General features: G+C 39.5%; 5 protein-coding genes, 2 long non-coding RNA genes and 1 pseudogene across 7 annotated transcripts; 2 read left to right on the top strand and 6 right to left on the bottom strand.

Moving 5' to 3' along the window:
* The first annotated feature begins 44,574 nt into the window (after positions 1–44,574).
* Positions 44,575–131,392, top strand: LOC140231078 (BDNF/NT-3 growth factors receptor-like). The gene is made up of 9 exons (XM_072311229.1): positions 44,575–44,578; positions 45,617–45,886; positions 85,571–85,903; positions 88,183–88,256; positions 100,828–101,059; positions 105,424–105,733; positions 106,973–107,207; positions 107,568–107,726; positions 130,995–131,392. Exons 1-9 carry the CDS (start codon positions 44,575–44,577, stop codon positions 131,193–131,195), a joined length of 1,818 nt encoding a protein of 605 aa, XP_072167330.1. The 3' UTR covers positions 131,196–131,392.
* Positions 63,747–65,187, bottom strand: LOC140230339 (uncharacterized). The gene is made up of 3 exons (XR_011901391.1): positions 65,142–65,187; positions 64,562–64,634; positions 63,747–64,194 (listed from the first exon to the last, which is right to left on the bottom strand). It is a non-coding gene; the product is annotated as an uncharacterized lncRNA (long non-coding RNA).
* LOC140230338 (uncharacterized) lies at positions 65,652–67,542 on the bottom strand. The gene is made up of 4 exons (XR_011901390.1): positions 67,527–67,542; positions 66,683–66,747; positions 66,232–66,308; positions 65,652–65,726 (listed from the first exon to the last, which is right to left on the bottom strand). It is a non-coding gene; the product is annotated as an uncharacterized lncRNA (long non-coding RNA).
* A 22,099-nt stretch (positions 131,393–153,491) lies between the features above and the next one.
* Positions 153,492–247,873, bottom strand: LOC140231077 (A disintegrin and metalloproteinase with thrombospondin motifs 7-like). The gene is made up of 15 exons (XM_072311228.1): positions 247,749–247,873; positions 247,024–247,165; positions 243,982–244,077; positions 212,007–212,155; positions 210,509–210,572; positions 199,256–199,352; positions 198,666–198,790; positions 193,376–193,496; positions 191,579–191,820; positions 191,044–191,185; positions 189,940–190,063; positions 175,833–176,061; positions 159,840–160,403; positions 159,331–159,472; positions 153,492–153,920 (listed from the first exon to the last, which is right to left on the bottom strand). The coding sequence occupies exons 1-15, from the start codon at positions 247,871–247,873 to the stop codon at positions 153,808–153,810; spliced, it is 2,475 nt and encodes an 824-aa protein (XP_072167329.1). The 3' UTR covers positions 153,492–153,807.
* Positions 247,874–248,278: 405 nt separating this feature from the next.
* On the bottom strand, positions 248,279–349,202 carry LOC140231076 (A disintegrin and metalloproteinase with thrombospondin motifs 7-like). Its single transcript, XM_072311227.1, has 6 exons — positions 349,053–349,202; positions 348,355–348,438; positions 347,430–347,554; positions 309,422–309,571; positions 308,412–308,558; positions 248,279–248,519 (listed from the first exon to the last, which is right to left on the bottom strand). The coding sequence occupies exons 1-6, from the start codon at positions 349,131–349,133 to the stop codon at positions 248,279–248,281; spliced, it is 828 nt and encodes a 275-aa protein (XP_072167328.1). The 5' UTR covers positions 349,134–349,202.
* Positions 349,203–399,982: 50,780 nt separating this feature from the next.
* LOC140230696 (uncharacterized) lies at positions 399,983–400,767 on the bottom strand (annotated as a pseudogene).
* Positions 400,768–411,195: 10,428 nt separating this feature from the next.
* On the bottom strand, positions 411,196–501,043 carry LOC140231075 (peptidyl-prolyl cis-trans isomerase B-like). The gene is made up of 5 exons (XM_072311226.1): positions 500,774–501,043; positions 499,894–500,184; positions 493,661–493,754; positions 452,634–452,818; positions 411,196–411,500 (listed from the first exon to the last, which is right to left on the bottom strand). Exons 1-5 carry the CDS (start codon positions 501,041–501,043, stop codon positions 411,342–411,344), a joined length of 999 nt encoding a protein of 332 aa, XP_072167327.1. The 3' UTR covers positions 411,196–411,341.
* A 19,019-nt stretch (positions 501,044–520,062) lies between these two features.
* Positions 520,063–524,403, top strand: LOC140230857 (lysM and putative peptidoglycan-binding domain-containing protein 3-like). The gene is made up of 2 exons (XM_072311004.1): positions 520,063–520,365; positions 523,427–524,403. Exons 1-2 carry the CDS (start codon positions 520,063–520,065, stop codon positions 523,982–523,984), a joined length of 861 nt encoding a protein of 286 aa, XP_072167105.1. The 3' UTR covers positions 523,985–524,403.
* Positions 524,404–529,635: the final 5,232 nt, after the last annotated feature.

Below are 529,635 nucleotides of genomic sequence, written 5' to 3'. Positions count from 1 at the left end.
TATATATATATATATATATATATATATATATATATATATATATATATATATATATATATATATATATATTCAACATATTTTCTCATTCTAGCATGATGAAAGAGCATTTGACTTACCTCTTCTAGAAAGCAGAGGGAATAGTATTACTCTTAACATGATATGTCAGTGTACAGTCGAGGGAATATGTGGGACTATACTTTCCATGAAGATTCACTAGTGTGTTCACTAATATTGCTGCATGCACCCAATTCACGGTATACATGTATTTTCATTTCATTCAATAATATGAAGTCTAGTTATGGCCAATATGGACAATTACAAAACCTTAGCCACGTGTTCCAACACGCAATTAGATGCTGATTTCAACAGCAGTTAGAAGAGTCCTTTGGATTAAATGATATATCAAGGGAACCGTGCACGTATAGTGCTAAAATATGTGAAGAAAAATAAGAAACAAATCATCTAAACTTTTAAGTTACTGAAAATAACCATTTCCAGCTCCTTCAAGGCTAATTATCATATCTTAGTTTGTGTCAGAGGCAACAATTTTGCCCACAGTACTTTTGTCCTTGCATTTTGATGAGATACTAGTCGAGTTTTTAGACATTCCCAACTTCTCAAGAGTCAGTACGCTTGCGTACTTTGCCCGCACTTTGCGTGACTTAAAAATTCTAGGCAAAAATTACGACTCTCGGAGAGTCGCGATACCCCCTGTAGAGCCCACTAATGTCAAAATCGCCCACTAATGTCAAAACAACCACTAATGTCATAACACGTCGACGACAAATGTCAAAACAACCACTAATGTCATAACGCGTCGACGACAAATGTCAAAACAACCACTAATGTCATAACACGTCGACGACAAATGTCAAAACAACCACTAATGTCATAACACGTCGACGACAAATGTCAAAATCGGATCAACCACTAATGTCATAACACGTCGACGACAAATGTCAAAATTTCCATTTTTACTGCAAATGTCATAACACGTCGACGACAAATGTCAAAATCGGATTAACCACTAATGTCATAACACGTCGACGACAAATGTCAAAATTTCCCAATTTTCTGCAAAATGTCCTGACGCGTCACAAAGGCGGATCGAGGAATGCCATAAAGGGGAGGCGCCTTTACAAAATCAAAGGTTGGCACGACCCTCACCCCCCCCCTTTCTTATTCTTATTTCTGCTGTGTTCACAAAATAAAGAGAGGGGGGCACTAAAGGGGGATGCGCCCCCTCTAAATCCGCGATTGCGTCAACCACAAATATCAATATTGGATTTACCACAAATGTCATAACACGTAGACCACAAATGTCATAACGCGACACAGGGGCGGATCCATGAATTCCGTAAAGGGGGGGGGGGGGCTTTACAAAGTCAAAGGCTGGCGCGACCCCCTTTTCTTATTTTTGTTTCTGTTAGTGACGGTGCACGAGAGGGGGAAGCGCCCCCTTTCGATCTATCATTGCGTCAACCATATGGAAAAACTCAGTGCTTGCATTACAGGGGCGGATACAGGAATTTTGTAAAGGGGAGGCGTCTTTACAAAGTCAAAGGCTTGCGCGACCTTCCCCCTCCCCATTTTCTTGTGTTGACGAAATAAAGAGAGGGGCACTAAAGGGGGATGCGCCCCCTCTCAATCCACGATTGCATCAACAACAAGTCAAAATCGGGGATTAACCACAAATGCAATAACACGTCGACCACAAATGTCATAACGCGTCACGGGGGGGGGGGGATCCAGGAATTCCGTAAAGGGGGGGGGGGCGCCTTTACAAAATCAAAGGCTGGCGCAACACTGGCGGGTGCACCAAGGGGATGAGCCCCCTCTCGACCCATCATTGCGTCAACCGCAAATATCAAAACTCATTGCTTGCATTACGGGGCGGATCCAGAAATTTCGTAAAGGGGAGGCGGCTTTACAAAATTAAGGCTACCGCACCCCTCCCATATTTTTCTTTTTATCTATGTTGTTTTAACCCAAAAAAAAGAAAGAAAAGAAAAGAAAGGGGGCACCGGAGGGGGATGCGCCCCCTCCTGATCCATCATTGCGTCAAGCACAAATGACCAAACTCATTGCTTGCATTACAGGGGCTGATCCAGGAATTTCGTTAAGGGGAGGCGTCTTTGCAAAGTAAAAGTCTTGCGCGACCCTCCCCTCCCCTATTTTCTTCTTTTTATTTCTGTCGTGTTGACGAAATAAAGAGATTGGGCACTAATGGGGGATGCGCCCCCGCTCAATCCGCGATTGCGTCAACCGCAAATGTCAAAATCGGGGATTAACTACAAATGTCATAACGCGTCGACCACAGGTGTCAAAATTTTCAAACGAACTGCAAATGCCATAACGCGTCACAGGGGGTGGATCCAGGAATTCCGTAAAGCGGAGGGGCGCCTTAAAAAATATCAAAGGCTGGCGTGACACCCCCCCCCCCCCCCATTTTCATCTTTATTTCTGGTGTTTTAACATACTATAGTGAGAGGGAGCCAGAGGTGGAAGAGCCCCCTCTCGAATCATGATTGCGTCAACCACAAATATCAAAACTCATTGCTTGCATTACGGGGGCGGATCCAGGAATTCCGTAAAGGGGAGGGGCGCCTTTACAAAATGAAAGGCTGGCCCGACCCTCCCCCTTTTCTTCTTTTTATTTCTGTTGTGTTGACGAAATAAAGAGAGGCGGCACTTAGGAGGGGGGGGGTGCGCCTCCTCTAAATCCGCATTGCGTCACAGGGGCGGATTCAGGAATTCCATAAAAAAAGGGGGAAGGCTTTACAAAATCAAAGGCTGGCACGACCCCCCTTTTCTTATTTTTGTTTCCGTTGGTTTAACATACTATAGTGAGGGTGCACCAGAGAGAGAAGCCCCCCCCCCCCCCTCTCGAAAACTCATTGCTTGAAATTATGGGGGGGGGGATCCAGGAATTTTGTAAAGGGGAGGCGTACGTCTTCACAAGAAAGTCAAGGGCTGGCGTGACGTTCCCCCCTCCCCCATTTTCTTCTTATTTCTGTTGTGTTGACAAAATGAGGGGCACTGAAGGGGGATGCGCCCCCTCATAATCCACGATTGAGTCGACCAAAAGTCAAAATCGGGAATTAACCACAAATGTCATAACACGTCGACCACAAATGTCATATCGCGTCACAGGGGCGGATGCAGGAATTCCGGAAAGGGGGGGGGGGAGCGCCTTTACAATTTCAAAGGCTGGCGCGACACTCTGTCCCCATCCCCCCCCCCCCATTCCTTATTTTTTTTTTCTGTTGTTTTAACCGAATAATTATAGTGAGGGTGCACCAGAGGGGGATGGGGCCCCTCTCGATCCATCATTGCGTCAACCACAAATGGAAAACTCATTGCTTGCATTACAGGGGCGGATCCAGGAATTCCACAAAGGGGAGGGGCGCCTTTACAAAATGAAAGGCTGGCGCGACCCTCCTCACCTTTCTTCTTTTTATTTGTGTTCTGTTGACAAAATAAAGACAGGGGCACTAAGGGGGGTGCGCCTCCTCTAAATCCGCGATTGCGTCAACCGCAAATGTCAATATTGGATTAACCACAAATGTCATAACACTTCGAACACAAAATAATGTCATAACGCGTCACATGGGCGGATCAAGTAATTCCATAAAGGGGGGAGGGGGCTGGCGCGACCCCCTTTTCTTATTTTTTTTTCTGTTGTTTTAACCTAATATAGTGAGGGTGCACCAGAGGGGGAAGCGCCCCCTCTCGATCCATCATTGCGTCAACCACAAATGGAAAAACTCATTGCTTGCATTACAGGGGCGTATCCAGGAATTCCGCGAAGGGGAGGTGCCTTTACAAAATCAAAGGCTCGCGAGACACCACCCCATTTTCTTCTTTTCGGGCACCATGGGGGATGCGCCCCCTCTCGATCCAGGATTGCGTCAACCACAAATGACTAAACCCATTGCTTACATTACAGGGGCGTATCCAGGAATTCCGTGAAGGGGAGGCGCCTTTACAAAATCAAAGGCTCACGCGACACCACCCCATTTTCTTCTTTTCATTTTCTCTTGTTTTAACAAAATATATAGAGGGGCACCATGGGGGATGCGCCCCCTCTCGATCCATGATTGCGTCAACCACAAATAAATGACCAAACTCTTTGCTTGCATGACAGGGGCGTATCCGGGAATTCCGTGAAGGGGAGGCGCCTTTACAAAATCAAAGGCTCACGCGACACCGCCCCATTTTCTTCTTTTCATTTTCTCTTGTTTTAACAAAATATATAGAGGGGGCACCATGGGGGATGCGCTCCCTCTCAATCCATGATTGCGTCAACCACAATGACCAAACTCATTGCTTCCATTACAGGGGCGGGTCCAGGAATTCCGTAAAGGGGAGGGGGTGCACCTTTGCATAATTAAAGCCTGACGCATCACCCCATCTTTTTATCATTTATGTTGTTTTGAAGAAAAAAAAATAGAGGGGGCATCAGAGGGGGATGCGCCCGTCTCGATCCGCGATTGCGTCAACCACACAAAATGTCAAAACTCATTGCTTGCATTACAGGGGCGGATCCAGGAATTCTGTAAAGGGGAGGAGCCTTGACAAATTTAAAACCTGCCGCACCCCTATTTTTCATTTCTGTTGTTTTAACAACAACAGAAATGCTTGCTCATTGCTTGTATTACAGGAGCGGGTCCAGGAATTCCGTAAAGCGTAAAGGGGAGAAGTCTTCTCAAAATGAAAGGTTGACGCAATCCCTCTCCCCCTTATCAATATCGTTTTATTTCTTTTGTTTAAACGACAGCTAAAGCGGCAGTCTTTAATTGTGTAAAGGAGCCTCCATCACTTTACGGAATTCCTGGTTCCGCCCCCTGTAATGCAAACAATGGGTTTTGCCATTAACTTGTGGTTGACGCAGTCGCGGATCTAGAGGGGGACACGGTACCCCCTCCCCGTCTCTATTTTTGTTAACACAAAAGAAATTAAATTAAAAAAAAAAAGGCGAGGCAGTTTGCGCAACTTTTTGATTTTATAAACGCTTCTCTCCTTTACGGAATTTGGACCGCCCCTCTAATGCAAGCAATGAGTGTTGACATTTTGTGTTAACCCAATCGCGGATCGAGAGGGGGCTCATACCTCTATGGTGACTCCTTCATTTTTTTTTTAACAATAGAAAAATTAAAAGAAAAAATAGGGGGGGGGGTGCGGCAGATTTAAATTTTGTAAAGGCGCTTCCCCTTTACGGAATTCCTGGATCCGTCCCTGTACGGTAAGAAATTAGTTTTGATATTATGGTTAACGCAATCGCGGATCGAGAAGGAGGCGCATCCCCCTCTGATGCCACCTCTCTTTTTTTAAAACAATAATAAAATATGGGGGTGCGGCAGCCATTATAACTTGTAAAGGCACCTCCCGTTTACTGAATTCCTGGATCCGCCCTTAATGCAAGCAATGAGTTTTGACATTTGTGGTTGACGCAATCATGGATTGGGAGGGGACTGGTACATCTCTGGTGCCCCCCTTTTTTTTTGTTAAAACAACAAAAATAAATAAAATGGGGGGGGGGGTGGAAGCCTTTAATTTTGTAAAGGTGTCTACCTTTTACGGAATTCCTGGATCCACCCCTGTAATGCAAACGATGCAGCAGCTTTGATTTTGTAAGGGCGCCTCCCCTTAACGGAATTCCCGTATCCGCCCCTATCATGCAAGCAAAAATGAGTTTTGACATTTTGTGGTTGACCGAATCGCGGATCGAGAAGGGAGAGCATCCCCCTCTGGCGCTCCCCTCTCTTTCATTTTCTTTAGTTAAAACAATAGAAAAATGGAAAAAATGGAGGGTTGGGGTGCGGCAGTGCTAGTTTTGTAAAGACGCCCCCCCCCCCCCCCTTTACGAAACTCCTTGATCCGCCCCTGTAACGCGTTATGCCGCATCCCCTTTTTTTAATTTCATTTCTGTTGTTTTACCAACAAAAACAAAACAAAAACAAAAAATAGAGAGGGGGTACCAGAGGGGGATGCTCCCCTCCCCCCTCGATCCGCAATCGCGTACGTCAACCACAAATGTCAAAACTCATTGCTTGCATTACGGGGGCAGGTCCAAGAATTCCTTAAAGCACAAAGGGGAGACGTCTTTTCAAAATGAAAGGCTTGCGAAATCCCCCTCCCCCTTATTTTTCTTTTTATTTCTTTTGTTTAAACGTTAAAAAAAAGAAAAAAAAAGAATGGGGGTGCGGCAATCTTTAATTTTGTAAAGGGGCCTCCCCTTTACGGAATTCCTGGTTCCGCCCCATGCAATGCAAACAACGAGATTTGCCAAAAACTTGTGGTTGACGCAGTCGCGGGTCGAATGGGGGGGGGGGGGTATACCCCTCCCCGTCTCTACTTTTGTAAACACGAAAGAAATTGAATTAAGAAAAAGGAGAGGTGGCTTGCGCAGGCATTTGATTTTTTTAATGGCGTCTCCCCTTTACGGAATTCGTGGACCCGCCCCTATAGTGCAATCGCGGATCGAAAGGGGGCGCATTCGTCTCTGCTGCCTTCTTTCATTTTTTAAACAACAGAAATAAAAAGAAAAAAAAAAAGGGGTGCGGCTGTTCTAATTTTGTAAGGTGGATCCCCGTTACGAAACTCCTGGATCCGCCCCTGTGACGCGTTATTTGCAGTACATCTGGAAATTTCGACATTTTTGTGGTCGACGTCTTATGACATTTTGTGGTTAATCCAATTTTGACATTTGCGGTTGGCGCAAACGCTGATCGAGAGGGGGCGCATTCCCCTCTGGTGCCCCTCGCCATGTTTTGTTAACGCAACAGAAATAAATATAAGAAAATGGGGTGGGGTCTCGCCAGCCTTTGATTTTGTAAAGGTGACTCCCCTTTACGGAATTCCTGGATCCGCCCCTGTAATGCAAGCAATGAGTTTTGATTTTTGTGGTTGACGCAATCAAGCATGGAACGAGAGGGGGCGCGTCCCCCTCTGGTGCCCCCTCACTATATTTTGTTAAAAGCCTTTGATTTTTTAAAGGCGGCAATCCCTTTACGGAATTCCTGGATCCACCCCTCTGACGCATTATGACATTTGCAATTAGTTTGAGAATTTTGACATTTGTATGTGGTCGACGTGTTATGACATTTATGGTTAATCTCCGATTTTGACATTTTCGGTTGACGCAATCGCGGATTGAGAGGGAGCGCATCTCCCTTCAGTGCCTCCTCTCTTTATTTCATCAAGACAACAGAAATAAAAAGAACGAAATGGGGGAGGGAGGAGGGTCGCACCAGACTTTGACTTTGTAAAGACGCCTCCCCTTTACGAAATTCCTGGATCCGCCCCTGTCATGAGAGCAATGAGTTTAGTCATTTGTGGTTGACGCAATGATGGATCGAGAGGGGGCGCATCCCCCTCTGGTGCACCCTCACTATAATTATCAGGTTAAAAACAACAGAAATAAAAATAAGAAATGGGGGGGGGAGTGTCTCGCCAGCCTTTGATCTTGTAAAGGCGCCCCCCCCCCCCCCCGTACGAAATTCCTGGATCCACCCCTGTGACGCGTTATGACATTTGTGGTCGACGTGTTTCCATTTGTGATTAATGCCCGATTTTGACTTGTTGTTGATGCAATCGTGGGATTAGAGGGGGCGCATCCCCCTTTAGTGCCCATCTCTTTATTTGGTCAATACAACAGAACTAAAAAGAAGAAAATGGGGAGGGGGAAGGTCGCGCCAGTCTTTGACTTTGTAAAGACGCCTCCCCTTTACAAAATTTCCGGATCCGCCCCTGTAATGCAAGCAATGAGCTTTTCCATTGTATTATGTGGTTGAAGCAATGATGGATCGCGAGGGGGCGCTTCCCCCTCTCGTGCACCCTTACTATATTAGGTTAAACCAACAGAAACAAAAATAAGAAAAGGGGAGTCGCGCCAGCCTTTGATTTTGTACAGGCGCCCCCCCCCCCCTACGGAATTCCTGGATCCGCCCCTGTGTTGCGTTATGACATTTTGTGGTTAATCCAATACTGATATTTGTGCTTAACGCAATCTCGGATTTAGAGGGGCGCATCCCCCTTTAGTGCCCCCTCTCTTTATTTTTTTTTTCAACACAACAGAAATAAAAATAAGAAAATGGGGGTGGGGGCGAAGGGCGCGCCAGCCTTTTATTTTGTAAAACCGCCTCCCCTTTACGGAATTCCTGGATCCGCCCCCGTAATACAAGCAATGAGTTTTGATATTTCTGGTTGACGCAATGATGGGTCGACGAGAGGGGGCGCATCCCCCCCCCCCTGGTGCACCCTCACTGTAATTATTAGGTTAAAACAACAGAAAAAAAAAATTGGGGGGGGGGACGTGTCGCGTCAGCCTTTGATTTTGTAAAAGCACCTCCCCCCCCCTTTACGGAATTCCTGGATCCGCCCCCGTAATACAAGCAATGAGTTTTGATATTTCTGGTTGACGCAATGATGGGTCGACGAGAGGGGGCGCATCCCCCTCTGGTGCACCCTCACTGTAATTATTAGGTTAAAACAACAGAAAAAAAAAATTGGGGGGGGGGGACGACGTGTCGCGTCAGCCTTTGATTTTGTAAAAGCGCCCCCCCCCTTTACGGAATTCCTGGATCCCCCCCCCCCCCCCCCGTGACGCGTTATGACATTTGTGGTCAAAGTGTTATTGCATTTGTGGTTAATCCCCGATTTTGACTTGTGGTTGACGCAATCGCGGATTGAGAGGGGGTGCATCCCCCTTTAGTGCCCTTCTCTTTATTTCGTCAACACAAGAAAATGGGGAGGGGGTAAGGTCGCGCCAGCCTTTGACTTTGTAAAGACGTCTCCCCTTTACAAAATTCCTGGATTCGCCCCTGTAATGCAAGCAATGAGTTTGTCCATAATTTTATGTGGTTGACGCAATGATGGATCGAGAGGGGGCGCTTACCCCTCTCGTGCACCCTCACTACCAGAAACAAAAAGAAAAGGGGGTCGCGCAAGCCTTTGAATTTGTAAAGCCCCCCCCCCCCTTTACGGAATTGATGGATCCGCCCCTGTGTCGCGTTATGACATTTGTGGTCAACGTGTTATGACATTTGTGGTTAATCCAATATTGATATTTGTGGTTGACGCAATCGCGGATTTAGAGGGGGCGCATCCCCCTTTAGAGCCCCCTCTCTCTATTTTGTCAAGACAACAGAAATAAAAATAAGAAAATGGGGGGGGGGGGAGGGGGCCGAGGGTCACGCCAGCCTTTGATTTTGTAAAGGCGCCTCCCCTTTATGGAATTCCTCGATCCGCCCTTGTGACGCGTCATGACATTTTGCAGAAAATTGGGAAATTTTGACATTTGTCGTCGACGTGTTATGACATTAGTGGTTAATCCGATTTTGACATTTGTCGTCGACGTGTTATGACATTTGCAGTAAAAATGGAAATTTTGACATTTGTCGTCGACGTGTTATGACATTAGTGGTTGATCCGATTTTGACATTTGTCGTCGACGTGTTATGACATTAGTGGTTGTTTTGACATTTGTCGTCGACGCGTTATGACATTAGTGGTTGTTTTGACATTTGTCGTCGACACGTTATGACATTAGTGGTTGTTTTGACATTTGTCGTCGACGTGTTATGACATTAGTGGTTGTTTTGACATTAGTGGGCGATTTTGACATTAGTGGGCTCTACACGGCTATCTTCAGTTTCATATTTTGCATGCAACGTATAGGTACATACGTCGCATTCGCTCGGGAAGAACGAGTTGTCCTGAAAGAAAATTGAGCGACGACATGAAATTCACATGGATATCGACGCTCCCAATTCGGGTTTCTGGAATTTGGAGATAGGCCCTATCTATTAACATGGATAGTCCCTGCCATGTATTGTAATTTGTAAGCAGTGGCGTATCTAGGGGGGGGGGGCAAGGGGGGCACGTGCCCCGGGCGCCACTCCTCGGGGGCGCAAAAAAACGAAAAAAAAAAGAAAAAAAAAGGAAAAAAAAAACGAAGAAGAAGAAAAAAAAAAGAAAGCAAAGAAAAGAACAAGAACAAGAACAAGAAAAAAAAACTCGCCCGGAAGGGGGGGGGGGCAGAAAACCAAATCAAACAATATAAAAGAAAACATGATGATGACGCGGGCAAAATGACAATGTTTATTATCTGTGTTCACACAAGAATTCCGTGTTCTGTAAGTTGAACTACAAAAATTTTCGGCTCGCTCGCTGCGCTCGCTCGCCAAAATTTATATAAAAAAGAAGGTAAGAACAAAACGTGATGATGACGCGGGGAAAATGACAATGTCTATTGTGTTCACACATGTCATTTTATATTTAGCAGGCAAATGTTTCACAGAGCAGCGACTGCAATTTATTCCGTTCTGAAGCGATCGCCAATTGGATCAAAAGAAGGCGCCAACGGTTTCGAACAAACGGAGGGAGGGGGCGCAAAAAAATCCCAAGATAAGAACAAAACGTAATGATGACGCGGAAATATACAAATTTCGGCTCACTCGCTCGTACAACAGAGTATTTTTTCAAGTCCTCAGTTTGTTGGTATAAATCGTTATCTATATTATAATGTCGTCACCATATCTTGATTACAATTGTAAGATTTAATAAGCAACAAATGACAAGAATTCCATGTTTTGTAAGCTGAAATACAAAATTTTTCAGCTCGCTCGCTGCGCTCGCTCGCCACAATTTATCAAAAAAAAAAGAAGAGATAAGAACAAAACGTGATGATAACGCGGAAATATACACATTTCAGCTCAGTCCTCAGTTTGTTGGTATAAATCGTTATCGTCGTCACTACATCTTTATTAGAATTGTAAGATTTAATAAGCAAAAAATGACAAGAATTCCATGTTTTGTTAGCTGAAATACAAAATTTTTCGGCTCGCTCGCTGTGCTCGCTCGCCAAAAAAAAAACCAAAACAAACAAAACAAAACGAAAGAGAGAGATAAGAACAAATCGTGATGATGCCGCGGAAATATACAAATTTCGGCTCATTCGCTCGTACTAATTTAGAGTATTTTTTCTAAGTCCTCAGTTTGTTGGTATAAATCGTTATCTATAAGGCCGTCACTATATCTTTATTAGAATTGAAAGATTTGATAAGCAAAAAATGACAAGAATCCCATGTTTTGTAAGCTAAAGTACAAAAATTTTCGGCTCGCTCGCTGCGCTCGCTCGCCAAAATTTATCAACACTCATTACATTTAAATCAATCTCAAAAGACCCCTTTTAAGTGCTTGAAAAAGCATATCATGTGGACTTTGTTTAAAGTCCTTACTGGGATGGGGTTGGGGTTGAACACTTTTTCAGAAATTAGGGGCGCAATTTTCGCGCTTGCCCCGGGCGCCGTTTTCCCTAGATACGCCACTGTTTGTAAGCTGTAACATAGGCTTACGCAGCGATTTGCACGGACTAGCTCTAACGTTAGACCTGATCTACTGACTGTGTGAGTGATACCGCGACTGTTGGTTGAAATACAAAATTAATTTGTCATCTTATTAAGTAGACGGACGGTATCTGTGTCTTCTCGTTGGGCTTCTTATCTACGATGGTAGGCCTAATTTGTTAGAGTAAACATTGTCAGTCCCGAATAGCTAGCTAACTCCGTTAGAGACATTATCTCGTATTTATTGCCATGCAGAACTAAAACTCTGTAGCCAAAAGCCCTGAAAAGGGTATTTCAGCCTCACTGAATCACCTCTAGTTGAACATCAAAGCCTAGCTAATTGATGTTTAGCTTCCCGATTTTATGAATTACTTTTTTTTTCTTTGTACACAGATCTTGCAACTGCCCTCCGAAACGCAGCGCCGTTCAAATCAACTGCTTACCATCGAACTATCGCATATCATACGGACAACCCTGGCCAAGAGTAATCTAAGCGCACTGCGTGCGCGTGCTGTATACGGCATAGGCTATGTGTGGCGCCCATGCACGCACGGCGGCGATCACCACAGCATTTGACTTTTACAGCGCTGTGTTTTGGAAGACAGATGCGAGATCTGTGCAAGAAAAGAAAACATGATTTTTTTTTTCGGGTTGATTCATAAAATTGGTAAGCTAAGCATAGATTAGGAATAAATTAGGCTTAGACATTCCACTAGAGCTGATTCAGTTAGGATACAATGCCCTTTTAAGCACTGGCGTAGCCAGGGGGGGGGGGGGCGATGGGGGTGGTCGCCCCCCCCCCCCCCTAAGATTTGGACCGAGGATTTGGGAGGCGGAAAAAAATGCGTGTATACTGTATGCATGCACATGAAGCGGGTCTCCTTTGCAACCTTTCATCAAATAAGATATTTTTTTTTTTATATTTCACTCAAAGTGTGCACCAGATCGTTGAATTTCAATTCAAAATATGCAAAATCTCTCGTGCTTGGGAGGGGGTATCCCCCTCCCAAACCCTCCCCCTCTATGCCTCTTTCCCTAGCTAAGTACACTTTTTAGATTTACAAAAAATTCTGAATAATTCTGAGTGCACAAGACTTTTCACTAATACATGTATTCCGAAAACTGAAGGTTCCCTCATGTATAAGGGGATTTTCCCCTTTTAATCGACCCTTTCCTCCCTCAGCCCCCCCCCCCCATCATTTTTTTTTTTATTACCCAAATGTTGATTCCATCAATATTTAATATGCGTTTTATGCGTATACGAGATATCTCAATTTCAACCTTAAAAAGATAAAAGCTCCATCGGAAGGGAAGAGTGGAGATAACACTCGCCAACTCGCCCCCCCCCCCCCCGCCATGCAAAGAAGTAGACTGTGGCTATACCAAGATCGCTTTATTTCAATTCTAAAAACGCAAAAGCTCCGCGAGCGGGAGGGGGAATCCCCCTTCCCCTAAGTTCTACCTCACTAGACTTTATACATACGCACAGATGGTGCACATTCGGAATAAGAGTTAAATTCCGTGATTTTAACACTTCGATGAAAAAGTGTTGCACCAAAAATTTGCACCAGATCGCTGAATTTCAGGTCTGAAAACGCAAAATCACCTTCGTGTGGGAGGGGATATGCCCCTGTCTACACCCTCGTGTGCATGCTTTTTCTGTTTGATTGCTGAACAGACAGCGTTCATGATATTCCGTGTGAGAATTGATACAAGAAGACTAGTGTGTTTGAATTATACTGTTTTATAGGCAAATTGTTCAATAATAATCTACACTAAAATATACTGCAACCTTAAACAAGTGGGACTGTTTCAACTCGTTAAAACACGCAAAAACATGCATCAAATTGCACCATTTGCAACATCAAAATGCAAAAAGTTCTCACCGTGATAGGGGGAAACCCCCCTCCCACACCCTCCCCTCCCCCCTCGATCGCTCCGCTCGCTCGGGTTCAGTCGCGTTCATGATATTCAGTGAAAAGAATTAATACAAGAAGTGTATTTGAATTATAGGCAAATTGTTCAATAATAATCTACACTAAAATATACTGCTACCTTAAACAAGTGGGACTGTTTCACGTCGATAAAACGCGCAAAAACATGCATCAAATAAATTATTGCACCATTTGCAACATCAAAATGCAAAAAGTTCTTATCGTGGGAGGGGGACACCCCCCTCCCACACCCTCCCCTCCCCCTCGCTCGCTCCGCTCGCTCGGGTTCAGTCGCGTTCATGATATTCAGTGAAAAGAATTAATACAAGAAGTGTATTTGAATTATACCATTTTATAGGCAAATTGTTCAATAATAATCTACACTAAAATATACTGCAATCTTAAACAAGTGGGACTGTTTCACGTCGTTAAAACACGCAAATACATGCATCAAATTGCACCATTTGCAAAATTAAAATGTAAAAATTTCTCACCGTGGGAGGGGGGAACCCCCCTCCCACACCCTCCCCTACCCCCTCGCTCGCTCCGCTCGCTCTGCTCGCTCGGGTTCAGTCGCGTTCATGATATTCAATGAAAAGAATTAATACAAGAAGTGTATTTGAATTATAGGCAAATTGTTCAATAATAATCTACACTAAAATATACTGCTACCTTAAACAAGTGGGACTGTTTCACGTCGATAAAACGCGCAAAAACATGCATCAAATTGCACCATTTGCAACATCAAAATGCAAAAATTTCTCACCGTGGGAGGGGGGAAACCCCCCTCCCACACCCTCCCCTACCCCCTCGCTCGCTCCGCTCGCTCTGCTCGCTCGGGTTCAGTCGCGTTCATGATATTCAGTGAAAAGAATTAATACAAGAAGTGTATTTGAATTATACCATTTTATAGGCAAATTGTTCAATAATAATCTATAAACACTAAAACATACTGCGATCTTAAACAAGTGGGACTGTTTCACGTCGTTAAAACAAGCAAATACATGCATCAAATTGCACCATTTGCAAAATCAAAATGTAAAAAGTTCTCACCGTGGGAGGGGGGGACACCCCTCCCACACACTCCCCTCCCCCCTCGCTCGCTCCGCTCGCTCGGGTTCAGTCGCGTTCATGATATTCAGTGAACATAATTAATACAAGAAGTGTATTTAAATTATACCTGTTATAGGCAAATTGTTCAATAATAATCTACACTAAAATATACTACTACCTTAAACAAGTGGGACTGTTTCATGTCGATAAAACGCGCAAAAACATGCATCAAATTGCACCATTTGCAACATCAAAATGCAAAAAGTTCTTACTGTGGGAGGGGGACACCCCCCTCCCACACCCTCCCCTATCCCCTCGCTCGCTCCGCTCGCCCGGGTCCAGTCACGTTCATGATATTCAGTGAAAAGAATTAATACAAGAAGTGTATCTAAATTATACCCTTTTATAGGCAAAAGTATTGTTCAATAATAATCTACATCAAAATAAACTGCTACCATAAACAAGTGGGACTGTTTCACGTCGATAAAACGCGCAAAAACATGCATCAAATTGCACCATTTACAACATCCAAATGCAAAAAAGTTCTAACCGTGGGAGGGGGGACACCCCCCTCCCACACCCTCCCCCCCCCCCCTCGCTCGCTCCGTTCGCTCGGCCTCGGTCGCTTCGCTCCCTCGCAGACTAACCGCCCCCCCTAAGATGAAATCCTGGCTACGCCGTTGCTTTTAAGGACGTATTAGCTGACAATTTTACGGATCGGCGCTGATAAGTACACGATAGCAACGATATACAAGAAGATCTCTCAACTGTATTAGGGTCTACTCGGAGTTGACCATGGCTCCATCTTACAATTTGGTTACACTTACCAACCTATAGATGAGAAGCCCAACTAGTAGAAACAGATAGACCTACACCATGTTTTAAAAACCGCACGTATAGTGAAGAGAAACAAACCTTGCCTCTATGACATCAAACATATGACGCGTTCCAATGAAGTTCATCACCCATGCCCGTTAGTACGGCATGAACCTTTCTGTCCCGACCGGCATCTTTGTTTCGCAGTTCGCCGCTTGGCTGTCAGTAATACTGTACGAGCTTCGTTCAAATACTGACGTCATCCAAAAGAGAGCTGAAATCGTAACTGTCTCTCGCTCAGGAAAGCAAAAAGAATACAGCTTTTTTATTCCGTCTGATTATATCACAGTTAGCCTTCAGGTATCTAAACTGACATATTGACGTTGTTTAACTCTTTATGTGCCATGGTAGAAACCCCCTGTGTGCCACGTTATTCTGAGACACGAAGGTAGTCATGCTTTGAGAAAGAATTCTGTTTTTCCAATCTGTATAACTTCTACAAATTTCTGTTAGGATGGGCATAATAGTAGGCAAACTTAAAGAGGAATGCCAAGCTTCGTTTCGATATAAAATGTATGACGAATCTATTTTCAATTTTTCTTTTGAATGACCAGTTGCTACATTAGTATAAAGGCATGACTTTTGCATATAAAACCGTGACAGAAATTTAGAATGTACAAGCAAATCTAGTTGGGAACATCGCTTGATAGTCGATCTCCACATAGAATGCAAGGCGTATATAAGAGGTACAAAAGCACGAGAAACGCTTTCATTGTGGCGCGGGATTAGCAATAATTAGCGGTTTATCGATCGGTCTTGGCGGCTTTGTTTGTTGAGCAGAATATGCGAAGTTGGCAAGCCGTCGACTGAGTCGGACGTGCGAACGTGGCACATAAAGAGTTAATGCTCTTAGCTTTCTATTGATGCATGAAATGCCGTATTTCAGAAATTTCAACAGGTAGTCGGTTTATAATTACATGTTTGTCACGAACGATGTGTTGAGTGTTTACTTTCCTTGAACTAGGTTTCATTTGGATGATTGGATATATTGCTTAAGAGAGCAGGGCCGTTATCCCATAAACTAGATAAGCATGCTTAAGTCAGAAAATCTAAGCCATTTTGCTTATTTTCTGGCTAAGACAAAATTCTTAGCCAAAGTTCATATTCCATAAAAAAATTGGCTAAGAATTTGTCTTAGCATTTGGCTAAGAATTTTGCTAAGAATTCTGCCTTAGCTAAGACAGATTTCGGCTTGCTGGCTAAGCATAATTATTTTCTTAAAATGTGCCGTCGGTATTCCATAACGACATTTTGTCTAAGAAATTTACCCTAAGTTTAAGACAGCTATTGAGCTGTCTTAACTCGGGTTCCAGTAAAAAAAAAAAAAAAAAAAAATCATGGGTGTAGCATTAATAGTGTAGGAAAGAGGGCGTCTTGAGCTTATGATTTTTCATCTACTTGGTAAATAAGCAAGTTCATCAGTAATGAAATAAGTTCAGGGTTTGACGAAGCGTCTCGTGTACGTCTAGTCGGACATAGGGCTACAGGAATACGTAGGCCCTGCGGTGTACGGTAGAGACCAAAGAGGTTCTTATTATAGAACCTCTTTGGTAGAGACTCGGTGGGGAATGGGGGGGGGGGGTGATAGTTGCGCGTATGCGTGCCCTCGACCGTCGACCTCGTTCTCAGCGCGCATTAGCGGCGAAGGAGCGCGCAGTTCGGTTACGGAGGGTTGTATAGGGACGCGCAATTCCATGCATGCACCAAAGAGGTTCTAGATGTAATAGAGTAAGCGCTCACCATTCAGTGCGTACAAATGAAAACGGGGCCAATTTGAACTGAACAGTGGCGCGCGCGCATGAAAGAGGTCGAGTACCTGAAGCCTGAACCCGGAAGTGCCTATAGTAATACACGTAAAGTACAGCTTCGAAGATGGGGTTGGGTTGGAAAAATCATTCTAATTTTAAGGAAAATCAATATTTGTCCATATGCCTCCGGATTTTATAAGAGAGATACATTCTCAACACAGTATACGTATTTTGATGAAAAAAGGACTTGCTCTAATGTGTCAAATATGTGCCTTAACATGAAGCCAAAATTGCCAAACAGGCATTCATGTATTCACACTACATAATTATAAAGAGTGCAGAAAGGTACAGTGTATACTCTTTGGTATGGGAGTATTGTTTTCACATAATAAATGTCACTTAGAAACATCAGACACAAATACAACACACACTCCCACACACATACAACACACATTCCCACACACATACAACGCACATTCCCACACATAATACCTATCACTCTCACTTGTGCTGACATGATTAACTTTGTTTAGGAGCCCAAAATGCCTCAAATACTATGATGAGGCACTCAATGAATAACCATTAAATATTTGTGCTTACCGTCAGTGAATGATAACATACTACCTAATAAACTGGTGCCACAAACAGCAACATTCATTAAAGACAGAATTGCACATAATTAGTTGTCCATATGCGTACCATGCAATAACTATAACACTATGCAATCAACATTAAAGCCTCCAAGGTGATAGTGTACTGTATCCAATAGTGTTTTTTGCAGTCCTTCCTGTTGTCTGTGCCTTGAGTTATGCGCATGGTCTGGACTCGAGACATGCATTGTGTGTGTGTGTGTGTGTGTGTGTGTGTGTGTGTGTGTGCGTGTTGAAATTGAAAAACAAAACAGTGTTTGTATGTGTGTGTGTTGTGTGTGTGTGTTGGAATTTGAAAAAAAAAAATGTGGTTTGGTGTGTGTGTGTGTGCGTATATGTGTGGATGTGTGAGTGCGTGTGTTTGTTGTGGGTGTGTGGGTGTGTGTGGGAGTGTGTGTTGTATGTGTGTCTGATGTTTCTAAGTGACATATATGTGAAATCAGTACTCCCATACCAAAGAATATACACTGTACCTTTCTGCAATCTTTTTATATAGTATGAATGCATGAATGCCTGTTTGGCAATTTTGGCTTCATGTTAAGGCATATATTTCACACATTAGAGCAAGTCCTTTTTTCATCAAAACACGTATACTGTGTTGAGAATGTACGTCTCTTACAAAATCCGGAGGCATATGGACAAATATTGATTTTCCTTAAAATCAGAATGATTTTTCCAACCCAACTCCATCTTCGAAGCTGTATTACTATAGGCACTTCAGGGTTCAGGCTTCTGGTAGTCGACCTCTTTGCTAATGGCGGCGGGCCGTTCAATTGGCCCCGCTTCTATATGCGAGCGCGCGCTCTTTTACTTATAGAACCTATTTGGCATGCACGGACGATGGTAAGTGAGTGCACGTTTAGGCCAATTAGGTGTTGTGTACTTAGTAGTAGACCAGCTAGTTTGTGCACGCCTTCGTCTTGTACATATGCCCCTGCCCTATGTGTACGTCGTCGCGATCGCGAACTGAAGCGTCCTCTCCGGCTGTAGTTGGGTACATCGGATCGGAGAGTACGGAAATACTAAATACTAGTAGGCCTAGGCCTACTAACGTTATGGTGTAGGCCTACACAAGCACTCACTTTGACTTTGATTCCTGTGATTTTATGATGTTCACTCGGTGTCGTACTTGTGTGGCGTGATGTGATTGCTGTGTGAGTCTCAAAGTTACTCAAATGTCCGCAACTTTGGCCGAAAAGATCCAAAACAAAAGCATTAGGCCTAGTAAATAGGGTTGACTGTTAGACCTAGAACCGGTGGTCTAGATTGATATGAAGATGTTGCTATGCTCCTAAAGCCGCTTACCTCTTTTTCTATAGGGTGGCTACGGTCATTTCGATTTTTGCTTAAACACGTAAAATACATAAATTTTCACCGCGGGGCAGCTGTTCGCGAACGCGAGATGAATATCTTTCTTATGACGTCATCAGAATTTAAGATTTTTGCTTAGCCAAATCGCCCGACTTAAGGAAAATGCCCTAAAGTTTATGGGATACCGTTAGGGCAGTTTTCTTAGCCAACCAAATTCTAACACAAATTGCTTAGACTTAAGCAATTTGTCTTAGAAGTTTATGGAATACTGGCCCTGGTATTCAGGGATTTGAGCATCTTACTTAACCTTTGACCCTTGCCCTTTTGACCCCATGGCCAACTAGTCTTCAAATAATCACTAACTGGACATCCATTTTCATTCTTGATGATGCTACTTTGAGCTACTTTCAAAATACAGGAAAAAATTGTGACATTTGACCATTTTCAATTACCTTTGACCTCATGGCCAAAATCTCTCCCTGCAGAATCATTGCGCAGTAATGCATGTCACATTTTATTAAGTTTTTGCATTGAATAATATCTAAGGTGTGGAGAAAAAAGTGTAATTTCAGCATTGAATAGTATATTTTCAGCATTTTCTCTTGACCTTTGACCTCATGACCCAAGACCTTTCCAGAGAATTTTATCTCGTAATACATGTATACACTAGGTTTCAGGAAAGTATCTTCAGACATTGCATAGATATATATGTGGAGAAAATGATAGTAACATTTTGATAATTGGACATTTACCTTTGACCCTTAACCTTTGACCCATCCGAAAGTCCGGAGAGAATCACTGTCAGGCAGTTACATGCATATGTACTAATCTCCATAAAGATATCTTCAGCCATTTCCAAGATGTGAGAAAAAAGTGAAATTTTAGCATTATCACGTGATCCTTGACCTTTGACCTTGTGACATGAAACTTTCCTTGGAGAATCTTTATCTGGTAATACATGCATACACCAATTCATGGCGGAGGCATAGAAAAACCTTTTCATCTTTAACCCATTATGGCTCTTTAGGATGAACGGTTACACCCCCTTATTTTTTTTTTTTTTTTTTTACATAGGGCCTATTCTAAAAGCTAATAGGTTGCAGATGTCATTTTATTAGATTTATTTTATCAGTTTTATTTCCAGTCTTCAACATGATGACGTTATCACTATGGAAAAAAAATGATCGATTCAAGTTAACCTTGCAAAATGTTACTATGTTACGTGTACAATTACAGCCCGACAAGAGAAAGCATTGGACGGAGTGTAAACACGCCTGCTCAGGATATCGTCGTGGAGTGACTACATTAGAAAATGTCAATTTTTATGGTAGATTACCAAAATATTCGTGAGAAAAGGAGGATGAGATTAGCGGGACACTGTGCGCGGTACCGTGAGCTATCTGCTAATTCCCTCATGCTGCGTTTACACCAAGTTCCCAGCAGGCACGGCAGTCACGTTTCAGGCCACCGTGGACAATACGATGAGCCGGGATAGGCAAACGTGACAGACCGTGATTGCCGTGGATGCCGTGTCAGATCTTTAAACCGTCCAAAAATTTGCCACAACAGTCCCGGTGCTGATGAGAAACCTTGTAGACTGTGATAGAACGGGGGAACGCAGCAAAGCGTGAGAGCACGCAACAGACCGTAACACAAATTTGAGGCGGTCCGTAGTGGGACGGGACGGAAAATATTGTGAAGTCCAGCCTGACCAGACGCTGCGAGAACGGCGCCTGATAGCTACATGTTCATCTGAGCGAGAACTGAACATGAAAGGATAAAGACTAGAATACAGAGCAGTCGCAGCGGACGGGTACAACTTACTCACCGTTTTTTGTTTTTGTTTTTTTTTTTCATTTTGCCGTAACCTCGCTTTCAATTCAAAATTTCACATTTTCACTACGTGAACAACAACAATATTACAAGTGTGTTAAGTCAAAATCAGTTCTAGAGTCTTCATGCCTTCTTGAAAAACTTGTGTGATGGGATTCTTTTTTCTTGATATTTTATTTTTAATGGCAACAGGGACCTGCGCAGTAACAACTTCACCTCACTAACGTGGAAGCCCTTCGAGTACCTGGATGATCTGTCACAGCTGTAAGTTTACTTACCTTTATAATGATCTCATCTGCTGCTTTCACTAGGTCTATTAACTTTGAAACTAATGTACATGTAGGCTTCACTTATTTCATCATAAAGTTACATGTATTTGTGTCGAATTTAAGGTCTGCACGATCCTCCTTATATATTTGAAGAGTTTGTTTGCAAAAACCGATAAGTCCATATTTGTCAAATGGAGATATTTGCGATTAAAGGTCAAGAAAAACAAAGAGAATAATAATTTGACCATAACAACAAAAATATACCTTTATATGTAGTGATCAATATATCATTTAAAAGGTATTATTTTGCACTTCATGACAGAGACCGTATTTCAAAATCTTCAAAAATGGACTTATCGGTTTTTGCAAAGAAACTCTTCATTTTCAGAATGATTCATTCATATCTACCCTACTAAAACGAAGGGGCGTAGACAGGGGGAGGGGGTATGTGGGTATCCACCCCCCCCCCCCCCGCTCACAAGTTTGGGATGACATGTAAAATTATCCCCCCCCCCCCAGATTTCGGAGAAACATTTTTTTTTTAATTAGTGGAATTCTATATGTTTGTATAATTACCACTCTTCTTCTTGTTATCATTACTAATACTATCATTATCATTATTATTATAATTATTTTCATCATATTCGTCATCGTTGCCTTGTTTTTCCCCATATTTCTGATCCTTAAAAAGAAAGAAAAAAACATGGAATGGTGTCTTTGAATGATTAACAAGACACTTATAAGGGATTGGGTGAATGCATACATGCTTTACTGTTGCTATTACCGTCTTATCATAACTATGATCACAAGATAATCTTGTAAATGGCATATCGGCAAGGTGGAAAGGTTCCACCTCCCTCGGCACACCGTGTACGAGCACCTATGTCATTTGCCGCGCGCGTCAGAACTTGCGCTTTAAAAAATCATTGCGCACTTAAATGGTTACAGATTCCATATTCCTCAATCCATTATGTTTTGTTTTTTTACTTTTCTTATTGAAAATTTTCCTTAAATTCCACTAAAATGAACACCAAATAGTTCAATTTCAATTATAAAAATGCAAAATCTCGCTTATAAAGGGAGACCCTCCCGTACACCCTCCCTCCTTCAATTTCCGTAAACTTAGTACAAACTTAAAAGACGCACATGTAAAAATACCACAACATAATCATTCACATTTTCCTTAATATTTGCTTCCCGCTTTTTTGAGCAATTTTTTTTTCAATTTACCCCTATCCCCCCTCCCCCCCCCCAAAAAAAAAAACATTATGCACCAGATCGCTAAATTTTAAATCTAACAATGCAAAAGCTCGCTTCCCCTTCTGCCAATCTCCTTAGTCTGTATGTTAGGCCTACACAGTGAAGATACAGGTCTACATGGGTGGAAGAAAGTGACCGATACCACAATTTGTCATTCATTTAGCCGTGAATATTGATTTTTCTTAATTTTTGATTGATAATTTTGCCCAAAAATATACTCCCACAATACTGTGCACTATGTTGTTGGATATCAGTTCTAAAAATGCAAAAACTCCCTTGTTTGGGAGGGATACCCCCTCCCAAGCCCTCCCCCTTCTGTCTATGTCCATATAGACCTAATATTTCTATTCTGAAAATCGAAAGGTCCACATCCTCCCCCGTTTGGGCAATCACCATAGATTAAGTAGGTAGTAGGCATATAATAATGGTTTATTGACAATTCATTTGCCGCCATGCACATGGCTGAATTGCAGTCAATCAGGTAATAACGTAGATAATCATATGTGACAATGCACCTCCTGAAAACAAACAAAAAGTCGCCAGACATGATTTTTTAGTTAAGACTGTATTCTGAAAGAGCAGACTTTAAGCTTTAAAATTATGTAAAGCTCAAATCAAATGGACTCTCCTAACCTATCTTGGAAAGAAAGCACAAACTCAGGAAAAGAGTGAACTGAGAAAAGAGGCTGTGAAGTACAGTGTCTATTCAAGCGCTTAATCTTAATACCAAACCGTGCTGGCTGTGTGATGAATGGGACAAAAAACAGGAAGTAAACCACCAGAGTAACAACAATGAAATTATTATCAGATTAAACTGAAATTAAGCAGGCCTCATTAACACATTCTGTCCATAAATAATGCCAACTTTCAAAGCAGTTGCCCTATCCTTTCAAAAGTTATTAGGGTTGAAAGTGAAGAGTGTGGACAAGGTTTTTTTCAGAAATGAAAAAGGGATTCTAAAGACACACCTAATCACACTATTCTACCAAAAATGTTCGAGATAAACTGCTAAAAAACACACTTTCCTGCCCGTTTTATGGTACCAAATTTAAGCATAATGTAAAAGAAGACCTGCTCTTTCAGAAAATATGAAAAAGTCAAGTTCGGCTAGGTTGACCCATTTCACTTATTTTCAGTCCTCACGCAAATTCAGTGTGTGTGACTTTATGTTCGTTTTGAGGTGCACGGTCACATATAATCATACTTCGATTCAAGTGTAAAACTATACCATCATTATAAAAAAAGACAGAATGACACATGATGAACGATATTTCAAAATTGATCAATTACACTTGTACATATACCACCGTTAATGGTCAAAATTGTGCAAGCACAGAAATGCATGCATGTATACCCAGGCGCATAGAATAACCATACAAACATGACGGCGTACATTTATATTCCATATTTCAATTATTCTCATTACAGTCAGAATCATCTTCTAATGATTTATTATCTAAATGCATTATCTCAATCAATATCACACAATAATGTTAATCTAACACATCATTATTATTCGGAAAGAAAATGTATGTTATAAAAATTGCAGTCTTAAAAAAAAGAAAACGTAATTTCCAAATAGATTTTAAAACTGTCAGTTTTCAGTAGTAAGTCCAACATGCAGACGTTATGCACATAATATATTGGGATCAGAGTAAAATATGAAATATTATTTTAAAAAGCCATAGAAAATATTGCAATATCATAGCATTTTCGAATATTGCACAAGAGTATCCATCGCACGAGTGTGGCTCGCTGGTTAGTTGCATACAACCTCGCACTACGTTTCAATCACGCATAAGTATGCCCACTGCTGAACGGGGAGGGTGCCCCATGAACATTGATTTGTATTTTTACATTTTGATCCCGAGAGACTCCAAAAGCAACTCATCATCCCGGCAAACCGTATCAACCAAACAGGTTACTTGGTAGACACTTTCGATATACGAAAACCATGTTTTGAATGTGATTACAAAATGTTGCACTCTTTCCCATAAACATACGATTGAAGAGAGAGAGGGAGGAGGGAGAGAAAAAGAAAGGGAAAGAAAAGAGAAAGAGTAAGAGAAACAGAGAGGGGAGAGTGAGATAAAGGACCATGCCTAAATAGGGCAACCGAACAATAGAATGTTGATTATGTTACAAATACTCTACAAAAAATATATGATTATCAACCTGATTAATGTGAATTCAACAATTCATTGCAAATGACATTCGGCACTGAGCTCTTGCGAAATTACTCAGTTTTACATCATAATTTTCTGACATATGAGTTGCGTAAATTTCTAATGTTCTTACAAGGAGGTATGCGGTAAGAAACCTTTTTCATTTGAAATCAGTTTCTCAGCAAAGATCAAACACAATTGTCCTTCTGTCAGCCAAGGACGACAAGCTCAGGAGAGTCAGAGCTGTCTCGTATGACTGATAATCTATTCCCAAGATTATTCCTTAGAGTCCTTTTCTGAAACCCTTTCTAAACAGTTGACATGTTCTTTTGTTACGTCACCATTCGAATCTGGGCATGCGTACTCTACAAGGGGTCTGATGAAACCTATGTAGATGGTGCAGAGATCCTCAATTGACAGTCCGTAACCTTTCAAGATCCTACCGAGATGTATCCGTCCATTGGCTGATTTAATCACTAGTACGCTTCGAAGAAACATGCGCCAAAAAAGAGAGGAGGGGAGGGGGACAGATACTACTTTGCAATTTGCAATTTTCTTGAATATTCATTTTGCTTACTTTTTGTTTGAAAATTTTCTAAATCATTATTCCCCCGAAAGTGTGCCCCAGAACACTGAATTTTAGTTGAATGAATGCACAATCTCCCTAATGTGCGAGGGGGATACCCTTCTCACCACACTCCCCCGCTCGGTCGCTTCGCTCCTTCGCTTGAGTGTGCCCCCCCCCCCCCCCCCCCCGCGTGGAATTTTCCGTGCATGATATATGGACATGTGCATGTGTACTTAATGTGTGAATAATATTATGTGCATGCATGTGTGTTTGTGTGTCTAAGTGTGGGGGGGGGGGGGGGTTGTTTAGACATAGTGTTCATTGAGTGAAATCGCCTCACTTGGCAGCAAATCATACCCCCCCCCCCACACACACACACACACACCTCCCCGGTCTGAGGACTTGTCTACGACACTGCTACAACGTGTTTCTCTTTTGTGCTGATCGAAATTCTGTGCCGAATGCACTTACTTTTTGAAATTTGCGAAATAGCACAACATACGTGCGATCGATTCCATCAGACCAATGCATAAAGCCGCCCTGACACTTACACGCGCGTAAACATTGTGGCAACGTGCGAGATATAGTCAATGTGTGAAATGCGTGAAAAAATTTCCCCACGTTCAGATTTTGGCATGACTAATTTTCGTGAACCTTTCGAAACTATGTGGAAATCTCCGTGAACTATGAATATTGAAACCTATGCGCAAGTTAGCCGCTTCAGTGCGTGCCATATGCGCTACAGCGCGAAAGTACATTAACCAGTTGAAACTAGTCACTTGACCAAAAAAGAAAATGTTTACCAGATGTACTTATTGCCATTTCAACTACTTCGATTTTAGCTTATCGAGCCGAAGACTCAAGTGAGCTACTGCGATCGCTCTTCGTCCGTCGTACGTCGCGCGTCGTGCGTCGTGCGTAAACTTTTTACTTTGAGAACCTATGACCGATTTTCACCAAACTTGGCAGGTACGTCCCTAGGGAATAGGATCTCAATTTGTACAAATGGGCACCATGCCCCATCTGGGGGACCCCAGGGTGATAGAGCTATTTGTTAATACTATGAGTTAGTACATTGATGACTGTAGTTTCAAGTTTGTTCATGGCGGAATCTGACGTGCCCCCTTGGGACCCAGGGGAGGGGATGGGGAGGGGATGGGGAGCCACGGATGGGAAAGGGTCCTAATGGGACCTAAACTGTACATTTTCATCTTCTTGAAAACCCTATGATAAATTTTCACAAAACTTAACAGGTAGCATCCCTAAGGGTATAGAATCTCAATTCCTTCACAGATGGGCACCATGCCTCACCCTGTTTCACGTTTGTTCATTGCAGATTCAGGGGTGCCCCCCCCCCTCGGGACCTTACATTTTAATTTGTTCAACTTGGCACCATGCTTCTCTTGGGGGCCCAATCCTCCCCCCCCCCCCAACATGAAGGAATATTTACAAATCTTCTCTAAAACCAGAAGTGATAAGTCAAAGTTAATGCCATGAGTGTGTACATTGATGACTTTAGTTCCGAGTTTGTTCACTGCAGATCCAAGTCTGCCCCCCCCCCCCCCCTGGGAGTTGGGGAGGGGGATGGATCCAAATGCGGACCTTAATTGTACATTTTCATCTTCTTGCTGAAAACAATATAATGGATTTTCACCAAACTTGGCAAGTATAATATAGCATTCCTAGGGGGATAGGATCTCAAAGTGTTTGAATAGGCACCATGATTTGAGGAATATTCAATAATAATTCTTCTCTAATATCAGAAGTGATAGAGCTTTAAGTCTTTTTTCCCAAACTGCATTGTCCAACCTATAGGGTGCATTGTACTTGGCAGGGTATATTTACAAGTGTGATGAAATATGCAAATGGACACCATGCACCCAGGTCTAAAAGCTGCCCCCGCTCCAAGTTTCCACTGTTCTTAGGTAAGAGTCTGCAAGAATGCAAGGAAGGTGAACTTGCCGTCGTCTGATAATATTGTGATTATACCCCCGCATACATGAAGTGTATAAGGGGGTATATAGGAATCAGCGTGTGGTAGGTCGGGCGGTCGGGTGGTCCGTTTGCAAATCTTGCTTCGCGAACTCCTTCTACAGTTTTGAAGCAATTTTGATGAAACTTTGGGTACATGATGACATTGAGGTGTAGATGTGCAAGACATGTTTTTTTTATGTTTGTCGGAGAAAGCGTTGCCATGGTAACCACAATTTTCCCAAAACATTGGGGAGTGAACTACAGTATTTCAGCAATTTATTTCAAATTTATTATGTATAATGATCTATAGGTGTAGTTATGCAACCTACACTTTGTGTTTCCACCCGACAAGGTGTTGCCATGGTAATGACATTTTTTTTTGTTGAAAATCTTGTGGAGTGAACTACTTCCACTATTTTGAAGCAATTGGACTCAAATATGGTGTGCATAATGACATTGAGGGCTAGGGGTAGGGGGTGGGGGTTGCCATGTAACCACAATTTCCCCCAAACCTTCTGGAGCAATTTGTTTCAAATTTGGTTTGTTGGGCCTAGAATGATCTATAGGTGTAATTACGCAAGACACTCTTTGTGTTTGTACCTGACGAGGTGTTGCCGTGTTAACTGCATATTTTCTTGAAAATCTTGTGGAGTGAACTACTTTCACAATTGTGAAGCAGTCAAACTCACAAGGCACTACATACATACACACAGACACACACAGACACACACACACATAACCTTTTATCAAACCCTGGTTCAATCCTTTTTCATAGGAATCTGGGCTGCGGGAGCGGGGGTATTAATACCCTTTAGTGATACTTCTAGTTTGGTCTGTTGTCAGTTCGTCTAAATTCCATTCAGTCTATTTATCTTTGGTCTACGGACATTTTGGCTACGTACTGCTTGGTCAACTATCAAAGGAGAATGGATTTCGGTCTATATTACACTAGGGCCCCGTTTTATCAAAAGATATAATCGATTTTAAGTTTCCTTATCACACAGACTGCCATAGACTTACAGTTGAAATCAACTATATAATCAATTTTAACTCTTCATAAAACAGGGCCCAGGTCTATTATGCTATTAGTTTACTCCCATTTCGTCCAATTTCGATTAGTTTAATTTCCAGTTAGTCCACAGGCCAGTTCGTCTTATTAGCAGTTCGCCTAAACACCGTTTTGGATAATCACCATTTAGTCTAATGTTCATTTAGTCTAATTTCCAATAGGGCTACTCTCGTTTTGTCTACAAGATGTAATACATAAAATTTACGTTACTGACTTGGCTGCAATTGAAATGTCTTTCTTGTATGATATATTTACCAAATAATTTGTGATTTAATCAGTGTCTATTCCTGCATGTGTTATTGTGTAGTTTATAATTTGGCTCATACGTTAGACTACCGTGCCCACGTGCCTGGTTTGTAGATAGTTTTAGCGCACACTGATGTTTTTTTAAAGGCATTCGTTCTTCGGACATTAAAATTTAGTGTTATAAAAGCAATCGATACAGTGTATTTTGGGAAGTCTAAAACATTTTTGCTCGATTACTTAATTTTTGCCTAAATTTCGCCAACAATTCCTAATATTGTGGCTAAAAGTAACTTTGTGCATTCTTTTCACTTTCTCTGTGTTTAACTGAAAAGCGAAATCCACTGCAAAATCATGTTGACGTCAATATCTGATGATGAATACACTTGGGCCCTATCTCTTACAGCCCAAAATCACTATCCCCTCTAGTAGTTGGACCCGACTTGTTTGGGGGGTTGGGGAACCGAGGGGACAGTCCACTTTCAATTCAATTCAATTCATTTATTTTTCATTCTTCTTTTTCCAACAAAACATAACACATAATAAATTAGGAATTACATCATAAACATAAACATTCGACTTTGCAAAAGATAAATGATACAGATAAACGAAAGAACACATACTGGAAAAAAGTACAAAGTTATGCTTCAGTTGAGAAAAAAAGAACTGAGAGGTCCACTAAAAAGCAAGCTTGTATGTTGTGAACCACTCGATGTATGCATCCCAAAATCTGAAAACTTGCCCGAGGTTAACCCATATACAACAACTATTGTATGCTGGGTAAATTCCGAGTTTGTCATATTTCTAGCTCATCTAAGCCGAAGGCTCAAGTGAGCTTTTGCGGTCGTTCTTCGTCCGTGCGTCGTGCGTCGTCCGTCGTCCATCATACGTCGTGCGTAAACTTTTTACATTTTCATCTTCTTCTTGAGAACCCCGTGACCTATTTTCACCTAACTTGGCAGGTAGCATCCCTAGTCGAATAGGATCTCAATGTAGTCAAATAGGCACAATGCCCCACCTGGGGGGCTCCAGGGGGTCCCAAATCCCCCCCCCCCCCCAAATTAAGGAATCTTTTAAAAAAAATCTTCTCTAAAAGAACCAAAAGACATAGAGCCAAGTTAATACTATGAGTGAGTACATTGATGACTGTGATTGAGTACATTGATGAACAAGTTTGTTCATGGTGGAATCAGGGGTGGCCCCCTTGGGACCCAGGGGAGGAGAGGTCCTAATGGGGCCTAAATTGTACATTTTCATCTTCTTCTTGAAAACCCCATGATGAATTTTCACCAAACATTGCAGGTAGCGTCCCTAGTGGGATAGAATCTCAATTTCATCAAATGGCACCATGCCCCACCTGGGATCCCAACACACACCCCAGCTAGAACTGGTCAGTTGAAGTTAAAGAGCAAAGTTAATACAATGACTCATAGTATATTGATGACTGTTGTTTCAAGTTTGCTCATGGCAGACTCAGGGGTGGGTGCCCCCCCCCCCCCTTGGGACCCAGGGGAGTGGAGTGGAACGGGTCCAAATGGGGAGTTAAATTGTACATGTGCATATTCTTCTTGAAAACCCCTTCATGAATGATCCACCAAACTTGGCGGGTATCATGCCAGGGATCTAACATCTCAATTTGTTCGAATGGGCACCATACTCCCCTTGGGGCCCCTATGGGGCCAATCCCCCCCCCCCCCCCCACATTAAGGAATATTTACAAATGATAAAGCAAAGTTAATACCACGAGTTTGTACATTGACGACTTTAGTTCCAAGTTTGTTCATTGCAGATCCAGGCCCCCCCCCCCCCCGACTCTGGGGGGGGGGGATCCAATTGTGGACCTAAATTGTACATTTTCATCCTCTTGCTGAAAACAACATAATGGATTTTCACCAAACTTGGCAAGTATAGCATTCCTATGGGGATAAGATCTCAAAGTGTTTGAATGGGCACCATGCTTTCCTTAGGGGGGGGGGGGCAAACTTCCAAAATGAAGGAATATTCAATAATATTCTTCTCTAGAATCAGAAGTGATAGAGCTTTAAGTCTTTTTTTTCCCAAACTGCACAGTTCAACCTTCTATAGAGTACAATGTACTTGGCAGGTACTAGTAGTATTTTTTACCAGTGTGATGGAATATGCAAATGGACACCATGCCGCCAGCTCTGAAAGCTGTCCCACCCCAAGTTTCCAATGTTCTCAGGAAAGAGTCTGCAAGAATGCATGGAAGGTGAACTTGTAACACTCAGGCGAGCGCGAGACCCCCAGGTCTTTTGTGTATTTGACCAGGATAATGGAATAAGATCCTTTGTTCAAGAGCTTTTATGACAGCTGTAATTTTTCAACTAAGTGAAGTTAACCTTGAACCCTCTATAAGCAAACAATTACAGTCAGGAATACCTCATGACCTTTTGTTTATCCACTGCAGAGAACATGTGCGTCTACGTCTTGGGTGGTTAAACTTGCCCAAACAGGTTGTATCACCTCTAGCTCCTTGGTTAACCAAGGGAGATGAGACGTCTCAACTCGTCCCTTGTAAACCCAATCGTTATCATAGACATGCAGATACAATGTCTCATCATGGAGGTGGAAAGAAAGTATCTTTCCAACCTCCTCGGTGGATCTGTATCTCTTACATGTATTTTAACGTTGTCCAGCAATCATGCACAGGAAAATAGGCCATGAAAATGCGTATAACGTATAACCAGCTAGCTTCTTGTTCGCCATCAAATCACCGATCGATCTTGATTCTGGATAATTATTCTCCCTGTGACTCGCACTCCGTGTGTATCTCAAGAAGACCCGTTATGCAAAAAAAAAATAATAATAATAAAAACAAAAACAAACAGCCTTTCAAATTCTGTAATCCATTGGTTATACATTATAGTTAGCCCAAGTAAATAATGGACGAAATATACATTAAACTGAGTGGTATTTAGACCAGATTGGGCATTAGACTAAGTGGTCGTTAGACCTACGGGTTAGCACACTAATTGATAAGTAGCCCCGAATGGTTATTCAACTAATCGATAAATGCCGAAGTGAATATTATCCTATTAGACAATTGGAATTAGATGAATCGAATGTTAGAGAACAGGTTAGTAGACAGTGTGGTTTTCATGAAATGGCAATAGACCAATAATGCATATTAGACGAAATGGGCATAGCCCGTCTGGCATTAGACGAACTGGTAATGAAGTGGCAAGTGGACTATGTGTGTCCGTGCATCACAAAACGAACAAAAAGTCGCACCCCTTGATTTTACGTGGGGACTCAAAAAGGGTGAAATGGGTCAACCAAGTCAATCTTGAGTTTTTCCTATTTTCTGAAAGAGCTATCCTTCTTTTACATTATTCTTACAGGTAAAGTTTGGGATCATAATATGAAAGGGGAAGTGTGTTATCAGCAGTTTTTCTGCAACCCATCTTTGGGGGAGAATGGAATGATTAGGTATGTCTTAGAGTCCTTCTTTCATCTCTTGAAATCACTTACACACTCTTCAACTTCAAGTCTAATAACTTTTGAAGGAATAATTCTACTGCTTTGAAAGTTGGCATTAATCATGGACAGAATGTGTTAACAGAACATGTTCAATTTCAGCTTAATCTGGTCATCCCTTCATTGTTGTTGCTCCAGTGGTTTACTTCCAGTGTTTTGTCCCTTTCATTGCACAGATGGCACGGCTTGGTAGAGATTAAGCGTTTGAATAGACCCTGTACTTCAGAGCCTTTTTCTCTCAGTTCACACTTTTCCAGAGTGTGTGCTTTCTTTCTAGTATTTAGATAGGTTAGGGGAGTCCATTTGCGTGAGATTTACATCATTTTAAAGCTTAGAGTCTGCTCTTTAAGAATCTGTCCTCAACTAAAAATCCATATCCGGCGACTTTTTGTTGGTTTTGTGATGCAGGGTCACATATTATGGTTAATAGACGAACTACTTGAAGATGAAACAGGATTAGACCATGTGGGTTGAGACTAAACGGGTATTACACGAAGACAAGCGATAGATCACCGTAAATTCTACATGACCGAAAACGGACTTCATGCTACTACATAGCACGCACTGACACGCCACCATGCGAGGACAGTGCGGAAGCCATATACGTGCAAGTGTCAAGGCGGCTTAACTTAATGCAACTTAACCTTGCAGCTGTATGCATTCTTCTTGTGCTGATCAAAGACCTGCAAGTAAGTCAATACCAATCCATTGAATCCTTTGAATCTGACTGTGTGAAGGTGGCAGTGTGTGCATCCCTTGCTAAGGTGTCAAGTACTATATCTGCACGTATCCTTAAATTCAGTTCAAGATCTGAAAAGCCATCTTGCTATTCTACTTTTACTTAGTGGCCAAATTGAAAGAAATCCAGGGCCATCCTCAAACAATTCCCAACCAGACTACCCATGTGCAGTAAAATGTCAAAAGGCAGTGTTTAATGACAATGCTGCTATCCTTTGCGATGCTTGTGGATATTGGTGTCACATTTCACGCGTGGGCATCTCACCAAACTCAGATCAATGCCTTACTAACAAATCAAGGAGTTTCTCTCGGCTATGTATCAACTGTGGGGCACGAAATATTTGGTTCCAGTTCTTCTCTACTGGGACTGGATTTCACACACTCAAATACCTTCTAGCCATTAAGTTTATCTATTTGTGATGCAAGTAACATTGATGGGAATAACCCCAGCCTACTTTTTTCACAAACATCTCCAACATCTAGTCCTACTGGCCAAAACCGTCTCCGGTTTTCCCCTGATTTGTCTACTCAGAAACGAAAACCCGAACGAGGAATCAGAGCAATGGTTTTAAATTGCAATGGGCTAAAAAGTGGAACAAAGTAGCAAATTTTCAGGCAACTGTAGAGCAACACAAACAAAAATGTTATCTTTGGTTGTGAATCAAAGCTTGACAAGGACATACCAACTTATTTAGATTTCTCCACCAACTATCTGGTTTTCCACAAGGACAGGATCAAACATGGTGGAGGAGTCTTTTTCGCCATTGACAGCTCACTGACGGTCAGCGCATGCCCAGATTTTGATGCGGACTGTGAGCTGCAGTAGTGCACCATCCAACTCGCTAACACTAAACCAATGTCCCTGTGTAGTATACTGCCCTCCAAGCAACCGAACAGCCAGTTTAGACGGTCTTCGTGACTCACGGCAGAAACTAATGACTAGAAAGGGCAGACGTCAGCCAAATATCGCAATCGCTGGAGATTTAAACCATCCAAACATAAATTGGGAATTGCAATGAACTACAGACCCAGCAAGTGCAGCATCCCACCAACGATTGCTGGATATCCTCCTTCAGTACTCGCTGTTTCAGACAGTCAGGGACGTCACAAGCCCAGCTTCAGGCAACATGCTTAATCTCATTGTCACCACACATCCAGCTCTTATACAGGAGCTCTGTATTCATCCAGGGATATCGGATCATAACATGCTTATCTTCACGCTGACCACAGATCCAGACCAAGCCACCCAGGAAGATCTATCAATTTCATAAAGCAGACCCTGAACGTCTCAAAAGGGCTGCCGAAGAGTTCACAGCAAATTTTTCTCATTAGTAATCCACAGAAACAAACCACGGAAGCATAGTGGAACAACATCAGCACTTTTCTAAACTTTAATGTCTCACAGAGCTTGTGCCGTCAAAGATGACTAAGGGTAGAAGACACCTTCCTTGGATAACACCCTCCATCAAACGTCAGATGCGCAAGAGAGACAAACTGTTTGATAAAACACGTCACCAATCTACCACTGCTGCTTGGGAAACTTACAAACGTTTCCGTAAACAGGTTGCTAAATTGGTTCGCACTGCACATTCAGATTATGTCATCTCAGTCATTGGAACAAACCTTACAGAAAGTCCAAAACGATTTTGGTCCTACATTAGGTCTTGCCGCACCGAGAGAATTTGGAATACCATCACTCTGCTGGACTTCCAGGCTGTGTGCAACATCAGTCGATAAAGCTGAAAGCTTAAACGAGTTCTTCCAGTCAGCTGAACCCGTCAAAGGCCAGTGGACCAGATGAGATTCCTCCTAGGCTATTGAATCTTAGAGCCCATGAGATTGCACCAGCCTTGTCCTTTCTTTACCAACAAAGCTATGACAGCAGTGTAATTCCGCCTCAATGGAAGCAAGCCCCTATCACGCCAATCCGTAAATGTGGTGATAGAAGTGATCCATCCAAATATCATTCAATTTCCTTAACCTGTATATCCTGCAAAGTCATGTAACATATCATGCTGAGCCACTTGCCCAAGCACATAGCAGCAAACAACATCTTTTCAAACTCTCAGCATGGTTTTAGACAAGGCTTATCAACAACAACACAACTCACTTCTGTTGTCAATGACTGGTCTCAGGCACTCCAAAATCGCGGAAAATCTGATGTCATCTTTCTGGACTTCCAGAAAGCCTTTGACAGGGTGCTACATGAACGACTTTCTATTAAGCTAGGATATTATGGCATTGCAGGAGAGTCTCTCAACTGGATATGTGCTTTCTTGGGTGATAGGTCACAAACTGTAGTCGTTGATGGAACCCAATCATCGTGGAAGAAGGTTTCGTCAGGGGTCCCGCAGGGTTCTGTTATCGGCCCTACCCACTTCCTACTGTTCATCAATGACATCCAGGATGGCATGTCATCACCCATTCGTCTGTATGCTGATGAATGTGTGACTTATCGGGAAATTAAGTCGGAGAGTGACAACAACGCTCTGTAACAAGATCTTCAGACATTATTATTATGGTCATCCAAGTGGCTCATGAACTTCAACATCAAGAAGTGCGAAGTAATGTCAATCACTCGAAAACGCAACCCTAAAATCTACAAATACCACCTTCAGAATGGTGTAATTCCAAGAGTTACGGAGTGTAAATTCCTTGCGGTAACTGTAATACCTGACCTACGCTGGAATATACACTGCCAAAACATCAGGTACAAGGCCAGCAAGACCCTAGAACTTATACGCCGAACATTGCCATCATGCTGTAAGGAAGTGAAGTGTAGAGCCTACACAGCATTGGTTAGGCCTAAACTGGAGTATGCCTCTGAGGTGTGAAACCCTTGACGTCCATTAACGGCCTCGAACAAGTGCAGAAGGCAGCGGCTTGGTTTGTTGCTGGTGACTATAGGCGATCTACGTCATCTACTCATCTGGTGTCGGCACATGGATGGAACACGTTACACCACCTGCGACTCCTTGACCAATGTTCACTTTTTTACAAAATCCACTAAGGAGTGGTAAGACTACCAATGCCCCCAAGAGTTACCCCTGCAACCTACCATGCAAGGAACGATCATGACCTCAAGTTAAACATACCCGAGACATCCATTGATCATTCAGATACTCATTCTTTCCAAGGACAATTTGGATCTGGGATCTGGAACCGCCTACCTAGTCAAGCTGTGCGTGCCACCACCCTGACAACATTCAGAGAGGCTGCTCTCCCCTGTATTACAACCTTGCAGCCTTATTCTGGATCCCTCATCCTTTAAAGAAGGATGCATTTAGTTTTTTTTTTTTTTCGCACAGCGCACACTTTTATTGTAAAAAGAGATCATCACCATGGCACCTCCCAATGACACATATGTGTACTTCATCCCAATATAGCTTCCTGGGGCTGCATGAGGGATTACAGTATCAAGTATAGCTCGGCAAAGATTGACAGATGATGTCACTGGAAGAATTTTCGTTTGGAAGAATTTTTGTAGGCGCCGCCACTCAAAAATTTTTTGAAGTATGTGTCACACTGGATCTGCCTCACAAATAGAAAAACAGACGATTCATGTTTCATTGCATACTAACTAGTCACTTTCTAAGGAAGATATGTCTGTATGATGGTAATTACTTTTCACCATTCCTACGTACAAAAGCGATACATAGTGGTAAAGACACGGGGGTGAGCAAATAGAAATTGCGCAAAGAAATATGATAATAATAATACTATAGGTGTTACAAAAACATTTCCCACTATTTATGCTTAATAGCTCAAAAACCATATATCAGATAAAACTGTCATTGAGATTAGTAATAGCTGAATAGTGTACAATTTAGTTTGAGGGGATTTGAATATGAAAACATATCAGTTTCATGAAATTCATGACTAATTTCAAATTTAGGTTCCAGATTTTGGTCAAATTCTAACCCTCTGTACAAAAACTGAACTTTTTTACAGGAACTAATGATGTGTATGTGACTGTGTACTTAAAATGACCCTGAACAATGGACATGGATACCACCTGTTCAGAGCTCTGCTGCAAGGCAGCTAGTCTGAATTTCTAGCAAAGGATGGAGTGCATGCACATGAAAGAAGTAAGCACATTTTTTTATGTGCTTGCATACACCACATTTCAGAATGAATAAAGACTAGCTGTGATAGTGGAATACCTCATGAATAGATAATGGAGCATTCAAATCCTGGTCATTGTCCAGGACCCCTGTCTGGGTGTCAACTACACACTCCCATACACATGTACCAATTGACTTCTGTGCAAAGTTAAAATTTTGTACAGAGAGTTGAAAACAGAGCAAAATCTGAAACCTAACTGAAAAATTGAAGTTGAATGGAATGAAACTGAATTATGCTCTTATTCTTATTCCAACAACATTGTACACTTTTCAGCTATTGCTCATATCAATGTCAGTGTTATTTGATATATAGTTTTTGAACTATTAAGGATCAAAAGTGGGAAATATTGTTTGTAACACCTACATGTAGTACATTCTGCTTACATTACGTACGGTATAGTAAAGTCTAGATGCACTTTACAATAATTATTCCAATAATAACAGTACAGTTACAAAATACATACTAGACTCGGAATTTGTCAACACTGACAAATTAGGTGATCCGATCTATTGGGAAATCAATGATTTGAGTCCTGATCCCAATAGGCATGACCATACAGGTTTCATCTGTGTTGAGGGGACATTGGCCATCTGATGTTTGGAGTCTCATTTAGAAGAGGGAGTCAGACCTGCCATCTTTGGTACCGAATTCCGTATGCACTAACGAAGATACAGAATGAAGTATATTTGACCTTTAATTTAATTTCAACCAAGTTTTTTAGCATGATCCAGACATCGTATGAAGAAACAAAAGGCACATATCTGATAGCGCAAAGTCTCAGCTACAACATATTAAAATCTGGGAGAAATTCACCGAAGGGTAAGTGAGCTAGTGCTCGATAAAGACAATCATGTCAACTTTCACATCTAGAAGAATTCCCTCTCATAGAGATAACACGTCATAACGAAGATACAGAAAAAAGTACATATGACCTTTGACCCCACTTTGCACAGACAAGACGGCATCTGAGCAAAAAGTGGTTATTTTGTGAAATGATCCTTGTAACATGGTCTTTACGTGTGCAAAATATGGGAAAGATAGGACATGTATTTACTAAGATACAGGATGAAATATTTATGACCTTTGACCCTAATTTACATACCCAAGATGGTGTCCGATCAAGTAGTTGTTTTTATGAAATAATGCACGTAACATGAACTAAACATGTGCAAAATATGGGGGTGATAGGGGCTGTCTTTCTTGAGTTATTGCAAAAAAAGTTGCAGAAAGGAAGAAATATCTCAATACATCGAAGATAAGCTTTAATTTCAACCAAATTTTTTGACGTGATGCCGACGTCGTATGAAAAAATGAAGGGCACATTGACGATAGCCCAAAGTCTCAGCTACAACATATTAAAATTTGGGAGAAATTCACCGAAGCATTAATAAGTGAGATAGTGCTCGAGAAAGATAGTCATGTCAATTTTCATTTCCAGAAAAACTGCACTCCCATAGAGATAACATGTAAACTGGTCAAATTTGACAAGATTACTTTGAATCCATTTTTACGAGGTGATGCCGTCATCCAATCAAAATGCTGTTAGTATATTAATGAAAGAGCATTTAATAAGCTACAACGTACTGAAATTTGTGTGAAAATTGGCAAAGGATAAGTGAGATACGCTCGAGTGAACTTGAAATTTGATGACGTCATTTTGAAAATTTACTTTTTTTACTTCATTAAGTAATTTGATATCTTTTAATCATTTTTGCAGCATCGCTGACCCATGAAATGACATGTACAACTCATCAGCTTTCAGAAAATGTAAAGAAAATGGGGGGTCACCGTCCATCCTGACGAGTAAAATCGGATTCAAAATTGGCGGGTTTTTTTTGCATTGTTGCACTGTATATCGCCATTGACGCGCGCGCGGAATTTCGACTTTGACGGGCCCGTGTGACGTTATATTGTGTGGGATTGACTTGAAACTTGGTAGAAATATTCCTTGACATTTCAGGCATCCGATAAGTGTGAAAAAACGGGAAATTTCTATTGCGTATGAGCTGTGCGTGCGTATATGTGCGCGTGCGTACGCATCCGTCCAATTTTTTCAATTTTTCAAAAAATGCTCCAAATGGTCTGAAACGTGTGCAAAAAAAATTTGAGCTCGATTTGAGCATATAAATATTTCAACGCGCGCGTACGCGCACGTTTTAAAAGAAAATATGAATTTTGATTATATGAGTAGAATGCGCTTGACTTGAAATATATGTGACGTAAATTTCATTGAAAATTTTCATTCCATTAAAGAGATATGATTGAGAATGTGTTTTCATATAATGACGTCATAGTGACGTCACGGTCGACTAATCACTATGATTTTATTAGAAGGTTCTTCTTTGGGACATGATGCATGTATGGTATCATTTTGACATTGATAGGAAGAGGACTTTCCGAGATTAGCGATACACAACTTTTGAGGAGAAAGAAGAAAAACAAAAAATCAGTACAGATACAGAAGGTGATCCGAGAGGATACTCGGATCACCTAATGAAATGGAAATCAAACTTACTCAGCCGGTCATGTTCTGGCACTAATCTGGCATATTGATTCGTAAAGAACTATACTTGCAGATTACACCATAATTATCATTCTTATTGTCGGATGGTATAGTATTGGTTGAGGTGAAAATTCAGCTTTCAACTTTTTACGAGATACTTAGAAACCACTTTATGTAATGTTAAAGAGCATTCAAGTCTAAGAGGAATTCAAAGTTCACTTGATGAAAATCGGTTTTGAAGTGGCCGAGCTATCCAAAAACAAAGTAAAACAAAGCGATCCTAATGAAAGGTTGGTCCCACCTTTTATTAGTATTGTTTTGTTATAGATATCTCATCCATTTCCAAACCAAATTTTATCAAATAACCTTTGAATTCCTCTTAGAATTATGTTGTTTTATATTTCATAAGAGGTTTCTCATTATTTAAAAAAAAAATGTCAAAAAAACACTGGAAACCTGAAGCTCCATCTCAACCGAAACTGTACCGTCCCAGAAAAGTGATAAATTTGGCTTTCCAGAAGGGTGCCATTTCAAACACTTTCACAAGATACACCTCTGAGTTACACTTCTGCACATATTCCTGGACGGGATATACATTCGTTTTAAGTGTTTTACTTTAATAGGTGAAGTGTCATTTCATTTACTGAATAAACAAGCAAAATATATTCAACATCATGTTACAGCTCAAAATAAACCTTCAAATTCCTCATCAGAGGGACGGCGGCTTCAAATATCGATCATCAAAGGCACAAATGCGTCTATGGAATTCTTTTGTCCATCCTTAGAAAATGACAGCTGTTTGAATAATTAGACGTAGTTGAAATTCCAGCTCTTGAACGTCCTTGGTGTTACAGTTCGCAAATAAGCACATTATATATATATATATATATATATATATATATTATATATATATATATATATATATATATATATATATATTATATATATATATATATGTATATATATATATATATATATACATATATATATATATTATAGAAGCCTTCAGTCCAAATTTAACTTTGATTCCCCTGAAAATGCTATAATGAAATGCAGCTTAAAAGTGAGGCAGAAAGTGTGAGGCAACAGACACTCAAAACATTTCATTGGATGGTGTGCGCATATCCTCTGCCCTATTCCCACACCCACCACACGCGCACACGTAATTGAAATGCAAAATGCTCTGAACAGAGTTCCAGATTAAAATGACTTATTTCATTATTATTTCGTTGTACACTGCCATATCCCCGAGCCAATAAAAAAATATGCAGGTGTATTCATCGATTATAAGAATGGTGATAAACGAAAATTGACAAATCAAAGATCCACCTCGGTGCCTTCTTGTGTTTTGAAGATCTTAGAATATGTATTTTATAACCGAGTCAAGTGACTTTTGAATGCTAATCATATGCTAAGTTATCATCAATATGGATACCCGAACAACTATACAACTTTTTTAGCTCTTATAAAGTTTCGAAGAAATGTTTGTCATTTATAGCTGGTGTATACATCGACATTTCAAAGGCAACTGATTGACAAATTGCCCTCCATCGACGTAAATAAGCACTGAATTGATCAATGTTTTAGTAGAAGCCATGATTTAAAAAAAAAAAAAAATTATGGGCGTACGTACTCGAGCAGGATTCGAACCTACGACCTCCTGATCTCCAGGCAGGCGTCATCTTCACCGAGCTTTTCGCCCGACAGCAAATGTTGGTTCTAATCCTTGTAGCATGCATCGGGTATTGCGAAATTAATCAAATTCATGAATTTTTTTCGTCGAGGTGTTTTTAATGCTACTGATTGACAAATCGCCATACATCGACGTAAATAAGCACTGAATTGATCAGTGTTTTAGTAGTAGCCATGATAAAAAATTGCCCTCCATCGAATTATTACGCAGTACCCGCTGCATGCTATAAGGATTAGAACCAACACCTGCTGTCGGGCGAAAGCTCGGTGGTCTAGTAGAGATGACGCCTGTCCGGAGATCAGGAGGTCGTAGGCTCGAATCCTGCTCGAGTACGTACTCCCATGGTTTTTCTTTAATCATGGCTACTACTAAAACACTGATCAATTCAGAGCTTATTTTGTACGTCGATGTAGGGCAATTTGTCAATCGGTTGCATTAAAAACACCTCGACGTAAGAATTTCATGAATTTGAATTTCAACGGCAGTTGACATCATTTATCATTTGTTAAACATATTAAGTAACTTTGGAATATGGTGTTGCTAATGACTAGTTTCACAGTTTACTACATACATGAATAGCTCTTCGGATCTTAAAGAAATTGTTCGTGGTGTCCCATAATTATCCTTATTAGGACGGGTGCACGTCACGAGACCGATACCCACAAGTCATACAGCCCAAAAGTCATTCAGCCCACGAGTTCGACACTAAAGCGAACAAAGCCCACGAGTCCAACATCAAGTAAAAAAAAAAATAAGGCCAACGAGTTATACAGCCCATGAGTTGGACACTAAGCAACAACAAAAAAAAAAAAGGGGGGGGGGCTAACGAGACCGACACTACGCAAACGAAGCCCACGAGACCGACAGGATGAACAGCGCCATCTATAAACCAATGAAGAGTGCGTAGTTGTATAAGGGTGTCCTGATAGTGGAAAAAGGATGAAATGAATGATGGGAAAGTGGAGCTTGCTAAGGGCTGACGTCCACTAGGGCGCGGACAAGCCCAGGAAGGGTTGCGGAAGCAAATTCTGTCATTTCGGCATCCTGTCCGCGTCAGACGATACAGATACACACGATCTCGTGGGCCTTCTTTGCCTATAGTATCGGTCTCGTGAGCCTCTCTTACGTAGTGTCGGTCTCGTGAGCATCTTTTGCGTAGTGTCGGTCTCGTGGGATTTGTTTGCGTAGTGTCGGTTTCGTGAGCCTCTTTGCGTAGTGTCGGTCTCGTGAGCCTTTTTTTTTTTTCTTCTTCTTGGTGTCGAACTCATAGGTTGTATGACTCCTGGACCTATTTTTAATGCCGGTCTCGTGGGCTGAATGACTCGTAGGTGTCGGTCTCGCGGGATGACCCAATTAGCACCACCTCTCTTTTTTAAGTAATGCCGCCGATGCGTTTCCTTACATCTTATAGACAGATGACAAAACATCGCCATCTGTGCTCACAATTTACTCTTATGTGATAAAGTAAATCACAACTGAGTTAAGGTGAATAAGTGGCTTTACGCTAACAACTCTCTTTTGATGTGCACAAGTGTGATTATGTGTTATTTAGTAATCGCCTGCGATCTGCTGATCTTACAAAATTCAGTCTTACTTTTGAATGTTTTTATTTTCCACGTCTTAAAGTAACACCATTTCTTGGGATACTTCTCGATTCAAAACTCTCCTGGAAGTTCAACATGAGACTGAAAGGAGAATTTCCAAGTATAAGTCAAAGTAAATATTTTTAGTAAATTCTCACTTAATATCGCGGAGTGACGTAATGGATTTTATATTGTACTTTCATTTTTCCCTTTCTATCGCACTGTGTAACTTGGCATAGGCAAACGAATGTGCTACAAATATGAAAAATTTAATGACTATCCAAAATAAAGCAATTCGAATAATTATAAGAGCGCAGCCGATATCACATGTTAAACCTCTTCTCAAGAATTGAAACTTCTTAATCTTACTGGGTATCTGTGCAACTGGGTCAACGTCTTCTACCGACTGAATTTTTCAGTCTGTTTTCATTTACTCATTTTTATTGCCAAAAGCTTACCCATTTATCTCTATCTTCTCACCTGCACATCATACCACGTCAAAGGACGCACGCGTAGCGGCATAATTTCAAATTTACTAGCCCGAAAATGTGGAATGTTTTGACAATCCTCGTCTCATTCCCAACCTCCTCATGCCCCAGCATGTTCAAAATGATCGTATTGTTATTTGTACATATGTATACTGTTTGTTGAACTGAAAAAAAAAAAAATAATGAGCTCAAAAGCTTGCTGGCTGTTAGGCTTCCGGTGCTGATGTCAGTAGGCAGTCGCAGCGCTGCCTTTGAATTGAAGCTAGTTCATGGCTTTGACAAAATAAACTTGGGACAAATACCCAAATACCGCATTTTGTCTATCTTTCTCTCCTGTCTAATTGAGTTCATGGGTCTCCTGTAATAAATGAACAATGAATTTCGTTTTGATTGGAATGATATATATAAACTACAGCTTGGTGATTTCTCTTCAGGTTATTGGAACACAATCCCATCAAATGTGGCGACTGTCAGAACAACTGGCTGCGTGAGCCACACCAAGACCTTGAACTGGGCAACAACCTCACGTGCTTCGATAACGCCAACAGGATACCAATAAAAAGCTACGTCGTGCCAAATTGCAGTAAGCCCACGTACAAGTTGATTGAAATTAGTAATGAATAAACTAATCATTGTAATAAGGAAAGCAGAATTGTAAAACTTCTCATAATTACATTAATTTTACATCGCCTCCTCCAAAGGAAACCGAGCCAACATTATTATTATCATTATTATTATTATTGTTGTTGTTTTTGGAGGGGGGAGGGGGTTAATGTTCGTTATTCCGAAGGTTCTTCATTCCGAAGGTTGGTTATTGCGGAATACACAAATTCCCCATACCCAGAGTAATCCGAAAATCAAAAAAAAAAAAAAAAAGGGCTCGTCAATCCGAACATTTGTGGCGTTTTTCCGGAGGTTCGCTAATCTGTTTGTAAGGTTCCTAAATATGAACATGAAAAGAAGGTGCATAATTACGTATCTTAGGAAAATTACTGTCTTTCGGATCAACGAACTTTCGGAATAAAGAACCTTTTATTTTCGGATTAACGAACCTTCTGAATACCGAATTGTAACCATTATTTTCCCGGATTATCTATCAGTCTCTCCGTCCGTCCGTGTGTCCATCCGTGTGTCAAACCGTGAGTGAGTAAACACGAGTAAGATATACCCCTTAATGGTTATTTCATGCTGAGTAGCAAAACTGTATAAAGCAAAGTATAGATGCGCTTGATATATTGTAGGGAATATCCCCGAAGTTTAGATCCCCTTCCCCCCCCCCAAAAAAAAAAAAAAAAAAAATATATATATATATATATCAGAAAAAATAAAATTTCTAAAAATCATATCTTCCTTATTTCTTATCCATTTTTTGTCATTTTGTACCACTCTGCAGGCAGTAATTTTCTCAAAAAAGAAATAAATAAATTAGTGAAATTTTGTGTATAAAACGAAATAAGATGGAGAGCTGCTCAGCACTACATGTAAACCGAAGGCTCAAGTGAGCTGATGCAATCGTTGCAAGGACAAAATATCCCGTGGTGTGTGTGTGTGTGTGTGTGTTGGGGGGGGGGGAGGGCAGAAATTAAGAAGTCCTTACAAATCTGTTTGTATAGAACCAGAAGTGATTAGCTGAGTTAGAGCTATGAGTAAGTAGATTGGTAACGGTTGTTTCAAGTTCTAGGGATTGGCTGGGGATCAAATTGGACCCATTTTCGCATTTTACTTATGTTGTTGTTGTTGCTGTTGTTGATGAAAAGCTATGGTCAGATTTTCACCAAACTTGACAGACATTATCGTGGGAGTGCGAAATAAACATTCCTACAAATGGACACCCTTCTCCACTTGACTGTAGTTTCAGGTTTATTCATGGTAGTTCGCGAGACTGGTCCAGGGAGGGGGATCGAATTTAGCGTAATTTTCACATTAATTTTTGTGATATTTCTTGAAAACACATGGTCAAATTTGCCCCCAAATGTGGAATGCATTAAAACAGAATGTATATTCATTAGAGAATTTAAAGGAAATAAAAAAACTTCTTTAAAACAACAGACACTCTGAGTACATACATTAGTAAATGTACTTTCAATGTTGCGTATGATAGATTCACGGGGTGGCCACATTCGGGCCGGGAACGAATTGCGCGCCAGTTTTGACAGATCGTCATTTTCAAGTTCCTACATGCTTGGTAGATATTTCTGCCAGTGTGATAGAATATGCAAATGGCCCATTGCTCCCCCTCCCCCCTTAAAAAACAAAAAAAAAACAAAACAAAAAAAAACAAACAAACAAACAACAACAACACGCATATTCTTACATGATGTAGGTAAGAATGCGTGGAGGGTGAACTTGCTGTACTCAGGTGAGCACGAAACCCCTTTGTCATTTCATGTTTTCATACAAAGCAACATGTCAGCATGGACTTTCCCTGTTTAAGGTTATACTCATGGCAGCAATGATAACATGAGAATGTGGGTGTGTCCTAGTCGCGTGTCAGATGCACTTGAATTGCCGTCAGATTTGAGAATGTAATTTTGTAGGTTTTGCTCTTTTATTTACTAGTATGATTACTGATTTTACAGTATACGAAGTGATGTTGCCATTCCCCGAAAGTCTCCCTCCTGCTTGCTTACAATCTTTAACTATACTGTGTATGCATAAATTGGTTTGTTTATCTTTCCCTGAAGGCGTCCCATCAGTGAAAGTAAGTCCAGAGCGGCTGGTCATCCGAGATGGAGATTCCTTCAATGCCACCTGTGCAAAGGCCGGTAACCCGGACCCGGCGTCGCGATGGGACACGGGTAACCTCAGATCAAAATACGAGATCATTACGGTCAGTGACTCCGAACATTTGATCGTCGTCCAGAACGCCTCATACCTAGACAACGGACTTCTGAGGTGCATAGTCAGCAGCGTAGCCGGCTGGCGCTATGCGGCTGTCAACCTGACGGTTAAAGGTATCATTGAAGTTGTGCTCCTGGTGCATGGTATGCGGCATTGGGAGAAGAGAGTCGGCCAATTTATTTCTTCTTCTTCTTCTTCTTCTTCTTCTTCTTCTTCTTCTTCTTCTTCTGTGTAAACTTGAACCACCGTCAATAGAGGGTCGCATTTGCCGAAACCGATTCATGAATAACAGTTTCGATCGCGCGGTTCGGAGCGTATGTATGACATTGCCATTGTGATTGTTTATAGCAATATCTGAGATAAGTACACTATAATAAGTTATGCAGTGCATAATGCCCCTGTCACACTTTGCCGGATGGGCCCACCGTACAAGAAACGGGCAATGTTTTGCTCATCCGTTGTTCAAATTGTCAATCCGATAGACGAAGTGTGAAGTTTCTGTTTGAGAGGAGCGCCATTACGAGAAGAAAACACCGGACGATCCCAGGTACGGTTGTGGTGTAGATTTATTACCGCAGCCAAGACGCTTAACACGATTGCCCACCGGAGGGCGTTAACATTATAAACAACAATGATAATAACATTAACAACAAACAAACATGCTGGCGTGACTACTTCTTTTCTCCTTTGCTTACAAAGCTCAATACAATACTTCTCTCTGAAAATCCAATTCGGCATGTCAAACAAGATTCTAAGTAATTCTTGGCAACATGTCTACTACACTGTATAAACAACATCAGTTTATACCTCCAATAAAATGGAGCAAAATATCCTACTCAAACACAAAGAGAGGAAGCTTTATTTATAACATCAACTGACCCTTAACCTAATAAAATATCATCACAATTGAGTAACACTTATAACGCATCATCTCTTTTGGCACTGTCAGCTTGATGTTACACATCAACTATCAAAGTCTGTCAAACTGCTGAGCAAATCAAAAACCAACATGTAACAACGAAAAAAAGGAACCTATATACATACATAAGTCATAACATTCCCAAACAGGTATTACGAAAGGTCAAACAACAAATAACTTACATATCTACTTATCCTGCAAATATGCAAACATTACAATACTTTTATGCCCTTTTACATAACACATGAGCACTAAGATAAATCATAATAAATTTGTAACAATCACTTCAAACTCTATTAAACTTTTATATCAAAATTAAACAACTGTACCACACCATCATTTAACATACATGTACATACCATCTTCACCACCTTCTCTCTTCAATTCCTTTATGAGAGTGTGAGATAATCGAGACAAAAAAACATAACTACCGCCAGAAGATGTGTTCTTCCATCCCTATAAAAATATCTATCTAACGCTTTAAATCATAGTACGTAGAGACTAAAATCTCCATTGACACACATGTACACTAGTGAAATCAAACACAGTATACTTAAAATCCACCATCTTGTAGTTTACAAAAATAAACATGATACACGTATGCATGGAAAGAATACACGAAGCTATGACATATGCATGCACTTCATATTACCCATAATACCACATCAAAGTCACTTCATTAAGCAATTATACACAGACAGCTCCCTGCATGAATGATACAATACTTATGCATATAAAAAATTTGCAATAACTACTTTATACTTCTACTACAGCATGGTATACTGTTAGTAAAAACACAGAGTCACACGTGGGAATGCTGGACAAGCATAAACACAGGGTCTATAACTATACTCATATATCAAACCAAATAATGGGTGACTTTAGCAAACTGTAACATAAGGATTGTTTTAAAAACCAAACCTAAAAATCTACACTCAAACAGTGACTTACTTGACTGTTGCATAGATATTATCTTCAAAATTATGCATATAACATTTGGAATGCAATTACATGTAATATCAAACACAGAGCATATTTATGTAACAAGTGCTGCCCAGATCACTTCTTTCTGTTCACTGCAAATTGTAAACTAGAAGCACTCGCAATCGAGCACATGTATCCCCCGAACCCATCTCCCATACTCCATCTGGATTACTTTGTAGGCCACAATTTTGTACATGGCAACTGTTGCAGGATACAATAAAATCCAAATAGATGTAGGTGTATAAATTTGACTAAGATACATGTACATAAAATTTTTTTTAAAAGATCAGTCAAGAAACAAGGTAGGGTCGCACACACAAGCGGACCCTGTAGAATTTACCTTTTCATGTATAAAGACAGAACAAACGAAGGTGCCACCACCAAAAAAATATGAGCATCTTCATTTCACTATAAAGCACCTTTTTACCAAATTTGAAAAAGATCTTATAAAAAATGTGGCTGATAGAGCACACACAAGAAATAAGCATTGGCATCCAAAGTTGGAACACTGAGGGCGCCATTACCACAAACTGTTGTGTCCTTCATGTGGAATGATCACCCATACTTCTCCCTAGCAAGTCTGAATGAAATCTGTTGGGTAATAATCAAGTTACAGCAACAGAAGAGGCAATAATAAATCATAATATACACAATACTTTATCGACAAGAGGTATAAAACCTGTATAATCTGAAACTAAAACAAGTATTATACAGATCTTGCAGATCAAAATAATTATAGAGATCTGCATAAAACCTATGTAAAAAAATCCCATATGAGGAATCACTCAGATCTCAAATTTGAACAGAAAGTACAAATACCCGAATGAGGGTAAAGTGTAAGAAGTATAAAAACAGATTTGGTTTCCCATCCAAAACAGAGAAATGAAATTGGCTTTACCCAATGATGTAAAACCACACATCTTATAAAAGATAGAGAACCCTCTAAGAACACAACACACTTACATCTGTACAAAGAGGACAGAGTCCAAAGGCTTGAGTATGACAGGGACAAACTTGCATTGCAGCAATGAAAGCGATCATAACACATGAGTACACCAACTACATTGGTGAAAAGCAAACAATAAGCTGAGGACATTACTGATAAACAGCAGTACAGTACAATTGTATCTATTCTCTCTCTTGTCTTTGTTTGTTTTTTTTTTAATGAAAACACAAAAATAATCAGGAAGACGTGTATCTATAAAAAGGGGGTACACCTGGTACAAATACTGACAACTGAAACATTACATTTACTTTCTGATGAAAAAACAAACAAACCAACAACCGTAAATGTTTAGAAAGAATGAAATACAATCGTACATGTATACCCGATAAAAAGGCATGTTAAACATCTTATTCATCTGTACATAAAAACACAAAAGAATGAGTTACTGCATGATTAACATGTCCATCAAAGTCTATTGTCTATACTCAATATACACAAAACAAAATGGGCCACACTATCCAGGTGCATAGGCAGCACAGATAGAAGAGGGGCATGACTTGGGGTAGGGAGTCATCAGGGTGTGGGCCAAAGAAGCCGCATGGAGCATGTAGGACATCAGTGGGCTGCTGGCATCAGGGGGGCGCGAATGGGAACAGGAAAGGAGCAACAAACTCATCCAGAGGGAAGGAGCTTGTACTGCCCGTAAGGGGATGGTGGACGGTGGCCGGCTGGAACCATCAGGGGGATGGTTGTCATCATACGCAAGGTAGGGGGCAGGAGCAGAAAGGGCAGGGACTGGCTGTACCAAAACTTGGCTAGTGACGAGAGGACAATGCTCGAGAACATCATCAGGCCACGGCTGGGGAGGCGTATCCCACCCCATGGGTGACATGTGGTGCACATCAGTCGAGCTGTCAGGAGGGAAACTGCTGGTGCTGGTACACAAAGGATATAGCAATACAGGACCAAGATGGGCATCAGAGGTATCCCGTACAGCGGTCAGGGAGCAGACATCACCATTGTGACAGGAAGTGCTAGGGACAACATTGAAGGGCACCCTTAGCTTGGGGTCAGGTGCACCCACGCGGGCACTACCGGGGTATTGCATCGCTGTTGGGAGACCAACGTCCATGGCTTCAGCCTCAGGGGGTGGACCATGTGCATGGGCAGGGCCTTCTCTGTCTTGGGGAGTCTGTGCGATGTCTATCATGACAGCAGATGGCGATGGGGTGCCAGAGCATGGGATTGATGAGGTGTGCGTTGGCAAGGCTGGGCACGTAGCAGCCAAGGGTGGAGGGTCATTCACGCCTTCCAGCTGGGAGCCGGACGGGGATGTAGTAGTAGGGCAATGAGGATCACAATTGACAGGATGGTGACAGTCATCAGAGCTAAGTCCATACTCAAGGTGGTGTTCCTGCTCTGTATGTAGAAGTCCAGCATGGGCGGCAGGCAAACGCTTGGTGCAAGAGCTAGACTCACACTGAGCTAAAAGCTGAAGGTGACTGGAATCAGGCGTGCTGTCAGCTGCTTTGCAAACAGATTGATGCTGGTTATCATAGTCACTTGCATGAATAGGCTGACAGGAAGGAGGATAATCACAATGCCAATTGTATGTGAACACAGAGTCATCGCTGAATGTGACTTCATGCTTTGAGGGGCGCACTGAGATGTCGTTTGTTTCCATGAAGGGGGCGCCGCCAATTATGTCCTTATCTGTGTTGTCATCACTCACGACGATGGCATCACACAACATCTGTAAGCCATTACAATAAATAGAGAAGCAGGTCAGGCCTACTATCTTTGTCAGCATGAGACTATCAGGCAGCTTGAGACTATCTCCAATAGACCAGTAATCATGAATTAAGTGATCATCATATCCATATGAATCAACCACAATATCCAACTCCAACTTCTCTGCCATTGACACTCTGATGATGTTCAGTGGTGTACCACTTCTCAAGTGGACGTCGACCTCCACGGGAGGGTAGAGACCAACAGTTCCGGGGAAGTAAGGGGTTGTGCACGATGTGTCAGCTGCCGTGGTTCCGACAGTAGTCACAGGGCACCGATGTGTCGGTGCGGGTGCGGGTGCCTTGGACTTGGCCGCTGCGGCGCATCGCTGCGTTGATGCATCACACATTTTCAATGTGTATGTATGGGACTACACACACAAAGGTGAAATCAGTACCTGGAACTATCACAGCGCTTTTGCTGAACGTCCGGCCCCTTTTATGTCGAGCGAGATCTCTCCCCGTTCGGATTCCTGTGGACGTTAAATCGGGCCTAAGATTCGGATCCCAAACGATGCCACCACGCCATTACGAGAAGAAAACACCGGACGATCCCAGGTACGGTTGTGGTGTAGATTTATTACCGCAGCCAAGACGCTTAACACGATTGCCCACCGGAGGGCGTTAACATTATAAACAACAATGATAATAACATTAACAACAAACAAACATGCTGGCGGAGTGTACATGCACGGTCTAAGAACCGAATAACACGAAAAACAACGCACCTGGTGCGATTGTGTACAGGACAGTGGAACGTGGGAACGCGCGCAAACACATGAGAAACGAATATGAGCCGCATGTCCACAAGACAAAATGTGACCCTGCACCTCAAAACAAAAAGTCGCCAGACATGAAATTTTAGTTCAGACCATATTCTGAAAGAGCAGACTTTAAGCTTTAAAATGATGTCTAACTCAAATCGAATGGACTCTCCTAACCCATCTAAATATTGGAAAGAAAGCACAAACTCAGGAAAAGTGTGAACTAAGAAAAGAGGCTCTGAAGTACAGTGTCTATTCAAGCGCTTAATCTTTACCAAACCGTGCTGGCTGTGCGATGAATGGGACAAAAAACAGGAAGTAAACCACCAGAGTAACAACAATGAAGGGATTATCAGATTAAAGTGAAATAAAGCATGCCTCATTAACACATTCTGTCCATAATTAATGCCAACTTTCAAAGCAGTAGCACTATCCTTTCAAAAGTTATTAGAGTTGAAAGTGAAGAGTGTGGACAAGGTTTTTCAGAAATGAAAAAGGGATTCTAAAGACACACCTAATCACACTATTCTACTAAAAATGTTCGAGATAAACTACTAAAAAAAAAACACACTTTCCTGCCCGTTTTATGATACCAAATTTTAGCATAATGTAAAAGAAGACCCACTCTTTCAGAAAATATGAAAAAGTCAAGTTCGGCTAGGTTGACCCACTTCACTTATTTTCAGTCCTCACGCAAAATCAGTGTGTGCGACTTTATGTTCGTTTTGAGGTGCACAGTCACAAATGAACAAATGGGTTGCGCATGAGACGGACATCGAACGTCAGAGAACAACGTTTTTACATGTCTTTGCAGGAGTCAGTTGCAGCAAGGCCGGTACATATTCGTTCAACATCAGCTTCATGTCCTGTTCATTTACTGTGGATGTGCTGTAGCTATTCTGTCCATAAGCTGTAATCTTCACTTTATGGCCGTTCTGTCCGTTTGCCATCCGTAACTAGATGCGTTTTGCCCGGTAGTCGTCCTGTGGCTATGCCGTGTGTATACGTTTGATGTACTGCTGTACTTAGCCGTTCCATCCATTCATCTCTTGCAGCAACATACCCTACAGGGGGCCCATCGGATGGTAACGCCTGGAAAACGATAAAGTACAGTACAGGTACAGGAAAAAACATACATCCGAAAAGGGTCAGATCGCGCTATCCGTTTTCGGCGAGGAAAAAAGTTTGTGCATGCACAAAGTTTTCTGGCCGCTCTGACTGAAATCAAAGATAGTACACTGAATGTACGATCTTTGCTGAAATTACCAGAAGATAAACTAGGCCGTTGCACGACCCCGTTTTTCTTCAGTTTCACTTCAATGGGCGATGCATTACGCTGTTTTAGGCTTGAAAGATATACTTTTAGATAAACAATTACATTTCCGAATGTTCATTTTTCAGAGACTTGTACGTTAATTAGTAATTAACAAAAACCTGTCTATTAACTATTTATTTGCCATGTTCGCACGTTCGACTCAGTCGACGGCTTGCCAAATTCGCATATTCTGCTCAAACGCAATAATCCGCTTAAACCGATCGATAAATCGCTAATCCTGCGGTACAATGAAAGCTTTTCTCGCGCTCTTGCTCCTTTTACATACAGCTTTCATTCTATGTGGTGATTGACTATTAAGCGGTGTTTCCAACTAAATTTGCGTGTAAATTCTAAGTTTCTCTCACGGTGTCATGTGCAAAAGTCATGCCTTTACAGTAATGTAGCAACTGGTCATTAGAAAAAATAAATATAAGTAGATTTGTCATACAATCTATATCAAAGCAAAGCTTGGCATTCCTCTTCAACTTTGCTAACTATCATGTCCAGCTCAATATGAATTTGTAGAAGTTATATAGATTGGAAAAACATAATTCTTTCTCAAAGCATGACTACCTTCGTGTCTCAGAATAACGTGGCACACAGGGGGTTTCCACCATGGCACATAAAGAGTTAATAAAACGACGCCATTAGGCCTAGTAGTCGTGCACATAACGATGTTGTTGATTAGATTGAATTTGGCAAGAATACAGCAATTCAACAATCACAACAAAGATAATGATACTAACGTATTGCAGGACCAAAACATCCGGTGTGCATGTATAGTGCTATAAAACACGTTGTGGATACCGTTGTGCACGTACTTGTCATACTTCGGTACAATCACAATCGACGGTTTTCTCCTCCAATTCGTGGCTTAGATATCTGGATTGTATGGGACGACGGAAAATATTGTCTTGTTGTTATGCAGAAACAGACGTTGAAAAGACGACGTTGGAGCTGGCTAGGATAGTTGCCCAGTCAGTGTTGCATGCTGTTTGCCAACACTACTCTACACTACAACTTCGTCCGCGTCCGGTCCAGCCACTGCACTACCACCAGGGGGGTGTTTCATAAAGCTGTTCGTAAAGTTACAAACGACCTACGAGTGACTGGTAATCAGTTCTTGTGCTGAATTATGGAAATTCTGATATGTGTAGCACATCAGTACTGATCACCAGTCGCTCGTAATTTGTTCGTAACTTTACGAACAGCTTTATGAAACACCCCCAAGTGTGAGTGATGTCTACTAATGACGTAAAATTTACTCAGCGTTTCAAGGGTGTCGCTAAGCTGACATGGCTTCCTAATTCCGCGAATTGAACGAATCCAAGCACAAGATTATAGCAAGCCTTTGCTTCTTCTGCTCAAAGATCCATATGAGTGCTCTTCATATTCAGGAGGTAAAAGACACTGTAATGTCTAATAAAAATTAGCTCAACCAGGAAGGTGAGACAAGAAAGGCACGCTGTGCCACTTTACAGAGACATGGCTGTGTATAGTTAATAAACATAAGGCATACTACAGTAGTACAGAGTACAACGACAACGTACATTTAGACCATTTAAATGTAGACCCTAAATCAATATCGAGCTTCACAAAACAAGCTCAGATTCAGAAGATGAATTATGTGTGAGACCTAAAGTTTAGTCGTTACAATCTGATATTAATTTACATGTTATAAATTTACCAGAGTACATGCATAATCATTGATGTTTCATCATTAATGTCTTAGAGAATTTTTAGCCGGTTTAGGTAATTCTAGTTTAAATAGAATAATGTTATCATGCCCATGGTTATGAAACTGTTTTTAAACATGATTACGAAGAGATATGTAGGTTCGTTTTTTTTTCTCATCGGTCACTCATCGCAAGCAAAGTTTGTTGCTTCCGGCCACTCACTGAAGTGTATGGGATTACAGTCTGATAAGTCTGACTGGTGCTGGTCAACTATCAGGTCAATGTCAGACATATCGGGCATAATCCGATAAGGAAAGATCGTCAGATGAGGATCATACGCGACATGTTTGACACTGACCCGATAGTCAACCAAGAGCAATAGAGCTAAACCCGCGCCAGGCGCGGGCCAAAATTTCGTTGACGGGTAAAGGTCACAGCTTCCATAGGCTGCTCAGCTCGAAGCGCGCGGCACGCATATCAAATTTCGCCCGAAAATGCACTTCCGTATGGCTGGCCAGCGCTGCCATTAACGCCATCTACCTTACGTACGCTCAAACTACCGTACGTACGCTTAAACTACCGTACGTACGCTTATTTACCAATCAGTGAGCTCAGTTAAGCACGCGTACGCTTCTAAGCACACGTACGCTATCATCGTGCGTACGCTCCAAGCATACGTACGGTATGCTATTCTTGCTTACGTACGTATGCGCAGTTTTCTGTTGACTGTCCAATCAGAATTCCCGTTACAGTCAAATCTCCGTAATCCTGCAGAAGTGTTCAAAACTCCATGGAGCGCAGTCTAACATCTGGAGAACTCGGCCACACGACAGCTCGTCCTCGGGGGCAATCTAGACAACTCATTATAGCAGCCGAGACAGCATGTGATCTTGACAACATCTGTGTGGGACAACTTTATTTTTAAGTCTTTAAGTTACAAAATGTTTATAATTACTATAATCAATGAAGCAGATTTTAAAGGTATTTTTCTCTTTTCACACCGAATTGGCGATTTGTCCCATAATAATTCATGGTAGGGGGTACTGAATATCTGCGGGCCCGTTCTCCTGATTTGTAACTGATGTAGAGGACATTTTTATTTTGTGGTTAAATCATTTGCATTACAAAATGTTTTCCTTTTTTTTTCATTTTGTTGATGCACATTTTAAAGGTAGGGGGTACCTTTTACAGACCTCCCAAAATGCAGCAAAACATTAAATATGAACCTCAGGGGACTTGTTTAGGCCACTGCTGAGAAATTTGGAAGTCAACAGTTATCTACAATATGAATAATGCACAAAACTCTTAAGCCTTTTTGTTGCAGTCTTCTGTATTTTCTATCTATAAACACAAATCTAAAAGTATAAGAGCTGATGTAATAACATATAGAGTGTGTGGCAAGAATGTATATAGAAATGTTTGTAAGTTTTGATGAACCTCCTTCACAAAATATACATGATGGACACACATGCAGTGCATGGGTCTGCAAAGGTAGCCAAGTAATGTACTGAAATTTACGGTGAGCCCCGAAAAAAATTCAATTCAAAATCTAACGGTCAGCAAAAATGTACTAAATGTTACCTTTCACTTTCAGTACTTTATGGGAGTTTCTAAAATAATACTCTCTTCAACATACCACTGTATTTATACAACTCTTCATTTAAGGCATGCAAATAGGATTCCCTACCTTTAAGGGTATTTTTCTATTTTCATACCGAATTAGCAGTGTGTCCCAGAGTAATTCATGGCAGGGGTACTGAGTGTCTGTGGGCCCGTTCTCCAGATTTATGACATATGATGCAAAAATAGACCTTTCATAAAATCACTATGAAATTATATTCACATTGATTTGCATTATATTCTGTTAACTCTCAAAAAGAGCCTTTCAGTTTTCCAAAAATAGAGAGTATTCCTTTTTTTCTTTTTGAGGAGTGCGGATAGGGGATGGCAGAGTGGTAGCTCAGTGTAACATACAGGTAAAGGCATACAGTGCAATTATTCAAACATTATCATTCTTGTTTTCATTTTCATTCACCTCCTTTTTTCGTAGTATACGCGTAGTATTAGGCTATTATCATGATATACTTATCATTATCATCACCTGGGGTGCAAAAGGGGTCACACTCCCCCATCCTCCCCTTTATCTGATATTGCTATATACACTTAAATGTGGATTTATTGCGGATCAGTAGGACATGTTAATACATACATGGCTAAACCATTCCCTAGGTGGCTCGGAAATTGAATCACTACAGACACAACCACCCCCCATCCCACCCCACCCTCCCCCCCCCCCACGTAAAAAAATAAAGATAAAATAAAAATCCCAGTACCGCAACTGTTTACGAAGTGTACGATCAGGGGCGCTCCTCCATTTTTATCCATTTTATACGCGAGATCTTACGCTTTAAAAAAAAAATGAATTGCATTTATCATGTCATTATTCATAACATCGTACTAAAAAGTTACTAGTAAGTCCATTACCTTTGTTACCATCATTTTTTTTTTTTATAAAAACAATTTTCTGACACTTTTATCTTATTCATTGGGTGTGGAGGGAAGTGTCTCTGACACAGTGTGTTTGGTGAAGCTACTGTCTCCCCTTTGAATGCTTTGACAAAAACATTTGACAGACAAGCAAAATGCTTTTTTTCGTATTTCGCAAAGTACAGATTTGTGATGCAAGTGATGCTCAAGATTTCAATTTAATATCTATAATCCACAGCACTGTACAGACCCTTTGTTAGCATTATCAACATCTGATATCTATATCATACGTGATCTCAGGTATATCAGTAAACTATACCTTGTTATCATTGTTTCTATTATCATCATTGTTATTATCGTTATTGCGATCATCATCATTATTATTGTTGCTATCATTGTCATTGTTATAATAATCATTACTATTTTAATTCCTATTCTTCTTTAATCATCATAATAAATTGGTAATACTCGTTATTAGGATGATCAGTTTAGGATGGGGAGTGCAGTGCGCTTCCATCTGATGTCTAATAAATCTAAGCTAGCTCTCCGCGCAGGCAGGTGGAAAAGTCACGCTATTATAATGATGAGTAATACACTTGCTTTTTTTTTCGCCACAGTGAGCATGCCCAGTATGGTTGTGACGTACCTATAGCTTTGCCACTGCACTTTTACCATTTATAAAAGAAATCAAGGAACAAGAAAATTCCGATAGACAGTTCCCTGACTCGATGAATTGCTAAATAATTTGATATAAAGAATCTTAATAAACAGTCTGCAAAATTCAACATGAACATCATTCATAACGACAATGAGGGTGGTATACTGAATCGGGTTATTCATCAATTCCGATGTCCATTGCAAAGACGGTAGTTTGGTAGGATCTCTCAGTAAATACGGAAGAGTATACTACATAGGCTGCTCCATTCTCTCGAAAACGGGGGAAATAAGAATAATAAATCTCCCTAGCCTACGGCCCTGGTACTGATTAAAAAAAGCATACAAGAAATCCCTTCATCTTTAAAAAAAAAAAAAAAAAAAAGAATGTCTTTGTCCGCGTGAAAAGCGCAAGTTTTGTGTGTGCCAAAACACTGCTTCACTGATTGACACCCCGCCCAGTCCTTCTCTGGTCATCGATTTCTATTTCCAGGAACCTAACCATGTCTTTTGACTGCATCAGTTCTTGCCTCCCTTCTGGAGGTAGACCATGAACCTCTGGGAAAGTCACAAAATTCGAACGGTTTTACGTTTTCTACAAATTCAAAAAGAATGCATGATCGCATACACTGTGTAATATAATTATAACAAACAAATCAAAGTTAACTCTTTATGTGCCACGTTCGCACGTCCGACTCAGTCGACGGCGTGCCAACTTCGCATATTCTGCTCAACTCTCCGCCCAATCCGATCGATAAATCGCCAAATGCCGCGGTACAATGAAAGTATTTCTCTCACTTCAGTTCCCCTCACATATAGCTTGCATTTTATGTGGTGATTCATTATCAAGAGGACCCGTGTTCTCAACTGGATTTGAGAGTGATTTCTAAGTTTCTGTTACTGTTTTGTGTGCAAAAAGGTCATGTGAAAGAAAAACAATCATAGATTTGTCATACAATAATACATCAAAGCAAAGCTTGGCATTTTCTCTACAACTCTACTCACTATTTGTCCAGATCAACAGAAATCTATAGAAGTTACATAGACTTGAAAAACAGAATGTTTCTCAAAGCATGAAACCGTTAGTGTCTCAGAATAATGTGGCACAAAGGGGATTTCCACCATGGCACATGAAGAGTTAAAAAACAGTATCATTGCCAATATTCTATACATATTTCACAAATAAAAAGGCTTCACTTTTCTACATGTGGCACTTTTTCGCTCTTTCTCCATTTGAGTCTGGTCTAAAACTGCCTGAGGTGGAGTATTTTCCGCACAAGAGGCCGAGATGCATACCCGGTACAAGAAAAAGAGCTCTGTTTTTTTGGTTTTTGTGCTCACCATGTGGCAACTAAATGAGATTTTGGACAAATGTAGAGATTGTTTTGTTTTGTTTTTCTTTTTTGCTTAACAACCACTAAAACTCGTTAAGTCTAAAAAGTGCTCAATTCAGAGTTATCACACATTTAATAATATTTTCATAACTATGTTTAGCGCCATCTTGAGTTCAAAATTATACACTACGGCAATTGCCTGTGTATTAGATTACTTTTTCTGTTGTGAAGGAAATGTGATGCATAGTGTTGCAACAATAGTGTATTGACTTAAATTCCAGACATTGTTCTATAAAAGAAAATTGTTCTTGTTTTACTTGAAATGTTTTCATCATTTGCCGGAACACTTTAGCAAACCATTTTAGTCACTTGGTATAACTAAATAGGAATGGGGGTAATGTGAATTTTGTCTGACGTCTGAAGCATGTTAAAGGGATTGTACAATTTCGGTTGAGACCTATCTTCAGATTTCTAACATTTTTTTTGAGATAGTGATAAACTTTTTTTATGAAATATGAAAGAGCATGTAATTTTAATAGGAATTCAACGTTTGTTTTATGAAAATTGGTTTGAAATGGCCGCGATATCCAAAAAGAGCGATTCTAGTAAAAGTTGGGACCCAGCTTTTAGTACGATCGCTTTGTTTTACTTTGCTTTGGGGTGCCTCAGCCATACGAAAACCGATTTTCATTAATAAACTTTGAATTTCTCCTACAATGGTATCCTCTGTACTACATGTATTTCATAAGTGGTTTCCTGGGATCTCGAAAAAAAAAAGTTAAAAGCCAAATTCTCATATCCACCAATACTAATAAACTATCCCTTAATGTTCAGAAATTAATGTAGTACTCTGGAAGTGTATGAAAGATATCGTTATGTTGATACTAAGAGACTGAATATAATTTTCTTGTATTTCCTCATCACTGTCATGCACTCTTCTGCTGTCGCCCTCTTTTCTCATGCCTGTACCCCCTCTCTCTCTCTCTCTCTCTCTCTCTCTCGATCTTTTGCATTCTTGCAGGCAGTTATTGCACACACACATACACACACATGCACGCACACACACAGCCACGTCCCCTTCTCTCTCTCTCTCTCTCTCTCTTTATCTCTCTTTCTCTTACTACACATCTCTTTATTTCAAACATTACAATTTTGAGAAATAATGAAAGCATCCACACATTTGACATTGCCAGAAATACACTTTTCTGTGTAAACTTGAATTTCTATTTTCATCTTGTCCTCATTAGTCATGTAATACTGGTAGCTTCTTGAGGATTGCATGATTGAATTCAGCATGAAGACACATACGCACGCAGCACAGTTGCATAGCAATCGAATTTGAATGAAAAGGCGTGTGAGATCAAGATTAAAGTCTGGATGACTGTAATGTATTTAAAGCAGAATGGTCATCATTGTCTGATATTCTTAAAACCAAGCCGCATGAAAGTTACAAGCAAGTCATATGAAGACATTCTTCTTAATAAAATGTCACATCAAAATACTGACAATCCCAATTTTGGAAAAAAAAGTACATTAATAATGATAACACCACATCTCATCAACCAACATCGAAGTTTTCAACATGGTTTGACCTTTGGGATTATAACATTAGAAATTACCGATAAACAACAAAAATAACAGAACATACTGTACCTGTCAATGCCACCAATACTGTTAGAAACTCATGATCTTAAATCACTTCAACATGTAACACAATGTGAATGCACTTTATTACTCTGAGTGTTTATCTACTTGTAGTTTATCAAGAAAAAATCAATTTACCGCTGTAAATATAACAGAGATAAACTAATATAATACTAATTCACTGCAAGTTTCTTACTGTAGGGCCTACAATGTACTGATCCACAATGCAACATTTCAAATGGCTATTTTTAGCCTATCTCACATTACTTTGTGAGGTACATACTACAGTGCATGTCACTAACAGTGCTGTTGGAATATATCTTAATTTTCTTGATATACAGCACTGCAAACAAATCTTCAGCATCGATATTTACTTTATGAATATATAAAATGGAAGTATTTACTGGCAAAAAAATATACATAGTTCTGCATTCCAGAAGTTTGCACAAAAATCCATTATGCATGCAATGTAAGCTTCCATTATCAATGTCATAAACAATGAAATCTCTTTAAGAATATAACTCTTACTCTGACAAAGCAATCTCAAGGGTCCCAAAGCAGTTTATCATATCACCAGACTGACAGGAATGATTACAAGTATCCTAATCGAGGACCACTCTAACCTTGTGCTTTCCTCAAATATTCTACATATCCAAAGAACACTTTAGCATCACCCCATCAACAATTCATCCTTATCAGTTGTGCATTATGAAAATTTCATATCATTCTCCCTATTAAAAATAGTATAGCTACAAAACTGGAAGTCAAATTATACAAACTTATACACCTTATTGTTAACAACCAACATTAACTATCAATTCTGTCTAAATCAATGGCCGTTGTCATTTAACTGTTTGAAAAAAAGGAACTATTATATGCTAATATATTGTGATTGCTGTCTCTGTGAAATACACGAAATGTGTTTTTTCTTACTCCTTGTTGGAAATTACCACAGAGTTAAAGATAATTTTCCCTTTGTCTCAAAACATTGTTAGTTCAAGAGGAATAGTTTCGCTTGCGATTATGTATTTTGAACATAGTTTCTGATTTTCTGCAAATTTATCATCAATATCAATAGATCCATTCAATTGTAAATTTTCTAATGTATCGTGTCAAACTGTTTTCATGTTTCATTCTGTTGTTTCCATTCATCTGGGTTTTTTTTTTTTATTTGAAACGGATGCTTAATGAAAAAAATGCCAACTTTCACCATATATACCATGGTAGCCTTACCATTACAGTATACACGGTATGAGACACTATATTAGGGACTATTGAGACTACTACCTGCATGGTGTACCGGTACTCATCAATTTATGGGTTGTAACAATCAAATGTACATGATCTACAAGTAATGAACAAAGTCAAGGGTGTGGGTGTACAATGAACTCCCAAGGGGTTGCTTCCATCAAGGGGTTCTACCAACTCCCTTAGCTGTTTAAGTTGGTGTTCAGTAATGGGACATTCAACAGGGGAACCTCCATAGGATTTTCAAGACCCAAGCCTTCTGGTGGAGGCAGCTCTTGCTGTGCAGACTCTGCAAACATATCCTGAATTGCTGTAAGGTTGCTGCCTTGCAGCGTCAAGACATGTTGTATCTGCTTCCCTCCGTCTGCAGACCGTGGTTATTCCACTGACCCATGAATGATGTTAAAGGGGATGGCTAGTAACTAATCACTGGGAATCAGTGGGAATGCTGGGGGATGATTATTCCAATTCTTGTGGGATTCATTTAAGAGTACATTATATCTATTGTTGTGTGAAATTTATTTGCTTCAGAAGGGTCTCATATTCAAGTAATGTGCAGTTTAATGCCCCGTCACTGTTACAGGCATGCTAACCTGGAAACATTAAACTGCAAAAAAAAAAAAAAAAAAAAAAAAAAGAAGCAAATAATTTTCACACAACAATAGATATATCGTCGCTGGTTTCGCAAACCGACGTATCTCAGCGCGCGATGCGAAAAGACAGTTTCGAGAAAAACGCATTTAAATATTTCTTAATTTCCCAACGATAAATTCGGATTGCATTGGATTGCGGATTTTTTAGAATGCTAGCATACTGGTATTCATTCTGTCTGATGATATGAATTTTCAGTTGTTACATACAAGAAAAAGGAAGATATACGCAAGCAAAGTGGTACGTCACTATGCGAAACCACGAAAACTGGACTCTCACAGAGGAATATGGGTGACTCATCGGTGCGCGTCCTTGAAATTTGCACAGAGACGTGAAGTTAAGCTTTCGCAAACCGACGTATCTATACGCGCACATAGGTTATACACGTGCTTTACTCTCTCTTCCTCTTTTCATTTCTCTATCTTTCTCTGTCTTTTTTCTTCCTTTCTCTCTCTCCCTCTCCCTCATTTGACTCTTTCTACTCTTTATTTTTCTGTCTTTTTCTTTTTTCTTTCCCTCCCTATCATATGACTCTTTTTTTTTCTCCTCTTTTCTTTTCTCTATCTTTCTCTGTCACTTTCTTTTTCTCTCTCATTTTACTTTTTCTTCTCTTCATTTTTCTGTCTTTCTGTCTTTTTCTTTCTCTCTCTCTCTCTCACTTGACTCTCTCCCTCTTTCTCCTCTTTTTATTTCTCCAGACTGTCATAGCACATGTACATGTACATCAAAAAATGCAAACTTATTCAAATTTCCCTTACAGCCACTTCTTTATTCATGGTGTTTACAGGCATTACACTTCATGGATTCTGATTGAAAGTACTTCAACTAACTGGTAGTCTGCAGGTAAATGCACAATTAATATCACTTAAAAAGTATTATGAATAAGTTAAATTCAGTACATTCTATTTAATACTACATTATAATAACGATTTGAGAAAAAAAATATATTTTTGGGGTTTTTGCTGGTTTTGCCTGCACTCATAAATAAGTGACATTGACTTTCTCAAGAAAACTGTATGATAGTGAACAAACAATTAAGATCAGGACCATCTTAAGAATAATCATTGAAAACTGCGCAATTCAACAAATCAAAATGGTATGTACAAATTGTCTTCTTCACAATGTGCATAATACCTACAATGTCCTTTGTTTCATTTCAGGACATGAAAGTTCAACAGAACTTGTATAAAATACATGTAGTCAGAAATCAAACGATTACCGATAATTCAAATTCAGTACATTCCATTTAATGCTGCAATGTGACAATCTACATCGGTTTCAGAAACACATTACTGGATATCTGTAGGTTTCCTTTGGACTCATAAATAAGCTACCTTGATTTTCACGAAAAAAAAAACTGTAAGACAGTGAACATTAGTAACAATTAAAATCAAGATCGTTTCAACAATAATCATTAAAATCTCTGCAATTGAACATAATATCAAAATTGTATGTACATAATTGTTTTCTTCAAACTGTGCATAATACCAACAATGTCCTTTGTGAAACTAAATTCAAAAATGAGAAACAAAGCTTATATGAATTAAAATCCCTAAAAGAAACTAATGATATTCATATTTTCATTGAAACTCTTAAATAGCTTTTACTTTGGGAAGGGGACACTTATTACGTTTGTTTGTTTTTTTGTTTTTGTTGGAGTTACATTTGAATTGCGTCTTCCATACAATGTGCAAAGCCAGAAGGAAAGAAAATGAACACTTGAGTGTATAACTGAGACAATTTTTTAATGCAAAGTTTGTAAACCAATTATAAAAGTGGAAATAAATGAAATTAAATGAATAGAAATAAATCTTTACTTCTTTCCTGAAGGTTTGAAACCTGCAACTGCAGGGTAGTTAGTCTACATGTAAAATATAATGATCTGGAATGGAACTCTGCTGAATCTGTGTCTGTGAATAGACCCTAAATCTAGTTAGACTTTCTTATCCTCGTCTCTGTTGTATTGTCATGTAGAAGGACGGTTCTTCCATCAAAGCCAGAGAGGAAACCTGTTTCAAATAAAAATAGAGTCAGGTATCAAATAATTTGATATGATTATGATTTTTTTTTTTGTCATCAGAAATAAAACGCTGGCATTAGATTGTAGAAACAGAAAAATTTTCTACATGGTATAAACTGGGGCTAGAGACATAATATATTGAACATTTTGAAAATTTCAAAGAAAATTTTGACCATGTGGAACTGACTTTCCTTATCTAATTTGGAAAGGGAATATAGGCTACACTGGAAATGAAATCCTAGAGATTAGAAATAAGTAAAAGACAGAACTACATCTGTAGTTTGAATGTAGAATAAATTTGGAATCTGACTGCTTATCTATCAGCTATTAAAATGTTTATATCTAGACTATCTTACATCTTCCACTTTATTGTTGCATCGCCTAGGCCTAATGTCAGAACGGTCCTCGCGTCCAAGTCAAAGATGACACCTGTTTTAAAGAAAGAAAATATATAATTATATAATAATATATTTTAAATAAAGTATCCATATACAGACTACAATAGAGATTACATGCAAAAATTTGACTAGATCTAGTTTCCAATGTATAGATCAGTTGAGTGGAGTCATTATTGTACTTGTGAAAGTCCTGAGTAGTAAAGTAAGATCTACACCTAGATCCATACTACTACAGATCTACATCCAGTCTAGAGTCTACAGGGCTGATAGAAAGTGTTTTCTCCCTAAAATAAACACAATTTGGTAATCTAGTTCAAAATTTGTTTTGTTCTAAATAGTACTGAACTTGGTCTTAGAGTAATTTAGATCCAAAACCGTACTTAGATTCAGGTCCAGCAAAGTTAAACTTCAGCTCAGGCTCGGGATGGTAGCAAAGCTGCATTCAACACTATTAAAGTTAACATAGGGATAGATAATTTTTAATTCAAACATTGAAAGTCACATCTTGTATACATGTAGTATCTAGTCTTAATAGTACCTTAGAACTTCTGACAGTTTCTTTAGGTCATGCTCATTATGCTACTCTGTGCTAGGCTCTGCCTCCAGAGAGGAAACCTGCATCAAATAAAGATAGAGTCATGTATGAAATAACTTGGTAAGATTATGAATTTTTTTCTTTTTTTATCATCAGAAATAAAACGCTGGCATTATATTGTAGAAACAGAAAAATTTTCTACATGGTAAAAACTGGGGCTAGAGACATAATTGAACATTTTGAACATTTCAAAGAAAATTTTGACCTTGTGGAACTGACTTTCCTTGTCTAATTTGGAAAGGGAATATAGGCTACATTGGAAAAGAAATCCTAGAGATCAGAAATATGTGAAATACAGAACTACAGCTGTAGTATAAATGTAGAATAAATTTGGATTATCTGACTGCTAATCTATCAACTACAGTATTTAAATATTTATATCTAGACTATCTTACCTCTTCCACTTTATTGCTAATCTATCAACTATTTAAATGTTTATATCTACACTTTCTTACCTCTTCCACTTTATTGTTGCATCGTCTAGGCCTAATGTGAGAACGATCCTCGTGTCCAAGTCAAAGATGACACCTGTTTTCAAGAAAGAAAAAAAATATATATATATAAGAATAAAGTATCCATATACACACTACATTAGAGATTACATGCAAAAATTTGACTACATCTAGTTTCCAATTTATAGATCAGTTGAGTGGTGTCATTAATGTCTTGTGAGAGTCCTGAGTAGTAAAGTAAGATCTACACCTAGATCCATTCTACTTCAGATCTAGATTCAGTCTAGAGTCTACAGTGCTGATAGAATGTGTTTTCTCCCTAAAATAAACACGATTTTGGTAATCTAGTTCAAAATTTGTTTTGTTGAATATATTACTGAACTTGGTCCTAAAGTAATTATGATCCAAAACCGTACTGCAGACTTAGATTCAGGTCCAGCAAAGTTAGACTTCAGCTCAGGCTCGGGAAGGTAGCAAAGCTGCATTCAATACTGTTAAAGTTAACATAGGGATAGATAATTTTGAATTCAAACATTGAAAGTCACATCTTGTATACATATAGTATCTAGTCTTAATAGTACCTTAGAACTTCTGACAGTTTCTTTAGGTCATGCTCATGATGCTACTCTGTGCTAGGCTCTGCCTCCAGAGATAAAACCTGTTTCAAATAAAGATAGAGTCAGGTATCAAACAACTTGATATGATTATGAATTACAATTTTTTTTTTCATCATCAGAAATAAAACGCTGGCATTATAAATTATTGTACAAACAGAAATATTTCCAACATGGTATAAACTGGGGGTAGAGACATAATACACTGAACATTTTGAACATTTCAAAGAAAATTTTGACCTTGTGGAACTGACTTTCCTTATCTAATTTGGAAAGGGAATATAGGCTACACTGGAAATGAAATCCTAGAGATTAAAATTAGTAAAATACAGAACTACAGCTGCAGTTTACATGTAGAATAAATTTGGAATCCGACTGCTAATCAACTATTAAAATGTTTATATGTAGACTATCTTACCTCGTCTACTTTGTTGTTGCGTCTAGGCCTAATGACAGAACGGTCCTCCAAGTCAAAGATGACACCTTGTTTAAAGAAAGAAAATATTTGTTTTGTTAGAATAAAGTATCCATATACAGACTACATTATAGATAACATGCAAAAATTTGACTAGATCTAGTTTAAAATTTATAGATCAGTTTAGTGGAGTCATTAATGTCTTGTGAGAGTCCTGAGTAGTAAAGTAAGATCTACACCTAGATCCATAGTACTAGATCCAGTCTAGAGTGTACAGTGCTGATATAAAGTGTTGGTAATCGGTGCTGGGCTCTGCTGCCTCTGGCCTGATTCTCCCTTTAGGACCAGTCTATAAATATGTTTATTTTTTTTATTTTTTTTTTTTTTACTGATATTTGAGGCTATAATTTCGAACTAAATTGCTTCACCCTAGTATTGTTGTATGAACTAAAATCATAGTGCCTTAGCCTTTTTAGGCTTAGCTTTATTGCTGGGTAATGAACAGATTTAGCACTGGCCATCCATTCTTACACCGATCTCGAGTCGTAACTTAAACAGAACATAAAGTTAGTAATACGTGTACATGTATGGTAGGTTTCCAACAAATCAACACTGTAGACTAGTAGTGGTACGTAAAAACCGACACCCCTTCTATTTATAGCACTGCGTGTAAAGAACGAACTGTCACGCACAAGACTACGCGCAGTGGTTCTTGGATGGATGAATAGACCTCCCAAACGTCTCTTATTTAAAGTGAAAACAAAGTTCTGGTAAGGGCCTGAGAACCCGTCTGGCATCATTTCATATTTGCTTGCAATATATCGAAAGAGTCTACAAAGAAACTTACCTGGCTGACGCGGTTTGCCGGAGTGATGAGTCGTTTTGGCGTATTTTGAGAAAAATAATAAAAGTCGGTAGACCGACTTTTATTCCAGAAGGCTCCAGACTAACTCGGTCTCTGGGAAAACTCGACCCTATTTCAGACAATTTACACACAGTTCGTGATCGCCATGTTCATCAGTACTCTATACTACGGGTACCCAAACGAGGCCTTGATGAGCAGACAGGAAAGTGCGTGCTAATCCTGTGCAAAACAAATGGACAGCGCGCGGTCCTCAACGCACATCACCTCAGTTGCTGAGACGCGCGGTCTTTGAAGTTTTTGTTGTTGTTTATCAAGCGTCTTTGATTGTTTTTAGAGGTGCTTGAGAGGCGCACACTAATTTTGCATGCGCGCCAAAGAGGTTTTTGATGCGCGCGTTGTAACAACTCGGACCATTACTGCGAGTAGCCAGAACGCTACAATGTAGTTTATACATGCCGCTCCCATATGCATAGTACAACGCTGCACAATCCAGAGGGACAACCAATACAACTCATCCCGCCGTCAAGCAAAGCGAGGCTGAGTTATCCCCGAGTCCGAGTCTAGGCCTGACCCCGTTCGAGTAAGTTCTGAGACTGAACGTTTTTGGTTCATATTTCCCATTTTCGTCGTTACCCATCGAATATCTTGTTATTACAGCGTTATTCCGCACATTTCCTAGGCATACGTTCACATTTTGGAGCAAAATTTGACAACTTTTTGGTGATTCTACCTCTTGTGAAACTATGACAAAGTTTGGTGTACCTCAAGGTTCTGTTGGAGGCCCGCTGCTTTTTTCTCTGTATATGCAACCAATTAGTGAAGTATTTCGCAAGCATTGTATTAGTTATCATTGTTATGCGGATGACATACAACTTTATTTGTCTTTTAAACCCACTGTGTCTTCATTGTCATCCGCCATTGTAAAACTCGAAGCATGTTTGCAAGACCTGAAAATTTGGCTTACATCCAATGGCCTTAAACTAAATGATGATAAATCTGAGTTTCTGTTATTGGGATCAAAGCATATGTTAAGCAAAGTTGATTATCAGTCATGTCATGTCAACATCGGTAGCACTTGCATTACTCCGTCGAAAACAGCCCGTAATTTAGGTGTCATATTTGATCAGGAAATGTCATTTCGAAGTCATGTAACTCATATTCAGCGGAATGTTCGATATCAGTTGCGTAATTTAAGTTTCATAAGGAAATATTTGTCTAAATCTGCAGCTGAGATACTTATTCATGCTTTGATTTCTTCTCGGTTGGATTTTTCGAATTCATTGTTGTGTAATCTTTCAAAAAAAGATGTCACAAAACTTCAACGGTTGCAAAATTCTGCTGCCCGATTGTTAACTTTTACTAATAAGTTTGATTCCATGTCACCAGTTCTCCGTTCCTTACATTGGTTACCTGTAGAAAAAAAGGATTATTTTCAAGATTCTGTTATTAGTACATCATTCAGTTCATTCTTTTTCCCCAATATACATAAGTAATTCTGTTCAAAAATACAATCCGACACGAAGGCTACGTTCATCATCAGATGCATTCTTACTCCAAACAACCAGAGTAAAACATGGGTATGGTGATCGTGCTTTTTCCGTTATGGGACCAAAATTGTGGAATCAGTTACCTCTTCAGTTAAGGGAACTGTCATCTACAGAGTCATTCAAATCCAAACTTAAAACTTATCTGTTCCTTTCATACTGAGGACTGTAATTGCTGTATGTCATTAATATTGGATTAATATTGTATTTTTAATTGATATATGTTGTATTCTTTATTTGGTATATATTTGCTTTTGTTTACCATTTTTTCTTTGTTGAAATGTTTGAATATGTATATGCATGTAAATATATGATATTTTTTCATTTTTGAAGCGCCATGAGCACTGAAAAGTGGACCTGTGCGCTATACAAGTAGCCACTATTATTATTATCATTAACTTTTGCAGGCTTACCAGAACTTTCTTTGGGCTTTAATATTCACTGGGAATTTGAGGATGTCCAAATATTACTGAAAACGCGATAATAAACAAGATCAACAGCAACACAGATGATACCGTAGATCATAAATGCACATTGGAAAAGCACTACTAGTACGTGCACTTCACACGTATTGGCAATAGAGGGTAGGGGTGTTGGTTTCAAAGTACAATGTATAGTTGAGGTCTAGGCCTACCCCACAGCACAGGCCAAGGCCTTTAGTTACACACAGCGCAACTGAGTGCGTCAAAATAACACCACAAATCGCATTTTAATGCACCCTTGTGAATTCAGAGTAGTCTCTTTATATGTGAGTAAAATTTCAGGGAATTTGTGAGATATTGTAAGTTTCTGCTGATAGGAAAACATTAGGGTGTCGTTGTATTAGACACCCAACCATACTAGCATGATGTATGTAAGCTAAGCGCGCGTTTTGAGTTATTTTGCGCACGGACAAACAAACAAACTAACTAACTAGAGAGAAGCACTCTGAGAGCGCAGTCCTCCGCCAAGCATGCAGCTCGTTTCCACCACTGATCTTGTTCTTCCATAGAGATATCCGTGATTTCCACCCTTACGTAGGTCTACTTATAGCATTGTGTGCTGAAAGTCGTCCGATTTCCCAATATAGAAGTCTTTGTTACGTCATAAATCCTCAGCTGCACGGCGCGCCTCGCCCTAGCAGAAACTAGAGCACGCACTTTAGTGCGCGCATGCAAACCTCAAATACGCGCAGCCTGAACTATCAAGTTCATTGACCCTACCTGCCAAAATATAAAAAATCCTTCATAAGTTCCTCTAAAATTCTCTGATCACTACCAAAATTTAATCATCTTTTACTTGTATCATTCTAAATCTTTCCTGCAAGTTTCATCCAAATCCGTTAACTACTTTTTGAGTTATTTTGCACAAGGACAAATTAACAAACAAACAAACAAACAAACGGTAACGAAAACATAACCTCCTCCTTTGGCGGAGGTAACAAACGAACCAACGGTAACGAAAACATCACCTCCTCCCTTGGCGGAGGTATTAAAACAATGGCATTATAGGATGGAGAAAATGATGCACAAATATGGAAAAGCTTTGGTGTAGTAGGCCCTACTTCCGACCGATTCGGCAAATCTATCAGCGTTTATATAATGAAGAGCTGTATCGCAAAACGCGCTTACACAATTTTTGTTTGGTAGATATATTTTTTATAAAAGGTGCTAAAAAAGACACAAAGAAAATAAGAAAATGCAGGATATTTTCAATAACTTCTAGAATATTCTTTGTAATGTAACAAGTGAAGGATCACCGGAAAGGTTTTATTTTGCTCTATCTGACGATGGACATAGGCCTACTTTAAAATATTAGAAATGGCGCTTAGCTCATTTTGCAATTAAACTCTTCATGAGGTATATAGGTCTATCATTGCTTGCCCCTACACACACAAACAGCTTGACACAAAAGGCCTACACGCACACACACACATACACATGCACACACACGCGCATATATTATGTAGGCGTACCTTTTTTCCCAACCACCCCTTGTATTCAACACTCATGATATTATTGAATTTAATAATCCTTATCTTTTGACCTTTTTCTTTTTTTCTTTTTTTTTTGTCATTGTTTCTGTTAATCAGAATACCGGTATACATTGTTTAATTCAGGGTGAGAATAGATGTGACAAGGATATGATATTTCCTTTTTTTTTTAACCCCATAAAGCCTAAGCTATTTTGACCCTTCCCAGGCCGGGGGACGAATATTTTTTTCGTACATGGAAACGCTACAGGACATGAATTATTCATAAGTTTAACTGAAATTTTGAAGTGCGCAAGCGCATGGACATGCAGGAAAATAACTGTCGCTTGCGATAGCTCTACAACACACATCACATTGCACACACAATTATCACCTTGTACGTCTGATACAATCACGCCGACATATCACCTACTTCTAATTAACTAATCAGTTTGAAAACACAGAACTAGACTCTACTGAAGTTCGGCCTACTATTAGTATTATTACATGTTTACGTGTGGATTTGTAATGATCTTTCGTTGTTATTCGAAAGTGCACTCGAGATGCTCGAGTCACTATGTTCACTGGCAGCTCTGAGAAGTCGATTGTGAATACACGATCCGCTTCATAAATCATAGCAGGGAGGTGGGAACCACCTCCCCGATCATAGCCAAGTAGTAGTGGTACGGAGTAGGCTTAGTAACTGTGGTAGCGGTGTATACGAATACCTGATCCACAAAAAAAAAAGAGGTCGTGCAAAAGATTTCGAAAGAGCTCTTATTTGGCCATGTTTATGCATGTACGAATAGTGGTAATGTGGCATCAATTCCACAAGCCTGTGGCTGTAGAAGTTGTGACTTGTACAGTTGTACATTGCACTTGAACTACAGTGTACGCATGTACCTGCTCTCCTATACATGCTGGCTGGCCGCCCTGGCTGACAATAGACCTTATGCATATGACGTCACACGGTCTTACTAACTGAAGGGCGCCCTCCCTCAGAGGGCAAGCGATGCGTTGTTAGAGCATGCTTTTACACGCGAGGCAATGGGCATTTACACACAACATCGGTGTTTCTTTTACTGTCTTTTCTATTGCATGTAATCTACAGCCCTAGATCGGGAAATTCAAACTTGTATAGCAAAATCGACATTTGATGTATGCATTGCACTCACCAGGTTAATGATATATCCAACATTTTGGCACAATTTTCATGAAAAAAGATGCAACTACCAGCGGTGGTAACAGCTAATCAACCTACGAATCCGTTAGCCAATCACATGCGAGGTAGATTTCTACGTGTTTTTTTTACTAAAACACGTACCTCACATGTGATTGGCTAATGAAATGCAAAATGGCGACATACATTCAGCGAACGGCGATATTGCGCTATGGATACAAATTTCTGCGATATAACCTAGGAATTCTGTAGTTACTGTGAGTATTTCGATTGCACAATGTGAGAAAATTACCCAAATATTGCTGCATAATGTGTCATGTCATGTCAAACTTGTTTGATGGTAAAAAAAAAAACCTGCCATTAGCCTGGGGACTGGCGGCGAGTGAGACGATCGCCGCTAGCGCGCATAGGAAAAGCACATAACTAGCTGCACGCCTCTGCATCAAGGACTTCGCTTGCCCTCTAAGATGGCGTCGCGAGAGGTTGTCAAGCAAGTGATGACGTCAATGCATAAGGTCTATCACGATGATCTCCGCACTAGCTGGCTGCTAGCTGCCCGCATATTTCCAGCGGGGTTACGTAGGGCGCTCATGAACTGCGAATCGAATGTAAACTGAATAGCGAACACGTACGTACGCACGCAGTGATCACACGTGATCATGTATGTAAATCAAATGTACAGTATGCGAGTCCGTTCATCCTGTATATATTGGCCAAGCCATAGAAGTCCACGCGCTTGCGCACTTCAAAATTTCAGCTAAACTTATGAATAATTCATGTCCTGTAGCGTTTCCACGTACGAAAAAAATATTCGCGGCCGGCGGGGGGGGGGGGGGGGGGGGGGGCGCACATGATGTATCGCCGTCATATTTGGCACATGGATGGAGCAACTCAAACTCTATATGACCCTACACATTTGAACTTTCTCATGGCCACCCATTAAGGGCATTATTTACAACAACAAAAAAAGAAGAAGAAGAAGAAGATAAATATAAGGAATATGCTCAGTTAAACTTGATTTTTCTTTTTCATTTTTTTTTCCGGAGTATATAAATATGTCTCCATTTTTGACTAATTTGGCACAATACAAAAGCAATTCAAATTTCATTGTCTGTCATGATTAAAATTCTCAAGGTCACCACACGGAGGGGCTATTCATTCTAGTATAAAGAAAGATGATACTAGAACTTTGTGTGGAAGAGTCAAAATGACACAAAATAAGATGGTTATCTTTGAAAAATACCGTTTTTTCAATTATCTCTTTTTATAGCTATTGTTTAATGCCTATGTCACATAGAGCAATTTGCAGGGCCATTAACAGCCATGATAACGTGATATTTTGCTAATTTAGCAAATGACAGCCAAGAAAATCCCATATTATCCACTATTATATTGTACTGGAACAGAAGAGTACGCACACTCTGACTGACAGGGTTGTCAGTTTACGATTGCCATGGCAACCAGAAATATCGGACATGGCTGAATTAGGCCTATATATCATTTTTTGCGATACAATTTTAGGAAAAGTCAACAAATCTAGTTGAAATCGGAAAAAAGTGCGTAGGAGTGGCAAATAAAAATATGGTAGGGGGCACAATGTGCCCCCCCCCCCCGCCCTTTGGCTCTATAGGGTAAATTGATTGATATGATAATTAATTCAAAGTTGTGCATGGACGGACGAAGAAACAATAGTGGCATACGACTTCTGAAATCACCTTTGGCATCTATGATCATTCAATCCCAAAGTTTGCATTTTGTACAATGTATAGGGCCTACAAAACATAGAATGTACGTGGTAAAGCAGAGAACATGAACTGTACCAATCAATCAAGAATTCCGCGGGTCGACTTCGACCCACCAAACAAACTAATCAATTTTGAATAGTATTAAGAAAGGGATTGAAAAAGTTTCACGATCTTATCAAATTTTGAAGGGATTCTTTCATGTACCGGTAACTAGATTCTAATCATATCTGAAAAGCATTCCATCTCATCAAATAACACTATAGCATTCGCAGTGATCTAAAGGCATGTCTCCATAATGATACTACGTGGTTTTATGATACCGCTCACTCGCGCTTACGCGTGTACAATAAAAGTCTATAGAGGTGGGATGAGCTAGCTGTCACCGGCAGTGTCGAAATGAGTGGAGACAGAAACCACGGTAATGCCGATAACAATGTTGTCAAGAGTTCCAGATAAAAAAAGAAGGACCAGACAGTTGTAATCCACGAATCGATCAAACCTTCGTCACACGTACATGGATGGCCGTCCACAGATTGATACCTGCATATCGCTTTATCGCACGCAAGCGTATCGCTATGCCATAGTTATGTACGGCGAGCATGAACTGTACTGTGCTAGCCTTGTATACGAACGCTTGTGATAATTTTTGCAGAGTAAAAGCATAGGAATAAATTATCGCATAAAACAAACTTGAATTTAGGCCACGAATACAGACATTCGTGTGTACATTTTGGGAACCTGTTATACCAGATTCCCTTCTATGAGTTTACCTTACAGGAACCTGGCATACCCGGTTCCTGTACGGAACAGTGTAATAGAAATGTTTGTGAAGTTAGTAGGGATGGTAAAAAAGAAAAAAAGAAAAAGATGTGCTGTGATATGGGATTGCAATCCATTCGATATCAATGCACAAGAAGTTTGTATCTGCAGCCCTCAATTTGGTGTACCGATTCTTGTAATTCTCATCAAAGTCTTCTAGAATATTTTTTACTTCTTACTTTCCTTTTTTCAGATATTGGACAGATAAGTTAAGCACGTAAGATCTAAGATGTGTAGATATTCAAAGAGTTCACGACTTCTCCAATCATTGAAAAAAAACACACGTTTATTTACAAAAAAAAACAACAACATAACAACACTAAGATAGAGTTCATTTCTTGTTATAAATCCTTCAAGAGAGTGGATACTGATAATTCAAATCTCTAGTCTGTTTATCATTGAAGGGAGAAAAGTTTTCTTTAGATTCTACTAATAAAACTACTTATGCTGGCGTTCAGTTTTTACCTTGTCATTCGTAGTAGGCACTTCAATTTGATAATTTAAAAGTCTTTTTTTTTTAATAGAAATACACGTGTAGTGCCGGATTTTATATCCACATTATCATCTAAAGGCATGAAGAACATGAACAGATAATATTCATTCACGTACAATGTTCATAAACATGTATGGATGTAGGATATTCTCAGAAAACTGAAATTGCAAATGAGTGTATCACTGTATGTACTTGATATTTTTTCCTGTTGGCTGTTCAGCTACCCTTAGTTATATCCGTGCAGTGTGCAGAGCTGAGAACTAAATCAAAGTGACATTTTTACACCGCTGCTTTGTTTCAAGATAGATGTATCGACTCTTCAAGGAAACCATTGATACAGATAGGCCCTACAGGTGATAACTTTTAATGAGGTCTTCGACCATCATGTGCCATAAACCAGTGTTTTGTTTTTGTTTTTTGTTTTTTTTTTTGCACAAATGTCACATTGTCAACAGATTCTGATATTCCTTCCAGTTTTTATCACACATTTTGATAGCAATTTGTGAATGAAATTTAATACATCTGTAGATACATTCACCAAGGAAAACTGGTTTTAATTAATTTTTTTCATTTCTGGCAAGGCACCTGATATCTTGAAGAGGAGAAAGACTGAGAAGCTGTTGTTAAATGGGCTCTAAAGGGGCCCTTCGACTCAGCATATAACTTGCATGTTCCCTCGCCATGTCTTTTGTTACTCACAGAAACATGCAAGTTATGCTGAATCGAGGGGAAGGTGCATTCCAATGTCCTTTGTTAAACATTTCAGTATACTTGAGCAATGATTGACAGATGAGGTCATCTGAGGAATATTGGTTTGGAAGGATTTTTTGTGGGCGTTCCCAAGTAATCTGAAGAAAAATGGAAGAAAAAATCATTAAAAATACATGGACTGTTTCTAGATATTCGTTTCACCACAAAAGTAATGTTGAGGGTATCATAAATCAACACAAACCAACATGCATTTTGATTTCAGGGCCCCTTTAAATTACGTGGTATGACTGAAAACATGTATTTGATGGGATATGATTGCCAGCATGTCTATTGATCAAAAGGAATTAATGTGTGTTTGTACGTGTGAGTGGGTGTGAATGACTGTTTGTCTCATGCGCATTGTCATATGTGACCCTGCACCTCAAAACAAACAAAAAGTGGCCAGACATTAATTTTTAGTTAAGACCATATTCTGAAAGAGCAGACTTTAAGCTTTAAAATGATGTATAACTCAAATCAAAATGGACTCTCCTAACCTATCTAAATATTGGAAAGAAAGCACAAAGTCAGGAAAAGTGTGAACTGAAAAAAGAGGCTCTGAAGGAGAGTGTCTATTCAAGCGCTTAATCTTTACCAAACCGTGCTGGCTGTGTGATGAATGGGACAAAAAAAAAAGGGAGTAAACCACCAGAGTAACAACAATGAAGGGATTATGAAATTAAGCATGCCTCATTAACACATTCTGTCCATAATTAATGCCAACTTTCAAAGCAGTAGCACTATCCTTTCAAAAGTTATTAGAGTTGAAAGTGAAGAGTGTGGACAAGGTTTTTCAGAAATGAAAAAGAGATTCTAAAGACACACCTAATCACACTATTCTACCAAAATGTTCCAGATAAACTGCTAAAAGAACACACATTCCTGCCCGTTTTATCATACCAAATTTTAGCATAATGTAAAAGAAGACCCGCTCTTTCAGAAAATATGAAAAAGTCAAGTTCGGCTAGGTTGACCCATTTCACTTATTTTCAGTCCTCACGCAAAATCAGTGTGTGCGACTTTATGTTCGTTTTGAGGTGCACGGTCACATATAGACAAATCTACAAAAACGATGAAATTGTAATTGACAGGAATGTGCGTGCATGGTGAATTGCTTTGTTTTTACGTGCTTGCTCTGTTTGTGTGTGTGTGTGTGTGTGTGTGCGCGTGTGTGTGTATGTGTGTGTCTTTGTGGGAGTGATAGCCACCCTGTTCTCTTGTGGTTTAAACTGTAATATTATCATTTTTTTTTGTCCATACCATATTCTCATTTTCAGCGAAATGTCCTAGGGAAATGAGGGGTTGTAATATTCAATGTCTAACATACACAAACACGAACGCACACTTACAGGTAAAAAATGGAAAGCAATAATAATCAGGCAAAGGTGAAAGCATTTTCTTTTATCCATCATTTTTTTTCTATGTACACGTATAACCGAGATTATCATAACTTGGATCCCGTTTACAGTGCGAGGCTCGGCCGCGGCTCGGCCGCGGCCGAGCCCAGCCCCGCTTCAGTGTAAACGCGCAAAAGGCCAAATGCGAGGCCAAAATTGGCCTCGCATTTGGCCTCGCTCTGGAGGTGGTCTCGGCCGCGGCCGAGCCGCGGCCGAGCCCTGCCTCTTCTTGGTGTAAACGCAAACTGGGCCAAATGCGCGGCCAATTGCGCGGTCAATTTTAGTCTGGCTTCCAAACACTCTGCCTTTATCTTTCGCTATTCAGGATATTAACCCCCTCAACGTCGAAAACTAGTATAGTTTAAGGTGGTTTTGTCCTGCAAAGGATTTTTTCCTTCGGCAAAGGCCTTTGCCCGAACGGCGACTTCGTCGCCACGGAATTCATTTGGCAAAGGGTCTGAAAACCAGACAATACCAAATTGCGTTTGTTTACAAGCAGAGCGCCACTACGACAAAATATTGAAAGGTTTGAATCAAAAGCGCGGCCGAGCCCAGCAGTGTAAACGGACAAAATTGCGAGGCTCGGCCGCGCACTTGAGGCCGGACTCGGCCGCGGCCGAGCCGCGGCCGAGCCCGGCCCCGCACTGTAAACGGGGTCATATTCACTGTTGGTGTCTGTGTGTCATTACCTGCTACTAGTATGTGTCCATAATAGGATCATGAACCTGGTATATATGTTAACATGTTCTTTGTTTTGTTTTTGTTTACCAATACAGACATGGTTACGATAAATATTGAACACATTTATACACAAAGAAGTATAATCAACTTCATGATATATAAAGAACATGCGAGAAGAAAAATATGCAAAATAATTGTGTATAATTATACAATGTATTTCAATTCAGTATCCAATTTGTTTGAAATTGTTTGTTTGAAAGCAGATAATTAATAGTACGTCGGTATTTTGTTTTTCGTCAATCTGTCATCAAAAATGTAAAATCTCCACTTTGAAATCCCTGTCGTTCATTGGCCTGCACTACCTCAGCGTGTCATTATGATCATAATGCCTAACCATGTACTTAAAAAGGCAACGCAGCAGGGCAACGCTGTGAGTAAAGGGGGCGTACAGGTATAATACGTGTGCCAATGCGCGGGTACAGCAGCGATAAGCGCACAAGGATGTGTGCCGATGTTACAGCTGCCATTTTGTTCCACATGTCTTCAGCGATTTACGAGCAATTAAGCGACACATTTATCTGCAAATATCTCATTTAGGTGCAAGTTGACGTAAAATGAACCCACAAATAAGGAAAGGACGTGATTTTAGCTCACCTGAGCCGAAGGTTCAAGCGAGCTATTGCGATCGCTCTTCATCCGGCGTCCGTCGTGCATCGTCTGTCGTGCGTAAACTTTTTACATTTTCATCTTCATCTTGAAAATCCCAAGACGGATTTTCACAAAACTTGGAAGGTAGCATCACTAGAGGAATAGGATCTCAATTTGTTCAAATGTGCACCGCGCCCTCCCCCCCCCCCCCCCCCCAAAAAAAAAAAGTCCTTAAAAAATCTTCTTCTCCAGAACCAAAATCGAACAAAATTAATACTATGAGCTAGTACATTGATGACTGCAGTTTCAAGTTTGTTCATGGCGGATCCAGGGATGCCCCCCCCCCCTTTGGCGCCCATGGGATGGGATGGGGAGGTGCAAATGAAGGCCTACATTGTTCATTTTCATCTTATTATTAAAAACGCCACGATGGATTTTCACCAAACTTGGCACTTAGCATCCCTAGGGAGATAGAATTCAATTTCACCATGCTCCCAATCGGGGCCCGGGGGGGGGGGGGGGGACCCAAACCCCAAAAATTAAAGAATATTTAAAAAATCTGATTCGCTAGAACAAGAAGTGATAGAGCCAAGTTTATACTATGAGTTAGTACATTGGTGACCGTAGCTTCAAGTTTGTTTTTAGCGGAGCCAGGGTTCCCCCTCTTGGCGTCAAGAGGGGTCCAAAAGGGGGCCTAAATTGTATATTTTTATCTTCTCCTGGAAAACCCCATGGTGCAGGTAGCATCCTTAGGGGTATATGATCTCAATTTGATCAAATGGGCATCATGCTCCCCCTGGGGGCCCTAGGGGGCCCAAATCCCCAAAAATTAACCCTAACCAGGCCGGGCTTTTTTGGGTGTTCTGTGGCCGGGGGAGGGTTGATTCAACCCCCCTTGAGATCTCAGCCGTCGATCGCGCAATCGCCCTGAAAATTGGCACATACATTACCTGTTGCGTAATCTACCAAAACATAAAAGAAAAAATTGAATTTTTCATCTTTTATATTTTATGTTAATTAATATGCGTGAAATTATAAATTTTGCTCTAATTCAGAAAATAAAGCTAATGGCATCCTAATTTTTGGTGACATTATTCCTTGTAGCATTCCTAACAATGTACTTGAAAAAAAAAATCTGGTATCAAAACTGATTTCTTATGTATTTTATTGTTTTATGAATTTCTTATGTATTTCTTTCTGTTTCGACCTTTTGTTTTTTCGGGGTTTTTTTCTACAAAATTATTACAAAGCCTATTTTAAGCATAATCATGCTAAAATTAATTGGTTTCAGCCATTGAAAGTGAAAATAATCATATCTTTTTGAATATGGTGAGAAAACTCTATTTCCATAGACTTTGTACACAAAATCACGTTTTTGAGCCATTTTCGGTCTGACAAGCATGTAAAAAAAATGTCGTGCAGCGTCGACACGGTATGTCCGATTTTCACGAAAATGGTGTCAAAAGATGTGCGAGACTTGAAAGTAAAAAGTCAGCGAACGACGCGGTCAAAAATTTTCGCGCAGCGGAGTAGTCGCAAAAAATGTGGAGGGGGGTTGATTCAACCCCCCCCCCCCGGCCCTTTTAGGGTTAAGGATTCTTTAAAAATCTTCTCTAGAACCGAAAGTGATAGAGCTTGAATTAATACTATGAGTAAGTACATTGATGACGGTATTTTCAAGTGTGTTCATGTTGTATCCAGGGGTGCCCCCCCCCCCTACCCCCCGAGCAGCGGGATGGGGAAAGGGTTAAAAAAAAAAATGGGCCTTCATTGTTCGTTGTCATTTCTTTTTGAGAATGCATGGTAAAATTGTCACCAAACATGGCAGGTAATATCACTTGGGTTATGAAATATATATTTGTACAATGGGCACGATTCACCACGGGAGGGGGGGGGGCAGACAAAGATTAGTGACTGCGTGGAAAGTGAACTTGTGATACTCAGGTCAGCGTGAGACCCCCATGTCTCTTGTTAAGGTAATTATCAGATGTACAATGTGCAATTCACTCTACATTCAAGTGAAACTGGAAAACTGAGCCGTTGTCGGCCACTCGTCCCACGGCCTAAGCGTCTATCCAAAAGATGAAAAGGACATGACACGCATTTTAACAAATATCAACGAATGCCAAAAATCGACATTCGTTTCTCAAACGTTTGCCTTATCGGGCTAAGTTTGAAAGCCCCTGTCATACTTTGCCAGACAAGGCACACGCATATCCGTTAAAATACGTTTCATCTCCTTTTTATCCTTTGGATGGACGTTTATCTTCCGGTGATTTCCATCAGACTGGCCAAAAAACATGCACAAAGTTTGTTTGTTGTTTTCTCTCGCCAAAACGGATAGCGCGATCCGACCCTTATTCGATAGTTGCACGTTTTCTCCTGTATCTGTACTGTGTTTTGTCGTTTTTTTCACGGGTTTCCATCCGCTAGGCCTCCTGCAAAGTCCGTTGCTGCAAGAGATGGAACGGATGGAGCAGCTATGTACAGCACATCAAACGCATACCCAAAGCATGGCCCCAGGACGACTACCGGGCAAAAAAGAAAAAAAAAAAAGTTGCGAATGACAAACGGACATGGCGGTCATTACTGATGATTACAGCATATCTACAGGATGTCTACATCATACCAGTCAGCATATGAACAGGACATGACGCTAATGTTTAACGAATGTGCACCAGCTTTGCTGCAACTGACTCCTGCCAGGACATAATAACAACGTCGTAGGACCTCGCCCTTCTCATTGAATGCCTCTCTGTCGTGATGAACTGCCACCGGCTCCAAGCTATACATCGATAAAAGGCAGCCTTACTGCAGGCAGATCTGAATCTGCAGAATGCCAACATGGCCCTCCTGAAGTATACTAAATATTGCCGCCGGGGGGGGGGGGGGGTGGGGCAAAACAAGCCACAGAGAAGGCAGGTGTGGTCCAAGAAGTGGCTTGGTCCTGGGAGACGCAGGCAATTTGGTGTGTATGTCCAGGGGCCCGTTGCATAAAACTCCAACCAGATTTTTTTCCGGTTGAAATCACAAAATTCCGGTTGGAAGCTCCCAACCAGAGTTTTTATGCAACGGATTTTACATTCTTAGGTTAGCAACCTTAAAAAATTCAGGTTGGGATTTGCCCAACCTGAATTTTTTAAGGTTGTGAAAAAAGTTTTATGCAATGGGACCCAGTTGTCATTAGCCACAAGATTTGATAAAGGCGAAAGAAATTATAACTACTTCGCTTAGTCTCCCCGAATTAGCCATGCAAATGTTGTGTTTCAGGTGAAAAGGTGAGATGTACATCAAAGAGAAAGCAACATGCATCATATTATGCTTCAAGGTTGGAAGGACCATCCCGTGGGAAAACAACCTTCTCACTCCTCTGTTGCATGATAACGGGTTTTTTCGGAAGAGAAAGATTTTCAGTCAATTTACGTGGCTGTTCTGAGAATGTTGTAATTAATGAGGAACTGCAGAGATCTGCACAAATTTATGTAAACATCATTATCAAATATAATACGCTAGTTGTACCATCAAAAAGAACAGCCTTGATCAGATTCGCTGTCATGGGACGATGAAGCACATACAATGTGACTGGGCATCGGCTGAGATGAACTGTTGGACATTCACAGGTCAAAAAAGGCGAGTTTCATTGCTCTGATGCCAGAAGTGGTGAACTTCGAGTTGAAAGTGAGATAGTGAGCGGAAGATTAATGTCATCAAAATTAAAAAGGTGGTACAATTGAAACCATGGTTTAAACCATGCATGGACAATTTGTGTGGAGCGCCAAGTGTCGCATGGCCTGTTTCGTTATGAAACAGTCAATTCGTAACGAAATGACAATATTTCGTCGACGAAATGAACATTTTGTCAATGACATGGTCATTTCGTCGACGAAATGACTGATTTCGTAACAATAGTTCATGCAACACTTGGTGCTCCATACAAATTGTCCATGGTTTAAACCATGGTTTCAATTGTACCACCTTCGTGAATTCGGGCCAATGTGACAAGGTTCGAATTGCATTAGGAAATCTAAATGAGCCATCTTACTGAGCTGCATTTGATTTGACGTATCATAAAAACTGTTTGAGAGAAAAAGGAGACTGCTTCAAACCTTGAGTCCATGTCCCAACTTGAAAAATGTATTGCTGACATTGATATTCTGAATGCAGTCAATTTAATGTTCTTTGCCTTCAGGATCTTCTCATGCAATGTATGAGTTCAATAAAGAATAATGTGCCTTGACTTGAGGAAATCAATGTTGATCCAGCTGTTAATGATCATAAAAAGCATCTGGGGAAAAAAAATGATCAGAAATGAAATTGAGAAAGCTAAATTTCAGAAGTAATACCGGGAATGTATGAAAGTGACTTTGTGTAAAGTGAGAAACTTTTGGGTAAACATGCATGTAACAGATATTTGGAACAAAATGAAGAAAGCATTGTCAAAAGTCTAGCAAAAGTAGACACCATATTGGAAGAAAACAAAGTCTTTGCCTTCGATCCTTTTTGATTTGATATTGATGGAAACTAATGAGACGTAAAGTAATGTGTAGAGGCAGACGCTCCAAGATTATGCAAGTACGTATTAAATAATTTTATAACCCGATAGCCGTCACGTGAATGGATCTCTGACGTTCGTTATACGAAAATTCGAAAATTTTAAGAAATTGGCCGAGAAAAGCTATTTATCAAAGCAATGGTGATTATGATAATGATAGGAGCAAGAATACTTGCAGGGTGAGCGGTAAAGCTGTGTTTGTTGAAATAGGAGGTTCTGAGTTATTGCAGTCACACCAAGTTTGAATAGTCTCCTAAATATATTTTTTACTGTATCTACAGTATATCACTTTTTACCAATGGATTGTTACTATCATGGATAGCTTTCAAATGACTATTGCCACCTTGAGAATGGTGACTTACGTATACACGATTTGTCTGTAAAGCTGGCTTTGGCATGCACAATGACAAAGTCATGCATATACGCAAGCAACGCCGAGGCGAGCGATCGAGATTTAATGAACAATTCATGATTGCGTCGGCAAATACTGCCCTCTCTTGTCAGTGGTGTAAAACAAAACAAGCGAAAAAATGGCAAGGGTATGCATCCCATTTAATTTCCTTACCACCCCCAAACATACACACGCACACACACACACACACACACACACACATACATTAGACTGTAAAACAAAGGAAAAGTTAATGTGACTTGATGAATGAATGGAAATACGCCCACCACCCCCTCTTCAGACGATCCCTATACACATGTCCTCCTCACCAAGATTACCTCCCGAAAAAGAAAATGATAAAAAGATGATGAAAACATAGAAAATATATCCAAAGAACAAACTTATTTAAAAACTAGAGAAGCACTCTGAGAATACATACCTCCGCCGAGCTACTCGTTTCCACTACCGATCTTGTTATTCCATAGAGATGAGTGATTTCCACCCTATGCATGCTGAAAGTCGCCCGAATTCCCAATATACCTGTAGAAGCCTTTTGTTACGTTGTTTTGTTACGTACCTTTTGTTCAATTTCTAGATGCGCGGCGCGCCTCGCCCCTAGCAAAAACTCGAGCACGCACTTTAGTGTGCATAACCACAAATTTGCGTAGCTTGAACTCCGAAGTTCATTGCCCTACCTGCCAAAATATCGAATATCCTTCATAAATCCACAAAATTGCACTGCCGGATCACCACCAAAATTTAATCATCTGTTGTGTCATTCTCAACATTTCTTGTACATTGTATCCAAATCCGTTCTCAACTTTTTTGAGTTAATTTGCACACGGACAAACAAACACCGAAGAAAACATAACCTTCTCCCTTGGCAGAGGTAAAAAGACTCGTCGAGTGGAGGGATGCACATACACAATTGACCAGCTTGTCATGGGTTTGGTACTTCCAGGCTGAGAAAGGTGCAGTGGTCCTTAAAGACCCGGTAGCTTAGGGATACATGGAGCGGGAGGATTGGACTGGCTCGGATGTATTCGAGAATCCCCGTAACGAATTGTGTACAGCTTCATCGCTGATCTCTATGTAAGAACACACACAGCCGAAGAATCTCTATTGGAGTCGGCAGTTACCGAAAACTCGAAAAGCGTACGCTTCGATGCACATAATACATTTGCTGACCGATGCGATTTGTGGGTTTTTAATGTAGGACTCTACTCCGGTGGGCAGAGAATGAATCGGTTCCCCATGAAATCCTGTACGCTACCGGGTCTTCAAAAACAACGTATGACTCACTGGCATAAAATTATCCTCAACTGAAATGTATATAAAACTATATGACGTGTCCTGACATAGGGAATCATGCATCACAGGGTGATGTCCATTCTTTGTGTTAAAAGACAGAATTGGTACTAGGATGGTAGTATATCACACCAAGTGGATGGTAGTCGCATATTCAAACATAAGGCTCACTGAAAAACAGAACTGAAAGTTGAGTTAAATCTATGCATTCTTACACAACATGGATATCAGCTCCTTCAATATCACAAATGTGATGAAGCACTTGCAAACTATAAATTGACTTTATATTTGTCAGGTCAGCGTGGACTTTGTTTTCATTTCGTAAGCTTGTACTCGCCGCATCAGTTCTTTATTTGCCATTTCTTCTATCCCCATTCTTAATACATAGGGGGTACAGTGCTTTTTCCTCTTCCATTTTATCCTCGGGTCTCTTCTTTCTTCGCCTCCTTCACGCCCTCTCGTCTCCTTTTCTTCCACCTTAACCTTCTTCTTTCCTCATTGTTCAACTTATTTTTCCTCTCAATTACAATCCTTTGTTTTGTTATTGTTGTTGTTATCCTCAAACAGTGGCACCAATCATCAATGTGTTCACTGGTCCTGTGAAACGTTTCCACTACTGCATCGAGCTAAACGTCACGGCCCTGCCCTTACCCAATGTCACCATCCTCCACAATGGCACCAAGGAGCTGCACTACGACAGTCGCATCTCTAACGTTACACTCAACTCATACACGTCCATGCGAAAGTATGAAGTATCAACCATTGAGGACTGGGAGATTTTCGGTTGCCTCACTTTCCTCCTGCCGTCACATTACGACAACGGCAACTATACACTAGTAGTGTCCAACGAGATGGGAACTGCGCGCAAGAACCTCAGTGCCATCTTTTTCAACGGTGGGGGTCAGTCTCTTAATTGTACTGTTCTGATTTGTAGTCCAGAGATTATAGTGACTCCATAACTCCATTCGATTCAATTTTTGGTCGAAGTTCGTATATTCAAACAGCTAAGAGAAATAACAAGAAAGTTATATGAAATTGTTAAAGAGAAATGTACCATGTGAGGTTCTTTTGCATCTGCAGTTTGATAGATCCAAATGAAGTAGGTTTGCAACTGTACTAGGTTTTTGTCTGTAACTTTAAGATATTTTGGGTTCATGCTCAGTGGATTTCAATTTCTTCATTACAATGAAAGGCATGAAAGAGGCTTTGGTCGATCTGCGAATTACCTCGGCCTTTCTGAGAGGAAGCCTATCCATACTGTTACAGACGCCCTACTCAAATATTCAGCTTTCTGCATACTCTGAGAAAACGCCTTTTCGAAGTGTATTGAATGAATTCATCAAATTCAACATTTCGTCTTGGTGTTTTAATGCTTATCGGTCAAACTTGTTTTAACATCTTCTGCAAATACTGACATTAGCAACGTTGAAGAGAGAGTGAACGACTTCATTATCGATACTGTCTCATTTCGAGAATCAAGAAGAATCACATAAGTGTCATGCAAACCGTCATTTTTTTTTTATTAAGGTGGTCAGACATCACCTAAGCACTACTTTGTCGATCAGACTAAGCTAGCTAGATTCATTCATTCATTTATTTTTTCATTTCCAACAGAAACATATAAATATATTACAGAAATTGAATACATAGATTTCATAATACAAAATAAAGGATAATTTACCCCCCAAAAAATTGTAAGTATACGGAAATGTTGGAAATGGAGAGGAATGCTAAAAAAACTGGGCTTGTACGGTACATTCCCCCCGTGCTGACGATGCTGACGTGCCACTCAAAAAGCATCTGCCGTCTTGTAGATATTTTTCCCCAGGGTATGAACATGTATTATGTTGTGCAAGCTGTCTGTTTTGCATTTCCCCTTTCCATTTAACATGTAATATAGAAATCTCCAGTTATCTGTGTTTATTGCTCTTGAATGTATGTGAAATGGGCAACATGTTGGTGTGATTGTGCGTTGACAATGGTATGTCGTCATTTTTTCTGTGCTGGTGGGCATCCTTGCTGTGGCATTGCTGGGAAAATGTTAAGGCAGTATGAACACGTCATAGCAGCAGAGAGAAAATGCCATGATTAACATTATACTAACTATGAATGATGCGAATGTATCCACTACTAATGCATTTAATTATCATCTGCATGTGTGATCTCCCTGAAAACAAAAATAACAGTGTTCATGTGTTTTCGTTCTGGCTTAACGGTTCCACGCTAACTAAAAATCCTCGTAGCCTCGTATGGGTCTTGTCCTTGTCCATTCACAAACAATCTATTCGTATTCTCTGTCGGAAATTTGTTGGTGGCGGGCACACATCTCACTTCTATCATTTTTGTAATGGGGTGGATGGACTTCATTTCTTCGTTCGCTTTACGACATGGAGCTCCGTACCCGCAGCCCGAGACCCCAACAACTACCAATCCAAAGGACAGGACTCCAATCAAGAACACACCAAAATCAACCATGATAAATAACCCAGCCAATCACCCCCGAAAAGTGACAACCGTTGCAGTAAGTATATAACGGAAAAGACGTGAAGAATCGCTGTTGTTTTCCAGGAGGTTCAACCACAGTACATTTATGGTTGCCACGTGATGGCAGCATCACAAACAGTGCATGCTTCTTTTTGTTTCTCGTTTACTCTTGTTTCCATCAGCTTTCAGTATCGATGCATCTTCACAAATTTCATAACCTCTCACTTGTTATTTACTCGTTGAATTATTAATCATCACTCTATCCCTGTCATCCTCCTTCTATTCAGCGGTGTTGCTTCGTTTTCTTAATGTTCTTTGTGCATTCTGAGTCGTCTTTGTAGTTTGCGTCTGCGCAGTTGCATCTACCGGTGTAAAGTGCCCGCTCCTGATTCCCTGCTGTTTTCTTTAAACTTCGCAGAAAGATGTGACTTGTGTTTTGTTCTTTTGTCTCGTGCTGCATGACGTTAGTTCGACACATGACGTGTTGTACCTAAACGCATGCTTGATTGTTATTCGCTATTACTGGGGAAAAACACAACCCAAGGTAGAAGCACGTTCAGTTTGTGGCTTCAAGGTTCAGAGCTCTTCGTTTTATTATTATATTGGTTTTTTTTTTTTAAAGAGAGAAGTAAGCTTGTGTGTTTAATTGTGTTATGTGTTGTCGACCTATTTGTTTTATTCATTTCTCCGTGAAGTGTCAGTGCCAGACTTCACTAACGTTCCAACACCTTCCCCTAGTCTTCCCGAAACGCGCAAGACACCGGTCTATGTGAGTATAGAGCGTCTCTCTTTCACTCCTCCTTCAACTTGGTTTCCACTAATAACGTTCTTTTAAATCAGGTTTTATGAAAATGTTTTCTAGCATAAGGGCGTGTCATTTAAAAAAAAAAGCCTTAGTTACTTTAACGACGTAAGAGAGACAATTTCATTTGATATCAAAATATTCATCACGCCATTGCTATCTCTGACGAGACCAGAGTGTCTTTTTTTTTTCGTTGTTGAACAAATCAAATCAATAATCGGATAGGTCTCTTAAAGGAAAATTCCAGCCTAATATTATGCTATGAAACAGAAAAATCGGAGAGATAGATTAGTGAAAATTTGAGCAAGAAAGTCAAAACACACAGATCTTAACTTTTTTGGTGTACAAAAAATTAATATCTGTAAAGAAAAAGAAGAAAAACAAACAAAGAGAAAGATAGACTGGCAACACGGGGGGGGGGGAGACAGTAATAAGTGTTGAGAGTCTCTGCATTCCGTTGTACAACGAAATCACTCATTTTTAGCTCACCTGAGCCGAAGGCTTAAGTGAGCTATTGTGATCGCTCTTCGTCCGGCGTCCGTCGTGCGTCGTCTGTTGTGCGTTGTCCGTCGTCTGTCGTGTAAACTCTTACATTCTCATCTTCTTCTTGATAACGCCATGACCGATTTTCACAAACTTGGCAGGTAGCATCTCTATGAGGAAAGGATCTCAAATGGGTGCCATGTCCCACCTGGGGGGACAAACCCCCAAACTTAAGGAATCTTATAAAATCTTCTCTAGAAACAGGAGTGATAGAGCTAAGTTAATACGTAGTACATTGAGGACTTTAGTTTCAAGTCTCTTAATGGCGGAATCAGGCCCCCACCCCCGTGGGACCCATGGGTTAGAATCTCAAACTGGACACCATGATCCCCTTGAGGTCCCTAGGGGGCCAGACACCCCGCCCCCCCCCCCCTCCCATTAAGAAATAGTTTTCCCTAAAACCTGAAGTGATAAAGCCAAGTTAATACCATGATTTCGTACCTTGATGACAGTAGTTCCAAGTTTGTTCATTGCAGATCCAGTAATGCCCCCCCCCTTGAGTTATGGGGGAGGGAATACAACATAATTGATTTTCACCAAACTTGGTAAGGAGCATTCCTAGGGGGATAGGATTTCAATGTGTTAGAATGGGCACCATGCTCTCCTTAGGGGCCCCAGCGGGCCCAAACCTCCTAAATTAAGAAATGTTTAGTAACATTCAGTAATCAGATGTGATAAAACTTAACGTCTTTTTTCAGACTGGCATGTCCAGTTTCTAACTTTTTTCTAGCAGTATTTCAAGTCATAATCTCGTTGGAAAAAGAAGAAGAATCCATTGAAAGTAGATCTTTCAGCTCACCTGAGTCGAAGGCTCAAATGAGCTATTGCGATCGCTCTTCGGCGTCTATTGTCCGTCGTGCGTAAACTTTTTACATTTTCGTCTTCTTCTTGAGAGCCCCATTACCGATTTTCACTAAACTAGGCAGGTAGCATCCCTAGGGGGATAGGATCTCAATTTGTTCAAATGGGCACCATGCCCAACCTGGGGGCCCCCAGGGTGGCGGAACCCCCCCCCCCCCCCCAAAAAAAAAAAAAAAAAAAAAAAAAAAATCTTCTCTAGAACCAGAAGTGATAGAGCTAAGTTCCTATGGGTTGGTATATTGATGACTGTATTTTCACGTTTGTTCATGGCAGAATCAGGAGTGCCCCCCATGGGGACCCAGGGGAGGGGGTGGGGAGAGGTCCTAATGGGGCCTAAACTATACATTTTCATCTTTTTCTTGAAAACCCCATGATGAATTTTCATCAAACTTAGCAGGTAGCATGCCTAGGGGGATATAATCTCAATTCCTTCACAAATAAGCACCATGCCCCACCTGGGGGGGGGGGGAGGGGCAGGGACCCCCTTAAGGAATCTGTAAAGATTTTCTCTAGAACCGGAAGTGATTGAGCTAAGTTAATACAATGAGTTGGTATATTGATGACTGTTGTTTCAAGTTTGTTCATGGCAGACTTAGGGGTGCCCCCCCCCCCCCTTGGGAGCCAGGGGAGTGGGGTGGGATGGGTCTAAATAGAGACTTAACCCTAAAGGGGCCGGGCTTTTTTGGCTATGCTCAGGCCGGGGGGGGGGGATGGATTCCGCCCCCCCCCCCCCCCCCCCTGAGATCTCGGCCATTGGTGGCGCGATCGCGATGAAATTTTGCATGCGTGAGACCTGCGTCATAATCTACAAGATTGTGTCATAAGATTTTTTGAAACAAATAATTTCTAATTTTAATTAATTAATTATGCAAATTAAGCTCAAGATCATATTTTAGCCTAATTAAAAGCATTGAGAGTCTAATTTTTGGTCTGTAAATCTGTTGCAGCGTATTCAACTCTTGTACATCACAAAAACTTCCAAAATTCATTTCAATTCTTATGTATTTTATTGTTTTCAGAATTTCTTATGTATTTCTTTGTTTTTCAACTTTTGTTTTTTCTTTGTTTTTTCATTGGAAATTGTCACTGACCACTTTTCTACCATAATTAGCACTCAACTAATCAATGAAAGTGATTAATTGTAAAAATAATCAGGTTTTTATGACTTTCACGACAGAGCACTGTTTTCCATAGGAAATGTACACAAAATCACAAAATTGTGCCCGTTTTGGGGCGACATTCCGTTACAAAAATGGGCGTGGCTTCGCAAAAGTACGCGCGGACGTCGCAAATTTGGTCTCAAAAATTGCGCGAGACTTGAACAAACAAAGTCAAGAAGCCTCGCGACGAGGCCTTCTCGCGTAACAGAATTATAGCGCGAAACGTCGAAGGGGGGGGGGCGGATTCCGCCCCCCCCCCCCCGGCCCTTTTAGGGTTAAATTGTACATGTTCATATTCTTCTTGAAAACCCGTTGATGAATGTTCACCAAATTTGGCAGGTAGCATGCCAGAGGGTTAGCATCTCAATTTGTTCAACTGGGCTCCATGCTCCCCTATAGGGGGCCGCAAGGGGACCCATTCCTCCCCCCCCCCCACACACACACACACATTAGGGAATATTTACTAACCCTCTTCTCTAGAACCAGAAGTGATAAAGCAAAGTTAATACCATGAGTTTGTACATTGATGACTTTACTTCCGAATTTGTTCATTGCAGATCACACCCCTCCCCTCTCCCTCTTGGAGTCGGGCGGGATCCAAATTCGGATCTAAATTGTACATTGTCATCTTTTTATTGAAAACGACATAATGGATTTTCACCAAACTTGGCAAGTAGTATTCCTAGGGGGATAGGATTCTAAAATGTTTGAATTGGCATTGTGCTTTCCTTGGGGGCTCCAGGGGGTCCAATCCTCCTAAATTAAGGAATACCGTATTCAGACATTTTGCTTCTCTAGAACTAGAAGTGAAAGAGCTTTATTTTTTTTTTTCAAAACTGCATAGTCCAACCTTCTATAAAGTACAATGTATACTTGACAGGTTTTTTATTTTTTTTTTTACCAGTGTGATGGAATATCCAAATTGACACCATGCCCCCAGCTCTCAAAGCTGCCCCCGCCCCAAGTTTCCAACGTTCTCAGGTAAGAGTCTGCAAGAATGCATGCTAGGTGAACTTAGGTGATACTCAGGTGAGCGAGAGACCCCCGGGCCTCTTGTTTTAATTTCCTGTTGCTGAAGGTTAATGTTTCAGTCTATGTTCACGTTTCCGTATACATGTTCATGTCACGTTTTACCGCAAGTGGAAATATTGCCTTCAAAGAATGCAGAATTCGTATTGTAATCAAATGTGTGTGTATGTGTTTGTGTACAAAAGTACTTTGACCAAATCAATTACTAGTACCCTTTCTTTCGAAGTGTTAAGTCGGTCTATCAAGCTCAGAGGTTCATTTGTACGTGATCTTTGGACAAACCACACTCCATTGTGGTAATTTTGTGATTAATTCATTCTTTGTTGTTTGGGCGTTGTTGGAGACCTTCTTTATGTTCTCTTCTTCTTTATTGGTAGCTCTCCTCTACGGAGAATGAAGTTACTGGTGCTCTAATGTAACTTGAGATGAAAACTCACAATCTCAAAGCACAACAACAGATAAATCATTTCTTAATCCGAAATCTATAAAAACTAATCACTAGCCATTTTAGGTCAACGATGAGATGCTCTAATAATCAGCTGAAATCAAAAGAAATAAAAGTCATAAGGGCAATTTCACGGTTAGTGACGTTACATTTAAGCAAATGTTCATGAGTAAAATTATTTACTTTTTGTACTAAATGGCCGTCTATTCATTTCAAGTCACAATCATGTTGGAGCATATTCATTTTTCATTGGTTTTTGATATATGAAACATTAATACAATTTAAACAAATAGGGTTAGGAATGGGTTAGGAATTTGACCTCCTATCATGGGCTTTTGGAAGGAAGTCCATTAAAATTACCCCCTATCACGGGCGTTTGGGAGGGAAGCCAGAAAAATTACCCCCCCCCCCCCCTTTCACATGTTTTTAGAAAAGGAGGTAGCAAAGCATCATGTGGCGAAATGACCTGCGAAAAGACAGCCCCTTCGGCATGCTCTGCAGCATAACATGCACAGCAAGTACATTCAGGAGAATCGGGGCAAACACCAAGAGGCCTCATTGCCCATATTTCGCAGTTTTCGGGGTGGGGGTGAAACTAACCCTATTCGGGACACTATTTCAGAATTGTTCGCAAAAGCTGTGAAAGTTACCCCTAATTAAAGATATTTCGGGAAAATACTAAAAGAACCTCTATTTTAACGATTTTCGGGATATTTCCCCGAATGGAGCCACTAAAATATACCCCTTTTCCCCGCACAAATCAGGAACGTGCATGCTGTACAGATGACTAACTGAGTTGGGGGGGGGGGGGGCTTTAACGTTTATAGTTTGTCCAGAGTAACTCCTCAGTTATTTCGCCCCTTTGTAATTGATTAAATAATTACATCTCTGGAATGTGGAAGTGTATTCATCTTTTTTCATATAGCAAAATGTGCAGGATAATATATTAAAGGAGCAAGCTGTAATTTACATTCAAGTAAATATTATTACCTCCAGTCCTACATGTACATTTTTAATGATGATAATGAAAATGACAATTTTTTTTTTTTAATTCAAAAGACCTTTGTAATTTCTGAACATTCATGGTACTGGATGATATCTTAAATGAAGATTAACATGGTAGGCACATTTCTTTAACTGATGTCATGTCCTTCTAAGCATGAATTGCCCATAAGAACCCTCACATAGGATGCATTGGTTTTTAAACGCACCAATGTAATACAAATGATTTGGGCCCAATGATCATGTCCTCTTTGCGCCAAAAGGGGTTGAAAGGTAGGCATCACATCATTGACGTCAACGTTGAAGGGGATGGTGAGGACGTCCTATCGTGTAGTGCACCATTAGTCCATCGACGATAGCGTTTTGGATATTTTTTGTTTAAATCAAAACAAATTACTAATACTTCCAAGCGTGACACTGTTTGGGGAAGGACGTTATTGGTGACGTAACATTGGCAGCTTTTTGAATTGTTTTCAGGACACAATGCAAGATATTAAGATTTCCAACTGGGCAGCAGATTGGTTCCATTTGTCTAATTCTGCTTGTGGTTTACTCATTGTATGTATTCCCTGTCTTTAAAACAAACTTAATTTCCTAACATGTGTTAAGTCTCATTTCAGTCCTGAAATCTACAACAGATACAATCTATGTTGTTTTGTTGTGAATGAAAATTGTCTGTTGTGATCGCTCTGTTTGGTACATCATTAATGTAAAATAACAAAAAACAAAACAAAACAGGAAATCCATTCATAACTTGGTGTTAGCGGGTAATCCCAAAGTGCCGGCTGTCAGTTATTTAAACTGAGACAGGATTCTGTATCATGAGGAAGAATGTCAGCGGTATTCTGCAAGAGAAATACAAATTACTGAACATGGATCACTTAAAGTGTATATTGTCGGAGTACGACAACTTCCAACTTTATAGTAACTCTTCAAAATCTTGATGATTTGTCTATGTACGCTTTCATAGTTGTTATTCAAACAAGTAATGCTCCATTCCGCTTGTGTTACGTAAAAAATACTTTTAAGCTTGTAAAAGTCACCCTTATTACTGATGCCTTCATTTCGTTTGATTTTTTACATCTTTCAATAATAGTGCATGTCTTGTTTAGTTTTGCTGTAAGTCGTTGCATTTGCTTCTATATCTGTTAATTGATCGGTTGACATTGATATTGATCGATATATTCATAATCCGTGGTTTAATATGTCGGTTAAGACAGTGTGTAAGTCAGTCAGATCTTCATTCCTTGGATTTTGAATTGAATCGAATAACTTAAACTGCACTGGTCTTACAATCGAGACACAGTGAACAGTTCCAGCACGTTTATTTTCATATTTCACTTGACATCGAGATACATCACAAAAGGAATACAAACAAGCAAGAGACAAAATATGATATAAATCGGGTCATGAATAGAAACTGTGTCAGCATAAATATGTACATAAGACAATTGTCTATGACGTGTGAAATATGATGGAACCGCAAAAGCAAACCTTGTAAACGCAGGTTCCAGGAAGAAATCCCAATGTAAATTTCTTATGCAATCAATGGAGATAGGACACAAAGTAATAATGACGAAACTATATGAAAGCTAAAATATTAAGGTACAAAGAGAAGAAGAAATAAAAGAGAAGAAAAAGAAAAAGGAAAAACAAGAACCCAAAGAATAAAAAAATAGCATATAGATACCCAAGTATACGAGCACATATGTAGAATCAAGTTCAAAACGAGTTCCAAATGTAAATACTGATGTATCGATAATATAATGGGAGCATAAACAGAGGTAAATCGATCATACACTGCAGGTTGATCGGCCATGCATTGAGTGAGGATACTACAGATAACATATCAAAAATTCTAATCAGGCAAGTTATATTCATTAACTTACATTGATTTTAATTTTTGTTTAAATAAACATGTAAGAAAATTTGAGTATAAAGTCTGCGGGAAGATCATTCCAGAATTTGGGTCCAGTGAAAACAATTGTTGTTGGTTTTTTTGTTTTTTTTTTTTTTTTTTTTGGTGCAAGGAGTGTGCGAGTACGTGGAAGGTGAAATGAATCTCTTTGTCTTGTGGGGTAAGCATGAACTGCATGTTACGGCACATTTAGGTAAATTGCACATTTTGGTAACTGCACATTTTGGTAAATTTACAAAATGTGCATGACATTGACGGCACATTTTGGTAACTTTCTGCTCCTCCACAACCATCACAAAAACAAATTGTAAGTGCAGTTGGTTTTTGTCCCCACCGAATGAGTTCGGCAGCCAAGGCCGTGTCACACCTTTCCGGCCAAGCCTTGCGTAAGACTTGCGAAGAACAATTTTTACTACCCGGAGGTCCCCGCACATGACCCGCACATGACCCGCACGTGACAGTACCTAGTCAGTGCATGTGTCTTACTTGCTGGACGCGTTCTACTTAAATTCTACTTGCGAGTATACTGTGTGACCTTCGTACCAGTCGCATGGGGGCTGACAACTCAGTGAAGGAATTCCTCTGAAGGAATGGCTGAAGTCCCACAGAATGTCATTATCTTGGCTGCATACGGGACTGCGAAGTACCTGCGTGGGAGTTGCCTGAGAGGTGCTGCCGCTAAGGACCTCCTACTGGCGTTCTGCGTGGACCTCTCAGGGCATTCCCGCGACTCACCCGGCAAAAATTTTGGTCATGCTCAAAACTTGGCTGCGGTTAAATCGGACTTGCGTGCGCCCCAGATCCTTAGATGTAGTATGACAAGGCCTTGCGCATGCTCAAAGCTTGTTCCGAGTGAGTCATGGGGGTTCGCTCGCAGAGGTACGCAAAGACCAGTATGAGACCCTTACCAGCAGCACCTCGCAGGCAACTCCGACGCAGGTACATCTTAGTACCTGTAAGTCGCTCGTAAGAGAAAACGGATCGGTTTCAAAGCTCTCACGCAGGTCACACGGAATACACGCAAGTAGAAGGTAAGTAGTACGTGTCTAGTAGGTAAGAAACAGGTGCAAAACTCGCAAACTTTCTTGTCCACCCGCGGAAAATTTTCCTGCGTGCGGAAAATCCCTCCTCGCGGGCTTGTTGCGAGTAAGGATTTCCCAGCACGCAGTGCAGAGCTGCGCACGCAAGTCCGATTTACCCGCAGCCAAATTTTGAGCAGCACCTCGCAGGCAACTCCCACGCAGGTACTTCGCAGTCCCCGTATGCGGTCAGCGCGGCCAAGACAATGACATTCTGTCGACCATTTCTGTTGGACTTCTGCCATTCCTTCTGATGAATTTCTGAGTTGTCAGCCCCCACGCGCCTGGCACGCAGGTCACACACAATACCCGCAAGAAGAATATAAGAAGCACGCATCCAGCAAGTAAGACACATTATGCACAACTCGTGCAAATCCCTGTCCGCCCTCTGAAATTGTCCGGTGTGCTGGAAAATCCTCACACCCAACAAGTCCGCGTAGCTTGCCCGGAAAGGTGTGACAAGGCCTTAACATGGTTACGGGTAAAAAGGATTTGCGTGCGCACCTCGGAGCGACTACGGGTGAGATACGTGCTAGGTACTGTAACGTGCAGGTCATCTGCGGGGACCTCTTGGTAGTAAAAATTGTTCTTCGCAAGTCGCACGCAAGGCTTGCCCGGAAAGATGTGACACGGCCTGTAAGGCCGTGTCACACCTTTCCGGGCAAGCTACGCGGGCTTGCTGCGAGTAGGGATTTTTTTTCAGCACGCAGGAAAATTTTCTGCGGGCGGACAAGAATGTTTGCGAGTTTCGCACTTGTGTCTTATTTGCTAGACGCGTGCTACTTACCTTGTGTAAGTATTCCGTTTGACCTGCGTGAGAACTTTGAAACCGATCCGTTTTCTGTTACGAGAGATTTACGGGTACTGCGAAGTACCTGCGTTTGTGTTGTCTGCAAGGTGCTGCCGGTAAAGGTCTCCTACTAGTGTTCTGCGTGTACCCCCACAACTCACTCGGAACATATTTTGAACATGCACAAGGCCTTGTCATACCGTACCTGGGGAAGTTTGACTTGCGGGGAAGCAAATTTGCTACCCGGAGCTCTCCGCAGTTGGTCCGCACCTGACAGTACCTAGCGCATATTTCGCCTGTATTTGCCCGGAGGTGCGCACGCAAGTCCGATTTACCCGCAGCTAAGTTTACAGCATAACTAAAACTTTTTCCGGGTGAGTCGTGGGAATTGCCCGCAGAGGTACACGCACAACGCCAGTAGGAGGCCCTTAGCGGTAGCACCTCGCAGGCAACTCCCACGCATGTATTTCGCAGTCCCCGTATGCGGCCAAATTAATGACATTCTGTGGTACTTCTGCCATTCCTTAGAGGAATTCCTTCACTGAGTTGTCAGCCCCACGCACCTGGCACGCAGGTCACACAGCATACCCGCACGAAAAGCAATCGCAATAGCTTACTCGAGCCTTCAGCTCGGGTGAGCTAAATAAGTGTCTTGCCTGTCTTTACTGCTGCAGCAGGACCATCACCCTTAAACTCCTTGACCGTATTATAAATCTCAAGCCCATCCAGGGGTTTTTAGTTCAGTTACCAAAATGTACAGATTGTCCAAAATGCGCAGGCAAATCCACTTTTAACTGCACATTTTGGTAACAGTTGATCCCGTCAGGTATAGGTGCACTATCGGCACATTTTGGTAAATTACCAAAATGTGCAAGTTACCAAAATGTGCAAGTTACCAAAATGTGCCGTCACATGTGCCGATTTACCAAAATGTGCCGTAACACTGCATAGTTTTTTTCTGAAACATATGGGTAAACACGTCAGGTAAGCCGTTGGCTGATAACTGAAACATAAATGTGCCTAAGTTGTATAAAAACAAATCAGCAACCTTAAGGAGTCTGTTTTCAAAGAAGAAATAATTCATGTGGCAATAAAAATAGGTTAGATTGACTGAACGAATAGCCCGTTTTTGTATTTTGAAAATGTTATCAATATGTGATTTTGCACAATTTTCCCAGGCAAGTATACCGTAACTGATATAGGGTAAAATAAGCGTTGAATATAAATTTTTCAAAATATACTTGGGGAAAAAATGTTTGAGCTTATCTAAAATCCTAGTGTTTCTTGAGAGCATCTGAGATAAATAATCTATGTGATATTTCCATGTTAATTCATGGTCAATATAAAGACCTCAAAATTTAGATGATTCAACTTGAATAAAACTATCATTATCTATTTTTATATCGCCAGGCAAATGTGTAACAGAATTACTAAATAACATATAAACGGTTTTATTTACATTGAGAGACAACTTGTTTGCTTGAATCCACGTTTGAACCGATTTTAATTCTCTGTTCTCTACATCTAAAAGGGTTGTTGGGTTTCGCTGTGAAAAGAAGATATTAGAATCACCGGCAAAAAGAAGAAAAGATCAAACAGATGAATTTTTGAAATCATTTATGTAAAGAATGAACAAAAGTGGGCCTAAGAGGGATCCTTGAGGGCCCCCGCAAGGTAGTGTTTGTAAACTGGAACTAAAATCGCTGATATTGACAAACTGTTTCCTGTTGGTTAGGTAGCTTCTGAACCAGTCCAAGGCATTTCCACGTATTCCATAGTACGATAGTTTATATAAGAAAATATCGTGATCGATAGTGTCAAAGGCCTTGAACAGGTCCAGGAATATACCAACTGTATGTGATGAGTCGTCAATAGCGTGGGCTACTTTATCGATAAAAGCAAGCTCAGCGTGAGTAGTAGAGTATTTTTTTTTTCTAAATCCAAATTGAGAATCACAAAAAAATATTGCATTCGTTTAAGAACTTAATTACACGTGAATATATCAAATGTTCGAGAATCTTGGAAATCGCGGTCAAAAGAGAAATTAGACGATAATTACTTTCTTCTTCTTTATTACCTTTTTTATGAACCAGAACAACTTTAGCAATTTTCATTTGACTAGGCACTACACCAGTAACAAGGGACAAATTTAATATATATGTAAAAGGAGACAATATTGCGGATATATTTTTCAATAAAAGATTCGTAATGCCATCATATCCAGCTCTCTTTTTTGCTTTTAAATTGTGAACTACGTCCCTCACCTCGTATTCTTGGATGGGAGTAAAAACACAGATCGAGGGATTTGGATCAGTTAAAAAATGATGACATTCTGTATATGTCACTTGGACACTATTAGCAAGACTGGGGCCTAAATCAACAACAACAAAAAAATCATTAAACGCTTTAGCAACATATACCGCATTTTGGATCAAGATACCATGCTGAGATATTTCCTTCACTTGTTCTGATTTATCTTTAAATTTCTATTATATTAAATTCTATTAATTTCTATTTAATTTATTTTCTATTTGAGCTTTCCATTCACGTAATCAGAGCTACTAGCTGCGCACAGCGTACTGTGTGGTCAAAAGTTAGCTACTTACCCACAATCCGTGGTCTTTTCCAGTGAAAGACTGTCTTACTGCTTTAATCCTCCCATAAATCACGGTCGCTATAGATTTACTGAAATAGTTTGGTGATTTCAGTCCCTGATATACCAGACAGAATGAAAGACGTGCATTGAATTGTAGTGATTAAATCCATACATTTGGTCATTTCCAATGACATGCAGTTTAGATACATCTCTTGTACAAGAGATAGATGTCTGTCTCCTTTGTGCTTTTGAAGTTATGACCGAGACCTACAATAATCTTTCTAAGACGACTCAGTCATGCATGCGTATGGGAAACGTCGAGTGCATAATTATGTCGTAATTCGAACTTAGAAATGTTCGTGATTGAAATGCGTATCTATGATTAAGTAGATTTACCTTTGTGTACAAAACCTGAAAATTCGAGTTTCTACTATGAAAGTATAAAATAATCATAATGTTATTCCAGGATGAAAAATATCTGACCACAATGAATGATCTGATATATTTGGATTTAAAATAGGACATAGTTGTGCTGGAAACTACAAAATTTGGACATTGGAGATTATTTGTACAAACTGTGTAGTCGGCTGTAAGGATATGACATCATTAACTCACTCGTTTGCGTGTTCATATTGACAGTCCAAGAACTGTTTAATGAAATTACAATTAGCGAAAGCTAGTTTTTATATGATTTTGATCAAATTGTCATGGTTGTTCTTCTTACATGATGTCCTTTCTTTTCAGACTAACTTTTAACTGGTCTGGAATTACCCCTCAAACTCGTCATGTCATGTAATTTTTGCAGATTAATCTGACCTGGGCCCTGTTTTATGAAGAGTTATAATTGATTATAAAGTTGATTTCTATCATAAGTCTGTGGCAGCCTGTGTGATAAGGAAATTTATAATCGATTATATCTTTTGATAAAATGGGGCCCTTGTATTTTAGTTTGTATGGTTTAGTTGCCTTGGGCTGTGATAAGAGGCTGTAGAGATGTTACGAAATATTAGACAGATATGACATGTACAGTATGTGAATCAGTTACTTTTTACAGTCCAGCTACAGTGTGAAATACTACAGCGATGACTAACATTTTGCTAATTCTTCATCACTAGGTCTACGTGATTGGTGCTGTAGGAGCATTGATATTTGTGATCATCTTTTCACTCATCGGTCGACGCTATTATACTAAGAAGCGAGAACGCTTCCAAAATCTGGGCGACCCCAGCGCCACCCCGTTCACCTCTGTGGCCTGCGTGCTGGACTCTAAGCGAGGGGATGACCGTATGATTCCAATGATCACGAACCCGAATTATTTGGCTCGAACTGACCGGAGATCTGGTGCAGGTAGGGAGCCCTCATCAATACCAACTTTCTCCAATTTTGTACAGTTATTTCGGGAATGCCGGGCACAGAATATATAAAATATAAAAGAATAATCATATATTATAGAACAAAAGTGCGAACTGCGTACGCCGCGTGTGAAACTCGGCTGTGCGAACTAAAGGAGACTTCCGAATGATTTTCAGACTTTTATATTGAACAACTGTAAATTAGTTGTACTGAATACAGGGTTTCAGGAATTTATAGTTATTTCGATGAGGAATAAGAATGTTTTCAAATCTATAACGAATTGTAATGAACAAGGATGGTGTCGTAGCAGCCTCAACATAAGAATGCACGAGTTGGGGCTCAAGGAATCAGAACAAAAGAAGAAAGCATGCACAGTTTCTACAGAGGAGAACTTTGTAAGCAGGCTGTATTGTAATGGAATTACACTGCTGCATTTATGAAATATGTGAGCCTCCTGTGTCATCAACGTGGCTTAATGTAATTTGTTGAAAGTTTTTTTTTTTCAATGTATTGGTTTCTCTGCCCAAGGACCACAATAACTTTAACAAATCTGTATGTACGTGAGGTTGATTTATGCACTACATAATGTAAATTTATGAAAATCGTCTGGAATGCCTGTTGCGACTTAAATTGTCGCCCGTCAAAAATTGTCGCCCCCGGCTCGGGGCGACAATTTGTGACGGAGTTGGCGGCATAAATTGTCGCCCCGTCACAAATTGTCGTCTGGTGACAATTTTTGATGCTTGTGCAGTTCCCAATTTTTGACCTCGATGGCGACAATTTTTGATGGCAAAAACAATTGTTGCGACATGAATTGTCGCCCCGTCAAAAATTGTCGCCCCCGGCTCGGGGCGACACAAATATTGTCGTCTGGCGACGATTTGTGATGCTTGTGCAGTTCCCAATTTTTGACCTCGATGGCGACAATTTGTGTTGGCAAAATGAAACGTAGCTGCACAAAATTGTCGCCGGCCATGCACTGTGAATTGTGTGGCAGTTGGGATGGTTGCTCCGGTGTTATGCTTTGGTGGGGTGGGTGTGACTGGTAAGTTATGCGTAGGTGTGTGTATGTGGGGGGGGGGGGGGGGTTGCATGGTATGTGCTGTGTATGATTTTGTAGGTGCGTATTATGTGACTTGTGTATGCGTTTGCCTGTGTCTGTGCGTGTTTGTGTGTTTGGAGGAATTATGTGGAAATTGTGCCCGTGTGGTGGTTGTGTCGTTTGTGGTTGTGTCGGTGTGTATACGTGTGTTTGTATGCGTACGTGTGTCTATTTGTGTTTGTGTTTTGATGTTTGTGCGAACTAACTTTTTTTTTGGCAGCAGCAGGCACTACTGTGGCAATGAAAATGCCTTCAACGTGTGAGCACGTGTTTATAGAGTTCACAGCGGCGTTGATTTCAAAATAGTATGGGTGTGTCAATTTCGGCGGTGTGGCGGACTAGGAGAGAGAGACAGAGAGAAAAGGGATACAAGGGAGGTACCCTCCCTAAATGTTATAATATAATGTGTCTTTATGTCTTTGCTCATTTTTTCACTACAGTCATATTCTTCCACCAAGTTTAGCTTCAACTTCCATATCACTATTCTTTGCCCCAGAATAAGTTTGGCATGCTTTATGCATGAGCGAATAATTTCGACACGCCGTAAATAATTTCTCAATCGTTAGTTGATTTTAGCACAAACGAACTGCCATATGCACACCGCAAATACATGCGTATTTATAAACAAACACCAACAAACACTCAAACAAATCCTCATAATGCATTGCATATTTATTGATTTCATTCAAATCATTCATAAATCAACCCATTCTGGGTGTGACATGAACAAAAAGTTACAAATGCAATTCAAAACACAAACAAATCCATTTGTCAATTTATACTACGAATAATCTCACTTCAACATAGATATCTCGATTATAAATCTACTCTACGAACAATTTCTTCACGAGAAAGTTTTGACATGTACCAAACCTATATCCCTTGAATATATTGGATCATGTAACTCCTTCTCACTTACAAGGGCGTGTACATAAAAATGAATAAAAAAACATAAATACATATACAAATCTAGAATAAAATAATTCATAAAAAACCCGAACAACCCTTCCCCCCCCCCCTCCAACCGAAACAAATCTACATCTATCCTAAATATTGAATCCTACCTACATCTGTCATACCATTTATAACTATCCTTCTTCAAATCAAATCCCCATCCCACCAACCCTCGATTAACCAAAACATAAATCATTCCACACCCACAATCCCCAACCCACACACACACACACACGCACACACATGTTAATACGTAGACATAATGGACCGTATGCATAAAAGCAGCCCGCACGCAAGCACCACTCTGAATTCAAATACAAATACAAATACAAAACACATAATAAACACATTCTTCCATAATATACAATAACACACACACACACATACACACACACGCACGGGCGGACACTTAATTATCATGTGTACGCGCACATACACACTTCCTTGAAACCTCACCGTGACTATTTACGTGCCTTGTTTGCATGGATGTAGCCATGTAAGTTATGTTTTGGTATTTCAATGACTATGATAAGAATGATATTACCCCCCAAAATGTGCTTCGAGGGCGGGCGACAACTTTTGCCGTCAGCCCTCATCATAAATTGTCGCCTGTTTCAGAGGGCGACAATTTTTGACGGGGCGACAATTTATGTCGCAACAAATGCCCCTTTAATAAACCATTGAAGAGACCACGCGCCATCTTTAATAATCAGGCCTATATTCACGCTTTGCTCTGATTCGCTACGCTCAAAAGATATGGTAGCGTTGGCTCATGAAGGGTCTCTTCGGTTTAAGTGTAGTTTATTTCCATATCTCAAAGAAAAACAATAGTTTGTGATAACACAAAATCTATAAATTGCTGAGAAAGACACAATACTTTAATTTCACAAAAGAAATATGCAGGAAATTCAATGTTCATTTATGCTGATATTGTACTAGGCCTTCTGTAAAAGAGCAGAGAAATATGAGGGAAAATACGAAAAACTAAAGCTTGTAAAATTTGCAGGTTTTCGAGGAAATATAAGTTCTTAGCACCGGCATACATAGACAAAAATAAGGATTGACTAAAACATATGTTTAACTCATATAAGAAGCTGTAGGCCTGTGAGCAATTTCTCTATTGAAGCATAATCATTATAATGATAAAGAGTAGATAACTATTGATTTGCCTCGCGAGTAACATGGTCTCGAGAGAGCATTGTCCCTTGCCCCAACCCCGAGCACCACAATATTGACCTCCACCGCCCCCGCTACGAAAAGATATGACACGACAACGTTCAGCCTCTCCTGATTAGGCGTACTTATAGAAAATTGAACATGGACTTGTGAAGTCAGCACAGCAGGTCAACGTGGAAAAAGTATTCAAAACAGAACACTAAAATGCACCACCAATCTGATGATCCAACCTTTGCTGCCCAAACTTCTATGGCAAAAGGCAGCAAGTGACTAATGTGATACTGTATTCTTGTAAATGAACAAATTGTGCTGTCAATTGCAATGACATCAATGCAGAATTTAGCATGTTCTAAACCTTGATATATCCAGATATAAAAGGATTTATATCTACTCCATATTTTCCCATGAAACATCAACATAACTTGAAATTGAGTGACTTGTCACCCCCCTCTCCAAAAAAAAAATGGACAGTTCATGTCGTGAGGTAACTGTTACATTTCATTTTATACAATAATTGTACATAGTATAATACACAGAATACACACCTGAGGCTTATGTTTTATTTGAGATCAGTATACACATACAACAGAGTAGCCATTTCGCAAGAAAGACTTCAATTTACGCTTGAATACATTATATGAGACGTGTTACGAGTTTTATATTCTACTGTTTGAGTCTTCTAAACAAAATTGTATTTTGGGGGAAAACAGTTCAAGTTCATAGAGTCACTCTACCGACATGACCGAGTGAGATTTGTATGAATCGATTGGTTTCCCTTGAACATGCAATTTGTTGAAAAGTTGCTGATGATTGATTTATTCGTAGGTAAATAAAAAAAAATCAACTTTACACATACAGAGTCTGACATGCACTTAAACATTATTTCGTATGTGTACGCACTTTTTGCCCGGATTAAGATGGCTTTAGTTCATTGTATAATCTCTACGGTCGCGGTAACAGCGATCGACCGTACGCTACGGTCAAATATAGTGTTATGCTTACAGCTTCATCTGAATAGAATTACTGTTATTGGTTAGTTTTCCCACAGACATCAGCTTCGTTTGAACTCTTTCCACTTTGATGTACTTGATGTGTATTTGATTATAACTTTTCTATTCCCTATCAGCTGCCATCAACCACATCTCACGTGAAAACATTCGCTTCATAGGGGAACTTGGGGAGGGCGCGTTCGGCGTGGTTTGCTTGGGAGTCTGCGAGCACTTACCTGGCGCCGACGGACCGATCATGGTGGCTATTAAGACGCTGAAGGACGCCTCCATCGGCGATGCCCGAAAAGACTTTGAGCGTGAAGCTGAGCTTCTCACTAATCTTCAGCATGAGAACATCGTCACATTCTACGGCGTGTGCATTGACCAGGAGCCATTTTTCATGGTTTTTGAGTACATGGAAAACGGGGATCTTAACAACTATCTTAAGTAAGCAAAAGCAAGCCCCATCCACCCCATGTAGTAAACAATATCCTTTACCGAATTATGTATATGATATATTATGTATATATATTATATATATAATATCATTACCCATATCAGACATAATGAGCTGTGGTTCTACGAAAAAAAAAAATGTATTCCCCGCGTTTTAAGCGCCAGCGGGTAAAAGAGGGGTAAAAGAGCGCCACATAGCTGACTTGTACATATGGGCATGCATGGTATGGATGTAGATCAGTGGTGCAGAGCTTAAGGTGGCGCCGAGTGAAAGTTTGTTATGGGAAAGTTATAGAAAGTCTATATTGTAATAATCTATGTTACTGCTCAAGATGCCTGAAATGGGAAATAATTATATGGACTGGCTACTTTCGGGGGATACGATAGCCATCACCAGAACTGCATGCCCTCTTCGACTCGGACAGTACAACATTCAGATAATAATGTCGTGTCCCCTTCAAGGCCAGTCCATATTCATTATCATACTACATAATAATTGTATGCAATCTAAGTGTCGAGCTGACAGCTCTCAGAGCTACCAAGTCTCACGCCTATGATAATGAGCATAGCTCAAAAGATTAGAGTGATAGTTGCAATTGAAGGTACACTTCCCTTTTGTCTTTCAAAATAAGTAAAAAATGGTCACTGAAGTATGCACCTGATCGCACCATTAAGAGCTAAAAATTGAAAAAGCTCCCTACCGTGGGAGGCCACAGGGGGGAAAAACCCCTCCCACACCCTCGCTCACTGGCACATTCGCGCGCCGAGATGCCGAGCGATGCCGAGTCATGAAAATCTCACTCATAAAAATTTTGTGAACCTGGCATCCCTGAGCTCTGTATATGTCTTAATTGACCCCAAATGAGGACATCGTTACGTCAGAATAATTAGACAACTTTATTATGTTTCACTTTATCATTGTCAAACAATGTGGTTAGAGTCAGAATGAATAGACAACTTTATTATGTTCAACTTTTATCATTGTCAAACAATGTGGTTAGAGGTGTACAAAGGATATGTCATAATTATAGATTCGTATGTCCCCTTCTAAAGATAGAGAATAACTGTTTCTGACGGTGTGTGACGTTGATGCTGATTAATCATTCTTCGCTACAATGTGCACAACATGACTACGCTGCCGTACAGTAGCTGGTAAATATTGTGCCATTATTTGACACATATTATGAATTCTTCATTTCGCTCACGAAACTTTGTACAATTTCCTATCAGGTCACGTGGTCCCGATGCCGATTGCTTCACGAAGAGCCAGGCCTTGCTTCCATTGACAGCCAAAGAACTTCTTTATATCGCCACGCAGATAGCGGCCGGCATGGTGTACATGGCATCGCAACATTTCGTCCATCGCGACATGGCAACGAGAAATTGCCTGGTCGGCGACCGCCTCATAGTCAAGATTGCTGACTTCGGCATGTCTCGAGACGTATACAGCACGGACTATTATAGGGCAAGTACACCAGCCTTACGGATATTGGTTTCTGCAAGTATTAGCTTTTGTTATTGTCTGATTTGGTAGTTTTTCTCGTAAGTGAATACATAAAAACAAACTAGGCATAAAGTTGATATTGACATGTATTGATACCTGTTGACGGCAATGTTTACTGGTTGTCATAATTCAGTGGTGTGCACTATAGTCCGCGCTAATTTTTCGATTTTCAAATAATTTTCTTGCAGTGAGGTTCGCATTCCCTACTTTTTCACAAAGGAGAGCTGTAGGCCTAAACGCAGTCAACTGCATAAATTTAAAGATGTTGGTTATTCGTGTTTAACTCAAAGACTAATCGTGACGAAATATGCTGTTCACCAGGTGGGGGGACACACGATGCTACCAGTTCGTTGGATGCCGCCGGAAAGTATAATCTACCGCACGTACTCTGTGGAAAGCGATGTCTGGAGTTACGGGGTCGTTCTATGGGAGATATTCGAGTATGGCAAGCAGCCCTGGTTCGGCCTATCAAACCATGAGGTAGGTTCCTGACTGATGACCGGATTTCTAAAGAAGAAGGATTGTCAAGATTTTTATTATTCTCATGCTAAAGGGCGTAAACACCTTTCATTTCATTCCTGTAGGCCTTTCAATACCCTTGTTAGAGTAGAATATAAAGACCCCGCCCAACTGAACTGCGTCGTCCACTACCGCAGAAAGCTGCCGATTTCGCGAAATCTCCCCTACATACTTCCGGGTTGTGACGTTTGTGACGTACGACACGGATATTCGGTTCTCATGCGGGAAAGAGCACATGTCGGAGATGGTGTATTGCCCAGGCATATAGCTGCATTAATAGCTCAGCAAAAACGAAAAGGAAATCTTTCCACCGCTTTCCAGATCCACAACATCGAAATGATGTTTTCAAGCAGTGGATTCCTGCCCTTAGGTCCTTTTTTATTGTTGGATAAAAAAGAATGACCTCGTCTGTTTTTTAGCGACCACTTCACCGAGGCAGATTACGAGGTCGACATGAGAGCGAATCTTCTGGATGGAAAACCACAGAAGCTCCTTGAATCACACGCAGGTCCGTCATTTTTTGAAAACCAATCCCCCGAAACCTCGTCATTCGTCTGAGAAGAGGATTATACGTGGAATATGAAACAAGATTCATATCCTAACCTGCTACCCCATTTACGCATTACATCAAAATAAGTGTTGTATCTGGAGAGTCTCCTGTTTACAATTACATAGCATGGTGTCTGCATCGCGCTAGCTTGGGTAGTGTTTGAGCGAGGCGAACGTAGTCTGTATCAGAGACTCTGTCAAATTCATTATTGGTCATGGCCATGGCCGGCTAGTAAACTCAGTGCTGTCACAAATCACATTTTGAATTGGCAATGGGTCATATGCATAAAAACTAGCAATTGCTGGTGATACCCTTTCGCTTGAATCCGTGTGCATAAAAACAAGCAATTGCTTGCAAGCAAGAGCTTTGCTAGCAAGCACAGGCAATTCCTTGCTGCCCGCAAGCAATTACTTAGAAACCAAGCACTAATTACTTCAAAACGTACGCACAAAACGGACCTTTTTGCTTGTTCTTGCTAGTAATTCTTTACGATTTTCCAAGCACTGTAAAACGGACTTGAGCTTTTGCGTAACTTTGACGTTCGCTTTCAAGCATCATTTTCACATTCATAAAAGAAAGTGTTTTTTTCCCCATTTTTTGTAATTTTGTTTTTATTACTTCAAAGGAAATTACAATAATATTTACAAGTGATTCTCAAAATTAACAAGATCATGAAACATAAAAATAGTAAACAATAACCATAAACTTTTCTCCGTTCACACTTTTCCTGAGTTTGTACTTTCTTTCCAATATTTAGATATGTTAGGAGAGTCCATTTGATTTGAGTTATACATCATTGTAAAGCTTAAAGTTTGCTCTTTCCGAATATGGTCTTAACTAAAAATTCACATCTGGCGACTTTTTGTTTGATTTGAGGTGCAGGGTCACAATTATGTGCGAAACTCCGAGACGGAATAAATAATCATCCCAAAGATCACTAACATCACCAATATTACATTATTGCATACATATAACTAACCTCTTAAACATAACAGAGCCAAACCACTACAGAAGTCCAGGATAAACAGAACTGGGTAGCGGAGCGATCCACTACACAAAACAACCCCCCCCCCCCCCCCCACACACACACATTCACACATCAACACCCAACTAAACCTCCTCACCCCCACACACACACACACACACAAACAAACAAACAAACAAGCAAAATCGCTCCGGCACCCAGTCCGGCCCATCCTAGAAAGTCTGTAATGGATTCTTAATACAATCAACTATGAACATAAAACAAATATAACACCAAAGAGGAAAAAAGCTGTACAATTATAAGTACGCGGTTGCATTAAGGCTGGCAGAATGCCATGAGCACCGTCTCGGAAATCGCCAAGTGGATTACATGAATATGATGGCTGTCAGCAATGTAACATTGTATAATGCATTGTAAGACAATAGACAAGTAATACATGTGGAATCCTACTAAAATAAGGTGATAGGGTACAATAAACATTATTACCTGGTCATAACTTAGGCGCGAGGGGATCAAATCTCAAAACGCCATTTCTTAAAATGGGCTGTTAGTTTGTTTTTCTTTTTTGCTAAAACATATTCAATTTCTTTCTGCTTTTTAACAAGAGATTTGAATTTTACAATATTAGGGGGACTATTACTAAACTTACTAACATAAATATGATATTTCATTTAAAAAAAAAATAAATATGACACGAATTTGTCAGCACAAATGCAGAAGAACATTTCAAACTTGGTTACATTCATTATACGAGGGTAATTCCTGGAGATTATGGTAAGGAGGTCCTGCCAAATTTGAGCAACTTGATCACAATCACAAAATAAGTGGACCATTGTTTCATCCTTTTCATCACATAAAGTGCACTTCGGAAAACCTTTCCTTTTAATCTTAAAAAGAAAATCATTCAGAGCTATAGCCTTACGAAACAAATAAAATGACCTCAATTTAGTGTCAATGGTACAAAAAATGTTTGTATTATGGACCTTTTCCCAATCAATGTTTAATGGTATAGGTAAAATGTCATTCCAATACGCATACCTTTTCTCAGGAACATGAGAACCAAGTAATGAAATATATGAATCCTTAGGAATCTTTTTGGAGTTCAATAATTTATGAAGTACAGTTTCATGAACTCCCACAATATCAACATCAAAATTTTCCAATAACTCATCTGGGATACTCTTGATTAGAAAATTATATCTTTTCCTATCTGCAGAAGAAATCCCAAAATATAATACTAACTCTTCAAAAAGTTTATGACCTGGAAAGGGAGGGTTAAATAAATCTGAGATCGTGCATACATTCTTATCAAACCAAGATGCATAAAATAAAAAGGGTTACTTTTAGAACGAATTAACCTATTATACCAAAGCATTTGGCATGCACTCAATTCGGAGAATTTATGATCATAAAACTCCTTAGTAGCCTCTTCTCTATAAACATACCAAGCTCGTAATGTCTCAGCTAATTGTATGTTATTTAGCGATCTTAAGACACTTTCCGAAGCAAAGGATTTCCACAACAAAAGAACATCTTGATTGAATTTCTCTGAAAAGGTTAATTCAATACGCTTCCAGGGAGCATCAAAATTTTCATCTAGAAAATTCTTTACCCACATCATCTTTTGAGCCCTTGCAAAAGTAGGGGGATCAATCACCTTGAGACCTGCCTGATTATAATCATTACACATGACTCTTCTCTGAATTCTATCCTTACCTCCATTCCAAATAAACTTATAGAAAGCTGTGTTCAACTTCTGGAAAAAGGAGTGAGGTATTCTAATACATGGAACTGAGAAAAGATATATTAATTGAGGAAGCACTAAAGTTTTAATCACACATATTTTACCAATTAGAGATTCCTCATTCTCCAACAATTTATAGTTTTCTCAAGTCTCTTTAGTTTCTCCTTATAGTTTAATTCTAAAATCAAATCAGTATTTAAAGAAAATATAACCCCTAAACACTTAAATTGACAAGTTTTCCATGTAATGCCCTGGTTATTATAAGGAAAATTTTGACAACCTATTTTCAAACCAATCCAAATCGTTTCAGTTTTATTGAAATTTATTTTACACCCAGAATACGGACCAAATTTGAATAAACTCTCAAATAATTTAGCAAATGAATTATTTAACCCATCTAAAAAACATACCGAGTCATCTGCAAATAAGGAAATTTTAATTTCTTGATTTCTAACTGGAATACCTTTGATTTGGTCATTTTGCCGTATAGAAAGGGCCATAATCTCAATAACAAACAAAAAAAAAAGATATGGAGAAATCGGACATCATTAAAAAAATACCTCTTTTCATAGCTATACGTTGAGAAAAGAAACCATAATTCATTACATAACTCTGTCGAGCAGAATATAAAGTCTTAATTGAATCAATAAATCCTTGACCAAAATTGAATTGTTTCAAGGTTTGAAACAAAAACTCATGAGAAACACTATCAAATGCTTTCTCAATATCAAGCAATAGGATACAGCCAGGAATATCATTTGAATCTGCGAATTGCAAAATATCTAATATTAATCAAATGTTTTGACCAATATTCCTATCTTTCATAAATCCAGATTGGTCCATGGGAATGAGGTCATGTATACAATGCTTAAGACGATTAGCAAAGCACTTGGCTAGAATTGTATAATCTGTTGTCAGTAAAGTAATAGGGCGATAATTAGGCAAGAGAGTAATTATTCCATTTCTATGTGAGGGGGACAATACTCCATTTTGAAAATTATAGGAAGCTATCAACACGTCACAAATATCCGGCCAAAATACAATGTAAAATTCAACAGGAAAACCATCAAGACAAGGAGTTTTATTCATCTTCATGGATTTGATTGCCTCACAAATTTCCTGCTTAGTGAGGGGGACACCAAATCTTGTTTTTGTTCATTACATAATTTAGGGATATCAAATAGGGACTCATTTACCTCATTCTCATCAATTGCATTTGGAACGCCATTTTGATCAGAATACAGATTACCATAAAAGTCATGGATTTCTTTTAAAATGTCAACAGGATCTGTAATTAAATGTCCTTCTAAATCCTGAAGCCTACAAATATTTTTTCTGATGCCAACCTCTGTTTTTAAGATTACCAAAATATTTGGAACTTTTCTCCCCTTCTTCTAACCACCTGACTCTGGATCTTATAATTATACCCTTTGTTTCATAATCATAAATCTTATTCAATTTCTCTTCAAGTTCATCTAACTGAGTAAGAAGGAATTTGACATTAATGATATAGTCCTATCAATGTCTATTAAAAGTTTTTTCCCCACAATTTCTTTCTTTCTTTCTCCTCGAGGAATACTCAGTGCATACCCCTGAAATGTAAGACTTAAGTGCATCCCACAAAATATTGGGATTACACTCCGAGTTTTTATGATTTTCTTTAAATTCCGTAATAGTCTCTTTAATTAAGTTAATAAAATCTGAATCATAATTCAATTGCCAAAATCCCATACCTCTTTTAGGTTTATCATTAAAAGCAACCTGTACGATAGAATGATCAGATTGTATTCCTGGGAGAATTTTAGAAGATACACAATAATCTAAAAAATTGTTGGAGATTAAAAAGAAATCTAATTTCTGATGTCTTGTATATTGCCGTAAACTAGAATGAAAATGTCTCCATACATCAACCAATCCATATTCTTCCATCATAAGGGAGATCATTTCACTATTTTTCTTATTAGAATGTTCTGATCTAGTGCCTTGATAGTCTAAAGGGCCGATCACAGAATTAAAATCACCACCAACAATCAAAATAGGGCTATCAAATTTGTCAATTTCTGCAAAAACACTTAACAAAAAATCCGGGTCATCGTTATTTGGAGCATATATATTTACAAGAGTCATACCAAGGCCATTAAATATTCCTTTAAAAAAATCTACCTTCTAAATCACTAAATGAAGAAATTACCTTTAAGGTAATAGAATTTCTTATCAAAATGCCTACTCCCCTACTGTTAGGTAATAAACTAGAAAAAAAAAGGCTACATCACCCCACTGGTACCTACAAAATGTTTCATCTTTCTTATCTAAATGGGTTTCCTGCAAAAAGCAAATATCTGTACCCACACTACCCAAGTAATGAAAAATTTTCTTTCTTTTATAAAAATCCTGTAAACCTCGCAATTAAATGTATGTAATTCTAAAACCATGATTCCGTATTAAAAAATGAGTTCAGTTTCAACCGGGAATTATACATTAAATGAACCAATATGATGGCCATAGTTGGACATTCCAGCCACAAGATCTGTTTACACAGTGTATGTCAGAGAACACATCTTGTTGAGAGATCAATAGAACATATTCTGCCACAGCAAAAGAGGATATCACAATGTCATATGTAAGAAATAGGAAAAAACAGAAAAAGAGAAAATAATAAGATAAAATAGTATTACAAATACATACAAACATTGTTGAGCTTCAAATCATGTAACAGCTCTACATAAGGCAGCAACTTCTCCAATATTCCTATAAACGAGCAACATGCAACCAAAAAACCAAAGATGCAAGGCACAAGGGTGAAAATACAAATCATGTTAACAGACATTGTAGCAAAACGCAATACAACTTATAAAATCCCCCAAATACTCCAATGTTATCAGAACTTTAAGGATACTCCTTTTTACATGCTAGACTCGATGAGAATACAACAGATCACGCTGTAAATTGTATAATACACTAAAAGAACTTACATAACAAACATACCATGTAAATCCACTAGAAGTTATGTGAGTGGAAATGTATACAACTAAAAGGACCTAGGCCTACATGTAGAATGGCCATACATACATCACACTGTTGCAATATCCTATAAATACACGAACAAAAATCCTTGAACAACTTCAACTTCATAGGCATCATAAATGTAAGCACTGAGTTTAATCATCTGTTTTGAAGGTCTAAGTACAGACTCGCAAAACTAACTTTAGTTCACAATAATGACCTTTCCGGATGTTTGCCGATATGCTAACTTGGCAGGGTAGAGAAAGAAAGGCTCTCTCCCCTCAGTCTTCAATTGTTCAAAGCGGTCCATTTTCTCCGAAAAATCTTCGACCAAAAACAGCTTCTTACCATGAAAGTCAGATTCCTTGAACTTTTTGATGCAGCTGACCCTGACATTTTCCTTGTCGGCATAGGAAGTAAATCTCACATGTATCATCCTTGGCTTCAGTGGTTCGTTCTGACCTGCATTCCTTGGTTTTGTAGCTGTGCTAGTGGGGGTTCCATGACACCTGTCAATCACGTTGTCAGAAGAAGAGAGGCGCACAAAGTCCTGCAGAATCTGATTGACAGTAGCTTTTGTATCCTCCTTGGAAGCTGGGCCCTCTTTTTAAGGAGCGCCGTGTAGTATCAGGTTGTTCCTCCCCCCCCCCCCCCACATTCTCTAGATCATCCACTTTGTCTAGCAGATACATGTTGTCCTTCAGTTTCTTTATTTCCCCTTCCATATCAGCGATCTGGATTGTGCATGCTAGAGATCTTCTCTTCTTGTTCGGAGATACGGGTAGAAAGCTCACTCACCTTTGCTATCGTGAGGGTCTCAATGTGTTTCTCGAGGCGGGACTCAAAACTTTCAAAGAACCTGGTGAACCAAGCTGGTGGATATTCTCCCTCTGTCACCTCCGAGTACAACGGGAGTTTCATACCACGTTGATTCAGGCCGTCACTATTACTCGCAGTCGGCGGACACATCTCCATCCTATCGGGCCGGGAGAGGGGTTCATTACCCGGCGCATGCTGTGTAGAATCTAGGGCACGAGGTTTCTTACTATCCCCATCTGTCTTGTTAGTTTTTTTCCGGGGAAAGAGGGTGTTTTCGAGATTCTCTTTTCGTTGCCATGATCCACGATTAGATGAAATCACTGGTACACATTAGTTCGAAGAAACACTTTTACTGCACCGAAGGAATTCGGGTGCTTTTGATAGAGTTCAGCCAGCTGACATACTTGGTTCGCAAGAACTATGGAACTCCCCCTCATAAAAGAAAGTTGACAGGAGTGGTATGAATCTAAACAAATAATTATAAAAAAAATAAATCTTCTAAAGGCCCTGTCACACCTTTCTGGGCAAGCCTTCTGTGCGACTTGCGAAGAACAATTTTTGCTACCAAGAGATCCTCGCAGATGACCCGCACATAGCAATACCTAGCACGTATCTCACCCGTAGTTACCCGGAGTTACGTACGCAAGTCCTTTTCACCCGCAGCCAAGATTAGGCCCTGTCACACCTTTCCATGCAAGCTAGGCGGGCTTGTTGCGTGTGGGGATTTCCCAGCACGCAGGACAACTTTTGCAGGCGGACATGGACGTGGACGAGTTCCGCATGCGTCTTCCCTGCTGGACCAGTGCTACTTCCCTTCTGCTTACTGTACATGCATTCCGTGTGACTTGCGTGTCAAGCAACTCGGTGAAGGAATTTGATATGGCAGAAAACCTCACAGAAAGCAATTATCTTGGCCGCAGCCGACTCTCAACTAACCAGCAAAGGCAGTAACTGACCCTCAGCATGCACGCAATTCGCTCGTATAGCTCTCTCCACGCTCACAGAACCGACCAGCTACACGGATATTGGCAGTTTCAACGCCGTTCCTTGCCAGTAAAACACCCGTATTATGCTCGTAGAATGCCCGCACATTACACGTCCTTCCGGCGCATTGATATAGATCCACTGGTAACTTACGTACTTTAAGCGGGTCAACTGCATGTGACTTGCGGCAGATATGGGCCTCCTACTGGCGTTCTGCGTGGACCTTTGTTTGCAATCCCCGCGGTCATGCCCAAAACTTGGCTGCGGGTAAATCGGACTTAATTCAGTTCAGTTCAGTTCAGTTCAGTTTTTATTTCTGCATTTCAAAATCAATACAAATCCACAAATCAACAAAATACTTACATAGTCATTTACACAGCTAATATTCGTAACGTTTGGATCTTACATACATTTTTTTTTTTTCAAGAACGAATATCATATATGAAAGGAAGCAATAGGAAATGATAAAAATGAAATGCAGGGGACCATCATCATAAGCTAAGCTTGACGAGGAAGATGGCCCCAGGTAAAGAGATACATAAAGAAAATCTTGCCAATAAAGAAAATCTTGATGGCGGAGGCATACCAGTCGCCATAGCGACATTAATTTCTAGTTATCCTTGTATCTTTTCCCAAAGTAAGATCACTGAAAAGAATAAAAATCGTCTTTATTTATTCAAGGATTACAATGTTTATTATTTTCAGATTTCTTTCATTAAGATTTTTCCTCCAAATAAATCATATTTAATACAATGTGCTGGCGAATAGCAGCACATTGCGGTAGTTCCAACGCGTACGTCATGGGACAAGCTGTGTGCAAACGCAAAGGTGACTCTCGGACGGAACTCTGAATCGTGAAATGACTTATCTTGTGTAGCACGTATCAGTCTTGTCTCATTTCATATTTACGGTTGATGATGTTCTTTTGAAAGAGTGGAAAACCCTCTATAAGACCAGTAAAACATGTTAAGAATGATTCCCCTTTATTGAAATAAATATCATCAAACGGTTTAGAAAACTCTGCGATCCATTGGTGGAGATCTATGTGTTGATTTTTTTTTTTTTTTTTTTTTTTTTTTTTTTACTGGCCGCGTTACGTCATTGAGGGGAGAGTCGCGATCGGATTCTGGATATTTTTGCCTGTGTAGATACAAATATCCAACTTTATAGCGTGATCAGTATCGCGCTCCAACAAATCCCAAGAGATCTTGCGATTTAATCAGGATGATTTGCACCGAGGAGACTGTGTGAACGCTGGAGCAAAAAATCTCGAGATTTTCTTTTCCAATATTCAAGTATGCTCGAACAGAAGGGCATGCAAAGGTCACCACTTTGGCAGATTTCAGACATATGCACTTTCATTGACAAATTATCATGATCGGCAATTTAATGTTTAGCAGGATAATTCTGTCCATATGAACGAGCGCAAAAATCCTCGAGATTTGGATCGCGATCTGTATCACGTTATTTCGAATGAGGCTAATGTATCCAGGAAATTCATCGTGCATCCAGGATGCATGGTACTGGATGCATGGTTTGCGTCTATGACAAGACGAAAGGAAATGTATCACGCAGTGAATTTGCCATCATAATTTTAGAAATGGATTTTTGGTACAAAAAAAGTCCCCCGTTCTATGTTCTTTAAAATAGATGACGCACGTGTCTTTTCGTGAGCCAGTAGGAATGGTGTCCATGCGGTAACCAGAGAGTTTAGTCTATAAAACTCATTCGGCTTCGCCTCATGGGTTAAACATTCCATAGTTACCTTAAAGGTAAAACGTAGTTCTGGGATGCCTGCAGAACTGTCAAATTTCGCTCCAAAATGTACATGTATTCTTAGAAATGTGTGGAATAACGCTGTAATAAAAATATATTTGTTGGGCGAAATATTAACTAAAGAGGTTTGCCAGAGTCGCAATCTCAGAACTTACCCGATCGGGGTCAGGCTAACTCTGACTCGGGGACAACTCGGCCTCGCTTTGACATAAGACCGAGTTCAACATGTTGGAGTTGTCCCTCTGGATTGTGCAGTGTTGTACTATGGGAGCGGTTCGCGTTCTGGCTGGTCGCAGTTATTAGACCGGGGCCCAGAAGATTCATTCAACTGAAAAGTGTCACACTTTTTGATGGTCTCATCATATTGGGATGTGGCCAAGGGTCAATAAAATGAATTGCTGGCAAGTCACATCCTGTACCGTAAGCCTAGGGGCCACAAAAAGGGGCCCCAAAAAATGCATTTATTCAGCCGAAGGGGGTCAAAAGTTGGTGGATATTGTTCCTTTGGGTGTACCTATCATGAAAACAGCAATGCCAGCTATTTTATCTTGTACGGGGCCCCGGACAGTAGCCCCAAAGGGCCCCACCCATATGGTGTTATTCAGCTGAAAATGGTCACGGCTAATTTCTTTTGCAATGGAAGTAGTACCCATCAGAGATATCCAAAACACCAATGCCAGCTATTTTATCCTGTACGGGGCCCCAGACAATAGCCCCAAAGTGCCCCCCCCCCCCCCTCATACACACACACACACACACACACACACACACATTGATTTTATTCAGCTGAAAAGGGTCACGGCTAATTTCTTGTGCAATGGAAGTAGTACCCATCAGATATATTCAAAAACACCAAAGCCAGTTATTTTATCCTGTACGGGGCCCCAGACAATAGCCCCAAAGTACCCCCCCCCACACACACACACACACACAAACACACACACACATTGATTTTATTCAGCTGAAAAGGGTCACTGCTAATTTCTTTTGCACAGGAAGTAGTACCCATCAGAGATATCCAAAACACCAAAGCCAGTCATTTTTATTCTGTACGGGGCCCCAGAGTGTAGCCCCAAAGTGCCCCACCTATACACTGTTAATCAGCTGAAAATGGTCTTGACAAATTCTTTTGCAATGGAAATATTACTGCCTACTGAAAAGAGATATCCCAGACACCAACAACAACACCCAAAGCAAATCATCTTATCCTGTACGGGGCCATATATAGGATACAGTAGCCCACAAATACCACTTTATACGATTTCTTTTTAAAGAGCTGAAAAGAGTCATGACTAATTTCTTTTGCAACGAAATTAGTACACAACAGCGGAGATACTCAAAACAATAAACCCAGTTATTTTATCTTGTAATGGGGCCTTGATATTGCGGTCTAGATTTGCCCCCCCCCCCCCCCCCCGCACATAATACGATCTTAAATATATAGCTGAAAACAGCCACGGCTAATTTCTTTTGAGATGGAAGCAGGCCCTGTAGAGTACACTCCAGATATACACAAAACACCAATGCATGTGTGTGTGTGTGTGTGTGTGCGGGGTGTCAGCCAGTAGCCAAGAAGTGCCCCTGAATGATTTTAAAAGGAGTCGTGGCTAACTTCTTTTGCAATGGAACATTATTACACAACAAGATACCCAAAACACCAAAGCTAGTTATTATCCTGATAATCATACAGCTAATTTCTTTTGCAATGGACGTAGTACGCAAAAGTGATAACCACAGCACCAAAGCGAGTTGTATTATGCTGCACGGGGCCCCAGACAGTATAGTCCCAATGTGCCCCACCCATAAGCTGTTTTGTTTTTTTGTTTTTTGTTTTTTTCAGCTGAAAAGTGTCATGCTATGGCTACTTTAGTACTTTCTTTGTTCGCAAAGGAAGGAGTACTCAACAAAGATACCCAAAGCACAATGCCAGTTATTTTGTCCTTCACGGAGACAACAGTAGCCCAGAAATGCCATTTCATATGATTTTGTTTAGCTGAAAAGGATCATGACTATTTCTTTTTTGGCAATTGAATTAGTACATCTGAGATACACCAAACATCAAGGCCAGTTATTTTATCCTGTTCAAGGCCCTTTATACAGTAGCCTAAGAATAAGCGCCCCCCCCCCCCCATGCCATATGATTTTTTTTTTTTGATGAGTCATTACTAATTCCTTTTTCAATAGATGACGTTCACAACAGAAATGCCCATAACACCAAAGTCAGCAATTTTATCCTGTACATGCTGAATACGGGGCCCCAGACAGTAGACAAGAAATACCCCATATGATTTTAAAGAGAATCATGGCTAGTTTATTTTGCATTGGAAGCTGTAGACAAGAAAAATACCCTACACACTAAAGCCAGTATTTTTAGATTCTACGGGGCCAAAGACAGTTGCCCAAAGGTGCTCAACCCATATATGGTTTACTATTTATCTTTAAAAGTAATGGCTAATTTTATTGCAATGGAAATAATACTCAATATGGATACCCGGAACACTAAAGCCAGTTATGTAATCCTACATTGTAGCACTGAAGTGTTCCCCTCCTTCTGGTTTTATTTACCTATGATGATAATAATAATGATAATAATAATGATAATAATAATAATGATAATAATAATAATAATAATAATAATAATAATAATAATAATAATAATAATAATAATAATTCAATTTATATTCAATTCAAATTTATTTCATATTTCCATTTCCATTTTCTCAATGATGAGATTACAAAATTATTGCCAATAAAACAAGAATACAAAAATATATGTGACCGTGCATCACAAAACGAACAAAAAGTCACACACAGTGATTTTGTATAAGGACTGAAAATAGGTGAAATGGGTCAACCTAGCCAATCTTGAGCTTTTCCAATTTTTTGAAAGAGCAACGTTTACTCTTCTTCTACATTATGCTGAAGTTTGGAATCATAAAACGAACAGAAAATTGTGTTTTTAGTAGTTTTTCTCGGACACTTTTTTTGTAGAATAGTGTGATTAGGTGTGTCTAACAGAGTCCCCTTTTCATTCCTTAAAAACCCTGAACACACCTTTCACTTTCAACTCTAATAACTTTAGAAAGGATGATGTTACTGCTTTGAAAGTTGGCATTAATCATGGAAAGAATGATTTAATAAAGCCTGCTCAATTTCAGCTTAATCTGATAATCCCTTCATTGTTGTTGCATGGGTGGTTAACATCCTGGGTTTTTTTTTTTTCCCCATTCATCACACAGCTGGCACCGCTTGGTAAAGATTAAACACTTGAATAGTCCTTGTACTTCAGAGCTTCTTTTCTCAGTTCACACTTTTCCAGAGAATGCGCTTTCATTCCAAGATTTAGATAGGTTAGGAGAGTCCATTTGAATTGAGTTATACATCATTTTAAAGCTTAGAGTCTGCTCTTTAAGAATCTGCCCTTAACTGAAAAATCCATGTCTGGCGACTTTTTGCAGGTTTTGTGGTGCGGGGTCACATATACACTCATGTCTTTTGATTGAAGAAGAAGAAAAAAAAAAACTTGACACAAATGTACATGGTCACATCGTATGAAGATGTCACAAGTAAGTATAAGAAATATGATGGGGCCTACATAAAAGCTTTAAAGCTTGTAAAACTGTAGGTTCCCGAGTTCATAGGCATATAATTGCACGGAGAACGGATATGTTTGTCTTGACCAACTACAATTATACCAGTACAAAGTTCGATAAGTCATAAACTAATGAACCACATAGATATCGCACAAACCAGACTGTATACAGATCTCGCAGTGTTTGAAAAAAAAATGCTATATATTAAAAGATGTATCGGTACCACTAAATAACTTGAATAACTTGGTGCTGCGGACAAGGACAAAAGACTGGGAGTATAAAAAAAAAGGTTACTAAAAACTTGGTAGTGTGTATCCACTTAAAGTAATAACTGTTTTAATTTGCGTTTGAAGGTGAATAAAGATAAGGAAGAAGTGATATGTCGAGGGAGGTCATTCCAATATCAAGGTCCAGTAAATATGATTGTTTTCTTTGCAAAAATAGTGCGAGTACGGGGAAGGTGATAGGCGTCACTCTGGCGAGTGGGATAACAGTGGATAGAGCGATTCCTTTTGAACATGTGGATAAAAACAGACGGTAATTCATTAGTTGTTAGTTTATACCTGAAAATTCCGAGATTGTAATAAAATAGGTCTGGAATTTTCAGAATTCTGTTTTGATGAAAAAAAAAAAACACAGTTGGTATGAGCAAAATATCCGGCGTGGTTTATGATTCTTATTGCACGCTTTTGAATACGGAGAAGGGAATCTAGCAATGAGTGAATTGCATTTCCCCACGCCAGAATTCCATAATTAAAGTTTGGAGATATTAAAGAAGAATATATACTCTGCAAAATATAAACAGGAAAGAAATGTTTAAGTTTATTCAAAATACCAATATTTCTAGACAAAATTTTACTTACAAAATTAATGTGAGTTTTCCATGATAATTCTCGGTCAGTCCAAAGCCCTAAAACCTTTGTGTTATTAACCTGCTTTAAACATAAATCTTTTATTTTGATATCATATGGGACAACATTCAAAGAATTACTGAATACCATATAATGAGTTTTTTCTATGTTCAAGGATAAATTGTTCGCATAAATCCAGGATTGCACAGACCTGAACTCAGTATTCATCATACCAATTAATGCATTAGGGTCTCGATGTGAAAAAAAAAAAACAAGCTTGTGTCATCGGCAAAACAAATGAATGATAAAATTTGCGATGATTTTGGAAGATCGTTTATGTGTAAAATAAATAAAAGTGGGCCCAAGAGGGAGCCCTGTGGGACTCCACATGAAATAGGTTTTAATTGCGAATCATGGCCATTGATATTAACAAATTGCTTTCTTTCTGTTAAATAACTCTTAAACCATTCTAAGGGCGTCCCGCGGATTCCATAACGACACAAACAAGATTTCGTGATCTATCGTAGCAAAAGCTTTAGAAAAATTAAGAAAAACTCCAATTGTATGTTCAAAATTATCTATAGCATGAGCTACCTTGTCTATAAAGTAAGTAACGCATGGGTTGTGTTGTAATGTTTTCTAAAACCAAACTGAGAATCCGACAAAATGTTATGATTTGTGAGAAAATTTAATAATCGTGTGTAAACCACCCTTTCAAGAATTTTAGAGATTGAAGTCAACTAAGAAATTGGTCGGTAATTATTCACCAAATCTTTCTGTCCCTTCTTAAAGATAGGGACAACTTTTGCGACTTTCATCTTATTGGGGACTTTGCCATTAAATAAAGATTGATTAAGAATATATGTAAGAGGAGTAATGATTTCACTCAAAACATTTTTAAAAGAAAATTTGTAATTCCATCATATCCTGAACTTTTTCATCGTTCAAATTCTTAATGATATCTATAATTTCTTCTTCAACAATAGGTTCAAAAAATATTGATTGAGAATTCCTATTACCTAAGAATTAATTCAGTTAATGATTTCGGGATTTTACTGGCAAGATGTGGACCAAGACTTGCAAAATAATCATTGAAAGATTCCGCCATAATAACCGGGTCGTTAATCTGGCGGCCGTCCGCTGAAATATATTTAGGAGGATCGGTATTATTTTTGTGTTTGAGCGCCTCATTAATCACCTTCCACGTACTCTTCACATCAGATTTATATATAACAAACTGCCGCGAAAAATAATTTCGCTTGGCTATACGTATTAAGGATGTCAATATATTCCGATAACGAGTATATCTTAATTTGTTTAAAGGGAATGGATCTTTACGATACTTATGAAAAAGTTTATTCTTGCGGTTAATGGACCTGAGAAGAGATTTTGTAACCCATGGTTATCGTGGTACTTTTTTTATGATTACAATGGGGAGGTCTTCGGAGAGGAACACAAGAATCATAATCAACAATTAAAATAGTCATAACATTTTCAAAGGCTAAATCAATGTCGCTTTGACTGTATACCGTGGACCAATCCTCTGAACTTAATTTCTCCCTAAGTTTATTAAGGTTGGATTCAGACATTACACGAATACCCGGATTGTGGGTGTGAGAAACATTAGCAGTCATAAAACTGGACACAAGGGCGTAAATTGGGAAATGATCAGTGACGTCAGAAACTATTATGCCAGATGTGACTGGTGATGTCAGAAAATGAGTCATTTACAAAAATGTTGTCAATAAGAGTAGATACATCATCAGTTATTCGAGTCGGTTTTCTTGTAAGGGGAATAAATGATTTCGACAACATAAGGTTAAGGAAATTTGCGCATAAGGGATTATCACTGTAATTAAGGAGATTGAGATTAAATTAAAATCACCCATGAAAAAACATGTCTTACTGTCAAAATAACTGTTCGAGATAAGGCCGCAAAATAACTCTAAAAATTCAGCAGGGTTTGAGCTTAGGGGTCGATAAATCTCCCCAATTATGATACAATGTATTACTTTTGTTTGGAGTTTTGACCTCGATAAATACACTCTCAAAAGTATCTGACTTCACGCTGTATTTTTCCAAGAAAGCACAGTCTACATTCTGTGACACATAAAATCCGACTCCCCCACCTTTCTTCCATGTTCTATTATTTGTTATGAGTTTAAAACCGTCTATTGTAAGCAGCGAAGAGGATGATGTCTCCTTCAACCAAGTTTCACCGAGCCCGATAATATTATATTTGGATTTTAATGTGCTCACAAAAGAAAGAAATTGATCAAAGTTTTTATTTAAGCTTCTGATATTAAAATGTGAAATAAAGAGTTGATTTGCGTCGGTATGAGTGAGTGAAATAAGCTCATCCTCTGTGTGGTAGATAGTGACTACATTTTGGACTGCGGTATCGCTACAGTCAAAATCCAGTCTTAATTCAGGAGTTTGCATGTTTTATAAGAAAGTGACGATGTCGGAATCTTCGCCCTCTTCGTTGTCCACTGAAATTTCTGGTGTCATATCAGCAAATGACTGAGAATAAAGGGTGCCAACAGATGCGGCATTCGAGTTTACAGTAGTATTTGGATTCATCATTGTGAATGATGCAAAGCAGGTGGATATGAAGACAGGCTGTTAACAGAAAATAACTGCTTTAGAACACATCTGCTGTTTGGTTTTAAAGGGAGACAAGTGGGAGAGCATTCATCCTGATGATAAACGGGTAAAGAATGTCCGATGGCCATACAAAAAACAAGGCATGCCAAAAATTCAAAGGTAACTGCATCAGTATAGTAAGTAGGGAATGAGGTTGTTGCTAGTCTATATGAGGCAAAAATTGCACAGAACAGTTCAAAGAGGTAAGTGCCAGAGCAAACAGACAACAAATAATTGGGGGTGGACGAAAACACCGTAGGCATACACAATGATAACAGTTTGCTGAGGGTAGGAGACAAATTACATAGAGGAGTCAGAAGCACCGGGATGACACATTTTTGCATAAACATTGACAACAAATCACTGAGAGGAGTCGGAAGCACTGTGGTAACGGTTACAGCTCGGTATTCCGAAGGTTCGTTGTTCCGAAGGCACTTCACTCTGAAGATTCGTTATTCCGAAGGTTCGTTTTTCCGAATTTCATTTTAGGATTAACAAATCTTCGGAATGACGAATCTTCGGAATAACGCCACGAATGTTCGGATTAACGAACCCTTTTTCATTTTCGGATTAACAAACCTCTAGGTATAGGGAATTGTGTGTTTCGGATTAACGAACCTTCGGAACAACGAACCTTCGGAATAACGAACAGCACCCGTGGTGGTAACATATCTTTGCATGTACAATAACAAATAGCTGAGAACAGGTTGTAAATTGATTTGCGAGGTCAAAAACACCGGAATAATATATTTTTGCATACACAAGGATGACAGATTGCTGAAAGCTGATGACAAATTAGTAGCGGCCGAGAGCACCGGCATAACACATTTTTGCAAACACAATAGGAAGTTCATTAATACAGTTATGTACATTTTTGTGAATTTCGCCAGGAGAGAAAGCATAGTGAGCGTGCATAGAACAATGTAGACAGGTATACCGAGTACTGGTTCTTTACATAGTGAATATGACAATACAGTTCTCTGTTCAAATCCAAACATACAAGTGAGTATACGTACGTTCATAAGTATGCACTTGGCACAATTGTGAAAAGTCAAATTGTTAATACATCCAGGTAAGACAGATTTTGGTGTTGCGTACATGGAATGTATGTCAAGGCAAAATGCAAACACTGCTGAGCACAAAATAAAATCTAAGTTGAAATGAAGATCAATCGCTGTGTCGTGTGTGTACTGAAAGCACACAGAAAAATGCATAATCAATAAAAAAAAATTACTTACATACATGTCTTCTTTACACCGTTTTCTCCAGATATTACCCGCAGCCACCCCCTCCCTCCCTCACCCTTAAAAAAAAAAATCCCTTTGCAATCAAAATACAAACAACATTACAATTTACTTCTTTTCTCATTACATCATCATCATCATGGCTAATTTCTTTTGCAATGAAGTAGTACACAACAGCTGAGATACACGAAACACCAAATCCAGTTATTTTATCCTGTCCTGGTCTTGAGACAGTAGCCCAGAAGTGCCCCAAATGGTTTTAGCAAAATGTCAGGACTGTTTTCTTTTGTGATGGAAGTGGCACACAACTGAGATATGCAAAACATGAAAGCCAGTTATTTCTCCCAACATTTGACCACAGACAGTAGCCCAGAATTGCCTAACATGAGTTGCAAAACGAGTCATGGCCAATTTCTTGTGCAATTAAAGTAGAATACAACGGAGATACTCAAAACACCAAAGCCAGTTATTTCATCCTGTACGGGGTCCCAATCAGTAGCCCAGAAGTGTCCCCTATGATTTTTAAAATGGAGTCATGATTAATTTCTTGATTTCTTAGACTATATCCAGCTGACAAATTTTGTAAGAATGTCTACCTTTACAGAAAGTATTAAATCACCAGTTTTGTTGAAGGAACTGACATCATCAGGATAACAATTGGATGGGGGTATTGGTCACATTAAGTGCTGGCTCAGTTTCATTTGTATTTATTTATATTTGGATGTAGAGTAGAATAGAAAGCTAAAAAGTACTCGATGTGCCCCGATGTACCCCGATTCGACTGCCGACTCAGTCAGTCAACTTGTTAGCATGCAGAACCAAAGGGATTATACTGAGGACATCGGAGAGGCTCATCAACTCGCGGTTCTTCTGCTGCAATTCATCATTGATCAAAGACGTAGTGATCTTTCCAAAAAGGCTTTTTCTTGATATCCTTGCTTTCATAGTCCCTCTTCTTCCTGTTGTAGAGGATTTCATATTCTTCAAAATTCTTCCATGTCCTCTTCTTCTTCCTCATGTTGCCATCTATCACGTGCAGTCCCTCTTTCTTCGCCTTGTGGGTGGTTGCTTTGCTGCTTTCTTCTCTTCTTTGTCTTCATCTCTTCTTCTTCTTCTTCTTCTTCTTCTTAAATATGCGCTCCTTCGTCTTTATTTTCGCGACAACGACAACGTCCTCCTCCTCATCATCAGTTTTGCTTCTCGATATTTTTGATCTTCTTCTGGCAGACATTTTTCCAGCGTATCGGCCACGTTCGATTTTAGAGCGGCGAGAGCGGAAGACGTGCGTAATCGAGTCTGGGAAAGCGTAGGAACAGCGTAGCAAAAGCGGCCAACAGCGTGTAATCAAAGCGGGAAGGAAGCGTCGTAGGAACAGGCCTTGATTTTATACGAGAGTAGAGAACTTAGTGAGAGCGTCGTTAAAGCGGGAAGGTCGTGCTTTGATCAAGAAAGCAGCGCAGCAGCGGGACCACGTCGGTGTCTAGTTTACTTTCCGTTCTTGTACCGCTGTTACTACGCTCAGAAAAACCTGGAATTGTTACGCTCATCCCGCGATATTTACACTGTCACTACGCTCTCCCAGGTCCAAACAGGTCCTGAACAGGTCCAAAATTTCTTCCCGACCTGTAAAATTGCCAGATCCAACCCCGTCACCCAAACGCTACTGCTAAGATGCTCCCGGTCCCCGTACGCTTTTGCCGCTCTCTCCCGATTTGACAGATTGAATAGATCGGGGTGCAGATCATGATAGTGGAACGGGAGCTTAATAGCCAAATAAAATCACCTGTGGGGGCACTTTAGGAATACTATGTGGGGCCCCGTACAGCTATAACTGGTTCGGTGTTTTTGATATTATACCTCGTTGTGTATTACTTCCATTGCAAAAGAAATTATAGCGATGATTCTTTTCACTTGAAATAAAATGATACGAGAGCACTTTCCAGATACTGGCTGGGGCCCCTTAAAGAATAAAAATAACTGCGTGGGTTTGGTGTTTTAGGTATCTCAGCTCTTACTTCCACTGCCAAGGAAATTAGGAATACATAACACTTCTCACCTCAAAGCTCTTAATTTATATGAGGTGGGAATACCTTGGGGTTATACCTGTCAAGGAACCTGCACAGCATAATATAGGTTTTCCGGGCCAATTTCGCACCTCTTTCAATCCAATTCCTTATTGCTGCATTCAATTTAGCCAAAATTTAGCCTAGATGACATGGTATTTCAATTTCATGATTTCTTCATTCAAATTCATTTTGGAACATTCACGTTACCTCTAACCTTATTCTAAATGACACTTTTTCAACTGAAATTCATAAGATAAGCACCATTTCACTATCCGTTCATTCATAAATTCATAATGATATAGTCACGTGATCACGTATATGCTGAGCTTCTTCATTCAAATTGATTTCTGGGCATCCAATTTACCATGTTCTGCAGTCAATTTATTTATAGCAGATATGTTCATGCTTTACGTCTTTCCTTATTTTCTTTCATCGTAGTTATTGTTTTGTAAGCATCATAACATTTCATGTTTTCGTATTCGTTTAAGAGACTTTGACAACTGTTTTTTTTTTTATTCTTTCTATGTCTTCTAGAGATATACGTCTGTATCTATTGTGCTGTCATGACTATGAAAAGATGAAGTTAATCTGCAGTACTGGTACACGTAGGCCTATTATGACATGTATGAAAGAGAAGGGGCGTTACAAAACAACCAAATCGAGTTATACAAGGTAAAAAAATATGATACTTTACTGCTTAACAGTATATGGATGAAACAAAAAGTCACATAGAAAGACACATTAAAATGTTCTCACCTTAAAAAAAAAGAAATAGCTTGATGTAAATTTGAATGAACACGATTTGAATGTGACTGTCTTTCGCGAAATTGAATGACTGAAATACCCTTTTCTGCAAGTCAAGGCGAATTTGAATGAATTTACATGTATAAGGTATCAGCCAATTTGAATACCCATTTGACGAATTCGAAAGCCACATACTTATGTGCAAATTTCATTGATCGAAATGCTAAATTGAACGCACAAGTTACAATTTTGAAAGACAGACTGTGCGATAACGAGGGTTGTTCTAAAAATTGAATGAACCTTCTATCAAATGAACCGACAAAAGTGCGAAATTGGCTGGGAAAACCTAACTGGCTTTGGTGTTGTGGGTCTCTATGATGCATACTAAGGCCTACTTCGATTGTGCAAGAAAAACGACCATGACTCTTTTCAGCTAAATGTGTCATAATATGTGGGAGAGGGGCACTTTATGGCTACTGTTCTGGGCCCAGTACAGGATGAAATGACTGATTTTCGTGATTTGGTCATCTCGGTTGTGCACTATACAGAAGTATGCTTCCTTTGCAAATTTCTTTGGTGTTTTGCTAATATAGCCTATATATAGGACCCCGTATACAGGATAAGATGACTTGCTTTGGTGTTTGGGATATCTTTGTTCAGTAGGCCCTAATATTTCCATTACAAAAAAAAAAAAATTGTAAGACCATTTTCAGCTGATTAACAATATATGGATGGGACACTGTGGAGCTAATGTCTGGGGCCCCGTACAGGATAAAGTAACTGGCTTTGATGTGTTGGATATCTCTGATAGGTACTTCTTCCAGTGCAAAAGAAATTAGCCGTGACCCTTTTCAACTGAATAAAATCAATGAGTGTGTGTGTATGGGGGGTGCACTTTGGGGCTATTGTCTGGGGCCCCGTACAGGATAAAATAACTGGCTTTGGTGTTTTGAATATCTCTGATGGGTACTACTTCCATTGCAAAAGAAATTAGACGTGACCCTTTTCAGCTGAATAGAATTAATGTGTGTGTGTGGGGGGCACTTTGGGGCTACTGTCTGGGGCCACGTACATGATAAAATAACTGGCTTTGGTGTTTTGGATATCTCTGATGGGTACTACTTCCATTGCAAAAGAAATTAGCCGTGACCCGTTTCAGCTGAATAAAATCAATGTGTGTGTGTATGTGGGGGGGGGGGGGAGGGCACTTTGGGGCTACTGTCTGGGGCCCCGTACAGGATAAAATAGCTGGCATTGGTGTTTTGGATATCTCTGATGGGTACTACTTCCATTGCAAAAGAAATTAGCCGTGACCCTTTTCAGCTGAATAGCACCATATGGGTGGGGCCCTTTTGGGCTACTGTCCTGGGCCCCATACAGGATAAAATAGCTGGCATTACTGATTTCATGATAAGTACACCCAAAGGAACAATATCCACCAACTTTTGTCCGTGACCCCCTTCGCCTGAAATGCATTTTTGGGGCCCCTTTTTGTGGCCCCTAGGCTTACGGTACAGGATGTGACTTGCCAGCAATTCATTTTATTGACCCTTGACCACATCCCAATATGATGAGACCATAAAAAAAGTGTGACCCTTTTCAGCTGAATAAATCTTCTGGGCCCCCGGTCTATATGGGCCGAGTTGATACAACGCGCTCATCAAAGAACCTCTTTGGCGCGCATACAAAATGAAGAAATGAAGAATATGGCAATCATGAACTGCGTGTAAATTGTCTGAAATAGGGCCGAGTTGTCCCTAAGACCGAGTTAGCCTGGATCCTTCTGGAATGAAAGTAGTTATACCGACATTTATTATTATACACTTTTAATCTCAAAATACTCCGAAATTACTCATCATCCCGGTAAATCGCGTCAGCCATATAAGTTTCTTGGTAGACTCTTTCGATATATTGCAAGTAAATATGAAATAATGCAAGACGGGGACCCAAACCCTTAGCAGAACTATGTTTTCAGTTTAAGCCCTGTATTTTCTACTGACGCACTCAGATACTGTCAAGCTATTAAGTCGTCAAGGTAGGATACCAGATCAAGCCAGCGAAGCATTAATCCATTCGTTGATGCCCTTTAGGTCATGACAACATCGAAGACTTCAGAAACGCTTCTTGTAAATGATATTATACATTGTTATGCAAAATTTATGTACAATTGATGGTATCATTATCTCCTTCTCTTCGCATTATTTTATTTCTGCAATTGCACCAGGTGATTGAGTATATTCACAATGGCATACTCCTCGACTGCCCCAAGGGTTGCTTGAAAGAAGTGTACAAGATTATGCTGGGCTGCTGGCAACGGCAGCCATCTCAGCGTATGCTGATAAAGGACGTTCATGAAGCCATAGCACGCCTGTCGGAGGAAAACGCGCCTATGGTGGACATAATTGGGCGGAACACGTTAGTCTAATGGAACTTGCGGCATTTCGCTAGCTCAATAACACAGATTAAACTCCGATTGGTTGCCCACGCTATGGACATTACGTACCATCTCCAACACGCGACAAAACTTTCTTCTGAAGAACTTGTCTTGGAATATTGTATGTAGTGAATATGCAATGCATGGTATATATTTACCTAAGCCACGAAATATATATAATGTATCGCTGTTTCGTACATTCAGTCAGTGGGCTATTATGTAAGAGAATCTTGTTGTAATTTGATGAAAAAACAACGGACTGATCACCTCGACGACTAGTAGATACGCGAACTAAATACTTCTGAAAATACCGGTAATAAGATGAGTACGGGTGATAATGCCGTAGGAAATTCAATGAGCCAGGTTTATGTAATAAGAGGGAAGAGGTGAAGCTGTATCGCGGTGCGCAGTAACAAACAGTGAACCCGAACAGAGACGTGACCTTTTATTTGTACAGGACTACATGAGACTATATTCAAAGCACGTTTTGAAAGATCAGCTGTCACTGCCTGGTATTCAGTGTATGATGCTTTGAGCTGCAGCATCGTTGTGTTACTTAGCACTGTAGGTGTGTACGTGTGTATGTTCTACGTGTATGCTCGTATGTTTGAATGTTCGGAGATAGAGAAGAAAAGTCATCAGGTCGAACTTGTTAACAACATTGTTTGCTTGGAGAACGAGCAGTCACGCGATAAAGGATTTGGTTTGCGTTGTCGTAAGCACTCGTAAGGGATGGTGTTGAGGGTAAAACACGTGAACATGATCATACATTATTTTCACATCGAGAAGGAGAAAGAGGATATTGTTTCAGAGATGACGCTGTTGTAAATGATGCTGGGGGTGGGGAAGCAAAGCATCAGCAAGACTGGACAAGGGTGAACATGTCAGGACGTCACTTAATGTAACAGCACAGGAAGACCTTAAAGTAACGGTATTCCGTCTTTTGACGGTGTTGTCGGTGTCAGTTTCATATGGACACAAAATACATAAAATATGACTTCCCTTTATAATTTTGGCAAAGGAATGAACTTTCTCCGCCTTGAATGATAACACAATACTTACGTAGCATGAAACAGAAATATCTTGAAAAGAGAAAGTGTGCCTTTAAAAATCTCCTAATTTACACATATTGCACAAAACATGGCTACATTCTCGTTGGTAAGACAGACATATATAAGTAGGTCAAATGCCGCAATTTAAATTGTCATGAGCATTTACAATGTGTGATCATTTCGCCCAATAATGTCAATGGTCAATATTGTGTCAATATGTTCATGCGATTGGAAGTAGAAAGCTAACGCTTCAACATGACTGATGTTATGTAGATTTATGTTTGTAAGACATGCGAAAAGCAAAACGCCAGTGCACATTCATATTAAAGTAATTCCTGACTAAAGTCGCAAAATACTATTACAATTTTGCAGGACATCAATGACCAACACATTGATTTTGAGATGAAAGCGTTGGATGGGCTAAAATGGGATATGACAATAGAAGGAATTACATTCAAGGCCTTTCTTCGATCAATCCAAACGTGCTAGCACACACTTGATTGTCTTGCTGTCGTCCTATTGTGTCACAAACATAATGAAGTTCGTGATGAAATCAAGCACAGAGAAAATAACATGTCCTCGTTCCACGAGGACTAATATTAAATTGATGAAGAAGCCGGTTTAATCCGATTTCGTGCCTTTTCTGGCACGATTGACGTGGCCTGGCAGTCAGTGAGGAGAAGAGGAATACCTGGCTACTCTTCATGTTTTATACCCGTGGTGTTTAACCATACTAGAATGAGATATAAAAATTTGTTACGAGAGTAAAGTGTCAAATGTCTATTTTTGTCTTATGCCCTGTGCTGAAATAAAAAGACAAAAAGCAGGTCCTGAAAGTATACTATAATATTTTTAAGTATATATTTGTGTTAACATAATCATCATTTCAAATATACTATTGTCAAGCAAGTTTCTATACCCGTTATCACAATCTACTTCAGTGCGTGCTCTCCTATCTAACTGTGCCAGAGAAAGTGCATCTTGTAAAATTGTATATTAATGTTCCCGCGTGAAAAAAAAAAAAAATATATATATATATATTATATTCTATATGTATATGACGTTCGTAGTGCCAGACGTAGAGTAGTTACATTTGTGAGATGTATGTTTGGGCGATTATCTTGTGAAAGCGACAAATGAAAGAGAATGATCACAGGAAATGCAGTCTAATTCTGCAGTGAGTTTGGGCTCTCATAACCTAAACTTAAGCAATACCTTTCTAAGTGAAATCAGTTGTCCTAGAATATGACCAATATAATCGCGCATACTAGAAGTGCGATTGATGTCTTTTGATGGGAAATAATTGCAGAGTTTTATGTTACAAAGGCCCAGATCGGTTGTGTGCTATACAACAAAAATTTATTACTGTGAAGTGTGTGAGGAGAGGACTCGAGTTCGTACACCTTCTCTGTAATCAGAACATATTTGATCTATGCTGCGGATGTGTGTATATAACATTATCTCTATTACCGGGAGTATCTCTCTGCACTTTACCATGGCATGTTGTGATTGGCCTTCGCCTTGCAAGTTGATGGTAAAAGTATTTGAACATGTGTGTGTTAGTTTGTTTGTGTATTCGACGGAAGCGGTCAATTTATCTTTAAAAAGTGGATGTAACTATAGACAAACTCTTGCCATATTTAATCAAGTTTAAAGACATTTAAGTTGAGGTAAGTATGACTTTTAGAATATGATCGCACATCTTCATTGTGGTTTGAACAAGAAGAATTGTTCCCTATTTCAATGCTAATATAAAGGGACACTATTAGAACAGTCGGTTAGAAACAAGCAGAATGCTTTGTCCCACCTGAAACCTAATAACATGAGATTGAAAATGCCATATACCATTTTAGGTGTATTATTGCTTTTGCGTATTGACGATAGTGCGTGTTGATCACTCTACCTACTGCAAAGGACTTTGGAAAACCGAATAAAAGGAAGATGACTTGAGAAAATGAACAAGTAGTGCGAGAATGCCCATTCTAACTCTACAGGTTCGTCGCAACGTAGAACTCGTCTTTTTGCGAAGTTTGTCATTAAATGTACTTCTAACAACCCTTCTTTTTCTATTTCAAACGCAAAGCCAATCTTTTTAGAGAAGACTAGCAGCAGTGACCAAACACTGAAGTCACGCAGATTTTTTTTTTCATTAAAAAAAAATTATTCCTTAGTTTTGGATAACATATTTCACCCCTGTTATTTGTGTAAGGTTATTTTGATGCCCATGACGGCTCTTATGAGAAAGTGATTCGATGTAATAGTTTCAGTCCATTATCATACAACAAAACTTAGACTACTACTTCGGAGGGGAAATATCAAAATACGAAAATTAAAGAATCTCCATTTCAATGAAACTTGAGATGAAATCATGAAATTTTCCCACTTGTTTTCTTTTTCATATTAATCATCATGGTTCAAATATCATTTTAACGGAAAAACAACAAGACGTTCGGAGACAGATGTTCAGTTTTTTTCTTTTTTTAGTAGCACTTTCACAACAGTTGCACTGATCTATTTACAAATGGAAAGACACTGTGAGCTTTGTTAGAGATAAGAGCATTAGTGGACCTGATAATCGTGACTCTTGAACTCCCAGAAGAGTGTACATGGTTGCTTAGTGAAAAGGATTGCCAGACCAATTTATCCTTGCCACCTGCCACCTTGCATCAAACTCTTGCTCTGACTCTAGCTCCGTCAATACTGTAACAGATGATTCTATACAGTACAGATTTTTGGGAAATAGTGTGTATTTTCGATTTAAATGTCAAATAGCATATATGTACATAAATATCTATATACAATATTACCTTGGAAAGCGGTGCTGAATTATTGTATTCATTTTATTTTTGTTCCTGTGGCAACTTGGAAATCCCACAAGAACGAAATACCCGACTGACATTTCTGTCGTAGTGTCCGGGTAGCACTTCTTCTATCATGTATAGTCACATGCAAAGATATAATATACATGTTTATGCATATACATGACGAATGTTCTCGTGATAAAATTCAGCTGAACGTCATTGTAAATGGAAGTGCCGGAATAGCCATACGCGAGTGATGGTGGTCTCTTTCTTCTTGTCACAAACGCAACCTTCAACTTGCCAGATGGAGAAAAAAAAAGTCATTGGACACAATCACTGCGTTTAATGTTGTAGTTATCTGTGTCCAAGCATGTTGAGATAAGTTCTATGAATGGTCTACAAGTATATATATATTATACAAAACTATATATTTTCATTTATGTCGAAGTACAATTTTGACGCGGACGTTTCCCTTGTTTAAGTTTAATATCTATTTTAATATGAATGGGATATTAAATTCGATGATTTCATTCACCCAAGCTTGTCTGTGTTGCTGTTCATGTACAATATTTATTTCAGTTGAATAAATTCTCAGCCAAAACAAACACATATCATACATATATATATATATATATATATATATATATATATATATATATATTGGCAACAAATCTTACACCGGAAACGTAGTTTTACGTGTTGCCACCCCTTTATTATAGGTTATCCCACCCAATTTCATCAGATTTGCAATCGATCTAACGATGCGCTTATTCAAGTTCGAGTGAATCACTGAGATCGACATTCAAAAGGTAACTAGTTCATTCAATTTAATTTCATCAGCATGCGATTTCTTGAGTTTCTCACACAATGGTGTGAAAGGGGCATTCAAATTAAAAAGTGCAACGCATTCAAAGTCGCATCAGCACCGCCGTGGAGAGCGTTAAGGAATTCAAATTCACGATAAGACAAACAACTTCAAAGTATGGGCAGTCTTTTTCGTTGTTGCTTTTATTCGTTGTAGTAACTCACCTGCTTGAATATGTAAACGTAATAGGCCTATATCTTGAAATGTGATTTTTTTTTAACTCAATTTATACTAGCTAGTAATTCACTTTCAAACACAAACATTCACACTTTATTCATACACGACTTTAGCCGCTGCATGTTTAAACATCTCGAATACGGACAGAAATTGTAAGTGGATGAAGCATGACCTTGACAACCAGCGAAACTGGCGATATAACCCTCAAGTTGGTAAAATAGCTTATCTACAGCTGATCCGATTTCGGCATTATGTCATGGACACGGGAAACAAAGAAATGGAATCAAAATGGGATCAATATTTATTTGTGCGTATAGGACCCCTAAGATATTATGGGATATGGCTATTTCCTAAATATTACATCCATACTGTTAGGGATGAATTGAAAGTGACAGAAAGTTCGACAGGAAAGAAATAAATCCAGTACAATTAAGATAATTAAATGAGACTTACAAATGAAAATGAAATTGTATCATCAAATTGTATGACAGTGAAAAAAGCCCGTAGAAGTTGTGTATGTTGATTGAATTCGAACGTTCAAAGTGCAAAGTTGTATTCCTATAAATGAAATTGAAACTGGTATTTGGCACGAATTTGAACGTTTATCCAACGCGAAATTGAATTCTAGCTTTGAGTCGTTAAATTTAGTAAATATCTCTCAAAATGGAATGAAATAAAATCTAAAACGACTGACATGAAATGAAATTGAACCGTGAGAGTAGAGCAGTGACCAAAATCGCTTAAATTTGAACGCCTTTTCATTCGAATGCAAATCTGATGAAAATGGGCGGGAAAAACCTATATTAAGCTTTCGGGCTTCTCCCTTCGTCAGAATCGTGTGTCGACAGTGTGAGGATTGTGACGAGGTATGTGGGGGAGGGGAAGGGGTGTTCCGTGATAGGACTCATTCCCATTTAACTGTTTAATCTACTACAAACTACAAAACACCCCCTCCCCTTACACACAGATACACAACAGATCACAATCCTCACACTGACAACACACACGCTCATATTCAGCTGCAACACAGTATGTATATATAGACACGTTTTTGAAGTTATCATTTGCTTAAATGTATGCATTTCTGAATATGATACAGTGTATAATTAAAGTTATGTGCCGATATGTATATATTTGACTAAGTTTGATTTTACACTATGAATGATTTATGGCTGATATATTATTACTTATTGTTGTTGCATCTTGTCATTGCATTTGTCATGCCATGGCCTTTCATCAGGATCTTATACCTAGAGAACATATTGCAATGATAGTTGGCATGATGTGCCAGTATTATGATGCAATATTGTACAGTGCAATATCATATATTTTGTAAAATTGTACATTGTAATATGAATAATAATCTGATGAAATGCATGTATTGAATTTGCACAAATCAACGAAATACAGTGTACCTCTGGCGACACTTCGTGGCGGAGGCATAAAACATGGCTGACAATCATCCAGTACGCTACTGACGCATTGCCATTGAAGACCGACGTACACTAAGTGAGACGTCTGAAGGCAACAACGAATGTAGATATAATGTGTGACCCCAGAGGTCAGCCAGCTCGCCGAGTCGTGAGGAGATAACGAGGGAGAAATCTGAATAATAACCCGGACAATAGCCTTGATGTCGTTCTGAAGCATAACATCGTGGCGTTAGAGACTGGACCAGAGAGGGCTTCGAAGATTTTCTGGCCGATACAGCCCGACGCTGCCAACAGATTTTTTTAAGAGAACGGTCTTAAAAACCACACATTGATGCTAGAATGCCAGAGGAAATTGACAACATTATCTGAAGCTTTTTCCTCCATATTCCTCTTTCCCAAATCTGGTGGAGACCGTTCATTCTGCTTTCAAAACTCGGGTCAAGAGAATAATCGCTTGCCAGGAGTGGCATGGACGGGTGGATGACAGGGAGCAACGCAGGAGAAAGACATCAATCTTCATCAGTTGAGGCTGAACCTACTACCCTACTCATCGCTGGAAAAAAAAAAACGACTAGAAACGTCGATATGATGACTGGTATGCCTCCGTCATAATGCATGGTTCTCCCAATAGGTGCATAGTACTTCTTGGCAATGTGTGACGACAGTTTCACATAACTGGCAAATATATATATATGTATATATATATATATATATATATATATATATATATATATATATATATATATAGTGCGAAAGATAGTTCCCTTCCCAAACGTGCGCGGTGCCTCGTTGTGGGTAGCATATATACTGAAAGAAATTAGATCCTGAGGAAGGCCTGATGACTGGCCGAAAGCTTGACTGAATAAAAGGGAGACTCAAGATCGAGAGCAACGTCCGCCTCAGTCTAACTTCTTTCAGTATATATATATTTATATATATCCGAATCACATAATCATCATAAATGTGTTGAGTGTTAACTTTTCTTGAACTAGGCTTAATTGGATGAATGGCTATAATGTTTTAGAGAGCAGGTATTGGGGATTTAAGGGTTTTTACTTGACCTTTGACCCTTTTAACCATATTTCCACCGCCCCCCCCCCCCCTCGACGTTTCGCGTGATTATTCCGCAACGCGTGGTGCTCTCGCCGCGACATTTTATGACTTTTTTCTTACAACTATCGCGCAACTTTTGAGACCAAATTTGTCGGTCCCTGGCATACCGTTTTGAAGCCACGCCCCTTTGAACAAAATTCGTCGACCCAAAAACTGCTCAAAAACATGATTTTGTGTGCAAATCCAATGTAAATTGTGTTTTTGCAATTAATTCATATATAGATAGATATTTTTACTTTCAATGGCTGATTATGATTTATTTTAACCTGAATATGCTTTAGAAAGTTTCTGCGACAAATTCTAACGAAAAAAAAGTAACAAAACAAAGAAATACATAAGAAATTCAATAAACAATAACATATATAAGAATTAATTATGAAGCCGAATTTTTGCTTCAACATTATTGTTGAGGATATTAAAAAAAAAATATATGTTCACCAAAAATTAGAAGTCTTGGAGCTTTATTCGTTTGACTTATAGGCAAAAAGAATATATATATATATATATATATATATATATATTTGCATAAATTAGCAAAAAATTAATTAATACAAAATACATGAATTAGAATTTGAAAAATCTAACTATACAGTTTTGTAGATTACATTAGCCTCTACCTTAGTGCAAATTTTCGCGAGGATCGCGCGATCCACGACCGAGATATGAAGGGGGCCAAAAAGCCCCCCCCCCCATGGTTTCAAATCCCTCAAGAAACCCGGTGGGATTAGGGTTAAAAGTGTATGCATTGAGTAATCTTCAAGGTATGGAGAAAAGGTGTCATTTCAGCATTAAATAGTAAAATTTAATCATTTTCACGATGACCCTAAAATTTTCAGGAGAATCACTGTCAGGCAGTACATACATAAATATGTACTGAGTTTCACGACACCTTCAGCCACTTCCGAGATATGGAAAAGGAATTGAAATTTAGCATTTGCACTTGACCTTTGATCGTTTGGCCCAAAACTCTCCCAGAGAATCGCTATTGGGTAATGCATGTACTGACTGTATTCACAATGTTTCAAGAAAATACCTTCAGGCATTGCATACATTAGATTATGAGGATTTGACCTTGATCTTTTACCCTTGACCTTTCACCTCATGACCCCAAAATTCCCAAGAAAATCATTTCCAGTCAGTACATGCATGTATAATAAGTTCTATTTAGAAACCTTGAACCATTTCCGAGATATGGAGAAAAATGAAATTAGTAGAAAAGTGAGCAAAGAAAATGGGATTCCATCGGGAATCGGGGAAAATGAAATGTTTGCGTTTTCACTTGGCCTTTAACCTCATGGCTTAAAACTTTCTCTTGAAAATCTTTATAGATGTGTTCGTCCACACACAGATATACATGCCAAGTTTCAGTAGGATACCTCAAACGATATCTTAGTTACGCTGTCCACAAAATTGATTACGAGCGGACGGAAGGACGGACGGACAACCCGAAAATATAATGCCTTTGGCGACGCTTCGTGGCGGAAGCATTGAAAAATATGTGTGGTCAGTATAATAGGTACCGGCACAGCCAGACATTCTTTCCTCGAAGCGCGGTGACACAAAATATCGACTGATAGACTGGCAGACTTCACACAGAAGACCATGAATCAATAACTGAGATAGAGATATACATGTTTTTGAGATAATAAACAACAGAGATGGAAGATATGAGGCGATGGTGATAAAGATACAAACAGGATTGTGATATGTCACAGGATAAGTAAATAACATGTCCACGAGAAACAGAAAAGAACAAAATGAAAATGACGAAAACAACCATGGAAAAGAAAATAAAAGGAAATAAGTCTAAGAATACAGTGTATGTCATGAATTAACCAAAGGAAGCAGAAAAATGAATTGAAGGAAATGACAAGAAAAATATATGGATGAAAAAGAAGAATTTTTTTTTTTATATTTGATTGTAACTTGCATCTAGTTACGTTTGGTCATAGTGCGCATGTTCGATCACAATGTGTATGTCCACGCGGATACATCGCACAAAATAACGATAATAATAATAATAATAACAAATATCATACTTTTCTTTACTTTGATTCAAATAAGAATTTGAGGTAAAACAGCCAAGACTTCTTAATATGATTGCAGATATTTCAAATTCCACCGCACATTAACGAAATTATTTTCCTATTAATGCTTCTGATGGCTTAAAGGCATAATTTACCATTTGCAGATGAAACAAAAACCCAACATTAGTGCTTTAAAATAGATCTAAAATGTGAGTTAGGGATAGAAACAACCACTGTAAAAATTTGAATCCGTATAATCGATGTTAAGTATTATTAAGTACACAACATGTGAACAATAGTTATAATAAGAATGCTTCCAGACTAAACCGTATACAGTTATGGTTTATTAAGAAGCATGCTGATATCTCCCCATATTTTAGGCTTTATTGCAAAAATTTTATATGGTAGGATGTTTTGTGATACAACAGACCTACACATATGCATCAAATGTGATATCTTGAACATTATTGAAATCACTGCTCCCAAAGGTAAACTGGACCTTTAAAAACGAAATCGCGTGCTGTAAAACCAAATTGTTTGCTGTTTGTGTTAAACTAAATGACCGACAGACACAAAACCAATTTGCTTGACCACATTACGAATCTGATTGGCAAATGTTCTAAATTGACTGGGAAATCCTACATTTCAGGAGAATCATATTATTTATATCATCATTTGACAAATTATTGTATCATATTGCACTGTATGATATTGCACGCATTATATCATGGCATATCATGCCATCTAAAGTTTTATACTATGTTGTAATATGTTCTCTTGGTAAGTCCTGATGAAGGCCATGAAAAGCCGAAAGCTTGACTAGAGGGAAAAGTAGAGAGCAACGTCCGACTCAAACTTAATTTCTTTCGATGTACAATTGGCCATTTTCGCGATATTCAAACCCTTGTAAAATTGTCACCTGTGGGTGTTTATCACAGTTTCAGGTATCAGGTAATTTGGTAGCGGAGGGTTGTGCCTTTCAGAAAATATATACTTTGTATTGTTGTTACTGCATTTCTTTAAAAAATAATGCCTTAAAGCTGAAAAAATTGACAAAAATGCATATTTTATGAAAAAATCCCAGGATCAGACGTCGCAATTTTTGTTCTAATCCAATTCTACAGCTTTGTTTTTCCTTGTGAGTAAGCCCACATACTTCAACTATTTAATCAAGTACTTCTGCCATGAACGTGTGTATTATTCATCTTATCAGGAACTTTTGAATTCACTCATGTCTGAAAAAGAACGTCTCTGAATGAATGATCTTTTCCTTGACGCAAAAAATTCAGGATGAATATGAAAACATGTAAGGCCATATTTATTTAGTGTCTTATCCATACTACCATTCCATCAAAATTTGTGAGTGAGCTGTATCAAATAATCGCGTGGTGGCTCATTAAAGAAAATTATACTGAATAACCATCAGAGATGTTCGATTGGTCAATGGTGTCATCAATGAAAGTTGATTATGCTTGAGATAAAAACTGGTGATCAGTACGTCAGTGTGAGCCAGGCGACTATGATGATTGGCAACTTCAGCAGCATACTGTCCAGACAAATGAGTTCTGGTTGAAAATCCAAATTGGCGAATGTCTCTGATCAAAACGAATGTCTCTGATTGAAAATCTCTGAAGGGATATTCTTTACTTACTTTATTTGCGTGCTTATATTACGCACTGACGAGCCATCCTGGAATCGAGTCGGCACAATTCAACAACAGAAATGCCCACAAATCCTGTAAATGTGAGTAATAACAAAAACTTTCCTGGTGTTTGTGCCGATTTATAAGAATTATTATTCCGTAGATTTGCCAATTAGTATTCTCTGTGAACTTGTGTATTTTAATCTTTGGATTAGAAACAAATTAAAGAAGGATACACAATAAATATGTAAGATTCTGCATGAAGATCAAAGACCGCACGTCTCTGAGCAAAATGAAAAACGTCTCTGATAATTACTGTTTCATAAAATAAAGACATCCACTCTACAAATTATGAGAACATTAAAGTAAAATTAGCTCTGGATGGGTGCGGTTAGTATTACAGGAACAAGTAGAACAAGGATTACACGGGCGTGTTATAATATTAAGAAAAATGAAGCTTCCTGAAAGATGTTGAAAATATGTAGAAAAGTTTCAAATTTAAGGTTTTCTGTTGATTGAGCAAGTGTAAACACATTGCCTGGACAGAAACTATGTTTTATGACTAGTAATAGGTCAATAGTTCATAATTATAATGTAGTAGCCACTATAAATTACGCATTTTTTATTAGAGAAGCAGAAATGTAAGAAAAACAGGTTTAGGTCAGGGACGTTCTCTGAACAAATAGGATCTGTTCTCAAACCAATATTAATGACCCATCATGGCGAATTGCTGCCTACGTTTGTAGCACATAGGTTCCTCAATCAAAATATATTGCCATTATCTTGTAAAAATCAAACCCATTGAGTACTGATAAGCAAAGATGTTTACGTCAGAGACGTTATACGGGACGTTTTACATATTTTCAACTGCTACAATTAGGAGTAGATCTATCATTATTCCACAGTAGATGGCCCTCGTATACAAACATTGTTCTAGGTAATTTGCGCAATGTAAAAACAATGTTGATTTTATAATTTTGATCAGAGACGTTCATTTTGTGCTTACATTGCTCTTCTAGTGCATGGCAAGTTAATTTCAATATCATTTTCACTCTATTTTTTTTTCTTACAGCAAGATGGGAAGACCGGATGGATTTTAGACACTCCGAATATTAGAATTTCTTCCTGTTAAGTATCTTAAGTCTCAGTCATGTTCATGGAGCCTACAAGTTCCAGACCACGGTCGTGGTACTGGCAAGACTGGACGGACATCTTGGAGGTGCCATCTGTTTACAAAATAATGACTTTCCCACCCCGGTTTCAGATCGCAAGCGACACAGTCGGTACTATGCACTGATTGAGGACATTGAATACCAAATGGAGGAGAAATTCAGTTTTTTGAGCCTGTGAAATTTGAAGCTTACACGCTAAGAAGTAAAGGTTCAAATTTGCACCCAATTTGAAACAATGGCAGCACACCTGCAGGGCACACTTGCACCCTTAATTATGCTTAATTGCACCCTAACTTTAACTGCCTTTTTGAATTTTTGCTGATTTCTGCAAATAAGGTTCTGTACAGTGGATAAGAATAATATGCAAATGAGTGAGCTAACCATGTCATAACCTCACCATTTTCCATTGATCGTGTACACCCCCCCCCCCCCGAAAATGTAATGTTTCTGGCATTGAAATCTGAAACATAATACTATTCCTGGTTAATTACCTTCGAAATAGTGATCAGTTAGTTATACCCGGTTTTAAGCCTGGAGCATCAATGTTAGAATGAAAAACTGAAAATTTAAAAAATGTTATGTACAAATGTTATGGCAAGTTGTGACGGGATAACATGCTCATTTTGCCATTTGCAGATTCATAATAACCATTCAAAAACTGTTTACTGAAAAACTAGCGAAACTTCAAAATGTCATAACTTCCTCATTTCTGTTGAGCCCGTAGGATTTTCTTTCTTATCAGCGAATAACTTTATACATTTGGGCTGAATTTCCCCTGTAATGAAGGCTTTTTCCTTTGGAAGTAAGGTGAGATATTCTAGTGATGTTTTTGAGGTTTGTAAGCCAAATACATGAGAAAAGGAAAAATAATAATGTCTGTGATGAAACAAGAAAATGTCTATTAAGAATGTCCCTTACCTAGTTTCTTCTAAAACATTATGTATCGCCTTTGCGTTGAAGGAAGAAGGATTAATAATCCCCTAACGATGTCACAGATAAAATGTGATACCGTGATATTATCATTGTCAACCTCTTGAAAGAGGTTTTCAGTTCACTTTTGGTCAACAAACAGTTGGTATACCACACTGTTGATATTCTTTTGAGTTTGGTGTTGTGGCAAGTGCATTACATTGTTTACAATTCATATCTGCCATAGTATACCAAAAAAAAAATCGTAGCGAAATTTGATGCTTCTAGGATAAGCAAAGATTAATTACAGCTTTCTGAGACTACATCATAACAGTGGACCAGGTCCGGTCCCTAATGAAAATCCAAACTGGCCTGACATATTAGGCTAAGGGGTCAAATTAAATTAGTATCAATAAATTCGTGTTTACCTTTGTTATAGATTGGACTACATTTGAAAGCAAACATATACAAAATTGATAGCGTGTGGGCACACCTGCATATACACCTGATGGTAAAATGCAAAGTAGTGGTCATCATTAAAAAAAAAAAACAAACAAACAATTCTTGACATTTAGGCCTAGGTAAATGATTTTTCAATGAATGTGGAATGTCGAGTTACGAGCATCTTTTAAAATTGGGAACTTGATGTTTAATTTTAGTGATAACTTACAGCCGAAACGTCCCTGATGGAAAAGCAAATGTCTCTAATATAAATGAATAATTAGGTAAAGTAGTTAAAATTGCAAGTCTTTCATGTAATTTTGTTGGCTGTCATTCAAAAATGTTGTAAGATCTGAATAATATAATTATCAAGAACAGGCTTGTTGTTGATTTTCGGTGCAGAAATCGAAATTCTTCTTACAGTTTGGAGATTTGTAGTTACAATCAGTTAGTATGAAAAATAATTCGAGTTGAAATTACTATTCTGAATTGTTGACAAAAGATTAACATGTGTTGAATAAAGGAATAATGTTGTTTGCTCACAAAACTCTTAATTATGGATCAAAGGACATCATTTGTATTGCCTATATCGGAGGAACGTCTATGAGTGAAAACAGAACGTCTCTGATCAAAACATGGCTTACTTCCGGCATCTGCATAGGGCTTTTATGGTGATTTGATCAAACGAAATGCACTCAATTCATTATTAGTATCTACTGAACATTAACAATTAAACAAATGCGACCCCTGCTACATGTTTTGTTCAAATGAGATGAAAGTGAAGATAAGAATATGAAAATCTCTGTTTAAATGACAAAAATTTAATTTTTTTCTTTAACTTCCATGTGTATTAGCTTTTGTAAACTTCGCAGGAGGTAAACAATATTTTAGGAACAAATTAACACAGTCTTCGAAAGTATGAGCAAAATTAAATTATCTTCATTTGAATATTTTTTTCACATTTCATTTGAATTTTCAATAAAACAATGTTTATTCTAGTCAGAGACGTTCGCCAATATGTCACAGCTATATTTAACCTTGGATAAAAACAACACCCTTGGAGATATCCCAGTATAATTGGGTTTGCAAGAAAGCTGACATCAATGACATTTCACTGAGATATGTTTATATCAGTGAGTCACATGTTTTAATTTTGACCCCTGATTTGCCCAATTGTACATCGTTCAACGTTTTCACCCATATATATATACATAAGATGAAAAAGTAGAGTGGCAATGCATTTTGACAGTCCAACAGTGCTATTTATTCAGACTAAATTTTACACGATACGTTCGTCTTCCTCAGGGTCGACAATGACAATTGTCAACCCTGAGAAAGAATTGTCATTGTCATTGGGAATTGTCATTGTCGACCCTGAGGAAGACGAATGTATAGTCGAAAATTTGGTCTGAATAAATAGCACTGTTGGACTGTCAAAATGCATTGCCACTCTACTTTTTCATCTTTTCTACACTTGTACCAACACGCGAACTACAAGTATCATTATGTATACATATACACTGGTGCTGTACATGGTCGGGACCCCTTCTCCCACTCTGTCTCTCTCTGTGTATATATATATATGTATATACATATTATATATATATATATATATATATATATATATATACATATATATATATATATATATATATATACATATATATATATATACATATATATATATACATATATATACATATATATATATATATATATTATTGGAGCCGTCAAGCCGATCCATTGCGCCACATAAGCACAGAAGCACACCACTTTGCCAGCCTGCCTGAAGATCGCCATCACCGTGAAACCGCCGGTAGCAGACAAGGCAACAAAACGCAGGTAGGCCTATATATAATTATATTCATGTATTATGCCGAAGTTTCATCTTGACGAGGACGTTTCCTTTGTTTAAATTCAATATCTTTTCTATTGGAATGAGATTTTTTTTATAAAAGAAATAAAATCTTTTGTTTCTTTGTTTCAATAATATGAAGCGTTTTTATGCTAATTCAGGTCCTCGTGACATATATAGGACATATAAGTACAAATATTTATGTGGGTGACACCCATAAACACTAACGGACCATGAGAGAAGACAGACAAAATTAGTGTTAATAAATCTTCTTATTTCTGCTTCAATATTAGTTTCCTCTGAATATTTTGCATGTACTCGTATTTTTATATTATACCTATACGTTATAACACTATTTAACTCTACCCATGTTACCACACCCGCTATTGCATAGTTCCATCGCCATAGTAGCCTTTTCCACATGTTCTTACCCTTAGTACATTCATTTGTGCTGAGAATTGACATTAATGTAATAATCATATCTATAAATAACCCTGGACTGAATAGATCTGATAGACATAAATATACGTCAATTACTATAGGTTTTCCCACCCGATTTCATCAGATTTGCATTCGATTTAATGAAAAGGCGTTCAAATTCAAGCTATTTTGGTCACTGCTCCACTGTCATGGCTTCTTTTAGTTCTTTTAGAATTCATTTTTTTTCATGTCATTCTCTTTTAGATTCTATTTCATTCAATTAGGAGTTCATAAAATTTAAAGACTCAAAGTTTGCATTCAGTTTCGCGCTAGTTGGATAGACGTTCAATTTCGTCCCATGCACCAATTTCAATTTCCTTACATAGGAACACAACTTCGCACTTTGAACGTTCGAATTCAATGAAACATAAACAAGTTACTACGCGTTTCTGTGGGTGCCTTTTTTTTTAAGTGGCACCAGAAATATTTTTGGCATCCCCTCCCCCTTTCGGAATTCCTAGATCCACCCCTAATTTCATCAGTAAATCTAAATAATATCGTATGCATTTCTTTCCTGTCAACCTTTCTTCAATTTTTCAATTTATCCCCTATAACAGTATGGGTGTAACATTTATCGAAAGGCCATACCTCAGAATTTCTTGTTATGTCCACATCCCTATTTACATTTTTATTCCATTCCTACCTTCCCCGTGTCCATATCATAAGTTGCCACAATCGGCTCAGCTGTACACCTGTTTAATCCAAGGGCATCGCCATTGTTATAGACTTGACGATTGTCAAATGCTTTACCCACCAATTCTGTCCCATATTCGAGATATTTATATGTGCCCTGCTGTTGCAGCGGCTAAAGTCGTGTACGAATACATAAATGTCCATGTAGATGGCATGTATGTGTTTGAAAGTGGAGTTATACGAGCTAATAGCTAGTATGAGGCAAAAGTCACGTTTCAAGGTATATTAAGTTTGCATATTCAAGCAGAAAGATGAGTAGGGCCCTAACTACAAAGATAAGCAACAACGAAAAACACTGCGTAGTTGTTGTAAATGTTTGCCTTTTCGCAACTGAATCGTCACGGCGGTGCCGAAGCGACTTTGAATGCATTGCACGTGCATTTTTAATTTGAACGCCCTTTTTACACGTTTATTTGAGAAACTCATGAAATCGCATGCCGATAAATTTGAATTGAATGAACTAGTTACCTTTTTAAATGTTGATCTCGGTGGTCATTCAAATTCACTCAAACTTGAATGATCGCATCGTTAAATCGAATGCAAATCTGATAAAATTGTGTGGGAAAATCTATAGCACTCTCACATCAGAGGTAATTATTAACAAACTCCAAACTGACCGGTTACCATTGGTGATCGAGGAAATTGCGATAGAAGAACGCGACGTCGAGCAGTATAACTGCATTATTTGTAATATAAGGTATATATACACACTGTATAAATAATAATGAAGAGAGAGTGATAAATGGTAAGAAGCTCATTAAGGAGATGTCAACTTTGTTCACGTAACATAGCTTATTGGAAATTATTATGAATGACATAAAAAATGGTATCCCCTTTAATGTCGTCAAAGTTCATTTAAAACTCAAGTTATGGCAACAAACACATTTCGCATGGCAGAAAACAAAGATAAGGATGTAATTAAACACTCAAAATATAACCTCCCCGCATGTAAGTCGTAGCCCTGGTTGCAGACGTACCAAGGCCGGCCAATATGGCTACTACGATATTAAAGCTACTTTTGACAGCATTACAGGCTTAAATTCTGCCTTCACACATGTTCACTAAAGTCTTGCTCCCCGGACATTATTTTAGTTGAAAATATTTTAGTTCATTTTATAATAATGTCATGAAACAAAAGAGAGAAGAGTAAATGAGGCAGAAAATAATATGATATTTTTGCCATTATTATTCTCGCTCTTTATCACAGCTGTCAAGGTTATTTGTGCATTTCTATTAATTTGTTTCGCTGCACTTAACACCAGTGTCGTTGGGAAGTAAGTGACAATGTAGTAAATATATAAGAAACTAAACTATTCTCCCATTACAATGTTTGAATCAGCTTTTAGCGTTGTTCTCAAATGTCATCAACACATTACAATAAATAAGCTGTTCCCAGAAAAATCAGGGGAAAAAAACAATCAGGATCGATAAACAAAAGCGAGAACACGTATTTTTGGATATCACTGGGGAACAGTGATATTCGAGTTTGATCTATAGTCTAACTGATTATCAAGGGACACGAAATCGATTACATAAATGTGGATGAAATATTTAAAACTGATCAGAATCGCTGAAGCTTCGCAAACTAGGGCAAAGCATGAAGGTTTAAGAGATGGAGTCACAACAGTCTTATTTCCTTTGTTCCCATGTTTGATGCTGCCAATCAAAAATATTTGAAAATATTTGTCAAATTGGAGCTGCCACACAGATATGAAGACAACTGACTCATGTCTCGCAGCATAATGACCAGCCACTCTCTAAGGAAGGTACGTCTTCATGATGGAAATTACTTTTCGCCGTCCCTTCTTATACATGTTATCAGAGATGAGCTGCTGTACCCACTGGTACAGACATGGGGATGCGCGAATAAAAATTGCGTAAACATTGATGAAATAAACATCAAAATTACTTGACTTCACATGTCCCTACACTTATCTGACATACGTAAAGAACTATTTTTGGAGATCATGCCATATCAGTTTCATTTGTCAGAAGTGATCAGGAAATAGAAAAAATCGGCTTGCCAATAAGGGTGCATTTTCAAATATTTTCACAACATATTTCTGGACGGGATTTACTTTTTTTCATATGATTTATCATTAGGTGAAATTTCATTTTCATTTTTTTTTGATAAATAAGCAAGCAAAATATAGCCTATATTATGTTAGCGTTCAACATGAATTTTCATAGAAGGAGCTATTGCTCAGAAAGACGGCGGCATTGAACCCCACCATCAAAGACATGAATGAACCTGTGGAATTCTTTTGTCCATCCATAGAGAACTGACAGCTGTTTAAATAACTACAGCCTGGAACTCCCAACTCTTGAAACTCCTTGGGCACCTACCACACACATGGACTATGAACGGAGGTTTTACTTTGATCCCATCATCACCACTGCCACCTGATTATGTGCATCTTAATGAGTACAGCCAGATGTTTGGACAATGACGATTGTGTAATCGTGTATCGTCACTGACAAAAGAACCGTTTCCCTCATTTCGGTCCCATTTGGCTGAGGTGCCTTTTCAGACTCAACTGCCTTTGAATAAACACCAATGATGGGGAGCAGCAAACCTCAAACAAGAACAATTTAGCGTCACAAAATTGGTAATACAGTATTGAAGCGGACACTTGCGGCCACGCATGTGACGTCACTGAACGGTAAGACAAGAACGTCGTCTACAGTTATTGTAGTCCAGATACTGGCCGATTTTAATCGTCCGCATTCCCCACACTAATACACGCATACATGCATGTACTCCACACTAAACGCACCAAACCGTTGATCGCGACACTCCACCAATTGGCTCCCCGAAAATGTGTATTTAGGATCGGCAATTTTGTGTAATTCTGACGCTATCAACGTCCGTGGTAGGCACATTACTATGAATACAGCCCAGGAAGTGGACTACTGTGAACTGTCCATGTTCCTCTGAAACAATGTAGAAAAATAGATTACAAGGCACAGTCCATCTGCCTAAATATTTTTTTTTCTTGTAAAGTACTTGCATGTCACAAATGAAATTGTTTTAGCCATTATTTCGTAACAAACACTAAAACTGCAAGTGCGTTTTCTTGATTTATGAGAGTTATTCTCTTCTACGTATGTAGTTTTTAGATTACTCAAGCGTCGTATTGTTTTTATTCAGGCTGGTGTCGGTGGACAAGACTACCGTAGATCAAAGCACAAAACATGTTCAAAATATTTTGGGACGCTTTTGACAGAAACAGGTGCATTAATTAACGAGCGATTAATGTCCATGCGTGTAATAGGTCTATGACAGGACATTCACACCAGCATCCAAGACCCCGTTTACAGTGCGAGGCTCGGCCGCGGCCGAGCCCGCCTTCATTTCGGTATAAACGCGCAAAAGGCCAAATGCGGGGCCAAAATTGGCCGCGCATTTGGCCTCGCTCTGGAGGTGGTCTCGGCCGCGGCTCGGCCGCGGCCGAGCCCCGCTATTCTCAGTGTAAACGCAAAGTGGGCCAAATACGCGGCCAATTTTAGTCTGGCTTCCAAACCCTCTGCCCGTAATATTTCGCTATTCAGGATATTAAAGGACAAGTTCACCTTCATAAACATAAGGATTGAGAGAATGCAGCAATATTAGTAGAACAAAACAGTGAAAGTTTGGGGAAAATTGGACAATCGATGCAAAAGTTATGAATTCTTAAAATTTTTGTGTTGGAACCGCTGGATGAGGAGACTACTACAGCTTGTGAGTCATATGCGTACAACAGTATAAAGAAAATGTAAAGAAAATTCAACATATTTTCACTTTTTTCGCATAATAAAAGAGCACTTGACTTGCCTCTTTCTAAAGGCAGGGGGAATGATATTACCCCTAACATATGTCGGTAACGAGTCAAGGGAATGTGTACTTTTTTCAAAAGATGAAATTTTGTGAAATTCTCTTTGTATTTTCCTTATATTGTTGTACGCATATGACATCTAAGTTATTCATACAATGCAGTAGTCTTCTCATCCAGTGGTTACTGCATTAAAACTTCAAAAATTCATAACTTTTGAACGGATTGTCCGATTTTCCTCAAACTTTCAATGATGTGTTCTGCTAATATTGCTACATTCTCTCAATCCTTATGTTTATGAAGGTGAACTTGTCCTTTAACCCCCTCAACGTCGAAAACTAATATAGTTTTAGACCCCGTTTACAGTGCGAGGCTCGGCCGCGGCCGAGCCGCGGCCGAGCCCAGCCCCGCTTCAGTGTAAACGCGCAAAAGGCCAAATGCGAGGCCAAAATTGGCCTCGCATTTGGCCTCGCTCTGGAGGTGGTCTCGGCCGCGGCCGACCCGCGGCCGAGCCCGGCCTCTTCTTGGTGTAAACGCAAACTGGGCCAAATGCGCGGCCAATTGCGCGGCCAATTCTAGTCAGGCTTCCAAACCCTCTGCCTGTATCTTTCGCTATTCAGGATATCAACCCCCTCAACGTCGAAAACTAGTATAGTTTAAGGTGGTTTTGTCCTGCAAAGGATTTTTTCCTTCGGCAAAGGCCTTTGCCCGAACGGCGACTTCGTCGCCACGGAATTCATTTGGCAAAGGGTCTGAAAACCAGACAATACCAAATTGCGTTTGTTTACAAGCAGAGCGCCACTACGACAAAATATTGAAAGGTTTGAATCAAAAGCGCGGCCGAGCCCAGCAGTGTAAACGGACAAAATTGCGAGGCTCGGCCGCGCAATTGAGGCCGGACTCGGCCGCGGCCGAGCCGCGGCCGAGCCCGGCCCCGCACTGTAAACGGGGTCTAACTCTTTATGTGCAACGTTCGCACGTCCGACTCAGTCGACGGAGTGCCAACTTCGCATATTCTGCTCAACAAACAAAGCCGCCAAAATCGATCGATAAATTGCTAATCCCTCGGTACAATGAAAGCGTTTTTCGCGCTTTTGTTCCTCTCACATACGGCTTGACTACCAAGCGGTGTTCCAAATTAGATTAGCGTGTACATTCTAAGTTTCTGTCACGGTTTTATGTGCAAAAGTCATGCCTTCACAGTACTTAATGTAGCAAACTGGTCATTCAAAAGAAAAAATGAAAATAGATTTGTCATACAATTCAGTTAGCAAAGTTAGGCATTCCTCTAAACTTTGCTCACTATTATGTCCAGCTCAACAGAAATTTGTAGATGTTATACAAATTGGAAAAACAAAATTCTTTCTCAAAGCATGTCTACCTTCGTGTCCCAGAATAACGTGGCAAACAGGGGGTTTCCACCATGGCACATAAAGAGTTAAGGTGGTTTTGTCCTGCAAAGGATTTTTCCTTCGGCAAAGGCCTTTGCCGGAACGGCGATTTCGTCGCCACGGAATCCAGTTGGCAAAGGGTCTGGAAACCAGGCTATACCAAATTGCGTTTGTTTACAAGCAGAGCGCCACTACGACAAAATATTTAAAGGTTTGAATTTAAAGCGTGGCCGAGCCCGGCAGTGTAAACGGACAAAATTGTGGGGTTCGGCCCCGCAATTGACGATTGAGGCTGGGCTCGGCCGCAACTCGGCCGCGGCTCGGCCGCGGCTCGGCCCAGCCCCGCACTGTAAACGGGGTCTTAGCTATGTTGCGCACTTTAATAATTAAACCCCCAGTCAGAGTGGATATTGAGAGCATGGTGTTCTGTTTCGGACACACTTTTATTTCGAGTACTGACCAAAGCATTTCTTTTAAAGTGTGATTTAAGTTAATCATTTCGGTATGTCTATTTGGACAGTTACGGGGCCTGTCAACACTCCAGTCACTGTAAGTGTGGTCCGTTACACTCCTTGGTCTTGCACACTTTCAGATGGCTCCTAACTAGCTCAAGATGGACACGTGTGAGATCGCTCCAGTCTATATTCTGCTGTTAAAACACGTCAGTGCCTTTCGATTTGATTTACACGAGCCAAGGTCCCTACTGAGGACTGTTGTTGAGTTGCACAGTCTTCCTGACATCACCTGTAAGGCGCGCAGGCGGTACAGCAACGGTCCCGGAAATGAGCCTCACGGCAGCTGTCCATTACGACTACCAAATGGCACACGGTGGAACTCAGATCATCTCGGCAGGCTTAAGAGGTACAAAGACAGAAGTATAAAGAGAGGGAGAGAGGGATTGAGAGAGTGCGTGGGGATATTAATTTGAATCACATTTATGTTTGATCACGATCAATATTCCGATTGTTTTTCGACATCTGACTTTTCGTAAGTTCAAAAAGCTAGCCATGTCTTCTGGTTATCGTGTTCTTCAACTACATCAAATTCTTCAACCTCCTCATCGCCAAACACAAACACGTGGGCATGCTAAGGGAATTATGGCTAGACTTCAGCCTGACAGAGCCGCATGAACATGTAGAGGTATTGGATAAAGTGACGTAAGTCAATTAGTAAGCCTTCTGCTTGTAGGACAGGAACATCAAAAATGGTCGTACCTACTGGTTCGCTTGGAAAGCGTACCATAGTGGGGCTTAAGGTTCACGGTAAAGGAACACCACAATGAAGCAAGTGATAAACTGGAAATTGCGTTGTGAAGGCATCGGACTTCATATAACTGAAGCTCGACGGAATACAGGCCACGACAAGGAAATTATGCTGATATTTTCAGCCTTAAGAGGCACAAATAGAGTTCAATTGCAAAGGCGATTACAGCAAGGAAGTTAAAAAGCGATTGAATACACACAAGAAATCAGAGAAAGTTTGTTTGTTTGTTTGTTTTTGCACAATCAAAGGCGTCCAATGCTACAAGGTTAAGGCTGTTCTGATTATAGCACATTTCACTCGCGGCGTCTTTCATAATAGTTTGTCTGAAAGAGGTGACGGTCGTTATTCCAAAGGTTCGTTGATCCAAAAAAAAAAAAAAGTAGATGACCTACATGTTCATTGGAAAATGCAATAGGTTCACTAAGCCGAACATCTGCGGCGTTGTTTCGACGGTTTGTTATTCCAAAGGTTCGTCAATCTGAAAAGAAGTTGGGCATATAACGAACCTTCGGAATTACGACCATCGTTTCATTTTCGGATTAACGAACCTTCGGAATAACAAACTTTACTTCATTTTTGGATTACTGAACCTTCGGAATAACGAACTGTAACCGTCTGAACGATATGTGTGGGACTGTCGTAAATACAAGATTAATTTTCAGTCCTCTTTCATGTATCTTACAAGAATATTGACATTACCATCTACAGATAAATCTGTAGATGAATATCACGCAAAGAACGGAAAAGTCGCCTGACTTCACTTGACCAGCACTCTTCATTGCATGTAATCACTTTTATTTTACTTGCACTCATGCAAATGAACATCTTGAGTTTAAGAATTAGTAGATCTTACTTGTCATCATAGACTTTGAAGAACAAATCTCTTGAGACAATGGGCCGCACGCATAAAAACCAGCTATTGCTTGTGCTAGCCTTTTGCTTGAATCCGTATATGTAACAACAAGCAATTGCTTGGGAGCAAAGGCTTTTTCTAGCAAACACAAGCAATTGCTTAAAAACGTATGCAAAACCCGACATTTTGCTTGTTCTTGCTAGAAATTGCTTAAGTTTTGTAAAACGAGATTGTGCTTTTGGCGAACTGGAATGTTCACGTTTAAGCATCAATTTCATAATTATCCATAAAAGAAAGACTAAAGTTGCAAAGGAGCGGTATGAATTACAGGAATACAAGTATACAAGAAATTCCTCCCAAGATGTATAAAAAAACTTTTGCCGTTTTAACAAGGGGAATGTCCAAGGGTTAGCACGCAAAATGTGATGAGCAACGGGTAGGATGTCTGATATCTATGGAGAGCAAGCAAACCTCTCTCTACGTGCGGACCTGGCTGATCCGGGCTACTATAAGCAACAGTTTGTTTGATTTGATAGATACTTTATTTTCTGAAAATGAACATACATAAGTTACATAATCATGAACATGTAGGAAATATACAAAGTAAATTCAACACAGAGTCGTTTGACTTGCATAAACAACGATATGAAAGAAAATCAATGATATGATATACAGTATGCATGTCTATGCAGCAGTGATTACAATAATTGTAGTTAAGAAACGATTATGCAGAAGGCCGCCATTATAAGCATTGCTTGAAAAGATGGCCGGCCCGAGGAAAAGATAGGGACGTACTAGATTCGTAACAATACAAATTCTGCTGCGAAGATAGCAGGGGAAAATAAACTATGATGTGTGATGGTGGTGAATGTGCGTGCAGGTGCGTGAATGTGCGTGCAGGTGCTTGGAAGTGCGCAAGGGCAGATATGCTGGAATTTAGAATAATTAAATTGGTTTGCTGGAAGAGGGGACGATATGCGATGTTGCTATCGGGAGACCAACATTAGTCATTTAAATTGTTTGTTTTTAGTTCGTATTTGAGCTATACTGTAATAAATTCTACTTCTTTAAGTTTGCTTTGAATGAAAACAAGGAGGCACACTGTTTCAACTCCTCAGGAAGAGTGTTCCATGTATCCGGACCGTGATGTCTAATCGACTTTCGAGCAAGTTAAAGCTTTGGATTGCTTAAATGAAAATCATGGGAACGACGGGTGGGGTATGAGTGACTATGGTCATTGGTTACTAGGGCATTATGAAAAAAAAATGGTAATAAATTTCGAGTGTGTTTATACATAAATATAGCAGTTAGGTATAAATGTATATCATGAGCTTTCAAAGTTTTTAGGCGATAAAATATGGGATCAGTGTGAGCCAAAAAATTTGAATGTGTGCATATACGAAGAGCCTTTTTCTGGAGAAGAAAAATTGTGTTCAATTTAGTTTTGCTGCAGATGCCCCATACGATATTGCAGTACATTTCATATGGTAGAAATAAAATGTTGTATAACATTATTAAGGTTTGATCATTAATTAAGTATTTTATTCTTCTTAAAACACCAGTTGCTTTAGATATTGCTGTTGTAATATTCTGGACATGAGTATTCCAAGTTAGATTGCTATCTAGGGTCACTCCTAGGAACTTGGTTGAATGTTTCTCAACAATGTTTGTATTATCAATAGAAGTACTTTGAGGAAGGGTGGGTTGGGATTGAAGCGTATGAAAGTGTATAAAACATGTCTTATCAATATTCAATAACAGTTTGTTACTTCTAAACCATTTCGAGATGTTACTTAATTCCGTATTTAGTGTATCAACCAGTGTTACAATGTCCTTGTGGGAATAAAAAACATTGGTGTCGTCTGCACATAAGATGAAGTTTAAACGAGGAGAGGAATTGATAATAATCATTAATGTAAATTAAAAAAGTAGGGGCCCGAGGATACATCCCTGAGGGACACCACATGACACGTTAGAATATATTGAGTGACTGGATTTAAATGCAACATATTGTTTTCGATGACTTAGATAACTTATGAACCACGACAGAGTAATCGCTCTCACGCCATAATCATATAATTTTTCAAATAAAATGTCATGATCGATAGTGTCAAAGGCTTTACAAAGATCCATAAAAACTCCAATTATGTGCTCCTTTTTAGTAAGCGCATCAATAATATTATCGACAGATTTAATTATAGCATAATCGGTAGAAAATCCTTTTCTAAAACCAAACTGATTCGCATTTAATATTTCATTTTCAATCATGAACGAGTAGAGACGCTTGTAAACTACTTTTTCTAGAATTTTCGATATTGCAGGTAACTCCCAAACTCTGGAATGATCTACCATTAGAAGTCCGGTAATCCCCAACAGTAGCAGTCTTCAAATCGCAACTCAAAACACATCTTTTCATTTAACTGTTCGTTATCATCAAGCGCATCAGAAGCTTTTGCAGCAGAAGAATATATGTCTATAGGTTTTGCGCTTTATAAATTGATATATTATTATTATTATTATCACAATGAAGATATTTTATATAGACGGTTTCGAGTAAGAATGGAATGTATAAGACCTTGAGTAATCCAGGGTTGCCGAGCTTTTTTCCTTCCATTTATTTTGGAAGTTAAAGGAATATGTTTATCATAATACTGTAATATTTTTTGTAAAAAAATTTCATAAGAATTAAAATCTTGGAGTTCAAAGACGTCATTCCATTGTTCTTCGAATAAATCTTGATTCAATGAATTAATATTTTGTGACTTTCATTTCTATGCATTTTCAAATATTGTTTGGGTTGGCGGTGTATTGCGGTTGTTACAGATTTATCATTAATCATAAAAATCGGTAGGTGATCGGATATATCTGAATAAAGAATGCCGTTCGTGCAGGTTTCAGTTATAAAGTTAGACAATATGTTATCTATCAATGTTTTGCTATTGGTGGTGTTGTTTATACTGGTGGGTTTATTGATGTGGGGATGCAGTGAGTTGGAAAGTAATATGTCATGGAAATGGGTGGGTTGTAATAAATCTATATTGTAATCTCCCATCAAAAAAAAATGACTTTCTCTCTCCAAGAATTTCGTTAGCACAATGGTCGAATTTATCAAAAAAAGATTGAATGTCATTTTGTGGAGGATGGTAAATGGTACCAATTATAATATTTTTTCATTATCATTTAAGATTTCAATCAACAATCTTTCTGCTCCCTGAATACTCAAATCAGTTCGAATTTTTAATTTAATTTGATTATTAACGTACATGGCAACCCCACCTCCTATGCCATGCTTTCTGTCATTACGAATAAAATTGTAATTTTCAATGTCAAATAGGTCCGGGGAATTGGTGTGCAACCATATTTCGGTAACTCCTATAACGGAAAATGGAAAATCATTGAGGGAACTTAAAAATAATTCCAACATTTCAAAATTTTTATTTAAGCTTCTTGAATTGAGATGGATTAAACTGAATTTAGCACAAATATGATTTGCCTTAGTGAAGGAAAATTGACTGTTAAATTCATTGATAGTGAAGTACTGGCTTGTGTGGTTCACTAGCTGTTGGTCATCTATTCCAAAATCAGAATCCATTCACAATGAGTGACATTACGTGATAGCAGCATATCATGGTGCAACGGGAAGTGCAGTGCACATCTTATACACAGGGTGTATACGATGAGGTGCATCGGTGCATCGGTGCGTAGTTGGGAAAGTGATGGGAATCAGCCAGTACGTGTGCGTGTGTGTGTCTGTGTCTGTGTCTGTCTGTCTGTCTGTCTGTGCATTAAAGATTGTCATATTATTTGAAAATGCTTCCGCACAAACACGCCCTTTCACAATAATTCTTTGTTCTTGTGTTCGCAAAGGCGTGACGTCTCTTTTGTTGAAATTGCAAGCAATTGCTTGTACAGAAGCAGAGGCATATTTTAAGCAATTGCTTGAGCTTGATCTTTAGTTTGGCAAGCTTGTGCTCCTGTTTGAAGCAATTGCTTGCAAGCAATTACTACCTCTTATGCATGCGACCCATTGCTTGTACCAACAACGGGAATTCACCAAAAGGAGAAGCGTATTAAGCAGAGGCAGACATGAACAGAGGTGACAAACGGAGGTCACGGAATGATATCTCCATTGTAATTTGCTCCTTACTTTTCGGGCAAGGTCCCATGTGACATGGTTGGACACCAACTGGCTTCGTCCTCTCCAAGCACCCTGAAGTGACTTGGCCTGACGTGGCGTCTATGCACATGACGGAGCGCTGCTGATCACCGTCCCCACATGATACGGAACACTGGAACCAAAGTGAAGTGACAAAGTCCAAACGTCAAAGGTTTGCAAAATACTCTTAACTGTATTTATCAATAAATTGTGAATTCACTACACAGAATTTCGGAATTTTACAAATTTTATTTGGTTCAAATATCAGCATCACTCAAAAGTACAAACAGCGGTTTGAAGTAGCATACACACATAATAAGAGTACCAAGACTGATACATGTACTTTGCAATTTGTTCTATTTCGCCTCAGCCTCAAAACGTCAGGCCTGAATAGTTACAAATACCTAGCTAATATGCATGGAAGATCATTTGAACACTTCATTGACTTCGAACAAAACCACATAACGAAAAATAAACAAGAAAATCTTGCTGTCACTCACTGGTCGCCAATCCAGAGTTGACCATTTCAGGGATGGCGTACGAAACTGTTGCCTTGGTTCGGAAGATTCCTCGGAAAACGATATCAAACTGTCATATTCATGTTCCCTTTCAGACTCAAGTAAAAGATCACTAATGAAAAAAGAATCCGAATGCACAACAGACTTGTCAACATTCGGGTGAAAATCTTCATCGGCATGGGGAAGGGAAAGGTCGTATGTAGTAATCCGAACGTTTACTTGGCCATCGGGCTCTCTTAGTGATTCGGCCTCGCTTGATCCACTTTGCTTTCTCGCGGCCTCCTTTTTCTCCCATTCGCCGAAATTGGATGGATAAAAGCTGGAAGACAGGTCACCTTCCGACTCGCTAGCACCAAGCGAAGCCGAGATTGAGGAGTTAGCACTCTCTAAGACACCATGGCTCTGGCTTGAAGCATACAATTCGCATTCCACATGAAAACACAGCTGCCTTTCGCCGGGTTGCTCTGCCTCGGAACACACCGATCCATTCGAACCAACACAAATTACTTGGCGCGTGGAAAAACCCTCTCCACAGCTAGCAGAGCACTACATTGGTAGGAAAAATAAAAGCAATTTTGGTTTTGGTTTGTGATTTCGCTGTTAACTGCAAAGTGATTTCATACGTGTATGTTATAACCGTGCACAAACACTGATATTTCAAATCCAATATTTTGTTTTCGTTTATGCACTTCCACTATTACTAATTAAAAAAAAAAACTGGGCCAGAGGGTGTTTCACACACAAAAAAAATACACTTCGTAAGCTCAACTTTGCGTTTCTCAGCTTAATCTTTGCTAAGATTCACTTATTTCATTCCAATACCAATGCACGCGAGTCTAAACATATGTAAATGATGTAAATAGGCGAAATCAAAAGTTCCGGTTTTTTTTTTCTGGTTTGATTTCATTTTGTCATTTCTTCACAAGATATCAAATGTTTAAGATACCACTGACAGCAAGTTGTGCAAATATATGCAAAAATTTGTGCATTCGTCGGGAACGACTGAGTGTGGTCGTCTGTGAAAGCTGCTCATTTTTCCGTTTAGTTCCAGTAAACAGCCCTAAATTGATGGGTGTCTGTCATCTGAGAGGAAAGAGAAAAATGAAATTCCTGCCAGAGAAGTGAGTTTATTCAAAACATGATACAAAGTTGTAGTTTTGTGTAAGCTTGATTCTGTGACTCGGAGACTCGTGAAATTGTAAATGAATGAAATTTAGGCCGTGTCTCGCGTGCGACGTATTCTTGGCTGAGCACCATGTCTGTCTAACACATCGCCGAACGCTCGGGGAACGGTAGTCTATGATTTTTTTCTTTCATGAAAGTACAATTTAAACTTTATATTTCGCATTATTAGTATGCTTGTTATTTTGTCTACTGTTTCTGTCAATGTTTACTATTTCACTTCATTTCAATAATTCATTATCCATATCATGGATATTTATTTATATATATATGACATATAAGACAGAAGAGAAGCATCATTTTACCGACATTGCAAAACATGGAACAAGTATCATATAACATAGGATCTTGACAACAGTGTTCAAACATTCAGCGTATTGATCTATCTTTATGTAGTCAATATAACAAAACTCATATGGGTGGTATATTTCCGTGTCTTGAGGGGACAATATGCAAAATCCTGCAAATCATTCTTTCGTACTCATCGGATGAAATGAAGTATATAAAAATTAAGTATTCTAACTCTGATGATATTCAATCTCCTCCAACTTCTCAATATAATGACATTAATCATAAGATGAATGTATCATCACCTACAAATCCACACCGTCTCTATAGCCTCATCTTTACAACCTTCAAAACCATCCTAAACCATACCACATTATCAATCAATCCAATCAAACAATTCAAAAAATCCAGTCATTGTCATAATCACAATATTTGTTATCCTACATACATTCAACAAAACCAATGTATCATTAACTACACAACCTTCAAAACCTTCCTGAACCATACATTATTAGGCCCTATTAATTAAATCAATCAATTCAATAAATCCAATCATTATCATTAACACAATAATTTGTTTTGCCCACATACTTTCGTAGAAAATACACAATACATTATTGTTTACTCTTCTGCATTTAAACATGAAATCACCTGAAGCCAGGATACCATTTTTAAGCCCCTCTAGTTGAGAGAGTAGTGAAATAATTCTGATTTTTAAGCATCTATTGCCCATTGTGACTGGCCCTTATTTCTATCTACCACATAGGCCTGTGAAAAGAAGCGTTCAATGAGACTTAGAGACAGTATTTACCACTGAGAATGTTCAGTACTCTGTTCCATCTTTGGTATTTGTAAACATCTTTTTAGACAAAGTGGATTTAATCCGACAATAATTCTCCACTAAATGACAAGCATCCCTAGGGTAATAGAATCCCATTTCAGGTTTTTGTTTTTGTTTTTGTAAATCTTCTTTACAAAAAAGATGGAGCTAATAGAGGGCAATAGTAAGGTAAGTTATTAATGTAGTTTTAATGTAGTTTTTTTCACATATTCAGCTCCTGCTTGAAACCCTTACAGTAGATATTCCCCAAACTTGGCACGTAGCGTATTTATCTGGTGATGTGACCTTAATTTGTTTAAATGAGCACCGCCCCAACCCCTAAGGTGGGAGGAGGTGGAGCTCCCCCCCCCCCCCCATCTCAGTCCCTTGAAAGGGGCCGAGACGAGGGGTTGCTGTCGTTTGGGTGGAATTAAGTATTTCAGGTATTTCTTGAAAACCTTACACATGACAAATGGAATATTTTAAGAAATTTTCTGTACAACCATCAGTGATAAAACGCAATAATTCCACACATTTAAGAAGGTAGGCCTACTTTGATGAAATTTCAAGTCTGCTTATAACGGGGTGGGGGGATGCCATCCTCTTAGCCCCCGCTTTGGGGAAGAGGAACAAATTGGACTTGTTGCCCCTTCGAACAAATGGGATTCTATAACGGATGAAAATCCGTCGTAGATTTTTCAAAAAGATGCTAAAAATGTGGAAAATCCTCCTCCTCCCCCTCATCCCCCCCCCCCCCCATGGGGCACCCCTGGATTCGCTAAAAGCAAACATATAATTTCAGACACTAATGTCTTCATAGCAATAACTTAGCTCTATCTTTTTCGGTTCGACAGAAGCAGAAAAAAAAATCCAGAGTTTAGGGACCCTGAGGCTGCAACTCCTCCCCCCCCCCCCCTTCGGTAGTGGGGGAGCATGGGGCTCATTTTAACAAATAAAGATCATACAACAGTAAACATGCTATCCGCCAAGTTCGGTGAAAATCCGTCAAAGATTTTTCAAGAAGAGAACTGATGCCGATAATGTGGAAAATCCCCCTGCTTGCTCTCATCCCCCCCCCCCATCAGTGCACCCCTGGATCCGCCAAAACCACATAATATTTTAGTCATTAATGTCTTCGTAGGCCTAACTTAGCTCTATCTTTGTCGGATCAACAGAAGAAGAAAAACAGTTCACGGTCTCTGTGGCTTCAAACCGGGGGGGGGGGAATGGGGCTCATTTTAACAAATTAAGATCATTATGCTATCTGCCAAGGTTGGAGAAAATCCGCCAGACATTTTTCAAGAAGTTGCTGAAATCATGGAAAATCCCCCTCCTCGCCCCCTACCCCCCCCCCCCCCAAAAAAAAAAAAAAATCCGGGCACCCCTGAATCCGCCATAAACATGCAATCTTAGTCATTAATGTCTTCATAGCACTTACTTGGCTCTATCTTTTTCAGTTCGACAGAAGAAGATTTAAAAATTCCAGAGTTTAGAGACTTTGAGGCTTCAACTCCCATCGACGGGGGGGGGGGGAATCTGGGGCTCATTTTAACAAATTGAGATCATATCACCATAAAGATGCTATCTACCAAGTTGGGGGAAAACCCCGTCGTCAGTTTTTCAGGAAAATGCTGAGAATGTGGAAAATCGCCATCCTCCCCCTCAACCCTCCCCCCCCCCCCCACCCCCGGTCATAGCACCACTGGATCTGCCATAATAAAACATGAAATTTCAGTAATTAATGTCTTCATAGCACTCACTTAGTCTTATCTTTTTCATTTTGACAGAAAAAGATATACAAATCCCAGAGTTTAGGAATTCCCCCCCCCTCTTTCTCGGCGATGGGGTGGGGGAGGGGGCTCATTTTTTCAAATGAAGATCATATCACCATGAACATGCTATCTGCCATGTTTGGTGAAAATCCGTATGGGATTTTTGGAGAGGATGCTGAAAATGTTCATCTGCCTCGGACTGTTTGATGATTATTATAGGTTTTCCAGGTCAATTTCATACTCTTGTCATTCAAATTTATTATATATATATATATATATATATATATATATATATATATATATATATATACTTATGTTAAAAGTAGGGCCTACTATGTTATAAGCTTGAAAATTATTGAACTTGTTTGGTATATGACCATCCTAAAGGGACCAGGGCCAGTGCTCGTTCGTTCGTTCGTATTTATTTTGCTTCTCAAATCAAATCAAATCAAAAATAAGTTACATCCATGTGACAAATTTAAGCCAAACATAACCAAATGACAAAGGAGCAACACAAACGTTTCTACATTACAATAGTATGCTTTAGAGGGAAAAGAAGATGTGAATGAGTGCTGTGCGAGTGCAATAGGTGAGTTGAATGTTTTTGTTATGGTCATTTTATGATATATGATTCTTCTTTAGTATATCAATATAATAATACTAATAAATTCAGACCAAAACATAAACTCATATCAAATATTATACTCTAAATATATTGAGTTAAGATATATTACTTTAAACTAGCTTTGAAAGAAAACAGAGTTGTTCGTGTTTGTAGGGAGTCGGGTAAAGCATTCCATGTATCAGGTCCGTGATGCCTCACTGACCTGTGACCTATAAGTGCTATCTCAGCATCTATCACAGCTAGTATTTGAAGCAATAGGGCAAAGTGAATTCCCGCTGGTGTGACCTCCATGACGGCTAGCAGTCAAATGAGGAAAATTCAAAGTCAGAGCCAAATGTATACCTTTCCATTTTCCTGGTATTGTCCGCATGTGCAACTTACGTTGTTCGGAAGACATCCTGATTGTCCGCGTTCATTCCTGGTGTAATCCTAGATGTTTCCGCGCTGCCCGGCTACGATTAGCATATTCCGAGGTATTTCGCGCACTTCCGGAGTGATTCTTAGGACACTCCTAGGAATGTCCGCAGTCAGTCCGCGGACAGTCCGTGGACATTCCTTGGAATGTCCCAGGACAAGCCGATTCGCACATTTCTTTTCCGTGTCTGACGCGGACAGGATGCCGAAATGACAGAACTTGCTTCCGCAACCCTTCCTGGGCTTGTCCGCGCCCTAGTGGACGTCCGCCCTTAATGTGCATTCAAATTCACACAGCGCACGCACGCGAGAATATTCGGGCATTCAAATTCAGAATCCGAGCGATCAATTTCATTTATGGGAGTTCGTTTTCGTTTTCGTGAAATTAAATTCACGCTTGGGCGTTCAATTTCCAAATGCGAGCATTCCATTTCCCACTCGTGCATTCAATTTCACGCGATAGTCACGTGGTAGTCCCAATGAGATTGTTTGGAGCGTTCAGTATCATTTTCAGACGATCAGGTTCCTACTTTGTGCAATAAATTTAACGAAGAAAATGTAGTAGACTTTTAAAGATAGGAGAAAGGGCATACACAACCAGTGAAGGTGTGCATAATGTATTCATGATTGTTTAAAGGTTTTACATTGTTCTCTGCTCATGTATTCTTGTTTTTCATCTCAATAAATGTTTAATTGTAAGGTAAAATCAGCAGTGCATTCAAACAACACAACGACAATTGCTGCCAACGCCCTAACACTAACCACATGACAATGCGTCAATTTAAAGACAAACTAACACAAAATGATCTCACATAGTCCTCCAAAAGTAAACCAATAAGATAGCAATAAACAAACAAAAAACAAACGTATATGTTCATGTTGTCAGTTTCAGTGTGGTCGAAATTGTGTTTTTTTTTTTCCCCGAAGGTGTCAACCAACCTTCACAATTGGGCGTTCAGTTTCCAAATACGGGCATTCCATTTCCTACTCGTGCATTCAAATCCACGCGATAGTCATGTGATAGTCCCGATGAACTTGTTTGGAGCATTCAATTTCATTTTCAGGCGATCAAGTTCCTACTTCGTGCAATCAATTTAACGAGGAAAATGGAGTAGACTTTGGAAAGGAAGGAGAAGGGCATACACAACCAGTGAAGGCTTGCATACAGTGTAATTATGATTTTGTAACGGTTCTACATTGTTATCTGTTTATGTATTCTTTGTGTTTCATCTCAGTGAATTTTAAATTGTAAGGTAATAGGGCATTTCATGAAGAATTTTGTCCGACAATCAGATGCAAAGATTTCAGTAGCTTGTAACAGTTTTTCAGACGAAATATCTGACAAAACGCTTCATGAAATGCCCTAGCAGTGCATCCAAACAACACAACGACAATGTAATCATTATTTCTTGATGCTGCATGTTGACAACGCCCCAACACTAAAACCACATAATGACAGCGCATCAATTCGAAGACAATGTGACACACAATGATCTCACATAGTCCGGCAAAATTAAACCAATATGAAAGCAATAAACAACGAACAAGACGTATACACTGTTAAAATTGTCAGCTTCAATGTAGTCGATATTGCTTTTTTTTTAACCCGAAGGTGTCAACCATCCTTCCGTATTATGCTCGTCTGTAAGCCTATATAGTGCCTAATGTTTGTTTGTTTGTTTGTTTCGTTTTTCCATGTAAGAAGATGGCTGGATAGCCCACATTCAGCCGCAATAGCTGGTCTTCCATGAGGTCCAGTTGGATGTAAGATGGGACCACTTCATCGAGTTAAACACCCTGCTTTTTGCGATGAATAAATGAAGTCGGATATTTTTACGTGCAAAAGTTGTGACTCTCTTACACACGGAACCTTCATGTTATGTCCTATCCGAGGAACATGTACCTGTATATTCCTTTTTCGTGAAGCCCGAGTTTAAATCTTCCAATGAACAGGTGGACCACAACTGCAAGCTAAATGATATTTAATATTTATATTGAATGTTAATATCTATTAATATATTCGGGTTTATGATGAAGATTATATTATAATCTTCATCATAAACCCGAATGTATCCAAATCTAAATGAAAAAGACACACGTACTCGGTCACAGACTAACTAAATTCAGGATTTCTTTCAAAGTGAATGTAGTTATTTGGAACATGGTTGCCTATTCATGAATTTGAATGACCGACAAGATTCCGTCGCCAGCTTGACATGAATTTGACAGCTCATTGCTGAAATGCGTGCTCCTCTTTTAAATTTGAATGCTCCGATAATGAATTTGAATGCTCTGTCTGTGAATTTGAATGCTCCGATAGTGAATTTGAATGCTCCGATCGTGAATTGGAATGACTGGATTTTGAATTTGATTGCTGATTCAGTGCTGTGAGAGTGGAATGCGTGAAATCGAATGATCAGAAAAGGAACTTGAATGACCAAAGTATGAAATTGACCGGGAAAAGCTATATTATTATATCTATTATATATATTATAATCCCGCGGTCGAGTTGTCCAGGAACCAAATGAAAATACATATCTCTTAAACGCATGTATATTACTGCGCTATTTTAGCGAAGACGGTTGGTCAGTCCTTCGAGTAAAGTTGCCAAACTGCTTTGATAACTTACTTTTCTATATGGGCATAATGACCGATGTATTATTTTGTCGGTTGATGTAGTTAGCGTTGGTTCATTAACCCTAAAAGGGCCGGGGGCGGATTCCGCCCCCCCCCCCTCGACGTTTCGCGCTATAATTCTGTAACGCGAGAAGGCCTCGTCGCGAGGCTTCTTGACTTTCTTCGTTCAAGTCTCGCGCAACTTTTGAGACCAAATTTGCAACGTCCGCGCATACTTTTGCGAAGCCACGCCCATTTTGGTAACGGAATGTCGCCCCAAAACGGGCACAATTTTGTGATTTTGTGTACATTTTCTATGGAAAACAATGCTCTGTCATGAACGGCATAAAAACCTGATTATTTTTACAAGTAATCACTTTCATTGATTAATTTTGTGCTAATTATGGTAGAAAAGTGGTCAGTGACAATTTCCAATGAAAAAACAAAGAAAAAAACAAAAGTTGAAAAACAAGGAAATACATAAGAAATTTTGAAAACAATAAAATACATAAGAATTGAAATGAGTTTTGGAAGTTTTTGTGATGTACAATTGTTGAATATGCTAAAACAGATTTACAGATCAAAAATTAGACTCTCAATGCTTTTAATTAGGCTAAAATATGACCTTGAGCTTAATTTGCATAATTAATTAATTAAAATTAGAAATTGATTGTTTCAAAAAACCTTATGACACAATCTTGTAGATTATGACGCGGGTCTCAAGCATGCAAAATTTCATCGCGATCGCACCTCCGATGGCCGAGATCTCGGGGGGGGGGGGGGCGGAATCCATCCCCCCCCCCCCCCCCCCCCCCCCCCCCCCCGTCTGAGCATAGCCAAAAAAGCCCGGCCCCTTTAGGGTTAATAGATTGAACGATGTTTGATGGGTCGAATGAGTCGGGGTTTTTTAATGATACAAACAAGCACGTACATGTATTCGTCGTGACTTCATTTACAGATCCCTAACATAGATAAAGATTAAAGAAAGTATATTCATTTGCATTGATAATTTTAGAAGACACCAAGACTTCTGTCAGGTGGATGGACTCCAGAGCACTACGCACGCTGTAACGTTAGAGGTGAATATTTTTCTTAATATTGTGTATAATATGGTAATGGAAGCAACAGGAATATCATACACGGCATACATGTGCGGTACTGGCTTTGCCTTTTCAGAAGTTTACTTTCCTGATGGTTTTGCTATCTTGAATTAGATTATTTTGTTACTGTTGTTGATATAAGATAGAGTTTGCCTGCGGTGGAAGTTTGACGGTAGCACATTGACAATATTGAATTCACGTGACATATTTGGTTGCAGGCGACAATTTCATTTCATTTCATTTCATTTTATTTTATTCTTCTCCTCTTTCCAACACAATCGTAATACCATGCATACAAATCTACATGTTTTTACAAATGAATTGCTTACTAACCAATGTTTAAACCATTAAGGTATTATCGGTTTTGATTCAGACAATATATTCTAATGTTCATATATTGAATGCAAATACACTTGCTATAAATCTCAGTGATATGTCACCGCATTATGTAAATATGAGTGTGTAAAATAACATTATGATTGATTCACCCCTTGTGTAATGTAGCTTAAGTGGGAAAGGGACACACGGACTGGCCGACTTCTGCGTCGGACAGTGTCAGCGTCGGCAGCAGCTCAAGCGTTTTTCATGTATCATGATAACGAGGACATGAAAGCCCTGCCTCGGAGCATTTTCCCGGATCAGTGCTAAGCAACTCTTTTTCATGAAGTAAAGTCCAAACATTTAGATGCTCAAGTTTCGAAAATTTAATGTCCCATTCTACTTAAAATAGAATTTGAAATAACGTTCATAGATTTAAAACCCTTAAACCCTTACTTCAATTTCTAAGCTAAGCATAATAAATGTAGTCTGTGGAGCTACATAATCGACCCCCCCCCCCGACATTTTTGACGATAATTTCAAAACGCGAAATATTTTTTAGCTCAAATGCCATGACTTTTTTCTTTCATATCTTGCACACATTTTGAGACCCTATTCCCTAGTGTTTCTAAGATAACCTCCGTTTTGGTTATCCTCATAATCTAGATAAAAAGCAACATTGCACAACGAAGAAAATAAAAAAAGACATACATTAGGAAAAAAACAAAAGACATTCAACAAACAATGGAATAGATAAGAAATTCATTTAGATACCAGAATTTTTTTTACGGAAACGAAAAACCCAAAGAGAAATGTGGATTGAGTGCAAACAGCAAGTAGAGCACATCAGTGAAAGTTTGAGGAAAATCGAACAATCGATGCAATAGCTATGAATTTCAAGAGTTTTGGTGTTGGAACCACTGGATCACGAGACTACTTGAGTTTATGACATCATGTATGGACAATATAAGAAAATATAATGAAAATTCAACATGGTTTCACTTTTCTAGCGTAAGGAAAGAGCACTTCATTGACAGCCTTCATAAAGCAAGGGCAATAATTACCACCCTTAACATTTGTAGGCATCGAGTTGTTGGAACGTGTAATTTTTATGAAAAATGATTTTTTTTTTTTGGATGGAATTCTCTTTATATTGTTGTCCACACATAACGTCATGAACTCTAGCTGTCTCCTTATCCTGTCATTGCAATAACAAAACTTTGAATTCATATCTTTTGCTTCGATTGTCCCATTTTCCTCAAACTTTCAGTGATGTGCTCTTCTAATGTTGCTGCTTTCACTCAATCCACATTGCTGTTTGGGTTTCCTTCAATAATACCACAAAAGATATTGAAAGAAAAAAAATAGCCCATTTGAAGCATTATCTAGGGATCTAGAATTTAAAATCTGATGCACAACAAAGCATAATGCATAATAATTAAAATAATTAGCATACTTAGAGAAAACGACAACATAATGGGGAAAAATTATTAATTCTTGGATATTAAGTGATGAACAACATACGAGCCGATTTTTGCCACAATATTTGCCTCGATGGCGGAGATCTTTGGGGCCAAATAGGAGCGCTCCCCCCCCCCCCCATATGCAATTTCCAAATAGTCCGGGCCAATATGGTTACGATCATTGCTGTGGGACGTGGCAAATTTATTTAACTTTCCTGGGAATAGTAAAATAATTGTAAGTATTAGAATATCATTTTTTTTAAAGAATTCAGGGGACTTTTGATTTGCGATTTTGTAGAAAAAAAAATTGAACTTTCCTGCTATCAGAGTAATTATCCCTAATGAAAAAAAAAAATGACACTAGGATAAAGGGCTTTAAAAAAGTTGAAAATTTAAATGACCAAAATCATGAAAGGTAGCCGGCTAGCCAAGTTCAAACATGACTAATTTAAAAATGGGCAAAATCTCAAGTTACTAGTCTGTGTGGCTACCCAAAACATTATGAATTTGACAGTGAAAAAGTTGTTACTTTTTCATATTTTTCTTGGTTTCGATGTGAAAATGTAAAGCTTGATACTTCCAAAAACATGTCGAAATCGATTCGAACAGGATTTATAGTCAAGTCAAAATACGACCAAAAAAATAGGTTAACTCACAGCTAATTGAAACAAAACCGATTCCACTTGCATTTAACTTGGGAGAACTACAGTATTAAAATAACATATCAAAAGTTCCGTAACAAAAATTTGAGTGGCAGATCAGTGCCTCATTTGCATAGATTAAAAATGGCCGCCATGCAACTTATCTATGCCTATATATTGGAACACGGAAAGTAAATTCTGCTGTCTAAACTTCATAACATCAATTTTGGGCTCTCGCTTAAACTACTGGTAAACTACTAGCTAAGATCATGCAGGAACACTGTCTGTTATTTCATTTATCATCGTTTAGTATAGGAGCACTACGTCTTAGATTATCGCTACGGAACATTGGGTGCCATTCTAGTAAAGAACTATTCTTTTGGATACAAAACTGTCAACTCTTGTTAGTGGATTTGGCAAGATGCCTCAACATGGGCCAAAATGTTCACAGCGGAAAACCTCATGGGATGTAGCATCGGCCAGCGCTCCTCCGGCACCGACAAGAGCAAGGAGGGTTGCTCGGAATGCTCCCATAACCCAATACACGCCGGCAAGGAACGACTACTTCCCCTCCACGGTTCCAGTGACCTCACGATTGGTGGTGTCGGCGGCCCGAAGTCTAGCAGACGAACATTATTAATAGTACCAGCCGGGGCCCAAGCGCAAGTACCGCTGTTAGGCAGTTGTACTTCAGGGAGCAGACCGAGGACCGTGCTATGGGGCAGGCGGCTGGGAGAGCTCATGTGACAGCCCGATCCGAGCAGGACATGACTGACGCGGCCGGTGATAACGGTGAGTATCGAAATGAAGGGCTACAACACGTATATAGTTCCTTGGCCTACAGCAGCCGTGCATAATACTAATGAAATGCCTGTGGTTGAGGGCGAGGTACAGGGTCAGTTGTTAGACATTGGATTCCCGAAGCCTTCCCTGATGGCCCACCTAGGGATGAGCTAGGTACAACGGTCCCCATAATTATATCAATCAAAGGAAAGATATGGAAGGGCGAGTTTGTAATTTTTGGTTGTTTATTCAAGAATGCCTCGATTCAAAATGATCAATCCCCTAAGGGTTTGATATATTCGGGCTCTACACTACAAATATAGCCGCAGCGCAAATTCCCGCGAGTTACCTCTAATATAGACTTAGATAATAGAGCAGTGGACTAGTGGTGCTTTTCTTATCTACGCTTCCGTGTATACCGAGAGACACGACGTTACCCGGGCAAGGGAGTTATTCAAGTATGTGGACGTCGTCGGTATAGTAGCGGGTTTCGATTCACAGGCAATCAGGCGAATGTGGGGCACTGGGTCACAGATATACATAAACGTTACATTTGCATAAATTTGGTAGGGGCAGAATAGATTTACGTTGGGATAATTATTAGTAATATAATAATAGTGGATATGTGCATTGTTAAATTGGTATTTATAGTTTTATGTTTCTTAACAAAGGGCTTGTTCAATAAAGTTCAGTTTATATAAACTTTTTGTGAATTAATATGTTGTTAGATTATAAAGCAGTTCATATATGATTACCTCAGCTTAGTAAGGTTAACCCAGCTTAGTAATGGTTAATCATGTTAAAAAGTAAGGAGTATTTCATTATATACAAATGTTGGTGCACCTGGTGCAGATATTTGGTTGAGCTAGACGCTGCCGGGGAGATATTTTTCTTTGTTTTACAGGCAGGCGAGTCCGGCGTACGATCTTGGTAGTTGGGGACTCAATAGCGTACGGGACCGGGAGATTCGCCAGTCAAGAGGGAGTCCAAGGAAGGAGGCAACGAGCTCTAGTCCAATGCAATGGAGGGGATATAGGGGGCTTCGCCTCGGCCAGGTTCACAGCTGGCTGGAATCGATTCTTTCGTCTCCGCACTTTTGCAACTTTGTGACACGTCATCATTCACGCGGGTACAAACGACATCGGGCTTTTCCGAAGAAGGCACTGATCTGATGGAGCTGGTCTCAGAGACAATGAGCAAAGTGCAGCAACTTCTTCCAGAAGAAATGTTTGTTTGGTCGGAAATCCTGCCAAGGAGGGCATATGTCCATTTTGCGGATTCCGACCAGAGTCGGGCTGATAGGGTTCGCCTGGCTATGAACAAGCGAGCACGCGCATGGTGTCGGCAAAAAGGGGCTCCTGTTATTACGCATCAAGCCATCTGACATCATGGCGCCACTCTTTACCGTCAGGACGGCATATACACTTATCCGATGTTGGCATAGAGTTATGGTTAAAAGACCTCAGAAGCGGGATAGGCAACATGATATGAGCTAGGTGTGATTTGTTTCTGTTTTTCTATGTGCCAGTTGTCTCTTTCAATCGCAATAACGTGGGTACACCGGTATGTACCACAAATGTTATTGATACAGGTATGTATTTTGATTTAGGTAAAACCTATAACATTGGTTATATAAGCTAGGAGTGATCCGTTTTTGTTGCCTTTTGCCCACTCATGATGAAGTGGGCACATCGATATGTACCGCGAGGTTTGATTGATACATGTATGACTGGACTCCAAGGTTCATAAGGGTCATGGAAAACCTGGAAAGTCATGGAATTTGACCTAGTCTTTTTTCCAGGCCTTGAAAGTCATGTAAAACTGATATTTCCATCAAAAGGTCATGGAAAGTTATGGAATTGTAAAATTATAGAAGCTTATCTGTTGTCTGTGTAAGATGTGTTTGTATTCTCTTTGCTTCGTTTTGATTTGATATCGAATTTTCAGTCTAATGTGCAAAAAAAAAATGAATAAAAGTCATGGAAAGGTCATTGCATTCTGGCTAGAAAGGTCATGGAAAGTCATGGACTTCAATTTATGAGAAAGAGTATGACCCCTGTGTAACTCAGATTTTGTAAAACCAATAACAGCTGTGTTTAAGTTATTAAAATAGACACTGGATAATGATGGTAATGAAAGTGGTTTACTACAGCAGTCATATAATACATTTACTAGGGTGTAAAGTATCTCTTGTTTCGATAAGGGCTTTCTAGACTCATGTAGTGTATAATATATATATATATATATATAACACAAATAATAAACTAGACTTGGAATTTGTCAACACTGTCAAATTAGGTGATCCGATCTATATGGCAATCAATGACTTGAGTCCTGATTCCAATAGGCATGACCATACAGGTTTCATCTGTGTTTAGGGACATTGGCCGTGTGATGTTTGGATTCTCATTAAGAAAAGGGAGTCAGACCTGCCATATCTTTGGTACCGAATTCCGTATACCATGTATACACTAACGAAGATACAGAATGAAGAATATTTTTTTACCTTTGACCCCACTTTGCACACCCAAGATGGCATCTAAGCAAAAAGTGGTTATTTTGTGAAATGATCCTTGTAACATCGATTTTGCGTGTGCAAAATATGGGGAAGATAGGACATGTATTCACCAAGATACGGATGAACCATTTGTGACCTTTGACCCTAATTTACCAACACAAGATGGTGTCCGATCAAGTAGTTGTTATGTTATGAAATAATGTACGTGACATGCACTAAACATTTGTAAAATATGGCAGCTATAGCGCTTGTTTTTCTTGAGTTATTGCAAACAAGGTTGCATAAAGAAATAAATATCCCAATACATCGAAGCTAAGCTTTAATTTCAACCAAGTTTTTCGATGTGATCCCGACATTTGATAAAAAAAATAGAAGCACATTTACCATAGCCCAAAGTCTCAGCTACAACATAACATTAAAATCTGGGAGAAATTCACTGAAGGGTAAGTGAGCCATGCTCGATAAAGACAGTCGTGTCAATTTTCATTTCCAGAAAAACTGCACCCCCATAGAGATAAAAACATAAACTGGTCAAATTTGACAAGGTTACTTTTAATCCTTTTTACGAGGTGATGCCGTCATCCAATCAAAATTTTGATGATATATTTATGAAAGAGCATTTCATAAGCTACAACATACTGAAATCTGGGTGAAAATCGGCAAAGGATAAGTGAGAAACGCTCGAGTAAACTTGAAATTTATGACGTCATTTTGAAAATTTACTTTTTTTATTAACAAATTTTATATCTTTCAATCACTTTTTTCAGCTTCGTCAACCCATGACATGACCAACTCATCAGCTTTCAGAATATGTAAAGAAAAACGGGGGTCACTGTCCATCCTGACGAGTAAAATCGGATTTAAAATTGGCGGTTTTTTGGCACAGTTGCACTGTATATCACCATTAACGCGCGCGCGGAATTTTGACGGGCCCGTATGACGTCATATTGAGTCGGATTGATTTGAAGTTTGGTAGAAATATTCCTTGACATTTCAGACATCCGATCCGTGTGAAAAAATGGGAAATTTCAATTGCATACGAGCTTTGAGTGCGTATGCGCGTGGCGTACGCGTCCGTCCATTTTTTTTCTTCACTTTAAAAAAAAAAAAGATGATCTGAAACGTGTGCAAAAACATTTTGAGCTCGATTGGAGCATGTAAATATTTCAACGCGCACGTACGCGCCCGTTTTAAGGGTAGAGATATTTTGGTGATGATCAATTGACCCTTGCAAATTCTATGTGACCTTGTAGTTTTGACTCCATAATAATTGTATTATTGCAACTACTCTGGGTTTGCCGCCTTAGACGGCCCCTCTACTTTTTGTATAAACTATATGATCCACCACCAGGTCTTCCAAATCAATGGGTTACAAATTACTTCCGTCAAGAAAACAAGGCCCCTCCCCATTTTAAGAAAAGAAGCGCAACTTTACCTCGGACCAATCACCGGCGACCCAGATGCCAGTAGCTGGTTCACAGCGAGGAAGGTCTTCGCATGCAGATTTTGTTGCGGGTTTTTCTTGGCCCTCTTGCATGCAATCCGAGTCGTGTAGCACGCCGTGTTCTCCGTTCATCATACCCCGAATGCAGAACACTGACCTCTGTCTCGTCCCTTCCGTACCACAGCTCACGGAACAATGCTGCCAAGGACCTACCCACCAGCTGGGAGATATCAAAAGGGAGAAGCGAAAGTTGTCTATGTGTTTTTTAACTGTCTGTTTCTCGTTTTGCCACCGTCATTTTTCTTTCCTTAACACTTCCCATTACCACAGCCCTCAGCTCTCTGCATATGACACAGGATACAAAGCGCGTGACCGCATGGGCATCAAGAAGAGCTGATAATTTTTTTTTTTTTTGAGGACGCACGCACGCTATGGAGAAGGCAACGCAAGGCGGTTTGATGTGAGGGCCGATTAATTTCACATTTTTTCCGGATCTTACTATTTTGATATTGCTCCATTACCAGTATTATTATGAGCAAAGTGAGTAAATCTACAGGAACTAAAAGGGAGCCGTATTTGTTGAGAAACAGGAAAACTAAACACCCAACTACTTTTGATACCTCACAAGTGGACGCTACACTACCTACTCTACAGGCCTCTGCTGGTGCCACGTCGGGCAATCAAACGGGAGAGACATCTTCTACAATAGGCCCACTTCACATCACGCCCGGGTGCACAACACATCCCACGCATTGCTCATTAACTTCAGCGAAGGACAAGATGGCGCCCCCGACTACGGATACTGATCCGGTAAGCCATTCTAACTTTGTTAAAACAACTGAAAAAATTCTGGAAAAATTAGATGCGCTTAATGCTAATGTGACAGCGATTCGCACTGAAGTCTCTGAAATGCGGGCAGAAATGTCGGATTTACAAGCCGCAGTTGCAGATTCTAGTGCAAGACTCACTGCGATTGAAGACGATGTTTTGCCTAAGATGCAAAAAAAGAACGAAAATCTCGAAAATGAATTGAAGCAAATGATAATGGCTATGGAAATACATGACCGAAAAATGAATCTGTTGATATATGGAGTGGAGAAAAAGAAAGATGAAAGAGTTGTAGAAGTTGTGAGAAACATAATTCAGAAGTTGGGTTTCTCGAAGGAGGAGGCGCAGAGTATGTTCATTGCTAACGCACACCGGCTCCCACGACGTGTTATACCCGGAAATGAGCAGAGTAGGCGTGGTCACGATCCAATCATTGTACGGTTTGGCGCCATGTTGGATAGAGATGCCGTCTTAAATACATACCTACGAGCGCAAGTACGTCCGATGACCTCTGAAGGTCAAACTGGTGTCCGTCACGCTGTCCGCATTGTGACCGACTTACCTGCACCACTGAAGAGGAAGCGTTTCTTACTCGAGCAAAAAGCGTATCAGATGAGAAAAGATGAGAACAAATCTACAAGAATCAAGTTGAATGGTGTAAATCTGCATCTAGAGTGTAGGGAGAAGGGATCTTCGTCGGCATGGCGTATTGTCACTGATTGAGTAATCTAAAGCTTCTACAGTTGGTTGAATCAAAAATGTAAAGCTTTGAATCTACACGTCACCAGTCCCGAAGTTGATTATTATATAACGCCTTTTTTTTTTTTTTTTTAATTCCGGTGGTCGAGTCTACAGTATGTTATCTTATCACAGAGTTGATGTGTTAAAACCCTTACGCGATCATCGCCTTTTGCCCGTGATCGAGAAAGATGCAAATGTGCATATTGATCAAGCGAATGTATGAATCGTGTCTCTTTATGATCTGTTGTCATATGGTTGTTGATACATACATACACCATAAGATTCTCTCCAGTGAATTTTTTAATGAAAAAAAAAATATAATTGAGTGTTAATATTTGTTAACCATTATATTGTTAGAAAATCATAGAGGTAAAAAAGAAGACATAATCGAAATGTAATGAAAAAAAAAAATTGATACCGAGATCTCTCAGAAACTGTTAAAACTTTCATTTACGGATTTGAAAAAAAAAAAAAAAAGAGAGACTGTTCAGCAGAGATAATAGATATTTGACTATTATACATCCAATAGGAGAGAGAAAAAAAAAGGAAGGAAAAATACTTTCGACAAAGAAAAATGTTTTGGGTTTTGTTAAACGAGTTTGTTGGATTGGACAAAAGTTTATTGTTTTTTAATGATACAAATCAGTTCCTATGATACTACCTGTATAAGGACATAATTGTATGGCGTTTTGTATAGTTGAGTTTCCAAATGTAGTAATTCAAGACGGAGTAATTTTTTTTTTGTGTGTGTGTGTGTGTGTGTGTGTTTTCTAAACAAGAAACAGCCAAAAGTGGGAAAGCACCACTAAACCATTTTATCGTAAAACTTATAGCTAGTTTGTAATCACAGAATTGAAATTAAAGAATATTTTTCAGATTGGTTCAATGTGTGAAATAACTATGTCATGACCACAGAAAAGTGCGACCTAAATAGGTTTAGTAAAGTCAGGGTTATCACTATATGCAGTGAAAAGAGTATCTATCTTAAGCGAGGTCATAACCTACGCGACATGTTGGTTGTTTGTTTGTGTTTTTTTTTTTCACAATGTTTATCATTAATGCCTGAGCACTTGTTCTGAATTTTTCAAAAGTGCATATAACGAATTCTATATATGTATATGAATAATTCTAATGTACACTTCTTGGAAGTGCTTCTACTGGGTCCAAGATTAGAAATATGGTGAGAAAAAAAAAATAGAACAAATCTACAAAATCAAGTTAAATGGTGTAAATCTGCATCTAGAGTGCAGAGGGAGAAGGGATCTCCGTAAGCATGGTGTATTGTTATTGATTGAATGATCTAAATCTTCTTCATTTGGATGAATCAAAATGGAAAGCTTTGAATCTTGATCTCACTTGAAGTGAATTATAAGACGCCTTATTTTGGACTTTTTTTTGTGTGGCGATTTTTATATCCGTGATATTTTATCACCGTTTGATGTGCAAAAATCCTCACACGATCTTTGTTTTTTATATATCTCGTTTGTAAAAAGAAAAAAAAGAGAGAGAGAGAGAGAGAGAGAAAAAGAGCTTAAATCACGCGAAATGAAATGTTTTAGTTAATTTTTGACATAATTATGGAGCTTGTTAATTCGCAAATGAAAATGAGAGGATAAGTATGATCCAGAGGAGAGACTGACTATATATATTCATTTTGAACGAACATTTGGTGCGAAATGGTCATCGTGTTTAATAGTCATACTTCTTGACTTTAAAAACATTTTGCTTGTTTGTTATAGACATTTTTTCACGGTTACATTCATGAATATTTACCCTTTAGACAGTGATGGTCTAGGGCATAGATTTTTTCGAACTGATTTCCATACATTGATCCGGAAATTATGGGGGTTGATTTGCTATTCGCAGCTGTCGGCAGTCAGCTCTGATGCGTTGCAGTGCGTCCAAACGTTTGTGTGTTTTGTTTTGTGTTGTGTGTATTGTAATGTTTTCGTCACAGTACAGTCTTGTTTGTGTCGTTACTGTTTGTGTACATAAAATGAAAACTTCCATAGGTTGTTCCTCTTTTCTTTCCTTCATTCTTTTCGTACATGATGCAGGATAACGTTACGTTTATTTCAATGAATTGTCGCGGCCTAGGAGATAGTCGCAAAAGACAAGATGTTTTGTTGTATTTAAAAGCTAAGCAATATGATGTTTGTTGTATTCAGGATACACACTTTACTCGAGAAATAGAGACCGATATACGTAGGGAGTGGGAAGGTAAATGTTTTTTCTCTTTTAACACGTCCAACTCAAGAGGAGTATCAATTCTTTTTAAGAACGCTGTGCCAGTAAATATAAATAAATTCAAAGTAGATAATGCAGGGAATTTTGTGGTTTTAGATGTAACTCTGTACGAATATAATATTACTATTGCGTCGTTGTATGGGCCAAATACAGACAACCCAACATTTTTTGCAGATCTTCAACAAATTATACTAGATTTTGAGAATCCACATGCTATTGTTTGTGGAGACTGGAATTTAGTACAAGATTCAAACCTTGATACATATAACTATTTGCATGTTAATAACCCGCGAGCAAAACAACAAGTAAATAACATGAAAGATGAATTAGATTTATGTGATCCTTGGAGAATTAGATTTCCAGATAAAAAATATTATACATGGCGACAACCTACCCCTTTTAAACAGAGTAGATTAGATTTCTTTTTTATATCCTCAGAACTTCTTTCATTAGTGCATAAGGTTGATATTCTTCCAGGTTATCGAACAGATCATTCTTTAATTCTTTTAAGCCTCAGTTTGAATCAGTTACAACGAGGCCCTGGCTTTTGGAAATTTAATAATTCTTTGTTAAAAAACGAAGGTTTTGTTTCACAAATTAAGAAAACAATAAAAGATACTATTCTGTTTTATGCAAAAGACGGAGTACAGTTCGATCAAAATGATTGCATAGTGGGTGACTGTGAATTCATTGTAAATGATCAGTTATTTTTTGAAACTTTAATGATGATAATACGGGGAGAAGCAATATCATATGCTTCTTTCGTTAAAAAACAAAGTGTGAACAGGGAAAAGGATTTAGAAAAGAAAATTGAAGAATTAGACAGAAAATTGATAATTTTAAATGATAAGAATTCCATATTAGAGGAAATTGAAAAATTGAAATTAGAACTTGAAGTTTTCCGTTTAAAAACAAATGAAGGAATTGCGATTAGATCTCGGATAAAGTGGATGGAGTTTGGAGAAAAACCTTCTAAATTCTTTTTAAATTTGGAAAAGCAAAATAATATTAATAAAGAGATACGTCAGTTATCGACCGAAAATGGTGATATTTTAGATAAACAAAATGACATACTTAAGGAAGTGTTTGATTTTTACTCTAATCTTTATGCAGAAAAAGAAACTGATGAAATTAACTTGGAAATGTTATTAAATCATCCTGACATTCCTAAGTTGTCTTCACAATTGTCCTCTTCATTGGAAGGTCCACTTAGTGTTGATGAGGTTTATTCCACTCTAAAACTCATGAAAAATAATAAATCTCCCGGACAGGATGGTTTTACTGTAGAATTTTATCGTTACTTTTGGGAAGATATTAAATACTTTCTGGTAAGATCACTGAATTATGCGTATTTCTCAGGACAATTGTCAAACTCACAAAAAATGGGAATAATAACCTTGATTCCTAAAGGAAATAAACCTAGACATTTGTTAAAAAATTGGCGCCCGATTACTTTACTGAATGTAGTTTACAAATTGGCATCCGGTTGTATTGCAAATAGACTCAAGGGCGTTTTGTCTTTTTTAATACATAAAAATCAAACAGGATTTTTGAGTGGTCGCTTCATTGGCGAAAATATACGTCTACTATATGACACGCTACTTTATACTGAATTAAATGATATAGCAGGCATGCTTCTTGTTGTCGATTTCGAAAAAGCTTTCGATTCCGTATCGCATACGTTTCTATTCAAGGTCCTGGATTTTTTTCACTTCGGCCCATCTGTAAAGAAATGGATCAAGTTATTTTATGCAAATGCATCCTCTTGTGTATTAGTTAATGGATACTGTACAGATAGATTTGAAATAGGACGAGGGTGTCGCCAGGGAGATCCTTTGTCCCCCTACCTCTTTTTGTTAGTCAGTGAAATACTTGGTATCCTAATACGACACTCGGATTCTTTAGTTGGATTACATATGAATGGGAAATCGCTTAAACTTTTGCAATATGCAGATGATACCCTTTTGACACTCAACGGTTCAACCCAGGATTTACAAAGTGCTCTTACAATACTTAATGAATTTGCAAATATGTCCAACCTCAAAATTAACGTAACTAAAACTCAAGTAATATGGATTGGGAAGAATAGAACTTTCAAAAAAGAGATTTTACACGAGTACAAATTAAACTGGATATCTGAAGGATATTTCAGGTACCTGGGCATTGACTTTTCAGTTAAATTATCTGAAATGGTTAATCACAATTATCAAGAAAAGGTTAAAGATATAAAACGTCAGATAGCGATATGGCTGAAAAGAACATTGACTCCCTTAGGGAGAGTAACGGTAGTAAAATTTTTATTGATACCCAAACTGAATTATTTGCTTTTATCTCTTCCAGAACCAAACTTAGAAATTATGAATGATGTTAACCGATTTTTTTTATAAATTTATATGGCATGATAAACCTGATAAAATAAGTAGGAAACAAATGTGCCAATTATACAGTGATGGTGGGGTTAAAATGACAGATATTTTTATACATTCTAAATCACTCAGAATATCATGGATAAGAAGATTATTTTGTTATCAAAGTAACGAAAATCTCACTTTACATATGTTCCAATCATTCTTGCCTCCATCATACACATCTCTCCACTTATTCATGGGGGCTGAACATTACAAAGAATTAGCCATTTCAATGCGCAACCCATTTTGGAAAGAGGTATTATTAGCCTTTTCAGATCTAACTCAGTCCATTGTAGATAATATCGCATGTCAACCCCTTTGGAACAATCTTAGAATACAAGTTAATAATAATGTAATTTATTATAAGTCATGGTGTGCTAAGGGAGTACGTTTTGTTAACGATATTCTAGAAACAGATGGAAAATTTCTTTCATATTTTGATTTTCAACGTAAATACAATGTACAAGTAAACTTTCTTCAATATTATGGTTTGTGTAATGCTGTTCGATTTGGTTATAATAAAAATGTCATACCTAAGATTATGGAACCTGCATGTATTATCCCTGAAACATTGTTTTTAATACTGAAAGTGAAAAAAGGTTGTGCACATATCTACCAGGCTTTTTTGAAACATAAGACAAAAGAATGTAAAAGTCTTATAAAATGGAAACAGGAGTTTGATTTTGACAATATCATTTGGAGTTTTTATTACCAAATTCCCTTTTATTCAACTGTCGATGTAAACATGAGATGGTTTCAGTTCAAGATGCTAAATAGAATTCTTTATATGAAAGACGCTTTATTGAGATTTAAATTAGTAACAGATAACTTATGTACTTTTTGTAATAATAGCGAAGAAACAATTATGCATATATTTTGTTCTTGTATATATTCAAACGAGATATGGTCAAAACTTGAGCTTTGGCTGTCCCGTAATGCTATTCATATTAAGCTTACAAATCAAAATAAATTATTTGGTTTTTATGGACGTAATAACAGTGCCCTCAATTGCATTATGATTATAGTAAGGAAAGAAATTTTTACAGCCAAATGCAAAAATTGTTTGCCAGTTTTTGAACAAATCATGTCAGCGATAAAAAGTTATTATGATATGGAAAAGTATATATGTAAAACAAATCTGAAAGAAAAGAAATTTATGAAAAAGTGGTTACATTTTACTAAATGTTTCTGATTGTGTTTTCTTCTGAAATGATTTGTCAGGTAATTTTCTGACACTTTGAAAAGAATTTGCAATTTATAATTGATTTTTGTAACTGTCTGCTGTTCTTATTGTATTTAGAATGGCCAAGAATATCATGTGTTAAATCTGCATGTACATACATATCTCTTTTTGTATATATTTGTGTGTATGATATCATTTAATAAAGGAACCCTGTGGAAGGGAAAAAAAAAGAAGAGCTGATATGCCTCTAGACAACAAGTAAGGATTTAATTAGACAATTAACTGATAACGATGTCGTTGTGACTCTTGGATTTTAGTCATTAAATAAGCTGATCACCTACGATAAAAAAAAATGCAATGACGCATACTTACGTACGCGTATGCGCCAGTCATAACTGTAAAATGCTTCATATGAGCTTGAAATAATTGGGTACACGTTTCAGACCATTTTACTGCATTCAAAAAATTTGCAAATTTAGGCCCCAATTTGGACCCCCGTTTCCAAGGGGGGGGGGGGGTGGCACCCCAGCATCTGCCATGAGCAAACTTAAAACTACAGTCATCAATGTACTTACTTATAGAATTAACTTAGCTCTATCACCTCTGGTTCTTGAGAAGAAGGGTTTTAAAGATTCCTTATAGTCCAAGAGCATTAGATCAAAAAAGGCTCAAACCTGGACATTTTTGGTAACAAGCTGATTTTTTCAGGATTGGTCCAGAAAAATGTCTAGAATAACATACTAAAAGTCCTCATGAATCCTCTTTGAGCGTTTTCCGCAATCCAAGATGGCGTCCAAAATGGCCGCCATTTCCAGAAATTCTTATAACTTTTCAACCAGAGAACCAAAATACAAAATTTAAATGTCTAAATATATGTTTTGAAGCATGAAGAACTCAATAAAACACACATCAAGAGATTTTGATGCACGCAAGTACGGTAATCCAAGATGGCGTCCAAAATAGCCGGCATATTTTGAAATTCTTATAACTTTCCAGCCAGGTAACCTTAATACAAAATTTAAATGTGTAAATATATGTTTTGAAGGATGAAGAACTCAATAAAATACATATTAAGAGATGTTGACGGACATAAGTACCGTAATCCAAGATGGCATCCAAAATGGCCGCCATATTTTGAAATTCTGATAACTTTCCAGCCAGGTAACCCAATTACAAAATTTAAATGTCTAAATATATGTTTTGAAGGATGAAGAACTCAATGAAATATATATTAAGAGATGTTGACGGACATAAGTACCGTAATCCAAGATGGCATCCAAAATTGCCGCCATTTTCTGAAATATTTCAAATAGGCAACCCAAATACAGAATTTAAGTGTTTATGTTTCGAAACATTTATAAAGAACTCAATGAAATACATATTAAGAGATGTTGACGCACGCATGTCCAGATTAAACCGCTCGAGCTCTTCCTAAAATGCAAAATGGCGTGTAAAATGGCTGGCAGTCACAATTTTATCTCACAATAATATAAATAAATGTCAGTATAGTATATAAGAAGCTTTTTATTTACAAATAGTTCTTATGAGTAAAGTATACAAATAAAACATTTGGATGTTAAACTCAAGGAGTGTGTCCTTGTTTCGATAGAAACATTCACCATCAGATATTTTGTTAAGCAGAGAGCCTACTAGATCTTTTTACCACATGCTCTATTTTCGTCACCTCAAGCACATGAAATGAAAATTTAGTGCTAGCCCTTTTTTATTACCAACGCATTTGGTGTCTACCATGAGGTGAGTTACATTTGAAACTGTCAGTTATCACTCAAGAAGTAAAAACAATTCTTTCTGATGTCTGTGCTACATAACTGTTGAAAATTAGTGTCTTCATGTGCGACAAAATAATGTATAATTCATCAAATGACAGTGAATCTCTTTGCTGCAGTGTATTGCTCCACCTTAAAACAAAGTGTCTAAATTATCTTAGGGTGGCCTATTCATTTCGTGTAGATTAGGTAAAATTATATTACAGATAGAAATCAGAGAATGTGGCACTCATAGTTATTGGTACATGGAGGAGGAATACTCCTCTCCCACACGAGGGATCTTCTTTTTTTTTACTTGAAAGTGAAACATATAGTGTAAACGTTTGGTAAGATATTCATTGTTTTCATCAAAGAGTAGGAAATATATAAAGAAGTTTTCAGGGAAATGGGCAATATATGGGCGGGGGTGGAAGGGGATCCCCTCCCCCCAACATGAGGGAGATTTTACATTTTCAGACTTGATATTCAGACATTGATGCACCATATTGGTGAAATATTAATTTTTTGTTTCCATAAAAAGGAACAAAAAGTTATGTAATCATGGAAGTGCGCAGTCATAGGGATGCCCGCTTCCACACGAGGGCATAATTTCGCATTTTCAGATTTGAAATTTACAGATCTGTTGCACCTATTTGATGAAATATTTGATATTTGTTTTCTATTTAACGCTGGAAGAACGAATTCAAGTAAGTGTTGGGGAGGGGGAAGTGTGTGGGGAGAATACTCCTTCCCATACGATGGAGATTTTGGCATTTTCCCATTTGAAATTCAGAGATTTAGCACACTCTTTTGGTGAAATATCTGAGATTTGTTTTTGTCCTAAAAGTAAGAAAATATATATTACTAATGGAAATATGCAGGGGAGGTGTATAGGGTGATGCACCCTCCCACAAAATGGAGGTTGTTTTTTTTTTTTCTTTCAAGATATATGGGTTTTATGGTGCACAATGTTGATGACATACCAGATTGTTGTTTTTATTAAAAAGTGTAAGTATAGAATAAAGAATAAAGACTAGTATATCCAAGGCAATGAGCTAGTAGAGGATGGGGGGGGGGATCCCTTTCGACTGGAGGGAGTTTGGCATTTCTATGATCATTAACCGGCCTAGTGCACCTTAGGTGTTATATTGATTGTCCATCCTTAAAGAGTAGATAATTCATTGTCTCAGTATCCCCATCCCCTCCAACTCCAGGGAGCTATTACACTTTAATTGAAATGAAAATAATTATATCATTTACATACATTCGATGCAATATTTGGGAATTGTTAATCAAAGGGGTATTTAATTTATATTGGGGAAGTGAGCGGTGGAAGGATTTTGTAGGAAGGGCAAATTACCCTTACTTTTGCATTTTGTAAGTGAAAGATCTAGTGCACACTTTTTGATGACAAATTCGGAAATTTGTTAATCTCAAAAGTGTACAAAGTCTATGGAAAAGGGCCGAGCGAGGGACGTTTTGCATTTTTATGATTGCAATTCAATGACTTCAGGATGAATATTTGGAAAATAATGATTGTACAGGTCACACCTTTCCCCAAGGGGGGGGGGGGGATGCATCCAAGCGAACCTTTACCACCAGACCATCTGAGTTGTTGGATCTCGAACATTACGTTGAATATCTTTGTCTTGTGATAAACAAACGGCGGCCATTTTGGGCAACATTTGGTTTTCGCAAAGAACTCACGTGGTTTTATTTGTACTTACGTGCTTCAAGATCAGTGAATAAGTATTTTGTTGGGTTCCTTATGTCTCAATAAGTGCGCATCGCGGTTACGTAGTTGCAGGGTTATGAGAAAAACAGGAAAATGGCAGCCATTTTGGACACCATTTTGGATTTCTGAAGTGCTTAAATGCTTTATTTGTGTTTCAAAATCTCTGAATAAGTATTATATTTGGTTCTCTGTGACTCAAAACTATATTTCGACATTACAAGTGTGTACAGTTGAAATCTACTTGCAAAATTATGAGAAAAAAAGAAATCAGGAAATGGCGGTCATTTTGGACGCCATCTTGGATTAAGGTACTTATGTCCGTCAACATCTCTTAATATGTATTTTATTGAGTTCTTCATCCTTCAAAACATATATTTAGACATTTAAATTTTGTATTTGGATTACCTGGTTGAAAAGTTATAAGAATTTCAAAAAATGGCGGCCATTTTGGACGCCATCTTGGATTACGGTTCTTGCGTGCATCAACATCTCTTAATATGTGTTTTATTGAGTTCTTCATGCTTCAAAACATATATTTAGGCATTTAAATTTTGTATTTAGGTTCTCTGGTTGAAAAGTTATAAGAATTTCTGGAAATGGCGGCCATTTTGGACGCCATCTTGGATTGCGGAAAACGCTCAAAGAGGATTTATGAGGACTTTTAGTATGTTATTCTAGACATTTTTCTGGACCTATCCTGAAAAAGAAAAAAATCAGCTTGTTACCAAAAATGTCCAGGTTAAAACTAATGCTCTTGGACAATAATTTGGGGAATTTGGGCCCTCCGAGGCCGAGTCCCTTGGGAGTATGCTGCCCATTTGAACACATTGGCCCTGTTGCATAAATAACCGTAGAAAAACTCGGGTTAGAGGCGGGTGCCTGCCTGAGTTTCATGGTAAGTCAATTTCTCTGGTAAAAAAAAAAAAAAAAAAAAAAAAAAAAAAAAAAAAAAAAAAAAAAAAAAAAAACTAAGGTTACGGTATATCGGCTTTCTTTTATTCTAATAAACTTGGACGAGGATAAAATGCGGAAGTGCTAGTGATTTTCTCAGTTTTACGCTGCGCGCAGCTAGCGATCACCGCTACGCGCTGTCTGAATGTACCATGTACAATGTAGGCCTACTGTAGTACATGACAGTATCGCGCTGTATGCTGTCGCTGCCACACAAACACGTAGTATAACGAGTAGCGGTATGTCCGCTAGCGAGCCTGCTAGTGCTACAAGCTTCCCGATAGCCAATCTGGTTCTAATAAGTTTTCGGAAATATCAAGTTATGAGTTATAGGGATTTATCTGTGATTCTGGTGCAATACGGCATTATGGAAGCTGAGATATCGACATGGATACGAAAGTGCAAACGCCCTACACATCTACAGGCACTAACTCAACTGTTTAATACGGCTACATCTAACCGTTAACCCCGGGGCGCTCCTTCACACAGATTACTGTAACGTTAGCTTCGTTCGGGCTGGTCGCAGTGAGTTTGTACCTAACGGTTACATCTAACAGTTAGTCTATGCCTGAGTCTATGTTACAGCTACTTGTAGTAGATCTTCCTCTAATACTATTGAATCTACCTCTTTGGTGCTACCTTCATTCACGTATCTAGGGTTCTAAAGTCAGGCCTTCTAAAATTTAGAACTAGATTGTTCTAGAGTCTAACGTTAGATCTAGTTCTAGTATAGGCTACGTCTAAGTGTCTAATGAGTAGATTCTAACTAGGAAGTAAGAACCTAACTGGATCTAACGTTAGATCGATTGGTACATTGATAAAGGTGATACTATAGATAGAACAAATTCATAATTAGAGAACTAGATCTAACTGTTAGGCCTAGATCTAGTAGAGTCTACTAACTATTGTACTGCGTTTCCGACTCCTGCACCGAAATCTTCCCAGCTGAATTGTTTCCAGAATGGCAGCTTTGGTTGCTCTGAGTCTAAGAGGGGCTAACCAGAGAAATTTAGATTTAACCTTTGGTCAATGAGCTAAGGTTAAATAACCTGAGTTTCTTGAACATTAACCTGAGAAAAAACTATGGTTAAGCTTTATGCAATAGAAAAACTCTGGTTAAAAATTCTAACCCAGAGAATCTGAATTTAACCATGAAAAAAACTCTGGTTAAGGCTTTATGCAACAGGGCCCTGGATACCCTATTCCCCTAGGAATGATACCTGCCAAGTATGATGACATTTGACTATGAGGTTTTCAAGAAGAAAATAGAAATGTAAACTTTAGGCCCAAATTTGGACCATATCGCCCCATCGGCTATATCCCGATCGCCCTAGGGATGCTACCTGCCAAGTTTGGTGGGAATCTGTCATGTTTTTGTTTGTTTGTTTGTTTGTTTTTTAAGAAAAAGATGAAAATGTAAAAAAGATTACGCACTACGACGGAAGGCGGACGCTGGACAAAGATGGATCTCAATAGCTCACTTGGGCTTTCGGCTCAGGTGAACTAGAAATGATTAAGCTATCTTTATGGCAGTTTTTTTTTAATGCCAATTGACATCACTTTGTTCATTTAGCAATAGCCAACTTACTCTTCGGGGATTTTTCTCCCACATTTATATGCTATAGTTGACACTTTATACTCTTGTTTTGTTTCTGTTTTTCGGGCTTTTTTTTTTTTTTAACGGGATCACGTCTAAAAATTTGGGTGATATGGAAACCTAGAGCTGCGATTTATTGAAATCGTGCGCAATAACTATCGTCTTTTAAAGATGCCGCATTCGAACCCTGGTGCGGGTAGGTTTTGTTGTTTTGTTTTTTTTTTTTTTCCAAATCTGTTCTTTGATAAACATCTAAAAGATCACATGGAAAATCGTTCCCTATCACGGATTGATTGGATCACCTAATTTGTCAGTCTTCACGAATTTCTAAGTCTAGTTTGAAATTGGTGTCTTTATGTATTAAAAATGACAACGCAGTCATGATATATGTAACAATAAACTTGTGGCATTAGTGATAGTTTATCCAACTACTGAAAATCATTGCAAGCAACACGTCGGACAGGATGAAGTATTTAAGGCTGGTCGTTCATTTTCAAACAAAACTGTATGCATTTCCAAGAGGATATACCACATTATCAGCTCAATCTGTCAAAATATCGAGTGATGAAAAAGACAGTGGCACATTGATACTCTTGATTTTCGAACATTAACCACATTTTTCTTTCAAATTAGCGGACTTACATTGCTGGACATTGGTGCTCGTTGCACGTTCGCTGTTTGTCGTCTGGCTTTTGCTCTTCGCAGTACATATCATCCACCATCCCAGCTACACGTTCCATGCACACCACATCAGATCTCTGCGACCCTTGGACCAGTAAACATGCGTGAGTAAAATGCACTTAGCAATGTTTTCACATAAGAGGCCTTCAGAGTGTATGTCATTGTTCACACCTTTCCTTTTTGCATCTTGCTTTTCTCGCTTCTCGTGAGCAGACGACTCATATCATTCGTATGTTACAAATACGTAGAATGTTGTTGGTGTTGGGTTTGTTTGTTTGTTTGTTTGTTTGTTTGTTTTTTTTGGGGGGTTGCCACTTCTTGACTGAGCTGAGTAACGTGATACACACTTCCAAGCAAAGTTCATGAGCGATTGTTCTCCAAAGGAAACGATCATCAAACATTATCACAAAAGTGGTTATGAAAAAAAAACAAACAAATAATGCAAAATTGCCAATGCCAGTTTGTATAACGTAATAGGATAAGACGAGTGAAATGAATAGATCAAAAATTGGTCACAAAGCTTTAATTCTGCTACTTTGGGCAACCATGTGAATGACCATTGTTTCTGTGTTATTGTTATATCCATTGTCACAGTACCAAGCATATACATTGCTCATCACTAAAACCACGAGTATTTATGACTGTGTAGAAGATGATATGTCAACAATACGTCTTTTATAGATAAGAGAGTTTGATTCTACAAAAGTACATGTACTCTAAACAAGGCCGGCGCCACGTTTTCAGAAGTGGGGGGGGGGGGGCACTTCAGACTTTTGGTGCCACTTCCGGGTTTCATGAGCTAACAAGCAAAAAAAGCGCAAAGCCATACCGCGCGCTCACACTTTTCTAGGTTTGTATCTATTTCTTTCTGGTGCCACTTACGCACTTCCAGGGTTAAAAAAAAAAGTTTGGGGGGGGGGGGGGCAAAGTGGTGACACCTTCATGTGGTGCAAAAAAGTACCAAGCCCCCCCCCCCCCCCCCCCCCCGTTCCGCCGGCTCTGCTAAACGTGATGACATGCAGTGATGCAGGCCTAGTTACAAGCCGGGTAGCCATCACCTCTTACCGACTCCACATGACGCTGAACAAGGTGACCAGTCTCCAAAGGCCCAGGAGAAATGCTGCACTGGTGATTCAGTCGTCTCGTTGGCCAATTTAGGTACTGTATACTCGTACGTTACACCTGGGTTCTGTGCTCGGAACAACAGCTGGACGAAAACAACAGAGAATGACACATATTACAATGGTTACAACGATATGTTCACGAACAATCCCTCTCTATGACGTACTCTATGTGTGTACATGGCAGTACATGACATTAGATTGCATTAAACTACGTAATGGTTTGATGTGTTTGACAATGGGAACGAACAGAGTGTTCTCTGTTTGTACCATCTTCAGGAGTGCCAGACATTCCATAAATCTGGCATAGGTGGTAGTATCAATCAGTAGAATAGGTTAATGTGAAACAGAAGAGGACACTTAAGGAGAAGAGAAGAAAGAAAAGGTTAATGGAGAAGAGAAGCGGAATATATGACGAGCAAGAGGAGAGGAAGCTGACAAACAACAAAGAATGAGCCCGGAAACAGGGGTTTCCTAACCATGATGTGCAATGGCTCTGTAATAGGTCCTTGTGCCTCGACGCGCTCCTTGTCGCCAACGCGCTGGTAGCTGATGGTAGTGCCCACTGCCTCGTATTCCCCACTCCACTCGATTATCCAGTCACCATTCAAGTAGTAGCGACCTGCAGTGTCCCGAATGGCGATGTAATTGCCGGCAGCGGCAATTTCCTCCACCACTATGTTGCGCGCGCCGGCGGGAATGACGATCGCTTCAACGTAGCCTGCCATAGCCAGAAAATGAGCACACCACTGTGAGTTCTATTACATCATCCCTTACACAAAGTGAACATGTTTTACTATTTGCAAATCTTACAATGGTTTGGTGTCACAGTGCAAGCTTGGGATGTGCGTTTCCCGTGTTTTGTCATATTCCATTGCCGTTAGGCGAGCGAAGGATATTAGTCGCTTAACCTTCCTCCCCTTACTCCGAAGTTTCATGCGCTATATTGAAAAAAACACAACCTTCTTCGAGCTATATATTTTCTAAAAGTGTCAGCGTCATATTTTCGAGCGCTTATCCATTATTAGCTTGGTGATGTAGTTTGGATATCTACCTTAAAACAATGTCTAATTGAAAAAGACGTAATATATATTATATGAAACTTTACATTCTTCTCCCTAATGCATTACTTCAAGCTGGGATATTGCAACTTATATGTTAGTCATTTTTTTTTAACTTAATTTTGTATTCATTTATATATTTTGTTATGCAAATTGATGAGTCAACAAAAGGAACGGCGGGTGATGTTCGTTATTGAGAAGGTTCTTTAATCAGGAAATGTTAAAAGGTTCTTTATTCCGAAGGTTCGTGATTCGGAAACACACAAATTCTGTTTACATGTACCTAGGCGTTCGTTTTAATTCGACCATGAAATAAAATTTGTTAATCACAATATTTTCAAGTTCAAATTAAACTTGAGAGAAAGTGTGCAATAGATATACATTTGTTTTTTGAATGAAGGATTCTATCAGTTACCTAAACACACACACACACACGCATACATACACAGACATACACACACACTGTTCCATAAAAACTTATTGAAGTGCACTAACCCTCCAAATTCTACATAGTCAAGTGATAGTGATTAACAATAATTGTATTAGCTGTGTAATGACAGAAATCAAAAGAGGTATAATCACTTCCATTATAATTGTTACCATGACCATCATCAACATCACTAAGATCAATATTATTATTATTAATATTATTTTACATTCATTGTCATTATTCATATTACTACATTGTAATCTTTATCTAAATCCATTTGCTCAGAAAAAAATTACTCAGATAAAATCAAAATCCAAGATTCTTGATCACGCCACTTCATGATGCAACACGCGCTTTGTCCGAAAACATGCACGTGTATCATGCTCCCATAACACCATACCCAATTTTCATAATATCCTACCGTGTTTGTTTTTTTTTTTAATTACCCACGGTATTACATCACTACAAAAAGGAATTTCAGTTTCAGTGTAACGAACCTTATTTCATAGTCGGACTACCGAACAAAAAGTTATTTCACTTTCAGAATAACGAACCTTACTAGTATTTCATTTTCGGACTACCGAACCTTATTTATTTTCGGAGTAATGAACCGATGAAACTATGAACATTAATAATTTCGGAATAACAAACCTTACTTTTATTCTCGGAATTACGAACTCAGAAAAACGAGCTGCAACTAGAAAGGCTACCCATTGCCTTTGTGGAAAGCCTTGGAGGAACCTTAACTACAAATGCTGTGTTGCGGTGTACTCGGAAACAGTTACCTCGACCCGATTGGATGGTGAAGCTATCCTTGATCGTCTGACAGGTGGATCCATCACCGTGACACACCCCACATCTGTCCTCCACTGCTGGAGAATTAACTTGATTGTCGCAACCCACTTTCTGATGACAAAACAGACACATACAAACATACTAGTGTGAGTTCAAATATTTTGTTCATAATACGGCGTACATGATTTCTGCCAAGTATGTAGAAAGTTTGACCATGCAATGTGTTCCCTGGGGTATGGTGCCAATTTTTTATAAATATGTTTGATATTTGTATAAATAATTTGACCATGTTTTTCAATTGACGATGAAGATATGAGATAAGGCCCAATTTGTTCCCATCACCCCAGTCCCCCCCCCCCCATCCCTGGATGTGTATTGAACAAACTTGACAATTACAGTCACCTATATATTTACTCATGGCAGTAACTTGAATAGCTTATCACTTACGTAGAACATACTTACTCATGGCAGTAACTTGAATAACTTATCACTTACGGTTCTACATAAAATTTAAAAAGGTTATGAAATCCGGGAGCTACTGTAACCCCTCCCCGGGCACTGTGCCCCTTGGACCCCCAAGTGAGGTGAAGTGTCCAAATATAAAATCGACACTCTAGCGCAACACCTGTCATATTTGTTGAAAATCTGATCATGACTTTTCAAAAAGAGGAAAATGTGCAAATTAGGCCCCACTTTATCTCTCCGCCCATTTCAGGGCATTGTCCACTTGGTGACCCTTAAGTGGTGCCCATTTGGGGATGATGTTCGTTACTCCGAAGTCTCGTTAATCCGAAAATAAAATAGAGCTCATTGTTTCAGAAATTTAATAATCTGTGGCGTTATTTCGAAGGTTCGTTCTTCCGAAGGTTCATTAATCCGAAAATAAATAAGGGTCGTTATTCCGAGGGTTCGTTAACCCGAAAATGAAAAAAAGTTCGTTATTCCGAAAAATTGAATAATCTGTGGCGGAGAGGGGGAGGGGAATCTTTGTTTCTATCGAGGTGCGAAGAAGATAGAAATTTGAAAACGGGGTATTACACCCCGTGAGTTTACTCGGTCAAATGTCGTGGGAGTATTTGAACAATTGAATAGCCCCCTTCGATAAGAAGAGAAAGTATGTGAACTCAACCCACACGTCGGCCCTTACATACACATTATGTGTATCGTATCCCCCCCCCCCCTCCTTCCACTTACAATCAGAGGTCCTTCTGATCCCCAAAATATAAACATTTTAACGTTCTAATTATACTCCTATTCCAATGATTTTTTTTTTCTCATTGGTCACTCGTCGGAAGCACAGTTTTTTACTTCCGGCCAACCAACGAAATGGAATGGACCGCAGTCTGATGAATGCGACTTGTGTTGGTCAACTATCCAGTCAGCGTCAGACATATATCGCACGATCTTGCCACGTCGATTCACGCCCGGCGTGTCTGACACTGACCTGATGGTCGTCAAACACAAATCCTATTCATCAGACTGCCATCTGATACATTTCAATGGCTGGCCTGAAGCAATAATCTTTGCTTCCGATGAGAAAAAAAAAAGAAATCTGTGTGAAATGGGTTGAACCAACAAAAGTATTACGGAGCCTTTTTTCTTGCAAATCCGATAAAGATCCGGCTTTGACTTGGCTAATCGGATGGTATCCGCCCGATATCTGTCAGCAGATTCCGATCCATGTAGTGGTGATCTGACACCAACTCGACACTTTGACAATTGCCCAACACTAAACCGACTAATCGGACACTGACTCGATACTGGACAGATTTTTTCCAGAATCGGAAATAATGTGTGAACTCTACAACAAGATGTGATGACCCTTATGGTTCTTAGGAGGAGGACGCAACTAAAACTGGTTTCTGCCATGGCTGCAGGCTGATAAAATGCTGCTATACGTATGTGAAGATCACACACCAAAATAAGATTTAGCCAATGAAATACTTTTAGGGAAAGAATACCAATAGTAAATTTGTTATAAAAGACCAAGTTTGAGCAAATAAAGGAGAGGAAGCGGGGCAAGCACCATGGAAGCGGCTTCACACTATGTAGTGAAGCAAAGGCTGCAGAATATTTTGGAAGTTTTAGGAACTTAGAATATATTGGAGACCACATCTGAAATAGAGTCAGGAGATTCCCTTCCTTGTACATCATGCCCCCCCCCCCCATATTAATCAACTAAACTCTATGGACGCTGTGAATGTGAAGAGGTTCTTGGTTGGACTGCCGAAGAGTTGATTAGTTAACTGATGAACAACGACAGGAGGATGAGAAACTGTGCATGAAGAGAGAGTACGGAACATTGGTTTACACCAATCTGGGGTGTAACCAACTCCAAATAGTCAACTGGTGTCATCGGAGATGTCGAAGCGCCCTGTCAGACTGATACAAAGTGGACAGTGATGGTGACGACGTGTTAACTGAAGCAGTGAAAGCAGACCGGTCAACAGACGCCCCAGCCCTTTGGACGAGCTCGACATGCAGACGAGAACTTCATCCCGCGACCATGCCGATGTCGAAATAAGTGGCCACATCCATTAACATCATTTGTGACCGGCGACAACGGTTTCAGGCAAAAGTCGGAAATTTTGAAAATTCGTTTTTTCACTGAATCACATTGCCCATTTCCTAAGCTTTGCATTGATATAAAACACTTGTATTCTCCGGCACCATAAGTGGGCATAGAAAGAGAAATAAAATGCACTTTTAAAGATGTTAGCCTGACAAAATTGCGAGAAAACAGGCTTTGAAGATTCACCTCTTTCTCAAAGACAATTTCGGAGTGGCGATGCGAAGGGAGAATCACCCATCCATACGATGGTGCCAATCGATGTTAAGCTCCGCCTCTAGCAACCACATCGCCTTCTAATTGGCTCACTGAGAGAGTCAAATTTCCCGGGCACCTTCCTCGGAGCTCAGCGTATGGAGCCGAAAAACAATGCGTTTCGCTCGGGTTTGTTTACCAGTACGTCTTTCAAGATGGCGAATACGATAATACAGCTGCATGGTGTACATGTACATGTGTATTTGGTGCACGCATTACGCAATGGCATCCACACGCCATGACCGTGTGCATGTAACAGGAGCGGTGGCGAATCCACACATTTACAAATCGCGTTTTCATTGTTGTTGATTTGTCTATATCATTGGCGACCCTTTTGAAGGCAGAAAATTGCCAGTGCTGGCAAGGGTCACGCTTCCTGTTTGTTTTGCTTTTACAAGACAGGCATATGTTGCTTTGTTCAGTGGTGCTAATCAAGTTAAAACAAAGAAACAAACAAACACGACTCGTTAGTTTGGTGCTATCTTGTCGTGTAGTATTTGAATATAATTAGTCGCATGTGACCGCTCCTTTCCTCTCATCTCCCTTCCATTGAGTCAGTCTGCTGTCATAATTTTTACTACATGTACAAGTAGACAAATTTGAGAATATCTAGTTTTCTTTTCACACGGGTATGTCATGCTACATGATTTTTGTTTCACTTCCATTGTCGAACATTGCGGTAGAATAGTTTGGATAGAACGCCAAACAAAGAGCACGCACTACAGAGCGAGCGTATATAAACCACTATAGCAAGAACAATGGAGCATGTAATCGTGCACGCGTGGACCAAGCATTCCCCAAACGCTGCAACTGGTGTCTGCGAAAGCCGAATTATGTAAATGTATGCGACGCACCAGCCAATCGCATGCGAGACCCTGCGCCGTAGCAACGCTTGGGATATTGGCGTGGCGTTCGAAAAAAGCTCGAAACTGACGAGTGCGATCTAACATAGGGTGCTTAAAATTCCATTTTCGATAGGAAAAACTTAGTCTTATGCTATGAAATTTAGTGTAGATGTAGAAAACATATCAAAGATTCGATTTCTGCAAAAAACCTAAATCGACAAAAATAATGGTCAAAATCTTTGTACCCCGCCTAGGAGGGAATTTGCTCTTGCGACTTTTGCCTGAAACCGTTGTCGCGGGTCACATTTCTCCCTACTACCCAATTCCCTCCCCTTCCCATAGCGTAAGATGGTACATATGAAGTAATGGTCTCCTAAGGCGTAAAAGAGTTAAGCGATGTGATGTGATCCATTGTGTAGTAAGAAAAGAAATTTGTTTGTGATCAAGTATCTGTTTCAGACCTACGAGAAGGCAGGTCGGTGAATAAATATGCTGTTAGCAGCATTGATATCCATGTAAATTGTATCCTTCTCCAGCATTTTATATTCACTGTTGTTGTGAAGCAGTATTTAGTCTCTTACTGCGATTTTTGGAAATTTGTTGATGATTGGTGACTATGTGATTACCCAACCCCCGACCAGTACAGAGAGAAGCTAACAGACCAGACCAACATTTACCGCCTCTGTACAACATTGGTCGCCCCTTGAGACAGTTTAAGGGTTGAGGAAACTTAGACTGAACTCGCCGACAGACAATTTGGGGTGTGGGGGTTACACGTATATAGGCATGAAAAACGTTCAGCGGCCCCTGTGACATACAAGGCAAGTGTCAAAATGTGTCTCGCCCATTCGCGTAAAGGAAATTGATATTTTTCTAACTCCCGCAAGTTCATCGACCTCGCCTATGACCTCTGACCTTGTGGTGACCTTCAACTCCCCAAGGGACATCTACCGGTTACCATCCAAGTTTGGTCACAAACGGACATAGGGATGAAAAGTTATGAGCGACAATTGAAATGTGCCATAGAAATTTAACACTGGGCCCTTAAAGTTTGTTGACCCCTGTCTGTAACCTTTGACCTAGTGCTGACCTTCAAATCACCAATGGAAATCTACCATCCAAGTCTGGTCACAAACGTATATAGGGATCAAAAGTTATGAGCCATAATCGAAACGCGCCGTAAAAAAAAACCAACATTGGACCCTAAAAGTTTGTTGACCCCTGTCTGTGACCTTTGACCTTGTGGAGACCTTGAACTCCCCAAGGGACATCTACCATCCAAGTTTGGTTACAAACAGATCTATACATCAAAAGTTATGAGCTATAATCGAAACGCGCCGTAAAAACTTAACACCGGGCCCTAAAGTTCATTGACCCTTGTCTACGACCTTTGACCTTCAGGTGACCTTCATTTTTGGCAAAATGTATAACTTTGTACAACCACTCTTCCCTCCAAGTTTGATTGAAATTGAAGTCCTCAGTAGAGAGTTATTCAAGTTTTTGTAGCGTTACGGACGGACGACGGACGGACAGACGCCGTAGGAGATCCTTTAGTTTCCCCGCACCTCCGTTGGGCTCGACAGTAAACGAGCATGATCATTTACGACCAACCTGGCAAAAACCATCGATGCAGATATCCCTCGAAGAACGATAGCATGGGGTGCCATCCAGAACTCTGGGGGCAAGGTTCTCTGCTACCAATCCATGTTTCTTACAGAACAACTCACAGGGTCTAGCTGCCAAACATAGAAGGGAGAAAGCCGTGAATGTAAGTTATATAGATGATTTTCTCTGTTTTTGCTTATTTGTCTTTTGAAAACTGGAAAGAGTACGGATCTCGTTACGTAAGGATCAGTATTTTAATGTCAGATTCATGAGTATGCGTTCGAAAAAGGAACAAAGTCCAAAGACAGACGTAAGTGTCCATGTTACATACCTATTCTTAGATACACATGTATGACTTGATATTACATTCGGCGGTTTCATTCTCGTAAATGCATTTAAATCCGGATCTCTCTTATGACAGCTAAGTCGTTATAATCTGGCACATAAAGTTATTGACATTCGGGGGATTCTGTGCAAAACCTACATTTGTGATCACAAAGTTCACACTGCTATAGAGAAACCTGATAATATGCATCTCTCTCTTTACCATGACCATATCTTAGAAATGAGATGAAATAAACTTTTGTCATATTTACCTTCAATGTATACTGGTACATATGGAACACTTGTCCCAACCACGTCATACGATCTGCATTGCATCGCTCGAATGCTGGGCAATCCTTGCGGACACTCCTAATAAATAAATAAATAAATAAATATATATATATATATATATATATATATATATATATATATACATACATGTAAAATAAGTGAAATTTTAATATCAATTGTAATGCTGACACACAAAGAAACAAACAAATCAATGATTTATATGTGTATTCATTTTGAAGGGCACATTTATCGTAGCCCTTTTAGAGTCCTAACAATAGAGATACTCAACATGATTGAGTAACAACGTATGATAAGGCTGGTGAACAACATATATTTGCTTTTAGAATCTTTGTACAGTATATATCTTTAAATATTGAACTGATATGATAAAAACTAGTAAAAGGTAGACTTCAATAATAAATTTGTACTGATGTAGATTATCATTCATCCAGTCGAGGTGTAATCTCCAAAATTCTTATACTAATCACAAAACTGGATGGAAACTTACGTAGTGCGACGTTTCGCCGATTACCAATCTGCTTCTTCGGGCGTCTTCCCAGTGGAAGAATGATCCCTATGTGTATAAACTCGCACAGGAATTTCACGCACTAATGCGCTTTCAGTGATTGAAAGACGGTTCGACATCTTTCGAATCGCCCGGTCCCAGGCATTTGAAAGGATGAAACTGAGGCCCCCTCCTTGTTGAGGCTGGGTCCCTCTTCTCGTCCCAAGTCGATTCTTTAACGCCTCGTTCGAACCAACGTGCCTCACTATCAAGCACTACCACGTCCATGTTGTTGAATGAATAGTTGGTCTCTTTAAAGGACAAGTCCACCTTAATCATTGTTAATAGACATGTGGACCGAGTAAATGCAGCAATATTAGTAGCACACATCGGTGAAAGTTTGGGGGAAATCGGAGAATCCGTTCAAAATTTATGAATTTTTTAAATATCTGCTCAGTCACTGCTGGATGAGAAGATTACTACAGTGTATGATGTCACATGCGTACAACAATAGGAAAATAAAAAGAGAACTTCTCAAAAGTTTACTTTTTGAATAAAGTGCACATTTTTTTTCCACTTGTTACTGACACATGTTAAGGGTAATATTATTCCCCCTGCCTTCTGAAAGAGAGAAGTCGAGTATTCTTTTGTCATGCGAGAAAAGTGAAAATATCTTGAATTTTCTTTATTCTTTCTTTACATCGTTGTACACATTTGACATCACAGGGTATAGTAGTCTTCTCATCCAGCCGTGACTGAGCAGAAACTTCAAAAATTCATAACTTTTGAACGGATTGTCCGATTTTCCTCAAACTCTCACTGATGTGTTCTACTAATATTGCTGCATTCACTCAACCCACATGTCTATGAAGGTGAACTTGTCCTTTAAGGTGTGAGTAAACAGCTGATTCCGGGACGCTGCCTACGTTGCTCGGTCGTCTTTGTTGGCTCATTCGGGCTTTCAGGGACTGCTGTGTTTCTCGAATGTGGAATTCCTCACAGTTTTCTTGTTGGCATCTGATACCATATATTATGTTCCTCTGTTTTTCCTTGGGTGTTCTGTCTTTGATGTGGACCAGTTTCTGTCCTAGTCTATTGTGGGATCTAAATGTTGTGGAGACACCGTGTTGAGCCAATATCCTCTTAATCTTCTCTGAGAGGTCGGATATTAAAAGGTATGGTGATGGTGATCTCCTGTTCCGGTTGTTGGATCGATCGTTCCCTTGTTTGCTCTTGTACCGGTCTTGTTTAGGGCATTCAGCTTTGGGAATTAACCAGTCTGGATACCCGTATTTGGCCAGGGTTGATATCGTTTCTCTTTTTCAACTTCGATCGGGTCATAAACAACGCTTTCCGCTCTGTGAAAAAAAGGAGGTCTGATTACTAACAATTTGTGAGACTCGAAATGTAAGTATTGATTAGTGTGTGATGGTTTCCGACAGACTGAAATTTTCACGGTACCGTCGAGAACATGCAATTCTACGTTCAGAAAGGCAAGTTTTCTGTCTTTGCAAATCTCCGTTGTGAAAGAGATGCTTGGGTCTACAGAGCTATTGTGGCTGAGAAAGTTTGTTCTTCACCTTCTTTCAAAATGACAAATGTGTCATCAACGTATCTTAGCCAGACTTTTGGTGCGGAACCAACAGTGCAATATGACAGTGCTGGCGTTTCAAAATCTTTCAAATATAGATTTGCAACTATGGGAAATATATGGATGGATCCATAGCACAGCATTTTTCTTTTTTTTTTTCTTTTTTATGTAGTGCTGGTCTTTAAAGGAAAAGTATGTTGTGTTTAAACACACTGTTACCGTAAAAAGAGCAGTGACATAATAGGACACGATTGTCTCTTCTTTCTCAAACTTGAGGTCTGTGATCTTGTCAGCAAAATCTTGTGTATTGACATGACACGGAGATTGACCCACTGAAGGACTGAGAAGTCGAGCAACATGCTTAGCAAGATTGTTTTTGTTCTTGTTCTTGTGGACTATAGTGATGCTGGTTGTATATTGGCAGATTGTTCTGATGTCATATTGACGATGTTGACAGATTGTTCTGATGTCATGTTGACGATTGACTAAAAGACCTATACAAAACACATGTTTAATTTAAGTGTTATTAACCTGAACGTTCATATTGTTGGATTATTATGGTTGGATACATTGTATAAGAAACAATTACGATTTAATGAGTTTATGTATTTCACTCTGGACTACTTGGATTTAAAGGTGCAACGCACATGCTGTTAATGTGCCCGTCATCTCACAGTGTAAATACTATATCCCTGGTATGTCATGTATCCAACCTGTTGGTTTCTCCAGTGCCTGCATTAACTCTGTTCGATATGCATTATTATAATGACATGAATGTTACTTAGGTATTTAACGTCTATTCTGTTTGTTTCAAGTCTCCGTCTTAGCCCAAAAAGAATTTTTGCTTTCGATAATAACCTTTTATGATATTTATTCTTTTTTACAGTAGTTTTCATATATTCAATAAATAGCTATAATTATTTTGAATTTTGTCAGCATTCTGTATGATCTTTATTTGCTAATACTTTTTTGTATGTAGTTCTCTGATAATAACGTTTACCTTATGTTTAAACTTCCTAGTTTTTCACTTTTTAGATAAACAAATGTGTGAACGCCTTTGGACTTTTTTTCGAATAAAATGTACAGCTATTATCAGTTTTTTCAACCATGTGAACTAATCAGAAGACAGTACTGACTGAAGCTCACGGATATACCTTTTTTTCTTACCCATATTTATCTTTTGAGCTTATCAAAAACAGATAACGTCCCCGGGTAATTGATAACCAGCATTTTATAATAATGATAATTTCCTGTTTCGTGAGTACATCTATTGGTGAACAATATGCCCTTATTGCTGTGATTGACCTACACACGTACACAAAGAAGAAAAATCACCTCAGTCGTTTTTTCTTTCGTACCCGCATTGCAGTATAAAGATTGCTCTGTGTAAGTTAATGTCACACAGCTCTCAGTGGAATTTTTATGGCCCCAGAGAGTTTGAGGCGGTATTCAGGTAACCACCTGGGTTCTATTTTTTTTTTTCGACCCTATGCAGTAAACACCAGGTGAATGTCACGAACAAATGCATTGCTGGCTGTAATACCACTATAACTAAGTACGCTTGGATGCAATGACTGTGTATAATGTACATTCCTATTCTGACGTTCCGTGACATTCTACACAAACACAACCACTTTTTTTTTCTCTACCGCTTAATTCCAACACACTGGTATCGATCGACTGGCCCATGACAGCTGTTTAAGGCGGTATGCCGGTAACCACCTGGGTTTTGTTTTTTCTTCTCTGTTTTTTGTCACCCTATGTGGTAAACACCAGGTGAATGTCACGAGCAAATGAATTTCTGGCTCCAGTACCACTAAAGCAAAGTACACTTGAATGCTCAGACTCTGTACATTCATACTCAGACGTTCTGGAACATTCTACACAAACACAACCTTTTTTATTTCAACTGCATAATTTGACCACACTGTAATCAATCGCCTGATTTTGAAGTTCAGGATATAATGTATTATTGGAAGTAAGGTTTTTCTTAATTATATCTTAACACAAAATTTTGAAGCTGTGAAATGTGGATTGAAAACACGGATGCATGCTTTCTGTTACATATCATATTGTATGCATGCAGACCTTCAGTAAACGCCTGTCTGTGATTCGTTTTCTCAGTCGATTCATTTTTTGACAATAATTAGTGTAGCGGCAGTTACATGAGCAACTCTTTACCACTGGTGTACATACGGAAACAAGTGCTAAAACCATACGAGTTGTTTTCATATTTTTACCTGCATCACAATAACTGTTTCGAATACCAGTTGGTGTTTTCACCATTCGGTTTATTCCCTTGCTATATCGGACAGCTTGAGGCGATATGCAGTACAAACGTCCATTTGTACCACGTGCTTCACATTTGCCCATTTTTTTCTTCCTATATGCCTGACGAATGTCACGATCAGTTCATGCATCGATTGAATCACACCATCGATTATTAGTAAATTGTACATGTGTAAGGTATGATATTGTACATTTCATCTTTTCTGTACAAGTGATTAAGGTCTTAGAGGTCGTCTTGTTTTCAACTACGTGTATGACCTGTAGTACATCGCCCAATGTTATCCATGACCTCTTTTACACCTTTGTGGTATAAATGGCAGCAATTTTATTTTTTGTTGTTATGTTTTCCTTCTGATTCATAATTTGGTAATATGCCGAAATAATCTGATTGATCGATAGCCCCACCTGGGTAGTCTTCTTTCCTGGCGCACTGTCACTGGAACAATTTCCCTCGGCACTGTGTTTAAATCACATCGTATAAACACTATTTGTTTCATACCTGTGAGCTTGCTATATTGTCAGGGCTATATCTGATAAACCTTTTATTACTCCAAATGCTTGAGATTGAATACTTCTAGCAAGATGGCTCTCTGCAATCACAGCTACAGTTACCTTTATTTACGGGCGTGTATGTAGAGGCAGTTGCGTTTTTTTTTTTATACCCGCATTCCAATATTGTAGATAATATACAGCACTCAGTTAATTTCTATGGTTCTCAGATAGTTTGAGGCAGTATGCAGGTTACCAACTGGGTTCCTTATCTTTTCCACTCTCTCTAATTAAATGCCTATGAAAGTTATGAATAGTTGGAATGTATTGTTTGACACCCATCGTCTAAGCTAAAGCCAACTCGTATGTTATCATATTGTACATGTATATTGCTTCTCTTTATGAGCATGGCATTGAATACGTGAACATAGCAAGATGGCTGTCTGTAGTTTCAGCTACGGTATCTTTATTTACGAATGTGTACGCATACATGTATACAAAGAGGTACGTAGAGGCAGTTGTGTCGTTGTTCTTCAGTACCCATATTGTAATATAGCTCCGCAGTTAATATATGATACATAGTTAATATTTATTATCCCCAGATAATTTGAGGCGGTATGCAGGTAGCGCAACTGGGCTCCTTATCTTTTCCACTCTCTCTAATTAAATGCCTAATGTAAGTCATGAACAGTTGGAATACATTGTCTGACACTCATCGACTAAGCTAAAGCCAACTCGTATGCTGTGATATTGTACGTGTATATTGTTTTTTGTTTTTTGTTTTTTTTATATAAGGCATGACACTGAATACTTTAATATAGCAAGATAGCTGTTTGTAGTTTCAGCTACGGTATCTTTATTTACGGATGTGTACACACACACTATGTATACAAAGAGGTACGTATAGAGGCAGTTGTGTCATTTTCTTTTTTCTGTACCCACATTTTAAATATTGCTCCGCAGTTAATATACAACACTTAGTTAATTTCTATGGTCCCAGACAGTTTGAGGCGTTTTGTAGGTAACCAACTGCGCTCCCTTTTTTTTCCATTCATTTTAACTAAATGCCTAATGAATTATATGAATAGTTGTAACGCATTGTTTGACACCCATCGCCTGATCGCATAAGCTAAAGTCAACCCCTATGTTATGATAATCTACTCGTATGCATACTGTTTTTGTTGTTTTTTTTTTATATAAGTGTCGTTGTTCTAGACATTGTTGTTGGACATAACAAACCAAACTGAAAGATTGTTCATTAATGAAGTCTAGGATAACAGATATGATTTTTTTTTAAGTTTTTTTTTTGTTGAAATTTTAATTTTTTGACACAAACTATAACATGGGGACACCGTGTTTGAAACGCGGGATATTTTAAGTAGCAGATCTGAGTATTGTATCACAGTGCTTACATTACATTCCAGTGTAATCCACTGTGTTTGTACCCTCCAGACATTTATCAATTTTAACGGGTAGCGGCAGTTCCTTGAATGTTGATTGTGTAGTTTATATTCATAGCTTCTACTCCTACCAAAGTGTTAAATGTATTCCTTGTTTCGTTTGTATTTCTCGTGTGTTTGTCTAGTTATATTGTCTTGTCAATTCAAAATGTCGATGCGCCGCTCTCTTGCATTCCGTATATTACTTACGTTTCTGCCCCTGCTCCTTCTGCACTTCTCTCTGGGTCTTTGCCTCGTACACTTGAATGCACTCTTGTTCTTACCATCAACGAATGTTGTAATACTATTTATTTATGATGGATAGTATGACACAGGTTGTGAATTTTCCTTATCACTCTCTAAACAATGATGATTTTTTTTTTTTTGATATGTTTAATCATGGTTCAGTAACTCGTGCAACAAACGAACCCTACAGTAAATGTTTTTTTGTGTAAATTATGATTTTAATTCTCATACTAAAAATGTAAATTTTGGTGAAGATAACAATGAACAATATTCTAGTTCTGAATATTTTACAATTAATCAATTCAAAGCTTTAACTGAAATAACCCAAAGTTTTCCGTTGATGCAACTTAATATAAGGAGTTTAAATTGTAATTTCGATAATTTTTGCTGTTTTATGAATGTCATTCATAAATCATCTTTCTCTGTAATAGGTCTGAGTGAAACATGGATCAGTCCGACTTCTTTGCCTACGTTCTCTCTCCCCGGTTATGATTTTATAGAAAACAGTCGTCAGCATAAGAAAGGCGGAGGAGTTGCCCTGTATGTAAAGCAAAACCTTGATTATATTATTCACAGTGGATTGAACTGCATGAGTGAAGCTGTAGAATCACTCTTTATTGAAATTAACGTGCCTTTTTCTAGGAATATACTTGTATCAGTCATGTACCGACCTCCAAATTCTGATGTTCAAGATTTTTTAAGTGATTTGCAATCGTTATTGTAACATCCAATTTTTAACTATAAAGATTGTTATATTATGGGAGATTTTAACGTAGATTTATCTAAGTTTCAGACATTAAATACTGCTCAGAATTTATTAGATACTATGATGTCCTAATTTTTTTTACCCCTTATAACAAAGCCAACTCGAGTAACCAATGATTCAGCAACTCTTATTGACAATATATTCTGCAATATTAACCCTTTACCCTTTTCTGGCATTGTTTTATCAGATTTGTCCGACCATTACCCCATATCTACCCATATTCCCTCTAATCGCTAACGCAGTTTGAATTCCTCTCCAGTGTATTTTCGAAAAGTTACACCCGATAATATAGCTAGGTTGCAAGATGGTTTTAATGAAGTAGATTGGTCTGAGGTATATAATGCTGAGGACCCAAATTATGCTTATGATTCATTCATGAGAAAATTGAAGTCACTTTTAGATAAATGTGTTCCTTTAGTTAAGAAAAAATAATAGTAATTATAAAAGATTCCCTAAACTTCCGTGGATATCGAAGTCTTTGTTGCGTCCAATTAACCGAAAATAATAATTTGTATTATGCTGATAAAATTAAACGTACTGAGGAATCTCGTCATAAATATATTTCATATAAGAATGTTCTTACTCAGATTTTGCGTTATGCAAAGCGTGAATATTTTAGTGATCAGATATATTTTCTTAAACATGATATCCAAAATACTTGGAAAGTTATGGATTCGGCCATTAATAAAAACAAAGAAACATCCCGTATTACTACAATCAAACATAATGATCTTACAATTGCTGATCCAAGGTCTATAGCCGATGTTTTCAATCAATATTTTTCACAGATAGGAAATAATCTTGCTAAAAAGATTCCTAAGTCCTAAAAGTTATTTATTGATTTTTTTACCAACGCCTAATTTCAGCTCCTGTTTTTTTTTTTTTTTTTGCTCCCACTCACCGGAACGAACTAATTGATATAGTTCGGAACTTAAAGAGTAACAGAAGTGCTGGTTATGATAATATTGATAATGTTCTTTAAAAAAAATCGTAAATGAAATTGTTGATCCTTTGGTTCATGTGTTTAATTTGTCTTTAAGTAATGGTATTGTCCCCGAGGCTATGAAAGTATCTAAAGTTATTCCAATTTTTAAGAAAGGGGATAGGGAAGACGTCAGTAATTATAGAACAATATCTTTGTTATTCACTATCTCTAAATTACTGGAAAAAGTTGTTTATGTTACACTTTTGGATTTTCTTAATAAGCATAACATCATTTCTAATAATCAGTTTGGTTTCCGGCAAGAACACAACACATCTCATGTAGTCCTTTCTTTCCTAGATAAAGTCTCCAAAGCCATTGATAAATAACTCATCATACTATGGGTGTGTTCCTGGACTTCTCCAAGGCCTTCGATACCATTGACCACAAAATACTTCTTTACAAATTATCCCATTATGGGTATTCGAGGCATGGCCTTGGAGTGGTTCAGGAATTACCTTACCAATCGCAAACAATTTGTTGGTGTTAATGGTCATAAATCTGTTATGCATGATATCACTTGTGGTGTACCGCAAGGAAGTTTACTTGGTCCACTTTTATTTGTTCTTTACATCAATGATATTGAAAATTCATCAAGTATCCTTTCCTTTTTATTATTTGCTGATGACTCAAATGTGTTCTTTTCTAGTTCCGATCCTGTGTCTTTGATTGATACTATGAATATAGAGTTTAAAAAATTACTTTATTGGACTAGAGCCAACAAATTGTCAATTAATCTTCAAAAAACTAAATATATGCTTTTTAGTAATTCTTTGGAAAAATTATCTCACAACATTTTTTTGGATATAGCCGTAGAAAAAGTTTCCTCAATTAGATTCTTAGGTTTGATTCTTGATAATAAGCTCACCTGGAATTTGCATACTGATTCAATTTGCCGTACAATTTCTAGAAATATCGGCGTAATCAATAAAGTTAAATTCTATTTTCCCAAAAATGATTTATTTATGTTATATTCATCTTTAATTTCACCCTACCTAAACTATGGCATTCTCGCCTGGGGCAACACTTACTCCTCATATCTAGAAAGAATGTTATTATTGCAGAAAAAAGCTCTTCGTATTATTTGTAGAGAATCGTAGAGATGTCATATAAATGACTTGTTTTATCAAAATAATAGTTTAGAAATTAAGGATTTGTATTGTTTAAATTTAGGACAGTTTATGTACAAATTAATAAATCATTCCCTTCCTTTTACGTTTGACTCCATGTTTATTCAAAATAAAACTATACATTCATACCCCACTAGACAAACCAATGAATTCCATTTACCACTGTTTATAACGATTTTTGCAAAGTCTATATTCTCCTTCGCTGGACCTGAATTCTGGAATTCCCTTCACAATAGCATAAAATAATCTCTAAGTTTTAACACTTTTACCTTGAAATTAAAGAAATGTTTTATTAATTCTTATATTACTGGGGATTTGCATTTTTGAAAGCTGCTAACTGATTTCTTTGCTGTTAACGTCTCTACATTGTTTAATTTATTTCATAATCGTTATAATATATCATTCATATATAGTCCACTTCTCGATAAGACCAAAGTCTCATGTGCCCTGGCATCGACCCTTGAACTCTTCCTCCTTCGCCCTTTCCTCTGTCTTCCTGTCCCTTTCTGGACTTTGACCTCCTGTTTATTCTTTCCATGCGTATGTAAGTGAGCTGCTTTATTTCTGTCTGTGTGTGCGTTTGTGTGCTACTCGTTTTATGTTTTGCTTCCCAAAGAATATGTATAATTGTCTCGTTGCATTATTACTATAATTTTCACTACTCACGAGGGGACTGCATTCTATAAGCTTGGCTTTTTAGCAGTCCCCTCCATTTACGACCTTTTCTTTGTTATGATTCAGTCACATTTTGTCCATGTATCTATTTAACTAAAGTATGTTTATTGTTTCATGTAAACAAATGACGTGTATTTAAATTTCATTTGGATATGCACAAGTTACATTGTACTTAATTTGTTTACATGCAATTGTCATATTATATGCTTTGGCCGGAAATGAAATAAAATGAAATGAAAATGAAATGAAATTGTAGGTGACAATCCATGCTACCCATGATTAATCGTACCGGGATTGGCTCTGGTTTGTTTAATCAAGGTAGACCGTAGAAGGCTGGTACAACAGGTTCCGTAGGTGGTGTGAGGAAACACTTTAGTTCGTCCGATATTGCCACGTGTTTGTGTAGGTTGTTCACCACAGACATCACTGCTTTCCTGTAGCCGTTGGTGGGATAGTATACGTTTTTTGATCCTTTATTAGTTCGTTGCACATATCCTCGTAATCCTTACTGTCCAGAACCACCACACATTTCCCCTTGTCCGCAAAGAATGATGACGATTTCTTTGTCTTTGGCCAATCTTTCCAAGGCTTGTCCTTCTCTCTACGAGATGTTGGGTTTGGACAGTTCGGTTCTGCTAAGCAAACGGCTTATGTCATGACGTATTTGTTCTGCCTCTAAGTGTTCTTATATTCCATTGTCTGATTGCTGAATCTTCGGCCCTGATCAGTTCCGAGATAAGTAATTTGCTGGGTGTTACGGCAACACTGCTGGGACGTGGTGGTGCTTGACAGAGAGGCACGTTGGTTTGAACGAGGCGTAAATGAATCGATTTGGGAACGAATGGAGGAACCCAGCCTCAACAGGAAGGGGGGCCTCCGTTTCAACCTTTCACATGCCTGGGACCGGGCGATCCGAGATATTCCGAGCCGTCCTTAAGGCACTGAAAGCGCATCAGTGCGAGAAATTCCTGCACGACTTGCAAGGACCATTCTTACAGTGGAAGCACGCCCGAAGAAGCCGATTGGTAATCGGAGAAACGTCGCATTACGCAAGTTTCCATTTCAGTTTTGTGATTTATAATAATTTTGGAGATTAGTAGAACATCTATAGGGAATACGCACCACCAGGCGGCATAGAGCATACTTCTTTCTCTTTCCAACGCAGTACTTTCCTCCGCGTGATGGCCTAGACAAACCAAGAAGATGAGTTTTGACATGGTACAAGAAAATGATTGATGGATAGATAAGTGAATTAATATTCTATAGATTAATCAAAATGCTGGTTTTTGTGATTTTTCGTTACATTATCCTGCATGGTTGGCCTATTCAGTTGTACAAAAGCGCTTTTCAAAGCGGCCCTGCAGTTTTGATTATGTACATCTTGAAAATCCATGGAACATGGTATGTACGTGAATTACACAAATCAAGTTAAAGGACAAGTTTACCTTCATGTAAGTGTGGATGGAATGAATGCAGCAATACCAGTAGAACATATACATGTTAGTGAACATTTGAGGAACATCTCCATTATAAGAAAATCTTAAAAGTTTCTGCAAAGTCACTGCAGAATGAGAAGACTACTAAAGCTTGTACTGTCACATACGTAAGACAATATAGGGTAAGTATAAAGAGAATTTCACAAAATTTCATTTTTTGAAAAAAAAAAACCCCTCGACATGTCATTGAAATATGTTAAGGGTCATGTTATTCCTCCTTCCTTTTAAAAGAAGCAAGTCTATTGCTCTTTCATTTTGTGACAAAAGTGAAAATATGTCGAATTATCTTTCTTCATACCGTTCTACACATGTGACATCACAAGCTGTAGTAGTCTTCTCATCCAGCGATGACGGCACTGAAACGGTAAAATTCCATAATTTTAAAACAGATTGGCCGATTTTCCTCAAATTTTCAACAATGTGTCCTATTAATATTGCTGCATTCTCTCTATTCACATGTTTATGAAAGTGAACTTGTTCTTAAATACACTAGAGAGTGAATCAAACAATATACATGCATCATGCGTATACACAATCAGAATATCAAATATTATACACTGTAATTGAGGTGGGAAGAAACCCAAATATTTGCATGTACTCAACAAAGGCAAAAAGTGTAATTAACATTTTCATTCATTACTAGTAGTTACATTGAATTTAAAAAAATCAACTACATGTAATATGATTTTCCCTCATAAGATTGTTCGAGAAGAATTAGATGATACTGTATACCTTGTGCAATACATTTATTATGTGTGGAGCAAAGTTGAAAGCTCCTCTTATTCATATTATTTCTGAATACCATTACTTAAATCTATTCTGTTATTGCCTATAAATCTATATTTCCAAATCCTACATTTTTTGACACAGAGTAATAATATTTTGTTATCTCTTTTCGCAATATATATCAAGAAAATAGGCTGCAAAATTAACATCAGACATCACTTATAGGGCCTACCAGCATAAACTTTACAAGGCCTCTATATTTGAGAGTACTAATGATACAGGAAAAATCATATCTTAAAAGATTTTAACGAAAAATCTATGATAATTAGGTAAACTGTAAAGTCTCACATCAGGCCATGTGTTTCTGACCGTTGGTTGAGCATGCTATAGGAGTTTACCTAGGGTTGTCACACTCCCTCTCTCGAAACACTACCCCAGTACCACATGTCAGAGAGCACTCAGACCACTCGCTCCACGAACCCCATCCCCCGTGGATCACTATCTGTGGATGTTCGTCGATTTCCGCACATTCCCCAGAGATACACCACTATCGCATTTTCAGAGAAGATGACAAAGAGAAAATTGTAAGTAATCGGTTGCGCATTTTTTACAGTAGATAGGTGACTCGGGTACAAAAGAATGAATTGACTGATACTGCGTCAGAGAGAATTTAAATTCACATTCACATTATCACATGCATTTTTATCGATTTGCAAACCAATTAGCATACCTACTTGAACGTCTCCACAATAATGTTGCCATAACGGTTGTTCTACGAGACATGACTTCACCTAAAGCACATACATCTAAATTGCAAAGAGTTAATGTCAGAACTTTATGTACTCTTTGTGTGTTATGTTCTGATAAAGAAATGCTCTCATTTTCTCCAGTAGCAAATTTGCTGCCGTTGTCAATGTTGTGGCAATACCTGTTTACTGTCACTTGGTTCTAATATATCAGGTTGTCTAATTCCCAGTTAGTCTTACATCAATATGGCTATACTCATTTGGTGTACTATCAACTTTGTCTAATGCCCGTTTGGTCAAATCCTCAAGTAGTCTAATGCCCAGATAAACTAATTGTCGTTTTGTCTATTGAATGACCGGATTATCTAATTATGATTTCGTCTACTTCTTGTTGTTGTTTTCTCATTTCGTCTAATATCACTAATTTGGTGTACTGTCAGTTCATCTAAATTCCACTTAGTCCACATTTCATTTGGTCTATGGCCATTTTGGCCAATTACTGCCTGGTCTCCTGCCCGATGGGTCTGTATTTGGTGGTCACCCCCACGAGACCGACATTGAAAAAAGGTCCATGGGTCATACAGCTCACGAGTTATACAGCCCACGAGTCATACAGCCCATGAATTCGACACTAGGCAAATGTAGGCCATGAGTTCGACACTACGCAAAAAAGGGGGGCTCACGAAACCGACACTGGGCAAAGAAGGTCCACGAGACCGACAGGACGAACAGCGCCATCTTCATGTCAACTACAAGTATAAGATATATTGTATCGGTACAGAGTGTTGCATTAATGACAGAAAAGGGGAAAGAACGATGAATGGCTTTAAGTTTAAGTCTTTCATAATGACATCGTGTTGATTTTAATAGACTTTCCTCATTTCCAGCTAAAAGATGTATGGGCAGGATGTAAGATTTTCCCTTTTCTCTTACTCCAGTAGTAGTCACATCCTACCCAACTGCTAAGAAGTTTTTAGAGATCCAATTTATCTATGTAACTATATGTATATAGTTCAATTGACGAAAACATTTTATATCGCAGCGGTGTTTGTTTGTGTGTGTGTGTGTGTGTGTGTGTGTGTGTGTGTGTGTCACCTCCACAGCAATGGAGGGGATTAAGATCTGGCGTCTCTGGCATCTCTTCTTTTGTATACTTCTGATTGTATCTCTCTTAAACGTGAACCATGTACTCATTCTGCCTACTGATGCTTGTAAATGTATAATTACAGTCTACTTTCTCCTGTTCATAGGTTTGTCAGACTATGGTAAACCAATTCACACTCACATACACACTAACAGAAAGACATATTAACCAATTTCATTCAAAATAACAATTCTAAAAAATAACAATGAAAAAAAAAATAAGATAGCACAAGCTCCCTCCTTACATCATTACAGATGGAATTGCCCAAAAAAAAAAAAAATAAATAAATGCACCTCTTATAGACCACTTCGATTTGGGGACTGTTTTTTATGGTAATTCCCAACTGGGGGCATCAAGAATGCCTTACAAAAGATAATGTACACACTGACTGGATGGAGATTTAAGGGAATTTGACCTTTGAACGAACATATACAACGAAGAAACAAAACACATCAATATATATATATTTTTTTAACCGTACAGATTCTGGGGACAATATACAATACGCTATGTAGAGGGCACCCTATATCATGCATATATACTGCCCTTACAGATTGACTAACAAGAAATAAAAACGAGACATGAAACTCGTCACTGAAGACGGGTTGGTGAAACGCTGGGTTGATAATAGATACTCGTCATCCGTGGTCGACAACGAAAAGAATGTGAATATGAAACGTTATCTAAAAAGAGTTAAAAAGATAATCAAAAACAAAAATTTCCTTCGAGCATCGATCCCTCAAATGCGTGCATGCGAAATCGTTACTCTAACGACTCGGCCACGGAACATCCACGGAAATGATAAGACAAAAAAAAAAACAATGTATAGATATAACAGGGGGGAAAAGTCAATGCCCGCTCAACAAACTTGACCGCGTGAACATGTATTGTATTGCTAGACGGCAATGCAGCCTTGAAACGACTGATGGCGCTATGCCATTTCTGGCAACAGGGGAAAAATACGTCCCGTAGACATAACACGTAAAATCGGCTGATTTTGATACCTTGCCTTTAATCACAATTTTCAGTGTAATGACGTCATCAAATTACAAAACAATGACATGGACTTGAAAGACAATTGTTCAAAGTACAACATATCAGTCGTCATTATATACTATGATCAGTTTGACAAACTCAGCCTGCAAAATTTACATCTAAATCTACATGGACGAAGGAGTAATTCCTCCATTGAAGAAAAAAAAAGTAAAAGATAGAAGTACATGTATTTTGTTTCGTGTTCTTGTGGGGCTCGAACCCGCACGTGTGCAACTTCACACCAGAGAAGCCGTCTTTAACCTCTCAGCTATACGTCTCGACGAGGAAAGTTAGTGGAACGTAAGCTTATATGTGAAAGGTAATTTAGGAATCGTTTCGTCCACAATCCATTCTCATTTTCAGATTTCAGCTGCAAAATTTTTAACCTAATGAGGAGATTTGCAAATATAAAATGCATGATTACTGCAGCTTATTGTCTCAACTACTACATACTTAAGTTTCAGAGGAAATGGAGCAAAATCAGCTGAAGTAAAGGTGCTTGAGCGTTATCAAGTCAACGCATGGTTTAAACAAAAATCACCTCCCATAGACATAACACGTAAACTTGGCTGATTTTGATACCTTGCCTTTAATCACAATTTCCAGTATGATGACGTCATCAAATTTCAAAACCAAAACTAAAACAACAGAGATACCAGCAAATGAATGTCGGAAACAGTACCTCAAAAAGTCTGATTCCACTTTTTTGATTTCAGATGACGATATGATGACGTCATAGAGCATATATGGAAATATTGATACTTGAAATGTTATTTACAATTCATATGCTTTTGTAATATGCAAAAAAAAAACAACAACATAGGGTCAACGGACGTTTTAAAGAGCTATGGCGAAATAAACAAAGACATGTTTTTCACTATATTTGCACATAGACGCGCATGCGAAATTTGAACTTTGACGCAAGTGCATTGCTTTGTTAGTGGTCAAAATCGATCAGAAATCAATAGATATTGTTCCTGGATGTATCAAAAATCAAAATCGGTCGGAAAAAGTGATCTTTCGATTTGCTGACGCGCTGTGCGCGCGAAAACGCGCGGACGGACGCGAACTAGCGCAATTATTTGAAACGCTCAAAATTGTCTGAAACTTCGAGATTTCCCATTGGGAAGTCGTTTTGAGCATTTTAAAATTTTGACGCGCGCGTACGCGCGCGTAAAGATGATCTGGGTAATAAGCATAGAAAAGGAAGATCAAACGTGACCTGAACTTTATATCCACCGAAAATGATTCAGATATGACATTTAGTTATGAAGTTATGATCGATCATGTGACATGGTCCGAAAATCACAAAATGCCCCCTAGATGACGTCACAGATATGTTCTTGTCATGAAAGTGTTATTGTGGCTAGATATTGTCATGAGATATGTTGACTGAAAATTTCATGTTATTCCGTCATGTCATTGTTGAGATATAGACGACACAAAATTGACCAGAAACAAAGAAGAATAAAAAAAAAATAAAGGAAGATTTTAGCAAACACAATAGGTGATACGCTGATAGCGTATCACCTAATGACATCGGAGTGAAGCTGAAGTGCCTAAGAAGAAAGAAAAATAAAGAAAGCCCTTACAGCTACAAGCCTGTGAAAATTTCCAGCAGTAAAAGCAATGAAGCGTCCAATACAAAAGAAAGGCAAATAGAGAGAGTGTGTGTTTGTTAACATGACAGTGTGATTTGTACCTGGACGAAAGCGGCATTACCTTAAGTAAAATAAAGAAAGAGACATCGCTTCTAACCACGTAACTAAACGGTAAGTCTCCTCGAACCAAGAGTGTGGAACGTAAGCTTCTACGTGAAAGATGAATCATGACGATCACCCGTGACTGACACATCTTCAAAGGGGATAATTAGAGGTGGAAAGAGTGCCAAGCATATTGTCTCAGCAATTCCAAAGCAATGACACCCTTACACTTAGGCATACCATAATTTCGCCTCTGAAATCAATGGTACTAATCATGCACCATTGCTTGCATAGTACATAAACTTTGCTTTACAAACTTTCAGTGAAACGTGTCATAAAATAATTCTGTAACTCCATTAGCAGTGATTGACTACATAAAGAAAGACATATCAAATTGAACTCTTAGCACGTATAACCCCAGGGGGATTATAGCCTGATACTCTGTTCTTCACTGCCCAGATGCCAACAACACTCATCACCTACGGCTACGTATAGAGAAACAGCCATGACGAAAATAAAAGTTTTGCCTTTTCTTCAGCAGAACGACACACAACCCCTTCAAACACACTAGAATTTGCAGGGAGGGACATGAAAAAGTTCATTACTAATACCAAACATATGCATTCCACTCATGTGGCGCGATACACCTCTATAGCAACATAATGCCTGTCTACAACTCCGTTGGTCGAACAATGACAACCTGAAATTTCAAAGAGATGAGCGAGACGCTATACACCTGGCCTAGAATTAATCATTTCAGTTATCATTCCTACTTCAAGTTGGGTTATGTTATTGTAATCATTCCCATCTGCAGTATAACAAAAACAAACTGAGCGAAAAGGGAAGAGAAAACGAGAGGTGGTAAAAGGAAAACTGCACAACTGCAATTCAAAACCTTGCGTGCGACAAGTGAAGCAAATGTATTAGATGTTATAGCAGTGTTTTATGAGCATAAACAGACAAATAGACAATGTCAAATTTAAAAACCATCAACTTAATGTTAGAGAGGAAGCTAGACAAGCTGAATTAAAACCGTAACTTAAATCGCTGCTCTACTACTCGGCCACGGAACATCGACACACACACAAAAAAAAAAAAAAAAATGTTAGGGGAAAGAAACAACTTTAAATAATTATAATATTCTTGAATAAAAGAAAAAAAAATGTCCATGTCAGGATAACAAACGTGCCCGCATGAACATGCACTGTATTGGTAGACGGGAATACGGTCTTGATGCAGATGATTGTCTCATTAATTCAAAAGCAATGATTCCTTCAACACCACCATCACCACATCACAATGGCGTCTCTGAAATCAATGGTAGCACTCATGCACATGTGATTGCATCGTACATTAACTTCCCTTTTCATAAACTACCAGTGGAACGTGCCATTATATTGTGTAATTCATTCAGTAGTGATTGACTTTAAGGAAGAAAAATAATGCATCAAATTGAGCGCTTACCACATTGCTCAGGGTGATTCCAGTTTGATACTGATCTGTTCTATTGTCCCAGATGCCCACAATACATATCACCTATACGGCTACTAGTGAAACAGCCATGACGAAAATAAACGACGGAGAACTCCGTCATACGCACAACACTTGTCAGGGTGTGGCTGAAATACCTCAATATAAAACAATATCAAGCCCATTCCTTTCCTGCCTGTGCATAACTGCGTTATTGGGTCAAACAATAACAACCTGGTATTTCAAAGAGATGAGCGAGACGCCATACACCTGGCCTAGAGTTAATTCATTCAGTTGCCATTCCTGCTCGAGTTGAGTTATGAAATTTATTTTCCGACCTGTCCTGTGACAGTGTAACAGGAACAAACGTAGAGAAAAGGTAAGAGAAAACGAAAGGTGCATGGGAAGCGGGGCACTGTTTCAAGGGGCAATTTACAACATTACGTGTGACAAAATTAATGAAGCAAACCCAACCTCCTAACTCCAATACAAAACAAGGGAAATAGAGCAGCTGTGTTCAGGGGTTGCGTATACTTGATAAAATGATACGATAAATGACATTGGAGTGAAGCTGAACTGCCGAAGAAGATGAAAAAAGAAAGAAGAAGAAAAAGTCCTGCGGGACTTGAACTTCTCGCCTTCCCGTATGGCATTGTGAACACGCAGCGCGCTAACCCAGATAACAATGCTGTGTCGGCCCAACGTTGGTCCAACGGCATACATGTACGTCGCTCCGACGTCATTTTGGCCATCGGGCCAACGTTGGTCCAAAGCCTTATGTTGGGCCGACGTTGGTACAATGTCAGACCAACGTTAAACCAACCATTTTTCCACTTTTCATGATGCACTGGCCCAACGTTGGCCCAACTACATGTGTGTATGTTGGCACAACGTCAAAACATGACGTTGATCCAATGTCATTTTGGCCGTCGGGCTAACATTGGCCCAACAGTGAAATCTTGACGTAATACCAAAGTTATGTCAAACACTTTTCCACCCTGTTTTAACGTTAAGCTAAACATTGCACCAACCACTTTTCCACTGTAGTATGACACTATCACACAGTTAAACCATTCCCCTTTTCGACTTTGTAATGACGTTATCCAAACATTAAACCAACCACTTTTCGACTCTGTTATGACGCTATCCCATCATTGGACCAACGCTGCATCGACCACTATTCCACCTTGTAATGACGTTATCCCACCGTTGATCCACCATATGTTGATATTATCTCTACGTTATACCCACCACTTTTCAAAAGTGTTATGGTGTTATCCCAACCTTAGACCAACGTTGTATCAACCACCCCACAATGACGTTATCCCAACGCTAGACCAACGTTGTACCAACCACTTTTCCACCGTGTTATGACGTTATCCTAATGTTAGTGCAACATTGTACCAACCACTTTTCCACCATACTATAACACAATCCCAACTTTATATCTACAATTTTTCAAACGTGTTATGGTGTTATTCCAACCTTGTCCCAACGCTGGAACAACAGTTTATCATTCACTTTTCATCGCTGTGCCAACGATGTACCTACGTTGTTCCAACGTCATCCTTTTACTGTTGAGCCAACGTTGGTCCGATGACCAAAAAGCTTTTTAGGCCAACGTCATGGTTCTGACGTTAGGCCATGGTAGTTTTGTTTCTGGGCAGAAGCCACGTGAATTAGAGTCTATTCCTATAATTCCTATAATCTATCCTATTCCTACGCTTCTACATCCTATACCTATTCCTATACCTAGACCTTTACCTATACCTTTTCCTATACCTAGCTGAAAGAAAAACATTTGATTTTCTTTATAAACCCCTGCGTGATGATAATGTTTCAAGACATGGTTACTAATTGGATGACACTTTCATTACATTTTCATCAAAATTCCACCAAAACATCGGAATACTTTTTCAAACGCGAGTGGAAATTGTGCATAAATCAGCAATAATTTGATGACAATTTCTAACACAGTTTACAGTTTAATCCCAGCATCAATACTTTTAAATTTGACGTTTTTTTAATATTTTCCGCCAGATTTGAATGGCAAATTCTCTCATTAACATTCATGATCCTTGTATGTCGTTATTCCAACGTTGGGCCAACGTTGTCCCAACTGCTTTTTCACATGATTATGACTCGGCAAAAAAATCCAAATACAGTGTATTAAAAATGTCTTTTAGTATATCATGAACATATTGCAATAATATAAGCAGTAAACACTTAAATAGCTTAACAGTTTAAGGTCTCTCTTTTCCGTTGTGATGATAAATTATCATTATTGTTGCCATGACGAAGTGTACATTTTTAAAATATAATTCGTGCCATTTTTATATTCTGTTCGGTGAACCATCATTCAATGAATGAAAGTCAAATTGACAACATGTACGGCTTTAAATCATTTTTCCCTTTGGTGGAAATAAGAATAAAACTGTTGAATCTAAAACAAAATTTAATCTTGGCATCAATATATTTCCATTTAATGTCTTTTGACTATCTTCACTAGTTTTCAATTTACAGACTCTCTTCTGATGGATAATACAGTAATGGAAATGACGTTAATCCCAATTTCAGACCATGCTATGGTAGTGAACTTATATGTAGTGCCAGTCCAATGGTACACCAACCCCACTCCAGTAGGCCATTTCTAACTAACTCAACTGTATGCTACAATTCATCAACATTTGGAAAAATACCCGGTTGTGAATTACATAATTATGCTATTATCTCCCCAACATTGCCTAACACTCACGCAACTCTTTGCCAAAACGTTGGCCAACAGTATGTTTCCGACGTGCCACCATACGCGCAGGACGTCGGACTAATGTTGGACAAACGCAGGATTCAAAGAGGAAAATGGTTGATACAATGAGGGTCTGACATTTTACCAACGTTAGTCTAACATTAGGCTTTCACCGTTTGAAAAATGTTGGCCCGACAGACAAAATGACGTTGGGCTAACCTCACGTTTCTGACATTGTGCAAATGTACACGCATGACGTTGGACCAGCGATGGACGAACGTAGCATTCAAACTGGAAAAGTATATAGTTGATGTAATGTTGGTCAAACATTCCACCAGCTTTGGACCAATGTCAGGCTTTCACTGTTGGGCCAATGTTGGTCCGATTGTCAAAATGACGTCGGAACGACGTCATATTTCTAACATTGTGCCAACATACAAATATTCACTATGGATTAACATTGGACAAACGGAGAATTCAAAGTGCAAATTTGGTTGATATGACGTATTTGACATTGTGCCAACGTCAGTACAACGTCAGATTTTCACTGTTGGACCAGTGGTGGCCCGCCGACCAAAATGACGTTGAGCCAACGTCATATTCTGACGTTGTGCCAACATACACGCAAGACGTTTCACCAAAATTAGGCCAACGCAGCATTCAAAGTGGTAACATGGTTGGTATAATGTCGGTCTGACATTGATCCAACGTCGGTCCAACGTCAGACTTTCACTGTTGTACCAGTGGTGGTCCGACGACCAAAATGACGTTGAGCCAACGTCATACTCTGACGTTGTTCCAACATACACGCATGACGTTTTACCAATATTGGGACAACGCAGCATTCAAAGTAGAAAATTGTTGATATAACGTTGGTCTGACATTGATCCAACGTCGGTCCAACGTCAGACTTTCACTGTTGTACCAGTGGTGGTCCGACGACCAAAATGACGTTGAGCCAACGTCATACTCTGACGTTGTTCCAACATACACGCATGACGTTTTACCAATATTGGGACAACGCAGCATTCAAAGTAGAAAATTGTTGATATAACGTTGGTCTGAAATTGTACCATCATTGGACCAACGTCAGGCTTTCACTGTTTGGCCAATGTTGGCCAGATGGACAAAATGACGTCGGAGCGACGAAATATTTTGCACGTTGTGCCAACAGACACACTTTCAAATTGGAGTAACATATTGGAGAGCACGAAACAAAATACTTCTATCTTTTATTTTTTTGCTTCAATGAAGTATTACACCTTCGTCCATATAGAAATAACGTTCGCATGTAAACGCATCCATACGCACACACACACACACACACACACACATCCCTTTGTTTTGTGTTGGCGACCACATTGCTTCGACTGGAAACTTCGACTTGAAAATACAAATGTTAAAGTGAAGGTGACTCTTAAAAGACCTTATCGCCATGTTTGACTTCTGCTTTTTTCTTTTTTTTACAATATAAAGACCTATTGGTAAATATTCATTTACATATCCTGTCCAATCGACTTACTTGCCCACGCCGACACACACATGAAATTTTAACTTGGTTGCATGACAGAAACAATTTCATCTGAATTATGTGGGACAGTATAAAGAACTGGACTTCAGGAATGTTTCTCAATATTACATCAAGTCACTATTTAACATCATTTTCGTTGTCGATCACTGAAAATTAGAATGGAATCTGGACGAAACGATTCCCGATTTATCTTTGCAACTGTATATTGATCAAATCCACGCGGCCAGTTGTGGGAAGTTGAATAGCGCCATCACAGTCAATCACACTCACTTGAAGACGTATCCCGCCAAAAACTTCAATGTCAAAGTAAATTTGTGTTGTGTATAGTATATAGATTTGAGTGTCGCACACGATATTCAGGAGAGCCGTGTATAGCATAATCGCTTCCCAGATAACAATTCTCCGTTGGGCCAACGTCAGCAATGGTCGCCACGGTCGCGGTCGGTGAGATGACGTTGGCTCAACGTTGGGCCAATGTTTTTATGGTCGCCATGGTCGCGGTCGGTGAGATGACGTTGGCTCAACGTTGGGCCAATGTCTTTATGGTCGCCACTTGCGGTTGGTGGATATACAACGTTGGCGCAACTTTGGGCCACCGTCTCACCTTGTCGGTGATGCAAGATGGATATTGGTCGGTAATCCTACGTTGGGGCAACATTGGCAATGATCGGCACGGTCGCAGTCGGCAAGCTAATGTTGGTACACTGTTGGGCCATTGTTTTACTTTCGTTCTCGAGGGAAGATGGAAATTATTTGGCAAACCTACGTTGGGGCGACGTTGGCAATTTTTGTTTTTGCACAGCTGGTGAGATAACGTCGGCACAACGTTGGACCACCCGTCTCACTTTTGTCATAGATGCCAAATGGATATTGGTTGGCTATTTATACGTTGGGCCAACATTGGCGAAGGTCGGCATGATCGCAGTCGGTATGCTTACGTTGGAACAACATTGGCTCATTGTCTTACTTTTGTAACTAATCTAAGGCATCGGGCCAACATTTGCATAACATTGAAATCCTTTTGGTCAAACGTCATACGTGTATGTTGGCACATCAGAATATAACGTTGGCTCAACGTTATTATAACCGTCAGACCACCACTGGTCCAACAGTGAAAGTCTGACGTTGGAGTGACGTTGGTACAATGTCAAACCAACCATATATCCACTAAAAGGGCAGCATTGGCCAATGTTTATCCAACTTACAAGTGTGTATGTTGGCACAGCATTAAGAAATTTGACGTCGCGCTGACGTCATTTTGGCCACCGGGCCAATATTGGCCCAACAATGAAAGCCTGACGTTGGACCGACTTTGGTTCAATGTCAGACCGACATTATACCAACCATGTTACCACTTTGAATGCTGCGTTGGCCCAATGTAGGTAAAATGTCATGCGTGTATATTGGCACAACATCAGAATATGACAATGGCTAAACATCATTTTGGTCGACGGGCCAACATTGGTCAAACAGTGAAAGTCGGACGTTGGCACAGTGTCAAATCAACATTACATCAATCATATTTCCACTCTGAATACTGCATTTGTCCAATGTTAACCCAATTTGAAAATGTGTATGTTGGCACAACGTTCGAAATATGAGGTCGCTTCGACGTCATTTTGGCCATCAGGCCAACATTACCACAACAGAAAAAGCCTGACGTTGGAACAACGTTGGTTCAATGTCAGACCGACATAATACCAACCATGTTACCACTTTGAATGCTGCGTTGGTCTAATGTTGGGAAAACGTCATGGGTGTATGTTGACACAACGTCAGAATATGACTTTGGCTCAACGGCATGCTGGTCTTCGGGCCACCACTGCCCAACAGTGAAAGTCTGACATTTGAATGACTTTGGCATAATATCAAATCAACATCATATCAACCATATTAATTTTCCACTTTGAATACTGCATTTGCCTAGTGTTAATACATCTTGAAAGTATGTATGTTGGCACAACGTTGGAAATATGGCGTCGCTCCGATGTCATTTTGGCCACCGGGCCAAAATTGGCCCAACAGTGAAAGCTTGTCATTAGACCGACGTTGGTTCAATGTCAGACCCACATTATACCAATCATGATACCAATTTGAATGCTGCGTTGGCCAAATGTTGGTCAAACGTCATGCGAGTGTATGTTGGCACAACATCATAATAATGACGTTGGCTCAATGTCATTTTGGTCATCGGGCTACCACTCGTCCAACAGTTAAAGTCTGACGTTGGCAGAATGTCAAATCAACATATCAACCATATTTCCACTTTGAATACTGCGTTTGTCCAATGTTAATTCAACTTTAATGTGTGTATGTTGGCCCAACGTTATAAATATGACGTCGCTCAGACGTCATTTTGGCCATCGGGCCAACATTGGCCCAACAGTGAGAGCTTGTCGTTGGACCGACGTTGGTTCAATGTCAGACCGACATTATACCAACCATGATACCAATTTGAATGCTGCGTTGGCCCAATGTTCGTAAAACGTCTTGCGTGTATGTTAGCACAAAATCAGAATATGACGTTGGCTCAGCGTCATATTGGTCGTCGGGCCAACACTGGTCTTACAGTTTAAGTCTGACGTTGGACTGACGTTGAAACAATATCGAATCAACATCATTCCAGCCGTGTTACCACTTTGAATGTTGCGTTGGCCCAATGTTAATTCAACTTGAATGTGTGTATGTTGGCACAACGTAGAAATATGACGTCGCTCCGATGTCATTTCGGCCATCGGGCCAACATTGGCCCATCAGTGAAAGCGTAACGTTGGACCAACGTTGGTTCAATGTCACACAGATATTATACCAACCATGTTACCACTTTGAATATTGCGCTGGCCCTATGTTAATCAAACGTCATGCGTTTTTGTTGGCCCAACATTATAATATGACGTTGGCTCAACGTCATATTGGTCGTCGGGCCACCACTGGTCCAACAGTGAAAGTCTGACGTTGGACTGACGTTGTCACAATGTCAAATCAACATCATATCAACCGTATTTCTACTTTGAATACTGTTAATCCAACTTGAAAGTGTGTACGCTGGCACAACATTTGAAATATTACGTCGCTCCAATGTAATTTTGGCCATCGGGCCAACATGGGACGTCGGCACAATGTCAAATCAACATTGTACCAACCATATTTCCACTTTGAATACTGCATTTGCCCAATGTTAATCCAATTTTAAAGTGTGTACGTTGGCCCAGCTTTTCAAATATGACGTCGCTCCGACGTGATTTTGGCCACAGGGGCCAACATTGGCCCAACAGTGAAAGCCTGACATTGGACTGACGTCGGTTCAATGTAAGACCGATATTATACCAACCATGTTACCAATTTGAATGCAGTGTTGGCCTAATGTTGGTCAAACGTCTGGCGTGTTTGTTGACACAACATTATAGAATGACGTTGGCTCAACGTCAGTTTGGTCGTCGGGCCACCACTGGTCCAACAGTGAAAGTCTGACGTTGGACTGACGTTGGCACAATGTCAAATCAACATCATATCAACCATAGTAAAATTAAAAAAAATTAAAATCATATCTCCACTTTGAGTACTGCATTTCTTCTTGATTTGATGGAGTTATCTACTGCGCATACAGTTTTCAGATTTCTCAAAGCGCCGTTTTGTTTTCATCCAGGCTGACAGTCGGCGGTCGTAATGAGATCAAAGCACGAAAGCATGTATAAAATGTTATTGTGACGCTTTTGATAGAAACAGGTGTTTGAGTTAATTAACGAGCGATGTATGTCCATGTGTGGTAGCTCCATGATTTAGATAAGGACCACATGAACAATCATCGCATCACAGATGCTTATCTCAGTGAATTAACAAGCCAAAGTGCCTGTTGGTACAAATTACCTTTTCCTACTCACGCGCAAAGTGGAATTACGAACTGGTCTATTCTATGATACTTTATGACTGCCGTTGTGAATTCTTTTTTTCTGTTACTCCAGCTGCATGTATCGCTTTACTGCCTGATGCCGCTGTCCCCCATTTTTCATTCTCTATACACTTGTATACCCTTGACAATCCCTCTGTATTAAACGTTTGTTGGGTCCCATTTCCCCATCATTATTGTTATATAAGTTCCAGTTGATGTCCCTGTAAATTTCAGTGTCCGAATGTCCCTGTCTCTGTTTTTATTATTAGGTGATACGAGTATCCTCTCGGATCACCTTCTGTATCTGTACTAGTCCACTGCCTGGACTGTTTTGTGTGATCATTTACCGCGCGCACACACCGCTACAGCACGCGTATGCCCCACCGTACGCTCGTGTATTAATTTGCCGCGCACGCACGCATCTCGACCTCCAAAACAGTCTAGTCTGGTTTGCCAATGCTTCGAGTCTCCCCGAAAAATTTCGGGGAGAGTTGGCTCCGCCTATATTCATTTCGAGCATCCTGATTGTTCGATGAGATCGCGTCAATCATTTCCACCATGCAATTTGCGGGATCGAAAAAAAGTCGATCGATCTCTAATCTTGTAGTCTTATTGCAAAACAGGTACATTGCATTTAGCAACATAACATACGTATTTTACGCCAATATTTGTATTAATCTCAACATGTATTAATGAAATTTCCAAATTATATTTCTTTCAATTAAAATTGCTCATATAATATATCTTAGAGATAATAAGAAGAGAATGAAATTAGAACGTGCATAAATCGTGCATAAGATTAAGACTAACTTATACTCGTTCCATAACTGTTATGTATCAAATTATAAATATCACAATTATCAACGTTTTAAATCTATTTTTCAGCTTTAAAAAAAAAATAATAATTTGGAATTTACAAATGGAAAATCTGATCAATACGATTAGAACAGACATTCGCACATTTAAAGCATCGTGATCTTTCGTACATGTCAATTTTGAGGTGGCTTTTACTTCTCGATCGGGGATCCCCGGATTGCGTGTACAGCTTGTGCAATGTGCTTTTCGTATTGATTCCGAGTCTTGGGTTTTCCGACCAAAATTTGTGCAGTATTTCAAATATTTCCTCCAAATCTTGTTTACATGATCAATGATGTCAACATCAGCGTCTCCGCGTCGCTTTTCTGACAGTGATATTGAGAAGAGCATTCAATGTGCTGCTGAGAAGCTTGAATTCGTTGACGGTTTCAGGGAGCAGCAGCAGAACCAGAAGTCCCTACACTCGTTCATCCGTGCGTGGTCATGATTTGTTTATCTCCCTGCCGACTGGTTTTGGCAATAGCTGAATAGTGTGGTGTTCCAAGCTGCACCGTTATGCGTTGATTTTCTTCGCAAACTAGATCTACATGATGGACCAGACTCTCCGAAAGCTGTGGCTCTTGTTGTCATGCCTTTGAAGTCTTTAATTTCGGACCAGATGAGCAGGGCTATGGATCTTGGCCTGCGTGACAAAGTGGTAAGCTAATCATTTATCCAGTTTCTAAAAATGATTTGTCAACACAACTTTCATTGAGTGTCTCTTGTCTTGAATTACAAACTGTAACTGTAGACCCCTAGTTGAATAATAAAAAAAAAAAAAGGATTGTAAAACTAAATGTAGTTAAATGTCTGGCCTCTGGGCCGGGTAGGGTAAACACATGTCAGGCTTCTACTACTCTTGTGAGTGTTCCTAGGTGTACTGAGTTAAATCCTGTGTAATTGTGATAAATTGTTAACACCGTAACTGCACTGGTTTAATTGTTTTGTACAGTACAGTAACAACAACTTTCTCGCATACAAATGCAATTACACATAGGCCTACTGCCTTAGTCTGTGAGCCACAGCCTGTGTCTCGGTGGCTATGCTCCTCTACACAGAGGAGCGACTGAGACACACGCTGTGGCCCACAGACGTATTCTTCATGTGCATGTACATTGAGAAAAAACTCAAATAGGAACATGCTTCAGTATGCAAATGTACTCATACTTGTTCATCTATAGATTGAAATTATGCGGTCTTATGGCTATGCGATATGCATTGTAGAGACTGCAGGCATTAGTAAAATCATATGTGCAATGTAGAAAGGAAGGTTTGTAATCGTGAGTGGTTGGTACATTGATTCCTGGTGTACCTAAATTTTTGCAGTTCCATGCTACATGTACAATGATTTTCTTTTTATCACTGCAATTACTGTACCTTGCTCTTTTTCATAGAAGCAAATACAATGTACACACCTACTTTTCACTACTATACTATACTTTGTTTTCTAGGCGTGAATATTTTCATTTCATTGGACATGTTGATGGGTACATATCTTAATTGTGATAAAATTATGGAAAAGTTAAAATATTTTAGTTCAAGGTTGTGTTTTTGTGATGAAGTGAATTAGATGTACATGTACATACAGGTACAATTATGCCAAGTGGGGATGGGCTGTGTGTTTTGGGTGTTTGGGTGGGTATTTGAAAATTGAACTGTTATGCCGTTTGTCTGCACATAGCTCAGTAAGCACATGTAATTGTACATCGCATATTCATCTATGCATACATACAAGTGTACACATGTGTAGAGTATGTTCTTGAGTTGTACAACTACCAAGAATTTGTTTACATAGACTTTCTTTACATACAAAGTCATTCATGAGAAGTACAGTATGTTGTAAAAGACAACAAATTAAAAAACAAAATCTACATTGGGACCAGGAAGATTTCTTTGTCATAAATTGTAACCAGTTTGTGTTAATCCTGAGTTTTTGATGTGTAATGAGAGTCTACTACACATGGCAATCAGACTGAAATGTGACATATCAAATTATTTCTCTGACATCAAAATTCAGAGTCATGTACATTGTACATTTCAAAGTACAATAGTGATAAATTAATGATGTATTTCCTGACCACACCCCAAGACTGCAAAATTAAATCAAAACTTATTTTACAAATAATCAGCTGCCATAAACGTGGAAAAAAAAAGTAAAGTCTACTACACTGTACAGCTGTACACTGTATGTACAAAGTACATGTACAATGTTTCAATTTGGATGTGATTTGTGCTAATACTGGTTTAATAGGGGATTTAATTAAATGGCTAAAATGTGAGAGTGTGTGCGTGTGTGTGTGTGTGTGCACATGCGTGTATGCATTCGTGTGTGTTGTGTGGCCCACACATTTCCCAAGCATAATTTCATGCTGATATCCCCCTTAAATGTTTGTGAATTACAAACAAACAAGTTGCTCTGTCAGATTGTCTTTTGATATGAATACTTATAATAATGTATACATGTAGCTACTATTTTGAGCAAATACAGGTATGGTTTAAAAAAAAAAGAAGAGGTTAACTCAAAAAGTCCTCCGACTATCAATTTCAAACTTACAGCATATATGCATCTGGCCATAAGGACGACTGATTTAATGTATAATTGTGATTAGTCAATCATGATGTCACTATGACGTCATTATCTGAAATTTCCTTCTCATTCATATCTCATTGATGGAATGGAATTTTTCAATGAAAAGTGCATCACATACATTTCAGTTCAAGGTCTTTTTACTCATGTTCTCAAAATTCATCTCTTCATTTAAAACGTACGCGTACGTGAAATTTTAACATGCTCCAATCGAGCTCAAAATTAAAATTTGTAGTTCAGGTTATTTGGAGCATTTAATAAAAAATCGACGGACTCGTCGTATGCAAAAGAAATTTCGCGTTTTATCACATGAATCAGACGTCTAAGATATCAAGAAATAATTCTACCACGTTTCAAGTCGATCCAACTCAATACTCATACGGACCCGTCAAAGTTGAAATTCCGCGCGCGCGTCAATGGCGATATATTGTGCAAATATGCCACAAAAAACCGCCAATATTTAATCCAATTTTACTCGTCAGGATGGACAGTGACCCCCAATTTTCTTTACATATTCTGAAAGCAGGTGAGCTGTACATATCATTTCATGGGTGGGCGATGCTGGAAAAAATGACTAAAAGACATCAAATTTCTCAATGAAATAAAAAAGTGAATTTTCAAAATGACGTCATCAAATTTCAAGTTCACTCGAGCGTATCTCACTTATCCTTGGTCGATTTTCACCAGGATTTCAGTATGTTGTAGCTTGTTGAATGATTTTTTGCAACGCTCCTCAAAATTTTGATTGGATGACGTCATCACCTCAAAAAAATCAATGGAAAGTTACCTTGTCAAATTTGACCAGTTTGCGTGTTATTTCTATGGGAGTGCAGTTTTTCTGGAAATGAAAATTGACATGACTGTCTTCATCGAGCACTAGCTCACTGAGACCCCGTTTACAGTGCGGGGCTCGGCCGCGGCTCGGCCGCGGCCGAGCCCAGTGTAAACGCGCAAAAGGCCAAATGCGGGGCCAAAATTGGCCGCGCATTTGGCCATGCTTTGGAGGTGGTCTCGGCCGCGGCCGAGCCGCGGCCGAGCCCGGCCTCTTCTTGGTGTAAACGCAAATTGGTCCAAATGCGCGGCCAATTTTAGTCTAGCTTCCAAACCCTCTGCCCGTACTATTTCGCTATTAAGGATATTAACCCTCTCAACGTCAAAAACTATAGTATAGTTTCAGGTGGTTTTGTCCTGCAAAGGATTTTTCCTTCGGCAAAGGCCTTTGCCTGAACGGCGACTTCGTCGCCAAGGAATCCAGTTGGCAAAGGGTCTGAAAACCAGACTATACCAAATTGCGTTTGTTTACAAGCAGAGCGCCACTACGACAAAATATTGAAAGGTTTGTATTAAAAGCGCGGCCGAGCCCGGCAGTGTAAACGGACAAATTTGCGAGGCTCGGCCCCGCAATTGAGGCTGGGCTCGGCCGCGGCTCGGCCCAGCCCCGCACTGTAAACTGGGTCTTACCCTTCGGTGAATTTCTCCCAGATTTTAATATGTTGTAGCTGAGACCTTGCCCTCCATTTTTTTCCATACGACGTCAGGATCACGTCGAAAAACTTGGTTTAAATTGGCACTTGGCTTCGATATAACGTCATTTTGTTTAATACACAGAGCCTATGGGGGATGAAATAGCTCAGTGAATAGCGCATCGGATTTTTGATCTAAAGGTCCTGTGTTCGAGGCTCACCCCAACCAATTATTTTGCTTTTTAAAAACCCTCATATTTTTCTATTTCTTTGGTAGGTCTTATTCGCCCTTCCCAACTTTCTCTTTTTCTGATCCTTTTATTCTTTTCCTTCATAATTCTATACAATACCTTAACTTTTTCTTTATTTTTTTCTTTCTTCCACTTTCTGAGCAATAGATCGAGAACAACAAAACCTATCAACCCCATATTTTGCACATATTTAGTTCATGTCACGACCATAATTTCATAGAATTAACAACTACGGTATGTACTTCCTCCGACACAATCTTCGGTAGGTAAATTAAGGTCAAAGGTCAAAAGTGTTTGATCCTATATCTTGGTGAATACATGTCCTATCTTTCCCACATTTTGCACACATGACCATGTTGCAGGAATCATTTTACAAAATAACAACTTTTTGATGAGATGCCATTTTGGCTGCGTAAAATGGGGTCAAAGGTCAAATATACTTCATTTTGTATTCTTATTAGTGTATATGGTATCTCCGCCATATTTTGCACACACACGGGCCTCGACAGATGGATCATCTTGTAAAACAACGACACTTTGGTCAGACGCAATTTTCACTGTGCAAATGAGGTTCAAAGGTAAAATATTCTTTATTTTGTATCTTACTTACTAAATGATCAATCGGGACCAGATTTGTACATGTATGGACCATGTTACCTTTTGACTCAGACGCCATCTTCGCTGGGCGAGATAGGGTCAAGAGTCATGACTACTTTGTCCTGTATCCGGGTAATTACATGCCCTATCACCCCCATATTTTGCACACATTTAGCCCATGTCATATGAATTGTTTCATGAAATAACAACTTTCTAACCAGACGCCATCTTGGTAAATACATGGCATATTGCCCCAATATTTTGCACAGATATAGACCATGTCAAGAGGATCATTTCATAAGATAATGACTTTTTCCTCAGACGCTATCTTGTATGTAAAAATGAGGTTCAAAGATAACAAATTTTCATTTTGTCTCTTTGGTAGCATAATATGCCCTTTCCATTTTAAATCTGTAGGCATGACAGGTTTGACAGGTTCCTTTTCTAGATGAGAACATCAACATCACATGACCAATCGCCCCTAAGAACAGATGAAACAGATCGGGTCATCTGTATTGATATCAGGACAGAAAACATTTCCAAATATATCGGATCACCTATTTTGTCAGTGTTGACAAATTCCGATTCTAGTTCTTTATGTCTCAGTCTCTGTCTTTGTTCTTGTCCTTACCTCTGTTTTGTATTTCTGTATGTTTACTGTGATACTGCATATTATGGAATGTACTATTCATTTATGTTAAGGGCACACTCGTCAGAAGTTTTTGTACTTCTAGTACAAAATTGACAGAAAATTGACCGAATGTTACTTGAACTTATATATATATTCGTATTTGATGGCAAGAAATGTCACTGAACCTGAACCTGAACATTAAGAAGCAGAATGAAGTCGTTATTACTGTTACAAAAGTACAATAATAAGACCATTTCATCCGCTACATGTTAACTCTTTACAGTAAATAGGTAGAGTAAAATTTGCGTTGTGATTGGCTGAATTGCATCACGTGATTGTGTAAAAACTTTGGCATAGTGAACGGCCGTGCCACTATACCGAACGCGTACAGCGCGCGCCTACGCTTCATGTACGCAGAGATTCGCGCAGGGAGGGATGTAGTAGGACAAGGCCAAGCATTTCAACGTATGCGCATGTAGAGCACTGGATGCAGAATGTAGCAGTTTATACGCGAGTCTGCTCTGTGATGTGCAATACGCATACGCGGCTGTATTAGCGTCGCGCGCTGTGTACGTAAACAAGGTTGCGGTTCACTCTGCGTGCAAGAAATCAGTGCCGCCGGCACCAAAGAGTATAAAAGCCTCTTTTGCGCATAGTCCCACGCGTTATATTGCTTGCTATACGCAGTTTCGCTATGCGCGACCATTAAGTCCCTCCGCGAGATCTAATCCCCTTACCAAAGACGCTTAATCAATAAGACAGGAAAGTGCGCGGTAACCCTGTACAAAGCAAATGGACAGCGCGCGGTCCTCAAGCGTATTACGCACGTCACCTGAGACGTGCTGTCTTTGAAGTTGATGGACAGTGCGCGATCCTCTTTAAATTTCGCACATCACCTGAGACGCGCTGGCCCGTATTCTACTGTAGACCAAGGTTTAAACCCATTTTAGACTCACCTATGGTTTAGCTAGACCCGAGGTTTAATTTTGTATTCTGCTAGCGCGGTTTAGTTAAACCAGAGTCTATTTCGGGTTTAAATTTAACCCGAAATAGACTTGGGTCAAGCCACCATGGTGCCCTCTGTGGAAGAAGAAACTCTCCCTCTCTGAGTACTTTACTTTTCGCTCCACAAATCCACATTTATTAGTGGCAGTGTGTCAGCCACATGAGTGTGACTTTCTTGGATTGTGAATAGTTTTTACGGGTATGTCGAATAAGGGCATGTTGTATTTTTGCTTGCGACGACTCGTAAAGCACTGTACACTAGTATACTGTACTTCCTTGTTTGTGTACAATACGTGTGCAGCGCTCATCACAGGATACATGCAGTGCCGTATATACGGCACTGGATACATGGTAAGCGTACACTGTATATGCGTAGCGCTATCTCTAGCTAGCTTTGAATGCTCAGTGTACCAGCAGAGCCATCCCATCGGTTGCTGTGTGCGCTGGGATGGCCAGGGACATGGCTGTTTATGTCGATCGAATCGTGAATTCGGAATGGATCGGTGATTGATCAAACCAGGACTTTGAGGTAGAAAACTGAATAAAAGCTTTTCTCTTAAGGCGTGCACTTTACGCATCCGAAAGATTGTCAGTTAATAAACATGGAAACCATTCTAAAATTTAGAAATAGGCCTATGTGGCTATATCAACCCTGTCTCGATATTAGTCTGTTAGAAGTAGATTTTACCTACCACACTAACCTACTTTTAGATCTAACGTTAGTCCTAACGTTACATTTATTGTAGTCTAGCTAGGTGTATTCGAATAGGTCCTACGATCTAGGTTCTCGATCTAGTCTATGCCTAGATCGACCTCAGGCTCTACCCTCTATATAGACCCCTTACATTGAGTTCTTGGCAGGGCTGCCAACATTTGAAACTAGTTGAGAGTGAGACTCCCATAGGCCAATGCTATAATTTAGGAGTCAAAATGAGTGAGATCAATAGAAGTGCATGTAAATGAAATAAAGTTTTAGAGTGAGAAAGGACCAAAATGAGTGAGTCTCACTCTCAATGAATGAGGGTTGGCAGCCCTGTCTTGGTCTAGTCTTCAGGTTATTTTCATCGTAAGATCTAGACTAACGTTATATTAGTACAGGTAGTAGTATTTGTAGATCTCGAGTCTCTGTAGGCCTACTTAGTAGGCGTATCTCGTGTGTACACACGCGTGTGGCCTGCTAGCTAGCTAGCTGTTGTATCCAGCCGGCCAGCCATTCGTTTCGTGCCATTGATCTGTACAACACACGCTCAGTGTGTTGGTACCCGTACCAGTCATCGTTTTTAAGACTCAAATTAAACTCGAAATAAACCTCCTCCTGGGTAGGTTTAATTTAATCCCCATTTAGACCACATCTGGACTTAGTAGAATACAAATTAAACCTAGGTTTAAACCTGGGTCTAAACTGGTGGTTTAAACCCAGGTTTAAACCCCCGAAACCCACTTTTAGACTCAGGCGTTGGTTTAAACTCGGGTTTAAACTCGGGTTTAAACCAATTTTTTAGCAGAATGCGGGCCGCTGTCTCTGAAGTTGTTGCTGTTTATCAAGTGTCGTTGATTGTTTTTGGATCCTGTTGTTGCCAAATTTTTACCTCAACGAAATAATCCTATTACCTTTTATCTCGTTCTTCAAAATAATCCCCTCAATCGATAAAAAGCTACGACTATAATTTTTTAATCTTTTTAAGATAATAAAAATACCACTACCTTTGCAAATGTTTGATGTTTCTAGGTGTACTGAGTTTGTACTTAGCTCTCTTTTGTATCGTCATGTAGGGTAGCCATTTTGTGTCCATTTTTATCGCACACCATCGTATCTTATCATCTCTACTATCTTTGCCCCTTACTATACGCGTAAGGATGACGCATGTTGCAAAACGTAACCGCGCTCTCTCGGATTCTGAAACCCACATTGCATACATTGTAGTTAGCCCATGTGGACATTAGACGCAGTGTACATTAGACCAAGGAGGTTTAAGACATGGAGTTCCAACTGGCTGTAATTATTCAAACAGCTGAAATTTTTTTACTGATGCACCCCCAGGTGCACTTGTGCCTTTGATGATCAGGGTTCCATGCCGCCGTCTGTTTGAGCAATCAAAAGATTCATTTTTAACTCTAACTTTATATCGTCTATATTCTGGGGCCTGTTTCACTAAGCTCTGGGATCAATCCTAAGTTCAATTCAATTGATCCCAGGGGCAGTTTTGGGATTGATCATTCCCAAAAAGTTAGGAACTGTTTCACTAAGCAATTTGGGAACGATACGGAGTTGGGAATTGAACCCAAAGTTGGGATTGATTCAGATCTGACCCAAGTTGGGAAAGATCCATTACACTCGCTGAGTTGCGCGCTTATGATTGTTACGTCATAATAGCGATGACCTCACACAGAAGCGTCATAATGGCAATGAAGTGATACAATTTGTCATATGCTTGTATGTTACATAGAGCGAAAAGAGAGAAGAGCAAAAAAGTACGAATGAAGGGAAGGAAGAAAGAAGGGAAAGAGAGAAAATAAAGAGGAAGAGGGTGAGGAAAATGCCATAATTATGTAGTATACTATGTACTTGTAACACGCCAAGGATAAACTTGTACATATATATTGCCCAGTATAATATAAAGACCATTCACAGTGTGAAATTATCAATTTAATCATGTTGAACCTCATATTAGTACAGAATTTTTTGCTAGTTTCACCTACTTTAGAGTATACGCCACCTTGGGCATTTAACACACATGATGCAGTTATATATATATATATATATATATACATACATATATATATATAACGTATCTGTTCCACTCACACTGAGGACTGTAATTGCTGTCATTTATGTTTGGAACAATATTGTATTCTTTATTTAGTTTATATGTTTATTTTTTGTTTGCCATTTCCATCTTTGTTGACATGTTTGAACATACATGTATGTGAATACCAACTATCTTTTCAATCAACATACATCAATCAACTACAGCAGTCGAGACACCTCTGAATAAGTCAACTGTTACAAAAATATTCATATTTGATGCAATTTAATTGTGCAATGTCAAAATGCAACCGGAAAAAAAAAATGCAATGAATACACACTCTTCATTATCTGAAAGCCTGTACTTGGATTTCAACACCACTACATCACGTTCACACGTGAAGGGCAAATCATTCACATCCGGGTGTGTTAAAATCACATAGAAGAAACAATGGTAATTGAAGTCATGAATGAATAAGATATGAAAATCAACACTAATGAAACTTTTGATACTAGTATGCATCTTTCTTCTACATACAGTAGCTTTTCTCTTCTCTTACAACTGAAAATTCAAATCAAATTCATGGTAGAAACGTACACATTACAACATGAGACAACTCGATTCAGACATTCCCTCTTTTAAGCCTCCAACACAAGACACAAGTTTGTTTGTTTTTTCGTTGTTAAAAGTTCAAGAGTAAAGTAGCATATATGCATAACAAGGAGGATGGAAAGGAGAGAAATGTAGCATATTATGCACACCAGGGAGAATGAAAATGAGAGAATCATAGCAGTGCAAGAAGAGAGCAATAAGAAAAATAGGTTGAAGAGAAATTGAGCAAGAAAGAGGAAGTATGATATACCAGTACTTGGATTTTAGAGGGGGATGGAAGAGACTACAAATTTATAGCGACTTTGACACACAATTACATAGACAAAGAAAAAATGAAGAAACAAGCAAGGACTATGACTAAAATGGCTTACTCATTGCCTTAGATGGTTTCTATTTGAATACAGTCAGATAAAACAAATACATAAATAAAGTGGCTATTTATTATGCATATAATATGATGGTTATCTTAGTGATATGACACAAATTGATTACAAAAAAAAAATATTTTTTTAAGCTCACAAACGTTCACAATGAGATAAAATTCAATGTCGTGTCAAAAGTTAAAGAGTGAGTTTTCAAAGTAAAAGTATTCACCAGCCAAAGGTATAAGTTTCCAGGAATCTGCTTACAGCATACTCCTGTACTTAAAGACGTCTTGAACCAGAAAATGGCTTTGTTACTGTTAAGTGTTTTTTTTTCCTATCACATTAATTCTGTACTGACTCATACCATAACTTGATGGACTCTCAAACATGGTCACATTTAAAAGCAAAAGATTATTTTGCGATTAAAAAAAAGACATGGCATGTGGGGGTAGCATAGGTCTGTATTACACGGAAACTACAGATCACATTACATCTCTAGCCCAAGTAATGCTATTTTTCATTTTGATATCTAGCTTAATTCAAGACAAAGTCATGTTGCAAATAGATGTCACTCTGCCAATTAATGAAGTCAAATCTCTCGGGACTTAATAAAAAAAAAATGATGGCCAATGGTGATAACATTAAAGTTAGATATTACACCACTTGCATTTTTGATCTCCATACCGACACTTGCATTGGCCATTATTTGACTTAAAATCAACTTTGGCTTTAAAAGAGCTTTCTGTACATTCAGGGTTTTGGATTCATGACATATCTCACGCTGTTTTATTGATCTTGATTTGCCAATGCTGGATCACATTAATACCAGCTAAAAGTATCTGACGATTCTTTACAGAGAAGAAGAAAGAGAAGGATTTATATTTCTCTGAGATTAGCAGATTTAAGACGCTAGAATAAAATATGAATTCAAGAAATTTCACACTTGCTATCAGGAAAATAAGCATTCAAAGTACATGGTGTCATCATAAGGATAAAAATGTACATAGGTAGTGTGATTACAAATACATTGTACCACTACCACCATATCCCCACTAAATTATTTTCCCCTCCCATAATAGTATGATTGAGTTCTAAAACTGGGAATAGATAATGCATTGAAAAACCTTTCGAATAATGAGCTTTCAGTAAATTTTAAGAAATGAAACTTACACCTTTCCAGTCAATCAATGAGCTCAAAGCCTGGTCAGGAATTCACCTGTCTCATAAGGTTTGCACAGTCCTCTGGTCCACTGTGTAGAAGCGTTCATCACATTAAGAGCCAGTCCCTGCTGATAACAGAATAAAGCAGATTACAAAGTTTAACTATACAAGTCTGTAGAAATATGCTATGACAAGTAAAATATCTCAAGCTCTAGTTCTGTTTTCAAATTATTTTGTCTGTCATTACTCAACCTAGCGGGGAAAGGAAGTGTCACCGACTTGCATTTGTGCATTGTACTTTCATACCCATGTAAAGATATTTTTGATTTTACAGTAATACCAAATTGTATTAAAATGGCAGGAAATGCTACCAGCTTTTTTCCAATCACTCACGTAAGTTGGAACCAACTAGGTAAAGAAAATTGTTGATATTGACATTGACTTGCACATGGTTACTGTAAAAACCTCGCTCTTCGCAGCATACGCTGCGCTGCTGCCTACGCTATCTTACCTGAAGTAACCTACACATTGAGGGATGCATATTGAAATAGGCTATGGTGTAATATGATTTAACTTCTGTGCAGTCTGGTACAATTTGTTGTACCCCCCCCCCCCCCAAAAAAAAATGCACAGCAGTTCAATGCAAAAATATGACCACACATAAAAGCAAGGAATTACACATACCCGGTTGTCAAATTTAGGACAGTGTTATAGTCGAATTATGGACGGCTTGTTCCAACAAAACAGTAGTGGAACTTGAGATAACATCCGTATAGAGCTCTAGGGTCTAGTAAACATGTAACCATGGATACCGAGTACTTAGCACCGAAAACAAAATCAGACAAAGATATAGAGGTATATAATGGAATCAGCATGCTACGTTGCCATTAATGTGTATCTAGTTCTAATGTTCTAATGATCTAATCTAATGTTAGATCTATGTGTTACTGACTAACGTTGGATATCTAATGATACTGACGTTAGCTAAACTAGTAGATCTAGGCTAGGCCTCTAAATATGAATCTACTGCACTGTAGACTGCACTCGAATTGAACAGTACAGAGTCTAGGTCTAGACAAGAGAGACTCAATTGTGATTGTGATGAAGAGTACAGGTCTAACAATGTTAGGTAGAGCGTCTAGAGTTTCTAGGCAGAAAAAGCTGTCTGTCCGGAGGAGCCTCCAAATTGGAATTTTAAATAGACAGTCTACCTACGGCTACGCGATCGCCTAGCGGCGTCTGCGATATTGCTGACATTTCACAAATTATTCGAAGCTCACTTAATAGAAATCTTATCAGTGACAAGTTGTAACTAATCTACAGATATATTCTAGGTCTACAGTCGTGAGTCTACAAGCATGAACAAAGCAAGGATGGAGCTAGTACCCTGTAGTAGATGTGAATTACCGTATCAGTCGTAGATGTAGACCGACATACGTCTGCGTACACACATGGGACTAAGCAAATCACGAATGCCGCGATGAACATGTTCAATACGAACAGAGTGAAAAATTCGTTGGGCACTGCTTCCTTAACAGAACAGACTTGGAATGGCATCAGCCATGGAAATAACAATAAACATGTCATTCTTAGATGAAATTTGTGTACTGAAAATGAAATTTGACCACGAAATATTAATTTAAATGTTTCTTTACCGTACCTTCTGCTTGGTTGTCATTGCCATGTTTCTCTCCTTTAGCTCTCACTATCGATCACAGCCTCGTTCACTATGATTAAATCAGTCGAACTCAATTAATTATCGTTCTCACCCAAAGATCGATTTAGTGAAATGCGTCACAAGAGTCGTTCCCAGGATGGTATCAATCCCAGAGTTGAGATCGGTCTTGGGTTGGATCGATTTCCCATGTAAGTGAAACAGGCCCCTGCTTGTTTATTTGTGAAATAGAATGAATGTTCTCTTAATGATAAAGCATATGAAACAAACGTAAATCCCGTCCAAGATTATGTGCAAAAATATAAACCTGAACTGTATGTCGTGAAAATATTTGAAACTGTGCTCTCACTACAAAGCCGATTTGATCATCTTTCCGATCGCTTACGACAAATGAAGCTGATATGGTATAATTTTCGAGTATAGTTCTTTATTCATTTATATGTTAGATTAGTGTAAAGTCATGTAAAAACGAGTAATTATGATTTTCATTTCATCAATTTTTGTACACTTTTTATTCGCACATCCCCGTGCGTGTACTATTAATGTGCCGCTTGTTTTATAAGAAGGGACGGCGAAAAGCAATTACCATCATAAAGACATATCTTCCTTTGAGAGTGACGAGTCATGATGCAATGCCACATGAATCAATCGTCTTCCTATCTGTGAGGCAGCCTCAGTTTAGCACATACTTCAAATATTTCTGAGTGGCGGCATGAAACATGGGATAAAAGGGAATGAGACTGTTGTTACTCCATTTCTCAAACCTCCTTGATTAGACTAAATGCTATTTAGACCTATTGGGCACCAGATTAAGTGGTCATTTGACCAGCTCAGTGGACTAAACTTTGCCAAAATAGTAATTTTAGACGAAGTGATAAAATACACTCTGTCAGGGTTTCGACACTAACTCTTTTCTCTGATCTGTTGACCTGTTCGGGCCTCTAAAATCTTTGACTTTCATATTCAGCTGGCCCGAAAAAGAATTGCAGTTACCCGAAATGTAGAGGAATATAACTGTTCATTTTGGATATTTTGGATTTTAGCTGCCCGACAGGACCACCGAAAGATAACCATTTTGGAAATTTGGTGGCCAAATGTCGAGCCCTGCCTATGTAGAAGTCGAGCATCAAACGAATTGGTAATTCGACAAAATGCATAGCAATTTAAGACGAATCAAAATTACACTATAAAGTGAATATTAGACAACCAGGTCGTTAGACAATGTGGTATGCAGACCAAATGACAATAAACCATTTAGATGTACGACGAAATGGGTATAGTCAAACTGGAAACTAAACGAACTGATAATTAACTTGAATGGCTATTGGGCAACGGCGTAGCCAGGATTTCATCTTAGGGGGGGGGGGGGCGGTTAGTCTGCGAGGGAGCGAAGCGACCGAGCCCGAGCGAGCGGAGCGAGCGAGGGGGGGAGGGAGGGTGTGGGAGGGGGGTGTCCCCATTCACACGGTGAGAACTTTTTGCATTTTGATGTTGTAAATGGTGCAATTTGATGCATATTTTTGCGCGTCTTATCGACGTGAAACAGTCCCACTTGTTTAAGGTAGCAGTTTATTTTGATGTAGATTATTATTGAACAATCTGCCTATAAAATGGTATAATTTAAATACACTTCTTGTATTAATTCTTTTCACTGAATATCATGAACGCGACTGAACCCGAGCGAGCGGAGCGAGCGAGGGGGGAGGGGAGGGTGTTGGAGGGGGTGTCCCCCCTCCCACGGTGAGAACTTTTTGCATTATGATGTTGCAAATAATGCAATTTGATGCATGTTTTTGCGTGTTTTAACGAGTTGAAACAGTCCCACTTGTTAAAGGTAGCAGTATATTTTGATGTAGATTATCATTGAACAATTTGCCTATAATATGGTATGATTTAAATACACTTCTTGTATTAATTCTTTGCACTGAATATCATGAACGCGACTGAACCCGAGCGAGCGGAGCGAGCGAGGGGGGGGGGGAGGGGAGGGTGTGGGAGGGGGGTGTCCCCCTCCCACGGTAAGAACTTTTTGCATTTTCATGTTGCAAATGGTGCAATTTGATGCATGTTTTTGCGCGTTTTATCGACGTGAAACAGTAAGACTTGTTTAAGGTAGCAGTATATTTTGATGTAGATTATCATTGAACAATTTGCCTATAAAATGGTATCATTTAAATAATCTTCTTGTATTAATTCTTTTCACTGAATATCATGAACGCGACTGAACCCGAGCGAGCGGAGCGAGCGAGGGGGGGAGGGGAGGGTGTGGGAGGGGGGTGTCCCCCCTCCCACGGTAAGAACTTTTTGCATTTTGATGTTGCAAATGGTGCAATTTGATGCATGTTTTTGCGCGTTTTATCGACGTGAAACAGTAAGACTTGTTTAAGGTAGCAGTATATTTTGATGTATAGATTATCATTGAACAATTTGCCTATAAAATGGTATCATTTAAATAGTCTTCTTGTATTAATTCTTTTCACTGAATATCATGAACGCGACTGAACCCGAGCGAGCGGAGCGAGCGAAGGGGGAGGGGAGGGTGTGGGAGGGGGGTGTTCCCCCTCCCACGGTGAGAACTTTTTGCATTTTGATGTTGCAAATGGTGCAATTTGATGCATGTTTTTGCGTGTTTTAACGAGTTGAAACAGTCCCACTTGTTTAAAGTTGCAGTATATTTTAGGGATTATTGAACAATTTGCCTATAAAATGGTATCATTTAAATAATCTTCTTGTATTTATTCTTACGCTGAATATCATGAACGCTGTCTGTTCAGCAATCAAACAGAAAAAGCATGCACACGAGGGTGTAGATAGGGGCATATCCCCTCCCACACGAAGGTGATGTTGCGTTTTCAGACCTGAAATTCAGCGATCTGGTGCAAATTTTTGGTGCAATATTTTTCATCGAAGTGTTAAAATCACGGAATTTAGCTTTTATTCCGAATGTGCACCATCTGTGTGTATGTATAGAGTCTAGTGAGGTAGAGCTTAGGGGAAGGGGGATTCCCCCGTTTTTAGAATTGAAATAAAGCGATCTGGGTATAGCCACAGTCTGCTTCTATGCATGGCGGAAGGGGGGAGGGGCGTGCGAGCAGGGAGAAGGCGTGGGCGAGTGTTATCTCCACCCTTCCCTTCCGATGGAGCTTTTGCCTTTTTAAGGTTGAAATTGAGATATCTCGTATACGCATATTTGATGGAATCAACATTTGGGAAATCACACACACACACAAAAAAAAAATGATGGGGAGGGGGACTGAGGGAGGAAAGGGTCGATTAAAAGGGGAAATTCCCCTTATACATGAGGGAACCTTCAGTTTTTGGAATATTCTAATGATAAGTCTTGTGCACTCAGAATTATTCATATTTTTTTGGTAAATCTAAAAAGTGTACTAAGCTAGGGAAAGAGGCAGAGAGGGGGAGGGTTTGGGAGGGGGATACCCCCTCCCAAGCACGAGAGATTTTGCATATTTTGAATTGAAATTCAACGATTTGGTGGACACTTTGAGTGAAATATTCAAAAAAAATATCTTATTGATGAAAGGTTGCAAAGGAGACCGGCTTCGTGTGCATGCATACAGTATACACGCATTTTTTTTTTCCGCCTCCCAAATCCCCGGTCCAAATCTTAGGGGGGGCGACCGCCCCCATCGCCCCCCCCCCCCCCCTGGCTACGCCAGTGGCTACTAGTAAATGGTCACAATGGTTGTAGGTGAAACAGAACTAGACCATGTGGGTTGACTAAAGACGGGCATTAGACAAAGTGGGAGTAGAACAAGTGGCAGATCACTGTCGCAGCAATCATGTTATAGAGAAAATATGACTGCATGACCAAGATATTGATGGCAAACGAAGTTTGAACATGAAATAAACATTCTTAAACACTTCTGATGTGTTTTGACATTGTATCATCATAAACATAATACATGCATGTATGTTTTATTTTCTGGAAATTCAATCCATTATGATTATGAATCATTGCACTGTCCCTCGACGTATAGCTGCACCAACATTTTCACAGAGACAACTGACTATCTTTAGCTGACAAATTTACACAGTGCATTCAGTCCTACCAGCAAATACGAGGTCTCTTGGAAAAAGTAATTAGCAGCAGTGTGCAATGTACTATCCTTGAACGAAACGAGAACCTAAGCTGGACTCACCTTGTCCTTTCCACACCGCGTGCCTGGAGCGGCTGCGGAAACACGTGACTGGCACATTACACCCACACTACACCATAGTGTTGTACACAAGTCCGACTTTCGGGTCCATGACATGGTAGATACAAGAACAAAAAGCTCTTAAGCAACTATACATTATGCAAATGCCATGAACATACAAAATGCATCAGGGACCATCCTCGGAATATATTTTGCACAAGGCTGTCATTTTTTTAAGAATTCCATATGAATTCCGATTATTTCCTTTTTATTTTGTGTTACATGCACAGTGCAGTGTATCTCTCTGTAATGTTCATTCTGGTTTTTGTTTCATGTTTGTAACGCTTATGATAATGTATCCTATATTCCTTACCTTGCCGAATAAATAATAATAATAATAATAATAATAATAATAATAATAATAATAATAATAATAAAAAGAACAAAACGGCGTTTCATTTGGTAACCGATTGATGTGGAACGTGATAAGAAAAGTCAGTGTCAAATATGAGTCCCTGTTGCGACACGGATTGTCGCCCCTACACGGATTGTCGCCCCCTACACGGATTGTCGCCTGGCGACAATCCGTGTAGGGGGCTGGCGGCACAGATTGTCGCCCGCCCTCGAAGCACATTTTGCTGGGTAATATCGTTCTGGACATAATCATTGAAATACTAACACATAACTTACATGGCTACATCCATGCAAACATGCCATGTAAAAAGTCATGGTGAGGTTTCAAGGAAGTGTGTATGTGCGCGTGCACATGATAATTTAGTGTCCGTTTGTGCGTGCGTGTGTGTATGTGTGTGTGTGTGTGTGTGTGATGGAAGAATGTGTTTATTATGTCAGTTTTTTGCGTATGTGTTTTTTACCTGCGCGTGGGGAGGGATAACTACTGAGCTGTTGCTGGCATAAACGTTGATATTGATTTTATCAGCAGCTTTGAATTTGATGAGTTTGTTTGGCAGATTTGTGTAATTATGAATTCGGAGTGGAGCTTGCGTGCAGGCAGATGCTGCTTTTCTGCATACGGTCCATTCTGTCTTATTTATCAACATTGGGAAATCGTTTCATCAGGAAGGAATGTGGTATCGGTTCGGGTGTGCGTCGGTATGTGGGAAGGGGGTTACATTTCGTTATTGCAAAAGTTTGTTACTCTGAAGGCTCATTCGTCCGAAGGCTCATTATTCCGAAGGTTCGTTATTCCGAATTTCATTTTTGGATCAACGAACCTCTAGGTATAGGGAATTGTGTGTTTCGGATATTAAAATGAAGCCTCGGAAAAAACGAAACTTCGAAATATTGGAACCTTCGTGTGTGTGTGTGTGTGTGTGTGTGTATGTATTTGGGTTGGTGAATGTGGGTGTGGGATGATTTAGGTTTTGTTTAATCAGGGTTGGTGGGTTGGGGATTGGATTTGAAGAAGGATAGTTATAAATGGTATGACAGATGTTGGTAGGATTTAATATTTAGGACAGATGTAGGCCCTAGATTTGTTTCGGATGGGGAGGGGAGGGGGTGGTCGGGTTTTTTATGACTGATTTCATTCTAGATTCGTGTAATGTATTTGTGTGTTTTTTATGTATATGCCCTTGTAAGTAAGAAGGTGTTACATGATCCAAACCAATGTATTCAAGGAATATAGGTTTGGTAGGGCCCTACATGTCAAAACTTTCTCTTGAAGAAATTGTTAGTAGGGTTGGTCTATAATCGAGTTATCTATGTTGAAGTGAGATTATTTATGGTATAAATTGACAAATGGATTTGTTTCTGTTTCGAATTGGCATTTGTAACTTTTTTTTTTCTTGTTACACCCAGAATGAGTCGATTTATGAATGATTTGAATGAAATCAATGAATATCAAGGAAAAAAAGTGTTGAGTTGGTTTATTTGCATTATGAGGATTTGTTTGAGTGTTTGTTGGTGTTTGTTTGTATTACGTATGTATTAGCGGTGTGCAATGGCAGTTCGTTTGTGCTAAAATCAACTAACGATTGACAAATTTTTTGCGGCGTGTGGAAAATATTCACTCATGAATAAAGCATGCCAAACCTATTCTGGGACAAAGAATAGTGGTATGGACGTTCTAGTTTATAAGACTGATGGAAGAAAATGACTGCAGTGAAAAATGAACAAAGACAAATAACATTTGGGGAGGGTACCTCCCTCGTATGTATTTTCTCTCGGTCTCTCTCTCGCCTAGCCTGCCTCACCGCTGATATTGGTTCACACACCCATACTATTTTTAGATCAACGCTGGTGTGAATAAGATTTAAACACGTGCTCATACACTCTGAAGGCGTTTGTATTGCCACTGTAGCGCCGCTATATTCCACATACACACGTAAGCATGCAGGCACACGTATACACACAGACAAACAAACCACTACCACTATGACCACCACACATGCACAGTTTCTACATATTGTATTATTACACTCCAAACACACACACACACGCACACACACATACACACACACACACACAAACACACACGTGCAACAAATCATACACATCACATATCATGCAGCTCACAATACACACACACACACACACACGCACGCACCCCCCCCCCACACACACACACGCATAACTTACCAGTCATACCCATCCCACCAAAGCTTAACACCGGAGGAACCACCCCAAGCCCGGGGCGACAATCTGTGACGGGGCGACAATCCGTGTCGCAACAATTTTTTTTGCCAACACGGATTGTCGCCTTCGAGGTCGAAAACTGGGAACTGCACAAGCGTCACGGATTGTCGCCAGGCGACAATCCGTGTAGGGGGCGACAATCCGTGCCGCCAGCGCCCGTCACGGATTGTCGCCCCGAGCAGGAGGCGACAATCCGTGTAGGGGCGACAATCCGTGTCGCAACAGTCCCTCCATTCCGGAATATGTCGCTGGCTTCACAGCACATTCTGAAAATATACTCACAGGTCGGAAACTTGTAACGTTCTGGCTAACATCTGTTTAGACTTTTACCTAAGTATACAACAAGTCCATTGTAAGACTGAATATTTGTTGTACTGAAAGTTTCACCTCAAACATGGGACAGACTGTGGCGTTTGGTCCGTACTGCAACCGACACTGATGGTTTGCGGTGTACATGACACCCGGAAGCAGGCTCGGATAGGTGAACGGAGAAGACGGTAGGTCTTCCAAGCAGGTACCCCAACCGCGACTGCAAAGAAAGAATGTCTGAAGTACAAGTGACTGTCTTTGCAATTATGTAATACATCAGTTTCATGGCACGACGAAAATTAATCAGCTCTATGATTACCATGAAGATATCAATATCATAGTACAGTAATGTTTAAGTGAAAAGAACGTGGACGTGTACAAATGGCATACAAATAGGCAAAATATTATCCTTAACCACTATAATTGATTAAGACATTGCTCAATCAACATTTTGTCTTTTTTCACGTCTTTCCTCACCATTACGAAGGTGTGTGTGTGTATGTGTGTGTGTTTAGTGTAGAGGTATGAATAGCCTATATACAGGGTGTTCCTAAAAAGGTAACCGAAGTTCAAAGGTTAGCTATGTCAATAATACACGGTTTATTCTTGTGAAATGAAGGGTACAAAACCTACTTTTCGAAGTTTGGGGTTTCTAAGGTACGAAACCAACTTTTCCGTAAGTTTTTAGTTTCATCGTTTGTTTGTTTTTACACCAAGTTTTAATGAAATGCCATCCCCTCTGTTAACATTTTTCGATTGACTGTAAATTACAATCTCTGATGAGCACATCATTCAGCCCTTACCTTTTGTGCACCAACATCTTTGACGTGTCCACCTCCCCTTTCGACACAAAGCCTTGAACGACACTGCATGTCTCACACTGCTCTTCTAATAATTGCGGGATCATGACCAAGAACATCGATCTCATGCCGAATACGCGCCTGCAAGTCATCAGATCAGGTGGTGGGGATGTGTATACCCTGCTCTTTAGGTATCCCCAGAGGAAAATGTCACAGGGTGTCAAGTCAAAAGAGATCGTAGAGTTCATTCCAAGATTCCTCAAGAAGGTTAAGGGCTAATATGCGTTGGCCAAATAGCTCTACCAGCCTCTCATGGACAGCTCGAACACGGTAAGTTGGAGCACCATCCTGTAACCACCAAAGGTGCCGAAACACTCCTCGATCCTGTCTTTGAAAGTTTCTTGCAGCTGGAGAATAATGTCTTCATTGATCAAGTCTAAGTGCGTGCCACCATTAATGTTTCTGCTGAAGAAGTATAGCCCAATTTTCTGGCCACTTCCACACAGTCCAGCCCAAACGCTCCATTTTTTTTTTCAGCTCATGTTTAGGTCGTAATTGAACTTTGGTGGATGTCCTGCAGCCGCGTACTCCACAACATTGTGGGTGTTCACTTTCTCGTCCATGCTCAATGCGGCTTCATCGCCAACATCAAGGTTTCGCAGGATATTGGCATCACCCTCAATCCTGCCCATGAGATACCTCGAAAAGTTGAGCCGCCTCTGGAAATCCCTCTCCAGCAGTTGATGACGCTCATGCACTTTATAAGGATACACGCTAAGAGCCAATCGTACAATACAACGGAAGTTGCAGATGCAGTTGTGGTCCTGGGATGGACCTCCAGTTGTCTCCTGACAGCTTCAATGTTTTCTGGACATTTGCTACTCCTCCGCCTGCCAGAATTACCCTTGTTTCTGTTAAGGCTTGTTCAGTATTGTTGGCATTTGCGCACATTTGCCCAGATAGTCTTTCTGGATGGAGAAGATATATAATATATATTTGTTTTTTTACCGTTACGGTGAAATGTTGTCATCACCAATGTCCTTTGCTCGATTGTAAAGTTGCACCATGAACAGATATCATGTGCTGTCTCCTGTTACATTTAAGCCTGCACTTGTCCTACTTGAATACTTCCCTGCTGGATGAAAATGTAGCAATCAATGCTACTCATCTCTCATTTTCATTCACTGAAAAGAATGCTGGAAAGGACGTGCTCAACAGAGATTGCTGCTAGACACTGGTTATGTAACATTACATTTACTTGCAAAAAGTTAACAGAGGGGATAGCATTTAATTAAAACTTGGTGTAAAAAAACAAACAAACGATGAAATAAAAAAAAAACTTACAGAAAAGTTGGTTTCGTACTTTACAACTTTGAAAAAAAAGGGGGGGTTTGTACATTTCACCTTCGAAGGAGTCTAACTCTGTGATCCGTGGCAATGGTGACGCAAGCAAAGTGATGAGGCGGTTTGTACACTTCAATTTCAATAAACATTTCACAAGAATAAGCTACGTGTTCTTAACATAGCTGACCTTTGAACTTCGGTAACCTTTTCTTTTTTTTAGAAACACCCTGTAGATTAACTGTAGGATCACTATGGGTGCGTTCGAGCGCTCAAAAAGGACCCAAAGCGAAGCGTACCATACTAGGAGGATTCACACGTACACAAATTAGCGTGTTACAAAACTCGAATTTTGTAACCTGCTAATTTGCAAGCTCGAATTTTTTGCACGTGTGGACACAAAAACCCGAAAATAAGCGCGATCAGCAGCACGATGCTAAACCCAAGAAACTTGTTCTTATTTCAGAATTAGCGCATCAATTTGCCCCGCCGGTACGTGTGATAGATTGGGTTTAGAAACTCGGGGTTTTATATCCCATCACTCAACGCGCACATCACGAGGGCTCAGCGAAGAGATCCGTATTACCTCTCTGATGCACCCAAAGAGATTACACCACAAGAGGGCGTAGTCCAGTATCGGAGGCGGCGCTTTTCTCTGTGCTGTGGACCCTTTTATTTTTATCGATTCTTTTTATCACCGTTCTTTTTATCACCGACTATAAGCGTTAAGCCGAGTGAGGGCGCGATCCCGAGAAATGCTGCACCCGAGAAAGAAAGAAAGAAAGAAAAAAAAAAAGGTCCATGCAGTGCAGTAAACCAGTTCACCGGTTAGCTCATGGGCACATTGGTACAAATGACCTTTCTATTTTTCTCAATCTGGTTAGGCACTTCACTCCTTTTCAAAGCAGCATGATGTACAAGCATGCCCATAATTTATGGAATTCACGTTCAAACAAAGAATGAACTTGCACAGAGTTGGTGAATGGTCTGTCAGTTGACACTTCGGCAGGCATTCATTTCATAGTTTCGTGTCGAATGCATAAACAAAGTCTTTCTACCAACATTGCTAAATACCAGGCTTGCTGTCAGGTGGATGTGCTAGTAAGCACCATTTAAAAGGGTTACATGAATAATTATTACATCAGGGATGCTTATCTCAGTGAATTCAAAGACAAACATGCCTGATTGTACATTAATGACCTTTTTCTGCTCATGCGCAAAGTGGAACTGCAAACTGGCTTATTGCTCAGCGCTGATGACTTTCCCTGAGATTTTTCAAGGAGAGCAATTTAGATTGGCCGGGCCCCAAGGACCTTCAAGAAAAAAGCACTAATCAGCATTTTAAAGCATTAAAGGTTATGTATTTCGTATGGTACAGTAATAAAATGATTATATATTCCTAATCTTCATGTCAAACTATATCGAAATCAACATCAGACGTAGAATTAGCTTTACAACGATCACTTAGACGTCTTATCTCATCTTATCTCCTCTAAAGCTGTAATCAGGTTTGGAAGTACAGACTACCGTGTAATAAGTAGGGAGTCTACATCATAGTATGCATGCATCCATCCATCACACACACGCAGTGTAAGCCATTATACGTACACAAGCGCTGTATTGTTCGCATGCACGACCTTGACGATCGAACAGCAGTTTTTCGGGGGGAAACGTTGCATTCATGCCCATGTATTGCGACACAAATTGTCGCCCCCTGAAACAGACAAGTTGTGCATGGAGCTGACGGCACAATATTAATTGTCGTCTGGCAACAATTTGTGCTGAGGGTTGAGGGTACAAGTTAGTACACGAAAAAACAGATAGATATCAACGAAATTAAGATTGAAGTTAAAGATTTACATTTTGATCAAGTTTGTTCGATTAAATTCCTTGGTGTGACAATTGATAACAAACTTAATTGGAACGAACATACTGGTGTCGTCTGCAATAGATTGTCTAAAAATGTGGGAATATTTTATAGATTTCTGTCAAGAAAGGTGTTGCTTCTTCTTTATAATACTCTCGTATTACCTCATTTAAACTCCTGTGCAATAGCTTGGGCAAATTCAGGTATGACCAATGCCAGGAGATTGTTTTTATTGCAGAAAAAGCTGGTCCGTATTATTCATCACTGTGATTTTCTTGCCCATACATCGCCTATATTTTTTAATCTGAAGATTTTGAAATTTAATGATATACATTATTATCAAAGTGCAATTTTTATGTATTTATGCTTTAGGAAGATGCTTCCAAAATGTGTGATTAACTATTTTAAAATAAGTGATAACAGAAGATATGATATGAGAATCAAAGATAAATCTACATTGCCTTATGCCAGAACTATGCCATCATATAATTCTATAATTTTTAACGGACCCAAAATTTGGAATGCTATTCCGGTCGAAATAAGACAGAGTTCATTGCTGAATGTATTTAAAAGAAAATTAAGATTGCATGTTTTAAATCAGTATGCCGAAATGGTGTGATAAACTTTTCTCTTATAAAATATGTCAGTGTGTGTGTGTGTGTGTTTTATTTTAATATTTTATGAATGAAATAGTATGGGGACAGGACTTTTATATAAGGCATAGCCTTTCTGTCTGTCTCCGAACACTTTCAAATGTATTGTATATTCGTACTGATGCTTATTGTGATCATTGTTTTCTTGTTATAGTATGTGGTGTTGTCAATTTTCTGTATTCTCCTCTGTTTTTTACTGAAAGTGTTGAATAAATCTGAATCTGAATCTGAAAAAAAAAGAAAAGTTGTCGCCCACCCTCGAAGCACATTTTTGGGGGTAATAATTATCATTCTTGACATAGTCATTGAAATACCAACCTATAACTAACATGGCTACATCCATGCAAACAAGCCATGTAAAAAAATCACGGTGAGGTTTCAAGAAAGTGTGTATGTGCGCGCGCACATGATAATTGAGTGACCTTTCGTGCGTGTTTGTGTGTGTGTGTTTGTGTGTATGTGTGTTATTGCATATTATGGAAGAATGCACACGTATACACACAGACAAACAAACCACTACCACTATACAACCACCACACATGCACGCAGTTTCCACATATTGTATTATTATACTCCAAACACACACACACACAGTTACGCGCAAACGCATACACAAGTCACATAATACGCACCTACAAATAATACACAGCACATAACGTGCACAGCCCCCCCCCCTACACGCACACACACACACACACATACGCATACATTGTAACTTACCAGTCATACCCACCCCACCCAAACATAATACCGGTGCAACGACCCCAACCACACAATTCATATTGCATGGCCGACGATAATTTGTGCAGCTACGTTTCATTTTGCCATCACAAACTGTCGCCATCAAGGTCAAAAATTGGGAACTGCACAAGCAGCACAATTTGTCGCCAGGCGACAATTTGTGCCGTAACACCCGTGCACCCGATCTTCCCCTCGCTTCTAGGAAATACTTAAGTATGCTGTAACACGTCGTGCATGAAGCTTCCTCGCGAGGGCATCCCTATTACTGTACAGTGTTAAATCTTTCATTATCAGAGCGCTGTTCGTCTACCTTCTACTTTTTTCTACAAGCGTCGAAATTGATTTCGAGGTCGAGTTTTGTTCCGATTGTGAATGATGATATGGCGACTACTAAAGTACGTCCTTCTATCTGGGATTCTATCTTGCACATCACCAACAAGTTAGGAATAGCAACTTTGAAGGACGCTTGTAGAAATAGTAGAAGGTAAATCAAAAGACGTAGACTCACTCGGCTTAATGCTTATAGTCGGCGAAAAAAAGAAAGAATCGATTAAAAGGGTCCAGAGCTGGACTAGGGTGCTGCCATTTTGGTTTGTGGAAGCTGCCATGGCGCCCGATATTCAAAAAGCGCTGCCCGGATCCTGTACATTCATTGATCAGTAGATGGCAGCATACTGTTCAAAAGCGCTCTGAGTCCTCCACAGCAACAATCGTCATGCCGGTCTTTTGCAGCACGACGTGGTGCGACTAAGGAGGTTTCTGTGATGTCTTCATTGTGAAAGAGATGTTGAGATCGCTGCTGTTTTGTTTCTGTACGTTCTGGTTCAATAAGTTGCACTTCATTGTTAAGTGCAAATAAGGATCGATCATAATAGAGACCTGTGTTTTCCCGGCTGCAGTAATAGGCGGCATAAAAGCAGTAATGTTTCATTCCACAGGTGAGTAAACCATTATGTTTATTGTGTACTGCTGCTCATTATGTTGTCACAAGTAAGAGAGTTCTGATCGAGAGTGTAGATTACTACAGTATCAGTATGATTCAGAGTACCACCTATCGTCACCCTAAGGATCTGCAGATTATTTATTCCAAAAGAATACAACAAATTCGCCTAATTCAAATTAGTGAAATTCTTCCGTCGAGATGTTTTCATTGCAACTGATTGATAAATTGCAATTTACGTCGATGTTGGGCAATTTGTCAATTAATCAGTTGCAAAATTCGCCTAAGTTTTGCCTCGAATGTGCCGTAAATACTGCAGCTTCGAATATCGTGACCGTCCTATTAATTCTAAATCTCCGTGGTGAAATAACGCCATTTTAGTACGTGCGATGCATTTTCCTTGCGCAGCTTAAAAGGGTACCTCGACATCGGCACCCCTCCCTCCATAGGTAATACACGTGGATTTCACAATCATGCGTCGTGTTCGCAGTTTACCAAGCGGATGTGTAACTGAACCGTGTTTTTTTTTTTTTTTTTTTTTTTTTTAGTTTGTTAGTTTGCTTATGAGTTCGTATTTCGTGTCTTTGTTATTACCGCTTATGGCGCGTAATCCCACGCGTACTTTTTCGTTCTATACGCTAACAGCTATGATAAGAAAATACCCTACCATACCTGTTGTTATGGATTATAGTATGAATTGTAAACTCTCATCAAAAATCTATCTTGTGGATATTCATTTTCGATTTTGTGAGAGCTGAACATGACAAGCATGCAAGAATAGACCTCACAGAATGAAGGAATGACAGAATTGAGAATGAAAGAGGAATTAAGAAATCACTTTCACTTTGGTATGCACTGTGGTAGAAATTAAAAAGAAAAGCTTAACAGCGGTTATCATATTGGCAATTAAGCCAGTGATCAACTTTATAGCAGCAACAAGGACGAAACTCGTAAAAGAATTCTCAATACGCAGTCGAGTGCGCAAACATAAAAGAAGCATAATGTGAGCGGATACAAGGCTCGCGTTGAATATGTGAAATAGGACAAACAAAATGGTCAGTTCAAATGAAAACACTGTATCCAAAAGAAAAGAAAAAAAAACATGCCGCTGCAGTCAAATTTTATATTATTCATTTGGTAAATATGTATCATATCCTCAACATAATAATTAGGGCCGGTGCTACATTTTCGAAAATGAGGGGCCCAGTCTTTATTTCTGGTGCGGGCTTCCGGGCTTTATCACTTCTGGAGTAAAAAAAAAAAAATAATAATAATAATAATAATAAATGAATTAATAAATAAATAAATAAATAAATAAATAAATAAAAATAAAGGGGGGGGGACAAGTGGTAAGACTCAACGTATACTTTGTATTGTGTATTGAGCCGTCCCTGCCTAATCCTATCAGACTTATAATGCCATGATTGTAACGACATTATACAGCAGAAAAGCAATAATCGCGGTGAAAGAAAATTGGTTCCATGATATTATATGGGAGATTTCCAGTTCATGATGAGGGGCTTGTAGCGCAGTGGCTTGGCAGGATCGGTAGAGCTGCATTGAAGCCAGCCGCACATCATGTCCTCTGAAGCGACCATTTCACCAAGCAGGATTACCTCACAGGTATCAATAAATTAACGTGAACTATCTGTGAAATTAGAGTGTAGCCGAGATAATAGCATTGATACCATAGATGAACAAATACTACATGTATATAGGCCCTGCAGTGCAGTGTACAAGGTATTTTGAGATCTCATTCCGATAAGTCCTAGTTACGTCACAATGGTTACAATGTTCTAATGATCTGCTAGTTTTCAATTAAGTTCCTGCTGTTTCTTTTTTGTATATATAACAAAAATGTATACACACTTGGAAATGGTGAAAATGCTATAAATAATCGTACAAACTAATCCGGGCATTCACAAGTACCAAGATTGCTTAATTTGAAACTTTTTTTTTTTTTTTAATTAAGCAAACGCATATCAATTTTCAAATCAAGCAAATTTGCCAAGTGAACGGAATCTGGAATCGCAGAGGGTGATTTGAAACTTAATTACGATAATGTTTCAAATCACGGTCCGTAGGTGTTTTTCAATTAAGTTTCGCCGGAACTAAAATAGCGTCTGAACATGATTGACCCTAGTTAATTTTTTGGGCGGAACTTAAGTGACCTTTCAACCACTTCCGGAGAAAACCCGGAGAAAACCCGCGCTACTACACAGGCTACAAGAGTGATTGACGGGTACTTTGAAAGAACCAACACCTCCCCTCCTCGCTCTAAAACTCAAAACCCGCAGAATCCGCGAAGCTCCTTCCTGCGTGTGAACAGACGACGACGATTTAAAACTTAATTGCAAACAAATTTGTAAGTTTGTAATTAACTCGCGTGTGAAAAGCCCCTATAGTCCAGTCAATCTAGCGCTTTTTAGGGGGTAACCCACCACTAATTGCAACAGTAGGAATTTCAGTGCAGTGCAAGTCGTTGAGGCCTCCTGAACACCATACTAAAAGTCCCAAAAAATCCAGTGGGGCAAAATAGTAAAATTTGCATAATATGCAAATTAGCACCCGTAATAAGAGAAATTGACAGATCTCAGCTTCCCGTTATCCAATTTCAAAGATTTAAGTATATAAACTTATATTTTGTAGGTCAATGAACACGATGGATGCCTTTTCGAATTGGTCATACGAAACTAATTTACATAAAATGCAAATTAGCGGTAACTGTAAGAGTGCATTCATAACAACAGTACTCACGTTGGCATGATGCACGCTTTGCGTATGGGAACGCGGGGTTGAGGGCGCCTCCCAAGGGGCCGCTTTAAATGTGCACCCCTTTTACTAAGTGTTCTAAAGCAGTGTCTCCTGTATTGATTACATTGCATTTCTTGGAAACAAAAGTACCCTTGCTATAAGGCACGATCGAATTTTGACAGCATGCACGTTTGGAACATATATATTCGCGTTATATGATATCATATGTTTTGTATATTGCCAAGAGGATAAAGGGCATTTTAGGGGCACACGCCACAGGATCGCCCTTCAATAAGCACCCTCTTTATTGTGTAGATCTTGTAAAGCAAATCTCCTTCTATCATTTTCATGACTTTTCATTTATATAAGAGTGTATTTGCAGTATTGCCGGACCTACTTTTAAAACCATTCTCGCTAGAATAACTGTATTTGCGTTGCTGATATCCGTATTTTGTAATAAAGGTCGTGAGTGTAGGTGTAAATTTAGACACCTTCCCAGGGATTACCTTTGAATGTTCACCTTTTTGACAATGTAGTTATTGTAGAGCAATGTTTCCTCTATCAATTAGTTGCATTTTTGGAAACAAAGGTGCCTTTGCTATTCGGCATGATGGAATTTCGAAAACGTGTACGTTTGGAACATATATATATATTCGCGTTATATGATATTATATGTTTTCTATATTACCGTGAGGGTGGAATATTTTTTGGCACATCCCACAGGGTTGCTGTTTAATGCGCACCCTCTTCATTGTAAAGTTCTTGTAAAGCTAAGTCTCTTCTATCATTTCCATTACTTGTCATCGATGAAAATTGTACTTACTGTGTTGCCGGGACTACTTTTACAACCATTCACGCTAGAACAACGGTATTTCCATTGCTAATATCTGTGTTTTGCAATAAGGGGGCGTTAGCGTAGGTGTGAATTTGGACACTTTCCAAGGGATTACTTTTGAATGTTCACCCTCTTGACAATGTAGTTATGGTAGAGCAATGTCTCCTCTATTAATTAGTTGTATTTTTTTGGAAACAAAAGTGCCTTTGCCATACGGCAAGATGGAATTTTGAAATCATGTACGTTTGGAACATGTATATATTCGCGTTATATTGCCGTGAGGATGGAATATTTTTTGGCACATCCCGCAGGGTTGCCATTTAATGTGCATCCTCTTCACTGTGTAGATCTTGTAAAGTTACGTCTATTCTATCATTTCCATGACTTTTCATCGATAAAAAGTGTATTTGCTGTATTGCCGAGACTACTTTTAAAACCATCCACGCTAGAACAACGGTGTTTGCGTTACTAATATCTGTGTTTTGTCTCAAGGGGCGTCAGCATAGGTGTAAATTTGGACCATTTCCCAGGGATTGTCCTTTAATGTTCACCCTTTTGACAATATGGATATTGTAGAGCGATGTCTCCTCTATTAACTACAATGAATTTTTGAAAACAAAATTGCCCTTGATGTACGGCACGATCGAAGTTTGAAAACATGTACGTTTGAAACATATAGTATATTCGCGTTAATGATATTCAATGTTTTTTTTTATATTGCCATGAGGGTGGTGTACTTTGGAGCACATCCCACAGGATTGGCATTTAATGTGCATCCTCTCACTGAATAGATATTGTGAAGCAACGCTTCTTCTATCATTTCCGCGACCTTCATTGATATAAAAGTGTGTAGCTGTATTGCCGGAACTACTTCTAAAACCATGCACGAAAGAACGTCGGTATTTGCGTTCATAGTATGAAAGTGTTGTAATTACGGGGCTTGAGCGGAGGTGTAGTTTCGGACACTTCCAAAACAGGGGATTGCTTTTGAATGTTCACCCTTCTAACAATAGTTAGTGTACAGAAATTTTTCTTCTTGTAATTATGTTCTATTTCTTGAAAACAAAAGGGCAATTGCTGTACAACCGTTACGACTATGTGAAGACATGGAAAATTGGAACATATTCGTGCTATAATATGGTAGTGCATGTTTCCTATATTGCCCTGGGGGTTGGATGATTTTGAACACATCCCACTTGGTTGCCTTTGAATGTGCACCCCTTTGAGTATCATTATTGTAAAGCAGTGTCTCTACAATCAAAAATCATGAAAAGTAAAGTGTCTTTATTTACCACCCGGCAAAACGACTTTCTACATGCATGTACAACTGAGTTTGCCCTGGCATATAATGCATGTTTTGTTAACCTGTTTTGGGATAACGACGGTCGGGGTAGGGGTGATCTGAGCACTTCCCAAGGGCTTGTCTTTGAATGTCCACCCTTTTGACAAAATAGATATTGTAAAGCAACGTCTCCTATATTACCTTAATTGCATTTTACGAAAATAAAAGCGTATGTGCTAGACAGGTGAAAGAACTTTTCAGAGGCATGTACCCATGGAATAGTTTTCGCGGTTGTATACACTGCATGTTTTACATTGCCTTTAGGATGCATGGGGTTACTTTGAGCACCTCCCACAAGGTGGTCTCTGCAAGTGAACCCTTTGGACTGTATAGATATTGTAGATCAATTTTGTTATTTTATCTTTACCCCGGCAATTTTTGTAGAAATAAAAGTATCTTGATATGGCAGGAATTCAATTCAATACAATTCAATTCAATTTTTATTTCATTTTCGACAAGAACATATAGACATCACTTTTTTTGTGTGGAAGAAAAAATGAGGTACGTAAAACTATGAGGATGAAAAGAATGTACAATGATTGTAGCACCTTACATTAATTATACATATAGCAATGTATAGTCATAAAACTCAAGGAACGACCTTTTTTGAGACATGCACTTTTGGAACGACTGTAATTGCGTTGTTACTTGAGTTATAAGGGTCATGGTTTGTATGGAGGCAATTAATGCGGGCACTTCCCATATAGTAGGCTCCCTTCGTATGATCACCACTTTAACTATGTCAGTGTAAGTTAAAATTGCAGAGCAATATAATCTTCTGCTAACCTCATTGAATTAATTTCATTAAATAAAAGTTTCTGTGCTAGAGAACCAGAAGGACTGTTTAAAGGCATGTACCCATAGAACATAAATGTATTTGCGTTGGTACATGATTATTGCATTTCTTAGATTGCCTTTGGGGGGGGGGAGAATTTTGGGCACCCTCCACGTGGTTGCCTTCGTATGTGAACCATTTTCACCTTATAGATATTGTAGAACAATAATTCTTCTTTAACTTCCATTGAATTATAATGGAAATGAAACGAAAAAGACGTTAGAGAGGTTTTTCCGCTTCAAACAGCTGTATTCACGTGTGTATAATTTAATATGTTTTGTACCGGACCATGATGGTGTAGGGATGAATTCGGGTACCTCCCTGCGAGTCGCTTTGACAGTGCACCACCTTTTAAAGATATACACATTGTAGAAAAATGTCTCCGCTGTCAATGCCAATTCTATTTCATGGAAATCAAAGAGTCTTTGTTAAACGGCCAAACGATTTAAAAAAATCAAAAATTTTGTACGCTTAGAACAACGGAAATCGCGTTGGTTGATGCATGTTTTGTAAATGGTCGTGGGGATAACATGATCAATAGGGGTAACTTTGGGCACTACCCACAGGGTTTCCTTTGACTGTGCCATCTTCGATATCCCAAAACCCTCAAGGATGCAAGAGCTAAATCATCAAGATTCGAATAAACCACCCTCCAAATAGAGTTCATTAATTACAAAATTGGACAAGTTATAGATGTTGACACTTGTTCAATTTCGTACATTGATTTTACGTAATCAATGGATAAGTTATCATTATCTGTCTGATAACAAACTCTAATTTGCATAATATTATCATGCTAGGTTTACTAATGCTGTAAAGTTTGTATTTGGTGAAGAGAAATTGAAATATCATATTTGAACACTCTTGAAATGCTCATATCGGGCACTTTTATGCATTTGGATATTCTGTTGGCTCGGTACCCTTTGCATATTATGCAAATGAGGCCCAGATTATGTGGAAATGTTTGCATCGCCCTAACTGACATTGTAAACGTAGGTTTCAACACTTTCGGTGTTCCAATCTGAAAGATAGAAGCATAGTTTTCATGGAAACACTATCTTTATCATTATGGGAGCTAATTTGCATACTATGCAAATGAGGCCCAGACTATGTACATGGAAATGTTTGCATCGCACTAACTGACATTGTAAACATAGGTTTCAACACCTTCGGTGTTCCAATCTGAAACCCAGAAGCATAGTTTTCATGGAAACGCTATATTTTTATCATTATGGGAGCTAATTTGCATATTATGCAAATGAGACACAGATTGTTTACATGGAAATGTTTGCATCCCACTAACTGACATTGTAAACATAGGTTTCAACACTTTCGGTGTTCCAATCTGAAACCTAGAAGCATAGTTTTCCTGGAAACACTGAATTTTTATCATTATGGGAGCTAATTTGCATATTATGCTAATGAGGCCCAAATTGTGTACATGGAAATGTTTGCATCGCACTAACTGACATTGTAAATATAGGTTTCAACAATTTCGGTGTTCCAATGTGAAACCTAAAACCATAGTTTTCTTGGAAAGACTGTATTTTTATCATTATGGGAGCTAATTTGCATATTATGCAAATGAGGCCGAGATTATGTACACAGAAATGTTTGCATCGCACTAACTGACATTGTAAACATAGATCTCAACACTTTCGGTGTTCCAATCTGAAACCTAGAAGCCTGGTTTTCATGGAAACACTGTATTTTTATCATTATGGAGCTAATTTGCATATTATGCAAATTCAGCCACTTTGCCCCACTGGATTTCTTGGGACTTTTAGTATGGTGTTTAGGAGCCCATAACAAGTTGCACTGCAGTGGAATTCCTACTGTTGCAATTAGTGGTGGGTGAAACCCTATTTTGACTGGACTACTAGTAGGGACCTTTCGATTGAGGACGTAATGAGATCTGCGACGTAAATTGTGCGTGTCGTGTGCAAATTTCAGCCGTTAGCATAATTACAACTTGAAGTCCTGCGTCCATCTCGAATCTAGTAGGCCAAAACAACGTCGTTCTAGAATTACGGACGTAAGCCACTTGGTAACTAAGGGAGTTAGCCAATCAGAGACAGACGGACCTTATTTGGCAAGTCCCCGTTTATGAATTGACCCCCTGCCACTCACTCGCAGTATAGGGAGCTTTCGATTGAGGACGCAGTGAAATCTGCGACGCACAAAGCAACCAACCCCGAACGTCCGCGTCCATCAGTCCGTTGACCCTTAAAAGCACTTTCGAAAATCTGCAACGGAGCAGCTCAGCCGAGTGGGTTGTCCCAGGTGCAAATGGGCGTGTGGCGTATTTTGCTTCATCATGATTGGGAAATGTATGGCTGACGTCAATAATTTATGCATGCAGTCATTGAAACCCCGCCTCAAGTGAACTTTCTCACGCGTAATTTCGAGTGATGTGAGCGCGCTGCTATTGTCAAATGTGCGTACACAACATCAACACCATTGTTCTCTTCACCTGCGTCGGTGATTCAAGAAGGTTAAGAATGGAGCTTTCGATTGAGGACGGAGTGAGATCTGCGACGTAAATTGTGCGTGTCGTGTGCAAACAAGCTTGAAGTCCTGCGTCCATATCGAATCCACTACGTTAAGTAGGTCAATATAAGGTCGTTCTAGAATCACCGACGTAGCTGAAGGGAACAATACACTAACGACCGTTAGTAGGCCTACCACTCTTTTCTTGCTAAAACAAGCACCACCTATCACCACTGGTATTTTTCAGACTCTCGTCTTCACAGTCTCGTATTTCTATGTATTAGAAGCAGAAGTTAGTGATTACGCATTTTACAGACGGTATTAGCCCACATTTGTAAACCTGCAGTAATTGGTCTTATTGTTAGCATGGAGTTTGGGTATGATTGCAGTAACACCTGTGCAAAATTTCGTTGCAATTAGTCCATTACTTTCATAAAAATAAATGAAAATGCACCGTAATCTGTACGCATGCGTATAACGCTCGCTAGCTCCGGTCCACGTGCGTGTTACATGTACAATGTACGTAGCTATAGCCCGCGCTCGTAATTCGATTTTGGGTCGGGTTGACCCGGTTTGAAAATTGATTTTAAAACGATGATTTTCTCTCTTTTATCGAATGGTATAGACAAAGAGCGACAGGTGAGGTATGTTACTGTTATAACTTGTACTTGAAGTCATATTGGACCTGTTTTATGCAGTTTTGATTTTCGTGGGATTGCAAATGTGGGCTAGTACCTTTAATGCTATTGCATTGCAATAAGGATTTATGAATTGCATGGTATGATTTGTAATAGATAGACCACATCGTACCATTCGTAATATTCGAGCCCGTTAGATCTAACGTTAGAATGTTAACGTTAGAACCTAGGCCCTAACTGTTTCTAACGTTAACTTAGACCTCCTAACGTTAGATCTAACTCATTGTTAAATGTTTAATGTTATATTGTTAGGGCTATAGAATCTAGGGCCTAACTGTTACTAAAGTGTTACGGTGCTGTATAATTCTTAACGCCAAGATCTTGACATCCATGGATCATATATTTTACAGTTAGCTAGGCCTAAATGAGTTAGTCTAACCAACATTAACTTTTAATGTCTAACTGTTAAGTCTCTAACGACTTAACGGTACACATGGACGTAGAGCCAATGTTACTTCCTTGGCTATATAGAATCTAGTAGGCCCAGAAAAGTAGGCCTAGAATCTACACTAGATCTATCCTTAATCGTGTCTTTCATAATCATAACACTTTAACAGTTTAGGTTGTTTACATTAAGTAGGCCTAACCAGTCAGTCCGCAGCACCCGATAATTCGCTCGTATTTATTCAACTCGTATGCAAGCCCGCTTTAGGCTTGCATACGTAATGAGCTGCGTAAGGGGATTTTGTCCTTGGGCTTTCGGCTACAAAAATACACCTTATGTTCACAAATTTGGTATCAAATTCAAGGAAAATATGTAAACTATCGTCACATGTTACTCAAATTATTGTGAATGAAAAATATCATAGCGTAATTTGAGCTTGAAAAATGATGAAAAAAGTAATTAGTGCAGTACACTTTCAAGACGTCAAGAAAATACCAAATTCACCTTGCGTCTCAATGAAAATGCTTTATTTGGTAGTCCATCTCCTAATCTTTGTATCCATGTAAATATCTTGACAATTTGTTGCTTAATCCGGTCAGGAACCAGTAAAGTATACATCGATGTCAGTGCTGATCAGCTTGAAACCGTGCAATCTCAAGAGTAAGCTCTCTCATTGGACAGCGCCTGCACTCAGCGCTTGCATTACGTCATTACGCTGCTACATAACGGTTTCATGCCACTTGCGGTTTCTTGGCACGCGTGTAGTTCAAGCGCTGAACGCACGCACTGTCCAATGAGAGAGCTCTTTCGCACCACTGTACACTTTGTGCGGAGCATACTTCTGGCTTAGGAGTGAATTTTACAGACATTTCAAAACGGAAAACTAGTATAAATCATGCTTGCGTCTCCTTGACTCCAATATACGATGAGTATCTAAGATTCCTCTCTACGAAAAAGCCAAAATCAGAAACAACAGTTTCTTAATCCGGTCAGGAACCAAAAAAGAACTTTAGATGACAAAATCTTCCGTGAAAAGCAGGTAAAATTTACGCAAATTCAACTGATTACATAGTCATTATAAGATCCGATGTTATAGGCAAATTTAGTATCAAAATAAAGATCAAAGTCTGGAAAACAATTTACCGTGACTTGTAGCCATGACGAATGTATGTACAAGTCGCTACACTGTGAAAACCATAGCCCTATCAAAGTCTCGCAAAATCTCGCACGACGAGACACCTTTCGAACGCAAAGATCGTCAACGAGAGTGCTGAATAAATCTTGCCGGATCGGCTCATTAGCATACGTGCTGCGGACTGACTGTAACAGATTCTAACGTTAGGTGTAACACAACAACTGTAACGTTAGAAAAACTGGACCACCTAGACCGGCCTAGATATCTTGGTGCTCTAGCCGTCTAGATCTAACCAAATCTAACGACAGTAACGTTCGTCGTTAGATGTGGCTACGCCTACATCATTACAGTAATGTGAGTAACGTTAGATCTAACGTTAACTATATAGGTCTAGACTATTCAAGTTAGTAGAGCTCATGTTTGGCTTAGTTTTGAGAGGATTTTCTACACTTTGAAGGTTTTCCTCGCACGAGATCAGGAATGAGATCGGTGAACTAGCTACTCATACAACGTGTACTGTATGTATAGAACATGTGACTGCATGCGGCAAGAACGCTAGAAATGCACCAGGTACGGTGTGCTGCAAATTCTTGGGGCGAAATTAGCCTTCATTGTTCAGACCGTCTAGTATTTATATTTGTATAATAATTCTATTCTTCATAAAATCACGATAAAAATACTTAATATATTTATTATATATTTTAGAAGCGTAATATAAAATATTTCGGCTTTTTTTTTTCAGTCCAAGAAAAAAAATATATGGGCCGTGACGCGAGAAAAGGGCCCTTAGCAACGCTGCGCGCAAACGCCAGAAAACGGCGCGGAAGTTTAACAAAGAAATACGCGCAAAAAAGATCAACTAGCTAACTACGCGCACTTGCATAGACGCAGCAAAAAGTGACAGGATTTGGTCAAAACATGCTGTTTTGAATGTCGTAATTGGGGCATTTAGGAGTGGAATTTCAGAAAAAGGTTTTCATATCCAAATACGTCAGAGTTTCTTCTACAATGTGGAAGTGAAAACTCATTTTCGGTATTTAATGCCCTAAGGGCCCTTTTCTCGCGTCACGGCCCAATATTTTGAATAAAAAAAGTAATAATGAATAATAGTTCTTGACTCAAGTCTAACTTCCATGCGCCTTCTTGCAGTTACCCCGCAGTTGCCCATGGATACGATGCATAAGTAATCAGCTGTTTACAGAGTTGTACCTACCCTACTGCTCCTGCTAGATTGTAATTGAGAGCGATTGTGATTTTATCGGTAGCGTTTAGTTTTATAACCCTATCCAATAAAAAAAAAACATATTCAAACATCCAATGGTGTGACAGTTTTTGTCAGAATTCCCTATCAATATCACTTGTTGCCACAATAGTTTTCAGATTTCACTTGCTTCATTATCAAAGCTGTTGGACATTTGAAAGAACTGCTTCATAAGAAATCACCTTTGATTTATGATTTATTTTCACAGACAAGATATTTCATCGCTTACACATTTTTTTTTTATTAGATTAATGTCATAACAATTCATGATGGTATGTGTTCTGTCTTTACATGGCAAGATGGGATTTTTTTTCCATCCAGGGTCAAAGAAGAAAGTGACAGAAAGGAAACAAAAAGGATAGGGACTGGATAGGGAGGAAATGAAAAGGATAGAATGAAACACCTGCTCAGCAGGCTCTTTTTTTTTATTGATTTAACACAATGGTGAACGCAGTACATCACAATTTAAGTACAGTTCTAAATAATTTATTAGTTGAAAAATGAGCAAAGAAAATGGGATTTCATCGAGTTCTAAATGAGAACTAAATTAGCATCGCCATTTAGATCTAATATTTACTAGAACAGAATAGACCTGATGCAAACTTATTGTCAAGCTTTTGGTTGAGTTTCTTCAGAGACACGAATTTTGGTAGCACTAAATCCGAGTGAACAAGCAAAAGGAAAAAAAAATGATAAAATGCAGACGAGCGAGCACAGCCCCCGTTTCAGTGTCACTCTCGTCATCGGCCTAGGCTACTCGCAGATCGTGTCGTACTCGCCATCGCCAACGTCATGGTCACACAAAATCAATTGCATGTACATCAACATCACCAGAATCATTATCATCATCACTATCATCTCAACCACAGCATAACCCTGAATATCACTCCCATCATAATATAGTCACTCTCACAAAACACATCAGCAACGATACAGACATCGCAGATCTAGCTAGACAGAAGTTGTACACAAAATGAAACGGAGGTGGAAAACTAGAAATGAATACACGACGACTATCAACGATGGCATTTTACCATAGAAAAAAAAAATACACAGAACATCTTGCACCGAAAAAAAAAAAAATCGAGGTAAAAACTACAATGAGGAAAACTTGGGTGAAAACCCGATGCTTGGAAGACGAACGATGAAGACACTTTACGGTAAAAATGCTTACACGGAAACAAACGAGTGGGTACCATACAAAGTACGATGTTCTCGCGGATCCGGGCTAACTCGGCCCACGGGACAACTCGTCCCACCCGTCGAAGGTGGGCCGAGTTGTCCCACCCATTGGTATCGATAGTGATCGTGAGCGCTTGTCTGTGTTTGAGTTTATTTTGGCTTTATGACGTTTTTTCTAACCGTAATTTTTATGGCATTGTGTTCAGTGGTATCTTTAGATAATATTTTCCAACTTTTGGGGGATACAACGACGTAAAAATGAAATTTCAGACGTTTTTATCGCGGTTCGCGATCCTCATAAGTGCACATTCATTTCTGCGCGGTGGGCTAACTCGGCACACTAAGTTTTAGTTGCGTTTTGTCAAAAAATCTCCGCAAAACTATCAATTATATCATGTATGAAGGTGTATTCAGGGTTCCTTCAACTAATTTCATCTTCGAGGGAGTTTAATTTTGCGCATGTTTGGTGAAATGTTTGATATTTGTTCGCATGATTTCATCTTTGCCGTATGTTAATCCGCACCGCACCGGTCTCGCCACTGCAGCTCGCTCACACACACAGTGGCAGAGCTGAGCTAGCAGCGCCATGCCCACTCGGCGAGGGGCGGCGGGGCGCGGTGGGCGGGGCGCGAGCGGCAGAGAGAGCAGCCGGCCACTCCGTATGATGTACAGTGGTTGAAATTTTTTGCTGCACTTCCCACTTTTCTATATCATGTAAAATCAAATTATGTAGCAGATCATTCGATGTGAACTACATGAAGGTCATATGCATTTGCCAAAGCCTACCAGTGCATGTTGAAATGTTTCTTTTGTGACCCTGCATGACTGCAAATCATGTAACACTTTGAGTACCGTACTTGAGAAGGAAGACCATTTGAGAAGCTATTCATCTTTGCTGCTTGTTAAAAAAAAAAAAAAAAAAAAATGTGCATGAATTCAACAGTATGAGTGCAGGACAAGCAAGGATTTGAGAATTTTATAATCAGCCTTGTTTTGCACAAATAAATAAGAATGTAAAAGATTAACACATATAATAGGGCTAAGGAATGGAAAAGATTAAGATATGAAGTCCAAGTTTGGTCCAATAGATCATCGCGGTATACATAACATAGCTAAAAAAGAAAACTACAAAAAAAGAAAAAGAACTTGACGGTTGGCCATCATCGTGCAGGTACAGGTGGCAAAGGATTTTTCTCTTGAATTAGGGCAAGGATTCCCATGGCAAAAATGGCAATGTCATCAAAACAAAAACAATTCCTTTTTACTTTTGAAAGTACACACAAAAGTTATAATTATAAACAAGGCCAGTCTAGCTAGCACTACATTTACCGGTTTCCATATCTACAGGTAAAATAACCGACCACTGGATATCAAACAATCTATTAATTAATGCCCAGACTCGCCCCTTTGACTTTTGCTTGTTTGTTTTTATTAAGAAAACAAAGGTAACATTTATTGGACAGAAATAACTTTTGAGTAGAACGCAGATCTATATATAAAATCAGCAACCAAAATAAATAAATAAATAAATAAATAAATAAACAAAAAGAAGACCTTAGGAATAGAATTGTGAATTATTAACCTACAAAATCAAATGCATATGACCTTTATGTAGTTCACATCGAATGATCTGCTACATAATTTGATTTTACATAATATAGAAAAGTGGGAAGTGCAGCAAAAAATTTCAACCACCGTATATCATACGGAGTGGCCGGCTGCTCCCTCTGCCGCTCGCGCCCCGCCCGCCGCGCCCCGCCGCCCCTCGCCGAGTGGGCATGGCGCTGCTAGCTCAGCTCTGCCACTGTGTGTGTGAGCGAGCTGCAGTGGCGAGACCGGTGCGGCGCGGATATACGGCAAAGATGAAATCATGCGAACAAATATCAAACATTTCACCAAACATGCGCAAAATTAAACTCCCTCGAAGATGAAATTAGTTGAAGGAACCCTGAATACACCTTCATACATGATATAATTGATAGTTTTGCGGAGATTTTTTTGACAAAACGCAACTAAAACTTAGTGGGCCGAGTTAGCCCACCGCGCAGAAATGAATGTGCACCTATGGAGATCGCGAACCGCGATAAAAACGTCTGAAATTTCATTTTTACGTCGTTGTATCCCCCAAAAGTTGGAAAATATTATTTAAAGAAACCACTGAACACAATTCCATAAAAATTACGGTTAGAAAAGACGTCATAAAGCCAAAATAAACTCAAACACAGACAAGCGCTCACGATCACTATCGATAACAACGGGTGGGACAACTCGGCCCACCCTCGACGGGTGGGACGAGATGTCCCGTGGGCCGAGTTAGCCCGACCCCGTTCTCGCGCACACACGTAGATAATCTACATCGTCTTCAATCAAAAAACTCAACAAACACTCGAACAAAAACTCACCTCTAAATTGTTGCAAACGAGATAATCACTTTAAAAAATGAACAAAACACTCTCAGAAGTACGATTGTACTCTTAGAATACAAGAGATAGAATGATACGAAAGCAAAGAGAGAAAAAAGAGAGAAATGGACGGGAAACCTAGAGAAGCTACGCCACACTCACTAACGTAATTCGACACACAGGTAAACAGATATCGTCACGCACTCTCTCTGAAAAGATCGATATCACGATACCGCGCGTAAGAAATCACTGCAGTTGCTGGGGCAACAAAGATACATGCGAGCACAACACAATGTTGGAGGTCGACATTTTATTCATTTTCTCTTTTCCTAGCTCGCCGCGATATAAAAAACAAGTCCACGCGCATGCGTACTCTTATTTTGAAGACACAAGTCATATGATTATTCATGTAATGTACAGTCAAACCTGCCTTAGCGGCCACCTGTCTATAGCGGCCACTGAAAAATCCCCCCGAGAGAAAAACCCTGTTAAAGACTCTGTGTATAGCGGCCACCTGTCTAACGCGGCCAGCGGCCACTAATTTGGTTTCCCGCGGTAGATTTTAACCTGTCTATAGCGGCCAAAGAGCCGATAATTCAGGGTGTTTTTCTGCTTTGTAGCCGAGCCAGTCATTCATGGGTAACGTTCAGTGATAGCCACCTCTGCATTCATCACTCATTCAGTCATCATAATGCACTAGTGTTAAAGGTATTAGCCCACATTTGTAAATCTGCAGCAATTGGTATCATAGTTAGCATGGAGTTTGGGTATGATTGCAGTAACACCTGTGCAAAATTTCGTTCCAATTAGTCCATTACTTTCATAAAAATAAATGAAAATGCACCGTATGCATGCGTATAAAAACGCTCGCTAGCTCCGGTCCACGCGCGTACTACATGCATGCGATATGCATGTGTAAGTTAATGTACGTAGCTAGCCCGCGCTCGCAATTCGATTTTGGGTCGGGTTGACCCGGTTTGAAAATTGATTTTAAAACGATGATATTCTCTCTTTTATCGAATGGTATAGACAAAGAGCAACAGGTGAGGTATGTTACTGTTATAACTTGTACTTGAAGTCATATTGGACCTGTTTTATGCAGTTTTGATTTTCGTGGGTTTGCAAATGTGGGCTAATACCTTTAAGCTTTCTTCGCGACTGTACAAATGCTATATTCTGCGCAACAATTTCATAAACACCGGCATTGTTCAATGCATGAAACACACGTGTGCATATTCGCGCACACATACATGTACAGATGTACACATGTTTATGTAGGCAATGCACACAAAGTTGGATAACCTGTCTATAGCGGTCACCTGTCTACAGCGGCCAGTTTTCTCGTTTCCCTTGGGTGGCCGCTATAGACAGGTTTGACTGTAGACTTGGGGTCCGGAACTTATGTGGGAAAAATACTTTGGCTGCCCGGCGCCGGTACGTGTGAACGGTCGGGTTCAGAATCTCGAGTTTTTATATCCCATCATGCAATGCGCATATGACAACAGCGAGACCTCTGCGAAGAGGTCCTTAACCTCTTTGGTGCACTGCAACAACAGCGCGCGAACCACACCACTGACGCGCAAAAAACAATGGGCAAAGAGAAGCGCGCGCAGGCAGTGATAGAGAAGGGCGCTGTGTGACCCAGTTTGCAGGCAATTAGCAGGATAATTCTGTACGTGTGAACGGTTGCAAAAAACTCGAGATTCCGAGCGCGCTCGCTATCCCGCTAAATTGGAGCGTCTGAACGGTTGCAAAAAATCTCGAAATATGGAGCGCGATCGTCATCCCGCTATTTAGTACGTGTGAACCCGGCTATGGTCCCGGTGGCGAATATTTTTTTCGTATATGGAAACGCTATGGGACATGAATTATTCATAAGTTTAGCTGAAATTTTGAAGTGCGCAAGCGCGTGGACTCCGACTCCGACTTCGACTAAAACTGTATAGCTTGGCCAACTTGTACACTATGAACGGACTCGACTCGCACAGGCAGTTGTCAGAGTGTACGTGTTGTGCTGGTACGTATACGTTCGTGCGTAAACATCGCTGCACTCACGAGGCGAGGTAGGTTTGTCCGATGAACAACATACAGGAAATTGAACTGTTGCTTGCTGCGATAGCTAGTAGCTAGCACTACAACACACATCGCTACACACATAGCACTCTGTACAACAAATCACGCTCACATATCACGTATGTCTGATTGACAGTTTGAAAATGCAGAACTAACGTTAGACTCTACCGAAGTTCGGTGTACTAGCTGTTTACATGTGGATTGGTAATGATCTTATCGTTGGAATTCGAAAGTGCATTCGAGATGCTCGAGTCACTGGCAGCACTGAGAAGTAGTACATGTCCGCTTCATAAATCATAGTAACTAGGCCTACTGTGGTGGCGCTGTATTTACGAATACTACATGTAGTAGTACCCGATCGGCAAAAAGGTCGTGCAAAAGATTTCGGAAGAGCTCTTATTCGGTCATCTATGCATGTACGAATGGTGGTAACATGTGGCATTAATTCCAAGCCTATGGCTGTAGAGGTTGTGACTTATAAAGTTGTACATTTCACGCGAGCTACGCGTGTATCTGCTCTCCTATCCACGCCGCCGGCTGCCCTGGCTGACAATCACGGCGCGAGCTATGCTAGCTGATAGCAGCGATACCTATCATGCTCTCCGCTCGCTCCCCGCATATTTCAAGCGGGGTTTACGTATAGTTTAGTAGGGATGAACTGCGAACACTGACAGACTGCGAATCGAACACGTACGTACGCACGCAGTGATCACGCGTGATCATGTATGTACATAATGTACAGTATGCGAGTCCATTCACTCTGTACAAATTGGCCAAAGCTATAGAAATTTGTTCGTAGTCCACGCGCTTGCGCACTTCAAAATTCAGCTAATTGAGTATCCTCTCGGATCACCTTCTGTATCTGTTCGGATTCTTTGTTAGGTGATCCGAGTATCCTTCGGATCACCTTCTGTATCTGTACGGATTCTTTTTCCTTCTTTATTTCTGGACAAAATTTGTGTAGAGATTAGCTCAAAAAGTTCTCTTCCTATCAATGTCAAAATTATACCATATATGTATCATGTCCCAAAGACGACGGGTCAAGTAAAATCGTAGTGATCAGTCGACCGTGACGTCACTATGACGTCATTATATGAAAACACATTTTCAATCATATCTCATTAATGGAATGGAATTTTTCAATGAAATTTACGTCACGTAAATTTCAATTCAAGGGAATTCTACTCATGTTTTCAAAATTCATCGCATCGTTAAAACGTGCGCGTACGCGCGCGTTGAAATATTTGTATGCTCCAATCGCGCTCAAATTTTTTTTGCATACGTTTCAGACCATTTGGAGCATTTTTTGAAAAATTGAAAAAATCGGACGGACGCGTACGCGCGCGCACATATACGCACGCACAGCTCATATACAATAGAAATTTCCCGTTTTTTCACTTTGATCGGATGTCTGAAATGTCAAGGAATATTTCTGCCAAGTTTCAAGTCAATCCGACTCAATATGACGTCATACAGGCCCATCAAAGTTGAAATTCCGCGCGCGCGTCAATGGCGATATACAGTGCAACTATGCCAAAAAACCGCCAATTTTAAATCCGATTTTACTCGTCAGGATGGACGGTGACCCCCCATTTTCTTTACATATTCTGAAAGCTGATGAGTTGTACATGTCATTTCATGGGTTGGCGATGCTGAAAAAATGATTAAAAGATATCAGATTTCTTAATAAAATAAAAAAAGTAAATTTTCAAAATGACGTCATCAAATTTCAAGTTCACTCGAGCGTATCTCACTTATCCTTTGTTGATTTTCTCCCAGATTTCAGTATGTTGTAGCTTATTTAATGTTCTTTTAAAAGTGTAACTACAAAATTTTGACTGGATGACGTTATTACCTCGTAAAAACGGATTGAAAGTAATGTTGTCAAATTTCACCAGTTTACGTGTTATCTCTATGGGAGTGCAGTTTTTCTTGGAATGAAAATTGACATGACTACCTTTATCGAGCACTAGCTCACTTACACTACGATGAATTTCTCCAAGATTTTAATATGTTGTAGCTGAGACTTTGGGCTATCGTCAGTGTGTCCTCCATTTTTTCATACGATGTCGGGATCACATTAAAAAACTTGGTTGAAATTAAAGCTTATCTTCGATGTATTGAGATGTTTCTTTCTTTCTGCAACTTTCTCTGCAATAAGTCAAGAAAAACAGCCCCTATCACCCCCAAATTTTGCACATGTTTAGTTCATGTCATGTACATTATTTCATAAAATGACAACTTCTTGATCAGACACCATCTTCGGTATGTAAATTAGGGTCAAAGGTCATAAATGTTTCATCCTGTATCTTGGTGAATACATGTTCTATCTCTCCCATATTTTGCACACGTAAAGACCATGTTACAAGAATCATTTCACAAAAATAACTACTTTTTGCTCAGATGCCATCTTGTCTGTGCAAAGTGGGGTCAAATGTCATATGTACTTCTTTCTCTATCTTTGTTATGACGTGTTATCTCTATAGGAGTGCAGTTTTTTCTGCAAATGAAAATTGACATGACTATCTTTTCGAGGACTAGATCACTTATGCTTCGGTGAATTTCTCCCAGATTTTAATATGTTGTAGCTGAGACTTTGGGCTATCGTCAGTGTGTCCTCCATTTTTTCATACGATGTCGGGATCACATTAAAAAACTTGGTTGAAATTAAAGCTTATCTTCGATGTATTGAGATGTTTCTTTCTTTCTGCAACTTTCTTTGCAATAAGTCAAGAAAAACAGCCCCTATCACCCCCAAATTTTGCACATGTTTAGTTCATGTCATGTACATTATTTCATAAAATGACAACTTCTTGATCAGACACCATCTTCGGTATGTAAATTAGGGTCAAAGGTCATAAATGTTTCATCCTGTATCTTGGTGAATACATGTTCTATCTCTCCCATATTTTGCACACGTAAAGACCATGTTACAAGAATCATTTCACAAAATAACTACTTTTTGCTCAGATGCCATCTTGTCTGTGCAAAGTGGGGTCAAATGTCATATGTACTTCTTTCTCTATCTTTGTTATGACGTGTTATCTCTATAGGAGTGCAGTTTTTTTCTGCAAATGAAAATTGACATGACTATCTTTTTCGAGGACTAGATCACTTATGCCTTCGGTGAATTTCTCCCTGATTTTAATATGTTGTAGCTGAGACTTTGCACTATCATTACTGTACACATTGTTTTTTCATACGATGTCGGGATCACGTTAAAAAACTTGGTTGAAATTAAAGCTTATCTTCGATGTATTGAGATTTTCTTTCTTTCTGCAACTTTCTTTGCAATAAGTCAAGAAAAACAGCCCCTATCACCCCCATATTTTGCACATGTTTAGTTCATGTCACGTACATTATTTCATAAAATAACAACTACTTGATCGGACACCATCTTGGGTATGTAAATTAGGGTCAAAGGTCATAAATGTTTAATCCTGTATCTTGGTGAATACATGTCCTATCTTTCCCATATTTTGCACACGCAAAGACCATGTTACAAGGATCATTTCACAAAATCACCACTTTTTGCTCAGATACCATCTTGGCTGTGGAAAGTGGGGTCAAAGGTCAAATATACTTCATTCTGTATCTTCGTTAGTGTGTACGGAATTCGGTACCAAAGATGGCAGGTCTGACTCCCTTTTCTAAATGAGAATCCAAACATCACACGGCAAATATCCCCTAAACGCAGATGAAACATTTATGGCCATGCCTATTGGGATCAGGATTTGAATCGTTGATTTCCAAATAGATCGGATCACCTAATTTGTCAGTGTTGACAAATTCCAAGTCTAGTTGGTTCTTCTTCTTTATTTCTGGACAAAAATTGTGTAGAGGTTAGCTTAGAAAGTCCTCTTCCTATCAATTTCAAAATTATACCATATGTGTATCATGTCCCAAAGACGACAGATCTAATGTATAAGAGTGATCAGTCGACCGTGACGTCACTGTGACGTCATTATATGAAAACACATTCTCAATCATATCTCACTAATGGAATAGAATTTTTCAATGAAATTTACGTCACATATATTTCAAGTTATGCGCATTCTACTCATATTCTCAAAATTCATATTTTCTCTTAAAACGTGCGCGTACGCGCGCGTTGAAATATTTGTATGCTCAAATCGAGCTCAAATTTATTTTGCACACGTTTCAGACCATTTGGAGCATTTTTTGAAAAATTGAAAAAATTGGACGGACGCGTACGCGCGCGCACATATAGGCACGCACAGCTCATATGCAATAGAAATTTCCCGTTTTTTTACACTTATCGGATGCCTGAAATGTCAAGGAATATTTCAACCAAGTTTCAAGTCAATCCGACTCAATATGACGTCATACGCGCCCGTCAAAGTTGAAATTCCGCGCGCGCGTCAATGGCGATATACAGTGCAGCAATGCCAAAAAAAACGCCAATTTTAAATCCGATTTTACTCGTCAGGATGGACGGTGACCCCCCATTTTCTTTACATATTATGAAAGCTGATGAGTTGTATATGTCATTTCATGGGTTGGCGATGCTGGAAAATTGATTAAAAGATATCAAATTTCTTAATAAAGTAAAAAAAGTAAATTTTCAAAATGACGTCATCAAATTTCAAGTTCACTCGAGCGTATCTCACTTATCCTTTACCGATTTTGACCCAAATTTCAGTATGTTGTAGCTTATTTCATGTTCTTTGATATTTATTTTACAACATTTGGATTGGATGACGTCATCACCTCGTAAAAATGGATTGAAAGTATCCTTGTAAAATTTGACCAGTTTACGTGTTATCTCTATGGGAGAGCAGTTTTTCTGGAAGTGAAAATTGACATGACTATCTTTTTCGAGCACTAGCTCACTTATGCTTCAGTGAATTTTTCCCAGATTTTAATATGTTGTAGCTGAGACTTTGGGCTATCGAAAATGTGCCCTCCGTTTTTTCATACGATGTCTGCATCACCTCCGTTTTTTCATACGATGTCTGCATCACGTCGAAAAACTTGGTTAAAATTGGTACGTGGCTTCGATGCAGCGTCATTTTGCTTAAAACACAGGGCCTATGGAGCATGAAATAGGTCAGTGCATAGCGCATCCGACTCGTAATCCTAAGGTCCCTGGTTCGACGCTCACCCCTGCCAATATTTTTTTTGAATTTTTTTAAACACTTTTTTTCTTCTTTTTCTTTAGTTAGTCTTAATCTCCCTTCCTAACTTAATCTTTTTCTGGGTTTTTTATGCTTCTTCAAATTTCTATAAAATAACTTAAGTTTTTCTTTATTTTTCTTTCTTTCTTCTACTTTCTGTGCAATAGATCAACAACAACAATGGCTATCAACCCCATATTTTGAACATGTTTAGTTCATGTCACGTACATTATTTCATAAAATAACAACTACTTGATCGGACACCATCTTGGGTATGTAAATTAGGGTCAAAGGTCATAAATGTTTCATCCTGTATCTTGCTGAATACATGTCCTATCTTTCCCATATTCTGCACACGCAAAGACCATGTTACAAGAATCATTTCACAAAATAACCACTTTTTGCTCAGATGCCATCTTGTCTGTGCAAAGTGGGGTCAAATGTCATATGTACTTCTTTCTCTTTCTTCGTTATGACGTGTTATCTCTATGGGAGGGAATTTTTCTAGATGCGAAAATTGACATGATTATCTTTATCGAGCACTAGCTCACTTACCCTTCTGTGAATTTTTACGAGATTTTATTATGTTGTAGCCGAGACTTTGCGCTATCGGATGTGTGCCTTTGGTTTTTCATACGATGTCGGGATCACGGTAAAATACTTGGTTGAAATTAAAGCTTATCTTCGATGTATTGAGATATTTCTTTCTTTCTGCAACTTTGCGATAACTCATATCAGCACCATATTTTGCACATGCTTAGTTCATGTCACGTACATTATTTCATAAAATAACAACTGCTTGATCGAACACCGTCTTTGGTATGTAAATTAGGGTCAAAGGTAATAAATGTTTTATCCTGTATCTTGGTGAATACATGTCCTATCTTTCCCATATTTTGCACACGCAAAGACCATGTTACAAGAATCATTTCACAAAATAACCACTTTTTGCTCAGACGCCATCTTGGGTGTGCAAAGTGGGGTCAAAAGTCAAATATACTTCGTTTTATATCTTCGTTAGTGTATACGCAATTCGGTACCAAAGATGGCAGGTCTGACTCACTTTTCTAAATGAGATTCTGAACATCACACGGCTGCAATGTCCCCTAAACACAGATGAAACCTGTATGATCATGCCTATTGGGATCAGGACTCAAATCATTGATTTTCGAAAAGATCGGATCACCTAATTTGTCAGTCTTGACAAATTCCAAGTCTAGTCTTATGAATAATTTTTTATTCATGTCACATAGCGTTTCCATGATATATATATATATATATATATATATATATATAATATAATATTCCATTTTTTTCCAAAAAATATTCGCGTACGCTGGCGCACGGCGTAAGTTTCCTATAGAGACCTACGCTATCGACTCCTCTTTAGCGCTTGTGCTGTGACTCATTTCAGTCAGACCGCAACACCCTGAAAAGCCTTCGCATTTATCGTACGCGTATGCATGGACCTCGCGGACATGAATACGTAAAATGAGCTGGAAGCAACGGCGTAGCCAGGATTTCATCTTAGGGGGGGCGGTTTAGTCTACGAGGGAGCGAAGCGACCGAGCCCGAGCGAGCGGAGCGAGCGAGGGGGGGGGGGAGGGTGTGGAAGGGGGTGTCCCCCCTCCCACGGTAAGAACTTTTTGCATTTTGATGTTGTACATGGTGCAATTTGATGCATGTTTTTGCGCGTTTTATCGACGTGAAACAGTCCCACTTGTTTAAGAAAGCAGTTTATTTTGATGTAGATTATTATTGAACAATTTGCCTATAAAATGGTATAATTCAAATACACTTCTTGTATCAATTCTTTTCACTGAATGTCATGAACGCGACTGAACCCGAGCGAGCAGAGCGAGCGAGGGGGAGGGGAGGGTGTGGGAGGGGGTGTCCCCCTCCCACGGTGAGAACTTTTTGCATTATGCTGTTGCAAATGGTGCAATTTGATGCATGTTTTTGCGCGTTTTATCGACGTGAAACAGTAGTATTTGTGTAAGGTAGCAGTATATTTTGATGTAGATTATTATTGAACAATTTGCCTATAAAATGGTATCATTTAAATAATCTTCTTGTATTAATTCTTACACTGAATATCATGAACGCTGTCTGTTCAGCAATCAAACAGAAAAAGCATGCACACGAGATGGGGGCATATCCCCTCCCACACGAAGGTGATTTTGCGTTTTCAGACCTGAAATTCAGCGATCTGGTGCACCATTGGTGCAATACTTTTTCATCGAAGTGTTAAAATCACGGAATTTAGCTCTTATTCCGAATGTGCACCATCTGTGTGTATGTATAAAGTCTAGTGAGGTAGAGCTTAGGGGAAGGGGGATTCCCCCTCCCGCTCGCGGAGCTTTTGCGTTTTTAGAATTGAAATAAAGCGATCTGGGTATAGCCACAGTCTACTTCTATGCATGACGGAAGGGGGGGGGGAGGGGCGGGCGAGCATGGGCGAAGGCGTGGGCGAGTGTTATCTCCACCCTTCCCTTCCGATGGAGCTTTTGCCCTTTAAGGTTGAAATTGAGATATCTCGTATACGCACATTTGATGGAATCAACATTTGGGAAATCACACACACACACACACACAAAAAAAAACTGATGGGGGGGGGACTGAGGGAGGAAAGGGTCGATTAAAAGGGGAAATTCCCCTTATACATGAGGGAACCTTGAGTTTTCAGAATATAAGTGACAAATGTTGTGCACTCAAAATTATTCATTATTTTTTTTTTGTAAATCTAAAGAGTGTACTGAGCTAGGGAAAGAGGCACAGAGGGGGAGGGTTTGGGAGGGGGATACCCCCTCCCAAGCACGAGAGATTTTGCATATTTTGAATTGAAATTTAACGATTTGGTGCACACTTTGAGTGAAATATTCAAAAAAATATCTTATTTGATGAAAGGTTGCAAAGGAGACCCGCTTCATGTGCATGCATACAGTATACACGCATTTTTTTTTTCGCCTCCCAAATCCCCGGTCCAAATCTTAGGGGGGGTGGGGGGGGCGATCGCCCCCACCGCCCCCCCCCCCCCCCGGCTACGCCAGTGGCTGGAAACCACATTTTTAGAGTCCCTGTAAATCTAAACGACATTACCAATCTACATGATTTATACATCGATGAAAAGCTGAAGAGTTGTACTTTGATGACATCCGACCACTTGAAAGGTTGTGACATATAAGATATACTGAACAAGGAAATTATAAAACATAAAATTTGCATATTTTTCATTTTTCTTTGGGGGTACACTAGATCAATCAAATAAATATGGACCAAAATGGAAGAAGTATAAAATGAAAGAGGAAATATCATACTATGAAAACATAATGACTTCATGTGGACTGATTCTTGGAATGGGTCAGGTGATCGAATAAATCATTGCGTTGTACATTAATTTTTGACGAGATTTCAGTTTGCTGCAAATGCACGTACATGATTGGTTACTAGGGAGTTACTAGTTGGCATAGTTACAAGCTTGAAGTCCTGCGTCCATCTCGAATCTATTTCGGTAGTAGGCCAAAATAACGTCGTTCTAGAATCACGGACGTAAGCCACTAAGTAACTAAGGGAGTTAGCCAATCAGACAGACGGACCTTATTTGGCAAGTCCCCGTTTATGAATGGACCCCCCGCTGCCCGCCCGCCTATTTTGCACACTGCACAGTAGCTAACTAAACAGCAGCAAACGATTGAACCATTTCTGTATCGCTTCCAATGCATGAATAGTCCGGGAGCCAGCGGGGGTCAGCCTAGCTGAAAAGGTTACCAATTTTTATGTATATAGCAATTTAGTACATATGCCCCTAAGTATGGAAATGCACGTCTGGCTGGTCATCGGTGGTGGGTGTGGCCAGGAGGGCCAAAAAAAGGACCCCTCAAAATTAGGCTAGCCTAGCTGGAAAAGTAACCCCATGAAAACAACTGGAACTTGTTCGTTACACTTACAGGACAAATGAATGACCATTGCCAGACGTTTTAAGTGGTGGGGGTAGCCGCCAGACGCTCTTAAAGACCCAACTCCAGCTAGGCTAGCCTAGCTGAAAAAGTAACCCCATGAAAACCACTGGAACTTGTTCGTTACACTTACAGGATAAATGAATGACCATTGCCAGACGTTTTAAGTGGTGGGGGGTAGCCGCCAGACGCCCTTAAAGACCCAAATTTTTCCAGCTAGGCTAGCCTAGCTGAAAAAGTAACCTAATGAAACCCACTGGAACTTGTTCGTTACACTTACAGGATAAATGAATGACCATTGCCAGACGTTTTAAGTGGTGGGGGGTAGCCGCCAGACGCCCTTAAAGACCCAAATTTTTCCAGCTAGGCTAGCCTAGCTGAAAAAGTAATCTAATGAAACCCACTGGAACTTGTTCGTTACACTTACAGGATAAATGAATGACCATTGCCAGACGTTTTAAGTGGTGGGGGGTAGCCGCCAGACGCCCTTAAAGACCCAATTTTTTCCAGCTAGGCTAGCCTAGCTGAACAAGTAACCTAATGAAACCCACTGGAACTTGATTGTTACACTTACAGGATAAATGAATGACCATTGCCAGACGTTTTTAAGTGGTGGGGGGGGGGTAGCCGCCAGACGCCCTTAAAGACCCAACTTTTTCCAGCTAGGCCAGCCTAGCTGAAAAAAAAATAACCTAATGAAACCCACTGGAACTTGTTATTTACACTTACAGGATAATATGGCCGTTGTAAGACGTTTTAAGAAGTGGGGGGAGGGGGGTAGCAGCCATATGCCCTCAAAGACCCAATTTACCAGCTAGACTATAGCCCTGGTTGGAAAAGTAACCTCCTGAAACCCACTGGAACTTGTTCTATGTTTGTATCTCACCTGATAAACACTGTCGACATAGTATTCTGGTGTTCTTTCAATAACTTTCCACACTTTTGACCTATGACCACCAAATTCACTCCACAGATCATCTAATGATTGCTGTCAAGTGTTAATATTGGTGAAGTCCGACTACGTCAACAGTCAAAAAGTCAATGAACTACACCATTTGAAAATCTCTGTAATCACAAAGTCGATACGTGGGCGAGACATCACTTCGCTTTTGCCTTGTTAGATATGAATATGCTATGAATATTTGTAAGCTTCCGTTTCTAATTCATACAGCACTAGCATACATGTCTGAGAATAGCGGTAAAGAAGATTAGAGTCTTGGCAACAAGTGCAAAATTAAATTCTGTGCCTTATTTGCTGAACAAACGTCGTAGGAGGACAACGACCTGTTAGGTAATATGGCGGACCAATAGCTCTATATTATTAGTGTTATAGAATAAATGACAATGATGTAGTTCTGAAGCATACTTTTCATTAGATACTTTTGCAATGACTCAATGTATAATTTTAATCGAACGAAATTATATCCATGACTTGCTCATGAATTACGGCAGAACGATTCGGTGAGGAAAGTTTTCTGTCATGTCATTACCGAAGAAGTGAACGTGTCAATATTTTGCTATGTGTTCCGTAATTATTTCTGAAATGGTTAAATGTATTTTCCTAAAACATTTTTTCTTTTATATATACCTACGTTGCATCCAAATGCCTATTCGTTGAAAAAATGCGGGCCATGTATTCAAAGGTCAAAGATCATAGGTTAATGGAAGTAGGATATACAACATTTCACTAAGTTGTTGTTGTTGTTGTTTTTTTGTTTTTTGGTGTTTTTTTTGGGGGGGGGCATGATTCAAAGTGTCCTAAAACCTTGTATAATACATGTATTTAGTTTTGTAGTCACGACTCTTGCTATGTATGATGCCGAACTCTTCCCGCTCATACAAATGCAGCCGTTTCAGGGAAATAATTATGATATATTACTTCATGATTTGGTAATGCTGAAGTAGTTCATAACATTCCATTGATACTATGTATAGAACAGAAAGTGAATTTGACAATGGTATATGATATCCGCAATTTACTCTTTGACAGGTTCTATCATCCGATTAATAATGTATAAATTGAATATACAGTAGTCCCCTATTCAGTAACTACAGGTTAAGTTAGATAAGCTGCATTCATTTTGCACGCGACCTTGGCGTTTTAGCCAAAGATGATTGAATTCTGTAAATCTCTGTTTTGGAAAACGAAACAACTTTTTGTGCATAGAACACGAAACAGAAACTGGTGCATGCATTATTCTCAGTCATTTTGCTATTCATAATGATGGTTTGCTCATTGCAGTTCCGGAATCTCAGCTCGACTCGAATTGATCCCAAATCAGTCGGCATGCGTGTATCACCCAAAACAAAATCTGAACACATAACTGCAGTCCTCCATAGTCTCTATTGGTTGCCGATAAGGGCTGGTATCAAGTTTGATTTTCATATCATTTACAGTACCTTGTACATGTATTTAAATGTTTTCATCGAAAGGCCCGCATTTATACGGTATGCGTATCTCAGTTAACTCTTTAAACCATAGTTGTAATCTACGTGCCAAGAATCTCATGTTTTCAATAAGCGTGAACTCCAAGACATGTCGTGATAAGGACTTTAAGACAATTGACGTCGTCATTGAATAAACGAATTCCCCTTTTACAAGACACGTTTTAGATTTTAGATAGAAATATGGATTCGTTTGAATGCATACAAACAGCTTCTTAAATCCTCTTACATTTTGTTTTTAAGATATGGTGTATACTTTAGAAGTGTAAGAAGCATGCTCTTGTTTTAGAGGCTTTGAGTACTGGTAAGAAGCATATGTTATTCTTATAGATTATGTGAATAAGTACGCATTCAAGAACGTTTTGAATAAAACGTATCCAGACAACTGCATATCATATTTTCACCTCTTCCTTCATGCAGATGTATACTCTTGCCGAGAAGGTTTGTTTGATAGATATAGTGCTCACCTTATTGAAATGGTAATTGGGTAAATTTTTGGTTTCAGTATATTATTCAAACACAACCAAGTTAACTTTTACATTAACATTTTCACAACTCACAAATTCCACACGCACACACATTTCATGATTCACAAGATCCAAGTTATACTAATCCTATTTACTTTGCAGAGTGCAACAACAACATAAGTTATATACTGAGCAAATAGGCTATACTTCAGTTCGCACTATTCAAGGTTTAGAGTAGTTAAGGAACTAAATCGTACCCGATCATGTGATGCTAAGTTGCACTTTGAGATGATGGGCAATATTGCCGCTATAAAGGAGCAGGCAGTGACACTGACTTGCTCCTTTAAAGGAGCAATTGTGCAGCAGTCATGGAGCAAATAAGCACCACATAGGTGCAACGTCATACCAATAAGGCACAAGATTGCACCCTCAAGAGAGGGTACATTCTTGCATCCTTTGGGTATAAAGTTCCACCTAAAGGTACGAGGTTGAGCCTTTTTCAAGGGGGCAAAGTTGCTCCCGAGGGTGTAACTTTCACCCTTTCTTGCGGGTACAAAGCAGCACCCAAAGTTCCAAGATTGCACCCTCAAAACAAGGCACAATCTTGGAACTTTGGGTGTTTCTTTGCACCCTCACGAAAGGATGTAAAGTTGCACCAAGATGTAAAGGCTACACGGGGTGCAAAGGTGCGCCGAAAGGTAAAGGGTGCAAGATCGCACCCTCAAGAAAAGTGCAACTTTGCACCACTTAGTGTGGGTGGAAAGATGCACCCTCAAGAAGAGGTGCAATCTAGCACCACTTAGTGTGGGTGGAAAGATGTACCCAAGGGAACATTTTCGCACCCTCAATAAAGGGTACAACTTTGCACCCTCTCTGCAGTATTATTTTATACAAACGTGAACTCCTTGTTCCTGGGAGCTACGTTTAATATGAGCGTGACCCAGTATTAGACACGTGTCAAGCCTTTGCAGACACAGAATTTTTTCTTCATATTGTTTAAAGCTCATTTAAAACAAATTTAAATATATATTTAAATGTGGAGATCATGACCTGTGATACATGTTACGGGAAGTCTCTATTTTTATGTGTACTCGTTCTTTTTTCAACTACAAGGAATTACCTATGAGCTAATTGCATAAAGAAGATGAGCATTCTTTTTTTTTTTCATCAGTTAATGTCAGTGCTGGAGTATTATTCTTAAAAAGTTGGCATCTAAATGTCCTTCAAACCAAGTACTTACTGTATAAAATTATATTCCTGTGAGTTACGTTTCTTAGGAGCATGACAGATCTGTAGACACGTGTCATAGTGGTTACAAACACTAAGTTTCCCTTGCTTTCATCGTTATCAAGAAGCGATTTTGAACAATTCCAGATGTTCTTTTTTTTTCAATTTCGTTACGAGAAGGCAATAATGGTTTCATGTAAAACATGTTAAGGAAAGTTGATAGTTTGGTTATTTTATCATTACTCATCTTCGTCTTCTCAACAAGAAGATGATACACGTGAGCTCATTTGCTAAAGAAGTTGAAGGATGTTTAATTGCTGGTAGCCACGTAGGGGCTTTTGTCATAACATTTTGCTTCTTAATCCCTCGAAACTCAGTACATGCAGTATTAGTTTATAGATAACATAATATTTTTGTTGTTGCTGTGAGCTTATTCATATGAATTTTAGACATGTTTCTCATATGTTTCTGTCATATGCTTTACTGAGAACAGCAAATGTTGAGTTTATTGGCAAGAGAGGTTGATCATTACTTTACATTTAAGTTCATTGAAGTGCCAGAGCATAAACTTGTCTTGAAATATTAGCATCCAAAACCCTCCAAACCAAAAACGTGCAATACTAGACACGACAGGAATTCCTTGTTGTTTGTGAGTTATGTTTCTTAAAAACACTGAAGTTTTCTGCTTTTGCAATGTACTATGTTCAAAAACACTCTTGAACAATTTTCAGATTTCGTTTCTTTCTTAAGAGAAGAAGACGGTGAGGTCATGTGAAGCATGTTCCTAGAAGTTTTATTTCGTTAATAATTTTTCTTTACCCATCTCCTCAACCGTAAGGTGATACGGTACCTAAAAAGTCATAGGCCAAAGGTGTTGAGCTTTATTCCCCTTTTGAAAAGTAAATTTAAGAGCTGGGGCATTATTTTTAAAAAGTTGGCATTTTAAGCTATGTACACCGAGTACGAGTCTTACTGAATGGATTTCTTGTTGCAGTAGAATTGTATTTTTTATTAGCTTGATGGAGTAATAGACAATTGTATCAAGTGTTTGCAAAAACTGTTAATGTATTCCCTTTTGCTAATGTCCAAAGAGTACATTTGCCAAGTTTTGATTGTCTTTTGTTTTAATCATCAGGGGTTTGTTTTATCATGGTCATGGAGGGAAGAAACTTAATTATTAAAAAAAGCCGTCATATAAGAAGAGATACTGTAGGACACAATTTCATCAAAAGTTGTGATTCTCAACATTTCCAAAATGCAATTGATGAATATTTCTCCCCAGGGCACAGAAAGAAAGTAGTTTTTGTCTTGTTTATTTTTTTTTCACGTCAGTATGTTGTAATACCCGCGGGTTTACGCCCACCCTACCAATTTCCATCCGGATACTGTACCCGACCCTGTTTTTTGTTTTTTGTTTTTTATTTTTGTTTTACACTGCAAAGAAAATGAGAACACTGATGTTTGAGAAAAATCCCGACATGTTTGATTGGGCAATTCTTTTTTGCTGTCTATTATTCTTTCCAAATAAGTTTTTTGGTTATCACTGAGGACAAATACAGATACCCTATTTCTTCTACCAAAACCACAGCACTGCATATTCTCATATTTCTACAGTATTTCGTCTCAACACTATGTTTCCCTATGCGCTCAAGAAACTCCCCCATTAAAGGAGACCTCCGGGTGATTCTCAGATTTTTACATGTATTGTGTACAACTATGAATTAGTTATACTGAGGACAGAGTTTCAGAATTTGTGATAATGGGATAATGGGATGAAGAATAAGAATATTTTCAAAAAATAGAAGAAATTGCAATGAACAAGGATGATGACATGGGAGAGTCACCATAAGAATGCATGAGTTGGGGCTCAAGGAAGCAGAACAAAAGAATAAGGCATGCATAGATTATAGACAGGTGAACTCGCGAGCAAGCGGTATTGTTATGGAATTACACTGCTATCATTTCTGAAATATGTGAACCTTATAGCTGGTAAAATTGGGTCTTTGAGAGCGTCTTGGGGCTACGCCCCACCACTTAAAGCGTCTGGCAACGGTCGTGCCTTTATTCTGTAAGTGTAAGAACAAGTTCCAGTGGGTTTCATGGGGTTACTTTAATTTTCAGCTAGGCTAGCCTATCTGGTAAGAGTTTGGTCTTTGGGGCGTCTGGAGGCTATTGTCTGGCAACAATCGTTCAATTATCCTTTGAGTGTATCAAAAGAACAAGTTCCAGTGGGTTTCAGGAGGTTATTTTTCCAGCTATAGGCTGGTCTAGCTGGTAAAATTGGGTCTTTGAGGGCGTCTGACAGCCATCCCCCCCCCCACCACCACTTAAAACGTCTGGCAACGGTCATGCATATATCCTGTAAGTGGAAAGAACAAGTTTCAGTGGGTTTCATTAGGTTACTTGTTCAGCTAGGCAAGCCTAGCTGGAAAAAGTTGGGTCTTTAAGGGCGTCTGGCGGCTACCCCCACCACTTAAAACGTCTGGCAATGGTCATTCATTTATCCTGTAAGTGTAACGAACAAGTTCCAGTGGGTTTCATTAGGTTACTTTTTCAGCTAGGCTAGCCTAGCTGGAAAAATTTGGGTCTTTAAGGGCGTCTGGCGGCTACCCCCCACCACTTAAAAACATCTGGCAATGGTCATTCATTTATCCTGTAAGTGTAACAATCAAGTTCCAGTGGGTTTCATTAGGTTACTTTTTCAGCTAGGCTAGCCTAGCTGGAAAAATTTGGGTCTTTAAGGGCGTCTGGCGGCTACCCCCACCACTTAAAACGTCTGGCAATGGTCATTCATTTATCCTGTAAGTGTAACGAACAAGTTCCAGTGTGTTTCATTGGGTTACTTTTTCAGCTAGGCTAGCCTAGCTGGAGTTGGGTCTTTAAGAGCGTCTGGCGGCTACCCTCCACCACTTAAAACGTCTGGCAATGGTCATTCATTTGTCCTGTAAGTGTAACGAACAAGTTCCAGTGGGTTTCATTGGGTTACTTTTCCAGCTAGGCTAGCCTAATTTTGGGGGGTCCTTTTTGTGGCCCTCCTGGCCACACCCACCACCGATGACCAGCCAGACGTGCATTTCCATACTCAGGGGCATATGTACTAAATTGATATACACATAAACATTGGTAACCTTTTCAGCTAGGCTGACCCCCGCTGGCTCCCGGACTAGAATGCCGCTAGCTAGCGCTTGTAAAGTGTACGTGTATGGAGGAGTAGTGGGCTGTGATCATCCACTGCATTGGGGCTGCCGTGTGAGAGGGCTGCGTTGCATTTACGATCTTGGATATGGATTCTCAAAACAACGACGCCATTTCGGTAAATTTAAACTAGAATCTAGACTCTAACTAACTGTTACTGTTAGTGATAGAATACTAATAGTCTAAATCGACATCTATCTAAATTGACAGATCTAACCACCAACGTTAGCTAGGTTTAACATGTTAACAAAATTAACCGTTAACTGGTTAGACTTAGACTAATAGAGTTAGGAATAATGTTCGACTCAAACGTTAAAAAAATAAAAAAAAGTTAGGAGGTTATCTGACAAGACTTCACCAGAATCTCTCTAACAAGTAGGCCTAGGCCTAATTGTTAGATCTAGAAGTAGAATATAGACTAGAACTACTTACGTTTCTTTCTAACACGGTCAAGGGTAGGACCCTAGATCACACTTTACAGGTTATCTGGTTAGATCTAACGTTAGATCTACCTAGCTCTATTCTAGATCTAGTAATATTATAATCTAACGTTGTTAGGCCTAACGTCAACACGTAACTTTAGTCCTGGGGGGGGGGGGAGGAGGAGGAGGAGGAGGATGTTGATGGTGTATACTCCTAGATCTAACGTTAGATGTTCCAAGACTAGACCTCATAGTCTAACGTTGGATCTCCTAGTTTGATCTAACGTTACTCACATTACTATATAATGATGTATCATGTGGGCTCCCTAGGCCTAGCCAGATCTAACGTTAGATCTGGTTAGATATAGCTATCTAGACTAGGTGGTCTACCTATATACACTAAAGTAGCTTTTTCTACAGCTGTAACACCTAACGTTAGAACGAGTGTTACTTAGTGTTAAACAACCCGAGTTAGATGATTATGAAAGACACGATCTAATAATAATAATAATAGTGGCTACTTGTAGAGCGCACAGGTCCACTTTTCAGTGCTCAAGGCGCTTCAAAAATGAAAAAATATCATATATATACATGCATATACATATTCAAACATTTCAACAAAGAAGAAAATGGTAAACCAAAGCAAATATATACCAAATAAAGAATACAACATATATCAATTGAAAATACAATATTGATCCAATATTAATGACATGCAGCAATTACAGTCCTAAGTATGAAAGGAACATATAAGTTTTAAGTTTGGATTTGAATGACTCTGTAGATGACAGTTCCCTTTTAAAACTGAAGAGGTAACTGATTCCACAATTTTGGTCCCATAACGGAAAAAGCACGATCACCATACCCATGTTTTACTCTGGGTGTTTGGAGTAAGAATGCATCTGATGATGAACGTAGCCTTCGTGTCGGATTGTATTTTTGAACAGAATTACTTATGTATATTGGGGAAAAAGAATGAACTGAATGATGTACTAATAGCAGAATCTTGAAAATAATCCTTTTTTCTACAGGTAGCCAATGTAAGGAACGGAGAACTGGTGACATGGAATCAAACTTATTAGTAAAAGTTAACAATCGGGCAGCAGAATTTTGCAACCGTTGAAGTTTTGTGACATCTTTTTTTGAAAGATTACACAACAATGAATTCGAAAAATCCAACCGAGAAGAAATCAAAGCATGAATAAGTATCTCAGCTGCAGATTTAGACAAATATTTCCTTATGAAACTTAAATTACGCAACTGATATCGAACATTCCGCTGAATATGAGTTACATGACTTCGAAATGACATTTCCTGATCAAATGTGACCCAAATGTGACCCTGCACCTCAAAAAAAACAAAAAGTCGCCAGACATGAATTTTTAGTTAAGACCATATTCTGAAAGAACAGACTTTAAGCTTTAAAATGATGTATCACTCAAATCATATGGACTCTCCTATCCTATCTAAATATTGGAGAGAAAGCACAAACTCAGGAAAAGTGTGAACTGAGAAAAGAGGCTCTGAAGTACAGTGTCTATTCAAGCGCTTAATCTTTACCAAACCGTGCAAGCTGTGTGATGAATGGGACAAAAAACAGGAAGTAAACCACCAGAGTAACAACAATGAAGAGGTTATCAGACTAAACTGAAATTAAGCATGCCTCATTAACACATTCTGTCCATAATTAATGCCAACTTTCAAAGCAGTAGTCTCATCCTTTCAAAATTTATTAGAGTTGAAAGTGAAGAGTGTGGACATGGTTTTTCAGAAATGAAAAAGGGATTCTAAAGACACACCTAATCACACTATTCTACCAAAAATGTTCGAGATAAATTGCTAAAAAAAAAACACTTTCCTGCCCGTTTTATGATACCAAATTTCAGCGTATTGTAAAAGAAGACCTGCTCTTTCAGAAAATATGAAAAAGTCAAGCTCGGCTAGGTTGACCCATTTCACTTATTTTCAGTCCTCAAGCAAAATCAGTGTGTGCGACTTTATGTTCGTTTTGAGGTGCACGGTCACAAATATGACACCTAAATTACGGGCTGTTTTCGACGGAGTAATGCAAGTGCTACCAATGTTGACATGACATGACTGATAATCAACTTTGCTTAACATATGCTTTGATCCCAATAACAGAACTCAGATTTATCATCATTTAGTTTAAGGCCATTGGATGTAAGCCAAATTTTCAGGTCTTGCAAACATGCTTCGAGTTTTACAATGGTGGATGACAATGAAGACAGAGTGGGTTTAAAAGACAAATAAAGTTGTATATCATCCGCATAACAATGATAACTAATACAATGCTTGCGAAATACTTCACTAATTGGTTGCATATACAGAGAAAAAAAGCAGCGGGCCTCCAACAGAACCTTGAGGTACACCAAACTTTGTCATAGTTTTACAAGAGGTAGAATCATCAATTCTGACATAATGAGATCGATCACATAAGTAGGATATAAACCAATCAAGAACAGTTCCTTTGATGCCCAAATACCTCAATCGTTGAATCAGAATAGCATGATCGACTGTGTCAAAAGCTGAGCTCATATCAAGCATGATATTCATACTACAGACTGCGTGACGAGCACAGAAGACAACGAAAGCAACGTTACCTAGCAACACCTACGCGCTTTACTCTTGACGACAGCTCAACTTCGGCAATCTTCTTATCAATGCTAACGGTGATCGGCAGTATCAACAGCGCCCTCTACACTACCGGGAATATACGCCTTTAAATTTGCAAGTTTGGCAGTTAGCTCGATCAGCAATTAGCGGGTTATTTCTCTGTACGTGTGAACAGTTGCAAAAAAAAATAAACTCCAGTTTCCGAGCTCGGTAACCCGCTACACGTATTTTGTACGTGTGGATGTGTCAGATTTGGAGCGTTCGAGCGCTCTATGGAGAAAGCGTAACTTAGGAGTTATTCTTAGGGTCTTAGAGTCTCGCATTTTGTAGCAAGAGGGTCATTCACCTGGAGCCCTTAAAATAAAAACATAGTTCTGATAAGGATTTGAGAACCCGTCTTTCACCTTTTCATATTTGCGTAAAATATATCGAAAGGGTCTACCAAAAAAAGTTACTTGGCTGGCGCGATTTGCCGGGGTGATGAGTTATTTCGGAGTATTTTGAAGTAAAAAATAAAGTTGGTACACCGACTTTTATTCTAGAAGGATCCAGGTTAACTCGGTCTCAGGGACAACTTGGACCTATTTCAGACAGTTTGTACGTAGTTCGTTATCGCCATATTCTATACATGTGCGCATGTCCATTTTGTAGGCGCGCAAGAGAGGTTCTTTGATGCGCGCGTTGTATGAACTCGGTTCATAACTGCGACCAGTCAGAACGCGAAGTCCATTGAAGTCAAAGCTATCAGGATTCATGTTTGTCATATTCTTAACACTGAAATCATCCTTTCATCTTTGGCTCTTCATGGAGGGAGCCAGTCCATGGATGCGTCGTTGCTACGCCAAACGCGCACAGGCACACCGCCCGGTTACCATGCACTGTGACAGCAACTACCAGACTAGACGCATTCCATCACAAACAGGTTAGTTTTAAAATCTGTCCGACCAGGAGCAGACGTATACCCTTGTGTGTATATCTGCTGCACAAACAGATTTTAATCTAACATCACATCGCATCCTGGTCGCTGATTAAGAATGTGATGACTAACCTCTTTGGTGTCTAAAAGTTTTGGAACCACTCGCGAGTTCACGGGGAGTTTTGCAGATTCACTACGATTTACGCCGAGTCGTGCCGACTTGTCGCGAGTTACATGAAGACCTTTACGCGAGTTATCGCGAGTGCCCCTTTGAGGCAACTCGCCACAACTCGCGAAAGCTCGGCACTGTAACTCGGCTAAGTGGGAACCTTGATCACACAATCATGGGCGCACGTTCACTTTGTAGGTGCGCCAAAGAGGTTCTTTGAAGCGCGCATTGTATCAACTCGTTCTCGGCCCATAACTGCTACCAGCAAGAAGCGCTCCCATTGTACGTCACTGTACAATAAAGAGGTGTGCGGCAACTCGGCCTGCCATCAAACTGAGGCCGAGTTTTCCCCGAGTCCGAGTTAGCATGAACCCGTTAAGTTTTGAGATGCGAACAATTTTGGTTAGGGCGGACTCACACTGTGCGATTTTTACTGCGATGCGCTACGCTGCGATAATGTGCGATATCGCAGTCTGTTGCAATCTGTCGCAGGTGCTGCGATGTATACCGCACACTCTGCGATTTGTGGCCTACGATTTACACCGTGCGCATGCGTACATCGTACATTATGGCACCTGTCCATCATAAAGAACGGTCACCATGAATAAAGTCACTCGTGACTGTTTTTTTTTTTTTTTTTTGGCGACGTTGGTTTGAAAAGTACATGTATGTTCAAGCTTGTTTTTTTTTTATTCTAAAGTAACTACAGAAATTACTAGATATGAATCGAATAACACTGTATACTCTAAGAAATAAAGTTAATGATGATAGAAAAAAAGAAATGCCATATTTTGGATCACTGCCTGGATCAAAGTCCCCCCCCCCCCTTTTTTTTGGGGGGGGGGAGGGGGGGTTACGTGGTTGTAGGATTCTTGATCATTGGAAATAGTCATTTACAGCATATTACGCATATTTATGTAATTATTACAATGGGTAGAAATCACAGTAAGGGTGAAAAAGTACTGCTTGGTGGAGGTCTGTATTCTCTGAGTGCTTTTCTAAGGCTTTGATAGTGGAATTCTAACATTGTGGTTTCTCAAACACATAAAATATTGTGCGAACCTATTTTTCTGGTTGGCCCTTGAAAAATTCACTCTTGTTTTGTGTATGTAATTACCATCCAGATGTAAGGGAATCACACTTATTTACAATATATATTGATTCACAAATAAAAAGGTGACAAGAATAAAGATAATGATATATTCAAGTCATTAAATTAAATCTAAAATATAGACACATTGATCACAATTAAAGTCAATTCAATAGTGTATATTTCCATCATCAAAAAAGAAAAAGATAAGATGGTACAAAGCGGTTCAAGTTGTCGATTTGTCTTTCTATATCATGACTACAGCTGTATGCTTCAATTAGTTCAATACAAATGTACTGTCGAAAAAAGGCAAAAAAAATGCAAAACTAGTAGGAAAATCAATATCATAATTGTGCTGTACAATTCATATATACATACTGCAGTACGGATGTCATAGTTCTTAAAAGTATCACACAAAGTGACAAAAAAACATCAACTTCCATTTCTTTTCCACATAAACAATGAATAAATTCAGTCAACTTGAACATCTACAAGAAGTTCAGCTCAACGAGTTACCATTACAATTTGCATGAGACAACTACCTATGCCACTACAATTTCCCAAATAATTGCTGCAATGTAACATACTCTACAAGCAATGTTTACAGTTAGAGTTTGTGTACAAAGGTACATAAACACTTACTGTGAACATACAGTGTATTTTGAAATATGTCAAATTGAAATGATCATACCAGCATCCGAAGGGGTGCTTTGAGATGCACTAAATGTGCTACCGGTCCTAATCCAGATTAATCAGACACTGCATACACAGCAAAATACTGTGGCAAAGCAGTCATTTGAATTGAAATTCCAACTGTGTGTGAACCTTGTCAATTGTATACCTTAAGAATGTAATATCATTACAGGAGATCTCATCTTCAACATTGTCCATTTCCTGTCCATCCCAGATTATGTTGGTGCCTACCTTAGGCATTCTTTACAAGAAGAAGATGTGCTGGTTAAAATGTGCGGAAGAAAAAAATAAAAGGTTCAAGGCTAGAGTACATACGTATGTAATTTTGGTTACACATTTTACACTCCAGAATTGACTTATAAGCAAGAAATATACAATTGTGTTACCAATAAATCAGGAAGATACACATGAATGGACATTGAATTGCTTTGACTGATAAGGGTAAGTGGCAAATTGTAGCCTACAATGTAGCAAATACAACTATAACAATTTGCTGACTCAAACTCTCAGATGTTGAGTCCAGTAATAAATATTATCCATCGATACAGATAGAGGTATGATAAAAAACAAGCAAACAAACAAACATAATTTTGTGCAGAGGGGGGAGATCAGCAGTTAAAATATGTATGATTAAAATACCATGCAGCATTTATACGGTAGCATATATATGACTGGATAGGGAAAAATAGCCATCTCAGAACGCTGACTGCTGCATTCACATTGCTCTAAATTCAGAATTGCACAGTAACATGATTTCTTGTTTGCAGCTCTAGTACAACTTATTGCAATGATACATGTGCCATTCTCCATTTTTCTAGCTCAAACATTTCTGGCAATACATGTATCATTGTCAGACTCACATTTCAATACGCTTAGACAAGGGCGATGAAAACACACTGTGCAATTCCATCATTGTGCAATGATTAAAGCCTTGTTGATGTAGACTGGCATTATTAGGGTGATTAATAAGTTTACAAAACTAAGTTGTTCAATGGTCAAGTTAAATTAATATTAGAAAACTTGCAATAAGCTCTCACTTCCACAAAGGCCTAAGGTGTTTTTACTCTGCGCAGTCCTGTGAGTGACGAAGAAATATGATGTCATGTCACTACCACTTTTGCAACAGTGCAAGTCATATATAACAACTTCAAGGTAAAACATCCCTCGAACTTCTAAAGTTTTCCATCGATTCAAAAGAAGTTTTGCTTACATGTTCAGCTCACTGCAAAGTGTGTTGCCATGGTAACAGCACTAATTGCCCTCAAAGTTATGTAACGGCTTTAAGAACAGCTTTCTTCCCCAGTTTTCGAGCCATTAAAACAATGTTTGGCACACATGTTGAGTTTAATGTAAAGTTGCACATAACATACATTTCTAAACAGCAGTGGAAAGAGTGTTGCTATTGTCTCTGAACATTGTAATGGTCCTCACAAATCAAACAAAAGCTTGTGGAATTTTTCCCTCTCCAGTTTTTCAGTGATACAAACAAAACATGGTACATTTGTTGTACATGATTTAAAGTTGCGGGATACATTTTAAAGAGAAAGGGAAAGTGCATTGTCGGAGTAACAGTGCATAATCGCCTTCAAATCATGACAAAACCTTGCATATTGAAATTCTTCAGCTGTTTGTTGGTATTTCAGGAAAAAAAAATGACTCACGGTGATTGCATGTAAATTTGAGTTTTTCGAGAGTAGTTGTGTTTATATTTGGTGGGAAAAAAGAAATCAAAACATTGTAAGTTAACATCAAATGCATGTAAAATTCATGGAAACTTGCACTGGTCCAACATAAATGAAAGAAACAAGTCAATATGTCAGTTTTTTCAAGTTCCACCTTCCGGACTGCCTGCTGTAGTAGCTACCACTTTCCTGCTTTGAAAAGTCACATTTTGTTTCCAGTAAGTCCCAGAGAGACAGCAATGTCATCCCACACCGATCTTGCAGTTACAGGTGTAAGTGTTGAGGTGAACTACATGACAAGGGCTAAACAAACACAAAAAAAAAGAGAGCAAAAGGGAGAAAATAGGGGAAATATTAATTGCTACAAAAATGCATAAGGTTCCCTGTGAAGCAAATGTTTGTAGTTTAGGATGCCTCTAACTTTCCGCCCATTTGCTTACAGTGTTTACAGCACTTGAACTACACACATTAGCAACTGACAACCACAGTTGAGTTATCGAGTTGAGTTTTTATGAAGTTCCTCGACCATGGAATTGACTGTGGAATTTTATTTTCTTGAAAAAGTAAAAGAACAATGTGGCATGTTTTTATTTTATACTTGGAGAACTTACGCCTGAATAATCCTTTCGACAGTGATCATAGATTTGAACCCCCTGACAAAAAGAAGTATCCCTGGATGATAATTCTTTGAATAAAGTCTACTCAACAATGTTCTTTGAAGTATGTAAATTAAATTTGGGATTTTCAGGTACACCCCAAATACATTAATATGTTGCACTTGTCTGTAGAGAGAAAAAAAAACAACAAGCATGTTTTTGTTTTTCTTTCTCTCTCTATTTTAGAGGTAAAGCAAACATATTCCATTAGTGCATCAGCAGGGTACCTACTGCTGATAAAAATTTTGGTTTCCTTTGCTTCTTGACTCCTCCTTATCTTCTTAGGTTTTGCTTTGACATGTCCTGCTTCTCCTTCTCCTGCTCCTTATGTGTAGCATTTCAGCCTTTGACCTCTTGCTGGTAGAGTCTTTATCATCTTGTAATTCCTAGTAAATAGGAGAAAAAGAAAAAGAAAAAAACCACAAACATGATTACATATTGCATTGAATTAGAATGATGAAGAGGGATGCATTCCCCCTATGTCTTACAATGGATTCATTCTTTCAAAGAAATGTTTTCATTTATTTCTAGAAATTGCTTACAATAACTTTATTTGAAGTTCTATGAATAAATTATTCATCACTTTTAGGCTAGCATGAATGAAAGTTTTATTTTCTTCAAAATACTGTAAAAGACAATTAAATTACACTTTTTGAAATAATTTCTTTCTTGCTCTCAACTTAATGTTGTTTTTTTTTTAACCCGTTTAGGACGTGTCCCGAGTATACTCGGGCTGACGTTTTCCAGGCTGTGGACTGGTCCCGAGTATACTCGGGCTGAGAGAGTGAAATGAACACGCATTTTTAAACTTAGAATTTCACCAACAATACGATGCCTATGTTGAAAATGATTTATATTTTGTGGGACTACATACATCAAAGTTGCCATCTGTGAACATTTTGTGATGATTGGTCATATCTTATGTCTATAAACAAGCAAAATATTGACAAACATGAGTGCAATTTTCACGACATTCAGACCTTCGCAACGGTCGGGAAACTGACCAATGACGAGCGACCAGCCGCACGCTCTGGCGATCTCATTTGCATCGGTATGCAAATTGTCACACTCAAGTGAAAAGCGTGCGTGCGGCGGTCAAGACCGTTGCGTGCACGCACCTACCTTATTAGCACACATTTACATGATAAAGTATTGTAGCATACTAATTCGTGTTATACGTGTATCAGTAATGCAATGTCGTACTCCTGGATTTTCTATGAAAGCCATCTCGGCATGGCAACCTGCTTACCATTATTGGCATGAACTCGGAAATGCTACCTGCGACTCTGTTTGGAAAAAAAAACAAAAAACAAAAAACTCTCACATAGAGACGAATGTGAGTTCTCGATTGGCATTCTAAATTGAAGTGTGTTCATGCTACATTTTTGAAGTGATAGGATATAGCGAAAGGAAAACAAAGCTGAATGATCATCTTCATGGAACTATATTTTTTGTTACCGATTATGAATTACCTAACTATGAATTGAAAGACAAACATAGGCAAAAAACGACTGCAAAATCTTCGCATAATGCACCATTTTGTAAACTCAAGTTTGCCATTTTGCTTTTCCTTTATGATACATTATTTGCTTCGATTAGTGCTCCTTCATTCTATCTCATTACATTTCATCACTTTCCTTTCCAGCTATCCACTACATTCATTCATACATTCATATATATATATATATAATCTAAAAAGATATTACCATAACACAGACAGGCAAACCTAGCCGTGTGAGTTGTGATTTTCGATTACAAAAGTGTGATCGGATTACCATCCACCAAACAAAATTTAGAAGACCACCATATTTCTCTCCCCCCCCCCCCCCTTTCCATCTCTCTCCCTCTCTTTCCCGCAATCCAATTCTTCATTATCATCTACAAATGTGTGGATTGAATATTATCATTGATGGTGACGATCACTTCTCGAAGATATTTTGCCTGTTTTATGAATATATATATATATATATATATATATATATATATATATATACAATCTAAAAAGATGTTACCATAGCACATATTTTATAGGCAAACCAAGCTGTGTATAATATTACATTTCGTTTGCAAAAGAGTGTTCGGATTACATCCATCAAACATAATTCAGAAGACCAGCCTATTTTTTTTTTTCTCTCTATCTCTCAATCTTTCTTCTTATCGCATAGACTCCAATGTTTCGCCTGAAGACCGGAAGACCTCATAAATGTTATATCAAATATACATATTCATCAAAACAATCAGCTTTCCTGTTAGTGATTACTTTTTATCATATGATGAATAACTTATGTCTTATCACTTTGTGAAATCTTATTTCATGTGATTCGCAATGAGCAATATCTTCCCCGCAGTACGATAGAGTTATAAGTCAATCGTAAGATTGCACTAGTAAAATTGGCAGCATTTAAACCCCAACAGTAAAATCACAAATGCGCTCGTTGATATCTTTTATTTATCCCAGGGAAACCTAAGTTATATCTGTAGGCAGTCATGATAGATAATTTCAGAAGCAAACTTCTTTATACACACAAACTTCAGTGTGGATGGCAGGTACCGCAAGAGCATGGATTTTTCAGATTTAGTCATCATTAGTTGTCAAAAACAGCCAGAAAGATGCAGTGATTTATTTGAATATTGAAGATCCCATCAGGCTCTTGTCAATATTATGAAAAAAATAATTGCTGAAACAAAACCAAGAAACAAACTCAAATGAAAAATTGGTCTGCAAAACTCAACTTTGATGATGCTTGAAGTTTTTGTTTTTGTTTTCTGTCATACTTATGAATGACAGCCTGATTATGCTATAAGATCGTTCAAAAAATCTACTTGGCCAACGAACCAAATAGAGGATTTACTGTATAATATTCATACAACGCAAGAGCCGATATTGTCACTATGGGGTCCTATATATTCATCATGGTAAAACACAGTCTAACATATGTGCGTGTTTTAGGCAAGAATACTTTGAATAGACCAGATGGCCAGAGTATCACGTTAAATTGTACCTCCTTGAATAGACAGGATGTTGATACAAAAACATTCCTAAGACGCACTCGTAGACGCCATCTGAAAAGTCGGGGATTATGAGCATAATAGAGAATTTCAAAGGCCGATTACAGACAGTCTCTTTTTTTCTGCACCGGTCCATAGAATGCAATATAGTGATCATGTGCTTCGAATGTATTACGTAACCACTTTTACGGACCCCAGTGATTTTATGGTTGTTGGGAAGCGAATGTGCAAGTTGTCATGTGGTTTTAACCAACATATATGTATAGAATTTAAACTTCGACAACGAAATACGCTGCAATAAAGCGAGTAAACAAGACATATGGCTTTTTTTTTTTTCTCATACGCTTAGCATTCGCCAAAAAATTGTGGATATAATTATGATGTTCGGTATTTGATGTTTGCAGCATTTCAAAGAAGCAGTCAAAATGAAATAATATCCCATATTTCGATGATACCGACGATGGTGATGTCGACTGTTTAGTCTTTTTTGTTCTAGTTCTGTATGAATTCCTCATAATATGCTAATTTTCGGCTATAGTCGCTCTGTCAATTACTTATACATTTAGAAATCTGAGGTGTTTTCAGTCCACTTCTTTCGTAAGTTCACGAGTCAATTTTTTTTTTCGATCATTGAGTTCAATCCATTTATAATCAGTAAAATATGACAACTTATACCGAAAAAAACCGATTTGTCATTTTTTTTTCTTTGTAGAAAGCGCTCCAAATTTGCGAAGTGGTGATTCAATTTTGCGAGAGACGGAGATGTGATAACCACATCGCTTCAATTGAACACTTTGTTTAGGAGCAAGGTGTTTCGGGCAATAAAAACATGAAATTGATGTTCTTGTCTTATCTCATGTTTATCGATGTAATCAATTTTTTTTTTCATGTTGCTATTGAAGTAATTTATGCACTTATCGTGCCTGTGTATTTTTTTATGTCTACGTATATCTCTGCATTTAGGTATGCCTACATACATTCATTCCATTAGACTTCGTGAAATCGCATTGAAGCATTTTCATATTCATAAACGATTGCAGCAAATGCTCGTTTCCTTTATACATTATGCTTATTGAATGAGATTGTTAGTACTTCATTTTTATTTTTGTCTTTTATCGGGGGATGACTGGTATACACAATAAAAAAAAAAATATTGATTTACACTCATGACATAAGAGAAGATCATTTCAGCAAAATTAGCCGTCTGTTATGAGATATCAAAGAATGCCGGGAGAAATGTCGTTTATTTCAACAAAAATATCGTCTTTTCCTTTTTTTTTCTGAAGTGATGTAATAATTTTAGGCCTTCAAGCCTGTGTGGCTTGTGCTTGCCATACTTCCATGATCATGTCGGCTTCTTCTACAGCTGCCGGATGACCAACTTTTTTTGTTGCTAAATTGAATGAATTTCTCCGTCGAACTCGGGAATGCTCACCTGCGACCCTGTTTGAAAAGACGCTCTTTCATATTGAGACGAATTTGAATTCTCAATGGACGTTCTAATTTGAATTGTGTTAAGGCTACGTAATTTGAAATGATAGGATATAGTGAAAGGAAACTGAGATTGAATGAACATCTTCATTGCGCAATCTTTCTTTTTTTTTTTTTTTTTAGGCGATTTTGAATTACCTAACTGTGAAATTAGAAGACAAACGTACACACACACACACACACACACACACAAATGACTGCAAAATCTTTGCATAATGTTGAACCATTTTGAACACTCGAATATGCCGTTTTGCTCTTCCTTTGTAATACATTTGCCTCGATTAGTGCTGCTTCGATTTATCTCATTGCATCTCATTACTTTTCTTTCCAGCTATCCACTTCTTCATTCCCATCATCTACAATTAATCGTTTAGATTGAATATCCCCATTGATGGTGGCGATCACCTTTCCAAGATACTTTGCCCGTATTATTATATATAATATCATAAGATATCACCATAACACAGATTATAGGCAAACATAGCCGTGTGTAATATTTCATTTCGTTTGCAAAAGTGTGTTCAGATTACCGTCCATTGAACTAAATTCAGAAGACCAGCCTATTTTTTTATCTCTTTATCTCTCAATCTTTCTTCTCATCGCATAGGCTCCGATGTTTCTTTTGCAGACCGGAAGAGCTCATAAATGCTCCATCAACTGACTTGAATATATATATATATTATATATATATATATATATATATATATATATATATATATATTATATATATATAACAATAATCTATCCCGTTTGCTGATGATTATCATATCACTGTGTGACATTTAATTTCAAGTGATGTGCAGTGAACAATACATTCCCGCCAATACGGTAGAGTTGTAAGGGAATCATGATTGCACATAAAATTTGCAACATAAAACCCGACAGTAAATTTACAAATGCGCTCGTTGATCTCCTTTATTCATCTCATGGAAACCTAAGTCTTATAATTATGGTCGAAATCTGGAGGCAGTCATGATGGATAATTTCACAAAGCAAACGTCTTTATACAAAAATGCATAGAGTTCGCAGGTTTAGTCACCATTAGCTGTCAAAGATTGCAAGAAAGATGCAACGATTTATCTGAATATTGAACATCCCATCAGGCTCTTGTCAACATTATGAAAATTGTTGAAACAAAACCAAGAAACAAACTCAAATGGAAGATTGGTTTGAGAAACTCAACTTCGATGTTGCTTGAAGCTTTTTTTCTCTCTCTCATACTTATGAATGACAGCGTGATTATGTTATAAGATCGTTCAAAAAATCTACTCGGCCAACGAACCAAATAGAGTATATACTGTATAATAGTCATCATTTTCATACAATGCAAGAGCCGATATTGCCACTATGGGGTCTTACAATTATATTCATCATGGTGAAACACAGCGTAACATGTGCGCGTGTTATCGGCAAGAACACTTTGAATAGACCAGGTGGCCAGAGTATCAGGTTACATTGTACCTCCTTGAATAGACAGGATGATGATACAAAAACATTCCTAAGACGCACTCGTAGACGCCATCTGAAAAGTCGGGGATTATGAGCATAATAGAGAAGTTCAAAGGCCGATTACAGACAGTCTCTTTATTCTGCACCGGTCCATAGAATGCATTATAATGATGTGCTTCGTATGTATTACGTAACCGCTTTTACGGACCCCAATGATTTTATGGTTGTTGGGAATCCAATGTGCAAGTTCTCATGTACTTGTTACGAACATGTATTACAGAATTTAAACTTCGACAATGACATACGCTGCAATAAAGCGAGAAACAAGACATACGGCAGAAGTTGTCTTTTTTTTTCTCTCTCTCTCATACGCTTAGAATTCACTGATAAAAATTATGATGTTCAGTATTTGATGTTTGCAGCACTTCAAAGAGGCAGTCAAAATAAAATTACATCCCATATTACGACGATACCGACAATGGTGATGTCGACTGTTTAGTCTTTTTTGGTTCTAGTTTTGTATGAATTCTTCATAATATGCTAATTTTCGGCTACAGTCGCTCTGTTAATTATTTATACGTTTAGAAGTCTGGGTTTTTCAGTCCATCTCTTTCGGAAGTTCACAAGTCAAATGATTTCGCGATCATTGAGTTATAATGGTTTTAGCAACACACTACCGTTTTGTAGCTCAATCGATTTATAATCAGTAGAATATGGTAACTCATGCCTAAAAAAATAAACTTTTTTTTATGTAAATTTGTACAAAGCACTCCAAATTTGCGAAGTGATGATTCAGTTTTGCGAGAGACGGAGATGTGATAACCCGTCGCTTCAATTGAACACTCTACTTTGTTTAGGAGCAAGGAATTTCGAGCAATAAAAGCATGAAATGTTCTTGTCCATCTCATATATTGATGTGATCAAATGTTTTCATGCTGCTATTGAAGTGGTTTATGCACTTATCGTGGCTGCGTATTTTTTATAATAATTGCATTATACAGGTAGACCTACTTGCATTCATTCCTTTAGACTTCGTGAAATCGCATTGAAGCATTTTCATATTCATAAACGATTGCAGCAAATGCTCGTTTCCTTTATACATTATGCTTATTGAATGAGAATAGTACTTCATTTTCTGTCTTTTATCGGGCGATGACTGGTATACACAATAAAACAAAATAACATTGATTTGCACTCATGACATAAGAGAAGATCATTTCAACAAAATTAACCGTCTGTTATGAGAGATCGAAGAATGTCGGGAGAAATGTTGTTTATTTCAACAAACATATCATCTTTTCGTTATTTTCTGAAGTGATGTAATGATTTTAGACCTTCAAGCTTGTGTGACATATGCTAGCCGTTCTCCCATGGTCATGTCGTCTTCTTCTATCAGCTGCCGGGTGGTCAACCTTTTTGTTTCTAATATGAATGAACTTCTCCGACAAACTCGGAAATGCTCACCTGCGACCCTGTCTGAAAAGACACTCTCTCACATTGATGCGAATCTGAATTCTCGATGGGAATTCTAATTTGAATTGTGCTAATGCTACATTTTTTGAAGTGATATGACATAGTGAAAGGCAAACGAGGTTGAATGAACATCTTCATGGCGCTATCGTTTTTTCTTTTTTTTTGTTGGCTATTTTGAATTACGTAACTACGAAATTGGAAGGCAAACGTACACAAAAAATGACTGCAAAATCTTTGCATAATGTTGTACCCTTTTGCCCTTTTTTGCCGTTTTGCTCTTCCTTTGTAATACATTTGTCTCAATTAGTGCTCCTTCATTTTATCTCATTACATCTCATCACTTTCCTTTCCAGCTTTCCCCTTCTTCATTCCCATATACAAACGTGTAGATTGAATATTATCATTGATGGTGATGATCTCTTCTCCAAGATACTCTGCCCATAAAACAAAATTTAGATGACCAGCCTATTTTTCTCTCCTTTTTTTCTTCTCATCGTATAGACTCCCCTGTTTCATCTGAAGAGCTCATACATGTTCTGTCAACTGGCTTAAACAGGACCGGTGTTTTATTCTTAGTTTTTTTTTTATGTAAAAAATAACGATACTCATTTAGGTTGGTGATAACTTTTTATAATAATTAAATATAATATTATGTCTTGTATCACTGTGTGAAATCTCATTTCACTTGATACACCATAGTGAATAATCATTATCTTCCCGACATTACGTCGAAGTTGTAAAGGAATTGTAAGATCGCACAGAAAAATAGCAGCATCAAACCCCGATAATAAACTCACAAATACACTCGGTGATATCTTGTATGCATCCAATGAAAACCTATCATAGGTCGCATGATCGAAATTTGTAGGTAGTCACGATTGATAATTTCAGGAAGCAAACTTCTTTATACAGACTTCTTCAGGGGATGGCAGGCATCGCGCAAGCGTGGATTATGCATTTTTATTCGTCTCAAAGAAAGTTAGAAAGATGCAAAGATTTTTTTGAATATTGAACATATTCCAGGCTCTTGCCAATTTCATGGGAATTACTGAAACAGAACCAAGAAATAAACTCAAGTGGACGTTATTCTATTACGAAATTCGACTTTGATAAATCAGTATCACCAATTCTACTTGTAATATTACATCGTTGATGGTTTGCCTAGTGTTGAAATAAAGCCACGTGCTTCTGTTACAGACACGCGAGCTTTGTATTTGGATACAAGTAGCAGGGAAAACAAGGTGTAACAGATTTTCAAATGTTGTATACAATGAATAAACTTCCTTCTGTTTCCAAAATTCATTGACTAGCTATGGTAAGGAATTTTGTGAACAACAGGAAGTCAAGAGTGGGTTCGTGTGCCTTTGATATCGCCACAATACGAGATTTACTTGGCGTGTCTTACAGTCGTGTAAATGGAAATACGCAAGCCTGTACACAATCCTCCGATCGATCGCTTTTCATTGAAAGACTTTGAAGGCTTGTGATCAACGGATTACAGTTTCCATAAAAGATTGCCTGCATGAATCCGTAAATTCAAGACAATTATGTAGTAGAAATTTGCGACACCCTCGACATAGCCTGGTGCCCAATAATAGAAGACGCTATTCATTTGAGTTGACGAGGGAACGTAAATTGACGATCGTACAGTACGTGAAGTTCAAACCGCGCGCGCGAACCCAGATAGCGAAGGGAAGCGATATTATTATTCATGAGCGGTCGTTATTTATCCAATCAGAAAGCGGATTCCTACACCGCATACACGGCAATTTGATGATTGGATAAAGCGGGACCGCAAGTCACACCCCCTTAGTAACCCTCGGTTCGGGCTCGATTTTGGAAAACCTGTCCGTCTGTGGGGGTGTTCGCTCGCTAAAGCAAACCGTCCTAAACGGGTTAATTGTCAAGCCACCACAAAAAGAAAAAGAAACTGATGTATTCACACATGCAGTCACATAAACATTTTGGAAAGTATGAAAAAGTGTTTATTTTATCTTCTAACATATATACTGTACCTCAGTCTCCAAAATTGGTTAGTAATCCTCTTGGCATGTTTGTCCTCAGAAATTGCAGGTAAGAGAGGGATTCATGTACTTCTGCAGGACAACCAGTTGCCAGCTGCTCCTCTTCTGCTCTTCCTTTTCAACATTGAGACAAGCCTCCAGTATGAATTCCTTAGAGACTTGTTTTAGGGTGACACAAAAGGGACAACTATTTTTAGGCATTTATGGTAATTACAGTAGACTCTAAATTTACCATTTGGAGTAAAAAGGACAACATTTGGGAATGAATCTATAGTTAACAAACACATATAGTGATAAATAAATGTATTCAGCTATTCACCATTGTTGATCATTGGACATAGAAGAAGCACTTGCATGTAACCAGGGAGGCGAGACAAGAATAACATCATAGAGGCCTGTACATAAGTGCTTCATAAATTCATATATCATAACCATAATTATTTCAGTCATTTACTAAGGTCTAAGGGCTCGAAAGCTTAACTAAATTACACTATGCATTACATATAGTGTACGTTTAGTACAAGTATGTCAATATACATACATGTGTAACACATGACGCACACAGCATTGTTTCCTACAGTCTGCAATTTTGGATAATTCATGATTGCCCTTGAATGATGTTTTACATTCTGCAATCAAACTGCAAGTACAGTTTGTACACGCTACAGATTGGGGCAGGGTCTTTGACGATTTCAGACTGAGAGTTCATTTTGATATACTTTGTTATGAAATTAAAGGGCAATTAAAGTTAACAGAGGGTATGACATGTACACCGGTACTGTACTGTATACTATAGCCTTACCAAGTGCTGTGCACAGCACGTTTGTGACTTGCTGAGGCAGCAATGACAAGGCTGTGTTTATTATCGACACAGATTAACAAATGACGCACTGCCGGATAATCAAATACTTTGTAGCACTAGTCTGCAGACCTGAGCATAAACATGTTACAGCCTCATACAGTACCGATAACAACTTTGAGGTTGGAGTGCATGATCGATCATCACATAAAAACTCGGACAAACATGGATAAAATGTTAATCACCTAGTAACCTACATGTAGAGAGGGTCACTTCACTGCATTGCAGTTGTGTTGTGTGTGTGTGTGTGTGTGTTTCTAGACTACAATTTCTGTACAAATCTCCAAGAACAACTGATCAATCTAAATTACCTCAGCTCCACTTAGGCCTTATTGTTAAAAATCTAGAGTGCTATACTCCTGGCTTAGTTAGTTAATTTCCATGAGACTAGACACTACGTCTAGATCTACTTAAAAAAAAACAGTTTTGGAACAGTTTGTTTATTTTTTGTCTAGGATCTGGATTCATACTGCTTGTAACTATAGCAATGGATCTCAATTACAGTGTAGGTCTAATGCCAACGGTTAGAGTTCTAATTCCTCTAAAGTTTAATACAAAATAGGTCTAAGCCTACAGTTCTAGCGTTAGACCACAGCCAAGGGCAGGAAAGGCTAGCACAGCTACTGACAATCTAGATCCAGTAGGTGCCTAGGCCTAAGTAATAATCGACACTGTATTTCTGTAGCCATCACTAGCTTAACCAGAGATGGCCTGCCGTATGATTTTGAAATCCATGAGCACATTTCAAAAAAAAAAATGTAGACCCATCTAACGTTAGTACCCTTACGTTAGATCACCGTAAGGGACTAACATTACTATCGTTTAATGTGTAGAACGGGTCTAAAACTAAGAAGAAGCCTGCTGACTGCGAGTAGTGCTAACGTTAGTGCATGCTACGACTGCTAGTGCTAGACTAATTAACTGTTAGATCTAGTGATTAGGGTCTAGACAGACTAGTTAATCTATATAAGACTTTAATAAGAATGTAGATTTCTAGAGATCTTATCACTAATATAAAATATCAGTTACATCTTGTTGGGCTAGACTTTCAATTATCAATATACTTTCCTATCAACGTGTAAAAAATTATCTGGATCTGTTTCTGTTTCTGTTCCGGTTCCGTCGGCATACTCAGAATTAACTGTAGGGCCTACTCCACCAACGTTTTGTAACCGTGTGTTTATGGTCGTGTGTGCAGGGCAGGAAGAATGTTTCACATTTGAAGCCTCTTCACATTTGAAGCCTCTAACTGTTAGGATCTCTAACTGTTAGTGTTGGTTAGGTTACTCTTTTTCAACGTCATGTCGTTAGACAGAAACCACGTCTAGTACGTTAGGCCCTAACGTTAAGTCTAAGTGTTTACTGTTACTGTTAATGCTCACGTCCACGTCAGTCGATCCAGTGGCAGTGCAATACTAAGCCATTATGGTCTAGACTTAGATCTAGGGCCTGTCCAGACCAGGGGCCTAGCCCTAGTAGTTCATACAACGTGTAGATCTATGTCGATTTATAAAATTCGACTGGTTAACACGTATACAATGTAGATCTAGGGCAGACTAGGCCTAGAACCACTTCTAGGCCCATACACGTATTTCGGCCTAGCTAGATATGGGTCTAGTTTATAGCATACTGTACTCAGTAGGGCCTAGGCTTAGTATGATTTAAACATTAGATCTAACACTTAACAAGTTAGTCCAAGGCTATGCATACAGTACCGGTCCGGCGCTAGGCCTACGCAAACAAAATTTTAACCCACCCACAGACTGTTTAATCTGCCCTCGTTCAAACTCTATACATGGGACTAAGTATGGACAAAACAGCTGCGATGGACGCGAGAAGCCCATATTTATGGTAGAATTACTCACGATTGCATCCTAAGTCGTTGTAAAACTCCCTCCCCATCTCATCTTCGTCATGATGTTGAGAGGGATCAGTAAGCAATTGTGGAATAAAGGAAGCATATCCAGCCAAATCTTGATTAGTATTTCTTCTACTGCCTTGTTTCGCTGAAAGTTTTCGATCATCGTCGCAAGCGATTGTCATAGAATTTTGAACGTTTTCAAAGTTCTGCGATGGGCTGCGATGGCTGCGATAGCCCCCAAATCGCCGGTTGTCGTATCGCAGACATCGTCACACTGTGCGATTTCTCGTCGTGCGACATCGCAAAGGGTAAATCGCAGTAAAAATCGCACAGTGTGAGTCCGCCCTTAATGTTTCGCATTTTCGTCGTTACCCAGCGAATGTCTTGTTATTACAGCATTATTCCACACATTTCGTGGACATACATGTACCTTTTGGAGCGAAGTTTGACAATTTTGCAGGCGTACCATAACTATGTTTTGCCTTTAAACTACTTACAGATGCACCGAACAAAGAGAATGATCTCTTTGCATTATGTCGTATGTGCGTGATACGCGAGTTCTTCACATGCGAACTTTTGGTACAGTCTTTTGGTACCCTTCTGAAGTTCCTGGAGCACATCAGGAAGTGGTCCGCTTTTGGCTCGGTTCGGTACGGAACACTTGAGGAGCGTTCTCAGAGCGCTCCTCTGGCGCGGGTTCGGTACGGTTCGGTTCACTTTAGGAGAGCGATCGTAGGCACCGTATGACAGAGAGAACGATGCACGAATTTCACATTACAAGATCATCGGAGTATATTATCTTGTTGGTTTTCTGTGTGTGTGTGTGTGTGTGTGTGTGCGCGTGCGTGCGCGTGCGTGCACCTAGTTTTATCTCACTCTAGGAATTGGGTGATGTACTCCCGGCTGCAATCTGACCAGGTGACAGGTGTAATTCCGCCAAGAACACGTGACGACATGATGTGAGGGTTTGTCTCGTCAAATGGAAAACACAAATTGTCAGCTCCGTCGTGATGCATTCCAAAACTATGTTATCAAAAATAAACAAACAATAAATCGAAAACATATAATTCGACGTTATTATTTCGACTACCCTGATGCTACTCCTTAATAACATATGTCATCAAATAAATTCCAATAACCTCTTAAAGGTGCATGGTCCCGGTGTTTTAGTCAAATGTGTACGCGGGCGCACGGCGCAAGTTTCCTATAGAGACCTACGCTATCGACTTCTCTTTGGCGCTTACACTTTGGCCCACTTTCCCGAGTCCGAAGAAGTCCGATTCACTGTAGTCAGTGGTCCGATCACAGTTCGGCTCATGATTCGGCTGAGGAGGATGACAGCTTGAGCAAACTTCTTTTGTGATGTCATAATAACAAGCACATATGCACGCACCCTGGCATTACTACAGACTGCGCGATGCGCAAAGAAGACAACAAAGGCAACGTTACTTAGCAACACCTACGCATTTTACTCTTGATGACAGCTCATTTTCGGTTACCTTCGTATCAATGCTAACGGTGATCGGCAGTATCATGAACAGCGCCATCTATACTACCGGGACTATGCCCCTTTAAGAACATTCTCATCGTACCTCGTTAGCTGAATGTTAGAACATAATATATTATCTATCCAATTCAGTGCAATTTGAGCTTGAAGCTCAAATTTTGACCACAGCAATCTCACAAATAAAAATCATCGACTACCCTTCCAACTAAATCATATTTCTGCTGGACATTCCAAGAGAAATCACAATTACGGATCTTATCAGCGCCTTCGCACTTGTGTATATCTGTGTCAAGTATCAAAATACGAAAGCTGTTCCTAAACAGCGTAAATCATTCCCAGAGGCGATAGAATAAAACACTCCCAACCCTTGTTTTCTTACTTGTGTCCCATCTCGTGTGCGACAGTGTATCCAAGAGAGAGACCGTTGTCTTCGTTTACGCTGCAACTGTGCTCCGAATGACACATGCCTCTTACATGGGCGAGACCGAGAGTGTTACACGGTTCGTTGATCCCTTTGCATAAATCCGTTCTGTAAAACACCAATCAAACCCTTTTAGACTTCAAAGCATAATATTATTTCTCCAAAGGCCACGTTATCAGCATGTTTTTGGTCGTATTTATGGTCGATTTTGGTGACCGAGAATCAAAACTCGTCAGCAGCAAAAAGGCATGAATCAAAGAATGCAGCATGTCATTCTACACCATGCCAACCATGCTCACAGTTTTATCTTTCTGCATAAAGAGATGTTTTGCCAGTACATATAGGGATGCTGATGTTGTATTCACGTTCGTAAGTATGACATGGACACAGCTCTATGTTCAATACTGTACTGCATTTGTGCTGAAAGAACGACACGTTTCAATACACATGTAATTAATAATTCTTATTATAGCTTGACTGAAATTTATGTTTTTACAAGTATTACATTAAAAGTGTTCACCTTATTCCTTCATCATCTGCATCATTCAAATCTCGCCAACATGACCTTGAAGATAACATTCGTTTTGTCTTATACACTCAATAATTGCTAGAAATACTTTCCTGGAGATATAACTTCAGAGTGGGCCTTCAACTATAGAATATTTGAAGTACACGGTCACATTTCAAAGGAAGATAATAAACCCCTTCTTTAAGAAGAGATGATTACTTTATTCATCATTTAATTGTTGAGACAAATGCAATTCTCATGACCATTAAGAATATATTATATTCTTAATGCCCCACTTGATAGGCTGAACATTTTTATCTGCCTGGAAAACGAAATCTTTGTTTTATTTCATTTCATTTCATTTTACTTCATTTCCGGCCAAAGCATATAATATGACAATTGCATATAAACAAATTAAGTACAATGTAACTTGTGCATATCCAAATGAAATTTAAATACACGTCATTTGTTTACATGAAACAATAAACATACTTTAGTTGAAGAGATACATGGACAAAATGTGACTGAATCATGACAAAGAAAAGGTCGGAAATGGAGGGGACTGCTAAAAAGCCAAGCTTGCAGAATGCAGTCCCCTCGAGAGTAGTGAAAATTATAGTAATAATGCAACAAGACAATTAGATATATTCTTTGGAAAGCAGAACATAAAACGAGTACGCACACAAACGCACACACAGACAGAAATAAAGCAGCTCTCTTACATACGCGTGGAAAGAATAAACAGGAGGTCAAAGGCCAGAAAGGGACAGGAAGACAGAGGAAAGGGCAAAGGAGGAAGAGTTCAAGGGTCGGTGCCATGAGACTTTGGTCTTACCGAGAAGTGGAAGGTAAAAGAAGGTAGAAAAAGGTAAAAGTGTTGAAACTTAAAGATTCTTTTATGCTATTGTCAAGGGAATTCCAGAATTTAGGTCCAGCGAAGGAGAATATAGACTTTGCAAAAATCGTCCTAAACAGTGGTAAATGGAATTCATTGGTTTGTCTAGTGGGGTATGAATATACAGTTTTATTTTGAATAAACATGGAGTCAAACGTAAAAGGAAGGGAATGATTTATTAATTTGTACATAAACTGTCCTAAATTTAAACAATACAAATCCTTAATTTTTAAAATATTATTTTGATAAAACAAGTCATTAGTATGACATCTCCACGATTCTCTACAAATAATACGAAGAGCTTTTTTCTGCAATAATATTCTTTCTAGATATGAGGAGTAAGTGTTGCCCCAGGCGAGAATGCCATAGTTTAGGTGGGGTAAAATCAAAGATGAATATAACATTAATAAAACATTTTTGGGAAAATAAAATTTAACTTTATTGATTACGCCGATATTTCTAGAAATTGTACGGCAAATTGAATCAATATGCAAATTCCAGGCGAGCTTATTATCAAGAATGAAACCTAAAAATCTAATTGAGGAAACTTCTACGGCTATATTATCAACAACAAAAAAGTTCTGAGATAATTTTTCCAAAGAATAACTGAAAAGCATACATTTAGTTTTTTGAAGATTAATTGACAATTTGTTGGCTCTAGTCCAGTAAAGTAACTTTTTTAACTCGATATTCATAGTATCAATCAAAAACACAGGATCGGAACTAGAAAAGAACACATTTGAGTCATCAGCAAATAATAAAAAGGACAGAATACTTGATGAATTTTCAATATCATTGATGTAAAGAACAAATAAAAGTGGACCAAGTGAACTTCCTTGCGGTACACCACAAGTGATATCATGCATAACAGATTTATGACCATTAATATAAACAAATTGTTTGCGATTGGTAAGGTAATTCCTGAACCACTCCAAGGCCATGCCTCGAATACCATAATGGGATAATTTGTAAAGAAGTATTTTGTGGTCAATGGTATCGAAGACCTTGGAGAAGTCCAGGAACACACCTATAGTATGATGAAATTTTCAATGGCTTTGGAGACTTTATCTAAGAAAGAAAGGACTACATGAGATGTGTTGTGTTCTTGCCGGAAACCACACTGATTATTAGAAATGATGTTATGCTTATTAAGAAAATCCAAAAGTCTAAAATAAACAACTTTTTCCAGTAATTTAGAGATAATGGATAACAAAGATATTGGTCTATTCCCTTTCTTAAAAATTGGAATAACCTTAGATACTTTCATAGCCTCGGGGACAATACCATTACTTAAAGACAAATTAAACACATGGACCAAAGGATCAACAATTACATTTATAATGTTTTTTAAAAGAACATTATCAATATTATAACCAGCACTTTTTTTACTCTTTAAGTTCTGAACTATATCAATTAGTTCGTTCCGGTGAGTGGGAGCAAAAAAAAAAAAAAAAAAAAAAAAACAGGAGCTGAAATTAGGCGTTTGTAAAAAATCAACAAATAACTTTTGGGACTTAGGAATCTTTTTAGCAAGATTATTTCCTATTTGTGAAAAATATTGATTTAAAACATCAGCTATAGACCTTGGATCAGCAATTGTAAGGTCATTATGTTTGATTGTAGTAATACGGGATGTTTCTTTGTTTTTATTAATGGCCGAATCAATAACTTTCCAAGTATTTTTGATATCATGTTTAAAATAATATATCATGTTTAAAATAATATATCTGATCACTGAAATATTTTCGCTTTGCACAACGCAAAATTTGAGTAAGAACATTCTTATATAAAATATATTTATGACGAGATTCCTCAGTACGTTTATTTTTATCAGCATAATACAAGTTATTTTTCGGTTGATCGCAACAAAGACTTCGATATCCACGGAAGTCTAGGGAATTTTTTATAATTATTATTATTTTTCTTAACTAAAGGAACATACTTATCTAAAAGTGAATTCAATTTTCTCATGAATAAATCATAAGCATAATTAGGGTCCTCAGCATCATATACCTCAGACCAATCTACTTCATTAAAACCATCTTGCAACCTAGCTATATTATCGGGTGTAACTTTTCGAAAATACACTGGAGAGGAATTCAAACTACGTTTGCGACTAAAGGGAATATGGGTAAATATGGGGTAATGGTCGGACAAATCTGATAAAACAATGCCAGAAAAGGGTAAAGGGTTAATATTGCAGAATATATTGTCAATAAGAGTTGCTGAATCATTGGTTACTCGAGTTGGCTTTGTTATAAGGGGTAAAAAAAAAAAATTAGGACATCATAGTATCTAATAAATTCTGAGCAGTATTCAATGTCTGAAACTTAGATAAATCTACGTTAAAATCTCCCATAATATAACAATCTTTATAGTTAAAAATTGGATGTTGCAATAACGATTGCAAATCACTTAAAAAATCTTGAACATCAGAATTTGGAGGTCGGTACATGACTGATACAAGTATATTCCTAGAAAAAGGCACGTTAATTTCAATAAAGAGTGATTCTACAGCTTCACTCATGCAGTTCAATCCACTGTGAATAATATAATCAAGGTTTTGCTTTACATACAGGGCAACTCCTCCGCCTTTCTTATGCTGACGACTGTTTTCTATAAAAATCATAACCGGGGAGAGAGAACGTAGGCATAGAAGTCGGACTGATCCATGTTTCACTCAGACCTATTACAGAGAAAGATGATTTATGAATGCCATTCATAAAATAGCAAAAATTATCAAAATTACAATTTAAACTCCTTATATTAAGTTGCATCAACGAAAAACTTTGGGTTATTTCACTTAAAGCTATGAATTGATTAATTGTAAAATATTCAGAACTAGAATATTGTTCATTGTTATCTTCACCAAAATTTACACTTTTAGTATGAGAATTAAAATCATAATTTCCACAAAAACATTTACTGTAGGGTTCGTTTGTTGCATGAGTTACTGAGCCATGTTTAAACATATCCACAAAAAAAAAATCATAATTGTTTAGAGTGTGATAAGGAAAATTCACAACCTGTATCATACTATCCATCATGAATAAATAGTATTACAACATTCGTTGATTGTAAGAACAGGAGTGCATTCAAGTGTACGAGGCAAAGACCCAGAGAGAAGTGTAGAAGGAGCAGGGGCAGAAATGTAAGTAATATACGGAATGCAAGAGAGCGGCGCATCGACATTTTGAACTCACAAGACAATATAACTGGACAAACACACGATAAATATAAACGAAACAAGGAATACATTTTACGCTTTGGTAGGAGTAGAAGCTATGAATATAAACTATAATATACACATTCAACATTCAAGGAACTGCCGCCACTCGTTAAAATTGATAAATGTCTGGAGGGTACAAATGCAGTGGAATACACTGGAATGTAATGTAAGCACTGTGATACAATACTCAGATCTGCTACTTAAAATATCCCGCGTTTCAAACACGGTGTCTCCATGTTATAGTTTGTGTCAAAAAATTAAAATTCAAAAAAACTTAAAATTAAAAAAAAAAAGCTTATTACAGGTAAGTCAAGGGCGTAGCAGTTCAAAAGGCATTTCACTTATTTTTGTTTTATCTTTTCATCCGTCACATCGGCATGTTCTGTCAGCACCTGAAATTATATTCTGTTCTCACTGTACCATACGCGGTAAGTATCATGACCTTGCCTACCGATACATACGAATTTCACCATGCGTCTGTGAAAACACTGTATAACTTGACCAAAATTTAAATTTTGGCCAGTACATAGTATTTTTAAACTCTGCGGTGTTGCGTGTACTCATATGACCATTTCTTTTCTCTCTCCACTCTCTCTTTCCAGCTCTGTGTGTGTGTGTGTGTGTGTGTGTCAATCTCTTTCTTAAATAATAAACAGTTGGGTCAATCCACGTCAGATCAACCAATGCTTGTAACCGGACCTCCTTCAATTTTCTTTAAACTCGCACCATGAGTTTCCCCAAGTGTCTGATGGAAGATGCTGAAATATTTTGCCCCAAGGTCAAATGGTTGCTGAGAGGCGTTCCCACTATCGTGCGATCCGTTGCGAACGCCACGATTCGACACTCGTAACTGATCATGGAAGTTATGTTGAACTCGTCTGCAATTTCACGATTGGATGCATGGATGCACCATGAGTTTCCCCAAGTGTCTGATGGAAGATGCTGAAATATTTTGCCCCAAGGTCAAATGGTTGCTGAGAGGCGTTCCCACTATCGTGCGATCCGTTGCGAACGCCACGATTCGACACTCGTAACTGATCATGGAAGTTATGTTGAACTCGTCTGCAATTTCACGATTGGATGCGAGGTGATGCGAGTCGATACGTGTTGGTACGCTTGGATGCGATATTGGCACGATTGATCTATTTCAAGCAATAATATCTGTCACGATCTGGTCTCCTGTTCAAATACGATCCGTTAGGATTGTCCCGATTAAGTCCACGATTGGTACCGATCTAACACGATCATTACGATCGGGATCCCCAACTGGTACGTGCAGCTACGTTCTGATACGTTCTAATACTAATACTGCAAACCAATGTGGGCTGTTGAGATAAGATACGATATTTTTCACGATCGGGATCAAAAGTGACCCCTATTTAAGGTGCGATTGCACCTCAGTGGGCATATTAGAGTCCGGCTGACAATGGATTTCATTTTTTTCCTTAAATTCTGCAGAGTGATTTTTAAAACCCACTATCCACAACCATTGATGATGGCAAGGATTCACAGGTGGAGGATGATGACAATGTGACCTTTGCAGTATTGCGAATGACGATTACATTATCATCAGAGAGAAGCAGAACTCAGTCCAGCCACAGCCTCAGGTAGTCCCGTGTCTAATTTTTAACCTAAAGAAACTAACAGATTATTAAATCGACATGCTCACCCTCCCCCCCCCCCCAAAAAAAAAAAAAAATACAAAAGATCAAATCATTGCCCCCTCTTCCCCAGAAAAAAAGACAAATATTTACGCTTTCCTCTGAAATACATTTTTTAATGCTAACGTAATATGTGTTATATAGGGCTACGCTCGATGTAAGAAAGTTGGCCGAATCGATACTATTGCCTGTGTGTTTGAATTCATATTTGCATAGTGTATGTATCATATACGGTATGGCTTTTTATTTCAAAAAGTCATCACCTCATGGGGTATTGAAAGTTTGGTTGATTTGGCTTGATGTATTGTTTTTTAAACAATGTTTGTAAACCTAACTCATATACACAGTCCAGGGGCGTCACCAGCTTTTTGTCAAGGGGGTGCGTTTTGACACTAAATGTAACCTGTGAGATTTGTGTGTGTGTGTATTTGATTTATTGGCTCCTGTTTCATCATGTACATTTACATATACACTATACATTGTACATATGTGATTGTATACATACACGCTCCTCGACAGGATTACCAGTCCCACCACATCACCATAGGGCAAACAGAACTCAAAACAGTTGATCAATTTACTTACCTCTGCAGCACCATCACATCAAACGCAAGAGTCGACAAAGAAATAGACAACAGACTAGCTAAGGCAAGCAGCGCCTTTGGTAGACTGCACAACAGAGTCTGGAAAAACAACCACCTGAGGAAACAGACAAAGATCAGCGTGTATCACCTACGCCTTCTTTCAAGAGCGCTTCCACCAGCAATGCCTCCGCTTCATCTTGAACATCCACTGGAGTGACTTTGTCACCAACATCAAAGTTCTTGAGCTGGCAGAGACTACAAGCATCGAAGCCACACTGATGAAAACTCAACTGCGCTGGGCTGGCCATGTTTCGAGAATGAAAGACCATCGCCTTCCAAGGGTCATGCTGTACGGCGAGCTCTCTTCTGGACACCGAGACAGAGGTGGACCCAGGAAGAGATACAAGGACTGCTTGAAAAAAAACCTTGAGCACCTGCAACATCGATCACCGACGGTGGGCTGCTATCGCCTCTGATCGCACATCTTGGCGCCTTACTGTTCGACGAGCAACAGCCGCCTTTGAGGATGATCGCAGGGCCCGACTCAACAGAAAAAGACAGAGGAAAAACCCAACACCCAACACCAACCAACCGACTTTCCCGCGCAACCGCTGCAACCGTGCCTGCCTGTCCAGCATCGGACTCATCAGTCACTTTTGAGCCTGCAGCAGAGGTGGACTTCCTTAAATCTTCGTTCGCGAAGCAAAGCCGTACAGTACATACACGAATCTTCGCTATGAAGGACAATACGGGGTACATTATGTGACGGTGTGAGATCCTCGGCGAGGAAGGGAAGTTCTTGAGCAAAGAAGCATGGAAAGGAAAAATGTAAGGTTTACTAAAGATATGTTTCAGGGGGCACACTCGAGGACGCGAGGCTACCATCTATACACTCAATTAAATATTAGTGTATAGATGTAATAATGTATATTGTTAGTGTATTATTTACCCTGTTACGTGCGAAAACTTTCGCATTTTCAGTTATGAAATTGACAACTTTTAGACGAGAAAAGTGCCTTTATTGTTCATTTTGGTCTTTAAATAATTAATCAATTATTTGTTGCAGGGGGCACAAAAAAATATTTGGGGGGCAAGTGCCCCTTCTGCGCCCTCGCGCTTCCAAACACACCCACATATACACAAACTGGAGGGAGATTTAAGGGAATTTGACTTTTGAACGAACATATGCAACGAAGAAACAAAACCAATCAATATGATTTTTTTAACCCCCACACATACGCCCACACAAACACATTACTGATATACAAATGATGCACAGGATAGAGTGCGTTAGTAAAGGTGCGGCGCACTCGAGAGTATTGACAATGGTGCAACATGCACGAGGGGCAGCCGAGTGCATGTTGTACCATTGTCAATACTCGAGAGTATATATATATATATAAGTATAAGAGTATAAGTGGCTGCAAGTGAATAAGGATCGCTCTTTTAAAGTTATTTCTCCTAACAATAATTACTGTCACAATAATCAATGATGAACCTTTCATTTTAACACATTTTAGCACATGACTTTGTCTGCATAATCCACTCCAGCGGCGTCCGTCCGTTTTCATGATGGGGGGGGGGGGAGGCAAAAACTTGAAAGTGGAATATAGCATATTATGTGCGAGGGAGCGGAGCCACAGAGCGGGGGAGGGTGTGGCAGGGGGGTATCCCCCTCCTACGACAGGGAGATTTTGCATTTTCAGACCTGAAATTCAACGTTCTAGTGCACACTTCTGGTGAACTTTGCTTTTTTTTTTCCTATCCAAAAAAAAAAAAAAACTCGCGGCATCTCGGCCCTTGTTTCCACGTGTGCAACATCACTGTGTAGGCATAGTAATACATGGAAGTTGACAGGGAGGTAATAGAGGGGTAGCCCCCTTCCCAGACGGCGGAGCTTTTGCATTTTTAGAATTGAAATAGAACAATCTAATGCACACTTCTTTGAAATAATCCGAGAAATTTTCAGTCCCCAAATGTGTCGAGACTTGTTAATCTGTGGTAGGAACCGAGCGGGGGAAACATACATCAAAGAGGATGAGGGAACTTTTGAATATATTTGAATTCAAGTGACAGATATCAAACATGCTTTTTGATGACATATTCTGAAATTTCTCAATCCCCCAAGTTTGCTAAGTGTATGGTTGGAGACCTAACGGGGGAGGGTGTGGGAGGGGTGTGGGAGGGGTATCCCCCTCCCACGCGACGGAGCTTTTTGCAGTTTCAGAATTGAAATTCAATAATCTGTTGCACAATGAGTGAAATACCGTACGGATACTGCCAGAGCCCGGGTGCGATTTTTTTTTTCCCCTGGTGCAAAATAATAAAAATGATAAAAAAGAACAATTATTTAGCGTCCGGCGTTGGGGTGGCTCGCAGACTGAAGTGGTATCTTTTTCTCTTTTTTTTTTAGGGGTCTGAAGGGGGGTGCGTTCGCACCCAGCGCACCCACCCCCCCCCCCCGTGACGCCCATGCAGTCAGACCACAACTCCGCTGTTAATAAGCTCAAATCATAAGATTCACTTGTTGACAACATGAAGATCTACTATCCGTGACTAATTGACATGGTTTGTGAATATTTCAAATAGATCACACCTGTTAAGGCTGACATCATATAAAGTGAATTTATGATACTATTATTCTTATCACTGCATTCTATTGACATTTTCAAAACGACCCTAAGACAAATTATAACAAGGTTTTTTGTTTATTATTCATCCGACCCTTGCCAAGGTTGAATCACCTCATTTTATTATATTCTACGTTCTAGAGATTCTTGTATAATAGCACAGTAAGAACAGAATTGGTCCCTCATTTGAAAAGCAATAAAAATTGAAAGTCTCGTCGAGTAAAAATCATGGTGTGGCAATTTGAGATACATGAATTTGTGTCCCCACGTTATCATTAGATGAATTACTCAGCGATGTTTTTTCGCACTTTAAGCATCGGTATACATGTACTTCACTTTGATCACTTCTGTTTCTTTTTCACTATACAATGTATGATTACTATAGGTCTTCAATTGTTGTACAGTCTTTTCATTCCACTATGTTCTATTCACCTTATTCTCTGTTATCAAAGGAAGTTAAACATATGTTTTGTCGAAAAATGAAATAAACTTTGAATTGAATTGATTGAATACAGTGAGTTAATATGCATTAATTATGGTAGTACAAAATAGAGAGCCCCAAGGAACTCATGTATGCAAAGTAAGTATGAGATCTTTTATTATCAATTTATATCCTCATTAATGCAACAATTACTGTATCTAGTTGTGTAAAAAAAAAATAAAAAAATAAAAAAAAAATCCAAGCCAAAGTAGAGTTATTGACTAGGGTAGAGCATGCGGATTTGTTGTTGTTGTTGTTTGCGTGGGGATATTAGTTGCAGTTGCCTGAGCGCGTACATACATTGTGCGCGCACAAACACACACATATAGGGACCTACACATCTACACACAGAGTATTACTGTATGTACAGTACGTGTGTACTGTCTTTCAGCGAAAGTTCGTTCAGCTCTCCACCCACAGGTAGGCGTATTCGCGGCAAACTGAAATCTCGTCAAAAATTAATTGTACAACACAATCTATTATTTGACAACCTGACCCGTGCCAAGAATCAGTCACATGAAGTCATTATATTTTGATAGAATGATTGAAGATTATAATTTATAGAATGATATTTCCTCTTTCATTTTTTTACCTCTTCCATTTAGTCCCACGCTTATTACGTTGGTATAGTGTACCCCTAAAGAAAAGTAAAAAAATATGGAGATTCTATGTTTTATAATTTCTTTGTTAAGTATATTCTATATGTCATAACCTTTCAAATGGACTTCAGCTTTTTATCGATGTGTAAATCATGTAGATTGCTAATGCCGTGGCGTAACAGGGGCTGTAAAAATGTGGTCTCCACGCTCATTACCTGCTCATGTCCGCGAGGTTCATGCATACGCGTGCGATAAATGCGAAGGTTTTCTCGGGAGTTGTGGTCTGACTGTACACACAGCAGAAAAGTAACTCACCCAATCAAAATAATGTCACTTTTTAACAAACAAAAGTATTGTTGTTATTTTACCATTCATTGTGCCACCCTCCCCCCCCCCCTTATTCAATATCAAGAGAACAGTTTGCATTTCTTGCTCCATCTTTGAAAAGTGCATGCTTGCTCAACGAAGTCACAGCTACTCCTTCTTATGCTCATTCGACATGGGCTGTTAGATGTTGGTAGCATTATCTGATAACAATCCTGAACAAAATGGACTTTGCAGTTAATGAGAGTTAACCATAGCCAGTTCCTCTAAAATTTTGCTCAACTAACCACAAAAAAAAACATGAAAAGTGTCACAATAGATGTGAAGGGGTCAACGAAAACGATAATTATTGTTGTTGTAACCATGTCTTTATTGATAAGTAACCCAATTAAAGGACATGTTGACGTATACTAGTATACCAGGTCCATGGTCCTATTCTGGGCACATGGCAGGTAATGACACACTTACAAATACTTAACAATATACTGTAGCTGTATTCGCAAAAGATTTGTGAGGCTGACAACAATTACACAACATTAATTACACAAAATTAAATACATTTCCCTACGCAGTACACATACACTGTATTACCAATGACCAATGTAATAATTGTACATAATTACTACTAAGTGCCTTTCATTCTTACATGTTATTTTCTAGGTGATTAACATCACCCCAGTTCTGTTCTTTTCTTGCATAGAATATGGTGAATGATGAAACTATTGCATATCTGCTAATGTCTTGATAGAATGCAGTGGGACTTTGTTTGGATTTATTTGTTTTGAGTAGGCCTTTCAGTCGTTGTTTGTTTTCTAGTGTTATCTGCCCCCTTGCTCCGATCTCACTGACAAGAAAGGAAATTGTCCCGATTAAATCCACGATTGGTACCGATTTAACACGATCATTACGATCGGGATCTCCGATCTGGTACGTGCAGCTACGTTCTGATACGTTCCAATATTAATACCGCAAACCAATGCGCGCTGTTGAGATAAGATACGATATTTTTCACGATCGGGATCAAAAGCGACCCCCATTTAAGATGCGATTGGACCTGAGTGGGAATATTAGAGTCCGGCTGACAATGGATTTCAGTGTTCCCTTAAATTCTGCAGAAAGTGCGTGGTTCACTATTAAAAAGCTGTCACCTTTTATTCTTGACCGCGCGTATGCGAGGGTATGACAATGGTAAGACATTCACGATAGATGTCTGATACATATTATTGTGGTATATTCATTCCGTTAGGTATATGTAACAGACCTACATTAGCTCCTCGGGAAGGGATACCCATCCATTTTTGAGAAATTTCCTCAATAGAAGGTCAAGATCTTCTAAATGACATTTCTAGAGTGAGTGAACCGTTAACAGAAACCGGATGGAGGGTTGGAAATATCGGGTGTATATGGCAAGCTTAAACTCTGGTCTTATCTCTGCCCCGTCGATTCTTTCAAGTTTAGACTCGATTTCGCTCTGGACATGTTTTAGAACATCTTTTGTTTTTCCGGAGAAACAAATCTGAGCCCCTAGAAACCGATGGGGTTTATCTTTCAGTGATCGGATTTTATCAGAACCAAGGGAAAAGCTGTCCTCTTTCGGGGAACCACTGCATATTGATAAGCTGACCTCTTTCGGGGAACCACTGCATATTGATAAGCTACAGCATTTTGATGGTTTGAGAGTGAGACCCATAGTATAGAACAATGCTGTTGCAGCTGATCGATCATCTTTTGGTGCTGTTGGGTTTTTTTTTTGTTTTTGTTTTTTGCTAGTGATAAGGTTAAAATCATCTGCATAGGGGGTAGTGATCACTGTCGTACCTTTTGAACTATATCCGTGTTGTTCTTTTAACTTAGACAAAATTCGATCAGAGGGTTGAAGCATGCTAAAAAATATTACCGGCGAAAGAGGGTCCCCCTGGAAAACACCTCTCTTAAAATCAAACTTCTCAGAAGACCATTTACATCCAGTAACCGTACCCTGAAATCTACTGTATAGGTTCTCAATGTACGATACGATACAACGTTGATTGGAACATCAAATTGTTTCAGAGAATGGCTTATAAAATCGTGACTTACACTGCCAAAAGCATAGGCTAAATCAAAGAACATTATGATATGCACAGTGCGTTTGCTTGATCTGCTATCAGCTATGATTTCTGGGACAACTTGGTTATGCTCAATACATCCATTGATTCCAGTAACAAAGGCTTTCTGAATTGATCTATCAATGAACTCAATACACAAGAAACAGAATACTTCATACCCTCTCCCTCCCCCTAAAAAAAAAAAAGATGTGTATATAGAATATCTATCTATATTTCTCAAAGTTACCATCTGCCTTTGATGTGTACACGATTCAGGAAATCATTCTCATTCGTATACTGACGTTATTCAATACGTACAGATATACAATTGCCATTTTATTTTTGCTCTTTTGTTTCGTTAAAAAAAAAGTTACCCCATTTTGATGACGGGAAATTATTCCTGTTTTGTGTGTCTGTACAATATAATACAACTTTCATTTCATGAAATTATAAACCAATTAATTACATGTACCTTACAAATAATGCTAATGAAATGCCCACACAATCATACAATTTACCGTTTGGAAATAATAATCTAAAGATGCAGGCTACAACCTCACGCAATGCAAAATATATATAATCTGCGAGTAAAATAAGGACAAAATGTGCAAAAAAAAAAAAAAAAATAAGTGGAAGAGAAGTGAAAAAGTTGATCCCGAGCAACACGATTAAGATGCACGATTACGTAAGATTTGCTGCGTTTTGATACGATTCCAGACGATCTGATGCAATGATCACGATCAAACGATTAGAAAATTTTTGAACCGTCCAAAAAAAATTTCTACGATTAACGCGATTGCCCCGATTGACCTAAAGATATGATACAATCTGATACGACCTGATAAGAGCTCTACGATTGCTCCACGATTAAGACCACGATTTCAATCGTGGCGCCAATCGTGATAGTGGGAACGCCGCTTGAGAAACGGACTCCTTTAGCAACCAAAGCGTGGTCGAACAACCTAGTTTTGATAAAATTTGCAATTTTTGATCGACTGCTGTTGCCAAGTTAGTTGGGGTATATATCTCATTTTCTGTATTTTTTTTTGTCTGAACATGCACAATATGTTGAGTTATTTGTGTGTGTGTGTGTGTGTGTGTGTGTGTACATGTTTGGAAGCTGATAACTTCAAAATTCATTGAGACAAAACGATTTGTGATGCATAATCTTTTTAGTACTAATTATAAATTGTTATCACAGAAAATACCATGAAGTTTTTGCTCCTCATCTCTGAGTTATCACAATTTGCAACATTCTGATAACAAGTGCAAAAAATGGCGGTTGGGGTAGGGGTAAAGGAGAAGGAATATTTATTATTATATCTATTTATATATATTGTTAAAGGTCTTAGGACCAAAATGTTAATGGACACTATAAAGCAGATACAGTACAATACTGGTTCCACAGTTATCATGCATTCTGAATGCACCAGCCACATGACCAGTATTGGCATGACACATACATGTATACCGTAAGTTATTTGTATATTTCTTGCTGTATTGTCGGTAGTAAAAAAAAAAAAAAAAAAAAAAACCAGATTGCTAGAACTTTCTATTAAGAGTATGGTAGTTAACATGACTTGAAAAAATACGGAAAAAGTGCAAAAAATGGCGGTTGGGGTAGGGGTAAAGGAGAAGGAAATTTAACCCTAAATATGGGTAAAAGGTTAGTTTCATGTAGAAGCTTAGGTTTTACAATAAAATTATCATGATAATCCATTTCTTTGACCCCTAAAACATGGGGTTAGACACCAAAATCATCACAATAGACAAAAAAATAGCCGAGTTATGGCCAAAAATGTCTTTTTAAAGCCGAAACGGCATTTTTTTCGTTCTTTTTTTAAAAAATGGTGTCAGTAGGCAAAAAGTCATCAAACTAAGGTGTGATGAGTATGTTCTGAAAATGTCACCCTCTATAGCCCACCTCTATGTCTATCAATATACAGAAATTGTTGTCGCTCCTCGATTGGACGAGGGGTGATTTATGACCTTGAGCTTGGCAATTTTGTGTAAATCAAAATTTGAGGGTGCCCTACAAGAAAAATATGCATACTTATTGGCCGATTTTTCGTAGGTCTCCAGAGCACCCCGTGAGAGTATTTGAATATGCATAATATTGGGTTTTATGCTAATAGAATCTTGAAGTTATCAGCTTTCAAACAAGCACCCAAAAGCATTAACTTTGACGCTCGACACCATTTTTGGTGACCTCGTGCGCAATAACGGGTACTAGTGGTAAGATCCCTTCCGTCATTGCTAAGACTATACAGTTCTCCAACTGACAGAAAATGAATATTGTTCCTTATCAAGCTTGGCTGCAGCAGTCGATCAAATATGGAAAATTTTATTTAAACTCGGTTGTTCGACCATTGGTAGCTGTGGGAAGCCGGATTTTACCATTTTACCTTGGGGCGAAATATTTTAGAATTTCAAGTCAGATACTTGGGAGGACATTTTGTGCGAGTTTAAAGAAACCGAAAGGGGTCGTGTTACAAATTGTCATGGTGCATTAAATGTCACAACCATGAATTATGGAAAATCACGTGTTTCTACTGATATGGCGTCTAGTTTAGCCGTGAAAGAATTTGGAAGTAATTTTTTCCATCATATTATATTTGTGACACAATTATCTTTTGAATTTGAATTGAATTGAATTATTGAAACTGCATTGGTCTTACACTCAAGACACAGTGAACAGTTCCAGCATGTTTATTTTCATATGCCACTTGAAATCTTTATCATGATTATAATGTTATGTATATATATATATATATATATATATATATATATAGATAGATACTAGTAGTGGCAGCAATGGACTTCACCAAAACATGGTGAGGCGGTGCAAGGACAGGTAAAGCAGAAATTTATAGGGAGAAATAGGCCTAACCCTTAAAATGATATCATTCTCTCCTTTTGAACATAAAAAAATGTAATTAAAAAGTGTCTGCTTCGAATTTATGAGTATTAAATTTTACCATATTTTGGTTCCCAAATCGCCAACTCGAAAGTGCAGTTTAGTGTGACGTCACGGGTTGGAAATCGATGGCTCACACGCGACGTGTGCGTGCATGCGAGGTGAGAGAGAAATGCATGTCCATGCCATGACATAGTATACAAATCTGCCTAAATTCATGTACTGTATATTCGATCGTAATTCGTATGAACAAAATCTTGCATAGAAATATCCTCTATCAATCTCGCGTAAACGCCGTTTGGTGGGGCGGCATTCACGAGTAGGACCATATTATAGGCCTAGGCCGTACTGTGGAAGAAAGCCCCACCGCCGTGCTTATCTAGCGATGAACGCCACACGGTGCAGTGGGGCTGAATTCACGAGTATAAACAGGCGAGCCGTCGTATACGGACACGCAGTGGTGGGGCCTATTTCACGAGTATATTCTACAGAGTCCTATAGAATATTAGATCTAAAAAGTTACCTGTCTGGGATCAAAAACACGATGAAGTTGTATGAACCAAATCCAACCCATCTGAAAGGATGTGAATCTTGCAGACCCCGCCGGCATCTTCCCGGGCAGTTTATGTACCGTAGGCCTACCCGTAAGATGTGCGCTGAGTGGTGCTACAGTACATAACCATACACCGTCTGCCACGGCTATTTCCATTACTTTTTCCCACTTCTGTCTCTCCATCATCTAGCCTCGAATGCCCTCCATCATGTCCATCTTCATCCATGATTTTCCTCCGATTTTACCGGGAGAGACGGCAAACAACAGCAAAAACAACTGTGACTAATCTCGTCATAGTCGAGTCGCGTCGCGATCGCTAATAATGTGCGCAATAAATGTAATTCCTCAGCGAACATTATTTTACGTGTATATTATCGGGGTAGTGATCCACGATGATGGGTAATTCGGTCACCACTAACCGCGGATGGATCACAATGATAACGTTGCATTGATCCCATGCCTAGCTAGCTAGGCCCATAGTATGCCGGCGCGCGTCCGACCCCGGGCGGCCGGCCCCATACGAGTGAAAGTAAGGTCACACTACAGTAGAACAGCTCTACAGATAACATCTATTCTGGAAACTCTTCGGATATTGTGAAAACCGGGTAAAAGGCACTCTATATGTATGTGATTTCTTCAATGTTGATATTTATGTTCAAAATTAATTTTAATTGTATGTTTTGGAGTAAAAAGACAATTTCGTTAGCTTTGCCCTTCCACACCTAATTTTCATTCCCCAACCCCGTTCTTCCGTTTGGTATATCCAGTTCCGTTATAACCCCGGCAGAATCCTCCTTTTTCTTTTTTTCACTTTAAAAATTCTTCTTATTTTTTAATCACAATATAACTGCAAAAGCTAAACTGAAAACGGGCTTAGTTATTTTGACATGTTATTGTGCTTATGTGGGGACAGAAGATGATTGTTCTGTTTGTTGCCCGTGAATGGGAATGTCATTTCATATGTTAATACACTGCATACATGCATGCATGGCCGGCAGTGCTCGAGACGGAAGAGCCGGTCATTTCCAATCCGTGACGTCACGCGAAAAGGCAGTTTTTTGTGTGTGTTCTTTTGTAGCGATCGTGTGAGTCAGGGCCTGTGAATTAGATGACATTTCATCTTCAATATTTATCTTAAATTAGTCGGACATCATTTGAAATGCATCCTATGTTTGTATATAGCCTCTAACCTGTCCATAGATATAAATAAAGCCGTATTTTCGGTCTCTCAATAAATTTCTGCTTTAAATATATTGCCAGCAAAGCTTGTATTAAGCTTTCGGGCTTAACCCTTCTTCAGAATCTACAATGACAATAACAACATATGAACCTTGGTGTAAAATCATATTAAACTTAACTAAACTTAATTCTATACATTCAGATAATACATTCAAGCAATAAATACAAATCATGCAAAATTACACACTTTTTTAGCAATTCCAAAAAACAAACAAATATAATATTGTTAAACACAATCACAAAACGGAACTTACTGTGTTACTGCTCGGTACTGTAAAGTACAAGTGTTGAATCGACACAGTTCAAGAAAGTACGGTGTACTCGTTTTAATCATAACTTCGACGCCATGCTTTCCAACTACTTATGGAACGCCAAGTGTGTAATGCATGTCTATTACGACACGACAATCCTCCTAACCTGTGGATTGAACTCAACAATACAGATATTTGACTTGATCTATAACATCCAAATATCAAGTTAGGCACTGTGTAATAAACTTTTGTCAGTTACTGAACTAATGCATGCTAATTTGCAAAAACTTAATCCAAGTACAGCAATATGATTTGCATAATCATTTAATGATGCTCTTATATGTGAATATTATAAAATGTGTTGCATAATGATTGTCTCAGTTATAAAATGCAATCTCACAAATATCATCTGTAAATCATCCATGCATTTGGTCATGATAATAAACACTAGCATTGCGCCTGGAAGAGAGTGTAAACCTTTGTTGAGTGGTTGTTGTTGTTTTCATTGGTATAATTGGAAACCCTGTCTTGTTTCTTCCTTTCTCTTGTTTGACATGCGAAACAAAGTGCTTAAAATGTATGAACTCTATAGCTGTTTTGTTTCAAGCGAACTAAACTTGGGATGAGGGTTTGCGATTTGTGACAATTGTGCCTAATCGTAGTCGTCTGTTTCAGCATGAATATCATACTGACCTTCCAAGACTTTGAAGCATGATGAGTGTGAAGTTATGTGGTTTGAACTTCGAAATGCAACAATTTGTGAGCCATTGATCGCTATGACCTTTAATGGTCTGGTGTCGAACGGAGTGGTGTATTTACCGATGTGACCATCGCGCTTGACCAGGACATAACTGGCAACTCTTATTTTCGATTTTCTGATTCTTTGATGCTTTTCTGCGTTTGCTTTCTGCTACTCTTTCATGGACTTGTCGCGATTGCGAATTTCGCTGTCGTTTTCTGCATGCGACTGAGGTTCATGTAAGCGAGTGCGGATTGGACGCTGGAACATTACCATCGCTGGTGGCGCCCCAGATGTGCTATGTGATTCCTCAGAAACGTATGGTTTAAAGGACTTATGCTCTGCGGTTGCTGTGCGAACAACTTCCTTTAGGACTCACATGAAGCGCTGAACTTCTCCCTTGGCCTGTGGGCCATCGTGGCGTGACTCTAAGATGTCGGAATCCTAAGCATTGTGCAAACTTCATGAAGTATTCGCTGTTGAAAGGTGGTCCGTTGTCAGTGCGTACAACTTCTGGAATACCGAACAATGCGAATATGCGATCTTAGTAAGGAATAACCGCTTTACTCGAAATAGATGTAAGAATCTCAACCACTGGAAATCGGTTATAATCATCGATGATGACAAGCATATGCTCACCACTTGGCAGATCTGAGAAATCAATTCTGACTTCTTTCAAAGCATGTGTTGGAAGTGCTGACATTTGGATTGGTTCACGCGTAGTTGAACTGCTTGTTGCTTGGCATTGAAAACATTGACTGATCTTTTCTTCAACGCGTTTGTCAAAACCGGGAAACCACACTTTTTCGCGAATCAGCTGTCTTGTGCAAATTACACCTTGATGTCCCTGGTGCGCGGTTGTGATAATGCGATCGCGAAGGGTAGATGGAATCACGATTCTGTGATCACATAGTAGCACTTTTCCGTCTTTCGCTACACTGAGCTCATTCTTTATGTTTTTGAAACACTGCAGCTCTTGTGCGATCGAATGCCAGCTATTCTCTTCGACAGGCTTTGATACACGCTTGTAAGACAGGATCAGATGCGGTTGCTTCGACTATCTCAACCATGCTGATCGATTTCGGCACTGCGTTTTCGACGATGAAATTGATGTGCTTTTCTACGTTTAGATCAACGGTGGATGTGCTGGGTGACCGATGTCGCGACAAATAGTCTGCCGGGTTGGTTGCACCTGGTTGGTATTCTAGCGCAAAATCATACTGCTGAAGATGCAGCGTCCATCGCTCTATTCTTGCTGGTGGAGATGAATGAGACTTGTTGAACAGTGGCACTAGCGGCTTATGGTCTGTGATGACAGTGAACTTGCTGCCATACAAGTAGAGGTGGAAGTGTGCAATGCCCCTTGTTACTGCCAAGGCTTCGCGTTCAGTCTGCGAATATCGCTTCTCCGAAGCTGAAAGTGAACGGCTCGCTAGTGCTATGATTTTGTTCGCTTCGCTCACTGCTTTGTACTAGCATAACACATAGCCCAACGGGACTAGCATCGACGACAACCGCAGTTGAAGAGTCGAAGTATGCCATGTGACAGTGCTGTGCGATCGCTTGTTTAATGTCATTGAAGGATTTGGCGTGACGCTCATCTCATGACCACGGAACGTTCTGTCTGGTCAGATCACGTAGTGGCTTAGAAAGAGATGCAAGGTTTGGGATGAATCTCGCACAGTATGTTCCTAAGCCAAGGAAGCTGCGAACTTCTTCCCGATTGCTAGGATATGTCGCCTCGATCAATGATTGGACTTTTGTGGGACTTGGCGAAACACCTGATGACCTGAAGATGTGCCCAAAGAACTCAACTGAAGATTTGTTGAATTCGCAATTTGTCGCGATTACATTCAGAGTTAAGTTCTTCTCTCGCAGACGCTGCATACACTTCACAAGCCGTTCATTGTGTTGTCGCTGATTATAGGCATATACCAGTAGGTCATCACTGATGTTGATCACACCCGAAGACTGGCTAGGGCTGATTGTATCAGATTTTGAAATTGTTCTGCTCCGCTATTAACTCCAAAATTTCAGCAACTCCATTGAGGCACTACCTGTTGATATTATGTTTGATGGCACACCACTGGAAAATGTTTCTTATGTCAACTTTCTGGGAATAACAGTTGATAATAAGCTTTCATGGAAATTTCATATTGATAGTATATGTAAGATTATTTCACGAAATATTGGTATAATCAACAAGATCAAATTTTGTCTTCCTTTGTCGTCCCTGCTTACATTATATTCATCCCTCATATTGCCTCATTTAAATTACGGTATTCTTGTATGGGGAAATACATATCAAACTCTTTTGGATAAATTACTTCTGCTACAAAAGAAGTCACTGCGTATTATATGTCACACTGCATATTTGTCTCATACTGATCCGTTATTTTTTAGAAAATAAAATATTTAAAATCAAAGACTTGTATTTGTTTAATTTAGGACAATTTATGTATAATTACAATAAAAATAGTCTTCCATATATATTTGAATCAATGTTTTCAAAAAATCAATAATAATCATAATTATCCTACAAGGCAATCCAATGAATTTCATTTGCCATTTTTTAGGACTTTGCTGGCTCAGCAAACCTTCATCTACGAGGGGCCAAAGTATTGGAACTTACTTCCCAACGACATGGTAACAGCACAAACTTTGAATTCTTTTAAGAACAAATTAAATTTCTTTCTATTGAAATCTTATGATATACAACCAAATTAGGTTCGGTTTTATTGTCTCAATCAAGTCATCTTTTTTACAAGTATTAAGATATCACACAGAAATCATCTTTGAAAGAAAATAATCTGTTTAACATAAGTTTTCCACAGATATTTCTTTTATTGTACCAGACAACAGTGAGTCTATTCTCTTTCTCTTTTTTATATCCGTTCCTATGCATTCATACCGGTATATGCACCCAATCAATCGCAATATCAAACCAGGGAGCGTTTTATCGTTTTATCATTGCATTACCATGTTTACATCATGAAGTACAGTATGCTTGTGTCCACGATGGCGTGTGTTGTACCATAGTCTTTTTTCTTCTTTTTCCATTTTCTTTCTTTTTTCCTTCCTAAGTTAATTTCATGTCAGTTGACATTGGATTCTTTGATTTTGTGTACGTATTTTCCGAGGGTCCCATACCCTACAAGCTTTGCTTTTTAGTGGGACCCTCCATTTCCTTTCTAATCTTTGTATTATGTATATTATGTATATACTTTAGAAGATTTCTGTTGTTACTCGTGACCACTTGTATGTTTTCTTTGAAATTGTTACAAATATGTTCTGTAAATATATTGTATATATTTTTCCCTGTTTATTCAGTGGAAATGGAAATAAAATTGAAATTGAAATTGAAATTGAAAATTCAACCGCTCATACTAATACAACCCAACATGGGTGGAGAAGACCGTGAGATGATGTTTGATGCTTGATCTAGTTCAATCTGGTGGTAGCGTGCATTTAGAACCAGCTTACTGAACACTGTAGCACCATTCAGTTGAGCTAAGATGTCATCGATTATTGGCGTGACATGCCGTTCTCTTTCGATAGCTTTGTTTACTGCACGCATGTCCACACAGATGCGAATGTTGCCTGGTTGCTTTTTAGGCAAGAGTCGAATTGGGGATACCCATGGCATAGGCTAACTCTGCACAGGCTCAATGATGTCAAAGTCTTGTAAACATTTCAGTTCAGCTTCGACATGTTGCCTGTCGTGAAAAAGTATCCTGCGGTGCGGCTGAGTGACAGGCGTAACGGAAGGATCTACGTGCAGTTTGCATGTAACACCTGCTAACATGCCGAGCCCAACAAACCCATCACTGAATTCGTCGATGACCGATGGTGCGGCACAAATATTGTGTGTAACAGCGATCATGAGGAGCTCTTTCGCAGTCTTCAGATGTAACAGTGTAGGACCACTATGCTCTGTAATGAAGAATACAGCTGTTTCTATCTGCGCTTTGTGACTTCCTTGCAGAGAGATTTTCCCCAGAACATCGATTGAACTGTTGGCACCAAATGCATAGACTTGTCTATCTGTAGGTTCGAGGGGTATCTGTTTCTTGCACATGGTGTTCAGAGTTTCTCGACTCATAATGTTCACTGACGACCCTGTGTCAATGATAGCTGTAGTCTTGACATCATTGATTAGCACAGATGCTTTGAGTAATTGATTACTCTCATCTGATGGACTTAGAGCGAACAAATAGTCTTTAGTTGAACCATTTTGTGCTGCTTGTGGAGATGGTTGTGATTGCGGTAGCGACTGTGAGTGTTGTGGTGTCTGTTCCACAAGGTTGACCTCAGCTTGTTGTTTCAACCTGTCATCTACTGGTTCGAGTCCCACTGGTTCCTTTTTTCCGACATGTTTGTTAATTTACAGATCAGCAGTTGCGATCTTAACAAATTTTCATTTGGAGAGGGAGACAAACTGAAGAAACTCAAACCTGAGCCTTCACCCCTCTGAATAATATATTTCTTTCATTTATGCCTTGTCCGCCTTGGATTTCTTAACATAACAATGTCGGAATTTCGGAGCTTGGGTATTTGTTCCATGTTCATCGTGTCACTGCCGGCAACCAGGGACAGCCTGGTGGTAGTGTCGCTGCCCGGAAAGCAGTAGATGACAGGTTCGAGTCCCACTGGTTCCTTTTTTCCGACATGTTTGTTAATTTACAGATCAGCAGTTGCGATCTTAACAAATTTTCATTTGGAGAGGGAGACAAACTGAAGAAACTCAAACCTGAGCCTTCACCCCTCTGAATAACATCTTTCTTTCATTTATCCTATGCCTTGTCCGCCTTGGACTTCTTAACATAACAATGTCAGAATTTCGGAGCTTGGGTATTTGTTCCATGTTCATCGTGTCACTGCCGGCAACCAGGGACAGCCTGGTGGTAGTGTCGCTGCCCGGAAAGCAGTAAATGACAGGTTCGAGTCCCACTGGTTCCTTTTTTCCGACATGTTTGTTAATTTACAGATCAGCAGTTGCGATCTTAACAAATTTTCATTTGTAGAGGGAGGCAAACTGAAGAAACTCAAACCTGAGCCTTCACCCCTCTGAATAATATCTTTCTTTTAGCATACTTCTTATTTTGCGTAAATGCATGTAGATATATATATAGGGCTCAAACCCGTAAATACAATGGAATGTCCCAGACCCCTTCACAAATTCGTACCAAAGATACCAAAATAAATGAAGGAAAAAATTATTAAAAATCAATGATGTAGTTTGGCAAAAAAAAACTGAATAGCTGTAGATATTGAGTATGAATTCCTCTACAAACTGCATTCTGGTTGGAAGATGAAAGCTTTTCTGGTGGAATTTGAGGGGACTATATTTCATTGGGTACGTGTACGGAAAATAGGTGATTTTTTGAGTGACAAGAACTCGTAGTCTAGCTTTGCGGACCCCTGGACAGAATTTGGACTGAAGAATCCACCCTGAAAATTTGATGGATGAAAGGGTATATCTCACTTATCCAGGTTAGTGAAACTGAAATACCTCATTTCTCCCAGCTATTTTACAGAATTTTTTTGAAATTTGATTTTTAACACACATCCCTATGGGGAAATATTTATGGGTGTGAGCCCTATAGAGGATGCATGCAATGCACACAAGTCTATGGGAAGTATTCATCCCATACAAGCTCTGCTGGTTTATGTTGATCTATTGTGTCAGATCTCTTCCTCCCTCCCCCCCCCCCCTTCTCCTTCCTACCCCCCCCCCCTCAACTCTGCTTGGCTACAATTTGTTTTCTTATTATGTTGTGGTACTAGATCTTTGTATATAACAGTCATCAGTATCACACAACTTTGAATGACTGTGTTATTTTAATGTATTTTTTTGTTTTGGCTACCACTAAAACAGGTCAAAATTCATAAAGTTATAGTCTGTTTGACAAAACAAAGTCTTTTAAAGTATTTTGTAGGCAATAAGGTAATGATGACACCCCCTTAATCAAGGATTACTGCCTGCATCTATGTATTCATCTTATGAAGAACTGATCAACACTGCAAGATTTATTTTAAAAAGAAAAACCCAAAGGGCATGATTTTCAAAAGTGTCAATTTGAGAAGCTTTATAACCCTTGAATGTGTAATTTCCCATATGATGTAGGGGCAAATATCATCAAAAACACATTTATGATGTTAAAAAGTCAAATGAGAAATATGACCTCAACTATAGAGGATGCATGCAATGCACACAAGTCTATGGGAAGTATTCATCCCATACAAGCTCTGCTGGTTTATGTTGATCTATTGTGTCAGATCTGCTTGGCTACAATTTGTTTTCTTATTATGTTGTTGTGGTACTAGATCTTTGTATATAGCAGTCATCAGTATCACACAACTTTGAATGACTGTGTTATTTTAATGTATTTTTTTTGTTTTGGCTACCACTAAAACAGGTCAAAATTCATAAAGTTATAGTCTGTTTGACAAAACAAAGTCTTTTAAAGTACTTTGTAGGCAATAAGGTAATGATGACACCCCCATAAACAAGGATTACTGCCTGCATCTATGTATTCATCTTATGAAGAACTGATCAACACTGCAAGATTTATTTTTTTTAAACCCAAAGGGCATGATTTTCAAAGGTGTCCCTTTGAGAAGCTTTATAACCCTTGAATGTGTAATTTCCCATATGATATAGGGGCAAATATCATCAAAAACACATTTATGATGTTAAAAAGTCAAATGAGAAATATGACCTCAACTATAGGGTTCACACCCGTAAATACAATGGAATGTCCCAGACCCCTTCACAGATTCGTACCAAAGATACCAAAATAAATGAAGGAAAAAATTGATTAAAAATCAATGATGTAGTTTGGCAAAAAAACTGAATAGCTGTAGATATTGAGTATGAATTCCTCTACAATCTGCATTCTGGTTGGAAGATGAAAGCTTTTCTGATGGAATTTGAGGGGACTATATTTCATTGGGTACGTGTACGGAAAATAGGTGATTTTTTGAGTGACAAGAACTCGTAGTCTGGCTTTGCGGACCCCTGGACAGAATTTGGACGGAAGAATCCACCCTGAAAATTTGATGGATGAAAGGGTATATCTCACTTATCCAGGTTAGTGAAACTGAAATACCTCATTTCTCCCAGCTATTTTACAGAATTTTTTGAAATTTGATTTTTAACACACATCCCTATGGGGAAATATTTATGGGTGTGAGCCCTATAATGTATCAATTGTAATTTGTAGAGGTATATATTTGGAAGGTTGAATTGAAAAAAAAGAGTAATGTGGGGGTATGTACGTAGGTATGTGTATGAATTTTTATGTATGCGGATGTGTATGTATGTGTGCGCATCGGTTACAGTTTGTTATTCCGAACGTTCGTTAATCCGAACGTTCGTTATTCCGAAGGTTCGCTATTCGGAAGATTCGTTATTCCGAAGGTTAGTTATTCCGAAGATTCGTTATTCCGAAGGTTCGTTAATCCGAAAATGTGATAAGGTTTGTTATTCCGAATGTTCATTAATCCGAAAATGAAATAAGGTTCGTTATTCCGAAGGTTTGTTAATCCGAAAATGAAACAAAGCTTGTTATTCTGAAGTTTCGTTACGGACCCTATTTCATTTCGGATCAACGAACCTTCGGAACAACAAACCCTATTTCATTTTCGGATAAACGAGCCTTCGGAATAGCAAACCCTATTTCATTTTCGGATTAACGATCCTTCGGAATAACGAACATTCGGAATAACGCCACAAATGTTCGGATTAACGAACCTCTAGGTATAGGGAATTTGTGCGTTTCGGATATTAACGAACCTTCGGAATAACGAATAGCACCCATACGCATCTACGTATAATAACAAGTGTGTTAATGTGTAGAAATTTTATTAAATTTTGAAAGTTTTTTATGTTGTTGAATATTTCAAAAAATAGCATTTGTAGTTTATTATAGAATAAATGGGAACGAGCCTCTGTACAGAACCCCCCATACACACACAAATATAATATACACCCGGCTACAATCGTCACACAGACAAGATATAAGACCGTACCGAGCAGTAACAGAGTAAGTTTCGTTTTGTGATTGTATTTAGTAATATTATGTTTGTTTTGTTATTTGCAATTGTTAAAAATGTTTGTAATTTTGTATGATTTGCATTCATTGTTATATTTAGTACATTTTTGAATGTATAGAATTAAGTTTAGTTAAGTTTAGTATGATTTTACACCGAGGTTCAGTTTGTGCATAATCGCTTCTTAACTACAATTGTTATTGTAATCCCTGCTGCATAGACACGCATACTGTATATTATATCATTAATTTCCTTTTATATCGTTGTTTATGCAAGTCACACGACTATGTGTTATATAGGAGACTGAGTTGTAGACTAGTCATACAAGGTCTGAAGACAAAGACTATATGATAGCCAGTATACTGATACATATCCATATGTGTTGTACACATAACAGTGGACTGCAACTGAACTAATAAAGGAGTACAGACATACTCTTGTGATTGGCTTCAAATCATGACTTTGAACTGTCTTTATTCGGCTGAAGTGAACCCACAAACATAACAAATTTTGGCGACGAGGACGGGATTTGTTCAGAGAATTGCCTGGAACAACTCATTTTTGTGGATGACCAAGAGAAAAGGTGGATTTGAATGGATTTAGATTGGATCGTGCAACGGGAAATTTGTGATCCAGTCAGTGGTGGCCTATGAACAGTCCCAGCTATACGAGATTGTGTCATGAACGCTTTGCAGCATTTGATACATTAAGGCTACACAGTATCCATTCATATATAGACACTACAGTGGTTTAGGGTTCTAAGTAACTTATGGACGCTTTGCAGTAGGTTTTCTATGTTGATACAAGAAGTCTAGACCCTAATTAAGCTAGATCTAGAATCCAGTTTACATGATCTACCTAGGAACGTTGGAGTGTCTACTTGCGTAACAGTTGTTAGTTCAGAGACGCTTTGCAGATGGTAGTCTGTTAACTCCAACGGTTAGTCTAACAGTTGGATCTAATCTAAGGGCCAGCCCAAGCCCAAGTCCACAGAGGTCCAAAGCAGTTCCTGGCCCAGCATTATAGTTGGGAAGGCTAAGACCCAGCTATAAGGCCAGCCCAGCCGAAGCCCAGCCCAGCCTAGCCCTAGGACCAGCTGAGCCTAGTGCAACAAAGACCCAGCAAGGTCCAGCCCAGCCGAAGCCCAGCCCAGCCTAGGACTAGCCGAGCCTAGTGCAACAAAGACCCAGCAAGGTCCAGCCCAGCCAAAGCCCAGCCCAGCCTAGGACCAGCCGAGCCTAGTGCAACGAGGACCCAGCTGTTAGGTCCAGCCCAGCCCAGCCTAGGACCAGCCGAGCCTAGTACCGGTACCACGGGTCCAGCCAGCCCAGCCAAGTCATGCAACATACATAGACTAATGTTAGAGCATGCAGTTCTAACTGATGAACTGAAGCAATGGACTCAGTTGAACACTGTTTTATAACCAGAATTACAGAACCACCCTATGGCTTGATATTTATTATTGCATGGATGCAAAGTTGTAAACTTTTGTTACAGGTACAGCCATAAAATAATGCTAGATGCAACACCAGCCTAGTGCCACAAGTTGGTAAGTTTGTTGGACAATATACGAAGCTTTTGGTTCAGCAATTTAAAGTCGAGTAGCTAAGTCTTGAGTTTAGGCTTGATAGCCAAAGTAGGACCAAATATATAAGTAATTGGTCCATCAATTGCAAGACTAAGTGGTAAGCCCGTAAAGGACTATTTAGTCCTAGTCCAGTGGTAACAGTAAGCCCACATAATAAAGGACCGCAAAGTTCTAGCCCTAGTCATGTAGGACCATGCAAGTCCTATAGCCCAAGTGAATGAAGTGGGCAAGAGTTAGTCCCAGCCCTGTCAAAGTAGGACCAAACTGAGTACACTAGACCAAAGCTCAGCCTAACTAGTACTGAAGGTGTTCTAGTTTAAATACAAGACCGTGGTTGGTTTAAACCAAGTAGCCTACCAGCTCACATTGGTCCAAGCCTTGTTTGTAATTGGTCCAGACAAATACTGTGTGTACAATCAATCATAATGTACTATACCAATGGTAGTGCATAGGCCTACAGGTTGTAAGTTGATACGTGGTACCGGGTACGTGTACACTACAAGTCTATGAGCTGATTGGTAGGCCCTATAGTCGGTGTGTAGTTGCAGTTGTAAGCACTGTGAACTAAATCGAATTGTACAATTGGCAGTGGTCTAGTGAAATCACGGGTCATTAATACATGTATAGATACCTACTACACATTCGTTTAATGTGCTCGAAGCGATATTGGCAATATCACTGCAACGTGTAATGTATAGTAGCACAAGCAGAATAGTCTTGTTCATGTATGCACTGTGAATTAACTATGGCAACCCCGCAGACTATGATCGGTAGTGTGCCCCAGTTAGAAGAGGGATATACCTATGATGAGTGGATTGAGCTGTTGGAGGCTTGGTTTTCTGCTAATACTGTGTCTGATAGTGAAAAGAAAAGGGCAATTTTCTTGACGAATGTTGGTTGTAAGAATTATCACACACTTAGGGCACTGCTACAACCGAACAAGCCAACGGAGCAGACATATGAAGTGTGCAAAGAGACACTGCAATCGCACTTTTCGCCTAAACCAACCGAGATAGTGCAGAGGTACAAGTTCTATACAACTGTCCAGAAGCCAGGCGAAACAATTCCACAGTTTGTTGCAAACTTGAGACAACAAAGCGAAGGCTGCAACTTCAAAGAACTCGATAACCTGATACGAGATCGGCTAGTGGTGGGATGCCGAGATGTTGGTATCCAGCGCAAGTTGCTGAGTGAACCATCGCTAACGTTGAAGAAAGCACTTCAAACAGCTACAGCAATGGAAGTTGCTAACCAAGATGTGGAGAGACTGAAAGTGTTAAGTAAAACGCCCGAATCCACTGTCGGAAAGATCTAAGACAAGAATTCACGACAGCCCAAGCAAGTGAAAAAGACACTTAAAAAGCCAAGCAACCCAAGTGGAAGCTCCACTAAAACTAGATGTTGGAGATGCGGTGGTTACCATACCCCATGGACATGCCGTTTCAAGGATGAAACATGCTTCAAGTGCGCCAAGACTGGACACACAAAGAGTCAATGCGACAGAGTACGGAAGTACAAGCAAACAAAAGCAGCTCATCATATGAACAATGATGGTAACAGTGATTCTCCCGATGAACAGGAACAATCAGAGAACAAGATGAGTCATATCCAAGATGGTACAGTAAACAGGATAGGATATCGCGAGCCTTACCAGGCCAAGGTAAAGCTCAACGGATATCAGACAAAAATGGAAGTAGACACTGGTAGCCCATGGACGATGATATCCAGCGGAGTGTATCGCAAAGTGGGAAGTCCAGGAGAACTGACTCGATCTCGTCTGTCTCTGAAGACATACATCGCCAGCAGTGTTCCAATCGTTGGAGAAGTTAAAGTGGATGTTGAGTTTGACAACAGCCAAGCATCAAAGAAACTCTCACTCCTTGTAGTAGAGAAGGGTGTTAACCTGTTAGGTAGAGATTGGATACAGGAAGCCCCTGAAGTGTTGCAGTCGTGTATTGAACTGCACAGCCAAGTCCCAGTCCATGATGGAACTGTCTACAATGTACAGAGCAGCCTACAGGACATCCTTGACAAACACAAAGAGACATTTGACTGTACCAAGCTTGGAAAGCTGCAAAGGATACCAAGCAAAAGTTCACCCACAAAAAGGTGGAGAGAAAGGGAGTTTCTACAAAGCAGCCCCCGTTTCCTATGCTGCCAAGAAGCAGATAGATGCCGCAATCGATGGATTGTTGGAGGAAGGCATCATCACGCCTGTGAAGACTGCAGATGTCGCCTGCCCAATCATCGCAGTACCCAAGCCAGATGGGAGTATGAGAATTTGCGGTAATTTCAAGCTGACAGCAAACAAGATGTTGAAGGTAGAGCAGTACCCCCTGCCAACACTGGAAGATCTGCTACAGGAACTTGAAGGTGGAGAAAAGTTCTCTACGCTAGATCTAAGCCATGCCTACCATCAGATCGAGTTAGACCCGGAGGCTCGCAAGTATACGACAATCAACACTCATAGAGGTCTATTTGAGTACACAAGATTGCCTTTTGGGATAGCAAGTGCTCCAGCCTTGTTCCAGAGGACAATGGAAAGCCTCTTAGCAGATATCCCAATGTGCAAGCCCTACTTGGATGACATAATCATCAGCGGAAAAACTGATGAAGATCACCTGAAACATCTGGAGGCAGTTCTATCCAGGCTACAGAGCAATGGATTGCGCTTGAAGAAGGAAAAGTGTGCACTGATGAAAGATTCAGTAGAGTATCTAGGTCACTACCTGGACAAGAATGGCCTTCGTCCCCTACAAGACAAGGTAGATGCCATACGCCAAGCAGAACGGCCAGTCAACCAGAGTCAACTTCAGGCCTATCTGGGATTGCTCGGATATTATCGAAAGTTTATCCCCAATCTGTCCCAGGAGATCGCGCCGTTGACTGAGCTGCTGAAGGCTGACTACAGGTCAAACGCCAATGGGAAACGAAGCAGCAAGCCCGACTCGAAGTTCAAGTGGGGAAAAAAGGAAGAAGCTGCCTTCCAAAGATCCAAGCATCTATTGGAGAAGAGCTGTGTCTTAACACACTATGACACTTCAAAGCCGCTGCTGCTACAGACGGACGCAAGCCCGTATGGGCTCGGTGCAGTAATTAGCCAAGTGGATGCAGATGGCGAGGAACGCCCAGTTGCCTTTGCATCTCGAACACTGAAGCCAAGTGAGATGAACTATGCTCAATACGAGAAAGAAGGACTGTCAATCATTTTCGGGCTGAAAAGGTTCCACAAACAGCTGCATGGCCGACACTTCACAATTGTCACAGACCATAAGCCCTTGATAGGACTTTTTGGGGAGCACAAGCCCGCAAGTCCGATGGCGTCCGCACGAGTGGCAAGATGGCACATGATCCTGTCAGCATACAGCTACGACATTGTTCATCGCGACGGAAAACATCACCAAAACGCTGATGCGTTGTCACGCCTGCCTATCCCAGAAGAGGGAAGCTCATGGGATCATCCAGATCTGGCGGAGCTGGATGAAACTCGAAGGGCACGCATCAACCTGTTGACTGACATCGAAACGAGCCCAGTTAATGCTCAGGAAGTGAAGAGCGCCACCAGAAAAGACAAAGTTCTTACGCAGGTGAAGAGATACATCCAGGAAGGGTGGCCAAACACAAGGAATCTGCCTGAAGAAATAAAGGCGTTCTCCTGCAAGAAAGACGAGTTGACAGTAGAAGATGACATCATTCTGTGGGGAGCAAGAGTGGTCAAACCCAACAATGCTGACATGAGAGAAAAGATTCTCAAAGAGCTACATAGCACCCATCCAGGCATCGTAAAGATGAAAGCTCTTGCTAGGTCCTATGTATGGTGGCCAGAAATAGACAGCCAACTGGAACAGCAAGTGAAGAGTTGTCCAAGTTGCCAGCAGAGTCAACACAGCCCTGCTGCATCGCCTATCCACCCATGGGAATTTCCTGACAAGCCATGGAGTCGTATTCACTGTGATTATGCCACCATCGGAGATGAGAATGTCCTGATCATTGTCGATGCTCACAGCAAGTGGATCGAAGCTGTTCGAGTAAAACGAGCAACAACTACAGCCACAGTGACTGCCTTGAGAAGAGTGTTTGCCACACATGGCATTCCAGAGACGGTGGTTACCGACAACGGTACACAATTTGTGTCGGAAGACTTTGCCACATTCATGACAAACAATGGTATTTGCCACATCCAAACGCCCCCGAAACACCCATCCAGCAATGGATTAGCTGAAAGAGCTGTGCAGACTGTCAAAGCAGGAATGAGGAAAGGAACAGATCCTGACCTGGAGAAGAAGCTGCAAAAGTTCTTGCTGAGATATCGTGTTACACCTCAGAAAAAACCACGGGGAAGTCACCCAGTGAACTGATGTTCAAGAGGAAAGTCCGCACGAGACTTGGCAATATGCGGCCAGATCTCAACAAGTCGGTGAGGCGAAAGCAAGCGTTGATGAAGCAGACACGGGATCGAGGGAGGAAGGAGAGAATCTTCAGTATTGGTGACCACGTGATGGTAAAGAATTTCTATGCAGGCCCAACATGGCTGTATGGAAAAGTCGCCGAAATCATCAATCCCGTCATGTGTAACGTTGAGATTGATGATGGGAGAGTGGTGCGCCGCCACATCGATCAGATAAGGAAGTACACCGCACAGGAACATGCTCTCCCACAGCCTACACAGGAATTTCAACCACCAGAGGAACCGCTAATCGGGTTGCCGATAGAAGCGCCAGGTACTGATGGAGAGCGGGTTGACGAAACTCCCGCAAGTGCAGCACCCTCAGACAGGAACGTGGAGGAAATCCCCTCACCCACAGATACAGACATGCCACGCATGACACACACACCCCAAACAGAGAGACGCACTTCCAACAGAAACACAAAAACACCCAAAAGATTTGATGAATATGTTATGTACAAGTAAAAACACTAAGTTTTACTGTAAAAAGAGTTGTACAAAGAGTTGTGTAACTTTTGATGTGTTACATGGGTAAAAGTTGAAAGGAAGTGAATGATTAATGGTTTACGAAGTTAAAGAAGATAAAAAGTTAATGTTGTATTCAATTATTTGCACTTATGAGAAGTCAGTCTCAGTTTTGCCAGGAAAAGGTGACAGTTATGTTTTATTTCAGTGATTTCAGGTACTAATGGTATGATGAAAAATATATATATCATTTGTATAATGATTTTGTGATTGTACATCAGGATACACATACAATTATGAGGAGTATGTTAACTTAAGCTCAATGAAAAAAAATTGTAAAGATGTTTTATGTTATGAGTACACTAAAGTACAGTGTTTAAGAAAATTGATTTTAATCAGAAAGTGTGGTTCAAGTGAAACCATTGGTTATAAGCAAGGAGAAGTTTTTGGTTTAGAAGAAATATTTTGTATACTTGTTTTCACCAAAGCAATGAGGGAAATGTAACGAATATGTGAAATGTTGATTTAGAGAATTTTCAGTTTGAAAAAAAAAAACCTGGTATAATTATCTAAAGGGGGAGGAATGTTATATAGGAGACTGAGTTGTAGACTAGTCATACAAGGTCTGAAGACACAGACTATATGATAGCCAGTACACTGATACATATCCATATGTGTTGTACACATAACAGTGGACTGCAACTGAACTAATAAAGGAGTACAGACATACTCTTGTGATTGGCTTCAAATCATGACTTTGAACTGTCTTTATTCGGCTGAAGTGAACCCACAAACATAACACTATGTGTTAAATTTACTTTGTATATTTCCTTCATGTTCATGATTATGTAACTTATGTATATTGATTTGCAGCAGAAAATAAAGTATCTATCAAACAAACAAAGAAGGGCTAAGCCCGAAAGCTTAATTAAAGGGGTGTTTTGCCCAGAGACAGCCACGTCTCTATGCAAGCTTTGCTGGCAATATATTATATATATACTAAGTAAACAAACAAAAAATACAAGCGAGGAAGATACATAAAAATATCTAAAGTGTGTCAGCATTATGTACATAAAAGGCAATTCTCATAACATGTGAAATATGAGGGAACCGCAAAGCTTGTAACCGGCTACTGGGAAAAAATACCGATGTGAATTCGTTTTACAATGGAGATAGGACACATTCAAAGTACCAACAAGAGACCCGGCGGTCTCGCGCGCACCCTAGTATTGCAAGTTCACCTCTAATGCATTGTTGTAGACTTTATCTAAGAACATTGGTAACTTGGGACGGGAGCAGCTCTCAGAGCTGGGAGCATGGTGTCCACTTGCTATCCCATCACATGGAACATGTTGATTGGAACACATAGAACAAATTGAGATTCTAACTCCTAGGTATGCTAACTGCAAAGTTTGGTGAAAATTCATCCAGGGGTTTTCAAGAAGAACATGTACAAGTTAAGTCCTCATTTGGACCCATCCCACCCCCTCATCGGGTCCGAAGGGGGCACCCCTGATTCCACCATCAACAAACTTGAAACTACAGTCATCAATGTACTAACTCATAGTACTATTGTAGCTCTATCACGTCTGGTTTAAGAGAAGATCTTTACAGACAAAATGAGTCATAAGTCGAATGGGGAGATTTCCCGTAATGAGCCGAATACGAGGGGGAAGCACTATTCGGGTCAATTTCTCCTTTTTTTATGACGGATTATTTTGATTTCTTGATGTTTTATCTATCTGTACGGAAAATTTCAGTGTGGAAAATGAGTGTAAGTGTCCTAAATCACGGTTTTTCTGAGACAATTTTTTTTCCGGTTGCATTTTTTTCAAACGCTCGTCTTTCCGTTACGTTTCGCACCTATTGTTCTCGCCCATTCGAGACTCCGTCTTCGTTGCTAGGACGTATGCTAATTAGGGCTTATGGTAATGAAGCATTGCTCTCTTGACCCCATCGAAGACAAAATAAAGCATTGTGCGCGCGGCTGCGGGGCGGCGAGGGCTTTAGAATTACCCAATACTAGTGATCTGAGCAAGGCTATCGAGTGCACGACCAGCGAGTTGCATCTGAAATGATTAAATGCACCACATTTTCATGAAGTGGTGATCGATGTGACGCACAAATGGCGCTGAAAAGAATTAAATTCAACGAACCATCAAGCCGCAAAATTTATGATACTTTATCAATGAGCTAATACATTATGATGCATCGAATTTGAAACCTCTCTATCCGTGTGTGTACTTTTTTTTCGACCACGAAAATATGGCGACTGTTTATATGAGGAGTATATATTGGTGAACTTGATGTCTCCTGGCAGTAGACATACTAATTTCTAGTCTTCCCCAGCTTGAAACGGAAATGAAATTGAAAACGAAGTGTACCGACTTTCAGCAAATTTCAGCCGTTCTATACATTGCCAATTAAATGCGGATATGAAATGAGGTTCGTTTTCCGATGGTTCGTTTACCTGAAAGTTAGCACACACACAAAAAAAAAAATGTTATTCCAATTAGGTTCGTGAATACAAAAGGAAATGAAGGCCTACGTATTGATTCCGAATATTAGTCAGTATATCTGTACTCAACTTTTAAAATGCAGAAAAAAACTGTAACTGTAAATGTGGTGTAAAAAAAAACAAACATTAGTTTAGGCTATAAATCCATAATTCTTCATGTTGGTGCTTTATCTTATTACAAAGTGATCGAGTATGAAAATCATAAGTTTGATACAATCCTTGGGAACCAACGAACGTGAAGCTGTCGCCGGCCTATACATCAGCGTTTGTTTGTGATACGTATAGTATGTGCAGCATGGATAAGCGCACCAAGCGATAATTACTGTGGACGCAACGATTATAAGTACATGTGCCTAATATGGTGGGAATTCAAAATGTTACGGCAGTAGTGGTGCGTTGTTTTTATTGCCCTGGAACATTAAGACCATGTGCAAAATTTGATGGTTTTTAAGTACACACAAATAAACAATCTCGAAAGACGACTATCGTTTATTCACTCAATTTACTATCACTATCAAACGGCAATACCTTTTGAACCCCCGCCTACAAAATGTGTTTCTCAGGCTCTATTTAGGTATTGGTACTGTACTTGCTATAAAAGCATCCTCTTTAGTTTCCCATTGACAACAACATAGAAGGAGAAAGAAGCGATCAGCGCCTTTGGTATTGAAAAAGAGGCTTTTCATGATACGCATTGCGTGCTTTTTTCTTTTTTTTTTTCCTGCTTCCTATTGTATGTGAGTGAACTTGCGGCAAACTACACCGCAGCCGACACACAACGCGTACCGACTCATTAGTACAGCGGCACGGACAAAAACGCACCGAAGTTTACATTCAGGTTGCCCTATTGGTCAGAATCGTTAATAGTAGACCTGTCCTGTGATTGGATAACTATCATACACACCCACCCAAGCTGTCGCCTTATATGGTAGTGCGTGCGGTACGTGGAGCGTAAACGCCGCCGCTAAGCAGGAATGCTATTGTTTCGTCCGAGGAAAGAAATAGGCTGTGAGCTTGAACGTAACCTGAACTTTGAGCGCGATTTTCTCCGTCTTTTAGGAAAAAGACTGACATCTTTCTAGGGATGTGGAAATTGGATCGTACTATATATCATTGTAAAGCTAAGAGTCTGTAGAATTCATATAAAGGCATAACTTCCATTTCATTTTTTGCTACTTATGACTCATTTAGACGGAGCGAGTGTGTCAGCATAGGCCTATATGTACAGAAAAGACAATTCTCATAACATGTGAAATATGAGGGAACCGCAAAAGCAAAGCTTGTAACCGCGGGATACCGGGAAAATACCGATGTGGAGATAGGACACATTCAAAGTACTAACAGGAGACCAGGGAGTCTCGCGCTCACCTGAGTATCGCAAGTTCACCTTTCATGCATTCTTGCTCTGAAAGCTCTGAAAGCTGGGAGCGTCGTATCCACTTGCTATCCCATCACATGGTGCCCAGTTGAACAAATTGAGATTCTAACTGCTAGGTATGTTAACTGCCAAGTTTGGTGAAAATTAATCCAGGAGTTTTCAAGAAGAATATTACGTACAAGTTAAGTCCTTATTTGGACCCATCCCACCCCTCCCCGGGTCCCAAGGGGGGCACCCCTGATTCCACCAACAATAAACTTGAAACTACAGTCATCAATGTACTAACTCATTGTACTATTTAGCTCTATCACGTCTGGTTTAAGAGAAGATTTTTAAAGATTCCTTCATGGTGGTGGGTTGGATCCCCTCCAAGGTGGGGTATGGTGCCAATTTGAAGGAATCAAGATCATATCCCCCTAGGGATGCTACCTGCCAGGTTTGGTGAAAATTCATGCAGGGGTTTTCAAGAATAACATGAACAAGTACAATTTAAGTCTTCATTTGGACGTATCCTACGACAAAATATTGAAAGGTTTTAATTAAAAGCCCGGGCCGAGCCCTCCACTGTAAACGGACAAAATTGCGGGGCCGAGTACCGCAACTGAGGCCGGGCTCGGCCAAGCCCTGCACTGTAAATGGGGTCTATAATCATGAAAGCTAAAATAGCAATGTACAAAGGGCAAAAGAAGTAAAAGAATAAAAAACAAAGAAAAATGGAAAAGCAAAACAAAATAAAACGAATAAGTACTAACTGGAATGTCACCGAGCAACAGCGCATTATTTCAAAGTGCTAGCTAGCATTAGTTTGTTCGTAAATTCACCTCGTCAGGAGAATGGCATTGTCGTAATGAAGCGGATCGTCATCGCCTTTGGGGTTGTACTTCTGTTGCCACTTACAGAAACTATCTAGCGTGTGGTCGGCATGATTGGTGATCTCCAGGTCATCCTGGTCAGGTAGGAAAGGATACCGTGTGCTTATAGACATACGTAGCAAGTCTAGATTTGCGAGGTATGAACTGTTATTGAAGTGAATATTAATACTACATAATGCCCATTTAGATCACAGAAAGAGAGCAATGTGGACATAATAATCCAGAATTGACTATAACAAGCAAGTTCGTAATTAGCTCATGTACACATTGGTACAAATGACCTTTCTTTTTTCTTAGTTGGTTGGGCACTTCACTTGTTTTCAAAGCTTGCCCGACGTAACAATTTATGGAATTCAAACAAAGAATGAACTTTAGTTTAGGACAGGTAACCAAAATAGTCCATCAGTTGACATTTCAGCAGGAATCCATTTCATTGTTTTGTATTGAATGCAATAACAACCCTTTTCTTTTGATATTGCCAAATACCAGGTTTGCTGTCAGGTGGATGTGCTGGCAAGCACCATGTAAATAAGGATCACATGTATAGTCATCACATTACAGATGCTTATCTCCGTGAATTAACAAACCAAGATGCCTGTTGATACAAATGACCTTTTCTGCTCATGTCAAAGTGGAATAACGAACTGGTCTATCAGACTAAGGCGAGCTCATTGATTTTCGTTGTTGTTGTTGACAATGACATTTTCTTCATACATACAATTTTCAGAATACACATCCATCCCCCCCCCCCCCACAAGAACGATAACAACAGAACATACTAAGACATAAACAAATGTACATGTATATGAAGTTTTATGTGGTTGTGCTAGGATTCAACAGGTCTGCAGCAGCCATCCCGAATCCAAGTTCTCACCTGTTCTTCTTCTAACAGAATCAAACGGACCAGAACGACATCTATGGAGTTGCCTATGCTAGGTTCATGATAATGGCTGGCAACCTGGAAAAAAAAAAAGATTAGAAGGGTATTTCTCAATTTATAGTATGACGGGTACAAAGGCGGTACCTCTTGAATGCTTACCATTAAGTTGATACTGACCTGAGATGCTGAGCATTGACTTTTAGAAATAATAGAAAAGTCATTTCTTTCGAACAGGAAGGAAGTTATGACAAATTTTACTCTTGCTCAGAACATGTGAATCATTTTAAAAAACAAAATGATTGTAAATTCGCCATGTTGTTAGGGTATCTCTTAAATCACATCAAATTTCCATAGACGAGTGAATTCAACAACAAAGGAAAAACTTTCTATTTATATTTCGCTTGCAAATGGAGTCTACGAAGTCACTTGTTTGTTTGTTTTTTAACTTGTTAACACATACATATCAACACATGGAAAGAGGGTGAGATTGTAATTCTAATTGGAATGAAAAATGTGGTATAAAAACACTACTTTTCAAAATATCTCTTAAGGTTTAACGTACATTTCATAATGCGTTTGTGGATACTTTGATCGAAAATTCATTCAATGACATTGATAATCGATAATCCGTCAAGTATGCACTGAACTGACGAGATGTGAGAAAAACGGAAAATCCTCAAATATATGCTTACCATGTTCATGATCGTTAATACGTAGGTCTCGATGTGCTGGTCTCTGTAGTACTCCGTCATCGTGTGGTCGACGACCACCATCGCCTCTACAGTCCACTCCCTGCTCACCGACCTACGACCACGTCCCTGGAACTCTTTTCTCGATGGAAAACTTTGTCTAGCATCTAAATTCCGGGGACAAATATTCTCAGACTTTGATCTGCATTCTGTGTCACTAACGAAATTTACATGACTAAAACTGACACAAAGCCGTGATGCAAGACTGTGAAACGATATCTAAATACATGTACATGTATACAGTAATATGTATGTATGTATATATATTAAGAGTTAAATTGCAAAACGAGTTAACTCCATTTGTGTTAATTTGATAATGTGGGATACCTTTAAATACAACTTCAAGACTATTCCGTTTTATGCAACAAGTGAGGATTCAATGGAAATGTTTCATTTCGCTCTGATGATATAAACTTGCTTTAAAATGTGTACAAAAGGGGTTTAACTCGTTTTGCGACCAAGCTCTTCATGCACATATATACGTAACTTTGATACCACAGCTTCTCTTCCACTCGATTAGAATAGCTGCATATATTTATCTCCAATGGATATTCAACATTTATGATAGCGAAATATTTTTTACTTTCATTTTGAGAAAACTGAAAGAGATTACTTACCTTTCGTTGCACAGAACGTGTGTGATTCCTCGGTGGATCTTTCCCCTCGCCTCTTTGGTGGCAAGCGAGGCTTGTAAAAAATGTGAGGTATGGATTCAGAGTAGGCTCGCCTCGAAGCATTAACTGGTTCGATGAAATAATCCTCTCCATCAATAGAGATAAGGCCAAACTGCAAAGTATCATGTAATAAAGTTTTGAACAATGCGTAAGAACCGAGTTGTTTCTTTTCACATATAAACACGCATGCATACACACAAGAGCTTGCATACAGTCGATCCTGTCTTAGCGGCCGCCTGTCTATAGCGGCCAGCTGCTCAGAGTGGCCACTGGAAAATTCCCCGCACAAAATTGCTGTATTATAGACCCTTTATATTGCAATCACCTGCCTATCAACGCGGCCAGCGGCCACTCATTTTGTATCCCGTGTTGAATATCCACCTGCGTGTAGCCGCCATAAAAATGTAGCTGAACCGTTAAATCGGTCATGAATACGTTGGCTTTTGCTTTCACTGTGTGAATTCCACCGAGTCCTACCGTAGTCACAGTCACACAGACGTGATTGACATAAAAAGTGAAAAGCCGTCTTACTACTAACTTGACTAGATGCAGGCTTCAGTAATGCCGCTCTGAATAGATGGGCAATTCCGTATGGGAGGGGCAAAAACAGCAAAATTCAAAGTAGAGTAAATGCTCAGAAATTTAAGTTTCCCATACAGACCGATAATTGTATTTACGGAAACAAAAAACCCTTTTCGAATAACTTTCCTCGTTTTTGTTGTACATACTTTCAAATTTGGAATCCTTGACTTTTTATCGTATTTATCTAAAATTTTACAATATCAAATGAAAATTTCAAATGAAACAACTTAAATATCTCTCTACTTTATCCATACTTCCATATTTTTCTTCTTTTGCTGCAACAATCGCATTTTATGAAGCATTCAGTCGCTCTCATTATGATGTCTTTTTGAGAATTTTTTTTCAAATCTACTGACAAATTCCGTTACTATAAAATTCAAAAAAGTTTTCTCCTGAACAAACTAATCACTGATTATTTCTCCCCTTACAAATTTTTTCTCTACATGTGACTCCCTAAAAACTCACAAACCATTTTGTGAAATATCTCCTTTAGTTCTGCTGTAATTGTGGTAACGGAATTACATGGTAACGGAATTACACGCACATCTAATATGGAAAAGAATGACATTATACTTTCATGCCAATATGTATGTGAAGTGTTCATGAAATAGCTTCAGGGCATTCTCCTTGAGCTTAATATTGCTAGTGATTGGCAGTAAAGGAGTGAAAGCTGAAACATATATGTATGATACACTGACATGACTCAGCATAGCTGGGTGCCTCTGACAGTGAGTCCTGACAGCAGGGTAAATGCTTGACAAGACTACTTGTGCTGGAAGTCTCCTCCTTACTTTTATTTTTTCTCATGTACAAGAACTACATGGAGACTGTGCTAACTGATGATTTAGGTTTGCTAAAGATACTCATTCTCAAATGTTAAAACTCATACTGAATTCTGAGATATTTATGTATATTTTCTTGCTAAAAGAGTCTCACGGTTCAATATAAAATCTAAGTACAGTGCTGAGGGAGTATTTAATGGGTGTGATGCGGCATAAATTGAACATGGTTAGAAAGAAGAGGAAGAACATAGAATTTCTTTAAAAGGAAAAGAAAGCACTGCTACTAACAGAGAGAAATAAACAGAAGAATTTTTGTGAGGAGAGAGTATTTAATAGAAGGATCATACATAAGATATGATACATGATAGTTAAGTCAAAAATTGACATGGGATGGCCTCTGAATGTGACACCTTTGATCTTTCTGTATGCTAAAGACATTATTAAGTCTACGTCAATAGTCTGACCGTTTATTGAGCATGTCCTGTCTTCATCCTCAAGTCCTTTATCTTTAATGGTAGGTGTATGACTATGACCTTCTTTCATCTCTTTCTTAGATCTTTCCTCCACAGAGACACTTATTTTGATTTTATGCTCCTTTGATACAGAGCATCTGCTACGCTTGGCAATTTGTTCTTTAATCCTTTCTTCTTAAAATAGATAAAAACAAAAACACAATTTGTGATGAACATTGTACTATCCAATCGGTTGCTGTGCTACAGCTCTAAAATGTAACATTTAGGCCTGTACTTCCCATCCTCAGAAGATTTTATATAGAGTGAATGGGCTTCTGCTTCTACCTTTAATAGTGCCATTACAGTGTATTTTATCATTTGCTTTCAGGCAGTCAAAATCCCTCTTACTGCAAAAGAAAAGATGCACACTTCTTGTGAGTTAATATATATGGCAACACTCAAAGAGAGAAAACTGTCAAAGTCAAGAAGAAAGACAGAGACAGGAAACTAGAAGGAAATTTATAGGCCAAGTCATGAATACAGTCAATGATCAAATCACTGTCATATTTCTGAAGATGTCATTTGGAAAATATGTGTGGTCACGAGTAAATACTAACATTGTTCACAGGTTAAATAATCTGGCTCTAACTCAGGGCCCTCTCACCTGTAAAGATGAATTTGATGAATTTGGTGGACTTAACTAATGGTTCAAAAAGTTGTAGTTTGTTAAAAAGTTAATTTACTGTATTCTACTTTATTTTAGTTTAGTTCATTTTATTTTCTGTAGGCTTAAGTAGTTTACATTGTAAAGTAATTATCAAAGCATGCACTACATTGTATACCAGGAGGCAACTTCAGCCATTAGTAAAATGTCACTTTTAGTGAGGAAAGCAACTACGTGTTGTATAAATACTAATGATTGAGCACTGGTGCAGTAATAGTCATATAAGAAACCTTTCTTTACAATTCATGATTGAATTGTAATTTGTTATGTCTATCATTGAAACACAACTGCATCTTTTCCCATAACAAATCAAAAGTTTAAAGCATCATTTGTGCTCATACTCAATATTAAACATTGTGTTCAATGATGGGTCTGCACACTATGCTCTTGCACTGTAAATTGGCACTTTATGATTTAGATTTAAATTCAATGTCAATCCGGACAGTTTTTTATTCTTTTCTCGTGCATGTGCACATAACATTTATGTACATCAGTTGTACATAATTCACACATATTATCAATAACTGGCATATTTAGGAACAAAAAAACTGAGAAAGGTGTCTTGCATGATATTAACAAAATAAATACAAGAAAACTTGAGCATTGTTGACTTGATTTATAGAATTGTATTTGTGTAGGGCTATTGTAGCGTAATTCCGTTACCATGTGTCTTAGATGTAAGTTTCCTACAGAGTGTAAAATTCTTAACTTGAAAGTAGACAAATCTTGAGGGATATGGTACTTACAAGTTAAAAGATCTTGATTGACATAGTTACAACTTTAAATCACAGTCATTAGCATGAAAATTTTATGGTTTTTTTTTTTTTTTTACAATAGAAACTCATTTGGCACCTATAAACTTGTAGCAGTTTTAAGTTAAAGGCTAGAGAGTACTTATTTAGTGGTTATATCATAGTTGAAGGCATAAAAATTCTTTATCAAGACATTTTAGAATACATGAGTACCAAGAATTTGTATTTTTTTCCAGTGTATTTCAGAAGGCGTAATTCCGTTACCATTTGTGTAATTCCGTTACCACTGACTTTACAGGGGAAAAGCCTGCTGCTAAGAAAATGGAATGAAATATTTGAAAACCAATCCAACTAAATTGAAGTTGACACAATCAATGATGAAATCAGACAACAACCTATACTGTATGTGTCATAGATTTCAGAGAAACTACTCCCAAAGTCAGGGTGGAAGTTACCATCACACATAGACCTCCTTTGTAACCAACCAAGTGAGAACATTTAACAAGTTTGTATTTGGGGTCATAATGTGAGTACCTCTGCATCTTTTAAATGTATCAAGAGAAGGCAAAGTAATCAATCCAGTGTACAAGGGGGAAGAATATGAGCCAAAATTCTCTGATTTGTAATTCCGTTACCGCGGAATTGCCCAGATGCTACAAAGGCAAAGACAGCTCCTTATAACATCTTAGAATTTTACCAAAATGTTAGTGATTGAAATCCCTTTTAATAGGGACAAAAGGGTATTTGTCTGGTTATTGTTTGTTCTTAACGTCAGCTTCGCACATTATCATTTCCCTCGAACTCACTCGTGAACCCTTTTCATGCATACCGGTACGAACCAGTGCAGTTGCTCATTCCCAAAATATCACACGTATTTTAGAGATCAAAAGAACGGAAATAGGCAGATAAATAAATAAATAAAATAATAAAAATGATAATAAGTATCATTTATAAGGCGCTTATTATGAAAGTTTCTTAAGCGCTAAGCGTCATGTAATAGAGAAGAATAAGAAAGGAATTACATCATGAAGTAAACAGTAAGATGAAACAAAATGCAAGTAAAAATAGAAAATACAAGACAAAGAAGTAAATTGTACAAAAGATATCCCCATATAGCTGCGCATGCAAACATAATTAGCTGTTATTTTTTTATAAGAATAACATGCGGTATTTATGCTATTATACAATGCAAGTGTTCAAATTCAAAAGTGTCATCGACCTGTCTATAGTAGCCACTTTTGTTGTTTCCCTTTGGTGGCCGCTATATACAGGTTTGACTGTGTATAGGCGACATATATATATATATATATATATATATATATATATATATGTCGCCTATACACAGTAAAACCTGTAATAATTAATAGCTTTATATATATATATATATATATATATATATATATATATATATATATATATATATATATATAGTGTGATGTGATGTGATGTTGATCTTTTTAGACAATAGATATCGCACGATGCCGGCTGTAGGTAGAAGCTTTCGACCTCATGTCTTTGTCACCTTTATTGTCCGTCTATACAAAATGGAATAGAGATTTTGAGCATAACAAACCATATAGAGAAATGAACATAATACACTGAGTATAATTTCAGCTTGAGTTAACGACGTCAGAACATATTTGGTAATATATTTAGCAATTACAAAACATTCCCCAATATATTACTGTAAGTGAATATATAATAAATATATAGTAAATACATGAAGCATATGAATATGGAGAGATAGAAAGAGGTGTGTGTGGGGAAAAACAGTATACATTACTACACTATGCGACACAGTTCTGTTATGTCACGCAGTGAGTGCATTGAAAGATTTTGCCAGTAATAGTCAATTCTGTTACATAGTATAATGTGTATACTGTATAATCATTTCTGTGTTATAGTATGTGCCTAGGGACATGTGGCAACACATCATCTACTCTCTTACTGGACCCTGGTTCCATGCTTGCCATTGTGAATGATTGTGAACCGTCTGTAGGAGTTAAAGACTGGCAATGACCACGAGAATGTCCATTATATTGTACTTTCAAACAATCCCCCACTGACATACATGAACACTGAACCCATTTCTTTATACCATCGGACCCTACTCCTGCCAGACATGCACCATCGCACACTCACCTTCCCTCACAATATACAATTTGTATCACATGATCGCGTCTGCCTAGCTGGTAAATACGTTATTGAGTTTAGTTATGATATGTTTATTTCTGTTTATAATTTCTCATTGTATGATATGTCTATATGTAATATATACCAATTATGATTGTATGTATACTTACAGTAATATATTGTGGAATGTTTTGTAATTGCTAAATTTGTTGCCAAGTATGTTCTGAAGTCGTTAACTCATGCTGAAATTATACTCAGTGTACAATGTATTATGTTCATTACTCTATAGGGTCTGTTATGCTCAAAATCTCTATTCCATTTTGTATAAACAGACAATAAAGCTGACGAAGACCTGAGGTCGAAAGCTTCTACCAACAGCCGGTATCGTCTTCTTTGTCTCAATTTATATATATATATATATATATATATATATATATATATATATATATATATATATATACAGGGTGGCCCAAAAAGAACGGAACGCCGAAGATCTTTAATTTCAGCAATATCGTTGCAAACATGTCATCATGTTGCATACTATTAGAAAGGCCATTCTTTTTCCAATAGAATGACACCAAGCTCTTTAATATCAGTTAATGCCTTACGATTTTAGGCCCATTTTTGTCAACCCTTGCAATTTTCAAAATGTGATCATTTTGCACTCTCAGAGATACAGAAACCAGTGAGAATTCGGCTTACCGTAGAATCAGTAGCGTTCGCAATGTGCGGAATGTGGGGCGGATAGTGTTATTGTCGTCAGGTCGTCTCATTCACAATAGCCGGGTTCACACGTACAAATTAGCGGGATGACGATCGCGATGCTCATCCCGAGTTTTTTTGCGAGCGTCCACACGTACCAAATTAGCGGGATAGCGATCGCAATCGGTATCCCGCTAATTTGGCGAGCGTCCACACGTACCGAATTATCCCGCTAATTGCCGACAGAGACAACAGCAAAGCCTGCAAACTGGGTCACGCAGCGCCCTTCTCTATCACTGCCTGCGCGCACTTACACCTTTGTCCATTGTCTTTTACACGTCAGTGGTGTGGTTCGCGCGCTGTTGTTGTTGTGCTCCAAAGAGGTGAAGGACCTCTTCGCAGAGGCCTCGCTGTTGTGATGTGCGCATTGCATGATGGGATGTAAAAACTCGAGATTCTAATCCCGACCGTTCACACGTACCAGAGCGGGGCCAATTATCCCGCTAATTGACGAACCAGCGCAAGATTTCTTGGGATTAGCATCGCGATGCTTATCCCGCTAATTTTCGGGTTTTTTCTGTCCACACGTGCAAAAAACTCGGGATGACGATCGCGATGCAAATCTCGAGATTTGTATCCCGCTAATTGGTGTACGTGTGAACCCGGCTAATGGTAACGGACAATGACAGCCACATTCCACACATTGTGAATGTTACTGCTTCCATGGCAAGCCGAATTCTCGCTGATTTCGGTGTCTCTGAGAGTGCAAAATGATCACATTTTGAAAATTGCAAGGGTTTACAAAAATGGTCCTAAAATCGTAACGCATTAACTGATATTAAAGAGCTTGGTGTCATTGTCTTGGAAAAGAATGGCCTTTTTAATAGTATGCAAAATAATGACACATTTGCAACGATATTGCTGAAATTAATGATCTTAGGCGTTCCGTTCTTTCTGGGCCACCCTGTATATATATATGTATATATATCTACTAGTATATATGTCAGAGGGGAAGAGGGAGATTTGCTAACCTATGCCGACATATGAATATACAGGGAATAAGCACGTTGTTCAGGATTCATAATTATGTTTGACTGTGTAGCCTAGAAAAAACTGAATCTTCAAATATTTAAGCTCCGAGATTCAAGCCTTAGTGCTTCAAATATAAAGGTATTAGCGCTGTGTGTGTGGGTTTTTTTTTTTCATTAGTAATAAAGAAGTAGTTCATGTATAGTTCCCTTGATGGCATTTCTTACCAATCCTTTGCAAACGTTGACGGCAACGTGTGACTTCGAGCGACCAAGGGCATAACCATGGTACGAACATCGACCATGATCAGGATGGGCCTTTCGAACGTCAGATAGACTAACATTTGACGACTTCCGTCGCTCAATTACGAAGCTGGACGGTACCAACTTTTCGTTTAGAGTCAGACTCAAATGAAAAGCGCCCTCGTCAGTATCAAACGCAAACTGGAGGCTGGCCGGCCATGCCGATTTGGACGTCGGAGTGCGTTCTGCATTGTCTGTAGCTCTTCGATGCTGAAGCGCGTTTTCGACCACAATACGAGGGTGAACAATCCCGCAGTAAGACGTGCTGGTTTCTTGTATACATGTTACAGTGAATGTCAGAAGAAAAAGAAAGAGGGAATGCTTAGATTATCATTTGTCAACCCTTTCCTGTCGGGCCTCTGCCCACTGTTCTCAGTAATCGCGACGTTACAGCAACAACTCGTCTCAACAAGGGCTTGCATTAGTCAGAAGTTCAGCTGTTAGAAAAGATTAGTCAATTTCCGTACAATATCATGTTGCATAACTAAATGAACTATAGACTGCAATCGGAGAGGTTAACATTCAACTATCCCACTGAGCTTTTAATGTTTGTCCAAGCTTATCATCGGTGGCCAGAGAATCAGATAAATAACCTCATACTAAAAGAAGTATGCCGACACTTAAAGGGACAGATAGTATCGGTCGAGATGAGAATTCAGCATTTAACTCTTTGCGAGATACTTAGAAACAACTTTATACAATGTTAAACTCATACAATTCTTAGAGGAATCCAATGTTTATTTGATGAAAATCCGTTTTGAGCTGAGATATCGCAAAGCAAAGTAAAACAAAGTGACCCAAATAAAAGTTGGGCCTGACCTTTTATTAGGGTCGCCTTGTTTTGGATACTCAGCCATTTCAAAACCAGTTCCAATCAAATAAACTTCGAATTCCTCATAGCATTATATGCTCTTTCATATTCAAACGGGATTTCCCTTATCTATAATTTAAAAAAAAAATCTTTAAAAAAACGTTTGAACCCTTAAGCCCCATCCGAACCAAATCTGCACCATCCCTTCCATATGAAATTTACCTGATTCGTTATTCGTCATTTGTTTTGACTTAAAGATACGATATGTTACAGTTTTAGGTCCTTTACAATATACAATTATGTAGGTTTCAATGAGGTGATGGAAGACAAACAATTTACACATAAATAATTGTCTCAAAGTGTCGAAAGGAAAACAAAGGGCTTGTTCCCTGTATCAATCCTGGCTATTACTATGTTGGTCATTATTATCTGTATAACAGTTATTATTATTATTTGTGTTTCCAATCAAAATCATTTCAACCGTTTGAATTGTCTGCTCAAGCATGATTTGAGTACTACTTACTTACTTACTTACTTACAAGTTATAACGATAGATTTAAGGAATAATATATTTTCTAATTTCTTTTTGTTTTCTTATCACGCATCCTGTTTGACACGTATCTTTTTAATGAAGATTTTTCTAAAATTGTGAAATTTGAAAACAAAAATTGCGTGCTGCACATCCAGGGTGAGTTAGAGGTTCGAGATGCTTTAATTCTTACCCATCGATATATATATATATATATATATATATATATATATATATATATATATATGTGTGTGTGTGTGGGGGTGTGAGTGTGTGTGTGTGTGTGTGTTTGTGATGTAAAGATAGATAGATAGATTCTATATTCATATCGATACCAGGAGAACAGAAAAATTCCTCCGGACACTTGTCATGACTGTACATCAACAGTTTTTGTTTTTGTTTTTTCAGTACAAAAAATAAACTCTTGTGTACTTGGTGGAATTATAAAACGCATCCGTGAAGTTTGAGGAAATTGGTCAATCCATTGGAAAATCGAAAAATTAAATTTTCGGTCACAAAAATATGCCGCTAGATAAGAACGCTGCAACATGATGTCACTGTAGTGGAACGATTTCGAGAAAAACTGTCGAGAGGACTCCACTTTTCATTTTTACGAAAAGTATCATTACGTAAACTCATCACTGTCAAGTGCTTTAAGTTAATGATTGTCAGGCTATGTCCCGTGTATGTGTATAAACTGAACAGGTTCAGCCAGGGTTTCACATCCTTTATCGGTGATAATATCTGAATAAAACAAGCCAAAAAATGGAGCTCCGTTTCCTCTTTAAATAGCTATTCAGCAGCGACGTTTCAATGGATAGAGGATAGGAAAGGGTTACCATTTATATGCCCGAATAGTAATGGCTACTATAAGGGGCTTTTCAGTGATTTAATAGATGTGCTCTGATTTTCAACCTAGATGCTTTCTCTGTCTCTGGGCTTTTGGTTGGAAGCTGCTAGTCCATTATGCAAGTGAAGACCTACTGTAAATCCTTCAATGACATGACGCTATCGCCAGTGTTACAGTCATGATGATTCGTGGGGTGGAAGTGCAATTTGTGTGCTCAGTGCTGGAGCCCCCAGCATTCCTTGTGTAGTTTGCAAACCATATTGAACAAAGACCAAGATATCTTGGATGTCTGAAGATGCACTATCAGATGACATATGTCACACTGATTACTCAACCATTGGTACAAGTTTGTGTTGTGCATCATCGTCGAATGGTCATTTCGTCGACTGCTGCAGAAACTATAGTGTTAAGTATTCCATTTTTTTTTCAAATTTTGCCATTTGTTTCCAAGAGTGTTTACATGTACGTAGGACTCAGACACGTTTGTATGGTTTGGATCACTTACAATCTACCCATCAAATACCTTATAGGACAAGTCCACCTTCATATATATATATATATATATATATATAAGGATTGAGAGAATGCAGCAATATCAGTAGAACACATCAGTGAAAGTTTGAGGAAAATCGGACAATCCGTTCAAAAGTTATGATTTTTTTAAGTATCTGCGCAGTCACTGCTGGATGAGAAGACTACTACAGTGTATGATGTCACATGCCTACAATGATTTCAGGAAATTAAAAAGAGAATTTCACAAATCTTTACTTTTTGAATAAAGTGCACATTTCTTTGACTTGTTACCGACGGAAAGGGTAATATTATTCCCCTTACCTTCTGAAAGAGCTGAGAAGTCCAGTGTTCTTTTGTTATGGGAGAAAAATTGAAATATGTTGAATTTTCTTTAATCTTTCTTTATATAGTTGTACACATGTGACATCACAAGCTATAGTAGTCTTTTCATCCAGCTGTGACTGAGCAGAAACTTCAAAAATTCATAACTTTTGAACGGATTGTCAGATTTTCCCCAAACTCTCACTGATGTGTTCCACTAATATTGCTGCATTCACTCAACCCACATGTCTATGAAGGTGAACTTGTCCTTTAACCTGTTAACGTGGGTGAACAATGTAAGGGAATTGCATGATGAATAGAGAAACTATATTTCATACAGTTTCACGCGAATTATTTACCTAACAAGGGCATAGTTGGGCTTTGCTTGGCAGCATTCGCATTTGGGTCAAGCTAGCACAGAGGAACAAATAAACAAGCTAGAGGTGCACGTGACGCGTAAATGACTTGAAAATACCCCTGCAGGAGAGATAATATATTGCATTTAGATAGTGACGCAACCCCTAGCTACTGCTTTAAAATTAATTGGCACAGGTACAATTTTCTGTGAAAACATTGCCACACAAGTACATAAATTTTACCTATCCTGCGTCAAACGCCAATTATGTATCATACATATATGCGGATATCTCGATATTATCATTGTCACTGTTTACTTTTTAAAGTAGGCTTTCTGCCAAATGATTTCTCTCCTCCAATAATCTGTCACTAAGGAAGAAAATGAGGATGGATGACATTGATTTCTGCATGACAGGACAGTATTTTTGCTGTACGCTGTCACCCGTAAAGAATTTGGTACAAAAGTTTCCGTAGTGTTGCGCTTGCCACAGAAGTCACACACCTAGATAGTAGATTATCCCTGGTCGAGTCAGTGTATAAATTTTGACTTGTGAGTGCAGAAACAAAGACAACTTGACTTACCCTTTTGTTTACATACCGTCGATCCATCGGTAATATCGGCAACAATCAGGAGAAGAAAGAGAAATAACATTGCGGATATCAGTGTAAGATATAGATGACAGTCGGTGCTCTCTGCCTTTCGGCATCTCGCTCCGTGCGAACTAAGCCAAAACGAACCCATGCTTTGTAAAATGACGCTAACGAGACTCCCGATCCAAGATTCTGCGTGGGGAAAAGCGCACGAACTGTATGCATTGAACTAACTTTGCCGAACGAACGACGAAATGTTACTTACAACGTATCAAGATCGACATATCATCATCGGTCGTAGTTATTCGTGCCTCCCCTATTTTGTATATCGCTTGATATCAAGTCCCATCACTAGACTTGTCCCCCTTCTAGCCTCCGGACTTCCAGTATGGGTCACAGGTGTCAACTTCATTATTTATATCGCTCTCAACGCACTCAGGATCCAGAAAGCACTGCCAATGATACGATTTTCGAAATGGTGGAGGAATTGGAAGTGTATGCACTATGTATGTGTGTGTGCGTGTGTGTGCATGACAGAGGGAAAGAGAGAGAGGGAGAGCGTGCGTGCATGTGTTATGCGTTGGGGTGTGTTTATGTGTGTGTGTGTGTGTGTGTGTGTGCGTGCGTTTGTGGGTGTTTGACAGAGGGTAGACAGAAGGCATAATGGGGAAGAGAAGACTCGTAAAATGGAATTGGAAAAGGGCCACGTTTCTTGGACGGTCTCCATCATGGGGATGTCGCAATTAGCCCGTAGGTGTTTTGATGTCACAGTATCTACCATGAACCTGTCCAGACGAATGTATCACACGTGTATCTGTATCCCTCGGCATTAAAGGGAAGATAAACCCCAAGAACAATGTGGATTGAGTGAAAGCAGCAACATTAGTAGAACACATCAGTGAAAGTTTGAAGAAAATCGGACAATTGATGCAAAAGTTATGAATTTTTAAAGTTTTGGTGTTGGAACCGCTGGATGAGGAGACTACTAGAGGTTATGACGTATGAGTGGACTACAATATCAAGAAAATATAAAGAAAATACTACAAAAATCCATTTTTCATGAAAATTACATATTCCATCAACTTGATATTGACATATGTTAAGGGTAGCAATTATTCCCCCTGCTTTCTGAAAGCGGTTGGTCCACTGCTCTTTCATAATTCTAGAAAAGTGAATTTTTGTTGAATATCCTTTATATTTTCTTTGTATTGTTGTCCACTTATACGTCATATCCTGTAGTAGTCTCCTCATCCAGCGGTTCCAACACCAAAACTTTAAAAATTCATAACTTTTGCATCGATTGTCCGATTTTTCTCAAACTTTCACTGATGTGTTCTACTAATGTTGCTGCTTTCACTCAATCCACATTGCTCTTTGGGTTTACCTTCCCTTTAATTCTCGATAAATGGGCAGCAGACAGATTGTAACACACAGCGATTTCCTGAATCTTATTTTCTACCCCCTTATGCAGTAAATGGAGCTGAGAGTGCAGCCGGAAAACAAAACAACCTCGCATTCAGGGAAGAAATACCTCAATGCCGCCACCTTTTGACACATCGGCGATAAACAACATGCCGTCGGAAATGCATATCCATTAACCCAAGCCCACGGTCTGGAAGGAATTAATGGTAGTAGTAGCGAACATCAGCTCTCGATTCCCAGCTTTCCCCTGTAAAAGCTTTGAATGTACCAGTTATAAGTCGATCACTTTATACTGATACCATTTACGGTTACATTTTCAGTGTCTACCAGCATATATGATTTGCTTCTGTTTAACGCGTAACTGTACTTCTTCTTCTTCTTCTTCTTCTTCTTCTTCTTCTTCTTCTTCTTCTTCTTCTTCTTCTTCTTTGGTACTGTGCAGAACCTCATGAGAGTATAGTATTTATTGCCTGAACTAGAATTGTATTGCCCGAGTCGAAGAGTGTGAGAGCAATTAATGTCGTACCCCCCCCCCCCCGAAAGTAGACAGTCCATATCATTATTACCCATTTAGACATCTTCAGCAGTAAAATAAATCATTACAATGTAAACTTTTTACAACTTCCCAATTCACGGTATTCCACTCTGCGCCAGCTCGAGCTCTACACCACACTGCGTGCTACATCTCTATACACAGCTCAGGTACGCTGGGCGTGTATAACAGCCAACTTACACAGGCGCAGGGATCATCCTCTATTTTTACGTTTTAAAGTGAAAACATAGTTTTGGTAAGGGTCTGAGAACCCGTCTTGCACCATTTCGTATTTGCTTGCAATATGTCGAAAGAGTCTACGAAAAAAATTACCTGGCTGACGCGATTTGCCGGGATGATGAGTTGTTTCGGAGTATTTGGAGATCAAAGATAAAAGTCGGTATACCGACTTTTATTCCAGAAGGATCCAGGTTAATTCGCTCTCAGTGACAACTCGGCCCTATTTCAGACAATTTATGCGCAGTTTGTGATCGCCATATTCTATACACATGCGCACATTCATTTTGTAGGCGCGCCAAAGAGTTTCTTTGATGCGCGCGTTGTATCAACTCGGCCCATAACTGCGACCAACCAGAAGGCGAAGCGCTCCCATAGTACAACACTGTACAATCCAGAGGGACAACTCGGCCCCGCCATCAAAGTCAGGCCGAGTTGTCCCCTCGTCGTAACTGCGACCAGCCAGAAGGCGAAGCGCTCCCATAGTACAACACTGTACAATCCAGAGGGACAACTCTGCCCCGTCATCAAAGTGAGGCCGAGTTGCCCCCTAGTCCGAGTTAGCCTGTCCCCGCTCGGGTAGGTTCTGAGAGGCGAACTTTTTTGGTTAATATTTCGCATTGTCGTTGTTACCCAACGAATATCTTGTTATTACAGCGTTATTTCACACATTTCTTAGGCATACGTATACATTTTGAAGCGAAATTTGGCAATTTTTCAGTCGTACCAGAACTATATGTTTTGCCTTTAAAGGCACATGGTCCCGGTGGTTTAGTCAAATGCGTACGCGGGCGCACGGCGCAAGTTTCCTATAGAAGACCTACTCTATCGACTCCTCTTTAGCGCTTACGGTGTGACTCATTTCCCCGAGTCCGAAGAAGTCGAGATCCGATCCACAGTAGTCAGTGGTCCGACCACGGTTCGGCTCATGATTCGGCTGGGGGGATGACAGCTTTAGCAAACTTCTTTTGTGATATCATAATAAGAAGCACATACTGAGTATGCACGCATACTGGCATTACTACAGAGTGCGTGATGCGCAGAGAAGACAACACTGAGGCAACGTTACTTAGCAACACCTACGCGCTTTACTCTTGATGACAGCTCAACTTCGGCAATCTTCGTATCAACGCTAACGGTGATGGGCAGTACTGTGCCGCATATAAAGAGAGTCTGGCCAACTCGGTTTTCGGCTTATGAGTTTTGAAGCCTGTGATTGGTCAAAAGTGGTCCCATGATCTTTGCGGAGCCATGTCGTTACCAAAGTGCGTTCATACGCAGTGCCCATTGTTCACTACCCCTCATTTGGTAGGTTTTCATTATTACGTCTGAGCGTACACGGTAACCCTGTAACGCGTAATATGCTGGGCAACGACATGGCGTCCAAATTACGAGTTGGCCAGACTCTCTTTATAATAGGGAGCTTTAGATTTTGACGCGCGGACGTTTGAGCCGACGCTTGCGCTGGACGTTCTCCTCTCCGCGCGTCGTGTGGAAAAGTAGCTTTAGATTACGCTGGGACGCAACGTATAAAAAATAAAATCGCGCCCCCATATGATCAGTGCATGAAGAAGCTCTCTACGTCGCAAACTGTGCGGACGTGAAAATAGCCCAGTACGAGTAGTGAAAAACTCAGGCGACGCAAGCTAAAAATAGATTGACTTTACGCGCGCTACTGCGCACGTTCAGAACATGTTTTTTTCCTTTGAACGTCCGCGCGTCTAAAATCTAAAGCTCCCTATTACTAGTATAATACGGCACTGCGGCAGTATCGACAACAGCGCCCTCTACACTACCGTGACTATGCCCCTTTAAAGGTGCGATCACCGTTAGCACTGATATGAAGATTGCCGAAGTTGAGCGTCATCAAGAGTAAAGCGTGTAGGTGTTCCTAGGTAACGTTGTCTTCGTTGTCTTCTCTGTGCATTACGCAGTCTATAGTGATGCCAGGGTGCGTTCTTCTTAGTATGACGTCACAGAAGAAGTTTGCTAAAGCTGTCATCATCAGCCGAATCATGAGCGAAACTGTGATAACACCACTGACTACACTGGATCGGAGTTCTTCGGACTCATAGAAATGGGTCAAAGCGTAAGCGCTAAAGGGCTCACACTCGGGTAAATATATCCTCATAGAGACGTGTGTTAAAATTCAAAATTCAAAAAAAAAAAATCTGTAAAATAGCTGGGAGAAATGAGGTGTTTAATCTTCACTAATCTGAAAAAGTGTGATATACCCTTTCATCTATCAAATTTCCAAAGGGGGTTCGTCAGCTAAAACTCTGTTAAAGGTTTCGCAAAGCCAGACTACGAGTTCTGACTCAAAAAATCGCACATTTTCTGTACATGCACCCAATCAAATATAGTCACTTCACAATTTCATGAGGAAAGCTTTCATCTCCCAACAAAAATGCAGTTTATAGAGGAATCCATACTCAATATCTGGAGCTTTTCAGGTTTTTTGCCAAACCGCATTTCTGATTTTTTGTTATTTTTTTCCTTCAGTTATTTTAGTATCTTTGGTAAGAATTTGTGAAGCGATCAGGGACATTCAATTATATTTACAGTCGTGAGCCCTATAGAGGTGTCGATAGCGTAGGTCTCTGTAGGGAACTTGTGCGCGTACGCATTCGACTAAACCACCGGGTCTATGTGCCTTTAAAGGTGCATGGCACAGATATAAATAGGTTAAGGATTGATCAAGCCCATTCACAACCCATGCGTAGCTTTATAGCCAGTTGCGCGCACATTACATGCCGCCATTTTGTTAGTCTTCTGTTACGTCACGGCTTGCGATGAACAGGGAGAGGTAAAAAAGAAGGGAAAAAAGTCAGCCTATGCAGGCCTGTATGCTGTAACTCTGCAAACCCTGTTCTGCGCACGCAAGCCGTAACGTAACAAAAGACTAACCAAAATGGCCGAGATCGCGTGCGCTGGCTATGCTTTCAGACCCCACTTGATCATTCTACCTATGTAGTTCTGTGGTGCATGGTCCCGGTGTTTTAGTCAAATGCGTACGCGGGCGCACGGCGCAAGTTTCCTAGAGAGACCTACACTATCGACTCCTCTTTAGCGCTTACGCTGTGGCCCACTTCCCCGAGTCCGAAGAAGTCCGATTCACTGTACTAAGTGGTCCGATCACTGTTCGGCTCATGATTCGGCTGAGGGGGATGACAGCTTTAGCAAACTTCTTTTGTGGTGTCATAATAACAAGCACATATGCACGCACCCTGGCATTACTACAGACTGCGCGATGCGCAAAGAAGACAACTAGCTGCGTTCATGCGAAACTAGAATTGCGTTTCTAAACACGTTTAGTCGCTAAACGTGTTTAGTTGCGTTGCGTTCATGCGATTTTTCCATTTAAACGCGTTTCAAAACGCCGATCTGAAACGCGGAAAAAAGGGCGTTTTGAATCATGATTCTGCCAGAATCACGATAGCAGAAACCGCATGAACGCAACCGTGATTTCAATCATGATTCTATGACGTCATTGTGTGCTGTGCGCATGCGTGTCTCATGGGGTATCCCACAGCTTCTAGTTCTGTTCGCGCGCATGTGTACGTCTTATGAATCGTGTGTTTTGGTACCATACTTGCACTTGTTTGTTTACATCAACGCCATACACCGATTCTATGCTAGTATCTAACGTTAACTGTTTAATATAATAATACATGTAATTACTCTCCGATTGAGTTGATGAATGGCTGCAGCGCTGTGTCTACCAAGGGAAACAATTGGAGAGAAGAAGAATTAGGATTATTCCTCGATCTGTTCCTCGATCTGTGGGCAGAGCCTGAATGCCGCAGCTTATCAGAAAGTATTCACCGAAATAAAAACGTAAAGGCCTGAACAGTTGGAATAAGGAGGTCTGGCTCGAGTTGCAGAGACGAGGACAAGGTCAAACTGCGCAGTGCGCTGCGCAGTGGCAAAGGATGAGCTGAGCCAGAATCAGAGTTGCGAAAGCCCGCATGAACGCTCTTCCGCTGAGACCGTGATTTGAAACGCCGTTTTGAATCATGATTCATGTTTGTGATTCTGGCTACGAAATTCGCATGAACGCGGCGTAAGGCAACGTTACTTAGCAACAACTACGCACTTTACTCTTGATGACAGCTCAACTTCGGTAATCTTCGTATCAATGCTGACGGTGATCGGCAGTATCATCAACACTCTACACTACCAGGACTATGCACCTTTAACCTATGGGAATTTGCCCTTCCTCGCGAAAGCACTCCGCGAGAAACTGTCATCAACTGCAAATTTTCCACACTGGGCAGTGCTGGGAGCTCAAGTGCCCGGATGCTATATTCCCCTCGTTTTTAACACGCAAATCCCATAGGCGTTTGCCAAAGAGGGGAATACAGTCAGACCGCAACGTCCTGAAAAGCCTTCGCATTTATCGTACGCGTATGCATGGACCTCGCGGACATGAATACGTAATGAGCTGGGAGACCACATTTTTAGAGTGTCTGTAAATCTAAACAACATTATCAATCTTCATGATTTATACATCGATAAAAAGCTGAAGAGTTGTACTTTGATGAAATTCGACCACTTAAAAGGTTATGACATATAAGATATACTGAACAAGGAAATTATAAAACACAAAATCTGCATATTTTTCATTTTTCTTAAGGGGTACACTAGACCAACGAAATTAAGGTGGACCAAAATGGAAGAGGTATAAAATGAAAGAGGAAATATCATTCTATGAAAACATAATGACTTTATGTGGACTGATCCTATGAATGGGTCAGGTTGGCGAATAAATCATTGCGTTGTACAGTTAATTTTTGACGAGATTTCAGTTTGCCGCGAATACGCGTTTCTGATTGGTTAATTCCCTCTGAGTGGAGAGTTGAAAGAACCTCGCGAAATGACAGTAAATGTGTACTCTACATATTAACAGTAATACACTGTGTGTAGATGACAGTGTAGGACCCTATGGTGTGTGTGTGTGCGCGCGCACAATGTATATATGTATACGCGCTCAGGTTCAGGCAACTGCAGCTAGATCTCCACGTAAACAACAAGAACAACACTCCACTCTGATCGACAGCTCAACTTTGGCTTGAACTTTGCACAACTAGATAGAGTAGCGTGCATTAATAAATAGCATACAAATCAATAATAAAAGATCTAGCACTAAGTTTGAGCACATAAGTTCTTTGGGGCTCTCTATTTGGTATTAGAATAATTATTCCTTATCAATCCATTGTATACATCGCTGAGTAATTTATCTAATGATACCCTGGGAGCGCATGATCATTCATGTATCTCAAATTGCCACACTATGATTTTTACTCAACGAGACTTTCAATTTTTATTGTTTTCTAAGCGAGGGACCAATTCAGTTCTTACTGTGCTATTACAACAAGTATATCTAAAACGTTGACTATCATTCATGTGGTGATTCAACCTATGAACGGGTCGGGTTGGCAATAAATAGAAAGCCTTGTTCTAATTTGTCTCAGGGTCGTTTGAAAAATATCGATATAATGCAGAGATATGAATAATGGTATCATAAGCTCATTTTATATAATGTAAGCATTAAAAGGTGTGATTTATTTCAATTCAAATATTCACAAACCATGTCAATTAGTCACGGATAGTAGATCTTCATGTCGTTAATAAGTGAATCTCGTAGACCATGCACTTGTCTCTGAATTATCTCGCAAAATCTCGGGTGCTGAGAAGGACATGCGCAAAACCCTGCGCGTACGATAAATTTTTGATTTGAGCTTATTAACAGCAGCGTTGCGGTCTGATTGAATATGAGAAATTCACCCCTCTTCTCCCTGCTGGCGCGCGATCCGGCGAGGGGAATACAATCTCGTAGAAGCACAGTTCAGATGCCTGATACGGGTAATAATATACTATGATTAACGATAACTAGGAAATAAGGCACAAGCCTGCACAAGGGGTGGATTCTGATGAAAGAAGTCAAGGATATTAGCCGGAAGAGTTTGTAGAGCGCTATATCCACCTTACTTATATCCTCGATACATGAAATGCCCTCAAAAAAAGGAGTGATATTGTGAATAACTTCAGCCCAGGAAGACGAGGAGAAAGCTTACATTTGTTTGTTTGTTTTGTTTGTTCATTTTCCAGCTGAGAAGAATACTGATGGCTGGATAGCCCATATTCAGCTACGTTAAGCTGGTCTTATATGGGGTCCCGTTGGATGTGAGGTGGGACCGTGACCACTTCACCGGGTTAGACACCCTGCTCTTTGCGATGAATGAATGAAGCGGGATCTTTTACGTGCACGAGTTGTTACTCTCTCATATACGGGACCTCCATTTTATGTCCTATCCGAGGGACAGAGTGTTTTGCCTCTTGCTAGAGGGGACGGTATGCTTACACACAAAATTGCTCAGTCCAGACTCTGGTTCGAACCCGGGCCGCGTGATCGTGAGGCAGACGCGCTACCGACTGAGCCAACTCACCGCCCATTAGAGATTACAATGAAGCTGAGGACGTTTCAACACACTTGAATAACAATAACAGAACTCTCACAATAAATATGCAGCTGGAGATAGATCAACAGCAATCATGTGATCTGTTTGTTTGTTTTTTTGTTTTTTCATTCCGATGCAAATATTGCTTAATTGTGGTGAGCGTTCGAGTAACTTTTTTCGGCGACAAAGTCAGGGCTGCTTTGTCAGAACTTGATAGGTCCTCATGATACTAGGATTTCGAATGTTTACTGACACTTCCACTGCGCATAGTATTACGTTGTCATACGAAAGGCGATAGTCATCTAAAAGCTCCTACTTTTCTAACACATTATGAGAAGAAATTGTGGGAAAGACTCTTATTCAAGGAAAATGGAAGGAAAGCTTAGCTTATGATGATGGTCCCCTGCATTTCATTTTTATCATTTCCTGTTGCTTCCTTTTATATATAATATTCCTTCTTGGAAAAAAAATGTATGTATGATCCAAACGTTACGAATATTAGCTCTGTAAATGACTATGTAAGTATTTTGTTGATTTGTTGATTTGTATTGATTTTGAAATGCAGAAATAAAAACTGAACTGAACTGAACTGAACTGAAAAGGAGGGAATTGAAGAGGGAAACTGGCGACATTATAGAAAAAGTTGATGTGCGCTTATTCTTGTCACGGCAGCGCATATTGTTGTGCGAACTGCAATAATGATGATGACTACTATAGTCCTATAATTGTAATCAAACTCGCTGTATGTTTTCTTTACGCTATCTTTCGTGCCTACACCAAACTCAGTCAGGTGGAGGTTCAATCAAGGTGCGGGGTGATGCCCCAGTCACACAGTGCTTTACGATGGGTTACGTCCGCCGCGGATAGATACGAATGAGTGGACGCAGGGGGACGCAGCTTGGACGCGGGCATCCGCAGGGACGTATGTAGACGTAACTGTCCGTAACTCATCCGTAAAGAAACGCAAAATGACGGCGGCAAGCCTGCGAAATTTTGAAATGTTCAAAATTTCGCAGAGGGACTCCACGGATGCAAACTTACGCAAGTAACCGTAACCAAACGTAACTATCCGTAACTGAACGTAACTACCCGTAGCTTGGACGCAGGCCATCCGCAAAAAGTTTTACCTCCCGTCCGTTTGCGTTCGTTTACGTCCACCGTAAGTATCCGAAAATAACCGCAAGTTAACGTATCACAACACTTTCGTCCGCTTACGGATATTTGCGGACAGTTACGGATGCTGCGGATGATTACGTCCTTCGACGTTTTCCGTTTTCCACTCGCATGGGAACACAGAGACTCTTGGGAAGCCACACAACTCATGTTGCCAAGCTGCAGCGCATTTACCTGAAGGAATGCTACAACACAGTCGGAGCGGTGGAGAGACAGAACCGCATGGTCAAATTATAAAATGATCATTTCAGGTGGCACCCATAGGCCTACTCATGACATCGGTTGTCCCTTGTGCTGAACTCCTTTTTTCTTGCACTCTTTGAATATGTGTTTTTTCGAAAAAGGCAATGTTTTGGGTAGGGGATGGGGTGACAGCATTTTATTCACTTTTCTGGCCGGGGAAGGTGTGGGACAACGATAACTATATAAAATGAAGACGAATCTAATATAGGTTTTCCCGGCCAATTTCGCACTTTTGTCAGTCCAATTCCTAATTGCTGCATTCAATTTAGCAAAATTTAGCGTAGATGATATGTTCGGTAGTTCAATTTTATGATCTCTTCATTCAAATTCATTTTGGAGCATCTAAATTACATTTCTCCTCATTCTATTTAACACTTTTTCAATTGAAATTCGTAAAACAAGCACCATTTCGTTATTCTTTCATTCAATTTAGAATGATATAGTCACGTGATCACGGACATGCTGCACTCGTTCATCACTGATTTTGGGCATCCAATTTAACATCTTTTGCAGTCAATCTAGCACGCATCTTTATGCTTTGGTTCTTTCTTCAGTTTTTTTTTTTTGTCAACAAAGTTATTGTTTTGCAAGCGTAATTACATTTCATATTTTCGTACTCATTTTAGAGATTTTGGCAACAGTTTTTTTTTTCTTCAATGTGTTTAGTGAGTCTTTTAGTCCGAAGATAGTGCATCATGTGGCCACAACTTATCTGGCCGTTGAGCGCTTTATTCTGAGTGTGTCGGCCAGTTCTAGGAAGTCAAGGTTATGATCATCAATGTTCCTATAATTCTTTTTCTTTCTTCTTGAGAAATACGTCTGTATCTTACTTGTGCTGTCATGACTGTAAGAAGATGAAGTTAATCTGTAGTATTGGTACATGTAGGCCTAAAATGACATGTATGAAAGAAAGGGAGCGTTACAGAACAACAAACTCGAGTTATATAGGGTCAACAATATGATACTTTTACCGCCTAACAGTGCGTGTATGAAACAAAAAAGTCACATAGAAATACGCGTTTAAATGTTATTACCTTTTACAAAAAGAAATAACATGACGTTAATTTGAATGAACATGTTTGGAATTTGACTGTCCATACGCGAAATTAAATGACTGGAATACCCCTTTCGGCCAGTGCTGGCGAATTTGAATGACTGAAGAGCACGTGCCAATTTGAATGCCCGTTTTACGAATTCGAAAGGCACATGTGCAAATGTCATTGATAGAAATGCTAAATTGAACGACCAACTTGGATAGAATGTGCAGTGACGAGGATTTTCGCTAAATTGAATGAACCTTTTATGAAATGGACTGACAAAAGTGCGAAATTGGCTGGGAAAACCTATATTTCTCTGTAATCTTACCCACTTCAGGCTCCATACACACACATACACACACACACACACACACACACACACACACACACGCACGCACACACGCACACTCACATATACATATATATATATAATATATATATATATATATATATATATGTATACATATATATATATACATATATATTATATATATATATATATATATATATATATATATATATATATATATATATATATATATTACTTGTGTGTCGGAGGGGTGTTTGAAAGTCCTAAATGTCTTTTTTTCTTTTTTTTTTGATTTTTGATAAGCATTGATTTATTATGAAACTCTCCTTAACATAACCAATAACAATATTAAAGTCATGAGTATCGCTGCACAATGACAGCGTAACCACAGTTTGTCAGTATTGACTGCTTCTCTAATGTTTAACTTATCGATCTATATTGTATTTTATTTGTGGTATAATTATGTTATGTATTCTTTACATTTATGACGCTTAATCATATATCATTTGAGTTGCACTAATAAAATTGCAACTTCAAGTTCAAAATTTCATATACCTTTTATTACAGTAAAGCAAATTATAGGATTACGATTTTTTTCACAACTTGTATTATACGTCATTCAATTTCAGTTTTCCCCAGTGTACAATGCAAGACAGTATAATATGTGATAGCCTTGCTGTCATAATACACTGACTTAGCAGGGATCGTCAGAGAAAACCATATTGTCCACAATTATATATAACAATCTGTAACTATCCGTAACTATCCGAAAATATCCGCAACTCTCCGCAAGTGTTCAAAACTATTATGTGCCAATCCGTAAGAATATCCGCAAGTGGACGCAAGTATTCGCATCTGGTCGTATCTGTTCGTATCGCCTCATTTTTCCCCGTATGTTTTGTACAAATTTTCTGGTGACGGCAAAGGATCCGCGGGAGTCCGCAGAAAAAATGACTTTTTTGGACGTAACGCCGGACGCAGAGCATTATGTGACTGAGGCTTGATGAGCCGCCACCTGAATGAGTTTGGTGTAGTCACGTCATGGGGTAAACATTCCTTGTAGATTCAAGTCGCATTATGAGTTCGCTTGTTATTTCACTTCCGTTCACACTACATGTACTATGTTTTCTCCAGTGTCTGCGCATCATGTTTTATGTACCTCGTAACCCTCCGACTAGATGTTGTGGTTAATGTGTTCCGAGTTTATGTGTTGAATAGCCTATTAGCAACACGGAATTACAAAGCACATTAAGGAGGAAATTTGATTTACGAGAAACAGGTGTATGTATACACATCTAATGCTGTACTATATTAAGCTCTTTTAACACGCCTACGCTTACCCCAACAAAGAACAATTATGAAGAAAAATTTTCTAACGTCAAAGCAATTCTACTTTTCATAAATCTACAAAAACTGAATGTAACTGGTTATTACTTTTTTGCTTTTTGAGAGGGTATAGGGGATTCATCGATGAACGTTGCGACGTATATCCCATCTTGTGACGTGTCGTTGTTTCAAGTAAAGGCCGTGTCACCCCTTTTCGAGCAAGTTACGCGGGCTTGTTGGGAGGAGGGATTTTCCAACAGGCAGGAAAATTTTCCGCGGGCGGACAAGAATGTTTACGAGTTTCGCACTTGTTTCTTACCTATTAGACGCGTGCTATTTACCTTCTACTTGCGTGTATTCCGTGTGACCTGCGTGAGAGCTTTGAAACCGATCCGTTTTCAGTTACGAGCGACTTACGGGTACTGAGAAGTACCTGCGTTGGAGTTGCCTGCGAGGTGCTGCCGGTTAGGGTCTCCTACTGGTGTTCTGCGTGTACCTCTGCGAGCAAACCCCCACAACTCACTCGGAAATAGTTTTGAGCATACTCAAGGCCTTGTCATACCGTATCTGGGGAAGTTTTGCGGCTTGACTTGCGGGGAAACAAATTTGCTATCCGGAACTCTCCGCAGTTGGTCCGCACCTGACAGTACCTAGCGCGTATCTCGCCTGTAGTTGCCCGGAGTTGCCCACGCAAGTCCGATTTAACCGCAGCCAAGTTTTGAGCATGACCAAAACTTTTTTTCCGGGTGAGTCGCGGGGATGCCCGGAGAGGTCCACGCAGAACGCCAGCAGGAGGCCTGTAGAGCCCACTAATGTCAAAATCGACCACTAATGTCAAAACAACCACTAATGTCATAACACGTCGACGACAAATGTCATAACAACCACTAATGTCATAACACGTCGACGACAAATGTCATAATGACCACTAATGTCATAACACGTCGACGACAAATGTCAAAATCGGATTAACCACTAATGTCATAACACGTCGACGACAAATTCAAAATCTCCAAATTTTACTACAAATGTCATAACGCGTCACAGGGGCATATCCAGGAATTCCGTAAGGGGGAGGCGCCTTTACAAAATCAAAGGCTGGCAAGACCCTCCCCCCCCCCCATTTTCTTATTTATATTTCTGTTGCGTTAACAAAATATAGACAGGGGGCACCAGAGGGGGATGCGCCCCTCTCGGTCCCCGATTGCGTCAACCGCAAATGTCAAAATTGGGTTAATCACAATAACACGTCGACCACAAATGTCAAAACGCGTCACAGGGGCGGATCCAGGAATTCCGTAAAGGGGAAGTGCCTTTACAAACTCAAAGGCCAGCGAAAACCCTCCCTTTCTTTTTCTTTTTCTTTTTTCTTTCTTTTGTTTAACAAAAACGGAGACGGGGAGGAGCCGCCGCGCCCCCTCTAGATCAGCCACTGTGTCAACCACAAGTTAATGTCAAAACCCATCATATGCATGATAGAGGCGGATCCAGGAATTCTGTAAAAGGGAGGCGCCTTTACAAAATCAAAGGCTGGTGAGACCCTCCCCCCCCCCCCATTTTCTTATTTTTATTTCTGTTGCGTTAACAAAATACAGACAGGGGCACCAGAGGGGGATGCGCCCCTCTCGATCCGCGATTTCGTCAACCGCAAATGTCAAAATTGGGTTAATCACAAATGTCATAACACGTCGACCACACACAATGTCATAACGCGTCACAGGGGCGGATCCAGGAATTCCGTAAAGGGGAAGTGCCTTTACAAACTCAAAGGCCAGCGAAACCCCTCCCCTTTCTTTTTCTTTTTCTTTTTTCTTTCTTTTGTTTTAACAAAAACAGAGACGGGGAGGGGCCGCCGCACCCCCTCTAGATCCGCCACTGCGTCAGCCACAAGTTAATGTCAAAACCCATCATTTGCATTACAGAGACGGATCCAGGAATTCCGTAAAAGGGAGGAGCCTTTACAAAGTCAAAGGCTTCCACATTCCCTCCCCATTTTTTTTCTTTTTATTTATGTTGTTAAAAAAATAGAAGGGGGGCACCATAAGGGGATGCGTGCCCTCTCCATCCATGATTGCGTTAACCACAAATGTCAAAACTCATTGCTTGCATTACTGGGCCGGATCCAGGAATTCCATAAAGGGGAGGCGCTTTTACAAAATCAAAGCTGCCGCACCCCTCCCCCCATTTTTCCCTTTTTAGTTTTATTATTTTAACTAAAGAGAGAGAGAGAGAGGGGGGGTACCAGAGGGGGATGCGCCCCCTTTTTGATCCGCGATTGCGTCAACCACAAATGTCAAAACTCATTGCTTGTAATACGGGGGCGGATCCAGAAATTACGTAAAGGGGGGGGGCACCTTTACATAATTAAAGCCTGGCGCATCCCCCATCTTTTTGTTATTATCTATGTTGTTTTGAAGAAAATAAAGAGAGGGAGCACCAGAGGAGGATGCGCCCGTCGCGATCCGCGATTGCGTTAACCACAAATGTCAAAACTAATAAATTGCTTGCATTACAGGGGCGGATCCAGGATTTCCGTAAAGGGGAGGCGCCTTTACAAAATTAAAGCTGCCGCACCCCACCCTCATTTTTCCCCTTTATAGTTTTATTGTTTTAACTAGAGAGAGAGGGGGGGCACCAGAGGGGGATGCGCCCCCTTCTCGATCCGCGATTGCGCAAACCACAAATGTCAAAACTCACTACTTGTAATACAGGGGCGGATCCAGGAATTACGTAAAGGGGGGCACCTTTACTAAAGCCTGGCGCATCCCCCCATCTTTTTGTTATTATTTATGTTGTTTTGAAGATTTTTTCTTTTTATTTATGTTGGGTTGTTGGGTTGGGTTTCTTTAAAGAAAGGGGGCACATGAGAGGGATCCGCCCCCTCACGATCCATGATTGCCTCACCACAAATGTCATAATTCCTGGATCCAGGAATTCCGTATAGGGGAGGCGCCTTTACAAAATTAAAGCTGCCGCACCCCCTCCCCATTTTGCCCTTTTTAGTTTTATTGTTTTAACTGAAAGAGAGAGAGAGAGAGAGAAGGGGGGCACCAGAGAGGACGCGCCCCCTTCTCGATCCGCGATTGCGTCAACCACAAATGTCAAAACGTATTGCTTGTAAACATGGGCGGATCCAGGAATTACGTAAAGGGGGGGTGGGGGCACCTTTACATAATAAAAGCCTGGCGCACCCCCATCTTTTTGTAATTATTTATGTTGTTTTGAAGAAAAAAAAAAGAGGGGGGCACCAGAGGGGGATGCGCCCGTCTCGATCCCCCATTGCCTCAACCACAATGTCAAAACTCATTGCTTGCATTACAGGGGCGGATCCAGGAATTCCGTAAAGGGGAGGCGCCTTTACAAAATTAAAACATGCCGCTCCCCCCTATTTTTTTTTTTCATTTCATTTCTGTTGTTTTAACAACAACAAAAAATAGATAGGGGGCACTAGAGGGGATGCTCCCCCTCTCGATACGCGATTGCGTCAACGACAAATGTCAAAACTCATTGCTTGCATTACAGGGGCCGCGGCGGCGGGTCCAGGAAGTCCGTAGAAATAAATAAGTTGTGGGGGTTACGCCAGCCTTTCATTTTGAAAAGACGTCTTTGCGGAATTCCTGGACCCGCCCCTGTAATGCAAGCAATGAGTTTTGACATTTGTGGTTGACGCAATCGCGGATCGAGAGGGGACTCATACCTCTCTGGTGCCCCCTTTCTATATTTTGTTGTTGTTGTTCTTGTTAAAACACAGAAGTAAAAAGAAAAAAATAGGGGTGCGGTAGCTATTTTGTTGTTGTTGTTGTAAAATCAACAAAAATGAAATGACAAAAAAAAAATAGGGGGTGCGGCAGGTTTTAATTTTGTAAAGGCGCCTCAACTTTACGGAATTCCTGGATCCGCCCCTGTAATGCAAGCAATGAGCTTTGACATTTTGTGGTTGACGCAATCGCGGATCGAGACGGCGCATCCCCCCTTTGGTGCCCCCCCCCCTTAAAAAAGAACATAAATAAAAAGAAAAAATTCTTCAAAACAACACAAATAATAACAAAAAGATGGGGGATGCGCCAGGCTTTAGTCAAGGTGCCCCCCCCCCCCCCCTTTACGCAATTCCTGGATCCGCCCCTGAATGACAAGCAATGAGTTTTGACATTTTTGTGGTTTACACAGTCGCGGATAGAGAAGGGGGCGCGCATCCCCCTCTGGTGCCCCCCCCCCCTCTCTCTCTCTCTCTCTCTCTTTCTCTCTCTTTAGTTAAAACAATAAAACTAAAAAGGGGAAATATGGGGGTGGGGTGTGGCAGCTTTAATTTTGTAAAGGCGCCTCCCCTTTACGGAAATCCTGGATCCGCCTCTGTAATGCAAGCAATGAATTTTGACATTTGTGGTCGACGTAATCGCGGATCGAGACGGGCGCATCCCCCTCTGATGCCCCTCTCTTTTTTTTCCCTTCAAAACAACATAAATAATAACAAAAAGATGGGGGGATGCGCCAGGCTTTAATCATGTTACTTTCCTTTACGGAATTCCTGGATCCGCCCCTGTATTACAAGCAATGAGTTTTGACATTAATGTGTGGTTGACGCAATCGCGGATCGAGAAGGGGGCGCATCCTCTCTGGTGCCCCCCTTATCTCTCTCTCTCTCTCTCTTTCATTTAAAACAATAAAACTAAAAGGGGAAAATGGGAAGGGGGTACGGCAGCTATAGTTTTGTAAAGGCGCCTCCCCTTTACGGAATTCCTGGATCCGCCCCAGTAATGCAAGCAATGAGTTTTGACATTTGTGGTTAACGCAATCATGGATGGAGAGGGCACGCATCCCCTTATGGTGCCCCCTTCTATTTTTTTTAACAACATGAATAAAAAGAAAAAAATGGGGAGGGAATGTGGAAGCCTTTCACTTTGTAAAGGCTCCTCCCTTTTACGGAATTCCTGGATCCGCCTCTGTAATGCAAAAGATGGGTTTTGACATTAACTTGTGGTTGACGCAGTGGCGGATCTAGAGGGGGCGCTGCGGCCCCTCCTCGTCTCTGTTTTTGTTAAAGCAAAAGAAAGAAAAAAGAAAAAGAAAGGGGAGGGGTTTCGCTGGCCTTTGAGTTTGTAAAGGCACCTCCCCTTTACGGAATTCCTGGATCCGCCCCTGTGACGCGTTATGACATTTATGGTCGACGTGTTATGACATTTGTGATGAACCCAATTTTGACATTTGCGTTTGACGCAATCGCGGATCGAGAAGGGGGCGCATCCTCTCTGGTGCCCCCCTTCTCTCTCTCTCTCTCTCTCTCTCTCTCTTTCATTTAAAACAATAAAACTAAAAAGGGGAAAATGGGAAGGGGGTACGGCAGCTTTAATTTTGTAAAGGCGCCTCCCCTTTACGGAATTCCTGGATCCGCCCCAGTAATGCAAGCAATGAGTTTTGACATTTGTGGTTAACGCAATCATGGATGGAGAGGGCACTCATCCCCTTATGGTGCCCCCTTCTATTTTTTTAACAACATAAATAAAAAGAAAAAAATGGGGAGGGGGTGTGGAAGCCTTTGACTTTGTAAAGGCGCCTCCCTTTACGGAATTCCTGGATCCGTCTCTGTAATGCAAATGATGGGTTTTGACATTGACTTGTGGTTGACGCAGTTGCGGATCTAGAGGGGGCGCTGCGGCCCCTCCTCGTCTCTGTTTTTGTTAAAACAAAAGAAAGAAAAAAGAAAAAGAAAGGGGAGGGGTTTTGCTGGCCTTTGAGTTTGTAAAGGCACTTCCCCTTTACGGAATTCCTGGATCCGCCCCTGTGATGCATTATGACATTTGTGGTCGACGTGTTATGACATTTGTGATTAACCCAATTTTGACATTTGCGGTTGACGCAATCGCGGATCGAGAGGGGGCGCATCCCGCTCTGGTGCCCTCTCTCTATATTTTGTTAACAGAAATGAAAATAAGAAAATGGGGGGGGGGGGGTTCGGGTTCGCCAGCCTTTGATTTTGTAAAGGCGCCTCCCCTTGACGGAATTCCTGGATATGCCCCTGTGACGCGTTATGACATTTGCAGTAAAATTTGGAAATTTTGACATTTGTCGTCGACGCGTTATAGTGGTTAATCCGATTTTTGACATTTGTCGTCGACGTGTTATGACATTTGCAGTAAAAATGGAAATTTTGACATTTGTCGTCGACGTGTTATGACATTAGTGGTTAATCCGATTTTGACATTTGTCGTCGACGTGTTATGACATTAGTGGTCATTATGACATTTGTCGTCGACGTGTTATGACATTAGTGGTTGTTATGACATTTGTCGTCGACGTGTTATGACATTAGTGGTTGTTTTGACATTAGTGGTCGATTTTGACATTAGTGGGCTCTACAAGGCCCTTAGCGGTAGCACCTCGCAGGCAACTCCCACGCAGGTACTTCGCAGTCCCCCTATGCAGCCAAGATAATGACATTCTGTGGGACTTCTGCCTTTCCTTCCGAGGAATTCCTTCACTGAGTTGTCAGCCCCCACGCGCCTGGCACACAGATCACGCAGTATACCCGCAAGTAGAATTTATGTAGAACGCGTCCAGCAAGTAAGACACTTGCACTGACTCGCCCAAATCCTTGTCCGCCCTCAGAAATTGTCCGGTATGCTGGAAAATCCCTACACGCAACAAGCCCGCGTAGCTTGCCCGGAAAGGTGTGACAGGGCCTTAACATGGTTGCGGGTGAAAAGATTTGCGTGCGCACCTCCAGGCGACTACGGGTGAGAATCGTGCTAGATACTGTCATGTGCGGGTCATCTGCGGGGACCTCCGAGTAGTAAAAATTGTTTTTCGCAAGTCGCACGCAAGGCTTGCCCGGAAAGGTTTGACACGGCATTAAAGGTGATCCTACTTCGCTTCAGGGGTTGCATGGGGTGTCCAAGCTTTCAGCACCACAACCAGTTATGTTGAGACTGTTGTATAGGGCCTAGCATTGCAATCCGCCCCCAGAGCTGCGAGCCTCCCCCGGGCCTGCGTCTTCATCAGCCCGAAGTTCAAACTAGCAGGATATTTTGCGGTCTTGGAAAATAGCCCGATACTGCGACTGTGCGTCTTCATCAGCTCGAACAGCCCGCTTGGGGAATTTAGCCCGAAATTTGACGCATGCGCACTTTGCATCATTACTCTGCTTAGCTCGGTTCGAAAGTGGATTTCCCCGCGCAAAAATCCCCTATATCATCGTTTGGATGGGGAGGTGAGAAAAACATCATAATTCTCTCCAAAGGGATATCAATAATGCTACTCATTCTTCTGTCCAGTGAGACATCTTATATGAAAAAAACGATTTGCAGAAGTTTAAACTAGTCATAAATACACACAATCTGCAAGAATCTGCAACTTAGGTAGAGTGGATCAGAAGAAGAAGTACAAACAAGGATGAAACAGCCAGCATGCCCGGTACGGAGTTCTAAGAAAATGTCAACACCAGTAGGCCTAGTACGCACATATGATCCTTGAATACACCATGCGTGTATGTACACAGTCACCAGCTTGAACATGCGCTTTTGTAATTCCCCAAAGCCAGCTGCCTAACCGGAAGCGTGGAGGGATCGAGAAAATCGGGCTGATGGAGACGCACCCAAAATAGCGCGCTAGTTCACGAATTAGTGCGCTAACTCACAAAATAGCCCAAGATTTCTTGGGATATTTTCCGACCAAATAGCGCGCTATTTGCGTCTTCACCTCACAAAAAGCGGGCTAATTTGACTTCGGGAAATTTTCCCAACCGCAAAATAGCGCTAATTTGAAAACTGAAAGATGAGATGAAAGAAGACAAGGAATAACATAACATTCAAGGAGAGGGAAAGTAGGATATGACAAGACAGAATGAAAAATTATGAGAGACAGAGAGACATAAATAAGAGGATATATATTAACTATATATAGCAAAACTTTGTGTACACGTTCTGTTTATCTCAATTAGCTCTACAAGACTATAAAAAAAATTAAAATCTTCTCAATCAGACGGAGGAGTACTTATTTGGTATAGTTTGAATTCTGTTAAGAATGGTATGATTGATGACTTTCACTATTCTCTGAAGAAAATCTTCACTCCGCTAACTAGCCCCATCGAACTGAAATAAGAATCAAAGTCAGATAAGAATGACAAAGAAATGATGGCCGGGTAAAATATAACAGTAAGGAAAGAAAACGAAAGAGCCTCATGCATGGGTTACGCCATTTCCTGACCCACTTTATCTGACACACTCTTTCTGACACACTTTTTTTGCCATTCACTTTGTACACGAGGCAGTTTTCATGAGACGGCCTCTGTTATTGGCTACTGTGCTAATGAATATTCAAGACTATGGTATGGCTTGTCGAACGTCGCGCTCAAAGCCGGCCAATAAGAGGCGGCCAGGAGCTGGTGAGCTGGAGGCGCGCGGCAATTTCTAACCTCATCCACGTGTAGGCCTTGCTACTACGTGCGCTTCCAGTACCCTTGGGCCTCTGTGTAATCTGTAATTTCGTGCCTGCCTAGTAAGTCGGCAGTGAACTTGGGCGCGATCTTCCCTACGGCACGATCTACACGCGAAGGGTATTCATACGTCATTGAAAAACTGCCTGTGTCATTCCCACGACAGGAGGGATGATGCATGTACACTTGTGGGAATGTGCACTTAAGTTGACTCAGTACAGCACTATTCATGTGAATTTTATGAAAAGATATAATAAACTGTGAAGGAATTATGAAAAAATAGCTAATCTATTTTAGAATAAAATCGTAATGGATCTATGCTTAGATAACCTAATTCAAATTGGCAGAGACATAGAAAAATATTTGTTTTACAATCGTGATACGTTCAACTACTCATCTGTGCTGAAATCCGCATGTCTGCTCCACACATGTTATCGCTATCGCTCAAACTTCGATCGCGGTGCCGGTGGTACGTGGCTTGTGTGTGTTTACAACATGTGTGCATATGGAGGAAGCATGGGGCTGAAAAAACAGCACCACGTGGTGAGTTAAAAAAACAAATCGGACGTAAGAAGTCTTACATTCAAGAGCTAAACATACAAATAGCGAAATCAAAGTCCACTGAAAAGGTCTTGACACTGTAATGTATGTTCCAAATTCATGTCTGGCTTAGTTTCGAGAGAATTTTCTGCACTTGTGAAAGTTTTCTTTGCAAGAGATCAGGAGTGAGATCGGTGAAGTAGCTAAACGTGTACTCTATGTGACCGTTGCATGCATGCGTGCACGTGGCTGGGAGAGTGCGGCAAGAACGCTAGGAATGCACCACCAGCAGGTACGGTGGGCTGCAAATTCTTGGGGCAAAATTAGACTTCATTGTTCAGCCCGTCTAGTATTTATAATATATTCATGATAATTCTAATTCTTCATGAAATCACCATAAAAATACTTCATATATTCATAATACATTTTAGAAGCGTAATATGAAATATTTTGACTTTTTTTTTTGCAATCCAAAGAAAAAAATATTTTGAATAAAAATTAATAATAGTTCTTGACTCAAGTCTAAACTTCGTGCGTCTTCTTGCAGTTACCCCGCAGTTGCCCATGGATACGACGCATAAATAATCAGCTGTTTGCTGAGTCATTCCTACCCTACTGCCTCTGTTCAAATTGAGAGCGATTGTGATTTTATCGGTGGCATTTATAGTTTCATGACCTAATCCAATAAAACTAGACAAATGTAAACATCAAATTTGTGACAGTTTTTGTCAGAATTCTCTATCAATATCACTTGTTGCCATGACGATAGTTTTCAGATTTCACTAGCTTCATTATCGAAGCTGTTCTGAGGCTGTTGGACATTTGAAAGAACTGCTTTGTAAGAAATCACCTTTCATTTATTATTTATTTTCACGCACAAGAATTTTGATGACGTACATAATCTTTTAAAACTATTCTAATGTCATAATATTTCATGATGGTATGTGTTCTGTCTTTACATGGCAAGATGGGATTTTTTTTCTTCCATCCAGGGTCAAACTAAGAAGGAAGTGACAGGAAGGAAACCAACACGATAGGGAGGAAATGAAAAGGATAGAATGAAACACCTGCTCAGCGGGCTCTTTTTTATTGATTTTTACAATGGTGAATGCAGTACATCAGAATTTAAGTACAGTTCTAAATAATTTATTATTTGAAAAATGAGCAAAGAAAGTGGGATATCATCGAGTTCTAAATGAAAACTAAATTAGCATCGCCATTTAGATCTAATATTTACTAAAGAGTAGCCCTGGTGCAACCTTATTGTCAAGCTTTTGGTTGAGTTTCTTTAGAGAAACGAATTTTTGGAGCACTCACCCAAGTGAACAACCAAAAGGTTTTAAAGAAAATGATGAAATGCAGGTCTCTAGACCACTCCTGTGCATGAGCGAGCAACAGCCCCCGTGGACAGTGTCACTCTCGTCCTTGGCCTAGGCTAGGCTACTCGTGTCGTTCTCGCCATCATCAACGTCATGGTCACACGAAATAAACTGCATCATCAAAAGGGTTCGTATATCATCACCAGAATCATTATGATCATCATCACTATCATCTCAACCACAGCAAAACCCTGAATATCATTCCCACCATAGTCACTCCCAGCTCACAAAAAACACATCTTGATCAGCAAACGTACAGACATCGCAGACTTTGTAGCTAACTACGTTAGACTTTAGATCAATGTTAGTTGTACACAAAATGAAACGGAGGTGGAAAACTAGTAATGAATACATGGAGATCATCAACGATGGCATTTTACAGTAGAAAAAAATACACTGAACATCTTGCACCGCAAAAAAATTTGAGGTAAAAAACTACGTTGAAGAAAACTAGGGTGAAAACCCGCTGCTTGGAAGGCGAACAATGAAGACACTGTACGGTAAAAATGCACACGAAAAACAAACGAGTGGGTACCACACAAAGTATGACTGTTCTCGCACATACGTAGATAATCTACATCGTGTTCAATACAAAAACTCAACAAACACTCGAACAAAAACTCACCTCTAAATTGTTGCAGACGAGATAATCACTTCAAAAATGGGGAAAAAACACTTGTGGTAATACGATTGTACTCTAAGAATAACAGAGATAAGATGATACGAAAGCAAAAGAGAGAAAAAGAGAGAGAAATGGACAGGAGACCTGCAGAAGTTCTGCCACACTCACTGACACTAAAACGCAATTCGACACACACACGCACACAGGTAATCAGATATCGTCATGGACCCCCTTGAGGAGATCGATATCACGATACCACGCGTAAGTCAATAGCTAAAAGCCAATCACAGACACAGAATCAGACCGAGTGACTCATTATGAAAAAGAAATCGTAAGGCTGTTGAATATTCATTAGCACAGTAGCCAATAACAGAGCCCGTCTCATGAAAACTGCCCCGTGTACAAAATGAATGGCAAAAAAAGTGTGTCAGAAAGAGTGTGTCAGATGAAGTGGGTCAGGAAATGGCGTAACCCCTCATGCATCCACACAGATTGGACGCTAATCGAGTGAAAATAGATACAAAGAAAGGCTTGTCCTTTACAATGATTTATTGATAGACATTAAAACTCTTGTTCAATGTCTATCAATAATAACAAAGAATTTCTTTTAATATCTATCTATCCCCTTGACTTTGTTAGCTTCACGACTTTTACATAATATGCGTGTGTTACGGCACAAATTGTCGCCCCGTCACAAATTGCCGCCCCTGCATAAATTGTCGCCTGGCGACAATATGACCTCCCTGGTATGACTGGTAAGTTATGCGTAGGTGTGTGTGTGGGGGGGGGGGGGGGGTTGCATGGTATGTACTGTGTATGATTTGTAGGGCTCACACCCATAAATATTTCCCCATAGGGATGTGTGTTAAAAATCAAATTTCAAAAAATTCTGTAAAATAGCTGGGAGAAATGCGGTGTTTCAGTTTCACTAACCTGGATAAGTTAGATATACCCTTTCATCCATCAAATTTTCAGGGTGGATTCTTCAGTCCAAATTCTGTCCAGGGGTCCGCAAAGCCAGACTACGAGTTCTTGTCACTCAAAAAATCACCCATTTTCCGTACACGTACCCAATGAAATATAGTCCCCTCAAATTCCACCAGAAAAGATTTCATCTTCCAACCAAAATGCAATTTGTAGAGGAATTCATACTCAATATCTACAGCTATTCAGTTTTTTGCCAAACTACATCATTGATTTTTAATTAATTTTTTTCTTCATTTATTTTGGTATCTTTGGTACGAATTTGTGAAGGGGTCTGGGACATTCCATTGTATTTACGGGTGTGAGCCCTGTAGGTGCGTATTACGTGACTTGTGTATGGGTGTGCGCGTAGGTGTGTGTGTGTGTGTGTTTTTGGAGTATAATGATACAATATGTGGAAACTGTGCATGTGTGGTGGTTGTATAGTGGTAGTGATTTGTTTGTCTGTGTGTATACGTGTGCCCGTGTGCGTACGTGTGTCTGTTTGTGTTTGTCTTTGTCTTTTCATGTTTGTGCGAACGAACTTTTTGGGTGGCAGCAGGCACTACCACTGCAGCAATGAAAATGCCTTCAACGTGTATGAGCACGTGTTTATAAAGTTCACAGCGGCGTTGATTTCAAAATAGTATCTGTGTGTAAATTTCAGCGGTGAGACCGAGAGAAAGGCATACGAGGGAGGTACCCTGTAGAGCCCACTATAATGTCAAAATCGCCCACTAATGTCAAAACAACCACTAATGTCATAACACGTCGACGACAAATGTCAAAACAACCACTAATGTCATAACACGTCGACGACAAAATTTAATGTCATAACAACCACTAATGTCATAACACGTCGACGACAAATGTCATAACAACCACTAATGTCATAACACGTCGACGACAAATGTCAAAATCGGATTAACCACTAATGTCATAACACGTCGACGACAAATGTCAAAATCGGATTAACCACTAATGTCATAACACGTCGACGACAAATATCAAAATTTCCATTTTTACTGCAAATGTCATAACACGTCGACGACAAATGTCAAAATCGGATTAACCACTAATGTCATAACACGTCGACGACAAATATGTCAAAATTTCCAAGTTTACTGCAAATGTAATGACGCGTCACAAGGGCGGATCCAAGAATTCCATAAAGGGGAGGCGCCTTTACAAAATCAAAGGCTGGCGCGACCCCCCCCCCCCCCCCCATTTTCTTCTTTTTATTTCTGTTGTGTTGATGAAATAAAGAGAGGGGGCACTAAAGGGGGATGCGCCCCCTCTCAATCCGCGATTGCGTCAACCGCAAATGTCAAAATGGCTTGTGCCGAAAGGGTGGGTTGGGTGGTGGCGCGTCGCGTTAATGGGAACACCACCCTTCGTCCAAAGCCCCCCGGTTTTGCCGAAAGGGTGCGTTGGGAGCGTTGGGTCGCGTCGCGTTGACTGGAACCCCACCCTTCGTCCAAAGCCCCCCCCCCCCCCCCCCCCCCCGGTTTTGCCGAAAGGGTGCGTTGGTACTTTTTCTCATGTAATATTAAAAGACGAGTTTTGAATTCATATTTAACCTTCAAACAACCATTTCAAAGAGGCTATCGTCCGGATCGGTTTCTAAGCGCACAGGGAAGAGACGAAAGTTGGTCTAATTCCATTTTGTATTAAGCGCATTACAAATGTAATGTATTATTATTATTATTATTATTATTATTATTATTATTATTATTATCATTATCATCGGTTTACACTCTATTACCACTTGGTCTACAGCCAGTTGGTCTAATAACCAGTTGGTCTAGTCATCATTTCGTCCAATTACTGTTTGGTCTAATTGTTATTTAGTTTAATTACTATTTGGTCTACAGTCAATTCGTCTAATAATAGCCATTTGGTCTATTTTTGGTCTAACACCAATTTATATCATCAAATACCGATTTGGTCTATTATGAGTTGGTCTAATTCCATTTCGTCTAATCATCAAATGGTCTAAAATAAAACCAAATTATTTTGTCCAATATAAATTTGGTGAACACATCATTAATTTTGGTCCATTGCCCAGTTGGTCTAGCCTCTGTCTATCATCATTTAGTCTACACCCATTTAGTCGAATAACCATTGATCTTATTGTCATTTGGTCTAATAGCCAGCCTCCTGGTCTAATCAGGTACCATTTGGTCCAATCATCGTTTCGTCTATATGACCAACTGGGCTATTTTTTTTTTTTTTGGGGGGGGGGGGCCTTTTTATTGATGTGTACACCAAATTTATATTGGACAAATTTGGTTTTATTTTTAGACAATTTGATGATTAGACGAAATGGAACTAGACCAACTCATAATAGACCAAAAATAGACCAAATGGCTATTATTAGATGAATTGACTGTAGACCAAATAGTAATTAAACCAAATAACAATTAGACCAAACAGTAATTGGACGAAATGATGACTAGACCAACTGGTTATTAGACCAACTGATATTAAACAGTCTATTAGACCAACTGGCTGTACACCAGGTGGTAATAGAGTGTAAACCGATCCGGACGATAGCCTCTTTGAAATGGTTGTTTGAAGGTTAAATATAAATTCAAAACTCGTCTTTTAATATATACATGAGAAAAAGTACCAACGCACCCTTTTGGCAAAACCGGGGGGCTTTGGACGAAGGGTGGGGTTCCAGTCAACGCGACGCGACCCAACGCTCCCAACGCACCCTTTCGGCAAAACCGGGGGGCTTTGGACGAAGGGTGGTGTTCCCATTAACGCGACGCGCCACCACCCAATCCACCCTTTCGGCACAAGCCTGTCAAAATCGGGGATTAACCACAAATGTCATAATACGTCGACCACAAAGGTCATTTATTTATTCATTTATTTATTTATTTATTGAAACATATTTATACAGGATAAAAACGATCAGCTAAAAGCTGTTTTACATCGAAGTCCTGTGTAAAAACAATGCATTTTCCTGCACAGGGGATACTATAAAAGAGACACCATCAAAAAGCGAGAAAAAAAAATCATTTTTAACCGATTTAGAACAAAAAGGACTGCCGGACTGCGATACAAATGCACAATTCGTTTAAAAAAAAATGCTGAGTTTTGGCGTATATGCTACCCACTATTCGCACCAAACAGAATCAACACACACAAGACTGAAACACGCAGTTTTCAGCAACCCCATTTATACAGCACCAGGCACTCTGTCAAACCTACAGTTCACACACGGCACACTCAGTTACACACATACACACACGCACACACACACACACCCAAATACACACTCACAGGCACACTATAACAGACACACGCACACGCACACCAACACAGACACGCCATCACAGACACACCACACACGGCCACACACAAAACTCACTCGAGCACACACTCGCACCACATGCAGTGATACAACACAAGATCACATATCACAGGCAAATATACTCACACAAAACAATGCACACATACATAATACACATTCAAGAAACACAAGAATATACAGTAATACTACACTGGCGATGGCATTATACATATACATAAACGTGTCAAAAAAAAAAAGAAGAGAGAAAAAAGAAGAAGAAAAAAAGAGAAGAAGCGACACAACAACCTCCATTTCTATGTATAGGCCTACTGAAATACAGAGATGAAATGTGGTAGGTGACCGGTAAAACGTGACAGCCCGGCTGTTCAAAATAACCATTATATCAATTATTAATCAATCAATCTATGAAAAAATAAAATCACACATAATGAAATATCCAAGGAATCTCCGTGCAGGAAAAGCTCACAAAATTCAAATGTGCGTACGTGTGTCTGTTTGTGTTTGTCTTTGTCTTTTCATGTTTGTGCGAACGAACTTTTTGGGCGGCAGCAGGCACTACCACTGCAGCAATGAAAATGCCTTCAACGTGTATGAGCACGTGTTTATAAAGTTCACAGCGGCGTTGATTTCAAAATAGTATCTGTGTGTAAATTTCAGCGGTGAGACCGAGAGAAAAGGCATACGAGGGAGGTACCCTGTAGAGCCCACTATAATGTCAAAATCGCCCAATAATGTCAAAACAACCACTAATGTCATAACACGTCGACGACAAATGTCAAAACAACCACTAATGTCATAACACGTCGACGACAAATGTCATAACAACCACTAATGTCATAACACGTCGACGACAAATGTCAAAATAGCATTAACCACTAATGTCATAACACGTCGACGACAAATGTCAAAATTTCCATTTTTACTGCAAATGTCATAACACGTCGACGACAAATGTCAAAATCGGATTAACCACTAATGCCATAACACGTCGACGACAAATATGTCAAAATTTCCAAGTTTACTGCAAATGTCATGACGCGTTACAAGGGCGGATCCAGGAATTCCATGAAGGGGAGGCGCCTTTACAAAATCAAAGAATGGCGCGACCCTCCCCCCCCCCCGCCATTTTCTTAGTTTTATTTTGTTGTGTTCACAAAATAAAGAGAGGGGGCACTAAAGGGGAATGTGCCCCCTCTCAATCCGCGATTGCGTCAACCGCAAATGTTGAAATTGGATTAACCACAAATGTCATAACACGTCGATCACAAAGGTCATAACGCGTCACAGGGGCGGATCCAAGAATTCCGTGAAGGGGAGGGCCTTTACACGATCAAAGGCTCGCGCGACCCCCTCCCCAATTTCTTCTTTTTATTTCTCTTGTTTTGACAAAATATAGAGAGGGGGCACCATGGGGAATGAGCCCCCTTTCGATCCATGATTGCGTCAACCACAAATGACTAAACTCATTGCTTGCATTACAGTCGCGGATCCAGGAAATATCGTAAAGGGGAGGCGTCGTACAACGTAAAAGGCTGTCGCGACCCCCCCCCCCATTTTCTTCCTTTTATTTTTGTTGTGTTGACGAAATAAAGAGAGGGGACACTAAAGGGGGATGCGCCCCCTCTCAATCCTCGCTTGCGTCAACCACAAATGACCAAACTCATTGCTTGCATTACAGTGGCGGATCCAGGAAATATTGTAAAGGGGAGGCGTCCTACAAAGTAAAAGGCTGTCGCGATTATATTTTAGACATTTCTGGTCGACGTGTTATGACATTTGTGGTTAATCAGATATTGACATTTGTGGTTGACGCAATCATGGATCGAAAAGGGGCACTTCCCCTCTGGTGCCCCCTCACTATATTATGTTTAAAAAAAATAGAAATAAGAAAATGTGTGTGTGTGTGTGGCGGAGGGGGGGGGGGGTCACGCCAGCCTTTGATTTTGTAAAGGCGCCCCTTCCCTCAACGGAATTCCTGGATCCATCCTCCCCTGTGACGCGTTATGTCATTTGCAGTTAGTTTGAAATTTTGACTTCTGTGGTCGACGTGTTATGACATTTGTGGTTAATCCCCGATTTTGACATTTGCGGTTGACGCAATCGAGGATTGAGAGGGGGCGCTCCCCCTTTAGTGCCCCCTCTCTTTATTTCGTCAACACAACAAAAATAAAAAGAAGAAAATGGGGGAGGGGGAGGGTCGCGCCAGCCTTTGACTTTGTAGGACGCCTCCCCTTTACGATATTTCTTGGATACGTCCCTGTAATGCAAGCAATTAATTTGGTCATTTGTGGTTGACGCAATCATGGATCGAGAGGGGGCGCCCTCACAATATTTTGTAAAAGCAAGAGAAACAAAAAGAAGAAAATGGGGAGGGGGTCGCGCGAGCCTTTGATTTTGTTAAGGCGCCCCTCCCCTTTACGGAATTCCAGGATCCACCCCCGGACGCGTTAGGACATTTGCAGTTAGTTTGAAAATTTTGACATCTGTGGTCGACGTGTTATGACAATTTTGGTTAATCCCCGATTTTGACATTTGCGGTTGACGCAATCGCGGATCGAGAGGGGGCGCATCCCCCCTTAGTGCCCCCTCTCTTTATTTCGTCAACACAACATAAATAAAAAGAAGAAAATGGGGGAGGGGAAGGGTCGCGCCAGCCTTTGACTTTGTAGGACGCCTCCCCTTTACGATATTTCTTGGATCCGCCCCTGTAATGCAAGCAATACGTTTGGTCATTTGTGGTTGACGCAATCATGAATCGAGAGGGGGCGCATCCCCCATGGTGCCCCCTCTCAATATCTTGTTAAAACAAGAGAAATAAAAAAAAAAGAAAATGGGGAGGGGGTCGCGCGACCCTTTGATTGTGTAAAGGCGCCCCTCCCCTTTACGGAATTCCTGGATCCACCCCTGTGACGCGTTATGACATTTGCAGTTAGTTGGAAAATTTTGACATCTGTGGTTGACGTGTAATGACATTTGTGGTTAATCCCCGATTTTGACATTTGCGGTTACCGCAATCGAGGATTGAAAAGGGGCGCATCCCCCATAGTGCCCCCTCTCTTTATTTCGTCAACACAACAGAAATAAAAAGAAGAAAATGGGGGAGGGGAAGGGTCGCGCCAGCCTTTGACTTTGTAGGACGCCTCCCCTTTACGATATTTCCTGGATCCGCCCCTGTAATGCAAGCAATGAGTTTGGTCATTTGTAGTTGACGCAATCATGGATCGAGAGGGGGCTCATTCCCCATGGTTCCCCCTCTTTATATTTTGTCAAAACAACAGAAATAAAAAGAAGAAAATGGGCGAGGGGGTCGCGCGAGCCTTTGATTGTGTAAAGGCGCCCCTCCCCTTTACGGAATTCCTGGATCCACCCCTGTGACGCGTTATGACATTTGCAGTTAGTTGGAAAATTTTGACATCTGTGGTTGACGTGTAATGACATTTGTGGTTAATCCCCGATTTTGACATTTGCGGTTACCGCAATCGAGGATTGAAAAGGGGCGCATCCCCCATAGTGCCCCCTCTCTTTATTTCGTCAACACAACAGAAATAAAAAGAAGAAAATGGGGGAGGGGAAGGGTCGCGCCAGCCTTTGACTTTGTAGGACGCCTCCCCTTTACGATATTTCCTGGATCCGCCCCTGTAATGCAAGCAATGAGTTTGGTCATTTGTAGTTGACGCAATCATGGATAGAGAGGGGGCTCATTCCCCATGGTTCCCCCTCTTTATATTTTGTCAAAACAACAGAAATAAAAAGAAGAAAATGGGCGAGGGGGTCGCGCGAGCCTTTGATCGTGTAAAGGCGCCTCCCCTTCACAGAATTCTTGGATCCGCCCCTGTGACGCGTTATGACCTTTGTGGTCGACGTGTTATGACATTTGTGATTAATCCAATTTCGCCATTTGCGGTTGACGCAATCGCGGATTGAGAGGGGGCGCATCCCCCTTTAGTGCCCCCTCTTTTTATTTTGTCAACACAACAGAAATAAAAAAAGAAGAAAATGGGGGGGGGGGGGGGTCGCGCCATCCTTTGATTTTGTAAAGGCGCCTACCCTTCATGGAATTCCTGGATCCGCCCTTGTAACGCGTCATGACATTTGCAGTAAAAATGGAAATTTTGACATTTGTCGTCGACGTGTTATGACATTAGTGGTTAATGCGATTTTGACATTTGTCGTCGACGTGTTATGACATTAGTGGTCATTATGACATTTGTCGTCGACGTGTTATGATATTAGTAGTTGTTATGACATTTGTCGTCGACGTGTTATGACATTAGTGGTTGTTATGACATTTGTCGTCGACGTGTTATGATATTAGTGGTCGTTTTGACGTTAGTGGTCGATTTTGACATTAGTGGGCTCTACATCTCTCCATCTATGATTGCGTTAACCACAAATGTCAAAACTCATTGCTTGCATTACTGGGGCGGATCCAGGAATTCCGTAAAGGGGAGGCGCCTTTACAAAATTGAAGCTGCCGTACCCCCTTCCCATTTTCCCCTTTTTTATGCCTCCGCCACGAAGTGGTGCCGGAGGCATTATGTTTTCGGGTTGTCCGTCCGTCCGTCCGTCCGTCCGTCCGTCCTTCCGTCCGTCCGTAATGAATTTTGTGGACAAGGTAACTATCAAAACCTGTTGAGGTATCCTAATGAAACTTGGCATGTATGTGTATTAGGGGGTGAAGTTGTGCCTATTAACTTTTGGGTGTACATGCTCAAGGTCAAAGGTCAAAAGGTCAAGGTCAAATATATAAAATTTCACTATTTCCACCATATCTATTGAATGCCTGAAGATATTTTCTTGAAACTTAGTGTATACATGTATTACCCAATTAAGATTCTCTGGTGAAAGTTTGGGTCATGAGGTCAAAGGTCAAAGGTCAAAAGGTCAGGGTCAAATACATAAAATTTCCTATTTCCACCATATCTATTGAATGCCTGAAGATATTTTCTTGAAACTTAGGGTATACATGTATTACCCAATTAAGATTCTCTGGTGAAAGTTTGGGTCATGAGGTCAAAGGTCAAAGGTCAAAACGTCAAGTAAAAATATTAAAACTTCTTTTTTTTTCTCCATACCTTGGAAAATTGTTCAAGGTATCTTCGTGGAACATAGTATATACATATACTGACTGGAAGTGATTATCTAGAGAATGTAGGGTTCATGGGGTCAAAGGTGAGGGGTCAAAGGTCAAGTGTAACACTTCAAAATTTTACTATTTCCCTCCTATCATGCAATGCCAGCAGGGTTATTTTTTTTTACACTTGGTATATGCATACATGTGTAACCTAATAGAAATTCCCTGGAAAGTTTTTTTTTTTCTTCTTTGTTTGCCTCAAAGGTCAAAAGGTCAAAGATCAAGTGAAAGTGCTGAACTAACTTTTTCCTCCATATCTCGGAAGTGGCTCAAGTTATCTAGAAACTTAGTACATATTATGCATGTTCTACCTGAAAGTGATTATCTTATGAATTTTAGGTTCAGGGCCAGATGAAAATGGTAACAATTTACTATTCAATTCAGAAATTGCACTTTTTCTCCTCACCTGTACCTTGAAAATTACTCAATGCCTAAATGTATGAATGGGTCAAAGTCGAGTTAAAGTCCTTAAATCCCTAGATACATGCTCTCCTATTCATCCAATTAAACCTTGGTCAAGGAAGGTGAACATTCAACACATTTGTGACAAACTTGTCATTTCAATATTTTGCCAATTTTGTGAAAATGTAATCACATATTGTCCACATGTACTATCTAGACCTATTGGGAAAATCATGCATTATGGCGGAGGCATACCAGTCGCCAAAGCGACATTTCTAGTAGTTTTATTGTTTTAACTGAAAGAGAGAGAGAGAGAAGGGGGGGGGCACCAGAGAGGATGCGCCCCCTTCTCGATCCGCGATTGCGTCAACCACAAATGTCAAAACTCATCGCTTGTAATACAGGGGCGGATCCAGGAATTGCGTAAAGGGGGGGGGGGCACCTTTACATAATTAAAGTCTGGCGCACCCCACCCCCATATTTCCCCTTTTTAGTTTTATTGTTTTAACTAAAAAGAGAGAGAGGGGGATGCGCGCCCCCTTCTCGACCCGCGACTGTGTAAACCACAAATGTCAAAACTCATTGCTTGTAATACAGGGGCGGATCCAGGAATTGCGTAAAGGGGGGGGGGGCACCTTGACTATAAAAGCCTGGTGCATCCCCCATCTTTTTGTTATTATTTATGTTGTTTTGAATTTTTTTTTTCTTTTTATTTACGTTGTTTTTTAAGGGGGGCACCAGAGGGGGGATTTCGTTTGTGTTGCTTTTACAACAACAACAACAAGATAGCTACCGCACCCCTATTTTTTCTTTTTATTTCTGTTGTTTTAACAACAACAAATAAAGATGGAAAGGGGGCACCAGAGAGGTATGTGTCCCCTCTCGATCCGCAATTGCGTCAACCACAAATGTCAAAACTCCTTGTTTGCATTACAGGGGCGGGTCCAGGAATTCCGCAAAGACGTCTTTTCAAAATGAAAGGCTGGCGTACCCCCCCCCCCTCTCAACTTATTCATTTCTTTTTATTTCTACGGAATTCCTGGACCCGCCGACGCGACCCCTGTAATGCAAGCAATGAGTTTTGACATTTGTCGTTGACGCAATCGCGTCGACGACAAATGTCAAAACCGGATTAACCACTAATGTCATAACACGTCGACGACAAATGTCATAACAACCACTAATGTCATAACACGTCGACGGCAAATGTCATAATGACCACGAATGTCATAACACGTCGACGACAAATGTCAAAATCGGATTAACCACTAATGTCATAACACGTCGACGACAAATGTCAAAATTTCCAAATTTACTGCAAATTTAATGACGCGTCACAAGGGCGGATCCAGGAATTCCATAAAGGGGAGGCGCCTTCGCAAAATCAAAGATTGGAGCGACCCCCCTCCCCCATTTTCTTCTTTTTATTTCTGTTGTGTTGATGAAATAAAGAGAGGGGGCACTAAAAAGGGATGCACCCCCTCTCAATCCGCGATTGCGTCAACCGCAAAAAAAAAAAAAAAATGTCAAAATCGGGGATTAACCACAAATGTCATAACACGTCGACCACAAAGGTCAAAACGCGTCACAGGGGCGTATCCAGGAATTCCATGAAGGGGAGGCACCTTTACAAAATCAAAGGCTCGCCTGACTCCCTCCCCATTTTCTTCTTTTCATTTTCTCTTGTTTTAGCAAAATACTATTATAGAGAGGGGGCAGCATGGGGGATGCGTGTAGAGCTCACTAATGTCAAAATCGACCACTAATGCCAAAACAACCACTAATGTCATAACACGTCGACGACAAATGTCATAACAACCACTAATGTCATAGCACGTCGACGTCAGATGTCATAACAACCACTAATGTCATAACACGTCGACGACAAATGTCATAATGACCACTCATGTTATAACACGTCGACGACAAATGTCAAAATCGGATCAACCACTAATGTCATAAAACGTCGACGACAAATGTAAAAATTTCCAAATTTTACTGCAAATGTCATAACGCGTCACAGGGGCATATCCACGAATTCCGTAAAGGGGAGGCGCCTTTACAAAATCAAAGGCTGGCGAGACCCCCCCCCCCCCCCATTTTCTTATTTATATTTCTGTTGCGTTAACAAAATATAGACAGGGGGCACCAGAGAGGGATGCGCCCCTCTCGATCCCCGATTGCGTCAACCGCAAATGTCAAAATTGGGTTAATCACAAATGTCATAACACGTCGACCACAAATGTCAAAACGCGTCACAGGGGCGGATCCAGGAATTCCGTAAAGGGGAAGTGCCTTAACAAACTCAAAGGCCAGCGAAACCCCTCCCCTTTCTTTTTTTTTTCTTCTTCTTTTTTCTTTCTTTTGTTTAACAAAAACAGAGACGGGGAGGGGCCGCCGCGCCCCCTCTAGATCTGCCACTGCGTCAACCACAAGTTAATGTGAAAACCCATTATTTGCATTACAGAGTCGGATCCAGGAATTTCGTAAAAGGGAGGCGCCTTTACAAAAACAAAGGCTGGCGAGACCCTTTCCCCCCCCCCCCCTCATTTTCTTATTGTTATTTCTGTTGCGTTGACAAAATATAGACAGGGGGCACCAGAGGGGGATGCACCCCTCTCGATCCGCGATTGCGTCAACCGCAGATGTCAAAATTGGGTTAATCACAAATGTCATAACCCGTCGACCACAAATGTCATAACGCGTCACAGGGGCGGATCCAGGAATTCCGTAAAGGGGAAGTGCCTTTACAAACTCAAAGGCCAGCGAAACCCCTCCCCTTTCTTTTTCTTTTTTCTTTCTTTTGTTTTAACAAAACAGAGACGGAAAGGGGCCGCCGCGCCCCCTCTAGATCTGCCACTGCGTCAACCACAAGTTAATGTTAAAACCCATCATTTGCATTACAGAGGCGGATCCAGGAATTCCGTAAAAGGGAGGAGCCTTTACAAAGTCAAAGGCTTCCATATTCCCTCCCCATTTTTTTTTCTTTTTATTTATGTTGTTAAAAAAATAGAAGGGGGGCACCATAGAGGAATGCGTGCCCTCTCCATCCATGATTGCGTTAACCACAAATGTCAAAACTCATTGCTTGCATTACAGGGGCGGATACAGGAATTCCGTAAAGGGGAGGCACTTTTACAAAATTAAAGCTGCCGCACCCCTCCCCCCATTTTCCCCTTTTTAGTTTTATTGTTTTAAATAAAGAGAGAGATAGAGAGAGAGAGAGAGAGAGAGAGAGGGGGGTACCAGAGGGGGATGAGCCCCCTTTTTGATCCGCGATTGCGTCAACCACAAATGTCAAAACTCATTGCTTGTAATACAGGGGCGGATCCAGGAATTACGTAAAGAGGGGGGGCACCTTTACATAATTAAAGCCTGGCGCATCCCCCTTTCTTTTTGTTATTATTTATTTTGTTTTGAAGAAAACAAAGAGAGGGGGCACCAGAGGGGGATGCTCCTGTGTCGATCTGCGATTCCGTTAACCACAAATGTCAAATGTCATTTGCAGTAAAAATGGAAATTTTGACATTTGTCGTCGACGTGTTATGACATTAGTGGTTAATCCGATTTTGACATTTGTCGTCGACGTGTTATGACATTTGTCGTCGACGTGTCATGACATTAATGGTTGTTATGACATTTGTCGTCGACGTGTTATGATATTAGTGGTTGTTTTGACATTTGTCGTCGACGTGTTATGACATTAGTGGTTGTTTTGACATTTGTCGTCGACGTGTTATGACATTAGTGGTTGTTTGACATTAGTGGGCGATTTTGACATAAGTGGGCTCTACATACCCTCCCTAAATGTTATCTGACTTCCTTCATTTTTTTCACTGCATTCATATTCTTCCATCAGTCTTAACTTCAACTTCCATATCACTATTCTTTGTCCCAGAATAAGCTTGGCATGCTTTATGCATGAGCGAATAATTTCGACACGCCGTAAATAATTTCTCAATCGTTAGTTGATTTTAGCACAAACGAACTGCCATATGCACACCGCAAATACATACGTATTTTTTTATAAACAAACACCGACAAACACTCAAACAAATCCTCATAATGCATATAAACCACGTCAACACACATTCTTCCTTAATATGCAATAACACACACACACACACGAACTGACACTCAATTATCATTTGCGCGCGCACATACACACACTTCCATGAAACCTCACCGTGACATTTTACATGGCTTGTTTGCATGGATGTAGCCATGTAAGTTATGTGTTGGTATTTCAGTGACTATATATGTCAAAAATGATATTACCCACCAAAATGTGCTTCGAGGGCGGGCTACAATTTGTGTCGTCAGCCCTCAGCACAAATTGTCGCCAGACGACAATTTTTGCTGGGGCAACAATTTGTGCCGTCAGCTCCATGCACGAATTGTCGCCTGTTTCAGGGGGCGACAATTTGTGTCGCAACAGCGTGTATTAGGGGAGAATGGTGTGAAGTGGGACAAAAATTGTGATTTGGTGAATTTTCTCGAATAACTTTTCTGATATTTGGAATGGGGCACTCATGCCTCGGACCCAAAGACTACTGCTGCTAGGCCACACGATCGGTTGTTACTTCATATTCCTAAAAAATCTTATATTTGTGTTATTATTGATTTTTTTTTTAAAGCTTCCGAACGGGGTCACGGTGAATTGGGCCATCCCCTGGGAGAAATGGGACATTGGTTGGGGTGAAGTGGGACAAACATTGACTATAGGCAAGAAAATATTACAAGCATATCATAGATAATGTGTGTGTGCGTGCGCGCTTGCGTGCGCGTTCGCGCTTAATCCCTTTGGTCCGGATTCACGAAGGTGGTACAAATGAAACCATGGTTTAAACCATGGACAAAAACCATGGAGCGCCAAGTGTCGCATGGAATATTTCGGTACGAAATCAGTCATTTCCTCGATGAAATGATTATTTTGTAACGGAATGACAACATTTTGTAACTAAATGAACATTTCGTCCACGAAATGATAATTTCGTTAACGAAACGGTCATTTTGTCGACGAAATGACCAATTTCGTAACGAAATATTCCGTGCGACACTTGGCGCTCCATGGTTTCATTTGTACCACCTTCGTGAATTCGGGCCTTTGTGTGTGTGTGTGTGAATATTTACACATTTAGGCCCGAATTCACGAAGGTGGTACAAATGAAACTATGATTTCTTCTTCTTTCCCTGATTAAGTCTGCCTTCTTCAATAGGCTGAAGATTCTTGCAGACTGTGCTATTTACATTATAATACAGTTTATTTACAGATATTTACAAGCACATAGAAAATTTGACGAAAATAACTAGCCACTCTTATCAACCGTTAGACGGTTTCGGAATGATCCCACAGATGGCGCTGAAACAATTTCTGACGACAGGGAATTCCAGTTCCTTACAGTTCTTGGAAAGAACGAATGGCGATGCGATTCAGTTCTCGAGTATGGTACCTGATAGGAGTGTGGTTGCGAGGCTCTCGTCAACTGAGTAACCTGTTTGATACTATAGTCCTGTGCTGAAAGAGGAGTAAGATTATTGTGTATTTTGTACATCATAATTAGTCTGTCATTTTCTCTGCGTTGTTCCATAGTGGTCCAATCAAGTTCTTGCAGCATTTTGGTGACACTTGAGGTGTTATGGTAGCGATTTGAAGTGAATCTCGCAGCTCTTCTCTAGACCATTTCCACTTTGTGGATTAGGTTCTTGGAAGATGGGTCCCAAACTGTGGAAACATACTCAACAATTGGTCGAACCAAAGTTTTGTAAGCTGTGGCTTTAACATCAGAAGATTTTATGCGAAGATTGCGTCTTAGAAATGCAAGGACGTTATTGGCTTTATTGACAGTATTGTTGATGTGTTGGGTCCACTTCAAATCAGAAGTGATGGTTACACCCAAGTACTTCACGGATTCAACAAATTCAAGAGGGGCGTTATTTAGATGATACACGTGTTGCACCTTTCTTCTTTTCCTGGATATTGTCAAAACCTTACACTTATCTGTGTTCAAAACCATCATCCATTTTTCGCCCATGCCTCACCAATTTTGTTTAGGTCCTCTTGAAGATTTTGCGTATGATGTTGATTGTCAATGGTCATGAAGGAAATTGCATCATCGGCAAAAAGGCGAACCTTCGACGCTAGACCATCTGGCAAGTCATTAATGTAAAGCAGAAAGAGACAAGGCCCAAGAACCGACCCTTGAGGCACTCCAGATCCTACCGCTATTGGCATGATTGGAGAAGACTTAATACCATCTAAAACGACCCTCTTACTTCTTCCATTGAGAAAGCTTTGAATCCATCTCAGATTTTTTCCCCTGATACCGTAGTAGTCCAGTTTACGTAAAAGCCGCTCATGTCCAACCTTGTCAAAAGCTTTTGAGAAATCCATGATTATAACATCCGTTTGACGCCCTTCATCAAAGTTCCTGTGTAGATCGCTTGTGAAACCTAGTAATTGTTGTTCACATGACATGTTCTTACGGAAGCCATATTGCAGGGGAAAATAATGTTATTTTCGTCCCCGTGCTTCATAATTTTGCTGGCTAAAACGTGTTCCATTAGTTTGCAGCAAATACATGTCAGCGAAATGGGGCGGTAGTTTACAGGAGTAGATCGATTACCTTTCTCGTAGACTGGTACAACATTTGCTTCACGCCAATCATTTGGTATTTCACTTAATTCATATGACAACCGGAATATATTACAAAGAATTGGAGCCAGAATGTTTGCCAGCTGCTTCAAGGCTCGTGGAGATATACCATTCGGTCCAGGGGCCTTGTATATCTTTAAACCACAAAGCAACTTTTTTACACCCTTTGATGTAAACACAATATCCTCCATTTCTTTAAAGTCTGAGGTTTCCGGTAGTAAGTCATTCGGTATGGGTGTTTCCTTGGTGAAAACACTTTTGAACTGTTCGTTCAGCGCTTCAGCTTTTGCCATCGGATCAGTGATCGTAATACCATCACTTTTCAGTACTCTTATTCCTGTATTATCAGTCCTGTTGTGTTTGATGAAGCCCCAAAATCTCTTCATACTCTCAAATTCTGTGGTATCTTCATCGATAGAAAAAAGAGATTCCACACAATTCCAATAAGCCCTCCTTAGCTCTTGTTGCAGTGATTTCTTAGTTGCTTTCAACTTTTCCTCCAATTGAAAAGGGACTACCCCGTGGTTTCTCAATTTCATGTTCCGACTTTTTTTGTTCAACCTATCTCTCCTTTTGATCAACCTTTTAATCTTGTTTGTTTTTGTCCATGGTTTAAACCATGGACAAAAACCATGGAGCGCCAAGTGTCGCACCGAATATTTCGTTACGAAATTGGTCATTTCGTCGACAAAATGACCGTTTCGTTAACGAAATTATCATTTCGTCGACGATATGTTCATTTACTTATAAAATGTTGTCATTTCGTTACAAAATAATCATTTCATCGACGAAATGACTGATTTCTTAACGAAATATTCCATGCAACACTTGGCGCTCCATGGTTTTTGTCCATGGTTTAAATCATGGTTTCATTTGTACCACCTTCGTGAATTCGGACCTACGAGTTTCATCGCAAAACGTAATATATCTATTAGCAGAGAAAGTTGCAATTAAAACATCTGAAATCTAAAGAAAATAAAAAGAAAGTCTTTGTTTTTTATCATAACTTTGAATAAAGAGAGAAGTGGGACAGTGGTGATTTTAACCCCAGCACCCCCAAAATTCAAAATGGCGGCTAACATCACAATTGAGCTAATTTTTGCAAAATCTTTTAATGTAAAATAACTCATAAGTCCTACATAAAGAGTGCGATGAGACTTGAAGGTTGATTACTTCAAAACGTTTGGAGATACGAGAGATGTCCCAAATCTCCCGCGTCCCTATTCATCCCACTCTCCCTCATGAATTTTCTACGTAAGAGAATGCATGTGTGTATATATAAAACCCTATGTACGAAAAGGAACGGCAACTTTTCTGTGTAAAACTAGATTTTAGACATATAAGTGTACTGTTTGGATATTCAAGTTACATAGGTTATTGTCTGAAGTCAAACATTACGAGTGGTCAACTCTATACTTTCTTTACACAGAAGATCTGTGTTTTGATTTTGATGTTGTTGTTGTTGTTGTTGTTGTTGTTTTGTTTTTTTCTGCTGTCACTGTCTTAAAAAGCTAGGCATTAAAAATTAAATGAATGATGGGCCTATATAGTATTGGCTGAGATAGGGCTTCGATTTTTTTTTTGCGAGATAATTAGAAACCTCATGCAATATGAAAGAGCATACAATATATGAGAAATTCAAAGTTGATTTGATACAAATGTGCTTTGGAATGGCTGAGATATCCAAAAACAAAGAGGCCCTAATTGAAGGAGGGAATCACTATTTATTTGGCCCTATTTATTTCACTTTGTTTATGGATATGTCAGCAATTTCAAAACCGACTTTAATACTATACACTTTGAATTTCTCTTTATGGTCTTTAACATTTCCTAGGTGATATCTAATTATCTTGCAAAAAGTTAAAATCTGTATCTCCCATCTCAAGCAAAACTATATCATCCATTTTGAATACCTTGCCTATATCAAATAAATCTTTGTAAAAGACATTAATACCCCGCACAAACAGACACAAAATACCAACGGGGACTAACTGCAGGCGCAACTCACAAAAACAAATAAACAATCTGTCATTTGAAATTGTATACAAGTATAAATTAAAAAAAAAATAATGTACGTATAGATGTTGGCCATTTTATTGGTCGTTATTATACATAATAATCATGATTCTGTGTGCTGAAAAATAACCATTATGAAGGTGGACGATGTGAGCTCATATTAATGGAGCTGCTGCATGACGAACATCCCGACTACAGTAATAATGCATTCGTTCCAGGCGATTCAAAGCAGACACCGAGATGCATGCCTCATGACCACCCATGACTTCGCTGAAGTGACGAAAGAGATTAGTATGAAGTGACGAAAAAAAACCATTAGTAATCCCTTTATAATTAAGGGTTTCAAATTGGCACCTTTGTTCCATGGCTGGTGTGAGAGATTTGGAGAAGCTCGTAGGCTTTGAATGGAGATTGGAAGAGTACATTTTGCTGTAGGAGTGTTTTCCCCGCCACCAGGTATAATGTACGTAAGGTAGAGACCCGGATCGAATCGGCGAAGGGGGATCGTATCGGCTGCGAGGCAAACCCCCGCCGATTTGTTCCGGCGGAACGAATATACTGGCCGGAAGGGACATGCTATGACACTGGCATTCTAATTGTAGGGTTATACGCGCCTCCCCAAGCCCTCACCATTAGAGTTTTCCCCTCAGACTAAGTCAGCCAGGAATGAGTGCCTCCTTTCGCGCTGAGCGCCTCCCCCAGAATATTTGAATAGTCCAGTCAATCAAGCGCTTTTTAGGGGTTAACCCACCACTAACTGCAACATTAGGAATTCCCCTGCATTGCAAGTCGCTGAGGCCTCTTGAACACCGTACTAACAGTCCAGAAATATCCATCGGGCAAAGTAGTAAAATTTGCATAATATGCAAATTAGCACAGGTAAAGAGACAAAATCAACAGATCCCAGCTTCCCGTTATCCAATTTTAAAGATGTCAATTTATAAACTTATTATTTTGTAGGTCAGTGAACACGATGGATGTCTTTTCGAATTGGTCGTAGAAACATAACTTGCATGAAATGCAAATTAACGGTAACTGTACAAGTACATTCATAACAACAGTACTCACGTTGGCAAAATGCGCGTTTTGCATAAGTTGACGCGGGATTGAGGGGGTAACTTTGGACAATTCACAATGAGCTGCTTTAAATGTGCACCCGTTTTTACTACATAAGTATTGTTAAGCAATGTCTCCTCTATTAATTAGTTGCATTTCTTGGAAACAAAAGTGCCCTTACTCTACAGCACGGTCGAATTTTGAAAGCGTGAACACTGTACGTTTGGAACGTAATTATATATTCGCGTTATTATGTTAATGTTTTCTATATTACCAAGAGGATAAAGGGCATTTTTTTTGGCACATACCACCGTGTTGCCATTCAATGTGCACCCTCTTTATTGTGTAGATCTTCTATCCAGTCATTTTCATTACTTTTCATTTATATAAGAGTGTATTTGCTGTATTGCCGGAACTACTTTTAAAGTTTTTTTTTTTCTTTTGCCTCATCTGAGGATTTATTCAGGTTTCCATTCAAAATACAATCAAAATAATATCATCGTAACGATGTCACATAAAAGTGATGCAAGCACAATCGTGCATTAGAGGTTCAACAATTCGTTTGGTAACAATTGTTCATTTCTCCGTAGTGTTCTTCCATGTTTCATATAACATTGTATTTCTATTCTCGTTCTAATTTCTCTCATAAACACATGCTTTAAAAAACAACTCCTTTTATCATTACTGGTTTCATTCCGTTTCAAAATAAGCTTATAAATACTCCAAAATGTTATTGTCAAAATCAAACTATACTGACTCTCACACTGTATTTTCAGCAAATATTTTTTTAAAGTTATTCATGACATAACAACTGTATTTCTGTTGCTAATATCCGTGTTTTGTAATAAGGGGCTTGAGCGTAGGTGTAACTTTGTACACTTCCCAAGGGATTACCTTTGAATGTTCAACCTCTCGACAATATAGTTATTGTAGAGCAATGTCTCCTCTATTAATTAGTTGCATTTCTTGGAAACAAAAGTGCCTTTGCTATAAGGCCCGATGGAATTTCGCAAAATATGTACGTTTGGAACATATATGTATTCGCGTTATATGATATTAAATGTTTTCTATATTGCCGTGAGGGTGGAGTATTTTCTGGCACATCCCACAGGGTTGACATTTGATGTGTACCCTCTTCACTGTATAGATCTTGTAAAGATAAGCCTCTTCTATCATTTCCATGACTTTTCATCTATAAAAAGTGTATTTGCTGTATTTCCGGGACAACTTTAAAACCATGCACGAAAGAACGTCGGTATTTGCGTTCATATCCGTGTTTTGTAATTACGGTAAGGAGCTTGAGCGTAGGTATAATTTTTTGACACTTCCCAAGGGATTGCTTTTGAATGTTTACCCATTTGACAATATAGTTAATGTAGAGCAATGTCTCTTCTATTAATTATAGTGCATTTGAAAACAAAAGGGAAATTGCTGTACAACTGTAACGACTTTGTGAAGGCATGGAACATGGAAACATATTCGCGTTACGAGTATATGATAGTGCATGTTTCTTGTATTGGATGATTTTGAACACACTTCACTCGGTTGCCTTTGGATGTGCACCCCTTTGACTGAAATTATGATAATTGTAAAGCGATGTCTCTATCATTTAAAAATCATGAAAAGTCTTAATTTTACCATACAGCAGAACGACTTTCTACATGTATGTACCACTGAATTTGCTTTGGCACAATATAGTGCATGTTTTGTATTTAATCTGTTTGAGGGACCACGAGTATCAGGGTAGGGGTAATTTGAACACTTCCCAAGGGCTTGCCTTTGAATGTCCCCCTTTTTGACAATGTAGATATTGTAAAGCAACGTCTCCTATATTGCATTCATTGCATTTTATGAAAATAAAGCGTATGTGCTAGACAGCCGGATAAAATTTTTCACAGGTATGTACCCATGGAACATTTTTTCGCGGTTGTTATACTGAAGGTTTTTCATTGCCTTAGGACGCATGGTGGTTAATTTGGGCACCTCCCACAAGGTTGTCTCTGCAAGTGAACCCTTTTGACTGTATAGATATTCTAGAGCAATTTTTTTAAATCTTTACCACGGCATTTTCTTTTTAGAAATAAAAGTGTCTTGATATGGCAGGAACGACCTTTATTGAGAGATCCACTTTAGGAACGAATGTAATTGCGTTGGTATTTGCGTTATGAGGGTCATAGGTGCAATTAATGTAGGCACTTCCCATGAGAGGCTCCCTTCGAATGATCACCACTTTAACTATGTCAGTGTAAGTCGAAATTGTAGAGCAGTGTATCTTCTGTTAACTCCATTGAATTTCATGAAATAAAAGAGTCTTTACTAGATGACCGGAAGGACATTCTTTAAATTATTATAATTATGTATTTGCGTTGGTACATGATCGTTGCATGTCTTAGACTGCCTTGGGGTGGGGTAATTTTGGGCATCCTCCACGTGGTTGCCTTCGTATCTGAACCATTTTCACCTTATAGATATTGTAGAACAATAATTCTATAACTTCCACGGAATTAATGGAAATGGAACGGGAAGGACGATATAGAGGTTTTTTTTTTTTTTCTTCTTTTGCGCTTAAAACAGCTGTATTCACGTGTGTATAATAAGCCAGTTCGGAGTTAGCTCATGGGCACATTGGTCCGAATGACCTTTCCTTTTTCTCAGTCGGTTAGGGGCACTTCAATCATTTTAGAGCGACATAATGCGTAAGCTTTACATAACAATATTTATGGAATTCATTGATCCTGTTCAAACAAAGAATGAACTTGCGTCGACCAGATGACCAGAATGATCCGTGAATTAACACTTGGGAAAGCATCCATTTCGTTATTTTGCATTGAATGTATTGACGATCTCTTTCTATTGATATTGCCAAATACCACTTTTGTTGCCAGGTGGATGTGCTGGCAAGCAGCATTTATAAGTATTTCATGAATAATCATTATATTACAGATGCTTATCCCAGTGAAATTAAAAACCAACATGCCCTGTTGGTCCGAATGACCTTGTTTCTGCTCATGCGCAAAGTGGAACTCCGAACTGGCTTATTCAGGACAATGTGAATTGTTAAGCCGTGGTAGCCTCTCCAGTATTGCCACTGCTCAACCAGAGGGCCCTGCCATTATTATTTCCCGAGCGTTGCCAGGTACCCATTTATACACCTGGGTCGAGAGGGACATAGTGGTGAAAACCAGTGGCGTATCTAGGGAAAACGGCGCCCGGGGCAAGCACAAAAATTGCGCCCCTAATTTCTGAAAAAGTTTTCAACCCCAACCCCATCCCGGTAGGGACTTTAAACAAGGTCCACATGATGCTTTTTCAAGCACTTAAAAGGGATCTTTTGAGGGTGATTTAAATGTAATGAATTTTGATAGATTTTGGCGAGCGAGCGTAGCCAACGAGCCGAAAATGTTTGTATTTCAGCTTACAAAACATGGAATTCTTGTCATTTTTTGCTTACCAAATCTTACAATTCTAAACAAGATATAGTGACGGCCTTATAGATAACGATTTGTACCAAAAAACTGAGGACTTTAAAAAGTACTCTACATTAGTACGCGCGAGTGAGCTGACATTTGTATATGTCCTCGTCATCATTACGTATTGTTCTTATCTTTTTTAATATAAATTTTGGCGAGTGAGCGCAGCGAGCGAGCAGAAAATTTTTGTATTTCAGCTTACAAATCATGAAACTCTTGTCATTTTTTGCTTATTAAATCTTACAATTCTAATCAAGATAATAGTGACGGCCTTATAGATAACGATTTATACCAACGAACTGAGGACTTGAAAAAATAATCTAAATTAGTACGAGCGAGTGAGCCGAAATTTGTATATTTCCGCGTCATCATTACGTTTTGTTATTATCTTGTTTGATTCGGGGGTTTTTGCGCCCCCCCCCCCGTATGTTCGAAACCGTTGGCGCCTTCTTTTGATCTAATTGGCGATCGCTTCAGAACGAAAGAAATTGCAGCCGCTGCTCCGTGAAACATTTTGCCTGCTACATACAAAATTACATGTGTGAACACAATAGACACTGTCATTTTGTCATCATCACGTTTTGTTCTTACCTTTTTTTTTGTATTTCAGCTCACAGAATATGGAATTTGTGTGTGAACACAATAAACATTGTCATTTTGTCCGTGTCATCATCATGTTTAGTTTTTATCTTGTTTGATTTGGTTTTCTGCTCCCCCCCCCCCCACCATTCTCCCTCCCCCCTTCCGGGCGAGTTTTTGGGGTTTTTTTTTTTTTTTCCTTCTTCTTCTTCTTTTCTTTTTTTCTTCTTCTTCTTCCTTTTTTTTTTTCTTCTTCTTCTTGGTTTTTTTTTTCCGTTTTTTTTGCACCCCCAAGGAGTGGCGCCCGGGGCACGTGCCCCCCATAGATACGCCACTGAAAACATCTTGTCCAAGGACGTAAACACTGGGCGGGAATCAAACTCGGGTCATCCGATTGGGAGTCGACAGTCTTATCAACTATGCCACAGCGCTCCCATCATATCATTGAATACCCATGTCAGTTGACCTGCACAAAAACTTTCATTTTCAACTTTGAAGTTTCCATTTTCCACTGGAATGGAAAAACTGCGTCAGCTGCTGGGAGGCTGTAACATCCTGTAATGATTTCATGACTTTTAACGGGGATGAAAACTATTAATAGTCAGGCTCCACGCCAATATCATACCTCATTGTCAAGTCAACCATAGAAATAGTTCCGTCTATACGAGATGAATCAGAGCAATAATTGATGCATAAAATTGTTCGAATATTACAATTTATGTTCCCACCTTTCTTAAAAATGTTTTGATCAAAATCGATTTTTTTTTCTTCACACACTTTCAAACGATAACTTGTGGGGAATAAATCTAATTCCATTACTTGTGTAATGACTGTACTTTTTGAGACACTGTTAAAGGTTCAATCAATACTGAATATAATTTTGATAATCTTATCCACGTGGAAATAGGCAAGTTGCATCACTAAAATTACATTATAAAACTCCACTGGAAACATTGGGTAAGAGGCTCCTAAATTTTGACACTTCAAGTCTTCTGATAAAGAACTGTGATATCAACCTAATCCGAAATGGACCTTGACTTTTCTCCCTAGAGGAACTTTCTGCCTGATTTATCTACACTTCAACCAAATCTGTAACGCTCTTTACGATTTCTTTCTACTCAGATAATTTATCATTTCTAATAACACTGTTAATAATACTGCGAAATCTTGCTACCCTTTCGTATGGTTGTGTGTAGTATTACGATGTTAAAGAAAGGAGAGGTATACCGTATGCAGACAGCATGAAGCAGCGCAGAACTGGAAAATTTAATACCAGTACCGCTCTACACATAATTTAAGGTTTTTAAACCAATCACCATCCTCCCCTCCCCCCATGTAGGGTACATATGAATTATGAGTGTATGCGCAAGAAGTCTCCGTGAGTTGGCCACAAACATCCTGCCTATTGCCGTTGATTTATAGCAATTCGTAGAGATCACGTATTTGTATGTTCATTATCTCGTGCGTGAGGACGCTGCCTCGACTGCTCAATCCTCTTCATCATGTCAGAAATTAGAGCAAGGGCGAACTTATTGACGCAAAATGTTGTTTCTCCTTATTGGCATGTGTTATTGCAGGCGACTTAATTAAATACACGATTCAGAGATGTACATCTAAACTGACACATTGCCCTTATGAACAGTGAAAAAGATTACCCTCTAGATGCTAGAGACAAACTTTTCCTGAACCTCTACGTGTCCCTGTCCCTCCATTTCGCCATCTCCCTCTTCTTCCGCACCCCATTTCTTTCTCATTCTCGTTCTTTCTTTTTCTGTCGTGTTAAACTTCAGTCTCTTTTCAAGATGATTCAGAATATGAAGAATAAATTCAATTATAGATATATAGAATGTTGGAATCTAATCGTACCATTTTTATTTTCGAAATAGGGATGTACACGCTTTCATTCACAAATGCTTGTAAAACAATACACTAATGTCATCAGCTTACAACTCTTCATATGTTTGTTCGTTTTGTCGATAATTCATTAACTCTTAGGCATTTTCCTCTTACAAATTTATCATTGTTTACTCATTAGAATTTTAAACAATTTGAGGTGAAGGGAATAATTCATTCTTCTGTAAGTTGTATGAAACCTGGATATTTTAGCGAATACTTGTGTGTAAGATAACAACAAGAATGTGAAAGCCTTGTCTTTACCACCTTATTTACTTTGAGATTGACACTGTGACTGACCAATAGTCCACAGAGACAGTTCATTTCTCTCAAACATATTGCTACTACAGTAGCAAATTTTTCACAAACAATATGATTTTCCATTACGTTTATTATTACGTAGTATCTGGGTAAGAGTTTGTGGTGATATAGAACTTGTTACGAGATTATCCTGTAGTTTTTTACGGAGCATGTTGGGATCTTTTTTTTTATTTGTGGAGTTCCATATGAAATACAAAAACTGGCCCGTAAGATAATGAAATCTTTCATCATTTAACTAATAATTTGTTTCTAAAACCATATCTGACATTCCCTAAACATTTTTTTTTTCGAATTATCTCCTAACTTTTTACACGAAGTTGTCTACAGGAAAAAAAAAAACAGTCAGAAAGCAAATTCAAAAGATGATTTCAGAAAATGAAATGAACGAGACTCATTACGATACCAACTGCAATTAAAGACTACAAATACAATGAGCGCACGTGCAGAGTGAACTGACAGTCTAAAAGCACAAACGTAGGGAACAAAAAGGATTTATTCAATTAACTTGACTTCCATGACATAACAAACAGACTGGCTCTTCGCAGCAGAAGTAGTGCGGTGTCTCAGCTAGATAAATGGACGTCTTTCCTCCTTAGATGGCACCTTACTTTTTGTCGTCGGCAGTGGACGCAGCGTCTTTTTCCGGGTGAGGCAAGTGATATGGATTGGGTACGGCCTTTATTCCACAGTCGATGATGCGGACAGGCTGCAGCGGGAAGCCAACGTCGTCTGTCTCAATCTCTGCAATTTTTTCCACTGTTTCCTGGAAAGAGGATGACAGATACAGGATAGACCAAACAATTTTTCCTATTCCGCGTGCGCTGCCTGCTTTGTCACTGGAAGATTCTGAGACGTTGATGAGAGAAGCGCATGAACTACATAAACACTTGGCCATCTATGCATAAATAAACCAATCGAAGGACTTTATTTCTCTGGACTGATAATTGAATTAAAATGTTGAAAATACATTCATTAAATCGTACGTTCATTGAATCGTACACCATATCCAATGTGATTAAGGCTATATGCTCAGTTCAGTTAAAATTTTGCCAGCAAGAGTTCCTCAAAGAATGCACAGTCCCCTAAAAATATTTATGAAGTGCTGATCTATAGACTGCGAATGATCGCAGAAAAGAATGCAAATGAGTTTCTAACAGAAGCACTTTGTTTTAACAACAGTTCTTTTTTGTGTTTGTTAGCTGTGCACGTGTACTGCTATTTCATATCATTCCTTTGTCACACATTGACATAAACATTTTGTATGAGAGATTAATGACGATATATAACTTAGATGTGATTAAAGACTTGCTTACAAACAGGTGCAAAATCCATTTTTCATCAAATTGTACGCTTTTCTTGACAGAATGACAGAAATGTATTAAATTTAAGCTCACCTGAGCCAAAGGCTCAAGTGACCTATTATGGTGTATACGATCATCGTCTTGAAAACCTCATGAAGGATTTTCACCAAACTTGGCAGGCAGCAGAGGATCTCTTGTTTTACACCATATACCATACCCCCCCCCCCCAAGGAATCTTTTAAAATCTTCTCTAGAACCGGGAAGTGATATAGCTTAGTTGATACTATACTACGCCTCTGTATATTTCTATTCTTATCTTCCTTCTTATTCTCTTTTTTTCTCCGTCTCCCCTCATTTGCATGCGATCTTCCACTACCTTCCATTGTAACCCGTTTTCCCTTGCTTACTTAGTGTTTATTTTGTGTGCTTTATTTTGTGCGCTTCTTGTATTTTCCCTGCCTTCTTAGTTTTCTTTAGGCCTTTTCACACGTACCGAGTTGCTTAATTACAAACTTGATTACAAACTTGTTTGCAATTAAGTTTCAAATCACCGACCGTGGGTTGAAACTTAATTGTAACCTAAGTTTCAAATCACCCTCCGCGATTCCAGTTTCCTTTCACATGGCAAATTTGCTTGATTACAAACTTGATTTGCGTTTGCTTAATTACCTTTTCTTTTCTTTTCTTTTTTGTTAAGCAAACTCGGTACGTGTGAATGCCCGGTATGTACGGATATCATTATGGACGCGCTGTCACTGACGACGCATCTTTCATTTTGATTTACACCATTTCAAAATGAAATCTGCCATTGACTCGACAAAGCGATATGGGCGAAAATTCGTTAAAACAACGTCTTTCACGGAGTTTCCTTAATTACTACTGTTGTGAACTAGTATCTTCGTAGACTTCGAGCAGAAACCTTTTCCTGTTATTCAGTCATATATGGCACATCGTCAATCACCTCAAGATCTGCGTGATTATGATCCACCATGGTGGCACTGACGAAATCCGCAAACTTTGCGAGGAACAGGTTATCAATAGCCTTGGATATCTGCAACCCAATGGACTGAATGTTTCTTTTCATACTTTCCCCGTTAAGGAATAATTCGTCTAGTCCTTCTTTTTGTCTCTTCTTCTTCTCCTCCCTTTCTCTGCCTCTGTGTATTTCTATTATCTTCGTTCCTATTTTCTCTTTTTCTCTCTCTCCCCCTCTTCTGCGATCTTCCACCATCTTGGATTGTGACGTGTTTTCCCATGCTTTCTTAGTGTTCTTTGTGACGTCTTATTTCGTGCGCTTCCTGTATTTTCCCTGCCCTCTTAGTATTCTTTGTGACGTCCTATATTGTGCGCTACTTATGGAAGCGCTACCACTGACAACGCATCTTTTATTTGGATTTATACCTTCTTCAAAATAAAGCTTGCCATTGACTTGACAAAGCCCAAAATTCGTTAAAACAATGTCTTTCACGGAGTTTCCTTAATTACTACTGTCGTGAATTACTATCTTCTTTGACTCCGAGCAGAAACAGTTTGCTGTTACGTATACTAGTATGGCTTTGCTTCGCGAACGAAGATGTAAGGAAGTCCACGTCTGCTGCAGGCTCGAAAGTGACTGATGAGTCCGATGCGGGACAGGCACGCGCAGTTGCAGCTGTTGCACGGGAAAATCGGTTAGTTGGTGTTGGGCGCCGGGTTTTTCCTTTTTTTTTTTATTGAGGAGGGCCCTGCGATCATCCTCAAAGGCGGCTGTTGCTCGTCGAACAGTGAGGCGCCAAGATGTGCGATCAGAGGCGATAGCAGCCCACTGTCGGTGGTGGATGTGGTAGGTGCTCAAGGTTGTCTTTAAGCAGTCCTTGTATCTCTTCCTGGGTCCAATCTGTCTCGGTGTCCAGAAGAGAGCTAACCGTACTGTATGACCTTCGGAAGGCGATGGCCTTCCAGCCTTTCATTCTTGAGACATGGCCAGCCCAGCCCAGTTCGGTTTTCATCAATGTGGTTCGATGCTTGTAGTCTCAGCCAGCTCAAGTACTTTGATGTTGGCAACAAAGTCACTCCAGTGGATGTTTAGGATGGAGCGGAGGCATCGCTGGTGGAAGCGTTCAAGAAGGCGTAGGTGGTGCCGGTAGAGGACTCATGACTCGGAGTTGTACATGAGAGTTGGTATGACAACGGCTCTGTACACGCTGATCTGTGTCTGTTTCTTCAGGTGGTTGTTGTTCCAGACTCTGTTGTGCAGTCTACCAAAGACGCTGCTTGCCTTAGCCAGCCTGTGTCTATTTCTTTTTCGATCATTGCCTTGGATGTAATGGTGCTGCTGAGGTAGGTAAATTTTGTTGTTTGCCCAATGGTGATATGGGGGGACTGGACCGGCTGATGAAGAACCTCGGTTTTTTTTTTTTTTGTTTTTTTTTTCAGGCCAAACGCTTTAGCACTATTAACTGTGAAGCAGGACGTTAAGCGCATCATCTGCGAAGAGTAGTTCACAGACAAGTAGCTCATGCGTCTTGGTGTGAGCTTGCAAACGTCTCAGATTAAATACACTGCCATCTGTTCGGTACCAGATGTTAACGGCATCTTCGTTATTGAAGTCTTCAATAGCTTGCTTGAGCATCATACTGAAGAGGATGGTAAACAGGGTTGTTGCAAGAACGCAGCCTTGCTTTACACCGTTGTCAATTTGGAAGGGTTCGGAGAAATCACTGTTATATCTAACCCGGCCTTGCTGGTTTTCATGCAGTAAGATAACCATATTGAGGAATTTCGAGGGACAACCAAGGTGCTCCAGAGTTTGCCCAAGCCATTTCCTGCTCACTGTGTCGAAGGCTTTAGTTAGGTCAACAAAGGTAATGTAAAGTCCCTTGTTTTGTTCCTTGCACTTTTCCATACTGTGATTCTGGGAGAACACTTTCTGCGACACTTGGCATTAGGCTATTGAGAAGAATTCGAGCAAGGATTTTGCCTGCGATGGAAAGCAGCGTGATAATTCTGTAGTTGGTGCACTCTGATTTCTCTCCTCTGATTTTAGTAAAGGGTGATGATAATTGCATCGCGAAGATCCTGAGGTAACTGACCTTGGTTCCAGCAAAAGCGTGAAGAACTCGTGTAACTTGGTAAGTAGGGCTTTTCCACAAGCCTTCCAGACCTCGGGGGAGGGGGGGGGGGTTCCATCCACATCTGTTGCTTTGCCGATTTTCATTTGTCTAATTGTTTTAAGTGTCTCCTCAATGGTAGGGATCTCATCCAGCTCAGGTCTGTTGGGGAATCTGGCGCAGGGCAGATTCTTGTACTGTGCGGTTGCCACTGAGGAGAGATTGAAAGTGCAGTGAGCATCGGGTGAGGATGGAGGTCTTGTCGTTGAGGAGAGCATCGCCGTCTTAACTAGGAAGAGAACTTTGAACTTGGCGTGAGGGGCCATACAGTCTTCAGTGCCTCTTAAAAGCCCCTCAGGTCGCCAGTGTCGGCACAAAGCTGAGTTTGTTTGGCGAGGTTTGTCCACCACTCATTCTTGAAGGTGACTGCATGGAAGACGGAAGGCACTTTTTTTTTTTTTACTGGGCAGGGTGGATTCATGAGATGAGCCTGGTGGGCAAATCGTTTCTTAGCCAGTACCTTATGGATTTCCTGATTGTTTTCGTCGAACCAATCCGTGTTCTTCCTGGGGGAGAAACCCAGTACCTCTTTAGATAATTGTTGCATGGCTGTTTTCATCCTAACCCAAAAAAAAGTTCAGGAGAAATGTCCTTGAGGTAGTTTTCGTTTCCAAGCCTTGTTTGGAGATTCGTCTGGAAATTACCTCTCACTTCAGCTTACTTCAGGTAACCAACATTGAATTTCTTTTAGGGGACTCCTCCGTTTTTCAGCTTGGGCTTGAAATGAAGGTTTAGCTTGTAGCGAAAAAGCCGATGGTCAGTGTGACATTCAGCGCTGGGCATAACTCTAGTGTGAAGCACGTCACGTTAGTTTCTCCTGCGAACCAGAATAGAGTCCAGTAGGTGCCAGTGTTTGGACCGGGGTGCATCAAGATAGTCTTTCGACTGCCCCTCTGCTGAAAAAGGGTGTTCGTGATGACTAGTTGTTGTGCGCAGAACTCCTGAGAGTAGCTATTTCTATGTCGAGTCTGGAGAGTTCATGAGCGATGAGGGCAGGCCGTCGCTTAGGTCTGTGGCCGTCGGCCTTGTCCAGCATTGTTCTGACATTCCAGCATGCTTAACTTGAGTTTGTGTACATCTTTTGAAGGAGGTGAGACCCTTTCCTTCTATTTTGTTCGACCGCTTGGAAGATGCCCGTTGGCCGCGGTAAGCCAACTAGGTCAGATGAGACGAGCTTTGGTTAGGCCATCTTTTCTAGGCCCATCTACATGTGGAGCAAGCAGTGCTCTCCCTAAGTCTGCCAGTGACATCTTTCACCTACCGTTTTCGCTCCTTTCCCATCGCTGCAGGACTTGAAGGTGGAGGAGGACGTGGACATGTCCTCGGGCCTGCGCAAAGGAGCTTTTAAGTTAAGTGCAGTGTGCGCAGTACTGACCCCACTCATAGACAGACTAAGTTGCAATGAGACACTGCTGGGGTGCCCACCCTTTACAGTGATGTTGCCATGTAGACGCAATGTAGTCACGGCATACACAAGGAGGACAGCATTGATAGGTTTATTCTGTAACAACGGAGCGTCATATCCCTTTGTATTATCTCATTCAATGATGAGATACCGAATAACTGTACATATTAGCGTACCATAAGTTAAGAAATAATAGATAAAATTAGGAACCGTTTAAAGAACGCTCCAACAATTGAGCTGTTTTATTCTAATCGGATTTAAACATGCAAGTATGATATTGACTGCATAGTGCCAACCGTTAATGACAGTGTGAAGCCATCTTATTATAGAATAGAACAAAATCTGAGTAAATTCATTATAAAAAATTGAGACATTTAATTGTAACTTTTACTTTAATATGATCTTAAACAGAATAACCCAATAATTTCTCTTAACATCAGTGTAAGCGTAAACTATTATCAATTAGAAAGATATTTTAAAAAATGTCTTAAAATCCGCGCCATACCTAATTCCTCTCTTTATTAACGGAAGAACGAGTAACCGTTCAGAATGGATAAATCCCTGTTCAACCCTTCCCCTTTAAAAAAATTTACTCGTAACTCCTTTCTTTCCTCTGCTGATTTGTAACCTCCCCCGAAGATGCGCACTCTGGCATCCGTCAGTGGCCGTGGAGGTGGAAGTGTTTGGCAACAGGAAGGTCGGTCCGTTTTTTCAAGATGGACGATTTGTGATTATCAAAGCACATCCGGAATTTGATGCTGGTCTCATCGATATAGACAGCGCGAGGGCATTGTGCACAGATCAGACAATAGAGCAAATTACTTGAATCGCGGGTAAGTCTCTGTGGACGGAGGGTGACATTATTGGAGATTTTAAAGGTGCATGGTCCCGGTGTTTTAGTCAAATGCGTACGCCGGCGCACGGCGCAAGTTTCCTATAGAGACCTACGCTATTGACTCCTCTTTAGCGCTTACGATTTGGCCCACTTTCCCGAGTCCGAAGAAGTCCGATTCACTGTAGTCAGTGGTCGGATCACAGTTCGGCTCATGATTCGGCTTAGGGGGATGACAGCTTTAGCAAACTTCTTTTGTGATGTCATAATAACAAACACATATGCACACACCCCGGCATTACTACAGACTGCGCGATGCGCAGAGAAGACAACAAAGGTAACGTTACTTAGCAACACCTAGGCACTTTACTCTTGACGACAGCTAAACTTCGGTAATCTTCGTATCAATGCTAACGGTGATCGGCAGTATCATCAATAGCGCCCTCTACACTACCGGGACTATGCCCCTTTAACCGTGGTGTCAGTAACAAGGTGTTTACTAATTTTAGCACAAGGCTTAGCACAAGGTGTGTTACCACTCGGTGGCAAGGGTGTAGTGAGTTTGGTGCTTACAAGCAAATTTTCTGAGATTTGGGGGCTGACGTTGTGCGTGTAGAGGTTGATCTCCAACAAGTTTCCCTAAGTCGGGGTCGAAAGCCAGTATAGGCCATTCTTGCCTGACTTGTTACACAAAAGATTTCGTAGCAGGGTGGTAAGTGGTCACGAATGAGAGGCGTACCTTTTTTTCCTCCAACTTTCATGCCGGCATTTAGAAACTAGTTATGTTTTGTTTGTTGTTGGTTTTTTTTTGTCTAAAAACTATGTAATCTCAAAAAAGAATCTTCGTAATCTCTACCTCTAAACGACTATTTTGGGGACCCAGTGTCTCGCTAGCAGCTGCAAAAAAAAAACACACACACACACACACAAAAAAAAAAACACCCCGGATTTCCCACATCTTTCGTACTACCTAGTACACCAGCAATTGCATGTTTTCATGCATTCGAATACAACAAATATTCATGAATATGTTTGTACTTATTCCGGTGAGCCCCCTTTCATATTATACTACGAGTACAAACAGTTCAGTTAAAGGCACATAGACCCGGTAGTTGCGTGGGCGCTGTTGGATGATAGTGCCGATCACCGTTAGCACTGATACGAAGATTGCCGAAGTACAGCTGTCATCAAGAGTAAAGCGTGTAGGTGCTGCTAGGTAACGTTGCCTTCGTTGTCTTCTCTGCGCATCACTCAGTCTGTAGTAATGCCAGGGTGCGTGCTTCTTAGTATGACGTCACAGAAGAAGTTTGCTAAAGCTGTCATCATCAGCCGAATCATGAGCCGAACTTATCTCAATAAGCTCTTTGGTGCAGGACGTTTGCTGGTAGCGCTCTTCTTAATCTGGTCAATAACATACTTTCCTGGAAGCAGCTGACGACAAAAATACACAACCTTCAAGGGTTTGAAGCTTGGAAGCCTCAGGTAGTGCAAATTTTTATGTCGGAACAACATTTGGTGAGTTATCATCACTTTTATCAAACTTTCGTATGGTTTTCATTGTTAGATGTTGGAAATATACCTTTTAAAGACACATGGTCCCGATGTTTCAGTCAAATGCGTACGCGGGCGCACTACGCAAGTTTCCTATAGAGACCCACGCTATTGACTCCTCTTTAGCGCTTAAGCTTTGGCCCATTTCAACTTCGGGAATCTTCGTATCAATGCCACTGAACTCTATAATATAGTGCAGTGCCGTATATTAAGAGAGTCTGGCCAACTCGGTTTTCGGCTTAGGTGTTTTGAAGCCTGTGATTGGTCAAAAGCTGGTCCCGTGACCTACAGGCGCCATGTTGTTACCAAAGTCAATCACGCGGGCGCGAGCAGAGCTCATACGCAGTGCCCATTGTTCATTACGCGCTAATATTGCTTGCCTTGGGGACTTCCCCTGAATATCAGTCATGGTGCAGTGGGGATAAGTCATTGCCGTAAGGTTGTCAACTTTATTTAAGTATATAGAAGGTACAACACGAAAGATATTTTGATATCTTATTGCCATAAACTGAAGATTAGTCATGCCTTCCTGCGCAGCATGGCGTTGCGCGAACCGACCTGGCTCTTAGTGTAATGATGCACAGCTTTCCGACAGATCCAAAATAAAGGAAAAAGCGGGAAATTAGAGTGCGACGGGAAAAATATATCTGATTTGTTTTCTTTGGATTCCTCGCGGTGTCTTTCAGACTATCCAAGTTTTGATTCACATTTGTATGTCTCCGCCATAACATACGAAAGTGTCGCCTGAGGCATTTGTTTTGGTCGTCCGTCCGTCCTCCCGTCTGTCCTTCACATCGCAATCAATATTGTGGACACCGTTTGAGGCAATGAAACTTGACATGTATGCTTGTGTGAGTGGACGAAGTTTTGTTTTTAGCTTATAGGGCTTATAGGACCGTGATTTCTCGTGATTTTATTCTATTTATTTATTTTTTTTTGGGGGGGGGGAGGTATGGGAGGGGGGTAAGGGTCAAGGATCAATGTCAGGTAAAATGTAATATTAAAATTCTACTCTCTATTGTTGAAATACTATTACCCATGCAGTTCCTAAATACCTTGGAAATTACCCAATTCACAAACTTAAAACCAAATATGGTACACGTATTTGCATGCTATCATTACTACACAATGACGCGTGATAGGGAAAGATTTTGGCCATGATGGTCAAACGTAGGTCAAATACCAAAATGACAGAATTTTCTATATACTTTTAAAATAACCGTTGAAAGTATTGCCATGAAAATAGTAGTAAGTAAAAAGTAGTGAGAAGAAGTAAGCAAAAGTAAAAATGCTCAAATTCCTTAATACTTGCTCTCTTAAACAATAAAAGACATCCATTCATACCTAGTTCAAGGAAAGTAAACATTCGACGTATTAAATTCAGTGACAAATTTGCCATTTTTTCTGCCAATTATGTGAAACTGTCGTGTAACATAGACGTACTCTACACCTGCTAAGAGAACAATGTAATATGGCGGAGGAATACCGGTCGCCATTAGGACATCTTTATTTGTGTGGGGTTTTTTTATCATTTGGTACAGATGTCACTGAGGATATCCCTCATATCATGTTATCCAGGTAAAGTATAATTGTGCTTTCGTTCAACATGTCTTTTTTAGATACCGGTATTATTTTTAAACAATTTTAGATCATTTTACATATACCTTAATATCGGTGACGTCACTTTTTCATGTTGTACATTGTACATAGGTGTATTCCTTTTGAATTACATACTAATCGGCCTTCATGTCAGTTTCATACATAATTATATGGGACTATGGTGATTGATGATTACAATGTATTTACGTGGGAAACAGTAATCACTGTGGAATTCGTCTATCCTCTGCACAGCTAGAATTGTAAATTTATATATAATACATCATGTTGTTATACAATATTCTTGTTCTCTGGACAACTTGCTGAATACAATATACATACCATACAGTCTAGTGAAAGTTTACGATACGACTTACTGTGAATTCTTCTTTTATTTTCACAGCAATAATTCATCATTTTTTATATTCAGGAATTATGTCCTTTAGACAGCTTCCCTATTATTTATACGGTATACCTGTGTGCTTGTGTCTATTTGAATGTGTAAAAATGATTGATTATTGGCTTTGTTCAACATGGATGGAATGAAAGAATGTCCCTCCCTCAACCTACCCCCTTTCTCCCCCCCCCCCCCCCCCCTCCCCCTCTCTCTCCCTCTCTGGGCAAGAGAAAGAAAAGTCAAGCAACACCGTGCCTTTGGGACGCCTGCGCGTACACACTTAACCCTCTAAGCGCACACGCTAAAACCATAAGCGCACTGTACGCTGGGTAACGACATGGCGTCCAATTTATGAGTTGGCCAGACTCTCTTAATATACGGCACTGATATAGTGGAAGGGGCGCTGTGCGCGCTTAGCGCACACTACACACCGAAAAGCCACTACGCTTATGTTGCACTATGGATACAAGTTTGAAGTCACCGGAAGTGCTGGCCGGTGGCGGCCATTTTGGGACTTTGCTATGGGGCACCAATAAGGTGCCAAGTGTCACATGGGTATTTCATTACGATATGAGTAATTTTGTCTACAAAATGGCATTTTGAAATTAGTAATTCCGTTGAAGAAATGTTCATTTTGTCGTTAAGCCAGTGGTTTTGTAATTGCATATTCATTTTGTCGACTAAAGAGCCATTTCGTAATCTCAGTGAATCGTAATCTATATATTTTTTTTCTCACTTGACATAATTGTTTAGTCTTAAGCGGACTTTTTAGATCAGTTTAATTGTCATATTATATTCCTCTGTTCTGTGTCATGTGAAATATGAAATTTCGTAGTTTGAACAACTTTACTGATACGAAACCAGTGTTTAAGTATAATACATTGCAACAGCATATTTTTGATGAATGTATATTGATTGATATTTTGTAATAGAGAGTACGTAAATGGTATTTTGATTTTTATGATGGAAAATAACAATGTGTGATTATGATAAGGATAATTTCGGGGAATAATTAGAGGTTGAAGAATGGAAAGTGAAGATGAGGATGGTAAAGTTCATAAGGAGGGGAAAAGAGAAAATGTAGGAAAAAGAAGATGAATAGATGGAAAGAAAATTGATCTTTTTTTAGCAAGGTTATTTAATAAACAAAAGATATTATTTATGGAAATAAGAACAGAGATGTGAATAATTGTAATTGTATTTTTTTTATGATAAAGGTTGATTTTATTGTGCAATAGTTAACATTTCTAATGTATGTTTGTATATTTGAATGTATTCATGATGATCCTTGTAAAATGTCCGCAATTCAGCCTCCTGGCTGCAAGAGATGTTATTTAATAATTACCTTTCAATCATTCAATAAAATGGCCCATGCGATACCTGGCGCCCCATAATTTACACCAAAGTGACTTTCCACTGAGGAACACACGCTTCTTCTGTGTCCCCTCTGCACAACAGTAGCGTATAGTAAAAGTGGGCTGGGCCTAAAGGTGAGTCCTAAAATGGCTTCAAGCACTGTGCGTAACGTCACTTCCACTATAGAGTTCAGTGATCAGTGCTAACGGTGATCGGCATTATCATTCAACAGCGCCCTCTACACTACCGGGACTTTGCGCCTTTAACATACAAGGCCACCCATATTACGGCACAAATAGTCACCCCGGCTCGGGGCGACAATTTGTGCTGGAGTTGACGGCACAAATTGTCGCCCCTGCATAATTTGTCGCCTGGCGACAAATTGTGCTGCTTGTGCAGTTCCCAATTTTTTACCTCGATGGCGACAACATGTCCAGGCAAAATTAAACGTAGCTGCACAAATTGCCGTCGGCCATTCACTATGATATGTGTGGTTGGGGTGGTTGCTCCGGTGTTATGCTTGGGGAGGGTGGGTATGACTGGTAAGCTATTCGTATGTGTGTGTGGGGGGGGGGGCTGCATGGTATGTGTTGTGTATGATTTGTGCGGACCCTAAACGAGCATTCTAATTAAATATTAATCAAACTGAAAAGAAAGTCTTACCACATAAATCTTTAGCAGCAGGCATGAGCAAAAGTCTACTGTGGCAATGAAAATGCCTTCAACGTGTATGAGCACGTGTTTAGAGTTCACAGCGGCGTTTATTTCAAAATATTATATGTGTGTCAATTTCAGCGGTGAGGCGGGCTAGGAGAGAGAGACCGGGAGAAAAGACATGCGAGGGAGGTACCCTCCCTAAATGTTATCTGTCTTTGTTCATTTTTTTTTCACTGCATTCATTTTCTTCCATTAGTCTCAACTTCAACTTCCATATCACTATTCTTTGTCCCAGAATAAGTTTGCCATTCTTTATGCATGAGCAAATAATTTCGACACGCCGTAAATAATTTCTCAATCGTTAGTTGCTTTTAGCACAAACGAGCTGCCACATATGCAGACCCCAAATACATACGTATTTATAAACAAGCAACGACAAACACTCAAACAAATCCTCGTAATGCATTTTTAACCACCTCAACACACATTCTTCCATACGCAATGACACACACACACACACACACACACACAAGCAAACACACACACCCTCAAACGAACGGGCACTCAATTATCATGTGTGCGCACACATACACACTTCCTTGAAACCTCACCGTGACTTTTTACATGGCTTGTTTGCATGGATATAGCCATGTAAGTTATGCGTTGGTATTTCAGTGACTATGTCAAAATGTGCTTCGAGGGCGGTCGACGTTTTGTGCCGTCAGCCCTCTGCACAAATTGTCGCCAGACGACAAATTGTACAGGGGCGACAATTTGTGCCGTCAGCTCCATGCACAATTTGTCGCCTGTTTCAGGGGGCGACAATTTGTGCCGGACGACAATTTGTGTCGCAACACACCCCCTTCACCATAGTAACGTGCGCGCCACCCTCTGCGCGTTCATGTTTTGCACTTAACGCGCCTCTCACTACATTGCTCGATGGTGGTTTGATTTGATGCTAAATGTTGTGCTCTCAATTGCCTGATGATCGCATCCCAAGCGGTGCGTGAAACTCGGAGTAGCAATAAAGCACCGATGAACCTTTAGTCATCTTCTTGTCTAAACGTTATTATTGTATGCTCTGCCATCCGGACATCGAGCACTCTGTACAAGGATAGCCTATAATTTTATATAGTTTAAAACTAGAAATACTCTGAGAAAATACATTAGTAAATGTATTTTCAAGTTTATCTATGGCAGATCCAGGGGTTGGGTGGTGAGCAAATTGGGGGCTAGTGTTAACATTTTTATCTCCTTTTTTTTTTTTTTTTTTTTTTTACTGCACAATCAAATTTTCTAAATATGGTGTACTTGGCAGGTATTTTCACCACTGTGATAGAATATACGATGAAAATAAAGTTTTGTTTCAAAAGGTGCTTCATACAGCAGGATCTAATCAGAAACCCGAAGGGCTGACTTGCTTTTTTGCCTTTTTTTTCCAGATGACCCACATATTACTTGCTTATTGCTGTTAAATATTAATTTCTATGCAGTGCAAATTCTTTGAAGAGAACGGGGAAACAAGAGGAGAACGTGTAGAGATAACAAATCATCCCTGAAGAATGTAAAAAGTCAAAGAAACTGGTTATTTAAACCACATTTACTTGTACATCATCGTGCTTTTTCTGTGGCACATTCTCTTTACCCCATTATGGGGTACTGTTATAGAACATACAGTCAATACATAAAAACACTTAAAACATGTGAAATGAAAATCAAAGCTTTTCTCCTTATCATCAAAAGTGGATTTCGCACTTTTTGGAAAGGAAGTCTTCAATTACAGCAATGACTTTCATTTCTTAATGGGAAAGCAGTGTAGGTTTCGATTGTGTCATGATCACTCCTCTGCAAAAGAGCGAAGCGGCTAAGGAGGGAAGAGTCCCCTCCAAAGGTGTAGGGAAATTTAAAAAAAAAAATCGCATTTTAGAGCAGTATGAATTGACTTTAAAAGTAAAAATAAATGGTCGAAATTCACCAAACACATCATGATAGTCAACACAATTTCAAAGTACAGATTTGAGCAACTGTTTTATAGGACAAGACCTGAAAAGTTACATTTCTGATAGGAAAGACTCATGGAATTGAATCTCATAGATTCCATGACCATATACGAAGGCTCTCTCATCAGACTTGGAATAATTCTGAGATAATCCCGACTTTAAAGAAGAAATTTATAGGAAATAATATCACATAAATTGACTGTTTTCCATCATTTAATGTTATTTTGATTAATTTCTGACATAAATCATGCAATAAAGTTGTCTCTGCTTTGAATATAAGAATCTTTATTTTTACCAAATTTGAGCACTGGAAAAAGTTCGATGCGGCTACGAAAGTGCTAAATCTGCGACGTCACCAAATGTGTATGCAACCCAGTGGGATTTACGTATCTATAGGCAAACTGTGTGCACTTTTCAGGAAATTGGTGTGTAATTTGTTATCAGTCTAGAATAAATCGTCCGCCAAAACTATATATTCAAGTCGTGAAATTGTTTGTTTGTTTGTGTTCATTGGAATCATTTTTAAACCCATAAATTTACGGAAAAACAAAGTTTTAAAAACACAAAACCTATCGTCACCTCAAGATTCACGATCGCCGTGATGAGCTGTTCCTTCGTACAGCCACAATTTGCTGTTATTATTGACACAACAAATCGATCATTGCAACTGATTGACAAATTGCCCTACATCGACGTAAATAAGCACTGAATTGATCAGTGGTTTTTTTTTTTTTTTTTTTTTTTTTTTTAATAGTAGCCATGATAAAAAATCATGGGCGTACATACTCGAGCAGGATTCGAACCTACGACCTCCTGATCACCGGACAGGCGTCATCTCCACTAGACCACCGAGCTTTCGCCCGACAGCAAGTGTTGGTTCTAATCCTTATAGCATGCAGCGGGTACTGCTTTGTTATTCAAATTCATGAATTTCTTCCGTCGAGATGTTTTCATTGCAACTGATTGACAAATTGCCCTACATCGACGTAAATAAGCACTGAATTGATCAGTGTTTTTTTTTTTTTTTTTTTTTTTTTTTTTTTTTTTTTTTTAATAGTAGCCATGATAAAAAATCATGGGCGTACATACTCGAGCAGGATTCGAACCTACGACCTCCTGATCACCGGACAGGCGTCATCTCCACTAGACCACCGAGCTTTCGCCCGACAGCAAGTGTTGGTTCTAATCCTTATAGCATGCAGCGGGTACTGCTTTGTTATTCAAATTCATGAATTTCTTCCGTCGAGATGTTTTCATTGCAACTGATTGACAAATTGCCCTACATCGACGTAAATAAGCACTGAATTGATCAGTGTTTGTTTTTTTTTTTTTTTTTTTTTTTTTTTTTTTTTTTTTTTTTTTTTTTTTTTTTAATAGTAGCCATGATAAAAAATCATGGGCGTACATACTCGAGCAGGATTCGAACCTACGACCTCCTGATCACCGGACAGGCGTCATCTCCACTAGACCACCGAGCTTTCGCCCGACAGCAAGTGTTGGTTCTAATCCTTATAGCATGCAGCGGGTACTGCTTTGTTATTCAAATTCATGAATTTCTTCCGTCGAGATGTTTTCATTGCAACTGATTGACAAATTGCCCTACATCGACGTAAATAAGCACTGAATTGATCAGTGTTTTTTTTTTTTTTTTTTTTTTTTTTTTTTTTTTTTTTTTAATAGTAGCCATGATAAAAAAAAATCATGGGCGTACATACTCGAGCAGGATTCGAACCTACGACCTCCTGATCACCGGACAGGCGTCATCTCCACTAGACCACCGAGCTTTCGCCCGACAGCAAGTGTTGGTTCTAATCCTTATAGCATGCAGCGGGTACTGCTTTGTTATTCAAATTCATGAATTTCTTCCGTCGAGATGTTTTCATTGCAACTGATTGACAAATTGCCCTACATCGACGTAAATAAGCACTGAATTGATCAGTGTTTTTTTTTTTTTTTTTTTTTTTTTTTTTTTTTTTTTTTAATAGTAGCCATGATAAAAAATCATGGGCGTACATACTCGAGCAGGATTCGAACCTACGACCTCCTGATCACCGGACAGGCGTCATCTCCACTAGACCACCGAGCTTTCGCCCGACAGCAAGTGTTGGTTCTAATCCTTATAGCATGCAGCGGGTACTGCTTTGTTATTCAAATTCATGAATTTCTTCCGTCGAGATGTTTTCATTGCAACTGATTGACAAATTGCCCTACATCGACGTAAATAAGCACTGAATTGATCAGTGGTTTTTTTTTTTTTTTTTTTTTTTTTTTTTTTTTTTTTTAATAGTAGCCATGATAAAAAATCATGGGCGTACATACTCGAGCAGGATTCGAACCTACGACCTCCTGATCACCGGACAGGCGTCATCTCCACTAGACCACCGAGCTTTCGCCCGACAGCAAGTGTTGGTTCTAATCCTTATAGCATGCAGCGGGTACTGCTTTGTTATTCAAATTCATGAATTTCTTCCGTCGAGATGTTTTCATTGCAACTGATTGACAAATTGCCCTACATCGACGTAAATAAGCACTGAATTGATCAGTGTTTTTTTTTTTTTCATTGTGGGGGAATGCGTATAGCTGAGGTAATCTTACATATTCATGAAGGATGATAACTAAGTCAAAGAGCTGTAATTGATTGGAAATCATTTTTACACCCATAAATTTACGGAAATACGACGTTTGAAAAGCACAAAACCTACCGTAATCAGCTCAAGATTCGCGATTGCCGTGATCAGGTGTAAGCACAACAGTACCAGCAGAATCGGCAGTGAAGAGGTATTCCTTGATGCCGTGATTTCAGCTTGATTCTTCTTCGAAATGGCATGATGAAGGTTTGTTAGATAAATGTGACCTTCTTTTTCTCTTGTGTGTTGGTTTAAATTCTAATTTCTACCTCAACTTGCTAAAAAAACAGTCTACCAAAGCGGGAAACTGCAACATTTCCGTGCTGAGCAGCAGTCACGATACACGTGTTGCATGCAAGCATGCACCGCTGCTGCAGCGATTCCCATAATATAGCACGTAGGTTGCTTGTAAACAAGGGGGTCCTCGGCGCAGTTGACCAATCGTGAACACGTATTTCGATCACGTGTCTTGGTAAGCAACACGGCTGTTTACGCGTCTGGGAGACGATTTGCATAAACTTACGCATGTTTCAGACGAATTTATGAATGAAAGTGAGTAGCATGACATCATGCCATGACCATATTTGGAATAAGCAGAGGTCGAGCTTTCTGTAGGTACCAAATGTGTCAGGGTTCAACGCAGAATATCTAAGACACGATAGCCAAAAGAACAGTCATTTTCGCCGTAAGCGAAGGCGATTTGGTCTTTAGACGTAAGATTTTGGCCAACTTTTGTGATTGACATCCCACTTTTCTCTTCAAAATTCCACATTTTGTAGGTTGTATTTCGAAATGTTGGTGATATTAATCAGGTACTAGAAAATTTCCCCTACAGCGTGATACCAAAATGTCAATTTGGTCCCTGAGGTAGGTCATTTTTTGACCTTTTTCGGGCTGTAGCGCGAAATCACATTTGCCGAGAAGTTTCGGGTCTCATATAGCCGTACGGCAAATCAGCACATACACATTTGGTGACGTCGATCAAATCCGATGTTTCTTGTAGCGAACGGAGCTACGTGGTCATGGAAATTGGGTGGTTTTTTTTTTAATTCTCAAAAACAGTTTGGTGGTAAAGTTACATCGTCTAAAAGATATCCAGTTTTGTTTACTAGCTTCTTAGCTTTCCGTAGATATCAAACTTGTCATATTTCTAGATTCTCTATAAATTTCTGCTTTAAGAGTCAAGAATGGGGCGAAGTTTGTACGGGCAGTCACCAGGACTTTGTGCTGGAAGCTATTCGTCGTGGTGCTGTACTGGTGTCGATTGATTTTCAAACACAACAAATTAGTTGATGGTTTTATAAATGTGAGAACGAGGTATGAAATTGTGTTTTCACTCTTTACCATTCAACAAAATCATAAAACAAGATCATAAAAATAATTGATTTTGATAAGGTGTGCAATTCACGAATGACCGCAAGACATCTTCAAGTCCATCAAGAGCACTAAAGGGGTCAGCATCTTAGCATGTAATTGTAGGCGTCTTACATGTTTTATGGAGGAACGTCTGTCTGCAAGCTCTTATTATCTTTGTTTTGTACAAAACAAAGAGGTATATTCAAATCTCTGTTTAGCCCATATGTAACGTACTGGGATGGGTAACACATTGCGTAAGCCCTGACCACATATGAGATGTAGCATAACAAAAACGAAAACGATCGCCGATCAGTTACCAGCGACTGATCGGCGACCGGTTTTGGTCTGCTATATGTTTTCGATGCTTCATCGGGAGCCTTCTGTCGACCAAATTAGTCAGCAAATGTTTGTTTGTTTGTTTGTTTGTTTGTTTGTTTGTTTGTTTGTTTGTTTTTATTGTTTGTCTGTTGTTACCTGGTCATGAAAGAAAGAAAAGACAACCGGTCGCCAATTTGTCGCTGACCGTTTTACGACTGAATCTCTAGTGACGGTTGGCCCTTGACAAGAAGTAACTATTTACCAAGCGCACCTCGCCCTAGTATACAAATAAATATACCAGGCCTGAGAGGTTCTGGTTGAAACTATGTACATGAGGTGACTTCAGTACTACTATTTTCTTAAGGGCGCAGCCCCGAAGAAAATAGTGCCACTGAAGTCACCGAAGGCACATGGTTCAACCAGAACCTCGAACAATGGCGTGGTATATATTGGTTTTATGTCCCTCCCAATGAATTTTAAAAGTAACAGCAACATAAAGTGGGTAGTTGACTGATCTAAAATTATCTTCTTTTTTTCACGCACAAAATTACAAGTGAAAGTGTATAATGTACATCGACTGCGCGATGCCCTTTATGTCGGCATACATGAATGATGTCGCGGAGATGTAAGCAAACCGGGCACATAGAAGCAGACTACTCAACCCACGACACACCAACCAGTCTATCCAATCTACAATCAGGATACAGGACAGTCCTATCGATGGTCTAAATCCCCAGTCACACAGTCGTTTACGCTGAGTTACGTCCGCCACGGATAGACACGGATAAGTGGACGCAGCACGGAGGCAGGCATCGGCAGGGTCGTAAGTAGACGTAACTGTCCGTAACTAATCCGTAAATTTTCAAAATTTTCAAAATTTCGCAGGGAGTCGAACGCCACGGATGCAGACTTACGTAAATAACCGTAACTAAACGTAGCTATTGGTAAGTGAACGTAACTATCCGTAGCTTGGACGCAGACCATCAGGAAAAATTTGTACATCAAGTCCATTTTTTTTTTTTTGACGCAACGCCGAACGCAGAACATTATGTGACTTGGACTTAGTACACAGCAGACCCCAATGATTGAGGGACTTCCCGCCTGCTAGGACACTTCGATGACATATGCTCCACCGACATATGCTCCACGACATTTGCTGCCCTGACATTTGCTCCGTCGACATTTGCTCCGCGGGCAATTGCTCCGCCAACATTTACTTCGTCGATAATTGCTCCGCCGACATTTTGTCCCCAAATAATTCGCTGGTAGATAGTGCTTATCATTATCATGGTTATCATTATTACTATTTTAGATATCATTATAGTTATCATTGTTGCAATCATCATTTGGTTTATTATCATTTTTATTATTATGATTATCATCAGTATTACTATCATATCTTTGGATTGTCCAATTTTTCGAGGCTGGTGGTCACCAACAAGACAAAACAAAACAAAATAAAAATGACAAAACAAAAAACGTCGTCCCCTTTAGAAGGCCCCCAGTATTGCTTGGTTGGCTCGGATTGACGCCTATATTGTCCCCTGCGTGCATATCCTTTTTTTTTTTGTACAATTTCTCTCATTTCACGTCGCTTCTTCCTCTCCCTGTACATTTTTAAGTAAAGTTTTTCTTTTAAGTGATCCATTGAGTTTATGTTTGTATATTTGTCAGCAATTCGCCCGACATGCTACAATATCTACGAGGAAGTTTTGCAATTTCGCTTTGCGCTTTTACATGTAACCGTAACCACTGGAGTGTTGGTACTACTCCCACCTGACAACTCCCCCGGAGGACGTCTCCCCCGGAGGACTACTCCCCCGGAGGACGTCTCCCCCGGAGGACTGCTCCCCCGGAGGATGTCTCCCCCGGAGGACAACTCCCCCGGGGACCACTCCCCCGGGGACCACTCCCCCGGGGGACCACTCCCCCGGGGGACCACGCCCCCGGAGGACCACTCCTCCCGGGACAACTCCCCCGGAGGACTGCTCTCCCGGAGGACCACTCCCCCCAGGACAACTCCCCCCATACTTATTACCCACCAGGCCTGAAAGTCTCCCTCTCGCTTGGGAGGGGGGGGGTGGTTACATGCATTTTTTATGTTGCAGCTGAAAGGGCCTATATCCTCTTTTAATCCTGCAAAAAAAAAAGGGGGGGGGACTCACGCACTTTGTAAAAAGTGAGAGTGAAGTTGATTCTGTTGATAAATTCCAAGTACTTTTTGAGACATCAAATGTAAAATGCGGGAATGTTATCCTGTAACAAAGCAGGAATTTTAAGTTGCCCAGAACAATCCCTTGTAAAGAAAAAACAAAAACAAAAACAAACAAACAAACAGAAAACAAACAGTGCAGACTGCCCTCCGGAAGTCCTCCCTAACTCTAACCCTAACCGGGAAAATGAAGGGAGAGGAATGAAGGGAAAAAGGGAGAAGGGAGAGAGGGAGAAAGAAAGGAAAAGGAAAGAAAAAAGGGGAAAGAAAGAGAGAGGAACAGAAAGAATGAAAGAAAGGTAAACGGAAGAAAAAAAAGGGAAGAGGAAAGGAAGAAAGAAAGGAAAAAAGAGGGGAGAAAGGGAAAGGAAGAATAGGAAAAGGGAGAAAGAAAGAGAAAGGAGGAGGAGGAAAAGGAAGAAAGAAAGGGAGGGGAAGGAAGAAAGGGAAAGGAAAAAGAGGGGAAGGAAAAAAAGAGGAAAGAAAGAAAATGAAGATAAGAAATGGGAAAAGTGAAGAAACAGACGGAAATTGAAAGAAAAGAGGAGTTGAAGAGAAGGATTAGGGGAAAACAAATTATGTGAGAAATAAGGAGGAAACAATGAGCAAAAAGAAACGGGAAATCGGGAAGAACAGAACGGAGCGGAAAAGACGGAAAACGTGAAAGGGGAAAGGAGGATGGAAAAATAAAGAAAGGGAAGAAAGACAGAAAGTGGGAAGAAAGGGAAAAGGAAAGGACACGGCCAAGCGGCATATTGCATAAGCCTAGATTGGGAGACGCGAGGGGACCCAGTTATTTAAAGGGACTGTACAGTACTGGTTAAGGTGGGGATTCATGTTTTGAACATGCCAAAGTGAGATAATGAGAAACCTCTTATGAAATATGAAAGAGCATGTAATTTTAAAAAGGATTCAACGTTTATTTGGTGAAAATTGTTTTTCAAATGGATGAGATATCAAAAAGAGTGATAATAATAAAAAGCGACAGGTCACGCCTTTTATTAGGATCTCTTTGTTTCACCTTATTTTTGGATATCTCAGCCATTTCAAAACCAATTTTCATCAAATAAACTTTTGATATCCCTTAGAATTGCATGCTCTTTGACATCTCATAGAGTGGTTTCTGAATGTCTCGCAAAACGTTAAAAGCTAAATCCTCACCTCAACCAGAACTGTACACACATTTTAAAAGTGAAGAAAGACAGAAGTTTTATATTGTCGAAAGTGTTCGCTTAATGAGCAGCAAGGGGGGGGGGGCAATCGCCCCCGAAATTCCCCAAAAATGTGCACCTAATCACTCAATTTCAGTTCTGTAAATGCAAAAAATTCCAAACTCGGGCGCTTCGCACCCTCGCACCATTTAGGAAAATTGTGCCCCTCCATGCAGGAAAAACTGTGCGTATGACCTTTTGTAAAGTATATGGGCATGTCACTGTTAATCAAAAATCTTTAAGCCTTACAGTGCTTTAATATCGAAAGCTTCGGGGGGGCTTCACTCCCGGACCCCCGGGATGGGCTCTAAATTTTACGCTGTAATGGGCGAGCGAAGCGAGCCCAGCCCACTCAGCTGGGCCATACAGCGAGAGGGCCTTGACAAAAGGATACTTCCCCACCCCCCCCCCACCCCCGCAGGCTGGGGCTCTGTCCCTGCACCCCACTTACATTAAGTTTTACGCTGAAGCTATGTGTTCTGAAAAGCCACCCATGCTTATTTTCGATTGAAACAGCGCCCAATTCCAAGGCTTACAATGTCTAAAATCTTGGGAGCTTCCGGGGGCTCGTTCCCCGAACCACGACAGGGGCAAGGGGCTCTGAAGCCTGCACGCTATGCACATACATGTTGATGGTATTGTCTAAATAAAAACATACGCGCGTCACATTAAAAAAAAACAACACATAGTTGACACGTTCAATTTAAAGTGGCTAAATCTCGAGAGCTTCCAGAGGCTCCGTCTCCCGGACCCCCAGCAGGGAGACTCTGCACCCGACCTACATTCAAGTTTTACGCTGAAGGAATGTGTTTTGTAAAGCAACCTATGTTTAAGAGTCAGGGAAAATTACTTCTTCCACCCCCCCCCCCTTAAAAAAAAAAAAAAAAAAAAAATATGTACTTGCCATTTACCGGGAAAATGTTGGTCTTGCCCCCCCCCCCCCTTCCCACCCACACCTGTTACGTCCCTGAGATCGCTATAATACAGTTTTATTGGGTATGAGGCCGGGGGGGGGGGCTCCTAGAAAAATGGAGAAGTAGCTTTAATTTACAGGGAAATTGCGTCAGATGTGGTGACTGTGATACTCGGGTGGGCGTCTAGCACCCCCCCCCCTTTCCCCCGACCTCTTGTTTTCTTTCTACACCAATTTGAAAGGAATAATAAGCGAGCAATAAACAGATAAACTTGGATATAATAAAGCGACAACGAGCAAGTTTGGACTGCAAAAATGCAAAAATTCTCTTCCTTCCTTTTACATCTAGAGGAAAGGTCCGTTACGGACCCTATTTCATTTCGGATCAACGAACCTTCGGAACAACGAACCCTGTTTCATTTTCGGATTAACGAACCTTCGGAATAACAAACCCTATTTCATTTTTGGATAAACGAGCCTTCGGAACAGCGAACCCTATTTCATTTTCGGATTAACGAACCTTCGGAATAACGAACCTTCGGAATAACGCCACAAATGTTCGGATTAACGAACCCTTTTTCAATTTCGGATTAACGAACCTCTAGGTATAGGGAATTTGTGTGTTTCGGATTAACGAACCTTCGGTATAACGACCCTTCGAAATAACGAACCTTCGGAATAACGAACAACACCCGTAGTTTTTCACTGAACTCACGAAAAGCGAAGATTGTTACATTAAAAGTACTTGACATTTCGATCTTCAATAGAGTTTGTGGAGCACTTGGCGACGGAGCATAATTACAGGTGTATGTCGTATCTTCAAAGGAAACGTTGGCGGAGGTCTTGTCGGCGGAGCAAATGTCGGAATGATATTCAGATGTAGCCAAACATCGTAGTTCTACTTTGAATTCATTAAACGCAAAGATTATTATATCAAAAGTATGATGAGGATTCGATCGTCGGTGGATCACGTGGCGACGGAGCAAAATAAAAAATGTCGTATTTTAGAAGAAAATTTTGGCGGCGAAGCAATTCTTGGCGGGTATTATCCGTGACCTTGATAAACAATTTTATTCCCAAAAGGATATTGTACACAGATATTCGCAGTTTAGCGTAAGTAAGTGGCTTGATATCTGCCTGCTTTTAAATACAATGAGGAATTAAACAAGGTTACCCACTTTCAGCTTTACTTTTGTTCTTTCTGCAGAATTAATGTGTATCCGAATAACGAATAATAAGTGTATAAACTGTATCTCTGTTTTAAAACTGGAAGGAAATTACGACGTAAATTTTTTGCATTAGGGGTTTTTTGTGTAACGATAGTTAAAATGATTAGTGGAGAATTTGAATTATTTGGAAATGTAGCAGGACCAACACCGAATAAAAGTAAGCATCGGTTATGTGGTTAGGAGATGCTAACTCTAAAATGTTACTAAATCATCTTGGTTTAGTGTGGAAAAATGTCACCAGATGTGAATAAGGCACGAACTTTAAATCTGGAAAGTAAACTAACGAAATTGCAAACACTGTAACATAATTGGAGTAGAAGGAAACTCACTCTTTTGGGCAGAATAATTATTGTGAAAATTTAATTTTTAAGTCAGATAATTCATATACTTACAGTTTACATAATGTTGACCTGAGAGAAAATGTTGAATTTGAATATATTTATATAAATGCATATCACGGGCGTAAATCCCGGGGGGATGGGGGTATGAACCCCCACCCCCCCCCCCCCGAAATTTGAAAAAAAAAATGGAGGAAGCAGAAATGTGATTGTATCAAGTTTGGCATATTCTATTATTGCATGACATTCGTACGCCCGCCTTCAGACAGGTAATAAAGTATTCTGTCTTGTAGGATAATGTATACATAATTTCTCAAGCGCTCGCTCGCGAAGAAAGTGATATCGACATAAGGGGACGTCGATCCTGGAGGACTGGGGGGGGGGGGCAAACGTGTCATTTTGTCCCCCAATAATTCCCGAAATGAGGAAAATTTTCTTGCGTTTTGTCTAAACATCTTATACAGAGTGTGCACCAGATTGCTGGATTTTAATTTTCAAAAATACAAAATCTCTCGTGCTTGGGAGGGGGACACCCCCTCCCGAACCCTCCCACTCTGTGCCCCTTTCCCTAGCCTTAGTACACTTTTCAGATTTTCAAACAAAAAAAGAAGAAAAAAATCTGAATAATTTGAGTGCACAAGACTTATCACTTATATTCCGAAAACACGAAAGTTCCCTCATGTGCAAGGGGAGTATTCCCTTTTAATCAACATTTACCTCGCTCAGTTCCCTCAGATCAGTTGCGGGTTTTTTTCTCTCCATAATTTCCCAAATATTCCATCAAATATGCGTACACGAGATATCTCAATTTCAATTTTAAAAAGGCAAAAGCTCCCTCATACGGGAAGGGTGGTGATAGCACTCGCCTACGCCTTCTCCCGCTCGCCCCCCCCCCCCCCCCCCGCCCCATGCATACAAGCAGACTGTGACTACACTTTGAACATAGACAGTTTTCCAAATATGCCACAAAATATGTGTACCAAAACGTTTAAATGCAATCAGAAAATACAGAATCTCCCTCGTGTAGGAAGGAGGAATAGAGCTTATCCCCTCCCACCTTATCTGATCGACAAATTTCCAGATATTCCAACAAAAGTGTGCACCAGATTGTTGAATTTCAGTTCTAAAACTGAAAAAAAAAGCTCCCTCGAATATTGGAGAGGTATCTTGTTTGGTCCCCTCTATAGACTTAGTACACTTCGGGGAATGACAGTTTCCGAAGTTTCCACACACACAAAAAAAAAAAAGTGCTTCAGATCGCTTCATTTCAATTCTAATAACGTATAAAAGCTCTGTCGAGTGGGAGGGGGAATCCCCCTCCCACACCCTCCCCCGAAGCTCTACCTCACTAGATTTTGTACATACTCAGAGATGATGCACACTCGAAAAAAGAGCTAAATTCCTTGATTTTAACACTTCCCTGAAAAAGCCCTATCTATTTCCATAATTACTTTTTTTTTGGGGGGGGGGACCGGAAAAATTCTAAATATTGCACCAAAAGTTTGCACCAGATCGCTGAATTTCAGGTTTGAAAATACAAAATCACCTTTGTTTGTAAGGAGAAATGCCCCTTATCTACACTCTCGGGTGCTTGCTTTTTCTGTTTGATTGCTCAGCAGACAGCGTTCATGATATTCATTGTAAAAAATTAATACAAAGAAGTTTATCTAAATGATGCCATTTCAGGCAAATTCTTCAATAATATCATACATCAAAATATACTGCTACCTTAAACAAGTGAGACTGTTTCAAGACGATAAAACACGCAAAAACATGCATCAAATTGCACCATTTACAACATCAAAGTGCAAAAAGTTCTCACCGTCTGAGAGGGAACCCCCCCACACACAAACATCCTCCCCCCCCCCCCCCGCTCGCTCCGCTCGCTCGGGCTCGGTCACATACAAAGAAGTTTATTTTAATGATACCATTTTAGGCAAATTGTTCAATAATAATCTACATCAAAATATACTGCTACCTTAAACAAGTGAGACTGTTTCAAGACGATAAAACACGCAAAAACATGCATCAAATTGCACCATTTACAACATCAAAACGCACAAAGTTGTCACCGTTGGAGGGGGAACACCCCCTCCCACACTAACTCCCTCTCCTCCCCTCCCCTTCCCCCCCCCCCCCCCGCCCCCCGCTCGAGTTCGGTCGCGTTCATGATATTCAGCGTAAGAATTAATACAAGAAGTTCATTTAAATGATACCATTTTATAGCCAAATTATATATTGCTACCTTTAACTAATGGGACTGTTTCAAGTCGACAAAGCGCGCAAAACCATGCATCAAATTGCACCATTTACAACATCAAAATGCAAAAAGTTCTCACAGTGGGAGGGGGAAACCCCCTCCCACCCACCCCCCCCCCCTTCGCTCGCTTGTTTTTTGATAGGAAAAAAATCCCAAATTTCACCAAAAGTGTGCACCAGATCGCTGAATTTCAGGTTTGAAAATGCAAAATCTTCCTCGTGTCGGAGGGGGATACCCCCTCCAAAACCCTCCCCCCGCTCAGTCGCTCTGCTCCCTCGCACAGATATTCCAACTCCAAGTCCCTCCCCCACCCACCATCATTAAAACAGAACGATGCCCCTGGGGATGACTGCTTTATTGACTTAAATCAAGAGAAATGAAAAATACAAAGCTACAGATATCTTCTACATTATTACATGCAAAGAAATGGAGATCCATATTATCATTTTATTGAATTCATTTGGGCATTATTCAGGGCGACACTACATTTCCGAAAGGGGGGGGGGGTCAAAATCGCCTGTCAGTCAAAAAGAAGGAAAAGCAAAAGACAAGAGAAACAACAACAAAACCGTCTTCATACCTTTTAAGGTCTGATTTTCCGCCGAAAGTCGGCTGACAAGGAAAAAAATAAACAAACAAAAAAACAAAAACAAGAACAAAAAGTCTTCACATTTTGCTGCCACTTCCTTCCCACGTATTTCATGCAAAAGAGTGGGGCATGCAAACATTCGATCCCTGTAATTCGATCCCTGTGTGTGTGGGGTGGGGGGAGGGGGCAGCGCCCCCCCCCCCACTCCTCAGTACAAATTTACGCCGTCGATGCATATACATATATATACGTATATACTGTGTACTTTCATTTTGCAAGCGAAGACTGAAAAAGTAAAAAGAATCATAGACCAAGCACTTTGAAATAGATGGAGTGAATTCACTTTGGATGGTAATATAGTCTAGTGGGATTTGGGGGAAATATGACTGTTAGAGGCATTTTGTAGTAAAAGTTGGGAACCGGTCTATTTTGTATAATTCAAGTACGCTGAATCCAAAAATTCCGGTTCCCTAGCGGAATTTTGAGTCTAAGAGCATCTCATTTGCATAAACAAAATGACCACCAATTCATTGCTTTTTAAGGTGTTTTGATGATTTAATTTTCATAAAATCTCCCTAGACATGCAGAAATAGTAATAATTTCAGAAATTAAGGTGCAAAGACAACAGCTAGGTCATCAACTGTTCATAACTTTCACTTATATATGCAAATTAAGAAGTGAAATATGCAAATTAGGAGTTGTCGCTGATACAGCAATGCATTACCGCATGTATATGCACATGTATAGTACCTACGTGTTCATTTCTGTTTTTAATCATTTCAGCAAGTTATCGGGCAAACAAAAAGTACTTGGTGTCGCCAGAGTCGAATCAAAATTAATCAATTCAAAACAATTTAATCAATTCAAAAGAATTGAATTACACTTATGCAAATATCTATGCGAATTGGTATACAAGAGGATACATAACTGGCAGGATTCTAGATTCTACAACCCATTGCCGCAATATATGGATCTGAATCATAATTCTGATGATAGTTATCATTGTATCAAGACCGGTTCACGATTCCTAGTGTGATAAAGAGATACAAGAACCAATTTTAAGTATTGAAATAAAACATGCATCTCATTTGCATAATAAATTATGTAAATATTTTTCTATTTTCTCAAGATATTCTCCCCTAAAACAAAGTTTTGCAATTAAAATGTACCTTGGCGTAGTGAAAAATAGATATGCTATCGGTTGTTCAAACAAAATGTACATGGTGTCATCTGAGTCCGAGGAAAATCAAGTACTGGGATCAACCAATTCCGAATAAAAAAAGAATGAATAACAATATCTGCAATAACGTATGGAAATTGGTATGCAAGAGGCTATACTACGACAGGCTTCGAGATTCTACAACACATTGCCGCGATATATGAATCCGAATCATATAGTTATAATATCAAGACATAAGTTGATGATTCTTTTGTGATAAAGAGATACAAGAAAAAACAGCTATTAGAAATACCCTCATAATCTAATTTGTATAATAAATCATACAAATAGTTGGCCATTTCTATGGATATATTCCCTAAAACAAAGTCTTGCTATCAAAGTGTACCTTGGCGTACTGAAATACAGCTAAGTTATTATGATGTCATTATGATGTCGTCAGAGTCCGAAGTAAATCAAGTACTGGAATCAATCAATAAAGAAGAACTGAATGACACTAAAAGGAAATATTTTTGCAAATTGATATTCAAGAGGCCGTGGACCAGGCAGGTTTCAAGATTCTACAACGCACTGCCGCAATATATGAATATGTTTCATAACAGTTATAACATGAAGGCCTGTTAATGATTCCTGGTGTGGTTAAGGTAGAGATGCAAAAATTAACTGCAACTACTAAACAACACACATCTATTATCTCATTTGCATAATAGATTATGCAAATATTCACCCATTTTCTATGCATATTTACCACCAAAACAAGGTCTTGCAATCAAAGTTACCGGGCAATCACATCACTACATATTACTCTATGGATTAGTGCAAGGTTACTTTATCCTTTCCTGTACTTTGTCGTTTTCATTGGATAGATTGGTTTATAATTATTTTCAATCTGTTGAATTTAAAATCAAGTGGCAACTTTCATATATCTCGTCTGCGAACATAATTTATGGGGATTTTTTAATCTATCTCTTCACCCACTCTGCAGGCTCAAGCAAAAAAAAAAAAAAAAAAAAAAAAAAAAAAAAATTGCAAGAAAAATCCTGGTATCTCGGACAGTGCCGGAAACAGAAACGAAGGATGAATTCTAGTCATCAACACCTTTATATTTTGGCTGAGAAGAAACATAATCTGAGTCGAAAAGTCTATTTCTTAATCGAGCTAAATTAATCTACATTCATGCAAGGTTTGCATCATCACATTGTTGCTAACATGCACATACTGCTGTACATCGTAGGCCTGATTTGTGACATTTGCATAGAAATGTTCTGCATTGCTTTCGCATGCACATTGAATCATCTCAAGGCAACTTTGCAGGATTGGAGCTAGACATATCAGTTGTACAGGCTGTAGACCAGTCAAAACATTCCCATCCATTGTCTACTGGTGAAGAAAGATCAGGTCTGGCACAGTGAGCAGGATTTTCTTCTTTCTTTATCTTTTTTTAATACAGGAGTATTGTCGTTGAACTGCTTCCGCGAGCGTTCAGTATACTTTTGTAAACTGCCGGAACATATTTTGTGCCAAACGAGCTTGTGTGATGCATCTTTTGAATCGAATATAAGTTTATTCTTATGAAGACAACCGGTAACAACCATGTTTTTGGAACCCTTTAGTTTTCTTCTCGTACAAGCAGCACCCTTGATGATTGTGAGTCATTGATAACTTGCTTTAATAAGAGTGCTACTGTCAGTATCAGTCTGGCAGAAAAAGCACAACTCCAGTATCTACAGAAGAAGGCCTCTTTAAGGAAGCTATCGGATCGATGTTATCTCTCAAGGGAACAAAAGTATCTCCATGTTCGCAATGTAGTGGGAAACTCAGGTCCTCAATTAAAAGATCCATATCCTAATTCTTGGGCAGAAATTCAAGTGACAACATGGATATTCAAAAACTATACTTGGTAAAGCAAATAATGAGAGGCAAAATGGCGACCATTTACGTCTGATGTCAAGTGGAATCTTCCGTATGTAACAGGGTTTCTAATGAGTATTCATTATTCCTCAGTTCTTACAATCCAGTGGCCCTTAAAGCTAGAGGCCTGTTTGCTAAGAATGTCATTTCTATGATCTGAATCACACCTGGTGAGATATATCATAAGTCAGACAGACGAGGGAGCGTGGCGTCGTCCAGTTAAGAATAAATTGAAATGCATCATAGTCGGTGGTTATCACTGGCGGCATGTTATCCACGTATATTGAAAACAAAAACAAAAAGGAACAGGAAGGTGTAAACCCCTTATTCCGCAGATTGCACTGGCCGAGGCAATTTCAGAGTTCGAACTGTCTTGGAAGTTGGCTAAGTTACATTCTTATAACAGATGTAGAAGGATCAAATATAGGTAGATGTATGCCACACGTCTTTTATTTCCATTTCTTCTCCCTCATTGCTATTCTAACATCGTTATTTAAGTCTATCATGATAAGGCGCGGTCAGAGTGGCAAAAGATCGCTAAGTTTAAAATCGCGAAGTCTTCACGATCTTTTGTTGTCCGGTCACACTGGCAAAAGATCAATAAGTTTAACATCGCGACCTCCAAGATCTCAAAAGGTGCGGCCAATTTGGCAAATTATCGAAAATTATTCTACAAACTTAACTTTCCAATGGATCCTACTCCAGTCTTAAATCTAAACATATATATATATTCATCTGACGGACTAACAACAAAATATCTGTTCTGTTTGCTATATATAATCATATGTAATCATTTATATATATATATATAATATATATATATATATATGATTACCATGCTCTGGTTAACTGGGAAATAGAATTTCTGTGCTGATGCTACAGATTTGCATATTGGAACAATACAATAATGGATGGTGCATATGAACAAAATGTCATTGATCGATAACATTCCCCCCCCCCCACCCATCAAAAAGTTGAATCATGATCCGCGTAGAGAGAGTTTTCATCAATTCGTTTTGCGATTATCGATGTACTAAAAATATTTTTCATGGAATTAACAATTTTATGGCAATATTGCAGCTATTTTGTATGTATTATGCAAATTAGATGTTAAAGTTCATTCGCTTGAAGAAGACCCGGGTTTTTTTTTTTTTTTTTTTTTGGTTTTGTTTTGTTTTTGTTTTGTTCTGTTTTTCCCCTAGCGCAATCATTGTTGGTTAAGAATCGGGTTCCTAACTTGAATTCTTAAAAAAAAAAGCCAAAGGACCTTTTTAGAGGATTTGAATAAATAAAATTTTACCAGGGTACTAGCTATTGAATGAACTGCATGCACATAAAACTCATGAAGCCTACATATAATTTGCACACCAATTACAATATTTGCATTTATTTTGATACCACTGAGAAGGGATTCCGGTTTTTATCTAACACTCAAAACCTTAAAGTCTATATTATATCTTGTGTTTTTAACTTCCCCTTAAGAAAAAAAATATAAAAAATCTTCTAGTGCTAATATACATTTATCTGCATATTTCAGTACTAATTTGCATAATTATGAAAGAAACATGCTATTTACCGTCTGAGAAACGTTTATCCCTCAAGTTGCTAATTCCACTCTATATACATAGATTTCAAATCACTTTTTTCCAGGTCGTTAAGAAAAAAAAATTCTAGAAAATGCGTGTCTGAAACTCACAATTTCTGTGCCTGGGCAGCCATTTTGTTTATGCAAGTTAGATGGTCGAGATCGGTGAATTTCGCTTGGGAACCAGAGTTTTCTTAACCCTCAAAACCTTTAAGTCTACATATTTAGTGTTTAAATTGCCTCTCAAGAAAAACATTTAACAATTACTCTTCCAGTGTTAATATATATTTATCTCCATATTTCAGTATTAATTTGCATAATCATGAATAGAATATACTATTTACCATCTGAGAAACCTTTATCCCTCAAATTGCTACTTCTATTCTATGCATAAATATTTCAAATCACTTTTTTCCAGCTCGTTTGCAAAGAATTTCTAGAAAATGCGTGTCTGAAACTGATAATTTCTGTGGCTTGGCAGCCATTTTGTTTATGCAAATTAGATGGTCAAGATTGGTGAATTTCGCTTTGGAACCGGAGTTTTCCCAACCCTAAAAACCTTAAAGTCTATATATTTAGTATTTAATTTGCCTCTCAAGAAAAAGGAATTCAAAATTACTCTTCCAGTGTTAAAGTATATATATATATATATATATATATCTGCATATTACAGTCCTAATTTGCATAATTATGAATAAGATATACTATCTACCACCTGAGAAACGTTTATCCCTTAAATTGGTAATTCTATTCTCTGTACAAACATTTCAAATCACATTTTTCCAGCTCGTTTGCAAAGAATTTCTAGAAAATGCGTGTCTGAAACTGATAATTTCTGTGCTTGGCAGCCATTTTGTTTATGCAAATTAGATGGTCAAGATCGGTGAATTTCGCTTGGGAACCAGATTTTTCGGATTCAGCACCGGTTCCCAACTTTTACTAAAAAATGCTCTAACACCATTTTAGAGAGCCCTTTTTCAGAAATCCCACTAGAAGAATAAGAAAAACCTGGATTTTGCCTTCCATGCAATGACTTTATGTACCATAATAGTATTCAATATTGGGAAACACAAAATGTGCCTAGGAAAATCTACGTATCTACAGTTATTTTTAAGGAATCTATTAGTGAAATTTATGTGGTTTTTGGAGGGTGGGTTTTTTTATGGATTTAGCACGTTTTGGATCAAAAGTTTTAGCACGGGGTTCTGCAACGCGTAACTGTTGATATATAGACACGAGTTTCTGTTACTACCGTCAAACCTGTCTTAGCGGCCACCTGTCTATAGCAGCCACCTGCTTATAGCGGCCACTGAAAAATCCCACGCACGAAATTGCTGTATTATAGACCCTTTATATAGCGGCCACCTGCATAACGCGGCCAGCGGCCACTCAGTTTGTACCCCGTGGTGAATATCTACATACCTGCGTATAGCAGCCGTAGCTATCTTAAGATAGCCACGTTTAACATCCAAACTCTGACGATGCCAAAGATCGCGGATGGTGACTCAGGGTTAAAGGGGATGGCTAGTAACTGATCAGTGGGAATGCTGGGGGGTGATTATTCCAATCCTTTTCATTTAAGAGTACATTATACATCTATCGTTGTGTGAAAATTATTTGCTTCAGAATGGCCTCGTATTCAAGTAATGTGCAGGTTAATGTTTCCAGGTTAGCATGCCTGTACAGTAACGGGGCGATCGTTAACATTAAACTGCACGTTACTTGAATGTGAGACCATTCTGAACCAAATAATTTTCACCCAACAATAGATATATAATGTACTCTTCAATGATTCCCACAAGGATTGGAACAATCATCCCCCAGCATTTCCACTGATTCCCACTGATCAGTTACTAGCCATTCCCTTTAAAGACCGATGAACTGGCCTGGAATATGAAGAGGCAGAGTGTAGAAATACGTGGGATCCAGGAGCACAGACAGGTGCATGAGACAGACAGGATAGATGACATCAACTGCTATAAAGTTGGCCAGGGGTACGAACTCTACACAGCATCAGCATGGAGGAATACAATGCAAGCGGCAACAGGAGGAGTTGGTATTGTTATCAGCAAGATAGCTCAAAGGGCTCCTATTGGTGAAGATGTATTTCAGATAGGCTGATTAAAGCAACCTTCGAAGGAAATCCTGCATTATCTGTAATTGTTGCATATTCACCATGTGAATACGCAGCTAGCACTGACAAAACTGACTTCAATGATAATCTTCGTCAAGCAGTTGAAGCTGTTCCTCAACATCACTTCTTGGTGGTGCTTGGCGATCTCAATGCACGACTCGGCCAAGATGTCCTGTTCACATGCAATGACCAGACGAATGACAATGGCAGACGACTGCTTGATGTGATGGAAGAATTCCAGTTATTGGCCACAAACACGCTCTTTCAGAAACGAAAGGGAAAACTATGGACCTGGATGTCACCAAACAAGACCACCCATCAGTTAGATTATATTCTGACACGTAAGAAGTGGCGTAAAAGCATCGTTAACAGTAAAGCGTATGGGTCCTTTTCCTCTCTTGGGTCTGATCACAGGGTGGTGACTTCAACAGTAAGATTTAGTCTCAGGGCACCGAAATAGCAGAAAGTGAAAAGAGTGAAATAATATGCTCGGGAGGATCTTGGGAGGAGCAATACGCAGCGGAAATAAGAAATAGATTCCATGTACTCCAGGAGGAGAATGAATCAGCCACAGAAACTTACCAACGCTTTATTGATGCAAATCAACAAGCAGCAGAAGCCTGTCTCAAGCAGGTCAAAAAGATTCGGAGGGAGGAGCAAAGCTTAAACCCTAAAGTTACTGCTGCCAGGAATAAGACGAAGGCTGCGTATAGAGCGTTCATCGCAGACAAGAGTGAAGATGGCAAGAGCAGAGAAGAGTATGCAAGCACAAGGGAAAACTTATACAGGACATATATAATTTTGGATCAGGAAAAATTAGGCAAAAACCTGAAGTAGAGCAAGCACATGAAATTCGAAAATATGGACTGAGCTGGAAGCTCATCAATGACATCTCCGGACGAAATACATCTTAGTCTGTCAGGATTCGAGGTGAAAGTGCGGAAAAGAGAGTTGCGACCTGGTACTCACACTTCAAGAACCTTTTGGGCAACCCTCCTGACCTTCTAGAAACTAATGAACTAATAGCACCTATTTCTAGTGACCTTCCCGTACCAGATGACCCGTTTACGATGAGTGAATACAAGAAGGCTAAAGCAGGCACGAAGAACAACAAAAGCAGTGGGGAGGATGGGGTAGCCCCTGAAGTTCTGAAATATGTTCATGTGGATGACATCATCTTAGAATTTATCAACCGCTCATATGAGGATGAGGACCAGCCGGCAGTGGTCTACACCTAACATCATCCCAGTACCAAAGTCAGGGGATCTCTCCAAGACTGACAACTACCATGAGATTTGTCTGAGCTCAGTAGTAGCCAAAACATATAACATAATGATCTTGAACCGTATCAGACCCTACATTGATCCACTGCTTAGGGACTCTCAGAATGGCTTCCGACAGGAACGATCGACTGTAGGACAGATCCTAGCACTTAGAATAATACTTGAAGGAGTGAGAGATAGGAACCTTCCTGTAGTGATTACATTGATCGATTTTAAGAAGACATTTGACAGCATCCATCGAAGGAAGTTCCTGGAGATTCTCAACGCTTATGGCATTTATGAGAAACTAGTTCGTGCGATTAATGTCACTTACTCTAAGACGAATGCAAAGGTGTGCTCGCCTGATGGAGAGACAGAGTATTTTGATATACTAGTACTGGCTGGGGTACTTCAAGGAGACAAATTGGCACCCTTTCTGTTTATCGTAGCCCTTGACTATGCTTTGAGGCTTGTGATCAATGGCAAAGAGAAGGAGCTTGGATTTACATTGGCGCCTCGTCAAAGCCGCCGTGTTCCGCCTGTAATGGTCAATGACCTTGATTTTGCTGACGATATTGCCTTAATATCAGATACGACTGAAAAGGCAAGGGAGCTGCTACTTGCAGTGGAAAAGGAGTGCAAGAAGATTGGTCTACGACTCGATGCAAAGAACACAAAGGTGATGACAATTAATATCGACGACACCACTATCACAACCTTAGACGGTGCAGTACTCGATGTGAAGAACGACTTCAAGTATCTGGGCTCCTGGATTACCTCGACAGAAAAAGATATCAGGATCAGACGTGGCCACGCATGGAATGCCTTACACAGTATGAAGAAAGTGTGGAAATCCCAGCTTAATGACGACATAAAACGGCGACTTTTTGTCACAACAATTGAGTCTGTATTACTGTATGGAGCAGAGACGTGGACACTTCCAGCCAGACAAGAGAAAGCATTGGACGGAGTGTACACACGCATGCTCAGGATAGCTGTTAATGTGTCATGGAGTGACTACGTTTGAAATGACTTAGAGATGACTTGTATGGTACATTGCCAAAAGTGTCTGAAAAAGTGCGTGAGAGAAGGATGAGATTAGCGGGACACTGTGCGCGACACCCTGAGCTATCTGCTTATTCCCTCATACTCTGGGAGCCCAAACAGGGAATTGCAAAAAGAGGAAGAAGTAGGGCCCCTTTCATCAGTGTACTGAAGAAGGACGCAGGCCTTGATAGTATTAATGAACTAAGGACAGTCATGTTAAACAGGTTTGGAGGTGCACCTTTGTTTATGGAACCCTAGTTGGCATACGCTGAAGCTATTATAGACGCCCTCGAATTAGTAGTAGTAGTAGTAGTATAGCAGCCACAAAAAAAAAAAAAATAGCTGAACCGATAAATCAGCCGTAAATGCTGCTCAAACCCCTGCTCAAACCCCTGCTGAGCAAAGTAAAAGACCATAGCTGTGAGTTGGTCCATGACAGCATGGCATTCAAGGACAAGCTTTTTCTGGTAATGCTGGGTAATATCGTTCTGGACATAATCATTTGAATACTAACACATAACTTACATGGCTACATCCATGCAAACATGCCATGTAAAAAGTCATAATGAGGTTTCAAGGAAGTGTGTATGTGCGCGCGCACATGATAATTTAGTGTCCGTTTGTGCGTGTGTGTGTGTGTGTGTGTGTGTATGATGGAAGAATGTGTTTATTATGCCAGCTTTTTGTGTATGTCTTTTTTAGCTGCGCGTGGGGAGGGATACCTACTAAGCTGTTGCTGGCATACACGTTGATATTAATTCTCCATATCGCATATAGCTATAAAAGAACCAACGTTGGCGGCGCACTAATTTAATCGGCGTATGTTGGAGCGATTTGCAGTCAACCCCACTTCCGGTTGCAGCTATCGCTCCGCGCGCTATAATTATGCGTGCATGCACGCTGCGTGCAGCGGCGCGGCTAGCGTCCCACGCACTTATTCATCGTGTACAATTTTGCCATAGGCTTCTTGTGTGGAGAACTTACACAAATCTGTATATGTGGGACTGTAATAGAGATCGTCGCGTGCGATGAAAAGATTCTGGTTCTGGTTCTGGTTGGGTTCTGCGCAATCACTGCCTGAAGGCTGTTATCCCGCGCAGCCGGTGTGAACGGATTTATTTCTTAAAATTTTAAATTCTGAAATGAGCTTTTTTGACCAGCTCTTCTACATTGATTGCGTCAAGCATAATTTTAAAATCCTTTAAATTGGTAACGCCTCTTATCTCTGGTGGTAGGAAGTTCCATTCCCTGGTTGTCCTTGGATAGAATGAGTGCTGGTAACATGTCTTGTTGAATGAAGGCATCTCTAAAATGTTGGGACCTGTTTGTCGCCGTGTTGAGCCGGGTCTCTGACGTAGATGAACATTTGATGGGATAATATTGTGTACTTCTTTAAAGATGGCAATCAATCGGAACTTGGTACGGCGGTTTTCCAAGGTTTCCCATTGGAGTTTGGATAAGATGGATGTGACACTGAATCGTTTGTCATAATTGTTTACGACAAAACGAGCAGCCCGGCGTTGAATGGCCTCAATGCTCCTCTTTCTTGTAGCTTGATGAGGGTCCCAAATGGAAGCACAATACTCAAGCCTTGGGCGAACCAGCGTCTTGTAGGCTGTTTCTTTAACTGATTTATTACACGAATGGAGATTTCTTCTGATGATACCCAGCATTTGGTTTGCCTTTGTAGTAATCTTGTTAATGTGGTGTGACCAAGTGAGATCTTTACTTATCTCAACACCTAAATATGGGTGGTGGCTTACTTGTTGTAGCTGTTTTCCTTTCATTGTATATGGCGTGATAATAGGTTTGACTTTGTGGCTAACATGCATAGCAAAGCATTTTGACGGATTGAAGGACATCTGCCATTGTGTCTCCCACAAGCATAATAAATCAATGTCTTTTTGAAGAGCTTTTGCATCCTGATCATTGCATATTTCCCGGTATATTATGCAGTCGTCTGCGAAAAGTCGTACCTTGGACTGAACCACGTTTGGTAGGTCGTTAATGTATATCGTACACATGGGTCAATTTTCAACTATTTTATCTAAGTCAAAATAGTAAAATATGAATATATTTAATAATAAATATTAGATTAGGGATTTCAACATCTCTGAATTCTGTGAAGGGGTATAGTTTCAGTAATGTCGGCCTTATAAATGATCTGAAGAATAGATGAACACGGCACATTCAGTGCAGCAGTTGTAATTGTGTACTCAGCACTAGCAGCAGTGCAATGGGCCTCTAGTTCGCCGGGGGCAGCGGGGCAGGTGTAGGGAGCAATAATTCTTGAATCTTTCGCGATCATCCATGATTAATAGCTTTTAGAAAGACACTCGCTGAAAAGGTAAAATTTGCGTGACCGATGTTGAGCAGACGCTACCGATACTGTGCGTTGGCGTGCAATGGATTGCGGTGCAGTGCATTGCGTACGTAACGCGTTGGCGCTAACCGGAAGTTAAGCTGACTGCATAAAAGCCAGGATGTTGATTGCGCAATGCATTCTGGGACGATATTTTGCTATATGCGATATGGAGAATTTTATCAGCAGCTTTGACTTTGATGAGTTTGTTTGGCGGATTTGTATATGAATTCGGAGTGGTGCTTGCGTGCGGGCGGATGCTGCTTTTCTGCATACGGTCCATTATGTATTATGCAGGGCTCGACACTAACGGTGGCCCGGGGCCACCAAAAACGCACGTTGGGCCACCAACATTTTAGAAATTAAGATGATTGGTGGCCTGATCGGGCCACCAAAAAAAGTTCGGATGTATGCCTTTGGGCCACCAAAAATAAAAGTTAGTGTGGAGCCCTGTCTTATGTGTCAACATTGGGAAGTCATTTCATCGGGAAGGAAGGTGGTGTCGGTTCGGGTATGTGTGTGTGTATGTGGGGAGGGGGTTACATTTATTTTCGTTATTGCAAAAGTTCGTTATTCTGAAGGCTCTTTAGTCCGAAGGTTCTTTATTCCGAAGATTCGTTATTCCGAATTTCATTTTTGGATCAACGAACCTTCGGAATAACGCCACAAACGTTCGGATTAAGGAACCCTTTGTCATTTTCGGATTAACGAACCTCTAGGTATAAGGAATTGTGTGTTTCGGATAAATGAACCTTCGGAAAAAAACGAACCTTCGGAATAACGAACCTTCGTGTGTGTGTGTGTGTGTGGGTGTGTGTGTGTATGTATGTGGGTTGGTGAATGTGGGTGTGGGATGATTTAGGTTTTGGTTAATCAGGGGTTGGTGGGTTGGGGATTGGATTTGAAGGATAGTTATAAATGGTATGACAGATTTCGGTAGGATTAATATTTGGGATAGATGTAGGCCCTAGATTTGTTTCGGTTGGGGGGTGGGGGTTGGTCGGGTTTTTTATGACTGATTTCATTCTAGATTTGTATAATGTATTTGTGTTTTTTGTGTATATATGCCCTTGTAAGTAAGAAGGTGTTACATGATCCAAACCAATATATTCAAGGGATGTAGGTTTGGTAGGGCCCTACATGTCAAAACTTTCTCGTGAAGAAATTGTTAGTAGGGTTGGTCTATAATCGAGTTATCTATGTTGAAGTGAGATTATTTGTAGTATTGACAAATGGATTTGTTTGTGTTTCGAATTGCCATTAATTTTGTAACTTTTTTGTTCATGTTACACCCAGAATGGGTCGATTTATGAATGATTTCAATGAAATCAATAAATATCAAGGAAAAACAACAAAAAAGTGTTGAGTTGGTTTATTTGCATTATGAGGATTTGTTTGAGTGTTTGTTGGTGTTTGTTTGTATTACGTATGTATTAACGGTGTGCATATGGCAGTTCGTTTGTGCTAAAATCAACTAACGACTGACAAATTATCTACGGCGTGTGGAAATTATTCGCTCATGCATAAAGCATGCCAAACTTATTCTGGGACAAAGAATAGTGGTATGGACGTTGTAGTTAAGACTGATGGAAGAATATGACTGCAGTGACAAAAATGAACGAAGACAGATAACATTTAGGGAGGGTACCTCCCTCGTATGTATTTTCTCTCGGTCTCTCTCTCTCTCTCGTCTAGCCCGCGTCACCGCTGAAATTGACACACCCATACTATTTTTAGATCAACGCTGGTGTGACCTCTTTAAAGTTTAAACACGTGCTCATACACGCTGAAGGCATTTTCATTGCCACAGTAGGGCCTGCAGCAGTTTCGGATTAACGAACCTTCGGAATAACTAACCTTCGAAATAACGAACAGCACCCGAATAGAACACCCCTCTATTTCCAAAATACAAAATAAAAAATGAAATACACATTCCATGGAGTGTAAAGTGGTTAAGATTTTATAGAAATACAGTCTTTCTCATTTCATATAGTTTAAAGTTCACGGATTGTCGCCAGATGACAATCCGTGACGGGGGCGACAATCCGTGACGCCAACTCCGTCAAGGATTGTCGCCCCGACCCGGGGGCGACAATCCGTGTCGCAACACACGTATCTCACCCGTAGACGCCCGGAGGTGCGCACGCAAATCTTTTTACCCGCAACCATGTTTACGCCCTGTCACACTTTTCCGGGCAAGCTACGCGGGCTTGTTGCATGTAGGGATTTTCCAGCATACCAGACAATTTCTGAGGGCGGACAAGGATTTCGGCGAATCAATGCATGTATCTTACTTGCTGGACGCGTTCTACTTAAATTCTACTTGCGGGTATACTGTGTGACCTGTGTGCCAGGTGCATGGGGGCTGACAACTCAGTGAAGGAATTTCTCTGAAGGAATGGCAGAAGTCCCACAGAATGTCATTATCTTGGCTGCATACGGGTACTGCGAAGTACCTGCGTGGGAGTTGCCTGCGAGGTGCTGCCGCTGAGGGCCTCCTGCTGGCGCTCTGCGTGGACCTTTCCGGGCATCCCCACGACTCACCTGGAAAAAGTTTTGGTCATCCTCAAAACTTGGCTGTGGTTAAATTGGACTTGCGTGCGCACCTCCGGGCAACTACAGGCGAGATACGCGCTAGGTACTGTCAGGTGAAGACCAACTGCGGAGAGCTCCGGGTAGCAATTTCCCCACAAGTCAAGCCGCAAAACTTCCCCAGAAACGGTATGACAAGGCCTTGAGCATGCTCAAAATTTGTTCCGAGTGAGTCGTGGGGATTCGCTCGCACAGGTACACGCGGAACACCAGTAGGAGACCATTACCGGCAGCACCTCGCAGGCAGCTCCAACGCAGGTACTTCTTACTACCCTTAAGTCGCTCGTAACAGAAAACGGATCGGTTTCAAAGCTCTCACGCAGGTCACACGGAATACACGCAAGTAGAAGGTAAGAAACACGCGTCTAGCAGGTAAGAAACAAGTGCGAAACTCGCAAACATTCTTGTCCGCCCGCGGAAAATTCTCCTGCGTGTTGGAAAATCCAACAAGCCCGCGTAGCTTGCCTGGAAAGGTGTGACACGGCCTTTAGCTGTTGATGTATGTCTGTCTGCTTTATGACGAACTCACCATGCCCTCGACTACTTTTCCGAAGACAACATGCTTTCCGTCGAGCCATCTTGCTCTGGTGAGCAGAATGTAGAACTGCGAATTGTTCTTGTCCGGGCCAGCGTTCGCCATGGCAACCCATCCGGGCCCCCAGTGACGAAGATAAAAGTTCTCGTCTGCGAAGAATTCCCCGTAGATGCTCTTACCTATAGAAGGAGAATAATCTTAATTTACCACTTTCATATATGATCTGTCAAGTGTATTCCGAAGTAGTAGTCAAAACGACTCAAAACACATCTTCATTTAACTGTTCTTTATAATCAATCACATCAGAAGCTTTTGCAGCGCAGAATATATGTCTATAGGTTTTGCGCTTTATGAATTTGATGTATTATCATTAGTAGTAGTAGTAATAGTAGTAGTTCATCCGTTCTAGACCGAGAAAACACAAATATCTGATAGCAAATTTAGGGAAGTGACAATACGATGCCAGTATACACATCTTCTCATTCATGAGGAATGCGATGGTTCCATTTTGTTCACTGTTGTTTTGCGCGCATATGCTTTTTCTTGTGCAGTTGTGTGTACGTTCAACCCAATGTCAATAAATTTTCATAATGTTATCTTGATTGAAAACAAATTGCCTTTGTCATGCAGTTCATCTCAACTCTCGCATCTGTAGCCGCAACACCCATGTAGGATAACATTGCTGTCTTTCTGGGATATACTGGTGGGATTAGTGGGGTCTAGTGGGATTTCTCAAAAATGGCTCTCTAAAAAGGTGTTAGAGGCATTTTTAGCAAAATTTGAGAACTGATTTCTTTTACCTATTTTGATTCTGCTGAATTTGAAAATCCGGTTCCCAAGCGAAATTCATCGATCTTGACCATCTAATTTGCATAAACAAAGTGGCTGCCGAGTCAAAGAAATTGCCAATTTCAGAGACACATTTTCTAGAATATCTTTGCAAACGAGCTGGAAAAAAAAAAAGATTTAAAATCTTTGTACATAGAATGGAATTTAGGATTGAAGGTTGAACATTTCCCAGGTGGTAAATAGTATGATTTATTCATGAATGTGCAAATTAGTACTGAAATATGCAAATAAATAAATAAAAATGCGAGTATTGAAATTGGTATGCATGTCATATGTAGGCTTCGTGAGTTCTATGAGCATCCAGTTCGGTCATTTTTTTTTTCAAATCCTGTAATCCTATATCCTCTTTTTAAATTCAAGTTTAGGAACCCCATTCTTAACCAAAATTGAGTGCGCTACGGCCAAAATTCCGGTTCTTATTTAAGGGAATGAACCTTAACATCTTATTTGTATATACAAAATGGCTGCAACATTGCCCTAAACTTGTTATTTCACCGGAAAAATATTTTCAAGTACATCGATAAACGTACAAGCAAACGAATTAATGAAAACTGTCTCTATGCGTATCATGCAACTGGGTTTGTTTGGGTTTTTTTTTTGGGGGGGGGGGGGGGGGTGAAAATTTCATCGGTCAATTACATTTGTTCATATGCAGCATTATTCTTCCAAATCAGTAGCATCAGCAAGGAAATTCTATTTCCCAGTGAATTCATCTTTCACGAGGATGATAAGCATGACTCACAGTGTTATATCCATTATTATGTTCATGCTTCACTTAACACACTCGTGAGTACCGTAAGTGTCATGCAAATTAGCTTTCGCTTTTATTGATTACTTTATATATATATATATATATGTATATATATATATATATATATATATATATATATATATATATATATATGTATATATATATATATATATATATATATATATATATATATATATATGTATATGATTTGACTTAATTTATTTCTGCTTAATTCCGTTACATCAGATATGATTTTGTACAGGTTATTTATGACAAACTGTATATCAACACATATTTTAGTACAAAATTAAACAAAATAAAAACAGCTTAGGGAACTTAAACAGAACGGTCTCCAAAATAAGCCGGGGCTTGACGGTGTGGAGACCCTATACTTAGCTACTCTGGATAGAATAAGGGATAGAGAAAGGGGGAAGGGTACTGGGGGGAAGGGAAAATTACAGTGTATATGTACCACTCCAACTACTTTACAACTACTTTACAGTAATGATAATAAATGTGTCTGCTATTAGATTTAACACGTTCAGTTTCCTCTGCCGTAGTCATAACCGAATATGCACTATACAGTATAAAAATAGTAATAAATGGATACAAAGCATTCTTACATGTGGTTATCTGACATGACATAACAAAATATGTCGTGGTTAAATGTGCACAGTATTGGTAAGGCACATGGTATACATACATACATGCTCATACATAATATACATTATGTACCTATCCTATACATACATACACATATTTATCATATATTTATGGATAGATAAATAAATCGATATATGTATGCACACATAAATGTATCATGTATCACTTACATGTTTATATATATTTGATTATAATGCATAACAGTAAAGAAATGAAAATATTATCCTGGGGAATACTGCTTAAGGAGGTGAAGTTTTACAGCCTTCTTAGGTGAATACAAAGTGGTCATGTTTTTAATTTCGGTGGGAAGGGAATTCCAAGTGTCAGGGCCGGAGTGTTTGATAGAATGATGCGCGAGTGCAGTTTTGGGATTAAATATATATATATATATACATATATATATATATATATATATATATATATATATATATATATCACAAACGTTCGTCTTTAGGTTGAAATGAAATATGTGGTTTAATTCTATATTTTCTTGAGGCATTTTGTCTTTCGCGTCGAATAAAAACACCTTTAATTTCATACCGAACATTAGGGAAATTTAGGCCAAGTATTATATGCAGACACCGATGGAGACACCGATGCAGACACCGATGGAGACGGACGTGGATCGCTAACTCTCTCCGATAGTGGCCACCGCCCCATTTCTTCTTACCCAAATCCCTGACGAAGCTGTACCGCTTAACCCTATGTTTTTTCTCATTTTGATAGTCTATCAAAAACTGTTGACTGTCGTCGAAACGAAGTTTCCAAGGAAAGCTGAAAATTCCCAAATTTGAACAGTTTCATCGTTCTCAAGGTGCTGTATTGCAAAAATGGCGAGCCGCACTACGCGACAAACCAGCAAGGATAGAGTGCCCACTACCCAACATGCCCGGGGAGAGGTGAGCCAGCGATCCCAAGACAGTGGTAATGCCGAACCTACCGAGCCAACGCTAGCAGACATTCAGCGAAGCATAACTAGCTCATCATCAACTGTGTGTGCTAAGCTTGATGCACTCTGACAGGAGATTGGCACTATCAACAAAAAACTTTCTGAACTGGAAGACTCTACATCGATGAACTCCGCCAGGCTCGACGAACTTGAGAAAAAAAGGCTTCCAGAGGCAGAGAAAAAAACGGCGGAAGAAATCTCTAGGCTTCAGGACAGTTTGACATTGATGGAAATCTACTGTCGTCGCTTGAACCTACTGTTCTACGGAATAAAGGAAACCCCCGACGAAAACGTGGAGAATCTGCTTAGAGATACCTTTGTCTACCTAGGGTTGAGCCACGACGAAGCCGCCACCATCGCCCTGGTCAATGCGCATCGACTTCCCCGACGCAATGCACCCACCCAACCCAACGAAGGCTCTCCCAAAGCCCCAGCCCCTCGCGCCATCATCGCAAAATTTGTCTACATGAAGGACAGAAATAAAGTCCTCGCTGCGTTTGATGAGCGCCAACGCCAGCGCCAGCCACGGTCAGCCAACGCCTCAGCTGCCACTGACCCGCAGGAAACCCGCAGAATAACCGTTCGCACGGATCTCCCACCCGCCCTTAAAGCTACGAGAAGTTCCCTCGCGAAAATCGCGTACAACATGAGGAAGGAAAGAAATGTTTCCACCAAAATATCAGTGGCTGGTACCAGAGTGCTGCTCTACTGGAAGGAAAGAGGCACAGCAGTGTGGAACCAATACAAAGATTAAATCTTCATTCCAATCTTCGGCTAAGTCATTTACTGCGTTCGTTAGTTTTCTGCTTTTTTCCCTCTAAACATCTCCATGTGACCCAAGGATTTATCAGCACAAAACTACAGCGTTTACGGTAAGCGACGAATCCCCTATCGCAAACTCTTAGCGCAACTTATCTGGTTAGTTCACCATTCCACATTTATTTTGAAGAAGTCCACATAAAATGTACGTGCCCTTCTAAACCTCATTTACTACACAACTGAACTTTGATACTGATTTACATTGTTATCACTCTTGCGAGAAGAATGAACTTGATCTGAAAGGTGCTGATGCAACCTGTGACTCTGTATTTAAATGCTGTGTATACCAAACTAGTCGATTTTGTTACGTACGAACACCGTCTACAGTACGTTTTCCAACCAGCTTGTTAACCAAATTTAATTTGTAATTCACAACTGGTTTGGACATGAACGGACGTCGTCCACAGTATGCTTCCCAGTAAAATCGTTTCACATTATCAAAGTCCATCTGAAATATGTAATTTTAATTGATTTTGACACGAACGAACGTCGTCCTTAATAGGTCTCGCAGGTAATTCGTATTTCACACCTTAATCATACTCAGTTCGAAATACGTAGCCACACCATTACAATCAGTTTGCAACAATACTTGAGCAGTGTGTTTTATGCTGTAACCCACTGTTGTCTTATTACCAAGGCAGTCGTTGCAACCGGATATTGTCATTTATTTTACCCTTATCAAATTATGTTCAACGGCTCGCCTAATGCTGTGAAATAACGTAATATTTGTTTTTCTACACAATTTCACGGATTGTGCATTGGTATGTACGTAAATGGCTTGACATGAATCTTGTTGCATTTAACTGCAGGTTATACTAAACCCAATATGAATGATTTTAATACATTACCTCCAACCTTATTGCTGTTGTTGTTGTTTGTTTGTTTTTTCTCCAACAGCAACCAAAAAGTAATGACATTGGGTACATTGTACCACTTATATGTAATTCAGAATCTGTATCATAATGATACTTTTTTTTCCTTGTTTACAATAGAAAAGGGTTGACAAGAGGAAAAAAGAAAATGTCACCTCTGCTCGTCATTCAGTTCACATGTATAGGAGGGAGGGGTGACCACTGTCTCTATTGGAATCGGTTAAAGAAATGTATAACTCCGTTCTCGTGTTAATGGTATTCCTGCTTCTGTTCTCAGAGGTTGAGACAGTTGCGTTTACCTTGTTTGATATAGTAAGTTTTGATCTATGCACATTATGTTCAACGTCATTTATTCCTTCTGTTTTTTATAGAAGGTATATCTATGTTGAAATGCCAAACGCAAGCTCCACAAAGATTTTTAATTTCTTTTATATGTGTGCCAAGCGTGCACTTTTAAATGCCTATGATAATAGCACAAAATGTATCGACACAATTCTTATTTGTGACCACATGAACTTGTCCCTTCTTTTTCTGGTATGCAGATACTCCAGTAGCCAAATTCACGCCCCCTGTCATTATTCCACACCCAGTAAACACAAGCTGTTAACATGTTTCAAGTGTTTCTTATTTTCTGGTTGTAACCGTACAACCGACATTTTTGCTGTCAATGTCTGTACGTACGTAGCTACTCAAATGTGTCACATTTTTTCAAAGGGGAAAATAGTCATTCCAGTGTCTCTCCCTGCTTTTTATACAGTTTTCTTGCTGCTTGTACTGACAAACGCAGGTATCTTTCTTTGTAAATCATCCCGTGAAATTCCTACCTCAAGACAAAAATTGTACTCGTACTTCAAGCTTGGTTTACGCATAATGCTTGCTCATGTTTTGTTTACAGACATTCCTTTGCCAGCTACTCAAGCATCTTATATAACTCAGCCAGGTGAATGTCGTCTTCTCTCTAAACAGCAAGCAGCAAACAAGTTCAAAAGCAGAGTTTTGTGTCAACAAGTTTATGTAATACCCACTGTTCTGAAACTTTTTCACAATGGCTGAGTCAAATAGTGTGAATGATATGAATAATGGAATTGTTGTTATGTCTGCTCATGCACAAGACAAAGAGGATGTACCCGTACATGCCACAAATAGCGAAGAGGGTAATAACCCTGATATAATTAGTTTTTTGAACTCACAAGCTCACGAACTGATACTTGACTCTGATGTAAACGACACCAGTCCTCAAATACCACCCACAGAATACCACATTGAAGACGACATAATTTCATTATCTCATTCTAATCCAAACCAATTTTTTATTTCACACTTTAACATAAGGAGTATAAACAAAAACTTTGATCAATTCAATATGTTCGTGAATCAAGTTAAATTTGATAGTCAGGTTATCGGAATCAGTGAAACCTGGTTAAATGAAACATCACCTTCTTCGCTATTTACCATTGATGGCTTCACACTTTTGACAAAAAACAGGGCAGGTAAAAAAGGCGGCGGAGTTGGGCTTTACGTCACTCAGAATTTGAATTATGAACTCTTAGACGAACTCAGTTTAATGTCTGAAGTTATTGAGAGTATTTTCATTGAAATTAGGGTTCCAAATAGAAAAAGTATTGTTGTCGGTGAAATATACAGACCTCCAAATACAAGCCCCACTGAATTTATTGAATCTTTATCCGTACTTTTAGCTGATAAATATTTGGAGAATAAAAGTTGTTTTATCATGGATGACTTCAATTTCAACCTTTTAGACTGTCATACCAACTCCGCATGCCAAGATTTCCTCAATGTGATGTTATCCGAGTCCTTTTCACCTCTTATAAAGAAGCCCACTCGAATTTCAGATGTCACAGCAACTCTAATTGACAACATCTTTGTTAATAGTTCTCTTTCCAGTATCACGTTTGGTGTAATAGTGTCTGATGTATCCGATCATTTTCCGATTTTCGCTGTTCTGCCCAATGTTAACATAAGTAATGCCTCTTTTTATTCGCCCAATTCTGGTTTTCGAGAAATGTCAGAAACTAACCTTAATAGACTTAGGGAGAGACTAGGATCCGTTAATTGGTCAATTGTTAATAACCAAAGCGATGCAAACTTAGCTTTTGAACACTTTTCACAAATATTATCATCCGCATTCAATTCCATTATACCCGTGAAGCCATTTACTCGTTCAAACCGTAAAAAGGTTCCAAAAAAACCATGGATTACGAAATCTCTCCTAAGGTCTATTAACCGTAAAAATGCTCTTTTCTACAAATACCGAAGTGATCCAAACAGTCGAACTCGGTCTCGGTATGTGCATTATCGCAACGTTCTTACATCATCCATACGTTTAGCCAAACGAATGTATTTTTCAAAGCAATTTATCAAGCATAAAAATGACATCAAGAGTACGTGGAAGGTGATAAATGAAGCGCTGAACACTAAAAATAACATCGAACCACCTAGGCATATTATTAATAATGATAAGTACATTGAAGATGAAGCTGATGTGGCAGAAGTATTCAATGAATACTTTGTAAGCATAGGACCTAATCTTGCCAGCAGTATTCCGCATTCAAATACTGATTTTTATTACTTTCTAAAAGACCAGAATCAGCAGTCTCTTTTTTTTGAACCTGTCATTGAAGAAGAAATCAAAGATATCGTGCTAAATTTGAACACTAAGAAAAGCTCTGGATGTGATGGAATCACCAATTTTCTCCTTAAAAACATCATTAATGAAATAGTTATACCATTAACACACATTTTTAATTTATCGTTATCTACTGGCACAATTCCACAAAAAATGAAAATAGCTAAAGTAGTACCAATTTTTATAAAAGGACAAAAAGAATCTGTGACAAATTATCGCCCTATATCTTTGTTAACTTCATTTTCAAAACTTCTTGAAAGGTTGGTATACACGCGCACACACAAATTTCTTGAAAAGTGTGAAGTTTTTTGTAACTCCCAGTTTGGTTTTAGGAAAAACCACAGTTCGACCCATGCCTTACTCACTTTTATCCACAAAGTTTCTCATGCTATAGATGATGTCTCCCACACTATTGGAGTTTTTCTTGATTTTTCGAAGGCCTTCGACACAATTGACCACGATATTTTGATTTACAAGCTACGACATTATGGTATACGTGGGAAGGCTTTGGACTGGTTTCGGGATTATTTATCAAACAGAAAACAATTTGTGAGTATAAATGGCCGTGATTCTCAGTTAAAGTTAATTTCATGTGGTGTTCCACAGGGCTCCTTACTAGGCCCACTATTGTTCATTTTGTACATTAACGATCTTCCCAGTTACTCGCCAATTCTTTCCTTTATATGTTTTGCTGACGACTCCAATCTGTTTTTTACACACAGAGATCCTTATACTCTTGTGAACACAGTGAATAAAGAACTTAAATCTGTGCAATCTTGGATATACGCCAACAAATTGTCACTTAATATTGATAAAACTCATTGTATGCTTTTTAGCAATAGTCTTAAAACCCTTCCTTTTCATATTAAGTTTAATGAAACTGAATTAAATCAAGTCAGTAGTATAAAATTTTTACGAGTTGATAAACGCAAAGCTGTTTTGAAAGCCCTTTAGGAAAGCCTTTTCGAAAGCCCCAAATTTGTGGCTATCCAAACAGCTTTCCTAAACAGGTTTTCAGAAACCTGTTTGTAAAAGTCTTTTGGAAGTTGATAAACCAAAGCTGTTTTGAAACGGCTTTGTAGTCTTGTACTTCAGTACTTGTACTTCTCCTCGGGTCGAATGGCCCAATGCAGCTGTGCAGTGACAGGCCAGTTAAAAAATCGTGTTCGCGAAGAGAGTTGATAAAAGCAACTATTTTGAAAGCCGTTTCTAAAGGGCTTTGGAAAGGGCTATCGAAAGCCGTTTAAACAGGGGAAAGTTGATAAACGCAGCCAAAGTCTCATGCCGCCACTCAGAAATATTTGAGGTATGTGCTAAACTGGAGCTGCCTCACAGATAGGAAGACAATTGATTCATGTGACATTGCATCATGACTCGTCACTCTCAAAGGAAGATATGTCTTTATGATGGTAATTGCTTTTCGCCGTCCCTTCTTAGAAAACAAGCGGCACATTAACAGTACAGGCAGTCAGGGCTTTGGAAAGGGCTCTCGAAAGGGCTATGGAAAGGGCTTTCGAAAGGGCTATCGAAAGGGCTATCGAAAGCCGTTTAAACAGGGGAAAGTTGATAAACGCAGCCAAAGTTTTGCAATTAAAATGTACCTTGGCGTAGTGAAAAATAGATATGCTATCGGTTGTTCAAACAAAGTGTACATGGTGTCATCTGAGTCTAAGGTGTCATCTACATGGTGTCATCTGAGTCTAAGGCTGAAAACCTGTTTAGGAAAGCTGTTTGGATCGCCACAAATTTGGGGCTTTCGAAAAGGCTTTCCTAAAGGGCTTTCAAAAGAGCTTTGCGTTTATCAACTCGTTAAAATTCCTTGAAAGCTGTTTGGATAACCTGTTTCTGCCGAGAAAGGAGAGTTGATAAACGCACCCTTTCGTAAAGGCTTTCCTAAAGGGCTTTCAAAACAGCTTTGCGTTTATCAACTCGTAAAAATTCCTTGAAAGCTGTTTGGATAACCTGTTTCTACCGAGAAAAGGAGTTGATAAACGCACCCTATATCTAACAATATCTGCAATAACGTATGGAAATTGGTATGCAAGAGGCTATACTACGACAGGCTTCGAGATTCTACAACACATTGCCGCGATATATGAATCCGAATCATATAGTTATAATATCAAGACATAAGTTGATGATTCCTTTGTGATAAAGAGATACAAGAAAAAACAGCTATTAGAAATACCCTCATAATCTAATTTGTATGATAAATTATACAAATAGTTGGCCATTTCTATGGATATATTCCCTAAAACAAAGTCTTGCTATCAAAGTGTACCTTGGCGTACTGAAATACAGCTAAGTTATCGGGCAAACAAGTTGCACATTATGATGTCGTCAGAGTCCGAAGTAAATCAAGTACTGGAATCAATCAATAAAGAAGAACTGAATGACTCTAAAAGGAAATATGTTTGCAAATTGATATTCAAGAGGCCGTAGACCAGGCAGGTTTCAAGATTCTACAACGCACTGCCGCAATATATGAATATGTTTCATAACAGTCATAACTTGAAGACCTGTTAATGATTCCTGGTGTGGTTAAGGTAGAGATGCAAAAATTAACTGCAACTACTAAACAACACACATCTATTATCTCATTTGCGTAATAGATTATAGGTTTGCATCATCACATTGTTGCTAACATGCACACACTGCTGTACATCGTAGGCCTGATTTGTGACATTTGCATAGAAATGTTCTGCATTGCTTTCGCATGCACATTGAATCATCTCAAGGCAACTTTGCAGGATAGGAGCTAGACATATCAGTTGTACAGGCTGTAGACCAGATCAAAACATTCCCATCCATTGTCTACTGGTGAAGAAAGATCAGGTCTGGCACAGTGAGCAGGATTTTCTTCTTTCTTTATCTTTTTTTAATACAGGAGTATTGTCGTTGAACTGCTTTCAGCGTTCAGTATACTTTTGTCGGTAAACTGCCGGAAAATATTTTGTGCCAAACGAGCTTGTGCGATGCATCTTTAGAATCGAATATAAGTTTATTCTTATGAAGACGACTGATGACAACCATGTTCTTGGAACCCTTTAGTTTTCTTCTCGTACAAGCAGCATCCTTGATGATTGTGAGTCATTGATAACTTGCTTTAATAAGAGTGCTACTGTCAGTATCAGTCTGGAAGAAAAAGCACAACTCCAGTATCTTCAGAAGAAGGCCTCTTAAAGGAAGCTATCGGATCGATGTTATCTCTCAAGGGAACAAAAGTATCTTATGTTCGCAATGTAGTGGAAAACTCAGGTCCTCAATTAAAAGATCCATATCCTAATTCTTGGGCAGAAATTCAAGTGACAACATGGATATTCAAAAACTATACTTGATAAAGCAAATAATGAGAGGCAAAATGGCGACCATTTACGTCTGATGTGAAGTGGAATCTTCTGTATGTAACAGGGTTTCTAATGAGTATTCATTATTCCTTAGTTCTTACAATCCAGTGGCCCTTAAAGCTAGAGGCCTGTTTGCTAAGAATGTCATTTCTATGATCTGAATCACACTTAGTGAGATATATCATAAGTCAGACAGACGAGGGAGCGTGGCGTCGTCCAGTTAAGAATTTATTGAAATGCATCATACTCGGTGGTTATCACTGGCGGCATGTTATCCACGTATATTGAAAACAAAAACAAAAAGGAACAGGAAGGTGTAAACCCCTTATTCCGCAGATTGCAATTGCCGGGGCAATTTCAGAGTTCGAACTGTCTTGGAAGTTGGCTAAGTTACATTCTTATAACAGATGTAGAAAGATCAAATATAGGTAGATGTATGCCACACGTCTTTTATTTCCATTTCTTCTCCCTCATTGATATTCTAACATCGTTATCTAAGTTTATCATGATAAGGCGTGGTCAGAGTGGCAAAAGATCGCTAAGTTTAAAATCGCGAAGTCTTCACGATCTTTTATTGTCCGGTCACACTGGCAAAAGATCAAGAAGTTTAAGATCGCGATCTCCAAGATCTCAAAAGGCGCGGCCAATTTGGCAAATTGTCGAAAATTATTCTACAAACTTAACTTTCCAATGGATCCTTCTCCAGTCTTAAATATAATCATATATATATATATATATATATATTCATCTGACGAACTAACAACAAAATTTTGTTTATTCATTGGGGCATCAGTAATGTTTGTTGTGAGATTAAAGGTATTTTTCGTCGACTTGCAAGAAAAAATGCTTCAAGAGAAAATAGAATAAAACCACCTATCCCATTTTAACCTATAGACGAATGTTTGCTATATATAATCATATGTAATCATTTATATATATATATATATATAATATACATATATATTGTATATATATATATATATATATATATATATATATATTATATATATATGATTACCATGCTCTGGTTAACTGGGAAATAGAATTTCTGTGCTGATGCTACAGATTTGCATATTGGAACGATACGATAATGGATGGTGCATATGAACAAAATGTCATTGATCGATAACATCCCCCCCCCCCATTAAAAAGTTGAGTCATTATCCGCATAGAGAGAGTTATCAATTTTTTTTTTTTTTTGCGATTATCGATGTACTAAAAATATTTTTCATGGAATTAACAATTTCATGGCAATATTGCAGCTATTTTGTATGTATTATGCAAATTAGATGTTAAAGTTCATTCGCTTGAAGAAGACCCGGTTTTTTTGGTTTTGTTTTGTTTTTGTTTTGTTTTTGTTTTGTTCTTTTTTTCCCCTAGCGCAATCATTGTTGGTTAAGAATCGGGTTCCTTACTTGAATTCTTTAAAAAAAAAAAAACCAAAGGACCTTTTTAGAGGATTTGAAATAATAAAATTTTACCAGGGTACTAGCTATTGAATGAACTGCATGCACATAAAACTCATAAAGCCTACATATAATTTGCATACCAATTACAATATTTGCATTTATTTTGATACCACTGAGAAGGGATTCCGATTTTTATCTAACCCTCAAAACCTTAAAGTCTATATTATATCTTGTGTTTTTAACTTCCCCTTAAGAAAAAAAAAATATAAAAAATCTTCTGGTGTTAATATGCATTTATCTGAATATTTCAGTACTAATTTGCATAATTATGAAAGAAACATGCTATTTACCGTCTGAGAAACGTTTATCCCTCAAGTTGCTAATTCCATTCTATGTACATAGATTTCAAATCACTTTTTCCAGGTCGTTGAAAAAAAATTCTAGAAAATGCGTGTCTGAAACTAACAATTTCTGTGCCTGGGCAGCCGATTTGTTTATGCAAGTTAGATGGTCGAGATCGGTGAATTTTGCTTGGGAACCAGAGTTTTCTTAACCCTCAAAACCGTTAAGTCCACATATTCAGTGTTTAAAATGCCTCTCAAGGAAAACATTTAACAATTACTCTTTCAGTGTTAATATATATTTATCTCCATATTTCAGTATTAATTTGCATAATCATGAATAGAATATACTATCTAACCATCTGAGAAACCTTTATCCCTCAAATTGCTACTTCTATTCTATGCATAAATATTTCAAATCACTTTTTTCCAGCTCGTTTGCAAAGAATTTCTAGAAAATGCGTGTCTGAAACTGATAATTTCTGTGGCTTGGCAGCCATTTTGTTTATGCAAATTAGATGGTCAAGATTGGTGAATTTCGCTTTGGAACCGGAGTTTTCCAAACCCTTAAAACCTTAAAGTCTACATATTTAGTATTCAATTTGCCTGTCAAGAAAAAATAATTCAAAATTACTCTTCCAGTGTTAACGTATATATATATATATATATATATATATATATATATATTTATTTATTTACTGCATATTTCAGTCCTAATTTGCATAATTATGAATAAGATATACTATCTACCACCTGAGAAACGTTATATTGGTAATTCTATTCTCTGTACAAACATTTCAAATCACTTTTTTTCCAGCTCGTTTGCAAAGAATTTTCTAGAAAATGCGTGTCTGAAACTGATAATTTCTGTGCTTGGCAGCCATTTTGTTTATGCAAATTAGATGGTCAAGATCAGTGAATTTCGCTTGGGAACCAGATTTTTCGGATTCAGCATACTCAAATTAGGTAAAAGAGACCGGTTCCCAACTTTTACTAAAAAATGCCTCTAACACCATTTTAGAGAGCCCTTTTTCAGAAATCCCACTAGACTAGTTATTCCAAAGGTTCTTTTGAATAGTCCCAAGGTTCGTTATTCCGATGGTTCGTTCATCCGAAAATGAAATAAGGTTCGCTGTTCCGAAGGCTCGTTTATCCGAAAATGAAATAGGGTTCGTTATTCCGAAGGTTCGTTCATCCGAAAATAAAATAGGGTTCCTTGTTCAGAAGGTTCGTTACGTTCGTTAAAAGGGTTAAAAGGGTTTCCAGCCTCGCGTGCTTATTGAAGCGTGACTGAAATGTCAGGTGGTCACTGATATGCGTGTGGGTATTAGCACAATATAAAAAAGCACCATACAGTTGATATTAGTGCGCAAATTATCGCAATTCTTACTGCACAATTTAAATTTTTATTTTTCTTTGTTTTTAATGTGCTCATTCAACCGTGAAATTACGTGAATTGTGTGTAAAAACTATTCAACATTCGAATTCAATCCCAATTGACAGAAATTACCACGAGAAACATGTCAAATCGGCCATTTTGGTAATTTTCACCCCGTGTTCACTCAACCGTGAAATTTTGTGCACAAGTCACATGGTACAATAAGAAGCACATAAATTATACGTTGCATGCCTTTTTATCCTGGAAAATTGAAATTTGTTTCGATATCACCAAATCAAAGTTGCAAAATTGGCCTTGTGAACTTCAAAAAGTGACCATTTTGACTTTAAGTCATGCTCACTCAGGCGTGACCAAGTGACATCCACTGAATTTCACATGAAAGGTAGCCGAGAAATACAGCTACAAAATCATGTATTCAGATTTCCTCAAACGTTCCTGATTCATAAATTACAGAGGTTTGTTTTAGGGGGAACTTACTTTTTGTTTAGTGTTAAGATTCCTTACTGGGGTGGGTTGGGCCCGGGGGGGAGGGGGCAGGTGGGGCATGGTGCCCTTTTGATGGAATTGAGATTCTATCCCCCTAGGGTTGCTACCTGCCAAGTTTGGAGTTTTCAAGAAGAAGATGAAAATGTACAATTTAGGCCCATTAGGACCCGTCCCCACCCCCTCCCCTGGGTCCCAAGGGGGGGGGGGGGGGCACCCCTGATTCCGCCATAAACAAACTTGAAACTATAGTCATCAATGTACTAACTCATAGTATTAACTCAGGTGAGCTAAAAAGCCTGTAACAATCATATTTCCCCAAATCCCACTAGACTATACTGGAAAAATAAATGATAATTATCAAACCCAGAAAGTGGCATTTACTCGCGCAAAAAGACATTCAGCAGGCAGTCCTGAAAGTGGCACTCGAAGAAACTGATGTATAGACTAACTTCTTTCATTTATGTTTGACAAATGCAAGTTTGCATAAACTTTACTTACATTCAATAGAAGCTTACAATAGTTTGATATCTGTTTTCCCATTAACAACAACCACAGCTACTCTCGAATAAAATATTTCATGCACAAATTTACATCGACATCACCATGTGCCAAATTTCTTTGAAAATCCAAACAGTAGAAAAATTTCAATCTGCAAGGTTTTTCATGATATTAGGGGCCATCATGCACTGTTACTCTAGCAATGCACGTTCAACTTTATATCAAGTTTACCAAATTTTCATTTGAATCGCTGAAAAACTGGGGAGGAAAAATCCACAAGGTTTTTCCCTGTTTTATGAGGGTCAAAATGTTCTGTTACAATGGCACACTCTTTAATGTTTAGAAATGTATGTTTACAACAACTTTACATAAAGCTCAACATGTTTACCAAAATTGTTTGAATGGCTTGAAAACTGGAGAAGTAGGCAAATCCCGAAGCCTTTACATAATTTGGGTATTCATAAATGCTGTAACCATGGCAGCACACTTTACATCGAGCTGAAGATGTAAACCAAATTCCTTTTGAATCGCTGGAAAATTTGAGTAGTTCAAGAGATGTTTAACCCAAAAGTTGTACAATGTCTGAATTGTACTTTGATGTGTTGTGGTGTGGCATATTTCTCTATCTCCACAAGAATGTATCGAGTGAAAAGACTTTATATAGTCTGAAGAAGTGTAAGCTTATTTCAGTATGCTTATGTGTATCAAAGTAAAAAAAAAACAACTACATAATGCATGAAGGAGTATTAAAATCTTCTTATTTCATTAAGTTCCGTGTAAAAGACAATACTCCATGAAGTAGTGTGAGCTTCTCAATCTCATGTCCAGGATAGAAGACTACAAACTGTATGAAAAAGTGTAAGGTTGTCACTTGGGTGCAGGTCACGAGACCAACACCCACGAGTCATAGAGCCCACAAGTCATACAGCTTACAAGTCATAAAGCCCACGAGTCATACAGCTCACAAGTCATACAGCCCACAAGCTCACGAGTTCGACACTGAGTAAATAAAGTCCACGAGTTCGACATCAAGTGAAATAAGCCCACGAGTTATACAGCCCATGAGTTCGACACTACGCTTAAAAGGCTCACGAGACCGACACTAGGCAAAAGAGGCTCACGAGACCGACACTAGGCAAAGATGGCCAACGAGACCGACAGGATGAACAGCGCCACCTATAGACCACTTAATTGTACAGGGTGTCCAGATAATGGCATAAGAAATATATGGAAAAGGAGAGTTGCTAGGGGATAATCCCGTCAATAGCCCTCCCTCGCCCCCTGAACTGTTCAAGATTTTTAATTGTGTTTGCGCCTTTGAGTGTTTGTGAAAAAATAAACAAAATTCAGTGAAAGTGCATGAAATGTTTCAATATCAATTTCGAAAAAGCCAAAACACCCTGGTTTCCCTTTCATATGTCAAAACATATACCGGTATACACCTGCTTAGCAAAAAAAAAAAAAATAAATAAATAAATAATAATAAGATGGATGTGGACATTCAGATCAACCAACTAGAATAACACCCAGGTGTGAAATGAAGTTTACAAGAAAATATTTCACAAAATGGTCAATGTTGCAGTGCACAATTGCTTTCCATGATATGGAAGGGGAGTAGTCATCTGCAAAGGTGCTGATTTATTGAAAATTCACAGAAAATGATATAATCGTCTATTAAGGTAGCTTTGTAAGGATTCGGAAAAAGGAAAATGCATTCATGAAAACAGCTATTCTATTTCATGAAAAATGTACCGTTTTGAGGAGAATAATTTTACAAATACAAGCCATAAATCGAGGTGAATCGCTGCGATATGAAACGTTTTCATCCTCTGAAATGTCATAAATTATAGTTTAAAAAAATAAAAATTGAGGCGGGTATGAGCAAGAGGATAGGATATCTGACAAGGAATACTTAACTAGTGAAGCAAGAAAGAAAAGGGCGAAAAAAAAATACATCCTGTCCACCGCCTATCTAGAAATTGGGAAAGCCTATTAAAAATAGCACGATGGCATACAAATCAAACCATACTTCGTTATTGTCCTCTATTATTAAGACATTTTTCCATACTTTTTTGGGGGGTCCCAATGAAGAGGAGAATGTTATTCAAAAAAAGATATAAATTGGTGACAATATTGCTCCCCGTAGCGTGACAGAACTGCCCTCTAAAAGCCACACGTGTAGAAATACGTAGTTACTTGATGTCGTTGATATGTAGATGGTGCTGTTTAATTAGTTACAATATCTCGCTCGATAGCGTGACGAATTTGCACCCGCCCAGTATGTAATTTTCTCCTTCATGGAACACCATGTACTGTAATTGACATGTAGATGGCGCTGCTCATCCTGTCGGTGTCGTGAGCCTTCTTTGCCTAGTGTCGGTCTCGTGAGCCTCTTTTGCGTACTGTCGGTCTCGTGAGCCTTTATTGGGCCGAATGCATAAAACAAGCAATTGCTTGTAAGCAATTGCTTCAAGCAAAAGCACAAGCTCGTCTAGCAAAAGGTCTAGCTCAAGCAATTGCTCAAATCCATATGTATAACCTTTTGCTAGTGCTTATACCTTTTGCTTGTCCCGCACAAGCAATTGCTTGCGTTTTCAACAAAAGGGACGTCACGCCTGTGCGAACACAAGAACAAAGGCGAGTGTGGCAGCATGTATTTGAAAGGGCATGTGTGCAGAAACATTTCCTGACATAGCAGAAGAGCTATGAAATGACACTCAAACGTGCACACACAGACGCACACACACAACTACACACACACACACCACATATCACTAGCTGATTCCCATCACTGCTTACAGTAGCCCGGATCTACCAGATCGCACGTGGAGAGGCGTCTTGCTCTCCACCGAAGTCAGACACCCTACCTGTTTTTCATCACATTTTGCGGGCTGACCACTGGACATTCCTGTTGTTGAAATGAAAAATTTCCTACTCTACTTGTGAGTAATTTCTTGTAGATTTATACCACCCCTTCACAAGTGTGGTCTTTCTTCCATGAATATGAAAATGGTACTTAAAAGGGAACGTCCCAGATAAGCAAAAGCTCAAGCTCATTTTACAGAGCTTGTAAAATCGTAAGCAATTGCTAGCAAGAACTAGCAAAAGGTATGTTTTATGCATACGTTTTTAAGCAAATGCTTGGTCTCTAAGCAATTGCTTGCGGGCAGCAAGCCTGGGGCCACCAAAAATGAAAGTCGGGCCACCAAATTTCAAAAAAGGGCAAATTTGGTGGCCCGCCTCGGGCCACCATTTTTTTTTTTTTTTTTTTTTTGTTTTGTTGAAAAGCATGTCAATAAATTCGTAACTTTTTGCGCCGGAAATCAGCAGTTAGATTTGTTTAAAGGATAGATGAAAAGGACTGAATGAGTGCCTGAGAGCGAGTGTTGCAAGTTTCTGAAGTTTATCTATGAGTAGATATGTCCAACTTCTAATTCTTACTATCATAACACTTAAATATTTGACTCATTAAAAAGAAGGACTTTTAATGTTTGTTTTTTTTTCGGGACACCAAATTTTTCTCTCGGGCCACCAAAAATTTGAAATTTAGGATTTTGGTGGCCCCATCGGGCCACCAAACAAAAAAGTTAGTGTCGAGCCACATGGTTTATGCATCCGGCCCATTGTGTAGTGTATGTCTCGTTGGCTTTCTTTGCTTAGTGTCGGTCTCGCGAGCCTTTTGTGCGTATATAGTGTCGAACTCATGGGTTGTATGACTCATGGACCTATTTTTAATGTCGGTCTTGTGGACCGTATAACTTGTGGGTGTCGGTCTCGTGGGATGACCCCGTCACTTCACCCTGTTTTGAATTGTTACCTTAAAAGTTAGACTAAATTTCCAGTCCCTGAAGCAATTTCTTGTAACCTTATAAGGAGACTTAGTCAGTCCACTCTGTTCAGTCCATCATCTCTGACTGATATACAGACACTTTGGAGTCATTGACTAACTGGGCGATGTCCTTTTTGTGTCCCTAGTATCAACGGCGTAAATCCGTACTGAGGAGTGGGGGGGGGGGGGGGGATGGTCACCATCACTACGATTACAAGCCCATAACCGGACCGGCGCACACACACACACTTTACAGGGATCGGATGTCCCACTCTTTTGCATGGAATAAGTTATAGTGGGAGGAAAGTGGCAGCAAAAATATGAAGACGTTTTGCTCTTGTTGCTTTTTTTTTTTTTTGCTTGTCAGATGACTTTCGGCGGAAAATGAGACCTTAAAAGTATGAAAACATTTTTCTTTTTGTTTTTGAAATATCTGTGAGAGGGAGCGGAACGACCAAACGGGTGGAGGGTGTGTATCCCTCTCCCACACGAGGAAGATTTTGCATTTTCAGACCTGAAATTCAGCGATCTGGTGCACACTTTTGGTGAAATTTTGTTTTCTTTTCTTTAAAAAACAAGAAAATGAAATATTCACAATATATTATTGAATGACTAAATCGTGGTATTTCAGCTCTTGCTCCGCCTGTGCGACATCACTGTGAAGGCCTACTAAATAATGGGGCCTATCACCGGCGTAGACAGGATTTGATCTTAGGAGGAGCGGTTATGTGCCACGGAGGGAGCGAAGCAAGCGAGGGGGGGAGGGTATGGTAGGGAGGTTTCCCCCTCCCACGATGAAATCTTTTTACATTAATAATTTAGACATTTTACAGTCCCAAAACTGCCGTTTGTAGCTATATTTTTCGCTTTGGAAACTAAGGAGGGCCGCACCGGGCGCAACTGCTGTCAATCACTGGCAGCAACATCAGGAGAATGACATAGCAATTAAATGCGAGCGAGCGGAGCGAGCGAGCTTTAAAATTTTGACATTTTACACTCCCAAAACTGCCGTTTGTAGCTATATTTTTCGCTTTTGTTTGTCCCACTTTTATGGGGGAACCACCCCCCCCCCCCCCCCATCGACGCCTCTTCATAAAAAAACTGCTGTCAGTCACTGGCAGCAACATCAGGAGAATGGCATAGCGGTTAAATGCGAGCGAGCGGAGCGAGCGAGCTTTAAAAATTTTGACATTTTACACTCCCAAAACTGCTGTTTGTAGCTATATTTTTCGCTTTTGTTTCTCCCGCTTTAATGGGGGAACCACCCCCTCCCCCCATCGACGCCTCTTCATAAAAAACTGCTGTCAGTCACTGGCAGCAACATCAGGAGAATGGCATAGCAATTAAATGCGAGCGAGCGGAGCGAGCGAGCTTGAAATTTTTGACATTTTACAGTCTAAAAACTGCCGTTTGTAGCTATATTTTTCGCTGTGGAAATTAAGGGGGGCCGCACCGGGCGCAACTGCTGTCAATTACTGGCAGCAACATCAGGAGAATGACATAGTGGTTAAATGCGAGCGAGCGGAGCGAGCGAGTTTGAAAATTTTTGACATTTTACAGTCCAAAGACTGCCGTTTGTGGCTGTATTTTTTCGCTTTGGAAATTAAGGGGGGGGGGCACACCGGGCGCAACTCCTGGCAATTACTGGCAGCAACATCAGGAAAATGGCATAACGATTAAATGCGAGCGAGCGAAGCGAGTGAGCTTGAAAATTTTGATATTTTACAGTCTAAAAAAACTGTCCTTTGTGGCTGTATTTTTTTGCTTTGGAAATTAAGGGGGGCGCACCGGGCGTAAACTGCTGGCAATTACTGGCAGCAACATCATGAGAATGGCATAATGATTAAATGCGAGGGAGCGAAGCGAGTAAGCTTGAAAATTTTGACATTTTACAGTCTAAAAAACTGTCGTTTGTGGCTGTATTTTTTCGCTTTGGAAATTAAGGGGGCGCACCGGGCGAAAACTACTGGCAATTACTGGCAGCAGCATCAGGAGGATGGCATAATGGTTAAATGCGAGCGAGCGAAGTGATCGAGCTTCAAAATTTTGACATTTTGCAGTCCCAAAACAGCCGCTTGTAGTTATATTTTTCGCTTTGGAAATTAAGGGGGGCGCACCGGGCGAAAACTGCTGGCAATAACTGGCAGCAACACAAGGAGAATGGAATAATGATTAATGATGATGAAAGGACATTTATATTGCGCAGCTACTATAATAATATACTCTACTGCGCATTACAAAATGACATGCATACAAGAAATTCAAACAGAAAATACACTACTTCAAGAGATGACTTTTTAACCTGGCCTTAATTGTGACTGCTTGTCTTACAAACAAACAAATTAATTGTGACTGCTTGTCTTACAAACAAAGGGAGATTATTCCATAATTTTGGTGCAGCGTACAAAAATGCCCTGTCACCAAGAGTAACTTTTGATTTCCCCGATGGATATTTCAATAATGTTTGATCCCGTGAACTCCGAAGATGATAAAATGTTTGAAGTGATGTTTTTAACTCTACAAGTTCCTGTATGTACACTGGTGCTGTACCATGAATGGCTCTATATACAATTAGCAGAGTTTTAAATATGATTCTCTGCTTTACAGGCAATTAGTAATGCGAGCGAGCGAAGCGAGAGAGCTTCAAAATTTTGACATTTTATACAGTCCCAAAACTGCCGTTTGTAGCTATATTTTTTGCTTTGGCAATTAAGGGGGCGCACCGGGCGCAACTGCTGTCAGTCACTGGCAGCAACATCAGGAGAATGGCATAGCGGTTAAATGCGAGCGAGCGGAGCGAGCGAGCTTTAAAATGTTGATATTTTACACTCCAAAAACTGCCGTTTGTAGCTATACTTTTCGCTTTTGTTTGTCCCACTTTTATGGGGGAACCACCCCCCCCCCCCCCCCATCGACGCCTCTTCATAAAAAACTGCTGTCAGTCACTGGCAGCAACATCAGGAGAATGGCATAGCGGTTAAATGCGAGCGAGCGGAGCGAGCGAGCTTTAAAGTTTTGACATTTTACACTCCCAAAACTGCTGTTTGTAGCTATATTTTTCGCTTTTGTTTCTCCCGCTTTAATGGGGGAACCACCCCCTCCCCCCATCGACGCCTCTTCATATAAATAATCTGCTCCACACTCTTTGATAAATTAGGGAAATATACGTCAATATCAAAAGTGTACAAAGTTTATCGAAAGGGATCCTGTATAGCAGAGCATTTGCATGTTTATGATTGCAATACAACGATCTGGTGCATAATTCTGGCGATATTTGGACAATATTTTCCATTAAGAAAGTTCGAGATTTGTCCTCATCTCGGGAATTGCTTGGGGGATAAATGATTTGTCTGCCTAAACACATCCGTATAGGGGCGGGGCAAATGCCCCTTTGCCCCCCCCCCCCCCGAGACTCCAACTCTCCCGTTTTCGACGGGAGATCTCCCGCCGAAAGCCCATTTTTGCAAATCTCCCGTTCTCCCGTTTGAGATTTAATTTCTCCCGCCCTGGCTCTGTGTCTCCCGTTGGAAAGGATTTCTTACTTATTGCTATTGTATGTTGAAAAGATTAAGCCTTAGATAGCACCAGAGAGCATCTAGAACCCTAGGAACTTGGCGCTTCGCACACATCAGCTTGGAGTCTCCAGTTTGCTAGGGGTTTCAGGCGGGAGAATCTCCAGATCAGAAGGTGCTTTGGGTTGGAGTCTCTGCCCCCCCCCCCCCCCCACCCCCAATAGATTCGACGCCCCTGATCTTCCCTGGGTATGCCCATCCTGACTGAGTCATCGGTCACTGTCGTTTCTCAATAATGATTCAGGAAATGGAGGGGGTTCAATTATGGCGATATTTTTTGTTATTGTTTGTTTGTTTGTTTTCGTACATATTTTGCAGATGGTCCCCAGCTACTCGCGTCATAGGATGTTTACATGTAGGCCTATACTATTTGACGTTGTCAACGTCTGAGTCATACCTCGCAGTGTATGTCGATGTTACTTTCTTCGCGAGCGAGCGAAGCGAGCGAGCGCCTGAGAAAATTGTGTATACATTTTCCTACAAGATAGCATATATTGTTCAGCTCTGTTACCTGTCTGAAGGCCGGCGTACAAACGTCATGCAATATGCCAAAATTGATACATATCACATTTCTGCTTCCTCCATTTTTTCTCTAAAAATTCAGGGGGGGGGGGATGATTGTACAGGCCATCCCCCCCCCCCTCCTCCATTTCAGGGGGAGATATATCCCCCCCCCCCCATCCCCCCGGGATTTACGCCCATGCCTAGTATACTGTTGACAAGGCTTTTACTGGATGACAGGTTTTCTTTTCAGGTGCTGCAAATGGTGGACTTGTGTCTCCACCCCCCCCCCCTCCCCGCCCTTATGTATCTAGTGCCTTCACTGGATATCACTGCAAGAATAATTGAGTTGGTATTGATCAGAAACCAAGATGGTTACATCAGAGTTGAGGAGGTGACTAAAATAAATTGTTGAATTGTTCTCTCCATGTTTTCTAACCTTAATTCAAATTGACAATGGAACATGTTACAATTTTTGCAAACTTAAAATCTCTTTTCATGACGCCAATCTATAACAAGGTCTTAATCATTGATCAATGACGGATGACTTGTACAGCTTGTTTCCATTGCCTAATCTAAGCATGTTAGAATGTGAGTCTGACAATGAAATTGCTATATATATATATATATATTTCCGAAAAGGAGGAACAGTAAGAGGAATAATAATGTCAAAGCTACGCACCGATTTTCTCCTTCCTTTCTCATATCTCATATATATATATATATATATATATATATATATATATATATATATATATAATGGGGAATGGCCCATATATCCTGCAACAAATTATACTGTACAACTTGCAGTTGCAAACAAGAGATCATGTTACTGTGTAATTCTGAATTATCAAGAGCATTGTGAATGCAGCAGTCACCATTCTTGGATACTTCTTTATCCTTACATGCAGTCATATTCTGCTATAAGTGGGTGGCATTTTATTAATGCATGCTGAAACAAAGTCCACTGATCTTGACCGCTGATCTCCCCTCTCTGCTCAAAATTATGTTTTGTTTTGCGTTTCAGTCATATCTCTATCCACATCAAGGGATAACATTTATTACTGGACTTACCATTGGAGAACTTGAGTTAGGAAATTTTTGTTATTGTTTTTGCTACATTATGAGCTACATTTTACAACTTGCCCTGGTCATTCTAAGCATCTCAATGTTCATTGATTTGTATCTTCCTGATTCTTTGATAACACCATTGGATATTCCTTGCTGAAATCATGTCTGGAAAGTAAAATCTTTGACCAAAATACATGTACAGTGACCTTCAACCTTTGATCTTATGTTGTTGTTTTCTTTCACACAATTTTAGCCAGCACATCTACTTCTCATGTACCACGCCTTATAAGGTATAGGCATCAAGAAAATCTAGGATGGAGAGCAACATATTGATACCTCCTGTCACACAGAGTCGGGATTTCAGTTCAAATGCATGTTACATGCAGTGTACGCAATGTCTGATTAGTCTGGACTCATAGCAAATTTCAATATGGTCATTTCATTTGGCATGTTTCAAAATATTTTTACAGTTGTGTTTACATACCTTAAAGAACATCGCTCTGTCATGCTTGAAGGGTATGTTAGATTGCAGCAATGTGTTCCGTGGTGTTTGTTGCAACATGATTTGAGAAATGGTGGTGGCATACGTAGTTGTTTCCTTCAAATTGTAATGGCAATGATGACAATCTTCCGTATAGCTGAACTTCTTGTACATGTTGGCTGAATTTTAATTTTTTTATGTAGATGAGAAAGGGAAGTTAATCATGTAGGTGTGTCATTTTGTGTGCTATTTTTATGGACTGTGTCGTCCATACGTCAGTGTATGTGAACTGTATAGTACAATTATATTGGTTAGGTCAAGTACTGCAGTACTAGTTTTGCCATTTTATGCTTTGTTTTGACAGTATAATAATTGAATTTAATGACTTGAATATGATATCATTCCCTTTATTCTTGTCATTTTCATTATAATCATGTGAATCCATCAGTATTGTAAATAAGTGTGATTCCTGGCCTTACATCTGAATACTTAATACACAAAACCAGAATGAATATTTCAAGGGCCAACCTGCATGACAGGTCAGCACAATGGTTTATGTGTGTTTGCAAAACCCATAATGTAAGACTTTCACAATCATAAATAGAAAAGCACTCAGAGAATGCAGACCTCCGTCAACAGTTCATTTCCACCTATACATTGTATGTGATTTCCACCCTTTATTATAATTATATAAATACGCATATGCTGAAAATGACCTTATTTCCCAATGATAAAGAATCTTTCAACCACCTCCCCCCCCCCCCCAACAAAAAAAAACAAACTTTTATCCAAGCAGTGATCCAACTCAATACCAAAATCACATAATTTCTTTCTTGTACCATTACTAACTTTATTTCTTAAAATATTCCTTATTAATCCATTCATATTTGGTAAATCTGTGAGTTATGCTACAATTAAACAAGCAAACAAGATAAAACAGGCTTTTACACCAAAGCCGCCAAAAACATTTACGAGTAACCCCACTGGTGACTGTTCTCATGAACAGCTGATGCCGTAACGTTGTATGCATGCGCTCGATGTAAATCGTTTCCACAAATCGCATAGTGTGCGGGCATGCATCGCAGCACCTGCGACAGAGGGCAACAGGGCACGTATAGTAACATGGAATTCGTCTAAAATCATCACACATCACCAACTAGCGGCATGCCGACCAAGAACAAACAAAGTCATGACCGTACGCTGGAAAAATAAAGATCGCGCGACGAATTGTGAAATATCTGTCAATGTATTTTTTTTAATACTTACATAGTCATTTCTGGATAGATTGAGAATAAATTGTCAATTTTAGTGAATTTTCAACGAATTCACAAATCTTTTACAATCATTTGTGAAATAATTATGAATTTCGGGACAAATTTCGCGACGAGAAAAATATTTTGCAATGTCCCTTTAGAGCTTCTATATTTTGTCATTCGCATATACGGCCCATGGGCATTACCGTCACTTGGGACCAAGCTTGTGACCATCATGGACGTGGTCGTCAAGGATAGACCACTTCACATAACTTCATGAAAGCTTCGCCCGACTACCCGAGCAAGCCCCTGGGAGCTGGGGGTGCTGGGGGTGCTGCAGCACCCCTGACTTTTGGAGTAGGGGGGCATAGCACCCCTGTGAAAAAATAAAAATTGGGGGTGCGGAAGCACTCCCAATTTTTATTTTTCAAAGGGAAAATTGCTTGCTTTTTCATTGAAAATTGTCCAAAGATTTCACCCAAACTGTGCAGCAGATCATTGAAATTTGATTCTGAAAAATGTAAAATTTCCCTCGCGTGGGAGTCTTCATAGACTCATTGAAAAATTGCCACCCTTCCTCCCAAACAAACAAACAAAAACCCTATCTTTTTCTTTAGATCCCGATAATTTTGTTTTCGTAATTCAGGCAACGATGAAAGAATTTATGATTTTTTTAAATTTTTATTTTGTCCTGCGCTTATTACATTTTTGATTAATGTGAGAAAAGTTAGTGTGAGAATTCAAATGATTTTATCGTGATATAATTATGTCACCACTCCATGCATTTACCATTATTTTGTCATTGCTCGTGAGCGATGTAACAAATTTCAGTTTCAGAAGTGTAAAAGGTTCTCTCGCGTGGGAGGATACACTCCCTCCCCCCATTCAATCTACATCTCAATAGACTAATGGGGTGTTGCAAGAAAGTTGCAATCGATTGCAAGTTGCAACTGATTGTTACTGGTCAATCAAAATCATTGCTGCATGCATGTCTTCTTAAAAGGGCAGACCCTGAGCCAATCAGAATGGTTGTTTCAAAATTAGCAATTATTTGCAATTGATTGCAACCTTCTTGCAACGCCCCATTAGTAGGCCTACACATTGAAAAAGACATACACAGAGAAAAAAAAATGAGATCTCACTGTTTACCCATTTGCATTTTACCAGGAATATTTACTTTCCTATTTTTTTGTATTGCAAAATGTCAAAATATTCCAACCTAAATTGTACAATAGATAGTAGAATTTCAAATCTTAAAAATGCAAAAGCTTACTCGTGTGTGTGTGTGCGCGCGGGGGGGAGGGGAACATCCTTCCCTCCCCCCCCCCTTTTTCACTGCGCCGCCACTGTCCCTGAATAATCATTTTTCTTACTTTTCTTTATTGGAAAGTTTCTAAATATGCCCCCTCATTTGTGCACAGATTGCTGGATTTCACTACAGTGCAAAAATTGCCACACCCTCCCTCCTTTGTTACACTTCTCATAGAATGAGTACAAAGTGAATGACACACAAGTGGAATAAGAAATGACAGATGACACGATTCAGTCATTCACAATGTCCCTGGATATTCATTTTCTTATTTTTCTGATTGACAGTTTTCCAAACATGCCACCTAAGTGCCGCTAGATTGCCAAATTTCAGTTCTATATTGCAATAGTTCCTTCAAGTCAGAAGGGTGATACCCCTTCCACCTACTTCCCACTTCCCTTCGGTCCACCTCTATTGTCCCAGAATATTCATTTTGATACTTTTCATATTGTAAAATTTCTAAATATGCAACCTTAAATGCACTAGATCACTGGATTTTAATTCTAAATGTGCTAAGGTTCACTACTATACACATGTATGAAGGGGAAAGAAGTGACAAACAACACGAAATATCCATTCACATTGTCTCTAAAGAAATTGATTCTTTCTTTGTGTCTTTATTGTTTTTTTTTTCCTCAAATATGACAACTAAAGTGTACGCTATATATACATCGCTGGATTTCGATTGCGTGTGTGTGTATGTGGGGGTGGGGTATACCTCCTCCACATCACCCTCCCTCTATACCTATTATCCACCCCAGTTTTCCATGAATATTCATTTTTCTTTCTTTTCTGCTGAAAATATTGCAAATATGCTACCTAAAATTTACACAAGATTTCATATCCAAAAGTGCAAAAGTTCCCTACAGTGTGGGAGGGGGATACCCCCACCCACTCCCACACCCTCCCCCTTTGGCCAATCTCCAAGACCTACAGTGCAGACATACATGCGGGAAAAAAAGGTGACAGATACCTCATTAGCCATTTACATTGCCCTTTGATATGACATTTTCTTAGTTTTTGATTGACAATTTTCCAAATATTCCACAAAATAGTGTGCACCAGATTGTTGGATTTCAATTTTAAAATTGCAAGGGGATAGTATACCCCCTCTCACACCCTCCCCCTTTGATCAATCTCCATAGACCTAGTAATGGTAGGCCTACACAGTGAAGACCCACACGCTGAAAAAGAGAGTAACAGTAACCATATCAGTCATTCACATTATCTTGAATACTGGCTCTCTTACCATCAAAAAGCGCATCAGATCACTGAATTTTACTTATAAAAATGCAAAATCTCCCTTGTGTGGGAGGGGGATACCCCCTCCCACACCCTCCCCCTGCTCGGTCCCTTTGCTCGATCCTTCACTTTAGTGTTCCCTCAAACATGCAACATAGCAGCTTTCTCTTGTCCACCCCAGAAAAAGGTTCCTACAGACGGCCATGCTCCCCCTCCCCATCTTGTAAACGGATCGATGTCCCTAGCTGTCCCCCATTCATATTGGCAGTGGGCCCCCTCACCATGAAAAATGTTCCGCCGGTCCTGACATTAACACTGTCCCCTGAACATTCATTTTCTTACTGTTTTAATTCAAGAATTTCCAACTTTTCCACAAAAGTGTGCACAAGATCGTTGAATTTTCACTAAAAATGTAAAAAGTTTCCTCATGTGGCAGCCCCCTCCCCCCCCCCCCCCTGCTTGAATGTCCCCTCCCCATCTCTGCTCCCCCTGAATAATGCATTACATTGGTCCCCGGGTGCTTGTTTCTGGCACGAGGGTACTATCGGTATATTATTTCGCATTCGGTGCCTCCCCCCCCCCCTCCCATTTGTTGCGTGAAATTACCGCCACTGTTTGCATGGCCTATACCCCCCCCCCCCATAATTGAGCATCATGTACTGAAAGTTTTAACGCTCCATATGGTCCGCAAACCTAACGGGTGGCTCAGGGGTTCAGCACCCCTGTGAAAAAAGTTGCTCCCAGGGGCCTGTACCCGAGCGACTCAAGACTCGTAACAATCTGTACCGGCCGCACAGAAACGCTGTTAGTGGGAGGTTTGTTAGCGCTATCAAGTCACTAACAAATCAGCCACTAACAGCACGGGCAACGTGACCGCACAGAAAGCGCTGTTAGAGCGCTGTTAGACACGTGCGCTGTTACGGCGCTGTTAGTGGATTTAGCCTTAGAGTTCGGCAAAATCTATGCGATTTGTGCGTAAAGGGATGCAGTTTGATGCAGCGATACACAACGCATTGTTGTCATTGAGCGTGTTTATACAAAGAAGCAAAATACGCGCTCATGCCGGCTCATGCGAGAGTACCTCTCGAATTTTGCTCTGTGTAAACACGGCGTATGCCGGCATACGCCGCCAAATGCAGGCTCATGCGAGAGGAGCCTCGCGTATTTTGCTGTGTGTTTATACAGACGACCGAAATTCGAGAGTGCCGTAACCGGAAAGCGTGTATTTTAAATCTGTCATGATCGAACCACGTCTTCTCCTTCTGATTGCCCCACATACTAAAAACCGTGTATTGTTTGCGTGCGTGTGACTGCTCATTTAAAAACTTTGGAATTTTATCACTTATTTACCTGTGCACTTTACTACCTAGGATGGCTACTGGCAACGCAGGCAAACGTGATTTGACATTGACCCCGACCACATCATCCAATAAAGCGGCATCAAAGAAATTCAGACCTGATTTGCAAAAATCAATAATCGAAACCCAAGGGATGGATGACAGCAGTGACCCAGACCCCGAGTCAAGTGACATCTCTATCCAGGACATCATCAAGGACACTCTTGCGGAGCACCTCTGTTTCGACAGCGAAGCTGCCTCTCAGCCACCTACATATCAGCCACCTAAACCTCGGGGCAAAGGAAAAGGTGGAAAAGGTGAGAACCCTGCCCAGTTGGATGTTGCCGAACTCACCAATCAGATCATAATGAAGGTGCTACCTGTAATTGTTGACACTGTCGCCACAGCAGTCGATAAAGCTGTTACTGCCGTTGTCAAGAAGCTCACTGAGTCTCTGGACACCAAGGGTACTCAAAGAAAACTGCAAAGGCAGGCCTTGATGGCAAAGTACGATACTGACCGCCTCGAACAGTACACACGTCGCGAGACGATTAGGATTTCAGGGTTACCTGAAGAAGAAGGCGAAGATGTGGCCAGGAAGGTCATTGACCTAGGCAAGAAGATTGGGGTCAACCTCGATACCAAAGACATTTCGGTCGCCCACCGCAATGGCAGGAAGATTCAGGGACAACCCCGGCAAATCTTGTGCAGATTTGTGTCAAGAGCCTTTGCCGATATGCTGCACGCCAAGCGGAGTCACCTTAAAGACTTCGAAGAATACCGTAGGAAGGTGTACATCAATGAGGACCTCACACCTCTGAGAAGTCGTATGTTGGGATATGCCAAAAGCGTAGCTGGTGTGAAGCGCGTGTCCAGTAAGAACGGGAAGATCTTCTGCAACATGTCCATGAACGACAGGCTTGTCATCCTGGACTCTCCAGACGACATGCTCAAGCTCGGGCTTGAGAGTGTCGACTATAGGCGGCTTGGTCTTGGCTGTTACCTGTATGCTGAGGCCTAGGATGCAGGCAGAGGACCTGGAGCCCACCACCACGTCGACCCTCCTAAGTTGCTGCCCACCCCCCTGGAACCCAACATGATGCTTATTCCTCTTTCAAAAGCTGTGAATCTATCTGCAAGTACAACTGCTATACTCCTACATGCCCCAACACCAACAACACTTGTAACCCCTCACCTGCCCACATTGATATTCCCAGTGACAGTCTCAACGCTACCCCCCACAATGCTGGTGATCCATCATCTGTTTTTGACCACCAATACTCACGAAAAACTGACTCCGCTACCTTGAACTTAGCCCTTCTGAATGTGTGTGGTCTGGTTAATAAGGTCTCCCTTCCTGACTTTTTGAACTTTACCTCTGATAAAGACATTGTATTGTAGACTGAAACAAAAATGGATGCTTTCGATATTCCCAATGTTCAACTAGATAATTACTCTTTGCTCTTTAAAAATAGAAAAGGCTGTAGCCATAAATCAGGCGGTGTTGCCGCCTATATCAGTAACAATATCATTAATGATTTTAAGATTCTTGATGGTAACTGTAATAATGTGCTATGGTTCCAAGTAGACAAGAAGGTTATTGGCTTCCAGTTTTTATTGGGCCTTGTTTACATCCCTCTCGAATCCTCTAGATTCTCTTCTATAACATTATTTGATGACTTGGAGAATGACATTGTTAATCTTTCGGTAAAGGGTGGTAACAAGTTACCTGTATGTATTGGTGGAGACTTCAATGCGTGGACAGGCCGAAAACCTGACTATATATATTAGTTTTGATAATGATGTAACTCTCAATGTTGGTCATCATGAAAATATATTTCATCAAATTGTTAACATGGAGACTATTGATACACTCGGTTTTGAGCTGCAACGTAATTCTTCACACAATGCTACCAATAATTATGGTTTGAGACTAATTCAGATGTGTAAAAATCTTGATCTCTACATCGCAAATGGAAGGCTAGGATATGATCGCTATTATGGAAGGCCAACCTGTAAAAACTCTTCCGTTGTGGATTACTTTATCATGTCTCCTGAAATGATGCCCTTTGTTTTGCGATTTGAGATTGCAGATTTTGATATCACTTTATCTGATGTACATAACCCTGTCCTGCTCAGTTTCTACAACAGTAACTCTGATCCTTGCAAAACTACTGAACCTGATATAAAAGATAAAGATAATCAGAATAATGTTCTATCGTTTGTTAGACCTTGCTGGAATACCTCTATGGAAATCCCTTTCGTGATAACATTGGTGTGGATCAGATAATGAAAATAGAAGCTGAGCTGGACAAGCTTCTGCTGAAGCCTGTGTCAATTGATTCTCATGCAATAGCTTCTCTAATTGGAAAAATCAATGATATGTTTATAACATCTGCCAAACTGACGGGTTGTATTAAAAATAGTAAACATAAAATTAGTACATGTAATAAAAATAAAAATGGTAGCTTCAGTTATCAACATAATAAGTGGTTTAATTATAAATGTCAAGAAGCTAGAAAAATGTTAAATCGAGCTAGAGTCAGATACAGAAATAATAAATCACAGACAAATTATGTGAAGATGAATGACATGGGTAAGCTATATAAACAAGTACTTAGAAAAGCTAAATGTAGCTACGAAAAGAAATTTGTGAAGAAAATAAAGACACTGAAATCTAAGAATCCTAGGAAGTTTTGGAAACTTCTGAAAGACCCAACCTCTAAGCAAGGTAACCAGGCTAATTTTGATTTGCTTGTTAAACATTTTGTGGAACTGAATAACCCTTTTTGTGTAAATGATGTTTGTAATGACCACATACCTCAGGTCAGTCTAGATTCAATTAATACAATTATTAATAAGGACTTTACTGAATTAGAAGTAAGTAATGGTATTTGCCAACTAAAACATAATAAAGCTGCTGGCATAGATAATATTCTTAATGAATTTATTATATACTCCAAAGAAAAGATGTTAAGCATGTTGACAAAAATGTTTAACGCTATCTTATTATCTGGTCGTGCTCCTGATGCATGGTTAATAGGTATTATTTGTCCAATACTTAAAAAGGGCTCATCCCTGAATCCTGATAATTACCGAGGCATTTCTGTTCTCAGTTGTGTCGGTAAACTGTTTACTTTGTTACTTAATAATAGAATATCCCAGTTTCTGGAAGCGTCTGGCTCACTTGGAAGTGAACAAGCTGGTTTTCATCATAATTATTCCACATTGGATCACATATTTAGCCTCAACTCAATTATTGACCTTTACCTCAATAAAAAGAAGAGGTTGTATTGCACTTTTATTGATTATCGGAAGGCCTTCGACTCTATAAATAGGGTCAAACTGTGGAATCGACTTATCGCTTATGGCATAAATGGTAAAGTCCTAAATGTTATTATTAACTTATACAAGAAAGCCAGATCATGTGTTAAGTCCAACGCTGGCCAGCTATCACAACTTTTTCCATCATTAGTTGGAGTAAGACAGGGTGACAATTTATCACCCCTCCTTTTTGCAATCTATTTGAATGATCTTGAAAGGTGCCTCTTGAATTCTTGCAAGGGACTTTCCCTTATTTCAAACCTCACATATGACATACTCCAGACCGATGATACAGTTGTTTACCTAAATTTAATTACACTTTTGTATGCTGATGATACCATAATTCTAGCAGAGTCAAAAGAAGATATGCAAAAATCATTAAATACTCTTTATTCTTATTGTAATGAAAAAGACCTGAATATAAATGTATCTAAAAATAAAGTTGTTATATTTTCAAAAGGCAAGGTGAGAAACATCCCCTCATTTCACATAGGAAACTCATGCATAGATGTTGTAGATGAGTATGTTTATCTAGGTATTACTTTCAATTATAATGGAAGCTTTGCTAAAGCCCAGAAAAAACTGTATGATCAAGCCAGCAAAGCTATGTACTCTTTGATAGCTAGATGTAGGAGACTTGCTCTCCCTATTGATATCCAACTTGACTTATTTGATAGTCTAGTACTACCAATTCTTACCTATGGTTGTGAGATTTGGGGCTTCTCTCATTGTCACCTCGCCGAAAAGCTCCACCTTAAATTCTGTAAAATAGTTCTTAGCTGTAAATTGTCAACTCCTACCTGCATGGTGTCAGGTGAACTTGGACGCTATCCAATAGCAAACCACATAAGGTACAGAATGGTTAATTTCTGGGCAAAACTCATACACAAAAGCGAGAGTAATATTGCTTTTACCATCTAAAGTCTTATTTTTCAGATGCATAACACCCAAGGTTATCTGTCAAAATGGTTAGAATGTGTTAGAAGAACTCTTTCAGATTGTAGTTTTAGTGGGGTTTGGTCATCACAAACATGTAACCTTTCATGGTTGAAAGCCAACATTAAACGAAGATTGAATGACCAATACATCCAAAGTTGGTATTCTTCTATTGAATCATCAAGTGCCTGTATAGATTATAGAATTTTCAAGAAAAAATTTGGCCTTGAGAAATACATATTAATACTCCCACGAAAATATGCCATTAACTTGACTAAATTCAGATTGGGTTTTACCCATCTCCCCGTAGTACTAGGAAGATTTGGAGATACTAGTTATGATGAAAGGTACTGTACTTTGTGTAAAAGTGAAAAGATTGGTGATGAATTTCATGTCCTTTTTTAATGCAGTTCATTAGAAAATACCAGGTCAGCATTATTACCAAGTTATTATTATACTAAGCCAAATACATATAAAATGGAAAAGATGTTTAATGTTGCAGATAGAAAGATTTTGATCATACTTGCCAAGTTTGCCCATGCTATTATGGTGGAACTCAAGTCCTCTAAGCCACCATTTTAGCTCCTCCCCACCCCCATCCCTCCCCTTCTCCTCCCATAATGAAAACTTTCCCCCAATTTTGGACACAAGCCTTCCGAGCAACAACGTGTGTGCACGTTCAGGTCACCGGGTCACGTTGTTTACTCATCTCACGCTTGAACGGAGATAGCAAAGAGACGGGGCGTTTCCATTATCAAAATAGGGGTTCGCTGCATTGCATGGAGGCATTTGATGAAGCATAATTTCTGACACACTGTTACAAGCTACAGAAATCCTTGCATCTGACTGCCTGAGAGAAAATTTGTCTGACAGCTTTGTCGGACAAAAATGCTTCCTGAAATGCCTCAGGATTACATAGACAGCCACAGCTCGAGTATGAAAGCAGGGACTCCCCACCTCCCTGATGGAAGCCAGTATACGTACAGTACTGTAATTAACCATACGCAACTTTGTACATGTGGGACTCATTGCAACGAACCGATCGTTCATTGTTTGGCTGCCTAATGACCTCATTCATTACCTCATTTTCTGGCTATGTAGACATTTTTTTTCATGAAATTATGTACGTTTCCACCAATCTTAAAGCATACTTGATCATTTTAACCACCTTCATGGCCGTTGTAATAAGTTTTTTTCGGACAAAACAGGAGGATTCCTCTTTAAAATACCTTGGGAAAGGTCACCGTTGTCACATTCGGGCTTCTCGCGTGAGTGACAATGGACTGTACATACGTACGATACCACGTACATCCGGTCAGCTCCCTTTGCGATGAATAGTATCGCCCATTACGTCATCGCTAGGTTTTCTCCTTTTGAGACAGTTTTTCCAATTGATCAGTAGTTTTAGCCTAAGAAAGCAGCGGAGTTAAATAACCAATAGCAATGAGTTTTATATAGTCATGTAGATTACAGCCTGCTCTATCCAAAACACTTCGCCCCAAGTTGATACGATATATGGTTCTGATTTGATCGATGTTGAAAACCAGCGAGTACGTACGAAATCGTGGAAATGTCTTCATTTTCCATAGACTTTTTACAAAAAGTGAACATGCTCAGCCAAATTAAAACTTGAAAAGCAGCGAAGATAAATACTTTCTGGAAAAAATCATAACATGAAAAGAAAGTAAATTTTGTCTTCTTTTCAAATCGCTTCGCCCCCTTCCGTGCCGTCAACAAGAAATATGACATATTTCAACATATAGCATCAAGATACGTTTTTTGATGCGAGAAATTACACGTTATAGCTAATCCGCGCGTGTGCGCACCGCTCGCGCAATCCTTATGTCCACGAAGTTTCACAATGCATAGAATACATTTTTTCCCCTCTTAATTCCATGACTCTTAATATTATTGTTTTACTTAGAAACTATAATGTCTTATGCACCATTACTATTTATCCGGTTCCGACTTAAAGGGATGGTTCAATAGTGGAACAAAATCGAAGCTTTCAACTGTCTTAAAAAACTCTTTGTTATTGTATACTCCGATTAAAATGTAACTTTGTTACTTTAGAACCTATTTGCATTTTTGTCCTAGTTTTTAGAGAACTTACAATTCAAAAGTGATGAAAAATTTGTTAGTCGATGAATTTATAATCGAAAATCATTTTTTTAATATTTTAGACCTCCCTCTACCCCACTGCTGAACCTTCCCTTTAAGTAATTAAGTAATTAATCTTGCTTACTGCCAAGTAGACCTTGATTCACAGATTGAGTGACGGCTGACAACTGTATATACATGTATATTTGTAAATATGTTCTATATCGTTATAGTATCATATTATGTTTATGTTATGTGCGTTTAAGCCTTTATATGCCCCCACGGGGCCAACAGGTGTTATTCTCAATAAAGTTCAAAGTTCAAAGTTCAAAGAAAAACTGGATTTCAATTGATCATTTGGCCGGGTGGTTGTCAAGAGGAACGTTACAATAATGACCTTCAAGCTTGGTGGTCCTGATGACTTTGCCGGTGCCATCTTGATTTTTTTCATTTTTTCCCATCATGCAATAAACTGCACTGCGAACGTGACCTATGCTTGACCCCAAAATTCGAGAGGTCCGGTTCAGCTGAGGTCCGCTCGCATCGGCTCGCATCGGCTCGCATGAGCCGGTATTTTGACTTCTGTATCAACACGAGAAATAAGCGCTCATGCGGGAGGTAAAATACCGGCTCATGCGCGCCGATGCGAGAGGCTCCTGTATAAACACGCACATTGCCACTATCGGTGCCCCTGGCACTGTTAGAGAGTTGATAAAACAGCACCACTGTTGTTAGCTTCTGTGCGGCCTCGCGATGTTAAGGCCCCCTCACACCTGAGCGAATTGCCTGAAATATGACTTGCGATGGCTGGCGAAAGGCATTTTTGGAAAAATCGTTTTCAATGGTAATTGATAGTAAGTCATATTTACCCTTCGTGTTTGGGTTCGTACACCTTCTGAACTAACAGTTGCGATCATTCAAATTCGCACCTGATTTTTGAAGATGTTTAAAATTTCCCGACGAATTGAACATCGTCTGTCATTTGCATCTCTTATTTGGTCTGCGGTAATCGTTCGTTTATCGTTCGTGTGCTATTGTCACGCATAGTCCCTCATCGCGCTTTTGCCAAGGTGGACCGATCTCGAAAGAACCCTAAACGAAGCAACACGATGACTAAATATGACTTGCGCATAGAAACGAAGATACTATGACAAACGTATTTTCGCTTGCCATCTTCTATGCGAAGGGAAACTAAGATTGACTTTTACTAAATTTGAAAGGCGATGCATACACGAAGGCAAGTCTAAGAGATACTATGACAAATTATGGATTGCGAAGTGATACGAATACGAGCGAATGACCTGACGAAATAATTGGCAAAAGCTGAGCTGCTCCTTGTGACCAGCCACTCACCACGCTACTCATATATAAACATTCCACCCGAAAGTTTCAAAGTTTCTTCAGAAAAATGGAAGATGCAGCCCGCCTCAGAGTCCAGTATTTACTGGAAATGGCTCAGAATGATATTATACATCAGCAGCTGAACCTACACCAGTTCATCAGAGGCCGATTCAGATGGAGACGAGGCTTCAGACGACGTCGTATCTGGAGAAGGATGTGGCTGAACCCTGCCAGAAGAAGGGCTTTTGGAATCTACGGCAAGCTGTTGGTTGAGCTCCGAAGAGAAGGCCCTTCGACTTTCAAGAAATTTCTCTGCATGCCCCCTGAACTCTACGATGAAATCCGGGAGAGGGTCAGAGGAAGAATCAGGAGGCAGTACACCTAGTACAGGGAGCCGCTGGAAGAAAGTCTCAAGTTGGCAGCTACTCTCCGTCATCTTGTGTCTGGCACCAAGTACTCCGACATGCAGTATGGGTGGAGGGTGCCTGAAAACACCGTATCTGTAATGGCCAGGGAAGTAGGCTATCTGTGACGAGTATGCAGATGAAGTCATGACAGCCCCTTCAACCCCTGATGGATGGAAGCAACTTGCTGGTGGATTCTACAAGCGATGGAATTTTCCCCACTGTGTGGCAGCTATTGATGGCAAGCCTGAGTGGCCATCAGAAAGCCTCCTCTGTCCGGCTCGCTATGCTGCAACTACAAGGCCTTTTTTAGTATAATCCTGTTGGGTATAGTGGACTGTGACTACAAATTTATTTGGTGCGATGTTGGTGGTAGGTATGATACAATAGGGGAAAGGGGGTAGGTCGAGTCAATTCAGGGGTACGTCAGATTTGTTACCACCTCACCTCCATTGTTACTGTTTCAATATTTATTTATTTTTTGCTAAAATGATAGCAATGGTGCAATTCATCTCAGTTTTTGCTTGATACCCTTTTTCTTCTTCAAAAACGTGCTTTAAGAATAATTAATAATATTAGATATTTATTTCGCACAAATGATATTTTGTGTAGAAACAGAAATCTGAAATTGATTGATTTGTTTCATGATAATGTTGGTATTTTTATGTATAAATTTTCAATTGATGAGCTTCCTGACATTTTTGCACATATGTTCATAGGAAATAACTCTCTTCATATCTACCCAAGTCGTCATCGTGATGACTATCACCTTCCACGTAGTCGCACATTTTTTGCGAAAAAAAACATTAATGTTTACAGTGCCAACAATACTGGAATCTTTCGGCTGATTTTACCGTTTATCTTTGTCGTCCTTTAAGTGTGAATGTTGCGTGGATGATTTCTCTGGCCGCACTGAAATCTGGACGGACCTGATCGCTTGTATACTCCCCGAGGAGCGCACACACACGTACGAGAACGGCTGATCTATTCTTTCGTCTTTGTTTCCAATCGCACGCCATATCAAACCATTGCTCATTGTTCGTTCGTCTTATCGGGTCACATCAACCCTTCGCTCGCCTTCGGCCGGAATTTACTGAAAGAAGTGAACCTAAAAATCGTTATCCTACGCATGTAATATTTATCCTTCGCTTATCGTTCGTTAATCATATTTGACTTTAGTTTATAATCGGATGATTTGAAGGCAATCTTATTTGAAATCGTTGAATTCGCGCGCATTTCGTGTGTTTTTCCCATTCGTCCCCCTTCGTCCCCCTACATTCGCTCAGGTGTGAGGGGGCTTTTAGGCTAACACTGGTAACAGCGCTGTTAGTGAATTTGACTAACAGCACGCTTCTGTGCGGCCAAATCGTTGCTATCAGCGCTGTTAGTGCGCTGTTAGCGCTAACAACGTTTCTGTGCGGCCGCCCATGACTGAAGGACTGATGATCGGAAATCAGCCCCCATACCCCGTCCTTCTCAGATGCACACATAGCCATTAGATTACCATGTTCAATAATTATGTCTGCCACAAAGCTCATCCCGATTTTGTAGGCCCTATCTACTGTGCAGCAGAGAAGACAATACGATTCATACCTTGGAGCATTTTCTGTCTTCTAATATCCTCGAATATTGCATGTATGTATGCGCTTTGAGCACTCTATAGAGTGGATTTAGCGCAATGTAAATTCGTATTATTAATATTATTGTTATAATATTGGATTGAACAGCTGACGAAGTATTTGGTTTGCCATTAATATATATTGATTGATTCTGCATTAGTTATATAAGAGCTGAAAAGCACCGCTGTTATCAAATGCTTCTTTAATGGTATACATTTTTGTGAAGCTGCCTTTCTTTTTAGTACATGTATTACACGCCATTATATGCGAGGACCAAATAATCATTAGTCAGGTAGTGCCGTGAAGAGCTGACAATACCCGAAATATTTTACTCTTCAATAGCTAGCAATGAAAACATTCTCATCGAGTATTCATATTGTAGTGAACTTTACCGATCGAGATCAACTTTGTGTCACCTGAGCGCCCGCTTCCAAATTTGTATTGTGCTTTCATCCTTGTCGTCCTCCCGATTTTTTTAGTTGGTTTGCTGTTCTACTGTATCCCAATTCTGCCTTGAATGTATATGTAGTCAAACCGAAATCTGAATCGAATTTAACAAGATGTCAACAGTAAGAAGAAAACTGCCTGATTGTACGCAACATGTACATGAATACGATATGCTTACTACGTACATAAGAAGAAGCAACACTCGCGGTGCATTGTTGGATAATACATTTTGATTCTTTTTTCGGTCACCGTTGAGACTGTAAAACTTCGCGTCTTTCGAAAAAAAAAAAATCGCACGAATTATTGCGATTTGGATCACGACCACATCTCGCAAATATTTTGGTCCACACTGTAGAAATTTCTAGATGCAACGAGTTACTTTAACCTCAGTGAGGCTAATTTTTCACTGTTATGGGCCTCTCCACGTAGCAAAAATAATAAAAGAAAAATCGGATGCATCGCTCACGTCTGCTTGCACAATGTAGAACACACCGTCACACAATACTACATGCAATGCAAATTATGTACAATACATACATGTGTGTCTGATATGTTTATGCCAAAACAATACGTTATGTGTCTCTACCGTAGGCTGTTTTCAATTCAATTCAATTCAATTCAATTCATTTAATTTTATTCTTCTTTTCCCAACAAAACATAACACAGAATAAATCAGGAATTACATTACAGACATAAACATTCGACTTTACAAAAGATAAATGATACAGCTAGACATAAGAATGCATACTGGCAAAAAAAAATACACAGTTATGCTTCAGTTGAGAAAAAAAAGAATTGAGAGGCCCACTAAAAAGCAAGCTTGTATATTGTGAACCACAATACGAGCTTTACACTGTTATGCAGTGTAAAGGAAAAAATACAACTTTAGACCATTTATTATGATTATTATTGGTTGGTTCTAAAATATCCCAACTTGGAAATTACCGGACATTTACAGCTAGGACAAAATTGTCGCAAGGACTCGCCACAGTGATGACTCCCCGTCGTCATCGAAGCCTATCGTTTACATGCATTTGTCATAGAAAGAAAAAAAGGTTGTTCAAATTCAGGAATGACATCTTGCAACACTTTAGCTAAAAAAGTTATGACCTGTTAAAGATAACATGTGTTCCAATAAATTTTGATTGCCTTGTGTCACCTAGTGACCTTCCACACAATATGGCGCTGTTCGGTTAAAAAAAAAAAAAAGTAATATTGGATTTACCTCCTGTTCCATCACCTTCGGTCACGTCACCCATCTGTATCACGAAGTCGGGCACTATACGATGCACTTGAGTATTGTTGTAACTCAGTCGTTTCTGTAAAATAGTACAAAGATATCTCCTGGTACTCATTAGTGTGTTTTCCTTCCCTTTGACCCGTATCTCCCTCTCTCTCTTTCTCTCTCTCTCTCTCTCTCTCTCTCTCTCGCTCGCTCTTTCTCTCCTTCTCTGATGTTTACTTCTTCAAATATACCATAGTCACAATCGACGCTGTCAGTGTCAAGATTCAACTTACACTGCAAAAACATCAGTGTTAGATTTAACAGCATTGACAAAAGTGAAAACACATATAATGAGTGACCGAATCCACCACACTCAACTTTTCCGACAGACTCGGGAGTGTTAGAATGAAATGATGTAAATAAAGCACGGGATTATATAATTTCGCCAGTGCTGATGTAAGTAAAAACCAGTGCTTTGCTTCCTTTTTTTTCAATGGTGTCCAAGTATTGCACACGACGACTAGACAAGTTAGTGTATGATATTATACCTCGTGCCTGCAGAGGATTTGAAAACACTTTATAAAAACTTTCTGATGATGCTTTATCCCTGAAATGACGAAAGAGCAGGTGCATTGCTTCAAAAACAATTCTTTCCTCCTGCTCAGGTCCTTTATTTCAAAATCAAACATTATAATCAACCTATTGTGATTAATGGTTTTAGTAAGTAATGCCGGTATTTACTGCTGGAGGATTATATCATAATATTTCACCTGCAAATTTCACTACTGCTTTTGTATAAAGTTTCTGTGTATTTTATCTTGGCCGCCGACCGATCAGTCGGTTTGAAACCGCCCGGAATCGGTGGCTCATCAGTGGTGTGATACGCCTCGGTGAAGCGATCGTGATTTTGCATTTAATTCTTGATCGGATTCCCTATGGTGAAAATCGCAACAAAAAAGTGGATTTGCGGATGGACAGGTTTAGTCCGTGGAGAGGTGTGGATGAGTGGTAAAGAAGTCTGCACTCCATCCCAGCGGGAAAAATTCGCTTTTTTTTTTTCCTCTTTCTTTTTTGTTGTAGTTGAGCTAAACTAGTGTCTCAACTTTTAGGCTAGTAGAGCGTGACCAGTTCATTTTATACGATAACGTCAACTTTATACATAGGCATCTTAGTAATGGAAATTAGAATCATAGCTCATATTTCAGAAAGCCTATTTCAGGGTCAAAGTGATCCTTAAAACACTTCAGTATCATGTTTGATTTTGTTTGTGCAAGGACCTCATGCAAAATATACAGTTACCGAGCTTGTAAGGCCGATTTACTCCCACACGCGCCGGATTTCCCTTTGTTTTGCATTGCAGAAACCGTTTGATTCAACGTGCTCAAATTTTGTATGTATGTATGTTGTATTTTGTTTTGTAAATTGTGATTACTTCATTCTTTATTATAACAGCACATTTTTGCTCAATGTACTGCTTTAATTCGTAACTATCCCCTTTTCAAAGCTAGGTATCATGGTCAACAGAAATCTGGTCATCCCCCCCCCCCCCCCTGCGTTTTACCTAACTCGTGTAAGTGGCGAGTTTCATGTCTCATCGCTATTGGATGCCTATTAGAAGATATACTGCTGTCTTTATCTAGAAACAATGGTTTCCTTGCCACCGGAAAAAAAAAATGGATGAGTGGCTAATGTATTTTATACTTTCCTACCAATGCAAGGTCACCGAACACTCAGATTCCTGAATTTATTTCTAATAAACTACTTTGTCTCATACCCAACCCATTTTCCCGCATGTAAACTGTATATATTTTGGGGCAAGTCTATAGTGCTTACATCGATAATGCAACATTGTTAATGTAACCGTGAGACATTAACCATTAACCGGGCAAAGGACAGATACACAATTGCAATGGATGTGTGCACCAAGTCGCAACGGGTGCAAGTCACAAATCCGGCGCCCACGAGTCATACAGCCCACAAGCTTAGTAGACACCTAATGCCCCCATCTCTCTAGACGGCGATTTCGCTGCGATCATCAAAAATCGACAAAGCGCGGCGGATCGTATCTTGAGCGGTTCAGAATCGCGGAGGGTCGCCACCATCGCCATGGTCGCCACCAAGTTTTGAACATGTCTAAAACTTCCGTAGCGAGGTCGCCGTAGTTTTAGAGCGCATCACAATCGCCTCACAAGCGCATTAAAAGCGCCACATTCGTAGCTCTGACGGGGTAGCAACGCGTTTAAAGGACAAGTTCACCTTCACAGACATGTGGGTTGAGTGAATGCAGCAATATTTGTAAAACACATCAGTGAAAGTTTGAGGAAAATCAGACAATCCGTTCTAGAGTTATGCACTTTTGAAGTTTCTGCTCACTGAAGGCTGGATGAGAAGACTACTATAGCTTGTGATGTCACATGAGTACAACGATATAAAGAAAATATAATGAAAATTCGACATATTTTCACTTTCTTTGCTTAATAAAAGGTCTTTTGACTTCCCTCTTTCAGAAGGCAAAGGGAAAAATATTGCCCTTAACATACGTCCGTGACAAGTTGAGGAAATGTACACTTTTTTCAAAAAGTAATATTTTGTAAAATTCTCTTTTTATTTTCTTCATGTCGTTGCACGCATATGACATCATACACTGTAGTAGTCCTCTCATCCAGCAATAACTGCGCAGATACTTCAAAAATTCATAACTTTTGAACGGATTGTCCGATTTTCCCCAAACTTTCACTGATATGTTCTACTGATATTGTTGCATTCACTCAATCCACATGTATATGAAGGTGGACTTGCCCTTTAAGCGTAACTCAAGCGCATCGAAAGCGGTCCCCATCGCCCATGAAAATTACCACTTTAACAGTATTACGTCACAGGAACCAACCATGAACGAAAGAAAGTGATGCACCAGACCAGGAAGGTTGACATGAAGAAAAGCGTATACAATACCTCTTTCCACGTACACTCAGTACGAATCTACTCCGTTTATCAAATTGTTTGTTTGACATATACTTTTGCAAGTCAATGAAAGTAAATTAAGTTGTAATCTTTCAAAATATATCTTCATAAAATTGTCTCATTTATAGGATACGATTTGTAGTTTGCGCGTTAGCCGGTTCTTTAATATAATATACACATTAAATAGTTGACCCTTTTAATTGAATGGATGACTTTATTAATAGTGCAATTTCACATCAGGTTCTAACTGGTGTGTTCTAGAATGCTAAGATGTGAGGGTAAAACCATTCTGCATATCCATGTTGGTTTGACACTGACATCTGATTTAAGAAATTCAATCATGAAACCCATTTTATACCCCGATCGCTTGAGATCGCAGCATGAGACCGGCGAATATCGCAATACCAAGGAGGTTCAAGAGAATGGAGTCACAACTGTCTTATTTCCTTTGCTAGACTGCTAGATGTTCGATGCCGCCGCTCAAAAATATTTGAAGCATGTGCCAAACGGGATCTGCCACGCAGATAGGAAGACAATTGACTCGTGTCTCATTGCATATTCACCAGCCACTTTCTCAAAAAGATATGTCTTTGTGATGGAATTACTTTTCGCTATTCCTTCTTACAGACACGAGGATGTGCGAATGGAAATTGCGCAAAAAAAAAAATGCTGAAATTAAGATGAAAATTACTTGACTGGGCATACCCGGGCACTAATATGATATGATTGACTTTTGTTTTGTAAACATGCTTTATCATTAAAACATATCATTGCATTTAATAAATAATAATGAGCAAAATATGGTCAATATTATGTTAACGTTCAAAATGAATCTTCAGATTGCTCAGCAAGACGGCGGCTTCGAACATCTATCATCAAAGGCACAAATGCACCTGTGAAATTCTTTTGTACATCAATAGAAATCTGACAACTGTTTGAATAATTACAGAATGTTGGAACTCCAACTCTTAAACCTCCTTGGCAATACAGTCGGCCTGGAAATGCGGCAACAACGTGGCGGAGTCGATCATCATCGTGGCGCTATCGCTTACAGCTCAGGTTGTGCGTGGAGAAACCGTTGTGTAATCGCCTCGACGTGTGTGCAGCCGACGCTTTCCAACTTTTCTGTATAGGTTTTCCCGGTCAATTTCATACTTTGGCCGTTCAAATTCATTTAACGTGCATTCAAATTCACACCACGCACGCACGCGGAAATATTCGGGCATTCAAATTCAGAATCCGAGCGATCAATTTCATTTCGTTTTCGTGAAATCAAATTCATGATTGGGCGTTCAATTTCCAAATGCGAGCATTGCGTTTCCTACTCGTGCATTCAAATTCACGCGATAGTCATGTGATAGTCCCGATGAGCTTGTTTGGAGCATTCAATTTCATTTTCAGGCGATCAAGTTCCTACTTCGTGCGATCAATTTAACAAGAAAAATGGAGTAGACTTTTTTAAGAAAGGAGAAATGGCATACACAACCATTGAATGCTTGCGTATAGTGTAATCATTATTGTTTAAAGGTTCTACATTGTCCTCTGTTTATATATTCTCTGTTTTGCATCTAAAAAAAAATCTAAATTGTAAGGTCCAATCAGCAGTGCAACCAAACAACACAACGACAATCTAATCATATTTCTCGATGATACTGCACGCATGCTGACAACGCCCAAACACTAACCACATAATGGTAATGCATCAATTTAAAGACAAACTGACACACAATGACCTCACATTATATAGTCCCACAAAAGTAAACCAATAAGATAGCAATAAACAACAAATAAGACGTATACAATGTTCACGTTATTAGTTTCAATGTAGGCATAGTCGAAATTGCTTTTTTTTTCTGAAGGTGTCAACCAGCCTTTCGTATCATGCTCGTCTGTAGGCATATACAGTGCCTAATGTTTGTTTGTTTGTTTCATTTACCATCTAAGAAGATGGCTGCATTAGCTGGTCTTCTTTTGGGTCCAGTTGGATATAAGGTGGGACCACTTCACTGGGTTAAACACTCTGCCCTTTGCGATCAATAAATGAAGTGGGATCTTTTGCGTGCATGCGTTGTGACTCTGTCACACATGGGACCTCCATTTCACGTCCTATCAGAGGGACATGTGCCTGTATAATTCCTTTTCATGAAGTCCGAGTACATAATTATTTGGTAATGAACAGGTGGACCTCTACTGCAAAATAAATAATATTCATCATAAATCCTGATATATTCAAAGCTAAATGAAAAAGACACACATCACGGCCCTCATAAATTCCGGCCTTCTTTTAAATTGAATGCAGCTATTTGGAACACGATTGCCTATTTACGAATTTGAATGACCGACGAGATTCCGTCGCCAGCTTGACATGAATTTGAATGCTCATTGCTGAAATGCGTGCTCCTCTCTTAAATTTGAATACTCCGATAGTGAATTTGAATGCTCCGACTGTGAATTTGAATGCTCCGATTGTGAATAAATCTATCATCTCAAGATTTAATCAGCCTTATGTAGTCTACCAACCAATACTCTAAAATAATCAGGGAACTTACACGTATGTCTGCAAGTCACTTCAATTATTTTAGTAAAAAATATCATAAAAGTCACTGTGGAATACCTACGATGACTTCGTTCCTCTGGCCAAAAAAAAAATTTGAACCATGACTTTAGTGTCCATGAAGGTATGCGTCAAGGATTATCAATAGGGTTCTTGTAATCCATGTCTGTAGGGCCTATATAAATTTGAATATGAATTCTGTACATAAAATTGCATACGAAGTATATGTGAAACTGATTTACATCTCTTCCCGACAAAACAATCTCTGGTCTTCAGAGCATCATTCTAAGCTTTATAATTGCTTTTTCGTTGAAACCTCAAAATATCATTCAGGACATATTTCTTTTCGAATTTCACATCTCTCGGAAGCCAAAATTCTATACCTGGAAATTTGGGATCATACCACGAGCAAGACACCCACGAGTCATACAGTCCACAAGCTAGATATATTTATTTTTTTTTTAAAAAGGAAAACCTGCGAGCTAGACATTAAGTAAAAGGGGCCCATGAGCTATACAGTATAGAGCCTCATTTGCTTAGTATCTAGCTCGTGGACAGTATAGCTTGTGGGCCTACTTTACTTCATGTCTATAGCTCGTGAATTGTATGACTCGTGAGCTGTATAAGTCGTGGGCTGTTTGGTTTAGCTCGTGACGTGTACCCGGTAACTTTTCTCCTGTCCGCTTCTCTCCCAAAATGTAAAAACTAAAACTCTTACGTCCTGCCTCCAATTTCCCCTCACTAGCGCTGCGAAGTTCTGTACAGTAACTGGACAGGTGTCTCCAAAGAGGGCGATCACTATTCGACCAGCCGGTTCGTCATCGATCTCTACGTCGAAGAAGGCCTTTTTCGTCACCAGCAGGTCATTTTCGCTGTTGCGATCTGGATCGTCCCATGGCTTGGTTCTTTTCTTGCCGTGTCTCTTGGCAGCGTCGATATCTTGAACGGAAAGGGCCGCGACGAATACGATGGTGAGTAGGCCTTTATTATGATGGAGGAGCATGATCACCTGTTGTACAATGAATTTTCCCATGAGTGACAGTAAGGTCAAACATTTCTTCAAGCATGAAAATGCACACAAACGTATATGGAAGACAGAATGAACTGATATGCCATGAAGATACTCGTATATTATTTTTTTGTTAAATGCCTTAAGGAGTGAGGAAACCAGATTCGAGCGCAACGGTGGAATATCTCCGCTATCAGAAAGTGACACATAAGCATACTAGATCGCAGTCAAAACCATAGACAGATATTACGAAACAAATCAGTTGATTGATATAGTTTCATGGTACTATAGCAAGAGATCGTTCCTCCGATTTCATTCTTCATTGTAAGGAGAGGAAAGCTTTGCATGATGCGCTGGATCAGTATCACTTTCCTCACTTTTTCTTTTCCTCAAATATGATTGTATTACCGCCTGTGATTTGCTCTGGTTTTCTTCCAAGTTTCATCAAACACCTCTGTTGATAAAAAACATAGGGAAAACAAGCCGAACTTCTTAATCATTCTTTAATCTAACCCATGATGGCAAAAAGCATATATGGCTTGAGCCTCAAATCAGCACTAACAAACACCAGGGAAGAAAAGATACTCACCGATTGATTCTTCTTTTCCCACTCCTTGCAATAATGTCTTCGAGCGATGAGAATGCGTACAGAAGTAAGGAAACACGAGTCGAGCGCGACGATGGTATAGATATAGCGTAGTGAGTTCAGGGTTTTGTTGAGGATTTGAGCCAATGGGGCAAGGAGCAGCTGCTGCTGGCGTCGTTTGGCCTGTAAACGTGGTTTGCTCTGCGCTCTGGAAGCTGTTACATTAATAAGCACTTCTGTTCCAGCTGTGGGACCGCCGGTGAAAACAATCATTTCGAATCTAAGAGTGTCTAAGTGTTTTCTAATCTTTTCTGCGTCACGGACAAAAACAACCTCAATAATGCGTTTTTCATTGCTAATGCAAGTTTTTGGGTTTTTGCTTTTTTTTCTTTTATCCAAGTGAAGTTGTATTTGGTACTTAACACATAACATTCCTTGAAGCAATCACAACTGGGAAAATACATGACAGTGATTACATTATTGTTACGATATGTTATTAAGTATAATGAACTAGAATTATCTGATTCTTGCATGATATTGACGCTTGAACTATAAATTTGCGTGCTTTACATACATCCTGATGTGTCATATCGAAATTAGACTGCATTCGTAAAGTATAGGTTTTCCCGGTCAATTCCATACTTTTGTCACTCAAATTCATGAATGTGCATTCAAATTCACACAGCGCACGCACTCGAAAATATTCGGGCATTCAAATTCAGAATCCGAGCAATCAATTTCATTTATGGGCGTTCTATTCCGTTTTCGTGAAATTAAATTCACGATTGGGCATTCAATTTCAAAATGCGAGCACCGACTTTCCTACTCGTGCATTCATATTCATGCGATAATCATGTGATAGTCCCAATGAGCTTGTTTGGAGCGTTCAAATTCATTTTTAGGCGATTAAGTTCCTACTTCGTGCAATCAATTTAACGAGGAAAATGGAGTAGACTTTTAAGAAAGGAAAAAGGGCCAACACAACCAATGAAGGCTTGCATATAGTGTAATTATGATTGTTTACAGGTTCTACATTGTTCTCTGTTCATGTATTCTTTGTTTTTCATCTCAATAAATTTCAAATTGTAATGTCCAATCAGCAGTGCATCCAAAAAACACAACGACAATTAAATCATATTTCTTGATGATATTGCATGCTGACAACGCCCCAACACCAACCACATAATGACAATTCATCAATTTAAAGACAAACTGACACACAATGATCTCACTTAGTCCCGCAAAAGTAAATCAATAAAACAGCAATACACAACAAACAAGACGTATAAAATGTTCATGTATCAGTTTCAATATAGTCGATTTTTTTTCTCGAATGTGTCAACCAACCCTCCGTATTATGCTCGTCTGTAGGCCTATACAGTGCCTAATGTTTGTTTGTTTGTTTCATTTTCCATCAAAGAAGATGGCTGGATAACCCATATTCAGCTGCAATAGCTAGTCTTCCATATGGAGCCCAGTAGGATGTTCTGCTTTTGCGATGAATAAATGAAGTGGGATCTTTTACGTGCAGGAGTAATGTGACTCTCTCACACATGGGGACCTCCATTTTATGTCCAACCCGAGGGACATGTGCCTGTATATTCCATTTTGCTATTAAAGCGCGAGTTCAAAATTGTCAATGAACAGGTGGACCTCTACTGCAAAATAAATAATTATCATAAATCCCAATATATTCAAAGCAAAATGAGAAACACATGCATACACGGCCCCAAACTAACTAAATTCAGGACTTCTTTTAAATTGAATGCAGTTATTTGGAACATGGTTGCCTATTCACGAATTTGAATGACCGACGAGATTCCGTCGCCAGCTTGGCATGAATTTGAATGCTCATTGATGAAATGCGTGCTCCTCTCTTAAATTTGAATGCTCCGATAGTGAATTTGAATGTTCCAACAGTGAATTTGAATGTTCCGATAGTGAATTTGAATGCTCCGACAGTGAATTTGAATGCTCGGATAGTGAATTCGAAAGGCCGGATTTTGAATTTGATTGCTGATTCAGTGCTGCGAGCGTAGAATGTGTGAAATCGAATGCTCGGAATAGGAACTTGAATGACAAAAGTATGAAATTGACCGGGAAAACCTATACTAACAGGCATTTCATATTTAGATTATACTAATATATCATAGAAATGCCTACGCTTTAATCGGACACCCGGGCGGAAACTTTCCGGAAAGACGACAATGTCTTTTTCAACTTACTGAAAGTCTTCACAAATTGGTGAAACCAAAATTACTGTATCATTGTTAACAGCACACAAAATACCTTGTAACCTCTAATAATCATTTCTATCAATACTAAATCCTTCTTGTAAAACGCAAAAACCTTCAGGAGTAATAATTTGATGCAACAGACATTATGTATTCTTGTAAATCATTCTTCCAAAATCATTCTTCTAATCATCTATCTATCAATTTTTATGTCAGAATTGTTCAAAATGATAATCTGTGATCTGAAAGCTTCGTTTTCTATTGGTACGGATATTGACAGCCATCTCTCTAAAACATAAAACTAAGATTCGGGTATATACGGATAAATAAATACTCATTTCGTAATTACAATTGAAAGCAAAGATTCCTCCAAATTCATCCAAGTAATATGAGTTGAAACCATACTTGTGAGTTTTCAAGTTTCATCATATATATCTAAGTCAGTTGTTGTGCATCAATAAAAGATTGTACATCTAACATCATCAGACCACCGTCGATCAATTCTTCCATCATAACATTTCGTTTAACTCGATCTGGGCCATTCCACAAGTAAATCGTCAAATATTATCTTAACTTCCTTTTTTATTTTCTTGGGTATAATAATTGAGGAAAATCAAATCGAAAGTGACCATCATCAAAATGAAAGTAGCTGCGATAAAATTAAAGTCGTCTTTTTCGCGCACACACTACGAACGCCGAAAGGACAATCCCAAGTTGATGGCCAGAACTGACTTGATCGCTGCCCGTGTAACAGTGGAGAGCGCTGCCTGTGCTGTGCGCCCCCACCGGGCCGGTGTCATAGGATATCCGTTCCGGTATCACCACAGAACTCTTGTGGGTGTCACAGGCGATCCGTTCCAGCCAGTAGATAAGTTCCGCCGGAACGAATCGGCGGAATTTTGGCCAGTTTATCGGATCCCCCAGATCCAATCGGCGGATTTTTGTCTCACCTCCGATTCGATCCGGGTCTCTCAAAACAGACCTTCTGTTTAAAGAAAGTATCACTGCAAAAACAGTGGTGTTAGATTTAACACCATGGGTGTTAAATCTAACACCAGCCCAGCTTCAATAAAGGACCACACTATCTGGTGTTGAAGTTACACCGTCACTGGTGTTAAGATACCCAACACCCGTGGGTGTTAAAATATACCAACACCAGCCTCGGTGTTTTTCCAACACTTAAGAGAGTGTTAAGAAGTTGACACCATATGGTGTTCATTTGACACCCCAACACCAGTGATGGTGTAAGTTCAACACCCATGGTGTTAAAATATACCAACACCAGTTTTTGGCGTTGCTTAGATTATTGATAAGTGGACACCATATGGTGTTCTTTTGACACCCTTTAACACCAATGACGGTGTAACTTCAACACTATTTATTGTTAGAATCTATACCCCAACACCTGTCATGGTGTTATTTTAACACTTCCGAGTGTTATAAGTTCACATCATTTGGTGTTTATTTAACACTATACAGTATGTCCAAAAAAATTACAACGGGACCCCCCGCAATGATATCTTTAAAAATAGTGAATCAATCTAAATATAAATTCAGGGTATGGAACTATAACTCATTGCCCACATCTTACAGAAAATCCCATTCGATTTGCTTCAGTGGTCAAAGAGAAATGAGGAATTTTGTAGAGGATGTCGGGAATCTCTTTTGTCCAAGTTCTGTCTATTATTCACGCACTAGAGCATTGAATTGCTAAAATTGGAAAAATTAGACTCATGACATGCTTTACAACAATCTACATTTCTCTGTGACCGCTTGACCACCAAAATCACAATCACACAAATAACACAGTAATGTAAATATAGGTGAAAGACAAACTAAAGACAGTCACGCGCTCAGTGGCGTAACTACGGGGGGGCATGGGGGGGCACGTGCCCCCCCCCCCCCAATCCGCTGGTAAAAAAAAAAAAAAGAGAAAAAAAAGGAGAAAAAAAGAAAAAAAAAAACCTACCAAAATGGTAATTCAAGGGTTAGTAAACTGCTTTTGAAATCGACATGAAAGGATGATCAAGGAAAAAGATATTTTTCTAAGATTTCTTTTAACAATATGATTAAAGAGGTATTATAGTGAAACATTGTTCAAAAAGCCCGGAGACGACAAACGATTGTGATTCAGTGTGATTCCTGGCATTTTGAATACAAGCAGGATGTGCGCAGTGTACTCAGAACATCGGAATGGCGAAAAGAGTCGCTGCAATGTTGCGCAATGTGATGTTTGATATAGGTTGTTTGTTATTTGCTATCAAAGCTTGATCATTGATTTTGCAGTGTTGCTTTACATACTAGTCTATATTAAAATGCCTTGCATTGCCAATGATAAGACTTGACCTTGGCTATTTCCTAACTTTTCCAACTGTATGAAACACACACACACTCACAAACACAAACAAATAAGCCAGTTCGGAGTTAGCTCATGGGCACATTGGTCCGAATGACCTTTCCTTTTTCTCAGTCGGTTAGGGGCACTTCAATCGTTTTAGAGCGACATAATGCGTAAGCTTTACATAACAATTATTATTCATGGTATTCATTGATCCTGTTCAAACAAAGAATGAACTTGCGTCGACCAGATGACCAGAATGATCCGTGAATTAACACTTGGGAAAGCATCCATTTTGTTATTTTGCATTGAATGTATTGACGATCTCTTTCTATTGATATTGCCAAATACCACTTTTGCTGCCAGGTGGATGTGCTGGCAAGCAGCATTTATAAGTATTTCATGAATAATCATTACATTACAGATGCTTATCCCAGTGAAATTAAAAACCAACATGCCTGTTGGTCCGAATGACCTTGTTTCTGCTCATGCGCAAAGTGGAACTCCGAACTGGCTTATTAGGGGATGCTCTATATAAAGTGCAGATTTTGGACATCCTCCCGCTTGGTCACTTCGACGCCCCCTCGCTGGTCATACCTCCCCCAATCATGAACATAAACCGACACCTTTGACTACCAGTGGCGGATCCAGGGGGCACACCGCGCGCCCCCTCCCTCCAAAGCGAAAAAATATATATGTAGCTACAAACGACAGTTTTTGGACTGTAAAATGTCAAAATTTTCAAGCTCGCTCGCTTCGCTCGCTCGCATTTAATAGTTATGCAATTCTCCTGATGCTGCTGTCAGTAATTGCCAGCAGTTGCGCCAGGTGCGTCCCCTCCCCTTAATTTCCAAAGCGAAAAAATATAGCTACAAACGGCAGTTTGGGGACTGTAAAATGTCAAAATTTTCAAGCTCGCTCGCTCGCATTTAATCGTTATGCAATTCTGATGTTGCTGTAAGTAATTGCTAGCACTTGCGATCGGTGCGCCCCCTCTCCTTAATTTCCAAAGCGAAAAAAATATAGCTACAAACGGCAGTTTTGGGACTGTAAAATGTCAAAATTTTCAAGCTCGCTCGCATTTAATCGTTATGCAATTCTCCTGATGTTGCTGTCAGTACTTGCCAGCAGTTGTGCCCGGTGCGCCCAGGCCCTCTCCTTAATTTCCAAAGCGAAAAAATATAGCTAAAAACGGCAGTTTTTGGACTATAAAATGTCAAAATTTTCAAGCTCGCTCGCTTCCCTCGCTCGCATTTAATCGTTATGCAATTCTCCTGATGTTGCTGTCAGTAATTGCCAGCAGTTGCGCCCGGTGCGCCCCCTCTCCTTAATTTCCAGAGCGAAAAAATATAGCTACAAACGGCAGTTTTGGGACAGTAAAATGTCAAAATTTTCAAGCTCGCTCGCTTCGCTCGCTCGCATTTAATCGCTATGCAATTCTCCTGATGTTGCTGTCAGTAATTGCCAGCAGTTGCGCCCGATGCGCCCCCTCCCCTTAATTTCCAAAGCGAAAAAATATACCTAAAAACGGCAGTTTTGGGAACATAAAATGTCAAAATTTTCAAGCTCGCTCGCTTCGCTCGCTCGCATTTAATAGTTATGCAATTCTCCTGATGTTGCTGTCAGTAATTGCCAGCAGTTGCGCCCGGTGCGCCCCCTCTCCTTAATTTCCAAAGCGAAAAAATATAGCTACAAACGGCAGTTTGGGGACAGTAAAATGTCAAAATTTTCAAGCTCGCTCGCTTCGCTCGCTCGCATTTAATCGTTATATGCCATTCTCCTGATATTACTGCCAGTAATTGCCAGCAGTTGCACCCGGTGCGCCCCCCCCCCCGAATTTCCACAGCGAAAAAATATAGCTACAAACGGCAGTTTGGGGACTGTAAAATGTCAAAATTTTCGAGCTCGCTCGCTTCGCTCGCTCGCATTTAATCGTTATGCCATTCTCGTGATGTTACTGCCAGCAACTGCCAGCAAGTTGCGCCCGGTGCAACCCCCTTAATTTCCAAAGCAAATATATATATATATATATATATATATATATATATATATCAGTATATAAACATACATGTTTTATTATATATAGCTACAAACGGCAGTTTGGGGACTGTAAAATGTCAAAATTGTCACGCTCGCTCGCTTCGCTCGCTCGCATTTATTGTTACGTTTGCAATTCTGATGTTGCTGCCATGAGGTGCCCCCCCCCCCCAATGTCTTGACCCACGGTACGCCACTGCACGCGCTACACAGTTGATCAAAATATTTCATAACTGTCTGTCACAACAAAACACAATGATTCTATTACATGTAATGATAGCCACATCTCTACAATATAAGTATCAAAATGAAATACCTTTGGCCCTTTTAGTTGGTTCTTACCTACATTATGGCAATTGTTGGCTCAATATCAAATTTAAATACTCATTCTGAATACCTTAGGTCTTCTTGGCACTATAAGTTCTATTTTCAAATGAAATTCATAGTAGTATTAGATCTTGGCTTTATAATTCAAATGTTCAAATTGAATTGCCTGCTCAGCTGTATAATTCAAACATTCAACATACATCAGCCAAATTGGTTCTAAAATTTGAACATCGAGACTCTTTCTTTTGATAAATGCTATTGCAAGTAATGATACAAGCAAGTGACATTCGGATCATTTAAATATTCAAATGACACACATTAGGCCTTCTTGGCCCAATATTTTCAACTTGAACTGCATGTGATTGATACCCCCACCTAAAACCGAGAGAGTTAGCTCAATCCACGATATTCTTGTATGCCTTTTATTGAAAAAAAAACAAGTGTTACCATAGCAACACATTGTTCAACAGTGAGATCAGTGTGCTACTCATTTAAAGATTACATAGTCACATATGCGAAACCTCAAGTCATATGCTTGAAAGCTGAGGGAGCTTACCCAATTCACATTGTTTGATTTTCATTTAAAAAGATGGTTACCATGCAACACCTTCCAACGTTGACAAAAGATGTGCTTTGCACATCGAAAAATAACATTGGCCCTCTGTGCAATATTTCAGGTCAGATGCTCAAAAACTGAGGGAGATAGCTAAATCAACTGGTAATGTGTACATGGTGTAAGATTTTCATTTGAAAATGTCATTGCCATGATAACACTTTGTTTGACAATGACAAAAGATGACATTTGCACATTAACGTACTACAGTGGTCACGTGCCAAATTTCAAGTCAAATGCTTAAAATGTGAGGGAGTTATAAGTCAATCACAATATTCTTGTATGCTTTGTATTGAAAAAATAATAATGTTCGCGTGACAATGCGTTGTATGACATTGACAAGAAATGTGTTTTGCACATCTAAACTTTATCTTGTCACAATATATGTGTCATATCTCAAGTTAATTGCTAAAAATTGAGAGAGTTAGCTAAATCCAATTGTAGTTTATATGATTTTCATTACAAAATGCCATTACCATGGCAACACAGTATTTGACAATGATGAAAGATGAAATTTGCACATGTACATAATACAGTGGTCACATGTGCCAAATTTAAAGTCAAACGCTCAAAATCTGCATAGGTTTGTCATTGATATTATTTAAGAAATGAAGAAATAGCTTGCTTACATTTTTTTTTTTTTTTTTGGGGGGGGGGGTATAGGCATCCACAATAAACAGATATTATTTTGCTTTTAATGAGGCCTACTCGCACAACCCGGATAGAATCGGCGGTTGCGGAACGTTTCTGCGTACTGCCTACTGTGCGGTATATTTGTTCCGACGGAACCAATCGACTGAATTCGGCCAGTATATCGGTTCCCCCGAAACCAATCGGCGGGGCTTTTGCCTCGGCGCCGCCGATACGATACCCCGCCGCTGATTCGATCCGGGTCTCTACCTTACGTACATTATACGGGCCTCCTCGCCGGTCTGTGGGTTGCGACTGAAGGCCTACTGTCTCCAAACCAGTGCCCTGTTGCATAAAACCCTTAAGCTGGTATCTCACTGAGCGGCGAACGTTTGCGAACGTAGCGAATTTGAGATTCGCCAACTTTTCTGACGAATGTTTGCGAAAAATCAAAGTTCGCTTCTGTCATTAGCGACAGTTAGCGACTTTTAGCGATGTTTAGCGACAATTAGCAACACTTTAGCGAATGTTTGCGAAAGTGTTTGCGAACACAGGTGGCGACTATTAGCGAATGTTAGCAAATGTTAGCGACAATTTTGCAAATGTTAGCGACAGTTTTGCAAATATTAGCAACTGTTTGCAAATCCTTTGCGACAATTTTGCGAATGTTCTTGGACCTAGAAAAGTACCAGGCGATTGTGTATAGTAAGACCCATAAAACGACATAAAATCTTCCACTGAATTCAGATCTCTTGTGACAACCGTTCAAGATGGATTTCCAGGATATGGAAATAAATTTCTGCCAAGAAGAGGCTCAAGGTGTTGCTATCCTTGAAGAGCTGCTTTGTCAGGCTGCTGCTACAGCTATTCTCTCTAAAAAAGAAAGAGAGAAAATGTTCACTCTTGAAGAAGTGAATAACAGAAAAGAGTGAGTTTCAAGTGAAATTAGAGTAATTTTGGACTGAAAATTTTCATTTTCACTCATTTTGGAGTGACTTCAGGGATCACTCCAAGATTTTCGAGTGATCCCTGAGGTCACTCCAAAATGAGTGAAAATAGATATTTTCACTCAAAATTCACTCCAATTTCACTCAAAACTCACTCTTTTCTGTAATTCACTCCTTCAAGAGTGAACATTTTCACTCTTTCTTTTTAGAGAGTTGTGCAGCATAAGAGAAATAAAATAAAGAAAAACAAGAAAGGAAGAAGAAAAGAAAGAGATTCAGAGAGTGCTTGTTGCAGAGGACAGACTTTAGTCAATATGAAAAGCTTTTGAAGCAATTACAATCATGATGGAGATGTCAAGAGCTTCAAGAACTTTCTTAGAGTGGAACCTTGTCTGTTTCAGAAGCTTTTATATAGGAACCATGTGGTTACTTGTTCGCAAGCAGTGGCGAATCATATAAAAATGTTAGCGACACCGTATTACGACCGTTTGCGAATTCTTACGAGTGTTTTGCGAATGTTTGCGAATGTTTGCAACTGTTCGCGAAAATACAAATTCGCAAAGGTTCGCAAAGAAATTTTGAACATGTTCAAAATTTCTTTGCGACAAGAAAAACTGTTTGCGACAATAAAAACCGTTTGCGAACTTTCTTGCGAATGTTAACGAACCTTTTGCAACCGTTTACGAACCATGGCGAATTCCCAAATTCGCTACATTCGCAAACGTTCGCCGCTCAGTGAGATACCCCCTTTACCGCTGGACTTATACCGCTCCTTTCTAGCGGTAAGTCTTCAAATTAGCGGTAAAGCTTATAATCCTTGATGCTGATTGGCTGTGACGCCTAATTTTGACGGTAGTTACCATTGAAATTCAACGGTAAGTTTTATGCAACGGGCCACAGGGCACAGTGACCGCTAATCTCTTTTACAGCACGCTGATCGAATGCGCGACTATACTAATATATTAATTCAATCAGCTTTATAAAGGCATTTTGAAACAGCATTTATAAAGCAAACAGCAACTCATTTTCATTTAAAATTCTAATATCACGTCGGTTTGAATTGATCTATCAATATAAATATATAGGTCTATATTTTTGAATGTTCACTTTATCATTGCCAACCCTATAGTTCTCCTCATCAAGTGCGTCGTTACCTCTTTTATACCAAAACGACCATCAGTGAAGGAGACCCAAACCCAAAGAAAAAGGTGGGTTGAGTGAAAGCAGCAACATTAGTAAAACACATCAGTGACAGTTAAAGGAAAATCGCACAATTGTAAAAGATGCCAAAGTTATGCATTTTTAACGTTTTGATGTTGGTACAACTGGATAAAGGGATACTTGAGTTCATGATATGTGTGGACAACAACATAAAGAAAATATAAAGAAAATCATAAAACATGTTTTCACTTTTCTTGCGTAATGAAAGAACATTTGACTATAAAAACCGCCTTCTGAAAGTAGGGGGAATGATTACTACCTTTAACACAATTTATGTCAGTATCAATTAAGTTGATGGAATGTGTAATTTTCATGAAAAATGATTTCTTTGTGGAAATGTCTTCATGTTTTCTTTACATTGTTGTCCACACATGGATTCTAGTAGTCTCCTTATCCAGTGCTTACAACACCAAAACTATAAAAATGAATAATTTTTGCATCGATTGTCGGATTTTCCTCAAACTTTCACTAATGTTGCTGTGTTCACTCAATCCATATTGCTCTTTTGGGTTTTGGTTTCCTTTAATATCAAGCAATCATCACTACCATCATTGCTTCAATTAGATTATAAAACTGAGGATCGATCACAGAAAAGAGTTCTGTGGGATCGACCATAAACATCATTACTATCATTTCACAACTGGATATCATCTTATCATCATCATCACCATGATTGCTACTCGTATTACCATCGTATACATATTACCACAAGCAATGTATCCTCCACCATATTGCACTATCAATACTTTTTTTTTCATGTCACCAATCCATTAACAACTTCACGAAATCTCTTGCATATTTTCAGCTTCATCATTATCATCGGTCTAAATAAGCATTGCGACTATCAATATATTCCTACTCGAGCCCTCCCTTCAATGCCAACATGGCCTAGCACCCTTATTGTAAGTCGTAATGACGTCAAAATCACGTCCATTTCCCTTGTTCTTGAAGAAAAGGCGTCTTTCAGATGTATTCCTTGTTTTCTTTTCCAATATACGTTAAAAAGTCATGAATTGACGTGTAAACAGCGTGCTCGTGACGTTCTGACGTACATCTTGTCTTTAGAATTGTGATTTACACGTCATTAAGACGACTCTTATATGACCACCAATGACGCGTTTTGGACAACTTCCATTTGAGCAAACATACGACATATTGACGTCAGTTTGAAACGTTTATATGACGTCCAGTATCTTTATTTTCGTCTAAAAGATTTTTTGACGTCAGTCTCGTCTTTAAATTAGTGATTTACACGTCTTTATGACGTCTTTGTATAATAACCCAGACGTCAGAAAGACGTCACAAATATGTCGTCTTTTAGACGCCATCCATTTGAGCAGAAATACGATTTTCTGGCGTCAGTTTAAGACGTCTAAATGATGTCTGCTTTCTTTGCTTATTTACGTTAAACAAACGACAATTATTGAAGTCTAAATAATGACGTCATTTTTATATCTTCCATTTGAACAAAAATTCGTCCTCTTGTTGACAGTTTCGACGTCTTTCTGACGACAATAATGACGTGAAAATGTCGTCATTCTGACGACGACAGTATGTCGCAAAGCAAACTGATATAACTCTATAAAACTCTATAATTAGTAGGCCTAATCATATGACGTTATAAAGACGTCGAAAAACTTACGTAAATATAACGTTAATATGTCGCTTATATAACGTCATAAATTCGTCGCAAAACAACGTAACTTTAACGTTATAATACGTCATTAATATGACGTGATAAACACGTTGCAAAGCAAACTGATATAACTATAAAACTCTATAATTCGTAGGCCTAATTATATGACGTCACAAAGACGTCGCAAAACTGACGGGAACATAACGTTCACATGTCGCTAATATAACGTCATAAATACGTCCCACAACAATGTAGCCTAAATTTCACGTTATAATACATCATTAATATGACGTGATAAATACGTTGCAAAGCAACGTAAATTTTACTTCACTTATGCGTCGTAAATACGACGTGAATAATACGTCACAAAATTGACTTGAATTTTACGTCTTTAGTTCGTCGCTAATATGACGTCATAAACGTCGCAAAACTGAAGAAAATTTCACGTTAATATGTCGCTCATATGACGTCATAAATGCGTTGTAAAACAAAGTATATATTACGGTATTAAGACGTCATTTAAATAACGCTATGAATACGTTGCAAACCAACGTAGACTGCGTCATTAATACGTGTTTATGACGAAAAAATTACGTCGCAAAATTGACGTAAATTTTACGTCATCAATATGTCACCAATATTAGGCAATAAATATGTCGGAAAACTGACGTAACACATCAGGAGGTCCATAACATGACGTGATAAATTCGTTTCAAAGAGACGTTGAAATCACGTCATTTTCTGGTCATTTTCAGACTTGCGACAACTTTGACCAAGTAGTCGCGACCAAATTGAGACGTCTTTTTGACCTCCGTCTGCTATCTGGGATGTTCATAAAGTTTGTTCCATCCCTTTCTGCCAATTCAACCGCTCATATGACTACTTTAGTATTAGTGCTATATGTTTTTCCTAACCAATTTCTGTGCATTTTCTGCGCGCATCCTAATGCATCCAGGCTGTAGAAATCGACAACTTTTGCTGATCTGAGATACAACGTCAAACGTTGAAATAGATGAATTTACAGGTCTGTGTTTGAAACCTAAAGTAAGGAGAAGTCCAAACTAAAGATAACTTCTTTAAAAAGAAAAAGAAAAAAACCCCTTGGCAAATAAGAAAATATTATTGTTTAAAGATTGAGGAAAACTTTCTTAAGAAAGGTATCATTCTAATTTTCAACAAATTATAATCGATCAAGAAAATCAGGCAATCTATGACGTTTCCAGTGACTTCCTATACAAAATAGTTCTTAAATGTGCGTTAGGGATATAAACAACCAATGTAAATATTTGAACCATTATCATCGATGTTATGCATTTTTAGATATACAAAATGTGTACAATAGTTATAATAAAAATGTTTCCAGGTTAAACCATCTACAGTTATGGTTTAGTGAGAAAAATAGTGATATCTCCTTATATTTCATGCTTTATTGAAAACGTTTTAAATGGTGGGATGTTTTGTGATACAACGAAATGACCTACACATAATAGTATGCATTAAAAGTGATATCGTGAACATGTTTTAAATCACTGTTCTCAACGATAAACAGGACTTTTAAAATACATGTTTGTATTCCATTTTAAATTCATCCTCTTTTATAGTAATCACTCCAAATATTTTACAAATAACCTCTGTGACATCAGTTCTATTACTTCATCAAAACATCATGGAAAATACATTTCAAATAAATTTCTCAATGATATCTTTACAAATGCCTACGAAGGAGAAAATTATCAAAATACTCTTCATGAATTAAGTGACGAGCACATCAAAACACCACTTTTCTGCGGGGGAGGGGGGCAGAATGAATTTTTGAACACTGCATGTGTAGGTGATTAATTCCTAGTGGAGTCAACATCTTGGTTTCGAACCAATATTGGCTCAACCTTAGCCCCATGCACATAGTTATGTCGTGCCACGCTGGACTAACCATTCATGTAAACGTCACATGGATGTTGGCACAATGTTTCACTGAATACTGTCATTGCTTTTAACATCTTTAAACCGTAGATTTTTGATGTTATACAAATGCGATCCTATACACTAACCCTTCACAGACAGCTGTTAACGTCATCCTAACAGTTGACTAGCAAATTACTATATCATACAGTATCTTAGCTGTTGTAAAACAAAAACAAAAGAACAATCGTATGGATGTAATTTATACGGTTTTGTCAAAAAAAAAAATACATTTTTGTACGTTCACACACGTATACACATATACACGCACACACACGCACATAAATAGCCTTCGAGATTTTTATATATACAATCACTTATTTAGACGTAAAGATGTATTAATTTATATTGTTTAAAAGTTTTATATAGTTATTATAAATCTGATACACACTTGTGTATGTTAATGCACACCACACCCAACACAACGTTGATTTATACAGATTAATATTTCTTTAATGTTATATATTTCTGACAATGACATTGACATTGTATTGCTGTATATCTCTTGTGTGTTTATCATGTCTATTTATCCATGTTAAACGTGTGCTCTGTATATTGTAAGTATCGATGTAACTTGTATGCATGCTAACAAAACAAATTTCCAGAAACGGACAATAAAATCGAATTGAATTGAATTGAAATGAAATTTCTTTTACCTCACGGCCTATGTACACATCATCTAGTTATATCAAGCAGCACTATTATCCTACTCCCCCCCCCCCCCCAAAAAAAAAAAAAAAAAAAAATCATTCGTGGCTTGTCAACGGACACCACCTGACGCTCACTCCACTTTTGAGGCTGCCGCGTAAGGCAGCCCATAAATAATCTGAACACAAGTGATCGCTGTCAGTGAAAGTGACCAGTGATTTGCAACTTTGATTGAAAAAGGCACCCTCCCGTGTACCAGGGAGGTGAGAGAATTTTAGCCTCACCAAGGAGGTACTAGGCGAGCTCACCTCCCTGCTAATATACCAGCAAGGTGAGTCACCTCCCTGCTTATGTTGTACACGATATACGGAGTGCTGAGTTTTGTAAAATGATATACTTGCTAAACGGCTTGCTCATGTGAAACGTCTTCGAATAAAGCTCCAATTTACCATGTACGACTTGTGTCCTCACTTCTCATTTTCCTCCGGAACTTCGATTAATGGGAACGTGTTACTGTTGGGTGTATACTTGCAGTGCGAACAGAATAATACACCAAACAACTTTTTTTTTATGATATTCTTTATTAGAATTTCATCGATATCAGGCCCATGTTTACAATGAAATTAATTTGAACAAAAATAAGCAACTGAATTCTTATCTCTTGTGCTTCTAAATCATATTTTTCTTACACACAGTACAATAAGGGCCTATATACACAAATCATACCATGCGTAGCGTATTACTTGACATAGATTCTGCATGAATATCTCAGAAAAAGCTTTCTGATTACTTAGTAACTTCAAGCCAATCCATATCTGCTTTACGCACACACTTGTGCTGCTGAATCACCTTCTTTTTTAAACGCACACACACATACACACACACACACACACACACACACACACACACACCTACACGCAAACCCGTTGTTATGTTTGAAGGGCGTGCCATTCACATTCGAATCTGATTCTGTGTTAGCAGACGACCATGCCACTGGTATGTGTACATACTTTATAGCAGTACAGTTGCATAACGAAGTCCAAGCGCATGCGTACAAAACCAGCCAGTACACTGATAGTCTTTGCTCAAGTGACACAATTGGCAATTTCGACGCGTTAGGGTTAAGGAAAAAAAAATCGCGCCCCGGCCACAGTAAATCATGACGTCATTTTGATCAACAATGGGGCACAGCTATTTTCATGACTCCCCTTTTAACCAATCAGATGAGAGGATTCTATATATGAGGTATAATTATAATAGTGCCTGCTGCTCATAAAAGTTCGTTCGCACAAACATCAAAACACAAACACAAACAGACACACACGCATATACAGGCACACGTATACACACAGACAAACAAACCACGACCATTATACAACCACCACACATGCAGTTTCCACATACATTGTATTGTAGTATTATACTCCAAACACACACACACACACACACACACACACAGCTATACGCAAACGCATCAAAACAAGTCACATAGATGTTTATATACCTCATAATTATATAGAATCCTCTCATCTGATTGGTTAAAAGCGGAGTCATGAAAATAGCTGTGCCCCATTTTTTATTACTGTGCCCGGCACCGGATGCCCCAATCTGTGCCGTCTTAAAAAAAAAAAAAAAAAAACGCCACCGGGGCGCAGTAAATCAACTGTGCCCTGTAAATAGGTTTGGAGACAGTCGCGACCCCGTACACATAGATCGCTCATATGGTTGTACGCACCAATGATACAACCGCCGCGCATTCGATCAGAATGCTGTAAAAGAGACTAGCAGTCACTGTGCCCGGTTGCGTGTTTTTTTTTTTTTTTTAGACGGCGCAGATTGGGGACCCTAAAGATCTATTGGGGACCCTATCCCTATACCTAACCCTAATCCTAATCCTAACCCTAACCATCAAACCCTAACCCTAACCCCAACCCTAACCCCAACCCTAACCCCAACCCTAACCCTAACCAAAAACCCTAACCCAACGTTTTTCCCCACGCGCCATGCCCCAATCTGTGCCGTCTTAAAAATAAAAAAAAAAATAAAAAAAAACGCTGCCCGGTTTGGAGACAGTCGCAACCCCGTACACTGTACAGATGATCACGTATGTATAATGTACGCACCAATGATACGACCGCCGCGCTGTCGATCAGCATTGATTACAAGTGCTGTAAAAGAGACTAGAATCTATATTTTCGGTATATATATTTCGGAATCTGTATTTTCGGTATATAAAACAAATGATGACTGCTTGATATTCGGGGCACAGTTAAAATTATGTAGGCCCTCGGTGATGTGAAAACCATAACCATGCCCTCAGCCAGTGTTGCCAGATGGTGATTTCGGTAACCAAAAAGGGTAAAAGTTGGTGATTTTTGAAGTTGTTTGGTGACAAAAATTTAGCCTGGTAACCAAATCAAAATTTGGTGATTTTTGGTAATTTTTTTTTTTTTGCGATTTTTGAGACCAAAGGAAAATAATCACACCAAAGAAAATGAAAATGCATTTTGCCCAAAGTTTTCCCCTTATTTCCCGTAGAAACAGAACATGTGCCCCTTTTTTTTGTCACTCACCACCACTGACCACACACAGATATTCATCCATGCACATCGTGCACATTTTGCATTTAGTGTGTTTGACTTCGGCGCGCGCGCCGTAAATTGCACCGCGACTAGAGCAGAGTGTTTGATGAAGGTTTATTGACATCATTTTGTCTTGAAATTGAAGCCTGACTTAGCGTTTCTGAATTTGGTGATTTTTTATGGCTTTTGGTGATTTTTCACATGCCTTTTGGTGATTTTGCTCTGTTGGGACCTGGCAACGCTGCCCTCAGCTTCGTTTCGGGCATAGTTACTGTTTTCACATCACCTTGGGCCCATAATTTTAACTGTGCCCCTCATAGCAGTCATTATTTGTATATTATAGACCTCATATATAGAATCCTCTCAAGGGGAGTCATGAAAATAGCTGTGCCCCATTGTTGATCAAAATAACGTCATGATTTACTGTGCCCGGGACACAGTTGATTGACCGTTATGCCCTGTAAACACGTTTGGAGACAGACAGTCGCAACCCCGTACACATAGATCACGTACGCACCAATGATACGACCGCCGCGCTGCGCTGTCGATCAGCGTTGATTACGAATGCTACGGTATCTATATTTCGGAATCCATATTTTCGGTATATAAAACAAATAATGACAGCTTGATATTCGGGGCACAGTTAAAATTATGTAGGCCCTCGGTGATGTGAAAACCATAACTATGCCCTCAGCTTCGCTTCGGGCATAGTTATGGTTTTCATATCACCTTGGGCCCATACTTTAAACTGTGCCCCTCATAGCAATTTTGTATAATACATGTACCATGGACCATGTAGGTCCATGATAATACGCACCTACATATCATACACAGCACATACCATGCAGCCCCCAACGCACACACACAACACACACACGCACACACACAGCACACACACACACACACACACACGAGATTCACGCATAACTTACCAGTCATACCCACCCCACCAAAGCATTTACCGGAGCAACCACCTCGAGCCGGGGGCGACAATTTATGTCGCAAGAATTTTTTTGCCATCATAAATTTTCGCCATCGAGGTCAAAAATTGGGATTGTCGCCAGACGACAATTTGTGAGGTGGCGACAATTATGACGCCAACTCCGTCAAAAATTGTCGCCCCGAGCCGGGGGCGACAATCTTTGACGGGGCAACAATCTTTGTCACAACAATCATATATCCTTCATGCAAAAGTTTCACTTTGTCATCTGAGAATGTGCACAATTTCTGTTTCCGCTAATTCTACAACTTTTTGGCATTAGTGAGTCAAACAATTTAACTAATTCACAAAAGAGTTGAATGTTTTATTTTCAAAGTGTTTTTTGTTTAATCACGTTCCTTCCGTGTATAAGCTAGGGTCTTTACCCGCTCAACGCTAGCGGGCGCAGCCACTTCCGTTTCACCAGTGAAGATCAGAGTTGATCATTCACGTACGCCGTGTTTAGGTAGGTGGTGGTATACGCAATGCATCCATTTTATGTCAAAGGCCATACATTCTGTTTATCATGTAAACGTGGCCACCAGGCTGAGCGTGATACTCACAACCTCTGCAGTACTGCCTACGCTTCCCTTGAAGAAATTTTCTGAAAACAGTGTTTATCGGTCTGAATTTTGTTAATTAGTCAGCTGCATCCTGATATCTGATATCTAACGCTGTTGAAGTGTTGGAGCGAATAAAAGACTTTCATCGACCAAAAACAACACAGACAACAGAACTGTTAGTGTTACCGTGCCCTTTCACAAGGATTCAGCATTGCCGCGTACGGATGAACGTCGGACGCCACGCTTCGGGCAGCCTCGGTTTGTTCATGCCTACGTGAATTCTCTGGCTCCGTGTTGCCACTGTCAGGCTGCTGGCAGCAGTCGATCGACTCTAGACCTTCTAACGTTAGATCTAACGTGGTTAGAACTCCAGTCGGAAGTGTAGGGTCGTTGTAACATAGTTGTGTCTTGTTTGGTCAGCTTGTGGCATCTGTTAGGTGTAAATTAGTGGTCTGTGAATGTGAATTTTATAAATTAGGCCTTAACCTACGTACAGTACTTTAATCTGTCAATTGGCTAAATGCGGCTGAGTTTGAGGTCATTTTATAACAGCAGTCCAAACCACGCAAGTTGATGTAATGACTTCAATCCTTGGGTTTCGAAATAAACCCAAATATGACCGTCACAATTACTTACCAATTTCAGGGCAGGTCCAGAATGTCCAAAACTCGACAGTATACATATTTGGGTCTGCTGACGTTGCAGAAGATGAAATTGATACAGATGCTGATAATCTTGAACTCTCCGATCTGCGGGTACGAGGAAGTGGAAAACAACAGAAGAAAACCAGAGCAGAGACAGTATCCGAGTTTGAGTTTGTTGAAAAAGACATCGGTGAAGGGGACACACTGCAGACAATCTCCTTGCAGTATGGATGTCGTGTAAGTCTGCTTTACAAATTAGAAACTATCTAGATTCTAGTGGTTTTCTAGATCTAGGTCTATGTGCTTCTGACAAACTTCAAAGTAGCCAAAATAAAATTTAAAAAGTCCACATATTTTATTTGTGGTCTTTGAAAAAGAGAGTTTACAGGTACTGTAATGCAAGCCACCCATAATTTGACCTCGACAGTGTCCAAAATTTGACCGCCTATGGCTACATGTGTGATTTTACATGTAACCGTTAGACCTAACTATACACAGCCCTGCTGCTGTACACAAGTGTAAGTCAGATGCACAGCGTCTGGTCGGGCTAATGTAGACCCTACAGTATAGAGTTTTTACAATCAACTCATCCAAAACCAGGAAAAATCACGAAATGTGCTTTCAAACATACCGCCCCAGGGGCAACATCGACAAATTTGCATTTGCCCAGAGATCCATACCTGAGTGGCATTAACTTCCAAGCTCTGTAGTTTGTGCAGTCTCACCTGAACAGTTCAGTTCAAGGAGCTTTTAATGAACCTTAAAATTACACCTTGTTATTAAGCCCACACCCCTCCTCCTATCGAGCACACAAGTTGTATTCATCTTCGTGATAGGCTGCATTTTATAGCCCTTTGAAGATTACAGAAGAAGAAGAGTCGTCTATGCTTTTGCACTTTGTCGAACCTTGGTGTGAGTGCTGATACATTGTACATAATGTCAGGGTGCTACATAACTTTTCTTTATTTTACCACTTGCCTGGTTGGGCAAGCAGATTTTCAAATTTGCTGCAAAATACTTGCCCAAATAGTAATTTTGCTTAAATTTACCCGAAAAGAAAGTCCAGTGCATCATATGGAAATAATATAGAAAATCATGTTTAAGTCAAGGGCTTAATAAAACACTATCATTTGAATAAACAGCACACATTGATTCGCATGCTTAAACACAATGTCTGTAACAAACTTGGTCTGATCAAGTGTTGCTGTTGAATTGCATTGGGGCTTCTTCATGCAAGTGTTGGAAAGTTGCTGAAATGAAATATTACCCTCATATACTGTATATAAAGTGTTTGCATCACTAAACAGCCATTGGGCTTCTGTACTACAGGTTGACTTTATGGGTTTGTTAGGGAGAATAAGTGAAAGAAAAAAAAAAGGTGGCTTCAAAACTTTTTTGCTTGCCCAATTCGAGCAAGTATTTGTTCTCATTGTTCAAAAACACTTGCTCAAATTTGATTTTCACTTACCCCGGACAATCAGGCAATTGCTTATCTAGCACCCTGCATGTACGTACTTAACTGAAAGACCACCTCATCATACAGTCTACAGAGCTGCACTGATTATGTAGTATTTACTCGTAGTAGGTAGTACCAGAGGATGCATGCCCTTTATTACCAAACCTATGGTGGACCTAACATGTTATAAATAATGTGAGAACCTGTATAATCTGCATTGTACAATATTAAATGGGTTAGTCAAATACTGGTTAGTGATTGGCTAAACACAGTCACGTGATGGAGGTACATTCGTTATGTTTGCCTATGGGCAAACATTCTTGTTATGTTCTCCCATGGGAAAACATTTTCACGTAACAATTTTATACCTGCGTGCACAGTGAATTTGGCTCTGCGCGAGCTAGCGCGATCGAGTGCGTTGTGCGCGTGCTGGACCTTTACGCTAAGGGTACCATGATATCAATAAGGTACGGTTTGATGCGCTACTTTCAGAGCATGAAATCAATTGATAATGGTCTTTGACTAACCCATATAATATAAGAGATGATGACTTTTGTTGTCGGGAACATACCAAACGTTCGACCCTCAGGGTTTGAAATGCTATTTCGGGAGGCTATAAGTCCCTCAATAGCATTTCAAACCCTTCGGGTGGAACATTCGGTATGTTCCCTTCCCCGCCAGTCATCATACAGTATAATGTGTTACACTGTACAGCAAGAGGACTTTCTGTGATGAAATGATTATGGGGTTCTTTCCAGTCTGTATTTGTCCCAATATCACTCAAAATTATACCGACCATTGGATTTCATTTTCACTGATGTGCATACAGTGTACATCCTGTACTAACGCACCAACGACCCCAACCTGTACCGAGTCGGGGGTCGCATGGCAGCCCTATGGCTATCGAAGAACCGCCTGATATGGCTTAGCATTTTGGTGACCAGAGACCAAAATACAGGGGTTTACGCTGAGATTCGTACCCATACTGTTAGATAAGATACCATCAGAGCCGCGGAAATCGATTTACAATATGATCTGTTTTAAGAGCCCAGTTAAAGATTTTATCCGAGGTTTTAGTCCCTCCGCACTTCGTATCGTAGTACCACTTACACAGCGCATGCACTGACAGCCTTGCTGTCGATCAGGTATGGATAAAACGTAGCACATATTATAATACACAATGTGTGCGTGTGGAAAAAAAAAAAACAGGACGGCTAGCTGAGAACAGAAATGCATATTCATTCGTGCATGCGCAGATCATTTTATTTACGTGATATGTTCAAAAAGGCGATTCACATCACGCGGAAATGGTCTCAAAGATGATGACGATTTTCGGAGGTAATGGTGAGGGATACATAGTTGCCTATAATATTCAACAATACAGTGTATGGTATTACAACATGTGACTTTTCATTGCGAATCCAAGTGTCGTTTTGAATGATGAGTTGTTTACTGAATTGCAAGCATTGCAGTGCTTTGATTACTTCACTAAATTGCATACAAGTCGTCGGGGCGCTGTTACTGGTTACAGCGCCCCACGCCGGGGTTAATCCTGTACATGTAAGCCCTACATGTCTTGAAATCAATTCCGTTGGTATATGGGATAATTCCTTGAAAATCCTCAGTGATGAGTTTCTTCAAAAGCTGTATAATCTCCAAAATAAAACTAATGTTTACATTGTATTTTCACTGATATTTTATTTTTGGTAAATCCTAAATATGACATGTGAATAACACTAACAGTTGTTAATAACTACTAGACATTTTGTATCCCTTCTCCCTGGTGCATTTGGTGATGTTATACCTTTGTGGTTTTGTTGCCTTTTTTTTCTGTGCGTCCAGGTTTCAGAGTTAAAACGCATCAACAATTTGATTGCTGACCAGGATTTCTTTGCCTTGCGGAAGCTCAAAGTTCCCATGAGGAAGGATGGACTACTTCTTGAGAAAGAAAGGGAGATGCTGACTCAGAGAGTGGGTTTATCTCAAAGTGCAAACCACACCGGACCAATCTCTCCCAATAGCCATAGACATTTGCACAATGAAGAAATGTACAGTGACTCTGATGACAGCCAGACCGAGTTCATCAGGACTATTAGTATACCAGGGTCTCTTGATGGCAAGGACAAAGCTGCTCAGGAATTTTTTGACAAGATGGACCAAGACTTACACAACATCCTGGAAAACACTAAAACCCACAAGGGTTCTCTTGAGGAAGTCACATCAGTCTTGAAGGAGACCAGGTTTCAACCCCTTGCATTCCCCAAATCCAACAGTGATTGCCCCTCCGATGGTGCAACCCTTGGCTGCACTTTCAGGAACATGATTGTTGCAATAGTTCTGATAGTCATTGTTGTGCCTCTTGCTGGCATAGTGTATTACTTAAACAAAGATCGTCTATGATAGTTATCTTATATTCATGTCAATAGCTTCCTTTGGCAGGGTACTGTTACTGGTATGATATCTCTATTGTTGATTGCTTGATTAAAATAGGGATATACCGGTAGTAATTACAAATGTGATTTTTATTACAGATTATTGGAACTGAAATCATCATAATTTATTTCTGTAGCTCTCAATGACTACCTGTAAGTGCAAAATGATTGGTGATTACATTCATGTGTACATCCATACAGGGCTCCACACTAACTTTTTTTTTTTTTTTTTTGCCCTTCAGACAAATAGATTTTTCACTCTACCTCTTCATATTTTTACTTGCCCAAAAGGAAAACCTACCTGCCCAAAATTCATTAATTACCTCCGCCAAGGGAGGAGGTTATGTTTTCGTTACCGGTCGTTTGTGTTTGTTTGTTCGTTAGTTTGTTTGTTTGTTTGTCCGTGTGCAAAATAACTCAAAAAGTAGCTAACGGATTTGGATGAAACTTGCAGGAAAGGTTTAGAATGACACAAGTAACAAACGATTAACTTTTGGTAGTGATCCCAGAATTTTGGGGGAATTTATGAAGGATTTTTGATATTTTGGCAGGTAAGGTCAATGAACTTGGGAGTTCAGGCTGCTCGTATTTGAGGTTTGCATGCGCGCACTAAAGTGCGTGCTCTAGTTTCTGCTAGGGCGAGGCGCGCTGTGCAGCTGAGGGTTTATGACGTAACAAAGGCTTCTATATTGGGAAATCGGGCGACTTTCAGCACACACTGCTACAGGTACACATGGGTGGGAATCACTGATATCTCTATGGAAGAACAAGATCAGTGGTGGAAATGAGCTGCATGCTTGGCGGAGGTCTGCGCTCTCAGAGTGCTTTTCTAGTTATTCATTATTATTGTTAACCACCAAAGTATCTATATTGCAACACTGCACACTGGCACTGGTCCGATGGCCCAAGACCAGTAAAAATCATTGTTGGACTAGTAACTTTTTCAGGAATAAACCAGTAAAAGATGGAAAAACTGGGTACCTACTGGTCAGACAGGTTGGACTAGTAGAAAAAAATGGGTTAGTGTGCAGCCCTATCTATTGTCAATTGATCATGATAAAACATCTTAACCCAGAAACTGTAATGAGATTCAAATCACTAGTACCACAGGGAGAGCAGAGAGGCAAAGGGGCCATTTTACATGCCAATCAGGCAAGTTCATATTTTCACTGAATTTGGCAGGTATTAACGCTAGCTTCAAAAAAAATTGTACAGTGGACTCTGTAATGACGAAGTCCTTGGGGCCGGCAGTTTTCTTTCATTATATTTATCGAAATTTCATAATAACTGAACAAATCAACAATAAAAAACATAGAGCCGAATGTGAATTTTTACTTTGTTGCAACCGGAATTTCGTTATAACCGTGTTCATTACTAGGGGAGTGCACTGTGTCTGTACAAATGGGCACCATTCCCAACCTTGGGTACTTGGGGTACAATGCCTCATGGTAGATGGGGGTTGGAGGCAAAGCTACCAAATTGCAAAATTCTTACAAATCTTTTTCTCTAGGCCCAGAAGGATTAAAGGTAGCATTATGACTTACTGGACTGATGACTGTAGTTTCAAGTTTGTTCACTGTAAATCGTGGGGATGGACTGGGGGAGCAAATTGGATCCCAAATGTTATATTTTCATCTTTTTTTTAATGCTTTGAATGTTTTGAATTGATTGTAAGCGCTTTGGGCCTTGTGGGAAAAGCGCACTATAAATAATAGTAATAATAATAATGATAATAATGCATGATCAGATTTTCACCAAGTTGGGGTGGGGGAAGAGAGCCCCTGAATTTAGCAATCTTTACAATATCTTCAAAACCCAAAGTGATAAGTTAAGTTAGTGCTATGAGCGAGTAGATTTGTGACTAGTGTCAAGTTTGTTCATGGCAGATCTGGGTATAGGTTGGGGGGGGGGGGGTATTGGGCCTAATTTTGATGTTATCAGAACATGCAGTTTAATTTGTCATTGTAAATATTTTGCCGTAAGTAATTTTTTTCACCCGGCTGCACAAGATGAATTTCGTGTCTTTTAATTCCACGGAATCAAGACGCGACACGGTTGTACAGTGCTTTCCCATTATAACAAACAGGGTTCATTAATGACAAAATTCCAGTTACAATGAGGTAAACATTGAGAGCGCAACATTATCTATGTCTCTATGCTTTTATTGTTTATTAGTTTAGTTATAAAGAAATTTTGATGTATTGAAAGAAAACTGCCGGTCCCCAGGACTTCATTATAACTGGAGTCCACTGTACATATAACAAGTAAAAATATTCGCAAGTTTTTATTTTTGCGCTAGTTTCTGGTCACGTGAAATGTGTGAAAATTTCCACTTTTATACTATCACTATGGCAGGGTGCGATATTGGTCATTAGGAATTCATGACGGGCAACCGAATTTCCAAAAAGATTATCTTATGGTCGCCTGATCTGGCACTTAGGATAATAAGTTGATTATTATGTTTCTGTGTATGGGTCACTACATTTCTTTTGTGGGCCACCAAAATTTAAGTTTTAAGATTTTAGTGGCTCGAACTATAGAAAAATATAGCCCTGCCTGTAGTGACAGAATATGTGACCCGCTACAACAAAAGAATCCGATAGGGGATGTTGATTTTCTGAAAATGGCATATTATTCCCTTAATTGTTAGCCCACGAGTTCGACACTAGGCGAAAACAGCCCATGAGTTTGACAGATACAATATGGCGCTTAGTGTGTCGGTCTCGTGGGCTTTGTTTGCTTAGTGTCGAACTCATGGGCAGTATGGCTGCTTGGCTATGACTTGTGGTGTCGGTATTGTGATGTGCACCCGTTTTTTATGTGATCTTCTTTTTGAAAATGCATAGTCAAATTTCTAATACGTAATGGGCAGATATTTCTGCTAGTGTACATACACAATCCAAATCATGCATGATCAAATTTCTACATAATTGGCAGATATTTCTGCCGGTATGATAAATGAATATCATGCCCCCAGGAGGCCCACAAAGCTGCCTTCTCCCCCTCCCCCCTCCTGCCCCCCCCCCCCCCCCAGTTTTCTATGTCCTACTGTATAGTGTGGAAGAATGTGCAATGGGTGAACTTGCGATACTTGGGTCTTTATATTTTTACTTGTTCGACATAGAATTTTACTTTCTTTGGGCAAACAAGCAGGCACTAGTGTCGTACAATGATGTATACATCTCTGTATTACAATCAAGGGGAATGAATTTAACTGATTTGGCTAAGTTCTCATGGAATAGTCATATACAACTGTGTGGTTCCAAGTTTGATCTCATTTGAAAGTTTAGTTCTGCATTTTCATTTTAAAAACAATCTGACCCCAACCCAACTTTGCTTGAATTGCAGTCATACAAACACTGTAGAATAATAGGCCAATAATAGAAAAACTTCAGTGAAACTTATCTTCTGTGATGACAGTATTCTCAAGGAAAGACTTCACTAATTGTTAAACTCACTTATCTTTCAGATTAATGTCACATGGTGGCTACAAGAGATAATTAGTATTGTCTGTGCTGCTGCCTTTCATACAAAGAGTGAATGGTCATGAGTGCAAAATCTTGTTCCATTGCACAAGACCATACAATATTTGGTATATACAGGACCTCAGATGTCAACAGACGTGGTCCACACAGATTCTTGAATTTAGCACAGAAATGGCAACCATTTTCTGTGAAAGGTGAATGAGTACATGTAGCTTCCCAGTTGGCCATGTACATACGTACGTACACAAAACCGACCAGTTGAAGAAAAATGGGAGACAAAAGTAAGCGCGCTTATAACTGTCAAGTGCGCGCGGCAAGTGTTTGTTTATTGTGACATCAGAGCCATACAATGGAACGAAAACTTCAGGTCAATCATGAGTTTTAACACAGGAGTCAATGGAAATTGGCGACATCAGCCATGCGCCAGCTATTTTTGCTCAAAGAAAATTGCACGGCTGACAGTCACAGAATGCGATTTTATCTGAATAGGGTACTTTTAACCGAATGTCACGATGATGGGCAATTGACCAATTCAATAGCTATATTCTTTTGAGGTGTATAAAACTCCATATCTGATCTTCTCAATGCTATCAATCACATCACCAGTTTTTTACCATTTTTGCTGTGTTAAGTTGTTTTTGTTGCATTTTTTTCCAAATAAAGTGGGACAACTTCTACATTATAGATTGCTGTATCTCCCTCTCAGTTTTTGATAAAAAGGTGGCACATGTGACCACTATAGATTTTAGATGCGCAAAACACATCTTTTGCCAATGTTGAACAATGCATTGCCATGGTAACAACTGTTTTGAATGGAATGGAAAAAAAAATATTGTGGATCAAGCTAACTTTCAGTTTGTGAGCATTAGGCTTTCAATTTTGCACATATGAATGCTATAGTATCAAGATGTGCAAACTTCATCTTTTGTCATTGTCAAATAGTGTGTTGCCATGGTAATAGCATTTTATTTATGAAAATCATACAGAAATTTTGTTGGGTTAGCTCCATCAATTTTTTAGCATCTATACAAAAATACTGTGTGTGGAGCTAACTTCCTCGGGTTTAGGTAGGGGTGTTAATCTTTCAATAATAGTTCTAGTTATTAACAAAATCATAATCTAGAGGAAACTTAAAGATATTGACAGTTAAAGGGTGTGTACAGTTCTGGTTGAGGTGAGGATTTAGCTTTTAATGTTTTGCATGATATTCAGAAACCACTATGAGATGTCAAAGAGCATGCAATTCTAAGGGGTATCAAAAGTTTATTTGATGAAAATCTGTTTTGAAATGGCTGAGATATCATAAAACAAGGTGAACCAAAGAGATCCTAATAAAAGGCGTGGCCTGTCGCCTTTTAATATTATCACTTTTTTTTTTTAATATCTCAGCCATTTGAAAACCAATTTTCATCAAACATCGAGTCCTTAAAATTACATGTTCTTTCATATTTCATAAGAGGTTTCTCATTATCTCACTTAGGAATGTTCAAAACATGAATACCCACCTCAACCAGTACTGTACAGTCCCTTTAATGTAATCAAATCTTAAATTGCATTTCAAAGAGGGAAAAACAAATAGATTATTGAGCCTCTTGATAGTATACAAGCATCACACTGTCTTGAAATTGAGCAGAGATGGACATACCATAAAGGAAATTTTCAAATTCTGCTCTGATTGTATGAAGTTCTTGTCATTTGTTGAGGGCATCTTGAGCCATCGTATGACCGCAGGCGGAGTTTCTCAGCTTCCGGCAGCAACTTCGTGAGCGGCAGCAAAATCTTGGGCAAGTAAAAAGGAGCCTGAAGATCTCGCTGAGTTTCATTTTACAATAAAGATTCATATCTTTGTGTAGCTTTGTACTGTGGTGTAGATGCCATCGTGTGACATTGTGTGGGCCTTGTATTGCTTTGGCTCTTGATTGGCTTCTAACAAAGTTTAGGTCAGGACTAACTGCAAAATTAGAAATTCCATATTTGTATGGCCATCTTGAGTCAATTTCTAGAAAGTGTGACATCTGCATTGCTGCATGCATGGCATCTCTTGCTTCGTGCTTGAACACTTCCCAAGTGAGGGACTCTTGAGGGACAAGTGCGCAATAGCATGTTAGAGTGTCTATTCAACTTAATTATTTCC

Source organism: Diadema setosum, chromosome 7 (genome assembly GCF_964275005.1).
Source record: "Diadema setosum chromosome 7, eeDiaSeto1, whole genome shotgun sequence".
NCBI classification, from domain to species: Eukaryota; Metazoa; Echinodermata; class Echinoidea; order Diadematoida; family Diadematidae; genus Diadema; species Diadema setosum.
The sequence above is the reverse complement of the archived record's forward strand: the minus strand, read 5'-3'. Positions and strand labels throughout refer to the sequence as shown.

Bases quoted from the DNA above. Each gene is read 5' to 3' on its own strand.
- LOC140231075 (XM_072311226.1), bottom strand. From the start codon at position 501,043: ATGATTGTTTTCACCGGCGGTCCCACAGCTGGAACAGAAGTGCTTATT. The intron at 500,185-500,773 runs GTGAGTATCTTT...ATTGTACAACAG, and splicing joins GGGAAAAGAAGAATCAATCG to GTGATCATGCTCCTCCATCA. The intron at 493,755-499,893 runs GTAAGAGTTTTA...ACTATTTTACAG, and splicing joins GGGGAAATTGGAGGCAGGAC to AAACGACTGAGTTACAACAA.
- LOC140231077 (XM_072311228.1), bottom strand. From the start codon at position 247,873: ATGAGATCGATGTTCTTGGTCATGATCCCGCAATTATTAGAAGAGCAG. The intron at 193,497-198,665 runs GTTGGTCGTAAA...TTTTGTCATCAG, and splicing joins GCATCGATGGTTTTTGCCAG to AAAGTGGGTTGCGACAATCA. The intron at 190,064-191,043 runs GTAAGAGGTGAT...TACTGGTCCAAG, and splicing joins TTCAGCGTCATGTGGAGTCG to GGTCGCAGAGATCTGATGTG.
- LOC140231078 (XM_072311229.1), top strand. The intron at 88,257-100,827 runs GTGAGTATAGAG...CTTCATCACTAG, and splicing joins CGCGCAAGACACCGGTCTAT to GTCTACGTGATTGGTGCTGT. The intron at 101,060-105,423 runs GTAGGGAGCCCT...ATTCCCTATCAG, and splicing joins TGACCGGAGATCTGGTGCAG to CTGCCATCAACCACATCTCA.
- LOC140231076 (XM_072311227.1), bottom strand. From the start codon at position 349,133: ATGGTGGTCGTCGACCACACGATGACGGAGTACTACAGAGACCAGCAC. The intron at 348,439-349,052 runs GTAAGCATATAT...TTTTTTTTCCAG, and splicing joins TATTAACGATCATGAACATG to GTTGCCAGCCATTATCATGA. The intron at 347,555-348,354 runs GTGAGAACTTGG...CTACCTGACCAG, and splicing joins TTCTGTTAGAAGAAGAACAG to GATGACCTGGAGATCACCAA.
- LOC140230857 (XM_072311004.1), top strand. From the start codon at position 520,063: ATGACTTCAATCCTTGGGTTTCGAAATAAACCCAAATATGACCGTCAC. The intron at 520,366-523,426 runs GTAAGTCTGCTT...CTGTGCGTCCAG, and splicing joins CCTTGCAGTATGGATGTCGT to GTTTCAGAGTTAAAACGCAT.